This window comes from Sinohyriopsis cumingii, chromosome 15 (assembly GCF_028554795.1).
Source record: "Sinohyriopsis cumingii isolate HCF-2022 chromosome 15, ASM2855479v2, whole genome shotgun sequence".
Taxonomy (NCBI): domain Eukaryota; kingdom Metazoa; phylum Mollusca; class Bivalvia; order Unionida; family Unionidae; genus Sinohyriopsis; species Sinohyriopsis cumingii.
This window is the reverse complement of record NC_142975.1, coordinates 45276102-45817562: the sequence shown is the minus strand read 5'-3', so window position 1 is coordinate 45817562 and position 541461 is coordinate 45276102. Positions and strand designations below refer to the sequence as shown.

General features: G+C 36.4%; 4 protein-coding genes across 11 annotated transcripts; all 4 read left to right on the top strand.

Annotated features, from left to right (window-relative positions):
• The first annotated feature begins 16937 nt into the window (after positions 1-16937).
• On the top strand, positions 16938-20709 carry LOC149781728 (uncharacterized). The gene is made up of 4 exons (XM_089934781.1): positions 16938-17132; positions 17654-18166; positions 19663-19735; positions 20343-20709. The coding sequence occupies exons 1-4, from the start codon at positions 17069-17071 to the stop codon at positions 20398-20400; spliced, it is 708 nt and encodes a 235-aa protein (XP_089790907.1). The 5' UTR covers positions 16938-17068; the 3' UTR covers positions 20401-20709.
• A 16850-nt stretch (positions 20710-37559) lies between these two features.
• Positions 37560-68604, top strand: LOC149781727 (uncharacterized). Its single transcript, XM_089935837.1, has 3 exons — positions 37560-37713; positions 44889-44989; positions 53395-68604. Exon 3 carries the CDS (start codon positions 53413-53415, stop codon positions 55513-55515), a length of 2103 nt encoding a protein of 700 aa, XP_089791963.1. The 5' UTR covers positions 37560-37713; positions 44889-44989; positions 53395-53412; the 3' UTR covers positions 55516-68604.
• Positions 68605-110490: 41886 nt separating this feature from the next.
• Positions 110491-291655, top strand: LOC149781726 (endothelin-converting enzyme homolog). 3 transcript variants are annotated; one of them, XM_089935835.1, is made up of 20 exons: positions 110491-110587; positions 182254-182506; positions 188199-188408; positions 199996-200273; positions 207082-207150; positions 210117-210233; positions 226777-226863; positions 227333-227481; positions 230340-230443; positions 234985-235103; positions 236152-236250; positions 240877-240954; positions 243821-243924; positions 249453-249563; positions 250464-250531; positions 253476-253600; positions 260866-260931; positions 269917-270012; positions 282007-282083; positions 287076-291655. In XM_089935835.1, the coding sequence occupies exons 1-20, from the start codon at positions 110585-110587 to the stop codon at positions 287173-287175; spliced, it is 2313 nt and encodes a 770-aa protein (XP_089791961.1). In that variant the 5' UTR covers positions 110491-110584; the 3' UTR covers positions 287176-291655. The 3 variants fall into 3 exon arrangements, with proteins under 3 accessions (XP_089791961.1, XP_089791960.1, XP_089791962.1); XM_089935834.1 differs by lacking the exon at positions 110491-110587 and adding an exon at positions 128114-128256; XM_089935836.1 differs by lacking the exon at positions 110491-110587 and adding an exon at positions 143453-143549.
• A 14416-nt stretch (positions 291656-306071) lies between these two features.
• LOC149781725 (neprilysin-like) lies at positions 306072-442216 on the top strand. 6 transcript variants are annotated; one of them, XM_089935830.1, is made up of 23 exons: positions 306072-306211; positions 371867-371996; positions 383848-384011; positions 390466-390690; positions 400643-400804; positions 401140-401223; positions 402602-402807; positions 405769-405948; positions 420119-420205; positions 420707-420840; positions 421300-421393; positions 422044-422172; positions 423012-423114; positions 423728-423801; positions 424902-425005; positions 425599-425657; positions 427232-427283; positions 429118-429185; positions 429823-429950; positions 431885-431950; positions 433565-433666; positions 435536-435612; positions 435992-442216. In XM_089935830.1, exons 2-23 carry the CDS (start codon positions 371932-371934, stop codon positions 436089-436091), a joined length of 2463 nt encoding a protein of 820 aa, XP_089791956.1. In that variant the 5' UTR covers positions 306072-306211; positions 371867-371931; the 3' UTR covers positions 436092-442216. The 6 variants fall into 6 exon arrangements, with proteins under 6 accessions (XP_089791956.1, XP_089791954.1, XP_089791953.1 ...); XM_089935828.1 differs by having other exon boundaries at positions 306084-306366; XM_089935827.1 differs by lacking the exon at positions 306072-306211 and adding an exon at positions 315707-316241.
• The last annotated feature ends 99245 nt before the right edge of the window (positions 442217-541461 follow it).

Below are 541461 nucleotides of genomic sequence, written 5' to 3'. Positions count from 1 at the left end.
CTCAAAAGATTGATACTACACTGTGTAATCCATTAATTGCATTACAAGATATTCCTGTGACTCTATCTCCGACTTTTATGCTGTCCTATATATTTTTCGATGATCTGTTCAATAATATGTTAGACTGTTAATCACAGTATTTTATCATCATTAAATTTAAGCAAATATTTAATTTTAGGAACACAAAACTTTAGTGAATTGCTGATAAGAATAAAATATTTTGGGTGGCAATTTCACTCCACCATTTCCTTAAGGCCCATGTATTGTATTGCCCAAACTTTTACTTAATGCTACACTACATGTTCATCAAGACAAATGAAAAGAAGCATGATTGTTATATTTCAATATTATCAAGAATTATAAGCCTCACATAAGATGAATAACTGCCAACAATGATGGATATTAAGTAAAATTGCATACAAAACACCAATAAGAGCATTTCTTGAAAGTAACATTCACAAATTCATCATTTTCATTGTTTCTGTTCCAGTAAAACTCATTTTGAACACCACTGCAGTGAGAGACTACCTGTTTTAAGAGACTAGGTTCTTAAAGCCTAGGGTACCTGATTATATAGTGTTATGACCTGTAATGGGAGATCACCAGTCTTGAGAGCTCATAAGTGTTGGGCAGAGAGGTTGATCTTTCGTATGGGTTATACTGTATTAACTACTTATGAAATGGTCGCTGTGAATACTGCCCCCTCCCACTCTCTTTAAAACTTTCAGAACTGTCCAGATAGAAGTTGGTATTTCTGTCATTCACAAAATTTACTAAATTTATTGGCCCATTAAAAAAAATGTGTAGTGAAACCTGTCTTAATTAACCTCTTCTAAAAGTAACTTCCTGTTATTTATCACAACAATTGTAATGAATAGATTGATTTTATTGCATCAGTGCACTGTTTTGAGTAACCACATGCAGAACAGTTGCCACAAATTTAGGCAAAATAAGTGTTTTGACTCTGCTATGAGTGAAGGAATCATAAAAATGACTGCTTAGGAGGGTCTGCAGACAAAGTGCAAACTGTTCTGTAAACAATACTGTAGTGAATGATTGTATTGCAAACACAGAGACAAACCCTGCCAACCTTTATTTATCTTTTGTAAACATAACTGCTTAAAAAGTAAAATCTGATATAAAAATTCTAAATTTTACAGGCCACACAGGCAGTGTTATAGATCTGTTGTGTTGAATAAGCTGTAAGTTTGTGAATCACAATATTTTTGTTATAGACTGTACACTAGATAAAAGAAGATGTCACTCACAGACATTGTAGTGCCAAAGTCATGTAAATGTCCATTATGATTATTCTCTATTCAGAGGGAATGGTCAGTTCAGAGGTTTGTATTGTTTCTTCATATTTTATGAAAACCAGTATAATGTCATAATGAGAAATCTTTTAAAGGACTTCAGTCAAGTACATCACTTGCCTTTGGAGTTAATCTGTAATGCCTGATGTGAATGAAGTTTTCATCATTATATTTATTCCTATTAAGTGATAGTCATTTGCTGGATTTGATTGTCATTGTTAAGGATCTGTTTTGTTGGTTCCTTTTTTTATATTAAAATGATTACAACCCACATGCCGAATCTATCTCTTCACCATAGTGCAGTCAATCATGCTTTTTGTTTATAGAGATAATCCATTTACATCACTGGTTATTTAAGCCTTGCCTGTGGTCTCAATATAAATTTATTTGTTCCTTAATGAATTCATTATGTCTTTTAATTTCACTGATTCCTAAACAAAACCACTCCCATTACTAAAACTAATCACTGATAAGATTAATACCTTGATAACAATGGCAGAACCTCCACAGAAAAAGAGAAAGATTCTAACACTGGAAATAAGAATTTAATTCAAAGATGTGAAGTTAACTTATGGACATGATAAATGAATATTATCTTAGTTAATTTTGCAGTTCGTATACTTGTTCTTGTACATGTGATTTTAATATACATATGTGAATGCTTTATAGTTTATGTCTTTATTGTTTGATAAAATTATTTTTAGATGAATGCATGCAATATTTTAACCAGAACTATGAATAAAGAGTATATGTAGCAAGATTGCAGGTACTTTTCTTTCTTAAACAGTGGGGTGGTCTAAAGCAATTACTGTTATGGATCACTGCCATCTCACCTCTTTCTATGTGAGTTCAAATCTTGGGTTTGGCTAATGTGGGTATGTGAGAAAGCTTGCCAGTAGCTTCTCATGGGTCGGTGGTTCTTTCTGGGGTTTTCCCAGGTTCTTCCTCCACCATTTATACTGGCCGTTATGTATAGCCTATCTTGTGCTGAAAAATGGCGTTAAAACTTTACAACAACAACAACAACTTAAACAGTGCTGAATTTATACCTTGAAAAGAAGTCCAGTGCACATACCTGTCATGCAAGATCACCTTTCTTGAGAGACTGCTTTTTGATGGAAGATTGGGTGGTCTCTCTTCACAGGTTTTACAGTTTACCAAGCCTAATAACAAGAATTAAGATTTGTACAAATCATATCATATGAAGAAGATAATGTGCCAGTTTGATAGGAGTAATCAGTAGCATTATGGGACAGCAGATCAGAGTCTATATTCTGTATAGTTGTACTATATGGTACAGATGTATTCATGATCCCTCTCTTGTGTTTCTTGATCATATTTGTAAACAATGGTTAAAAATAAAGTTCTCCTATTTATTAACATTCATTATTTTCTTGATAACTATTTGTTATAAGAATTGCATTTCATATTTTACAGACTGGATGAAGTCATGAAGCTTGAAATCAATGAATATTGTGCATGAACAACCTTCACTTTGCCATTTATGTAGTCTGCAATTGATTTCCAATGATCATGGCACTATGAGACCTGAAATATATAAACTTCAATTCTTATGTAATTTATTATATTTCTTTGCTAATGTTCTGTTCTTTTTAAATTTATTTGCTGCAAAAATCTTAATATAAATTATAAAGTTATGACTATTTATATTAAATTCCCTTTGGATACAATAGTTTCTTACTATTGTATTCACACACCCTCCCATTTGTTTTTGTACCCCCTCTACTGATTTTTAAAATTAATAGCATCAAGGATATAAAAAAATGCACAAAACTTTGTCATTTCATTCATTCATGTATAATTTCTAGTCTGATTGTTGCTTTTGGGGCACCTAACACTGTAGAATTATTGGTGTATCAAAACAAATAGAAGCTACTTATGTAAACAAGCAAACAGACTTATAGAATAATCTGTTTCAGTAAAACTTGTCTGCATTCAGTATTTGCAATGTCTAGTTTTAATATTTCTAAAACAATGAACAAGTAAGTAGGAGGAATTCTTGTATACATGTGTGTGTGTGATTTGGATTTTTCATGTAGTTTTTAAAAAAATTCAGTCGTATTGCTACAATGTCTGCATTGTGGCAGTTTATAGTGATGTCTAACACTGGGGCATCATGCCACAGACATGTAGCATGATGTCCCACCTAGTCACATTATCCTGACACCAGGTGGACCAGTCCTAACACTAACCTCTTAATGCTGAGCACCTAGCGAGGCAGCTGTTAGTACCATTTTTGTAAGTCTTTGGCATGACTTGGCCAGGGTTTAAACCTATGACCTTCCGCTTCTGAGGCGGATGCTTTAACCACAAGACCACCGGAGCGATCCTTATATGCATGTGTTCAGAGCAATATAAATCCAAAATTTATGGAATTATTGAGATTTTTAAGACAGTGATCTTTATCACATCTGTTGCTTGAAAGCAAAGACTGGCCCAATCAGTCCTGTTTGATTTGAAATGCCAAAAATCTGACAGTGTTTTGGACCCCCTTATGAAAATCAGGTTAGAAATTATTAATCAGTGAATGAAATGACTAAATTTTGCATTTTTTATATCCCTGATGCCTTCTCTTTTTAAAATCGGTAGGAGTAAGGGGTACAAACAAACCAGATAGTGTGAGAGTACTTTATTGTTACTATTTGATACTAAATTAAATTGAAAATGTTGTCATGTTCAGATTAAGGAACTGGAATGTGTACAGATTAGAACTGAAATAACTTAATACCATCATATAATACCATAATGGGTTTCTAATTTTAAAACCACCCTGGTGGCCTAGTGGTTAGAGCATCTGCCTCGGATGCGGGAGATTGTGGGTTCGATCCCTGGCCGAGTCATACCAAAGACTTATATAAATGGTACTAACAGCTTCCTTGGCATTAAGAGGTTAGTGTTCAGACAGGTCGGCCTGGTGTGAGTATAATGTGACTGGGTGGAACATCATGCTATATGTCTGCAGCATGATGCCCCAGTGTTAGACATCACTAGAAACTGCCACACTGCAGACATCATAGTGATATGACTGAAAAATTGTTAACGCTACATTAAAAATCCAAATAACATAATTCTAATTTTTTTATTTTTTAGCCATCCTTTCTCTTTGGAATTATTAGCAGTATTATGCATTCATTACTCAAATGGTCGTGCTCTCACTGCTGGAACTGGAACCAGATACTAAAGGAATTCCCCTGTTGTCATTTTCATTAATTTCATTCAGTCATTTATTAAAGCTGATGAGATGTATAATAATTGCATTAATTTTATATTAGACAATCAGTCATTATTATATTCTTAACATAATTATTCATTGTGCCAAAGTCCATTCCTAATTCCTATGATTTGTTCGTTGAGGTCTTTAAACTTGAGGTAATGTTGGCAAATGGTGTACATGTTGTAATCAAGCCTTTAAATTTTTTAAAAACCTGCTGCACACAGAATGCAAGCTCAAAATTTATATCAGTGTTTGTTTCTAGCTTTCCTTTTTTGTTATGATTGCTGATGTATACATGCACCCATTCAAATTTTAATGGCATGAATGCACAGCTTATAAAAACACTAATGAGTGAAAACCCAATACAAAAGTATTACCAGACACCTGTTGTATGGTACTAAAGAATTCATACAATTTTCTTCAAAGATTTAGGAAAAATACTCATAACAAAAGTGTATACTTTTTTCCAATTGGTACTTACCATATTTGCCGGCCGATAAGACTGTACTTTTCTTTACCAGAAAATCTTAGCTTCATCTTATACTTCGAATCAACTTATATATGGATTATGTCATCCAAATCGCTATATCAAATTTTTCATATAGGAAAATAATTCTCCAAGAGTACAAAAAATAATGTGCAAAAAATATTTCATTTTGGGGAAGAGATCGTGCATAAACAAATATAGGATCCCACAGTGAGTAAATAATTACATGATCATCAGTATTAAAAATTAACATAGGTCAGATGTAATTGTGCTAAAGCAGCATGCACCAGTACTGTACGTTGTTTGTAATATATGTTGTTTAAATTTAATTACATATATGTGCATTAGAATTTACAAGTTAGAAGATGAATAACCATGACAAAGACATATTCCATCACAATTTTCTTCTTGCACCGAATGATCAAATAATCTGCATGCCCCATTGAGAGAGACAGACAGATGCCTTCACGATTGTATTGTTCACTTACCTGATTGATTTTACTTGTGTAAAGACCGCTCCGGTGGCCTAGTGGTTAGAGCGTCCGCCTCGGATGCGGGAGGTCGTGGGTTCGATCCCCGGCCGAGTCATACCAGAGACTTAAAAAATGGTACTTACAGCTGCCTCGCTTGGCGTTCAGCATTAAGAGGTTAGTGTTAGGACTGGTCGGCCTGGTGTCAGGATAATGTGACTGGGTGGGACATCGTGCTACATGTCTGCGGCATGATGCCCCAGTGCTAGACATCACTATAAACTGCCACATTGCAGACATCGTAGCAATATGACTGAAAAATTGTTAAAGCTACGTTAAAAATAAAAAATCACATCACATTACTTGTGTACAAGTGCAGTACCATATTCCATTATCAATTAATGCCACTAGTTAAGCGATTCCTTCTAATTTTTGTTTCCACTTCCATTATTACAAGAATCACATGGCTTTGTAGTGGTATTTACATGCTAATTAAATATGCTATGGCTGTACTCAGTCATTCCAAGATAACACCTGTTTGAGGTCAAGATTATGCAGACCAAATCAGATTAGTAAGGCTTCTAATAGGGAAATGAGGCTACCCATAGGTATTATGAATACCGTACCGTTTAGTTAAAGGAAATGCCAGGTGGTTACTATTGTAAATTTCTCAGCCATTGACATTTTTTAACTTGTCAACGGAACCAACAGCAATTTAAAGTACATCTAGCATGAACAAAGATCAAAAACAATGGCCGCCTAAGTACAGGAAGAGTACATGCACTTTAAACAAAATCTTAATTATTGAGAATGGAGAGGTCATTATATTTGCAAAGAAAATTAGACAGCGTGCAAAATGGTCATTCTTGGGATTTAACCTAATGGAGACCATATGGATATAACTAGTGTGAAAATTTAAACCGTGAAGGAGAATGGTACGTATTTTCATTGTTTACATTTACTGTTTCATTTATTAATGTTTTCTCTCTTTGACAAATGCTTCAGCAACACGAGAGCAATAAGTTAAAAAAAAGAACAAAAAATCCAAAAAGAGCGGAACTCTCTCTCATATATCAGACCATATTTGATTTTGATCAAGAGGTTCAAAAAGAAAATGTGATGGAATACATATGCATCGTTCTCTCTGTATCTCTCTTCCCCCCCCCCCCCTTGGGAAATGCATTTTAGTATTAATGATGCAGTTTCCCTATTGATGGTAATTTGAAATAGCATACAGTGATACTTTTAATAATTATGAAACCTGAAGTTATAATTTAATTCCACACAGCATCGCAAGTTTTATCCTATCTGTAACTCGATACATGTTTGGGTCAGCGTCATTATATGTAGCTATAATTACATAATATGTTTAAAATACTTCTTGTAAAACAAATTAAGTACTTTTAGTTACATTTAATGATCCTAACTGGAAAGGTTACCGAGATACAGGTAGGAAAAAATTTGCGATGCTGTGTGGAATGAAGTGAAAAACACAATCTGAGGTGTTGATCTGGCTACGTCCTATAACTCAGCATCTATTTATATAAGGGTGAAGGATGGTAAATTTGCCAAATTTGTTGATTCAACTTTTACTCTGCATCAACTTATATGCCAGCAAATACGGTAGCAAAATATTTTGTACTGGTATTAAACATTTTACTAAAATTGATGATACTAAAATATTATGCCTTAAAGGTCATTTTTCAAGGCTGTTAGCTCAATGGGTCATACACCAGAAGAGGTTATGTTGTCCATCGTCTGCTTGTCTGTTAGGACAAGTTTTTTTATTGTCTCTTATAAACTCCTCAGAGGACTGCATTGAAAATTGACGCACACATTCATCCTGTCTAGTGTGTCCTAAATGAAATTGGTCTGCTCCAACATCTAGTACAGCTTCACAGCATCCATCTTGAAAATCATGTTATTTCTACCCTTAACAATTGCGAACTGATGTTGACTTTGTTTGATGTCTGGTTGGTCCTAAATGAACCTGATGACAATTTAATGTCCACTATAGCCAATACAGTGTCCATCTTGACAATTTTCTTATCACTGTTTCACCTGAATGAATGGTTATATGGATATATGGCATTTTCACTTAAAAAAAAACTTCTTATGACGTCTAGTAGGTCCTAAATGAAAATTATACCAATCTGACGTCTGGTATGGCCACAACAGCTGCCATCTTGAAAATCTTCTTATAGTTGCTCACTTTGTCAGAAAATTATTACATATGGTTTTCACTAGAATATATATTATTGTAATGTTCATGATGAAGAAATATGATGATCTGATATTCAAACGGACCATGACTGACCATGTTTTACAGCTTATGCATATTTTATTTTAGTATGATGTTCAAATTATCAGATTTTGTAATGGAACGCTTGCATTGGAGTAAAAGTAGAATTTGTTAAAAAAAATTTAAATCATTTGGGGGGAGAAGGGTATGATTGTTTCAATTTTGGCATCACCACAGTGGAGTTCTTTAACTGGGTCATATCTAAATTGATCAAAACATATAATACCTATCAGAAAGCTTTCTTTTTATATTGAAGTTAGAAACGGTTGCTTCTATTGTGTGCAGAAAATAGACGTCCTTTTTTGTACTAATACAATCAGTAATTGTGATGAACGGTTTTCTAATCGTAATAAATTAGACTGTCCCATAAAATAAATCGGAGATTGAAACTTTTGAAACAAATATTGAGTGTTAATTAGTGTACAAACAGATGTAAATATGTATGGATATTTTCAAGGTATGTATATAAGCGTTGATACTTGTATACAGTTGTTAATGTATGAAGAAAAGAAGAGCTGTGTTTCTGTTGATTGAACTGCCCAAGAATCAGTGTATGGGACAGCATTTACATGATAAATTATGATATGTGGCACCACTCAAAATTGGTACTGGATATATACCAAGAGAAAGTCATTAGATTAGATTTGAACCCAAATCAAATATATAATGCATTCTTAAATGCTCTACCAATGAAATTTGTGTGAAGTGGACATGTCTGTGACACCACACACTCGGTATCCTCATGATAGCAGAAAATATGTGTACTGAATTGACCTGTTCGTTTCACATTTATGTGAACACAAGCAGGGTTTTGATGAATGGGTATTGTGGAATATTTTAGACCGTTCAAATCTACACTGATTAAAATCAGATCTCCATTGTCCTGCATGAAAATATGTTGCGACTGCCTATGTGTCATGTTTTAGTGACCTATTGCTAATTTTATCAGCCAATCAGATAAGTCTTATGTCTTCACATTTGAGAGACTGCGCATGGCTGAGAAGCATTATTGTGTGCCGAACCATTTGATTCACTTTCAGATTTTTGAAAGCTGCATTTCAATTGGCTAATTCAAGGGTCGCTGTCAGATTTTCACTTAGGACAGAGGAGATCAGATTTTGATCAGATTGCTTCAAATCTCATGGTTACATCAAAACATTACTGGTAGCCAGCCAGAGCAATAACTAATTCCTCATCAGAAACGTCTGAGTACTGGAGTACTTTTTTGCGTAATCAATAAAATATCGGTGTTGCCTTATCAACGTTGGGCCATCGGAACACCACATGTAGGCTAATCACACTGGTTAGCTAGAACCTACAGTTGCATGAAGTTCGGGCCTTATCTTTCAAAGACAACCAATACGATTATCAGAGGAAACAGAGATGTGAACAGTAGACATTAATCAGACATTTAATAACAAGTAACAACTCTGAGAGTGTAATTGGTGACTACCACATAAGCTTTCCAAGCAGAGATCTTCCACCTACGTTTAAAGGGGCTCTACTACATAAATTTTCAAACATGAGATTATAAATATAAATATTTTGAACAAGTCGTAATTCTTGACTCCTCTCCCCCCCCCTCCAAAAAAAAAAAAAAATGGGTTTAGCGATCTTCCTTCTTATTTGCATTAAACTCCAGGAATATTTCAACGCCAAAACAATAAATTTCCAGCCTTCAGATAACATTCAAAAACTTTTGCTCTTATTTGTGGAAAAAAGAACATCTTATATCAAGTTATAGTAGTTAAAGAGAATCAACTATTCTAAGGGAATAGAAAAAAATATTTTTGGTTTGAAAATAAATCTTTGGTCCCCCGTTCTCTCAACCGAAATAATTATTTTGTCCCTTAGAGGACATCATTTTTCTCGATCCATATATCAATTGTAGAAATAATAAGATTTTTTTTATTTTTAAATTTTTTACTTAATTGTCATTATAGCTTTTCAAAACGTTAAAACCACCTGGCTGATGTATAGAAAAAAGTGCTTGGTTGCTATAGAGGTATTCGAAACAACGTTAACTAAAACATGTCACATCTAAACATTTCTTGTTGACATTTAGGCAACTGTAAATGAAGTGGTTTTAAAGATGTGAACATTACGTATTTTTCTTGGCTGTCATGAGGACCAAGCTACACACATTTGTTTGTAGATTATGATATAATAAATATTTTATCCAATACTTTAATGTTGAATGAAGCAAATGTACTGCGGTTTAACAGCAACAGTTCTTTGAATTCAGCAATATTAATGACATAAAACCCAATTGTTAGTTATGTATAATTATCATGCACTGTAGTCATTCACTCAGTTAAAGGTCAAAAGGATTATCTATTTACACCTTCATTCTCCACGTTAATTTCCAAGAACGATAACTTTATTCATTATATGAAATGCATTCGTTCATCCGTCATTATCGGAAATTATCATTGTGATACGAATTGGCTGCAAGCATCGTCTGGAAATTATAGCACTAGATTCTAAATAAAGCATTAACAGTCCAGCGTTTAATGGTTTTGAAACGCCCCCTTGTTATCTCATATCAGCTTACTTTACGCCATAAGCTTGCCGGTAGCTTCTCGTGGATCGGTGGTTCTTTCTGGGATTTTCCCGGGTTCTTCCTCCACCATTAATACTGGCCGCCATGTATAGCCAGCCTATCGTGTACTGAAAATGGCGTTAAACCCTACAACAACAACAACAACAACTTTAAGCCATTATCCATATACTGAAAGGTTGTAAGCGTCATGCTCCTCTGTATTGTTTTGTCCTGTCTTCTGTTTATTCTTTCTCCGTGATCAAAATAATCCCGCATGTACAAGCAGATTTTCCACAAAACACATTAGCGATGGATTGACTCCTTAGTTGTATCCAGGAGAAAAAGATCCAACCGTCTACGAGTTAAGCTAGTGAAGTGCATTAGTTTGGTCTAAGTTACACAGAAGAATCTGAGTCTTCTTTTGCTGTGGGGATGAGGCGGAGATTATTTAAATTTATTCACTAGAGATGTTTAGTTATATAAAAAAAAAACTGAAGTATCTATCTACATTTGCCCACATTCACGTGACTTGTGTCTCTATTTTTTTTCTTTTCATTTCTTCTACTGTAATACCAGTTTAATCTCGTTTCAGTTACACGATCTTGGCATCTGTCGTACCCATTATTCTTTCTTGAAATTATGACAGTTTACAACAGAGTCTATCTCAAATGTTATTTGTGTCATTTAATGTTTAAGCTTAATTTATCAGTGAAATATCAAATGAAAGTTCTGTGAAAGTAGCATATTCAAATGTATTTACCGCAGACATTTTGAATGAAATTGTCTTTGTCCTTTTCTGTTGATTTAAATTTCCCGCATATTTTAATTTGTATATTTTCTATTATACTACTGTCTCCACTTCCGTCACATTCTAGATCCTATTTATCTTTGAAAATTTAGAAATATTCATACCCTTTGCTGTTTATGCATCGTACTTTGTCCGTATCCGATGGTGGTTCGTCTCTGAAGAAGTGTACTGTTATGTATATTTGATTTAAATATATCTGATTTAATATATACTTATTTCAATTTCATTATCAGTTGTTTTTTTTAAAATATTTTTATTACATGCTATTGCAATGTAAAATTATTCACTAAAGATGATACTTTGTTTTCAGAATATAATTTGACCATGACTGTTAGTTTATAAATACCAGGTGTTGATCTAAATCCTTACCTTGATTCAAAAATTTTAGCAACCACGTAAACAAGTTCTATTTTTATTTTAAAATGATTGGTTGTTGTCGAAGGTATGATGGGACTATGTGTTTAAGATGTAAACAAATTTTTATATTGTGTATTTCTTAAAGTAAAATGATCAGTTTTCGTCAGGGCCACGCTTGGTGGACGTGATCTTTAACAAGTACCAAATTTCTACGAGCTTCCAGAACATGATCACATGACCCACTGTTTACTTTTTAGAAGACGATTCAACCTTTGTTTTGGAGAATTATTCTCAGTTGAAGCTGGGCTGTTACACTGGAAGTTGTATGTTGTGCTGTTTGGAGCTATTGCAAATTACTTGGATTCCAAATGGATTAATTTTTATTCCTGGAAAATACGTGTGCTCATGTGAGATTCCTAATTAAGAACAGTTCTTATAAGAAATTTATTTAAATTTGCAAAACCGGAGTGATAATTCTTGTGTCTTCAAGGAACTGTAGAATTCAACACTACATATTTCACCATACGTCATCGTCTTCCATCTTGGAATCTTCGTCGGGATTCGAACTTGAAAACAGTAGAACATTTTGTTGTTAGGACTGCTAAAATTGTATTCTTGGATTATTTTTGGATTTGATTCTTAAAACCGTAAGTTCATATTTTTTCATTTTTACAGAATTTTTCAGGGAAATAAATTATTATATTTTTCAAAGCTTGTTGTTTTCACTCTTTCTTGTGTTACTGTTTATTCGAGCCTAAACACGTGACATAAGAGTACTTTTGGTGCATTTTCTAGGGAAGAGAGGTACCTTTAACAGGTTATTTATCTAATACCATATTATTGTCAGCTGGCTTCCAACTGTTAGACGAGTCATCATATCATTTCCGTTTCACCTGCATACCTTTTACGGTGCACTGTTTTGGTCTCCGTGATCTTTTTCAACATTGTATGAATCATTTTATCGAATATAGATAAGTCGTGTTCATGAAATATGCCTTCCATCTCGTCTCCATTACAGTATCTCAGTTTGTAAAAAAAAACAAAACACGTTCACCATATTTTATTTGCCTGATTTAAAAATACTGTTATTTTAAAGTTATTAATGTAGCCCTTTTCGAAACTTGCTTTGTATTTTGAAATTCTGTTTCGCCAATTTTTTTAGGCGCTCCATATGTTTTTTTAAGTAACATAATTTATTGAAATCTTGATTTCTTGCTCTTTCCTTACTGCGACCGAAGACGTATTGCTTGACCTACGTGACTTTTACTGCGTCCTTCAATTAGCTTTGGTAAAGCAGAACCCCTTCATTGTTTTGCTTTTGTGTTTGACACTTCCACACTGTAATCTTTAGCATTCCTTTAACCTGGTACTAGAAATGATCATTTGTCAGAGTGAGCTTAAAAGTATCCAGTCCTTCGTTGTTCCACAAATTCATGCCTTTCGTGTTGTCAAATTCTTTTCTTCCATCGAATAGTATAGATTCATGTTTGCAATCACTGAAAATTTATCTCAATGCATCCTATATGCCATCTCCATTTTCGATTTATCTTTTTTTTCTTTTTGTTCAAAATAGTTCTATTACTGTCAAAATATACCCGCTTCCATTGGTTTTAAAAAATAAAATAATATCCTTGCTTATTAACTGTGTTTGGATTGCACTGGTAACCCAATTAACAAAGATAGTCCCCTCTTGAAGGGAAATCGTTAATGGTTGAGTGTTGTTGTTGTTATAGGGTTTAACACCATTTTTCAGCACAATATAGGCTATACATGACGGCCAGTATAACTGGTGGAGGAAGAACCCTGAGAAACACAGGGAAGAACCACCGACCCATGAGAAGCTACTGACAGGCTTTCCCACGTACCTACACTAGCCGAGCCCCGGACTCGAACCCACGCAGACAGAGGTGAGATGGCAGAGATCCAGAACGGTGAGCGCTTTAGACCACTCGGCCACTCGGGGCCCCGTTACTTGCTGACGTGTTTGATATGTCATGGACTGTTTCGTTAACATTCAGTTAAGACTGTTTATTTCCTTTAGAATTTATTCCCGCAATTGATTGGTATTGTAATAAGCCAAAGGGGTTTCTTTACCGAGCGAATTCAACCATGGCGTGAATCCTGTTAGAAGTCACTTTTTGTTTTCTCTTGATTTCCAAGGACTTCTATACAACTTATTTTGTAAGCTGGAAATTCCAACGCGTCCAGACTATAAACAATTTTCCTCTAATATATGACCACAAATCTCACAACTTCAAAACTGCGTGCCAACCTCATAACTGCATAGTTTCTCCCTATTTCATTTCCGTAACGTACTACCAGCATTTCCCACCGTGAAAATATATAAATCAACCACCAAATACAGCGAACTCTTTTTGTGATAGTCTAGGTCAGTCAAACCATGATTTTAAGCTCATTTCGCCTGTAACTCTATACTATATTTACCACCATAGCAACCATAAACGGTCTTCCCCTGACAGAACAGCCCCTTTTCATGTATTCCATTATACAATTTACCAGTCCCCATTGATAAATACTGTACATGGAGTCACACAATCAATCCACACATACATATACACACACCGAATTTAACCGAGTTGCTCCGTAATTATCCGAATAACCTCCCGAGTTACTTTATACTCCAGCCAATCAAACGCTGGCGGGTACATGTACATAATAAAATGGCGTCCATTGTTATTTAGAAATATTTCAGAAATAAAATTAATTAAATGATTGAAATTTATATGTAAATTATCCGCAGACTTTCAAAAACAAATCTGATAAACTCATGAAACGCATTTTATTTTAGTGACGTTTCGGATGCACAGAAATAGTTTGAACAACTTGCTCTTTGATTGCCAGGATTGAATTTGCTTACTTCAACACCGTTTCCTTACCTAAATGTACATGTCCAGATGTAAACAGCTCAAAGCTACTCTCTCGTATGGGTTTGAAATCCACCCTGGTTTCCAGAAAATAAGACAGGATGGTTCCAATATTAAATTTCGTCAATATCTGCGGCAGCATCGCTGTTGAATATGCATTTTTCAACTCGATAAACGATGTTGAAGTAGTTACAGAAGTTGATGCTGATGCTGAAGCGTTAGCCATATTTTGCCCACCACCTATTACGGTTAGCTGACCACCCGCCACTTGATCAAAATTCCGAGCAAATTACGAAGTTCACCGAAGTCTGACCTGAACTCACTAAAACTAAACCATATCATCATTAAATCTCACCAATACTGCACTCAGTGACGTTTGCTCCTAGCAATTGGCTAATTATTCAGGCTGAGGACTATTTCCCCAGCACCGACTTCAAATCAAACAAGTATTCACTAAAATCTAAGAAATCCATAAATGAGAGGTTTATACAAATGGCGCATACCCCGTATTTGTTACAATATTGATATAATTAATTCGAGTGTAGGGATCGAAGTAAAGCTGTCTTAAATGCTGGGGGGTGTGGTGTGGTGTTTTGCAAAAAATCCAGTACCATTCACTCAAAACGAAATCAAAACATCCAAATAATATTCTTTGCTTGATAAATTTTCTTTAAAAATTATAAATCAGCCAACAAAATCATTCTCTACAACTGGTATTTTTAGTTTCAACAATTTACGTTTCTTCAATTTTTTCGAACGTATGAAATGATTTTAGCTTAATGACAAATTTCGCATCAGCATCAGCTCTTTTATACTGTATCATATTGTGTTGTTTTAAATCTTTGTTCTCTGTAAATTATCTCTTTTTTCTGATGAAATCAGATTAACCTCAGAAAGTTTACCAGATCTTCTGAATGGCAATGTGAATTTGGCTTACTATAGATTGATGTTTGAAATTAATAATCAACTTTTGTATTCTCTCATTTTGTAACAAGCTAACTTTCATCACACATTTATCCAAACTTGTAAAGAGATAGGCCTACAGATTATCTCTTGATACCGACATTGTTGCTTTCATGCTACACATCTCGGAAAACTATTGTAAGTTTGTACTATTATTTTCTGTGTGTGCACAAATTTAATTGATGTCTTCCTAATTGTCTTCAAAGTCTGACTGGTCTAGGAAGGCTTATGATTTTCAAAGTCGTCCAAGTCACCATCGGTGTTGTCCCTCTGGGGTATCACGCAGTGGCGTCGGCACACATCAAATTATGAGGCTCTGTCGTCTTATTGGCAACGTAATTTTTAATTTTCATGTTAAAAGTTCTCTTATCCCAATTGAAGATGTAAATAACTCACATCAGCATTGAATTGTCTAACAACCGTCCATCTACATCACTAATGAAGATCTCTATTGGGGTATAATCCTGAAAAAAGGAGAAGAACTTACGGTTTCAAGAATCAGATCCAAAAATAATCTAAGAATAATCCACGAATTAAATTGCAAATGTCCTAGTAATAAATGTTCTAATAATTTCAAATTCGAATCCTGATGTAAAATCCAAGATGGACGACTATGACGTATGCTGTAGTCAGTACTGTGCATATCTACAGTTCCTTGTAGAAATACAAATAATGTCACTCCTGTATTTGAAATCCAAATTAAATTTTTAGCAGTGTCTTTCCAAAATATCTGTGTGAGCACTCCTCAAAATATTTCCAGAGAATAACGAATTAATCCTTTTGAAATCCAACTGTTCTAAAGAAATTTTGACTTAAAATCTGGCTACAACAAATTAACTTGACATCAGTGTAAAAAGCCCCAAAACTGATAAATCTCTCTCAAAACAAAGATTATATTGTATCATAAGATGCAGATTCGAAATCCCTCAAGTTGCGAAATCGGGGGGGGGGGGGGTGAGTCACATGATCATGTTTATATCACATACACAGAATATGGCCTTGATCAGACCAATAATTTTATTCCCAGAATAAAAATGTTAAAAAAGTGTTTACTTCTTAACCCACTTAGTCTCATCATGACCTTGACAACAACCAATCATTTTAAAATAAAATAGAACTTTGTTTACTAATTTTGAATCCAGGTCAGAATTTAGATCAACGCCTGCTGTTTATAAACTAACAGTCAAAGTCAAACAATTTTCTGAAAAAGTATCATCTCTAGTGAATAAATTTACATTACAATAGCATGTAAGAACAATTTAAAAAAAAAAAAAAAACTGACAAACAAACAATTAAATATATATATATATATATATATATATATATATATATATATATATATATATATATATATATATATATATATATATATTAAATCAGATATACGTAACACACTTCATGGACTTTTCTGCTTAACCGTTAAACTAACCGTACCATAGTTGAATTGTATAAAAGCGTGCTTACGTAACTGTGTTTATTTCGAACAGCTTAAACCCCATAATTGATAAGGTGGCTGATAAAATGAAAACGGATCAAGGTCACGCTGTTATCTCATATGCATTAACAAACGTTCATCCCAATGTAAATGCTCCTGTGAACGTGTCATTGATGGTACTGATAGGGATCTGACCACTATTTCATTTCCAACTCAATGTTAATATATTAAAGAAACAAAAATAACGTTTATTAGCTTGGAATACACCAATATGAGTGGACATTTACCTGGAATCATTTTATTCTTCGGTTCATTCATTGATTTATTACTCGCAGGTATGTACTAAATCAATACAGACATCAGTGATGTGTGGGTGTGGGTGGGTGTGGGTGTGAATAAACATATGTCATTTGTATTTACGTATCGGTTCGGTTTGTTTTTGCTTTGTTAGAATTTAGTGATTATGTGTTGATGAGAGAGAGAGAGAGAGAGAGAGAGAGAGAGAGAGAACTGGACTAGATGAAACCCTTGTAACCTTCCTCATCCGAGGGGGACGCTGTAGCCACTAGACCACCGGAGAGGTCCATGTGCATTTGCATGTAACATAAATAAAATATATGCATAGTATGTAAGCTGTGTCTTTGATGCACCACTCGTAAAAATATTCATAAGGAAACTCTGCAAGCCTCCTTTCGTTTTAATGAACTATCTATACATCTCGTGGAATACCAATGATATGGCGTCAATGGGTGACTGACTTACTGAGAAATGGTGCAAAAAATTTAAATGGGTGAGTCATCAGTAAAAGAAGGGAAAATAACAATTATATGAATAAAAATAGTTTTATTTATTACAGACAAGGACGGGGTCCAAGTTACTGGTACCGACGCATACCCAAAATTCCGCCCAGATTGGCACCCGCCCTTTTGGAGTATGTTACTATCGCAGTCTGAGAACCATCACGATTACAAATTAGTTACTTACATTCAAAATATTCTTAAAAACAAAGATATCGTCTCAACGTTTGAAGATGAAAATCACAAGACTTTGGAATTTAAGATGCCCAAAGACGATTGCAATGACACGTTATGTGCTTACTTAAGTTATATGTTCTTCAAATTTGGATATCATGCTGGAAAATTCATATATTCCAAACATTCCGGGGTGTCAAAAGCCATTATTCAAACGGATGCAGATATGGAAAAACAAGATCTTCGTGTCAAAAGATCTTCAGAAGTTTCAAATTCAACCAGCATTTCAGGACAAAAGTTTCACTCAGTAGATACGGAAAGTAACGAAGCGGAAAAGGGGAAATCAACCCCTCCACCTGCCGGACACATGGAGGATAGAAACCACGACATGAAATCAAGTAAGAAAACGCACACGTAAATGTGATATCATAGCTTGGCATCTTGTTGCAGAAAGCTCGAATGAATAACCATAAAGTGTATGTCGTCTAGATACGACGAGAAACAATTATTATTTAATTTCTTGCTTTTTTTAAAGACATTCTCATATATAAATAATAAGTATTAGTGTGCTGTCTCTATTCGAAATGTTTAAAAGATGTACATTTATTAAGTTTTATTTAGTAAAACTGTTGAGAGAAGAGTGTCCCATTATCACGCCATCACTGAGAAAATGTAGACTTAAACACATTGCATCACTTCATGATCTTGACGTATAGTTGGCATATATTTATAAAAATGTGGTGTATAGTCTGGCTCTAGCTGTTAATTGCATTTAGAGGATTTCTACTTCTGATAAAATTGTAGATCTCTACCTGAACTGCGGAGTTATGGCCCTTTTACAAAATATGCTGTGTTTCGCATTTGACGAATGTCGCAAAAGGCGAGACCTACTGTTCACAAAATCAGTCCAGCTGGCTGGAGTCAACTTATGGTTACAAGTTTGTTTTTATGATGTTGTGTATTGATGTTGTGTATTTTTAAATTATTGTTTGTAAAGGGTAATACTCCCGTTTGTGTTAACTTTATCTTAACAGACTTAACCAAAAGATCAAGTTCATTCTGTGTTGTAGTTTGACTTTAGATGCTTCGCTGCTTGATTACGTTTTTGACTTTGGTGAAATCTGTTTTCAGAGTGGATGAATTGCTATAGACATTTCAGAAATTCTAGTATGGATATAAAATGTCGCAAAGAAATGGCTGGGGTACAAGTTACTGTTTTGAAATGTAAGCTGTCCCGACAAAAAGTGTCAAATAGACAAAATACGACGCAGAAGAAGGCAGATCGCACATAACTTCATTTTTTTCGTTCTAATTAGCAAAACTTGCATGACTGACTAAGTTTTTGTTGCAAAATATAGAATACTACATGCCACGTTTAATATAAGGCAGTAATATGTATATTTCTGTTACGTTCAACAACATTTGGACATTTAGGCGTATCATTCCAACAGTGATGAATGGTCAGATTTTGTATGGGGCCTTGCGAAACATAAAATATGCGTGAAAAAAAATATATTATCTGTGCAGTTTGCAATGTAGAAAGTATATCATTACAAATTTTAATTTTGCAACTTGCATTATGAAAAATTACGAATGCAATTATAAAGGCAAATATTATTAAGCGCACTGGGCACAGGCGTCTACATTCTAATACATTATATACTAATACAATTATAAAGACATATATTATCAAGTGGCCTGGGCACATGCATCTACATTCTTCGTATAATAATGCAATTATAAAGGCAAATATTATCAAGCGCACGTGGCACACGCGTCTGCATTCTTCTTATTGAAATTATATTAGCTTTTCGTATCACCAAATAGATTTTGAACATGTTACATTTTATTTGCAATTTTTCATATTATTAACACGCGATTATTTGAATTCCAGCAATTCGCATGGTATTGATTACAGGATTTGGAATTATATGGGTGCTGATAGTTTTCTTCTTTGTCCTCATCAGGTGGGTGATTACTGAAAATGATCTGGTTGTATCCTTCTATATATGTATGTACATATGTATGTATGTATGTATGTATGTATGTATGTATGTATGTATGCATGCATGCATGTATGTATGTATGTATGCATGTGTGTGTGTGTGTGTGTGTGTGTGTGTGTGTGTGTGTGTGTGGAGAAAGTAGCTTTTGACGCAAAAAAGAAACATAAAACTGCCGAAATTTAGTGCCAATTATAAAATTTCCACCGAAGAAAAACCATGTATAGTATTTATTTTTTATTAACCTTTGCGTCGAACAAACTTTAAATAAATTTATTCTTGTTTAAATGAGTATGCAGGCATTTAAAAATTAAAACCTCTGCCATCACAAAATTTCGCAACTTTAAAAACTAGAACTCCTGTCACCAGAAAATTACATGAATTTAAAAACTAGAACCTTTGCCATCAGATAATTACATGTATTTTACTGCAGGTTAATCGTGGCAGGACTACATTTGTGATGCGTATTTTATTTTAAATATTATCTTGCATGATAAGACCAATTTCAGTAATGTTTTCTTTCAAAATTCTCACCAATTTATACATTTCTGCTCAATTTTTTTTTCTTCAGGAGAAGATGCAGAAGGGTGAATGCAGGAAGAGCAAGTATCACTGAAGTTGTAAATTAATTCAGCAAATATTTTAACTTTAAATAAAAACACAATGGATAGAAACGAAGGTGGCATTTTTAATTAAGAGCATGTGTACTCCTAAAGCGAACTTTGGTTTTTCTTCGTCAGGGATGGGTTGTAAAACTAAAATTTCTGCCTCCGGCATGTGTAAATTTTAAATGGTTTGTGTTCACTTATTCTTTTTAAAAAAATGAAGATGACAAGAAATTCTGATTACTTATCAGTGTATAGACGTAGATAGTTCACCCTTTCAATGTAAATTCATTGAAATGCAAGCGTTTCTTATAAAACTGTTAAAAACTTGTTTGTTGGTTTTTGTTTTGTTTTGTTTTGTTGTTTTTGTTTTTTGTTGTTTTTGTTTTTTTAAACAACAGACCTCCTTAGCTTAAGTGAACCTTTGACTCTGTTAGACCCAGGGGACATCAACTCTACAGCTTTACAGCATTCTTGACCTAAACTAATTGCAACACCCTCTTGAATAGCACGTTTACCTTGTCTAAACTGTCTAAAACTATACCGAAATTTTTTGAGTATTCACATAATTGGAGGAGTTATGTCTATACGCGACTGGTCCTTAGTTTCAGATTTTTTTGAAAATTGTATAAATGAAAATTGCTATATTTTATTAAACATATACACAAAAATGTCTCCTACTTTTAGCTCTCGTATTGTGCTAAGTATACAGAAATCGATTGCTTCGTAATTGGCATTGACCACAAAAATAGAAATGAAGAACAAGAACAACATATTTTAGATACCCACAATGCGATAGAAATTAATTTTTTTCCAGTCACTTGAAACATCCTTATATGTGTTATGTAATCCCTAATTTTACCAATGGAACAAAACTTGAGACTAGAATTTCAGTTTTTAATCCATTGATCTTGGCTTAATTTAAGACTTGTTTTGGTAAATTTGAGGTTTGTTCAGAGTATCTAAGACCACTATTGATATAAGCCAATTTCTGATTAAAATAACACGGGTTCTAACTTCTGTGCAATGGAAATAACTATAACCGTAAAGTTTATATAAACAGTGGGTTTGATGATACTATATCAGTGTATTTCAAGGTACCTGAATATCTGTGTCGTTTGTCTATTTTGCCTGTTTATTAGAATAGCGGTTACGGGGTCTCGGGTGGCCGAGTGGTCTAAAGCGCGCACCTTTGCTGCTCACTGCCATCTCACCGCATGGGTTCGAGTCCCCGTCTCGGCCAATGTGGGTATGTGAGTTAGTTTGCCCATTGCTTCCCGTGGGTCGGTGGTTCTCACCGGTATTTCCCGGCTTCTTCCTCCACTAATTATACCGGCCGCCATGTTATAGCTTATCATTTGCTTAAAAAAATGGTAGTATTATTACAACCAAAGTACATCGCCCTCTAGTATTGTAGCACTATTTTTTGTTAATGCAGTTGTTTCAGGAAAACACCTGTGCTAAGATGATTATTTTTTTAGTTTAAAAATATGTTCAAGGGACGTGCTTGAGCAAAGTATTTTTTAAACCAGAACAACTTTTCAGAAGAACATTTCTCAAAAATGGAACATATCTGTGGACACTATTGTAATAAAATGTTTATAATTTAAAATTATTTCCTGTCCAATTGTAATACCCTTTGCGTACACGTGACGTCAACATGCATGTGTCATTTCGTGTCCGCACATAACAACAGTATTCTCCCGTGAAATTAAAAAGGCATGTCTCATTTTGTAAGTAAGGATGTAATAATATATCACATTTACATTATGTTGGCCTTCTGTGGCCTTTCCAACGCACGATACAGAATTCGTGGCTTTTCATTTCTTTCATTCAAATAAAGCAACATTGAAATTTAAACTATCTTTGTTATTATTTTATAAGCAAATACATCCATCAATAAACAGATGCATAATGAAAAGGATACACAAACAAATGGAAACATGTTATGGTTTTAAATTTTCCTAGGCGGAAGTAATTCATTTGGTTATCGTTCCAGTTAACAAGCCAATACGACAAAACCGGAAGAATAAAATTAAAATTTCAAGTACACAAGCACAAATCAGTCGTACATACTTTATATACGAAATCAAATTCAGTTTAACTGGCACAATGTGTATAGCCCCCTCCCCCTTTCCACTTCATATACTCTTGCGGTATATTGTTTAAGGCAGCGAAACTATGAAAGAGTCAAGGGATATAATTCTTTTAAGTCTGTTGAGTATGCTTTTAAGAGTTAGTTCCCTTAGTGCTAGTTTGCTGTAACGAATTTGTGCTTGGTATGTATGTCCTCGTGTTCACTTGTAATGTTATGCAAATTAATTCCTTCGCGAAGTAAACTGATAGTGTGCAGAATGAAGACGCGCTCACGTAACCGAAGGCTGTCACGTTATGCAGCTATATCAAGGTATTTTGTTTTTTAAAAAATGCACTTTTAAGGAGTAATCTGTATTTTTTTATTTACCGCGATCTCATTCTTACATATTTATATTTTCCCCCAAACCCCTATGATTAAACGCCAGAATCTGACCAAAAGTTCAAATCTAAAAATAGCATTTAGCAAAATAATATCCAAAATTTGGAAATCAACGGTTTTCTCGTCAACAAAGGGAATTTTCAAGCATGTTAAACCTGGAAACATTTCTTACAATAACTTCAACTAAATAAATGTTGTCGTATTAATTCATTGTACATATGATCAAAAATAAATCTGAAAACATATATCCCTATTTACTTTTCTCTGTACGTTATTTTGGTCTAAATCTTCCTCGACTGTATATCAGGATTCATCTACCTTTAATTTACTCCAAAATAAAAACATAATGAAACTAAAAGGAGAGTAGTAAATGAGGAGTCATAAACATATTTAACAACACATCCCCAATATGGCAATGGGGTAAACACGTGTTCAAGCTCCATATGTTGTGGCTAGCAGTCGCCAAAGGAGCAGCCCAGTAATGTATAACTTAAGTTGGCTATCAGTTCTGTTAAAATCGTATATCTGATGACTGATATGAAATAGTCATATTGTGCGCCTTTGTAGTGAAACATATCTTTGAGCCCGTAAAATGACGTCACTAACTACTTTCACCATGCTGGCAATACATCTTCCGGTTTGGATGATAAGCCTGACAATCTGAATTCAAAATCAATATATGGCAAGACGCATCGATTTAAATTGTGAAAAAAAAAATCTTTTAAAGGTTTCAAATATTGCTGTTTATAAAAAATGCATTTGGAAGATTAAGAGGATCAAATGTCAGCAATTAAGATCAAATCTTTAACCAAGGGCAAAGGTTGACTATATTTAAACACAATTATCACTCAGTGTGTCGAATATTCATTTTACAAATATGAAAATGAGCGCAGCTTTTATGGTGGAAAAAATCAAGAGTTTAATAAATTTTCAAATGGCTCAAAGTCAGAAGAACACCGTCAGAAAAAAAATAAGTAAAGTTGCTTCTGCATCTGTGCAACTGTCTTACCGATTAGAATCATGACGAAACCCATTAAAGAACATGAAGAATCTTACGATATATATTTATCACCCAACAACGCCTCTAAATCTGCTAAACACGTTCGCCACGGGTAAAATTAATTAAATATATATAGGTCTCAACCGTCTAATGCTTAGCCTAACATAGCTCCACTAATTATACACATACTAAGGGCAGTTTAATGACTTTTTTCAGAGTGTATATGTAGATATATGAGATCTGGGTAGCCCCCCTCCCCACCCAACAAAAAACTGACTTGTTTTGGTGTGTGGTACTGTGTTTTAACGTCTAAGAGAACCGTTGCGTCTTACCACTGGCCTCACCGCAGTACAAGGTCTCCCCATCGAGAAGTCCTCCGTTTCCATTCTGTACTCCATATATTTTCCTCCCTCCTGTTGCAGCTGCCGCTGCTGCTGTCAATGTCTCTCATCTCAATTTTCCTTCTTTATAGTTATCTTCGCTAAGAACATTTCTACTACATCCTGAGCCATCTTAAGGAAATGGTGCTCTTCTTGTCGTTGCTTTTTTTTGGATTTGCTCTTGCTTGGCCCGACGTATGTGAAACATGGCTTCACTAAATATAGCGATCTTGCTCATTTTGTTTTGTTGACGAGTCAGCTATGTGAGGCATGATTGGTGAATGCAGCGCTTTATATGGGCAAGCACTTATGTTAAGGAAAAATCGCCCAGTTCGGTTAGCGAACTTGAAAGAAAACAAGACCAATATCAATACACAGAAGGTGATAGAACATGAGAATACCATTTTGTTTTCAATAAATTGCAAGACAGCACAATCTCTTTTGAAAAATCAGCATGTTTAATAACCGGAAGCTTCTTTAACTCAAAACAGGAATGCAAAGAAACAGTATCAAACATGAACTTATTTACAAGGTTGACAACGTCGTTGATTTGACCTTGACTTTCAATCATTTTAGGCACTGTCATTTTACCATCGATGCACACTTCGTTTCTGGACTTAAGAAAAGAGATAGCCATAATGTTCACAAGACCATTTCTCTGTTTTAGCACCGTTTCTAGAATACTCACTATCAACACAAGTCACTAAATAATCTAGGTAATTCCAAAACTGCGTTGATGACGAAAATACAATCAATATTGTCCATACACCATGGAATCTGATCCTTGTGATCGAATTTAGTGAATAAAGTCGATACAGTATTTCTTCTCGTAGATTCAGTGATGCTGTCTTCCAGAGCAGGTAATAAGTAAGAATCAAACTATACCACACTGTGGTCGTTTGGAAAGTAAACTGTTACGTAGTGGGTTCTTGGTCAGTGACCGTTGTCTGTGATCGTTTGGAAAGTAGACAACTACATAGGGGATTCATGGTCACTGACCGCTGTCTTTAGTAATAACATAGGCTTGAGCATCTTAAGGCTTTCGATGACGATGTTCCAAGAAGCTGTGTACGACCTGACTGTGAGTCAGAAGGTAATGAAGTTCTTAGTTATTGATTCGGGTAATTTTGAGGGCGGTGGAATGGGGGAAGGTATTGTTTTCACAGGTACTGATAATTTATCAAATGACAACTGACTATTTCCTTGAAAAGTTCTCTCAAAGAAATCGATGTAAAACTAGAAGCTTCTTTACTGATTTGTAAGAGAGCGTTTGGTCTCCTGAAAAGTCAGTGGAGGTATGGAATGGTCAAGAATTTATTTATACCATTTTCCCAAAGGTCTCTATTTTTACATGAAAGTCCATACTTTTTTCTGCTATTCTTCCAACGTTTCTTTCCGGCTCTTTATAATAAATTTGGAGTGTTGGTTCTGACCACAATGATCGATTCTACAAGCAGTATAAAAACTAATGTCTAAATGTTCTTCTTGTTCTGACCATCTTGATATCATGATTGTATTTTTGCCGTCTCCTAACACAGGTTCTTCGTGTTCCCTCTTTTCTTTTCTAATGGTCTAGGCTCATTAACCTCAGTCTGTTGATTTCCCGAATATTGTCAAATTCTGCGTACATACTGATGTAAAATGTGCAGAGAAAGTTCGTTAAATTTACCAAAATAAAAACAGGCACTAAATTATCCAATATGATAGTATACGTAGTTTTCACTCCTAAGGTGTATTTTTATCACACGGTTAGTAAAGAAAATCAATAAGTTTTGGTTAACTGCGTTTCTCTGAAACAGCATGAAGATGGGAAGAAAAACAGAGAGAAGAGCCCTATCTCTTAATCCTTCACTTACTCCTACATTTTTTTACTTCGATCTTTTATTGAACTCATGGAAATTAACACTTTGTTTCACAACGAAGCTGGTGCGAATGTAGATGACCTAAACAGAAAGTAACCAACCCAACAAAGTTAACATTCAGTGGCAGGCATAAGGGAAAATAGGTATGAGTGATGGTGCAAACATAGACTTCTATCATAAAAGATATCTTCGTATAAATGTTAGGTTTGTAATGATCCTTTATTCAAGATATAAAAGTTATTAAAAATATGCTTGAGGAAATTTATTTTGTATCCGTGGAAATGTGAGATGAAAAATAAGGGAAAAAAAAGCAAATTATGAAGAAATAAACTTTAGATCACACAGGAGTAGACATTTAATTATACCGTGATATAATACTACAAAACAAAATACTAATGATATCCACTAAATATTTGTTATGATCTGGTGAAAGAGCAAGAGTTTTTAGAGTAATAATGAATATACCATGTCACGTTTGCCTGCCCGCGATTACGAAAGTCAGGAACAAAGGAATGGGTTAGCGCCACGAGTATGTCGACCCTGCACTGTCGTGTCGATTCGCGTTTGTACATGAGCCGCTCCGTTAGGTGTCAAAACTAACATGTAGATGTTAGAAGCTTTGTGCTCGAACAAAGGACCCTCGATGCTGTTGTAAATCTCCCCGCTTTGACAGATGGCCTGAGGCTCGTCTGTTAATTGGACCGACTGGGGTAGAATTGATATCCAATCAGAACTGAGAAAGGGTGGGGCCATCAATTCGAACCAGAATTTATCAGTCATGTGGGCTGGGAACGAATTAGTCATTGTGAAGCATCGTGCTGACAAGTTGTAGCAATAACTCCGGGAGCCACTCGTGATTTGGCGGGAAAAACCTTGGTACATTCAAGGACAGAAAGCTTCGTAAAGGAAGCTTTTGGGGACAGAACTACCGGGTAGCCAAGTCCCGAGTCTCAGAGAGACAGGATAGAACAAGCCTAGTTGCTGGAGAAAGACAGAGATAAGGAGGAGGAGAAAAGGAGACAAAAGGGGAAGAGGATAGGAAGAATCGGAGTACGGAAAACGCCGGAAGGAGGAAAGGAATTAGCAGAGTAGAGCACAGATGAGTAGAAACCAAGTACAGGGGAAAGCCATCTCACACTATAATCACGTGATGAAATAGGTCATTACATGGTCGAGAGGAAGAAGATTGGTTGAGAAATTAATATCGTTTAATTTGTATTAAACTGTTATTCTTTTGAATTTCACCTTTGTGTTCTTAATAATTTAATTGTCGGTATTGCTGATTGGGGGCTCGGAGCTTTACGTCTCTCTATCACTAATTTCACTTCCTACAAAAACGAGCCAGGGTGGGAATTCCATAGTAATTCAAATAAATATTGGGAGCACCCCACCCCAACGCATCACAGTGGGTCACATAGAACTTCACATACCACATGGTTTTGTTTAAACAGTCTGTAGTCTACTGTACTTTCAAGCTCATGTTAGTGATCCCATTCTAACCAACAACCCTGGCGCCACCCCACCCCCACCTCCTGTCACAACTGGTTACATATGCATTATTTAATTCTCTCTTGTGGTCTAAGGTTGACATTGCCCGGGGTGGGAGTGGGAGACAAGCGCCCCAATCCTCCAAAAATGCCCCATACGGCTTACGTTTCTGACTGCCTCTGTCAACTAAAATCCAGCTCTTGGCCTTCGAGAGTGGCTTAGATTTGAAGCCCGGCAGACCATGTTTTCTACTAACAGGAGAAGGGGTGAAGGCGGCCCACTGGCGCCTTAAAACCAGTTGCTTCGGGTAGGTGGGACTCGTAAACCTTGGATGGTAGCTCATCTAGGAGAAAGAAAACTCCGATTCCAAACCTCTGCTGCCTTGTGGCTATACCCACTCATGGGAAAGGCTAAGGGAGTAAACCCCGACAGAAAATCCGGAGATGGAGTCCCTAAGGCGGTCTGGCATTCGGCGTTCCCTTGGGCACACCAGCTGCGTGGAGAGGGGGGATCTGCTGCATGGACAACAGCTGATTCTCCATACCACCCTGCCCAGGCTTCATATCTCCACTGGAGAGGACACTCCAGCGCCGTCGTACGGCGTCGGCACAACACGAGAAGTAGCAGTTTACCGGTTCGAAGTCAAAGCTCGATTGGCGTAGAGCTTGGCACCAGGGGTTACTTCTGACGGTGGGAAAGATCACCAGGTCTCATTGGACAGCTACCTCCCGCCTCAAGCTGGGCAGCCCCCCAGTCAGTAAGGTGCTGACCGCTATGGCCTGCTTGCTTCACTGGGTGCGTGGAGCTTAGAGAACCATCTCGACAAGTGGGCCACAAAACTCCGCACCAGGAAAGACTAAAAGAAGAAATAAGAAGACTCCAACTCTTCGTTTTGCAACCTGGAACATCAGGACCATGTGTCCTGGATTGACCGCTAACCTACAGCAGATCGACGATGCACGGAAGACTGCCGTCATTGACAGAGAACTCTCCCGACTGAACATCGACATTGCCTGCCTCCAGGAGACCCGACTGGCTGACAGCGGCACCATCAGGGAAGCCAATTACACGTTCTTTTGGCAGGGGAAGCCCTCGGATGAACCTAGGCAGCATGGTGTAGGCTTTGCCGTAAAGAACACTCTAATCGCCTTCATTGAACCTCCATCATCAGGTACTGAGAGAATTCTTGCCCTCCGGCTGTCAACATCCTTAGGCCCGGTCAACATCCCAACCCTCTGCTCCACCTACTAGGAGAAAGACAAGTTTTATGAGGCTCTGGATCAGGCAATATCCAGTATCCCCAACAATGAAAGCCTTTACTTACTAGGAGACTTCAATGCCAGAGTGGGAGCTGACCATAAAGCCTGGTCCACCTGTCTCGGCTTTTACGGAAGTGGCAAGATCAACGAGAATGATCAGCGACTGCTTGAGATGTGCTGCTCCCACAGCCTATGTGTGACCATCACTTTCTTCAAATGCAAGGAGATCCACCAGGTGTCGTGGAGACACCGACGTTCACGCCACTGGCACCAGCTAGACCTCGTCATCACCAGGCGTGCAGAACTGGCCAGTGTCCTCCTCACCCGCAGCTACCACAGTGCCGATTGTGACACGGACCATTCCCTCGTGGCCAGCAAGGTGCGAATATTACCCAAGAAGCTGCACCATGCCAAGAAGAAGGGTCACCCACGCATCAACACCTGCTGTGCAAGCAACCCAGAGAAAACACAGCAGTTCATCAGCCAACTGAAGGAAACCCTCACCAAAGTGACACCTGATGACACCATTGACTCCAAGTGGTCCCATATCCGTGACTCTGTGTACAATTCAGCCATCACAGCTTACGGGAAGAGGTAGCGAAAGACTGTCGACTGGTATGAGGCAAACTGGGAGGAGATGGAGCCGGTGACTGAGGCAAAGAGGAAAGCCCTACTGGCATACAAGGCTGCACCTAGCCCCAGAACACTACAAGCCCTCAAGATTGCAAGGAACAACGCCCAGAAGACCGCCCGCCGCTGTGCCAACACCTACTGGCTGAACATTTTCAACAGTATACAGATAGGTGCTGACACCGGGGATACAAGAAGAATGTATGAAGGTATCAAAAAGGCGACAGGCCCCCCAGCTACAAGACCGCCCCCCTCATCACAGACCAGGTGAAACAACTGCAGTGATGGGTTGAGCACTATCTTGAGCTATATGCAACCCAAAACAATATCACTGGAACTGCCCTGGACGCCATTCCAGACTTGCCTGTCATGGAGGAGCTAGACACACAGCCCACCCTGGAAGAGCTCGGAAAAGCCATCGATTGCCTTGCCTGTGGGAAGGCTCCTGGAAGCGACGGCATTCCGCCTGAAGTCCTCAAGAGCGGAAAACCAGCACTGCTCCAGCTCCTACACACACTCTTCTGCCTTTGCTGGGAACAGGGATACTTCCCACAGGACATGCGTGACGCCAACATCATCACTTTGTACAAAAACAAAGGAGACCCTAGCGACTGCAACAACTATCGGGGCATCTCACTCCTCAGCATCGTCGGAAAGGCTTTCGCCCGTGTTGCCTTGACGCGCTTGCAGATCCTAGCCTCCCGCTTATACCCAGAGTCCCAGTGTGGATTTCGAGCCGGCAGGTCAACTGTAGACATGATCTTCTCACTACGTCAGCTGCAGGAGAAGTGTCGCGAGCAGCAGATGCCCCTCTACATTGCCTTCATAGACCTGACGAAGGCGTTTGACCTGGTTAGTCGGAGTGGACTCTTCAGACTCCTGCAGAAGATCGGCTGCCCCCCACGTCTGCTTGCTGTCATCATGTCGTTCCACGAGAACATGCACAGCACAGTGTGCTTCAATGGCGCAATATCTGAAGCATTCCCAGTCATCAGCGGAGTCAAACAAGGCTGTGTCCTTGCGCCGACGCTCTTTGCCATCTTCTTTTCCATGCTTCTCCAGTACGCATGCAAGGACTGCAGCGAGGGAGTGTACATCCATACCAGGGCTGACGGCAAGCTGTTCAACATCGCCCGTCTCCGTGCTAAGACTAAAGTCACAGAGGTACTCATCCGTGAATTGCTCTTCGCCGACGATGCAGACTTGACATCACACACAGAAGATGGACTGCAGCAGCTGGTATGCCGCCTCTCCCATGCTTGTAAGGGATTTGGACTGACCATAAGTTTGAAGAAAACGAACGTCATGGCGCGGGACGCAGGCTCCCCTCCCTCTGTCACCATCGATGGGTACAACTTGGAAGTTGTCGAGAACTTCACATACCTCGGGTCTAACATCTCCAGCTCACTCTCCATTGATTCTGAGGTGAACGGCAGGATTGCCAAGGCAGCAGCAGTGATGGCCAGACTTAACCAGAGAGTCTGGAACAACCCCAACCTCACAGAGAAGACCTAACTGCGTGTATACCAAGCCTGCGTACTCAGAGAAACATGGACCACCTATGCAAGACACGAGAGGAAACTCAACAGCTTCCACCTGAGATGTCTGCGGCGCATTCTGCACATACAGTGGCAGTACAAAGTACCCAACACAGAGGTTCTAGAACGCGCCAACATGAACAGCATGTTCTCCATTCTCAGCGAGAGGCGCCTTCGCTGGCTTAGCCATGTCAAGAGAATGGACCCAGGTCGCATTCCAAAGGACCTGTTATATGAGAAGTTAGCAGAAGGTGCACGACCAACTGGACGACCACATCTGCGCTACAAAGATGTTTGCAAGAAGGATATGAAGACGGCAAACATCAATGTCAACGACTAGGAGAGCTGTGCAAGCAACCGTTCCAGCTGGCTTCTAGCTGTCAGGCAGGGAGTTCAAAACGCAGAGGAAGAGAGAAGAATAAAACAAGCTGAAAAGAGAGCTAGAAATAAGGATAAACAAAAGCTTACTTTGGAGCTACGCCATCGTCTCCTGTAGACGGACGGATGCCAAGAATTCTCTCAGATAAGTTTATGTTTTTGGAGGGTACAGGTTACACAAAGAGAGCCATTGAAGTAACGTCCAGTTTTCAAATCAAGTTACAATTTGTGCAGCATATACATCAGAATTCTTACATTAGGACAAATTTATGTTATCGTATATATATATATATATATATATATATATATATATATATATATATATATATATATATATATATATATATATATATAGAGAGAGAGAGAGAGAGAGAGAGAGAGAGAGAGAGAGGCATTGTTTTATTTGTTGATTCAAATTATCTATTGTTCGGTTTGCAGTAGATTCTTGGATTGTGGTGGTTGGTTTCGAAAAATCTGGGGGAGAGGCAATTTAAATTTTAAAAAATGAAATCAAAAGAGAGCAAAACAAGAAAACATTGGATAGTGTGGTGCTTTTGCTTAATTTTTTAATTTGGAGAAATATGTTTTAGTGGGAGAATTTTTTTGTTCTCTTTTTAATTCTGTAGATTTGTGGATTTTGTTTACCGGACAAAATGGAGGGTTGGCGTCTTCATCTTTGAAAATTATTTTATTGCATAGTGCTGGCTTTGGAAAACAGTTATAAATTCATTGGCGAGTGTTTTTTTTAAAAAAGTAAAATATTTGGAGGCTAGTTAGGTAGTGGTATAAGGATTTTCCCCCAAAACATGTTAAAAGGTATGATGATTTAAAATCTGAATTTTTCAAGCTCAATTTAAAGAAAATGGGAGGTTTGTTGCAAAAGAATGAATGATAGTAAGGTTGGTTGCCTATAGTTTCGGTTTTATCGAAAACATTACATTGGGGTTATCCAGAAAATATACGATCAAAATTTTTAATTCGGGTCTAGTGAAGGGGGTTTAAGTGAGTCAGTATCTAAGTCTTATATTAGGCTATACTTATAGAAGAATAAACTCGGGCGCTAATCCGGCAGCTTCTATCCCTGTTTCGTCGCACAGCATACAATGTTTCGGATATCCCTTGCGAATGCATTTAAATTCTCGATCAAAGAAAGTAAATTCATGCTTGATTTTTTAAAAAAGAAATATTTAAAAAAAAACCACAACAACAAACAAACAAGAAATATTTAATGTTCAGCCAAGAATATGTTATCTCAGCCAAGTCGCCCATGGTGAACCCTATGAATGTGTGATGTATTGGTTTACATGTTTCAACAAAGGAGGATACCGTGGGATTTTAGCGCACATGTGCTCGACGGAAGCTTAATGTTGAGAAAGACAAAACACAATGATCTGAAGAAAAAAAAAATCATACAGTGACAAAAATATCTTAGATTACCCCCATGATCCGTTCTGACATAGGACCGTCTATCATACTATATAAGAGAGAAGGTACGTAACTTCCAAATACTTTGTTCCACCCATGACCTTCGATTTCCTTCTGCTATTTCCGTCTTTAAAGGCACACGACCATACTCTATGGCTTGTTTTACTCCTGAGATATTTTTCTATTCATCAAACCATATTGATTTTTCTGCGTTGTACCAAACTGATGCTACGGGCTCCGAAAGTGTGAATTTTGACTACTGACACAAGTCCGAGCTCATGTGACAACCGATGAAAAGAGCTATATGTACCATGTTTGCGACTCTACGATAGATTCCTTTTTTAATTACAAAACAGTGGTAGATGCAAAAGGTTATACTTTAATGGTTAACATTAGTTTAACACATTCAAATGATTCCTAACATGATGTGATCGTGTTATTACCTATTTTTGCCTGGCTGCAAATAGTATACATCGTGAAACGTTTCTTTGATGCATGGGTGTTATTTCCGTTGTTAAACACGTGACGTCACAAAACGTGTGTACTTCCATATCCGCCATTTTGAGTTCCTAGCCCCGCAAACTGGCACCTAATGACATTGTTCTTCCCGCATAATTACGAAGGCACGTCTCATTTTGTGCGTAAGAATATAATAATATATCTCATTATGTTGTGCCTGTCATCCGCACGATGCCGAATGCGTGACTTTTCTTCTTGCTTTCTTCAAGTAAAACATTTAAATTTCAACTATGTGTTATTCTTTCATAAACAAATAGATCGATCAATAAACAAACACATATAAAAATTGATACCCAAACAAGTAGAAACATGTAATGATTTTCAATTTTCGTGGTTATCGCTCAAGTTAAAAAGTTAATTGTTAACATATAATTTCATATTTCTAAAAGCATTTCAGGAAAACTTAGTTTTGACATTCGACACAAAGTCATGTTCCGTTAGGCACGTGTTTCGTTGAACACACTGAAGATGAAACTTCTTTGAATGGTTATCGCTTTCATTCATTATCATCCGACGTCCAACATCTCCACCACACATACAATATCTGACCTTACTAATTAAATTGGTTTGTCAACTGTCTTTGGCACAAACACCAGTTGACGCGAAAAGTATTTGTACGTAAAAGTTCTGGCATAAAACATATGCTATGAAATTTTAATTTGTAACTGATATTGTATCCCGAAAATCATTGTCCAGAAATACTCTTTCAAGATGACAAGCTTAGGGATATGATACGAAACACTTTAAAAATGTCAATATTGTCTGTTTGTAAAAAAAAAATAGCTGCATTTCTATTTCATAGCAATATACACGAATACGGTTAAACTTCACTATTATGTCTTTCCATATAAGCAAGGGAACTTCCAGCTTTATTTTTATTTTCGAGCTATATGGCACTTAATTTTAAGTATAATCTATGTGTCGACATTTAAGTGAGATTATTATCTTGAATATACATGATGACTTATGTTGACAAAGGTTTGTTAGAGACTTAAGATGGTGGCGCAATGTGCGCGCGCGTTGCATTGTGGGTATCTGCGTACTCAATCGTGACGTCTGTGAAAACAACCCATAAGTATAACCTTTTCAGCCAATTATATTTCGGCATTGACGCGTGTGCGGCATAGTTCACCTGTTTTGAAAAAAAAAGTCGTTTGTTTACGATGTCTGTAGTCGAGAAGACAAAGTCTAGTTCTTCCATGGAACATAATTCCTAAAATTCAGTTGAGTTAATGGTAAGTAAAAGGTTACTTTTGCACCTACCACTGTTCTGTAATTAAAGAAGGGATGTATCGTAGAGTCGCAAACAGGTACATGTAGCTCTTTTCACCGGTTGTCACATGAGCTCGGATTTGTCTCAGCATTCAAAATTTGCAAACATCGTACGTTTCGGAGCCCGTAATTTCAGTTTGGTACAACGCAGAAAGACAATGATGGCTTGATGAATATAAAACTATCTCAGGAGTAAAAGCAAGCCATGTCATATGGTCGTGTGCATTTAAATATGGATATAGCAGAAGGAAATCGAAGGTCATGGATGGAACAAAGCATTTGGAAGTTACGTACCTTTTCTCTTATATAGTATAATAAAGGGGGTCCTATGTCAGAACGGGTCATGGGGGTAATCTTAGATAGTTTTGTCACTCTGTTTGTTTTTTCCCCTTCAGAGTATTGTTTTTTCTTTCTTTCTTTCTCAACATCAAGCTTGCGTCGAGCACCTGCGTTTTAGCGGTGCTTTTCCAATCATTGACGGAAAGGCCCGAGATTGTTCCGATTGGTAGACCTTGTTAAAGTCTGGTTCCCAGCTTCTAATTACGTATTGGGAATAGACAGAGCGTACGCATCAGAGAACCAAAGGCGATTGGTGGTGTGTTGTAAATATAATATCCCTACACACATTGATGCATGATTAATGTTGGAGAGGGGGAGGCTGATAACTCTACCTCACAAGTTGAGGGTGTTCCGATAAAAGAAAGACATGCATACACCACATCCACACACACACACACACACACAGCCACTCACACATACATACATGCATACATACATACATACATACATACATACATACATACATGCATACATACATACATACATACATACATACATACATACATACATACATAAACGCATGTTTCGGAGCCCCGTAACTTGATTTCAAACATTTGGCGGTTAAAGAAGCAATCCTGATTGGCTAAGGTAAAGGAGGATGGGTTTGTTCTGCGACGGAATTCAGACTTTAAAGTAATCTCCCTCACGATATTAGTAAGTCCAAGTTTTCTGTCTGGGGGAATAAAATGAGGGACTCTGAGGAAAATTAGTAAGTAAATTTCTTGTTTAACAAATCGTCTAAGGGACCGTGGGGGTCTGTATCTTTAAGAAACAGAGGCAATTCTCTAAATATAAGCGAGCGAAGGTCGGTAAGGCACTAATGTACTGTCTCGATTACATGCAACATGTGTTCATTGATGTAAGTTTGTAATTATATGTTGAATTTATTCATTTGCAATTCCTTTATCAGTTTTCCTTGATCTCAGAGGTAACTGCTTGCATGCAGTTTGTCTCAGATGCTATATGACTCATGCAATATATGAATGAGGTCTGGTTTAGTTGTTATGTATTTAATAGAAATCATGTATCTTAACGATCTCATGTTTTGTATATGGTATGTTGAGAGATGATTTTTTCCCCCACTGTCTGGAAATGTATGTCAATGAATCGCTAATTAGCAAAGTAACGTAGCTAGGACAATGGGAGAAGTCTATTAATTCGCGTGTAAGTAAGTTGGGAATTCTCTTCAACCGAGAATCGAGGTGCTTGTGCCGAATGGCATAGCTCAGCTGGTAATTTATAGCAACAACAGAGTGTGATGGTTTATCTAAAGAGGTCTAATTATGTCATGGTCTAATTGGGAAGGGGAGAGCAGCTAGACAAGACATACATTTAAATTCAGAGGGTGACAAAGGTTGCGAAATGATAATATCAAGTTCATTTGCATTTCGATAGATGATATATGACGAACACGAATGGGAATATAGGTTGATCCCTGGAGAGAAAGAAAAAAAGCTGACATGAATTTAGGTTGGTTACTATATTTTTTATCTAAAGGTAATAGCTCCATACCAGACTACACAGTGAAAAGACGCACACTGACTGCAACCAAGAGGTTGATGAACCAAAGAGGCTAGTGGAGAGAGAGAGAGAGAGAGAGAGAGAGAGAGAGAGAGGAAAGAAATACAGAAACGCCGACCTTTCACCAACGGTTATTTTGGAAAAGACAGGAAGCACCAGGGGCCGGCAATTTGAGGTCTATCAGTTCCTCGATATATGATGAAATTTATTCTGTCAGTATAACAGAACGGCTAATTGAATTTAGCATAACAATTTTGTAACTTTTTTTTTTTTAAAGAAAAAGTGAATCATTCAAATGTTGTGTTCGATTTCATTTGTTTATGTAATTGGTTAACTTGTAATATTTTACATACGGGTCTCGTGTTGTTCTGTTCTATATCTCTGTTAAGATCTATGTTATACCATCGATTAATTTTTTTGTTGTTCTTAATTATTCGATCCGGGCAGTAATAGATAACGATAACCAAAAAACATTCATACATACATACACACAGGACACACGGTACTAATTATACAGAAGAACTGTGAACCAGTCTAGAAATGGGTGAAATAATAGAGTATTTACGGGTTTGGTGGTCCATAATTTGTTAATAATGAAAATTAACATTTTAGTAAAAATATCTTGTGAGAGCTTATCCAATATGTAATTTTTAAAAATATAGACAAATTTCTACTGATGCAATTTTAGCATTCTTACAGGCTTGACTCAGGAGTACTCAATAATGAAAGTAGCACCTGATTCATTTGGTGCAGAATCAATAACATGTGTTTCATGCACATGTATGTAAACAAAATGCCGCGGGTCATATGGTGTTCTCCACACATAAGCTTGCACCAAGGTTAGATGTGCATGGAGAATTATAGGTCTCATCATCAGCACCCAGAAATTTTAAGTTATTGAATTTTGAATATGATGGTGTTTCCATGTGTTTACTATTGGAGTTGAATTAGTACCGTGTGTCCTACATAGGTGCTCCGGTGATATACCGGAGTCAACAACAACTATAGATAGGCGTGATTTCTAGAAGTATTATAGATCAGGAACCAGACAAACTTTCGTATGTCAGAGACCTTATGGAGTCACGCGAGAATCTGGTTAAGCGAGATTACACTGTAAAAGTTCTGGCGGAATTTTGTAATCAACGACAAAAATTTACAACAGCGTTTCAGTTGTAAAGTCATGTTTAAACTATGTTGTTAGCGAGCAAGCTTTCTTCGAGATTTTTAATTATGGATAAACATCTTATTAGGTAAATAGATGCATTATAGCAATGGATAGTGACGTAAAGGATTTATATATAGTATCTTCCAAGTTCTATACCTTTTTCTGATGTTTACTGCACACATACTATACTGTATATATCTTTAAATATGAAATCCTGCATTAATGTGCAAGTTGCTTGACGTGAAACGGGCCAATTACATCAGTTATACAGCATCGAAATTACCTTATTAAATGCACATGGGCTCGAATCGTTACTTAAAACTGACCTGTCATACATGTACTATATAATAACTACTATACATAGTACATGTTTGACAGGTCAATTTTAAGCAACGATACGAGCCCCTGTGATTAAACGCTGGTTTGTGGCTATCCACAGGGAGACGACACTAGTCCTACAATGTAAGACGGCTGTTTACGTTGTAGGACTAAGACAACACTAGATCAAAAAATTGATACCAGTGGAAACCACTGACATATATTCAGAAACAATAATATTATTAGTATATTCAATGAAATATGTAGGGACGATATAATACCATGTTGGCTAATTCTGCGCAAAGATGCGTAATTTGTGTAAACATTGGATCACATGTTATTTTGGTTCAAAAATCCATTTTGTATCGAGAAAGAATGATCAGTAACATTAATAAAGGAAAGTTTTATTCATATAGTGTATAGAAATAACCCACATTTCGACTCAAAATGCACATGAAAATGTGATTTCTAAATGTCAGCATGAAGACCCACTCTATGACCTTCTTCAACCGGTAAACCAGAAAATCCGATTTACTATGCATGTTTTAGAATCATACAGATAAATACATATTGACATGGATACACTAACCTCACCGTGTCCACCATGACAGATAACGTGAGACTCTCACCATGACCTCTTTTCTACGTAACTCTTGCCAGACCATTTTTGGATATTGTTATGTTATTATCAAACAAGTGGCGAATAATGGCTTCTTGGTAGAATTTCAAAGTTGCAAATAAACCGTATTTACTTTCAATGCGCAGAATTTCTCATTCAAACTGTGCCAAATTTTTACAACGATTTGTTTTTGTTTCCAAATAAGGGCTCAATGTCCTTATATGGCACACAAACAAAACGAGGCTGAGAACGGAAGTAATCATTATTTGAACTGGTTCTTCACATGAACATTTACTCCAAAACAAAAGGTGTTTTAAAAGATTTCATTTTAATAATCTACAACAAAGTTCTGTGCATTTTTCTCCTTGATAATTATAGATTCAGACTTTCTAGGTTCATTTTTAGGTATGATTTAAAAGAGTTTATCAAAGGGTTGTTTTAAATTTCCGAACAGAGAAGATTCTGCAGTAGACTTTGGTCAAAATGAACTTAAGTATAGATTTGACCTGGCGAAGGTGTTTGGACATTTGTTCCATCATGAAGATGTCTGTTACTTACCTGCTGGACAGTTGGTGGAATGAAAGCCCAGATCAACCCTAGAGCCATGCCAAGATAAATTTTAAAAACAAGTTATCAGTTTATGCTTGTAGTGGTTTGATGAAAGTCTTTCCCATTTTGTCTCCTCCAAAAACTTGGGTATATGGCGTACGATTTTTGCCCCACAAATGATTCTGCCTGTTTCAGCGTGTATTTTCTCTAGTTCATGTTTTTCAATCCAGTTGCAGTTATCCCATATAATATCCCCATAATACAAAAGGTCTTATAAAGGTGAAGTAAACAACTTTTAATGATTTTCTATCAAATTACAATTTTTAAACTTCGCAGTATGTCTAACCTTTTCCATGTTTTTGTAGACGTTTCTTGTACATGTATATCTCGTGATAAGGATTCATTTAAAGTAAGGCCCTGGTGTTTGAGAAGTGTCAATTCTAATAACCATGCAAATATTTGAATGTTGAGGGATTCTTGGATATGCACATTAATTTGGTTTTGTTTTGGATTTAAAATTCACTAACCACTGATCAGCCCAAAAACTGATTTCAAGTAGGTCCTTGTTCAAAACACAAGCAGCTAGAATTTGGTCCTCAAGAATAATTGACACTGAAGTGTCATCAGAAAGCAGTCTTGTACTGGAGTGAATAGGAGTAACATTATCATTAGCATAAATTAAAAGATCCAAGGAAAGATCCATGGGATATAAGGGCCTTGTCATGTCGGTCTTAAGTACCTTTTATAACAACTTTCTTTGCATCCTGTTTGGGACATCATTATCAAACCATTCCAAAAGTCCATCACAGAGTCCAACAATTTTTTAGCTTATGAATAAAATCTTTGTGCCACTCTTTGTTGAAGGCCTTAATAATTTCTTTACCTTTATCAACCACTTGCAAAAATTATTGTACATATCACACAGCTAATCTTTTGGGGTAAAAACTAGATTGAAGATAACTGAAATACTTTCACTCAGTAATCACACAGCTAATCTTTTGGGGGCAAACCAGACTGAAGATAACTGAAATACTTTCACTCAGTATTAACAAATTTAGCCAAAGTCTATTCAATTGTGACTGTTGAATGCTCTGGGCAACTTTCAGATGAACATTATTAATTATTATTCACTTTTACAGTGGTGGTCAGATAATAAGATGGGTCAAGAAATGATGATAAAGGTCACACCACCAGACGAAGTGGGTGACAAAGTTGCCTAAAAATGAAAACTTTGCCTTTTTTTGTTAGGAAAGTGAAAACGACTTTGCTCTGATTTTTTTAAGATGTACATTGAGTGATAGTAGTTTTTTAGATGCCTCCTCACCAGAGCTCGTTGTTTCCAGTGTTATATTGTAATGCAAGGCAAAATGCAGTCATCAAGCCATCAAATAGCTGGTGTTGATCTCAATTGCGCAGACAAACTCTTGTACATTCATAGGTATGGGTTTTGATAGCAGATTGACCATTAACCCTTTCTGGAGCAAGTTATAACATAGACGTGTTATATATGTCTCTGGCTATACCAACTATCACTTGCAGATTTCCGCAATATATCATTTGATGATAAAATCATACACATTGGTGTTTCCAAGCTTAAACAGTATTATGTAAATAGCAATTTGTGCTATAAGAATAGAATCGGTGACCATAAGATTTTAATTGCCATGTGTGCACTATTTTCTTTATAAAATATGATTGAAACCGTAAGTGAACCTGTCAAGGGAAATAATGGCAGACATTGTGTCTGGGAAGTACCACTCTGTTAGACTATCTGTTTTCTTAAACATTTGAGCAAATATATTAAGGAAAATATTCAACTCAAAGAAAGCAAACTCTAAATATTATGTTATTCAAGATTTAGCAAAAAAATGCAATTATGTATGGAACAGTGCTATTTGTGGAATTCAAGAAGTGTTGTAAGGTAAAAGTTGTATTCACTCATTTTTGTAAAAATACAGAAAAAAGCAGCAAAGCAAATACTATTAGAGCAATACTTGATGTCACTACAAGTATCAAGACAAAATATAAACCATATATTTGCAATCCTATCAATGGACTGTTGTAACATTGCTCGAATGTGAGTCAAGAAAGCCCCTCATATGTTGACTGTTTTAATTCGGTTGGAAAGAATGTTTTACTTTTAGTTCATTCATATACAGACTTTAATGCTTCACTGTTATATATGAATATGTACAGTATTGTTTTATCCGCAACAAAGAAATTGAGACAAACAAAATAGTATGAAGACGTGTGCATTTGCTTTCATGTACATGTTACAGGGTTGTTTCAAATAAGTTTAGAATTTATTTCAACTGCCATTTAATAGTGAACTTTCATAGAGTAAAAAAAAAACTTGTTTGAAGGTGGCTGATTAAGCATTTTTTAAAAGTTAAAATTCATTACAATGTATAGCTTCTACAGTGCTCTTAAGTTATGTGGCCAAAATACACTGCATATGAATATGATAATTTTATGCACATAAAATATGTTTATAATATACAGACAACTAAAAAAGTTTCTCCTTGAAAATAAAATGCTGCTTAAAACCAATGCTAAATGTTAATATGCTTACTGAGAAAGAGGGCAAAATAATTCAAATAAGAGAATGAAAACACACACATACACGCACAATATATATATATAAGTTTTGCCCTGTCACCCCTGCTGGGGTATAGGTCACCCACAATCACCAGATCACCAGAGACTTCTGTACTGTGCCATCCCCTTGAGCTGACTCCATGTGTGATCCAGCTTAGTGATGTCTGCCTCAAGGTCATGTTGACCGGTGTTTCTTGGTTGGCCCCTTCTCCACTTGCCTTGAGGGTTCCACCGCAATGCCTGTCTGGTAATGTTGGTTTGCGGCTTACATAGGGTGTGTCCTATCCTACCCCACCTTCTCTTCTTGATCTCGACCTCTACTTTAAGCTGGGAGGTTCTCTGCCACAGGTTGGCATTGCTGATGGTGTCTGGCCAGCGGATCTGCAGAATTCATCTTAGGCAGCTGTTGATGAAGGTCTGAACTCTCTTTACGGTCGACTTGGTGGTTGTCCAGGTGTCTGCTTCATACAGTAAGACTGACTTCATGTTGGAGTTGAACAGTCTGGTCTTGGTAGTCAAGGAAATTTCTTTGAAGCTCCAGATGTTCATAAGCTGTATGAAAGTTGCTCTCGCCTTTCCGATCCTTGCCTTGACGTCTGTGTTTGTGCCACCATGCTGGTTGATAATGCTGTCCAGGTATGTGAAGGACTCCACCTCTACCAGGGAACTTCCATGCAATGTAACAGGGTTGTTATTGATGTAACTCATTCTGAGGATCTTGGTCTTGTCTTTGTGGATGTTGAGGTCAGCCTGTGCTGATGTGGCTGCCATTACGTCGGTCTTGTCCTGCATTTGCTGCTGACTGGGGGACAAAGTCCAGGTCCTCAAGTTGACTCCTCATTGTCCACTGGATCCCATTTCTCCACCCAATGGTGGGTGGATGTCTTCATAATCCTATTGATGGTAAGAAGGAAGAGAATTGGCAACAGCAAGCAGCCTTGCCTCATGCCAATCTGCACTAGGAAGCTGTCTGTGTGCTGTCCTGCATCAATGACTCTGCAGGACATTCCATTATAAGCATTCTTTATCAGGTTCACCACCTTGGTTGGATGCCATAGTGGTGAAGAAGTTTCCAGAGTGTCTCTCGGTCCACGCTGTCGAATGCCTTCTCATAATCGACAAAGTTGATGTGTAGAGTAGCTATTTGGTTCATACATGATCTGTTCTGCCAGAAACCTGCTTGCTCATCTCATAACTGGGGGTCAACGGCCTCCTCCGTTGTCTCCAAGAGAACCCCGTTGAAGACTTTCCATGGTACTGACAGGAGTGTGATTCCTCTGTAGTTGGAGCAATTGCTGAGGTCGCCTTTCTTTTGGATCTTGATGAGGTATCCCTCCTTCCTGTCAATCGGTATTTCTTCTTCTTCCCAGATCTTCTCAAAGAGGGGGTATGGCATTTCCACTGAAGCATCTAGGTCTGCTCTGAGGGCTTCTGCTGTGCATTATATGCTTGCTTCGGCAGCATGAGCACCACCCTGTGTGGATGAGGTGTGTCATCTTCCCATGTCCAGAATACATTAGCATCCCTCCTGTCATCAGTCTTCTTTGTCCAGATTGAATCCATCTTGTCTCGCTAATGCCCATAGTTCCTCATCTCTGCTGCTACCTGTGCTGTTTTTCCTACCTCATACACTGTCATCACGTTCCATGTTGCAATGTCAATTCCCCAGTTTGACAGAAGGGTGGTCTGCTTTATGACTTCCGTGGGCTTGCGGCTTCAACACACAGCATCATAAGTCTTCCAGAAGACCCTTCCTCCCTCCACGCCATTTTCTCCTGGAAATTACAACTTATATTACCATCTGAAACCAATCGATATGAATATTGCCCTATATTATAGATATTACTTCATTATTAATGGGGGGGCCCCGAGTGGCCGAGTGGTCTAAAGCGCTCTCCGTTACGGATCACTGCCATCTCACCTCTGTCTGTGTGGGTTCGAGTCTCAGATTCAGCCATTGTGGGTATGTGAGAAAGCTTGCCAGTAGCTTCTCGTGGGTCGGTGGTTCTTTCTGGGGTTTTCCCGGGTTCTTCCTCCACCATTAATACTGGCCGCCATGTATAGCCTATCTTGTGCTGAAAAATGGCGTTAAACCCTACAACAACAACAACAACATCATTATTAATGGGTAACCCTTGCAATCGGTTGAGATATATAAGATGTTTAAGGCAATCCCTAACTGCATAATTATAACTAAGATTTGCTTGATAATTACTTGTGTCTTCACTTGATACTGTTATATCTCTAGTACATATTTTGTTATTTAACAACCTATTATCTCTCTCCCACCCCACCCCGTCAATGCCAACATAGCACTATTCATATTTTTTTCTTTTCATTTATTGTTTGCAAGTATACAGTAACGTGTTTCTGCTGTGAATGTTTATAAGTTACTGTCTGCTTACAATATAGTATGTATAATTTATATTAATGCCTGATTAGTATAATTCACAGGTTGTAATATTATGCCTTCATTAATTATAATATTATGCCTTCATTAATTGTAATAGTATGCCTTCATTAATTACATCAGCCGCATACAAAGGAGATAGCTCGAAAGAAGCTTCTGCTTTTTGCTCAATTCTCTTGTATCTGGTAATCAGTTTTTTGTACTTTTAAAAATAACTTTAAATTTATTCCAAGGGATTTTGGATCAGACTGGTTTGGCTACAATGTTTTGTCCTTGGCCAAGTCACTTTACTACATTTGCACTGGCACTGAATAGCTTTCCTGTCCTGTAAAACACCATATCAACAACAAATCAACAAAAACGGATCACTTATGTCAGTGGCCCCAGTTTACATACTCGTTCATATTGACCCATAACTTGTACAATTGACAATATGTTTGTCTTAAAATCCCTCTGATGCATTAGGGTATATTTTTTAGGGTTTATAGGTTGGTATTTTACTTTAAAACATTCCCCCCCATAATGTGATTTAGATGGCAACTTATATTTGAAGGGGGTCTGCAGTAGAAAAAAGCCTGATATTTGTGTGTTGGTTTGTGAAGGAGTTTTTCGTTTAAGTAAGTAATCATTTACAAATTCGAAATAGATGATTACCTAATATATGCAGCTAAGTTGGGAATGTATTACAGAACTGTAACTGAATCATTTAATTGAAGTCTGTAAGATTCTGGTTGCAGCATTTGTAATTATTCATTTTTCTTTTCAGCTTTATCAAAGATGAAAATAATGTTTGGTGCGACAGCCCTGATCCATCTGTCATGTTATCTATCATTTTTGGTGGTCCACTGTAGCTGCATTGAATGAAAGGTACAGATTACTCACACATGCCTTAATTAGTACACAAAAGTTATTTGGATAAAATCTTGCAGTAATTATCCACTTACAGGTGTGGGTGCATGTCTCAATTCTAATATACTTAATGGAAGGGAAGCAACTTCTAAAATCAAGGGAAGCAATTTCTAAAATCAGTTGCAGTGTTGGCCTCGGGAATGTTTTTACTGGTATCCAGGTAAGCATGCAGAAGCATCACAAGTTTTTCTGAAATATGCATTATTTTCATAAAAGTGGGAAACAAAACAGTCTGAATGTAAATATGTGTGCATAGTGTCCTTTTTCCCTTATTTGCCTCCTGTTCTCAGATCATAATCCTTTGAATTTAATTAACAGATTGAAAGTTTATTCCTCAGATCACTCCGCCCACTTCACTGTTGATAAAGTGCCATGGCAGTCTGAATAAAAATGATGGAACATGAAGTTTATTAATGGATGCAAAAGAAAGTAGACAACATCCTGACTCATAATTATTTATAAGGTTTAAGGCTTGATACCAACAATTAAATGATAAATGTGATGGTAATATTTATACAAGGCTTGATGTGAACATCTTGACTGTAGAATGTGGTGACACTATTTATACAAGGCTTGATTAGAACAATTAGATGATAGAATGTGATAATAATATTTATACAAGGCTTGATATCAGCAATTTGATGGTAGGATGTGATGGTAATATTTATACAAGGCTTGATATGAACAATTAGATGGATGATTGTGATCGTAATATTTATACAAGGCTTGATATGAACAATTAGATGATAGAATGTGATGGTAATATTTATATACGGCTTGATATCAACAATTAGATGGATAAATGTGATGGTAATATTTATTTATGGCTTGATATCGACATTTTGAAAATAGAATGTGATGTTAATATTTATACAAGGCTTGATATCAACAATTTGATGGTACGATGTGATGGTAATATTAATCCAAGGCTTGTTATGAACAGTTAGATAATAGAATGTGATGGTAATATTTATACAAGGCTTGAAAGGAACAGTTAGATAAATGAATGTGATGGTAATATTTATACAAGGCTTGATAGGAACAACTTGATTGTAGAATGTGATGATTATATTTATTCCAGTTGCAAAGTAGTTGTTACTGTTGGAACAAATTCCAAATGAAATGAAGACCACAACATTTTATTATAATGTTTCTAACAGGTCAGATTAGAAGATAGAAGCTATTACTTTCTAACTTTGGATAAACAGATAGAAATTCCTCAAGCAGCAACAACTTAAGTGGGTAAAACTGAATGTATTTTTTTTTCTCAAAGTCTTCTGCATTAAATAAAAGCAATTCCTGTAGAAAATGCATTTCTATTCATCAAGTTTTCTCACTACATATGTATGTTCCTGAAAATACAACAGTAGTAACAAAAATGTTATGTAGTTCAAATATACATAGTATCACCCTATGCCATCACTCATAATATTGTTAAATAAACTCAAAAGAGAGCAATATGGAAGATTTGCCATCCAATCCACCAATTTCCACTCAAGGACTTGAAATCTTTCATTCAGTTGTACAATCCAGATTTTGTTTCTTCAGATCCTTCTTTTATTTCAAGGGAGAGATATTGTTATCAGAACATGAATCAGCACAGCAGACTGCAGCTGATTTCAGTATGGTGCTAGATGTGACCGGGGTAATTTTGTGTTGTTTTTTATCACCATTTTATTACGATTTAAGAAACTTGAAAAGTAATACTTATGAAACCATTTGTGCTGATACTGAAAATGACTGATATAGATGTCAATATTTTGGGAAATTTCTACTGGGTACCCGTCAATCCTAACAATCGGTTATCCGGGTACCCGTTCAAAGGGAAATTGTGTTAATGTTGAACCTGAGAGATATAAGCGTAATTTATTTCTAATATATATAAGCGTAATTTAGTTCTAATATAAGTGCAAAAAGTGGAATATGAGCATAAAAAGAGCAATCTATATATGCCATAATTACAGAAACTGTGAAAAACATACATATTTATTTTATTTAATGTAGTATAGTGTCAATTTCATTTAGTTTTTCCTAACATGGTATAAGAAGTGCATGTTACGGTAACCAAGTTTTGTGATGCCTTTGCCGTGACAAAAATAGCTGTCTTAGGTTTCCTGCTAATTAAAGAAGAGTCCAGTAAACAGACATGTGAACAGTGACCCTGACTTGAACTGCTAATACTCACTCCATGGCCACACACTTGAGGCAGAAATGGCATAAGTTAAACCGGATATTTATATTGTGCTTTCTTTTATTTGAATGGTAGTATGTATTAAAATTTTATTTTGTTGAATACTTCTTAAGCAGTACTTACTGTTGCTTTTGATGATAGGTATTGACCTAGTTAATGTCATTAGAATCTTGAAACAAACACGTTTAAGTCACGAGAAAAATGGCACAATAACTATGGACAGGCACGAAGTTAGGACATTATAGCTTTAAAAATCTGCATTGATTCTTAAATAGGTCGGAGAAAGGAGAGAAGCATCCTGACTTGTATTATGATATAGTACATGCATGACAAGTAAATTGTAAGCAACCATATGAGCCCCTGTGCTAATGTATAAATGCTCACACAACACAATCCTCAAAACTGTAATCGTTATTCTGTGTCTTGATCTGAACTTGGAACTTTATGGGTTGTTCATTTTATCACCTGGGTTAATATTAACAGGTGAGTACCCAGGTACCTGTTGGTATCTTTACAATAGACTCAATTTTGAAGTAAGTAACTTGCAGTAGTAAAAAAGTTAGCATTGATTCAATGAAATAGTGTTTTGAAAAGAAAAATATTGTTAAATAAATTCAGAAAAGGATTTAAATGTTGATTTAAACACCAGTAAATGATGTTGACACGCAGTTGTACTGCAGTTACACAGACTTCATTTTCTTAGTTTCTATCGTTTCTTGGGTGTTCTGCCCCTTAGCTCTCTTTGTCCTCAAGTGGTAAGGCAACAGTGTTGATCTGACACTGGCCATATGTGTTGGCTGCCATTTTTTTCTTTACATCTGAACCAGATATACTGGACACACTCTGTTGCCTTGTTCATTGTCCTCTCTGATGTTTTCAGTGCTTTTCCTCTTATTCCTAGTGCATTGTGCATCCTCTAGAATAACTGCAGGAAGCCACCTGCATCCTACTTCCACCTGGTTGAAGACTAAACTTTAATGAGTAAAGACTCAAATTAAATGAGGGCAAGATGGATAGTTCAACAATGCTGCCCTTTTCTGGTAAGCCAGAAAATTGAAAATGTCAGTACTTTTGTTGAGGCCATATATATTAACAATTGTGACATTTTAGTACCAGCCTCAACATTCGCACAGTATGAAAAGAATCTTGATAGTAATGTTGAGGCATGAGAACAAACAATGTTCAAACCTTGTTTCTTAACAATGTAATTGTAATATTGGACTTTATTATGCAGCCATGAAGGTATACATACTTGACAAATATTTTATAGTCAGATCACATGAAGGTCCTTATGGTTTATTCACTGATATGTATTTGTCTATAAGTATTGTGTGTGTGTGTGTGTGTGTGTGTGTATTCATAATATTAATTTGATCATGGTTCTTGGGCACACCTTGGTACACAATTTTTGTTTGTTTTGCCAACTTCTATTTGATTAGTTTCTATGGAGGTAGTATCAAGTGTGTAGTGTACTGGTTATCAGAGAGATGCCAAGTGATCATAAGGGTCAGATCTTAAGACACCGATTCATTGATTCTTGGTGTCTTAATGTTTTGATCAAAGACTTAAGTACACTCGTATGTTTTGACACCTCACTTTCATGAGCATCACTCTGCACACTTTAAGCCATCATACTTTAAATACTTCATTTTATGGCATGCCATATTTATATAAGTAGTGCTAAGATTGTGGGACTTATTATGTTGGTTGGAGAACTAAAACCTCCAGCATTAATTCAGTCATAAATTGTCATAAAATATTTTTTTCTAGTTTCATGTGTAGATATGCTTTCATTTTGGAATAATAATAAATGTGGTTGTAACTTTACTTACTTTGGTTGGTGCCAAGTGCAGTCCTGCAGATGAGGCTGATTCCCTGTGGTTTTTGCCAATAGAAATGTGTCTTTATATCTAATTCTCATGAAAAAAACATGTAAGAGACTGAAAGATTTGTGGAATGAATCATGGCATTATAAACATTTTCTTATGTGATACAAAATGAGAAAACATCTGTTTATAATAGCAAACATTTCACTGTAGCTGTTTGTTTGAAAGGTTAGTGAATGGATTGGATTACATGAGCTGCATCAAGCCTGTTAAAAAGGAGTGGATGGAGTACATGAGCTTGAGCAAGCCTGACGAAAGAGGAGTGGATGGATTAGATTAGAACCAGCAAGTCTGATGAAAAATGAGTGGATGGATTACATCAGCACCAGCAAGCCTGTTGAAAAAGGAGTGGATGGATTACATCAGCACCAGCAAGCCTGATGAAAAAGGAGTGGATGTTTTACATTAGAACCATCAAGCCTGATGAAAAGTAGTGGATGGATTACATCAGCACCAGCAGACCTGATGAAAGAGAAGTGGATGGATTCATCAGCAGCAAGCCTGATGAAAAAGTATTGGATAGATTACATCAGCACCAGCAAGCCTGATGAAAAAGGAGTGAATGGATTACATCAGCACCAGCAAGCCTAATGAAAGAGAAGTGGATGGATTCATCAGCAACAAGCCTGACAAGCAAAGAAAGATAAAGCCCCCTACAAGACAAATGATAGTACAATGGATATCAAAGGCCTGGGCTTATATTTTTGTGAGACCAGAATTCATTACAATTTTTTTTAAAAGTACAGTGTGAATTTCAAACTTTATGTACCTGAGTGTATCCAGAGAATCTTTCTCATGGAACATTTTAGTACTACCAAATATGGAAATTGCAGCTTGATGATGACTGTATCTTGGAGGACATTGTGCCATCATAAATACTTACAGACTTATGTGCAGATGATTCAGAGGAGGAAATCGAGGAGTTCAAATCAGACAGTATTCCAAAGGATTATCAGTGATTATGAGATGGTTTCATACTGATTCTGCATCATTTTACAAGAGAAAATGTTAAATTCCCATATAACTTAATAGATGAATGCTATATTCCAGTTACATGCTTAACTTGAGATTACTGTGATTAAATGTGTGAACTGTATGCTACTTTTAACTTGTTCTTTTCTTGTTGTTTGTTTGTTGTTTTATTTTTATTCTTTCTTTTTTTTAAATATCTCTCTCTCTTATGCACACACAGACTCTTTCACATGTTAACTGATCACTAGCTCTGTTATCTGTGTCTTATTAAAAAAATGGGTTGGATACTATAAGGCAAACATTTGATACATTTTCTTCATTTCATACATTTTAAATGCTCTGCATCAGCCTTACAAGGAATATAAATTCTTGTGTCCATACCCAAGCTCATAGTTTGCTAATTACCTTCTATATTTCATAATACCTGTCGCATGAAAATTCTTTTGTTTGTAAAGCATCCAATAAAGATGGATACACTGAATGCATGAACAATTCAGTTTTACTACCTCGCAAATCCAGCCCTCCAGGGCTAAAATGTTTTAGCTATTAAGCTAAAAGTTATCAATCCACTTTGGCTGCAGTTAGTGATCTTTCCTTGGTACAGGGATTGGTGAAATCCCCTGAATTCTTAAATTACTACTTCCTCTCATGCCAAGTAGCACTCTGTCTATAGAAAGAGCAGCCTTGCAATCCACATACAAGTATTTGGGAAGTTTTCTGCCTTAAAGCAAGTTGGAGGAATGTTCTCTGATGTGAAAGATACTCAATCTATAAATTTCTAACTTTTCTGTTCTTTCTATTTTAAATGACAAAGTTTCTGACTTTCAGTGTTATAACTTTGCCATCCTCACACACTTAGGTGCCCTTGGTACATACTTTTACAAGACACTATGACATTCCCTCATATTGCTATAGCTGTATATAATCAGTGCAGGTCTGGTGTATGATTAAGAAAACTTGTATAATTATTACTGTATAACTTCCACTGTGGTCAGATACACACAGGTCAGGTAAGTTTTAGATATTAATCTACTCCGTGTTCACTTAGCAGTTATTTACATAAAGCTCTACTGATTTAACTTGTATAGGCCATGATTTGGCCCTTCCTACAGGTACACTACAGCTCACATGATTTTTCAAAAACCCCATGCATCATGGTAGGGGACCAAATTACCACCATTTTGTTCCATGATAATGCTTCACAACCAAGCAGTAAAAACCAACAGGTCACAGCAATTCTAGATGCTTCTCAAATATCTTTGGAGAACAGGTATGATTTGTCTGGGGTAAAGGGATGTATCTCTCTCCACATCTTACCTGTTCTTTTAAGGTATTATGGTTGGGTAACATATTTGAAGAAGAAAACTTTTTGCTAGTAAAATATGTTTCTTCAATAATATTTACCCAATAATAATAATACAAACACACCCTCTAAGCCATCCTGCAGTTACATACAGAGAGCATGCCTTCCACTCCAATAGTAACTGAAGAATTCAGGTGATTTGGTTCCAATCCCTATATCAAGGGGTGATCAATGTAACTGCCACCTTGGTGGGCAGATAACTTTTACGATTTTAGCTAAAACATTTTAGCCTAGGAGGGATTGGTTTGTAAGATAGAAGTAATTCTATTGTGATATGATTGGATAAGTATTTTTAAAGAAAGATATTTTACTAGAAAAGATCTGTTTCCACTAAATATTTTGTTTTGTGTTTTATGGGCCCACTTTGGTAAATATCTTGCTTGTGTGTTGGCATCCCGCTTAATATTTCTCTGCCATGTGTTGCTAGTAAATTATTGACTTCAGTGTCAACACTTCCTGCTTTTATCAACAAGTTCTTTATTGTCAGCACAATGTCTTTCACAGGGTGTCGGTTACTGTGTAAGCTTAATTGTCTAACTTCAGTTAAATTTTTAGATTACAACTTGTACAACAATTAATGTTCACATAGGAAATTAATCTACAGTAAGGTACTGTCCATTCAAATTTGTATTATTTGTTGGCCTTTCTTAATGATTGTATAAATCTGTATCTTGTACTTGACTTTCTCCAAAATCAAGTTCATGGTGTACCTTACCAGTAACATTTATTTTGTAAACGACATAATACATCACTAATATTTCTCTGAGTGTGGATTTAATATTCATATCATTATTAATGGTAAGCATGTTTGTATGAATTTGAGTCATGGACATTTAGTTTTTCACTTGGAAATTCCTAAACTTGTTGCGAACTTTGAATGTTTTAGGAAGGAAACTAACATATATCCTGGCTGTATTATTGTGTCTTAGCTTTTTATATAATGTTTACTTGAAAGTGTACTCATTCTTGCCTTAACATCTGAAGCAAAATAAGTCATATTGTTGTGTTTAATTTTTAAATGGGGTTGATTTATTTGTTCAAATTATTATTCATTGGAATTACAAAGTTCTCGATAATATTCTTGGACGAAAATAATTTGAAATTACAATGAATTCAGACAGGGACATTTTGGATTATATTATGGTGTTACGTCAAAAGACGTGGCACATAATCACACTCCAGGGCATAGGCACATCAGTGTGTTTGAGACTACATGCACATCAACTCATTCAGTACTGGAAGTTTTAGGAATACCACTGGAATTCAGTTGGAACTTAATACATTTGGACTTGCACTAGAACTTATAGCATTATTTGGGATTTAATTCACAATTCTTTATGTTCTTTTCAAAATTTTCACTTTTGTATTAAAGGGAATTTTTAAAAAATATTTACAAAACTGTTTTCACTCATTTCTGTTAGCTTAAGACCATACAGTCGTAAAAATATATATATGTGTGTGTGTGGTGTGTGTGTGGTCTTCCACAGAACTTCCTGAACAGCAAAAATATTCTTAAATCAAGATTTAGGTTGTAATTGAACTACTGGTACGACATCGTTTATAAAGGTAAGCCATCATACCCTCCCCTTCAAAAATGTTTGTTTTTGTGGGTTTTACATCTTTTTTAGCACATAACATATATGGCAACTAGTACATTTTGTGAAGGAAGAACCTGGGGAAACTCTAGGAAGAAACAACTACCCATCTACCCAAGGGAAGCTACAGGCTTGATATAGCAATCACTTTGGCATTTGTGTCCAACTGTCTTTGATATACATCTGTCTGCACTATAAATTAAGCCAAGTTTTTTTTATCTTTAGCTAAATAAAGTGTGAATTTGACTACTGTATTGTACTATGAATGTGTAATTCAAAACATTTTCATTTTTGGCATAATAAAACAAGTTTTTTTAAGAATCATGAGCTAACCATGCCCTTTGTTTTTGTTTCAGCACTTCTAGAGTATCAAAATGCCACTGAATACTTACCCATTCTTGAAAGATGACACTCGCTTGATCCTACACAAGGACACTGTTTATAAGGTCAAAGTGAAGTGTGTAGATTCTGAGGTTATCAAAAATGTGAATTTTCCATTTACTGCGCAGGCTGCTCATCACCAAATTGAGCAAGTTTTGCGGGCTGTTTTCTATGCAGATGAAAGAAATTCAGAGCTTAAGCCCATTTTGACAGAGCATTTGCTAATGACTCCAGTAAAGGTTCCATGGAAAGCAGCTAGACATTTTGGTTTTAAGAAAGATGACACTGTCTTAAGGACCTTTCCATTTGTATTTGAAATTGATATACGAGTCCGTGATGAAATTGTATCAAATATTAGGAAGGCAACAACTAAATCTGCAATTATACAGCAACCTTCAAAGAGAGATGACAAGAAAGATAAATGTTTTCAGAGTAGATCTAACAAGAATAGGGTAGAAAAACAACTGAACAGTGAGATTGTGGAAGATGAGCCATCTACAGCAGATCCATTAACATCCAATGCAGCACTGGAACGTGATGAAACAGGACGCTTTCACAGAACGATTGATGGCAATAGAAATAAATCACCAGAAGCGCAATTAACCACCTCAGAATGTGTGAAAAAGTATAAGGAAATCCTGCAGAAAGCGCAATCCAAAACAGGTACACAAAAAAATTCAGCTGATCAGGAAATGCATTATACAGCGGAGGCTGCAGTTTCTCCATCTGGTTTGGAATCTCAAGGTGGATCAGAAACTTTGGAACAGCCATTACAAACTAAAAGGAATTCTCAGAGCAAAGATAAAAGCAACCAGTCACCTTGCAAGAGGGAGATAACTCCACAGAGGAAATCAGAAAGGATTCATTTGCCTAAAAAAATGAGAGATGATGTGTCTGTTATTGTGAATGAAGATGTAAGTGGAAGGAGAAAAGAAGATAAAATGATAAACTTAGCAAATATTTCAAAGGGTGATGCAGATTTGGAAATGGAGCAAAGTGAAAAGCCAGAAATTCATAGATTGTCTAGGAAAAGACACTTTGATGAGAAAGGTATAGAAAATGAGAAGGCAAGGTCAGTTAGTATGAATAAGTCTAAAAGAACTTATCAGAGTAGTAGAACCAATGGAACTGAAAACTCGACATCAGTGAGTGATAGTTATTCAAAACAGGAGCGACATATTGGCAAGAGATTAAGATCTGCAGACCAAACTAAAAAACACACACTTCCATTTAAAACGAATCACAGATATGACAATTCAACAAGAGATAAAGTACTTCTTGGTGTTGATAACAATCAGATTGAATTACATGGACACAAAACTAAATCTGTTCATAAAAAAAATCCAGTTGAAACAAACTCTGGTACAAGCATAAGTGTAGTAACAGATGATATGAAAAGGAAAATGAATGATATCTCGGGAGACCAAAGAAAGATGGTGTTAAAAAATGTAACTGATAGTCCTCAAAGAATCCAGACTAGATCTCAAAGAATAGTTGAACTTAACGCTAAAAATGTTACAGAAAAAAGACATATGCCTCCTAAGAAAGTCCACAAGATCAAAACACAAAGCCAATCTGAAGAAACCAATACCTTTTCATTGGGTTTACACAGATGTGATGAGGAGATAAATGCACAGTCAGCTATCAGTCCCAGAATCTCTCATGTCAGGCCATTTAAGTCAACAAAGTCAGATGAAAAGCAGAACCCACCTGGGTCTTCCTTACGAAATGAAAGAAATTTAGATAGGCAAGTATTGGATGAAAATTTAAATCCTAGCACCAGTAACCAAGCACAGAGAACAAGAGGCCATGAACGGCAGATGGGGGATGAAACAGATAGACTGCTTAATATGTCACTGAGAAATCTTCCAGAGAGAAGGATATCTAATCATCGTTCACTGGATCGTTATATGGTAGAAAGAGAAGAATTAGAGGAAACTTTGAAGCTTCAACAGTTGGCTCAGTCCACATCTCCAAGAAGGTCTCCTAGAAAATCCGCTAAGACAAGTACAGCCTTCAGCAGAAAGAGATCAGGGCTATGGGACATGATGGCGACTTTTTTTACTCCTGTTAAAAAGTTGTTCGAATCTGAATGATTAAGTCTTTATTTTTTCAGTCTTTTTTAATGCTACTGTATATGCTGTATATATTCTCCCTTCTTTTGATTGATGTTTGCCTGTCTATATGTCTATATAAGGATATTATATGGTTTAGTGAAGCATGAAAAGCTGAAACCCATTAGGTTCAGAGTCTTTTCTTAGTGCTCCAGCATATGTTTGCTGACAGCAAACCATGGATTATCATTATTATTATCATTATTCAAACATGATCAATTGCCAGGTACAAAACTACATACCAGATGCCTACAAAAGGAAATTTTGAATGCACAAATACAATTTTGTACTCAAGCACTATGTAAAATTTTGATATTTTGGAATAAATGATGTGACAAAAACACCTGTCAAACAAGCCTCAGCAAGCTTAATTGTCTAATAATACACTGTGTGCAAAATTTGTGAAAACAGGATTATAAAGCTTGATACTGTTGGTATACAAGTCTTGTGCACGTGATCCAGCAAACAGCTGCATACATTACATTATGCTTTATCATTTATGTTTAATGAGCATGCATTAAGTATAAAATTATTTAACATTTACCTACAGAAAGGAGACTTTAAGCTTGGAAAAACTACTCATGCAGCACTTTAAATTATGATATTTTGGTGTAGCTGACTGTGACAAAAGTACATGACATAAAACAAACCAAGATACCCATTCATATAAAAATATATCAATCTACCTAGCATTTGATCAGTCAATACCTTTTTTAGTTCTTGTCATAGACCAGAAGAGCTGATTGGATGTCCTGTTTTCCATCATACATTGACCCATTAGCACAGAGTTTGTTATCACTACACCTGCTAAACTAATTGGTCTAGTTGGCCTTAAATGAAAATAGTTCTCCATGAACATCCAAGATGGATGGCATGTTGACCATCTTGGTTATCTTTTTATCACAACACCTAGATGGATTGTCACGTCACCATAGGATTTTCATTTTTTTTTTTTTTTTTTTTTAAGTTATGAGATATCTATTTGGTCCTAAATAAACATTGTGTTGATATGACGTCAGTATGGCCTTCATAGTAGTCATCTTGAAAATCTGGCTGTTACTATTAAGAAATGGAAAGACATAATGATGTGATGTTTTTGCCAAATGACTTTTAGTGTCTAGTTAAACCTAAAAATATTGATGTTGATTTGACCTCCAGTATGGTCTCCACTGGGGTCATATTGGCACAAGGTCTTCACCAAAAGACTTCTTATAGTGTCTAGTTGGATCTAGATGAAAATTTTGCCAGTTTTTGTATTTAGTATGACTGCTGTGACAAATCTCTTGAAAATCAGTACATCTCCAGAATTTGTAGCCCTGTTGATTGTTGATGTAGCATTTTCACCAAATTACTTATTTATGATGTGTCCTTGGTCAGAAATGAAATAGGTAACTATCGTACACCAATATGGTCACCACGATGCTTATCTTGAAAAACTTTTTATCTTTGATTCAGTGAAATTAATTTTGGCCAGGAGAAATCAGTCTCTTCAATGGACTCTTTTTTTTTTTTTCTTTCTTGCATGTGTCCATGTTTTCATTTAAAGCTACTCTGTGCCTTGTTTATAGTATAAACATACATGCAGCAAAATACAGTTCAAGGTAATTGAAGGTTTCCAACACTCACATGAAAATAAATTGCCAAGATGTTTCTGAAGTATATTGAGATGAAAATGATTAATTTTGTGATTCTTCTTCAGATGCATTACCTGTTCACAATACCTTAGGAATGTGACTACTACCTCATAAATGCAGGCCTCCCAAAAAGCATGCTGCAAAATACAATTTAAACTACAGTCAAACCCACTTATCTCGACCTCGGTTATCTCGACAACCCGCTTATGTCGAGCGTTTTGGTCCGGTCCCGAAAAAATTCTTCTTTGTTATGCTATTTTTTACCCGCTTATCTCGACCTCTGTTAAGTCGATAACCCGGTTATGTCGGGCATAAGTTTCGGTCCGAAGTAACATGTGGACCCGCTTAATTCGACGAAATGCAACTTTTTAACGTCAATCTCACAGAAATTGTACAAGAAATTGTCAGCAAAAGCGATCGATTTGTAGAAAATATGAAGTAATATCAGTCTGCTTTTGTTTACTCCGGTGCTGATCTGTAACGAACGATTCAAAAGCACTTACGTTTTCATACATATGCTCGGCACCGTCGACACTTGCCACAAACAATTTCATTTTTTTAATGCATTCAGCCATTTCACTGTAGTTTGGGATAGTGATAGGCTGATCATCATCATCATCATCATCATCTTGCTTGCATGATTGTATCTGCTTCGTTGTCACCGATTGGATTACTGTCATATATTAACCTGGATATAATACAATCTTGGTTATTTTGCACCTAACACCGCGTTATGCGTGAATGGCGGGTGCCTGAAAGCAATCGGTGGATGTTTCTCTCTCACTCTCTCGTTTGTGATTTTCTTTGATCCATTTTTCAATCTGATAACATATTCAAACCTCTGAGTACAACCAAACATGATTTGTTTTTCAATATTCACATCAGTTATAAAAATGCGTCGTGTGTTATCTGACATAAGTGATGCACACTACAGTAATGGATGCATACGCTACATGTGATATAAGGAGTTCATAGATATATTTTTTCTTTAATAAATTACTTATGATGATAAAAAAGGAATAAATGATAACAACACCAGGTTAGTTCATTTCATTTTATTATCAATTAAGCGTTTTGTTTATTTTATTGTAACATGCAGTGGGAGGGGATTCCAGTAAACACCAGCAAGAGACAGGAGTAATGCTCAAGGACATTTTTAAAATTACCGGTTTTTATGAACCCGGATATCTCGGGACCCGGTTATGTCGACGATTTTTTTACACCCCCGACGTAATCGAGATAACCGGGTTTGACTGTAATTGACATTTTCCAGCACTCACATGAAAGTACCTCACAAAATTTCTCACCCAGAAGAAGTATACTCTATCAGTATTTCTATATTAAAAAAATCTTGATATTTCCTGTCTGAAATACTTATTTAGAAAAACAACTTTGTTGTACAGAACATTTTTCATTGCATTTTTGGTATACCTGCACAGGTGACTAGTTTACTTCAGTAATGTTTGCTTGACCTATTTTATGTTTGTTATCACAGATTGGATAATAGTACAGACCAGAAAGGTTTTGCAGATAGTTTCTATAGACATATATTTGTTCTCCACTGTCTCCTTCATGACAAGTTTATGCAACAATTTTCTTGCCACTCACTGTATAATATTACAGACCATGAAGGTTATGCATGTAATTTGACTGTTGGAAGTAATTCATTAAATAGTCTGCACTTGACCTGTTATATGGTTATATCACTCTTTGTATTAAAGACTATCTGAGTTGTAATTTTTATAGTCATTTGCATTGTTCATTAGTATCCACGTCATGGTAGGTTTATGCTTGACTGATTTTGCCAGTAGAGACTATCATTCTGTATTTACAGGTGTCAGTAAATGGGCAAGACATAGTTCTGTCACTAGAGATGATAAGCGCTTTAAACGGGCTGGTGATTATTTTACCATGTGTCTACAATGTATGGGTGTGATTTAGATATGGCTTGCATTTGACACAGTCCCATCTCGGCCTTCACATCCTTAACATGAACATATATTTTCACTGTTATGGTTAAGACTGATTCCTCTGCACGACAGCTGGTCTGCACCTTCTGTGACATTTGAGGCTGACTGCCAGTATTCAACAGCAGTTCAGATTTGGTCTCAGCTGTTTCAGGTGGGGCCAGTATGAAGTGGTGGCATAGTTCTATCAAGCCAGGACTATGCCAACAGTTGCAGATTGTTCGTGATCAGCAAAAAATCGAATCAAGAATACACCTGTGTCTGAGAGTGCAGCTTAAGATGATATAATATCAAGTGTCCCTGCTTCATGAATCATGCACCAAAAAGAAGGAAATGATGGCCCTGACCTGTTACACCCAGACTCTGCCATCAGATTTAGATCATTCATGGTTAGCACGAAATCCAATTAAGTATTCACCTACATCTGAAAGTACAACTTACGATGATATCAAGTCACATCCTCCGTCCCAGCATCAAAGCACATGTATTCATTGGAAAGAACTCGTACTTGTGTCAGGCCCAGGATATCAAACCAGATTTTGATCAGTAGCTTTATTTACAGGTTTTCTGTTTACATAAATGTTATATGCTTAAAGGGACTAAACAGAACCCAAGGATTTTGGTGGTGTTTTTTTTAATACATAATATATATTCTTCTTTAACAAAACAAGGGGCTTCGAGTGGTCTAAAGCGCTCTTCGTTACAGATCACTGCCATCTCACCTCTGTCTGCGGCGGTTCGAGTCTAAGATTCAGCCAATGTGGGCATGTGAGAAAGCTTGCCAGTAGCTTCTCGTGGGTCGGTGGTTCTTTCCGGGGTTTTCCGGGTTCTTCCTCCACCATTAATACTGGCCGCCATGTATAGCCTATCGTGTGCTGAAAAATGGCGTTAAACCCCACAACAACAAAACAACTTTTGAACTGGAATCAGATTCTGATGGAAAATATTACAATAATAATAAAATCAATATCAGTAATTTTATTCAAAATTAAATGAAAAACGTAGAGTTGTATATCCTATTTCACTGAAAAAATTTATATAAAAGAATCCTCAAACATTTTTAGTTCTTGACAAGGTTCTGACAGGTGACAACTACTGACATTCAGTGTGGTTATGAAATTTCATACGTAACCATGTTAACAGGCTCTCAATAATTTTCTAATTCAGATTTTCCTTGGATCACTTCATATTTTTGCAAAGAAAAGTGAATGTTCTATCTGTATCAGCATTAGAAGTGGCAATAAGAAAACAGCCATGCTCAACCTGCAAAGAACATTGTTTTCTTGTGCCTAGTTTTTTAAGTCTGCATACTGCTTTACAAGACTCTTCCAAGCAAAGTTCATGAGTTAGACTTCAGATGTATTTGAGTCTCATATTTCATAGTCACTGACAGTGCATGCAGCAGCATTCTGACATGAATTGGAAAAATTATTTATATGAGCTGTGTTTGAATTGTTCCCTAAAAGATCTTGAACAATGCAGTGACAGTTAAACAATACAAAAACTCAAAATGCTAAATTTTATCTTTCTGCTGAAACCATTTTTTGATTGGTCTTTCCTTTTTTCACCTCAGCCAAAGGTTAGCTGATTTTTATTCAAAGGCTCCAGAGCCATCATGGACCAAGTTGGCTCCCATAATCACTAATACAACCTCATCAACCATTCTGCAGTTCACCTTAAACTCTGCATATTATAACAATAAGGTAATCAATTAAGAGCTTCTTTTGTACATACATTAGCCTTCTTAAGTCGACCACACATAATTACACTGGTACATATCCAGTCCCTCATTTGACAGGTTTCTGTAGTGTGTGGATAGAACACCTAAAATTCTGATTATTTTTAATTAAAAAAAACTATTTTTCAAAAGCAGTAGATTTCAACTATTTCAACTATAAAATGGTTTATGCATTTGATGTCCTTTAAAACAATATTTCTGGCCTATCACCTGTAGAAGTACATACATGCATGATAACCAGTTGCTGTAACAGACCTAGTTTGGTCCATACACATGAATTGGTCCATACCTATTACAGATCCTTCTCATTGTATCATCACTGACCAACATGAAACAGCCCATCACAACATATTATTTATGGTACTGGCTGCTGTGTTGGTTCAGTCACAGATGTCCAGGCCATGGACAATACAGTCAGCATTTGGTATTATGAATAAATGTCATCAAACCCACAAAACCCAATAACCAAGTCACTGCTAGAAAGGGAATGATATCTCTATTCTATCAAGATGATTGTGTACAGTCAACCACAATTCCAGTAGGGTCTTTTCATATGCTTGAGGGGACTGGTGATGATGATCTAATATCAGGTACCTTGCCCAGGCATCATAACGCTGGCATGAGCATCAAAGTTTGCATGATCTTTATCCATTATAGAACCCATGTTTTGCTATGGCCATCATAGTGCCAAAGAACTTGGGTACCATAATTACCTGTGGCCAGTATAAAGCCACAGTATCCAAGTGCTGTGGAAGCCCAGTGCCAGTCTCTGACCAGTGTTGTGCCATAGTACCCAGGTAACATTACGGACACAATGCAATCAATAATCCGTTATTGGTTTATGTCCATCATGGATTTAAGTCTATTGCCATAATGGACCATTGTTAAATTGTTTCATGGCCTGTTGCAACTTACCAGTACAGTACAGGCTACAGTGATTGTATAGTCCCAGACGCCCAATATTATATGCAGATGATTCACCATTCCTTCAGATAGCAATATATGACAACTCGTGTTCACAAACTACATCACCACTATTCATTCCAGTTATGTCAAGAGGGTTATCAGTGTGGTTGAGTTACAGTCATATTAAATGGCTTGATTTAAGCAATCTAAAATTGGCCTATCTTTATCTGCTGATAGGTCCAACAGACATCTGTTTTAGTATGTCGTAGTGATAAATCCCATGTACGACTTGGTTTATAGGGCTATTTGCTATAGAAACTGCAGTATAAACCCATTAATCAAGATCCTTGCAGGCATTCTTGGTGTGGAGTCTATCTCTGGTATGGTTCTTGCAGTAACAGCAGGTCAGTATTCACTTTGCTAATTCCATAGCTGTGTCCATTATTATCATTCAGAGGCAGAAAAGATGCATTTCTCTCCATGTTTCAGTATCAGCATATAACCTTGCTTAGATTGCAATAGGCAGTCTAGAAGACAAACAGTATTGTGCAGATAGACCAGAACCATGCCCTCGTTTCATTGGGAAGATCAAAGGACTTGGAAGGAACCTCATAAGCATGCATATTTGGGAAATTCCTTCCCTTGCTATTGAACCCATCTGCAATAATGCCAAGATCAAGCTTCCTTTGTAAAATATCATTTGTACAAATTAAGCTTGTCCAGTGTAATGCTTTTATGTTGGTAATTAATAAAAATTTCTGAGGGCTTTGCTTAATGTTACCTTTAATAACAGACATCTTGAGAGACCTTTACTAAATGGACATTCTGTAACAATTCAACACCAGAGTGTGCTCCTGGTGGTTCTTTGTTGCCAAAAAATGGCATGGTTTGGCTGGTTATAGATTCAGCTCTGAATCTGCTCATTCATACACCATAGTTCAGAATGGAAGAACAGTCAGATGATTTGTTGACAGTATTCACTCGTTGACAGTATTCACAAGTGAGTTTCTCATTCAGGGACTCTGTATACCACACCAATTCAGGGCACTTCCTTGAACATTGATGCAAGGGTCACCATGTGCATCATTGACATTCTACAAAAGTACATTATATTGTAGATCAGGTATGGAGCTCTTGTTTTATGTCTGATTCACCTGATAACAAATCCGTTATGTTCCATCTCAGGATTTTATCTTCTTGGTTACAGAGTGCAGAATACTTGTTAACATGGTCTCTTTACATCAAAAACGTGCCTTGAAATCATCTCAGTGACATCATAAGTCCTCTCCATGAAACCACATCCAATCTGATTGGAGAACTTAACTTGGATTTTATTAAGTGTTTCCTTGAAGGTCAGGTTTATGGAAGTTATGGTGTGTATAGATACCAACATGGCAGGCTGGGGTGGCCTTCCCAGGACGGAATATTACATGACAATCTCCTTGAGTTGAAGGCAATGGTGATTACATTTCATTCATGGCAGGAGACACTGTACGGAAAGGTCTTACTAATTCTGTCTGAAACATTTAAATGTGACTAATGTGATGAATTGTCTCAGAAGGTAAAGGGAGATCAAATCCCCAGACCTGTGGCTCCAGGTTGGGATTTCTCAGGCGATGTGATCAATGACAAATCCACATTGTCATAGTTCTCACTGGCTAATATATTGGTGTATTCATTGTCTTGACATAATCAACCAAATCTAAATCAAATGCAGTCACCCCTTGGTATTCAGTCTGGGATCTGCTAAAGGATCTACTGGTGACTAGGTGGAATGCATTGCTCTCATCGTTTGTCTCTGCTCTATGTAGAGACAAAGTCAGTATTGAAGCTATCAGAACCTTGTGAGGGCTTTGAAGCAGAACCTGAACTAAGCAAGACTGTGTGAAGGAGATCTTGTTTATACCATTGAAAGAGGAACAGGCTGATATCTTAGCTCTGGCTGTATCGCTCAACATGCTGACACCTTTGACATTATTGCACATTTCATCTTGTGAAGTTTGGGCAGTTGCTATGAGCATAGATTCCATAGCAACTGTTTTGTAACAGACATTACTCAGATTGTGGAATGGAGGGCAGAGATGACATTCTTTAGCTTACCTCCAAGATCTTTCATCCCAAGGGCTCAGTTTGACCTGGTGAGACCCACCACAGCGATGTGGCTGTGTGACTTTCATGGGGTGGTGGGTGGTCATCTATGTCAAAATATGGAGAGTCACTGCTACATTCCTTTTTGTATCTCAAAAGAGAAAGTTTCCTCACATACCTTAGTGGACTGGTCCTTCTCCAGGATAAGGGGATGTAACTCAAACCACATGACATTTTCACCTAAGGTGTTATGATTTGGTAACATTTGAAGAAGAAACCAGATTTTGGACTATTTACCTTGATACACACTCTCAACCTGCCCCCAGTTACATCCTGCTGGTAGACTGTGTATTCTACTCTTGTGGTACTTCAAGTACATGTATAGATTCAGTTTTTGCCAAATCCCTCTAATGGGAGGGAGATAACTGTTGTCTCCCACCCATGTGGGTAGACAACTTTGAGCTATTTTATAGCTAAAAATTTAACTTGGGAGGGCTGGATTTATGATGTAGTGGCTGTACTCCTAATGATCTATGATGTGGCTGTACACCTAATGATTCATGATGTAGTGGCTGTATTTGTAACGATTTATGATGTAGTGGCTGTACTTCTAATGATTTATGATATAGTGGCTGTACTTCTAATGATTTATTATGAAGTGGCTGTACTCCTAATGATTTATGATATAGTGGCTGTACTCCTAATGATTTATGGTGTGGTGGCTGTACTCCTAATGATTTATGATGTAGTGGCTGTACTTCTAATGATTTATGATGTAGTGGCTGTACTCCTAAGGTATCATGATCAGATAAGTATTATAAAAGAAATGCATATCACTCTAAAATTGTTGTCTGTTAGTTTGAGATGACACTTTACATTTTGGTATTTATAAATTGCCATTTTTTATTTTTTAAAAATCCCAGTATGTCATTGTGCCTCACATCTCCATTTACACTTGCACCATATTCTACCTTTTGTAAAATGAAGGATAACATGCCAGGTTTTAGATGTTAATGTGTTTTATATAACATTTTAAAAGAGGAAAAAATTGCTATATAAAGTATAATGGCTATGTATTGCCTACACACATGCTACATTTTCAGAACAAATATTACAAATATTTTTTTTGCAATTAAAATTTGTATTGCAGAGCATAACATGACTCAGTATTTCATGGTGTTATTAACACAATGTCTTTTATTACCTAAGCATATCATAATGCTATTAGAGATGGGAAATAACGTGCTTGCATCTGACATTTTGTATGTAGTAGTGAAATAAAAAAATTACCAATTTAGCAAAAAGTATACAGGAACTTGGGAAGTCAGTGGCAGTTAATGACCTGCCATGGGTGACCATGCATGCTTCTGATTAATGGCTTACAATAATCGACCATGCATGCTTTCAATTAATGATTTACCATGTTCAACCATGCATGCTTTCAATTAATGATCTACCATGATCAACCATGCATGCTTTCTAATTAATTACCTACCATAAGCAATCATGTATGCTTTGTAATTACCTACCACAATTGACCATGTATGCTTTCAATTAATGACCATTAATAGAAAGCATGCATGGCCAATTATGGTATAGTAGGCTACTGTACCATAATTAACCATGCATGCTTTATATTTATAGTCAATGTGATCTCAATAACTGTATCCTCAAACAAAATTGAACTCAACAGCACACACTAAATCTTGATGTATTTGATGTGATGAATCAGCAAACTGCAAATGTGAGGACTTTTTTAATACTTATTCTGCTCTTATTTGATGGAGAATTGGTGACAAAGTACTTCTCCCAAAGTCTTTTCCATGTTATGACCCTTACATGGGGGTAGTTCTTCAGTTAATGTAACTCAAAGAGAATGCACACTAATTTATATATTTTTAAGCTATTTTGGATATTGATACCTTTAGTTATGTAAAAACATAGGTTTTACAAAAAGTAATCATCTTTACAATGAAATAAATTAGCATAAATGTATAGTAGAACCTGTGTTAGTAGATAGCATAACAAATGTTAAGCTCTTTCAGTAGAAGTGGCAGCAGTAAAGTTAAGATTTTTAGTTACGTACGGTGATTCATGATTGTCCCAAGCGATATCACATACATGTACTATTCCTTGGATAAACTATCATGAGATGTCGTAAAAGAGATTTACTATAAGATGTAATATATCTTGGCTCATGTGGACGTGAAAAGGTCAAAAGCCATGGTCACAGTCAGAAATTAAAGTTATGTATATGGTGGATAGACATTAGACTTTGATATTCACCAGTACATGGAGCATTCTTAGGGATGATTGATCCAAGGGTCATAGGACAAGGCCATATTTGATCCAAGGGTCATAGGACGAGGCCACATTTGATCCAAGGGTCATAGGACAAGGTCACATGGTGCTTTGTTGTGAGCTATATAAAGGGACTATATATAATATTGTTTCCATACAGGGATTGATATCAGTTTTAGCAGCAATTAGTTTATCAGAGGAATGGAATCATTGAAAAGACAAAGGTCATGGTCACAGGAGTTGTTTGGTCCTGTGTTTCATAAGCTGCAGTGGAACCAACACGGGCAAGACAATAAATATTTGTAACCTATACATTTCAAGTAGCTTGTAATATCAACAAAGAGAATAAACCTAAAGAGTACAGTCAAATCCGCCTTATGCACCCTCCTTTGGGAAGTGGAAAAAGTGTCCTACTAAGACGGCTCATAAAATACGATTCTTTTAAGGAAGGTAATTGCTTTTAGTAGAGTGACTTTTAGAACAAGTCGGACAATATTTGCACACACATTCACATATTTAATATGTCAAAAGCAGCCATATCTTTTAAGAAAGCGAGTGCATGGTATGTAATCTTTATTGTAGATTTGTTTGGATATTGTTGAAAATATTTTTGCATAATTTATTGTATTTAAAATATTGGTAGCAATTTTTGTGCAGTTTAATTGGACAAGGATCTCCTTGATAGAAGACCACTTAGCCCTTTAGATGAAATTGTGGCCTATTTGACCATTTGAAATAATTCAAAATTGAGAAAAACATTGGGCCATTTGGATATTTCGTGAGTCATCAGGAAATTTTATAGGCCAAGCAAGTCCTAAAACTGCAGTTAAACTAAATGGTGGGTGTCAATTCAGAAATAAATTCAGTTTATTAATTTTACTCATCGATTAACTGCAGTCCAAAGCAGAATATTTTTGTAGGTTGCTGTCAGAATTACTGCGGTTATTAACTTCCACAGATACATTTCGTAGATGGTACTAAATTCAGGAGATACGGTAAATACAGGCTATACATGTATTAAGGTTTTAGTGATGGACCAAACTAATAAATATATTTTCACAAGTTAGCTCTGTTATTGTTGTGGGGTTTAATGCCATTTTTCAGCACACGATAGGCTATGCATGGCGACCAGTATTAATGGTCAAGGAAGAACCACCGACCCATAAGAAGCTACTGGCAAGATTTCTCACATACCCACATTGGCCGAATCCTAGACTCGAACCCACGCAGACAGAGGTGAGATGGTAGTGATCCCTAACGGAGACCACTTTAGGCCACTCTGAGCCCCAGTTAGCTCTGTAAGTAAGGGTTAAACATAAAGCATTTTCATGAGACAATAGCTGATGTTGTTTGTATATTGAAGGTCATTCTTAAAAATTAAATAAGGTCTGATAAAGGTTTGTTGTGTAAATTTATTATCATGGTCATTGTTGTGCTATTTACTATTTGGTAGATTTGCAGATTTAATTTTTTTGCAAAACAGACATGCTATATAGCTAGTGTAAATAGCTTTTAATTTGGTTTGAATGTTTTTTGTATCATTAATTAGAGTCACAAATGGGAAAGAAAAAGCAACTGGGCTGTCTGTAGATTTTTAGAAAATATAGCCTAGGTCACATTTCTCCAGAACCTAAGAATCCACTGCATTGAATAGTATACACCCATTATGGATAAAAGAGTTCAGGTGAGCCAAAGACATATGCCAACTTCAAAACCCAGATTATATATTTTATGTGTACCTAAACAATAGAAATTTGGCATGCTAAAGAAAATAACTCTAAGCAGATCCTGAAAGTTCAATGAATCAAATTTTTTTCTATTAAAATATATGGAACAGAAACATTGGGTTTTATTACAAAAAATTTTGAGGAAATGGGGCCATGTTATTAAAATGAGGACTACAGAAGCAGAGACTCGCTTCACTACATTGTATTGTATTACAGGAATATAGTAAAACTTAAAACATCAAATTTTCCTTTTTAAGGAATAAAAACTTATGCCACCTATTTCATTACATATTTCAACACATTGTATTTAATGTTTATACATATTGAATAGATCTTTATACATAGCACATCTTGACAAATATGATATAATATTGTTTCCAAAGAAATAATTGATAGGATGTAGATTTAGGCGAAAGTGTCACTGTTCACACAGCTTGATGTTGGAGAAGCATTTTCACTTAAAAGATCAATCAGTGCCAAACAATTACATTATGCCATGAAACTTGAATTTTCTTGCTGCATGTATTTATTGTACAGTCAACAGTTTTATCAGCATTCATAATGTTTCCTAGCTGCAACATATGTGCAGTGTTATTTAAGATGTTTTATTACTGTTAACTTATGATATCAGAGTTCTACTTTTATTTTGTTATTTGTTACAGGAATGTGACGAGTTCATTTTAGCATGAAATAAATACTAAACTGCTAAATTTTTTATTTCTTGAATTTGTTAGCTCACCTGATCATAAGGCCAAGTGTACTTAGAGTATTTCATGTGTCCATTGCCAGTCTATATATTGTCTGCTAGTACCACTCCAGAAACCATACTTTTGATCCAGTTATCAGCATAATTTTAACAGAAGTTTCTCAGATAGTGCAGACAAGAACGTACCAGAAGTTGTTAAGGAGGCCAAATCAATTTGTCAGCGGTTGCTTGGCAGCGATATCATGGACTCTGAAACGTTTCGTTTGTTAATGCACAAACTCAATAGACATTAGTGATGTATTAAACAATATCGATGCTGAATTCTGAAGCGCTTTTCAATGAAAGACATTTATGTTGCAGTACATTGTGCTGTTTTACATAAAATCCAGAACGTTATCTCGATAACTACATGAACAGAATTTTTCTGATTTTTTCACATCAGTCATCGCAGGAGAATCCCCAACACTCGAGATCGCACTAGTGTCATTGCGCGTGTATTATAGTTGGCCTAATATCCAATCTAAACCGGGCGTTCCCCGCGAATAACTCATTTGTGTTTTCGGTGGATGATGGAATATCCTAGGATACTGCTGGATATCTCACATGTGCATACAATGTCGAATCAATCATTTAGTAGATTCGATAAAGGAATACATTGATGACTGGCAAAGTGTCTTAAACTTTCATACGTGATCACGGGCCCAAGCTTAGCTGTTTCATCTCAAGTAAATCTGCACCAAATGAGACTGACATCACACGGTCATCAAGAACAATCCTCATTTGCTCCAAAGATGTTTTGGAGATTTCCCCAAATCAATAAATTATACGTGTAGGACCTAGACGGCACAGACACCATATCGTGCCAGATATTGTCAGGGTTACCTCGACAATTCAGATAAATTTAACCTGCGTTACTATTAGCAGCAGTTACAAATGTGAGGTTTCCGCAAGCAGGGCTACATACTGTTGGGCTTTTCCCAACTGTGGAACCGGTAAACTAATCTCGATTACTCCCATGGCGCAGTGTATCTTCTATACCACAATGGCCATTTCACACACCTTCATTTCAACCTTGTGGACCAGAACAGGAATATGATAAATCTCTGTGGGGAGACATTGACGAATCCACTGTAAATTAGAAATTGACCTGATAGTTAATAAAATGACAGTCATACTTGGACCGTTGATACCTGTGCATATCATTAACACCAGAAAACTTATTCACATATTACGGAAATGGTTTTGGTTCAATGATAGTTACACGTGTACCAAAGGTGCTCATTACCTTGTCTTTGTTCCTTGCATCGATCGCCAAACCAGCTGCAATGTGATTCGTTAATAGCATCAAAAACGATGCACCTCATAGGTTGAAAAAATTCAGTTGCGAGTGACTCAATCAATTCAAAACCTACTATGGCAATTAGTGTTTCGGGCAATGCGGGTAGAACCAAAAGCAATTGCACTTCATTCAACAGTTCATGATTGCAAATGCGGAAAATAAAAGGGGATTAAGGTCATGTACTAAGCGTTAATGGTTAAACCTTCTTGATATTAGACAAAGCCAATAATGTATAAGCAAACAACAAGATGGCAACATTTGAAGAAGTATCCGATCCCACGTTTAAAATGGATGTGTATTTAATTATAGATGGAAGGAAACAAAATTTAGTGTTATTCGGCGAAAGATCCTAATCAACAGGTACGAAATAGATTTGCATGTGCATGACATGTCATTATTTTCTTAGATGTGAGGCCTTTTGGAAACTGATACAAATCGATGATATTCATTACCCCGACGGTTCCTTTATTGGGTTTGTCAACAACGGTATGATGGCGCTGTTCTGCAAAGCCCATTATGTCATCGATGGAAAGAAAATCAAAACATGTATGCGTAACATTGACATTGCAACGATGAATCTTTAACTCGCTAGATATAGTAACGATTCGTCAAGATTCGCTGGCCCGTGAATAGTTTCACAAGGATGGATCCGACAATACAGAAGCTTGACAGTTTATACGTAGGCAAAATGAAATCATGCAGGAGACCAAACCTAGTAATAGAACCTGAACGTACTGGTTCCAACGTAATTTTCAACCCTGGTTTCACTGAGGCACGTTATCATTTTGTGCATGATTCTTCTCGGTCATATAATTAGGTTTTGTAGATATTTCGCAAGGCTATATCTGGAACCAAACACAATGTCATTTTATACCGAAAACCTACCAGTTCATTTTTGCATCATGGAGGTGGTGATGGCAAAGTTGTGTTGTTGAAATTAGCATTTTGGATGCCAGTGATAATCACTTAGGTATCTGCAGCAGCACGTGTGTTGTCATTTATGAGTCATAAAAGCACATCGACTGTTTCACATGCTCCCCACAGAATTTCATGATGGCAACATGCAGCAGTTATAATGGCAAATAACTACCCAATACGGTATCAGCGCACAAAGACTCTTGTTCATTGTGTTTCTAACTGTAGCGTGTGGGCCTGGTGGAAAGACTTAATAAACTATTTTACTAGCTATGATTATCTGCAGTTTCTCTACCACAAAACGGTTATCAGGAACCCTTTGATGATATTTTGCTGGACATTTCAAACAATCATGTCACACGTGCATATCACTAGCTATGTTCGTTCATGAACCATCATCAAAACGATGACACATACCTGCAGATTTCCCATTGAAACACCTGGATCTGTATAAGCAGCATGCGGTCGACGTGCATTTTCATGCACATGTTACTTAGAGTCTTGTGGGCGATCCCACCTCCCCTCCCCATTCATGAGAGTTAAAGATGCTGTAATTCTTCCTGTTGTAGGCACATGTGGTCATATTAATATTATTGTCACGCCTGTGGAAAATCTGTAATTGTTGTACTTGTTGTGTTTGATAAAAATGTCCTACCATGGCCTTAGTCCAAAACAGCTAGTGAAAATAAGGAGCCCAATAAGAAAAGAATTTGGTGTTACATTGAAACCTCCAGAAAAGTTTACTACAATTATCCTTGTGTGGTTGACACAAACACAACGTAATATTTTTAATCAGGCCAAATGAAAAAATACATTGGTGAAATTAAAAATAATCCAAATTATAGGTGACAAATGACAAAGAAAAATAAATGAAACAACATTGGAATAATTTGATTCCTCGCAGCTATTCCAATATTGTTATCGGCTGCGGCTCCAGTGGTTGTAAAGGCAGCTGCGTTAGAGGCAGTGGGGACCCGCATCCGGGATGACTTTGAAAAAGATTTCTAGCCGAAATATCTGCATAGTTTCTCGCAAATAAATAAACAGAAGAAATGGTCTTCGAATACAGGAACGACTTGCTAGATAGTTTCATGCAAAGGCCTTCGATTACCGGGTAAAAATCCCAAAATGCCGCGCTGTTAACCAATACTGACAAAGTCTGTCAGGTATTTTGAGGTTATTCTACTCGGAATGAACCTACTTCAATGATCCCACGCATGCAGGGAACCCGCGTCATTATCCAGGATTTTTCAATAGAAACTGGCACTCATAGGGGTGCATACGTTGGCAACTATTTTAATTTTGCTCGTATGGGCTTGCAGTGCCATTTGAAGTTGTCCTTTTTTTAACCCGAGGCGGACAAAGTCGTCTACGACTTTTTAATTCCACTCGGTCGTTGAAAACTTGGCTCGATGGGTTAATATGTGGACATCTTGTAGCATTGCGTGTACTCGAAAGGTCACCAACACCAGACTCGCTCCTTGATTTTACATTTTCATTTAGTATGATAAATAGTATATGAAATGCCTATACATGTTTACGGACGGTTCTCAGCCCTACGCATCGCATCGATATGACTGAGTTTGGCTGCCTGGTTGATGTCTATGTCAACCCGAAGGATCTTGTAATTTCCCAAGATCAATTTGGAGAACTTTAAACATCTAATATGGACATTCAAAATGTTGGTATAAAGCTGCTTGGCGCCATCGCTAATAACCTTTCGGAAATCAAGGAAATCTGGGAAGTCAGAGGGGCTGGCTTGTAGGTTGCCTATATTAAAAGCTAGTTTATCAAATATATATATATATATATATATATATATATATATATATATATATATATATATATATATATATATATATATATATATATATATATATATATATATATATATATATATATATATATATATATATATATATACATATATATACATATATATATATATATATATATATATATATATATATATATATATATATATATATATATATATATATATATATATATATATATATATATATATATATATATATATATTATGTGAGTTAATTTTTATGATTCTAGATTGAAAGGGCCGTTTAGTAAATTACATTAAATACTAATATTCTTTGTAGTTGTAGATTTGTTTTGTAAGATGAGATAATTCTTGTAAACATATTCAAAATTTCAAAGATAATGAAATTTACTTTTATTGAAGTAAAAACGTTGATGAGTTCAGTACAGGTCACAGGATTCCCTCAAGGAAAATCCAATCGACCTAATTTCTGATTGGTTGGCTGCTGAAATACTTGACCTTGTTTAGAGTGATTTCGAAATGCCATGGTGAGCCTCGTTCTTCTTTGTTTTGCGTCTCATTTATATATAAAGTATAGGGAATTAGTGTGTTCGAGGAGTAATCAGTTTTGAAAGACATTTTGTTATGTTTAATTGAGAAGGATTATTTATTTAATTTACTGATTCATTGGAATTATAGCGTACTTGGATTTTCTGATTTAATAGCTGTTTACAAATTGTGAATTCATTTAAAGACGTTTTGTGATTATATCATTGTGATTCATTAATACTGTTGATACATCAATACAGTAGTGAACTTCATTTGGATTTCCACTGGATCTCGTATGGATTGCTCGATATGTTTGGACTTGTGATAGAGCCCTCATGACTAATTAGGATTTCATTGGCCATCCTGTAAGTTATTCTGTTTTTACTTTGCACTTTATGGAAATAAATTACATTTTGAATTTTACAAAACATGGTGGAGTTTGCTTTTTGGGGGGTGGGGGTGTATTGAGATTGTAACAATGTCGATAACAATGTTACAGCAAGAAAAATGGCGAGAACTGACTTGTCCAAAGCCACTAAAGTTGTTAGTGCAAGCACAAGCTGGAACATCTGAATACGTGTGTCAAGCGTTTGGACAAACATCAATAAACAGGTTGCCCAGGATGTGACAGTATGTCACATAAAAATCCATTTTGTAAGATCATTACATTCAAATATTTCCTGTACATGTTGAGATATAGTTATAAATATTGAGATGCATTTGTATTATTACTATTAGAGTTATATATGAGTTTTGTCCGTGTGTGTGTGTGTGTGTGTGTGTGTCTTTCTTGTGTCACACTTTATTGTCTGTCATAAAACTTGTATCTAAAGCGACCCCCATCTTTTTTCAGTATGTGTTCCTTAAGCACATGGCAATACATGGATTAAGTGTTCACCTTTTTCCCACGACTAGTGTCACTTGTGATGTATTTGACTGTAATGGAAAGATGGCCTGTAATTTAAAGACACTTTGCTATATACCGATATTTTATAAGAAATTTAAGATCTGTACCCGCTCAGGTCAGTCATGGTTGGTTTCCTTGGTGTGTAATGGAGAACGGCATTAAACTCCATTTCATCAGGATGCTATAACCTTTTTGTTGTTCTAGGGTTTAACGGCATTTTTTTAAAAGCACAATATAGGCTCCATAAGGCGGCCATTATAAATGATGGTCAAGAAAGAACCCGGGAAGAACCACCGACCCACAAGAAGCTACTGGCAAGCTTTCTCACAAACCCACGTTGGCCAAATCCTAGACTCGAACCCACGCAGACAGAGGTGAGATGGCAGTGATCCGTAACGGAGACCACTCGGCCAATCTGGGCCCTAAAAGTGTCGTTAAGAGCAAACTAACCAATGTTTACACACACACACACACACACACACACACACACACGCACACACACACACTTTAAATTTATTAAAGTAAATATGCATTTCTATTCTTTGCATAATCACTACCTCTGAATCAAATGTCATTACTACTTGGATAATTTACCACAATTTGAGACTAACACAAAATATCAATTTAGGCAGATTTTTGGGAGAAGAAAATTTGTTAGATCTCCCACATTAAGATTAGAACGTTTTTCGTTTATTCTAAATAAATTTTTAATACTTTTTATGATTAGCTTCGTCACCATACAGTTGGGATGCAGAATTTGAGTGGCAACCATTAGCAGCATTTGAACCTGTCTCTATGGATTTCGTACGTACAATCCTGATGAAGAGTGCACCAAAGTCATGTGAACTTGATCCAATTCCAGCATCACTGCTGTTTGAGTGTTTAGATCCAGTATTGCCTTCACTAACTGATGTTATTAATACATCTCTCTCATCCGGGGAATTCCCATCCTTTTTCAAAACTGCCACTGTAAAGCCTCTGCTGAAGAAACCAACACTAGTCCATAACGATTTAAAAAAACTACCGCCCAGTTTCTAATCTCCCATTCATATAAAAAACCTTAGAAAAGGTTGTTCTATCCCAGCTTGTATCTCATCTAAATTTAAACAGTCTTTTTAGCAATGTACAATCTGCATATCGCCCTTGCCACAATACTGAAATTACTCTTCTAAAAGTAGTTAATGACATTCTCTCTGCGTTGGATAGCGGAAAGATTAGAGTTCTCACCCTCCTTCATTTGTCTGCAGCATTTGACACAATAGACCATGCTATATTACTTCACCGTCTCCAGCATGTATTTGGCATTCATGATACAGCCTTACTGTGATTCAAGTCCTACTTGGTAAACGGGACACAAATTGTATCTGCAAATGGAATACATTCCAGCCCACTTGATCTATGTTGTGGTGTTTCACAGGGGTGTGTTCTTGGACCTGTTCTCTTCATTTTGTACACTCAGTCGCTCTCAAGTGTCATAGACCATCATCCAGTGTCTCACCAATTGTACGCTGATGACACCCAAATATACTAATCTAGCCACCCAACTGAAGTTGATGCTACCATCCAAGGTGCAGAGAGGTGCATTTCTGATGTGAAATCATGGATGGCATGTAACAAGCTGCAGAGGAATAATGATGAAACCGAGGCCATTCTGATCACAACACAAAGACTTTCTCATTCACATCCTTTACCTCAAACAATAAATATCAGCAACATCAACATTAAATTCACACAATCAGTACGAAACCTAGTTGTTACTCTGGACAGTACTCTCACATTGAACCAACATGTCATGAACATATGCAAGGCCGCATATCTTGAGCTGAGACACATCAGCTCAATTCGCAAAGATCTTTCAGTTGATGCTACTAAAACACTTGTGTGTTCATTAGTACTTTCAAGGCTAGACTATTGTAACTCAGTTCTATCTAGTTCATCTCAATATCTACTCCAGAAACTTCAAAATGTTCAAAACACAGCTGCTCGGATCATACTTAGAGTACCATGATCAGAGCACACCTCCCCGCCGCCGTGTACCTTACACTGGCTATCCATTCGATCCAGAATCAAACACAAAATTTGTTCTCTGTGCTACGTTTCACTGTCGGACTTTAGTCATCCGACCTCACCCATGTGTACACCCCAGCAAGATACTTACGCTCCTTTTCTGACAATCGTGTTCTCATTATTCCAAGTAAGAAAACAAAGTCATATGGACAGCGTTCTTTTCATACCAGGGCCCAGCAACATGGAATGAACTGTCCACTGAACTTAGACACAATGACACAGTGATCACATTCAACAGGGCCCTCAAAACTCACTTATTTCGACTGCAAGAACAAACTTAAAGATATAATAATGTTTCCTAAATTAAATATTCTCAGCATGTTTTTTTTTTTCTTTAAATTTGATGGTGTTTATTTTTGTAATCATATCATGATTTTTTTTTTTATCTTGTGTAATGTTGGAAAGCGCTTAGAGCTTCTAAAGATTAGGCGCTATACAAAGTCCTCATTATTATTATTATTATTATTATTATTATTAATGCAATGCCTTTTCCAAAGACACATTGGTAATTACACGCACAAACACAGATACAAGTCAAGTGACATTTTCATTCTTACCATATTATTTCTATGATCTGTTTTAATTTTGTACGTCTCTGTATTTCTGAAAATTTTGTGATTTTATTTTGCTAAATTAACAACTCTAAACTTGTTAGAACATAAATATCATATAGACAGATATGTAATACTATCTTTCATGACACATTTATGAAATCTAAGTATCTAGGTCAGTTACTCTAGTTGACACAAACTACAGTACATGTATACAGTACATGTATACTTTTTTGATAATTGATAAATGTTCTAATTTGAAAAATAAATAGAAATATAAGTAAATACAACAGTATGTATGCATGCATGTTCAGCGTTATAATTTTTATATTGTTTTTCTTTTAAGTCTAATTGTACCACTTCAATGAGCCATGGTAATAACTTTGTACAGCATTTGAATACATGGTGAGTGGATGTCGATTGCCTACCTCCGTTTAGGATTAAGTCGGACATTTTTATGTCTACAACATAACATTGGTTAGAAGAAGCATAATATAAATAGCTTGTGAGAGGAATCTGGAGAAATGTGTAATTGGGGGTGGGGTTCTAAACAAGTAGGTAAGAGGGCCTGCAGGATGTAACCTATATCATAGACCCAGAGGTGAGAACACCAGAAAATCAAGCAATTCAAATGTTTTCAGAGTTAATCCACATTAATGTGAATAAAACTTCCTCTTGGAAACATTTATTGTTCATATTTTTAAATCGTAGAATTGTCTTTATTTTTTACTTCGTTTTCTTTTATTGTTTAGCGCAATATATATATATATATATATATATATATATATATATATATATATATATATATATATATATATATATATATATATATATATATATATACGTGTTTATGCTCATTCAGACAGTAACAAGAAAAGAGTGAAGACAGCAAACTTTGTAAAATTTAACAAATAATTTTATTTCTCTAGAAAAACTACGTAAAAATGGGAAAACGAATTTATGAGTTTACGAATATAATCGAAAAATAATCCATGAATAAAAAAATAAAGTCCCAGTAATAAAAAGTCCTAATGAAACTGAGTTTGAATCCCAAGGAAATCAAAACTTGAAGCTGATGATATATGCTGTGGTCGGCGTCGTACTGATGTGTCAACATTTCTTTGTTGAATCGCAGAAAATCATATTCCAGAGTTTGAATTCTGTGTAAATTTCGATAACTTCCTCTCCCAAGAATTAGTTTAGAGCATACGTATTCCCATGAAAAAATAATCTCTTGGAATCCAAATAATTTGTAGAAAAAATAAAAATGATTAGCACATAAAACTGGTCACAACATAAAACACTTGGACGTCTCTAGTGTTAAGGCATGTAATGACTATTCTTTCTCAAAACATCAATAATATGCCTAGCTACGACGCAAAAGATATGCCCGGATGTGGGTCAATCCTCTGGAAAAACCGAACTGATGCATGTTTTTTTGTCATGTACTCTAAGTATAGCCTCAATTTCACTTTATAGATCTTACTCTCAGAAAGAATTTTTTAAAAATCAAAGAAAACGTTGTTTATTTCAACTCTAACTGCTTCTGCATCAAGGTCAGGATCTAGGTCAGCATAAAAAGTTACAAAGTTTATATTATTAGTTGTTTACGAAAAACAGTAAGGTCAAATAGAACTGAACTGAATTTCCGGAAAATGTCAAATCCAATAAATAAAGTTAGATTACACTAACATATAATGGAATTTAAAAATATTGAAACTAACAAACAAACAATTAAATTAAATCAAATATAAACCAAATATAAATAGCAATCTCTCTCTCTCTCTCTCTCTCTCTCTCTCTCTCTATATATATATATATATATATATATATATATATATATATATATATATATATATATATATATATATATATATATATATATATATATATATATATCAGCGGTACTGGCAATGTTGGAAAGTTTTCTTTATGTAACTGAAACAACCGCTATTGAAGTGTATCTCTGACTATCTTTCTACTTGCCACTATCAAATCGTTTGTTCTCCAGGTTTTGTAGAAATTCGTTCATAGAAGTTTCTGAAATTATTTGACGCGCTATTTCAGATTGAATTTTATTCGGTTGTGACCTGATTAATTCTTTTAATTCCTTTAATTCTGCATCAAGAGATCTGTGATCATCAGTTATCTCCGAGTAATAATCAATAAAATTCTTCAACCAATCGTGTGGAGATGGCCCACCAAACGGAGGTGTTTGACCGTGATCGCCGCACATTATCAAAGCTGTATGTTTCAATAACAACCAATCGAGAGATGTTTTTAATATTTCCAGCGGCACTGTGCACACTTCATCCCAAATGATGATCTTTGGAATATATTTCTCTCCCATTCGATCAGGAGTCCATGTGCCACCGCTGTATTTGAAAAAATCCGTGATAAGTACAAGAATTAACTCCTCGTTGTTTCATCTCCCTGGCGAGTCTGTGTGTTGGTGTTAGCACAATCATATATGAATTTTGTCGAAAAAAATCATTACCCGAGTCGTCTTACCAGAATCTCCCGGCCAGCTCAAATAAACGGTTTTGTGTCAGGATACTGGATCATACACGGACGGCGCCAACGATAATTCTGATATCTGATCGCTGCGATAACTATCTTTAACCGCAACATCAGCGGATTTACAATATATACTATAGGGTCGATATTATTAACTGGGGTTTTCGAAACTCAACAGAATAAAAAAAACACATTTCCGCCATGTCATCACGTGGCGATGCTACTTTTGTACCTCACGGGATTGATTTGGGGGAGGCTGTGCAAATCTGTTGAGCGTAGAAAATAATCTCGTATGTGTCTGTGCTGTCCTATTGTAAATAATGTAAATACTATGTAATGTGCTGTCTTTATTGTAAATAATGTAAATACTCGTAAATAGTGTAAATACTATGTGTTGTGCCGTCCTACTGTAAATAGTAAATTCCTGTAAATAGTGTAAATACCTGTAAATATTGTAAATACTTGTAAATACACTGTAAATAGTTTAAATACTTGTAAATACCTGTAAATAGTGTAAATACTGTAAATATGTAAATACAATGCTGTAAATATGCTGCTACATGTAATGTACCGTCCTTAGAATTAAGTTAATTAAGTTTGTAAATATGTAAATACAATGCTGTAAATATGCTTCAAAACAAAAAGGGTCAGCAATGACCCTCCCGTTTTTATTTAAAATATATAATATTCGGTATATGAATTACGAAAATATCAATGTTGTAGTTGCTGCTATTAAAAAATTAGAACATGACGGAATAAATATATCTGATGAATTAAATCCTGAAAATATTATTTCGGATTTTGAAACACTGCAGGAGGCCAAACACGAAGGTAGATATATTTTACCGTTTCAATATAGATTTATAAAGAAGATTCAGACGGCTATGTGTCAATCACTAGCCACAGTAGAAGAAACACGGATAAAGGAATTTTTCAGTCTCTCGTGCAATCGTAAAAGTTATATTATAATTATCTCACGAATATGAAGCAAAGAAGCAAAGATGATAATTAATACTCGTGTGAGAAACAACTAAGAAACATTATGTCAGATCGTGAAAACGAAAGTTAGACTCGTTGATTTCCAGGAAATGAAAGGCCAGTCCACACGGACGGAGACTTTTTTCTCTCCCTTCACCACTGACAGATTTCAATATTAGATCTGCACGACTTTTACTAGTAAACATCAGAATTAGCAAATCGAATGATTTCCATGTTATTTACTAGTAAACACCCTATCAAAGTTAGTAAATCAGTCGATGTGCACAAAATATATATAAATAAAGTATTTTTACTGTTGCTCGTGCACAAACATAAAATTGTTATACTTTTTTGAGAAATCAGTCGATTTACACGATTTTGACTACCTAAATACCCTTTAGAATTACCAAATTCGACAGATTTTCAGTAAAAAATAAATGTCTTATACCATTTTTGTAATTCTGAGCGACAGTCAGTAAAAACATGACCACCATACTGTCAGGAGAATTTTTTGTGTACTGTTTTCTTGACTCTCTGAAAATCGTAGATTTAAAATTGTTAACAGTTTCATGATTTCACAAGTAAATTAATATTTACCATCTAATTTCTCAAATTCAGCAAGTGGCCCGATTGGTCTGTAAGTTTGAAATTTATTCTTGATAACAGTGGATTATGGCATCGTAGATAGACCGGATTGATCGGCTCCTGTACAATCAGATATCCAGGCGGTTCTTTAGGTGTGAATGAATAAGGAATGAATCCTTGCTACGCTTGATTTGATCTTGTTGTGTCCGTGCTGTAACTGTTATCAATTACATCACACACAAGATTGACCGCGACCACAGAAGTTATATTTTCGATTTCCGGGGTTACATGTCGTCCTTGCCCTTGAGGATCATTGTTGTGCCGGAGATTAGTTGCCTGTGGTAGTGTTTCTTTGTACCGTGCAAGTATATCAACGAAGAATTCATCGATGATTTTGATGGTGGATTTTTTTTAGTTCGTCTGCGTTATACTTGGGAAATTTAAAATTTGGCAGCGTAGCTTCTGTTAACGAGTATGCCGTTATAACTCTTTCTTTATAGCGATTATATATATATATATATATATATATATATATATATATATATATATATATATATATATATATATATATATATATATATATATATATATATATATATATATATATATATATATATATATATATATATATATATATATATATATATATATATATATATATATATATATATATATATATATATATCCAGTGTAATCAATCGTTGCCTGGTTTACTCGCTGGTGAAAATATCCCATGTCGAATACGAGTTGATTTAATATTTCTACGTGTCTAATGATTTAACTATGTGAACTTGTTATATCAAAAAGATTTGCCTCAGTCGATATAGTTGTGTTTTATGTTCTTGATTAATGATTTTAAAATATATAATAATTTGACGGACGGGAACAACAATAGATCTTGGACGTTGTTCATAAATAAACCCCCACCACATATTGTCTTAACTATAGAAGTTAAAATTAGTACCCAAAGTTGCATTTTTATATCAAGTAATTGTTGTTTGTATGATGAGGTAATTTCGTGGTACGATTGTTTGTCTGTGGTATAATCAGACCTTTCCGGTTCTGGTATTGGCTGTGGTGCCTCCGGAGCAATTTCAGGCCAACCGAACACTGTTCTGATCGATGACTGGTATATATCCACAGCATAGTCGGGAGAGTTTATCTCGATCGCGGAAGACAGCGTTGGTTCATGGACTGTTATTGCTATTTTGGATTCTTTCCCTGTGATATTTTTCATTCGACGTTGTAATTCCTCATCGATTTAGTAGACCCGGTTGGTATTCCAACAACGTTTCAGTCGGGTGTACCATCTGGTTTATTTTTATTTGCAAACACAAACGAATTATTTGCTGGTAATCCACCAAATGATTTTGATCTGATATTTGGCAAGCTGTGGTGTACACGCAACTGTGCTAGCGCGATATCGCTTACCGGAATCGCAGTTGGAAAATTAATACTGAATTCAGGCTTGGTTAAGCTTACTGTTATCTTTGTGGTCCTTGCTGCAGTTGTATTTGCGGCTATCTGCTGAAGTAATTCTGTCATTATTCATTTTCATTGTTTTCAAATGGTGGACTTCATTGTATGTCTTTGTCATTATCGCGAATTCGGAATCTGTTATGGCTGTGTCGTCGAGGCTTGATGATATCAGCGACGACAATTTCGAATATGCGTCCGTGGCTGTGTTTAATCGTGTAATCGCATCATGGTATTTTGTGCTCGTGCACGTGGAGATCTTTTTCGCGATTATATTAAAAACACCTGCGATTGCCGCTGATGATTAAACACATACTGTTACTGCTACTGCAGTTGTTACTGGTGTCAGCGCTGATAATACAACCCAGGTGGACGCAACAACCACGGTTACCGAGTATACTGCAACGTCAAGAATGACAGTCTATACACACCAGTAACTGTTGAGGTATATTTGATAGTATTATTTTGTTTTGACCATGTTGCGAATCCAGATGATACCGTGTATGCGATGTTGGTCATATGCCCGGGAGTTACTTCATGTGGGATTTTAGTCAGACTAATTGTATTTACGATCCCAGGACATCCACTTACGACATCTTCTTGTGTTTTCTTGATCGTGTTAATGCTAGTTTTGATATCAGAGAGTTTTGCGTCAACAGTGAGCGGAGTACCAAAGAATTCTTCTGCGGTTTCATTAATGTTTTAAAGTCTCTACGACGATTTGTAAACGCATTTACGTGAACGTCATACTCGGCTCGCAACGTGGATAATTTACCATCTACGGTGCTGTGGTTAACGTCAACATACTTTTTCGTCGCGGCATCTTCGTCGGATGCTGGATCTCTGAACACCAATATTTTATTACTGTTCATGTTGAGTTCACCTGTCATTGTGTCACCGGTATTTTTTAAGCGATTGGTAACATTGTTTGCAATTTCATCTTTGATGCCGGCAATTGACATACTTGAGTCTCTGATTTTTCCACTGTCAGTGAACATAGGGATGTTACCCGGGGTAGCTCCAAGAACCCTCCGAACTATGTCATACCATTTGATATCGCTGGTTTTTAGCTTATCATATCGGTCCTGAAAAATAACAACCTCATCTGGGTTTATTCTGCAGAGGGCTAAAAGATTACCAATCTTATCTTTGGTCGCATATTTTGATAAATCTACGTCGTCGCGTTTTTTACTTTTACTCGTGCTGAGAGATCTTCCGTAAATATCAACCACCATTATTATTTAGGGATTGTTTAATTTGTCCGTGGTATACTCGTGCACGACTTTGTGAGGTGGTATGAGTAGTGAAGGGGGCCACTTTAGCGTCAATTGGAATTAGCATTACAGACCCCCCCTGGGCCACTATAGCGTCAAGGGAAATTTAACATGGAGAAAAACCCTGGGCCACTATAGCGTCAAGAGAAATTTAACATGGAGAAAAACCCTGGGCCACTATAGCGTCAAGGGAAATTGAACATGGAGAAAAAACCCTGGGCCACTCTAGCGTCAAGGGGAATTGAACATGGGGAATAGAGTTTGGGCTTGTCTAGGGACAAGGGGAATTGAACATGGGGAATAGAGTTTGGGTCTGTCTAGGGACAATGGGAATTTAAATTTTTTTAAAAAAAAAATTTAAAAAAGGGAAGGCAATCGAAAGTCATTCTCTTTTCGAGAAATGTGGATGGCCCTGAAAAGGGCCTTTGGTTTTATGTTAATATTAACATAGATGGCATCTGTCACATCTTCTTCTTCATCTTAAACTCCTTCTAACTGCAGGTCCATACACAAGTACCCTCTTGAGACATCCTTGTCTTTCTATGTAAACTCTTCTCATCCATAGACTAGTATCTGTCCTCGCAACAACAGTCCACTTGGACCGGACATACATGAGCATGTCCGTCCTAAACATCATTGAAGACACAAGGGTGGATGATTCGACTGTGGTCCACATCTTGAGGCGACGAGAACAGGTGAATCAATGCAGTGAACTGCGCTTATTTATAGGTAGAGGAAGGATTGAAACGGATTGAGTTCATTCACCAATCCGAACACGCGTTACAAAATTCAGTCAGCCCGCATCCAATCCGAAGAGAGCAGTCTGTGACGTCACGTGGTCTATATAGATTCGCTAGCGCCTGTGTGCAGTCAATCTATGCGACAGTGATTCAACATGACGGAAACTCAGAAAACGATCCATTGGGGTGCACCAGCAGTGGAGACCGCCCAAGGGAACCCGGACTTACTTTCAGAAGAGGTACATTGGGATTTTGTGGATTTTCTTACCTCGCAAGAATTTGTTCCGGAACCTTCGTCACCTTCTTCATTACCGCAATTGGAGAATTTTAGACAGAGACAGAAAGAAGAATTGGAGAAATTTATACAACGACAAAAGGAAGCGGAACAAGCTTTTCTCCTACAGCAACAGCAGCAAGAAGAAGAGGTAAGAAAAAACAACAACAACAAGAAGAAGTATCAGCAAAGAAACAAGAGGGTCAAAATCAAACGGTTACGGTACTGTTGAACATTTTTGCGGAGTTAAGAAGTCTGAAACAAATGTATCAGACTTCTTTATTACGACCGAAGAGAATACGACCTTCCCGAGCTAAACACGTCAACCCTGTGACTAAGCCTACCGTACCACCCTTAGTGATTTCAACCCAATCATCATCAACAGTACGCAGTCCAGAAGTAGGCCTTGGCCGTGGCATAGGCTTAAGGCAGTTAAAGTTGATTGCTTAAACTCACCCCTACACCAAAAAAGGGCCCTTTTCAGGGCCACCCACGTCTCTCGAAAAGAAATACAATTTCAATTTGCCAATAGCTCAAAAAAAAAAGAACCATTTTACCCCTATAGTACGTGTATATGAGTGCGTGAGTGTAGCTTCTTATTTTAAAATCAAAACTCAAAGACACTTACCTTATATAATTAATGTATTCTTTTATCCATAGTTACAATCCAATTCACAATTCACAACATAACACTTTAAAAAGTTCATAAACTTCTTCTGTCTCCTTGTTTACTCTCTCTGTTTTTTAAATTTCTTCACCGTCACAGGCTTTTCCTCTTCTTCCTCCTCACTTTCTTCCCTTCTTTTCTTCTCCTGTTTCTTTTTCTTCACCTGTCTGCTTTCTTCCTCAGAAGAATCCCTCTCTTCCTCCGAAGAATACCTCTCTTCCTCTGAAGAATCCCTCTTTTCTTGTAACTCCTCTTGTTTCTTTTTTGGGCAATCTGGAGACCAATGTCCTTTTTCTTGACAATAATAACAGGTATCTTGACTTTTGTCTTTTCTAGCCCTTGTTTTTTCTCTTTTTTGACGGTCTGGACACTCTGAAGACCAATGCCCTTTCTTTTGACAGATATAGCAAGTATCTTGACTTTTATCTCTAAAGGAAGGAGAGTAGTCCGTGGGCGGGTCTGAAGAGAATTTTCTAATGACCCCTCGCAAAGCTCTGATGAAACGTTCGATTTGGCTAGTCTCTTCCATCGTTGTGCTCGGTTAGAGAGTGAAATGAATAGTGAAAGGACAAGACACACACCCTTTTATATACGCTGGTCTGCCATGACTATAAATTAGTCCATGGTGTTTAAACTTGAGTCATTTGACGTTTTTTACTGAAGATGAAACGATCCTATTCATTCGAGAAGAAAGAAGAAGAAAGTAAGAGGCAGAAACGTGATCTATCGCCTCGTACCAGGGCTGAAGTCTTGGCACAAATTCATGCCAGTGATTTTGAAGAGGACATGAGTGAACCAGAATCCGAACTCTCTAAACCAAGTTCACCACCCTTAGTCAACCCTGAAAAGTACTATTCCATTCGAGAGACGGAAAAGCGCTCCTCTAGAAAATTTAGAACCACGGCTTACAAATACACGGTGAAGTTTAATGATTTCAAGTCCGAAGTACCGTTAGAGAAAGCAGAAGGTTTCATCACCGGAGTGTGGGATTCTTTGCTCACCACACTTAAGCGACAATGTCAACCCAAAGAAGATGATCGCTTGAGACTTTCCATACAACACGACGGTTTGAAATCCCCTGTTTGGATCGAGTTTAATACCCCTGCAGAATTGACCACTTCCAAAGTCATGGAAAAAATTCAACACGTGCAACAATCTAATGACCAGTTTGACATCACCGATGGAAAAGCCACACTGGACATGACCCACGTCTCTCCTCCTCAAGGGACTGGACGCAATAAGGTGTTACTGGTGGACGACCTTCGCAGCACCAAAAAGAGTCTCGTCCAAATTAACAACCCTCAAGACCAGATGTGTTTAGCCCGTGCCATCGTGGTGGGACGAACCTATGCCAACAAGAACGAAACGGTAGAATGGAAAAGAGCCTGGAAAACTATTCAACAATCGGACCGAGCCAAACAACGAAACGAAGCAGAACTCCTGTTACAACAAGCTGGCCTGTCCAAAGACACACCCTGTGGCATTCCTGAAATGCAAAAATTGCAAGATGTCCTAGCTCCACGATACACCTTGAAAGTGCACCCTCAAGAAGTGCGTGTACCTCTGTTGTTTCGAGGCCAAGATTTTAAGGATGGAAAATACATTTATGTCTATTATCACGATGAACATTTCGATACCATTACCAGTATCACCGGATTTCTAAGATACAGATATTACTGTGAGAAATGTGACCATGGTTATAATAATCGAGAGCAACACAAGTATTGTGGATTGAAATGCTCAGGATGTTTGGCCTCTCCACCCTGTCTGAGCGAAGGACCAGTGCCTTGTTCAACTTGTCTGCGCACGTTTGTCAGCCCTACCTGTTACCAACAACATTTGAAGACGCAAGGTTCACAGCAGAAATGCGCTTGTCAACTGATGAGATTGTGCCCTACGTGTGGACAAGGCCTACGTACCAATAATGCCAAGGCACACGTATGTTCAGGAAAGAAAAAATGCCACATTTGTCACCACATCGTGGACTTGGAACACCAATGCTACGTGCAAAAATACCAACCCCAACCAGAGAAAGAGGACGGTCACAAGAAGAAAGGCAATTTCATCTTTTTTGATTTCGAATGCATGCAAGAGACTGGCATTCACATTCCTAATTTCTGCGTGGCTCATCGAGCGTGCGAGAAGTGCATTCAAGAAACTATTTTCAGTCATTGCCGTCACTGCAGCAAGATTCACGGAGAGCGTGAAAAAATCTTTCGAGGACCGAACACGTTAGCCGATTTTGCAAAATGGGTTTTAGACCCCATCGACAAGACGTGGCGCCAAGAGGACATCGAACGTTACGGAGATTGTCATTGTCATGCCACGGTGATGGCTCACAATTTTTCCGGATACGATGGACAGTTTCTTTTGAGATACTATACGGAACAAGGCACCGAGCGTCCTAAAGTGACTTTGAACGGAGCCAAAATCATTTTCATGCAAGTGGGACAAGTACAGTTTAAAGATTCGATGAGCTATTTGGCCATGCCTTTGAGTCGAATGCCTAAAACGTTTGGAATGACAGAAATGGCTAAAGGGTACTTTCCACACTTTTTCAATACGGAAGCCAATCAACACGCCGTTCTACCCCATTTACCTGAGGCTCACTATTACGACCCCGACAACATGCATACCGAACAACGAGAAACTTTCTACGCTTGGTACCAGGCTCACGCCTCGGACCCTTTCGACTTTCAGGAAGAAATGCTAAAGTATTGTCGTTCCGACGTGGACATTTTACGGCGTTGCTGTGGAAAATTTCGAGAACTGTTCATGGAACACGGAGGGGTCGATCCTTTGAAAGAAGCTTGCACCATTGCCAAAGCGTGTTCCTTAGTGTACCGGCAACGATTCATGCCTGAAAACACCGTAGCTGTCATCAGTCCTCAAACGACCCACTATGTCAAACGTCAATACTCGGTCAAAGCCCTACGTTGGTTAAATTACTTGTGCGACAAGGAAGACAAGTGGATTCAGCATGCTCGCAACGGAGGGGGTGAAAAGACCATCGGAACGTATTCGGTAGATGGCTGGGACTTAGAAAACCCCAAGATCGTGTACGAGTTTAACGGTTGCTTATTTCACGGATGTCCCGTCTGTTACCCTGACCGTGGCACTAAAAATCAGTTTTTACAACGAACCATGGAAGACTTGTACCAGGACACTTGTCAGCGACGCCTAAAGTTAGAACAGCAAGGATACCAAGTGGTGGAAATGTGGGAACACGAGTACGATCACCGTATGAAAACCAATCCCGAGTTTAAACGCCTCGTGGAAAGTTACCAGTTCATGGACCCGCTGAACCCGAGGGATAGTTTGTACGGAGGAAGGACCAATGCCACCTGTTTGCTGTACCAAGCCGACGAAGAGAAAGGAGAAGAGATCAAATACTTGGACGTGTGTTCGCTGTATCCCTACGTGTGTTAATATTGTCGCTTTCCTGTAGGGCACCCGTAATTGTTCACGGAACACATCGACCTGAAAAACATTCGACAATACGAAGGCTTGATCAAGTGTAAAGTTTTGCCTCCCCAGAACCTATACCATCTCGTGTCACCTCACCATTGTCAAGGCAAACAGATGTTTCCATTGTGCCGTACTTGTGCCAAAACGTGCAACCAAGACCAACCTTGTCAGCACACCCAGGAAGAACGGGCCTTGACGGGAACCTGGGTCAGCGTAGAATTGTTCAAAGCTCTGGACATGGGATACCAACTGTTAGAAGTGTACGAAATTTGCCACTTTCCCAAGACACAACAATACCACAAGGGTGATCCCAGTCAGAAAGGCATTTTCGCTGACTACGTGGATGCCTTTTTGAAACTGAAACAAGAAGCCAGCGGCTATCCTTCCTGGTGTCACACTCCCGAAGACCAAATACAATTCAAAGAGAAATACTATGAACAAGAAGGCATCTCTTTAGACCACATCGAGAAAAACGAAGGCAGGCGATCGTTTCCCAAAGTGATGTTAAACTGCTTGTGGGGTAAAATGGCACAACGACCGTGTTTACCCAAGACGGAATATTTGACAGAACCTTCCCGCTACTTCCAGATGATTCACGACAAAACCAAATACTTGAAACACGTGGACGTCGTTCGCGAGGATTTGATCTTGGTCAATTACGAAGAAGATCTGGACTTTGTACAAGACTACCCTTTTGGAAATGTCATCATTGCGGCTTACGTGACAGCTCATGCTCGCTTAAAATTGTACGAAGCTTTAGAACTGTTAGGGGAACGCGTCCTGTACTTTGACACGGACAGTTGCATTTACATCCATCACCCGAGTCAACAGCACCCTGACATCGAAGGAGACCGTTTAGGAGCCTGGACAGACGAGCATCCCGACGACAAGATTCTAAATTTCGTCAGTGGCGGTCCCAAAAATTACGGCTACGAATACCGGGACCCACAAGGAGAAGTGCACACGACGTGAAAGTGAAAGGACTGACTCTGAATTATCGTACCAGTCGTGTGGTCAGCTTTGGGGTATTGAAAGAAGCCTTGCAATCGGGAGAGGATGCAAACTTTAAAGTGACCACCTATCAACCCAACAAGATTGTACGTTTACCCACTCACCACATCGTCAGTCGACCTTTGGAAAAAGTCTATCAAATCGTGTACCAGAGGCGAGTGCGACTTCCCAATCATTTCACCTTACCGTATGGACACGTCGGTATTGGTCTGTATATAAAAAGGTACCCTAGGCAAGATCGATAGTTCATTGTGACTACCAAGACCGAGTGAACAAGATGAATACTTTCAGAGAAACACAAAACAAGTTTAGAAAGGCACAATTCAAGTGTGGGACTTCTGAAATGGAATGCGATTGTGAGCCTTGCGATGGGTACGATGCTGTTCGTTGTGACCTTAGCGATGCCGTAAAGCATCATGGGAACTTTGTTCTCACTACCCCTATCATGGAAAGTGATGCTGTGCGTGTCAAACCTGAGGGATGCGAAAGCGATGCCGCTCGTCCTCTTGGACACTTTGCTGGGTTTCGTTTTAAAGGGGAATGTTCACCTTCACGTCTACCCCCCTACGGATGTCATCCAGCTCTGAGCAAACTCCTGTCCATGTCACCCAACCCTCATCGAAACGAACCTGTGAAAGACGAATATTCGTTCCCTGTGCGTTTGTCGGAATACTGCGACTTTGAAAATCGTCTTCAATCGTTCAAAGGAAAATGGCCTAAGTATCTGGGAGGACCGACCCCCGAAGAATTAGCCAGAGCCGGATTGTTCTACTTGGGCGAAGGAGATAAAGTCAAGTGCTTCAGTTGCGGTGTGTCACTTCATTACTGGGAACCGCAAGATTCGGCCTACGTAGAACATGCTCGATGGTCACCGAATTTTCATTACTTACCCTTAGTGGGACCGAGGCATTGAAGTAACTTACCATAATCTGTTCATGGATACTTTACACGAGAACATTCGTGCTTTGCCTGTGGAGTTGAGAGAACGCATTTACCGAGAGCTGGTCAAAATGCAAGTGAAACGTAAAGAACAATTGCATCCGTTACGTCACCGGTGTTTGAACCACTGGTACCTGAATGCTATACAAGGACTGATTCAGTTGAAAGTGTTCAATTGGACTGACATTGATCAACGATCCCCTAGTTTTAAAAAGGATTGGTTTGCTCTGGATGATTCTATCTACTACATTGTAAACTTACTGCATCGAATTCCAGAGGAAGAGTTAACGAATTACCAACATCTTGTTCACAATGTCAACTTAGTGAAAGAGGAAACTTCTGAACGAATTGTAATGTGTAAATTAGTAACTAAACGATTTAAATTCGACACTAAAGTAAAACCATGTCTGTGCAAACGATACATTTCTTGTGTCAGACAAAAGAGGATTTAGTATGACCTATTCATGGATACTTTGCTAGAGAACATTCGTGCTTTGCCTGTGGAGTTGAGAGAACGCATTTACCGAGGAATGATCAAAATACAAGTGAAACGCAAACGCAAAGTTATTCAACCGTTTTTAAATTATGCTCTGTTTCAAAGTATAAGAAGACTGATTATCAGTGGATATTACATCAGGCACAAAGGTAAACGAGGCTATTGGCCACCACCCAAGGATTCCAAAAACAGTGTATATACTTATGGATACTTTACAAGAGAACATTTTGGGCTTGCCTGAGGAGTTGAGAGAAAGGATTTACCGAGAGCTGGTGAAAATACAAGTCAAACGTAAAGAACAATTGCATCCGTTACGTCACCAGATCTTTAACCACTGGTACCTGAACGGTATAAGAGGACTGATTCGTCAGAAATTCTTTCAGTGGTCAGACCTTGTTGAACACTTTCAGTTTGTGAATGATGAACTAGACGTTCGTAATTTTGGTTACTTCGAAATTCACCTACTGCAACGTATTGAGGAAGACGAGTTAAAGGATTACCAACATTTGTTATGAGGAATCTGCTTAGCGAAAGACGAAACATCTAGACAAACTCTGACGTTTCGGTTACAGTATGTAACATTTAAATTCCCTACTGGAGAACGAACATGTCTAGTTAGAAATTACCTTTATTGCTTCCGAAACAAAGAGACTATAAAATCAGGCTGCCATGCCACGGATTATGTCACATATTATTGAACAGATTCCGTGGAAGGAACTCAATGATCATATTCAAACCGTGGATCATTACCATCGATTATTACAAGAACTGTATCCATTCAATTTGGGTCGACAAGTGGTGTGTGTCTTAGTGACTTGTTTTCTGGGATTTCGTTTACCAGCCGATTCTTTGTGGACTCTTTACGATCAGTACTTACCACACCCCCCATGGCCTTAAATGGTCACGAAAAACTCCTTTTGCTCAAAGCCTTGCGTTTTCATCTGGATGCTTCTCGACCTCAACAGGAAAAAAAGATTCGTCAACTTTTAGCTACCCAAGACGTGTATGACGATGTGTGTGTAGCTTGTGACTTACATCCCCATTGGACAGATGTCCGTGCCTGGAAAGAATGGGATTTTCAGGCTTGGACCCAAGAAGTGGCCCAGTATGCACGAGAGTTGTTCAAGGAAAAAAGTTACTTTTCAACCCGTGTTAGTGACGGTGCCAGAAGAACCCGTCACTCAGGACAGGACTGTCGTGGACAGGCCTGAAAGACCCTTTCGGGAGAACACTTGTGTGACCTTACCCCCTACTATAGAACTGGTCAGAACTTTACCCAAAACATGTTGTACAGACACTTGTTTTTATTCCACGTTGATGGTTATCATGTGTCTTTTATCCTTGTACTTAAGCCTTTGGCTTTTATGTATTTTTGTCTTTCGTATTCATGTTTAAAACATTCAATAAACGTGTTCTGATAAAAGTATATAAACTCTTGTCTTGTTTGTTTTCGCGTCACAAGTGGCATTCCTCACACTATGGCTACCTCTGCTGTCTCTGCTCCCTCTTCCTCTACTGTCAAAGTCATCGACGAACACTTAGATCGTGCCAATTGGGAGGCTTTGTATCTTCGCCATCCCTTTAACATGCTCATTGCTGGACCTAGCGGTTCAGGCAAAACGTCATTCATCAAACGTTTGATCGAACATAAACATCATTTGATCGATCGACCACCTCAGGGGATCGTGTGGTGTTACAAAGAGTGGCAATCGGCGTACAGCCTCTTGCGAGAAAGTCAAGGCGATTCCATCGTGTTTGTGGAAGGCATTCCTAAAGAAGACGACGGCATCGTCTCTGACTCCCGTCAAACCCATTTGGTCATTTTCGACGACATGTTAGGAGAAGACGAAGAAGAAATTAAACTGTGGTTCACGCGCAAAGGGCATCACCGTAATGCCAGTGTCGTTTACATCACCCAAAATTTGTTTCAACAAAGTAAAGTCCATCGCACCATCAGTCTCAATGCGCATTACGTGGTCTTGTTTAAAAGCCCTCGAGATAAATCGCAAGTGCAAGTCTTAGCCAAACAGTTAGGAACGCCTTGGCTGACTCAGGCGTACGACGATGCCACTCAAACGCCACACGCCTATTTAGTCGTCGATTTGAAACCTACCACCCCCGAAGATTTGCGATTTCGTACCCACTTGTTTCACCACTGGTGCCAAGACGGAGGCCCTGTCCTGTACACGTCTCCGTCCTCGATTTAATTTCACTCCACAAAAAAAATCTATAAAAACCTCAGACCCTTTTCGTCTGTCTCACACAGTGTGAACATGATGTCCTTTCAGTCGCATCTTCCCATCAAATTGATTCGTGCCTTGTATGGCATCAGTCGAGAAAAAAATCCACAAATACGAGCTCGTGTCTTAGAAGCTAGTCTCAAAGAAGTCTTACGATGGTTCACGGTGACGGCACGTCAAATACTCCAAGGAATCATTCAGATTCCTCATCAAACCTAACGCTTTTTCGATCGAAACAAAGTCGCTTTGGTCCAACTGGCCGATCCCCGCATCGACACTCAAACCAAAAAACAAATCATTTTGAAACCTGGAGGGAGCGGTACTCTAGGAGGGGTCATCATTCGCTCTCTCTTAAGATGGGATCATCATGCCCCCAAACTTCTCCCCAAGAAAAAAGTCCAACAAAGCCTCAAGAAGAAGAAAAAGACCAGGTCCCCAAGGAGAACTTCTCCAGTGGCGGGACCCTCCTCTTACCAGACACCACCCCGGAAAAAGAAAAGAAGCCCCCAGAAAAAGAAACAGAGAAAATGTCCCCAGAAAAAGAAAAGCCCACAGAAGAAAACTACTCGCAAGAGAGGCACTTCGGCCAGGACGCAACCTTACACTCGCAGACCACGACCTGCCACGACGATGACCGCGTCCCCGGCAGCCTCAAGTTCATCCACTTCTCCGTTAATGACACCAAGAACTGAAGAGTACGTGGAGACGTTGATCACACCAAGAACTTCTCCGTTGATGACCCCAAAAAGAACTTCCCCAGTGGCAGGACCCTCCAATTTAGTGGCAGTGTCTGCTGCTCACAAAGTACCTTCTCCCAAAATCAAAGTCCAAGAAAGATCGGGCATGTTACATAGTTTACTGGATTTGTCCAAGCAAGAACTGGCTCGATTTAGTCCGTTGCGTACCCCTGCACGACGTGTCATGCCTGTCCTCAAATTGATACGACGTAAAGACGATCAGTGGCGACGCGTTCCAGTATAAAAAAGGCCTGTGACCAAGTCGGGGGTATCAGTGTTTTGGTGCTCCTGAAGATGTCACCCTCCAGAAAACATCCCTCTTCTAAACAACCCCAAGGAAAGAAAAGAAAAGGACTGCCTCCTCGTTTAGTCAAACATGGGGACATGTTATCTGTCCTGTCCAAAGCTTCTCCACCTCTACGAAAAAAACTCATTCAATCGGCCTCCAAAGAGGTCATCGATACCGTGTGCGAATGTTGTTTGAACGTCTTGAAAGGCACGATCCCTTTGTCCAAACACCAGAAACAATGCTTAGGCAAACATCGTCACGTTCTTCGCCAAATGGTTCAAAAGAAAATTCCCATTCGTCAAAAGAAGATGTTGGTCCAACGTGGAGGCATTTTACCCCTATTGTTAGGCCCCATACTGAAAGGAGTCTTGGGAACCATGTTGGGAGGACTGGTGGTAGCAAGATAAAAAGGCCCTCGGAAGTCCCAAGATCTCAGAATCGACCCCTGACAACCCCATGGAAGGACGAAAACTAGCTTTAGTGCCTTACAAACGATGGATGGAATACCATCGGTGGCAAGAACAACGCATCCCGCATTTACCTCCCAATCCCCATTTGAGCGAGATGTCCCAGTTACAACACGAATTGCAGTCCTTGATGGATCGCCAAGATTTGTCCGAAACAGAAAAATCGCAAAAGTACGGTCAACTCTTGCAACGACTGCAACTCTTTCACCAGAAAGCTTTAGACGAAACAGCTCTACCCACTCTGAAAGATTTTAAGACCTTGATGAAAAGTCCAGCACCATCATCACTACCACCACCACCACTACTACCATCCCCAGGGGTCACCAGAGATGCTACCCCACGAAGACCTGAGGAAGAAGAGATGCGAGAAGTGTTTCAAACACCGTCAGCAGCTCCCATTTCGAGTAAGATTGAAGCATCCTTGTTGACCCCGTCCCCCACACCCCAACGAGAAGAAATGAAAGCTTGGGTTAAAAAGATGATGTCCACTCCTCCTTCGACAGAAGTGAAAAAGAAAGAAGGGAAACCAGAAGTGAAAAAAGAAAAGAAAACCAAAGCCATTCCATTGCCACCTCCACCACCACTACCTTCGACTTCTACTCCCGTAGCCCATCGGACATGTAAATCCATTTCTAAACCACCCTTTCGACCCACCCAAAGTAGCATCACCGAAGAGTGGATGACTTATTAACAAACAAACAAACACAAAAAATGCAAAAAGTCTTAGCCAGCATTTACTACGATCCCTCCCATCCTGCAGGTTACGCAGGAGTTCAAAAATTGTATCGTGCTGCCAAAACTCGATTGAAAAGTCTCCGTTTACCTCAAGTGCAACGATGGTTACAAGAACAAGCTACCTACACTTTACACAAACCCATTCGACGCAAGTTTGCCAGAAGTCGCACCCGAGTGGAAGGCATCGATCATCAATGGCAAGCCGATTTAGCCGATGTCTCTCATTTGGCCAGCTACAATCGTGGCTACAAATATTTGTTTTGTGTCATCGACGTCTTTTCCAAATTTGCCTGGGTCGTGCCCTTGACTTCCAAATCGAGCAGCGAGTTAGTGCGAGCCCTGCAACGAGTGTTGAAACAAAGTGGTCGTCACCCTCTTCGATGGCAAACGGACAAAGGTACCGAAGTTCTGAACCAAGTTTTCCTAAAAGAATTAAAGAAACGTGACATCCATTTTTTTACCACCGAGAATCCCGAAACCAATGCCAGCATCGTGGAACGTTTTCAACGCACTTTGAAAGAACGCATGTGGAAATATTTTACCCATCACCACACTCTGAAGTACATCGACATCTTACCGCACCTGGTGCAAGCGTACAACCAATCTTACCATCGAAGCATCGGACGTGCCCCGCAAGAAGTGACTCCCGACAACGAAGTGTTGGTGTTTGAGCGCCTGTTTGGTACGTCCCCGACGAGGGCTGTCCCCAAGAAAAGTGGCGAGTTGGCCGTAGGAGAATGGGTGCGCATTGGCAAAACCAAAGGCACTTTCGACAAAGGTTACTTACCTAACTGGACGACCGAATTGTTTCGTGTCACTGGACGAGTGCATGGCCGTCATCCTGCCGTCTATAAATTGGAAGACATGAACGGAGAAGTGCTCAAAGGAACGTTTTATTTGCCCGAGTTACAACGTGTGACCAAAAAAGAAGACGACGTGTACGACATCGAAAGCATTCTCGAACGCAGAACCCGTAAAGTGGGCAAACGACGTGTCAAAGAAGTCAAAGTACGTTGGAAAGGATATCCACCCAGTTTTGATTCTTGGATCGACGCTTCGCAAGTCATTGACTATAAAAAGAAGTGACCATCATGCCCTTTCACACAGACGCAGCTACGTCGACCACTCCTTCACCTAGTTCTTCTGTGCAAGATTTACAAAAACAACCCTTGTGGGTGTGGTGTGGAGAACGTGTGCCTAAAACGCAAATCGTCTTTTTCTGCCAAATCTTCGTGGTGTATTGTGTTATCGGGGCAGCCATCGCCAATTTGAGTTTGCAACAAGGAGACAAACAATTGTGGACCATTTTATTGAGCAGTTGCATCGGTTACCTGCTTCCCAATCCCTCCCTGAAATTCTCCTCGAACGGGAACCACGGGAACCTTGTGTCCAGTGCCAGTGTCAGTGACCAGTCGAACAACAACAACAACAACAACCCCATTTTGGGCGAAGACACGCCTCTGACGTCCAATAACCCCTCGGACAGCCACAGAACTCTGGAATTATGTGTCACCAAAACCAATTTTACTTAACCTTACCCAGTGACAGTGTCCATGGAGGTGTTTCCCCACAACACGTTGTGCTGTTACACAGCCAAATTACCTCAGACCATCCCCTTAGATCACGAAGCACATTGGGAAGTGGCTTTAGTGGAAATCATTCACCCGACCCAAGTCCTCAATGTCCTTCCCAATCAAAATTTTTTTGATGTGGAAGTTCATGACGAGCAAGTGCAAGAGTACTTGGATAAGAATGTCAAATATGACAAGAAAACCCCTGGCACAAAAAATCAAAAGTCGACTATCTATCACTTGTTCATTCCCTCAGGTTATTATTTTAGTGGTCAACATTTGGTCAGCACCATAGCCACCAGGTTTAATGGCGTGTTTCTTAAAGCTTTGGAGCATGTCAGAAAAAGTGTCACCATGGAATACCACAAAGCAGCTCGTCGCTTCTCGATGAAATTTGACGGGAGTAAAATCCTGTCCATTTTATTTTGTCCTGAATTGTATGACATGTTGGGCGGAGTCATGAACATGAGAATGGCCACGAATTACCAATCATTTACGACAACGAGTCTTTTATCAAGTTATTTCGTACCCCGGTAGAACTGAATCAAGGACTGAATTTGATGTTCGTGTATTCCGATGTGGTGGAGTACAACGTGGTGGGACACACCTCCGTGCCGTTACTGCGTGTCATTCCTTTCAAAGTGGATTCTGCCACGAACGCTGACGAGGAAGGTGGAAACACTTACCACGTCCACCGCGAATTTGTACATCCTCACTATTTGCCTGTCAGCAAGTCGTATTTGGACACGGTCAACATTACTATAAAAGGAGATTTGGGACAAAATATTCCATTCACCAAAGGAAAAGTCACGGTGAAACTCCATTTTCGAAAACGGTTTTCTCACGACTCGTAAGTCATGTATCCAGTGTACCGAGGGGTTGCTCGACAGCGAGGACACGGTTTAGGAGATATGTTAAAATCGGCCTTTCGTTCGGTGGCCCCGGTGTTGAAACCGATGGTGACACACGGATTGCACGCCTTGAAAGATGCGGCACTGACACAAGGCAAAGAATTTCTCCAAAATGTCATCATCGACAAACAAAACCCTAAAGAAGCCTTCATGAGGGCAGGCAAAAATGTCTTGCTGCAAACGGGCAAAGTCCTTTTGGGCCGACGAGACACACCTATAAATGCCCTGCACGCTACCGAGTCAGGCATTCAGCAAGGACAAGGCAGAAAGAGACGACGAAGAAAACACCCTTTCACCAGACTGCACACTTCTAAAGCTAGAAAGGCAAAGAAAAGAAGAACCGTTCGAGACTTAGACGTTTTCGATTATTGAGGCACAGAACAAAATGATGCACCGAGAATCTTGCGCTTGTTCCAAGTCGGAACTGGATATGTTTGCCATGCCCCCCACCATGATGACGATGCAAGAATCCCAGTGGGTGGAATTTCATCCGGTCTCCTCATTGACCGATTCCGCTCCCATCGAGTTTGAAATCAAAGGACAGCCCGAAGATTACATCGAGCTGAATAGCAGTTACTTGTACTTGAAAGTGAAAGTGATCGAACCACCCAACGCTAACATAGACAATGATGATGCAGTAGCTCCCGTCAATAATTTCATGCATTCCTTGTTTAGCGAAGTGGACTTGTACTTGAATAACAAACTGGTCAGCAGCAGCATGGATACTTACCCTTACCGAGCGTACCTGGAAAATCTCTTGACGTACGGAAAAGAAGCAAAGAACACTCATCTGGATGCTTGCGTGGTATGGAAACCTGACCAAGCGACTAAGTTCAACGGCATTACACTTGCTGGGGATACTTCAAATCCAACGGGATTTGTAGAACGACGAAAGAAAATTGCACTAAGTCGTACTTTAGAACTGATGGATCGTTTGCATTTGGACATGTGGTTACAAGAAAAGTATTTGCTGAACGGGGTGGATATACGCTTGAGACTGAATCTCGGTAGCGCCCCTTTCCATTTAATGGCTGCTGCTGATGCCGCTTACAAAACTATCATTCAAGAAGTCAGACTCTACGTGCGTCGCGTGGAAGTGTTACCTAAAGTGGGAAACGACATCAGTCAGACGTTGAGCAGTTCGACCGCCAAGTATCCGATCCGACAAGTGGAAGTGAAAACGTTCACGATTCCCACTGGACAGCGATCCATGATCGAAGATCATCTGTTCCAAGGACAGTTACCCAAGCGTTTAATCCTTGGTATGGTCTTAAATTCAGCCTTCAACGGAGCCTACCACGAAAATCCTTTTGAGTTTCAACACTTTGGCGTGTCCAAGATCGAAGTCAGTCGCGATGGCAAGACCTTGTGTACCCGACCTTTCGAACCTAACTTTGGTGCCGCGAAGAATTACTTGAGATCGTACTTGTCCTTGTACGAAGCTACCGGTCAGTTAGGAACCAACACCAGTCACGGTATTACGTACGAGGATTATGCAGGAGGCTATGCTTTGTGGGCTTTTGATTTCACTCCAGACCAAGGCAGCGACGAGGGACATTTCCACCCTATAAAATCCGGCCAGATTCGAGTGGAAATTCAGTTTGCGAGTGCTCTACTCCACACGGTGAACGTCATCCTGTATGCCGAATTCGATAATACCATAGAAATCAACAGTTTGAGAGAAGTCATTCTAGATTATTAGAAGCCATGGAAGACTGTTATCCCTCTTTACCTAGTGGAGAAACTTTGGAGATGGAATGTGAGGAGACCGTGGAAAAAGAAGAAGTTATCATGATGAAGTCAAGATGGCCAGAACAAGAAGCCCATTTAGTCTCCTGTTTTGCCAAACACTTGGTCGAAAAAATGACGGAATTGATCAAGAAAGATTGCTATGGATGTCAAAACGATCATCCCAGTCAAATTCAACACGATAAATGCCTGATGCTGAGTCAAGAAGAAAAATTGGACGAGTATCTGAACGATGCTTGGAGTCTCATCTCGGACGAAGACGTGTTGCATAAGTGGTATAAAGACTTGCGTGAACATTCTTGTCCACCATTAACCACTCAAGAAATCGATCGCATCGAAGCTCTCCTGAATCAAAGTGAGGAGACGAAACGAAGAAACGGTTATTTGTCAGACATTTTCAAGCAAAAAGTCAGGATCGAATTGATGACTTATTATTACCTGTGAAGAAGAAAAAAAACAAAACATGGATACCTGGGAACTTTATTACCTTTTGAACCACAGTTCGTACACTGCTTCTTGGAATCCTGTCGTCTGTGCTAAAGATGAACTCCCTCATCGCAAACCTCAAGACCATCAAGTTTATGTGATCAACACGGACGACAGTCATCTCCCAGGAACCCACTGGGTAGCCGTCTACTTTCCTCAAGAAGGATGCGTGGAATATTTCGATTCGTATGGATTGCCCCCTTTGGAAGACGATATCATTGACTTTATGAGAAGAAATGCTCAGACCACCCGATTCAATAATGTGAAATTACAAGGCACAGATTCCTTGGTGTGTGGACAATATTGTGTGTATTTTCTGCATCATCGCAGCCTGGGCTATTCCTTAGAACATTTAGTGACTCATTTTGATCCTCGTTCTTCTTCTAGAAATGATGTGAAGGTAGATCGATGGTTTTGTGACCATTATGCTCATCTTTTGTCTCAAGCTAGGAAACGTAGTGTCCATCAATGGCCTAATGACTTCCAACAGTGGAAATCACAATTTCATTCACAACGTTGTCAGCCCTGTTTAAAGTAGAGTGTGAATTAAAAAAAAAATGTGATTTGAAAAAAATGTTTGATGTTATAATGTTGGATTATTGTTAAAAATGTTAGAGTTATTGGTTAGTGTTAAGTGATTTTTGAATAAAAAATGTTGTGTTTTGAAAAAAATGCCTTTGTCGTTTGTTTGGCTATAAGAATGTTGATTCATGCTCTTTGACTTCTTACTATCCCTCTCATGACACTCATTGAACGTTCCGGCTCGAAAAAAACCGTAGATGGATGTTTTCCTTCACGTCCGCGCTTTGACTTTAAGAACCGAGGCAATTTCCATTCTAACCATCCATTGTCGACTCATCCTCCTACGAAGATGTGCTCCAAACTAGCTAAGCTAAACGAAGCCTACGTGAATTTACATAGGGTCAGACACAGCCTGATACCAAAGCCAGAAGAAATAGAGAATGTGAGAATGTTAAAAGTCACTGAAGACCTGATAGAAGAGCTCTTCAGAGAAGAAGTGAACAGGGAGAACTAAGAATGGACAGAGAAGTACAGACTTCAGAGACAGCAGCAACAGCAACAACAACAACATCAGCAGCAGCAGGAACCTGAACCTGACAGAGGCTTTGTCGATTGTCGTATCGACACCAAAGAGTTCTTCTTCTCTTTCCGAAGAAGCAGACCTATCGTCAGAAAGTCTATCCTCAAAGGACGTCGCATTCTTAGAAATTAAAAGATTGCCATAGCAATAAAATAAAAAAAAAAAATAAAAAAAAAAAAAAAAATTTAAAAAAAGCCCTTTTCAGGGCTACCCCAATACTCTAGAAAAGAAATAACAATCGATTTGCCAATGTGTGTAGGTAGAGTAGTGTGAATATAAACACTGACTCTTTTTTCTTAGTGTGAGGGTATGTGTTTGTGTATAGGATTGTGTGTTTGTAAGTGCTAACGTACGTTTGTGTGGATAGTAGATTAAGATCATGTTTTTTTGCTGTTTGACGTGTGGGAAGAGTAGATTTGGGGTTTGATTGCTTTGCGTATGTGGATAGTATATTGAAGTGATTAATGAAAATTTTTAGAATAGTAATGGGTAGTATAAGAAAGTGAGTGAGTGTTTCTTTTAGGTCCGCGCGTTGTTTGGTGATGATCTAGGTAAGATCAATTTTGTTTTAGGGGGATGTTTTCCATCACGTCCGCGCTTTCAGTATAAATTTAAACTCGCTGGGCAGTCTAGCTACCCTGTTCATTCGTTGACAAGACAATGAATACCAGAATTGTGAAACTGCTAGAACTCCAGATGCACCTGGAATATGCCAGGCGCATACTAAATGAACTGGCCGCGGAGGCCATTGTCGAAGTGGCAAGGATGAAAGAGGAGGAGGAAAGAAGAAAAAAAGAAGAGGGGGAAAAGGAGAGAGAAAATTTCAGAATCCCAGAGACAGAAAATTGGGATTCTCAAGCCACTTATCCCGCCTCTGCACTCCCAAGAAGAAAGGTAAAAGGAGACTGGGGAAGAAGATGCGTGTGTGTCGCCAGGCCAGGAAGGTGCCAGCATTAGATAGGTGCATCTGGAGTTAAAAAAACCCAGCCCTTTTCAGGGCTACCCAATACCCTAGAAAATAAAATAACAATCAATTTGACAATGTGTAGGTAGAGTAGTGTGAATATAAACACTGACTCTTTTTTAGTGTGAGTGTATGTGTTTGTGTGTTTGTGTTTGTAAGCGCTCACGTACGTTTGTGTGAATAGTAGATTATGGGTTTGTTTATTGTTTCTTAGCGTATGTGGAGAGTATAGTTTGGGTTTTGTAACGGCTCACGTAAGATTGTGTGGATAGTAGATTATGGATTTTGTTTTAATGATTTGCGTGTAAATAGTAGATGTGGGGTTTGTTTATTGCTGGTTCACGTATGTGGATAGTATATTATATGACATGAGAAAGTAGGGGGATGTTTTCCTTCACGTCCGCGCGTTCTTTGGTCATGAACTAGGTAATATCAATTTTATGTCTTAGGGGGATGTTTTCCATCACGTCCGCGCTTTTCGTATAAGAACCCACAGTGTTCGTCGTTCAAACCATTCTACAGAGAAGATGGCTTCAAACCACCTGGATAAAATGCAAACATTACAAGACGTCCTGGACAATTTGGGCATGATGGAACAAATGCTAGTGAGACTAAATGAAGACCACTATTCTTATAGTCCCCATCGAGTAAAGATGGAGATTAATAACACTGGTCAACAGTGAAATCATTACTGACTTGAAAAGGCCCTAATCTGTAGTATTTTGGTGTGCCGAACACGAATATAACCGTGAAAAATTTGTATTGGCTCTCGTTTTGAAGATATTCATATACCTCATTTTCTATGTTTCACTGTGTAAATTTCTCCAGTAGGACTGCAGCAACATCCGGAATAATGATGTAACATTGCATAATACCATCATGCTCACATCATCCACAGTTGATTGCATCATTTTCTGATGCAATGCAATACTAATGCCATGCGGCTGCTGAAGTAAGTTGACGTCAGCAGTGTACTATACATGTGTAGGCCTATTATACTAATGCCAGGCGGCTGCTGAAGCTGACGTAAGCAGTGTACTATATAAAGCCCAATCAGATAGGTTCAGCATTTAAAATATTTTAGACGTTGTGCGAGACAGTTCAAGCTACTGTTACATAAAACTTATTATTTTATCCATTTACGTACAATAAAGAACAGTAATGCCTCGAAAGTGTGTTAATACCGCGGACAATTTTTGCTATATTTGTGGGGAAGTGACATTTGCCAACCAGAAGAAAAGTATCAATTCTCAAGTGAAGAAGGCATATCATCTTTACTTCGGATGCAAGGTTGGTGACCAAGACAAGCCTTGGGCTCCGCATATATGCTGTGCTACATGTACAACACAGCTTTCACAGTGGTTGAATTGCAAAAGGTCATCAATGCCGTTTGCAGTCCCAATGGTGTGGAGAGAGCCAAGCAACCACCTAAATGACTGTTACTTCTGCTTGGTTCCTCCTCTTTCCGGCGGAATAACGAAGCGAAAGAAGTCGAGAATAGTCTACCCAAACATTCCGTCTGCATTGAGACCAGTTCCACATGGTGAGGGACTTCCTATTCCAGAACCTCCAGCAGAATATTCTCTTGATTCATCTGACGAAGACAAAGGTGAGTCGACCTGTTCTTCTCCTGGTCCATCAGCATGCAGTGATCCAGATTTTCACTGTGGTGCATCATCAACCCCACACAGAATAACACAGGAAGAACTAAATGACCTGATTCGTGATTTGGACTTATCAAAGAACAAGGCACAATTGCTAGGATCAAGACTCCAACAATGGAATCTTCTAGAAGAAGATGTCACAATTACTGCATATCGAAAGCGCCACCAGCAATTGGAGCCTTTCTTCAGAAAGGAAAGTAATCTGATATTCTGTTCCGATATTGAGGGCCTCATGAATGCTTTAAAAATCACTCATGACCCACAAGAATGGAGACTATTTGTGGACTCTTCGAAACTGAGTCTCAAGGCTGTGCTTTTGCACAATGGAAACATTCTTCCATCTATTCCAGTAGCGTATGCTGTCCACATGAAAGAGACATACGATAACTTAAGGCAGCTACTGAATTCCATTGAGTATAACAAGTACAGCTGGCACCTCTGTGGTGATTTGAAGGTAGTTGCCCTTTTAATGGGACTGCAGCAAGGATATACAAAATACATGTGTTTCTTATGCGAGTGGGATAGCCGAGCAAGGGAAATGCACTACATGAGGAAGGAATGGACTCACAGGCAGAATGTAGCCATTGGAGAGAAGAATATCCAACACCCAGCTCTGGTTGAGGCTCAGAAAATCTTGCTACCACCCCTTCACATCAAACTAGGTTTGATGAAGAACTTCGTGAAAGCCATTGACCGGACTTTGCCAGCATTCCGATACCTGCATGAAAAATTCCCTCGACTCAGCGAAGCAAAGATTAAAGAGGGAGTTTTTGTGGGTCCTCAGATTCGAGAGCTTTTCAAAGATGACCGGTTCAACAACTTGCTGGAAGGTGACGCGAAACAAGCATGGAATGCTTTTCGCCTAGTTTCTACAAACTTCCTCGGAAATGTTAGGGCAGAAAACTATAAGGAACTAGTAGAAGACATGTTGATGAAGTATAAGAAACTTGGCTGCAATATGTCTCTAAAGATTCACTTCCTTCCTTCCCATTTGGATTTCTTTCCTAGCAACTGTGGTATTGTTAGTGATGAACACGGCGAACGTTTTCATCAAGATATCGCAACAATGGAACAAAGATACCAGGGAAAATGGTCCACTACAATGCTGGCTGACTACTGCTGGACACTCCTCAGAGATGCTCCCGAACAGCTGTACAAGAGACAGGCGAAGAAATCTAAGATGTAGTCAATGACTTGATTTTTTATAGGTAGGCTATTACAGTTGACCTTTTACTATTGGAATGCATTTCGTTATGTAAACATTAATTTCTTGCAGATTACAAAAAAACTAGAGCCAATTTTGCAATTTGACTGTCATATTCGTGTTCAGCACATAAAAATTGATAAGAATTGACTAATTTTATTTCAGTAACATGACTTTTGTAAAAATTTGTTGTCCAGTGTAACTTAAGAAAAGTAAAGGACATGATAAGTGGTGTGATGAAAGAAATAAAGGAGGAGAAGGAGGATAAAGAGGAAAGGATAAGGATAAGAGAATGGAATGAAAAAATTGAAAAAGAAGAAGAAAATGAGAAGAGGAAGAAAGAAGAGGAGGAGAAGAAGAAAGAAGAGGAGGAGAAAAAAAGAAAGAAAAGAAGAGAAAGAGTGTAGGAGAGAAAAAAAGAAGTTGGTGGAGAAAAAGAAGAAATTACAAGCAGAAGAAACCCAAAGGCCCTTTTCAGGGCCACCCACATTTCTCGAAAAGAGAATGACTTTCGATTACCTACCCTTTTTTAAATTTTTTTTAAAACAAAATAATTAAATTCCCATTGTCCCTAGACAGACCCAAACTCTATTCCCCGTGTTCAATTCCCCTTGTCCCTAGACAAGCCCAAACTCTATTCCCCATGTTCAATTCCCTTTGACGCTAGAGTGGCCCAGGGTTTTTTCTCCATGTTCAATTTCCCTTGACGCTATAGTGGCCCAGGGTTTTTCTCCATGTTAAATTTTCCTTGACGCTATAGTGGCCCGGGGGGGGGGGGGTCTGTAATGCTAATTCCCATTGACGCTAAAGTGGCCCCTTCACTACTGGTATGGTTGATTTTGATAACGCGTCAAGTGCATTAATTACTTCACGGCCACATATCAGAGGATCAGTTAGTGTTTGTGTTGGTAGCGTTGAATACCAGACTGGAATGGGAGGGGTAGTTCTTTGACTTTGTGTACGTATTTTAGAAATTCAACTGGCGGTGCTAACCCGTACGCATCGAAGTAAACAATTCCACGTGGATGCATCGCTTCAGCAACCCAGTGAGTTCCTGGACCATCGCTGTTATCGAGATTAATAATTCCAGTTTCTGGATTATTTGGTTCACGCGGTAACTGTTCTCTCATAAAAACACCTCTGAATTATTTTATATTTAATTGTTTAGCGGCATCGAGTAAATCAAAATTTGACATCGGCGTCAACGGCGTTTGTGGTTCCATAAGGGCGGAGTTCCTGGAAGTCTTAGACCCGCTCCCTTTTTTGTATCCTTTTCCAGTTGCTTTCTTTAAACAGCACCTACCGCAGCTACGTTTGCGACAGCTGGAGCATCAGCAGCAATTAATGCTGGTATTGCTGCAAGAAGTGGAAATATACCACCGGTTTTAATCATGTCGCTTATATCTCTTGGAGCGAAATCAAGTTGAATTCCGGTTTTTGTTTGCTTCGCTTTATTGAAATGTTTTAGCTGAGTTTTAGTCAACGATAACTTGTTTGGACCACCATTAGCGATTTGATCTTGTTTTAGTGTTATCGTTGCCCCGGTTGCGCTCGCCTTTTTCGATTGTAATCTTTTCACCTGACCGGGAGTCAGAGTGACATTAATGTGACTATATGACATTTTTATAATTAACGCAATTGGTCTAATTGTCTACATGTTTTCCACTGGTGCATCAACGACTCTCATTCGACCACTAGCACCTTCAAGTAACATTGCTTTGTCACTGAGTATGACCGCGATTGTTCTGTAACCAGCGTCGGCACCAGCTGGCGGACTATTAACACAAGCTCGGAAGTGTATATCAACGACAGATTGCTTGGACAAATCAAGATGCTCCAGCGGAAAGTAATACATCAGATACTTCGTTGTAAACTTTTATATTTGCAGCCCAGTATCTATATTTATATAACGCACCAGGAATGTCAGCAAACAATGACGAAACTTGATGGTATATCTTCAGACGGTTCTTGTTGTCCCTTTATTCTCAACGAAACCTCGGTAACGTCGAATTGGTCAAATATCATTTCTGAACGTTTCTGACTATTCAACCGATTTTTATTTTGCAACGTAACAAAAATATGTCGTGGCGCAGAAACACCTTGTTGTGATGCTATATGCCAGGTAAATGTACCTTTGATGGCACTTTGGATGGCGTCTGTGGTTACTGTAAGCCACGATAGCAATGAGTTACCGCCTTGATTCATAAAAGAGAGTAATCGCGGTTCTTGTGTAACCGATGTAGTTAATACCGGCATGCACAGTGAGAGTTTTGTTATATTTACTTTACCAGCATCAGCAACGCCATCTCCTCGCCAGATCACATCATTGTCATCACCTTTTCTTATGAGTACAACTGTGTGTTTAGCTCCAAAGATAAGTTTTCTAATATCCCTGCAAAATCCGAGAATGTGAGACTCGTAGTATATTGAATATGATCGGCGTTGTTGGTAATATCCTTAGCAAACATCATTGATGGACCAGCTGATCTTGTGTAATCATCAGAATATCTTGCTAGACCAATTATTGTTGTAGCAACATCGACATCCTTCTGAATCGATTTGATATTTTTTTCATCAATCATATATGTGGCGCTATCAAACAAGGCCATGATCCCATTATTTACAAAACCAACTCATGAATTGGCATCGTATGCAGCATCATCCGCCTTTACAAGTGCACCTTCTACTTCAATAAAAGCCTCGGCGGGCAAGAAATATCTACTTGTATCATGAACTTGAAGTTCGACACGCCCCCGTTGATTTGGTTGGCGCGCCATAGGAATACAATTTATAATCACTTACTGATTTATCTTAGGGGACCGGTTCATCTATGTCGAATGCTGTGTCGGATATGCGTTTGAACATTTTATACAATTACGTATTTTCCAAATGGTGATCTAAATTATTGTCTGACACGAAGTCCACTTCCTGCTATCAAATTTGCAATATTTTTTTCTGCTTCATTAACCCCTTGATTTATTAAGACTGCTAGTTTCTGATTTGCAGCTTGATTTACTACTTTACTGACATTTGCAGGCATATCTCTGGTGCTCGCCAGTTTTAATGGTGCTAATGATTGTCGTCTTATTAATCGTGCTAGTCTTTCTTTGATTGCCGAAAACGCCTTACCAGCAACATCGACGATTGCACAAGGAGCTTTTTCACCAACAACATTAATAGCTTTCATCGATAATTGTTTTGCAAGAGGTCACGCTTTTGGTGCTAACCCCGCGAATAACCCCTGAACAACATCACAGAGTCCATCTCCGTAAGTTGGTCTATAGATTGGTAATCGTGAGTTTACTGCTCTGACCTGTACGGGTCTATAATGTATATTATACATGATCATTTTATTATATTTGCTATTGTTTAACAACTAGTCACTATGATAGTCATCAACGAGTTCATCAATGAGTTCTCGGTAAACACCAGCATCTGTGATACCGCCTTGAAATAATCGTCGACAGATATGAGCTGCTTCATTAATTATTTCTGGTGAGTTATTTCCAGCTCGTTTTCCTCCTATGAGAACTTCCAGCCGTTCCACATCAAGCACTATGTTTTCAGGGCATGGTGTTAATATTCCTGATCCGGTTTTTTGTACTAGTCGGCTGTGCTGTTATCGGTGTTGTTTTTAACGGTGTTGACATCTGCGTTTACAACAGGACTTGCAACGACTCTTGCTTTAACATCTTTCTTAAATTGTGTAAACTCATCGTCGTACTTTCCCGTGACCCGATGAATATTTTTATGTGTAGCAAACACCAACCGTTGCTACTAGTCATAATTCAACGGTGGTGAACCCGGTTCCAGGTGACGGGCATAATCATTAAATTCACCTACAAGATCAACCGCATTATCGTAATTTTTCAACTTGATATTTTTTGCCACATCCTCCCTGATTTTTGCTTTACCACGTTGGTATTCCGGCGGAGCTTCGGCTTCAGGTGGCGTTTCTGGTGCATCTACGAAAACTTCTCCGGGCGGTCTTGTTGCAACTTCCCTGATAGAAGTGGCCGCCCTAGCGGCTGCTGCAGCGGATCTTTCAGCTGCGGCTGCTAACCGCCTTGTTGCAACATTTTGTTGTTGAGCAGTACGCGCTAACGATGTAGAAACAGGCTTAAATAATAGTTCAGATGATTCTGCGAAACCTTCTTGTGCTTCCTGCCGCGCTTGTAAGTTTTTTTCTGAACTCATCTCTGACAGGAATAAAAAATTGTATTGCTTCTAGTCACTCTCTAGCTAGTCTAGCTGTGTAAGATTCCGGATGTACCATATTATGATATGATAATTTTTTAATTAATTAGCAGCAGGGAGGGTGCTGCCTCCAACTTGGCACCGACACAGTCGCGTATTTCCTTAGATTTTTTCGCTAATCGCGATATGCCGAGTCTGTCAAATTTGAGTCTATTGAGTTAGGCGAACAGGGTTGTCTCATGTCGGGTACTGAGAAAAATCTCGATTTTTTTGCGATTTTCCAGAAAGGCTTGTTTTGCGAAAATACGAGTGAACCAATTAGAGGTTGTTCGCCCTCTCTGCTGCTATTTTAATAATTATGCTTTTATATTTTTAGAATACCTACAACTGAACATAGATGTAGATTAATTTTTCATCTTCCTCTTCAACATGTGTCAGCTTTGGCATAGAAATTTCTTAACGCCTTCATAAACTGGCTATTAAATTTTCCCCAAACTGTATTGTCTTAATTAAAAAGAGCTCATTTATTTGTAAAGACAGAGATAACAGAAAACGGGTTTCCATTTATAAACACTGGTGTTGATATTCAAGAAAAGTAAATCGCTCAGTAAAACACGTATTACGTAACGAGTTGTCTGTCGTGAAATTTGCATGTCACTCAAATCGCAGAAAATAATAATGGTTATTTATGAAAACTAACATGAATTTTCATTGTATTATCTTTAATATGTTTTTTGATTACTTAGTACCACTATCAAGCACCTATGAGCTCTTAGTGCCTTTTAGTATTCTAAATAGTTCTTAGCGGTTTTTACAAGGTCCCGCATCGTCTGCTCGTGGTTAATCTCAAACTAAAATACACATATCAATTTTTCACTTGTGGATATGCTGCAACATGTCTATTTTCCTCTTAAACCCAAGCTTTTAAAAAATATCTAAACCTTGAAGACCAATTTTGTGCAAACTTGAACTAATTTCGGTAATCATGTATATAAATTCTATTTGATATTGAGGTTAATTTCATAATTGTTTAAACATGGCGGACGGAGGAGAGATGCAATTAGTGAATGGTAGCATCTTGCATTAAATTGGCAAAATTGGCACATTGCTTCCTCTTGCATCAAACTGAGACTCACTCATGGTAGGTAGCAAATATTTCGTGCAGAAATCACTTTAAAATACATTTATTTAGCTTTTTTATGAGAGATTCGTTTATGTAAATAGCGTTAATGGAAACGGAATGCCAGGTTCGGTACCTACTATACCCTCGTATTCGCTTAGCCCCCCCACCCGTACCCAGGGTGCAGTTTTTACCACTTTCCGAGTTAAGAAAGGAAAACCATAAACGATATAAACAATGCACATAACTTAGCAGTTTCATTCAACAAAATGTAATTTTTAGCGTGGCTGTCCTTAGAGGGTCACCAACACAGTCAACAAGAACTTCTCTACCAACACATCCGCCATATTTGCGTGGGCGAGTCTATTTTTTAATTTAAAAAAAACAAAACAACAAAACAGGAGTGACTTTGTTTATTGTCTTAAATAAGTATCGATTAATTCCATAATTTTGTGTGTTCCAATACTTGGAACAAATTTACATAAAAATGTTTACCCAGAAAATCTGTGTTTGAAATGTGAACAAATTGGCAAGTTTAGTGGGGAAAATCAGGCTATAAATGATAAATTCATGAACTTTTGTGGATTTTTATCTTGTTGATGATTTTGTTGTTAAAATCTAAAGAAGATACAAATGCTGTGTGCAAATACTACCAGTCATGGCTTAGATTTGGTCCATAAAAGAAAAGGAACATTTTGTGGGGTCTGTGGTAGTGTGGGCTGTATGTCTTTGAAGAATGATTGTTGAAATTTGCAAGGACATTGCGTCTTGTATTCCTGTTTAGTCCAAGCGTCTCCACCCAAAATGTAAAGTGCTAAAGTGTTTGTTATTGTAGTTATATAATGTGTAGTCCGAGTTTCCTCTGACCCTTGTCACCCCATTTTTTTATATTTGGATATTTATGTTGGGGTATAGGGTCAAAGTCCATTCGCTATTGAAAAGTTGGAATTTGCCAACATAATTTGTAGTTGACATGAAGTGGTCCAGCAAAGTTGAACGACCTTTCATCAAGTAATCCCGGCATGAAATCGACAGGAATATGAGTTATTTTCTCAGAAATCGTGAGCATTGAATTTGTTCACATCTTTAACCCACTGACAGATGAGACAAAAGTACATCGTTGCTGAAATTTGACCTGGATCTGGCCATTTGCATCCTGAGTCACATGATTATACAAATCTCACAACCAACCTGTCAGTGACTTCAGAGGCCATATAGTCACGTGATTCGACAAACAAATTTCCAAAGTTGTTGTACATAGAATTTGGACATATTATATACAGAGATCTCGAAAATGCTTAATTATGCGTATTTGGACACCAATTTTTGACCTGGGATGCAGAAAATCACTGAGGCGGGAGTCCTCTGTACGCATGTAATAGGTGTGCGGCAAAATTCAGTCTTGCCAGTCCTGCTTCAGCCACCTGCTTTGTGGGAAAATGTGTTGATCAATTAGCTGTGCTGATATTTACAATGACAGAATTGAGTGACTAAAAGACCCCTTGATGTACATATATGTTGTCATTATAAGAGTACATAAAAAAGAACATGATGCAATAGCTGGGCGGCTAGTTCAAAGGCTTTGACTGGCGGCCGGGTGAGAAAAATGTACTTATATTTACAGTGATTAAATTGAGAGTCAGAAAGACCCAGAGATGTCAATGCAGTCATTTCTAAAAGTACATCAGATAAACAACTTTAGCTTTCGTTATTGTGTTCATTTCCAAATGTATTGGAATAAGTAGTGCACACGACCTCAGAATCAAGACCTTTTGAGACTTAGACAAAATGCCATTCATAAATTTGGATAAGTATTTTTGGATTAAACAGCAAACTTACGAAGACTGTACGAGATTCAGAAGAGTGCTAAAGCTGCTAGAATTGGTAGTTCGGATAGGACAGTAGCGAAGTGTAAGAAAGTGTGTGATTCCTAGCTTAGTGTTTGGAATAAGTCATTACTTGGATTGACAAAATTCAGTATCACTTTGATGGACTAACAAAAGCTATTTAAGAGATACATTGACTAACCATACGTATTTTTAAATGCCCCTTGCCATAGCCCGGTTAGTGTTGTAGTGAAATTTATTCATCAAGATATCAATGGCTAGGCCTAGTTTTGATATCAATTACGTTGACAAACAAACTCTTGCCCATTCACAAGCAGATGTTTTGATAGCTGATTGACCATTAACCCTTTTCCGAGTAAGGTAGCAACTATCAATTTCCTGCATGATATCCTTTGATAATAAAGCATACAAACATATGTTTTAAGATCAGAATTGGTGATCTGGATATATATTAACTGCCTCTTGTACACTATTTCGTTATAAAATTAGTTTCAAACTGTAAGTGAACCAATAGGCCTAACGGGAAATAATGGCGGACTTTGCTAAGTCTGGAATGTAGCAGTTTATTAGATTGTCTGTTTTCGTAAATCATCTGGCAAATATTTTCAGAAAAATATACAAATTATTGAAAGCAAATCCAAGGTATCATTTTATTAAAGATTTAACTTTAAAATGCAAATTAAATAGGTCAGTAACTTATGGGACAATGCTATGTTGTGCTATTCACGAGATGCGTTTTAAGGTCTTAGCTGTTTTCCGACTTGACACATATTTGCGATAATACGGGGGAAAAAACAGCTAATCAGATACTATTTAACCATTGCCTAAAATTACTACAAATATGTATACAAATAAACCATAAATTTGCAATCCTGTCAATGGACAGTTGTAATGAAGCTATATTAAATTGAGTGATCACATTACAAAAACCTCTCCATCTAAAAAGATACACTCACGTCTGTGTTGATTCTGTAGGAAAGAAGGGACTGCAACTTTTGATGGTGGGACTCTTATTTTTACCAAAATGGGAGTCCTGGACTCCTAGTTTTAAAATCTTAGTGAGACCTCTGTATATAGAAGTCACTTAATGTTTGTAAATAAATATGATGCACACTTAATTCTCAACATATTTATTCTGAGAATGACGACCACAAACCTGTCGGTATCACAGCAGGTTGGAGAAAATCATTTTCAGGAATTACCCAGCATGTGTCAGCAAAGTTTTTTGTTAATGTCATGTGACTATCACATTGACATGTGCTCACTGCATAGTGAATCTGGTTTTCTTCAAATTGCTGCACCATTTATAGATTTTCGGTCATTTTCACAATAAATATTTTGAGAAGTTTGTGTTTTTTCATTTTCTATAAAAATTACGTGACTTTCTTCTGTGTTCGATTTGTTTTCCTATAGCAACACTAGAAATTGTTTATTGTTGATATTACAAGATTGTGTGACCTCTGATGTCATTGACATGTAGGTTGCGAGAGTTGTGTAGTCATGTGACTAGAAATGCAAATGGCCAGATCCAGGTCAGATTTCAGCAACGATGTACTTTCGTCTCATCTGACAGCAGATTAAAGAGAACAAATGCTATGATCACAATTTCTGAGAAAATAAATCATATTCCTGTCGATTTCATACAGGTTTATCTCGATGGCAGGTCGTTCAAGTTTGCTGGGCTGGCTAGTAAGCGGCTACCCTTTGGGTCAGAGGAAACTTGGATTATATAATGTGTAGGTCATGATGTAGGTACTCTTTACTGATCTTAAAAATTAAATTTTAATTGTTCATCAAAAATTTTAATGCAAATATATTTTTACCAAAGGCTGTTCATTTTGTTGAGTATACTGCACAATGGTTGTGTTACATCAGTATGGACATGTCATCAAACCAATATGGACTTTTATAATGGCAGACTGGCACAAAATTGGGTATATATTAGCTAATGTCAGATCTGATCATTACAATGCAGTGGTTTAATGCAGGGGTAGTTCACATTTTGTTCAGTGCATGTTGCCTTTATTATGACATAGCACACAAGATTTAGTTTAGTTTGCACTAAATCACGCCTTTTGTTTGGCCTCATCTAAAAATATCAATGTACATTGGGGCATATATAATGATCTTCCGATGAATGTTGATCAATGCAGAACAAAACAAAGTGAATAATCACCATTTAAATTTGGTGCATAATTAAAATCTCAGATGTTTACACCTGTAGCTGAAATAGTTGGTACCAAATGCCAAAATGACCTGTATGGCTTATGCATTAGGCACTTGTCTTGATTGTTGGTCTCAGATTTAATATTAAAATGCAGCTGTATCAAATTATATTCATTTATTTGTATTGATTAATGATAAAATGCTGTAACATGCTCATCCAGATTTTGTATCCAGTGCAAACAAACTCACATTTAAATAATTACTTCCTGTTTCAGGACTTATGCAATTATTAAATTGAAACCTTGTGGTTGCAATGAATGTAATAATGTGATGTATAGAAAGTGATCTGATAACAGATGAAATCCCTGCTGAAAGTATACCTATTACGTAAGCTTCTTACATGTCAAGAACCTGTATATCTATCCAAGTATATAGACAACAGAAACTTTTGAGTGAGAAAAATAAAGGATTTATTAAAGTAATAATATGTCAGTAAATAAATTATTATAACAGAATTTACATATTCTGTTAATATGTTCCTTATGCTTAATGACATTTCATAATAACCAGCAGTCTCAACAACTTGTATAAAATGATAATAGTGATCACAAACAATTTACTAGTAAGATTAAAGAATAATCATAGGAGTATCATTAAAGTCCCAATAACAAACAAATTCAAGTAAATAGAATTATCATGTGAAATGGAAGAACACTTCAGTTATAATAAAATTATAGTCATACAAATATACTGCCAATTACCAGGTACATTCCCTGAAGTGGCCTACTAAACTTTACTAGTTGGATGCAGGTTCATCCAAAGTTGGTATTTCAACAGGAGTCTGCACATGCCTTCCCATCAAAACAATGGAAGGCATGGAACAGAAAGTAAGGTCACTCATCACCATTAGCCTGTCATGCTGACATGTTCTTATTTAATATGCTGAGAGAATCATCAATGAAACCAACTGCCTTACAACGTGCACTGGAAGCTGTGGCTAAGGTGTCCATACGTGCTGTTTTTTTCAGTGGCATTATTGATGAAATTTCTGCATATCTGCCATGCCATTGCTTTGGACTCTTCAAAGGTCCTGTGTAACCATAGTAAAGACCTTTAAGGGCTGCTCCATTCGAAGCCCAGACCATCTTCAGAGGACCCATCCCTGTAGTGAATTGTCAAGACTTGCTAGATCACCAACATTGATCTTTTTCAACTGCTTCTGGCCCATTGCAGTCAACCAGGAAACGATGAAACACAAATCGTCCTCAAGGGCCATCCATCAAGTTTTTCAAACAGATGTAGGCCCAGCTGAACACGCAACCTGAAACTGGACATTCTTCTCAGTCGGGTTGACAGTGCTTAGGATGGCACCACAGCCCCTCTAAGAGGATGTTTTCTAAACCAGCTTCCTTTCCTACCAGAAGGAAGGGAGGGAGTTAGAGACAGCTCTAGGAACCCAAACTTACTCCTGTTGTGCATCCCAAACATCCCCATCGGATTTATATCATCTGTGCCTCTTTTTAAAGGCTTGGTTGAGCATAACAGACAATGGTTGGGTCCTTTAGATTATGTGCGAGGGTTACAGACTCCAGTTTTGAGAACAACCCCCACCATTAAGGACCTCCACGTTTTTGTGAGTCCAGTCTGGTGAAATTGAGGGAGGACATGAAAAAGCATAATGCTATACAGTAGTGATGAGTAAATATTTGCATAATTAAAATTAGTATAATAAAAAAACCTCAATGTTTTGGATCACCAATACAAAGTTAAAAAGAGCTATTGTGCTACCCAGGCGTGTTATTTTTTCTGGATGTCTACAACCAGATGTTATGCATGTACATATGGATGTGTCACATTGCATCTCCATCTCGACATTATTTTTTCCTAGGTCCAAGATAAAGGTTTAGAGTGGGTTTCATAGCACTTGCCACCAGGAGAGGCAGTTGACTTCATAGGAGTGAATTGTTTGTACGTTAAGTTTTTGCATTTATGTCTGAACAGGTTTTGTGCTGTATATATGTCATGTTTTACCTAGAATCATGAACTTGGTGGTGGTAGGGGTGCATCTTGAAAAGGATTAAAACCTCATTACAAAGGTAGGTTACTGTGATGCGTCTCTCAAAGTTATTGATTTTGTTACATTTTGTTTATTTTTGACACAATTTGTGTTAGAATCATCAAAGTAGTACCACAGATTTCAAGAAAAGTACATATATTTCTCTGTGATCTAAATTTGACATTTTACTACTAAAGTCAAGTTTTACATTTAACACTATATTTTCAGCACCCAGCATGTACACTTCTACATGTGGATTCATAAAACTTTAGTAGGTACATATTGTTCAGTTCAAAACTAATATTTCAAAGGTAGGTCACAGTGGCCATAATTTCTTTCATCGCCGAATTCGGTTAAATTTTGTTTGACATTTTATTATTAAGTATGTTAAAATCATATAACTTGATGTTACGCATCTCGGTTGGAAACAGACACCTGCTCAACAAAGGTCACTGTGACCAACATTGTTTTTTCACAAGTTAAGCTGTTGCCTTTAGCTTATTTCTACATACATATAGTTTTTGAAATGTTATATATGTATTTTCCAATTTAAAATCATGAAATTGTATGAGGGGATACATATTAACCATCATTGCAAGGATAGGTCGTTGTGACCCACATTTTACACATCATTGACCTTTGTGTCTTTTTCTTAGGCACTGATCGTGTTTGAATTATGAAATTGATATGCATCTCTTATTACAACACCCTATAATAAAAAGAAGGTCACCATCATCTGTATTTAATCCTTTACTGGTTGATGTATTTACTTCATAACCACACAAGATTTTGGCATTCTGTTTGCAAATGAATCTACCTTATATGAAAGAGCTTGATGAGGAATGCTTGTTGGTAAGTACTTTTCACCTTTATTGCAAAATGAGGTCAGTGTGACTTGTGCTTCTTGTTTCCTTGACTTTGTTAAAATTTGGCAGTTACAATTCATTCATGTGGTGCTGTTTATGTTGGAATGATTAAACTGATTATTGGACATATCTGCTGGTTTAACACGTATATGTTTCCATGCTGTATGTATTCTAGCCTATACATAGGGGTGATTTCACCAGTGAGAAATTGAAACTTGGAATAAAGCAGACTTTTTACATTTGCAGCATCAATGGTAGTAACTAATCAAGTTAATTACTAATGCAGGAAAAATGGTTACAGTGGTAGTCAGATTTGTTGTAACTCTCAAAGTTTCTCAAATTTTGTGACACCCATCCAGTAAAATATGACTTCTGGAGGTGGCCAGTGATAATAGCTTCTGAAGCAGATCCTTTGAACAATAATTAAAAAAAAAAAAAATTGGTCTCCATATAATACCTCTACATCGACGTCATAGAAAAGAAATTTCATTTTTTGTTTATGTCTTTTATGTTAGTGAAAGTGTTAAATTTCACAGTTCAGGATTTTGTTGTTGTAGGGTTTAATGCCATATTTCAGCACACGATAGGCTATACATGGTGGCCAGAATTAATGGTGGAGAAAGAACCTGGGAAAACCCCAGAAAGAACCACCGACCAAAGAGAAGCTACTGGCAAGCTTTTTCACATACCCACATTGTCCAAATCCGAGACTTGAACCCACACAGACAGAGGTGAGATGGCAGTGATCCGTAACAGAGAGCGCTTTAGACCACTCGGCCACTTGGGGCCCCCACATAGTTCAGGATAACTCTAGTCTAAAATTATTTTCTGCAAGACAATTTTGATGTGGCTGCTGCATATTGCCAACATTGTTGATTACGTTATGGTTAAAGTTAATGGTAAGATGGGCTAAATTTTGCATGGCAACTTTGAAATGTGAACATTTCCCAGTTTAGACACATTCATGGAATATACAAAGAATATGATAGAATCTGAGTCTGGAGACTACCACAAATAATCTGGAAGGTGGCTAATTAAGACTGCACATGCACAGTCACATTCTTGCTGAATGACTGACAGGCAATATCAGATAACTGAGATACTTGGACATTTAGTTGGAGTCTAACAAGATGTTAATATAAGTTCAAAACAAGTGTGAAATAGACTAGTTTTATGAGGAAAAAATTGACATATACATGTATTATGAAAGTTCATTTTGACTTTTATATGTGAAAAAAATTATTTTCCCCCTATAGTTTTAATAGAATTTTGTGCTACACACATTGATAATCTTAATCTTTTTCTGCTACTGCTCAGAATTTATCTGTGCCATTTCAAAAATAGACATGGACATTAACATTTATGCAGAAATCAATTTGCTGTTTTGTGTCAATTCAATTAGCTTTTAATTCATTATTTTCATTCTGTATGTTCTTCTCCTCAATTTGCTTTTCTGTCTGGGATTTTCTAGTGATTATTTATTGCTGATTGACTTTACAAGTGTGATGGGCATTGTCCACATTACATTGTCAGATATAATTCATACTGTCACTGATGGTAAGTAGTAGGAAAAAATCTTCAATAAATCTTATGATTTGTAATGATTGGCATGTGAAATGTTTGGCAGCATAACCAAAATATATGAAGATTGTATTAAAAGGAAGAAATAATTCAAACCTCTGACAATAGTCAGAACACATTTAGAACACACCTATTTCACATGAGCACTGATAACGATTTTTTTTCATTCTTCACAATAGTATCTCATTCTTTTAAAATTGTGACATTTTGTTTTATATATGAAGAAATTAATTTGTTTTATGCAAGATAAACAGTAATGTGTACAGATGGTTACGTATCTGTGAATGGTATTTTATGTGTAAGAATGAATGAATGCATTTTCTATGAAGTCAATACTTAGGGTCTTACGTTAAGATTTGAAAGCTTTCAATTAATCACCTTTTTCATCTACAAGTCCATCTGTCTGTCTGTCTGTTCACACTTTATTGTAACCACCAAAGTGTTGCAATTCCTACACATATTTTGATGCCGTTTGATAGTGAATTGCCAGATACATGTGGATTTGCCTTTATTTCGCATTGTGGTCTACAGATGATGGAGTTATTGCCCTTTTGTGATCAGTTTTATTTATCCACTGTGTAACTGGCATAACTGAGGAATCATTTGACATATTCTGATGCCTTTTGATGTAGATATGGGTTTTGTCTTGTTAAATCCATTTATGACAAGAGTCATGGTCCATGACATTTAATTTCATATCTTCACAAGGAATGTTTCTTGTAACTGGCATGGCTTAAGAACCATTTATCCTAATGCAGCTGGATATGAACAGAGTCTAACAATTCACATGTGCCTTTTATGTGTGTAGCCTCATTCATTTTGCATGAGTTATTTTTTTTAATCCTTTTATGTAAGAAAACTAATGGTAACACAAAGTATTTGATTGGTCCAGTTAAACGCAGAAGGAAATTTGCAGACCTATGTAATTTTAGCATTAAATTAATAGCTGGCTTGCAGCCAAATTCATTTAAGACTTTTGTAATTAAGCTAGTTATTTAAAGTCCAAAGCCAGATGTATTGTTGCACAATTAAGTACACATCTGCAACCTAAACGTTGGTTGTTATGGCAACTACACAGAATATCTCAGGAAGGTCCAATAATATTGGTCTTGTCAGCTTGGCATGCAGTTTTCAGACTAACAGAATTTAAAATTTATTTACTCATTTGCACAGCAAGTTCTTGGGAGGGACATAATGTGCTGTCAATTGCTTGTGTCATCTCAACATGGCCATTGAGGTGGAGAAGAAAACTGGAGAACCTTGCTGAACCATCAGCCATTGATAGGTGGTCACTAATTACCAAGTACATGTTGAAATGGGGGCAGTGAACTGAGGATAATAAAACTGCATAACTGTGGCATCATTTAACAGGCAGAAACAGAATTATCATTTGTGTGATTTGCATGCAACATCTGTAGTAGTGTTACGGCACTTATTCTCTGCTCCAGGAACAGGAAAACAGTCCATTTATCTAGTAAAATAAGGTTTTTTGTGCAGGAGGTTCATGAAATCTTATAACCAGTGACAATGTTTTATTTCTCTTGCTTTTTTTTACCCTGCAAATACAATAAATTACATTTAATACAAATACACATAACAATACCATTATCAGCACATGTTAATTTATCTCCCAGTAAATTCAGTAAGAATGACTTACTACCTCATATATTTATTGATTATCCATATAGAGAGATAGTGAACCATATTGTAACTGATTGGGGTGGGGTATGGGCTAACTTATGTAAATGTAATAATACATTTAAAGAATGCTCAAAGTCAGGACCTTTTTATTCTGACAATGAAATTGTGATAAGATGTTTAATACAAGATATATGACTAAAACATGAATGTATGTTTGATTACGTGTAACAAATGCAGTACAGAAATGCTTTAATATGCTGGCCTTCATAACCTTAACGTAATCATTCAGCAAGAAATGGATGACTCACACAGTGAGTATTTTGAAAGTTAACCCAAAATTCTTAGTGTTGTGGGAGATAACTGCTTATTTATGTGGCACAATTTTTAATATTACTTTTATATTAAGCTTGAATCAATAGCAGTGAATTGAATTTGTTTGAATTGAATTAATTCCTATTGTTGTACTATATATATATATATATATATATATATATATATATATATATATATATATATATATATATATATATATATATATATATCTGTGTGTGTGTAATTCCAGTCTATTTTTGAGAATAAAGAAATTAAAATTTGTGACTTGTCTTATTTTTATAAGTACATGTATCTATGAGCTTTTCAATGCCATCCAATAAAGCTGTAATTGTAACTACCTCATTACAGTGCTCTTTTCATTTGATGGAGCTTTGTTGATAGAGGCACTAATGTTGACAACTATCTGCCGAATTTCAAATTTCATTACTATTTATACTGTTCAGAAAATAGTCATGTGACGTAAATTTAACCAATCATTGCTTGTCCAGGATGCTGAACAGGTCTGATGGTGCCAAACAGATACTCTACAACCAGCAACACAAACTGAGGGTTAATATACAATTTAACTATCATCACTTGTCCTTTTACAATCTGTCATTAGCTAATATATAAAACATTATGTATTATGTTGTGTCCGTCAAACGTCAAAGTACTTGAAGTTGTAACCAAGACTGTTAAGCTTGAGTGAAGAGTACACGACTGCCAATCAATGCTGATAACATTGAAAATATATTGACCAGCATAAAAATGAAGATTACCTATTAAATATTCAAAGCATACTTATACTTGTATCAAAGAAGGCCAGCATTTTGAATCAACAAGTGAAATTTAATAAAAAATGTGAAAAAAATTACTATGTGAAACCGGTCATGTGATCTAGTGTTGGCCATCTTGCCTGCAGATGTATTTTCGTAGTGTCAGCTGTTGGAGTCATCGAGCTTAGTGCTGTTCAAATGATGATTTGGGATGGGATTTTAAGTGTGATAAACATATTTCTGGGTGTAACAAATTCATATAAAACAAGATTCCAGAAGATTTTGTGAATATTTAACGATATGCAAGGTTGAATTCGATGACATTTGTTACCACATGACCGGCACCCACACATGACATGTAACATGTCTGAACAGTTTAATACAGATATCAAGGTAAGTTGCGATCTGAACATTTCTAATACATTACAATCTTTAAATTCATTCTTTCAGCAGTTTATATATTCGTTGACATGAACAACATGTTAAATTTATGACATAGAAAAACCATCCTCCCCATTCATCATATTACAGCTTTAGAGCCCCCAGGTCTATTACAATATGAATCTAAATTCAAGCATACAGATTGCAGGTGTAAAGCAAGCAGTGTGTAGAACAAAACAGAGCAGACAGACAGACACATGGATACAATGGTAGGCCCACATAAGAATAATCAGATTGATAACAATATTATGTGTACAACATATAGCAGTTCTATTGGAATATATATGAGCAGGGTTGGTATCAAGGTCTTCCATTAGTTTGGTGTAAACTTTACTCTGTAGTATTATTATTCATATTTGAAACAATGTTTTAACTGTTCGTTCACATACACAAACAGGATAGAGAAGGCTAACCTGAAGCTTTTGTCCTCACACTAAGGCCTTCATCAGTATATTAATTTAATCTCTATTGAGTGTTAACATCACTTGATGGAATGGTGAGCAATAATTTTGTGCAACTGTTAGTAGTAATATTTTGGTCATTTGTGCTGCACAATTTATTTTACTAAACAGCCCATACCTCCCTCAGATATGTACAAAGATGACAGTTGTTATATGATTATTTTGAAATAATTATTTCACATTAATGGGATTTGTTTATTTTGCTCAGCTGCCACAGTCTTCCTGCAATAATTATCAACAATTTTTTTCTTCTGTTTATTTGTGTGGTGCTTATTTTTTTATCTACTAATACATTCTACCTGTCTTATAATAATCATTGCACATTAAAACGATTTGCTACTTTGCTGAATTGCTAAATCTCATGTTTACTTAATGCGTTAATTAGTCATATTTTTGTTTTGCACTTGCACTACTCATATCAATGCGTCACACAGTTAATCACAGACAAACATTGGCATGAAAATTTAATTTGTGCAAATGCTGTCACTTAATGTCTAATGCAGAAATACCTGTTGCTGGAAAATTGTGAAACCTGCACCTTGCCCTCCTTCTGGGTTGGCATGTATTAAATTTTGATAGGTTTAATACATTGCAGATATCCTCATGCTGCATGTGCATTATTTGTGTCAGATTGGTACTGTTTACTTGCATTTTTCACCTGCAATGCAATTTATACCATCTCAAAATTGCTATCTCCTGTAAAGAGTATATCCTGAGGGAAGACTTTACCGTACATAAAAACTAGCACACAGCCCAGATTTGTATATGTTCAGCTGTGTAACAGTTTGAAAATTCAAGGTCCATCAACTTGGAACTTGATATGATGATTCTAGCTGGGTAAAATCGTAAATGTTGATAAGCATTCATATTTTATATAAAAAAAGTGAATTTTTATTGGCGTTTATCTGTCTATTAATCAATATCAATTGTGTTTTGCTTTTGCAAAGCAGTCATTTTGGGACGTTCAGATGAAGGAGGTAAGTCGATTCTTTAGATGTGATTCAGTTGGACTCCATCATTTATGTTGTAAATTCTTTTTTCTCTTGTAGACAGTTTTACTTGATTCATTATATATATAAACAGGAGTTGTATCTACTATATATAATGCATGTTATTTTTCTGTGTACAGTACTTGTAGTACATGTATACCAATATAGTCATCATTCATATTGACTTGGAAATAGAAAATACATCTCTTTCCAAGTCATGTTTGTATTTCTGAATATTACATAAACTAGTTAAACACCATTGATCACTTTAAATTTATGGAGTTGGTTAGAAAATGTATATTCATTGGTACTTAGGTCATGGGATTGTACTTTGGAACCCCCCCAAACCCCCAACACAATAAACATCTGAGTAATGATGTACATGTATATATCTGTATTAAAAATACCAAAAGCATTCACTTCATCACATCCAGATGTGTTAGAGCTGAAACGGAGGAAGGGAATCATCCCTCAATTTCAGATCCACTTGGATTTAATGAAAATTTAAATATAGGTCTTGTTAAAATGATACATGATTTTTGTGCACTTAGTTGACTTCTCAGCATGATGTTTTGGTCAGGGAATAATGCAGTCACATATGCAAGAATAGACAGTGTCTTGGTCAACCTGAAGATGCCTTCCTATCAACTGGTTCATACATTGTGAATTATCTCCAAACATTTCAAATTGTAACTTTGGATGGAATGATTAAAATGGACTATTGTAGAAAAACTAGATTGTCTGCTGATTATTTATTTAGTACTTAGATGTATAAAACTTAATTAGTTGTTCAGCTGAAAAGATTACTTCTTTCCTCTGCATACGTCATGATTGTTAAATTTTTCACTTTCTGAGAGCATAAATATCTGAGAGTTGTAAATCTTTGGCAATATCACACTGCCTTCATCTATAACTACTGTTTATCACGTATTTTTACCATATATATGAAGCCGCTAAGAAGAATGTCACAAATATAGTCCAAGCAGCGAAATCAGCCCACTATACTACAAAGTTTATGGAAAGTTCCAGCTGCAAAGAGCTCTTCGAGATTACTAACAAGCTAATGTCAAGGAACAAATCTACACCACTTCCAACTAACTTCTCTCCAGTCGACCTTCCGGACGTGTTTGCAAATTTCTTCCGTGACAAAGTACAAACCATGAGAGATAAGCTTGACACCACAATTTCAATTGACTTGTCGTCACCATACAGTTGGGATACAGAATTTGAGAGGCAAACATTAGCAGCATTTGAACCTGTTTCTATGGATTTTTGTATGTACAATCCTGATGAAGAGTGCACCAAATTCATGTGAACTTGATCCAATTCCAACATCACTGCTGCTTGAGTGCTTAGATCCAGTACTGCCCTCACTAACTGATGTTATTAATACCTCTCTCTCATCCGGGGAATTCCCATCATTTTTCAAAACTACCATTGTAAAGCTGAAGAAACCAACACTAGTCCATAACGATTTAAAGAACTACCGCCCAGTTTCTAATCTCCCATTCATATAAAAAATCTTAGAAAAGGTTGTTCCATCCCAGCTTGTATCTCATCTAAATTCAAACAGTCTTTTTAGCAATGTACAATCTGCATATCGCCCTTGCCACAGTACTGAAAGTACTCTTCTAAACGTAGTTAATGACATTCTCTCTGCGTTGGATAGTGGAAAGATTACAGTTCTCACCCTCCTTGATTTGTTTGCAGCATTTGACACAATAGACCATGATATATTACTTCACTGCCTCCAGCATATATTTGGCATTCATGATAACAGCCTTACTGTGGTTCAAGTCCTACTTGGTCAACATGACACAAATTGTATCTGCAAATGGAATACACTCCAGCTCAGTTGATCTTGTTGTGGTGTTCCACAGGGGTCTGTTCTTGGACCTGTTCTCTTCATTTTGTATGCTGATGACACCCAAATATACAAATCTAGCCACCCAACTGAAGTTGATGCTACCATCCAAGGTGTAGAGAGGTGCATTTCTGATGTGAAATCATGGATGACATGTAACAAGCTGCAGATGAATGATGATAAAACTAAGGCCATTCTGATCACAACACAAAGACTTTCTCATTCACATCCTTTACCTCAAACAATAAATATCAGCAACACCAACATTGAATTCATACAATTGGTACGAAACCTAGGTGTTACTCTGGACAGTATTCTCACATTGCACCAACATGTCATGAACATATATATGCAAGGCATTTCTTAAGCTGAGACACATAAGCTCAATTCGCAAATATCTTTCAGTTGATGCCACTAAAACGCTTGTGTGTTCATTAGTACTTTCAAGACTGGACTATTGTAACTCAATTCTCTCTGGTTCATCTCAATATCTGCTCCAGAAACTTTAAAAAGTTCAAAACACAGCTGCTCGGATCATACTTAGAGTACCATGATCAGAGCACACCTCCCCACTGCTCTGTACCCTACACTGGCTGTCCATTCAATCCAGAATCAAACACAAAATTTGTTCTCTGTGCTATGTTTCACTGTCAGACTCTAGTCCAAAATACCTATCCGACCTCACTGGTGTGTACATCCCAGCAAGAATACTTATGCTCCTCTTCTGACAATCGTATACCCATTATTCCAAGTATGAAAACAAAGTCAAATGGACAGCGTTCTTTTGCATACCAGGGCCCAGCAACGTCGAATGAATTGCCCATTGAACTTAGACACAGACACAGTGATCACATTCAAGAGGGGTCTCAAAACTCACTTATTTCGATTGCAAGAACAAACTTAAAGACCTAATAATGTTTCCTACCTTTAATATTCTCAGCATGTTTTTTAATATTTTCTAATTTCATGGTGTTTGTTTTTGTAATCATATCATTATATGTTTTTTTATCTTATAGGTGTTGTCTAATGTTGTAAAGCGCTTAGAACTTCTAAAGATTAGGTGCTATACAAAGTCCTCATTATTATTGTTATTATTATTATTATTATTATTATTAAAATGTATGAGAAATTCTTGCATGTTAAAGTGTGAAATATATGTATGTGTGATACATAGTTCTACCTTTTGTACCACAATAATTAACATTTAAACAGCAATGTATTCTTCTCAAGATTTGTTTCCCCATAAATCTGTATACTTCCTCTGCCACTAGTATTATACACATAGACCCACAGAGAAAATATATGCTTGTTAAACATCATTATATTCCAGCTCCATGAATACTTTTTCTTTTTAATAAAATTCTTAAATTTTGCTATCTGTGGAGGATAGTAAACAGTCACGCCCAAAGTACATTTGGGGTCTGCATTTCATCACAGTTTAAAAGAAAAAACTTGTCATAAAGTTAATAAAGTATTTATTTCTACACCTCTCACAGTTCGAGTCTTAAGTTTTTAACTTTTAACACCACTACTGATGAACCACGCCCACGTGAAAATCTGCTCTGAAGACATCCATGTTTCGCCCAAATTCGTGCCCTTCTCTTTTTATTATGAAATTGAAATAACATTAACAAAAGAATAATAATAATAACTGCCATAATGATGATAGTAATTACCAGAATGAATATAGTAATTACCAGAATGAATAGCCCAAGTGCTGCTCAGCCTCATTATGCCCTATGTTCTCTTTAGGGTCCTTGTCCATGTTCTCATCTTCTTCAGGTTTTGGTCGGTATTGTTTAACCTCAGTGAGCAGAATCTTCTTAAGATTCATTAAGTTTGCCATCTTCTAGCAGTTCAACTTTCTCACACGATGAAAATGAGCATGCCAAATTTGTCAAAATTTGCATGACTCATCACTAGATTCGGTCATCATCAGCACATATGATGAACTTGAGGGACATCCTGACTGTACATCACTTCCGGAAATCCTATTTTCACTGGAAGTATACAAATACTTCCGGAGCATTTTCCATAAAACATTGATAAATGCACACATTATCTTCATTTTCTTCTCTGTGAGTTAAAATATGCTTTTTTAATGCACATTTCAGAGTTATTTAGTGAAAAATGAGCATTCTGATATACAGTGTGTATTAACTCAAGTAGACCTTTAAGTTAAGAAATTTGACAGGGGTCAGTTTACAAAATAATCCCCTGCTTTTTAAGCAGAGATGAGGAAATAAATAATTTAATGGAAACCAATAATGCCTGCATTACTCAAAGCTGTAAATTATGTTTACACTGTTACCAATTGTGTCAACATTTACAGGCAATAAACTGAACAACCCCATTTACACATGCAAATGTGTCAGTCCAGTGACAGTCAGTATCATTTACATGTGCAAATGTTTCAGCTTTGTATCCAGTGACAGTCAGCATCATTTATATAGAGCAGTGTCACTCAGCCTTTCATTGGGGAATTACTGTATTGGATTTTCATTAGGGTTTACTTTTGTGTACTCCCTGTTAGATGTTCAATTTAACTTCAAGTTGGTTGACAGTAAATCAAGGTCCGGAGTGGTACATATGTTGCAGTTAAGGCAAAGCAGCTGTCGTGTGAAGAATGTGAACAGTTGTTGAGAACTTCAATTATTATGAAATGCAGACAGACATTTAGTGTCATAAAGGTAAACTTGGTCCAGCATTCTTATTCTTAAAATATTTTACCACTCTCATTGTCTTTCATATCTTGAATTACTTTGTATTTTTAAAATCAACACAGACACACACACACACATACACACATGGTGAGAGAGAGGATCTTTCATAATTTAATATTGAAATAATGAAACAAGTTAAATACTTTACATCTTTTGCAAGTTTTATTAATTCAATATTTAATCATTGCCCATTTGAGATTCTGTTTTACCATCGAGTAGGAAACATTAAGATAGAAGAACAAGTCGTCTTTGGTACTTTAATTTCATTTTGGCTTGGAACTTTCAATTCTTGCATGTAAAAAAAATAGTCCCTGAGGTGAGTTGGAGAAATATTGCACAATCTTAAAATTAGTTACAATTATTAATAATTTTTTTTTTACAAACTACAATTTTGACTTTTCAACACTGATCCCAATGGAAATTCTTGTGATATCATGTAGTTCTCTTGGTCAGGTGAACTGGAATAATTGTGGCACCATACACATGGGTTTCAATGAGACTACAATGTTTCAGCCGAAAAGTGTCAGTTCCACGATGAACATACACTACAGGTGTAGTATTATATATTTAAATAACATTTTATTCCAGTGATTGGATATTTGTGTGATGGGGTGATTACTGGATGCAGAAATTGTACTAATTCTAGAGGTGTTGATGAGAATGGAGGATATTTGCCATGGCTGATTTACATTCATATGTCTCTTACTTATTCTCAGAGATAATGATTTTGTGACCAGACATTTGTACTATTTGATTTTGTCAAATGCAGTTGTTAATGTTTTGTCAGTGACATTTGAGAGACCAGCATTTCTCAAGATTATTTTCATGAAATAGGCGAGTTTATTTACTCCTGTAAGTTGGCATTTCAATCATACTTGTTTCGGTTGTAGGGTGGAAGATCCCTACTGGGTGGCAGAAGCAACCTAAAGGGGACAGTCTGCATTACAATAGGCTGCAGAGTGCTTTTCTACATAGATGCTACGTGTAACCAATAGTGTGCATTTTATTTGGTGAAAATAGTTTTTTTCCCATTGTTTGTTCAGTTACTAAAAGGAAAGATGGCTACCATATTGTTGATGGTACTAGTAAAAAAACAACAATTATTTACTGAAGGCTGGGTGAGGAAAATTGCCAATATTGCAGCTAATTAGTATTGAGAATAATGCTCAAAGATTTTGTGGGCTTATTTGAACCAGTCAGAAAGTGATATCTTTATGTGTTGATATATAAACAAATTAGTACCCAGTAAACACTGTGTGAACTAAAACTCCACTGCATGCAACTTTCATCAGGCCTGTCTTGGCAGAAACTCAAAATAGCAATTAGTTTGATGGAGTCCATCTGCGTGTCCATCTATCTACACATCCATCCACTAAAATACTTCTTATAATATCTATTGTCATGTTTGCTCAGCCCCAATTCATAAGACGTGTATAAACTTAGGTACACTGTATTATTACAAGCCATGATTTGATGTCTGAATATTGCCGCAGGCTAGAGTTAATCTCTTATGCAAGGTTACTGTTACAAGAGAGAAGATCTGGCATCTTTAATCGACACAGACTTTAAATCGAGCGACTTCCCACCTATGTGTTACAGCTTTGTCTTAGGATCAGAGGAACTGTGAGGGGGAAATGAGGCATGTTCTAAATCCGTCCCCACTTGGAAAGACAGCAAGAAGGACATTGTCCGCCACGTTTGATTGGATCGGATCAAAGCGATATCCAATCTGAATTGAGGCAGAGGGTGTGATAATAATTTTGAACTGAATTATAACTTCTAACTAGCAAGCAAAAATTTAGTCTCGCCTAGGTAGATTGCTGAGCAATATAGGGTTACTCCGAGAGCCACTCATAATTTGGCAGTAAAACTTAGGAGATTCTAAGGAAAGACAAAGCTTCATTAAGGTCAGTAAGTTATTTGCTCGCTTTTTGCAGAATATTACGGCATTGTAATTATGTGTAGTAAGTATACTGAATTACTAGAATTGTTTAGTATGTAGAATTACCTTGTAGTGTTTAATTTAATTTACATGCATATTAGAGCAATGAGTTTGAGTGTTATATAGAGAGTTATGTAGATTGTTAGCTTGTGGTCAGAATTAATTTTGTAATTTGCTAAAAGGTTACTTCATAGGAAACTAGTGCATTTATTCATGTGTTATATTGGATTTTACACATGCTTGAATTGTGAATTTGCAAAATGGTTGAAGTGTGTAAGATTAGTTAATATGGGTGTATTATGGATATATCAGAGCATGGATATTTAAATATCTGTGTACTTTGAATGAGTTTTAATGTAAAGAAATGCATCTGATTGCTGATATTGTTTAGTATAATGGGATTAGGAATATGTACTGATGTGATGCAATTTACTGATGTATGCATGAGAAGTAATTGATACTGTGCTATTATTACGATGTTGTTTTACCTTACAAGAACATATGAGTATTTTGATGTGAATGAATGCATGACCGAAGAAATTTAATAGCTGTTATCTGATGATAGGCTGGGTGTAGTGTGAGATGAGATGGCTTAGGAAAATATTATACCGTCCTTGTGTTTTCACCGGAATTTTTTTTGGGGGGGAGGACAGAACTTCCTGTTTAGTTAAGTCCCAAGTCGCTAAGAGGGGACATGGAAGTGAGACTAGCAGAGCAGTCGGAGATGACAAGTCTAGTCGGGGGAGAGAGAGTCAAGGAGGAGGAGAAAGTGGATAAGGAGGAGGAGGAGTATAGAGAAGTCAAGGAGGAGAAGAAATTTGGAGACAGTCAGGAGGAAGGTGAGAAGGAATTTGAAGAATAGGAGAGAAGAATACACAGATGAGTAGAATACAAGGACAGGTGGATAGCTATCTCACACTACTAATCAAATGATGCAATAGGCTATCACAGGGTTGAGCGGAAGAAGAGTACTTGGGAAATTTTAATCATTTGACTTTTCAATTGTCATTAAATTGTTACTCGTTGAATTTAACTTTTTTGTATATTCATCCATTTAACCGTCATCATTGCTGACTGGGGGCTTGAAGCTTCACATCTATCTTTCACTAATTTAACTTCCAAACAAAATCGAGCCTGTGTGGTACTTCTGTAATAATTTACACAAAATATTGAACCACCCCAAACCCCCACCTACCACAGTGACGGCATAACAACCTGTCATGTCACATCTATAGCCATCAGAAATTCGTTCATTTGAGAGTTTTGGTCATGAACATCTGGAAGATTGTTGGTTTGGCCCAATATGGTTGAAAAAGTAAGACACCAAAATCATTTACTCTACATGAACAGATAATCAAATTGACATTGGGTTATTACCAAAAGACTTTTTATAATGACTGATTGGTCCTAAATGAAAATGATGCTGATCTGACATCCAAAATATATATCTATTGCTGCTTCTTATTAATGGATGCTTATGTTAACATAGTGTTTTTGCTGAAGAACTTAAATGTATAATGGGGGGCCATGGAGAGGGTAGGACAACTAGGACAGAATTCTGGAGGTCCACAATAGGTAGGAGGCCCACTGCCATCACAATTTGTAATTAATAACGGCCAACTGGAGGATTTTCCTAGCTCCCACAAAATCCTGTCCAGGGCCCTGGTATAATGTCATGTTGATATTAAATGAAAATGGTGCTTATCCGATACCCAATATGGCCAGCATGTCAACTTAATGGATAGTCATATTAATCTTAAATGCAAGGTTTTCACATCAAGATTTCTGAGTGGTTCTAAATGAAACTGGTGCCCCTTGTATATCCAGTATGGCCACCACAAAACCTAGTCTGGAAAATTAATGTCTTTTACTAACAGGCTTTTTAGTATGTCTAACTGAACTATAAGATAATCCAGACCTCTTAACCAACCACTACAACCTTCTGTGAACTATATATCACTAAGTGGACTAAATGTTGATAAGCAGGCACTCAATTTCATGTTAAAAGAATTCACCTCTTAATTAATTAAAGGAATTAACAAAGTTCACTAAATGTCTTAACTACAATATTTGCTAACTAATAAATCTTTGGCATTACATTTCCAGACATGGTAATATCAATTCCTAACCTATAGGATTTGCATTACATATCAAAAAATAAATTTGACAGTTATCTCAAGATTCTTTTGAGGATGATAAGGTATTAAATTCTTAGAATAAATGAGTCATATTACATTCAAGACAAATGAATGCAAACGATTATCTTCCAAGTTCATATCAAAGTAAAATTGATATTTAAATTTAAAACTAATAAATTCAAACAAATAATTACCAACTTAAAGAATGAATTACCATGAAACTGAGATAGATACCTGGCTACTTTTGAGACTCACTTCAATGGTAGAAGAATCGTTCTGTACCTTTAAGGATCCATATCTCTCAAACACACATTCTTTGTACAGTTTATAGCGAGAGAATACTTTCTACTGCCCTGGAGTTAAAAACTGCTTGCCTTCTCTTAGAAACTTTGACTACTTTGTGAGGGAGACTACATAAAACATTGAATTTTGTATGGGAAACACACACCCCTTATCTAGCTTAGCCAAGCAGGATAAAATTTATCTAACTGCTAAAAATTAACACATGCCTATCCCAGGTGAGTAATTCTTTACCTTTTCAAGTTTTCTTAATAATAGTATTTCTGGAAAGTTTCAGCTTATGAGACTTATTTCAGCTGGTACAAAAATTGTCTCTGCATCATTTTAGCTCTGTCATTTTTTTAATACTTAAACCCCCAAATTCACCTTGCCTCATCTATCTGTGTGGCCATTATCAACAAACTCTAATTACTCTAGTCACACAGACCATGGCAAAATTTACTCAGTTACGTGTTGCCATAACATCTTACAAAATTCACACTGTTACAAAGAAATTAACTTTTCTCAGATTCTTGGTAAATTTTTTTGTCCCAAAGAGCTTATGATATTCTTGTTCTTTTGTCTTTCACCATCTCCATCCCACCAAGCCTGGCATTCATAGAAATAGTTCAGAATAGTTATTTATAGCTCTATGGTCATAGATCAGAAGAGCCATTGGGATTGTTTGTTGTCCATAAATCATTACCAGCTGTGTATTAGCACAGTTTCATTATTGCTACAACCTGGAAAATATGGTTATCAAGAAATGTTAAACATAATTCATGCCAAGGGTTAGTTTATCCTAAAGGAGTCACTTGGACACCCAATATGGCTGCCACAGTAGCCATCTTAAAATTTGTGCTATTGGTACTAGTGAATGGACGTTCATTTTAACATGAGGTTTTCACTTGAGGACTTTTATGTTGTCTAGTTGGACCAAAATGAAAATAGTCCCATTTAAACATCTAATATGGCCACTTAACAGTGGCTATTTCTCCTAAATGGATGATCATATCAACAGGTTTTCAGTAAAAGACTTCATATGGAGTCCAGTTAGTCATAAATGAAAATGGTGCCTATCTGATGATCAATATTGCCACCATAGTGACCATCCTGAGAATCTTTGAACACTTCAGAGTTAAAGGCAAGAAATTGTTTTATTTTGAATTCATGGAAATTCTTTTTGGTAGTAGAGCATCAGTCTATTTGAATGATTCTTGTTCTTTGGCGCTTAAGAATAGAGCACAGGTCCATCATTGTTTTCCACACAAAAAAAAATTATCCATTAGGAATACAATTTTATAAGTAAATTGCAGAAGTGGGAAATTCTGCATGATTTCAGAATAGTTATTTATAGCTCTATGGTCATAGATCAGAAGTGCCAGTGGGAGTGTTTGTTGTCCATCATCTGTGGTCCGTATATCATCTGCTAGCTGTGTATTTTGAAATAAATAATGTTGAGACTGGCTCACAGTTACTTTGTCATTGGGGCATACTTTTTGACCTTGAGGACATCAAAAACAAAGTCCCTGACTTATGTACATCTGCAAACCCATCCCAGTAATTATTTGAGCTTCCAAGTCACCAGTGATCTTAAAATGAAAAGGAGGACTTACACATTGATCGATGTGTGAGTGTACATTATCCTTTAGAGAAGTGACAATCATTGGTGGGAGAAATCCATACTCACCCACCCCACCCATTGTGAAGAAAGGGAGACCTTTTTAAATGTAGGAGGGATTTAATACTGAAATACAGATTGGTCTTGCAAATGTGAGGCACAATTTTGGTGCATTTAGAAGATTTTTAGGCTCAATGTTTAGGAAAAAAATGGGCTTGAATCCTGCAATCACACATTCTTGAATAGATCCTGAATGTACAATCATAATTGTTGGACTTAGAGGACCTCACAACTGACATCAGTTGGGCTATCATCCATAAATGTACTGTACAATTGTATATTGTCATGTATCATGGATGTTGTCATGTATCATGGATGTTGTCATGTATCATGTATGTTATCATGTATCATGTATGTTGTCACATGTCATGCATGTTGTCATGTATCATGTATGTTGTCATGTATCATGTATGTTATCTTGTATCAAGTATGTTGTCATGTATCTTGCATGGAGTTACACAAGGCGATAGTGCCTAACAGTATTGTCATATTTGCTGGTGATCAATTAATGTGCAGCTCATTAGCACATAGCATTTTACATTGTATTGATTGTAATTTTCATCTAATTAGCACATAGCATTTCACCGTGTACTGATGGTAATTTTCAGCTAATTGGCTCATAGCATTTTACATTGTACTGATTGTAATTTTCAGCTAATTGGCTCATAGCATTTTACATTGTACTGATGGTAATTTTCTGCTTATTAGCACATAGCATTTTACATTGTACTGATGGCAATTTTCAGCTAATTAGTACATATCATTTTACATTGTACTGATGGTGATTTTCAGCTAATTGTCTCATAGCATTTTACATTGAACTGATGGTAATTTTCAGCTTATTAGCACATAACATTTTACATTTTACTGATGGCAATTTTCAGCTAATTAGCACAGCACATTTTACATTGTACTGATGGTAATTTTCAGCTAATGAGCTATAGCATTTTACATTGTACTGATGATAATTTTCAGCTAATTAGTGCATAACATTTTACATTTTACTTATGGTAATTTTCAGCTAATTAGCACATCACATTTTACATTGTACTGATGGTCATTTTCAGCTAATTAGCACATAGCATTTTACCATGTAGTGATGACAATTTTAGCTAATTAAATGGCACATAACATTTTACATTATAGTGATGGTAATTTTCAGCTTATTGGCTCATAGCATTTTACATTGTACTGATGGTAATTTTCAGCTAATTAGCACATATCATTTTACATTGTACTCATGGTAATTTTCACCTAATTGGTGCATAACATTTAACATTGTACTGCTGGTAATTTTCAGCTTATTTGCATATAGCACTCTATATTGTACTGATGATAATTTTCAGCTAATTTGCTCATAGCATTTTACATTGTACTGATGGTTGAAGCTAATTCGCGAATATCATTTTACATGGTACTGATGGTAATTTTCAGCTAATTAGCTCATAGCATTTTACATTGAACTGATGGTAATTTAAGGTGACTTTGTCACCCGACGAATCAACTCACTTTCATTTACTCAAGAATTAGATTTTACTTCAAACTTTGACAGTGAACCATTTTATCAAACATTATTCATCTCCCCCCCCCCCCATTCTCAGCTTAAATATATATTGCACATTGTGCCATAGGCAATGTTGTTATAAATGGTAATGTTTTCTGTAATGACCTAGCTGCAGTAACTCTATTTAAACCTATATTATCTTGCAGAAGTGGGTTAATGTTTTTTTTGGGGGGAGGGTATTAACATTTTATCATAACATTTGAAGACAATGGAAAGTAAATCTTTGAGGCACAGAGCAGCAATTTAAAAGCTTATAATCAAATCTACAGCAATATTTGCTTTACTGAAGCAGAAAATCTGCATCTCTGTTTCTCTTCAGGGACTCCTGTGCAGAAATCATGGGAAACCCAAGTCCTGCATTTTGAATAATTTATTGCTCTATTCTACTTGATCTGTACAGTGCAAGCTCTTTAATGAGCAGCCACTGATGGGATGGACAAATTTTGGCTGGCTTAAGGAAGGTGGTTTCATAAGGGAGGATAAATATGCAGATAAAATAAAAAGGGGAAATTAGACCTCAGCTAGATATGCACACTATAGATCCAGGATCTTCATGTAGAAAGCTGCATAGGGTTTGTTCTTCCTTAAATGAATAACTCAGAGGGGTGGGTGACCTACTGTAGCAAAACTATTCCCATAAAATGCTTAATCAGCAATTCACTTTCCATACTGATTTGTTTAGTACACTTTTTTGTGTAAACTAGATGTAGGAATTACAGTTGATATTGTTGGAAATATTTTGAAGGAGTAACAGTAAATTATTGTGAAACTTATCTATTAAGGACACACAAAGGACAGTGAAATGTTGTACTTTGTAGACAAATTCATTACATCGAAATTTTGAATGTCCTTATTAAATTAAAGAGATACCTACATTAAATGTTGTCTTAATGAGTATGTCTTTGTAATAATGCAGGCTTTTCAGCATTACATATATTAAATAACTCAGAACGTTTGTGGCCTCATGTCAGGTGGCCATGTGGTCTAATGTGCTTGCTTTTACAGATCACTGTCATTTCACCACTGTCCATGTGGACCGATCTGGTGTCCTAGTGGTTAGATCATCTGCCTTGGCTGTGGGAGGTCGTGGGTTTGATCCCCGGCCAAGTCATACCAAAGACTTACAAAAATGGTACTAACAGCTACCTCGCTTGGTGCTCAGCATTAAGAGGTTAGTGTTAGGACTGGTCAGGATAATGTGACTGGGTGGGACATCATGCTACATGTCTGTGGCATAATGCCCCAGTGCTAGACTATAAACTGTCACACTGCAGACATCGTAGTGACAGGACTGAAAATTTTTTAAAGCTACATTAAGAATCCAAATCACACACACACACTGTCCATGTGGGTTCAAGTCTCAGGCTTGTCTCATGTGGGTATGTGAGAAATATATTGGCTACCATGTATAGCCTATCATGTGCTGGAAAGTTATGTTAATCTAATGACAAAAACTGAGAAAGTTTATCAGTATCAATGTCATCAAATTATTGTTGTGGGCTTTCCTTTGCTGTCTTAATGTGTCTAAGCATGGACACCAAATTTCATATATAGTTTGGCCTATTAGGTAGTTTTCTAGCCATGTATACTTAAGGATACTAAGTGGAAACCAGTCTAGATGACAACTGTAGCTGGATAGTTTACTGGTTTATTTGGACTTCGTGATGATGCATATCATGCCTGTCAGTTAAGACACTCTGAAGTTCCATAATCAATATAGACCTTTGTTTGGAAAAGTCATTATCATCAAAACTTTGCAATGTCAATCAGGCCCAATAGCTGTGATAATAGAATTACATTATGTGCTTGGCTGCCACTTTGAAGTGATTCTTTCATGACAAGGACATTGCATCTATCCTCAGTTCTGTAAATTCTGGAAGATAAGCATGTATTTGTGCATAAACATGTAATTGGACATACATGAAACTTCATGTTATTTTGTATCAGAAATTAGCCTACCGGCATGTGAAAAAGAAAAACTTGTCTAAGTCATAGAGTTTGCACATTCGATGATTAGTCAGCATGTAAGTGCTTAATGGATTAAATGGCAAAATTTGATCATGGTGAAATTTAAATGGTATGATCTTTTGCATAAATAGATAAATAAATTTAGACAACTTCATTTTCCAGTTCTGTCATTTTATTCACTATTCTAGCACAGCTATATGTTACTATCATGCTGTTTTATAATCATGCTAAAATTAATGGAGATATTACAGTCACCAGACTTGAATAAAATGAAAGATCATGCTGAAGATGTTTACCAGGACAGTTACCTGTGCACCTCACCCACACAGTGCACCTCACCCACACAGTGCACCTCACCCACACAATGCACCTAATCCACACAGTGCACCTCACCCACACAGTGCACATCACCCACATAGTGCACCTCACCCACACAGTGCACCTCACCCACACACACTCGTATTGAACATTTGTGATTCTTCATGAGTTTAACACAAAGGAGGAATTTCCATCTCCTTTCACCTTCTGACATTTTCATAAGGAGTGATTTTAAGTTTCAATGGGGTGTGAGGTTAATTAGACCCATAATAACATGTTTCAGAAAACATGTTTGTGATAAATGACTTTTAAAGAATAAAGATAAAACTTCTTGGTTTATATCTATTATCAGCAAATCAGCAGTGGCAGTTTTTATGTCATATGCAGGGGCCCCGAGTGGCCGAGTGGTCTAAAGCACTCTCCGTTATGGATCACTGCCATCTCACCTCTGTCTGCGTCGGTTCAAGTCTCTGATTCGGCTAATGTTGGTATGTGAGAACGCTTGCCAGTAGCATCTCGTGGGTCGGTGGTTCTTTCCGGGTTTTTTCCAGGTTCCTCCACCATTAATACTGGCCGCCATGTATAGCCTATTGTGTGCTGAAAAATGGCATTAAACCCTACAACAACAACAACAACAACAACAATGTCATATGCATTGGAATGGAATGTACCACCAGGCATGTAATGCACCAAATATCAAAATTGTGTCTTCCATTATACTACCTTGCCATATGTGCAGTTGATAGCTTTAATAACTTCAATCATTGAAAACATCTAAATTTGCACAGTTGCAAAAAGCTACTTTGTAAGTGCTTGATTTTAGTGCCTGTTCTAGAATTAACTTATTTATGTGATCATACTGAGCTTTGTTAATTTTGATGAATGTTACAGTCTAAGTCAAACTGCAAACAAAAAAGATCCAGATCTGCTGTAGCATTATGAATGGGCCTGCTGATCTGAGCGTCTGTATTGTGTGTTCTACTGATTATTCCTAACCAGCTGCACATACCCAAATCTGATAGCACATTATGCAGTGGCAAATCTTGGTCTGTGCAGTTTGCAGTTTGACTTTTGTTATAAGGGAGATACATGGTACATGTTTTGTTACATATATGTAGCATATTGATTGTGTATAATTTTCACATGCTCATATTTAATGTGCATTTCATCAGATTTGTGGTGGGGGATATGTGTGTCACACGATCATTTCCTTTGGAAAGAACTGTGAAACGTTCATATAAACAATTTATATTTTACTGGTGTTTAAAGATTAGTGGGAATATTTTTAAAACAATATTGTGTAAGCCTAATATCACGGAGTTTGAGATCTTGATGAAATACATATGACATGATCAAAATTTGGTTCAGCCATGGTTTTGTGCTACACAGATTTTTTTCTGAAAAACTATATTGAAACGGGGCAAAAAAAAATGATGTCATGGAATATTCAGTATTCAGAATGTTACTGTGTAAATTGGGGAAATGAAATTAGCAAATATACAGAATGTATGTTTGACAGGATTGAATATTAACATTGCACATAGGTATAAACCTCTTAGAAGGAACAAATAAACCAGATCTAAGTACTTTGCAAACTTTGGTTACTAATGCAATGTTTTGTAAGCCTTGTTTATTGTATTGCTCTGCTTTGTAGGACTTAGTAATGAAGTGATTTGTAGGCCTTGGCTTAATGGTCATGCAATGCTTTGTAGGCCATATTAATGCAGTGCTTTATTAGCTTAGGGAATAGTAATGCACTGCTTTATATGCCTTGGTAACACAGTAAGACCATGCATTGTAAGCCTTTGTTATAGTAATGCAATGCATTGTAGGCCTTGGTTATAGTAATGCAATGCTTGGTATAACAATTGGTTACAGTAATGCAGTGCATTGTATGCCTTGGTTAGAAATGCAATATTTTGTAGGCCTTTGTTAGTAATGTAACGAATTGCAGGTCTTAGCTGGAAACTGTAATATTATGTACTACTAACACATTAAACATTTATTTCTACCTAAAATTGTATAAAATATTATTTTTTAATGTAATGTGTTTTTCAGAAATGTAACATAACTATCTTGCCCTTGAATCCGCACTGTAGTAATATTGCATTGACAGAAAAAAGCTTAGCTCTGTTAATTTTAGTATGCATCAACCATAAAACAGTGTATTATGCTACATTTTCTGTTATTTTTAGTATGCATCTACCATAAAACAGCATATTGCACTAAATTTTCTGTTATTTTTAGTATGCATCTACCATAAAACAGTGTATTATGCTACATTTTCTGTTATATTTAGTATGCATCTACCATAAAACAGCATATTGTACTAAATTTTCTGTGCATCCATCTGTTTATTACCAATTTTATTTATGAATAATAACTCAAGTTCCCCATGGTTATGTTCACTAAACTAGGAGAAGAAACATAGCTTCCAGATAATAATACGAGTTTTATATCAGATACCTGGGCTAGAGGTATTTGTCGTTTTCGCCTGAAATGCGATTAGGAAACACATTTTGGGGGCTACTTCTGAATACCTAATAGCAATTTCCCATTAACCTAATGCCTAGTTGTGTTAGAAACATCATTTTCCATTGGGTATTTCACTAAAAGTTCTTTTTTTGCTTAACGAACTCATCATTTTTATATTGAGACCACTCTTTATTCCAAATGCCCATCTTGTTCTACTTTTTGCAAAGGTTCGCCTGTCTGTGTGCAGTTCAGACCAGTCTGTCTTAGATCTGAGTCACAAAAGACTAAAATCTGGACACAAAATCAACTTCCGACCACAGAAGAATTTTTGATGGAAAAAAATTGGGTCCAAAAAGTTAGGTTTTTCCCTCTCTATTTTGTAATGCAACTAAAATATTCAGATTATTTGGTATCATTGTAGAGCTACATCTGTCTACCTTTATATAATACCACCTACTTTAGTGTGTCTTACATGACCTTGATGCTACAAAGCTCGGCAGTAGTCTACTACCTCCTGACTCGTTTACGAGGCACCAGGGGTTAATGAGTTAAAATAGGAAAGAAGGCTGTTGATTTGAGAGTCAAACTACCACACTGTGTGGATTACTTGCATGTGTATATTGAAGGAACCTGTCACATTTGAGGCTAAAGTTCAGTGGTCAAAGTTAAGTTGTTTCAGCACAATAACATTAGTTATACATCACAGACCAGTGCTATACTTTGTGAATTGCTTCTGTTTTGGGCAAGAAGGAGACCATTGGTTTTGGGGTCAGAAGAGCTGAGGTCAAGTCACTAACCAAAAGAAAATGGCTTCTGCTTATCATTTGAAATTTGCTCTTGTGTATCATGACCAAAGTATAAGAATTGTTTGTTGGGTATCAAAGAAGTCTATTAATGTTGTGGTCGAAAGTCATGGTCTCTGTGACACTGAAGAAAAATGTTTTTATGCAAAATAACTTTCGTTCTAGACCACATATCTGGACCATAGTTTGTGGCCGACTTGCATTTAAGATCATGGAAGATGCCTATTGATGTGGATATGAGTAGGTCAAATGTCGGGGGAATTATGGCTCTACACCCGTCTTTCAACAATTACATGAACAGATTGCTTTTGTGGTAAGGATGAAATCTATTGGTTTTGAAGTAAAGAGGTCAAAGTGGAGGACAGGTAACCTTTTGTATATGCTATACTTTTATACCTGGCGTCTAGCATTGCCTGTCTGTGCCTAAATTTGAATAGTGATTCACTACTTTTGATATCTGGATTTGAATCATGATGATGACAGTATTTTAACTTGTTCTTTGTCAAATTTTGATTTCTGTAAATCGTGTTTGTTGTCCTATTTTAAATAGAAAAAGGCAAGACAGAGTGATATTAATGACAGTATCAAAATCAACTGTATGTGTGGAGTTGGTGTCAACTTATTGTTTTAAGTTTCTTTGCAAGCTCACAACTCAAAAACTACCTTTGTAAACTTGATTCAACTTGTTTAAGTGTTTAGAGAACGGGGGTGTTTTTTTAAAAATATTATCAGAGTTATCCTCCCTCCCAAAAGGAGAGAGGGGCAAAGGTCAGTCCTAATTTCTACATATTTTGATAGAGTTTGGTGCACATTTGCTGTGAAATATACTTTTATTTTTGGAATTTACCACATATACTTGTTTATATGTAGAGACCAACTGCAAATGCATACTGCACAGAGCCAGGTCTGCCTTTGCTTAATTGTTAGTAGTAGTCACTAAAACAATCAGTCTAGACACTTACTTGCTGCCACATTATGCCAGGTCTGTGTTTTTTTTGTAGTTGGACTCAGTCTATAAGTCATATATATGGCATCATAAAGATGCACTTCAGCTTTCTTTTTAATTCAAGACTATGTCTGGGTCATGATGAGCCTCTGGATTTTAACTGAGAATCATTTCAGAACCCTCCCAGTACAGTAGAAAGGACCAGAATATTTAAGTATTCAACACAAAGAGTAAGTGGGTGCACAAAAACAAAGACATTCTTCCATGGCATCTAGACCTTGTCCCAGCTGATTATTATTTTATCATAATAAATTATTTAATAATAATCACTTGTGTTGTTCATTATTTATTTTCATTGTGCTAAAAAGAATAAAACGTGTTGTTTTTCCTTAATTTTGACTGGGAGCTTACATTGCTTTTACACTCTATGTTTTTCAGTAAATCTGATAATAATTACATGGTTTGACACTTATGATAACTGGTTCTTGTGCCTTTAAGTTCTGTATTATTGATGTAAAATTAACTCACTAAACAAACTATTTAGTCAAAATACAGCGTCACTGTATATTGATGCTTTGGTTGTCATGGAATGCTGGAAAGAGAGCTGCATTTACATGTAAATCATATGTATGCTTTTGATAGATAAGGGAATCAACACCCATGGATATTATGTTTCTTGTAAAAATTTGGGAAGGGTTTATGTGTGCAGTCTTATGGACCATCCACTAAAGATTTGCACTTCAGTGTATATCACATCTTCCATATGTATTGAATGGATGTTTACTGAGCTGCTTGCTATTAAAATATATTAGGGACCAACCATTTAATGTTATTGTTGGGGGTAGAAAACCTTGGAATTTCTATGAACTGGATTTTTTTTTCTTTAATCTTGAGTTGTTTCTTCAACTAATATAAATGAATATAATGTTTTTTTTCCCCAGTCAGTCAGAATATTTTTTCAAGCTATCTGAGGGCTAAACATTTTTGACGCCAAAAAATCCTGGTCTCCCCTTCCCTTCTAAAGTTAAATCGTTTGTCCCTGAAAGTATTAGGTTTTCACCCAAATGTCATGAATTTTGTTTTTTATCACCATAATATCATTAATCTTGAAGTCCTGTAGATGGATGTCTAGGATTTTGCATAGAGGTAAGACAGGTTATTTGTGTTATACAAGTGCATCCATATTTTTCTATAATTCTGAATTAATTGCTAAACAGTGTTGGCTTTTATAATATTACTACAGTATAGTGTGCATGTACATTTACTGCAGCTAATAGGGGTTGTTACACAGCATAGATTTAGGCCAACTGAGCTAAGGCATTGACCCTCATTTCTTGTGCTTGTCTCTTCATTCCCTTATGTACAACTACTGGAAACTCACTTGACCTCTTTGTGCATAATATTACTTGGAGATGATGATTCTAGTATAATGTTGATCAGTTATGCAGCACTGAAAAATAGGGCACCCTTTAAGCAGCTTCTCAAAAACCACTGAGCATAATTATGACCAAATTTGACAGGAAGCATACTAGCCTGAAGCTCTTTCAACTTTGTACAGATACTGCTGCTCCAACATCTTTGCAAAAAAACAACTTTATCAGCATTTTACCAATTTTACAGAAAACATGCAGGATAATGATGGGTCTTTAAAGTTTGTTCAGATGATTACGACCTACAGTACAGTTCACGATTTGCCATGCTTAGCATTGAGGGACTTGATCCACTCCACTTTTGCTTCATAATAATTAATGCTTCACAGTGGATTGATTACAACTCCACCATCAATTACAAGACCACGCATGGAAAGACTGAGATGTCAAGAGTGATTTACAATCAGGTTACATTTGAAGATTCAGTCATTTTTATTTCTATCGTATATTTGGACATGAAAAAATAATTTTAAAAGGCTTTTACATTCAGCATATGTATATTTAGAAAAGGTTGACCAATTTCTTTTGTAATCATTTTGCGCTTTTACTTTATTCAAAGAAATCTGAACAAACTTGTGCACTGACTTGAACACCACAAGTTTATCCTACTGTTGCAAAGGAGGGGCCCCGAGTGGCCTAAAACGCTGTCCGTTACGGACCACTGCCATCTCACCTCTGTCTGCGTCGGTTCAAGTCTCGAATTCAGCGGATATGTGAGAAGGCTTGCCAGTAGCTTCTAATGGGTCGGTGGTTCTTTCTGGGGTTTTCCCGGGTTCTTCCTCCACCATTAATACTGGCCGCCATGTGTAGCCTATCGTGTGCTGAAAAATGGCGTTAAACCCCACAACAACAACAACAGCAAAGGAAAAGTAATCCTATAAGATATGGACAGTGCAGTAAAATTTCAAATGCTGAAATGAAGAGTAATATGGAAAATTGTCAAATCTCATATGTTCATAGATTTTAATTTCCAACAAATTTAGGATAGTCTGCATGTATGCAGTCTCATCATTTATCCTGTTATTTGCTCATTTTTGTAAAGGACATCGCAGGAAGAATAGTAAATCATATAGAAGTGACATTTAAACAATTTAATCATAATATTGACCTTTTTTAATATTTGTGAACTTAAATCTTGGATCAGATTTGACTAGTTTTCTCTTTCCTCTTGAAAGCTTTGAATGACTGCATGGAAATAAACCATACATTGATTAGATTTTTACGTTTTGCCATCATTACTTTACAGATTTATGGCCCTTGTTTGACTTAAATGTTTGCCTTTGCACCAACTATGTTCAGGCTATATAATAAATCTGTCTTTTGGAAACATTGATACATTTCAAGTTGAATGATACATGGGTTTTAATTTATTTGGATTTAATGGTATGTTTAACACATTGTTGTCTCTATCATGACGAGAAAATGGGAACTATGTGCCTTTTCCAGAACACACTGAGGCAACTTGAAACCTGTGCTGTCCAGGGTAGGTATTGATCTAAGGACCCTTGGATAGGTATCTGATACTCTATCAACTGAGCTACCAGTCAGCTCACTGCATGGATCGTAAACATTAACCATTTCAAAGGATTTCTTTGGCAAACTCATTGCAGGAAGAACATCTGTTAATGAGCTGCATTCACATGTATCATTAAGTCTTGGCATCAGGTACATTGTACTAACTTTTATAAAAGCACAATAATTCAGCATTGTCATAAAGTATTGATTATTTCTGCTCAGACTTGAATTTTCCTTCCCATATCACTCTCTAGTGCTGGTATTCAGAGTTTGCTCTGATCCTTGTCACCCCATTTTTTACATTTGGACATTTTATGTTAGGGTACATCCCAACGTAAATGTCCAGATATCAAAAATGGGGTGACATGGGTCAGAGGAAACTCAGACTATAGTTCTGGTTTCAGTCTTCAGGCACATGTATCTTGGAGGAGATATGTTATTGTCTTCATCTTCTAAGGTATTGAATTTCTTTGACATTACAAATTACTCACAAGGCAATGTAGGAAGGAACAGTTAATGTATCGGCACTTATGGCTTAGGAAATAAGTTGACTGTTAACAAATGTAATGTACATGATCATCTGTCTTGTCATATATACTTATTGCTTGGGTCCAACTGCAAACAGCATACAACCTAATCTGCCATCACATAATGCACTTGAAGATGATGGTCTTTGTAGTGTGTTTTGCTGATTACTTCTAACAACTTGCATAGACCCAGATGTGCCTGCACATTATGTCATAGCAGATAAAGGTCTGTGTAGTTGGACCAAACTTGTACACAGGTATATATGGTATCTTGTCCTTGCTGGTTGAATTTTAAACCAGTTTTCTTGGGAAGATAATCTGCAGTTTGAAACATTTAACTAAACCTGTCAGCATGGTGTAGATTTCATGGTCAACAGGGCCAATAAAATGGTTTTCCTTCTCGGAATTTAAATTTGCATAGAACATAAGACAGATATCTAGATTTTTGTTTAATATTCTGTTTAATTTTCAGGGCAAGTCAGGCATCAAATTTTAATTGCCCATCAAAATGAACAGATTGCCTTGGGATGTTGGACATTGTTTTCCACCACTGTACCATATGGTTTTCAGATGGAAGTTAAAAAAAGATACCATTCTATAATTCATAGGACTTGCATTTGTGCATGTTATGGATTCTGTCAGAGAGTATATCTCTGCTTTAAGTTCAGAAATTATTATTGCATCTGAAGACTTCAGAATGCATCTAATCCTTATTTAATTTCAAAGGTTTAGTAATAATTTGAGTTTGAGTCATAATTGTTACCATGTGTTACCCAAAGATAAATAGGGAATTTGCTTACTACTGTACATCGTATTTTCATCCCATTGTAAGTTACACTGGTCAACAGTGAAATTATTACTGACTTGAAAAGGCCCTAATCTGTAGTATTTTGGTGTGCCGAACACGAATATAACCGTGAAAAATTTGTATTGGCTCTCGTTTTGAAGATATTCATATACCTCATTTTCTATGTTTCACTGTGTAAATTTCTCCAGTAGGACTGCAGCAACATCCGGAATAATGATGTAACATTGCATAATACCATCATGCTCACATCATCCACAGTTGATTGCATCATTTTCTGATGCAATGCAATACTAATGCCATGCGGCTGCTGAAGTAAGTTGACGTCAGCAGTGTACTATACATGTGTAGGCCTATTATACTAATGCCAGGCGGCTGCTGAAGCTGACGTAAGCAGTGTACGATATAAAGCCCAATCAGATAGGTTCAGCATTTAAAATATTTTAGACGTTGTGCGAGACAGTTCAAGCTACTGTTACATAAAACTTATTATTTTATCCATTTACGTACAATAAAGAACAGTAATGCCTCGAAAGTGTGTTAATACCGCGTACAATTTTTGCTATATTTGTGGGGAAGTGACATTTGCCAACCAGAAGAAAAGTATCAATTCTCAAGTGAAGAAGGCATATCATCTTTACTTCGGATGCAAGGTTGGTGACCAAGACAAGCCTTGGGCTCCGCATATATGCTGTGCTACATGTACAACACAGCTTTCACAGTGGTTGAATTGCAAAAGGTCATCAATGCCGTTTGCAGTCCCAATGGTGTGGAGAGAGCCAAGCAACCACCTAAATGACTGTTACTTCTGCTTGGTTCCTCCTCTTTCCGGCGGAATAACGAAGCGAAAGAAGTCGAGAATAGTCTACCCAAACATTCCGTCTGCATTGAGACCAGTTCCACATGGTGAGGGACTTCCTATTCCAGAACCTCTAGCAGAATATTCTCTTGATTCATCTGACGAAGACAAAGGTGAGTCGACCTGTTCTTCTCCTGGTCCATCAGCATGCAGTGATCCAGATTTTCACTGTGGTGCATCATCAACCCCACACAGAATAACACAGGAAGAACTAAATGACCTGATTCGTGATTTGGACTTATCAAAGAACAAGGCAGAATTGCTAAGATCAAGACTCCAACAATGGAATCTTCTAGAAGAAGATGTCACAATTACTGCATATCGAAAGCGCCACCAGCAATTGGAGCCTTTCTTCAGAAAGGAAAGTAATCTGATATTCTGTTCCGATATTGAGGGCCTCATGAATGCTTTAAAAATCACTCATGACCCACAAGAATGGAGACTATTTGTGGACTCTTCGAAACTGAGTCTCAAGGCTGTGCTTTTGCACAATGGAAACATTCTTCCATCTATTCCAGTAGCGTATGCTGTCCACATGAAAGAGACATACGATAACTTAAGGCAGCTACTGAATTCCATTGAGTATAACAAGTACAGCTGGCACCTCTGTGGTGATTTGAAGGTAGTTGCCCTTTTAATGGGACTGCAGCAAGGATATACAAAATACATGTGTTTCTTATGCGAGTGGGATAGCCGAGCAAGGGAAATGCACTACATGAGGAAGGAATGGACTCACAGGCAGAATGTAGCCATTGGAGAGAAGAATATCCAACACCCAGCTCTGGTTGAGGCTCAGAAAATCTTGCTACCACCCCTTCACATCAAACTAGGTTTGATGAAGAACTTCGTGAAAGCCATTGGCCGGACTTTGCCAGCATTCCGATACCTGCATGAAAAATTCCCTCGACTCAGCGAAGCAAAGATTAAAGAGGGAGTTTTTGTGGGTCCTCAGATTCGAGAGCTTTTCAAAGATGACCGGTTCAACAACTTGCTGGAAGGTGACGCGAAACAAGCATGGAATGCTTTTCGCCTAGTTTCTACAAACTTCCTCGGAAATGTTAGGGCAGAAAACTATAAGGAACTAGTAGAAGACATGTTGATGAAGTATAAGAAACTTGGCTGCAATATGTCTCTAAAGATTCACTTCCTTCATTCCCATTTGGATTTCTTTCCTAGCAACTATGGTATTGTTAGTGATGAACATGGCGAACGTTTTCATCAAGATATTGCAACAATGGAACAAAGATACCAGGGAAAATGGTCCACTACAATGCTGGCTGACTACTGCTGGACACTCCTCAGAGATGCTCCCGAACAGCTGTACAAGAGACAGGCGAAGAAATCTAAGATGTAGTCAGTGACTTGATTTTTTATAGGTAGGCTATTACAGTTGACCTTTTACTATTGGAATGCATTTCGTTATGTAAACATTAATTTCTTGCAGATTACAAAAAAACTAGAGCCAATTTTGCAATTTGACTGTCATATTCGTGTTCAGCACATAAAAATTGATAAGAATTGACTAATTTTATTTCAGTAACATGACTTTTGTAAAAATTTGTTGTCCAGTGTTATTAGCATAATGTTGCATGAACCTTTTCTGCCAATATTCAGCAGACTTTAGATTTTTAATGGCATGCTGTAATTATATGAATACATTTTGCAAAGGGGAAATGTAAGGACAAGAACCAGATGCTCACAGCAAATTTTTTGCAAAGGCTTAGTGGATGCAAGTACATATAACTGGGCAGTCCCTTTGCTACCGTATCCCCAGTCCAAGTAATCTGACACTACTATCTGTAAGAGCCTTGATATGCATATTTTGTAAACACAGAGTTTGGGTTATATAATGTATTAACCCATCCCCAGATGGGCTTGACAAGATTAAATCATGTCCTCAAATATATATTGTAAATTGCTTTCAGTAAGTTTCAACTTAAAAAAACACATTTGCTACCATTTAAAAGAAAAGTTTTGAAGTGATTCCAACACATTAACATAATTTCAATAAAAACATGTTGTGATCTGTTTCTGACACATCAGCATAAATATTTAACATAACTCCATTTAAAAGAACAGTTGTGAAGTGACTCCAAAACATTAATATAATTCCATTTAAAAGAACAGTTGTGAAGTGACTCCAACACATTAATATAATTCCATTTAAAAGAACAGTTGTGAAGTGACTCCAACACATTAATATAATTCCATTTAAAAGAACAGTTGTGAAGTGACTCCAAAACATTAATATAATTCCATTTAAAAGAACAGTTGTGAAGTGACTCCAACACATTAATATAATTCCATTTAAAAGAACAGTTGTGAAGTGACTCCAACACATTAACATAACTCCATTTAAAAGAACAGTTGTGAAGTGACTCCAGCACATTAATATAATTCCATTTAAAAAGACAGTTGTGAAGTGACTCCAACACATTACTATAATTCCATTTAAAAGAACAGTTGTGAAGTGACTCCAAAACATTAATATAATTCCATTTAAAAGAACAGTTGTGAAGTGACTCCAAAACATTAATATAACTCCATTTAAAAGAACAGTTGTGAAGTGACTCCAACACATTAATATAATTCCATTTAAAAAGACAGTTGTGAAGTGACTCCAACACATTAATATAATTCCATTTAAAAGAACAGTTGTGAAGTGACTCCAACACATTAACATAACTCCATTTAAAAGAACAGTTGTGAAGTGACTCCAACACATTAATATAATTCCATTTAAAAAGACAGTTGTGAAGTGACTCCAACACATTACTATAATTCCATTTAAAAGAACAGTTGTGAAGTGACTCCAACACATTAATATAATTCCATTTAAAAGAACAGTTGTGAAGTGACTCCAAAACATTAATATAATTCCATTTAAAAGAACAGTTGTGAAGTGACTCCAACACATTAACATAACTCCATTTAAAAGAACAGTTGTGAAGTGACTCCAACACATTAATATAATTCCATTTAAAAAGACAGCTGTGAAGTGACTCCAACACATTACTGTAATTCCATTTAAAAAGACTGTTGTGAAGTGATTCCAACACATTAATATAATTCCATTTAAAAAGACTGTTGTGAAGTGATTCCAACACATTAATATAATTCCATTTAAAGAGACTGTTGTGAAGTGATTGCAGCAGTGTCATTAACTTAATTCTTTATATTCCTTAAAGATTAATAAATAAAATGTTTAATTCAAAGATGGCTTCTCTGTCAGAATCCTTCATCATCATGTCTGGTACACTGAGCAGACCACTGAATTTGAAAGCATTGTCATTATCTTTTTTAAATCCAGTATCCATTTTACTTTGGCTGGTAAATGATGAAAATGAATAATCTTTTTGAATCTTTTGTTAAACACATTACTTTTCATCATGCGATTTCAAGTTGACTAGAATCAGGAGATCCAGAAATCATTTCAAGTTGACTTGAATCAGGAGAGAAATCATAGCTAAACCTAAGTTATAATACGCACTCGAAATTCTACCAGATACCTGAATTTTACCATTTAGGCATCTTGGTTTTCACCATCCAACAATAAATTATTTTCTGTGCTTATTAATTTACAATATTATTATTTTGCACTTAACTGTAAATTTGAATATTGTTTACAAAATGATTGATTTATTTGGATTAGTTGGTTTGGTTTGGTTTGTTGTTTTATTGCACAACAACATAAACACATTATTTACTGCTAAGGCATGTGCTTTGACCAAGGACACATCAGCATGCATGAGCTGATCCATTTGTAAGATTCAAACTTGAACCTGTTTGCTTACAAGTCCTGCATGCTGATCAATGAGTGACCAAGGTTTCTGCCTCTTTTAGTTGCCTGGGGGTACATGACATGCCTATTCTACATTTATATACTCAAGCCCACAGAGGTGGGGTGGGATGGGGTTAATTTCAGATTGAAAGAGTTACACTCCAGATTAACTTCAAAATAACTAATGAGGCAAAATAATTCTACTGTAAAGATATTAATTTGGTGATAAAATGTTTCTCTAGTGAAGATTACATTGCATGTGTTTCATTTTTGTATATAAAACTCCTTTATCGCAGTAGTAATTTAGCTTACCATTACTGTTTATCAGTATCACTTACAGAAAATGATTATTGTTGATAAAATGGAGGGTACAAAAAAATTCATAAAAGCACATTATGATCACTCTGTGTGTACATGTATGCTAACAAAACGTTGAAGGAAATATAATATAGTCAGTAATTTTCTTGTGCAGCATGTAACTTGATACACAGTTTTTACTGTTAGATAAAAGTCATACATATTTTGTTAGCTATCATGAATTTCAGCTAAACAAATTGAGGCAGGGCCTGTAATATTATTTGTAATTGTGTCTTGAGAAGAATTGCCAATCACCGGTTACTTGTCATTGGATTCAGAGTTCATAGTGGGGACATGAGTGTCCGTGTGGTCTAAAGTTCTCACTGTTACGGATCACTGCCATCTCACCTTTTTTTGTATGGGTTCGAGTCTCATGTTCAGCCAATGTTGGTACATGAGAAAGCTTGCAAGTAGCTTCTCGTAGGTCTGTGATTCTTTCTGGAGTTTTCCCTGGTTCTTCCTCCACCGTTTATACTGGCTGCCATGTATAGCCATTATCTTGCGCTGAAAAATGGTGTTAAACCCAGTAACAACAACAACAACATAACAACCAAGTTCATAGCATCAAACTTGGATACCAAAGTCAGTATTTACTGAATAATTTCAATTTAACTAGAATGGTTAGGTCCTTAATATTTTAGACTATAATGCTGGTGTACTTCAACTAAGTCTAACTGACTTAAAAAAGTATATACTTTTGCAGAAACCATAAAAGAGCAAAATTAGCCAAAGATTAAAGTTGAATAAACTTGGAATTACTAAGTAATTATTACAACCCCTATGCTGCCCTACAGTAGCGTTTGCAAATTATTGCACCTAATTTGTGCAAATCATTTGCCAAAGACAATAAACACTGAAATTGATAAATAATTTAAAAAATATTCTGCAACTGGATCACAGATGCTAAATATATCACATCAGGCATGGGAAATTGCAGTACCCTCCATTTGTCTGTCCATCTTTCTGTACAGTTTTAACATTTGTTTTATAGACCAACCAGGTTGAAATTTATGAAACTTGGTAATATACAATTTTCTGTTTCATCATCATGACCATCCACAAGAGAGTTGTAATATTTGGCTTCTCTACAGACCCTGGAGGTGGAGTCAGGGGTCAGATTGCAAAAATGTCAGTTGGAATATTTAAGATTTCTCAATCAAATTCTGTATAACAGTTTGGTTTGTGGTTGTGCTGGAGTGGATTAGGTTTTGGAAAGTATGCCATAGGAGTAGTAGTTTGGTTTAATAACAAAAGGCCATTGTGCAATCCAAGTTACACCAGTTTATCTTTCAAATCCAGTAATTCAAACTAATCATTTTTTTTCTGCTGGAAGGCAAATAGAATTTTATGACCAGCTATTTTATGATCATCATGCAGTCTTCTCCAGTTTCATAAAATGTACTAGCTGCCATCTCAGGTTTGATGGCGCTGTCAGTTAATCAGCTTCACATATGTACTAAATGGTTTATATTACAACGTAAACTCTGGATATCAAAATACTCAATACCACAAAAAATTGTATTATGTCCAATAGAGTTTATACTGCTGTATAAGAGGATTGGCTACAGTACTGTGCAGGGTGTATCATATCTTATGTGATCATTGTATGCAATATATGTATTCTTATTGGCAAAGATTACACTGTGCTGTGTGTGTGTGTGTGTATGTGTGTGTGTGTATATATATATATATAGGCTTGATGTTGGCAGCTAACACTACTATTATATGATACATATCATAATATACAACTTTCATTGTTTTTTACACCTGCTGCAGTTAGTTCTTGTGTTCCCCTAACTTGGCTTGGTAAATGGAACCTTTCTGTCTAATATAACCAAATTAGGCAAAAGCAAGAGTTTACAAGTAAGATAAACATTCTTGAACCGCATTAAATATGTATGGTCAAAATATTTTGTATTAGATTATTTTTATTATTTTGTCTCTTTTCATTGTTAGATCCTAACTTTTAATTGGCAGCATGTAGCCAGTGTTGTGCTGATTTGCTGTTAGATCTGTACATATACAAACATGTAGTTGTAGTCATGATATGTGTCATATTAGAGGTGAATCAAGCCCCGACTTTACTTCCTGTCATTGATTCTATTTATTTCATTTAATGAACATAATTTTTATAAGATGGAACATATTATCTTTGATGTCTATCCTTCTGTTACATTGTCTATATGTATGTTACCAACATCACTTCTGCACAATAACTAAAATTGTTTGCGGTATAACTTTCAAATTACATGCGTGGATTGACTTGCACTTGAGGTAGAAAGAGCCCTATCAGTCTCAGGGTCAAAAGTTCAGATGTCAAGGTTCATGTGACTGAAAGAAAAGAAAAAATACTTTTTTATTTCTAAAATATGGTAACCATACTTTGTGGATCGCTTGCACATGGGGTAAGGAAGAAACCTATTTGAATTTGGAGTTAAAAGGTCAGTGGTCAAGGTTAGTGTGAGTGAAAGAAGAAATATAGTTTCCACAGAAAAACTAAAGTTCTCCATCATCTGCAGTTACAAAACATTGCAGGTAGCTTGCATTTTGGTTAAGAAAATACAACACTGTTAATTTTGGAGTCAAAAGGTCACTATGACTGAAAGAAGAATGGTTTCCACCATAACTGATATTCTCCACCATTGATGATAGTCACCAGACTTTGTAAATGGTTTGCACTTGGGCAAAGGAATAACTCTTTACCAATTTTGTTGTCCAAATATAAAAGTTAGAAGACATGTACTTGAAGAAGAAATCGGAAAACTAATATTACATTAGATCTACAACACAGATGGGGACAAAGTTTTGTTAATGTCTTAAACTTGGAACAAACAAAAAAAATAAGCCTATTGTTCTTGGGATCAAAAGCTCAAAGGTCAAGATAGATGGTTAAAGAAGAAAAGTGGTTGAAACATAATAGTTGCACATTACATACCAAACTTTGTGGCTGTCTTGCACTTGGGTTAAGACATAAGTCTGTTCATTTGGAGGTCAAAAGATCAAAGATTAAATCATTGACTGGAAGAGGAAAAAACAATTTAAGCATGGTAGCAATTTACTTCTACATCACAAACCTGGACCAAACTTTGTATAAGCTTATTTTTTGAGGGGTGGGGTAGAAGTGTTTTGAACTTTGGATGAAACCAGTCAAAGATCAAGTTCATAGTGACTGAAAAACAAAAGTGGTTTTTGCAAACAAATTTCAGTTATCAACATAGAAGGCTGCTAAACATGAGGTGCGCATATAATGCCTTTATTTTCCCTTATTGATGAAAAGTTTAGCATTGTATCAATATCGATAGGAATGCTTATTGGTTATCATATTTGCATGTAATATGTGTGTATATATGTGTGTATATATGTAGGTTATTCAGAGTTTTAAAGCATATCAATGATTTGGAAAAAATTATTCTACACTTTTATTACATTCTTAAAAAAAGGTTTTAAAGATTTGACTTGCCAAGAGATCCTATAATTCCTTTGAAACATGTTACAATTTGAATTTAAAAAACTTACTTTTACTTTGGCCACTAAACTTTTGGTCACTATAAATTGTGCTGGGTTACACTAAGAACTTTTGATAATAAAACACTCATGACCATTGAAAATTGCTTGATATGAATAAAACTGTTAAATAAATAGAAGAAACATATAAACCAAAACATAATAATGATTTCATTAAAAAAAGAAATTCTGTGACACATTTTTAACAGATTTTATGCACATTTCAGGCTTGGAAGAAAAAATGTGAAACCTACCTGCCAAATGAAACTTATCAAAAAAATGAGAATTTTCAGAAGAAAGTCCATTGTAAAGGTTAAAGGACAATGATGTCTGCATTAAACACATCTTTGTTAGGACTCTTCCTTATGATGGAAATGTTTTATTTGAACTGATTTAGATTTCTGCTGTATAAAATATTTTTATATAGACACAGTCCTTAAAAGTAGTGAATAGGGGCACCCTACGGACAATGGGAATTAGCATTACAGGGACCCCTGGGTCACTCTACGGACAATGGAAATTTAACATGGCGAAAAATCGTGGGTCACTCTACGGACAAGGGGAATTTAACATGGCAATAAATCGTGGGTCACTCTACGGACAAGGGGAATTTAACATGGGATTTTTTTTAAAAAAAATTTTTTTAAAAAAGGGGTAGGCAATTCAAAGGTTATCTCTTTTCGAGAAATATGGCTGGCCCTGAAAAGGGCCTTTGGTTTATGTTAATATGCCCTTAACATAAAGGGCATTTGCGACATCTTCTTTTCCTTAAACTTCGTCTTACAGCAGGGCCATACATCAGAGTCCTCTTGAGGCAACCTTGTCTCTCTATATAGACTCTTCTTATCCACAGGCTGCTGTTGGTCCTGTGGACAACGGTCCACTTGGATCGGACATACATGAGCATGTCCGTCCTGAACATCATTGTTGACACAAGGGTTGAAGATTCAACGTCGGTCCACATGTTGAGGCTCCGAGAATAGGTGAATCAATGCAGTGAACTGCGCTTATTTATAGGGACAGAAAGGATTGAAACGGATTGAGTTCATTCACCAATCCGAACACGCGTTACAGAATTCAGTCAGCCCGCATCCAATCCGAAGAGAGCAGTCTGTGACGTCACGTAGTCAATATAGATTCGCTAGCGCTTGTGTGCAGTCAATCTATGCGATAGTGATTCAACATGACGGAAACTCAGAAAACGATCCAGTGGGGTGCACCAGCAGGGGAGACCGCCCAAGGGAACCCTGACTTACTTTCAGAAGAGGTGAATTGGGATTTTGTGGATTTTCTCTCCTCGCAAGAATTTGTTCCGGAACCTTCGTTACCTTCTTCATTACCGCAAGTGGAGAATTTTAGACAGAGACAGAAAGAAGAATTGGAGAAATTTATACAACGACAAAAGGAAGCGGAACAGGCTTTTCTCCTACAGCAACAGCAACAAGAAGAAGAGGTAAGAAAAAAACAACAGCAGCAACAGCAAGAAGAAGTAGCAGCAAAGAAACAAGAGGGTGAAAATCAAACGGTCATGGTACTGTTGGACATTTTAGCGGAGTTAAGAAGTCTGAAACAAATGTATCAGACTTCTTTATCACGACCGAAGAGAATACGACCTTCCCGAGCCAAACATGTCAACCCTGTGACTAAGCCTACCGTACCACCCTTAGTGATTTCAACCCAATCATCATCAACATTACGCAGTCCAGAAGTAGGCCTTGGCCGTGGCAAAGGCTTAAGGCAGTTAAAATTGATTGCTTAAACTCACCCCTACACCAAAATGAAAAAAAAAGGCCCTTTTCAGGGCCACCCACATTTCTCGAAAAGAAATACAATTTCAATTTGCCAATAACTCAAAAAAACTCACCCATGTTACCCTTATAGTACGTGTCTGTGTATGAGTGCGTGAGTGTAGCTTCTTATTTTAAAATCAAAACTCAAAGACTCTTACCTTATATCATTCATTTATTCTTTTCTCCATTTTTTACAATCCAATTCACAATTCACAACACAACACTTTAATGAAAAAGTTCATTGATTTCTCCTTGTTTAGTCTCTCTGTTTTTTCAATTTCTTCACCGTCACACTCTTTTCCTCTTCTTCTTCCTCCTCGCTTTCTTCCCTTCTTTTTTTCTCCTGTTTCTTTTTCTTCACCTGTCTTCTTTCTTCTTCAGAAGAATCCCTCTCTTCCTCTGAAGAATCCCTCTCTTCTTCTGAAGAATTCCTCTCTTCTTCTGACTCCTCTTGTTTCTTTTTTGGGCAATCTGGAGACCAATGTCCTTTTTCTTTACAATAATAACAGGTATCTTGACTTTTGTCTCTTTTATCCCCTGTTTTTTTTCTTTTTTGACGGTCTGGACACTCTGAAGACCAATGCCCTTTCTTCTGACAGATATAGCAAGTATCTTGACTTTTATCTCTAAAGGAAGGAGAGTAGTCCGTAGGCTGGTCTGAAGAGAATTTTCTAATGACCCCTCGCAAAGCTCTGACGAAACGTTCCATCTGGTTAGTCTCTTCCATCGTTGTGCTCGGCTTGAGAGTGAAATGAATAGTGAAAGGACAAGACACACACCCTTTTATATACGCTGGTCTGCTGTGACTATAAAGTAGTTTATGGTGTTTGAACTTGAGTCATTTGACTTTTTGCTTTCAAGATGAAACGATCCCATTCATTCGAGAAGAAAGAAGAAGAAAGTAAGAGGCAGAAACGTGATCTATCGCCTCGTACCAGGGCTGAAATCTTGGCACAAATTCATGCCAGTGATTTTGAAGAGGACATGAGTGAACCAGAATTTGAAACCTCTAAACCAAGTTCACCACCCTTAGTCAACCCTGAAAAGTACTATTCCATTCGAGAGACGGAAAAGCGCTCCTCTAGAAAATTTAGAACCACGGCTTACAAATACACGGTGAAGTTTAAAGATTTCAAGGCTGAAGTGCCGTTAGAGAAAGCAGAAGTGTTCATCACTGAGGTGTGGGATTCTTTGCTCACTGCACTCAAGCAACAATGTCAACCCAAAGAAGACGATCGCTTGAGACTTTCCATACAACACGACGGTTTGAAATCCCCTGTTTGGATCGAGTTTAGCACCCCTGCAGAATTGACTGCTTCCAAAGTCATGGACAAGATTCAACACGTACAACAATCTAATGATCAGTTTGACATCACCGATGGTAAAGCCACACTGGACATGACCCACGTCTCTCCTCCTCAAGGGACAGGACGCAAAAAGATGTTATTGGTGGACGACCTTCGCAACACCAAAACGAGTCTCGTCCGAATTAACAACCCTCATGACCAGATGTGTTTAGCCCGTGCCATCGTGGTGGGACGAACCTATGCCAACAAGAACGACACGGTAGAATGGAAAAGAACCTGGCACACTATTCAACGATCCGACCGAGCCAAACAACGAAACGAAGCAGAACTCCTGTTGCAACAAGCTGGCCTGTCCAAAGACACACCCTGTGGCATTCCTGAGATGGAAAAATTGCAAGATGTCCTAGCTCCACGCTACACCTTGAAAGTGCACCCTCAAGAAGTGCGCGGACCTCTGTTGTTTCGAGGCCAAGATTTTAAGGATGGAAAATACATTCACCTTTATCATCACGATGAACATTTCGATACCATTACCAGTATCACTGGATTCCTGAGATATGTTTATTATTGTGAGAAATGTGACCATGGTTATAATAATCGAGAGCAACACAAGCATTGTGGATCGAAATGCTCAGGATGTTTGGCCTCTTCACCCTGTCTGAGCGAAGAACCAGTGCCTTGTTCCACTTGTCTGCGCACGTTTGTCAGCCCTACCTGTTACCAACAACATCTGAAAACGCAAGGTTCACAGAAGAAATGTGCTTGTCAACTCCTCAGATTGTGCCCTACGTGTGAACAAGTCATATGTACCAATGCTGCCAAGGCACACGTATGTCGAGGAAAGAAAAAATGTCACATTTGTCACCACATCGTGGACTTGGAACACCAATGCTACGTGCAAAAATACCAACCCCCACCAGAGAAAGAGGACGGTCACAAGAAGAAAGGCAATTTCATCTTTTTCGATTTCGAATGCATGCAAGAAACCGGCATTCACATTCCTAATTTCTGCGTGGCTCATCGAGCGTGCGAGAAGTGCATTCAAGAACCTATCTTCAGTCATTGCCCTCACTGCAGCAAGATTCCTGGAGGGCGTGAAAAAATCTTTCGGGGACCGAACACGTTAGCCGATTTTGCCCAATGGGTCTTAGACCCCGTCGACAAGACGTGGAGCCAAGAGGACATCGAACATTACGGAGATTGTCATCGTCATGCCACGGTGATGGCTCACAATTTCTCCGGATACGATGGACAGTTTCTTCTCAGATACTATACGGAACAAGGCACCGAGCGTCCTAAAGTCACTTTGAACGGAGCCAAAATCATTTTCATGCAAGTGGGACAAGTACAGTTTAAAGATTCGATGAGCTATTTGACCATGCCTTTGAGTCGAATGCCTAAAACGTTTGGAATGACAGAAATGGCTAAAGGGTACTTTCCACACTTTTTCAATACGGAAGCCAATCAACACGCCGTTCTACCCCATTTACCCGAGGCTCACTATTACGACCCCGACAACATGCGTACCGAACAACGAGAAGCTTTCTACGCTTGGTACCAGATTCACGCCTCGGACCCTTTCGACTTTCAGGAAGAAATGCTAAAGTATTGTCGTTCCGACGTGGACATTTTACGGCGTTGCTGTGGAAAATTTCGAGAACTGTTCATGGAACACGGAGGGGTCGATCCTTTGAAAGAAGCTTGCACCATTGCCAAAGCGTGTTCCTTAGTGTATCGACAACGATTCATGCCTGAAAACACCGTGGCTGTCATCAGCCCTCAAACGACCCACTATGTCAAGCGCCAATACTCGGTCAAAGCCCTACGTTGGTTACATTACTTGTGCGACAAGGAAGACAAGTGGATTCAGCATGCCCGCAACGGAGGGGGTGAAAAGACCATCGGAACGTATTCGGTCGATGGCTGGGACTTAGAAAACCCCAAGATCGTGTACGAGTTTAACGGTTGCTTATTTCACGGATGTCCCGTCTGTTACCCTGACCGTGGCACTAAAAATCAGTTTTTGCAACGAACCATGGAAGACTTGTACCAGGACACTTGTCAGCGATGCTTGAAGTTAGAACAGCAAGGATACCAAGTGGTGGAAATGTGGGAACACGAGTACGATCACCGTATGAAAACCGATCCCGAGTTTAAACGCCTCGTGGAAAGTTACCAGTTCATGGACCCGCTGAACCCGAGGGATAGTTTGTACGGAGGAAGGACCAATGCCACCTGTTTGCTGTACCAAGCCGACGAAGAGAAAGGAGAAGAAATCAAATACTTGGATGTGTGTTCGCTGTATCCCTACGTGTGCAAATATTTTCGCTTTCCGGTAGGGCACCCGCAATTGTTAACGGAACACATCGACCTGAAAAACATTCGACAATACGAAGGCTTGATCAAGTGCAAAGTTTTGCCTCCCACGAACCTATACCATCCCGTCTTACCTCACCATTGTCAAGGCAAATTGATGTTTCCCTTGTGCCGTACTTGTGCCGAAACGTGCAACCAAGATCAACCTTGTCAGCACAGCCAGGAAGAACGTGCCTTGACGGGAACCTGGGTCAGCGTAGAATTGTTCAAAGCTATGGACATGGGATACCAACTGTTAGAAGTGTACGAAATTTGCCACTTTCCCAAGACACAACAGTACCGCAAGGGTGATCCCAGTCAGAAAGGCATTTTCGCAGACTACGTGGATGCCTTTTTGAAACTGAAGCAAGAAGCCAGCGGCTATCCTTCCTGGTGTCACACTCCCGAAGACCAAATACAATTCAAAGAGAAATACTACGAACAAGAAGGCATCACTTTAGACCACATCGAGAAAAACGAAGGCAGGCGATCGTTTGCCAGAGTGATGTTAAATTGCTTGTGGGGTAAAATGGCACAACGACCGTGTTTACCCAAGACGGAATATTTGACAGAACCTTCCCGCTACTTCCAGATGATTCACGACAAAACCAAATACATGAAACACGTGGACGTCGTTCGAGAGAATTTGATCTTGGTCAATTACGAAGAAGATCTGGACTTTGTACAAGATGACCCTTTTGGAAATGTCATCATTGCGGCTTACGTGACAGCTCATGCTCGCTTAAAATTGTACGAAGCTTTAGAACTGTTAGAAGAACGCGTCCTGTACTTTGACACGGACAGTTGCATTTACATCCATCACCCGATTCAACATCACCCTAACATCGAAGGAGACCGTTTAGGAGCCTGGACAGACGAGCATCCCGACGACAAGATTCTAAGTTTTGTCAGTGGCGGTCCCAAAAATTACGGCTACGAATACCGTGACAAACAAGGAGAAGTGCACACGACGTGCAAAGTGAAAGGACTGACTCTGAATTATCGTACCAGTCGTGTGGTCAACTTTGGGGTATTGAAAGAAGCCTTGCAATCGGGAGAGGATGGAAACTTTAAAGTGACCACTCACCAACCTAACAAGATTGTACGTTTACCCACTCACCACATCGTCAGTCGACCCTTGGAAAAAGTCTATCAAATCGTGTACCAGAAGCGAGTGAGACTTCCCAATCATTTCACCTTACCGTACGGTCACGTCGGTATTGGTCTGTATATAAAAAAGGAACCCTAGGCAAGATCGATAGTTCATTGTGACTACCAAGACCGAGCGAACAAGATGAATACTTTGAAAGAGACATCGTTCCAGTTTGGGGATTGTAAAAAAGCTGTATCTTTCTCTAGTGTGACTAATACTGGATGGATAAGACCCAGGCATTGCGACGGAAAATGTCCGGAAGGAAACTGCGATTGTCCATGTGGTTACCATTGTAATTGCGTAACGGAGTTTGCAGACGAGTGCAATTGTGAGCCTTGCGATGGGACCGATGCTGTACGTTGTGACCTGAGCGATGCCGTAAAGCATCATGGGAACTTTAGTGCCCCTACCCCTATCATGGAAAGTGATGCTGTGCGTGTCAAACCTGTGGGGTGCGAAAGCGATGCTGCTCGTCCTCTTGGACATTTTACTGGGTTTCGTTTTAAAGGGGAATGTTCACCTTCACGTCTACCCCCCTACGGATGTCATCCAGCCCTGAGCAAACTCCTGTTCATGTCACCCAACCCTCATCGAAACGAACCTGTGAAAAACGAATATTCGTTTCCTGTGCGTTTGTCGGAATACTGCGACTTTGAAAATCGTCTTCAATCGTTCAAAGGAAAATGGCCAAAGTATCTGGGAGGACCGACCCCCGAAGAATTAGCCAGAGCCGGATTTTTCTACTTGGGCGAAGGAGATAAAGTCAAGTGCTTCAGTTGCGGTGTGTCACTTCACCACTGGGAACCGCAAGATTCGGCCTACGTAGAACATGCTCGATGGTCACCGAATTGTCATTACTTACCCTTAGTGGGACCGAGACATTGAAGTAACTTCTTACCATAATAATCTGTTCATGGATACTTTACAAGAGAACATTCGTGCTTTGCCTGTGGAGTTGAGAGAACGCATTTACCGAGAGCTGGTCAAAATACAAGTGAAACGTAAAGAACAATTGCATCCGTTACGTCACCGGTGTTTGAACCACTGGTACCTGAAGGCTATACAAGGACTGATTCAATTGAAAGTGTTCCATTGGACAGACATTGATCAACGATCCTCTAGTTTTAAAAAGGATTGGTTTGGTATGGACGATTGTAGTTACATCATTGTAAACGTACTGCATCGAATTCCAGAGGAAGAGTTAACGAATTACCAACATCTTAAACACAATGTCAACTTGGTGAAAGAGGAAACTTCTGAACGAATTGTAATGTGTAGATTAGTGACTCAACGATTTAAATTCGACACTGAAGTGAAACCATGTTTGTGCAAAGAGTACATTTCTTGTGTCAGACCAAAGAGGAATTAGTATGACCTATTCATGGATACTTTGCTAGAGAACATTCGTGCTTTGCCTGTGGAGTTGAGAGAACGCATTTACCGAGAGCTGATCAAAATACAAGTGAAACGCAAACTCAAAGTGATTCATCCGTTTTTAAATTATGCTCTGTTCCAAAGTACAAGAAGACTGATTATGAGTGGATATTACATTAGACACAAAGTTAAACGAGGCTATTGGTCACCACCCAATGATTCCAAAAACAGTGTATATAATTACGGATACTTTACAAGAGTACATTTTGGGCTTGCCTGAGGAGTTGAGAGAAAGGATTTACCGAGAGCTGGTGAAAATACAAGTGAAATGTAAAGAACAATTGCATCCGTTACGTCACCAGATCTTTAACCACTGGTACCTGAATGGTATAAGAGAACTGATTCATCAGAAATTGTTTCAGTGGTCAGACCTTGTTCAATACTTCCAGGCCCCCGATGATTCACGTGTTGATCATTTTGGTTACTTCGAGATTCACCTAGAGCAACCCATTGAGGAAGACAAGGTAAAGGATTACCAACATTTGTTACGTGGAATCTACTTAGCGGAAGAGGAAACACCTAATCGAACTCTAACGTTTCGGTTACAGTATGCAAGATTTACATTCCCAACTGGAAAACGAAGATCTCTGGCTAGAAAGTACGTGTATTCTTTTCGAAACAAAGAGACTATAAAAACAGGCTGTTATGCCACGACTTATGTCGTATGTCATCCAACAGATTCCGTGGAAGGAACTCAATGACCATATTCAAACCGTGGATCATTACCATCAATTATTACAAGAATTGTATCCATTCAATTTGGGACGACAAGTGGTGTGTGTCTTAGTGACTTGTTTTCTGGGATTTCGTTTACCAGCCGATTCTTTGTGGACTCTTTACGATCAGTACTTACCACCTCCATGGCCTTAAATGGTCACGAAAAACTCCTTTTGCTCAAAGCCTTGCGTTTTCATCTGGATACTTCTCGACCTCAACAGGAAAAAAAGATTCGTCAACTTTTAGCGACCCAAGACGTGTATGACGATGTGTGTGTAGCTTGTGACTTACACCCCCATTGGACAGATGTTCGTGATTGGAAAAAGGGGGGTTTTGAGGCTTGGGCCCAAGAAGTGGCCCAGTATGCACGAGAGTTGTTCAAGGAAAAAAGTTACTTTTCATCCCGTGTTAGTGACGGTGCCAGAAGAACCCGTCACCGAGAACAACCACTCGCTTCAGGACAGGACTGTCATGGACAGGCCTGAAAGGTCATTCCGGGAGGACACTTGTGTGACAATACCTCATGTAGAGACTGTAAGAACATTACACACTGTCCCTAGGACATTTTCGTTACCCAAAACATGTTGTACAGACACTTGTTTATATTCCACTTTGATTGTTTTGATGTGTTTTTTATTCCTGTACATCACTATTTGGGTTGTATGTATTTTTGTCTTTCGTGTTCATATTTGAAACATTCAATAAACGTGTTCTGAAAAAAGTATATAAACTCTTGTCTTGTTTGTTTTTCGTGTCACAAGTGACATTTCTCACACCATGGCTACCTCTGCTGTCTCTGCTCCCTCTTCCTCTACTGTCAAAGTCATCGACGAACACTTAGATCGTGCCAGTTGGGAGGCTTTGTATCTTCGCCATCCCTTTAACATGCTCATTGCTGGACCTAGCGGTTCAGGCAAAACCGAATTCGTCAAACGTTTGATCGAACATAAACATCATTTGATCGATCGACCCCCTCAACGGATCGTGTGGTGTTACAAAGAGTGGCAATCGGCGTACAGCCTCTTGCGAGAAAGTCAAGGCGATTCCATCGTGTTTGTGGAAGGCATTCCTAAAGAAGACGACAGCATCGTCTCTGACTCCCGTCTAACCCATTTGGTCATTTTCGACGACATGTTAGGAGAAGACGAAGAAGAAATTAAATTGTGGTTTACGCGCAAAGGGCATCACCATAATGCCAGTGTCGTTTACATCACCCAAAATTTGTTTCAACAAAGTAAAGCCCATCGCACCATCAGTCTCAATGCGCATTACGTGGTCTTGTTTAAAAGCCCTCGAGATAAATCGCAAGTGCAAGTCTTAGCCAAACAGTTAGGAACGCCTTGGCTGACTCAGGCGTACGACGATGCCACTCAAACGCCACACGCCTATTTGCTCGTCGATTTGAAACCTACGACCCCCGAGGATTTGCGATTTCGTACCCACTTGTTTCACCACTGGTGCCAAGACGGAGGGCCTGTCCTGTACACGTCTCCGTCCTCGACTTCATTTCACTCCCCATGAAAAAATCTATAAAAACCTCAGACCCTTTTTCGTCTGTCTCACACAGTGCGAACATGACGTCCCTTCAGTCGCATCTTCCCGTCAAATTGATTCGTGCCTTGTATGGCATCAGTCGAGAAAAAGATCCACAAACACGAGCCCGTGTCTTAGAAGCTAGTCTCAAAGAAGTCTTACGATGGTTCACGGTGACGGCACGTCAATTACTCCAAGGAATCATTCAGATTCCTCATCAAACCCAACGCTTTTTCGATCGAAACAAAGTCGCTTTGGTCCAACTGGCCGATCCCCGCATCGACACTCAAACCAAAAAACAAATCATTTTGAAACCTGGAGGGAGCGGTACTCTAGGAGGGGTCATCATTCGCTCACTCTTAAGATGGGATCCTAATGCCCCCAAAGTTATCCCCAAGACAAAAGTCCAACGAAGCCCCAAGAAGAAAAAGAAAAAGACCAGGTCCCCAAGGAGAATAACTTCTCCAGTGGCGGGACCCTCCTCTTACCAGACACCACCATCACCCCGGAAAAAGAAAAGAAGCCCCCAGAAAAAGAAACAGAGAAAAAGTCCTCAGAAAAAGAAAAGTCCACAGAAGAAAACTAGTCGCAAGAGAGGCACTTCGGCCAGGACGCAACCTTACACTCACAAGCCACGACCTGCCACAGCGTCTCCGGCAGCCTCACGTTTGTCCACTTCTCCATTGATGTCACCAGGAACTGAAAAGTACTTGGAGACGTTGATTACACCAAGAACTTCTCCGTTGATGACCCCCAAAAGAACTTCCCCAGTGGCAGGACCTTCCAATTTAGCGGCAGTGGCTGCTGCTCACAAAGTACCTTCTCCCAAAATCAAAGTTCAAGAAAGATCGGGCATGTTACAAAGTTTACTGGATTTGTCCAAGCAAGAACTGGCTCGATTTAGTCCGTTACGTACCCCTGCACGACGTGTCATGCCTGTCCTCAAACTGATAAAACGTAAAGACAATCAGTGGCGACGCGTTCCAGTATAAAAAAGGCCTGTGACCGAGTAGGGTATCAGTGTTTTTAGGTGCTCCTAAAGACTCAAAGATGTCACCCTCCAGAAAACCCCAAGGAAAGAAAAGGAAAGGACTACCACCACGTTTAGCCAAACATGGGGACCTGTTATCTGTCCTGTCCAAAGCTTCTCCACCCCTACGAAAAAAACTCATTCAAACGGCCTCCAAAGAGGTCATCGATACCGTGTGCGAATGTTGTTTGAACGTTTTGAAAGGCACGATCCCTTTGTCCAAACACCAGAAACAATGCTTAGGCAAACATCGTCACGTTCTTCGGAAAATGGTTCAAAAGAAAATTCCCATTCGTCAAAAAAAGAAGATGTTGGTCCAACGTGGAGGCATTTTACCTCTCTTGTTAGGCCCCATACTGAAAGGAGTCTTGGGAACCATGTTGGGAGGACTGATGGGAGCAAGATAAAAAGGCCTTCGGAAGTCCCAAGATCTCAGAATTCACCCCTGACAACCCCATGGAAGGACGAAAACTAGCTTTAGTGCCTTACAAACGATGGATGGAATACCATCGGTGGCAAGAACAACGCACCCCGCATTTACCTCCCAATCCCAATTTGAGCGAGATGTCCCAGTTACAACACGAATTGCAATCCTTGATGGATCGCCAAGATTTGTCCGAAACAGAAAAATCGCAAAAGTACGGTCAACTCTTGCAACGACTGCAACTCTTTCACCAGAAAGCTTTAGACGAAACAGCTCTACCCACTTTGAAAGATTTTAAGACCTTGATGAAAAGTCCAGCACCATCACCAGTACCAGTACCAGTACCCGTGACCAAGACAGAAAAAGGAAAAGAAGAAGAAGAAGAAGGGTTTCAAACTCCACCAGAAAAAGTACGCAAGTTAACAACACCACCTACCTCCAGAATTGGATGGATTAAAAAGATGATGGCCACCCCTTCTTCATCACAAGAGAAAAAGAAGGTGAAGACAGAAGTGAAGACAGAAGTGAAACAAGAACCGATATCCCCCGCTCAGACATCCTCCTCCTCTTCGACACCTATTGCTGGCCGCACACGCAAAGCCTTGCAATCCAAGAAAATACCCCAAGAGAAAAAGAGTAGCCTCTTCCAAGAGTGGGTACCTTATTAAGACACCAATCAACACAAAAAAAAAAAAAAATGGAAAAAGTCTTAGCCAGCATTTACTACGATCCCTCGCATCCTGCAGGTTACGCAGGAGTTCAAAAATTGTATCGTGCTGCCAAAACGCGACTGAAAAGTCTCCGTTTACCTCAAGTGCAACGATGGTTACAAGAACAAGCTACCTACACTTTGCACAAACCCATTTGACGCAAGTTTGCCAGAAGTCGCACCCGAGTGGAAGGCATCGATCATCAATGGCAAGCCGATTTAGCCGATGTCTCTCATTTGGCCAGCTACAATCGTGGCTACAAATATTTGTTTTGTGTCATCGACGTCTTTTCCAAATTTGCCTGGGTCGTGCCTTTGACTTCCAAATCGAGCAGCGAGTTAGTGCGAGCCCTGCAACGAGTGTTGAAACAAAGCGGTCGTCACCCTCTTCGATGGCAAACGGACAAAGGCACTGAATTTCTGAACCAAGCTTTCCAAAAAGAATTAAAGAAACGTGACATTCATTTTTTTACCACCGAGAATCCCGAAACCAAAGCCAGCATCGTGGAACGTTTTCAACGCACTTTGAAAGAACGCATGTGGAAATATTTTACGCATCACCACACTCTGAAGTACATCGACATCTTACCGCACCTGGTGCAAGCGTACAACCAATCTTACCATCGAAGCATCGGACGTGCCCCGCAAGACGTGACTCCCGACAACGAAGTGCTGGTGTTTGAGCGCCTGTTCGGTACGTCCCCGACGAGGGCTGTCCCCAAGAAAAGTGGAGAGTTGACCGTAGGAGATTGGGTGCGCATTGGCAAAACCAAACGCACTTTCGACAAAGGTTACTTACCTAACTGGACGACCGAATTGTTTCGCGTCACTGGACGAGTACATGGCCGTCATCCTACCGTCTATAAATTGGAAGACATGAACGGAGAAGTACTCAAAGGAACGTTTTATTTGCCCGAGTTACAACGTGTCACCAAAAAAGAAGACGACGTGTACGACATCGAAAGCATTGTCGAACGCAGAACCCGTAAAGTGGGCAAACGACGTGTCAAAGAAGTCAAAGTACGTTGGAAAGGATATCCACCCAGTTTCGATTCTTGGATCGACGCTTCGCAAGTCATCGACTATAAAAAGAAGAAGTGACCATCATGCCCTTTCACACATCAGACGCAGCTACGTCGACCAGTCCTTCTTCCCCTAGTTCTTCTGTGCAAGATTTACAAAAACAACCCTTGTGGGTGTGGTGTGGAGAACGTGTGCCTAAAACGCAAATCGTCTTTTTCTGCCAAATCTTCGTGGTGTATTGTGTCATCGGGGCAGCCATCGCCAATTTGAGTTTGCAACAAGGAGACAAACAATTGTGGACCATTTTATTGAGCAGTTGCATCGGTTACCTGCTTCCCAACCCCTCCCTGAAATTCTCCTCGAACGGGAACGTTGTGTCCAGTGCCAGTGCCAGTCACCACTTCAACAACCACAACCAGAACCCCATTTTGGGCGGAGACACGCCTCTGACATCCACTAACCCCTCGGACAGCCACAGAACTCTAGAATTATGAGTCACCAAAACCAATTTTACTTAACCTTACCCAGTGACAGTTCCATGGAGGTGTTTCCCAATAACACGTTGTGCTGTTACACAGCCAAATTACCTCAGGCCATCCCCTTAGATCACGAAGCCCATTGGGAAGTGGCTTTGGTAGAAATGATTCACCCGACCCAAGTCCTCAATGTCATTGACGATCAAAGTAAATTTACGGTGGAAGTTTATGACGAACCATTGCAAAAGTGGATGAATGACAATAACAAATATCCCCATAAAACAAAAAACAAAGTCAATCCAAATTGGATGGACTATGAGTTGTTCATTCCCTCAGGCTATTATTTTAGTGGTCAACATTTGGTCAGCGCCATAGCCTCCAAGTTTAATGGCGTGTTTGGGGAAGCTTTTAAGACTTTCAAGTCCAAAGCTGTCACCCTGGAATACCACAAAAGAGCTCGTCGCTTCCTGATGAAATTTTCTGAGGGGGAAAAAATCATGGGTTTCTATTTTAATGATGAATTGTTTGACATGTTGGGTGGTGACGTAAAGATGAGGAAGAAAGTAGAACATACACTAAAACAAAAAACCGTCATTTACAGCAACGAGTCTTTTGGCCAGTATTTTCGTGCCCCGGTAGAACTGAACCAAGGACTGAATTTGATCTTTGTGTATTCCGATGTGGTGGAATACAACGTGGTGGGACACACCTCCGTGCCGTTACTGCGTGTCATTCCTTTCAAAGTGGACTCTGCCACAATCGCTGACGAGGAAGGTGGAAACACTTACCACGTCCACCGCGAATTTGTCCATCCTCACTATTTGCCCGTCAGCAAGTCGTATTTGGACACGGTCAACATTACTATAAAAGGAGATTTGGGACAAGATATTCCATTCACCAAAGGAAAAGTCACGGTGAAACTCCATTTTCGAAAACGGTTCTCTCACGACTCGTAAGTAAGTAAGTCATGTATCCAGTGTACCGAGGGGTTGCTCGACAGCGAGGACATGGTTTAGGAGACATGTTAAAATCGGCCTTTCGTTCGGTGGCTCCAGTCTTGAAACCGATGGTGACACGAGGATTGCACGCCTTGAAAGATGCGGCACTGACACAAGGCAAAGAATTTCTCCAAAATGTCATCATCGACAAACAAAACCCTAAAGAAGCCTTCATGAGGGCAGACAAAAATGTCTTGCTGCAAACGGGCAAAGACATTTTAGGCCGACGAGACACACCTATAAATGCCCTGCACGCTACCGAGTCAAGCATTCAGCAAGGACAAGGCAGAAAGAGACGACGAAGAAGAAAACACCCTTTCACCAGACTTCAAGCGAGAAAGGCCAAAAAAAGAAGAACCGTTCGAGACTTAGACGTTTTCGATTATTGAGAAAAGAGACAAAAAAATGATGCACCGAGAGTCTTGCGCTTGTTCCAAGACGGAACTGGATCTGTTTGCCATGCCCCCCACCATGATGACGATGCAAGAATCCCAATGGGTGGAATTTCATCCCGTCTCATTGACAGCCTCAGCTCCCATCGAGTTTGAAATCAAAGGACAGCCGAAGATTACATCAATCTGAATAGCAGTTACTTGTACTTGAAAGTCCAAGTTCTAGATAAAGATGATGGTGCAGTAGATGCCACTGAGATTATAGCTCCCGTCAACAATTTCATGCATTCCTTGTTCAGCTCAGTGGACTTGTACTTGAATAACAAACTAGTCAGCAGCAGCATGGATACTTACCCTTACCGTGCCTACCTGGAAAATCTCTTGACGTACGGACCAGATGCCAAGACAAGTCATCTCAATGCCTGTGTGCTGTGGGTAGATGACGAAGCGGGCAAGTTTAAGATAGCTGATGCAGGTGACAATGACGGCTTTGTGGCAAGACGAGACAGAATCACAGGTAAAAAGAGTTTAGAACTGATGGATCGTTTGCATTTGGACATGTGGTTGCAAGAGAAATATTTGCTGAACGGGGTCAATGTTCACCTGAGACTGAATCGTAGCAGTGCCGCTTTCCATTTGTTGGCTGATGCTGATGCTACTAAGACTGGCAATCCTAAAAGCCAAATCGAGGAGGCCAAACTCTACGTACGACGCGTGGAAGTGTTACCTAAAGTAGGTAACGACATCAGTCAAACGTTGAGCAGAACGACCGCCAAGTATCCCATCCGACGCGTGGAAGTGAAAACGTTCACCATTCCCGCTAACCTTCAATCCATAACCGAAGATCATCTGTTTCAAGGACAGTTACCCAAGCGTTTAATCCTTGGTATGGTCTCGAATGCAGCCTTTAACGGAGCCTTCGCTGAAAATCCTTTCAACTTTCAACACTTCAACGTGAAGAAAATCGAAGTCAGTCGCGATGGCAAGACCTTGTGTACCCGACCTTTCGAACCTAGCTTTGATCCCACAAAGATGAATTACTTGAGATCGTACTTGTCCCTGTACGAAGCCACCGGCCAGTTAGGAACCAACACCAGTCACGGCATTGATTACGACGAATATGCAGGAGGCTATGCTTTGTGGGCTTTCGATTTCACTCCAGACCAAGGCAGCGACGAGGGACATTTCCACCCTATAAAATCTGGCCAGATTCGTGTGGAACTTCAGTTTGCAGATAAACTACCAACGACAGTGAACGTCATCCTGTATGCAGAATTCGATAATACCATAGAAATCAACAGTTTGAGAGAAGTCATTCTAGATTATTAGAAAGCCATGGAAGACTGTTATCCCTCTTTACCTAGTGGAGAAACTTTGGAGATGGAATGTAAGGAGACCGTGGAAAAAGAAGAATCTCAAGACAAAGACGAAGAAGATATCATAATGAAGTCGAGATGGCCAGAACAAGAAGCCCATTTAGTCTGCTGTTTTGCCAAACACTTGGTCGACAAAATGACGGAATTGATCAAGAAAAATTGTTATGGATGTCAAAACGATCATCCCAGTCAAATTCAACACGATAAATGCCTGATGTTGAGTCAAGAAGAAAAATTGGACGAGTATCTGGACGAAGCTTGGAGCCTCATCTCGAACAAAGACGTGTTGCACCAGTGGTATAAAGACTTGCGTGAACATTCTTGTCCACCATTAACCACTCAAGAGATCCATCGTATCGAAGCTCTCCTGAATCAGAGTGAGGAAACAGAACGAATAACCGTTTATTCGTCAGACATTTTCAAGCAAAAAGTCAGGATCGAATTGACGACTTATTATTACCTGTGAAGAAGAAAACAAACACAAATCAATGGATACCTGGGAACTTTATTACCTTTTGAACCACAGTTCGTATACGTCTTCTTGGAATCCCGTCGTCTGTGCTAAAGATGAACTCCCTCATCGCAAACCTAAAGACCATCAAGCTTACGTGATCAACACGGACGACAGTCATCTCCCAGGAACCCACTGGGTAGCCGTCTACTTTCCTCAAGAAGGATGTGTGGAATATTTCGATTCGTACGGATTGCCCCCTTTGGAAGACGATATCATCGACTTTATGAGAAGAAATGCTCAAACCACCCGATTCAATAATGTGAAATTACAAGGCACAGATTCCTTGGTGTGTGGACAGTACTGTGTGTATTTTCTGCATCATCGCAGCCTGGGCTATTCCTTAGAACATTTAGTGACTCATTTCGATCCTCGTTCTTCTGCTAGAAACGATGTGAAAGTAGATCGATGGTTTTGTGACCATTATGCTTATCTTTTGTCTCAAGCTAGGAAACGTAGTGTCCATCAATGGCCTAATGATTTCCAACAGTGGAAATCACAATTTCATTCACAACGTTGTCAGCCCTGTTCAAAGTAGTTAGTAATTGAAGAAAAAAATGTTAGTCATTTGAAAAAAATTGTTTGATGTTATCATGTTGGATTATTGTTAGAGTTGTTGTTAGTTAGTGTTAAGTGATTTTTGAATAAAAAATGTTGTGTTTAGAAAAAAATGCCTTTGTGGTTTGTTTAGCTATAAGAATGTTGGATTGATGCTCTTTCATTTCTTACTATCCCTCTCATGAACGTTGCGGCTCGAAAACCGTGTGGGGGATGTTTTCCTTCACGTCCGCGCTTTAACTTTAAGAACCGGGTTGTTCCCAGTCTAGCCATCCATTGTCGACTCATCCTCCTAAGAAGATGTGCTCCAAACTAGCTAAGCTCAACGAAGCCTACGTGAATCTGCATAGGGTCAGACACAGTCTGATACCGAAACCAGAAGAAATAGAGAATGTGAGAATGTTAAAAATCACTGAAGACCTGATAGAAGAGCTCTTCAGAGAAGAAATGAACAGGGAAAAAGAAGAATGGACAGAGAAGTACAGACTTCAGAGACAGCAGCAACAGCAGCAACAACAGCAACAGCAGCAACAACCTGAAGCTGACAGAGGCTTTGTCGATTGTCGTATCGACACCAAAGAATTCTTCTTCTCTTTCCGAAGAAGCAGACCTATCGCCAGAAAGTCTATCCTCAGAGGACATCGCATTCTTAGAAACTAAAAAAAGAATGCCATAGCAAAACAAAAAAACAGCCCTTTTCAGGGCTACCCAATACTCTAGAAAAGAAATAACGATCGATTTGCCAATGTGTGTAGGTAGAGTAGTGTGAAAATAAACACTAACTCTTTCTTAAAAAATGTGAGGGTATGTGTTTGTGTTTGTAAGTGATAAAGTAGGTTGGTGTGGATAGTAGATTAAAATGATGTTTGTTTTTTGGGCTGTTTGAGGTGTAAATTTGGGGTTAGATTGGATTGCTTTGCATATGTAAATAGTCTATTAAAGTGATTTATAAAAAATTTTATAATAGTGATGGGTAGCATAAAAAAGTGAGTGAGTGTTTCTTTTAGGTCCGCGCGTTGTTGTTTTTCGGTCATGATCTAGGTAAGATGAATTTTACGTTTTTAGGGGGATGTTTTCCTTCACGTCCGCGCTTTCAGTATAAATTGAAACTCGTTCGGCAGTCCAGCTACCCTTGTTGATTGATCAACACCAAAAATGAAAACGAGACTTGAGAAACTGTTGGAGCTTCATGTGCATCTGGAATATGCCAGGCGCATATTAAATGAACTGGCCGCTGAAGCCATTGTCGAGGAGGGAAGGATAAGAGAGGAGGAAAGAAGAAAAAAAGAAGAGGAGGAGAGAAGATATAAAGAAGAGGAGGAGGAAAAGGAGAGAAGAAAAAATTTCAGAATCCCAGAGAGTGAAAATTGGGATTCTGAAGCGACATATCCTGCCTCTGCTCTCTCCCCCCAAAAGGTAAAAAGTAACTGGGGGATAAGATGTGTATGTGGCGCCAGGCCTGGAAGGTGCCACCATTAATCAGGTGTCCATGAAGTTCCAAACAAAACAGCCCTTTTCAGGGCTACCCAATACTCTAGAAAAGAAATAACTATTAATTTGCCAATGTGTGTAGGTAGAGTAGTGTGAATATAAACACTAACTCTTTATTAATAGTGGAAGTGTATGTGTTTGTGTGTTTGTAAATGCTGAAGTAAGTTTGTGTGAATAGTAGATTATGGATTTCTTTATTGATTCTTAGCGTATGTAGAGAGTATAGTTAGGGTTATATTATATGAAATGAGAAAGTAGGGGGATGTTTTCCTTCACGTACGCGCGTTGTTGGGTCATGATCTAGGTAAGATCCATTTTATGTTTTAGGGGGATGTTTTCCTTCACGTCCGCGCTTTTCGTATAAGAACCCACAGTATTCGTCGTTCAAACCATTCTGCAAAGAATAAAAAGAAGATGGCGTCAAACCAAATGGACAAAATACAAACCTTGCAAGACGTTTTAGACAACTTAGGAATAATGGAACAGATGCTAATAAGACTCGTTGAAGACCATTATTCCTATAGTCCCCATCGTGTAAAGATGGAAATTAACAATTTAAGAAAAGCAAAGGACAAGATTAGTGGTGTGATGAAGGAAATAAAGGAGGAGAAGGAGGATGAAGAGGAAAAGATAAGAATAAGAAGATGGAACGAAAAAATTGAAAAAGAAGAGGAAAATGAGAAGAGGAAGAAAGAAGAAGAGGAGGAAGAGAAGAAAGAAGAGAAGGAGAAAAAAAAGAAGAGAAAGAGTGTTGGAGATAAAATAAGAAGTTGGTGGAGGAAAAGAAGAAATTAGAAGAAAACCCAAAGGCCCTTTTCAGGGCCAGCCATATTTCTCGAAAAGAGATAGCCTTTGAATTGCCTACCCCTTTTTTAAAAAATTTTTTTTAAAAAAAAATCCCATGTTAAATTCCCCTTGTCCGTAGAGTGACCCACGATTTATTGCCATGTTAAATTCCCCTTGTCCGTAGAGTGACCCACGATTTTTCGCCATGTTAAATTTCCATTGTCCGTAGAGTGACCCAGGGGTCCCTGTAATGCTAATTCCCATTGTCCGTAGGGTGCCCCTATTCACTACTCTTAAAGCATAAAATTTTATGTTAGAGTATATATTACTCGGTAACATCCAACTGCAAACTGCACAGACCCAAATCTCCTATTGCATACTGTGTCAGCAAATCTGAGTCTATACAATTTGTTAGGAGTAATAAACAGAGCAAACTACATAGACCTTGATCAGCTGGCATATTATGAGGCAGCAGATCATGGTATGCTGTTTGCAGTATGGACCCAACTTGTACGTAAATACACAGAATCATCAATGTCCCTTTTTATGCTTCAGGTTTTAGCTGTAATCATCTTGAGTAGCAAATATATCATCATGTCTTGTGCCTTATGGCACCAGTATTTTGACCCAACTCAGTAATTATAGATAGATTTCTCTGTTGCTGTGGGATTGGTTATTTACATACACTTCCACATGTTGACAAGGATTATGGTTTGTGGGCTTTTATTGATTCACCTGACAAATAAAATCCAGTGTTTTGCTATGAGAATAGGTTTTTATCATACATTTATTAAACAGGAATTTCACTTTGCTAGCTGGTCTCTGTTACAAGCACATCATCCACACATACAAATAAAAGGTCACATTGATGAAACTCATCTTGGTCTGTGGAAGGTATATGTATATGCAGCCTACACTATATCATTCCTTTTAGCTATTGTAGTACATTGAAAAATTGTTTTTACTTAAGTGAGTCTCAACCATAATGTTTGAAAGGAGGGTTCTGTAGAACAGAAGCTGAAGCTTGCCTTTTACCGTACATTCACTTCATGGTGGAGTGAACCAGCTGTACATCTTCTTATGTTTCCTAGGAAACCTTGGAAAAATTTTACTAGGAAAAACCTCGGAGTATTGGTTGCTGACTTTCCGAGGTAATAGTTCAGGGACAAAATTTTTATACCAGTGACCAAGGTTTTTATTCTCAGTGTCCGAGGTTGACCTTAGACTTCCAAGATTTTTGTAACCAATACTCTGAGCTTTCCTAGAATCCTCGGACATGTCTTAATCTCTCTGTCCATCCATCTGTTCGTGATAGTTTAATTTCTGTACAACAAGCTAAGCTCTCCATTGGATACATTTGCAAACCTTATGGATGAAGCCTGTTGATTTGGAGGTCAAAAAATGGTTTCCAGACCAGGACCAAACTTTGTGAATGGCTTTCACTATTGGAAAGGAAAGTGCCTGCCAATTTTGGGGCTTAAACATTCAGTAATAGTTGTTGTGATAATGTGTAAGCTACGTACAGAATATTAGCAGCTGTTGTGATGATGTGTAGGCTACACACGGATTATTAGCATCTATTGTAGCCATTGTGATGATGTGTAGGCTACACACAGAATATTAGCAGCTGTTGTGATGATGTGTAGGCTACACACGGATTATTAGCATCTATTGTAGCCATTGTGATGATGTGTAGGCTACACACAGAATATTAGCAGCTGTTGTGATGATGTGTAGGCTACACACGGATTATTAGCATCTATTGTAGCCATTGTGATGATGTGTAGGCTACACACAGAATATTAGCAGCTGTTGTGTCGATGTGTAGGCTACACACGGATTATTAGCATCTATTGTAGCCATTGTGATGATGTGTAGGCTACACACGGAATATTAGCAGCTGTTGTTATGATGTGTAAGCTACACACGGAATATTAGCAGCTGTTGTGATGATGTGTAGGCTACACACGGATTATTAGCATCTATTGTAGCCATTGTGATGATGTGTAGGCTAACATAGGGAATATTAGCATCTACTGTAGCTGTTGTCCCAAAAGACCTGAATGAAGGGCTTTCATGAGTGGGAATGGACCCAAGACCTGAATGAAGGGCTTTCATGAGTGGGAATGGACCCAACACACACTCTTGTTAAGGTTAGATGATTTTCAGTCTGCTATGGACTGGTCCAGATGTCAACCAAAGCAGTATGTGATGCTAGTTGTGATTGGTCGCCAATATGACATCACATTGAGACACCTGGATTAGATGGGTGGAAATGGTTCCACGTCTCCGTCTAGGTACAGGAGGTATGGGAGAGACAAGGAAGGAAAGGTACCCAGCAGCAGGTGCAAATGCACCCAGCCCTGAGACGCCAGCCCATACTTAATCAAATTTAGTCGTTATTTTAATGGACAATAAAAAATGCCAATAATGTATAAGCCACCTGTGCAATTAGATCAGCACTAATGAGTCTTAAAAATTTCCCTACTGCCTATTAAATCTAATAATTATAGTACATAGTGCCCTACATATTTCTAATTACAAGATGTCTAAGCAACATAGTAAAAGTTTGGTCACTGTTTGGTTCAATAGATTTGAATTTTGAAGCAGTGGATGAAAGGATCAAGTTCGTATACGTAATGGTTTTATCGAATTGGGATACCAAACCAAAATGGTCCCCTTGATAAGCGGCATTATTGGTAGACTTAATTTAGAAAGGCTTTTTAGGCAAAAGTTCCAGTTCTTTCTTCTGTCTCTTTGCATTTCTCTGCAGTTTGTTTATCCTGTGTGGTAGTTTATGGGAACTGGTAGCTGTGTAACACAGATATGTAGCTGGTAGCATCCACTAGCCGATGGATTGGATATCTCTTATAGGCCACTCCATAAAATTGGGAGAGGATTCTGACGCCATAGTGCCACTACGCTGGTCGGGATTTGAATGTGTCCAGAGATCGCCAGGCGAGGTATTTTACTGCACTGGTGAATGACCGCCTTTTTAACATCGTTTATGACTGGTCCCAGACACATCTCCTGGAATCGATTTTGAAATCTGTCAGAATCCACCTCCACTTTTTTTTCCTGTTCCTCTACCTCTACCTTTTCTTCACTAGAGGAGTATACTTCCAAGTCTGCTGCTAATGTGTGTGCATCCACACAGGGAACTTCTTGCTTTAATACCTCTATTTAACTGATAAGAGCATGAACTAATTGACTTGCTAAAGACTCCTGTTCAGTTTGATGTTGTTGCTGTGTTTCCGGAACGTGGTCCGGTTTACTTGGTCAGCCTGTACCTTTTGTCCTAACCCCTTTAGTTGTATTTGTAGGAGAGGTCAGCTGCTGGAGTTTGTTCTCTTCATGGTCATAAAACTGGAGTGGCATGATAACTGGGTCTGCACAGGCTCCACCTCTTTCTGCTGTCTCCTTTTATGACTCCTGGGCCTTTTCTTGCTTTCTTGGTCATCTTCCCAAATTAAGAGCAAGGTTACACATTTCACCTGAGCTCTTAAGTTCCATCCTGAGGCAACTATGAGGCAGAGGTCCTTAAGTGCACTCAGTGCTTGAGTGGGTATGATACCTGTTGCTAGCTCCATTAATTAGTGTTGTGTTTCACGCAGCTCTGTTCACTGTAGACTTCCCACTGATTCCATTGCAGCTCTCTTATGAATCAAGCTAGTGGACCTCACAGAAAACATCATGATATCATATTTCTCTTGACTACTTCTGATATAGTGTCAAAATCTGTTTTTTATGTTAAACTAAACCTTTAATTTGACAATATGATTTGTCTAGATGTTGATTTGTTAACGTGTAAATGACTACTACGTCTCTGATCACGCACACTAACTTTCAGCCCCTGTAGCAAAATATAAATGTGTAATAAATGTACTTCAGGTGTAGATGCCTAGCAAAGATGTTACAGGTTACTGTTGTTAACTAAAATGAATTAATGTACTGTCTTGTCTCTATTACCTTCAATATTTTCAACATGTAAAGTTTATGCTAAATAGCCCTCAAATTAGTTGACATAGACAGGGGCCCCGAGTGGCCGAGTGGTCTAAAGCGCTCTCCGTCATGGATCACTGCCATCTCACCGCTGTCTGCGTAGGTTCGAGTCTCGGGCTCGGCCAATGTGGATATGTGAGAAAGCTTGCCGGTAGCTTCTCGTGGGTCGGTGGTTCTTTCCGGGGGTTTCCCGGGTTCTTCCTCCACCATTAATACTGGCCGCCATGTATAGCCTGTCTTGTGCTGAAAAATGGCTTTAAACCCTAAAACAACAACAACAACAACAACAAGTTGACATAGACACGTGTGGTTTTCTCTATGTAGGCCAGTCTGAACTCAATCTGAGAAACAATGTATGTTTAGAGGATCTCAAATGGATAATGATTTAATAGTGAAGTTATGAAACTCGTTGAATAATGTCCAGCTTTTGCAAGTCTTCAGGCAAGCAAAAGCTGGACATTATTCAACGAGTTTCATAAATTTAATATTAAATCATTACCCATTTGAGATTCTTTTTATCATATAGATTTTATTTCAAGGGAAATTATTTAGAATGAAAGAAGAATGAATAATTTTGTTCATTTTGACACGATGCACATTTCATTCGTTGTGTGTAAAAAAATAGTCCCAACCAAAGTTGAATTAATATTTATGTTTAAAGGTAGATGATACTTTTCTTACAAATTTTAAATCAAATAAGCAACATTTTACAGATAAAATCATTTTTCAACTTAGAATGTCCAGTGTTTGTGATGTTGTATTGTTTGACCCACTACCCTTACAGTTGACGATCCATGTTTACGTACGTAACCTTAAAGTGACACTTTTACAATTAAGCTTTACGTTGATATTGCGATATTCATGTGAAAGAAGGTTTACTGGATGCAGAAATTTCCATATTTACTGTAATGTATTTGTATGACCAGATATTTGCATTGTTTGATTTGGAACAGTAGACTACAGAATTATGCAAACAAATTTCATTTTGATTCAAAATTGCATCACATATTTACCATGGAAATAAGCATTGGTTAGATTAACTTATGTCATTTTGGAGACCATTTTATGTCCACATTCTTCTGTGAACAGAGATGACTTCTGTAAGTTAGCATTTATTAACCATGCTTTTTTTGTATATATGGTGGATTCCATTCTACACATATACTGCCATCATCAACACCCACCCCGCACAAGCAGTACCCATAGTTTTACTTGTTATTGTTTTTGTCTTGTGGTTTTAGCCATTGTTCATGTTATATGTAATACATGACATAACAAACCCCTAGTGGGGGTAAATTAGCCATATTGAAACAGTCTAGACCATTTTTCCCCAATTCCCTTTCACGAGTCAATTTGAAAAATGGCCGCCAAAAATGTTGATTGAAAACAAAAAATTCCAGAAGGTGGGGTTAAAAAAGTTTCCCATGGTCGCAGCCAATCAGTAAAGAGAATACTGCACAATGATTTCATGGTCTTATTTGGACCAATCAGAAAATTACATAATGTGATATTTTAACGTGGTAATATAAAAACTATGAAGCTGCACATACTATAGGAAAATTACCTTCTATGTAATAAATGTCCTTAGGAAGTTTGGGTGGGTGTGCTCTGAAGATTCTACTTGTATGTTTTAGACTGTAGAATCATTTCATTTCTTTAAGTGTGAATTCTAATCATTGTGAATTGTACAAGGCTTCAAAAATTAGAAATGTTTCATCCACATCGGTTGTCCCTTCAAAACAAGTTACAGTAACTTGCCATTTTCTATTTCTCAAATAACCACTAAATGAGTTTGAACCAAGGTTGGAAGAAAACATCCAGAAATGAAGGCTTTTGATGTTTATATAAATGTGGATGATCTGTGATTAATATGGTCATCCTTATTAAAAATCATACAACTTTGTATGACTTCTCAAAAAATTATAGTAACTTTTCCTAAAACCTGTGCTGTTTTGACCAGGTTTGACATGAAGGCTTCTGTTATAGGGTTTTCATTTGTACAAATTAATGCCAATCAACCCTCAAACGTAGCTGCTTTTACTAAATGCAAAAACAACTATAAATATCATCTTCCCAGAAGTGCTTAACAGAACTGACAAGACAGATCCTGGGATAAACAGCTTTCAAACTTTATTACTTAATATGTTGATTAACCATCAATTGCAACCGCTGTTGCTAAAGCAGACAAAGTAATTTCTTCGCAAATAACACTCAACATAATTATACAAAATTTGACAGCATCCTGCTCTTAACAGCTTGAAGATCTTTTATAGATTTGGATTTGCCATCACTGTTATTAAACATATGAAAGCTTTATATGACAGGTTTTTTTCCCTCAAAACTTAATAATTTGAACAAATTTGACTGAAAGTTGTTCATGCTTTTGAAAATCTAATTAGCAAAATCAGACAGACTTGAAAAAAAAACATGTTATGGTTCTTTTAAATTTGTAGCAGAGAATTTAAATTTGAGAGAAAGTATTGTGGTCTAAAAGTATTTCAGATTTAGACAAATGATGCTGATCAACTATAAAATATAACACTATTACTTAAAATAGAAAATTCTTTAAAAATTCTCTTCTCAAAACCTGCTCAACAGAATTGGACCATATATAGTATGAGTGAAAGCACCCAAGCACGAAGTGCTTTTAAATTTGACTTTTAACTTTTTTACAGTTGATCTGCTATCAATTACTGCTGCTGTTAACATAAATAAAAATTAATTAATTTTATTAAAACCACTCAATAGAATATGACCTAATTTGACAAAAAGCATTTTGTCCTATGGCACTTTCAAATTGACACAACTGATACTGATCTACCATTAAATTTATAACTGCTACTAAATATAGAAACGGAGGGACTTTGGTCTAAATTGAAACAGAATTTTCAGTTACTTTTTCTTGCAGTTAATTTTTTCCTGCAAAGCAATGGCTTATGTTCATTCATCATTGCCCTTAAAAACGAATCTCTGCAGTTATAAACAAAAGTGATCTTTCTTGCTTCAGATGTCAAACCAGAAGTATAAACGAACAAATTTTGAGGAAGATGAGGTGTCAGTTGGAGGGACTCCACCAGTTGGAGATTTGAACCCTACAGTGATCTTCAAAAATAGCCTGGCTGTATTCCGCAAGGGGCGGACAACTCTAGAATGCATCCTCTTGGTCCTCCTAGGACTGTTCAGCATTGCACTTATTGTGATGGGTTCTCTGCTAGCCATAAAAGGAAAACAGATCGACCGTATGAAAGGAAATGGACAAGGTAATCTATCTTAAATTTTCCTTTCTTTCTTCCATTTTTAAGACTTTTTTGTGTTGATTTCCAGTGTCATTAAAATGTATTGCCCAGAATTTCTCTTGGCATTGGTGTTTAGTGTTTGTTTTGTGGATACATGTTGTTGTTTTCTCATATGAAGAGCTTGCTTAGCTCAAAAACCTTAGGGAACTTTTTCTGGAAACCCTTATGCCTGATGGCAATGATATTTTAACCAATTGCAAACTACTCTCTGATCTCATACTTATAAATGTAAACTTTATTCCTTTTCTTATGTATACCTTAAAAACTATCAAATCAAATTATTTTGAACCCCCGATACAGTGTATCTGACAAAACAGGCACTGGATGGCAAATCTTGGATGACAGGTGTCAGACTGCCTTGAGCTTTGTCAAAATTGCTCTCTATTGTGGTCTAAGTCACAAAATGTGTGTGTGATTGGATTGTTAACTTTGCTTTAACACTTTTTCAGTTGTATTGCTATGATGTATGCAGAGTGGCAGTTTATAGTGATGTCTATCACTGGGTCATCTTGCTGCAGACATGTAGTATCATGTTATACCCAGTCACATTATCCTGTCACCAGGCCGACCAGTCAAAACACTAACCAGTTAATGCTGAGCGCCAAGTGAGGCAGTTGCTAGTACCATTTTTAAAGTTTTTTTTGGTTTGACTCTGCTGGGTTTTAAACCTGTGACCTCCATCCTCCACTACTCTAACCAATTAGGCCACTGTAGCAGTCTTCCAGCAAAGTTAATCAAGTTATACACCGTGATTCATGCATGATCCCATTTATTCTGCTATGCATACTATCAGGCATAAAAAGGAATCCTCATTTTAAATTGCTGACATTTTTTTAACAATAAGTTCTTTTGCAACCTTGTTTAGAAGGAAAAAAATGATGCAGAGAACTATAGGAAAATGAGATCATTTAAGCAAACAGAGTTCCTGTAGCTTACCAATATCTGAGTTTTGCTAATTGGTTACTCCCTGATAAAACCAGAAAATTGGATAAATTTAATAACATAAAGAAGTTTAACAATTGATAAGATCACAGGAAAGACACTGTGTTAGTTTTTTTACTGGAGTTTTCAAATCAGTTTTTCATTGACTTGTATTATATTGGGTCCACAGTCTAGAAATAAAACAGATGTCCTTCAGACACAACACAGGAGTTTGACATTTCATGCCAAAAAGATGATGAAAAGTTTAAAAAAAAAAACTAAATACCAGTATCTATACTTTTAATATTTACAAATAACTGTATCTGTCATTTCTTTTGCAAGAAATAAACTCCTGTCGATCCATGGAACTCAAATTTCAGCTTTTAGATAGTCCAAATATGTTACTAAGTAGGAATTTACAGATTTCATAATTGTTAGTTTTACTGGTCATTGATGAGACGAGCTTATGGGATAATCTTTTGTCTCTCATCTCTCCATCTGTTAGGTCAGTCTTGTTATTACTACTCTTGTTATGTATATTTAATTAATATTGTGTTTGGCTTTTGTTCATGATTATAGATTGTAAAGGTCATTTTGTAAGCTGACTTTATCAATATAAAATGATGCTTTTTGAGATGAAATGTTCGTCTTGTACTTTTCAACGTTTAATGAATATGGTTATATTCGGATGAAATAATTGTGTTTCTGACATCAATGGTGTCACATGGAAAGATCACTTGGAGATGATTTAGACATTATATGATAGATTCACTGATGCAAATTTGACAAAATGAGTTTTCCCAAGTTGAGTTTTGTCTTGCTTTTGGTACATTTCTAGGATATTTCATGGTGCATGGACAGGTTAAGCCTTTAGATGCTAAGGTCAAGGTTATCTCTGAATTCCCAGTGCCTATCAGTAAGAAGCAGCTGATGCTATTTTTGGATGTGGCTGGATACTATCAGAAATTTTACTCCAATTTTTCCATAATTGCTAAATCACTGATAAAGTAAGAAAACCAAGTTTCATTGGTGTGAAAAATGTCAGGAGGCTTTTGAGAAGTTAAAGGCCATGTTGAGAGTTTACCAGTTCTTTCAGCTCCAAATTTCAGTCAATCATTTAAAATGTCTGCTGTTGCAAATTGTGCAGATCATTTAGTGTGGTATTTTAATAAGAAATTAAGTATGAACCAGAGAAATTATCCAACAATTAAGAAGGAATGTTTAGCTTTGATATTGGCTTGCAACATTTTGAAGTGTATATTAGTTCAGTTCCTTCTCAAGTTATTGCACAGTATTTAGTGATCATAACCCTCTTACTTTCAGTGGCAAGATGAAAAACAAAAATCAGATTATTAAAGTAGGGTTTGGTGTTGCAGGAATACAATATTGATATCAGGTACATCAAAGGAAAAGCCAATGGCTTATGCACTTTCACATGTATAGAAATATATTGTTTCATGTATAATTTGTGTTATTCATAAGAGTTGATCTTATGTAATTTTTTATCACATGTACAGTTGACTAATAGTTAAAAGAAAGCTTTATTACATAAATCTTTCTTTTTCTTTATGAGTGGAGGTATTTATATATTTAATTTGCATTGATTGTTTTTTTTTTATATTCATTATATGCTGTGGGTTATGTCAAATTGTATTTTGTCGCTGACCTTGTCCAGCATCAAATACGTTATCTACCTGACCAGAATCTTAGAGTTTTTTGAATTTCTGTAAACAACTAATACATAGGTTATATTTTCTCTATGATTGAGGGTTTAATATTAGGATCATTATCAATATAAATAAACACATTTATCTTGGTCTGAGTAAAAGACATGGTGTTTACCATGTTCTTTGTTATAATTTTATTAATATAATCTTCTATAATGGAATTTTCCATTAAGTAATAATTTTTTTATATAGAAAATGCTGATTGTGACCCAGATCAAGTAGAGGGTTCTACAATCTTGTTTAGTGGGAAAATTATTTATTCATGCTATAATATTTTGGGGCAGAATCTATGTTGTATTCAGTGTTTGATTTGGGCTGAAATTATTTAATTCAAATTCTTCTCAGTAAATACAAATTGCCATATAATATTCTTGGAAAGAGACATTAAGTGGGAATTGTAGTGAAATCAAACACGGAAAACTTGGATTACATTACTGTGATCCAGCAAAAGACTCGACACATCATTACAATTCAGGTTATTGATATGTTAGTACATTTGAGACTACTGGCCGTTACATTCACATCAATACCTTCAGAATTCGGTGGCCTAGTGGCTAGAGTGTCAGCCTCAGATGTGGGAGATCGTAGCTGCGATCCCTGACCGAGTCATAGCAAAGACTTACAAAAATGGTACTAACAGCTGCGTCGCTTGGCGCTCAGCATTAAGAGGTTAGTGTTAATACTGATCGGCCTGGTGTGAGGATAATGTGACTGGGTGGGACATCATGCTACATGTTTGCGGCATGATGTCCCAGTGCTAGACATCACTATAAACCGTCGCATTGTAGACATCGTAGCAATATGACTGAAAAATTGTTAAAGCTACATTAAACATCCAAATCACACACACACATTATTTACAATACCAGTAAAGTTTTCTTCTGAACTTTATTCATTAGGACTTGTGTTAATCATTCTTGGATTAATTGGGATTTATTTTGCAATGTGATAATTTGTGTTTGTTTTTTTAAATTTCATTTTGTATTCTAGGGAAATAAATTATTTGTTGAATTTTACAAAGCCTGTTGCTGCTTACTCTTTTCTGTTACTTATTTTAAGACCATAGAGTCATAATACTATTGGTTCATCAGCACATTTAAGATTTTAATTCATTTGGAACACCACAGGAATTCATCTGGAATACTCTTTGCTGTACATATGTTAGAACTTTTAGGATTATTGGGGATCTAATTCCCAAATCTGTAAGTTCTTTTTACATTTTGAATTTGTATTATAGAGAAATAAATTATTTGTTGAAATTTACTAAATTTGTTGATTTTTACTCTTTTCTGATACTTAAAGACCATAGAATCATAGCAGCCCCATATAATTTCCTTGGATGATTGGCATGACACTTTATACACACAATCATCTCATGGCTATGTTATTCCTTCCAGACCTGTTTGCATATTTCTTGTGAGATAAAGTGCAAACCATCAGCTTGACAACACAGTTTCAATTGACTCATAATCAACACACAATTGCAGTACAGAATTTCAAAGGCAGCCTTTAACAGTATTTGAGCCTGTCTCTACAGATTTCATAGGTACAGTCCTGGTGAAGAGTGCCTCTAAATCATGTGAACTTGATCAATTCTGACATCGCTGCTGCTCGAGTGCTTAGATTCAACATTGCCTTCACTAACCAGTGTTATTAGTACTTCTCTCTTTTCATATGTCCTCTCTCAATTATTTAGAAACACTACCACCCTGTTATTACCTCCTATTCATGACCAAAATCTTAGAAAAGTTGCCCTGTTCCCTTTTTGTGTCTCATCTGAATGCAAAGTCTTTTTTAGCAATTTACAGTCTGCATACCACTCATCACAGTACAGAAATGACACTTTTGAAAGTAGTTAATGACCTTCTCACTGCTTTTGATTGTGGAAAGATTAGTTTTCACCCTCTTTGACTTGTATGCAGCCTTTGACACAACAGACCATGATATTTTACTTCATGATTTTCAATGTGTATTTGGTAATCACAATACAGACTTACTGTGGTTCCAGTCATACTTAGTCAAAAGGATACAAATTGAGTCCATAAATGGAAAACATTCCAGCCTAGTTGATCTGTGTCTCAGTGTTTCACAGGGTTCTGTTCTTTGATCCTTTCTCTTTATTCTTTAAATTAAGCCCTTCTCAAGTGTCATAAATCAGCCATGTGTTTCACCCATTGTATGCTGATGACACCAAAATATGCAACTCTAGTTGCCTAACTGAAGTTGATGCTACGGCGTAGAGAGGTGCATTGTTGTTGTTGTAGGGTTTAACACCATTTTTCAGGACAAGATAGGTTATACATGGCAGCCAGTATACATGGTGGAGGAAGAACGCAGGAAAACCCTGGGGAAAGAACCACTGACCCATGAGAAGCTACTGGCAAGCTTTCTCATGTACCCACATTGGCCGAGACTTGAACCCACACAGACATAGGTGGGATGGCAGTGATCCATAATGGTGGGCGCTTTTGACCATTTGGCCACTCATGGCCCCTACTACCAGTAGTGGAAATGTGATACATGGAGAGTCCATGTTACCAATGAAAACTTTCCACCCTGTCTGCATCTGGTTGTTATACCAGGGATCCAAACCATACTCTACTCATACTCCTGAAATATAAGATATGACCAGCCTTCCTCATTCAGCATAGACAGAGTTCAGGTTACAAGAAAGAGTCCACATTACTTGAAAACCTTCGAGATCTCCCCACCCAGTCTCCACCTGGTGTTATACCAGGGCCCCAAACCAACATTGTTATCTACTTATCTACTTCAGTCTTTGCAGATGGAGTTCAGATTTCAGTGGAAAACATTGATGAATGGATACACAGATGCACTGCATAGATGCAATTACTAGGTTGCTTTCAGTTCCAATCAAGGTAAATTTCATTTAATAAATTTGTTAGTGTCCTGAAGACCCCCCCCAATACTGTTTTTATGTTGCTAGTAAGCATGATAAAAACATATATAATGTACAATTGTTAGTTCTTTATTTTTTTTGTCAACAGGTGATGAAGTCTGCTTAATGCCAGAATGTGTTACTATAGCAGGTTCTCTGCTAAATTCCATGGATAGGTCAGCCGACCCTTGTGTGGACTTTTTTCAGTATGCATGTGGGGGATGGATCAAGTCCCATGTAATCCCCTCAGGCCACTCACGATGGGGGACTTTTGGGGTTCTGTGGCAAGAAAACCAAGTAATCATGCGACAAGTTATAGGTAAGTAAAATTGATGTGCTAATGAATAAATAAGTACACCCTCTTAGTAACTGTCCATCTGTATTTTGTGTCCATCCATCCATCTGTCATACCATCTTGTAAGCAAGATAGCTCAACAACAAACTGAATTGGCCATTTAGATACATTGAGTCCAAGAAATGATTATGTTCTGGTGAACGTGACCTTAATTTTTAAAGTAATTTTTTGTTGTTTGACTTTTAACAAAAATCATGTGAGCGTGTTTAAACACAAATTAGAAAACTAAATTTAGTATGGATATGTGTATTAATATGTGGATGATATGACGCACTATAAAGCTAAAATCATTTAATTTAGGCAGATAAATTTTGGTAGGCCTATTTATGTAAATATGTCGATTATCTGGTTAGATTTTCCAACAATTTTACAAATTGATTTTTAAAATTCATTTACAGATTAAAAAAACTATATAAGTATTATTTAATGAAGATTAATTGAGTTAGACCAATGAAAGTTGGTAGGCTTATGTCTGTATTGTTTTGCACATTAGCTGATTAAATTTGTAGGCTGTTACAACAATGTTCTTGCGTCTTATGTAGTGGAGTATATTATGTTATGATATCCATCTCGCTGTTACCAATTTAGTTTCTGGGGCCCCGAGTGGCGGAGTGGTCTAAAGCGTTCTCTGTTACGGATCACTGCCATCTCACCTCTGTCTGCGTGGGTTCGAGTCCAAGGCTCAGCTAGCGTGGGTACATGGGAAAGCCTGCCAGTAGCTTCTCATGGGTCGGTGGTTCTTCCCTGGGTTTTTCAGGGTTCTTCCTCCACCAATAATACTGGCCGCCATGTATAGCCTATCGTGTGCTGAAAAATGGCGTTAAACACTACAACAACAACAACAACCAATTTAGTTTCTACAAAATAATCTGAGTTGGCCATCTGATGGCTTGCACTTGGGGTAAAGAAGAACTATATCTTTTGGGGTGGGTGGGTAAAATGTGAAAAGGTTGAGAAAAGAAAAATGGTTCCTGCTCAAAGATTTATACCCTATCTCTTTACCAAAATGTTGTCGATGGCTTGCTCTTGGGGTAAGGAAGAATCCTATCAGGCTCGGGGTAAAAAGCCCAATGGTTAAGGTAATTGTAACTGCAGGAAGAAAATGGTTTATGCTTGAAAACTCAACTCTTCAACTATTGAATGTTACCAGATCTTTTGGACTACTTGCATTTGGTGTAAGGAAGAACCCTATCAATTCTGGGGACAAAAGTTCAAAGAGCTAGGCCACTGTGACAGAATGAAAAAATGGCTATCTGTATGTGGTTACCAAACTTTTTGGATAGTCTTTATGTTACATGTTTAGGTGCTAATAAACAGTAACAAAAAAAGAGTGAAAACAACAAGCTTTGTAAAATTTAACAAATAATTTATTTCCCTGGAAAAACACTGTAAAAATGAGAAAATAAGAACTTACGGTTTTAAGAATCAAATCCAAAAATAACCCAAGACAAATCCACAAATTAAATTTTAGAAGTCCTAGTAATGAAATGTTCTAATGAAATCAGGTTCGAGTCCCGACGAAAAATCCAAGATGGAAGGCAATGACGTATACTGTTGCCTTTATTGTACAGTATGTCTGCTGTTCTTTTGGGATCCACAAACAATATTCTGGTGTTTAAATTTCCAAATAAAATTTAAATAAATGTCGTCCAAGAATTCTGTATGAGTACTCAAATATTTCCAGGAGAAAGAATTAATCTTTTTAGAAATCCAAATAATTTGAATAAAAATTAAAATATAACTCCAAACTGATCACAAACACACACTTTCCATTGTACAAGCCCAACTGAGAAAAATCTCTATAAACAAAGGTTTTACAGTAAATTGTGACGCAAAACAGATTCCTGGATGAGGGTCACATAATCACATTCTAGAATGATTTAGAAGGTATCTACAAGTCTAAAGGCACATAGCACAGTAGTCTTGATTTCACGACCACCATTCACACACCTAAAATGAATTAAAAAAAGTTGTTGTTTTACTTAATTCTCAATCAAGGCCAGGAACATTGTTTCTGTTATTAGGTATTATGAAAAGATTCAGGTCAAACTGAATTTTCTGGAAAATATTAAATTCCTAGTAAACAAAATGACATTACATGGACATTTAACAAAATTAAATTATTTTTATTTTAAAACTTACAAACTTAACTTAAATCAAATATACATAACTGATAGCATGCACTTGATTTAATGATGAACCTTTCCAATTTTGGGGTATAATGGCCAGGGTCATGTGAGGCATTTTTAACCAATCTAAAGCTATTCCAAATTCTTGGTTAATTTGTTTTAATTTAGTGACATTGTCCTGAAAGGAATTATAGCTGGTGGCAGCTCAGACTGTTTTGACCCGGTCACAATATTGTCAGAGTGCTGCCTTACATGTAACACCTGGATATAAAATCTAGATAATGTGTATATAGGTTTATTGCCGAGCCCACTTTGGCAGAAGGTTGACATAGCAATCACTTTGGTAGTCCATGTACATGTCTGCCTCTATGTCCATCCATTTATATGTCCAGCTACACTTTACCTTATCCTTAATGTTGAAGTTGTTCACTTTCCTTTAGTTTCAATACTATTACACCCTCTTCAGCTTTGAATATAGGCTCGTTATGTACCATAATGACTGTAAATCTTCAGACACTATAAGTCTAGGGACATCTAAATTATTTTCCAAAGCAAATTTTTTTATGACCTAAAATTTGGGACACAAAATTAAAGCTATTTTTACATATACTATAAGTTCTGGAAAACCATAAACTTTTTATCTGTTAATGGATCAGATGTAGTTTGCTTTGATGTAAGTGACCATAAATAAGCACATGTTTATTGGGCTACTCAACTGAGCAAGTGTTCATGTGTTCATACATCAGTTGATTGACAGTGATATTGGCATCATTGGTTAGTCAGTCCAATGTAATTTGGGGGGTGGGGGGTGGGGGGCGGGAATAATTTAGTACCACTATTATGCAGGTCATATCATCCTGCTCAACAGACAATAGTTTCCAACAGTTAATTTGTGTTGGAAAATGTTGTAGAAAAAATGGTTACCAGCATTGCTGCCAGACAAAAATCACCCTTATCACATGCCAGTTTCATGGTTCAAACAATTACCTGGTTTCCTGTCAGAAACCAAAAGACAAATCTGCACATTATTAACAAAAGAAAACACCAAGACAACCAGCTGTCCAAACTCAAAAGTGGTATGAATACTGTGTTAAAAGTTTGTGTTATGGTAAGCCGAAACAGAAAACAAAAACGTATCAGTGATGATCAGTTAAGTGAATAATACTGTATACTGGTTATCCGACATGAATAAATAAAGATTTGTGCCATTTCATATGATTTACATCATGTTGTTTGATCACATATATCTCTAAAAAAAAAATGGTTACTCTTGAATGTGGGGGTAAAATAGCAACTGACATCTTTTTTTTAATGTGATTTGGAAGATTGAGATTTGGTAAAAATGATGAAGAAAGCAAAAGTCTACATCTAGCGTATTTTAGGGAGTTAACAAGGATATACAGTTTGTAAGTACTGGTCTGTACACTATATTATTATACCGATCACCTGGTAAACTCTAAGCGCCCCATTCAGGTTTTTAGTAACTTTTATTTTATTTCATGCTGGAAATTAGTGCTGCTTAAATGTCCAGAAGACTAATTTTTGTATTTAGTTCACCCAAATGAAAATGATGCTAATGTGACATCAAGTATAATACAGCAATCTTGAAAATCATGTTATTGGTATTCCATAAGACTAATGTTGTTGTTGTTGTTGTAGGGTTTAATGCCATTTTTCAGCACACGATAAGCTATACATGGCGGCCAGTATTAATGGTGGAGGAAGAACCCGGGAAATCGCCAGAAAGAACCAATGACCCTCAAGAAGCTACTGACAAGCTTTCTCACATACCCACATTGGCCGAATCCGAGACTCGAACCTACGCAGACAGAGGTGAGATGGCAGTGATCCATAACGGAGAGTGCTTTACACCACTCGTCCACTCGGGACCCTCCATAAGACTGATAACATTGGTATACCATTTGTTTTGAAGTCATCTACTTCAGAGATGAAATGTGCTATTTTATTATGGATTTTGAGTGCTGAATTCAAATATGGCAATTAAAGCAACTGATTGGCTCCTGTTTCCAAGATATTCAAATTTTTACATTTTATTTCAATGTATATTGTTTAGATAGTAGAGTTTTTATCATAAATTGTAAACCTAGGTCTTTTCATTTGTTTATGGTTGCTTTACATGATAATACTTCACATGTCTTTTATGTAACAGTTTAAAAAAATAGTAAAAGGATATTAAATAAAACTTGTGATGAAACGAAAGGCAAAAAACTATTATGCATATATAAGTACATATTTTAGTCCTTATTTAGTGTCTACTTTGCACTTCATGGCTTGTCTATTATATTCATTAAACAGAGCATCTCTTGTCACTGTCCAGCAATAGTTTGCAAGCTCTGATGGACCCCATTTGCCCTGACAGCGTTTCGCCACTGTTGCAGTGCCCTGTTAAAATCGCTCGCCATGCTCATCGCTCACAGTAAAGTGAAAAAATTATATATGAGATTGCAAAAAAAGGTATCTTTAGTGACACGATAAACCAAGGCTTTTGTTTATCTTGAGGAGGTTTTTCACCAACTCCCTGTAGTTGCCTGCCTTGTTGTTTCCGACAAAATTTGTTGCCACTAACTGGAAGGCTTTCCATGCTGTCTTTTCCTTGCCACATAGTGCACATAGTGCACAGGCAAATGCATCATCTCAAAAAAGTTGACAAATATGAGGACCAAGAAGGACAACTCCATTTATCTTAGCTTCACTTAACCTTGGAAATTTTCCATGTATATACTTGAAAGCTGCTTGTGTTTTTTCCATGGCTTTGACAGAGTTCTTGATGTGCAAGGGTGGTAAAATCGTCCTTGATTCAACAAGTGGTGGATGCTGAACACTTTTCCTCCCAGGATCCAGTGACTGTTAGAGTGGCCAGTCTCTCTTGATATAGTGGGAATCTCTTGCATGACTATCTCATTCGCAGAGAAAACAGCAGTAATTTGTGTATCCAGTTTGTAGACCAAGCAAGAGAGCAAGAACCTTCAAATCGCCAGAAAGCTACCACTGATGTTGGTCATAGTTTATGCACCTTTAAAGTTGTTTCATGTTTTCATAGGTTTCCTTCATATGGACTGTATGACCATCTGGAATTGCAAAACATTTAAGACTCATCTTTGATGAATGAATGAACAGTCTCCACTCAACTGGATCAAGAATGATGTCGAGGGCTGCCATCACACCATCAATGTTGTTGCAGGCTACAAGATCACCTTCCATGAAGAAGAATGGGACAAGATCCTTTTGACAGTCATGGGACAACACCTGCGAGGAGATTCCACAGCTGTAACCTGGAGTACAACAGCTCTGCCTTACTCTTGGATAATTCCAAATCCCTGACAATGTCATTCCGTTCACCTTGTGATATGAGGTGTGAGAGGAGGAGGATGGGAGAAAATATGGGTCATGTGATATTGATGGTTCAGGACGAAATGTTTCATTCTCTTCCTCTTCCTCATCTGACTCAAGTGAGAATGATTATAGTGCATCAGGAGCCAGCAGTCCTTGTCTGTAGGGTACTGGGTGTATAGCTGATTGAATGTATTTCTCTTTGACACACCTTTCCAAACTGGAGGCATCCTGAAGAAGTAACAATTGCTGATATGATCTGTTGGTTCTCTCCAAATCATTGACAGTTCAAACAGGCATAGTTTCCTTTTCCTGTCCAACCACTGGCAAAGTTTTGTTGCACAAATGTTGCAGCATATGTGATGGGGGCCCATCTCTTTTCCTAATCTCCAATTTTGCAGCCAAAATAAAGGTGATAGGGTTTCTTAACCACAGTGGTTATACTGCTCTTTTGTGATGCAAAAGTCACTGAACCACAAACAGCAGAGGTTAATGCATTATTCACACAAGTATGTGGCATCTCTGCTCACTTTGGCTAAACAGACTTGTGTCCCTTTGCAAAATCAAACACTGACAAATAAGAGACACTGTATGATTTCTAGAGCTTATACTGAGCAGTTTGTCCAGCAGAGTGATGTAAGCTTAGTTTATCATTGCATTAACCATGACTTCTAGGAATAACATGATGCAATTCATATCATGTATGATGCAATACCAGCTTCAGATTGCACTATTCATTGTTTTGCCTAAAAAGGTCCAAACCCAGTCATAGATTTATTCATAGGTCCAGTCAAAGATGTATTTTAGTCATTTCTGGTTTAAATTGAGATCCCTTCCCGTTATAACTCACTTATCTTCTGTCAAGGGTTGTTATATACTGACCCGGTATCATATCTTTAAAACTAGAGTCAATCGATAATTTTAAGCATAACTTGTTCTCAGTGACCCAATAACCGCTCTGGTGGCCTAGTGGTTAGAGCGTCAGCCTCGGATGCGGGAGGTTGTGGGTTCGATCCCTGGCCGAGTCATACCAAAGACTTACAAAAATGGTACTAACAGCAGCCTCACTTGGCGCTCAGCATTAAGAGGTTAGTGTTAGGACTGGTTGGCCTGGTGTCAGGATAATTTGACTGGGTGGGACATCATGCTACATGTCTGCGGTATGATGCCCCAGTGTTAGACATCATTATAAACTGTCACACTGCACGACTTCGTAGCGATATGACTGAAAAATTGTTAACGCTATGTAAAAAAAAATCCAAACCACACACACACACACACACTCAGTGACCCAGAATTAGTAAATTTTACTTTGGAAGCATTTTAGCTGTAGACCAGTGTAACAGCTAATTTGAAAATATTGTTGCTCAAAAGAGATGGTTTCATTACTCAGCAGGTAAAGAAGAGAAATTATATCTTGAATTCCTGGAAATTCTTTTTGGACATAAGAAGATCAGTCCATTTGAGGGACTCTTGCTTAAATTAAAGATCCTATGCACTTATTAGTGCTAATGGTCATATACTAGTAGTGCTTATTGGATGTTATGTTGCCAGTAACCCATCCATCCATTATCACAAGTTTGTCATTGTTACTTCTCCTAAATTATATGGAAGATTGCTATGAAACATTACACACATTTTCATCCTATGGCATAGTTGGTCCTAAATAAAAATAGTGCCACTTGGACATCCAGTATGGTTGTCACAGCAGTCACCTTTAACATCTTGTTATAGCTACTTCACCTGAATGGATAGCCATATCATACAGTTTTCATGAAAAGATTTCTTACAATGTTTAGATGGTCCTATTTGAAAATAGTGCAGATCTGAAGTTGTATCAACATGGGCTTCCAAAATGGTGCCAACCTGAAACCCAATATGTCCACCACAGGAGCTAATTGGAAATGTTTTATTGCTGCTTAATATTATTTTTAGACATGGTTTCAACACTACAATGTTAAAAAAAATGAAATGGTCTTGAATTACAGAAATTTCTTTTCAGCGAGTAGAGCATAAGTCCTGTTGAGGGATTCTTATTTATATGCCTGTATAGGCAGTGTACCATGAAACAAATTCTTGTTAAGTTTTGGATCATTAAGCTTAGAAACAAAATTGAAGAGCATGTATGACATGTTTGCGCACAGAAAGAAATATTGGAAGACTGATACTCACCTACTTTCCATGTATGCCTTTTTACAAATACACTTGCTATCCATATTTTACACATATCCAGTATTGTAAGTTTTAAATTGAGTGAAAAATAATGTATACATTGTGTATGTACATCAACAGCATTTTGTAAGGTGCTTTTTTCTCATACTGCTTTATATGAGTAATACTTCTAGTATTGGCTTACCTGAGTACTTCACATATTGCCTCATTTGAGTAATACTTCACATTTTGCGTTATCGGAGTAAAACTTGTCATACTGCCATACCTGAAAAATACTTCTCATCTTTTGTAACATAGTAATTTTTCTCATACTTGCAGAAGGTCAGTTGAGTAATACATTTAAAATATGTGAATATTTGCATAATGCCTATATCAGAATAATACTTTTTTTATTGCCTTACCTGAGTAATACTTTTTTATATTTCCTTATTTGAGTAATGCTTCTAGTATCTTACCTGAGTAATGCTTCTCATATTGTCCCATCAGAGTAATACTTCTTTTATTGTCCTATCTGAGCAATATGTCTCATAGAGTCTTATCTCATTATTGTTTCTTATATTGCCTTATCTGAGTAATGGTTATTCCATTGCCTTGTTGAAATAATACTTCTTCTATTGTCTTGTTAGAGTAATACTTCTGTCTTATCTGAGTAATACTTCTATTGCCTTTTCTGAGTAATACCGTATATACTCGCATATAAGCCCGTTCACATATAAGCTGACCCCCAAAACTGAACAGGTATAAACACTAAAAAGTGCATGACCCGCGTATAAGCTGACCCACAACTCATAGACATCTCAAGATGCAAGAGGTAAGTTTTAAATGCATTTATTTAGAGAAACTAATATTTAAAAAATTACATGTACATATACTTATCTTGAGGTTGGCGTGCATAAGTATTGCAAAGAAATGGTATAAACTTGTTTGAAAAGTAATTTATTTCAATTTCTGTTTTCATATTGTTTCTGCCCAATTTAGATTTGGGTATAACTTGATCGATTGATGACAAGAATTTAGCAATTGTGAGTTGCTGTAACACTACCTCTCCCTTTTGACTCGACTATTGTTTGATTATGCATTATTGCATTGGACATTTTATATCAGTGCACCGGTAATTACATTTTTAATTTGCTTTGAAATTGTAAATACCTAATTCATTAAAATGTAATCCCAGTATGACAACACAATGAACGACCATACAGTTCGATTCAACGCTCACAATTAGGCTACTGAACGTATTTACATAATGGTGCCACCGCATGTACATTGTACTGCAGGTTTGATTACGTGCTGAATTAAATACATACCTGGAGTCGAATCATGGGCACCATTGCGCTAAACTTTAATGATATCTCCAAAATACAATAATAAAGTTTCAGAAATATTGCTTCGAAAATTATGCTAATACCGTAAAAGCTGAGTTGTAGTTTGTTTTGATGTAAGCAACCTTACACCATACCTGTCAACTTTCATGCTGGGAGGGAAAAATAAACTTATGGTTTTTGGGGTTGCTCCACACCTACCTCCCAGTTTCATAATATCTTCTGATTTTTGCAGAGAACTCCTGATTATTACATTATGTGTTTGATTTTCATTTCTTCTAAACAAGAAAGGTCTTACGTGTTCATTTGTATTACCTGTGAATTATTGTTTTGACAAAATAATTACTTTACTAGAAAGAATTCGCTTCTTCACTAAATAGAACATTAAGTTTAATCATTATTCACGTAAATTAATGATCGTTTCTACAGCTGCAACAATGCAAAAAAATAAAAAATAAACCAGACCAAAAAATAAACCACAACAAAAAAATCGTCCACAGTTAATTACAATCCCAAGAATGATCACTATGAATGCTGTAACTCCATATGTTATAGCACTATTCCCACGAAAGAAACTTACATGAGTGAACACCTGGCATTTTTATACAGTATATACCAATGTTACTTACCATTGTTAAATTAAAAGAAGGAATGAAAATACATACCACGCAGCAAATGTGTCCTCAAAAAACTAATTCAGAATACATGTTTTATAGTAAAGAATACTAAATGCTTTACGAGTTGATAATAAGGGAATAAGGTTGGATATACAATGATGGGAAAATAGTTGCCACATGTACAGTACCATCAGGCTGCCTATTTAGGTACCTTTAGTTCAACAAAACTGGGAATCCTTTATTTGCCAATTAATTGCTGGTGCTTGCATAACACACATTAGTGTATGTAGAACATGGTTTCTTTGAATTACACCAGAGGGCCAGTCGGTTTCACAAAATAGTTGCATTGATAAGGATTAACTTTGAATTAGTCGCACTGGCTTTCTTGCTTGTTTATTTAAGACTAATCTGTAGCTATTGTGCAGTTTGACCACAGCTGAACAGAATATGAAAATAGGGCACTTCGGGGTGGGGTGGGGGAATAGGGTGCGTAACAGGGAGAAACAGCTAGACTTTTTGCGAAATTTTACTCATGTTTGGCCTGGGAAGATTGATCAATATTTAGTGAAAACAAGGTTTTAAAAATGCCACGAAAAACCTCTCGATTTTAGGTCCCAATCTCTATCTTTTTTATTCAGTCTCCCTACTTGGCTTTTTAAAAGTTCATAAGTATGCCTTACACTCTGTTTAGCAAAACTATGGTAATCATGCTACTATTATGGAATAAAAAGCAATTACACATCAATGTACTGATATAGTTGCCGGTCAAAATTCCCTCCTAACACAAGTCAATTTCAGGGTTTTAATGATTAACTGGCCTGTACTGCTGTCGCAAAACGAAAGACAAATTCATCGACTATCAACATTGGAGATGCTGAAACATCAAGCTTTCCATTGTGTGGAAATTATGATGTTTATTCAGCCAAAACACAAAACTAAAATTGATTGATGTTGATCTTAGTTGATCTATATGAGAATTTTAGCTTTTATTAGTACCACTCTTCGTAAACATGTAAATTATGTTGGTTATGTGCCTTGTACAATTAAATGTGTGTACCTTTTAAAAAATATGACCTCAGTTTGTAGGATCGCTTATATCATTGAAAATGAGTAACTCGTGAACGCGTGATTCAGCGTAAATGAAACAGCTATTAAGGACCAGCTGAAATGTTATCTGGAAGAATTTGGTCGAAACAGTGAATAAAGCAAAATTTGCATCTGATAGGTTTGGGAATAAATAAGGATTTAAGTGACGCTGTGCATGCTTTGCTTTGATTATAGTTCAGCCTGGTCTCCCGGGTAAACTCAACTGGCCAGCGAATTATGAAGTCTGTATTTACCTTTATTTAATTTCGTGTTGGAGAAATCAGAAAATATGCACATGCAAAATAATAACAAAATCAATCATAGTATATTATAACAGTTTAATAATTGTCGGATCACCAAAAGTTATTTTATTTTACACGCCTATGTCTTATGACACGGAACAAATATTCTTTTTGTGTCCCAAGATTTAGAGCCATTACAGTAGTCACCAAAAAGACCTAAAAACTGTCAAGTTTAGACGTTGGCCCGCAGATAAGCCAACCCTACTTCTTCCTGGCCTTTATTTTTTCCTAAATTGTTCGGCTTATATGGTAGTATATACGGTACTTCTTCTATTGCGATATATAAGTAATAATTCTGTTGCCTTATCTGAGTAATTCTTCTTTGGTACATCAAAAGTTGGTGCTGGAATGTGCACATAATATTTGGATACATATTTCTTTAATACTTGATGATTGGGTAAAGGTCTTTTGAATTTCAAAAGATCAGATGAAAAGTATTTCAAGTTCGACAAATTTTCTGTTGATTGCAATTTTTTTCTTCATATAATTTATCCTGTATTTAGTAGAATATAAGAATTGAAGTTCTAGCGCAGTTTTATTTAGACAAAGATTTAAACACTGTCTTTTAACAGAGAGACCACTGAATAGCACAAATAGTACAGCTGAACAAAAGGCCATGCTTTATTACCAGTCATGTATGGATAAAAACAAGACCATAGAGGACCTGGGTGCCAAACCGCTGCTGCAGATGCTACAGTCCTTAGGAGGCTGGAGCATCTCCAATAGCTCTGGATTCTGGGATGTGAAGACATTTGACCTGCAGAAGACTCTACAGCAGATGGGCATTAGTGTGCTGTTTTCTATATGGGTTGCAGAGGATGATAAAAATTCGTCAGCCAACATATTGCAGGTAGTAATTATTCTTGTGTGTGTGTCTCTGTGTGTGTGTGTGTGTGTGGGTGTGTGTGTGTGTGTGATTTGGATTTTTAATGTAGCTTTAACTATTTTTCAGTCATGTCACTATGATGTCTGCAGTGTGACAGTTCATAGTGATGTCTAGCACTGAGGCATCATGCCGCAGACATGTAGCATGATGTCCCACCCAGTCACATTATTATTTCATCAACCAGTATGTTACCATAGCAATTCCTATAATTGCCTTATTGTACAATTCTCTACTGTAAGAATGACAGTACTATTGCATAATTGGAATACATGTTGTGTCTTCAGTGATAATTATATATGTTAGTAGTTTAGCTGAACCATTGGCAGACTTCACACCTTCACATGGGATTTTCTCAAATAATTGAGATAATATTTAAAGCTGAAAGGTAAAGATTTTGTTCTTTCTGCTGCAGAAGATTACTCCTTGCAGTTCTGTGATAGAATTTCTAGTACTTATTGTAAGCTTCATTGTATTATGTGCTAAATGACTTGCCATGTCAATATGCCGACTTGATGTGTCCTCACTTTGATCAGAAAGAAATATCAAATGGCACTTCCTCATTATTTTTATAGAATATGATTACTGCCAGACCGCTCTGGTGGCCTAAGTGGTTAGAGCATCTGCCTCAAATGTAGGAGGTTGCAGGTTCGATCCCTGGCAGAGTATACCAAAGACTTATAAAAATGGTACTAGCAGCCACCTTGTTTTGTGGTCAACATTAAGAGGTTAGTGTTAGGATTAGTCAACCTGGTGTCAGGATAATGTGACTGGGTGGGACATCATGCTACACGTCTGTGGCATGATGTGCCAGTGCCAGAGATCACTATAAACTGCCACAAGGCAGACATTGTAGCAATATGACTGAAATTTTTGTAAAGCTATGTTAAGATTCCAAATCACACACACACACACACACACATATGGTCAGGTACCAAACTTGGAATTGAAGGTTGCAGCAAGTTCAATATTTAGTTTATTCTGTTTTGATCTGGCAGATGTTTTTGTATAGAAAAACTTGTAGAATTGTTCTCAGCATTGTTTTAAGGGGATTCCTTGTTTTAGATACTCTGGAGAGAAAAGAGAGTTTGCTTTGGGATGTCACATGTCAGGAAAAAAATAAATAAGGTGGGAATGGTGTCTCAAGTATATATATATATATATATATATATATATATATATATATATATATATATGTATATGTATATATATATATATATATATATATATATATATATATATATATATATATATATATATATATATATATATATATTGAGATATTGGAATCTGTTGTAATCTACATAGAGTAACTGCAGTTTATTTATTATTTTCTTCACATTTATAACACAGCTTATGCGATTGTTATGAGAGCAAGTGTCTAAAATATATTCCATTTACTAGGTTTAGCTTTGCTTAGAAAAAGTGTTTGGCTTTTATCTTGTTGATAAACTTGTAAGACCAAAACAATTGAGTGTGCATAGAAAGGTTATACCTGCAGCAACAAAAACTAGTACTTTGTGAGGTAGAACAAATAAATAGAAACTGCATTACATTTCAGACATGAAATTAATTTTCGCTGAAGAAATTTGATTGAATGCCATTTGCATCTTTATGAAGTTGTTTCCAAGTACTGATTTTTATGTGATCAGCTTATGAAAGTGAGGGAAATTTACAAAAAGGGTGGTAGTGTTCTCTGGAGCAAGTTTGGTATACAGTAAAAAGAAAATGTTATTTTCCTGCATACTTGCAGGTGTATGTGTGTAATTTGGATTTTTAACATAGCTTTAACAATTTTTCAGTCATATTGCTACAGTGCCTGCAGTTTGGCAGTTTAGAGCAATGTCTAGCACTGGGGCATGATGCAACATACATGTAGCATGTCCCACCCAGTCACATTATCCTGACACCAGGCTGACCAATCCTAACACTAATTTCTTAATACTGAGAGCCTAGCGAGGCAGCTGTTAGTATCATTTTTATAAGTCTTTGGTATGACTCGGCTGGGGTTTGAAACCATGACCTCATGCATCGAAGGTGGATGCTCAAACCACTAGGCCACTGGAGTGGTCATATACGTTCAGAATTTACTGTATTTCATCTTCCAGTACCAAGAACAATATATTTTAATTCATGGCTTCAAGAGTTGTTAAAATATCAGATTTTTGTTTTCACCACATGATGAAATAAATGTATCCTGTATTAACTTATGAAATGAAAATATATTTTCCTGCTAGATCCAACTAGTTACTTTCTCATTTCTATCTGTATATTTATCTACATGGTTCATGGTACCAGATTTGATTCATCTGAGACAGAATCTGCCAAATTCTCAGAGGGTGTAAATATATTGGTCATAAGGTTGGACATGTGTCGCACACTTCGGACTTGAGTAATATTCAACCCCTTTGGAGTAACAGTCAACCCCTTTAGAGTAATATTCAACCGCTTTGGAGTAATAGTCAACCCCTTTAGAGTAATAGTCAACCCCTTTAGAGTAATAGTCAACCCCTTTGGAGCATTCTTGTTTTAGTAAGAGGTTCATTTAAAAGACCAATTTCATAAAGATTCTTTTACTTTCTTTAAAAGAAAGAAAGTTTCTTATGCTGCAGACCCTAAAACTAGCACTTATACCAAACATGCAATTTTTGGTTACATTTGTGTACCATTTATGTTTTTATTTCATCTTTCATCTCAGTGTTTTTGATTACAGTCTCACAAATGCATTCCAATTTTGCATTATCTCTTCGGTCTTTTTTTCCATTTGGTTTTATTTGCTTGGAACAAAATGGGAATGAGTCAAGGGATGGCATCAAAATGGAAGTCTGTGAATCAATTATTGGAAGCTTATGATTAGTAATATTTAGATGATTGTTTCTATCTTCAGTAATTTCACATTCTTTGTTTCCCCACTTTTCCAAGTAACATACATTACACTGTTCAGTATTTATTCTCTTTAGCGACAGATCTAACTTTGATGGAATTGACATATCCAGTAAATAATAAAGGTATACATTTTCAGAATTAATGAATTTCAGCTGACATCTTCTTGGAAAAATAACTGTCACAAATTAATTTCCTGGGAATGACAGCCAATATCTCCATTAAAAATGCCAAAAATTTATGAAACCTTTACCAGGTACCCATTGATCCTAACGATCAGTTACTTGGGTACCCGATCAAGGGAGATTATATTAAATGTGAACCTGAACTGCTTTGTTGTAGTTTCACACATGCCAACCCCCAAGAGAGGTATAAGCTTAATTATTACCAACATAAGTGGCAAAAAAGTGTAATCTGTGCATAAAAAGAGCAGTTTATGTTACATGCCATAATTACAGAAAACTATGAAAAATGTACATTTATTTTTGCTACTTACCTGGATCTGCAGTTTTAATTTTTTTTGTCATAAATCGGCTAAATCCATGTGGATTAGTTAGTACAAGAGTATAGACACAAAAGAAATTTATAAATTATTTATGCATAACACTCACTATACATGTCTACAGTACATTTTTTTCAGGGGTTCCCAGTTGTCCATTTTATTACCTGGGTTATTATCAGTGGGCAGGTACCCAGATACCTGTGTACCTGTTGGCATCTTTAATTGCCATGATAGTGAAAGTTACATCACTTGTTGAGCTGCATTAAAACAAAATTAATGGAATATAATAATAATAATAATAATAATGAAGTCTTTGTATAGCGCTTAATCTTTAGAAGCTCTAAGCACTTTACAACATTAGACAACACCTATAAGATAAGAAACATAATAATATTATTACAAAAACAAACAACATGAAATTAGAAAAACATTAAAAAATAAAAAACATGCTGAGAATATTTCTGGTAGGAAACATTATTAGGTCTTTAAGTTTGTTCTTGCAGTCGAAATAAGTGAGTTTTGAGAGCCCTCTTGAATGTGATCACTGTGTCTTTGTGTCTAATTTCACTGGGCAATTCATTCTACGTTGCTGGGCCCTGGTATGCAAAAGAACACTGTCCATATGACTTTGTTTTCATAGTGGGAATAATGAGTATACGATTGTCAGAAGAGGAGCACAAGTATCTTGCTGGTGTGTACACATGGGTGAGGTCAGATAGGTATGTTGGACTAGAGTCCGACAGTGAAATGTAGCACAGAGAACAAATTTTGTGTTTGATTCTGGATCAAATGGATAGCCAGTGTAGGGTACAGAGCAGCGGGGAGGTGTGCTCTGATCGTGGTACTCTAAGTATGATCCGAGCAGCTGTGTTTTGAACGTTTTGAAGTTTCTGGAGTAGATATTGAGATGAACCAGACAGAACTGAGTTACAATAGTCCAGTCTTGAAAGTACTAATGAACAATCAAGTGTTTTAGTGGCATCAACTGAAAGATATTTGCGAATAGAGTTGATGTGTCTCAGTTCAAGATATGCAGCCTTGCATATGTTCATGACATGTTGGTGCAATGTGAGAGTACTGTCCAGAGTAACACCTAGTTTTCGTACTGATTGTGTGAATTTAATGGTGGCATTGCTGATATTTATTGTTTGAGGTAAAGGATGTGAATGAGAAAGTCTTTGTGTTGTGATCAGAATGGCCTCAGTTTCATCATCATTTATCTGCAGCTTGTTACATGCCATCCATGATTTCACATCAGAACTGCACCTCTCTACACCTTGGATGGTAGCATCAACTTCAGTTGGGTGGCTAGATTAGTATATTTGGGTGTCATCAGCGTACAATTGGTGAGACACTGGATGATGGTCTATGACACTTGAGAACGACTGAGTGTACAGAATGAAGAGAACAGGTCCAAGAACAGACCCCTGTGGAACACCACAACATAGATCAACTGGGCTGGAGTGTATTCCATTTGCAGATACAATTTGTGTCCTGTTGATCAAGTAGGACTTGAACCACAGTAAGGCTGCATCATGAATGCCAAATACATGCTGGAGACGGTGAAGTAATATATCAGGGTCTGTTGTGTCAAATGCTGCAGACAAATCAAGGAGGGTGAGAACCGTAATCTTTCCGCTGTCCAACGCAGAGAGAATGTCATTAACTACTTTTAGAAGAATAGTTTCAGTACTGTGGCAAGGGCGATATGCAGATTGTACATTGCTGTTTGAATTTAGATGAGATACAAGCTGGGATAGAACAACCTTTTCTAAGATTTTTGAAATGAATGGGAGATTAGAAACTGGGTGGTAGTTCTTTAAATTGTTATGGTCTAGTGTTGGTTTCTTCAGCAGAGGCTTTACAATGGCAGTTTTGAAAAATGATGGGAATTCCCCAGATGAGAGAGAAGTATTATCAGTTAGTGAAGGCAATACTGGATCTAAGCACTCAAGCAGCAGTGATGTTGGAATTGGATCAAGTTCACATGACTTTGGTGCACTCTTCATCACGAATGTACGTACGAAATCCATAGAGACAGGGTGAAATGCTGCTAATGGTTGCTGCTCAAATTCTGTATCCCAACTGTATGTTAACGACGAGTCAATTGAAATTGTGGTGTCAAGCTTATCTCTAATGGTTTGTACTTTGTCAGGGAAGAAATTTGCAAACATGTCCAGAAGGTCGACTGGAGAAAAGGTAGTTGAAAGTGGTGTTGATTTGTTCCTTGACATTAGCTTGTTAGTAATCTCGAAGATCTCTTTGCAGCTGGAACTTTCCATGATATGCTAGATTAAACACTGATATAACATGTCTGGTCTAGAATGTACACTGAAAGGACTGACCTACCTTGGGATTTTATTAATTTCATTTTGTGAAACTTTTCTGCCTTAATCTTAACTCCAGACTTTGTATTCAGGGTCTTATATTATACAGACCAACCATCCACAAGAATTAAGTAGAATGGGCTAACAAATGTACAGCTGTCTCTTTTGGAGGATGTATGTGTGTGTGTGTGTCTATATATGTGTATATTGATGCACAAAATTGTTTTATGGCACCCAAAAAAGGTATAAATTAATCAAATGTATGGCTTCATTCCATCCGTATGGAACATAATTTAGAACAAACATATTATGAATTTAGTTAGGTGAAGAGCAAAGATGAGTTACTTATAATTACTGAATAAACTAATTATTTGATCATTCATCTTTCTTTTTAACTTCTGTAATAGATAATTTATTATTCTGTCTGCTACAAAAGTAGATTTTCTGCCATTTTCAAGATTGTTACAGGAAAAGTTACAGCTTCCATAGCTTGTCCTAATAGAAGTTGCTGTAATGAAATAATACTCAAAATGCAATAGACTGCAGTAAATTTCATCCTCCTCCTCCGCCTCCGCCTCCTCATCATCATCATATCAGTCCTGTAACCCAAGAGGTTAATGGTGCACCTCAGTTGACTTTACAGCCAATTCTCTCCATCTTTCACTGTTCTCTGCTGCCCGTTAGGAACCTCCAAACCCCATGCCTGTCTACCTCTTCTGCACCCCTGCACTGTGCCTTGCAAGATTATTTTTGCCAGTCCAGATGATTTTGAGACATCACCATGCCACTTCAGTTTATTCTGCTTCAATAAATTTACGGTAAATTAAAATATGATTATAACTGCATTAAATATAAAGATGTTATGAAATTCAGATATAAATCTACTAACACCTGGGATTTTCCCAGGAAATCAGGAATTATTGCATGTATGTTTGCTGTTATGAAAAAATAATTGTATTTACTGTTAATTTACGTCTCATTATTGTCCAATTTCTAGTTTTAGCTTGATCACATGTTTTTTTGTTAAGAAAAAGAATTGAAATGTAACTCCTTGTTTTTGCAGATTGATCAAGCTGGTCTGAGCCTTCCAGAGAGAGATTATTACCTGAACAAAACTATTTCAGAAGATAAGGTAGGAAATATTTAGTATTTTAGTTATTGACTGTTTATTAGATGCATGGCCAACATGTTTAACCAACCCAGCAATTTAATAATTTAAGCGAAGTCAATTCCTCCTCATGCATATTAGCACTTCAGGTTACAACTAAAATGGCGATATTTGCAACTGTTAAAGTTCAAAATTGGCAAGTGAAAATTATCAACAGGTCACCCTCCAGCAGACTTAAGATTTGTGGTGTGGCAACTAGAAAATTGCTGCCAACACTTTTAAGTTACAAGTATACTCCATGTTTTATGTTTAAAATATTAGGCTAATGCAATCTTTTTTGATTCACTTTAAATTCATGGCTATAACATTTTGTAGTTTGTTTGGAAAATGCATTTCATCTTCTAATATGTTACCCAATCATAATACCTTAGGAGAACTACTTTTACTACTATGCAAATCCAGTCCACTCAGATTAAAACTTTTATCTGCCCACCTAGGTGACAGATTGATCTCCCCTTGATACCAAGATTGGCACCATGTCTAGTGAAATCATGCCAATTTGCATGCTATCTACAGAATGGACAAAAATCCATACAAGCAATTCTGTAATGGAATAGTAACATGAAAATTTAAAAATATTTTTGAATTGACCGCATTTGCCTCTACTGCAAACTAACAGCTTCCATCATTACCTAAAGATTTATCAGATTTGTTTATATCTTGCACTTTTAAGACGACCCCCCACTTTGCATGAATAGAAATTTTAGAAAAATATATTGACTTATGAGCAAGTATATGTGGTGTCGCTGCTATTAAAGTGGAGTGGGGGGTCAGACAGCTTATTTTAGTAATGTGGTAATTATCTGCTACCGTTGTAGATATGTTTTTATCACACCCAGTTCTGATGTACTTTACTCTTGGTCCAAGTCAAAAAGAAAGGAAAGCAATGCAGTATAATTAGTCTTATCCTTCCCAACAAGCATTTTGATGTGAACTCCATTAACCAACCTTTTGATCATGTACCCCAAGAAAAAATCTTTGACTTGCTAAATGAATGGGCTATATATAACAGAATTTGACCTTTTTTATAAAGATTTTACCATTTTACTAAAGTTGAGTTTTTATTAGATTTAGTGATAACTGACCAGAAGACTATGTGATTGCACGTCCATCATCCATGAGCTGAATGTTTATTAGCACAAGTTTATTATCATTACTCCTCCTTAGCTACCAAATCATTTCTGTGAAACTTCACTCATACATTTATCTCATATCCTAGTTGGTCCTAAATTTAAAAAAAAAAACAATGTTAGAGATCTAGTTGGTCCTGAATGAAAAAGAATGCTGATCTGATATTATGGTTATCTTAAAAATCTGGTTAGCACAGTTTCTTCTGAATGGATGATCATCACAGCATGGGTTGTTTACTTTAAGAATCCTTGGAAAGACACTCAACTCATCAGCATAATTTCACCGGCAAAGTGTTAAAAGTGCTGTTAAAAATCAATCAGACAGCTAAATTAAAATGGTGTCAACATCATCACCATTAATTGCTGCCAAGGTGGCCATCTTGAAAATACTCGTTATTGCTACTTCTTTTGACTGGATGTCTGTAATGACTTGGGGATTTTGCTAGAAAACTTATTATTTCTAGTTGGTCTTCAGTGAAAACAGTGATGTTTCCACATGCAATATGTCCTTGCCATGGCAGTCATTTTGATCCCTCCTGATGAATAGATGATTGCATAGGCATTGAGATTTCTCATCAGACTTCTGCAATATGTAGTACTAATTAAAACTGTTTTGACTGTGCCTCCAATGTGTACAGTTGAGTGACATATTTTGATGTACACTATGGTTAAAATATGTCTGAAATAGATATTCAAGTGGATATGGTCCTATGTAAGTATGGTTGTAACTATGTGACATTATATACCTTCCTTGCTGACAAATTTTGCTGGTGGTTCCATCTTTATACCTTACCATAGATATTCAAGTGGATATGGTCCTAAGTATGGTTGTAACTATGTGACATTATATACCTTCCCTGCTGACAAAGTTTGCTGGTGGTTCCATCTTTATACCTTACCATAGATATTCAAGTGGATATGGTCCTAAGTATGGTTGTAACTATGTGACATTATATACCTTCCCTGCTGACAAAGTTTGCTGGTGGGGGAAATCTTTATACCTTGCCATAGAGATTCAAGCGGATATGGTCCTGTTTGAGTATGGTTGTAACTATGTGACATTATATACCTTCCCTGCTGACAAATTTTGCTGGTGGTTCCATCTTTATACCTTACCATAGAGATTCAAGCGGATATGGTCCTGTCTGAGTATGGTTGTAACTATGTGACATTATATACCTTCCCTGCTGACAAATTTTGCTGGTGGTTCCATCTTTATACCTTACCATAGATATTCAAGTGTATATGGTCCTATCTGAGTATGGTTGTAACTAGGTGACATTAAATACCTTACCATACCTACATTATAAAATGGATTGTGTTATATGTGAGGTCACCTGTAAATGGGGTACATTATACATGCTATTACTATAACATCAGGATCTCCAGGCTGCTGAATGGTGTAACGTACTCACCTTTGAAGATCACTCAGATCTCATCTCTGTCCAGGTGGTTGAAGTCTTTCAATGTGGGTATGTAAGAAAGCTTCTCAGCAACTTTCTGTGGGTTGATGGCTTTTTCCGGAGTCTTCCCAGATTCTTCCTTCACCAAATATACTGGCTGCTATGTATGGCCTGTCATGTGCTGAAAAAGGGCATTAAACCCACAAACCATAACCACTTTAACATCATGATATGGGAGCCATTACCTCACCAGCCTTTTAAATGGGGTAGTGTTATGCTAAGGAGCTCTATGGTGTGGGGTCATACTTGTATGTGTTAGAATTCCCATCATGCCAGCATTAGCAGATATCATCACAGTTAGGACAAAACTCTCTGTACAACCTTCATTTCATTGCAGGTCTTGACAGCCTTCCTGGAGTACATGACAAAAATTGGAGTTCTACTGGGAGGTGAAGAGAACAACACAAGGGAGCAAATGCTTGAAGTTATTGAATTCGAAGTAAACCTTGCCAGTGTAAGTAAAGCTTTGTCACTAATAATTAAAAAACAAATTGTTATATTAATGTTTGTGCTTTGCATGCTGTGAAAACTATCTTTAAGGAGCCATCTATATTAAAAGAAAGTCTTTACATAAAGGACATTTTCATGAATCCCCATAAAGTCATTATACTGTAGTTTTATTGACCCCAATAAAAGTATTTGTATCACTAGTGTTCCCTAAACAAGGCTTTGTTGACATTCCTTAGCCCCATCGCATCATGTATGGCTGGTTAGAGCATAGAAATGACACCCTGTTTTTCTAAAAGTGTATTTGGTGTGGGTTTACCCCTGTCCTTCCCTGAGGTCTGTAAGTATAGTTGTTAGAAAACAATAATGCGTTATAAAATTTTTGCAGGGTTTTCTATTTTGTATCCATCAAATCTGTGAGTTTTATTATCCCATGAAGTTAAAGGTGTACTTTCTTCCCTTTGTCCGGGCTGACATTGGGCCCGATTTCCACCAGTTACTTTGGATTGGGGTTGTATTATTAACTCAAAGGCTAGTTACGGCCCTGGGTTAATTTCCTTCCCCTTTAAAGTTATTTTGATTATTTGAAGTGACTTTGCCAGAGTCTTTCTGTTGGGTCTGTGCTAATCTTAACAAGATGGCAAACAAGGCAGGGTGCTGGTTACCAAACAGGGTATGTTAAACATGGTATAGTCCCATCTAACAGCATCATCGAACTGGGAATGGACTCAACATACATTCAAGGAAATATTTGCACTGAAGCTATAAACATCAAGGATGCTAAGTTGATACTCTTATGCACCTGTTGAATATAAGCCATGTATTAAAGCTCGGGAAATGTGAGACAGGGCAGCTGCTACAGATGGCATGATGTACTCCTAAGAAAATAGAGAAGTGATTTACCTAGGTAAAAAAGAACTAGGGATATTTTTATATATCCACCATGGAATATATGGGTAGGCAGTTGTTCTGACAAGTGTTCATTCTGGAGGAAAATGCATGATTGCATGAAAGAGAATCTCTTTGAAACCGAATAAAATGCTTTGAATATAACAGCATAGCAACAATAAGCAAAACTTCATGCATAACTTCCAGTCAGATGAATTAGGAAAGATGATAAACTGATTCAGAGATGAATACATGAATTACACAATACAGTGTTCCATTCTAGGGTAGCTTCACGCCACTGGCAGGCTGTGTGGAAAGGATTTTAATATTGGTTATTGTGATAAAACAAAGAAACCTTGAACTAGCATGTTTTACTAACTCCAGTACTAAGGTAATTTCTTATTTACAGTAGAACTAAATTGTGGACACAAATTTTATAAATATAGATGTGTTATCTACCAAGTTCTTAATAGAACACAGACTACCCCTAGCAGTAGAAGACTACATTGGTCCTTTGTTCAAACGGACATTTCCTGATTCCAAAATTGCAGAAAATATGCATGTGCAAGAACAAAATCATCTAATATTGTTAGGTGTTTAGCAGAAGATACTTCACTTAAAATTGCAGAAGCCATAAAAATTGGACCGTTTAGTATTGTAGCTTCTCGAGGGTTGGTGGTTCTTTCCGAGGTTTTTCCGGGTTCTTCCTCCACCATTAATACTGGCCGCTATGCATAGCCTTTCTTGTGCTGAAAAATGGCGTTAAACCCCACAACAACAACAGTTACAATTCTAATGTTGATTATGAGAGATTGTTCAGTATTGTTAACAAAAATAAAACTGAATTCAGATCCAGGCTCTGTAACCCAGCACTTTGTGCTCTACTGGTGTGCAAAACTTTCATAGTCTCAACTAGTACAAAGTGTTTTGAAATGCAATATGAGAGTCTGTTGCTTTTTAAAGCTCAAAGTTGTATATATGAAAACTTGAAGCAGTAATTGATGTTAAAAGTCCAGAGGGACAAATAAATCATTTTGTACATATGCTCGGGGCCCCGAGTGGCCGAGTGGTCTAAAGCGCTGTCCGTTACGGATCACTGCCATCTCACCTCTGTCTGCGTGGGTTCGAGTCCAAGGCTCGGCTAGCATGGGTACATGGGAAAGCCTGCCAGTAGCTTCTCGTGGGTCGGTGGTTCTTCCCTGGGTTTTTCAGGGTTCTTCCTCCACCATTAATACTGGCCACCATGTATAGCCTATCGTGTGCTGAAAAATGGCGTTAAACACTACAACAACTACAACAACAATTGTACATATGCTCATTGAATTTTTATCATGTTAAATGTGGATTGCTCTTTTTCTGCTTGGATTACTCTTTTTGTCCACTTGGATTACACTTTTTCCTCGCCAGGGGTTGGGATGTATGAATTAAGCGTTTGTGAGATCTCTGAAGGTTTGTATGAAATAATTCCAGGTATGCATATAATGCACACAAGAAAATAATGAAGTCAATTATAAATGACATTCTGCATGGCCTTGATAGGAATGCTATTAATAAGTTAATGTAAAAATGGGCAATAAATCCCTGAGGTAATTGGTTATGTTTTTGGACTAGATATTATTAATGATGTGTCACAAAATGAGATTGACAAACTTGTTGGCAGGTAAAGAAAAAGATTGGTTATATAGATATGGCTCCTCTGGATTCTTGGAGCATATGTACCTACAAAGTGTGCCCTAGAATAAATATATTCTGTGTAAATTTTATTAATCCACTTCTCTAGACTCTTGGAGAATATGGAAATAGAAAGGACCTACACACCACAATTGCATCACATATTCATTGTAAATGTATCAGACCACTTCTCCAAACACTGAGTATTATGGACCTCTGAAGTGTTGCTGAATTTGTGCATTGTGTAAGTTTTTCATTTTGAGACTTGTTAAGTATATAAACATACAGTGTGCCCATTGAATATACTTGTTTTATATATATTTATCAGTCCGCTTCTCTGGACTCTGAGTATATGCATAGATGTCAACATTTTAGAAAAAGTCACCTAGGTACCCGTTGATTCTAATGATTGGTTACCCGGGTACCTGAACAGGGAAATTATATTAAATGTGAATCTCAGCTGCTTTATTGTTAGCTCATACATGTTAATCTCCAGAGAGGTATAAATGTAATTACTAATATGAGTGGCGAAAGATGCAACCTGAGCATAAACAGTAATCTATATATTACATGCCATAATTAGAGAAAACTGAATAAAAACTGTACATTTATTTTTCCTCCTTACCTGGATCCACATAAAATTCTTGTCACAAATCAGCTAAATCCACATAGATTAGTATGACAATACATACACAAAACAAAATGATAATTTTTTATATGCATCACATTCACTTTAACTAGTCTACATGACATGTTTAACTTTCGCTGAAAGGTCATAAAGTCCACAAATTCTGAATGCTATATTATATCACTGTCGAATCCCTCTTTCAAAAGTTGTAAAGTGATATTTATTTGTCATTGTCCTAATGCAGCATGTTCTTCAGTTTGACAAAATCCCTCCCCTCTAACAGTTTCAGTCATTTAAAATGCATGTGTCATATTGATAAAGCCCGTTTCACTTAATATTTGGTGCCATGTTTATTTCTTCTCAATATAGACTGGAATCTGTGACACATGGTTTATAATTCAAGAACCGTCTGTTTCCTTGGTATATCATATACAGTTACTGTAAATGGAAAATAAAGACACTGTTCGATGTACATAGCCAAATGGTTGCACATGTTACAATTACAAGATAAGTAGATGGAGTTCTACAATGGATCAGAGTCACACGACACAAGCCTCGAACTGTACTCATTATTCTGTGTTTTGCTCGCTCCTGACATTGACAGATATGATCTTTGATCTGAATCTGGAAACATGGTTTTATTTCTTATATAATTATATATATTTTTATTTTTACATCAACTAAACTGGTACCCTATCGCTATTTTTATTTCCTGGGTAATTATGAATGGGCAAGTACCCGGATACCCATTGGCACCTTTAAGTATATGGAGCTATGAAGTATCCCCTGAATTCATGACTTCTGTATAATTTTAAGAGTTCATTTTTATACAGACCTACCAAGTGCCTCCGAATTCATGACTTGCTCTGAAGAACATATCCCGGCTGTAGATTTTCCATCATATTCCATGAAAAACAATGGAAAACGCTGGAAAATTCTAGCATGGAAAACGCTGGAGTATTTGGACTAATATTCCAGCCTCTGTCCAGGGTAGGCTGGAAAACCCTGAACAATTCTTGCATGGAAAACGCTGGACAATCCTAGCATGGAAAACGCTGGAGTATTTGGACTAATATTCCAGGCTATGTCCAGGGTAGGCTGGAAAACCGTGGACAATTCTAGCATGGAAAACACTGGAAAATTCTAGCATGGAAAAAGCTGGAGTATTTGGACTAATATTTCAGCCTATGTCCAGGGTAGGCTGGAAAACCTTGGACAATTCTAGCATGGAAAGCGCTGGACAATTCTAGCATGGAAAATGCTGGAGTATTTGGACTAATATTCCAGCCTATGTCCAGGGTAGGCTGGAAAACCCTGGACAATTCTAGCATGGAAAATGCTGGAAAATTCTAGCATGGAAAATGCTGGAGTATTTGGACTAATATTCCAGCCTATGTCCAGGGTAGGCTGGAAAACCCTGGACAATTCTAGCATGGAAAACGATGGAAAACCCTGGAAAATGCTGGAGCATTTGGACTATTATTCCAGTCTTTATCCAGGGTAGGCTGGAAAACCCTGGACAACACTAAAATTTAGCTGAAAATTGTTGAAATATTTTATGAAAATGAGATTTTTAACAGTGATGCAACTTTTATTTGATGATAATTTCAAGAAGAACATGATCCAAATTACCCCAACCAACTCCTTGTATGGACTGAGGTGTTTCGTAACTTTTGAACAAGGAAACAAAAATTAAAAACTATACTTGTCACTGGTAGTTCAATAGGTTGTGCACTAGTATCCAGTAGATAACATGGCTTAAGTTGTCATAAATGTTGCTACACTTCTACTGGTGTGTCATAAAATCCAAATTACTGGCTCCTTACATCATCCGAGTTTCTAAAAATATGTTCTCTTACTCTAGTTATAGTTTGAATTTATTCTGAAGCAATCTTAACAACAAAATAACAGAAATTCACATTAATTTCTATCTCAATTTTAATTAAAAAATTTAAAATATTTTTTACAAGTGTTGTTTCATAGTTCATTCACCACATTTCTTATTTTTCTGTTGGCACCACTGGAGTCTGTGGAAGTGATGGTACTCTTGATGGTTTAACCAAATGGCAAAGCTTCTGCCTCGCCATCACCTCCCCAATGTTATACTTCTTGATGATTTCTGAAATACAAATCATTGTATATTAATAAATAGAATCAAGCAAGATTTCAATCCCATATATATATATATATATATATATATATATATATATATATATATATATATATATATATATATATATAGAGAGAGAGAGAGAGAGATAGAGATGGGGGGGGGGAGTGAGAGAATGAGAGAGTTATGCTTGAAACATTTCATGCAATTACAGTACTTTTACAATCCCTGAGGTTGGTAATTGTAATGAGGCACTTGGCTTGATGACTAACTTAATAGGCTTAAAAACCTGTGGTTTCCGTCATAAATTAAACTGGCTACCTAACTGCTTCTGTGGCCTAAGTCTAAGTAGTTAGAGCGCCTGCTGCGGGTGTGTTAGGTCACAGGTTTGAACCCTTAACCGAGTCATACCAAAGACTTATAAAAAAAATGGTACTATTAGCTGCCTTGCTTGGTTCTCAGCATTAACCCGTTACCTCATGCTAGCGTCTTTTGACGCCTCTACTCCTTTGACGTGGAAGCGCCTTTTGATGCCTGCTGTAAACATCAGCCATTTTAAGTCGGTTTTCATAGCACCATCTTCGGGGAAAAACCCCTATTAGATACTACATTCATTTCTGTGAATGACAATTACATCGGATCACGTGGTCACTGTTTATGCCCTGGTCGATATCTGCTATTTAAAGTAACTGGGTCATAATCTCCACTCTCCAAAATGGAGGTCACGGATTTCTTTCAGTACTTAAGAAGGTTTCACGATTAGAATCACAACTACGAAAGATTCAATAACTTAGGTAAAGGCTCTGATATTGATGTAGGCAGCAATTAGTTTTTATAAATTATCAAATTCAGATGACTTAGTGATGTAGATGCAGATGAAATTGTAAATTTCAAGTACGAGAAATGGCAGCTATGATTGGTCACACGGCCTCACTGACATGACGGTGAATGAGTCCTCTCAAGATTTAGAAGCACATAAAAAATTCTTCAGTGAAAAATAATTACGCAGCTATAACAATCAGACTTTAATATTAAATTTTTCCACACACAATAGATGTGTACCAAAAATGTAAAATGGTTACAATTGCTGTTAAACGTAACATACACTACATTGCTTAACAGTTAACAGGCAGGCCTATGCGTATGGAGTCGAATAGGTAACAGGTACTCTATTTATAGCATGCTGCACTTTGTAACATAAGGTAAACAGTTAAGAGGTTAGTGTTAGGACTGGTCAACCTGGTGTCAAGATAATGTGACTGGGTGGGAGACATTATGCTACATGTCTGTGGCATGATATTCCAGTGCTAGACATCACTATAAATTGCCACACTGCAGACATCATTACAGTGATGTGACTAAATATTTGTTAAAGCTACGTTACTAAACATCTGAATCACCCACACACAAACTGGCTACCATATACATGCAGTTGTGATTATACCATTTAAACTGACAGTATATTTACATTGTCCATTTGAATACTGCCTGTCTACACTATAATGTTTCAAATAGTAGTTGTGTATATGTTTAAATTTCACAATAATGTTCCAGCCATTGTTCATAAAAAAATTTGTTACAATTTGGCATATATTTTGTCATAGGTTAACAAAGTTTAAAATGCATGGTTAATAATTTAAAATATACCATAAATTATTTGAATTCTGGACTGGTCTTGGAGAGGTGGCCTTGTGTGTACTTATTATTGGCTCTTGCCCTAAATTAGCGTCTTGCCAATATATTCACCAGAACTGTACAGCATTCTGAATATTTATTTAGCAGCTTGGTTAAAATCCTAAATTTGACATATTTCTGCCTCATGCTGGGTGTGAAAAAAAATTTTAATCCAAATTTTCACCATGATGATTCATATGCACTAAGTTTCTGATACATTTACTTATCTACATACACAACTCCAGGTTATAGCTAATGTTCTAGACATTTGAATTTGAAACAAATATGGTATTACCTCTCGCTTGCTTCATTCAGATTTAAAGATTGAAGAATTTCAATGAAGCTGTTGCCATCAAGTTGTTTGCATAACTGTGCCATGCAACTTTTTTTCTGAAATTAAAGGACACAAACTAAACAAGTATTTTTGGTGAGGAAAATTGATAATCATTTGCAACAGTTTACAGATGTACATTCTTATTAATTATACAGTAAGTTACTATTAAATATTACTGAAATGGCTGTATATAAATTGGATAGACAGAAACAAGCCATAACCTGAATCGAAGATTAATTGGAAAAGAGATCTACTGGTATATTTCTGAGTCACAGTCTGAAATTAATTAAAACAAATATAACTTATTGCTACAAATAGTACAATGTCTGGAAAATAATAACGAAAAGGTGAAAAATACAAATACCAGTCAGATCATTAATAATATCATGGGTGAATAAAATTTAAAATGAAATTTACAATTTGGAAATGTATATTCGCAAGGCCGGCATGTACCAACTTTTAGAAAGACAGCCATGAGATGACTGGTCATTGTGCATTAGGGATACCGGTAAGTAAAAAATATTGCCAATTATGTAAACAAAGCTTAAAACATAACACATACCTTTCTATACCCTTACAGGTTTGACGTTTAATTTATGTCTTCAAACAGCATAAAAAAAAGAAATTGTTCCATAGGATATATTTTGTAATAGCTTTCCGTAAATTTACGTCACGCGAAGTCTTTCGCAGCTAAGGTACTTGGTGGCCATGCAAATAATTTTGCTACATTTGGACTGAGAAATGACTTACCTGCAATTTTCGCAATAATACACTCATAGTATCCCTTGAATCCATGACAAACTGCCATCACTTTCTCTCCCGTGCGATATTCCTTCATTTCTTTTTGTGGCGAGTGAATATCAGCCATACAGATTATGCCTCCCTGAATGTGACGATCATTCAGCCATATAACCAGGGATATTTCAGGTTCAGTGGTCATCTTAAAATCCTGGGATATTTTATACTGTACAATTTCAATGACACTCTAATCGAAAATTGTGCCCAAATTCTAGACTGGTTATCCAAAGTCTTTTACGGTGCCAAATTTAGAACCAAAATTTACAGAAACGGTTTTTTTCTTTTTTCTTCTTCTTCTTTTTGCAGAATATTTTGTTCTAACGCATGAAATCGAAATATGCCGGCTTTTTCAATGTAGTAATTGGTTTAAAAAAAATAAGTTCATAATTTTATATCCCACCATAGTCAGCTTCATCAGCCATCATCATACGGAACAACCTCGGCTATTTCTGCATGACAAAAACATGACTCCGATACATGAAGGCGAATATTTGACAGAAAAATCAGAAATTTTGTTCTCTTTTGATTTATGATTTATCTAAAGAGTTAATATGTATGCATATTATACCAACGCCATGATTTGGATATGTTGGGGAATGGATCGGTTTACAGTAAAGTGGTTTTAGAAGACAAAGTTTACGACCAAGAGGCAATATCGTGTCGAGGTGTGGAACACAAATGGAAAGACAACACAAATTGGACACCCAAATATTATAGGTGAGTATGAAATAAACGGAGTCTCGACTTTATCTCGTTTGCCCAAGTATAAACTCACTATATGATTAACCACCCAGCACTATATATGTATGACTGGTAATTAAATTGTGAGCACATATAGAAGTCCACGTGATACAAGCATCGTCATTGGTTAGCACCGGCTTTCGGCACTAATTATTTAGTCCTGGTATTGGTATAAATTGACAAATGTGTTCGAAGCTGCGCAGTTGAAACTCATTATATAATTGTAATACAAAATAGTTGTTAAAAGAATTGACTGATTTAATTTCAATAAATGTGAAAAGATATACAAGGTCAAAAACAAGTTTCCTCTTGCACCAGTTTTAAAATTAGAGTAGGTAATTTTGTTTTTCATTATATATATATAACTTTCAAAGCAACCTAATTTGGGCAATTTTATTTTAACAGCCATAACCTTGTAATTGTCAGTCTTGGAAATGTTAACTCCAGTGATACATGTAAGCCCAAACAGGGATTGCTCTGGTATTATGATAAAGTTGTGAATTTATTGAGCATTTGTAGATCTAAGTTCAAAAAGGTCTTTAGGTTACTGCTAAATTTTCAGACTGCTTCATATATAAGTAAAATCATAACTTAAGTCCTGGAAAAAGAAATTTTGAAAAATTTCACATTAATCTTAGCAAGATTAAAATTTACCCACGTTTTACCATGAAGATGATTTTTTAATGATATGTTAATGTTTTAATCAGTCTGACTGTACAGTCTGTAAACGTTTTAATGCTGTTTGTGTATTACAGGTACTGGCGTTCAGGACAAAATATATAAGCAGTATGAAGTTAATTCCACTCCTAAAAGCACCATGTACTGGAGGAAGAGAAAACAATGGTAATTCCAGGAGTAGTATAGAGTTTTTTCACATTTAAAATAATATCTGCAGCTGTCTCTCACAACATTGTTTATTTTTGTGAAGATAAGCATTATTCTTTATACATTTGTTCTTACCTAGTACATTCACAGCTTAACATGGCTCATATCTTAAACACAGTTTCATTACCATATCAATAATTTAAGGAATAAACAAATTTCACTATACTGTATACAACACAAAATGGATTTTTCAGAGTTCAACAAAATCTGAGTATATGGTGAAATCATTCAGTATTTACAGACAGAATATTCAATGTGCGTGTTTGAACAGGACATTCATTCTGTATGGGTTATCCAACACACCATACACAATATATGCACAATGTACACCATATACAACCAAATCAGCCAATTACAGAAATTCCAGGAAATATCTGATCAGTATTGATTCTTGCAGAACAAGATATAATAATTTATTGCATTGTGATTTAATCATACTTCAGTTTTTAATTATTTAAAATGTTAAATATGATTTTGACTTTCATTTTTCTTATAACGCCCTAAAACGTTATGAAACTTGAGTTGTGTTTCTGAAAACGTCACATAAATTTATGAAGTGTATGTTGTATCACATGTACTTTGTATGATTGAGTATATTATTGTGTATCAATTACTTGTCATTTACATGCATTCATTGTGTATCATGTTTGCATTACCCATGTTTAAATGATGCATGCATTAACATTGGATTTGTCGAACTAAACTACTGTAACAGTGTAATATTAACTGTACATATTCAATTCCCACAACAAAACAATAATGTTTGAATGTTAAGATTTTAATATTAATTATAAATGTTCACTAAAATTTGTATTTCTCATTACAGTGATGTTGACCTAGGTGAATCCAGTTCTGTTGGTCTTGGTGATTATGAAATTGGTGACTGTATGAGTGCAAGTAATACTAACTCTTCAAATATAATGAGAATATCAACAGATGAACCAACTAGATATGGTGACAGTGACACGAGTTTTTCATCTGACTCAGAAGAAAGTATAGAGTTTTAATCAAGTTCAGACGATGAACAGTATCATGAGGTGAATGAAGCAACTCAGTCTTACCCATCCTATGTCACAGATCCCCCACTTTATGTCATAGCCCCATAACAAGATATATATTGTAGTGAAATCACAAAGTCTGAACATGTTATTGCCCTTGGGGCTTTGCCAACAAGACATAATTTGTCAAATGCTAAATATGTGACTTTTTGGACTTAATTCATTTGCATCTTCCTTCAGCAAACACAGGATTAACAATTGTCAAAGATTTGAAGGAAAAATTGTGAATTCAGTAAGGAGTATCTCAAATACAATTTTTATTGTGAGATCTGCAAAAAATTGATGAAATGTGTGAAACTGGGGGCTGTACAGGTGCAACTAATAAGTATGAGCAAACATCTCTTTGGAATGAAGTTGGCTCTGACAAGAAAGAAGACTTCCTTTCGTCATAAAAAATAGGATCGAGTGTCTTCGAGAACCTATTATTGTTGTTGAAATTGGAAATGCCATTTATGGTGCTGTTCTCCCCAATCATCATGAAAAGGACTAAAATGGCTCTCACCATTGCACAGCAGAATTTCATACTTATACACTGTAGTGCCAAGCTCATGTGGTGAACAGATTTGGACATATTTATGATTTTATATGCACCAGATATTTTCTGGTCAGGATTTAAATAATTTTTCAGGATATCTTTTCATACATGTATAGTTTGTGTTACACCAACATTTTTGTATAGTGATGTTCTTTTGATAATGAAGATTTAATTACATATGTGGTACATACAATAAATGATGTACTACTTCAACACTTGTGGTTTGTCTTTTTAAAGCAGTGGTCAAGTATGTGTGTGTGTGTGTGTGTGTGTATGGTTTAGTTTGTTTATTTGACTTGTGTCCTCTATTTCTCAGTATATATTTATGATAGATTTGAAATAATAGTTTAGTTTCAAGTTAAAAAATCTGTGTTACAGCACAGTTTAGTCATGATTGCTCTTTCTTTAGATAATTAAAAATAATTCTTAGTACCAATCTTGAAAATTGACTGAGTTCTTTTCCAGGGTTTTCCATGCTGAAATTTATCCAAAAAATTCTGAGTCCAAACTGTCCATCCTTTTCCAGGGTTTTCCATGCTGAAATTTATCCAAAACATTCTAAATCTAAACTGTCCATGCTTTTCCAGAGTTTTCCATGCTGAAAAAAGTCAAAGTCCAAAATGTCCATCGTTTTCCAGGGTTTTCCATGCTGAAAAATTTCAAAGTCCAAAATGTCCAGCATTTTCCAGGCATGTCCAGCATTTTCCATGCACAATGTCCAGGGTTTCCATGCTAAATTCTGCAGAATATTTCATTTTTCCATCGTTTTCCAGGGTTTTCCATTTTTTCCATCATATTCCAGCCTTTTCCAGAGTATACGATGGAAAAAGTACAGCCGGGATGTCCACTTCTTCAGGCTCATTGAGTAAACAGACCTGCAAAGTGCTCATAAACTTATTCTGTACATTGGGAAGTTCATCTTTGGAGTCATAAATTAGATGGCTCCACAAACTGTGCACAACTTGTTCTGGATAAGTTTATCAGTCCACTTCACTGGACTTCATGAGTATATGTGCTCACACGGTGTCTACCAGGCACGCGACTTATTCTGTATAACTTTATGAGTCCACCTATATGTAATCTTCGAGTATAAAGTCCCACTAAGTGTTTACCAAATAAATTTATAAGTCCACATCTCCACACTGTTCAACTATATGGTCCTAGAGACTGTTATGTGACTTTAATTAGTCCACTTCTGAGCCTATGCAGTGTTCCTCGAGCACAGGATTTTGTATAAATTTACAAATCCTTCTCTTGTAGGTGGACCTACTTAGTGTTTTATTTATCAGTCCACTTTCTCCAGACCTTCATAGTCTATGAACCTACATAGTTTCCCCTGAGTGCATGACTTGTTTTGTATGTATTTATCAGTCCTTATCTCCATCCCTTCATAGTCAATGAACCTACATAGTTTCCCCTGAGTGCATGACTTGTTTTGTATGTATTTATCAGTCCTTATCTCCATCCCTTCATAGTCAATGAACCTACATAGTTTCCCCTGAGTGCATGATTTGTTTTGTATATATTTATCAGTCCACTTCTCCATCCCTTCATAGTCAGTGAACCTATATATTTATAAATAGTTATATATATATATATATATATATATATATATATAGTTTCCCCTGAGTGCATGATTTGTTTTGTATATATTTATCAGTCCATATCTCCAGACCTTTATAGTCAATGAACCTATATATTTATAAATAGTTTCCCCTGAGTGCATGACTTGTTTTGTATATATTTATCAATCAACTTCTCCAGACCTTCATAGTCTATGAACTTACATAGTTTCCCCACAGTGCATGACTTATTTTGTATATATTTATCAGTCCATATCTCCTCACTTTCACAAGTTAAACTTATGCAGCATCCCCCAAATGCATGTATGTGTAGAATAAATATACTACATGTAGTCCAATTCTTCAGTCATCATGGATATGGATGGTTGAAGTGTACTCTGAATACACAAGTTTTCAGTATTTTGCAAGTCCATTTCCTGGAATTGTTTGTTTATATGCTCCAGCAAGAGTGTCCTCCAGTGTAAGAGTTATTCTGCTTTAATTTATCAGTTCAGTTCTCCAAACTCATTGACTTTTCTGGGCCTGTGAAGTGAATCATGAATACATGATACAGAAATTATCAGAACATATTGTCAGTCCTTTTGAGTATGTGGACATACCAAGTATTCCCCCAAAACACAACTTTTACTTAAATGTATTAAGTTCACTTCTCTGCACCCTTTAAGTATATGAATGCATGAAGTGTCCCCCAAGTACATAACTTATTCTATATAAATTTATCAGTTATTTGGACAACCAATTATCCAGACAAGATTTGTGTCTCCCAATGGGTTTGGATAACTGTATTTTACTGTACTTATTTAAATTTTCAAAAGTTAAAGAGAAGATTATTTATCTCACATGAGTTTGATAATGATCACATGTCATGTTTATAAAGCAGTTAATCTTGCATCTGATTGAATGAGCTTGTTGACTCTTTTGAGGTGTAATCTTGGCTGATTTTATATCAGACTTGGAATATATGCTTACATCATCAAAATTATGGACAAGTTTGATAAGGAATGAGATGCATGCATATTACTGAAGTTATATTGTATTACATTGAATAACCTTGACACCACTTTGGTGGTGATATCGCTGATCCAGTTTTCATTTTAAAAAACTTGGCAGATATGTTTATATCATTAAGATCTTTGACATGTTCAGTAGTGAGTATATCAATGGTTCAGTATTGAGTAAGTTCTACGCATTCTAATGAGTCTATCATCTGATTTGTTGAGCTTGTTACCACTCTGAAACACCATTACATGTTCATCATCAATACTTGTAGCATCAAGATCTTGGACAGGTTGGATAATGAGTAAGATGCATACAGTTTATTGAAGTGGTCATGTATCTGATTGGCTGAACCTGTCACAATTATGGAAACCATTTTTCCTGATTCAGTTTTGATCAAACTGGCAATATAGGCTTATATCATCTAGCTCTTGGATGGACAAGATCCATTCATATTATGTTACGTATATCTGATTTAATTGATATTTATTTTAATTTTATTGTTTGTTTTGTCAGCTTTAAAAATTAATTTTTATTGTACATGCGATTATAATATAATCTTGTTTACTTGATCAGGAAATTTTTTCAGAAAATCTGTTTGATCTAACTCAAATTGTAAGCACTTAAGGCTAACCTGGTTCCCGACCTTAATTCAAAATTAATAACAGTCATGTGAACAAGTTCTTTGTTTTATTTATTTTTATTATGGGAATAATAAGGGTAAGATTGAGGTTGTGTTGGATACGTGACCCTCAACTTGTAAATATATTTTTGTGAAGTAAACAACTTTTCTTAATGTTATTCTCAGAGGAAAATGATTGGGGCTACTTGATTTTTTATGTGTAAACATGATCATGTGACTCTATTTCACAATTCAGGCATTTCCAAAATTGTGCATTACTTAGTTTTAATAATGATGCTTAGAGAGAGAGATCTCAGTCTGGGCTTAAAAAACTTGATGTCAAGGTGTTCTTTTATTGTGTCAGTTTGGAGTTATTTTAATGTTTATTCAAATTATTTGGATTCAGAAGGATTAATTCTTTTTTCATGGAAATGTATGTGTGCTCAGACAGAATTCTTGAACAAAGACATTTCTTAAAAATTTTATTCGGATTTCCAACACCGGAGTGTTATTTCATTTGTTTCTACAAGGAACTGTAGACAACCATACAGCTTACGTCATCGCCTTCCATCTTAGATTCTTTGTTGGGACTTGAATTCATTAGAACAATTCATTATTAGGACTTCTAAAATTTTATTCATGGATTATTTTATTATTTTTGGATTTGATTCTTAAAACAGTAAGTTTTTATTTTTTCATTTTTACAGTATTTGTCCATGGAAATAAATAATTTGTTAAATTTTTCAAAGCTTGTTGTTTTTCACTCTTGTGTTACCGTTTATTCGAGCCTAAACATGTAACATAATAATTAATCAAGTAATGTTGTATCTGATTGACAGAGATTGTTACCTCTCAGGATGCCATATTTCAAATCAATTTCATCAAACTCCGAATATCTGCAGACTCCAGAGACTATATTTTTGATCAAACTTGATGAATAGTCCTGTGTCATCAAGATCCTGATTGAGTATGGTATTGAGTGAATTCATAATACTGATGTCATCAAGATCCTGATTGAGTATGGTATTGAGTGAATTCATAATACTGATATGTCATCAAGATCCTGATTGAGTATGGTATTGAGTGAATTCATAATACTGATATGTCATCAAGATCCTGATTGAGTATGGTATTGAGTGAATTCATAATACTGATATGTCATTGCAGTTTGATTGGCTGCACTTGTCAAAATTTGTGCAGCTTACTGTATTTTTCATTAAATTATGATCCAAACTTGTTAGATATTCATATATTTCAAGATTTATGAATTTGATCATGAGCAAGATTTAGATATATGAAAATATTCTTGAATCCGACTAGCTAAACTTTATGCAAGTCTCTAGACTGAATTTGAATCAGACTTTGGTCCAAGTTAGTAAATAAAGTTATATTATCATTGTTGTAGACAGGTTCTATAATAATTGAGATCTGTGCGTATTAATGATACCTTGCATCTGATTGGCTGAGCTTTTTTCCTACTAGGTCTGTAGACTAAATTTTTTATGCAGTCTGTATAAATTGTTAATGAGTTTATGTAATCAGAATCTTTAATGACTTTGATTTTGAGCAAGAGATTTTACATATAAATTATAACTTTATATTTTGAAAGAAATTTTTATCATATACTGTAAAATTTGTAAAATCAACCTTGGGAGATAGTTTAAATAGGTTATTTTATTACAGTATTACGTTAGACTGGCAAATGAACTGGTGAACTGTTAATTTATATACAGAACCAATGAGATGAGGGGGTGGGGCAACTGGGGATATATCCCCAAGGTCCAAGCCCAAAAGAGAGCAGGGACAGAAAAACACTTTTTAATTTTATGAAAGAAAATGTTTGCTTGAACAAGAACTAAGAGATGCCTGGTTGTTTCTTACTCCATGACCCAAGATCGCTATGAATGGCCTGTTTATATAAACTGGTGTGCAATATCAAGCTCACTTGAGCCATTTAATTGTTTATTTCTGCCTTACATAAGTATGAAATTATTTTCTGTTGATTTCCATTGTGTCTTTCTTGTTAGATTACTATTCCAAGTGAAGACAGAAGAAGTGAAGAAAAGCTCTACCACCGGATGACTGTGAAAGATTTGCAGAACATGGCACCATTTGTAAGTTAATTTCCTGTTTTTAGTCCAGAAATCTTATTTTACAATGAATTCAGTACAGGGTGAAATGTTTTGGTAATGACAAAATGAAAATGTGTAAAGATGATACGGCATGGATTTGGATTTAAGTGAAACCCATTTGAAGGTCTCATGATAGAATTGTTAAGTGTTCATTGTTTTGCACAAAAAGTTATTCTTCAGCAAAGGTTTTAGCTGGCCTCAAGACTTTCTTATAAAATGTATGCCATAGTAGTATTTATTTGTCTGTACTATCCATACTCATTTACAAGTCAAGTCCATCTACAAAGAACATAGATCCTGATGAGCTTTCACATTATGCATTGGCAGATCTTGGTCTGTACAGATTGCTGTTAACTCAAAAATATATATGGTAGGTGTTATTTTTTTCCCCCCATGACATCACTTTTACAGTTGGCACACAAAGTGACTATGCATTTCATTTGCTCTGCAGATAAATTGGCTTGATGTGTTGAACAAATTGTTGTCTGTAACCAACCAGAGCTTCACAGATTCTGAAAACATTGTTGTTTATGCCCCTGAGTATCTCCAAAATGTGACAGTTTTACTTCGTGATACTATGTCCACAGAGGAAGGCAACAGGTAAACATTAACATTTCACCTAGTATACATCTCTTATCATTGATTTTAAATTGAGAGTGTGTGTGTGTGTGTGTGTGTGTGTGTGTGTGTGTATGTGTGTAAAAATTAATACAATATAAACTGTGCCCATAGAGAATTTTAAAAGGGTGGTTTGCCTCTCTTAGTATAATCTCTTATCAATGATTTTAAAGTGTGTCTGTGTGTGTGTGTTTAAAAATTAATACAATATAAACAATTGTGCCCATAGAGAATTTTAAAAGGGTGCTTTGCCTGTCTTAGTATACATCTCTTATCAATGATTTTAAAGTGTGTGTGTGTGTGTGTGTGTGTGTGTGTGTGTGTGTTTAAAAATTAGTACAATATAAACAATTGTGCCCATAGAGAATTTTAAAAGGGTGCTTTGCCTCTCTTAGTATACATCTCTTATCAATGATTTTAAAGTGTGTGTGTGTGCGTGCAGGTGTGTGTGTGTGTGTTTAAAAATTAATACAATATAAACAATTGTGCCCATAGAGAATTTTAAAAGGGTGCTTTGCCTCTCTTGCTAGGACATAAATTAAATGAGCCTAATAGTTCTTGACTAATTAAAGATTGTACAAAAAAAATTAGCGGTAAAAACAGGCTGCTTCATTGCCTATTTTCGACATAAACATCCTCAAAACATGATGTCACTGTGAGGTATTTTTTTGTTGAATTTTTTTATAAAAAAAGGAATAAATTGCAGATCGTAGTAGAAACAGTGTTTTGTATATTTATGTTTTCATTATGTTTATGAGACTGAAATCTCGTAGACAAAGTCTTTCAGTGTTACTTCTTTCAGTAAGTAGCACATGTCTTTGAATAGTCTTAACAAAATTTGATATATATTGCACACCCATGGTAACTTGATTTTCATATAAAATGGTAATTGTTTTAAAAATCTTGATAGAGCAGTCCCGTAACAAAAGTAGTTTAGTGGACTCAAACTGAGCACTGCTTCAGCTTATGTTGTCATCACTGGTCAAATAGATATATATTTCTGCTAAATAAAGCAATTTTCTCCATTGTTATTGTTACCAAATACCTCTATTATCTTTGTAACCATATATCTCCATTATTTTTGTAACCATATACCTCCATTATTATTATAACCAATATTTTTTATTATTGTAACCATATATCTTCATGATTGTTATAAACATACCTCCATTATTATTATTATTATTAATGTAACCTGATACCTCCGTTATTATTATTGTAACCATATACCTATAACTATTTTCAGGTATTCAGAGAGAGAGGGAGATTAATTAATTATAATGATGGTGATATTGCCATCCTCATAATAATTATGACAAATATTAAAAATGGTTATTTGATTTTATTACCTAATAATTCTAAATATCCATCAGAGTAGAAGCTTACTGACATTACCAATTAACTGGTGCTCATTGATGTTTGGAGAATGTTAATAAATATATGAAATATAAATTTTGTTGGCATATTGAAACTTAGACAAGTTCATTTTCTTTAATTTCAGGGAATACTTTGAAATACTAAAAATACAGAATGATGCTGAATCAATCAACATAACTGATGATTATAGTTTTAATGTATATAAAGTTGAAAATTTTCAGAAGTAACTGAATCATTTTGAAAATTTAACAGTTCATGTTTTAAATAAAGGATTCATGACAAGATCTGATACAAGCACATTTAGTTATTGAAATCTTAATGAGGTTAACATAATGTATGGTGTTGTTTGGTTACAATATTAATGGAGAAGAAAAAAATTGATCTTCAGAACTGCGTAATCTATTTGATCAGACATTGATAACAGGACCTGAAGCAGCCTGCTCAGTTTGAGTCCTTGTCACAGAACTGAAAGCTTAAAATAACGAAATGACTGTTTTTATAATATTTGTATTAAAAAGATATGACAATAACAGTCATACGGAAGAGTGTGATAGCAGTTGTACCAGCTTTTTCCAGGATAATATGTCAGACATTTTTAGTGCTCTGACCACCAATTCATTTGCCATTGACATCTATGGTAATGTTTTAGAACATTGAACATGTCTGTGCACTGAATGGCACAGCATATGTGTACTTCTTGACTGAAGATGGTACAAACTTTCTCAGCATTCAAAATGGCATACTTGACTATGTATTTTTTAAATAAATGTTCTTAAAGCAGTGTACCTGTTAAAGCTACCTTAAAGAACAGACTTTCAGGGGTGGGCACATGATAATTTTAGTTGGTTGGAAAAAAATCAATGTGATGAAAGTTCACAATCAAAATCTATGCAGAAGTTGATAACACTTTCAGAAAAATAAAAGAATTAATTCCAAGATGATATTTTCAGCCAGTGGCACGATCTTGAAGTATTGAATACAGTATCCAGCTTTCGCCCAATTCTACACTGGTACTTGGGTCAAATAATGGTGAATGGCCTGGGTCCTGTAGAGATTCAATAAGCAATGACCCCTCAGTGGAAACAATAGTACCTTTTACCCATTCCATGAATTGAGCTGCCAGTAAATAATATCATTTTCTATGTAAGCATGAATATTGATACCCATTATGGTACATGAATTCATGGATTCCTCAGATTTTGTCACCACTGCAAAGCAAAACTTTAAGGTTGAACAAATAATAATAACTCTTTAAATACAATAGGAACCTTTCCATAACCTACAAATGTAAATACCAACAGTTATTAATTTTGCATAACCATGACATTTTATACCTACAAAGATAAATGAATTCACATTATGTGCACAGTAGGGGGTATCTTACTAGAAGACAGTTGTGATATATGTTACATAACATTCACTAGATTTTTCTTTTCTTTTCCAAAACTATCCTTGTTTAATAGGACTTTACACAACTACTTAATATGGCATGTGGCAAAGACCATGTCTCCCTACTTGTCCAGTCCTTTCAGAGATGCAAGGAAGATACTGACAGAAGCTCTCTCAGGTAAGTTGATACATTCCAAGCTCTTTAAAGAAGGTAAAGTAATTATGCAGGTGGAGTGCTACAGCAGCCAGCAAATATAGCATGTAATGTTGGTATAGTTGTATTCAGATTTTAGGCATGAAAGAAAACCTGCACTAGCAATGTATAATGCCACATTATTAGTTTTACTGGCTATAGACCAAAAGAACTTATGCACTGGCCTGTGTTTATGATGACTTGTTGGTTCTGAATGAAAATTTCGTTGCTCAGACATCCAGTGACTAGTTGGTCTTGAAAGAGAAGTGTGCTAAAGAGACCAACAATTTCATGCACATGGTGGTCATCTTTGAAATCTTGTAATTGCTACTTCTGATCTAGTTACCATAGCAGCATGGGGTTCTCAATAAAAGATTCCTTATGAATTAGTTACCATAGTAGCATGGGGTTTTCAGTAAAAGATTCCTTGTGATATGGCGATTCTTAATATAAATTTTCCCCGTCTGATGGTAACCACGTAATCTTCCTAGACAGATGGTCCTGTAGACATCGGTTTTCAGTGAAAAACTTGTTATAGTATCTAGTCAGTCCTGAATAAAAAATGGTTTTAATCAGTGGTGTCCACCTTTAAAATTTCTTTGTCACTTCTCATCTTGAAGGAGTGTTCATCCTAATATAGCGTTGTCCACTAAAATACTTATCAGTTTATGAAGTTGGTCCTAAATAAAGATGCCAGTGCAACCTTCCAAATTTGAAATATCTCAGAGTGTTTCTCTAAGAACCTAAGTAAGAACCGACCATGTTTTGATAACTGACTTGCGGAAGTATTTGTTGTACTGTTGCACTGAATTAAAAGCTGGCCTCCTTTGTATTATCACATTAATTACGTCTTTTGAATTAAATATAGAAGGTGGAATTTAAAAATAGTTTAAAGGCATAGAAATCCTATATACTTAAAATCTAGTGGACCAGGTCATATGTCTGGTGTACTCCATTGATCAATCGAACACTGTTATAAATGTTATTGTGTATGTAACATTAACTAACTTAAATTAGCTGATTCCTTCATAACTGTGATCAAAGATAGCAAGGCAACCAAGCGAAACGAATAATTCGTAAAATGAAGAGCTTGGTGTCACAGATACAGACCATTGTGGGCAAGCAATTTTGAGAGAATTTCTGAACTGGCACTTAGAGATATCCTCAAGTATGATAAGAAGTTTCACTATTACTTCCAATGAAATCATGACATCAATATTGTACTGATTGAACAATACAAAAATTGAGTTTCGACATAGACCATTGTCTCACGAAATAAATGTCACTAGTTTTTGAAGAAAGTAATGTTGTTTGGTGTATATCAACAGTTAGTCTAGTTCCTGGTTGTTTTAACTTCTGGCTTGTAGTATACAATTTAATACCACTCCGTGAACCAGACCCATCGACAAAACAAAAGGCAGTGACATAATACACAGATGTTTTCGTGTACACGTGATGGTTGTTAAAACCAGTTAAAACAATCTTTCACATGTTGGACATTTTGAAAATAAATGTTATTTATACAGAATAATGAACAACTTCATTAGGAAAAGTGTGTTATTAACATTGAGGATTCAGTCATTAAACAGCCCAGTTCCCTACCCCATACCATTTCTGCCCAAGGTTTTCTTGATGTACAAATGGATTTATTTCAGTTTTTGGTGGTCCCTCAGTAACTTGCACCCTCACTTATTGTGCAGTTAATGTTTGTGGACCCTGTTATTTGCGAGTTATCAAGGGAGAGGTGTACTAGTTACTACATTTAAAGTTTAAATAGACTTTTTCATTTATTCAGTACCACATTTACAGTTTATGTAGACTTTCATTTACTAGGTACCACATTTGCAGTTTATGTTGACTTTCATTTACTAGGTACCACATTTACAGTTTATTACTAGGTACCACATTTACAGTTTATGTAGATGTTTTTATTTAGTGGGTACCACATTTACAGTTTATGTAGACTTATATTTACTAGGCACCACATTTACAGTTTATGTAGATGTTTTCATTTACCGGGTACCACATTTACAGTTTATGTAGACTTTCATTTACTAGGCACCACATTTACAGTTTATGTAGACATTTTCATTTACTGGGTACCACATTTACAGTTTATGTAGACTTTCATTTACTAGGTACCACATTTGCAGTTTATGTTGACTTTCATTTACTAGGTACCACATTTACAGTTTATTACTAGGTACCACATTTACAGTTTATGTAGATGTTTTTATTTAGTGGGTACCACATTTACAGTTTATGTAGACTTATATTTACTAGGCACCACATTTACAGTTTATGTAGATGTTTTCATTTACCGGGTACCACATTTACAGTTTATGTAGACTTTCATTTACTAGGCACCACATTTACAGTTTATGTAGACATTTTCATTTACTGGGTACCACATTTACAGTTTATGTAGACTTTCATTTACTAGGCACCACATTTACAGTTTATGTAGACATTTTCATTTACTTGGTACCACATTTACAATTTATGTAGACTTTCGTTTACTAGATACCACATTTACAGTTTATGTAGACGTTTTCAATTACTGGATACCACATTTACAGTTTATGTAGACATTGTCATATGCTAGGTACCGCATTTAAAGTTTAATTAGACTTTTTAATTTACTAGATACCACATTTACTGTTAATATAGATGTTTCCATTAACTAGGTACCACATTTAAAGTCTAAATAGGGTTTTTCATGTGCTAGGTACCACATTTACAGTTAATTTAGATGTTTCCTTTTACATGGTACCATATTTACAGTTTATATAGATATTTTCATTTATTAAGTACCACAATGACAGTTTAAATAGACTTTTTCATTTACTAGGTACCACATTTACAGTTGAAATAGACTTTTTCATCTACTAGGTACCACGATGACAGGTTTAAATAGACTTTTTCATTTACTAGGTACCACATTTACAGTTGAAATAGACTTTTTCATCTACTAGGTACCACAATGACAGGTTTAAATAGACTTTTTCATTTACTAGGTACCACGATGACAGGTTTAAATAGACTTTTTCATTTACTAGGTACCACGATGACAGGTTTAAATAGACTTTTTCATTTACTAGGTACCACGATGACAGGTTTAAATAGACTTTTTCATCTACTAGGTACCACATTTACAGTTGAAATAGACTTTTTCATTTACTAGGTACCACGATGACAGGGTGAAATAGACTTTTTCATTTACTAGGTACCACGATGACAGGTTTAAATAGACTTTTTCATTTACTAGGTACCACATTTACAGTTGAAATAGACTTTTTCATTTACTAGGTACCACGATGACAGGTTTAAATAGACTTTTTCATTTACTAGGTACCACATTTACAGTTGAAATAGACTTTTTCATTTACTAGGTACCACGATGACAGGGTGAAATAGACTTTTTCATCTACTAGGTACCACGATAACAGGTTTAAATAGACTTTTTCATGTACTAGGTACCACGATGACAGGTTGAAATAGACTTTTTCATCTACTAGGTACCACGATGACAGGTTGAAATAGACTTTTTCATCTACTAGGTACCACGATGACAGGTTTAAATAGACTTTTTCATGTACTAGGTGCCATGATGACAGGTTGAAATAGACTTTTTCATGTACTAGGTGCCACGATGACAGGTTTAAATAGACTTTTTCATTTACTAGGTGCCACGATGACAGGTTTAAATAGACTTTTTCATTTACTAGGTGCCACGATGACAGGTTTAAATAGACTTTTTCATTTACTAGGTGCCACGATGACAGGTTTAAATAGACTTTATCATTTACTAGGTACCACGATGACAGGTTTAAATAGACTTTATCATTTACAAGGTACCACGATGACAGGTTGAAATAGACTTTATCATTTACTAGGTACTACGATGACAGGTTTAAATAGACTTTTTCATTTACTAGGTACCACGATGACAGGTTTAAATAGACTTTTTCATGTACTAGGTGCCACGATGACAGGTTGAAATAGACTTTTTCATGTACTAGGTGCCACGATGACAGGTTTAAATAGACTTTTTCATTTACTAGGTGCCACGATGACAGGTTTAAATAGACTTTTTCATTTACTAGGTGCCACGATGACAGGTTTAAATAGACTTTTTCATTTACTAGGTGCCACGATGACAGGTTTAAATAGACTTTATCATTTACTAGGTACCACGATGACAGGTTTAAATAGACTTTATCATTTACTAGGTACCACGATGACAGGTTTAAATAGACTTTATCATTTACAAGGTACCACGATGACAGGTTTAAATAGACTTTATCATTTACTAGGTACCACGATGACAGGTTTAAATAGACTTTTTCATTTACTAGGTACCACGATGACAGGTTTAAATAGACTTTTTCATTTACTAGGTACCACGATGACAGGTTTAAATAGACTTTTTCATTTACTAGGTACCACGATGACAGGTTTAAATAGACTTTTTCATTTACTAGGTACCACGATGACAGGTTTAAATAGACTTTTTCATTTACTAGGTACCACTGGAGGGGAAGAACTATGGAGGTACTGTATCTCAGATACTGATGATGTGATGGGCTTTGCTTTAGGGGCCATGTTTGTCAGGGAGGCTTTTACAGGGGATAGCAAAGAAAAGGTAGGAGTCACCCATTTATACCTTGCAATATTATTGTTATATCTAATAACACTGAAAAGTATATCTAATTTACTATCCATAAAGATAGTGATATATCTATTAACACCCAAATGTAAATCTAACTTACTGTCCACAATAATATGTTTATTAACACACAAAAATGGATCTAATTTATTGTCCACAGAGCTATTGATATATCTATTAAGAACCATAATACTGGTATATCTATGAACAATCAAAAGTAAATCTAATTTACTGTCTTCAGAGGTACTAATTAACTATTAATACCCAAAATTAAATAATTTACTGTCCACTGTAATACTTATACATCTATTAACACCTCAAAGTGAATTTAATTTACTGCCCATAGTAATACTTACATATCTGTTAACACCTAAAAGTAAATATAATTTACTCTCCACAGAGATAGTGTTGTATCAGTTTACACTCAGAAATAAATCTAATTTTCCATCCACAGTTACTGTAATACTTATATTAACACCTCAAAGTAAATCTAATTTACTTGTGTATCTGTTAACACCCAGAAGTCAATCCAAGTGTTGTCCACAGAAATAGTGTTACATCTATTAACACCCAAAGGTAAATCTAATTGACTGTCCACAGAAATAGTGATGTACCCTTGATTAATCAAGATCTTGATTGATATTTCTTTGCTTTAATACACCTATATAAACTTTAAGGTAAAATGAATTAGTTTCAAAGCAGTACTGAAATTAGCATTATTCTGCTAGCTGGACACTTGTACATTTCCTAAAGGACTAGTAAATTTCATGGTTTTGTTTACTTGGTTACTTAAAATTTTCTTAGCCATCCCCATTTAATAAGTAAAATTTCCCATCTTTTTTTGGTGATTTATAATAACTTGTTGAGTCTAGTAGATTTTAAATCTAATTAATCCATCTGGCAATTAGAACTATCATGTAAAATCAAAACTGGGAAAAGTAATCTAAAAATTACAAATAGGTTGTGCTTCTTACTTACCAACTCTTACTTGTTCAGTAACTGTTAATTTACCATTGGTTTTCAGGCAGAGAAAATGATACAGGAGATAAAGACCGCATTTAAAAGAAATCTACCCAGCCTGTCCTGGATGGATGATAAGACAAGAGAAGCAGCTGTTGAGAAGGTTTTTGTCAAGTTGTTCTGTTCTTTTGATATTTGCGCAACCCCTAGATGCATTTTCCTCATACTTGGGATACATCTTGTACCATTCGAGGAGAGGATCACTGTTGTTGAGTAGAGAAGAGGGTACTTGTAGTTGAGTAGAGGAGAGGGTACTTGTAGTTGAGTAAAGGAGAGGGTATTTCTAGTTGAGTAGAGGAGAAGGTACTTGTAGTTGACTAAAGGAGATGATATTTCTAGTTGAGCAGAGGCAAGAGTGCTTGTAGTTAAGTAGTGGAGAAGGTATTTTGTAGTTGAGTAAAGGAGAGGGTATTTGTAGTTGAGTAGTGGAGATGGTTTTTGTAGTTGTAGAGGACAGGGTACTTGTAGTTGAGTAGTGGAGATGGTATTTGTAGTTGTAGAGGACAGGGTACTTGTAGTTGAATAGTGGAGAGGGTATTTGTAGTTGAGGAGAGGAGAAGGTACTTGTAGTTGACTAAAAGAGAGGGTATTTCTAGTTGAGTAGAGGAGAAAGTACTTGTAGTTGAGTAATGGAGAGGGAATTTGTAGTTGAGTAGAGGAGAAGGTACTTGTAGTTGAGTAAAGGAGAGGGTATTTGTAGTTGAGTAGAGGACAGAGTACTTGTAGTTAAATAGTGGAGAGGGTATTTTTAGTTGAGTAGAGGAGAGGGTACTTGTAGTTGAGTAAATGAGAGGGTATTTATTGTTCAGTAGAGGAGAGAGTACTTAGAGTTGAGTAAAGGAGAGGGTACTTGTAGTTGAGTAGAGGAGAGGCTAATAATGTTTGCCACTCGCATGCAGCATACTACTTCTTTCTCAACTTCAACTACACAAGTATTCTGAAAGACCCAGTCTGATCACTCAACTAGTCACACCAAGTTTCAAAAAGTGATTTAAGGACATTTGATTTCATTTTTTGGCGTACTTGTTGGATCCTGGTGGGTATGGAGTACAAGTGACACATTCTTCTGTTTAAAAAAAGCTTTGGACTTGAAGAGACCTGGTGTCTCTGCAAGCTGATTTTAATGAAGTAGATGGTTGCAGTGAGCTCTCCAGCGACACTCTGCATGTAGTTAGCCCAAACTAAACTTTTTACAACAGTCTTTTAAATGTTTTAGTCATCAGAAATGGTGAAAGCTTGGTCAGTGTTTGGTTCTCATCATTGGATTCACTGAAGAGACATTTCTGCAAATTTTCTTGACTCAGCCATTTTTTCTCACCAGGTCTGCATTTGAATTATTCCTGGTTATATTCAGGTAATTGAACTGGAGACTTGGATGAAAAAAGTTCCTGTACAGTCTCTCCTTTTCAGAATAAATTGGTTGAAATCAGAGCCTTCTATTGTAGCCATATGTCCCAGTATATAAATGGTTTAGAAAATGGAGACAGAATTGGGACTGCCATTTCAACACCCTGTTCTCAGATTTGTTACTGAATAAAGCCTGAGAAATTACAGCCCTACTAACATTTCAACTACAGTAAAAATCTCTCAGAAAACAAATTTCATTATTTTGTTTTATTCCATTCCACATTGAAAGCCTTGCAAAACTTTAAATCTGACCTGTTAGTATCCCTGACATTGCAGGAACATCAAGTGCTCATACAGTCTGGAAATGTTTTCTGTACTGTTGTCATCTTTGTCATGTCTTTTATAAAGGTTTATGAAAGGGCAGATAAAGCAGCCAAAACTGTGCAATTGCCCATTTCCGAACTGGAAGATTCCATATACTGATCTCAGATGTTGTATAAATTCACATGTTCATCAGGCTTGGTGAAATATGTGAATAAAACTTCACAAACTTAAAAAGAGATGGGTTTATATTCCTTTTTACATTTTTTTAACTTTATTATTACTAAAATGCTCCTGCTACTACTACTACTATTATGAAGCTAAGACGCCCCTTTGATCTTGGTATCAAGGTCAGAGCCATGGAAACTCAGTGTTACAGTTTTGGTTAAAGGTTTCTCATTTGTTAATATTTATTAAACCCCTTGATGGATTTTGTTCACACTTGGGATGAATCATTACGAAGCTAAGACTGTTCATTCTGTGGCAAGCTTTCTTAACCTTTTGACCTTGATATCAGGGTTGCTTGTTTTACAACAGTGCTTTGGTCTCTTATTCCATTGTGATATGCTGAATTGATGAAGTGAATCACATTGGATTATTTTATATTATATTTTTATGGGATTTTAAAATCTTTATCTTTTAACTTTTGTCATTTAGTACTTTATGTGTCTGTTTTTGGTGGAGGCTTTAACTTCAGAGAGTATTGTTTTGCATTTCTGTATATTTACATTTGTAAAACTTTGCCATTGAACCCAAGTACCACTAATTTAAATTATAATTGAGGGTTTTTCCAAATTTTCATGCTGTTCTTGAAAAAATGTGGTTATGCAAGGAAAAATGCTAGGGTGGTCTGAGGTTTTTCTGTCCCAGAAATGTTTGAAATCAAAGATGCAAAAATGATGCAATTTCAAGGACATTACCTTTTTTTATAAATTGTCATTATTTCAAACTAATATTGACCTCTGTTAACTTAGACACAGTTGAAATAGGTGGGAAAAGAGCATGTGAACATAAAAACACATTCCCCCTCCGCTCCCATCCAGTTCATACCACCTTATCAACCATAAACTAAATCCAATTTATAAATAATGACTCCAAATTGATGCTGGCTTTATAGCTTAGATGCCAGTGTCACATGGCCAAAATTGTGAAAACTCATTGCATGAAAATAGCTTTTCCAATTTTCATTTCTAAGCAATTTTGTTCAGTGGAAATATGAATAACATTATGCTTTTGTCAAAATGTACTTGGTCTATCACTTTTAAAGAAAAAAGTCCAAGCCTTATGTTCAGGCTTCATTTTCTTTGTACTCGTAACTGCTGAACCTTTCACATGACTGTCAGTCAACTAGTGATAATCAGGACAAATTAAACAATTACAGTATAATAACCTGATAACCATTAGGTAGTTGACAGAGCCATCCAAATGAGAAATTCCCAAGGCTGTGGACTGGAAGGTGAGCCAAGGGTAGGAACATTTGTTTGCTTTGTGTAATAGGGTAATACAATGAAATAAAATGACATACTTTTCAAAACATATCTGTTCTTGTGATGAAACAACTTGCATGAAAACAGGTTGTGAAATTTACCATATGTTGGCTGTTAGGGAAGGTCCTCTTGACAGCAGAGTCATCTGAAATGCACTATGAACATAAATTTGATAACAGCAAAGTTCCTTAATTTTAGAATGCAGTGATGTGCAGAGACTTGAGCTTTTTGTCATTTACAGTACTATTACAGGGTCAGTTGTACTTTAAATTTAGAATGCAGTGATGTGCAGAGACTTTAGCTTTTTGTCATTTACAGTACTATTACAGGGTCAGTTGAACTTTAATAACTCACAAAAGTTCATTAAAAAAGCTCATATTTTAGTGAGGAGAATAATAAAAGTGATACTGCAAATTCTTTGTAATGAGTATTATGAATGTAGTTATGCAAACGTATTTGCTGGTACTAAAATTTGTGGTTTAGGGAATGATTCCTGTTGTTTCCACAGTAGCTTCAGTTTTGATTTGGTCTCTAAATTTATGGTTTGAGGCAACCACAAAATTCCCCATAATTTGTTTACCATGAAAAATTTTATCCTGCAAAATAATATGAATTCACAATATAGTCACATTAAAATGCTTGATGCAATACAAATTATTAGCTTTTTAATTTATATATTATAGATGAGTTATTAAAATATATATTTTCATTTAAATTTGCCAAAAATGTACCGTAGTCAGCTGTCGTGAAAATTTCACAATAATTGCTGTGGAGTTCAGAATGACCTTATCCTTACATTATATTACATGTATTAGCATTTTACTTTTTGCTATGGTGTATTGCAGGGATCTGCAACCTATGGCACATGCCACAAGGTGGCTCATCAAGAGGTTTTGTGTGGCACACGAAGGGCAGCCAAAAATCTTGATTTTAACAGAGTTACTCTCTTACTGGTGGCACATGCTTATTTGATAATTAATCCAGGAAAAAGTGGCACGCTATGTAAAATAGGTTGCTGACTTTGGTGTATTGTAACACTTTGAATCTGGGAAGGGATTAGGCATGAACAATATATCTGCAACTGATGTCTCGTGAGATTTTGAAAAAGAATAAACCTTTGTTTCATTAATTGCAATACAGTCTTGTGAAAGAAAATAATAAAGTCAGCATAAAGTTTTTCAAGACCTTTGGAATTTTTCAAAAGTGATTTATGACCTCCTGTAAATCAGCATTGCATTCACTCTGTTTCAGAAAACCATTGTGATTTCAGTAACCAGCATACCTGTTTTTGGTGACATAGTGAAAATTTACAACTGTTTAAATATTCATTCACCAATTATATTTTTAGTACAATTAGTAACAGGTTACTTTTCCCATACTGTCCTGTCTAAATAACCCATATTTGGGGATGGATATTCAACTAAGCATATTGAGAAAAAAAATCATTTTATTGTAATTTTGGACACATAGTTTTGTGTAACATTATTTTTTAAAAACAACAAATACTCCAAATATTTCACAAGCATTCATTTTTAATGAGTTTAAAATATTATGTTTACATCTGTTGTTTTTAGGCAAATGCTGTTATAGACCTGATAGGATTCCCAGAGTATATTCTCAACAGGACCAAGCTTGACAAGGAGTATGAGAGGGTAAGGACAGAGTTTTAGACCACACAGTTTGCTACCCTCCCCCTCCCCCCCCCCAACTTGAAGATGGAATTTGTTTGGGCAGGGATGGGGATGGTAGAGAAATCTTATCTATAGAGATACATGTCATGCTAACCTCTTGCACATATTTTATTGCCAAGGGTTAAATTTCCCATATCCTCCTGTAATATGCAAACATGCATGTTGTACAGCCCTTATAACTATCATATTTACAAAGGCATAGTTGAAAAATGGATTAAAAAATGATTTATCACCCCCATATACATTAGAGCTGATTTGTTTTTAAATATAAATATTTTTACTGTCGCAGAGACCACTTGGGCTTTCTATCAAATTTATGTCACTTTGGCATGTTTCTAGGCAGATACCACTTGGTTATGCTATTAAGCAGATGCCACTTTGGCTTATTATTAGCAATATGCCACTTGTGCTTGTTATTAAGGATATGCCACTTGGGCTGGTTATTAAGGACATGCCACTTGGGCTTGTTATTAAGGATATGCCACTTGCGCTTGTTATTAAGGTTATGCCACTTGGGCTGGTTATTAAGGACATGCCACCTGGGCTGGTTATTAAGGACATGCCACTTGCACTTATTATTAAGGATATGCCACTTGCGCTTTATTAAGGACATGCCACTTGGGCTTGTTATTAAGGATATGCCACTTGCGCTTGTTATTAAGGATATGCCACTTGGGCTGGTTATTAAGGACATGCCACCTGGGCTGGTTATTAAGGACATGCCACTTGCACTTGTTATTAAGGACATGTCACTTGCGCTTGTCCTTAAGGATATGCCACTTGGGCTGGTTATTAAGGACATGCCACTTGCGCTTGTAATTAAGGATATGCCACTTGTGCTTGTTATTAAGGATATGCCACTTGGGCTGGTTATTAAGGACATGCCACTTGGGCTTGTTATTAAGGATATGCCACTTGGGCTTGTTAAGAAGGATATGCCACTTGGGCTTGTTATGAAGGATATGCCATTTGGGCTTGTTATTAAGGATATGCCACTTGGACTTGTTATAAAAGATATGCTGCTTGGGCTTGTTATTAAGGATATGCTATTTGGGCTTGTTATTAAGGATATGCCACTTAAGCTTGTTATTAAGAATATGCCACTTGAGCTTGTTATTAAGGATATGCCACTTGGTCTTGTCATTAAGGATATGCAACTTGGGCTTGTTATGAAGGATATGCCACTTGGGCTTGTTATGAAGGATATGCCACTTGGGCTTGTTATGAAGGATATGCCACTTGGGCTTGTTATGAATAATATGCCACTTGGGCTTGTTATAAAAGATATGCCACTTGGGCTTGTTATAAAAGATATGCAACTTGGGCTTGTTATTAAGAAGATGCCACTTGCGCTTGTTACAAAATATATGCTACTTGGGCTTGTTATTAAGGATATGCCACTTGGGCTTGTTATTAAGGATATGCCACTTGGGATTGTTACAAAAGATATGCCACTTGGTCTTGTTATGAAGGATATGCCACTTGGACTTGTTATGAAGGATATGCCATTTGGGCTTGTTATGAATAATATGCCACTTGGGCTTGTTATAAAAGATATGCCACTTGGGCTTCTTATAAAAGATATGCTACTTGGGCTTGTTATTAAGGATATGCAAATTGGGCTTGTTATTAAGGATATGCCACTTGGGCTTGTTATTAAGGATATGCTAGTTGGACTTGTTATAAAGGATATGCTACTTGGGCTTGTTATTAAGGATATGCCACTTGGGCTTGTCATTAAGGATATGCCACTTGAGCTTTTTTTAAAGGATATGCTACTTGGGCTTGTTATTAAGGATATGCTACTTGGACTTGTTATTAAGGATATGCCACTTGAGCTTGTTATTAAGGATATGCCACTTGGGCTTATTAAATGGATGCCACTTGGATTTGTTATTAAGTAGGTACCACTTAGGCTTGTTATTATGCAGATGCCACTTAAGCTTTTTATTGAGGATGTGCCACTTGGGCTTTTTATTAAGATGTTATTTTGGGGTTGTTATAAGGATATGTCACTTGTGCATGTTATTAAGCAGATGTCAGTTAGACTTGTTAACAAACAGATGTTACTTGGGGTTCTTATTGAGGATATGCCATATGGGCGTTTTGTTAAGCAGATTCCATTCAAGAGTGTTACAAAGGATATGCTACTTGGGCTGTCAGTTGGACTTGTTAGTAAGCAGATTTTACTTGGGCTTGTTATATACATTACCTCATATTACTTCATATTTATTTGCTGATGTCTTCAAGCCATATGACTTCCTTTCTCTGCTCTTTTATTCTTGTGTAATGTAAAACCTTTGTCTCATAAATATACTATTTTGCCATCACAAGTTATAATTATAAATCTGATGATAAGCTGTTGAACATCATTAAACTTCTGAAGTGGAGATGTCCACCATCTTCGATTCATGAAGCCAGGAACTCTTGGGCATACATGAAAATTTCAGGTGATTTTCTATACACATCAACCATTTTTGCATTAGGGAAAGCTGCAAGTACCATATCTTTTGCCAATCTGCAGACCAGTCAGATGCCGAACACTTTCTCTGGGCAGTCATTAAAGTTTTTCTCAGCTCATGTGCATCTTTCAAAAGTAAAATGATCCTCATTTCAATGCATAAAGTGGGAAAATGAAAATTGAAAACAAAGTATGTAGTAGAAGAAAATAGCTATAAAAATCATCTATAGTGCAAATCCATTCTCAGATACATCATGATGATTGCCAGATTAAATGTTGTATTTTCTTTACAACATTATACCTCAGTCAGCTCATTTATTCTGTTCACAAGAATTTTTATTTGAATTATATATTTTATACTTGCAGCTTACAATCAATGCCTCAGAATATTTCTGGAACAATGTCAGAAACCTACAGTTTGTGATGATGCAAAACCTGGATAAATTGAAGCAGATGCCCAAAGCTAATGTGTAAGTCCTTGAAGATTCTCCCTTAAAAATACTGAAACATTGAACACATAAGGTGAAGTTACGAATTATATTCAGGTTTTCTAACGGTCTGTATAATGAGATTTTGGTTCTCATGCTGAAGTCTAACATGGCAATCACATAATCATTGTAATCAGAATCTATATAGTGACACACCATGTTTAGTTTTGCATATTATGACATACTTTTTACTTTGGTGCTGTTTTTCCTGATTTTGATTTCCTTGGTGAGACTACGTTTTTGTGTAACATGTTTGACCAGTTTGTAGAAAGTCCACATTATATTATGGTAGCTCTATTTAATCTTATTTTCAAATACTGTAAAACACTTTATTTTTGTGAGTTTAAAATTTTGTGGCTTGGGTAAAAAATACATATTCATGGGTATCTAGTTTCATGAATCAATCATTTACATAAAAAATCACAAAGAAAACAAAGCATATGTCTCTGTGGAAGTTTAAGATTATATCACCATTCATTTCCATGTGTGAGCAAACAGGTTTAATCCATACTGCATAATTAAGTTGAGCAATAAAGTTATTTACTGCTAATGTTGAGATTATAATGGATTCTGGTAGACTGGGGATTATTATAATATAATTAATATACTTGTTGTTTTGTAAATAATGAAGTATATACTGGTCTATTGTGACCTGTTCACACTTGATAGTAGTAGGCTCTGGAAGATTGTTGAGCATTGTGTTAGTTTGTAGTGGATTGTGTTACGTGGATTGTGTTAGATTGTTGTGTATTGTGGTAGATTGTAGTGCATTGTGGCATATACAGTGTGACCCCGCTATAGTGCGCTCCATTATAACGTGAATTTGGATATAACGCAGTCGTGGCAATGCTCCCAAAATTTCATATACATGTATTTTTCATGTGCACAAATTTTTGTTTAAAAAGTCCGAAAAAAACCCGTAAAAAGTTGCTTATCATTTTGGGGAAGAGATCTCGTATGTATAAAACAAGACGATTGTAGAAGAAAAAAACGCATAAAAAGTTTATTCTGGGATCGCGTAGGTCTTCGCCAATGTTGCAAACTTGGATTGTCTTTCCTTATTGGCTGCAAAACATACCATGTGGCTTTTTTTTATTTGTTGGCGACATTGTTGGCTGTTTAAAATTGTATATACAACCAGTGGTTTGGAGTGCAGAAATTAAGAGGGCCCATGAAAGGAAGCCGCAAACTGGATATAAAATGCAGTGGAATTTATCTATTGTTACATAAACAAATTCTTTGTCCATACTGACAAACAGTGCATTGTTATATCATAATCCGCTTATACTGACATCTAGCATGAGTTCTATATGTTGTGAAATATCTGATTTTTTGTTGTTGACATTTCTGGTAATGGAGATCAACCGGACGAGGCATTGTCTCGTAATCTATCTTTTATCGGATTTTCGGCCGCTCGCTAGTAGTTAATATATTTACAAAGACTGACATTTGTATGTGGATGGTAAGTAAAATTCCTCTTCGTTTTACTCGGAATTAAATTCTTCAGAACGCTTAAGTTTTCTGTAATAATCCCTTTCATCAGAACACCTGTGTCTCTATCGTCCGTTGACCCTTTGTTAATTTTCAGACGCATGCGTGGAAGGCAGCATCACAGTGCTACCACAAATGTTAAAAAAAATATATAAAAATACATGTTACTTATTAGTTTATTCAGTAGGCATGTAGGGACAGTAACTAGAATAGTCTAAACGATGGCCAATTCCTTTTTAAAAATGTACCTAGATAAAATAGTTTGCTGATATTTCAAAGGAAACAGATTACCTTTGAAGCACCAACTGTTATGAGAACGTGCTCAGCAAATGGAAAAAATACCAGCCTCAATCATGCAATACAATTATTTGATGTTGCCGCCACAATAAGAAAAGGGCATTCATTTGGTTCTCCAAAGCTGTCCTTTAGCGGTGACTTCAATAGCGCATGCTCCCTTCATCAAAGAAAGCCGACTACAATCTTTCAATAACAGCAAAGAACTTTCCTTCAAAGGAAGTCAGTACCAAACATAAATAAAAGTGATGGAATCTGATAGATTTTTGCATTTTCCAACGTGACTGGAACCCGTTAACTGTGCTGTGAAAGTTTCCTTTTTGTAGGGAAAATGTTTATGCCAACGGCGGCTTAAAACGCAAACCAACTTTTACCGACTTGGAACGTACTTTAAAGTAAATGTGCTTCGTCATTCGTTACGTGATTGTGCTATATTTTTCCACTGAATTCAGACCAATATGACTTACAAAATTAATGAATATTTTAAAGCTGTGTGTGCATATTTTCGATGGAATCACTTGTATTGTGGATTCAATGTATATGATGAGGTTCGCAGGTGAGTACATGGAGTTGATACTCTATTCATGCTATAAATTTGACATTTATATATAAACAGGATTCACGTATATGTACCAATTCATAGTTCTCTAAATAAAGTAAACTATTATATTATGTCTTCTCTGTTTTCACTACAGGTGTATTTCTCATTTAATATGCATTGATTCAAGATGGTAACTGTGCCGACAAAGCACATATTTTACCGCCTGCATTTATTACCCCCCCCCATTTTTTTTTTGTTTTTTGGTGGGGGGGTACATTTTTTCAGCTAACTGATTTGGTTGCATATAACACGGTTCGGTATATAACGCGGTCAGTTTTTATGGCTCCCAAGTACCGTGTTATAGCGGGGTCGCACTGTATTCTGGTCAATTATGGTATTTTCCTACTTGATTGTTGAAGATAGTGGTCAATTGATGTATTTTCTTAGTCCATTGCCACAGTTGTGGATTGTAGTGGATTATGGTAGATTGCAGTGGATTGTAGTTTATTGTAGTTGATGATAGTAGATTGCAGTGGATTGTGGTAGATTGTGTTGTTGAAAATTACATGACTGGTCTTGTCATTGTCTTGGGACCTTTAACCATGACAAGACAGAATCATTGCTTATAACACGAAAGCATAAGTCAGATAATCATTGAGTACTGCAGATGTGTAGCAAAGAAATTCAAGAAGTATTCCATCATAGGCACTTAGGATTTATATATCTGGTGATGCTGCTTGGCATGCTCTGTACTTGCCAACCAAATAGGTTTCTGGTGTAATCATTATGAATATTTTCACCAAATTATGTTTTACGCTAGACTGTATATGGATTACACTTTTCTCGTTTATTAAAAAATAAAATAAAAATAAAGCAACAATAGTTGTTTTTGTCATTTTGATTGTCATCTCCTTAATTCCACTCATAAATTTGAGAATATTCTTAAAAAGGCAACTGCTGCATAAGAGTACTTTCTTCATTTGCTATTTATAGCAATTGTATATGATCCATTTCCATGAAAACAGACCATTTTCTTCAAATTTGAACTGTGCCTAACAGATTCATGTTATTGGTAAGCTAGGTAGTTACTGAACCAGTCTGTACTTTTAAAGAAAATGGCTCCAGATGTAAAGTGAAATGCTTTATGGTGTTAGTTGTGAATGTTTTAGGACAGAAAATGTTGGAGGAGATCTATCTTTTCAAACTTCAAAACATGTCAGATCAGAAAAAAAGAAAAATCAAGATCACTTTACAAACTTTAAAGAAGAATATGAGAGTAATGTAATACAGCACTCTGATCTTTATCATTGCAGAATTCCAGTTCACAATCATTCAGCAAAGTTACACTTGTAGACTAGTTTAATTGAGTGCAAAATATAAATAATTTTTTAGTATATTTTATGTCAGTATCCTGAATCTAATCCATATGGATTTTACCCTTTGTGACAAGAAATTTTTAGTAGCTACAGAACCTGGATAGTGGTAAAAAATCCTTTTGAATATGTGCTGTAATTCTGTCATATAATATATAGATAACTCTTTTTACACCCAAACTATTCTTTTTTGCCACTTACAATAGAAATAATTTGCTTATACCTCTCGGGGGTTGGCATGTATGCTCATGTCAAACATTTGTCTGAAAAAGCTTGGGAGAAAGTTTATATGTTGAAGAATTTTGAATTTCGATTGGATCACTTGTCCTTGGAAAGAATGTATAAACTTACATTCTTCCCTTGTTAGACAATAATGATTGTATCACCATGTATGCAGTTCTAGCACTCATATAATGAGGAAATTGGCTAGGATAGCCTGAATTTTTTATGTAATAGTAGAAATTAATTCATTTTGTTTACAGTGTACCATGGTTTTGCTCGAAAGTATTTACAAGATGTATTTCAGCCAATAAGCTCCCTTGGCACAGAGTTAAATTCAACTGTGGAACATGTTGCCAATTGAAATAATAAGTAACTCATGCATTTAAGATCTTAAAACTTACAGGAAAATTGGGGTAAATATAAAATTCCTTTGTATTATTTTGTTGGTGATTGGGTGGATCAAGTTAAACATATGTGATTGAGAACTAAATTCATTAGCTTCAAAACCAATTTATTCCAAAATCATGCTTGTAACAAAATGTACTGCCGAAGCAGCTTAACACTTTCTGATAGAATGTCTGATAAAATGTACCACTCTAAGACATTGTGTTGTCTTCTCATGACCATACTGACTTCAAATAAGGTAATCGTTATCAGGCAATAAATCCTATTTATGATGATGAAGTTATCATGGCAATGATAAACCTTCACAAAACTATCAAAATAGTTTTCAAATTAATAAACTGATCAAAATGGCACATGAATTCCTTCTTTACTTACTATTATATGACCTCAATAATAAGTACATACACTAGAATTGATTTTATATTTTATATCTACTTTAAGTTAGTAGACAATTATTGATGATTTCAACAAGCTTCCAGTTTTCAACTGAATAATCAGATATTGTAAACAATTGATGATGTTAACCTGATAAAATATAATTCCTAGAGAGTACTAAATGACTAAATGCAGATCTGAAGAAAACAATTATGATGAAAATGGGAAATGTAAATTTATATCAATTTAATATTATTGGTCAGTCAGTTATTAATTTGAACCTCTGGAATATTGTGTAAATATCATATAAATAAATGTGTTTTGGAATTTCATGAACATTGAATTATGTTTTATTATATATGCTATACATTTTTGGGTAGGTGATGGGTATGTACTTGACCATTCTTGGATTGTAATTTTTAGTATCTCATTGATTTCAGAAGTCATTTGCAACCTTTATTTGGTTGGAAGAAAAACAGAGGGAAAATGTTATTTAAGCACAGTCTTTAACGCTTATGAAGCTAAGATGGTTACATGTACACTTAGATTTCATGTACATTGCATTGGATATATTAATTTGCTGAAATATACACACTACTTTTCCATTTATATACTGCATTCAAACCAGTATCTATTAGTAAATACTAAATACCAATATATGTTATGTGTAAAGATTATTAAGAGAATTAGATTAGTATTTACAAGTTGTTTACATCCATTATCACCATATATGTTAAACCAAAGTTCTTGTTTTAGTCACCATTGATCAGTAATATTCTTTATGAAAACTCTCTTTATTTCCTTGACAGCTGGGATATGACTCCACCAACAGTGAATGCCTACTACACACCAACTAAAAATGAGATTGTCTTTCCAGCAGGGATTCTGCAAGCTCCATTCTATGACCCCTACTTTCCCAAGTATGTCCCTTTATTGCTTACTACTCAAAAAGTATGTTAAAATATAGTTTTGGGGGCAAAACTAATATTAATTTTGCAATACTCACCTGTTATTATTATCACATTCTCTCTTCTGTTGACTGCTCTGGTGGCCTAGTGGTTAGAGCATCCACCTCAGAAGCAGGAGGTCATGGGTTCGAACCCTGGCGAGTCATACCAAAGATTTACAAAAATGGTACGAACAGCTGCCTCGCTAGACGCTCAGCATTAAGAGGTTAGTGTTAGGACTGGTTGGCCTGGTGTCAGAATAATGTGACTGGGTGGGACATCATACTACATGTCTGCAGCATGATGCCCCAGTGCTAGACATCACTATAAACTGCCACACTGCATAAATCGTAGCAATATGGCTGAAAAATTGTTAAAGCTATGTTAAAAATCCTAATCACACACACTGTCTTCTATTCCTGTTCTGATGACCTTTCAGGCAAAGAAGGTTGATTTTTCAAAAGAAGTTACTGGCTAATGCATTAGATTGGGCCAACTTTTTTTTTTGTTGTTGACTTCATTTAATTGGAGGAGGGAATTAACCTTAGACTGGGGACTAGTGACAGGAAAATGAATGGTAACAAAAACTTAATTTGAATGCATTTCACGAATAGATTGGAAATTTATTATTTTCAGGCTGCTAGAAAATTTCAGATGTCTGAAGCCCTTGAACATATAATCTGGGGTCAGATTCTGTACACTGATGGTTGTTAGCATACCTGACCATATTCATAATAGTAAGTCAGTACACTATGAATGATACATTGACCAATATAGGTCAGTAAAGGAAGGTGCTTTATACACGATCAATGATACATTTTCTAATCTTTGCAAACATATTTTTCTAGTAAGGAATCTTTGTCTTTTTTGAAGATCATTAAACTTTGGTGCCATGGGTGTGGTGATGGGGCATGAGCTTACACATGGTTTTGATGACCAAGGTATGATCAGTTTTTTTGCAATGCTAACAAACTAATGTGACACACCATATATATTCACTTATAGGTTGTGTCAAACTGCAAACAAAAATCTTGATCTGCAGTAGCATGATGCACCTGCAGATCAGGGTGTATATAGTTTGTTCTACTAATTACTCCTAACAAAAACTGTCAGACTTGTATATGCTGGCACATTATGCAATGGCAGATCTGGGTCTTTGTAGTTTGCAGTTGGGCTTGTATTATAAGTGAGTATAGATGATAAGTTTCTTTCTTTTTTCAGATCTGTTTATATTTTTTGATTGGTCATAACATAAATGAACTTACCAGCTTTTCTCATTGACAAGTTGAGTCCAACTGCTAACAACATAAACTATGATCTGTTGTCTCATAAAACACTAGTAGATCAGGGTCTATATTGTCTGTTCTTCTTATTGATCCTAACAAACTGCATGGAGTAATATTTCTGGCACATTATGCATAGCAGCTTTCTGGTCTATGCAGTTTGCAGTTGGAGCCAACTTATAAATGAGTATGCACAGTATGTAACTCACTTTTTTCACGCTCTGACAGCATGACTTAGATTGGCATTTTCAATGTTATATGCTTTATATTTACAGTTGTATAACTTAGCATTCCTTTTATAATCTTTAAGTTCTAGCGATATTGCGTACAATTTTATTTTTGAAAAGTATTATTGAATTGTCTGAAGAAAAAAATCAAGAAATTTCATGTTTATATTGACACACTATTTTTGTTTTTATTGACTGTAATTTTAATGTTTTGCAAAATTACTATACTTTTGTGGTAAGTCTTGGAAAAAGAAAATGCTTTCTTGACAAGAATGATCTGTAAGTGTAAACTATCACTAAAATGAAAGTGAAATGCTGTATGTGAGACATACTGCCATCTTGTCAATGGTAAATTTGAAAATCAAAAGTTTGTATATAGAACACACTGCCAACTTGTCAATAGTAAATTTGACGTTGAAATGTTGTATATTGGACAGCTTGTCAGCGGTAAATTTGAAAATGAAATATTGTATATGGGACATACTGCCAACTTGTCAATAGTAAATTTGAAAATGAAATGTTGTATATGAAGGACTGCCAGCTTGTCAGTGGTAAATTTGAAAATGAAATATTGTATATAGAACACACTGCCAGCTTGTCAATGGTAAATTTTGAAAATCAAATGCTGTATATGAGACATACTGCCATCTCGTCAATGGTAAATTTGAAAATCAAAATATTGTATATAGAACACACTGCCAACTTGTCAATAGTAAATTTGACGTTGAAATGTTGTATATGGGACAGCTTGTCTGTGGTAAATTTGAAAATGAAATATTGTCAATAGTAAATTTGAAAATGAAATGCTGTATATGAGACACTGCCAGCTTGTCAGTGGTAAATTTGAAAATGAAATATTGTATATAGAACACTGCCAGCTTGTCAATGGTAAATTTTGAAAATGAAATGCTGTATATGAGACATACTGCCATCTTGTCAATAGTAAATTTGAAAATCAAAATAATGTATATAGAACGCACTGCCAACTTGTTAGTAGTAAATTTGACATTGAAATGTTGTATATGGGGCAGCTTGTCAGTGGTAAATTTGAAAATAAAATGCTATATATGAGAGACTACCAGCTTGTCTGTGGTAAATTTGAAAATGAAATATTGTATATGGGACATACTGCCAACTTGTCAATAGTAAATTTGAAAATAAAATGCTGTATATGAGACACTGCCAGCTTGTCAGTGGTAAATTTGGAAATGAAATAATGTGTATAGAACACACTGCAAGCTTGTCAGTGGTAAATTTGACAATGAAATGTTGTATATGCGACATACTGCCAGCTTGTCAGTGGTAAATTTGAAAATGAAATGCTGTATATGAGACACTGCCAGCTTGTCACTGATAAATTTAAAAATGAAATGCTGCATATGGGACAATGCTGCCAGCTTGTCAATGGTAAATTTGAAAATCAAATGCAATATATGAGACACTGCCAGCTTGTCACTGATAAATTTAAAAATGAAATGCTGCATATGGGACAATGCTGCCAGCTTGTCATTGGTAAATTTGAAAATCAAATTCTATATATGAGACACTGCCAGCTTGTCACTGATAAATTTAAAAATGAAATGCTGCATATGGGACAGTGCTGCCAGCTTGTCAGTGGTAAATTTAAAAATCAAATGCTATATATGAGACACTGCCAGCTTGTCATTGGTAAATTTGAAAATCAAATGCTGCATATGGGACAATACTACCAGCTTGTCCACACTAGTAAATTGAACTTGACTTGTAGGTTAATAACTACAGCCTTACTGGTCTGTATTGTATGTATTGTTTTATTTTAATAAATTAATACAATTTAGTTTTGATCATTTTTAATTTTTCTACAAAGAAAGGTTTGTTAACAGATATGTATTGCAGTAAGAACACTAAAGTGGCAGCTATTTATCTCAACTGGTTTTATTTTGTCAGCATCTTTTTTTCAACACTTTAATTGTTTCAGTTGGCTAAGATTTGTAGCTGCTGTAATTTAGAATAGCCTCAAGTGGTTTAAATGCCCATAATGTAAAGTGGTGGGATTAATAATTGATGATCATTCCAGATTTAGATCTTTATAATTTTTATTAAATGATGAAATTGATTGGGGTTTTTTGTCATTTTATGTATATGCAGGCAGTTCCAGGAGAACATGATTGGAAATCTTGAATAACATTTTCAATGCAAAGTAGTCGTCTGTATATGTAATTTAGAATTTATTATCATTTTCATATGAACTCTTATGAGTAATCAGGGTACTGTGGCATATATTCTTTTTAAAAAAGAACTGCTTTCTCCATGTACAATATTTGTCTAAATTGGACAGCCTTGATATGCTGGAGATTACATAGGAATTAAATTTTTGAATATCTATGCTGCTTCAGGCCGAGAGTATGACAAATTCGGGAACATGCGCCAATGGTGGAACAATGCTTCCATACAAAAGTTTAATGATCGGACACAGTGCATAATTGACCAGTACTCACAGTACAAATTAAATGGAGAAAATGTGAGTATTACTTTTGAATGGAATCAGACTTTACAAATTTCATAGTCGTCTTTTGCTTTATAGTGTTCTTCTTTAAGAATGAGTTGTAAAATGAAGTTCTGAAATTGCATCTGTGATGTGCCTTAGATACAGCACAATACACATTTTTCTGTAATAGACAGTTTCAGGTTTGAAGGAAATAAGTTGGATTACTAAAACATATGACCTCTCTCGTCCACTCCTACCCAACAAAAACAAAGCTTCAAATTTCAGTTATTTAGCTCCCTTGGGTGAAAGGTCAGTTGAGCTTATTGTATGGTCATATTTCTGATCAGATTTTATACATAGAATATAGGCTTATAATTGCCAGAATTTTGGATGAGTTTAAAAATGAGCACAATCAACTTGGGTAATGAGGTGATCTTGCACCTGATTTGCTTTGCTTTTTACAGCTTTAGGTGCCATATATCTGATCATATTTTGATCAGACTTGGAATATAGACTTATGTGATCAGGATCTCAACATGAATTAAATCATGAGTGAGATCCATGCATATTAATTCAGACCTGCCAACTCTTATGATTTTGCAAATAGCAGAAACAATGGAAAATGATCGTTGCCAAAAAATCCATATCATTGGTTCATCTGTGTTTTATTTGGATCCGGGTTTCATCTTAGAATTAGTGAAATTAGTCAGGGAACCAGACTAACTTTACAGCAGCACCCCAGATGCTTTAAAGTGCATCTATTTGTTCATGCAAAGCATTTGCATGATCATACTGTTGATTATAGAAATTTTAAATATGGTGTCCAGAAAGCGATTCATGTTTAAGATGAAAGGGAAAATAAGATTCTAGAAAAGTGTTAATATTCATCACAGAAGAATGAAAAGGAGTATTCAGATTCTTGTGAATAAAAGCAGGAAAGGACACAATTAGGTTTATTGAACATCATGTGCCAATTTGAGTATGTCTCATGGCAGGAAATATGATTGCCATCGTCATGTGTGAAATGGAAAAGAATTTCCAAGAATTACATCAGGTTGAGAGATAGGAATAAGCCATTGAGCTGCATAGGGTTTGTGCAACTGTACTAGTAGTAAATAAAATCTACATGTACTTGCAAACTTTTTCAGTTCAACATAATGTTTATCATCGATGTATCTAACTTTTAATTACGTTTTCCAGCTTTACAAGAGCAATTATTGATTTTTTGCTACACCTTATTGAAAACTGGTCAATCTTATGGAAAAAAATCAACTGCCTTATCAAGATGGACTCATCAGGGTTGGCAGGTCTCCTAATTGTGAGTCCTCATTTTTAATCTGATTTAGAGCTAACTTGAGCTTTTTTATGAGCTGGACCTGTACATTTTAATGAAAATCAGTGTAGTTAGAAACAGTTTCCAGTTGTATGCAATGTAATCAGTGTTTTTTTAATCCTTCTTTACAATATTTGTCTTGGCGTCCCATGTGGCCAAGTGGCCTAAAGTGCTCACCATTCTGGATCACTGCCATCTCACGTCTGTCTGCATGGATTCAAGTCTCAGGCTTGGCTAACATGGGTACAAGAGAAATCCTGCCAGTAGTTTCTCGTGGGTCATGGTTCTTCCCGGGGTTTTTCAGGGTTCTTCCTCGACCAGTTATACTGACCGCCATGTATAGCCTATATTGTGTTGAAAAATGGCATTAAGCCCTACAACAACAACAGCAACAATATACGTCGTCTTTCAATAGAAGAGGAAGAGAAATAACCAATGATATTTATTATTGAGTATCACAGGTTTGGCTTGCATGGAGTTATTCACCTTGCAAAAAATTTGTCAACCCTATAAAAAAAGCAGTTTAGAATGCAAGATGTATAAATATCAATATCACTTATACGAATTTTCAAAATAATAAACCTTAACCCTTTACCTCATGCAAGCATCTTTTGCCTCTACTCCTTTCGCATGGAAGTGCCTTTTGATGCCTCTACTCCATTTGCATGGAAGCGCCTTTTGACACCTGCTGTAAACTTCAGCCATTTTAAGCTGGGGAAAACCCCCATTAGATACTACATTCATTTCTGCAAATGACAATTACGTCAGATCATCCGGTCACTGTTTATGCACTGATCGATATCTGTTATTTAAAGTAACTGGGTTGTAATCTCCTTTCTCCAAAATGACAGTCGCGGATTTCATTCAGTACATACGAAGTTGTCACGATTAGAATCACAACTATAAAATATTCAATAACTTAGGTAAAGGCTCTGATATTGATGTAGGCAGCAATTAGTTTTTATAAATTATCAAATTCAGATGACTTATTGATGTAGATGCAGACGAAAAACTTGTAAATTTCAAGTATGAGAAATGGCAGCTACGGTTGGTCACGTGGCCTCATTGACATGACGGTGAATGAGTTCTTTCAAGATTTTAAAGCACATAAAAAATTCTTCTGGTAAAAGCAGTTACACAACTATAACAATCAGACATTACTCTTAAATTTTTCCACACATAATAGATGTGTACCAAAAATGTAAAATGGGTAAAAATGCTGTTAAACATAACACTATGTTGCTTAATAGGCTTATGTGTATGGTGTCGAATAGGTAACGTGTTCTGTTTATAGCGCACTGCACTTTGTAACTGTGCTCTATGAGGTAAAGGGTTAAGGATTTTAAAAAATGTTTAATTTATAACTGGTAACAAGTAAAAAGCTGGAATAAACTATATGGAGTGTTATAATTAAGGATTATAATTTCCTTACTTATTTAAAGATGTTTGTTTAGATGTAATTGTGTGTTTTTGTAACATTGATTTCTTCTAGTAAAATCATATTTCTTATAAAAACCATGTCTATTTATATAAAACATTGCAGTTAATTATATCTACATTTTGGTCAGTATTTGAGATTCTTAAATATCTTGAAGCAGGTTTTATATTTTTGTTGAAATATATTCTGACTCTTAGCAGTATTGCAGTGATAAAAATCCTGGAACATTTGACATTTTCTTGCATTTATTTTGCTTTATTTTTGCTTTTCTTGTATTCTTTGCCCATTATGCAATTTTAAAAAAAAACAGTTTTTTGTCTCTAGCTTTTTAATTAAAAGTTAAAAAACTGAAAATGTGTTTCTGTTTTCCAGATTTAATGACCAAAAGTAAAGAAAACTGTGGCTTCAGTAAACAAAACCCAATGAAATTATAATAAATTTAATTCAAGTCACGTGTTAGGCAGGTGACAATGTGGACCAAAATTTAAAGCTTCTTACGTAAATCTTCACTTTTACGAATTTTTAGTGACTTAAGTTACTATCATTAATTATGCCTTTTTCATTGGAAATAATTTATTTGGAACTGTAGTAAATTTGGTAAAGTCAGTATGATAAATTATTTTAAAGATAGTTTAAATAGGTTATGTTTGTATGCCAGGTGAGTGCGATCACACTTACTTGAGTCTCTTCTGCATTCAAATTGAAAACTATTTTGGATTCACTATTTTCATTGGGCTGTAGGGTACTAATTAATTGAATTTCATGGTTACTGCCAACCACATATTTAAAGACCCAACAAACCTGCGGACAGACTTTTTGTTCAAAGAAAACTGATAAATTTAAGAATCTTGAAAAGAGTAACATTTTCTCAGAACTATGAAAAATTGATGTCCATGAAGAGTAATTTAATTCATAGAAAGTTTTTGTTGCTGCTTTCACAGGCTTAGTTTATGTTTGTTGCATTCAATTATGTACTTAAGTTTCTGATATGGAATATGATAAAAAGCACCAATGGTATCACTGTTTTACAGTTTCTTTATGAAACTAGGAAATTGCAAACATTTGTACTATGTCCACTGGGGAAGTTTAATATCCATTGCTTTCCATGTAACCAATGGGGTGAGGCAAGGAGGTGTTCATTCCCCATTGTTATATAATATATACATAGATGAGTTAAATCATAAACTTGGTCAGTGTCACGTGGAGTTATGTCTGCCACCAAATCTGCTGTTTCTTAACAATCTTAGTGTTGCTGATGATATGTTATTGATAGGTCCTTCATTTGCAGGTTTAAGGAAATTATTAAAGATATGTGAACAATACACATTAGAGAATGGTATCATCTATAATACACAAAAGTCAGTATGCAAGGTCTTTCAGTCAACTTCTTTCAAATTACAATCTCCTCTCCGTGTACATCTTAAAGACAATGCTCTTCAGTATGTCAACAGTTATACGTATTCGTGTCATATTTTGAAGTCCAATCAGTCAGATAATGAAGATATGATGAGACATTACAGATTTTTGTGTACTCAAACAAACATGCTTCTACATAAATTTAAAGGGGCCCTGAGTGGTCTAAAGCGCTCACTGTTAGGGATTACTGCCATCTCACCTCTGTCTGTGTGGGTTCGAGTCTCAGGTTCAGCCAATGTGGGTATGTGAGAAAGCATGCCTGTAGCTTCTCGTGGGTCGGTGGTTCTTTTCAAAGTTTTCCCAGGTTCTACCTCCACCATTTATACTGGCCACCATGTAAAGGCTATCCTGTGCTGAAAAATAGCATTAAACCCTACAACAAATGCAACGTAAATTTAAGAATTGTTCATTGACTATCAAAATTAGATTATTCAAATATTATTGCTGCACAATGTATTGTGCTCCTCTGTGGACATACATTAGTGAATGTATTAAAAGAAAACTAGTTATTGGTTATTATAATAGCCTTCCAAGATGGAATGGTGCCTCTAACATGGTTTTAAATTATAATTTATTCAGTTTGAGAAAGTATGTATTCTCAATGATGACAAGAAAATCTAATAGTTAGTACTGTATATTGAAATCTCTGTGGAACTATGACATTCATTTAAATTCTCATATTGTTAGTAGATGGAACAAATTATTCTTTAAATTCGCCACTTAATTTCATTCTTAACAATGCAGGGCATAGTCCATGTGTGCGGACATGTCTCTATACTCCTTGTACATAAGATATATATGATCTTTCATGTTTATAATGCTTTTGCTTTATATTAATATTTTAATTTAGATGTATGGACCATGTAGTCTGAAATAAAGAATTCTTATCTCTTATCTTAATTGAAAACACAGTGAAACCTGTCACCTCAGACATTTCCACAGAAAGGATAGTTATTCAAAAATGGATAACAGTTACAATGAAACTTGCCTAAATTGTACATTACTGGGACCAGAAATTTTGTTTTTAAAAAGTTGGTCAGTATACAGTGATTTGATTAGTATTAAAGCAACCTTGGTTGGAATTTAGTATTTTGCTAGTCTAAAGAGGAAGGTGAGTTGCGGGGGGTGGGGGTGGAGCTTTGATTTAGGCAAGTTTCTGTGTTTGTGCCTTTAAATTTGCTTCGACAATGTATCTATTGGTAACAAAATTTTTTGTTTCATCAGTATTCTTTACAGACCTTTTTTGATCACATGACCATGAGGCCACATGAGCACATGGTATGGTCCTGTGTCATACATCATCCTCACAAGAAACACTGGACAAATCTCATTTAAATTTAGCAGTGAGGATCCTGGAATGAAGGGCATTAACGGTTCCACTGATGATGTTAATCATGCATTAACATTTCCACAGATGATGTTAATCATTCATTAAGTATGGCCACCATTGCTAAAATTAAGAAAACCTTTAAACAGTCAACAAACTTTTACAAAAATTGACAGTACCCTGGCATAAGGGCTTTCAGATTTGTACAAATAATGACATTCTAATATCACCATTGCTCTAATACAAGAGCTAAACAATTTCTGAAATATCACTCAACAGAATTTTACGAAATTTGAATGTATTTTTGCATAAAGTGGCTTTCAGGTTTGAAAAAAGTAGGCCAATATGCCATTAAATATGATAAATATTACTAAAAGTAGAAACCAAACCACTGCCCCCACCCAATACATCTATGTATCCTCAGTTTTGATCATAAGGGGGTGTAAGTACTACAAAAAGTAAGTGGGGAAAGCTGAATTTGATGATCTTGGACAGTATGCAGTCTAGAATATAAGCTGTTTTGAATTGGGCAAATCATGCTGATTTGCTATCAATTATGGATAAGATGCATTCGTTTTAGTAGCATAAGCAGTCAACAGCATTTGAAGAAATTTCAAAAGAAGTAACAATATATGGTAAAGATTTTTTATCAGACTGTAGTGAAATAGATACATTTGACATGATATAAAGTTTGGGGGTTAGTCTGTGTAGGGTTTCTCTCCTTATAATGCGACATAAACCTGCTTAGTGAAATGGTGAACTGTTGATGTAAGTCTGGTGAGCAAATTTCTGGCTAACTTGGGTTGATGTAGTTTTTTCAGAAAGGTTATTATGACAGGTCAGGTGGGGATATATATAAGTTTGTTGACATCAGAATTATTCATTCATATTTAACATCTGTCTTGCAGAATCAGTCTTTAGTTGTGTTCAGGTATAATTTAAGAGGATTTATTTACTTAAATTATTCATTGTTTTTGGACTAAAACAACAATTTTGGGATTATTGTGAATTCATCCAAAGACATTCAGGATTTTGTCATTGATACATGAAGACTGTTGGCACTTCAGCTCATCCATGGCTACTGGCACATCAGCACCTTCAGTACTATAATTATTTTTGAACACTACATTTGGACTTGTGATAGAACACTTATGATTATTTTGGTTTTAATTCACAATGCTGTTAGTTCCTTTTAAATTTTCACTTTGTATTGTAAGGAAATAAGTTTATTTGTTGAATTTTACCAAACTTGACTGCTTTTCACCATTTTTTGGTGTGATTTAGTTTAAGACCATAAGTTGTAATTATTCTTCATTCTTTTTAGAATAGATCTTGTCAGTTTTGCATCTAAAATACATGGAAAATGTAAATTAGGTTCACTTAAGTTGTAATTATCTTTCAGAACAAATCAGTGAACCTTTGACAGTATAAAATCATTGTAAAAGATAGGCATAAGACATAATCAGACACTCAGGAACATTAGGACTGGATTTGTCATGACTTTGACAGTTATTGGAGCTTTTACATTGGTAAAATGTGCTATTTTCAAAAGACAGTTTTATCACTTTGTGTAATCAAGTAAGGTAATAGTTCTTTAATATTAGAGGCTGTTGGATAATGTGTGATGAAAATTTTGTCCAAAATCACTTGATCTGTTAGTATATGCAGCCTCAGTTGGTACAGAAAATTCATATAATTCCAACTTGACCTCAATGTTGTTTTATTTATCAATTGATTTATAAATTGAAACATATCTCTTTATTGTTTTCTTTTTGTTAATGCAGATAAAAGGAAAACAGACCCTTGGGGAAAATATAGCTGACAATGGTGGTCTTAAAGCGGCATATCATGTATGTACTTGATTATTTTATAAGTATTATGTTTCCATCAGTTTTATGTTTCTATCAATTTTATGTTTGACACCCATGTGCATATTGATTAACTCTAAAACTGTAACAAATAAACTATGGCAGTCTTTCTGTTTTATTTCTTCAAACTTGAAGCAGTAAACTTGTTTTTTCAAATTTGTTACCCTATCATAATATCTTAGAAGAAATATTACTAACTAAGTCAAGCCCTCCCAGGCTAAAAGCTAAAAGTTGTCTGTCTGCCAAGGTGGCATTAGGGTGATTTCCCTTTGATACAAGGATTGATGCCAAATTCCATGAAATTGTCAATTATTACTTCTGCTCATGCTGAAAGCATGATCTCTACAGACAGAGAGCCTCGCAAAATCCATAAAAGAAGTTTGGAAGTTTTCTACCTTTAAGTTAAAACAAGTAGGAGATGGGGCCCTGAGTGGTCTGAAGCGCTCTCTGTTACGGATCACTGCCATCTCACCTCTGCGTGGGTTTGAATCTTGGATTTGGCTAATGTGGGTATGTGAGAAAGCTTGCCAGTACCTTCTCGTGGGTTGGTGGTTATTTCCAAGGTTTTCCCGGGCTCTTCCACCATTATTAATACTGGCTGCAATGTATAGCCCATTGTATGCTGAAAAATGGCATTAAACCATACAACAACAACAACAACAACAACAACAGCAACAAGTAAGAGTAGTTAACTTTTCAGTTGTATCACTTTGCCATATTCACACACAAAAGTGTCTTTGGTACTTACCTGCATGAGTTGTGATGGCATCCCCTCTCATTCTAACATCATAATAGGTACAGGTCAGGTGCATCTAATATTTATTGATAATAAAACTGCATTTATATATGCACATAATAAACAGAAAAATGGAATGAACAATCTCCAACTAAGTACATAGAGTATATACATCACAAAAGTAGTGTGACAACAAAGTGTAAAGTTGGTGAATTTATACTTTAATGTCAGATCAAACAGATACCTCATTTTATCCATGGAATTAAATTGTAAATGAATGCATTTATATTTGTACTTCCTCTAATTTCCATTGGTGATCCTGAACATTGAAAATATTTCTTAAAGAGCTCTTTATTCGGGTTTGGGATGGAAAGGCAGTTAGCTGAAATTGATCTTAAATTGGGAAAATTACCTTTATTTCTAGCATGAAATGATAGGCCATATTGTTTGAAATTTTGTGCATAAGCCTGGTCTTTCTCAAAAGTTATGCCCACTTACTGTTAACATTTTAATATTGTTCATTGCTTTTGGGATGTATTAAGCATTTCCTTAGATGAGTCTGCAAGCTCATGTGAGTGGAATATTTGTAAATTTTCTTGTCAGAAGTGTTTACACAGATAACATTACAGTAGTCTAGGTATTCTTATACACAACATTTGTAATGTATTAACCTATGTTTAGTTGATAACCTAAGACATAAATTTACATTCTGACAAATGATTGAATATGTTAATTCCATTGCAAATTGTTATCAGTCATCTCGACATGGATTTTGTTATGTGTAACCATTTGCAGACAAATTTCATTCATTCAGATTCAAGATTCAGATTATTTTCCAATTTTCCTCTCTTTTATTTGTTATTAATCATTAATACTTTAGTCTTGTCTGCATTTACTTTCATTTCATTTTTCATGTACTAAGGATCTGTTCTAAGTAAGGCAGTCAGAAAGGAAATGTCTGGTCTGATTTTGTTTGAAATCTCATGATGTGGTATCATCTGCATATACGTAATTAGTTTTCAGTGGCAGATCATTCATAAAAATGAGAAACATGAGTGGGTCTAGGATTGATCCCAGTGGTACTCCACATGTAATTGGTTCTTCTTTAGGAAAACTGTTATGTATTTTGACACCATTTTCTCATTGTCAGATGTAAACCAATTAATCATTGAATTGTCACAGTGATAAATGCTCAATTTGTGTGTGTGTGTGATTTGGATTTTTAACATAGCTTTAACAATTTTTCAGTCATATTGCTCAGTGTCTGCAGTATGACAGTTTATAGTGATGTCTAGCACAGGGGCATCATGCCGCAGACATGTAGCGGCATGTAGCATGATGTCCCACCCAGTCACATTATCCTGACACCAGGCTAACCAGTGAAAACACAAACCTCTTAATGCTGAGTGCCAAGAGAGGCAGCTGTTAAGTATCATTTTTTTTAGTCTTTGGTATGACTCAGGCGGGCATTGAACCCATGACCTTCCACATCCGAGGCAGATACTCTAACCACTAGGCCACCAGAGCAGTTCTCAATTTGTCAATAAGAATATGATCATCAACGAGGTTCAAAGCTTTTGTAAGATCAACTTGTATGGATCAAACTAATTTTACTTGATCTAAGGTAGTAATCCATTTATCAATTATGGAGACCAAGGCTGTTTCACAGGAGTGGTTTTCTCTGAACCCTGATTGGCTTTTATTCTGTATGATTTTTTTTGCTTCAGATTATGTTGTTTTTTTTCCTCAACATCATGATCGCATTGAGCACCTTTGTTTGAACTAATGGGATGTGATGCAAATGTAGCGTTACGCCATCTGCAACAAATTTCTCCAACTACTTGATCATACGATGCACCTAAAACCTATGGTGATCTTTCGATAGGTGGAACAAAGGTTACCTTCTCCCACCCCAAATCTCACCAGACTTACGTGGGAGCATGTTTATAGATTGGCACACTTCATAAACATAGAAGTCCAATAAACTAGCCATAACTATAACAGCAGCAACATCAATCTTAAACAGGTGAAACAATATGCAGTGCTGTCAACCTCCGTCTTTCTTAAAGACCATCATGGTCCAAGCCTTGTCCACTTTAATGATCTACTGCTTATGTGGACTAAGTGGTTAGAGTGCCTGCCGCAGATGTAGGAGGTAATGGGTTTGAACCCCAGCCGAGTAATGCCATAGGCTTAAAAAATAATAGTATCAGTAGGGATAATGTGGTTGGATTTGACATTTCTGCAACATGATTCCCCAATTCTAGACATCATTATAAACTTTGATACTGCAGACATAATAGTGATAGAACTGAAAATGTTAATTAAAAGATTATCACACACACTTAAAAATCAGGTTGATGGAATTTGCAACAGGACACCAAGAACACATTGTTTCCATCCCTCAAAGTCTGACATACTGCAGAGGGTTTTGCAAGGCAAACAAATGAAACGTTGCATCAATATCTCTAAAGCACATTTCACTGGGAAACTGTCCTTCTGAATTTTTACAAGCATCAAAATACCACAGTTCAGCTGAACTAAGTGGAAACAAAGGGAGGTCAATCTATTTTGTTAGTGATTCCAGGAGGCCATCCTTATCTCTGATGACATACATTCATGTTTCCCCTTACCATGGAACACAGTGGGGGAAGGCTCCAATCAATCCTTGCTGAATGGTGAAGATTTGCCATGGCAACATGTGAACCCGACAAGTGGTTTATGTGGGACTCAGTATCACATTCAATGTACCTCCTAAGCCTTTGTCCAGAATTCCTTCAGTGCAAACTCAGCACTAATTACTTGGTTGTCAACTTGAGTGCATTCAGTCAACACTCCTCGGTTCATGATGGAGTGCAACAGCAGGTTCTAAATGCCATTCACTGGGGAGAGACCATGCAGTCAGTGTGGATTTGCAAGTGTCAAGTGTCCCCACTCATTTAGATTCCAGATTTCATTTGCCTACACACAAAAATATTAAGTAACAGCATGCTAGTTATATTTTGGAACAAGGCATGATTCACGCATTACCCTCCTTTTCATTCTCTATCTCCTTGTCAATGAGGACATCTTTAACCTCATACATGTTTAAGGTTTCAGTCAGCTACGTCTGAAATCAATAATCAAGTAAAAGGAGGATGTTTCCCCCAAGAATGAGAATTGAATTAATGCAGTGGTAGATTCCATGCCCATATGGAGCAATCCATCTACTAGAGAATTCCATTGCTGCTCAGTGCTCCATCAGGTCTCTTAGTCCTAGGTCACATTCTCAGGGTACCATCACATTGATTTTTTTGGTCCAAATGGAGGCCAAAGCTTTGGTCATTGGACCAACTTTCACAGTCTGCACAATATCAGGTTGCATATTGAAGGTAGGGAAACCACTCTGTACTCGGGCATACCTATGCTAGTACAACCCCCAACAATCGTGTTTTGTACGAAAGCGGATGCAAACACAGGACTGGGGGAGTAAGTCTACTGTCATTTCAGGATGCCATAGGAGCGTGGCTCCCTCTGGATCATTATTTACAGATCAACATTCTCAAGATGAAAACCATTTTGAAAGTTTTTATTGGTGGCTGGTGATCCTGAATGGGAATGGAGTTCTCTTTCTGTCCAGTAATTCCACTGTGTTGACTTATCTCAAACAGCAAAGCAGACAAAAGTCCAATGACCTTTGTATTGTTTTGAATTTTCATAGGTGTCCTCAATGACAAATCCACATCCAAATTTAAAATATCCTTGTCTGGCTAATGTTTTGATGGACTCAAATGGGAATCTTCCATCAACATTGTCAATCTCTCAACAGAATCACCAGGAATTGAGACATTACCTCATCTGGTTTAACCAACCACATTGGAAAGTGTTGCATCCCAACCCAGAGTTACTGAGCCGGCATGTCTGGGTCTTATTAAAATATGCCCATAAGAAGAAATAGTTCTCACAGCAAGTGGTGGAGAATCCCTCAAGTGTGATGGCCATCCTTCCTAACGGCATATCAAGGCAATGTAATATATTACAAAAGAGAATTTATACCACTGCAGGTGTCCATACCTCAGTAGCTAACTTCCTACAGCTTGTCAACAAAAAACAGCCACAATCATAACTAAAGCCCACCATTCCATGATCACAGGCACACTGCATTATCATGGAAGAGAGGATATCATACAAACTAAAGATCTATCCAGTTTTCTGTTCATGTTGGATTTCACCTGTCCAGTGATAATGGATCCTTGCCTAGGTGGAATTTATCATGGATATTAACCTGGCTGAATAAAACAATAATTCAACTGCTCCCAAGAGCTTAAATAGTTCACCTCTCATATAAGTCCTGTCTCCTCACCACATGATGATCAGCAGGTAGAGTCATCAAATACATTTCCTGTTGTTGGACCTATCTACACGCAGTTCATTCAAGATGGATCAGAATCTCTACTTAAGCCCCCCTGCTTTCATTGCCAAGAACATGCTACTTTTCATGGGTAATGAGATATTGGTAAAATTCTTGTCTACTCTTGACACTTCATCTGTAGGACATGTACAGGACCCAGTGCAAGCTCTGAAGTGGTACTTAAGACTGACTGAGCTGTTGAGTCAAGGGACATGACACCTCATCTTGCCTTCAAAGAGGGGAAGGGCACTATATCAGGACTGACACTTTTGTCCAGGATCTTTTGGACCATCTGTTCCGCATATCAGAAATAACATCACGCCATTGAATTAGTTTCACATGTCAGATCTCAAAGTTAAGACAGTCACCACAAACTTTGCATATGAGGGAAACTGTTCTGTGACTCTTATTATCTGTTCTGTGAGATGGAGATCCAAGTACACTTTGAGAGAGATATCTTGTCATAAAAAAAGGCTCAATTCGGTTTTGCATAACATTTGCATGTGCAGCTCATTTAACAGCTTCATAAGAATGCAGCTTCATGACTTAAACTGGATTTGTGGAGTCTGTTTTCCAGTCTAGAAGCTGTCTCAGATTATTAGGGAACCAGAGATGGTCTCTCCATAGTAAGTGAATGCATCTCCCTCCATGATGTACATTGAAATGTACATGGTTATAATGCAGATGCTCATGTGGGTAAAAATAACATTGATGCATCTATACTGTATACAACATGCAAGATACCAGCTATTATAACCAGTAAAATTAAAATAAAGGGGTCAAAATGATAGTTATGAAATTCTTTGAACCCAAAAAATGTCACGTAGGTATCATACAGACTTCATCTTTTTTTTCTTCAATTACCATATTTACCGTATATGTTGGAACACCGTATTTGTTGGGACACCATAAATTAATTTTAAAAGTAATTTTTTTGTGCACTGTATGTTCTGGGACACATCGTTATTTTCGAGTCGTAAGTTGTGGGACACCTTTTAAAACATTCGAAAATTACATGTCAGAAATTGCACTCCTGCTGAAATTTTATTTTAAAAGATATAAAACTGTGTACTTGAGATAAAACTCTTTAATCCACTGCAGCAGCATCTCATCAACACAACCCTTCTCCTGCACATGTACTATCTGTTATTTTGGTACATTAATATTTTTCTTTTTTATAGCTTTCTCATACCGTGAAAAATTGTTAGAGGCAACACACCACCTGAAGCAGAAACTGCAAGGACAAAAGTCAGATTTTTTCAAATCTGCACTAGTCTTGCTAATTCTCACACCTCTGACGCCCATCTTATCGTCAGTCCATCCAGGAATGTGATCGAAGTACACTAGAGTTTCGTCCATGTTAATATCATTTTGTCAGCGAAATGATGTTTATCTTCCGGCCTTCACGAATTCATCATGTGATTTTATTTTCTCCAAATCTTCTGGATGATACTGGGTCATCGATGTTCGCGCACGAAGTACTATATTGTGTAACTTTAAAAACTGTTCCATTGTTTCACTTTATTTTCAAAAAATTTCGTGAATAGTGGTGAAAAGGAACCAAAGTTGGCTTCCATATCTTGGCTGTCTTTGTATATTCAAAACTAAAAAAAAAAAAATCGGCACACTTAAAAGAATCCAGTCAGTTTCCAAAGTCAGCTTGCTTTGCAATAAAATAACCTTTGTAGTGATATCCTTTAAAAAAAAAATTCGGCTTCCGAGTCCAAAGTCGGCTTCCGACGTCGGCTTGCTGTGTAATAAAAATAACCTTTGTCTTTGATGTCCTGTCGGTAAGTTCAAAGAAGAAGTTTACTGCTGGCTGCCAGTTGTGTTTATTTACCACCAGGGCTTCTATGTGTTTGGCATCTGTAATAATAATTAATACAAAGCTGTATTGATCTCTGCGGGTAAATAGTAATGATACTTTTGTAACCCGTGCCGGCGAAAAGATTGTCACTTGCACTCAAGTGAATTTGTTTTCAAATAATCATTTTTATTTGTGAGATACTGTCATACAGTAGACCTGGAAATAAATTAATCTTGGCTGTTTTGCACCTAACACCGTGCCATGTGTGAATGGCAGTTGTCTTCAACATATCGTTTGATTATTTCCCTCTCGTTTGCGAAATCGTTTGCTTCACTTCTGGCCTTCACGAATTCATCACATGATTTTATTTTTCTCCAAATATTGCTGGGTCATAGACATCTGTGCACAAAGCACTATATTGTGTCACTTTAAAATTTGTTCCATTGTTTCAATTTATTTTCGAAATTCGCGTGAAATCAGGTAAAAATGAACACAGTTTATTTCCATATCTCGGCCAGCTTTGTGTATTAAAAAAAAAAAATCAGCTCACTTCACAGAAGCCATAGTCAGCTTCCGATGTCGGCTTGCTTTGCAATAAAATAACCTTTGTATTGATATCCTTTAAAACAAAAAAAAGTAACCAAAGTCGACTTCTGAGATCGGCTTGCTTTGTAATAAAAAAAAAACCTTTTGTCTTTGATGTCCTGTCGATAGGTTCAAAGAAGGAGTTAACTGCTTGCTGCCAGTCGTGTTTATTCATCACTAGGGCTTCTATGTGCTTGGCATCTGGGGTTACAATTAATACAAAGGAGCACTGGTGTCTGCGGGTAAATAGTAAGTATAATTTTGTAACCCAAGCTGGTGAAAAGATTGCCACTTGCACTCAAGTGAATGTGTTTTCAAATGACGATTTTTATTTGCGACATACTGTCATACAGTAGACCTGGATATAATTCAGTCTTGATTATTTTCCACCCAACACCGTATCATGCGTGAATGTCATCTTCAAGATATCGGTTGACTATTTCCCTCTTGTTTGCGATTTTGTTGGCTCCAGTTTTCAATCGGATAACATGTTCAAACCTTTGAGCACAACCACACACAACTGTTAGTGTTCATGTCAATGAACAACGTGGTGTGTGGTATTGGACATAATTGATACACGCTACAGTATGGAAGCATACGCCACTTACACAGATTTCGTGGAAATATATTTTTCTTTAATGCTCATGTTGAAAAAAGGAATAAATGATAACACAGGTTAGTTTCTTTATTTTAATTATCAATTTAGCGTTTTATTTATCTTTTTTTATTGCAACGTGCATGGGGGGGGGCAAACATAAATGCAATACAAATTTATTTCGTTTTTTAAGTCTTGGGGCATATGACTAAAGTGAAAAAAATGTTTCACCATAAGTTCTGGGACAGGAAAAAAAAAAAATTATTTTATCGTGTCCCAACATATGCGGTAAATACGGTATATGCCACCTATGTAAAAATATAGCTGTCTGTGCTTTGAGTACATTTATTATAATTATTATTATTATTATAGAAAACAGAAAAAACCATATTCATATGTTCACGTAGTCAGAGTAATAATGAATTTTCAGATAATAAATTATTTTACCAAATTAATTATGAATGCAAAAAAAAAAAGAAACAATATTGTAAAAATAATGGCAATAATTTTATCATATTTTTAAAATTAAAATATTTAATCAGATATTGAACTCGAGAATTAAAAGTTTTAACAATTATCTGATTTTCAGCATGACCCCACATTTGATGAACTATTTAATACTCATTCATCTTATAGTTTATGGACGATTAAAGACATTAATTTTTTCTCATGCTTTTATAATAACCTTACTTGAGTCTAATTGAGCAAAGAGTAGCACAAAAAATGTACAATAACCAATATATTTTAAGTTATTGTGCATTTCATGTACCCTTAGCTATTTAAAACATACAATTTTTCAAAACTTAAACAGTCCAACATTTCACAAGCGGTTATCCATAACTGTCTATTTTCAGGCATATGAAGCATGGGTACAGGAGTATGGAGAAGAGAGACCACTGCCTGCATTAAATCTGACACATAGACAACTCTTCTTCCTTGGCTTTTCTCAGGTTTGTTACTATAACTCACAGAATCATAGTTGTAATTCTTTGGGTCATTTCTGGCAGGAATATTACTAGATTGGACCATAGTCATAGTAGAATAAATTTTTGTGGTCAGTTCCTGCAGGAACATTGCTATCTGAGTCATAAGTTATAGCAGAATAATTTCTTGTAGTCGGCTCCTGAGGGAACAGTACTAGCTTGACCAATAGATATACATCTCTCCATCAGTAACTCACAATGGGGTCCAAAAACAGACTGCACTGTAAAATAAGGTGCGAGCTGCTGAGTGACCTGCAAAGAAAATCCACTAGACATTCAGAAAACTCTGACGGTGGTGTGAGGGTGGGAACTGGGCTGTTTAATGACTAAATCCTCATTTTATAATCACATCGAGAATAATTGTCAATAAAGTGCTTTTCTAATGAAGTTGTTTGTTATTTTGTATTAATTAGATTTGTTTTCAGTGTGTCCAACATCTGAAAGAACGTTAGCAGTATTCCAAATGGTTTCAACAGCATACCATGTGTACGTGAAAACGTGTGTATTGCGTCACTGCTTTTTGTTTTGTTTGGTTCCCAGAATAGCATGTAATTGTTTAGTGTAAAGAAGGGAGTCTAGAAGTAGGAAACCAGACTAGTTGTTGATGCACCACCAAACAAGATTCCTTCTTTCAAAAATGTCATTTATCTCAGGAGACAATCGACTTGGTCGAAATTCAATTTTTGTATTGTTCAGTTAGTAAAATATTTATGCAGTTATTTCATTGCATGTAATAGTGAAACTTCTCATCCTTGAGGATACTTCTAAGTGCCCATTTAGGAATTCTCAGAAACTCGTTTCTCCTACAGTGGTCTGTATCTGTGAAACAAAGTTGTTTATTTTATGAAGTATTCATTTTGCTTGGTTGCCTTGCTATCTTTGATCACAGTTGTGACTGAGTAGGTTAATTTAAGTTAGTTTAATTATATTATATACACAGTAGATATATAACATGGTTCAATAGATCAACTGAAATGAGTTCACTGGACTTATGACCAAAGCCACTAGATCTTAACACTGTAGGATTTGCACAACTTTTAATTTTTCTTTTATTCCACCTACTTTATTTTATTCAAAAGACATAATTTATTTCACTTGATAAAAATTTATTTAATTGGTATTTATTTTTTAAAGTAGTCTCCACTAGGTGTAAGTGACATTTTCATTGATCAAAATTTCCTTGAATGTCGTTAATATTTTGCAGTGTACTAAGAATGTCTGGAAAGAAAATTTAACAAATTATATTACTTCTTATTAAAAGTTGATAATTTCATAATGTTGATTAAAAATTCCTTGTACTATCTACCATTTGCGATGATAAAATGAGCAATAGATCAGAGTTTCAGTCACCAATTTTGATCGCGATTTTCTTTAAGTTCAACAAATAAAGATCAATTTTGGGGATACTTTCTGGTTTTAAAAAATGGGATCCATGACTGACCTCGCATTTTAATCAGGTTTGCGAGTTATCAGGGCACGAGTTGTCAGGGCACGAGTTATCAGGGCACGAGTTGTCAAGGGAGAGATGTAGTAGAATAATTTCTTGTGGCCATTTCCTGCAGGAACATTACTAGCTTGGTCATTTGTTATGGTAGAGTGATTTCTTGTGGCCATTTCCTGCAGGAACATTACTAGCTTGGTCATTTGTTATGGTAGAGTGATTTCTTGTGGCCATTTCCTGCAGGAACATTACTAGCTTGGTCATTTGTTATGGTAGAGTGATTTCTTGTGGCCATTTCCTGCAGGAACATTACTAGCTTGGTCATTTGTTATGGTAGAGTGATTTCTTGTGGCCATTTCCTGCAGGAACATTACTAGCTTGGTCATTTGTTATGGTAGAGTGATTTCTTGTGGCCATTTCCTGCAGGAACATTACTAGCTTGGTCATTTGTTATGGTAGAGTGATTTCTTGTGGCCATTTCCTGCAGGAACATTACTAGCTTGGTCATTTGTTATGGTAGAGTGATTTCTTGTGGCCATTTCCTGCAGGAACATTACTAGCTTGGTCATTTGTTATGGTAGAGTGATTTCTTGTGGCCATTTCCTGCAGGAACATTACTAGCTTGGTCATTTGTTATGGTAGAGTGATTTCTTGTGGCCAGTTCCTGCAGGAACATTACTAACTTGGTCATTTGTTATGGTAGAGTGATTTCTTGTGGCCATTTCCTGCAGGAACATTACTAGCTTGGTCATTTGTTATGGTAGAGTGATTTCTTGTGGCCATTTCCTGCAGGAACATTACTAGCTTGGTCATTTGTTATGGTAGAGTGATTTCTTGTGGCCATTTCCTGCAGGAACATTACTAGCTTGGTCATTTGTTATGGTAGAGTGATTTCTTGTGGCCATTTCCTGCAGGAACATTACTAGCTTGGTCATTTGTTATGGTAGAGTGATTTCTTGTGGCCATTTCCTGCAGGAACATTACTAGCTTGGTCATTTGTTATGGTAGAGTGATTTCTTGTGGCCAGTTCCTGCAGGAACATTACTAGCTTGGTCATTTGTTATGGTAGAGTGATTTCTTGTGGCCAGTTCCTGCAGGAACATTACTAGCTTGGTCATTTGTTATGGTAGAGTGATTTCTTGTGGCCATTTCCTGCAGGAACATTACTAGCTTGGTCATTTGTTATGGTAGAGTGATTTCTTGTGGCCATTTCCTGCAGGAACATTACTAGCTTGGTCATTTGTTATGGTAGAGTGATTTCTTGTGGCCATTTCCTGCAGGAACATTACTAGCTTGGTCATTTGTTATGGTAGAGTGATTTCTTGTGGCCAGTTCCTGCAGGAACATTAATAGCTTGGTCATTTGTTATGGTAGAGTGATTTCTTGTGGCCATTTCCTGCAGGAACATTACTAGCTTGGTCATTTGTTATGGTAGAGTGATTTCTTGTGGCCAGTTCCTGCAGGAACATTACTAGCTTGGTCATTTGTTATGGTAGAGTGATTTCTTGTGGCCAGTTCCTGCAGGAACATTACTAGCTTGGTCATTTGTTATGGTAGAGTGATTTCTTGTGGCCATTTCCTGCAGGAACATTACTAGCTTGGTCATTTGTTATGGTAGAGTGATTTCTTGTGGCCATTTCCTGCAGGAACATTACTAGCTTGGTCATTTGTTATGGTAGAGTGATTTCTTGTGGCCATTTCCTGCAGGAACATTACTAGCTTGGTCATTTGTTATGGTAGAGTGATTTCTTGTGGCCATTTCCTGCAGGAACATTACTAGCTTGGTCATTTGTTATGGTAGAGTGATTTCTTGTGGCCATTTCCTGCAGGAACATTACTAGCTTGGTCATTTGTTATGGTAGAGTGATTTCTTGTGGCCAGTTCCTGCAGGAACATTACTAGCTTGGTCATTTGTTATGGTAGAGTGATTTCTTGTGGCCAGTTCCTGCAGGAACATTACTAGCTTGGTCATTTGTTATGGTAGAGTGATTTCTTGTGGCCATTTCCTGCAGGAACATTACTAGCTTGGTCATTTGTTATGGTAGAGTGATTTCTTGTGGCCAGTTCCTGCAGGAACATTACTAGCTTGGTCATTTGTTATGGTAGAGTGATTTCTTGTGGCCAGTTCCTGCAGGAACATTACTAGCTTGGTCATTTGTTATGGTAGAGTGATTTCTTGTGGCCAGTTCCTGCAGGAACATTACTAGCTTGGTCATTTGTTATGGTAGAGTGATTTCTTGTGGCCATTTCCTGCAGGAACATTACTAGCTTGGTCATTTGTTATGGTAGAGTGATTTCTTGTGGCCATTTCCTGCAGGAACATTACTAGCTTGGTCATTTGTTATGGTAGAGTGATTTCTTGTGGCCAGTTCCTGCAGGAACATTACTAGCTTGGTCATTTGTTATGGTAGAGTGATTTCTTGTGGCCAGTTCCTGCAGGAACATTACTAGCTTGGTCATTTGTTATGGTAGAGTGATTTCTTGTGGCCAGTTCCTGCAGGAACATTACTAGCTTGGTCATTTGTTATGGTAGAGTGATTTCTTGTGGCCAGTTCCTGCAGGAACATTACTAGCTTGGTCATTTGTTATGGTAGAGTGATTTCTTGTGGCCAGTTCCTGCAGGAACATTACTAGCTTGGTCATTTGTTATGGTAGAGTGATTTCTTGTGGCCAGTTCCTGCAGGAACATTACTAGCTTGGTCATTTGTTATGGTAGAGTGATTTCTTGTGGCCATTTCCTGCAGGAACATTACTAGCTTGGTCATTTGTTATGGTAGAGTGATTTCTTGTGGCCAGTTCCTGCAGGAACATTACTAGCTTGGTCATTTGTTATGGTAGAGTGATTTCTTGTGGCCAGTTCCTTCGTGAACAAAGCTTCTTGGTCAGTAGGTAAAGTAGCTTGGTATGCTTGTAGTGGAATAATTTCTTGTGGTCAGATCCTGACAGAACAGTATTAGCTTTGTCAAAGTTAGAGTATAATAATTTGTTGTGGTTACTGCAGGAACATTAATAGCTGGGTCAGTACCGTATTTTCCAGCCTATAAGTCGATACTTTTTTACTTGAAAGTCAGGTCTTCGTCTTATGCTCTGAATCGACTTGTATATGGATTATGTCATTGAAATTGCATTGACTTATATATGATTTACGGTACCCGGTATGCTATTAAAATTGCTCTACAATTGGCATAATTGAAAATAGGTCACATAGAAGTACAAATTTGTGTTCAATTACTATGTCAATAAATTGTTTTAAACTAATATGACTGCGTTTATATTAAATTTTGTCATTATTTAGTTTGCATTCTGTGTGTATTTTCTTATTTCTCAAGCATGACATAAAAGAAAATTACCGGTAGACATTTCACTGGGCCGCATAGCACACCTACGGTCTATGTTCCATAGTGTACTGTATTAATTCAAAGCATACTGTTTGTTCCTAAAATAGATATGAAATTTTTTTTGTTTTATTCATCGTTTTTAACCATACCTTATTCTTCCTTATCACATTTTAGCAATTTTCCAGAATACTGTTTAACGTATGCGAGCGATTAGCGGGATAACTTTTTCATTGATCTAATTGATACTACAAAGGGATGTAATCCATATTAACTCGAGCGATCTATGATTATTTATAAATTACTGCAGATTATGCCTTCTACTGAATGCCCCAAATCATATGTTGAAATTGCATTTGACAAAGTTTCTCAAATAAATATGGTTTAAACAAAAATCAGATATATAAATGGACTACTTATAGATCATTGATGATTCATTTTTAGTTTTGCATTTCAGTTTAAAGCAAATTTTATTGTCACCTATATTCATTTTTAACCAGCTGTCATTTTGGTGTCTCTCTTTGTTTATACCACTAGTTGATAAACTCGTCTTTGGTTTCCAGCAACAATCAAAGCCAATTGCTGCAGTTGTTTAAACCCTGATATTGGCTTTGGCTACCAATGCTAGTTACTGTATTGTCAGTACCCCATTGTTCTTTATCATTAATACACAGCAGTTACGCTACCCGTTTTTAATATCAAGTGGATTAAAAACCACAGGAAATGATGTCCACTCCGTTCTCTGGATATAAATAATGAATTTAGCTGTGGGCGTTGTTTTCTTTGCTATAGTACTGGCTCATTTTAATGAGGTATGTTTTGATCAATCTTTTCAGTGTTAATCATTCATATAAATATCCCCTTACAAATCATACAACTTTTCTCACAATGCCTTCTGTCAAATCATGCAAGTTTTACACAGTAACTTTTAAGCTGGATGTTGTAAAGTTCGCAGAAGAGAAAGGTGGGAATATGGCTGCTGACAGAAAATATGGTGTAAGTGACAAATGTGTCCAGGATTGGCGTAAAGCTAAGCTTGCATTATACGCTACAAAGAAAGCAAATCGTGGCTGCAAAGCAAGATGGATTAATATTGAGGATAAATTAGGAGAACTGTGTCTCGACACAATGCGCCGTATGTTGTGGAATGAACTCTGTTGATCTCAGACTCAAGGCAAAGGAAATCACAACTGAATTAGGAATTGAAAGTTTCAGTGGAAGTGTGTCATGGTGTTTTAGATTCATGCAAAGAAGGGGACTTAGTATAAGACAATGCACTACTATGGCACAGAAACTACCAGTAGACTTCCTGGAAAAATTTAACAATTTCCGTGAGTACGTAAAAGACAAGAATGAGACTGACAATTTGGAAATGACCACCATTTTTCCTTCCCATACGGGAGATGCAGACTTTGAGGGATTTTCAGATATTGGAGATGATTAAATGAACTCTTAATCATTATTTTCTGAATTAGAGAGTGGAATAGTTTTGCTACAGCTCATCAAATGAATTACAACATCAATGTACTTTCAGTTATTATGACATGTTAAATAACATGTATTATAAAACTGTTAATTTGTGTAAATTTGATACTGCATTTCACAGATATGTTAGGGTATAATAAAAAGTATTTTTATTTATTTTTCATTTGTATCTTTTCTGTTTTCTGTCTCTTAATTTTCTTCACATTTCCATTTTCCCTATGGACAGCCTCATTTTCCTACTGTTAGCTTCTCTGAGTTTATCTCATCTGTTGAATCTTGCACTCACAACTGGTTTCAACTTGAATAATCAGGTTAAAGCTTTAGTTAACATGTACCTAGCATGCACAGCCATGTGGCTCTTGTTGCAGTGGATATTATAATTAAAACAAGCATGGACTGTTTATTCAGCTGTGTCAGTAGAATATAGCAGTGCCTTGTACAGGAGTAAAATCACAAGCATGTTAGGATTGGCGATGCAATATTACGATTATTGGTAATATAGAATATCAAACAGTGATACCATTAATATTCATGAAACCGGAAGTTACTAGTGTAAAGTACGAAGCCAAGTTATTGACCTGGCCTCATCTTATGCTCTGAATCAACTTGCATATGGACGAAGGATGGACAATTTACAAAATTAGTGAATTCGACTTATACTCCACATTGACTTTTAGGCCAGAAAATGCAGTAGTTACAATGGAATAATTTCTTGTGGTCTGTTCCTGCTGGAAGACTTCTTGCTTGGTCAGTAGGTATATTAGAATCATTTTTGTTACGGTTAGTTCTGCAGGAACATTACTAGCTTGGTCTGGTTATAGTAGTATAATTTCATGTGATCAGCACCTCCAGGAACAATAGTAACTTGGTCCAGTTATTGTAGAATAATTAATTGTAGTCAGTGCCTTCAGGAACATACTACTTAGTCAATAGGTGTAGTAGAACAATTTGTCGTGGTCAGTTCCTGCAGGCACATTATTAGGTTTGTCTAGTCATGCTAGAATATTTTGTTTTGGTCACTTCCTTCAGGAACATTACTAGCTTGGTGTAGTTACAGTAGAATAATCTGTAATTTGGTCAATTCCTGCAGGAACATTACTAATTAGTTACAGTAGAATAATCTGTAATTTGGTCAATTCCTGCAGGAACATTACTAATTAGTTACAGTAGAATAATCTGTAATTTGGTCAATTCCTGCAGGAACATTACTAATTAGTTACAGTAGAATAATCTGTAATTTGGTCAATTCCTGCAGGAACATTACTAATTAGTTACAGTAGAATAATCTGTAATTTGGTCAATTCCTGCAGGAACATTACTAATTTGGTCAATAGATATTATAAAATAATTTCTTCTGGTCTATTCCTGCATGAATATTACTTGTTTGGTCAATAGGTCTAGTAGAATAGTTCCTTATGGTCAGTTACTTCAAGAACATTACAAGTTTCATCATTGGTTGTGTCATAATAAGATGATATGGTCAGTTCCTGCAGGAATGTTACTAGTTTGGTCGACATGTATAGCAGTGTAATTTCTTGTGGTCATTTCTTGCAAGAACAGGATGCAAGTTTTTATATCAGACTGATTGGTATACAATTCATTTGCAAATTAAACTTCTATGCATTGACTTGGCATTGTATGTGCCAAGTTTTCATTGTACTCTCACTATAATGACAAGCATATCATGCTGTGATATCTGTCAATCCATCCATCTTCCTTTTCTTGGTATGTAACAGCTATTTGACCATCCATCTTCCTATTCTTGGTATGTGACATCTGTCCATCTTCCTTTTCTTGGTATGTGACATATGTCCATCTGCATATTCCTGGTATGTGACATCCATCCATCTGCCTATTCCTGGTATGTGACATCCATCCATTTGCCTATTCCTGATATGTGACATCCATCCATCCACCTATTCCTGGTATGTGACATCCATCCATCTGCCTATTCCTGGTATGTGACATCCTTCCATTTGCCTATTCCTGGTGTGTGACATCCATCCATCCACCTATTCCTGGTATGTGACATCCATCCATTTGCCTATTCCTGGTATGTGACATCTGTCCATCTGCCTATTCTTGGTATGTGACATCTGTCCATCTGCCTATTCCTGGTATGTGACATCTGTCCATCTTCCTATTCTTGGTATGGGACATCCATCCATCTGCCTATTCCTGGTATGTGACATCTTTCCATCTGACTATTCCTGGTCTGTGACATCTATGTATTCATCCATCAGCCTACACCTCTTCCTTGATAACTCATGCACAATGGGGTCCACAAACATAGACTGCACTATAAGCAAGAGTGTGAGTTATCGAGGGACCACCAAAAATGAAACAAATCAGCTTATACATCAAGAAATTGGTGGGGGGACTGATCTGTTTAATGATTGAGTCCTTCTTTTACAATCACATCGATAATAATTGTTAATAACGTGCTTTTTCTAATGAGTTTGTTCATTATTCTGTATAAATAACATTTATTTCCAAAGTTTCCAACATGTGAAAGCTCATTCCAACTAGTTTAATAACCATCACATGTATGCGAAAACGTGTATTATGTCACTTCTTTTTGTTTTGCTGCATTGTCTGGTTCCTGGAGTGGAATTAAATAGTCTATTAGCAAGTCGGGAGTCAAAGTAGCCAGAATCTAGAATATCGGTTGACATGTCACAAACAAGATTAGTTTTTTCTTTCTCAAAAACTAGTGACATTTGTGAGACAATCACCATTTCATAATTCAATTTTGTATTGTTCAATTAGTACAGTATTGATGTCGTGATTTCACTGAAAGTAAAAGTGAAACTTTTATCATCCTTGAGGATATCTCTAAGTGCCAGTTCAAAAATTGTCTGAAAATCGCTTGCCCACAATGGTTTGTATTTGTGAAACAGAGTTCTTTTTTTTATGAAGTATTCGTTTCACTTGGTTGCCTTGCTATCTTTGATCACAGTTGTGAAAGAGTTGGTTAATTTAAGGTAGTTTATGTTACATAGATAATACAAATTATAATGGTCATTGATTGATCCATTGGAGTGAGTTCACCCGACATAAGACCAGGGCCGCTAGATTGTAAGTATGTAGGATTTGCGTGACTTTTAACTTTTTAAAAAAATATTCCACCTACTTTATTTGATTCAAAAGACATAATTAACATGATAATACAAAGAAGGGCAGCTTTTAATTCAGTGCAACAGTACAACAAATACTTCCGCAAGTCAGTTATCAAAATAGGGTCAGCGCTTAATTAGGTTCACAGAGGAATGCTTGTGAACATAGCTGTTATGGTAGACTGACACATTTTATGTTTAAATACACATTGCATTTATGATGATTACGCTTAAGTGGAACTAAAACATAGAATTAAAACACAAATTTCACTTAATAAAAATTATTTAAATGGCATTTAAATAATAATGTACTGCATACACTTGGCATAAGTGACATTTTCATTGATAGAAATTTCCTTGAATATCTTTAATTGCGGTGTACTAAAAATGTCATTTGGGAAAGAAAATATAACCAATTACATGACTTCTTATTAAAAGTTGATAATTTCAAAATGTTAATTAAAGTTTCCAGGTCATATCTACCATTTTCAACCATAAAATGAGCGATATATCAACATTTCAGTGACCAATTTTTATTGCTTTTTTTCTTCAAGTTCAAGAAATGGGATTCATTTTTGTTGGGTATTTTCTGAATTAAAAAAATGGGATCCATGCCAGATCCCGCATTATAAGCAGGTTCGCAAGTTATCAGGGCACAAGTTATCGAGGGAGGGGTATATTTTGATCTCCACACAATTTTCACCACATAGTGACCACTCCAGTGGCCTAGTGGTTAGAGCATCTGCCTCGGATGTGGGAGGTCTCGGGTTTAACACCAAAGATTTATACAAAAATGGTATTAACAGCTGCCTCAGTAGGCGCTCGGCATTAAGAGTATTGTGTTATGACCGGTCAGTCTGGTGTCAGGATAATGTGGCTAGGTGGAACATGGTGCTACATGTCTGTGGCATGATGTCCCAGTGCTAGAAAAAATACCGAAGACTTATAAAAAATGGTACTAACAGCTGCCTTGCTAGGCGCTTAGCATTAAGAAGTGTTAGAACTGGTCAGCCTGCCACACTGCAGACATTGTAGCAAGAAATCGTTCAAGCTATGATCAAAATCCAAATCATACACACATTCACCACATAGTATATCCAGACATTGTGCACTTGGGATAAAGAAGAAGCTTATTGATATTGGGGTCAAGTGTCAAGGTTATAGCAATCCAAAGAAGCAAAATGGTTTCCACTGAATTGTATTTCTAGAGCACCTACCCTGACCAAATTTTCATGGTTGGCTTGCACATGAGAGAGAAAAAATACATACAGATTTTGGACTTAAAAGATTAAAGATGGAGATTATGGTGAATGGTAAGATAAATGTTTTTTGCGCAGTAGCTTTGGTTCTTGACTAAACATGTATTTCTACCAAACACTGTTAGTGACTTGTACGTGGAGTAAGAAAGAAACATTTATTGGGGGCACAAGAGATCAAAGGTCACAATGACATTAACTCAGATAAGGAAAAATGGTTTCTGCACACTTATTTTTGTTCTAGATGATGTCCATTGACCAACATTTATTGATGACTTGCACTTGGTGCAAGAAACTATTGATATCGGGGTCCTATGATCAGGATATTTGAGCCACAATAGGGAAAAGGTTTATATCAAATAACTTTAATTACAAAATCACATAAGGGGTCAAAATTCTGAGGGTAGCATACTGGAAGGAATAAGCTAAAGGCATTAGGATAGACGGTTTCAAGGACAAGGTCACATCTTATTTTCTAAACAACTATTTGTCATATACTTTTTGTTCTTGACCATCATTTTCATCAAACTTAATAAATGCTTTGTCTTTGTAGGAAGATGCCTTTTGGGAATGGGGGATTTTAAAAAGGTGAATGTCATTGTGACCCCTCCATTGGTGTTCTTTGGAGTGAGGAAAGCCCTGATATTTCTTACACAGAAAATTGCTAAACACAGGGCATGTGTATGATGTTCTGTTTATGGTGCTCCTCATTTACATAATTGTAAGAACATGATTATTTAATCCAGGATTAAATTCAACTTTATTGCACACGGCCTGAACCACTCCACTGGCCTAGTGTTTAGAGCATCTGCTTCTGATGCAGAAAGTTGCAGGTTCGAACCCAAGCTGAGTAATATCAAAAACTTATAAAAATGGTACTCGCTGCTGCCTCACTTGGCACTCAGCATTAAGAGGTTAGTGTTAGGACTGGTTTGCCTGGTGTCAAGATAATGTGACTGGGTGGGACATTATTCTTTATGTCAGCAGCATGATCTTCAGTGCTAACATCTCTATAAAATGTCAAACTGCAAACATCATAGTGATATGACTGCAAGACTGTTGAAGCTACATTACAAAATCCAAATCTTTATCTCTCTCTCTTTCTCTCACACACACAACACACACACACACAACACACACACCACCCTCCAAGGAACTACTGAAGGGTTGTGTCTCCATATATTTATTGACATATTGTCATATGATTTTAGTATATTGATTTTGATGTGTGCTACCAAGTTATAATCTTTTTCCTGTCAGAGAACCAAAAATAAAGAAAACCATGGCATAAAAAAATGTGATGCAAAATTTTTTTTTTCCTGATGCAGGTGTGGTGTTCTACCAGTACTAAAGAAGCTGACCATTTGCAGATTGTTTGTGATCCCCACAGTCCTGCTAAATTCAGGTAAGATATGAACAAGTAAAGGTGCTTCACAGGTAGAGTGATATTACTGTTAATTTTTGCTATCCTTCACCTTTCCCATCTGTAAATATGGGGGATTTTGTTAATATGTTTATCCGCCTGCCTGTCTATCCATAATCATTGTCCTTTCCAAAGCACAGCTATTAAAAACTTTAAGGTACTTGAACCAAACTTGGTATACATGTCAGGCAAGATGTATTGAGGTGCCTTTTCATCCTCAGAATGTTCTGCATTAAGTGGTTTTTTTTAAAGTTACCATGGAAACAGTGAAGTAATAAGTAGTATACATGATGGGAGTGCTAGACCTAGGGTTCTTTTAGCAGGAGTTGTTACATAAGCAAGGGGCTTGGTGGGGCTATGCAATCTTTAAATGAGTCTTGTATTTGTGGATCACCAAGTTTTGTGGATTTCTTAGTTACTATGGATAAGAACACATGTAAAAATCCACTGAATAAGAAAATAATTTAAGTAGCTTTGGCAAGTTCACAAAAATTGAAACCCACAAAAATGTTATATATTCACAGTTTTAATTCTTGCAATGTTGAAACATTTTATATTGCAACTTAGCTTTTAAATTTCATCATAAAGCCAGGACTGTGCTGATATGCCATTAAGCCTCATCCATCGATTCCTCCGTCCGTCCATCCATCCATCCACCCATCATACTAAAAATAGTATTTGTGGGATGTTACTCTTCCAATATACTTTTATAATTACTACCTTATGTCACTATTAGGTGCCTACCAATTCAGATCAGGTAACCTCATACGGTTTTTTCAACCATTGCAGAAAAGTTGATATTGTTAGTTCTACTGGTCATAGGCCAGAAGTGCTTATTGGATTGCCTATTGTCAGTCATCTGTTTGTCTGTTGGCACAACTTTTTTATTGCTATTCCTCATAAACTAATTGTAGGATTGCCATGAAACTGAACACATATTCATTGCAAGGTTTAATTGGTCCTAAGTTAAAATGGTGCCACTCAGATATAGGCACAACTTCCATTTTGGCAATCTTGTTTTCCTACTTCTCCAAGGCAAGTGATACTGTGATTGTCACCATAAGATTTCTTACTGACACCTACTAAACCTTTTTAAGACTAGCACAACAGTGTTACAGGCATATGTTTAAATTGTGGCAGTTGCCCAGACATCTACCAAGCATTGTATAAGACCAGTACAGTCTAGTCATGGGCATGGGTTTAAAATATTACTGGGTATGTCCATGATTTTTGTCCTTGATAAGGAAGAACTCCATGCCTAAGGGTTCATGGTAATAATAATAATAATAATGAGGACTTTGTGTAGCACCTAATCTTTAGAAGCTCTAAGCACTTTACAACATTAGACAACACCTATAAAATAAAAAAACAAAATACAAACACCATGAAATTAGAAAAACATTAAAATATTTAAAAAAACATGCTGAGAATATTTCAGGTAGGAAACATTATTAGGTCTTTAAGTTTGTTCTTGCAGTCGAAATAAGTGAGTTTTGAGAGCTCTCTTGAATGTGATCACTGTGTCTTTGTGTCTAAGTTCAGTGGGCAATTCATTCCATGTTGCTGGGCCCTGGTATGTGAAAGAACACTGTCCACATGACTTCTTTTCATAGTGGGAATAATGAGTATACAATTGTCAGAAGAGGAGCATAAGTATCTTGCTGGTGTGTACACATGGGTGAGGTCGGATAGGTATGTTGGACTAGAGTCCGACAGTGAAACGTAGCACAGAGAACAAATTTTATGTTTGATTCTGGATCAAATGGATAGCCAGTGTAGGGTACAGAGCAGCGGGGAGGTGTACTCTGATCGTGGTACTCTGAGTATGATCCGAGCAGCTGTGTTTTTAGCTTTTTGAAGTTTCTGGAATAGATATTGAGATGAACCAGACAGAATTGAATTACAGTAGTCCAGTCTTGAAAGTACTAATGAACACACAAGTGTTTTATTGTTTTATCAGCTATTATTCCTCAATTGTACTGCCTTATTAGGATAGTGTAGCGTTTTCTTGATCCGCTTTAGGTCAACAATTTCATAAGTCAGGATAAGTAAAATATAGCAGATTTATTTTCTACAAACAGTGGAATCACACCTGCATAATACAGACAATCATAGTATACATGTACATATATTGTACTCAATACTGGAGAAAGGTACTGGTTTACAGTGACTTTACATCACTCTATAATTTATACAGTACAAAACATCTCATATTTGTGGCTTGTAAGGTTAATAATTCCCTTTACTTTCATGCATATGCATATATTATATTGTCTTTCATACTGTTACCCAGGATTGTAAAGAACATTTTAGAAGTATGTCTCCATAGATGGATAAATATGGTAATTTGGAATGTGTTTCCAAACAGAATAAATTTACAGTTCATCTAATATTGCTACGGGTTGTTTACTTGAACTTAAATGATACCTGAAACATTGCCATAGCCATGGTTTTAGTGTTTTTTAAGTTGGTGTTTCAACGTGTGAAAGTCTGTTGATGAAGATGTCTTTATATACAAATATGGTAGTTAATTGAAATTCAGTCAACAAATCAAAATGCATGAAGTAATTTCAGTACCTCCACACTGAAGAGTGTCGTACTGAAATGACATCACAAGTCAGAATGCAACTGAGTTTACAAGATTTAAGCAAGTTAATCAAAGAATCATGAAAGAGATATGTTGATATTTAATAAAGTATACATCAAGGTAACTGAATATAGTAATATCAAGACATGGCATGTTTAATGTGTTTCAAAATGTACCTCAGGCATGGCAAGCTTCCATAGCATGACAGCCTTCATATATGTGAGGTAATCTTCGATCTTCTCTTCTTCCTGACACCTCGCAAGGGAAGGATGTAATTGCATAACTTTATTTGGAAATATGAGGACATAACAATTAAAAATTCTTTACAGTAGTGATTTTATCCTTCACGAGGACTAAGACTGCTCTAGTGACCTAGTGGTTAGAGCGTCCGCATCGGTTGCGGGAGGTCGTGGGTTCAATCCATGGCCGAGTCATACCAAAGACTTACAAAAATGGTACTAACAGCTGTCTCGCTTGGCGCTCAGCATTAAGAGGTTAGTGTTAGGACTGGTCGGCCTGGTGTTAGGATAATGTGACTGGGTGGGACATCATGCTACATGTCTGCGGCATGATGCCCCAGTGCTAGATATCACTATTAAACTGTCACACTGCAGACATCATAGCGATATGACTGAAAAATTGTTAAAGCTACGTTAAAAATCCAAATCACACACACACACACTAATACCAAACATGAAGGATGACAAAAGATAAAGTTTAGATGTTCGTGCATTTCCTCAATCTATTAGCTATATTCGTAACAGTAATATGACTAGGTGATGTATTTGATGGAGAAACAAAACATTTATTATGAACTGTGTCTTTGAGAATACTGATCACATTATGATTAAGCCCCATTACGTCTCCACACAAATACAAGCATACTCATTAATGTGTTATTCGATCTCAAACCATAAAACATCCTCTGTATTGGTAGCCACTTGGCATTGACAGTGTTAGAAATTATAATTATATCTTGAAATAATTACTTTCCATGGATTCTAATTTTAACATCCATTTTGTATCTGAAGGGAGGGATGAGTTAAGGAGGTAGTGGACATTTTTGCTAACATTAGTGTGACCAGGTTTGAGAAAAATGATTTATGACAGAAATTTTCTTTCTATTAACCATGAAATTCACTATAAACTGTTTCTGGCAAATGCATACTAATGTACAGAATCAACAAGACACTGACTTGTGTCTGTTGGGTCCAGGACTTGTACAGTATGTCACAGTGCAAGCTTCTGGTAAAATCAGGAGAATAGATAGGCCTACGTGATTATTTATTAAATGAATGAAGTTAATATGGCCTTTGTTAACTTTTTGTCAGTAGAATATTCTTAACAACCAACTTTAACAATATATTGCAGAAAGGCATTTTATATAAAAAATGGTTTGATAGGAAGAAGGCAGAATCATAAAGAAATTCATAAATAACTAATTTTGCTGACTAGCTAATTAGGAACAAAATTTATGTCTGAAGAGGAAAGTTATGGTCTAAAGGAATTTTTACTTGCTTAAAAATGTAATGGAAAAAAATTGTTTTCAGATATGCTCAAGTTTTACAGAATATTTAGCAAAGATTTGTGTGAAGTTGTAAAACTCAAACTTGATGACATATAAACATTAGAAGCCTCAAAACAGCTGGAACCAGTTAGACTATTTATTAAGACAAATAAGATTAAGTAAATGAATTTGAATGTTGGTCAGTATCAGTTTCTGTGCAAATGATATTCATCTGTCAAATAGCACATTCAATGGTCTTTAAAGGCCTGGAAAAATCATACAGCTTGATTTTATCAATAATATGGCAGATCATTTATCTTCCAGCATCTAATGAAGACTTTTGCATTATTTTTAGATAAGCTGAAACTTATGTCAACATGCATTCATGATGGATCTTTTTTCCCACCATTTTTGAAAAAAATCCTACTTTACGCCTCTTTAAGTGGCTGTCAGTCTTTTATGACATGGCTGTCAGTCTTTTATGACGTGACTGTCAGTCTTTTATGATGTGGCTGTCAGTCTTTTATGACTGTCAGTCTTTTATGATGTGGTTGTCAGTCTTTAATGACATGGCTGTCAGTCTTTTATGATATGGCTGTCAGTCTTTTATGATGTGGCTGTCAGTCTTTAATGACAAACTTATAAAATGACTGCAGCTCTTTATTTGAATTTAGCATGTGGATTAAAGCTCAGTGTGGTTGTTTTGCATGCAAATCAAATTTAGTCCCAGAACAGGCAAAGCACTGCATTGAACCATTTCTTCTAGTATAAACAATCCTGTTTGTTGGTCTTTTTGTCCACAGTGTGTCTGTGTGTGTGTCTTTGTTTGAATATATGCATACTGCACTTTTTTATTTAAATAAATTATTTCTTTTTGCAGAGTAATTGGAACACTTTCCAACTCCAAGGAATTTGCAAAGCTTTACAACTGTGCACCAGGATCCCCAATGAATCCTGTCAAAAAATGTGAGGTGTGGTAGTAGAGTTTTCAGGATTTATTATGCCTCTGCTGGTTGTGCAATATATTTTCCTGAATTTTCTCAGAGGTGATGCTTTGGGATGCTTAAGACATAGTTAGAATACTTGTACAAATGTTGAGATTTAGTCTTCTGATTTTTTAACAAATGAGAAGAAAACTAGTGTGATTATTATGGTACATTTATCTTTGAATGTAATATTCCTTAATTTAGTAAATCCACAATAATTCCACAGATGTCCGCATATATTCTTTGTTTGCAAGTCAAATTGGTTTTCAGCTTTATGTCATCATGATCTCAGAGAAAAATTTAGTAACTGTATATACTTTCACTAAATCTCTAGAATTATACCCCTTTTTTCATTATTATCTCCCCAGCTATTCTCAGAATACATATGAAATTTTATCATCTCTATCATCATCATCATCACCATATTCAGATCATTAACCATCAAAATATACTATTAGTACTAGTAATAAGAACAATGCAAAATGTTCATGTCTTTTATTTTGTATGACACTTTCTATGTGCAGGTTTTTAATCATTATTTTCAATATTTCATTTCCAAAAAATAATTGAACAAATTGTGAGTAATGACAGTTTCTGTTGATACAAGTTAATCTGTACCAATAGTATGTCATCAGCGTTTTATAGCAGAGACTGGGTACAAAATCCTAAGCATTGTATGCTTTCAGCATTGCAGAATGTTACTGTGAAAATGATTGAAAATAAATGTCGTCTTCTGACTTTTGAAATAAAAGTGGATCTCATTAATCCTAATCAATACATTACTTTGATATTTCATTTAAGATTTAAATTTGATGCATGCATTTATCTAGATTTATAACTTGTTTTTTCAGAGTAAGTTTTTTTCATAGTCATATTAGTTATAGTTGGTTTACATTTTGGAAAATTCTCCATATTGTAATGAAATGACGTGCATTTTTCAAAACATTTCTCATCAGAACTTGCAGCCAGGATGATTTATGTGCTGTCCATTTTGAAATTTTAGTTTAGAGCAGCCATTTTAAATAGTCAGTGCCTTGTTGGCAATAGACTAATGTAGCAATAGTGGATTTTTGGGGGGGTCTTGTGGTAAGAAATGTTGTCACCGATACAGAGTACTACAAATTTAGTAGTTTGAGAATATCTGCATATAGATAATCTTTTAAATTCTTTTTATAGGCCCCGAATGGCTAAGTAGTTAAAAGTGATCACTGTTATGGTTCACTGCCATCTCACCTCTGTCTGCATAGGTTCGAGTCTCAGGCTCGGCTAATGTGGGTACGTGAGAAAGCCTGCCAATAGCTTCTTATTGGTTGGTGGTTCTTTCTGGGGTTTTCTAAGGTTCTTCCTCCACCAGTTATACTGGCCGCCATGTATAGCCAATCTTGTTGTGAAAAATGTCATTAAACCATACAACTCTTCTTAAATTGTTTTTGTGACCAAAATTGTATTTCCATTTTTCTCCTAGTGTAGGCAGTGCATAGAGTAAAATTGCTTTTTGTGACCAGCTCTAAATAAGACCTGTTGCCAAAATAACATTCCCACTTACTCTTGAAGCAAGTAAATTTGTATTCTGTAATAAGATTATTTTCATATTCAGACCACTTTACCCCTGACCCATATTTACTGCCTTATAAACCTGTTCAGTTATAAGTTGACCAACCCAGCACCTGCTCTGAGACTATAAATGTCATCATTTTATGCTGAGCTGCCTGTAAGTCAAGGTGAACAATGCTGACTGAAAGATCTACAAATCCATCATTTAGAAAAGAAACAAAAACAAAGTCTTTTATGTATGTTAGTAAGTAAATAAATATTGCCTAACAATAAAATGTATAGTTCATTAATAATTACTGATTTGTTTCTTTCCTGTATAGTGACACAAAAGGTGAATAGAATAATGAAAGACTTACACAGTGTGAATAAATAATTGATTAGACTATTGAATAACAAGGGGCCCCGAGTGGCCGAGTGGTCTAAAGCGCTCTCCGTCACGGATCACTGCCATCTCACCTCTGTCTGCATGGGTTTGAGTCTCGGGCTCGGCAAATGTGGATATGTGAGAAAGCTTGCCGGTAGCTTCTCGTGGGTCGGTGGTTCTTTCTGGGGTTTTCCCGGTTCTTCCTCCACCATTAATACTGGCCGCCATGTATAGCCTATCTTGTGCTGAAAAATGGTGTTAAACCCTATAACAACAACAACAACAACATTGAATAACAGGATTGAAACTCAACTAAAATTGTACAGGTCATGTTTTGTTTCCTTATGCCTTTTTGCTTCAAATTCCAAGAAAACATCCTTGCTGTCCAAATTTCCAACAATGTTTTGAGCTCCTCCATTGTCATTGAATCATAATGGGTATGCTTTATCATAACAACAGACTCCTAGACCTCTTCATTGTCATCACTTTCATCAGTTGCAACAGATAACTTTGGAGAATGATCGGATTTGACTATGATGAGCATGATAGTCAGACAATAATGACCTATGCTGAATTTATAGCCAGTGTTACTTGTATATCAACAGTCCAACTTGACCATATTTGTCATACATGACTGACATGTGAGCTCAAATGAAAGTTGGTAATTTAGCATGTTTGACATGCAACATCCATACCATATATGCTTGCTTATAAGTTGAGTCAAACTGCAAACAACAAAGATCTGGATTTGACATCACGTAATGTGTCTGAAGATCAAGGTCTCTGTTGTTTGTTCTACTGATTACTCCCAACAAACTGCACAGATCCAGATCTACCAGTGCATTTTGCAAAGGCAGATCTAGGTCTGTGCAGTTTGCTATTGGGCTTGTCTTATAAGTGAGTATAGACGGTATTTATCCCATGCAGTTAATACTATACAACCACTAAGCACAAGACAACCGTTGTGACAAATAACCTAAGAGACTTCTAAAACCTCTGTAATATTGAACAGTTGCCCCAGAGTTTGTACTACATAAATTCTGGTTAGAGCATCTGTCTTGGATGCGGGAGGTCACAGGTTCAAACCCCGGCCAAGTCATACCAAAGACATAAAAATGGTACTATGAGCTGCCTCACTAGGTGCTCAGCATTAAGAGGTTAATGTTGGGACTGGCTGGCATGGTGTCAGTAAAATGTGACTTGATAGAACATCATGCTACATGTCTGCGGTATGATACCCTAGTACTATACATCACTATAAACTACCACGACGCAGACATTGTAGTAATAGAACTGAAATATTGTTAAAGCTACTTTAAAAATCCAAAATGCACACATACATTGTGTTAGTCCCTCAAACCATATGATTTGTATATTCACATCTTGAGTCCGGTTTATTATTTTACAGCATCAGTTAGCATTTGTTTGTCTGATCCATCCCTTTTTTGACAGTTGGAGAGATTTTCATGCAACTTTGCCCAAGTATTTATCCAGACTAGACAATGCATTGAGAGCCATAGTTGGGCTATGTGTCTCAGGTCTGTGTAATGGCAATGGAAACTGTAATTCTGTGACTTGGATCATTTTTGGGTTTATAACTTTGGAACAATTGAAGATATTTTGATGAAATTTTGGATAAGTGTATATCATAACTATCATAGTGTGTTGCATAAAAGAGCCATAATCACCACCACCACCCCCATTATGTTGTGCTTACTCATATGTGCTACAGGAAAAAAAAATGTATGACTGGACCAGGGATTGAAACAAGGGTCACCCTATCTTTAGATGAGCACTCAACCATTTGAGTCATCCAAGCTGACACACCCAGTCCTACCATTTACACTTTCTCCCCCCATCTTTGAGACACGTCCTGATATGTCAAGGTCCAACTTTAACTTAACTGCATCCACTCTATCAGGTTGGAAGTGCAAATGTGGAACCTTGCTCGTAATGCCAAATGTAATAGAGAAAATTGGCTGTACCGGGGCTTGAATCCAGGACCTCCCTAACTATAGATGTGCACTTTACCATTTGAGCCATGCAAGCAGACATGCCCAGTCCTACATATGGATTTCAGGTACTTCTGAATTAAAAGGGCAAAAATGTCATCTGATAGGTTAATATACTGCACATCTTGACACAGTAATCTCAGAGCTAATCGTTTGATATTTTGAATTATATTGTATTCATTTATTCACTTGTTTTGTCTTCCATACTTTTGACATTTTATGTAAAAGAAAAATAATTGTAGGGTTTTTTCGGGGGGGGGGGGAGCAGTTGTAGTTATGCTTATCCAGATAATTTTATTAATTTGATTTACTTTGAGTACAGTTTTTGGGTGTGAAGATAAATAGGGGAAGCAAAGTATATCAAGAACAAAAAGGTGCAATCTCTTTTCACATTATTACTTACAATAAGATGGAATTTTGTTATTTTTCTTATGAATTTTTGTTTTTATCATTGTTACCATAATTTACATTGTATGTTTGAAGAATTCCTTGATTTTCATAATATCATTTTGCTTTTTATTGTTGAAAAATTATATATATACATGTGTGTATATATATATATATATATATATATATATATATATATATATATATATATATATATATATATATATATATATATATATATACATACATATATATATATACATACATACATATATATATACATACATACATACATACACACACACACACACACACACACATATATATATATATATATATATATATATATATATATATATATATATATATATATATACTGGAAGATTTAATAAAAATATAAATTGAATTATTGGGAATTATGTGTATCTGTACATCCGAATCTCAATACCTTGAACACCCAAGGTACCTTACAAATCAATGGGATTTAATATAATTATAAACATCCTATCATGTCTTCAACACGTTTCAATGATCTGCATTGACCCATATCTTCCATAATATATTGCACCACCAGATCTGGGTCTGTATAATTTCTTAGGAGAAATCAGTGGAACAAACAAGATAGACCTTAATCTACTAGCAAATTATGTGATTGCAGATCAGGGTCTTTGCTGTTTGCACTTGGACTTTACTTGTGGTACATTGACATGTATGAAATATACATAATATAATGAAATTTCACTGCATGACTATTTGATAAAAGTTCAGCACTAAGTCACTCCATTGACTACAAAAGAAAACTTTCCCTTTTTATAACGTAATTCTTTTCTTCAAAAAGTTCCTATCTTCTTACAGCATTTGCTGGCTTTAAACTACAACTTTTGGATCGTGTTACTGTATGACTAATAACTTTTAGATCATGTTACTATATGACTAACAACTTTTGGATTGTGTTACTATATGACTAACAACTTTTGGATCGTGTTACTATATGACTAACAACTTTTGGATCATGTTACTATATGACTAACAACTTTTGGATCGTGTTACTATATGTCTAAAGCTTGAACCTATTACCTGCATAATCAGAAATCTATAGGACCATAATGCCATTCACGGGGGAGATGCCAAGATCTGTGACCAAAATGCAGCATTATGAAATGATGAATGTCTGGTTTCTTGCTCAGAAAGTATATCTTTTTCATTTATAACTAGGATATTGTCACAGCGATCTGTAGAAGTTATCCTGTATGAATGTTAATGATTAAAACTGTAAATACTAATATTTAATTTCTTGATGTACTGTATTTCATGCTAACTTTTTTATAAAAATCTTCAAAGCTAGTGCAGAATGTAAATATCTCATGCTTGGGTCAAGACATTTGATTTTTCTTGTCTAATATTTGTGCCATATAAGTCAATTATTATGCAGCAGAAAGTTGTGTTTAACAAACTGGGATTCAAAAAATTTGTTTTGGAGCATAGCCAAGTAACACTGTGAAGTAATTTATGTCATAAATACACCATAGCAAAGTACCACTGTGAAGTAATTTATGTCATAAATACAACATAGCAAAGTACTACTGTGAAGTAATTTATGTCATAAATACAACATTGCAAAGTACCACTGTGAAGTAATTTATGTCATAAATACAACATTGCAAAGTACCACTGTAAAGCTATATATTGTAAATGCACCATATCTGTGACATAACATTTTCACAAAACTGTGATTATACGTACTATCATACACTGCATTAGGTAATATGTTTTATTATTATTATTTCCCTACATTTTCAAAAATGTTATGCCTACGGTTGAAAAATATCTTAAAGCTCCACTCATCCAATCAGGCAACTGCTGAAAAATGTTACTAGACCAGAATGAAATCTTATATGCAAATGCAGATGTTTACTGTATTAATAATCTTTGATCAGTCATGTGAAAGATTGTTTTCTGGACCTTAGTTTGACCCATCTGACACCAGTTGTAAATAATTACAAACTGATACCAGTAAGCTCTTCCTCAGGTTTTCATATTAGCTTCAGTGAAGTTGGTCTGGGAACAAGGCTAATTTTACACATAGCCTCAGGTACTTTAGTCTGCCGATACTTTTCATGAAAAATTCCTGCATGATAAGCTTCTGCTATTACATCACAGCATTACCTTGACAACATAGAAGTATAAGAAGGAATTTGAATATTCATGTCCGTGATTGGAAAAAAGAAGCAGAAAAGTCAATGATTGATTTTACTGGACATTATGCCAAGCATTGATTGCATTTATTGGACATCATGTCTTGTTGATTTGAGTATGACTTGTGGTAAGAGAGATGATTGGTGCCGCTACATGAAATTAAAAAGCCAACAAAAATATGTTGAGTTTGAGAAATCTAAAGTTAAAGTCATACAGGTAATGTAGGTGTATGGTACCAACTATTTTAGCACAGGTTGTCATTTTTTAGCATTTAATTAAACATATCTTTCAGTTTATTTCACTCTTTGTAAGATCAGTATTCCTTGGAAGAACATTGTATACACACTCCAGGAAATACATGAGGCAAAATTAATGTTAAGCATGTGCACAATTTTGGACTGGTCTCATTTGGAAGATATTATGCAGGTGTCATTTGTGTTCATCTCATTTGGAATGAAAACTTGCAAGGTTTTGGATGTGCATTTAAATAGTCTACTTTTATCAAATCAGTGGTAACAGTTATGTCACTTTTTACTTCAGTCTGTTGTAGTGCATGCTATAAACACTGGGACAGATTGGGGAAAATATGACAATTGTTGTAATGCATGTAATAAACACTGGGACAGATTTGGGACAATATAACAATCATTGTAGTGCATGCTATAAACACTGGGACAGATTGGGGAAAATATGACAATTGTTGTAATGCATGTAATAAACACTGGGACAGATTTGGGACAATATAACAATCATTGTAGTGCATGCTATAAACACTGGGACAGATTGGGGAAAATATGACAATTGTTGTAATGCATGTAATAAACACTGGGACAGATTTGGGACAATATAACAATCATTGTAGTGCATGCTATAAACACCGGGACAGATTTGGGACAATATAACAATCATTGTAGTGCATGCTATAAACACTGGGATAAATTTGGGAAAATATAACAATCATTGTAGTGCATGCTATAAACACTGAGACAGATTGGGGAAAATATGACAATCTTTGTAATGCATGCTATAAACACTGGGACAGGTTGGGGAAAATATAATAATTGTAGTGCATGCTATAAACACTGGAACAGATTGGGGAAAATATAATAATCATTGCAGTGCATGCTATAAACACTGGGTCAGGTTGGCAGGGTACTTTCCCATTTCTGTGGAATGACACTTATTTATAAAGCAATTTCTAACTTAAGCTGAACACTTACATACACATTGCAAGTGATTTTAAATTGCTTTTACATTTTGATGTGTATAAATATAAAATCTTAAGTCTGAATTTCATTACTTGTTTGTTACCTATTAAGTCAACTTCAGGATAATGGGACTTTTCTTTTATGTGACATGTGATAATTTGTATTCTGATGTTCTTTCCTAGTCATTGCAACCAGCTTTTTGATAAGTATTTGCCCTGTTTATACTATGTCAGGCTTTGCTGCTTTTGCCATATACAGTTGAACTGTCTTGAAAGACCACCCTTTCAGCCAAAAAATACCAATGGTCTTTCAGAAAGGTGGTGTCTTGTTACAGGTCATGATTCTATAACATCAATCAGCCAGTGCTTTGAGAACATGATCTCTAAAAATAAGCAGTTACTCAAAGCATAGGTCTTTCAAGACTGATTTTACTGTAGTATTCATATTACTAGTGATTGTTAAGCAGCTTTACGTAGAATTTAGTTAATTGTATATAGGTCTCCTACACTGTTCTTTAGTGATAATATTACATGCAAATTCCATTTACAATTTAGTTCCTTGCCATATTGTTGATCTTTAAAAAGGACTCTAGATTAGTTATAATATGTACATTGTGTTTTGGAATTACTATATTTTGCTTCATATGAAATGTTTTTGCTTTCATTGGAATAGGAAAGAAACCTCATGCTTTCATGAATATTTTTTTGAATATTTGTCTTTTGTTTTTTTTATTATATATATCTATCCATTTACATGATTAGCTGCCACCTGTTTTTGTATATATATATATATATATATATATATATATATATATATATATATATATATATATATATATATATCATGAAAGATTTCTAAGATGTACATCCTGTAGTGTTAAATTGATACTTTTCTCTTTTCATGTTGTCTCATGTCAATCAAGGTTTTATCTTGACTAATCAAGTCACATTGTTTTATGACATCATTTATTGTAATTGTAATTTTTGATACCTTATTTTGTTAATGATTTTTTTTCTTTAGGTGCAAAATAAATTATATGCCTATTAAAAATATGTAATTATCATTTTCTAAATTTGCACAATTTTGATTGTTTTCAGACAAAAACACGAACAGTGTAAATTAAAAATAAAAAATTATATTATAAATCCATGGTAGATGTGCATCCTTTTAATAGCAGATGATATTGGACTTCTACTTTTTATACACCTGCTGCAAGATGGAGCACTATTATGTTATGATGTCGGCAAATCCATCCATCATATTAGCATTTTTGTTTTAGCACTATTATGTGAATTCATCTACAGCTAGCAGACTTTGTGGATGATTTACACTTGGGTTAAGGTAGAACCTTATTGAGTTTTGGTGTGAAAAGGTCAAGGTCATTGTGAGATAAAAGATGACCACATAGGTATTTAAGGAACTTATTGATTCTGGGTGTCATAGGAAGTCATCATAAGTCTGATGAAAAACATAATGGTGTTTGCACAGTATGTTTATTTCATTAATAATAATCAGGATAATAATACTTTATTTACAGAGGGTGACTCATTTAGTCAAGGACTATTTTCCCATGAGGCCCTCTTAATACTACTTGCATTGACAAGTTACAGGATTAGACTTATATTTCCAGAGTCAATTTGAGACCCATTGGACTATACATTTCCAGCATCAATTTGAGACCCTGAGGACAATACATTTCCAGAGTCAATCTGAGACCCATTGGACTATTCATTTCCAGAGTCAATTTAAAACCCTGAGGACAATACATTTCCAGAGTCAATTTGAGACCCTGAGGACAATACATTTCCAGAGTCAGTTTGAGACCCATTGGACTATTCATTTCCAGAGTCAATTTGAGACCCTAAGGACAATACATTTCCATAGTCAGTTTGAGACCTTGAGTGCCTGTATTGTGGATGGTAAAATATTGTGTTGGTGTGTAATGTCATTCTTAGTGCTCAAGTTCTGTTTACTGGAACTTTGAACAAGTTGTCTTGTTTTTTATGTCATTTAAGCTTTCACAGGCTCAAAAGGAACATAATTTGGTAATTGTAGGCAAGTCACTCTAGAACTCTGGAAAACTCTTACACATTAGATTTGTGGGTTTAGTTAGAAGTTAAAGTAAATTTTCAACTTCTCAGAAGTGTTACAATGTGCTTTTGAAATTTCATTTTGCTTTGGTTGCATTCTATATGTCAAGGCTAAAGCACTTTTTATTTGTTTGTAAGCAAGGGGCGTTGTTGATGTAGTCATTTTTTGTGGTATAAAAAAAAGCTTTGTTTTCCATATTCACTAAGAGAGGATGCAAAGTGTGCATCAGGGAAAGGTTGTTTAATTATTGGGTTGTCCTATATCCATTTTCATAGAAACTAATTTATTAGTGTGTGGATATTGTAATCAGAATAAAGTTTATATAAAATGGTACATGCTTTCTTTATTTTTCAACACCCCCACCATTCTGTTTGTGTGATATTTAGGTTGGGTGTTTTATGGCACAATTTGGTTACTTGGTTTTGAGATGGAGTAAAAGGACACTTTGAAAAGATACAATTGTAGTTAACCTGGGCTGATATGATGTTAGGATTCAAACTGTACTGTAACAGGATAGACCTGAATGGATGCTTGGATCAAATAACAACTTAACATAATGCGATGAAAGATGGAAATTTATGAAATGAATTAATAAAAATATATACTCTACAAATACAGTGATTCTTTCACGCTGTAAACATACAACTCATTCAACTACTTTATCCAAATAGGCAGACAAAAATGTGATTCATATATTCAAATGTTTGACGGTAAGATTCATATAATATCATGTAATGATAGTAAGATTCAGATAACTCATGGAAAGAAAATAAGATTCAAATAATCTCATGGACTTCAGTCGCTTACCTAGAAAAACAATTATCCACCCTAGGTAATGTTGTATGCATGTACAAAGAAAATGATCAAATCGTTCTAAGGTGAAACCAAGTTATTTCTTGCCTTATTCTGTGACATGTACCAATTTAATTATAAGTCCAGCACTCAGTCTACTTATTGTCAGCAGCTCCTTGATATTTAGGAGGTTTTTTTATACCTCCAAGTCCTAATATCTATAATGAGCAAGCAGGCTTAATTTAACACATAGCTTTTGCTCAGTCTGCATGTAAAATGTACCCACACACTGGAAATGAAAAGAGAAAATTGACTTGCTAAGTAAAGGGCCAGCACCAGTACCCCATTTTTTATCTACTCTTTGCTATTTTTTTTACCACTGAATAAAACAACGCAAAGAAATATCTTGGAAACAAATCTCCTTTCAACAGTGTTGCCAAGCCAGAACGAGCATAGTACATGCTTTTGAATCAACATATCTGGTGAGGCTAGGCAATTGCATGTCTGGCACTAATGCAGTTTCATGCCCATTGTCTAACACTAAGCCTGCTGTTATGGAGGTGCCTTCAGTATTACTCAGGAAAATGCATGAAAATATTCCATGTAGACACTGGTAAATATTTTCCAATGACAGAAATGATAGTTGTAATAGAAATGAACAATAACATGTAGTTTACAATGGAAGCACATTACATTACAAAAGTAAGACTGTAAAGAGTACAACTAAATATGATTACTGTTACAAAGATTACTCAGTATCAAATATATTCAAGCATCATAAAATATCTTTAACTAAATACATTAAACTGCCTTGCCAGGTGCCTGGCATTAAGAGGTTAGTGTTAGGACTGGTCGGCCTGCGGCATGATGTCCCAGTGCTAGACATCACTATAAACTGTCACACTGCAGACCTCGTAGTGTTATGACTGAATTTTTTGTAAAGCTACATTAAAAATCTTAATCACATACACACAGTGTAGTATTACCAGAGATGTTTAATCAAAGATGCATAAAAGCATCAAGTTTTGTTATCAATGAATAAATAAAATACCTGCTATCCTCTGTCAAACTCTGTGGGCAACCACGTTTCTTTGAAGAGTTATCAACCCAGAGGAACATCATTCTTATAGTAAGTTGAGAGGATTGTTGCCATGGGTTTCATGAGGATTGTTGCCATGGGTTTCATGAGGATTGTTGCTATGGGTTTCATGAGGATTTTTGCCATGGGTTTCATGAGGATTGTTGCCATGGGTTTCATGGTACCCATGTCTCTTAATCAAGCAGACCAATCTTATGTCATATTTAAAATGATAATCAGCTTATACTGACAGATTAAAATTGCCTTATATATTATTCATGTCACCATTTAAACTGTTTATTTAAATAACCTTTTTGTTAAATATCTTTCAAAGCATGAAAGTGTTTTCTGAGATTAATTCAAACATGATACATGCACTTAAATATCTAATCTTTTCATTTTAATAGCAGTAATACATTTCCTATTCCTGTTGGTTTGTTTACCTTATTTTGGATTATATTATATTTGTTAATTTTCATGATTCTAGATTTAAAGGGTCATTTACTAAATAACATAATAAATAGCTAATTCTTTATATTTGTAGGTTTGTTCTGTGTGATGAAACCGTTCTTGTAAACACACTCATAATTTCAAAGATAATAAGTTGTACTTTTATTGAAGTAAACACAAGGAGTTCAGTACAGCTCATGAGACTCCCTCAAAGGAGATCCAATTGACCTAATTTCTGATTGGCTAGCTGCTAAAGTACTTGACCTTGTTTATAGTTGTTCTTCCTTCTGTACTGTGTCTCAGTTCTTTATTTCTTTACATAAAGGATGGTTTACTGGAAATTGGTTATTCCTAGCATTACCACCAGTCTAAGATGTGAACATTTTGAGTGGATTTATTTCTTTCAATTATTCATTACTAAGTGCTCAGACTTAGTATTGAATTACTGTGAATTCTTGTAAAGACATTATTGGATTAAATCATTGTGATACATCAAGATTATTGGCACTACAGCACACTAGTGAACTGCATTTGAATTACCCTTGGAACTCATTTGAATTACCAGTGGAACTCATTTGAATTACCATAGAAACTCATTTCAATTACCATTGGAACTCATTTGAATTGCCATTTGAACTCATTTGGTTTACTTGATACTTTTGGACTTGTGATGGAACTTTTAGGACTATATTAGATTTCATTCACTGTATTGTAAGTTACCTTTAATTTTTCACTTTTTATTTGAAGAAATAAATTTATGTTTTGAACTTTACAAAATTTGTTGGTTTTTGCTCCTTTTTGTTACTTAGATTAAGACCACAGAGTTGTAGTAGATCCTAATCCCAGTCTGATTCCTTATTCATAGTCAACATACAGAATACCTTCCTCTTTTTTCCTTGGACTATGTGCAGATTCACATATGCCAAGATTGCTCATTAAAATTTGCCTTCTATATAATATTTTTCAGCAAATCTTTTCCATTTTTGTGTTGATTGGGTGTTTTTGTCCTTGGTCCTTGCATTATTTGAGTGTTTTTCTTTCCTCCTTTCACTGATTTTGATTGACTTTTACAAGTTGATTAGCATGTGATGCTTCTGCTCAGTGTTAACCCCATCTTGTAACCAGTGTCCAGGTAAGTATTACCTATCCATATTTATTTGACCTGTTTTCTATAATTTGTTTGCCAATCAGAAGTTGATGTGTTGTAAGGTGTGGTTTAGTGTTGGTCAAATAAGCCATATGGAATAGACTTACCAGTCAAATAAGCCTTATGGAATAGACTTACCAGTCAAATAAGCCATATGGAATAGACTTACCAGTCAAATAAGCCATATGGAATAGACTTACCGGTCAAATAAGCCATATGGAATAGACTTACCAAAGCCTATTGGCACTGGTTGTGCATGCATGAATAGGTTGTCAAGTGGCCAAGGATCCCCAACACTTGGTCTAATGCCATCAGTGTCACTGAATAATGGATTATTGGCCCCTCCCAATGGATGCAAGGTGCCTGAGTGACAAATGCCTTCCCTGCATGGAGGAGCAGTGACCTCTCAAGATAAACTATTAGCATCGTTGACCAAAAATGAATGAGTCACAACCAATGATGTCTGGGCACCGATTACTTGTCACTTGGTCACCTGTCCGATTGATAGTTCCAAATGACATATATAAAGAGATCGCAAATCAAGGTTTCTGTTAGTATCTATATTTATGATTTATAAGCTGACTTTGCTTCAGTGTGCCTTGTTAAAAATGGTAAATTTTGGTGATCCCATATAGGAGAAACTGCCAGGTTGCCTGTCATCCAGGTAAAATGGGCAGAATAATGTCTGCTAGTGACCTTATTGGAAAGCATCTCTATCGATAATTGAACATTGGGCTGGTCATTGGAACCTAAATACTGGGCTTTGATTGTCAGTCCAGGAACAACAATCAAGTCTATACCCACCTCACTTCCCCCTTTTCTTTCTAGTGAGCCACCCCACTCCCAATCAGAAATTATATCATAGATGTAGCTATCTTGGCTTCAAGGTATGGCAGACATGGAAGGTCAGGGCCTGCTCTGTTACCTCTGACCTTGTATAACAAAAAGGAAGCAGGTGGGCTCTCTTTTCCAAGATGTTTGCGGTGAGATCAGCAATCTCAGTTACCAAAGAGCTTTGTTCATCTCTAGGGAAAAACCTTGGAGTTTAAGGCTCGAACCCTAGAAACGATCGCCTCATGCCTATTTGTTTTAGATAGCCTCTGATCACTTAAAGAATGAATTGCTGTCTCCAGCGGCACTTCAGTCTGTTTGCTGGGGGCTAAGTTGAAAAATTTAAGGCATGTGCTCTCCATGTTAATGGCACTCTCTGCAGAGCTTCTCCTCCTCCACAGCAACATCAACTGCCTTAGAACCATCTAAGGTTTTGCTGCATCAGATGATCAGAGCTAGAGTCTTTTGAGTACTGCACTTCTTCGGTGGAAATGCTCTTTGAAGGTCTCATGCATACTGTATCATCAGATTATTTGAGGAGCTAGCAACATCAATCCCTGGACCAGACTCCAAGAATGTGGAAACCGGTCAGGACATGCACACACCATGACAAACTGTGTGTTCCTTCTCAAATAGGATCCAGAACAAATAAGTAACCCCAGTTCAAATCTCCTTCACGCTTGTCTTTTGCTAGACAAGGTGGTAGTAGAAGAGACAAATAACGAATTCTTAAGACTTCTCCTTCCTTAAGGAGGGAGGCGGTCAGTGTTATCGAGTTACACGCTCTCCTGCAGTGTCTTTCTCTTCCGAGCACTCCAGAAGGTGCTCAACAAGCCCACTTTTGAGCGATTTGATAGATAATCAGGGGCATCGTGTGGCCCCATTTCAATTAAAATGGGGGATACCAGCCTCACTTTTGGGAAATCCTCAATCATGGATCCCATTTTTGACAGTCTAAACTGGATCATCTTGGAAAAGATTATACACCATTATGCAGAAGGATATGATGGAGAACACGCAAGCTTTGTTTTCATTCGCTGATCTCTTGTAGTGTTGAAAACCCAGAAAGTTTCGATTCCTAACTGAACATAACATCTTGAAAAAATGTCTCAGGTAAGAACGCTTCATAATGGAGACCAATCAGAAACACAAAAAGCCACTAAGGCTGGGGCTCTCCGTAGATTTTTGTCATGCAAAACTCTCACATCTTGTCGCCTCACAGGAAGTGAGTCCTGTTTTCTCTTAGCCAGGAGATATTTCAGCTACTCTTTTGCCCCGAGTCTGTCCCAGAGTGATGGGGATAATAGCGGTCTAATTGAGGTCCTTAGACATTCTCATCCTCCATTATTTCAACGACTGGTTAATGCACAACGTACTCAGGTATTCTCTTAAAGGCCCTATCCCTCAGTTTGTAAGGGGTTACACGTCTGGGTCTTAACCTCAGCTTAGAGAATTTGGAGCTCATATCTTTCATGGATGAATTGCCTCGCTCGACAGAACTGATCAGTTGCTGTCCTTCATAGCGGGTCTTGTGATCACGACTTCATTGTTGCTCTCTCTCACTCTCTCTCTCTCTCTCTCTCTCTCTCTCTCGGTCGATCGGCAGATCCAGTTTTCCTACGGTGACATCAGCTGCATTCCAGTTCCTGTCTGTAGCAAACTCGACATCGCTGAACCCGCTGTCTCCTCGGAGAAATGGGATTCCAAATTTGGTCAGTGTCCCAAATTCCACTCCTTTATGTACACAGAAATATCAGATTCGGGATGGGATGTTGGCCAAGAGTCAGAGATATTTCTTAAGGGACTTCGGTATCAGGATAAAGCGCCATTCATATAAGCAGTCTGGAAATGAGAGTAGTATTTCTAACCCATCAGGGATTCGTCAGCTATTTAAGGCGTCGTTGTACTATGGTCGCCATGGACAACACTTCCGTAGAAGTGTACCTCAGGCGTCGGAGAGGTAAACGTTTTTTTTTTCTTCGCATGGAAGTTTGTAACCTCTTCCAACATGAGGCATCGGAGATCCACTTTTCGGATTCCACCATATTCCGGGCAAACGATTATTCTGGTAGAAAACCTGTCATGTAATCATCTCTGCTCCAGTCGCTAACATGGGCGCTTTGTCAGTTGTAAAGGAGACCAATAATGTTCGCTCTGAAACTGAAAAAGTTCCCAGTTTATATCTCATCAGAGCTATACAAGAGAGTCCGGGCGGTGGATGCTTTCAGTCTGGAGTGGGATCGTTTGCACGCTTGCATCTTCCCATCTTTCAAATATTTTTGCTGGATCCCCACATACAGGCTCATCTTAATGGCCAACAACCCCTCCGCTGGCCAAAACGATTGTGATTCAACGCTCTGTCCGACCTGTCCTGTGTGTAGACGATTCTATGATATCACCACAGAGGAAAGGACCTGCTGTTGCATTACAGGGGATCTTCTGTACAACATCTCTCACATTTTCTACCTTCACACTTGGTTCATCTAGTGAGATCGATCCGCCAAGACAGATTTCAAGCAGGATTACCAACTGCATTGCGAAGGGTAGAAGGCAATCAGCTCCCGAAGTAGAGACTCGTTTGTAATTGGTTTAGTAGTAACTGCATTGATGTCAGCGGTTCTAGTTTAAAAACTGAAACGTATAATCACAAGCCAAAAAGCGTTCTACTGACAGGGAAGTAATTCGTACAAGCATTGTTAAGTAGGTGTTCCCACTCTCTTACATATATAGTGGAGATTTACATAGTTGGCAAATATATTAGGATGGCTGGCATTTGAATTGAAATGGCAGTCATTCATTTGCATGAATCAGATCGTTGACTATGCTCTCAGAAAGCTATACCTTTCTCTCAATATTAGCCATCATTCTTTAAATCATGGTTTGAATGTGTACTTATTTCGCTATTTAAGTTTTGTGTAAATTTGTTCAGGATGCTGGTGGAACTATCTGAATTGAATCGTCCTTCCATGCATAAATACAAATGTGTTAGTATAAAAGTCTGTACGGATGTAAAAGTACTCTATTGATCTCCACCAAGAACATTGCTTACGTAATGAGCAGTCCAAACGACGTTGTCATAAGGTATTTCTACGTTTTATCTCGTTTGGTGTTTTTGATTCTCCACACTTATAACATTGTTTCAACTCCGTTTATATCAGGAAAATGATTTTATTAGCATGGCGATGTTTTAGTAGTACAGTATATATTGGATATAGCACAGTTTATGAAGCATCGCACTGAAAATCCATTAGTAAGGACAGTTGCCCATCCATTTGTTTTATATTTGTGTTGAAAGAAAAAGGGTCCTACAATGGGAAAAGAACTAATTAATAATTTACTCTTTTTTGTTTTATTTGTCTTGCATGGACGCAATACACGCCAGAAGGCCTTAAAATTTTAAAAATTAACTAATAGTTCAACCTCCAATTAGTTATCCACTTATCTTGTCACTGCTTTTCTCTATCCATTTCAAACTAGGTGTATGACGTATGAATAAAGAAATTATCGTCACAAATGAGAAGTTTATGCATGAATCCAATCTAAAGAATGGTGACATAGATATAAAAAAACCGGACTGACAGATAAAACAAACGGACGTAATAGTTCTACCCATTTGTCCACTTACAGACTAAGTTTCCTTCTGGTTCCACCAATAGAAAAATCCTTACAGCAACCTGAAACATCAGAGTATATTGCACGAAGATTTTATACTTACTGTAGTATGGACGTTAAATAATTAATGTTGATCACTCAGTGTTGGGAGAAGATTGTATTAGGAACAATTACTTTTGTTGTCGTTATTGTAGGCTTAACGCCATATTTCAGCACATGATAGGCTATACATGGCAGCCAGTGTATATGACGGAGGAAAAACCCAGGAAACCCCGAAAAGAACCACCGACCCAAGGGTAGCTAGTGGTAAGCTTTCTGATACCCACTTTGACAGATCCCGCCTCTCGAACCCACGCGGACATAAGTAAGACTACTCGGCCACACGAGGCCCCGTTTAATACTCAGAATAAATTCACATGTCAGATAATACAAGCAAATAAATAAGAAATTATCAATGATTCATTAGCTACTTGAAGTGTTTGTTCAAGAATTACTCTTCGATTCTTGTTACCTGCAAATAATTGTTTATTTTGTTGTTGTTATTTTCTCCTTTATAAGATTTTCGTTTTTCTTTTTCTTTCTAGGCGTGCATGTGTGTGTGTGTGTGTGTGTGTGTGTGTGTGTGTGTGTGTTTAGTATTATCATCTGGTGGGGTATACCAAAATTGTTACCATTTTGGAATGTCACGAGTCTATTGTTATGTTGTTGTTTTTTGTTCAAATGCAAAATCTCTGAACTCGTATCCCAATCATACTGGAAGAATTGACTATTCACTGAAATTAATCTTACAAGTTTACCTTGTCAACATAATGTTTGTATTTCTTAAATTTGGTCCTTGTTACCAAATTATAACTTCTTTTAGATATTTAACTAAATACAGTTTGGAACCGGATGCATTACTTGTGTTTGGTGTTTTTCATCCAGGCCCATACATTTTATGTTGGAGAAAGAGAGAGAGAGAGAGAGAGAGAGAGTCATTCGTCTAAACTTCGCATCATGTTACTACATGCGCTCTGGACGAACAGATGAATTAAAACTGTCAACATGTTTTTTTTTTTTTTTTTACGAAACAGTATTATTAAATTGCAAAGTCAGTCATCAAGATATATCTATATGTCTGCGCAAAAGAGACACAGGATGTGGTGGGGGCAGTCTGTCATTTAGAACACGGAAATGACTAGCAATTGCACCTGTTCTCCTATTTTGACGTCATATATTCACATACAATATATGATACTTCAAACGTAACCATCCTGTAGAGACTTGACCAAGCTGATGTTTTTCTTGTCGTACATACACTTTGCACAGGTAAACACATTTGGGGAGTGGATTTTATAATATGTGTTATCATTCTATCAACAAATTAACAGCTGACCAGTGCCGTATAGTTCCATGCAATGGATACATCGACTTCTAATGTATCTTTCTGGAAAGTTGTCATGAGTCATGTACAGCTTTGATCGGTAAGTTTTCCATTTTGAAATTACAATCGGATACCAAGATTTGGAACTTAGTTAAATTTGCATTTTCTCGTAGCACAATGTTAATAATGAAGTATTATTTGATTCTAACCACTTTGTCTGATATTCGGTTCGTGCTTTTATTCATTTGTTTGTTTTCATAAACACGCGTGGTTACATCTGCGTCTAGAAATAAAGCTATCAACATAAGACTCTCGATGATGTATTTCTCGATTTCGGCATAGCAACGTTATGATGTGGGCATAGTATTTTGGGGGTAAACTGGTTGGTATCGTTTATGAACAACACACATTGTTTACGAAAATTGAAGACGTGTTAGATCATGACCGTAGAACAAACAGGCATTCTTGTTCATATCCAATGTATACCCAAATCAAATTTTACTTGCACGGAACTTCAACTTTACCATCTAGCTATGATTATCTGTTTTACCAGTAGTTGCACTGTCCATCAGTTAGATACAATACTCCATCACTTGAATGGTAATTACACTGTCCATCGATTAGACACACTACTCCATCACTTGAGTGGTAATTGCACTGTCCATCGATTAGGAACAATACATCACTTGAAGGGTTATTGCACAGTTTATCGATTAGGCACACTACTCCATCACTAGAATGGTAACAGCACTGTCCATCGATTAGGCACACTACTCCATCACTTGAGTGGTAATTGCACTGTCCATCGATTAGGAACAATGCTCCATCACTTGAATGGTAACAGCACTGTCCATCGATTAGGCACACTACTCCATCACTTGAGTGGTAATTGCACTGTCCATCGATTAGGAACAATGCTCCATCACTTGACTGGTAATTGGTCGGCCAATGACCGACATACATTTATTCAAATTGCACCCGTTTACATGTTTTCAAATTGATTATTAATAATGTTTCATAAAATGAAAATATTAAAAACATTTCACGGGCCATTCAAATACCACTTCACAAAAAAATAGAGTGAGGAAATGCAGCTTGAATTTAAACACGAGTTATAAAGAGATGTTATAAAGTTGGCTCTACATCTAACAAATCTCTTGCCTACTCGTTAACTCTCTCTCTCTCTCTCTCTCTCTCTCTCTCTCTCTACACTCACACACACACACACACACACACACACACACACCTCATGTGGCCATCGTGGTGACCTTCAGTTCTTATCACCACGATGTACAGGGCTTAATGCTACCTATGCTATTGATTTAGAGTCTCTTAGGTTATGTCATAAATGTTTCTTCCGAAATAAAATGAGATGTTTTCTGTGGCAACCTTGCCACCAAGGCCCCTTTTGTGAACTCTTACTTGGAGTCCAGTCTAATCCGATATACTTCTATACGAATTTTCTATTATTCTGTTTTACTGTCGTGAGGATAGTCGTTGTTATCGTGCTTATTTCGCTTTTTGTGATAGTCATCCAATCTCGCTCTTCAACAAATAGTCAACAACAATCAATGAACTATCAAACCAACAACACATGTTCTGCTTCCACTTGCATTTGTGTGTAATTATTTTTGTTATCAAAGAAACCACTACAAGCGACCAATTTCATATTTTCAAGGCAAACTGAGATAATTTACTATCTTCTGAGAATGAAATGGGATATTAAACAGACGCACTTTTACAAAAGCAGAAAAGATATGTCTATTTTTTCCCCACGCAATTGATTTAGAGTCCAAATTGAACAAAACTGGATATTTGCATTCATCTCTCCGTCTTTATTTTTATGTCAAACATTAAGTGCTTAGATAAATAATATAAAAAAGTGAAAGCTTGATTTTAAGTCCTAGGAGGAACAGGATTACCAATGTGTTTGCTACAAAAATGCTGCTGATGATTCTGAAAAATATTGTCATTGTATCGTAAAGGTAAGCTAGGAAATCATTAAAAGATATAACCAGACAATGAATCTTCGAAAATTTGGGAACATTAATCCGTACTGTAGGATTTTGAACTTCGAGCAGGATTTATTCATAAAGCATGGGTTTGTTGTTCATCAGGTAACATTTATATTACATGAAATAAAGTATAATCACCAGCTAACATTTATATCAAATGAAATTAAGTACAATCATCAGGTAACATTTATATCACATGAAATTAAGTACAATCATCAGGTAATATTTATATCATATGAAATTAAGCATAATCATCAGGTAACATTTGCTTCACATGACCCTAATTACAATCATCAGGTAACATTTGTATCACATGAAATTAAATACAGTCTTCAGGTAATATTTATATGATATGAAATTAAGTACAGTCATCAGGTAACATTTGCTTCACATGAAATTAAGTACAATCATCAGGTAACATTTATATTACATGATATAAAGTATAATCAGAAAGCATTACTTGGTTCGGTCACTTTATATTTTGGAAATAACAATCATAATTTATGTAATGAATGAAATCGTTTTTCTTACTTACATTTTTTTATATAAAAAATAAATATTTTAGAACTAACAAATTTAATTTATAAAGCAAACAAATCTTTTCTCCGCAGAGAATCTGGAGTCTAAATCAACTAGTATTTTTCTAGATAAAATCTTTCATGCATTGCATATTCTGATTTAATTATGTTTGCAATAGTCTGAACACGATAAAGGTCTTATTACCATGATTCAGAATTTTCAAATTTGCTTACACAATGACATACCTACTAAATTAAATTTCAATAAAATCTTTTTATTAGATTTATGCTGGTCATCCACTTTGTAATTTATTTATTTATTTATTTATTTATTTATTTATTTATTTATTTCGAGGTTGCAGATTCCATTTCAAGGAGTTCGTCAGACGTTGATTGATTAGAGTTTGCACACGATGTCTTGCCCACCGAACATGCTCGCTTATAACTTGAGCCCAACCGGAAAACTGCAAACAACTTAGACCTGGGTGTGCCGTCGCATAATGCGCTGGCAGAACAGGGTCTGTATTGTTTGTTCTACAGATTACCTCTAACAAATTGCTTAGATTCAAATCTACCGGTGCTTTAAGCGACTACAGACCTTGGTCTGTGCAGCTTGCAGACAGACTCGACTTGTAAGCGAGTACATATTGCTTTTCTCCCTTGTACAAATGTCAGTCTATGTACGTTGCATGCCAAATATGTCCGAGCAAGTTTGAGGAATTCTCTTCATGTTGGACACATGCGATACTTTTAGGTCTTATAACTGTTAAAAGGAATATATATACATATATATATATATATATATATATATATATATATATATATATATATATATATATATATATATATATATATATATACGGTGTGTGAACAAAGCAATGTATGCGACAAATGTAATATTTTATGCTAATATGTTAATGTTAATATGTTCGATGGCCTGAACGCTTAGGCATGGATCTGGAAAACAAATGGACCTGAGGAAATGTAAGTTTGTTTAGAAATTAATTATATTGGGATTTTTGCTCTCTTTTTGCTTAAATATGAAATTTCACGAATTGCTGGGGAAAAAAACTGTTGTGATTCAACCTATCCGTTGCTGTGTTACACAGTAAAACACAGCTGATCCATGTCCCGATTGGATCGAACGGACTAGCACAATTTGGTGATGTTGTTCTTATTGTTGCTGTTGTTAATTTTAACAAAAGTAATTCTTAATTCATTAATATTGATTATATAGGGATGCGGGTACCCCTCCCCTTCCCTCTAACCCTCCAGATATAAACGATATATTAAAATAATTTTCTTATGAGACCGGATAATGAGTGTTTTACTGTAACTATGTGCAGTGTTTGCTACTTTGAATGCTTTCTTTTTGTGAATTCCTCAGAATTCTAATGTGTTTGACACGATATAAAGGAAATTTTGTAAGACTTGTATAATTTAAGCGTTATACAATTTGTAACCTTTGTCAGACTTGTCTAATTTAAGCTTTGTCAGACTTTTATAATTTACAATTTGTCAGATTTGTCTAATGTATGATTTGTTAGACTTGTCTAATTTAAGCTTTGTCAGAGTGGTCTAATTTACACTTTGTCAGACTTGTTTAATTTATACGCATTACATGGAAAAACAATTAGCAATTTAAATACATGAATTTGTCACTCCAGAATGCGTTTAGTACAAAACCGCAATGTAGAAAACATAATGATTTGAATGACAGTCATTTCTGAAGAAAGAAAAAAAGAGTTATAATGGGGCTCAACAGCATTATCATTAATAATTATTTTATATTTCATAATTTTATTTATGTCAACTGCAATTAGCATTCAGACAATTGACTAATGCCGTCATCTTATAATAACACGGGCTATAGGGTTACATTTTAATGCCCTCTTATCATAACCGTAATTATAGCTATGCATTGACACTTGAATGAGGGGCCCCGAGTGGTCTAAAGCGCTCTCCGTTACGGATCACTGCCATCTCACCTCTGTCTGCGTGGGTTCGAGTCTCCGATTCGGCCAATGTGGGTATGTTAGAAAGCTTGCCAGTAGCTTATCGTGGGTCGGTGGTTCTTTCCGGGATTTTCACGGGTTCTTCCTCAACCATTAATACTGGCCGCCATGTATAGCCTATTGTGTGCTGAAAAATGGCGTTAAACCATACAATAACAGCAACAACAACACTTGAATGGAAAAAGAAAAAACGTTAATCCAGAAACTAAAATATCATCTTCAACAACACGTTAAATGTTGAGTGAAAACGTTCTTTTCTTTTATTCATTGTTAATTTAGAAATTTACGGGGTTGCTTTATGGGGGTATGAAATGTACCAGAATACAAGCAATTCAGCATAGATTTTGTAAACTATATTTTAACGTATCATATACTGTTATTAACAATGTCAGTCTCTGTGACTGTGGACGATACTCTTTGAGTACTACTTTTAATGCTCAGATGTGTGAATTGCTGGACTCAGATTATACGTATGCCGACAAGTTGATATCCTTTCCAATGTTATATTATTTCAAAGAAATTTGATAATGCCGGAAAAAGCACATGGAGCAGTAAAGTTACAAATTTGTTATTTTCTCGTGGGATTGATTATGCATGGTTAGCGCTAGAAATCTGTGACAGAAACACGTTTCTACCTATGTTCAGACAACGTCTATCTAATTGTGCATTACAGAAATGGTCAAGTATGGAGGAGATTCTGCAAAAAGGATCACAGTCAGCACAATCCGTTTTTTGAAATTGGGAATTATTTGGCATTAAATCTGATTTTCATTTTCAGACATACACGTGCATGGTTTCCATGTTCAAACATATACACGTGCATCGTTTCCATGTTCAGACATATACACGTGCATGGTTTCCATGTTCAGACATATACACGTGCATGGTTTCCATGTTCAGACATATACACGTACATGGTTTCCATGTTCAGACATATAAACGTGCATCGTTTCCATGTTCAGACATATACACGTGCATGGTTTCCATGTTCAGACATATACACGTGCATCGTTTCCATGTTCAGACATATACACGTGCATGGTTTCCATGTTCAGACATACACGTGAATGGTTTCCATGTTCAGACATATACACGTGCATGGTTTCCATGTTCAGACATATACACGTGCATGGTTTCCATGTTCAGACATATACACGTGCATCGTTTCGAACCTGATTTAATGATTGGACGAGGAAGACACACTCAAATTGAAACTATGCCATAAAAATTATCACGTATGGAAGATTAATAGATGTATTAATGTATGTATATATGTACCAACTTAAGACGGAAAAAATCTCGACGAGGTGTCTTATGTCCTCCTTTCAGTTGATACGTTTACGAAGCTAATGTCCAGTCATAAAATAAGTCTAATTACAAGTGTTTCAAAGGTTTTGTACTTTAGTTTTAAATCGATATTCAAACGTATTGATATCGACATCTAACCACATACATTTTACAATACTGTTTATGGGGCATCATATTCTAACACGTACATCTAGCTATGGACATGTCTGTGACAATGGTGGGGCACCGAGTGGCCGAGTGGTCTAAAGCGCTCTCCGTTACGGATCACTGCCATCTCACCTCTGTCTGCGTGGGTTCGAGTCTCGGATTCGGCTAATGTGGGTATGTGAGAAAGCTTGCCAGTAGCTTCTCGTGGGTCGGTGGTTGTTCTTTCCGGGCTTTACCCGGGTTCTTCCTCCACCATTAATACTGGCCGCTATGTATAGCCAATCATGTGCTGAAAAATGGCGTTAAACCCTACAAGAACTACAACTATAGCAAAGGTGCGAGTTCCATGTGGTTACAGGCGTAGTTGCAATTTATCGGACATTTATATGTAATGTTCACTTATCCGACTGTCACTGTATATCAGATACAAAATTAATTATCTTCAAACAAATGAAGTTTTTTAAAATTGAAAATGTTATTATTTACTATGCGTGTGTGTGTGCGTGTGTGTGTGTGTGTGTGTGTGTGTGTGAGTCAGATGTTTAACGTAGCCAGTCATATCGTTACGATGTCTGCAGTGTGGCAGTTTAAAGGGATGTCTAGAGCTGGGGCATCATGCCGCAGACATGTAGCATGACGTCCCACCCAGTCACATTATCCTGACACCAGGCCGACCAGTCATAACACTAACTTCTTAATGCTCAGCGCCTAGCGAGGCCGCTGTTGGTACCATTTTTACAAGTCTTTGGTATTACTCGGCCGGGGTTCGAACCCACGACCTCCTGCATCCGGGGAGGACGCTCTAACCACCAGGCCACCAGAGCGGTCTAGTATGTACTACAATTAATGCTAATTTACATGACGGTAAGTGCCAACATAAAATACGTCGATGTGATATGATGTTCTATGCCAATTAGTTGGGTGTGGTCATCTCTATACTGGGAATAGGTTCAGATTACATTTCGCAATGATATTGACTCTGGGATATTGTTTCCCTTCAAGATACTTACGAATCCTTAATACCAGAATTCCTTTTATTTTACAGATAAGTAACGAACAAAACACAATAATGGAATTCTTATATTCATCTCTCATTTGTTTCTGTTGTTTATTGACATTACGATCTGATATATTTTGATCGTTATGCCATGTTTCTATTGTGCCTAACCCAAGCAATATTTTTACTGTATCAATCCGCACAAGAAATGTGTTAACAAACATAAAGATCTCAGAATTTGTGTATGAAAACATTCATTTGACTAAATATACAATGTGAAACATTATATATACAATCTAAATTTGTAAAAAGTCACTGTTCTAAAATTAGTGGAACATTTCGGAACTTATTATTATCGACTTAGTGGTGTAGCCGTTAATCGGATTGACACAGAATGGAGTCAATCCAACGAAATCGACGATTTTCGCCTTAAATATAAAAGGAAAAGGAAATCTGTTTTCTGAGCAGATATAAGGCTCTGTTTTACTCATGACATAACATGTTTCAACTAGACTCTTGAAATATCTCTTTATATACACTCAAAACGTGTAGATATTATCTATAGATATGCATTTGCCACATGGCATAATCACCTTCAAATTTTCAGTCACCATCACTTAGTTGTCTAAGAAAAGAGTTTGTCATAATTTCAACACTGTTGTATAATTTCTGTTGTGACCAATTTTACATGAATTCAAACTGTTTTCTTTTATTTGATAAGTACCCGTCTACTGTTGCATGTGTACATGCAAAACATGGTAAGCATTTACTTTCACATCGTTTGTTAACAGCGTCGTTTGAATGCTGTAAATTACACGTGGTTATTCTAGCTAATACGTATACAAATAAGTATTCCGATACCATGTTCAGTATGATGTACTGCCAAAGAGATGTTCTGTCTAGTCTACGATCGTTATTCACCGGTATGTTCGACATCATACATATACTTTACGATGTCTGTCATCTTTTTTTGAAGCAATTCGTATATTGGAAGCACCTCCAGTTTTCACTATGCAATATATGCAAGTGTAGTTTAACAATAATAACCATTTTATAACACGTGTTGCATGGTTGACCCCCTTAGAATCTCCTACAAACACGTGTTCTAATTTTTCCGTATCATCAACTTCAGTCAGATGCCACTGTTTATTGTAACTCGTTTTACACAAGAAGTTTGGTGTGTTGATATATTTGTAATTAGAAATGGAATAATCTGATTTTAAATTTAAATGTTTGACTTAAATCGGAAAAATTTAGCTGTAGTTAATATTTATTGTGCTCTCAATCTTGGTTAGAAATATGCATTAATTTGGAGAAGTATTACATGATGTTTTCCTCCGACATGCATCGAGTTCATTGTAAATTAAAATTATATTTCCAGTTTTCCTATTAAAATTAAAATTGTGTAAAAAAATATGGAATGTTATTACTTTTTAAACAGAAATTAATGTAATTCAATCATATTTTGAAAGTATATGGTAAATTTCTTTGCTAAAGAAAATCAAAGCTAAAGATATTATAACACAGGGTACTTATTTATAAGGAGTGGCCTCCATTAAATGTGTGCTATTTCAGTACATTTTGATGACTGTAGTGATATTAAACAGAAATGGTCATTCATTTCACAGGGCAATTCTGTTTTTATTTATTTTTATTAATAGGCTGTTGTCGGGACTATAATTTTACACACATGACTCTCTTGACCAGTAAATGTTTTATGTTCAGTATATAGAAACTAAATACAACTTGTCAAGACTGTTGGTTACTATACGTCATAAAGTAAAGAGAGCATAATAACATAACGTGTAAATTCTGTTACTTTCGTTTGTTAATTGACAAATGTAACATGCTAAGACTTGAATAAATCCTATATTTTCTCATTCAGAGTTTCTGCTGGCTAAATATTTGGTTAGATATTTAGACTTTTTTTTACATATACATAGTTAATGTAACAGCCATACTTCCTCCTTGGGCTTTTAATGTTATCCTACGACTTTCTATAAATCACATTATTATATTGCAAACAAATTCAAGGTTTCAATGAAATGGTTACTGAAATTCTGAGACAAGATGTAACTTTCTAAATGATTTTGGGCTGGATATTAAAGATATGCAGTACTTAACAATATCAACACTGTATTGCATATCTGATTATTTTACAAGACAAAGCTGTGTATTGAAAATGCCTGGGATGGAGTAGCACTTTCTCGATCGTCCGTGAGCTGGGCGATTTACCTGGCTAGTTTAAATTTACACACGGCTACGTAAAACTAATCTGTATCACCATTCGAGGAGGTTCCCCCAAACCCCCTGCCTATTTGGCAACTCACCCCCTAACTTTAAATCTAATGGAAAATCCTCTATCTATTCGTTTGTTTTGATAGAAATTATTTGTGGGACAGAACAAAAGACATGAAGAAGCAATTCAGGCTCTTAACGTTGACAGTGAGCTTTATTGTCGGTCGTGTTTTTCCTTAAAGCCATTTGCAGTTCGCATATTGCGTTCACTGCTTAAATGTCTCCTATGACTCGACCGGTAATTGAATTTCTTTGATTCCCGTCTACACACTATCATGGGAATTTCCGTACCGTCAGATCACAAGAAAGGATGGATAATTCTGTTAGAGGATAAATATCCCATATCCTGAAGATACGTCCGTTTACTGTTGAAGCTTCTCTGACACTCATCGACGTCTTATTGTGTTATTGATCAGTTCTTGTTACATTAGAATATGCTTTCTGTTAAGACTCGCATGCCGGGAACCGCACTGGATGATAGATAAAAACCAGTCAGCAGGGATAAGATTACATAGGAAGAATATAGTATCGATTCACCTAAAATATGGCTCTCTTTGTAAACCATCATCGTTGACTAGTTCCGAGCGATTTGTGGATAAGGTGCAGCATAAAATTTTAGCAATTAACCATATTAACAATGGTTCCAGGATAACGGATGGCGTTAGAGGCCGACTTTGGTAAGTATTGCTTGTTGAAATTGATTGTACAACCAAATACAACATTTACTAGCCAAGAAAGTTGCTAATTCTGTTCTCGTTTAAATGTTTACAGTGACAGCATAAGAAAAGCTATCTGCAATTCGCAGGAAAACAAAGAAATACAGAGTTCGCCTTGTTGTTCTTTATACTATTGAGACATATATTTAGCACAGAACGTGCGCAAATGTTTCGACAGACACGTGTATTCAGGTCAGTAGGAGTTTTGAAAAAAATATTCATGCATTACATTTGTACTGGAGCCGAGCAACTTGACTGAGTTACCTTTTAAATCGGCGATGTTCTCTCTTATACGACCTTATTTCAACATGTGATTCGATGGTTTCAACAGCAGCAAGAGACTATCTCTGCTGTGCTGCAAATTTTTTAAAATTAAAATAAATAAATAAATCATATATCAATATGCGTACAGACAGCCAAGAGAAAGGAATTTATGTATCAATATGCATTCCGAGAACCCAGAGAAATGCATTATTTCAGGCTACTGCCCGTATTTACTGACCTCACAAGTCAAGTGAAAACGATTGTCTTGTTGTCAAATAACCATTTATATTGTGTAGTAAAACTAATCCCATCAATAACACCGTCACCAAATTCGGTACTACTAAAAATAGCTAATATTGCATCACTGTCATAATAACCTGGAAGTATTAAGCCGACGTTGTCATTACAAAGTATTTCTAAATCATGCCTATCAGGAGAATGTAGACATGACGATGCATTTATACATCTATTCTGTCGCGTTGACATGATGGCACGATATAACAACTTACGTATGTAAATTTATTGTTGTGTCTGCATAACCGTGTCAACAAAGTGCAGTCGACAGCTAGTCTTGTTAAAAAAATGACGTCATCTTGATCATGTACTCTGCATAGAACTCTCGTAATGAGTACGGCAGCTTAAATCTTCCATAACAATTGACGAAAATTTATTGACCCGGTCAAAGTTGGGAATAGAAGTATTTCAATTCGAATGATGGTTGGCAGGAATGCCAGTTAAAAAGGTACTGGTACCATCGATGAAAGCAATAACCTTGCTATTACATAGGAAATATGTGCATGGAGCACGAATGCCTCATCACAATGCCTGAAAGACGACTGACCCAACGATACAAAGTAACAGAAGATACGGACTGGCGAATGTACGTATGACGGACAGAGGTAAAGCTGCCAACGTATTTGGGATGAGAAATTTATTTTGTACGCCAAAATCAAAACCAGGGATATCGTGTGTGTGTGTGTGGGGGGGGGGAGGAGGGGTTCATTTGCCCACCCCCACCCCGAATTTGCATATGCTGTAAAATTGTTGTAGCCTAAATACGAAAATTAACAAGGCCGTCAAGTTTTGCCCCCACCCCCTCAAAGAAATTGAAATGACGTCTCTGCTATTACTATATCTCTAATCTGTTATTCAGCCTGAGCCAGCGCGTTGATATTTGCATGAATCAAGTTTTGCCCCCCCCACCCCCAATTTTTATATATAGTTGAAATGACGTCCCTGCTTAAAACTAGTAACTAGTAGAACTTATTTGCAGTCCTAGTAGTTTGGGAGTAGTGGCAGTCGAGTGAAAATACTCCCAGAATTTATCTGACTTGTATAGCCTTATCAGAGAGAATTACATTGCGCATGACAAAGTAAGCGAATATGGCGAAATGCGGGGTAACTAGAGATTGTAGATATTTGCTTCTATTTGGACAATGAGGTGATCGCTGTAACATCTGGAGTTAGTTTTATTATTTATTTCCATGTCATGACATATTGAATTAACTCATGCTGGCAATATAGGTATTAATAGTCCCTTGATTGTACGTAATTTATTTCGCATTGACTTTATTAAATCTCTTTAATTATTTCTAACTGAAAAGCAGTAATATTAAGTTTTAGTACTGCCACTGGCAAGCTTTCTCACATACCCACATTAGCCGAATCCAAGACTCGATCCCACGCAGACAGAGGTGAGATGGCAGTGATCCGTAACGGAGAGCGTTTTAGACCACTCGGCCACTCGTGGCCCCCTATGCCGGTCTAAAAAGAAAATCAAAAAACAGTAACAACAACAACAACAGCAACGCGAATTTCGTTCTAACGGCAACATTTTGGAAAAATAAATTAATCGGTTGTTGAAATGAGGCAACAATACGCTATTGTAAGAATATGACGTTATGTTTTGCTCAAACATTGACAGTTTCAGTTGCTGAATAATATATTTCTTTCTCATGCATGGACATCTGTTAAAATGATGTTGATTGAAATCCATCAAAGCAATATAATGGCTCGTCTAGAATGCTTGCGGAAATTATGCCTAATATGTCTTAAAAATGTTATAACATGTTCTAGATTTTTTCTTCTTCAATTTGATTGACTTGACGTCACTTAGCTGACAGTTGGGTAAATGTAAGAGTACGCGAAAGCAACACCGTAACCGTTTTAACGCAATTGCACCGGGAATGTTTATGATTGGTGTTTGACTATGCTTCTGTTAAATTTAATTCGGTGACAACATATATTTTTCCAACTCAGAAACATTACTTTGTACAGAAAAAGATCGCGTATAAGACGCAATCCGTGGCATATTTGTGAGGTTACATCCCCATGTACGTTAGATACCACACATAATGCACAACACGATTTGCCCGCTGCTAGGTTTGACCAGTTTGGTACTCTATATCACGAGAAATTTAAATTTATAGTGTTTAATATATTCTTCTTCTATGAAATTCCCAGTAACAACGGTAGATTTCTGGACACCTGTCGTGGAGGATTGGTTTTGCTTTAGATAATGTTGCTGATCTGTCATTGTACATGATCCACTGGGCATGTTAAGGTTATATCCAAACCATCTGGAATATACTTGTCACTCTGCATTCGTCAATTCGAGGTCACTCCTACTGAACATTCTTTGAATGCATTCCGATAGCCGCCGTTTGGACCAATTTGGCTATTTAAGAACCAAGGATTGAACTAGACGTTGCAAATCCACTGGAATAAAAGTCACTTCAGTCGTAGAAATAAGTCGAAGTGGTCCGAATATATTGAAGTTTTCTTTTCAGCCGAGAAATTTACGGCAAAACAAAATGAATAACCTTTTTAGTATAAATAAGGCATTCTCAAATTCAAAGCTAGTCATACGGATCATACTTCGAAATTATTATATTGGCTTCGTTCGGACTATATCGGAGTTTCGAAGTAAGGATTGACCAAGAAGTTGCAAATGCATGGAACAATATTTTAAATTGCAATTTTTCGGTCTATCCTACAATCAACCCAAATCGTAGAAATATCAGAGGTAGTTTGAATGCATTTCCATCAAACAGAATAAATGATGTTTATTTAAATTACTGCGTTGACATTCTCCCAGGCATATTTTTGTCTGTAGGAAATAGCAGAGGGTGTTTCGATTAACATCCGAAGCATATATAGCCGAGATATTCCTGATGGTCTATCAGAAAGTCGTTTGGAACGTCACTTTTTTTTTCTTCTTCTGCCAAATGAATCATAATCTAAAAAACAAATGACACTCCAAGCTAGTTCACATATCAGATTTTATTCGGATTACCTCGTCTACCGTATACTCTATGGTATTATCACATAATTTGGAGAAGGCTGATTTTACGATCTTTCGAATTTTCCTGAAAAAAAAAAAACACAAATCAGTTTGTATTATTGGCCATGAGATGGGTAAGCTGTAAATGAAATCGGTCCAATTTCCTCTTCAGTATAGTAACTTCTGGCAGTCAGTTATCGCCGCATTACTTTCGAAATGCCTCCAATTTTGTTTAGTACATGGTCTTTTGGGTTTGGTAATTACACGTTACAGGGATTTTCACACGTGGCTGTGAAAGGGGTGGTGGATGGTATGGCTTGTAAGCTGTTAAATCATTAGGGGTTAAGCTTTGTCGCGCCAATCATTTTACTGATTCGGTTTCTAGATTCTCGGACGAGCTCGAATACATATTTATCTTGTTGGTCATGGAGTATTATTTATTATTTTTATAGCACGAGGCTTCAAATGCAGGGGAGTACATCCTTGACCACAGCCATTGTCCGAAAACCGCTTTTGTACATCCTTGACCCCAGCCATTGCCCGAAACTATTTTTGTACATCCTTGACCACAGTCATTGCCCGAAAACTGTTTTTTGCATCCTTGACCACGGCCATTGCCAGACACGGCCATTCCCTGAAAACAGTTTTATACATCTCTGACCACGGCCATTGCCAGAAAACAGTGTTAGTACATCATTGACCACGGCCATTGCCAGAAAACAGTGTTAGTACATCCTTGACCATGGCCATTGCCCGAAAACTATATTTATACATCCTTGACCACGGCCATTGCCCGAAAACTGTTTTTGTACATCCTTGATCACGGCAATTACCTGAAAACAGTTTTAGTACATCCTTGACCACGGTCATTACCCGAAGACTGTTTTAGTACATCCTTGACTACAGCCATTGCCCGAAAATTGTTTTTGTACATCATTGACCACGGCCATTGCCCGAAAACTGTTTTAGTACATCATTGACCACGGCCGTTGCCAACCACAGCCATTGCCCGAAAACTGTTTTTGCACATCCTTGACAACGACCACTGCCCGAAAACTGTTTTTGTACATCCTTAACCACAGACATTGCCCGAAAACTGTTTTATACATCATTGACCACGGCCATTGCCAGACAACGGCCATTGCCCGAAAACAGTTTTAGTACATCTTTGACTACGGCCATTGTCCGAAAACTGTATTTGTACATCCTTGATCACGGCCATTACCCGAAAACAGTTTTAGTACACCCTTGACCACGGCCATTGCCCGAAAACTGTTTTGGTACATCATTGACCACGGCCATTGCCAACAACGGCCATTGCCCGAAAACTGTTTTATACATTCTTGACCACGGCCATTGCCCGAAAACTGTTTTATACGTCCTTGACCACGGCCATTGCCATACCACGGCAATTGACCGAAAACTATTTTCGTACTGCTTGCGAAGTTCATTGTCAAATACAGCCGAAATGTGATTTGATCACAATAAGATTACTGAATTGGACGAGGATGTTCAGGATCAGAAGTACTTCTGTGTCAACATTTTGCGCATCTTGATATAGATGATACAGCACTGTTTGATATGGATGTTACACCACTGTTTGATACAAGTGCTATTCTCTAATCAGGGCACATTTTAAATTGTTTATTACACTCTGAGATATAATTTCAGATTCTCACTAGCACATGAACATGCTATTTCATTTAACCTCAAGCCATACTATATGTATTATTATTATTATTATTATTATTATTATTTTAATTTTTACCCAAAGGGAAATGTTACTGTTTTATCTTTGTCGTGACATTTACCTAAACATAAGCCGTAATATCACTTTGTCACAAAATTTGAAGCAACCATCCTATTCAGGACTTTATGTATTATCTCTCTCTCTCTCTCTCTCTCTCTCTCTCTCTCTCTTTGGAAAATGATTGTTTTCCTTGGAAGATATTTTACATTAGTTAGCTCAAAATTTCTTTTCTTAAGTTCCAAATGACTTCAAAGATATAGTTGTCAATCAATTGATATAAAAGTGTGGAGTGACATAAAATGATCAAAATCATCATAACTATTTAAACTAAAATGGAATAAAGATTTCACATGTTTTCAGGATGTACTTATTATGGGGAGGTAATTCCTTGATAATAATAATAATAATAATAACAATAATTATATGATACACACATTAATTTCGCTTTGGCAGTTCTGGATAACTGAATCCTTTGTTAAACTGCTGCGAAATGTTTTTCGTCTTGATATAACTAGACATATCTAAAACCAAAGAGGAATAACACGTCTTTAATTCTGATAGCCCAGTTGACACAGTTGGCTTCATCTAGTCTTTTCAATATTAAATATCATTGTTTTTTTGGGGTAGCGAGTTAAAGACGTCCTTAAAAACCTTGGCCAGCATTTAATGCATCGTAAAACTACGAGGTACAACGTGGGGATCTTCAGCACTCCTAAATACTATTGGTATTGCACAATTTCAATATCTCTACTAAATTCATATTTCCAAATTTCTGACCCCTATCAAGCAAATGGTTTTATCACAGAATGAAAGTTTCTTAAAAACATCCTCCACGCTTAAAAAGCTTTCAAAATTCGTGTAGTTGCTTGCTTTGTCTAAGCCATATGTATTTGCTTTGCTTTTGTTCAAACCAACTTTAGGCCGAAAAACAAACCCATAAACTTGCAGTAAGGCATACCTTGGCGTTGTTCCTCGTTCTCTACTTTACCCATGTGACTGTCGTAGTTCCAAACAATCTGCTTTGCCCATGCGATTGACATCAGTTCCTGGCTCTAGCAGTGTAAAAATCGCTGAAAGAATCAATTCCCAATCATAGATATCTGACGTTGCTGTGAATATGCGATACAAATTAAGTGTGGCGTCTTGGAATATCACAATACAAGATTTCAAAAGAATACATTGCCTCTATTAATCAGATGATTGCGACATTGGGTGCAAAATAAGTAAAATAACTGTTGATTAAGCAATCTACGTTAAGATTTTTTGAAAAGTTCCAGTTTAACTATAATATGAACGATTTATTTGAGGACACATGCAAGTCCGTTCCAGCATACACGATGACTGGTTAGAGCCTTAGAAGAGGCGCCTCAATTAAATTCAAAAGTAACAAAAGGCTGTTGTTGCACTAAAAAATTCCGGGTCAAGTACTCACCTCCTTTAATGTATATCCCATCGGTCGGGTTTCTTTACCCCTCTTTCCTACACAGGCTACAAATAATTGGTGATATTTTTCCAAGGTCTTTTAAGTTGTACTACTGTTTAGTTATATATTTACTTCTGTTTATATATGTTTTGTAGTTCTTGTTGTAAAGAATTGACGTTTTGGATTAAATTTCCATATTTGTCAAGTTGTGTTTAATATTTTTCAAGTTCTATTTCGTTTTATTATGTTTGTATGTATGCATTATTATTTACTCGTTTTGAGGTTCGGGATCTGAAAAGACTGATGTATGTTTATACATGTCGCTTTTTGTGTTTTTTTTTATGTGTTGTTTTATTCGTTTTTATTTTTTGATGATTCTTGTCTGGCCGGGGACTATGCCCCTTTCGGTTGCGAGACGTTATTGATGCTTTTGTATTAAACATGATCTGTAACTTTCTCCATATTGCGGTTTTCGGCGTTTTTGTCGGTATATCTGTTGTTTCCCTGTGGCGGGGTTTCTTGTGTTCGGTTACTATCGTTCGTTTTGTTTTCTCGATTGCGTCTCCGTCTGCTTGTAACTCTTCTCATCTGAAACGCAGTCGGTGTCTCAGCTATAGTTTCTGTTGATCTTTGGTGACGATATTTCATTTTCTCGATTTCAATTGAAATCATTATTTTTCCTAAGGTACCCCCTGTGCTTGTAATTCTTATCTCTTTTGGGATACAGCAGTGATTCTTTGCTATTTCCTCTTCTTGGTTTTATTTATTTCCATTCCCTAGACGTGTGTCTCTTGAGATGTTTCTGCTTGTTGTGGTTCTCACTTGTGGTTTATATGTGTATTTTCTTCTTGTGGTGCAAGTGTTTCTGCTTCATATTTGGTTTGTCTATTGGTGTTTCAGTAGAAGTGCATTGTCTTGGTACATAGCATGTATCTCCACACCTATTGCACTTCTTGTCGAAGATACACCCCCATATACCATGACTCTACGAAGAATCCACGCAAATTGAAGGAAGTTTTATTTTCTTCTCTTTGTCTTGCTCCATTTCTAGATGACATGTTTCTATTTGTATGTCATAGATGTGGTATTTTTCTATTTGTCTTCCAGATATTCTTCTGTTGAATTTTTCTTGAAATTTTTGTTATTGTGTCTTCCAAAGGGACTTCCGTCGGTAATCCCGATATATGAATTTATTGTATCTATTTGTTTCTTCTGAATTCTCGTGGATCTAGTATCAGTGCTGTTCTTCCTTCTATTATTGTAGGTCCACATGGGAGAAGTGGTATCTCTCCCCATTGATATAGTATTCACAATCCCTTTATGTTACCGATGGTAATGACACAAATGTCTTCACCTATCCCTCCAGTCGAGGTTTACATAGATTCATCATATCGTTTGTCTTTCCTCTGGCTTTATCGCTGTCAGGTCTATTTCTTGTCTACGAGCACGTCGCGAAAGTCCTTCCATCCTTTATAACCACCAAACCTGTTTTAAAATAGTTCTAAAATAGCGTTCTAAGACCGGCATTTGCCTGATTATTTGAAATTGTAATGCAATTAGCTTTTGTATTTGATGCAGTATGAACTAACTGTATTAATCGCTTGGTAGTCATGAAGCAATGAACTATACACAAGAGAATCATCTGCACGTAATTTCCTCGTTACGCAAATCAATATCTGTTATCTGGATCTAATATTGTTCTTTTTATCAGTATTGTCAGAGATGTGCTGGTTTTTCTCTACTTTTCTTTTGTTATTTTTATGACTGTCTTTTCTTAGCATTGGTAAGATACCCTTTCCCTCTCTTGGTATAATAAAAGTACAGAGATTGTGTCCGCATACATGTATGTGGCCATAACATTCTAACCTATGGGAGCAATATGGAAGTAGCCAGAGCATTATCTGCCTTTTTCTAATTCATGGAAGAAAAACATTTTTATTATATACTTAATTTGTTTTCATGCCTAGGGCCTAATAATTGAAATAACTTATTACAAAAAGTAAAGGTACAGAATTTATGCTGTATTCCAACATAAATTCATAATCGTAGATTCATCAATACACAGTAAAAATATGAAATAAAAAAATATTTCTCGTTTTGGACTACTTAAAATTGAAATTTAGATTCATATTTAGAGTCTGCTTGTTTAGTTTATCCACAAACAAATCTAATGAGACAAAAGCCGAAGCGTGTACTACACTAGCATACATTGTATGTGTACATAGTAGTTCCTAATACACTATACAATTTTTTAGATACACGTGTCGTGCAGTATGAAGCCGTGCAGTATGGAAAATACTGCACAGTTCTGACAATATAAAGATAACTGAGAAAATTATTCAGCATATAATGATATTATTGTTTCCGTGTATTTTTCGAATGTATAGAGAAACCCTCAGTCGGTATGCGCAAAAGACAAAAGTTACAAACACAATCTATATTGCGCTCGTTTATTTTATTCTTTGCCAATTTACTGCCACTAATACTACTACTACTGCTGCTGCCGCTGCCGCTGCTTCTACTACTACTACTACTACTACTATTATATGCTCATTTATGTCTCCGTTAACTTTACTTTGTCAGACTCGTACAGTATTTTACGATACGGAACACCTTCATATTGCACTCACGTGGACGACACATATGCCTAAAGATAGTATAGTTTATTAGGAACTACTTTGTAAACAAACCATTGACACTCGTGTAGCAGACGCTTTAGGTTTTGGTTGGTTAAATTTGTTTATGAAGGAACTAAAACAGCTGTATCGTCCATTTGAAAGTATAGATGATAAATTCAACGATGTTGACGAGTTCATGAGTCAGAAAAGAAACGTTCAAACAAGCAAACGAATGGACTTGATATTTGCAATGTCAGCAACAAACGTGAGAGACACAGTAATTGAAAATACCATTCTGATTATTGAAACAGTAAGTTAGGAAAATATTCATATCTTTTCGCAAATGGAATGGTTAAGACTGTGACGGGTACTCTCTGTGGTCGAAAAATACAGCATAGAAAAGCATACTGAGGTTAAGGGCTATCTCACATCTATCAGAGACATATCGTTTTACAATTTTGTCAAAATACTAGATTCGAGAAGAAAAAAAATGAAACCGAAGGATTTGGTAGGAAACTAGAGCCAATAATCCAAGACGACGAAAACGTATTATTTCCGCTGGGTAAATGGAGTGTCACACAGCAGCTGCTTTTCAATTTTCCCCGTGTAACGATTTTGATAAAATGAATGGCTAGCTATAGAGGACACAAGGTGTGGAAGACATACTGTATGATACAGGTCATAGCTTGGGTCCCTTCAATAGCGAGATGCAAGTGAAAGGGATAAAAATGCCTTGTTTAGTTGGTAATAAGAATGGTAATAAATAGACTTACATTTATGTACATATTTATCAACATAGAAACAAACTCCACACGCTTTCATTCACATTATGACCTTAAATTTCATTTTTAAGTAGACCAAAGTGTCCATTCTTTTTGAAACTGACGTAGAGCGCGCGACTAAGTTAAAAGGTCGCTGGGCGGAGCTATGTGCACATGAATATTGATGACTCTGCGCTTGTGAATTTATTTTGGAACAAAGCATACATTTGCTTGTAATGTCTTTTATTATTAAGCCTTAGGTAGTTAAGCAAAATGACCACATACTAAAACGGTTACTGAATTTGTATGGGAAAATATGGAGTCTTTTTTCCCCTGAAAAATACTGCTTTGCGCAAGGTGGTGCATTTTAAAAACAAATACAGTAACCTATTTTACTACATAAATAGACTGGTTCTAAAGTGTTAAAGGCTGATTATAGTTGCCGATCCAAATATATAAAAACAGCAATGGCGTTATGTTTGTCTTCCCAGTCTGAGTGATCTCCACTTCTTCTGTCAAGCGAGAAACGAGCTAGCGGGTATACAAGGCAAACTGATTTCCCCAGTGTGCCACTCCCTCCAAAATGTATTCTGCAGCATGTTTGTACGCAGTCTACGACGTATTTGGTATAAGTAATGGATCAGTCAAACATACTCAAGTAAAGAAATATACTATTAACTGAAAGTAGCCTTTGAGTCGTGTTTTGGAAAAGAAATCAATGCATTCATTTTTCATATCACGTAATAGACTGTTAAGCGATCCCGTAACAAATGCCATTAAACATCAGACAACAACAACAACAACACAAAATATGGTCGTTTTCAAAATTGAATTCCAAATGGTTACCTCAGTGACATAGCGGAGGTTTTCTTCACAGAAAAAGCGGAGAATGTTCCAGATGTATATCTCAATTTATTTAACCCATAATACATTGCAAATTGCCGTTAAGGTTTAATTTGTCAGTAGCGAATCTGAAGATAAAAGGCAGATACCATACTCAAAACAAACAAAAAATAGACTAAACTATGCATGTTGTATTCCTGCTTCTGTGTGTGTGTGTGTGTGTGTGTGTGTGTGTGTGTGTGTGAATTTCGTTTATCATCTGCACGTTTGATATAATTCAGGGGTTACGAACCCGTTTGAGCTTCCTACCCCTGCTATGCTTCTGATATAAAAATGTTGCAGCTCTGCACCTGCCTCTGTAGTGCTGAAAGTGTCTTAGCATGCACCTTTATCTAAGTCTTTCCCAGAATGGAACTATACTTAATTCTTTTCATAACAGTGATAGTAAACATATTAACATCAGTGATATCATGAATGCTGATATATGTCGATTGATATCAGTGATAATATGCAGATTGATATCTTCTTTTTAATATAAATGATAGTATGAAGACTGATATATGTGATTGTTGCAGACTGGTATATGTGATTGTTGCAGACTGATATTGGTGTTAATATACAGACTGATATCAGTGATACTATGCAGAATCATTAAAATGATATGATGCAGATCAATATAAGTGATAATGTACGGATTGGATATAATTCAATAGTATACAAATTGACTTCAGTGCTAGTGTGCAGACTCATATCAGTAATAATATGCAGATTAATAAAAGTGATATCATGCAGATTGATATCAGTGATAGTATGCAGATTGATATCAGTGATATTACACAGATTGATATCAGTGATAATACACAGATTGATCGCATTGATGGTATGCAGATTAACATAAGTAATATTATGCAGATTGATATCAGTGATAGTATGCAGATTGATATAAGTGATAGTATGCAGATTGATATAAGTGATATTATGCAGATTGATATAAGTGATATTATGCAGATTGATATCTATGACATTATGCAGATTGATATCAATGATAATATACATATTGATATCAGTGACAGTATGCGGACTGATATTGTGATTATATACAGAAAGTTTTCGAATTCGAGAAAGATTTCAGAGTTTACGCTCAAGAGGTGTCGTAACTGAAGAGTCAGAAATCATTTTCCCAATAATTCTTTAAACAAGAATTGTAGACACCAGCTTGTCAGAGCAAGGTTTGTTGCTTAACGTCATGCATCTGATGTAGTAGATATAACGTCATACATATTATGTAGTTGCTATAACGTCATACATATGATGTAGTTGATATAACGTCATACATATTATGTAGTTGCTATAACGTCATACATATGATGTAGTTGATATTTATAGGTTACTGCATTTGTATGGGAAAATATGAACGAGTTTTGGGATGGAATATATCCTTCCGACAAAACGAGTTCATATTTTCCCATACAAATGCAGTAACTTTTTTATTATATACTCATTTTTTTATTCTACCTAAGGTTTAATTATATAAACAAAATACACTACAAGAAACAACGTAAATGAATGAATTCCGTATTCCAAACTAAATACACAAGCGCAGATTTGTCATTGCACAATGACATCATTATTAATGCGCACATAACTCCTCCCAGATAAATTTGAACATAGTCGCGCGCTCGACATAACTTTCGAAAGAAAATGGCGTGTCTAGTTAAAATTGAAATTTGCAGTCATATTGTGAATGAATGCGCATTGCCACAACTGTTCCATTTGATCTGGAATGAATATATTTTGGTATTTTGTTTCGATTCGACGAAAGTTTGTGATTTTGGACTGGATTCATCTGTGCAAATTATACATGAAATACATCGGATTGAAGTGGCGCGGGAGAAGCGTGTTTACGTCTGCAAATGTGTTTCTGTTTCTGTCATTGAATGTTTGAAATCATAATGTGGGAAAAATATGAAGTCTTTCAATTGCAATTATGAAAAAGACGATATGGAATTTAATGCTTATTTCATTTTGAGTGCAGTATGGAGGATGCAATTGCACTTATCATCGAAATTACAGCACAATTTCGAAATGTGTAATCCAGATTGAAAACCGATGACATGGCTCATGTAATTCGGATTTGCAGAATTAAGAAAATACATTTTGAGGAAATTCAGAATGTAAAACTAAGTATATATTATTTTGCCATTCTTATCACCAGCTAAAGAAAAGAGTATATGACTTGTCACTTGTATGTTTTTTGTAAGGACCTTATCTTCCGTCTTTTATATAATGTAGCTAGCCTAAATCCGTAAAATTGTATCAACGCTGAATGTGCCAAAACAGTTCTTTTTGCAGTCCACGAAACATGTTTTAGTTCATTCAGAAACAAATTTAAACAACCACAACGTAAAGAGCCTCTTACCCGAGTGTACATGATTTGTGTACAAATCAAAAGTGCTGGCGTCTGCGTCATTGTCTGTTTACAATAGAAAGTAGTACATTTATGCACGTGAATGCTATATGTGTATTGTCGCGCGCGTTCAGTATCTGGAAGTACTGAACGATTCCGACAATGTAAAGTTAACGGGGATAAAATTGAGCATATAATAATTATAGGTTACTGCATTTGTATTGGAAAATATGAACCAGTTTTGGGATGGAATACTGCATGACCATGGGAGTGAAGTATATCCTTCCGACAAAACAAGTTCATATTTTCCCATACAAATGCAGTAACCTTTTTATTATATGCTCATTTTTTTAAATTCTACCTAAGGCTTAATTATATAAGCAAAATACACTACAAGAAACAACGTAAATGAATGTAGGCCGCATTCCAAACTAAATACACAAGCGCATATTCATCATTACACAAATCAACATTATTATTGCGCGCATAACTCCACCCAGATAAATTTGAACTCAGTCGCGCGCTTGACATAACTTTGGAAAGAAAATGGCGTGTCTAGTTAAAATTGAAATTTGGAGTCATATTGTGAATGAATGCGCATTGCAACAACTTTTCCATTTGATCTGGAATAAAAAACCTTTTTTTTCTTTCGATTCTACTAAATTTTGTGATTATGGACTGGATTTATATGTGACAATTCCACATGAAATACATCGGATTGAAGAAGCGAGGGAGAAGCTTGTTGACATCTGCAAATATGTTTCTGTTTCTGCCATTGAATGTTTGAAATCATAACGTGGAAAAAATATGAAGTCTTTCAGTTGCAATTATCAAACAGACGCTATGGAATTTGATGCTTATTTTATTTTGAGTGCAGTATGGAAGATGTAATTGCACTTACATTCGAAATTAAAATACAATTTTGAAACGTGTAATCAAGATTGAGAACCTATAACATGGCTCATGTAATTCGGATTTACAGAACTATGAAAGTTCATTTCAGGAAATTCAGGATGTAAAACTTTAAGTATATTTGTTGCCATTTTTATTACCAGCTAAAGGAGACAGTTTATCCCTGGTCACTTTATGTTATTTGTAAGAACCCTTTCTGGCGTCAACTGTATAGTTAACCTAAATCAGAAACATTGTATCAAAAACGTTAACGCGAAATGTGCCAAATCAGCTGGAATGTGGCAGTCCACGAAACATCCGCTTTACTTCATTCAGAAACAAATTTAATCAACCAAAATGTAAAGCGCCTACTACGCGAGTGCACATGATTTGTTTATAATCAAAAGTGCTGGCGTCTGCGTCTATTGTTTGTTTGCAATAGAAAGTAGTTCCTTTATGCACGTGAATACAATATGAAGGTGTGCAATATCGTAAAATATTGAACAATTCTGACAATGTAAAGTTAACGGAGAATAAAATGAGCATATAATAAAACGTCATACATATGATGTAGTTGAAATCGTTTCGTAGTTTTGTTCAGTATTCAGAGGAAATAGTTTTGATGAGTACATTTTTAAATACACAAAAACGGTGCGTTGATGAGAGAATTGTTAAATATTTAAGGTAAATGGTGTTTTGATGTGTAAATTATTAAATACTCAAGGTGAAAGTTGTGTTGATGAGTGAATTATTTAATACTCAAGGGAAATGGCATACTGATGAGTGAAAGGGTGTTGATGAGTGAATTGTTAATTACTCAGGGTAAAGGGCGTTGATGAGTGAATTGTTAAATACTCAGGGTAAAGGGTATTGATGAGTGAATTGTTAAATACTCAGGGTAAAGGGTGTTGATGAGTGAATTGTTAAATACTCAGGGTAAAGGGTGTTGATGAGTGAATTGTTAATTACTCAGGGTAAAGGGTGTTGATGAGTGAATTATTTATTACTCAAGGGAAATGGCATACTGATGAGTGAAAGGGTGTTGATGAGTGAATTGTTAAATAATCAGGGTAAAGGTCGTTGATGCGTGAATTGTTGAATACTCAGGGTAAAGGGTGTTGATGAGTGAATTGTTAAATACTCAGGGTAAAGGGTGGTGATGAGTGAATTATTTAATACCGAAGGGAAATGGCATACTGATGAGTGAAATGGTATTGATGAGTGAATTGTTAAATACTCAGGGTAAAGGGTGTTGATGAGTGAATTGTTAAATACTCAGGGTAAAGGGTGTTGATGAGTGAATTGTTAATTACTCAGGGTAAAGGGTGTTGATGAGTGAATTATTTAGTACCCAAGGGAAATGGCATACTGATGAGTGAAATGGTATTGATGAGTGAATTGTTAAATACTCAGGGTAAAGAGTGTTGATGAGTGAATTGTTAAATACCCAGGGTAAAGGGTGTTGTTGAGTGAATTGTTAAATACTCAGGGTAAAGGGCGTTGATGAGTGAATTGTTAAATTCTCAGGGTAAAGGGTGTTGATGAGTGAATTGTTAAATACTCGGGGTAAAGAGTGGTGATGAGTGAATTATTTAATACCCAAGGGAAATGGCATACTGATGAGTGAAAGGGTGTTGATGAGTGAATTGTTAAATACTCAGGGTAACGGGTCTATTGATGCATTGTTAAAAACTCTAGGAAAAGGTTTTTTTTGTGAGTAAATTGTTAAATACTCAAAGAATATGATGTTTATGGGTGATTATCAAATACTCAAGGTAAAGTGTGTGTAGATGAGCGAAGTTTTGAATACTCAATGAAACGGGTGTGTTGACTGAATTTTACACTACTCAAATAAAAGGGCGTGTTAATAAATACTCAAGGATAAAGGTGTGTTGATGAGTTAATTGTTTAATACTCATGGAAGCGGGTGCATTGACGAGTTAATAATTAAATACTCAAGGTAAATGGTGTGTTGATGAGTGATTTATTAGATGCTTAAGGAATAGGGTATGATAAGTTAATTGTTTCCAGTATGATACAGTTATTAGGATCTTATCCGTGTTCTGCAACAGAATGCAGCGCAGTCGATTTACGGAGGTCAGAACTTGCTAATATTTCCAGAGGCCTCATAGACTTTTCTTTTGTATTATCAATTTCGTCCACAGGTCTGTTATTGAATGCTCTGGAAACCATGAAACCATTAAGCTAAAGTGTGAGTTTGAGATTTAGTTTCATCCAATCAAAATTGAGAATACTTTTAAAGCTCGTCTTCGATTGGCTGAGAGTGTACATTTGATTTTGTGATTTCCAGACCAGGTCTCCGGGTTGTAAAATATTCTTATACTCAAATTTATACTCAGTTGATATGAGCTCCGATTGGCCAATACTTGGAGCGTAGCCAAAGGAAGTCAAGATTATCGGCTGACTTTCCAATACATAAAGTGCTTTAACCTAATAACATATTCAGTCTCAAATAACGATTCTTAGAACTGCATGCAATTTTGCCATTCTTGGGGGTATTATGACTTATACAGTTTGTGCATTTGTTTCGTTCTTGGTATTTGCACTGTGGATCAGGCTTCATGTTCAGGAAATAGCCTGAACACAAAGCCTAACCAAGATTCAAACGTTAAAGCTTGAAGCGATGATAAAGATGCTGAATTTATTATAAACATAGATTTTTCACAAAGTAGACACGACTGAAATGGCTGTTTTCAGATTATTGAAAGTAATGTTATGGTCAATCAGATTTGTGTTTCTTCAGTTAAAATCCAGTATTAGAGAGTCAACGACAAATTCGTGACTAAGGGGCCGCATAAAATTTTTTCTAAGCATTTGTTTGAGCACGAAATTCAAGCCAAAACTCAACGTAAGAAAATCCAAAACGCCATGTCAGTCCTTAATCATTCAGGATTTTCTAAAGTTTGGTTCTCTTGGTAGCATTTAATGCTTCAGAAACACTCCAATGTTATATCCAGATTTGTGGTCGAACTTTGAGCTCGAGCTTCTTAGTTTCGTCACTAATGTTACGGATTAGCAACCTCAGATTCACAGCTTAACGTGTAAGATATCAATATATAAAGGAATGTAGTAGTTAAATATTTTTATGCATTTGTAATTTTCCAGTGCTTACCCTATTTGGTCGCCCTAGGCGAATTATAATGTTTGATCCACCCCCACCCCACCCAGAAAAATTCACTTCGTTCTAATTTATCAACTTCCTGACAAAACTTGTTGTATTGTGATAAAAAGACAACGTATTCATTATGTACACTGGCTGTAGTTGAAGATTCATTTGAGGTAATTGGGTTTCTCACTGCACGTTCTTTGCTGTTACAGCATTGGGTGGACCGAACTCAGTAATTTGAAATAGCTAATAAAGACAATAAGCCATCCATACGCGGTAAACGAAACCCGAGTTCATTTTTGTTCATACATAATCTACTTATATGAAGTACACATAATTCCGTGACGATGATATAAGGCTTAAAGTACACATAATTCCGCAAAGATGATAGGGGCCATCTCGCGACAGTCAAATGAGACATAGTAAATTGATGAATGAAACGACAAAGCATTATTCATTGTTTAAAAACATTATTCTTTGTGCTAATCGGTAAGGGGGATTAAACTGTTGACGGCGTCGGATGGTCCGGCAACAATACTATAGCTGTACAAATCAAAGCTTCGGTAGGTCAGGCAACAATACTATAGCGGTACAAATTAATGCGTCTGGTGATCAAGTAACAATACTATAGCTGTACAAATCGAGGCCTCGGGTGGTCACACCACAATAATACAGCTGTACAAATCAAGGTCTCGGGTGGTAACGCCACAATGCTACAGCTGTACAAATTATGGTGTCGGTTGGTCAGGCTACAATACTTCAGCTGTACAAATTAAAGCGTCTGGTGATCATGTAACAATAATGTAGCTGTACAAATTAAGGCGTCAGATGGTCACGCTACAATAGTACAGCTGTACAAATTAATGTGTCGGGTGGTCAGGCTACAATAATTTAGCTGTACAAATTAAGGCGTCTGGTGGTCAGGTAACAATAATATAGCTCAGAGGTGGGCAAACTTTCCAGTGCAAGTGCCGCATACACAAATTTACACCTTGTCGCGGGCCGTATAGTTCATTAAGTAAAATAATTAATATTTGAAATAGCAAAAACAAAAGGTTTTTCTAAATAACATCATTATTAATTTTCAGTTGTTAATATGTTGTTAACATTTGAAAACTTAAACTTCAAAAGAAGCACATTTATTTGATAAACAGAGTAACATAAACAGTCAGTGCGAATGATTTGTTCCTAGGCCGCATGAAAACCCTTAACGGGCCGCATGAAAGCCCTTGGCGGGCCGCATGCGGCCCGCGGGCCGTAGTTTGCCCACCCCTGCTATAGCCGTACAAATTAAGGCGTCCGATGGTCACGCTACAAGACTACAGCTGTACAAATTAAGGTGTCGGTGGTCACGCTACAGTACTACAGGTGTACAAATTAAGGCGTTGGGTGGTTACGCTACAATACTACAGCTGTACAAATTAAGGTTTCGGGTGGTCAGGCAACAGTGTTATAACTGTACCAGTTAATGATCATACATTGACTAGCTATCCATCCAGGTTTGTTCGGAGTCAACCTTTCAATTTGTTTCAAACTATCTGAAACCAAGGTTTATGATAAACTTTTCAGTGTAGATATATTTTTATATTTTGGTAGTGTTCGTACGTATTAAAGCTTTCGTTTGCAAAAGGCAAACACACACACACACACACACACACACACATCTTTAATTTCTTGTGTTTTCAATGCCAAATACAATCGAGTATAATTCACGAAAGTTTCTACAATATTCATCCTTCATTTGCATACATTTTACTTATTCATCCTTCATTTACATACATTTTACTTATCCATCCGAAATTTACAGTTCACATTTTTTTTTTTAAAGTATGACTGGTCAGCTGACCCGTTTCGTGTTTTCATCGTGATGCAGTGGAAAGTTAAGCGAGTCTCTGACTCCAGATCTTATTCGGAAATATTTTGATGAATCAAGAGTCTAAATTAGCTAATTTTGAGTAATATTTCCAAGTCTGCACTTAATTTGCTATCGAAATGTTGAGTTAAGTTTTATGACAGTTTGACCACCTCTTGGCATAAAAATAAATAAATAAATACATAAAAAAACACAAAAATAGAAATACATTTTAAAAAATGAAACAAGAGAAACCGAAAAAGCAAATAGAGTAATAATTTTGTTTTAAAACAGCTATATATGCCAAATCAAACAATTAAGTAAAATAAGTTTGATAGCATGTGGAAGAATTTTGTAAGATCATTTTCTTTGAAAACTAGATTAATTCTATATTTGACGTTATGCGCTTTGTGCCATCAAAATGCCAGTGCCGTCCACAAAATATATATGCTTGATCAAAACAATCTGCAGGCAGTTTGTACCAAATTTTGCAAATATTCTGTGCAGGTATGTTTTGGACAGACCTAGACTAATTTTGAATTTGAGTTTATGACTTTATTATACACATTACAAATGGACCTACCACGTTTCTAGATCTGACTGAAGATGGATCAATGCGAAGATGGAGACATTTTGAGCCTGATAGAGGATCGAAATTAATATTATAAATAAAATCTCAAGACAGTTTCATACGCATCCCACCCCCGGCTCTTTTTTATACCAGTGGTTCGAGATAGGAATTGCTTTTAGAGTAAAAGATAGTTTGATATCCACTTTCCAAATATGCAAAGCTTTCTTGACCTAATTCCGGTATTATAGATTTCAGCAACATAGATTGCAACCCCCGGAGTGCAATTAGTAATTATGTCTCTTCAAACAGGGCTTGTATCGCAGCAGATTTCCATGTATATCTCAGTAACTGCAAAAACACTTTTTCCTAGTGGTGTTGTGTGAGATAGCATTTTCTTTAGTGATAATAAAAAATACATATAATTAAATCTGTGTGAGCTGGCTGGATCACCCACAGTGTGAAAAATCTCCAGTCATTCAGCTAATATATTTCTTATCTCTGATTCTGGCATGAAATACATAGTCTCGAATTGCTTCGTACTGTTGATTTCGTTATTTGAAAACATATGCTAAATCATGGATAATAGTTTGGAGAAAAGGTTGCAGCACGGAAAAGCGATCACAGTGAGTTTTCACTACGTAAATAGGTTTTATATATGTGGTTCAATGTGTGTGTGTGTGTGTGTGTGTGTGTGTGTGTGAGAGAGAGAGAGAGAGAGAGAGAGAGAGAGAGAGAGAGAGAGAGTAAATTGGGCAGAATTCATAAAGGAAAATCTGATTACTGATTTTGTGTCTGTGTAGAATAACGACTTGTGTCTGTGTAGAATAACGACTTGTGTCTGTGTAGAACAATGACTTGTGCCTGTGTAGAATAACGACTTGTGTCTGTGTGGAATAACGACTTGTGTCTGTGTAGAATAACGACTTGTGTCTGTGTAGAATAACGACTTGTCTGTGTGGATAATGACTTGTGTCTGTGTAGAATAACGACTTGTATCTGTGTAGAATAACGACTCGTGTCTGTATATAATACAGACTTGTTCTGTATCAGAAGTACCAAACCAATAAACAATGCACAAAAGCATAAATAATTTAATAGTACTGGTATCATACAATGTGTAAACTAAGGCAAGGAATTTCCTAGCACCTTTGAGATTAAGTATCTGTAAAATTATTGACGATGCTTGCTTTAAACAGTCAGATGTTTTTTGGATGCTGCTTTAAGCAGTCCCTGTAATTTTTTAAAGCTTACGCTTGGATAAAGCTACAAGAATAAGGCTTCGAATACATGTCTGAATCTTCTATTTAAAGAATATTTTCAATAATATTCATAATGTTTATTATAAACTCTCTGCACATATTATTTACATGATTATGTTTGTTTACATAGAACTATAGTATTTAAGGCAAAAAGTATGAGTTTTTTCCTTCATTTTGGTCAAAGATTATGGAAATATCATCAGTTTCTTTTATTTTGCCTCCTTAGTCGTGATCCATACTTATTTGATCATCCGTTTCCTCTTTTATCGATAAGCGATGCACCCCTCGATTAAGGGGTGGGGAGGACTAGGAGGTGGAGGGGAATGCGTACGAAATTTCAAATACTCGGTTTAGCAATATATGGCTAACGATTTTACTTTGTATATTGTAATGGATTATTGGATGTAAGTCTCCCTCTGTCTGTCTGTCTGTCTGTCTCCCAAAATGTCATTCATGGATTGTAGTCTTTGATCTTTAACTGGAACCAATGTTCGTTTTGACATAAAATAAATATGTGTCTCACTTCAAGTACCACATCCCATACTGCTTCAAATGAGATAAAATAACTAAGTTTAGCAACCGTTTTTGAATTTTGGCACAAATACCTATGCTTTAGAATAGGTGTAATTTTTACTTCATTTTCCCAGAACTATGTTCATACAGATTAATGTCCATCCTGATTATTACCTTAAAAATGTTATTGTAGGTATCTTGAGACACTCTTGAAAGTCATTAAGATATATTTCTATTACACAAACGATGACAAACACGTATTACATCATATACACTACAAGGAAATATACTAATATAAAACAGATACGTATGTGATGCCTTTTTTATACAGATTCAGTGAAGTTAAATGTATATAATTTTGTACGTTGCATGTTCATCATGTTGTTGTATACCTGCGTTGCATGTTTTATGGTATCACGGTACCAATTGTTTTTCCATAGACCTTAATGCTAATGTTTGGAGAAATAAATATATTTTCTATCCTACTTTAGCGTGCATGTCACACACTTTTTTAGAGAGCAGTGTTAGATTGTCAATTTGACAAGGACAAAACCAGGTACTCCATTACATTTAAGAGAGATAACTCTTCTGGAACTAGACAGGGGTAAGAGTTATCTAGTCACAACAGACACAGTTTCAGATATGTGTTCCACATTTTAAAAGAATCATAAAAAATACAAAATATCATCTAGATAGGAATTAACATAATCTCACATGTTGCCAGGAGGCACAACTTTTTTTTAAAGCCTAACAGAAAGTAGAACACTTACATAATGCACCAATCACAGCTAGTTTTTTTGTATATTTCGAAATACAATGTTCCCTACACCTTAAGCTCCGCCCACCTGGACTTGCGCAATTGGTACCGTTATACCTATATTATATTGAATCTAGAGGTTTCATATTCAGTGATTGGTCTCCTTCTTTCTCTTCTTGACACTATCCTGGACGTATAAAAATCTATTGGTGGTTATACCGTGTTTTATTTATTGGATACTTCATTGCTTTTGGAATGATTTTCTGCTTAAATTTATCGGTTTTCTCTCCCTCTGTTCGTGTTCTGTCTTCTTCTTTTATGTACGTACGGGGTGTAAAATTCCAGCACAAATTATCACGAATCTTTACGCCTCGTTTGGATGTGTGCTGGTCCTAATCTTTCCATTAAGAAAATCCATTAAGATTATATACAGCTATATAAGTCATCGCGTGTTTTCTTTTCCAACGATTTGCAGTTTTGATTATACTTTCATCGCTGTTATCAAACCTTCCCGTAGTTTGTAATATTTATAGGTTACTGCATTCGTATAGGAAAATATGAACGAGTTTTTCGGATGGAACTACTGCACGACCATGGGAGTGCAGTAAATCCATCTGACTAAAAGAGTTCATATTTTCCAACACAAATGCAGTAAGCTTTTTATTATATGTTCATTTTCTTATCCTACCTAAGGCTTAATTATATATAAAAAAATACACTACAAGAAACAAAGTAACTAAATGTGTACCGTATTCCAAACTAAATACACAAGCACAGATTCATCATTACACAACAACAACGTTGTTAATGTGCACATAACTCATTCTAGATATTAGTCGCGCGCTAGAAATAACTTTCAAAAGAATAGTGCGTGTCTGGTTAAAATTGAAATTTAGAGTCATATTGTGAATGAATGCACGTTGCAACAACTTTTCCATTTGATCTGGAATGTATAGATTTTGGTATTTTTGTCGATTCTACGAAATTTCATGATTATGGACTGGATTCAGCTGTGCAAATTCTACATGAAATACATCGGATGGAAGCAGCGAGGGAGATGAGTGTTGACATCTGCAAGTGTGTTTCTGTTCTGTCATTGAATGTTTGAAATCATAATTTGGGAAAATTATGAAGTCTTTCAATTGCAGTTATCAAAAAGACGCTATTGAATTTTACATTTATTTCATTTTGCGTGCAGTAAGCCGGATGTAATTGCACTTGGAATATAGTCGAAATTACAGTACAATTTCAAAACCTGTAATCAAGCTTGAGATCCCATGACATGGCTGATGTAATTCGGATTTGAAGAACTAAGAAAATATATTTTGAGTACATTCAAGATGTAAAACTGTAAGTATATTTTTTGCCATTCTTATTACCAGCTAAAGGAGACAGTTTATGCCTTGTCACTTGCATGTTATTTGTAGGTACCCAGCAATTTTATGAAATATGGCGTCTATCGCCCAACTAAATCCGAAACATTGTATCAAAAAAGTTAACGCGAAATGTAGCAAAGCAGCTGGTATGTGGCAGTTCACGAAATATCTGCTTTAGTTCACGCAGAAACAAATTTAGTCAACAAAACGTAATGGGCTTACTGTGTGAGTCTACATGATTTTTTTTTACAAATCAAAAGTGCTGGCGTCTGCGTCCATTCTTTGTTGACAGTAGGCAGTAGTTCCCTTATGAGTGCAATATGAATTGTGCACGCGAGTTCAATATGAGTTCAAATTTAATGTGAAGCTTTTATCAAAACATATAGTTTTCTCAGTTGCCATTTAACCACCAAATTTGACGTCGTTTGGTAATAACCCAATGCGATTCGTACGGTAAACATTGCGATAGATTTCTGTTTAATTTATAGATAACAATCCTGCTAATGGCAATAGCCATGTAACATAATTACCAACTTTAGATTTTGGTTCAATACAAAATGTATCAACCCAAATCCGGTCCAATCCCCACTAACACCCCGACTCCGCGAGCACGCGATTCATTTCGGCATGCAGAATTGGTGGGTTGATACATCCTTGCACCAAGTGGAGTAATAGGTACACTTAAATGGATTTATTGTTTAGTGTTTGAAGAAGTGTACACAACATCACACATCTTTCTTAAAATCGGTGTTGCTTTAATTTGTTGAAAATTCCTCCCTATGTCTGTCTGTTAGTAGAATGTATGTCTAACCGATGTACAAGTAACCAATTTAACGCTCTTCAAAGAAAGTGTTGCTGTCTTATACCATTGTTCATGTCAGTTCATCAAATGATATCACCGGTGTTCGATCTCAGAGTATACAGTATGATCACTTGCATGTTTTTTTATATATAATGAAATCGAAAGGAAAGGTGGCCAGAACTTCACGTTGACCTGACTTCATTTAACGTGTGGTATCGACCCGTCGGAACTCGAACTATAACATGATGACGTGAAGTAATAATCAATATTCATTAGTACGCTGAGTGATCTTTTCATTTGATTATTTCGTGACAAAACTGTAGAAAATAACCAATTGACTGGTTGGTTGATTGGCACATGGAATACTATATTGTGGTGGGCAAAATGAATGAAGAGCTGTACCAAGGCAAGTAACGGCGGCCGACCCAGACCTGTCAGGGAAAGCACCAGCATCTATGTGATTGCTTGTCTGGTGCATAAACCATTTAGCTACAGCGTCGCTCACAAACGTATCCGATAGCAAACTTTGAAACATTATAGAAAGTCGTCTTAATTCATGATCGAAATGAACTAAACAAAAATATAACTTGGGATTGCAGTTTTTAAATGGAAATGTTTAGTTGACGTTAGGTAATCTAACGATTTAACTAAATCTAGGAGAAAGGTAATATGATAACTAAATTAAAACAAACAGGCATTCATCGGAGATATAAAAATAATGCTTATTTTACTCAAAGTAACCATTCTTATGTTATCCACTATTCTCATGCTTATGTTACTTACAATACTCATGCTTATGTTACTCACAATACTCACGCTTATGTTACCCACAATATTCATGCTTATGTCATTCACATTATTCATGCGTATGTTATTCAAAATACTCATGGTTATATTATTCACAATGCTCATGATAATGTTATTCACATTATTCTTGCTTATGTTATTTACAATGCTCATGCTTATGTTATTCACAGTACTCATGTTTATGTTATTCACAATACTCATGCTTATGTTATTCACAGTACTCATGTTTATGTTATTCACAATACTCATGCTTATGTTATTCACAGTACTCATGCTTATGTTATTCACAATACTCATGCTTATGTTATTCACAGTACTCATGCTTATGTTATTCACAGTACTCATGCTTATGTTATTCACAGTACTCATGCTTATGTTATTCACAGTAGTCATGCTCATGTTATTCACAGTACTCATGTTTATGTTATTCACAATACTCATGCTTATTTTATTCACAGTACTCATGCTTATGTTATTCACAATACTCATGCTTATGTTATTCACAGTAGTCATGCTCATGTTATTCACAGTACTCATGCTTATGTTATTCACAATGCTCATGCTTATATTACTCACAATACTCATCCTTATGTTATTCACAATACTCATGCTTATGTTATTCACAGTAGTCATGCTCATGTTATTTACATTACTCATGTTTATGTTATTCACAATACTCATGCTTATGTTATTCACAGTACTCACGCTTATGTATCCACAATACTCATGCTTATGTCATTCACATTATTAATGCGTATGTTATTCACAGTACTCATTCTTATGTTATTCACAATACTCAGGCTAAAGTTATTCACATTACTCATGCTTATGTTATTCACATTATTCATTCTTACGTTACCCACGATGCTCATGCTAATGTTTCTCACAGTTATCATTCAGGGAACAAAATGTCTTTGCACCAACACAGACATCTCCGTACAAGATCCAAGGAAAAGTCACCTGTTATTTTGCAAGTAGATTAGGGGTTTCTAATTGCTCGTTTGTTAAAACGTACCTACATTGTTCTCCGAAGAAATTCCATACGAAGATTTTTCTGCGTAGTCTTCGTGTGAGTCAGGATCACGAGAAGGTAGCCATCCTGGTTCCCAGTAGCCTCATCGAATCGATGCATATTGTCACCAGAATAGTTTGGATTCGTCTGTCTGGCTGGGGTTATGGTCTTCAGTTTGTCGATGCTATTTTCAATAATTATTTAAACACGACATTTCCGTCTCTGAATCTATATTATTATTTAAAAAGTTGGATTGGTTCCGGGGATTGCTACATTCCGTATATAATTCACTGACTCATGAGTTATCAGTCGAAGGAGTCATCAAATCATCGACGACGATCAGATGGTAACATTAGGTTTGAGATGTGGCATCGATGCCATTGTTCAGTGGCTGTCAATGCTTATACATACATAGGATTCTTTGCGGCGGTGTGGAGATGAGACTTTCGTTCAGCTGAAGCAACGTTTCCAAACAGGCCATTTTGACACAAGACATAATCCCGATACAATCATGATGTATACACGTTTAAAACAACATTTTCTTTCCATGACCTTGGTATCAAGGGCATTGATAGTGGCGGCGGTGGTATTAAATATGAATATACACCCCACCCCACCCCAAATGGGTGAAATGTTCCTTGGACGTGCATGAGACATGTTTTCTTTATGTTTGCAGAGAACGTGTTATAGGATGACATCTTTTCTGGAAAAGCTGCATTTTATCCTGTTCATTTTCTTTATAATTAGAGCACACCACAATTGGAGAAAATCGAGATGAGCGTTCTTATACATTCATATATTTCATTTTCTTCCTTTTTCGTGTCACTGCAAATCTGTATCGGCAAACACGAATTAAAATGTCATTTTAAGACATGATTTCAGGCACGCCACGTTTATGAAACATCGTTTATTTACCTAGTATTATGGCTGCCCTGAAGCTTTCTACATCATAGTACAATACTTAAGTATTTTCTCTTCGTTCTGAATCATGGTTTTGAGAAAGTTTATTTCTTATAAACCTCAATGAAATCTTTCTTCTTCAGGCAAGTTCTGCAAGTTAATTTGTTTCAGCTGAGATTCTTTGAGAAATTCAATTATATTTCATTTAACATGTATGGATACGTGGTATACAATTTCACTTTTGAAATTCATTTTGGAAATTGGGAAGTCACATATATGTTGTGTCAAAATGGCTCCCGGTTATCACAAACGTATCTCGGGCATTGATTCCAATTTAATATCTGTGTTTTGTGCTATATTCGACTTAACTGAGAGCAGTGTCTTCTGAAACAACCATCGTTGACTTGTAATATTTGTTTTGATCCCATCTTAGTGGGAAGCCAGTCATAGAAATCACATTTTGGCGGATGCGGCGTCAACAGAGTGTTGAATTTTCGGTTAAATAGTGCGTTATAGCATATTATCTATATCCTGTATACATTGTCACTGAAATATTATGATGCGAAGACTTTTCATACTTGCTTGCCCAATGGAACTTTGGTCATAGAATATTTGTGTTAGAGTATGGGATAACGTTTTATTTATTTGCTTTTATTTTTCTATAACCATTCACGGATTTTCTTCTTACTTGGAATAAATCATTACCAAGATAATACAATTCTGCGCATGCTTTCTCGCTTCGTTGATTTTGGGTCAGAGTCGCAGACAAATCAACTATGCCTGGAGCTTTTTGGTTATTTTCTTTGCTTATATTTCTTAAAGCTCTTGATGGATTGTATTCATACTTTGGATGAAGCATCACGAAGCTAGGGGCATGCGTGTTCAACCTTACCGTCGTAAAGTCACGTTTATTTTTACGGTAATGGTTCCTTCGTGGGATCAACATGCAAGTTATGGCATTCGTGTTATAAAGTCAATGGACAATTAGTTCTTCATAACTGAATTTTTTTATTCCATATGTTTCCACGTGATAACGTGGCTATTAATGCATTTATTTGTTTATATTATACGAGGAAAAGGTTTACATGCGGTACATACAGCTAGCTATATACGGCTTTCAAACTTGCCTGTAATCCTATCCCAGTGGTTAAAATAAAACAGTTACATGTTCGTTTTCCCTCACAGTTGTAATATTCGTACATGTTAGTAGCCGTGCTGAGTGTGACGTGCATGGTTACTCTATACGAACAGTTTTGTAGACATGAAACTTGATTATTGCAATGAAATAAAGCACACGAATGCTTCTTCCAACTCTCTCTCTCTCTCTCTCTCATAACCTCTAACGACTCATAGATTAAATACCTTAGTTTAGTTCTGTACTAATCTTGAGAGGTGTAATAAATAGATTCAAATAATATAACTCGGAAATGCTGATAATTGAATATTCACATGACAAATCTATATACTTCACTGATAAATTATTTTTACCTCTGAAATAAAGAATGAGTCTTAGTTGAGGTCTTGAATTGGAGGAGAAAATATGAACATCAGCGGAGAATATGTATTCATGCAAACAATAATAAATTAAGAAACTTCTGGAGGAACGTGTGTTAGCAATCACCTTATTTCCTAAAGCACCGTTTATTTCGATCGTATAGATGTTCCGCATCATGCACTGTGGACACAAGTCAGATCTCCCTGATCTTTCTCAGAAACGTCACCATATTTTTATTTAACTCAAGCCGGTCAAGAAAGTTAATCAAGTCTATGTGTTACGGCTATACGTTTTCCAATATGTACTGAAGTAAAACCAACAATTTAAGTAAAATCAACAAGTTACTTATTTCTTTACAATCCAAAGTGAAAATTCATGGGGCACTTACAGTAATGTAAATTAAATCCTAAATAATCCTAGATGTCCTATCACAAGCCCATAAATAAAGACTGTTCGGAATGAATTAAAGTTGCTTTGAATGTTCTGATATACCAAAATGATACAATCCAAAATGTCAATGAATGAGACCACATTAATCCAAAATAGTGTGTTAGTCAGTAGTCCATGAGTAATTAATTACAATGAATATTTTAGATACATATTTCCTATCGATTAAAATATCTGATGCTCACAACACAACTTCTGACTGTTATCATCGATTCATACAAACTGATATATAATGGGAATGAATTATGTGTTTATCAAATCCTTATTTTTACACATTTCCATTTGACCTATAATGTAATAGAATATGAAGATTTACAGCGGAAAAATCTAGTGTAACCGGAAACAAGACTGACCTTGAACCTTTGCTACGTAGACAAGTTGTTTATAACTTACAATCATGGACAAAAGTTATATTAGGACTCTCAGATCCTTCACACTTTCTATTTTGTATGGATCCGGAAACACAGACGGCAATAAAGAATTCCGTCAACTCTTGTTTACACTCGATGAAACTTGTATTTTTTCCTGAGGAAATCCAAAGATTCTGTTTTATATTTCCTACTGACTAATGTCAAATTATCATATGAAGCATCCAGTGTTAAGTCAATTTTTTATAGGCTAATTGTTGATATTTGTAGAGAAGATTATGCTGTTCTCTGGTCGTCTTATATATCTAACTTGTTGAACAAATGCAAGTCATTGGTCAAAGCATATATTTTTGAAAAGAGCTATTAGGATAGGTTAGAATAAATGGGAATTAACTTAAAAACGAATTGCTAGACTGTTCATCTGATAAGTAATTTGTAATTTCCTTAGTGTCAAATACATCTCAGCAAGTGCCTTTGAGCTACACAATGCCATGTCACTTGCACAACGCATTCGATATCCGGCAAAGAACTCATTCAACTTTTTTAGACCTTCATAGAGACGACTTCCAGTGCTCCAGGCACTTACTTGAATTATATGATTACCGAACGTATCACATCAGTAAATATGTTATTTGTGTTAGATTAATTATAATATGGACCCATACTGCATTATCGCATAATTAACAGCGTCTTTGTTAAACAAAAGCCAATTGAATGAGACCCTAAAGTCTCTTATATTCTCATGGTTAATAAAATTTTGATTATTATATCTTCAAGACGGAATTATTCGTTATTTTCAATTAAGTTATTGGTAAAAATACCGATTGAAGCTATTACTGGTTATATGAAGAAAAGGAAGATTCAATCTTGAACATCTTTGCAAAACAACGAGTAATGCTCTCCATCTATTGTAATACTAATAGTAAGTTCTAGAATGTGCTAGAAATTATATAATATATTGCTGAAGCTTTTACTTTTGTAGTGAAAAAATATACGAAGTATTGAATCTGATAAACTTTTCCTTTGAATGTTTAATCAGAAACGAATCCTTCAACTAATTTTATTTTATTTTGAACACATTGAATATGTACACATGCGTTTAAACTCCTACAGGAAATCTCAAGACTTGATCTTGTCGTCCACACTGATATTCTCAGTTAACTCTGTCAAAGTGTCGTGTCACACTGTGCTCCGTATCTGTTCGCATCATTGTGAAATCTAAGTGTTATTATAAAAAATAGTTTCAGAATAGAACATTTTATCTTGCTATGTTAATTTGGTTACAGTAAGTTAACCACATTTTATTTTATTAAACTGGAGTTCTGGACTCGGGTAACTAGTATGTTTGATAAGATTATTAGAGAGCATACATGATATAATATTAATGTCAAAGTTTGTCATTTCTGGTACTGAATCTAATCTATATTTTATATACTGCTTCATCATATGTCCTTTTAATCTGATTTTATTGTCTGTAAAGTATATCTCTGTGCCCTACTCATATTAAATACACACTTTATTCTCTACTCTTACTACACTGTTTTAATCATAGTCTAACATGTCTGATGAAACGTTTTTCGGTAGTATTATGATTAAATGTTATTTGTTAATCAAGAGTCTCTTAAAATACAGAATATTCTTCTGAATTCAGCAAATCTGTATTTATTTCGTTTCATATAATTTTCAAACGCTATTAACTTAGGCCATACTTTCAACCCCTCCAAACTTGTAAAGAAATCCTCATGATCTCTTGATATCAACATTGAGAATTATAATGCAGCTGTTTGCATTGAGTATCACTTGAAAACATCTTCAGATTTGTGTTTTTTTGGTAATCTTCGCAATCTAGTTAGGTTTGTAATGTCTGAGTTTGATGGTTAATGCCTTGAAGGAGTTTGTTTTTGAATGATCTTCATCATCTAGATTTTAAAACATAAAACTTTAAAGTAAGAACTAACGCATATATTTAGCTCCTTTTTGTATTCTCATTTTCCAACACGAGATATAAAAACAAAAACTTTTACTTAATCTAAGATAGGGTTGGCTTGCCAGGAGTTCTCTATATACTATTCCTATCTGGACACCAGGAGGGTGAATATTAGAATCCAACAATCAGAAAATCGAAGGAGATTGAACTGCATTTTCCATCACGTAGACAGCGGGTCAGTGTCGGAAAGCATGGCATGTATAAACATTTTAACCCTGTCCATCAATCAGTTTGTAGTGACAAATATGAATTTTTTAGTTCAAAGGAAAACTTCACGAAACATTTTGATTTATAGATTCTACTGTATTATTAACATTATCTGTTTGTGCTGTTCACTACAATATATGATCCATATGCAACAATAAGCTTACTTCACATGTTACTTCTTACAGTTCGGAGAAACAGGCCATCGTATCAACGGATCTATTCCAAGCCGGCAACTTTGAACAGAGGTTGCGCCAACTAGTTTTCAGATATTATCGTTGTAAACATGTGTTCCACGCCTGATACTTTCAAAACCAATTTTATTTAGAACATGTGGCCAGAAATAAAGATAAATATTTGTTTTAATACGCACATAGACGAAATAAAGAATCCGCTTTTTGGCTGAATTTTTGCAAGGTTTATTTGAGAATGTATGCATATTGATAAACATTCTTCATTGATATACACTTTCCTCCTTTTCCAATGAAATGACCATTTAATTGTAAACAGGTTATATGAAGGTTTAGTTCATATCTTGAGACTGTTGATCTGTACGCCTTTTTGTTTTATTCCCAACACTTTCCAACTGCTCTTGCGGAAAAAGATTGTCTTTTTTGTTCTGACGTCATTGTTTAATTCTTTAATTAGTTCCCTGCTTTGAGTTCGTATGTGAGATTCTTTAACAGTTTGCTCAGAGTGTCTTGACTAATTATCCAAGGTTGTATTGCAGTTTAATTTGATCATCTCTCTTATGCATATTGTTTTGTTTCCCGTCTTTGAAATACATTAGGTTTTAATGATTCTTTAGGTTGTAACTTTAAGTGACTATGCACTTAGATTGAATGAATCAAACGTGTTGTAACCTGTATGATAATATTTGTTCTCCATATTTACAAAAGTCCCTTCATATTAGTATGCATCCTCCTATAGGGAAAACACTTTCTGCTCTTGTTGGTGAATATTTGTAACTTTCTTTATTGACCTTTATATGCCTTGATTTCTGTTCAAGGAATCCCATTTAACTTTCTGCTTAGATAAGAAATATTTATGATGGGGGTATATGCGATTGTGTCCGCTATGCACGATTACCTATATTCGCAACTTTCTGGGGGTGGGGGTGGGGGTGAGAGGTGGATTCGGGCTTAGTCGAGAGTCATATAAATTAGGGACTGCAGACAAGGCGATAGATGCCGTAATTTTGCGGTCCCGGCTTCGAATCTTTGCAGATTATGTTTCACACACACAAACACACACACACGCACGCACGCACACACATTATTTCCTAACCAAACTCTAACCAAAAGATTTGTCATGTATATATTCTATTGAATATTCATCACTTATTCTCACTTAAATCATAGCCATAACCTATGAATATTTATCCTCATTTTCATACGTTCCACAACTTTTGTATGATGTTAATTCAAAACGTTCATATATTTGATTATCAAATCATTAAGAAGTTAGTATATTCAGCTTGTGTTCCATTTCTACTAGATTATCATCTTTATACAAAGAATCTTCAAATTCGTTCTTTTCAAAAGCAATTTTCATCGGACAATATAAGGTTCTATTGGTCTGCATCACTTTCATTTATCCAAAATTCTACTCAATGATAAATTAGTCATTCTGAATAGTTCGACCTTTTTCTTGTGATCTTGTATTTCTATTCTGGAAAGCATATTAACATATTGGAACCTATTTTCATTGGTTTTCAGGAATCGTGTTTAACCAGTGAAATAATTTTCTCTGTTCATGGTGAGAAAGGTCAAGGGAGGGTCATGTTATGTTATGATTTATAATAAAAATCATCTTCATTTGAACATTTTGAAAATGTAGCTATTTCCAGCAGAAGCCAGTAGATGGAAGATCGAGTATTTTAACGTCGTATCTGATTTTAAGTTTTGTTTTAATAGTTTCCCGTTAAGCATAATATCCTGTGTTTTATTCCGTTGTGATGTCTTTGTTTATTATTTTAGTAAAATCGCTTTCTGTTTTTATTTTGCCATGATTTCAGTTTTGCTATTTTGCACTCTCTTTTCTTTGAACCATTTCTTGTTATAAGCTTCTATGCATATTTTACAATAACTGTTAGTATTTTTATTCTCCGTTATTTCTTTTTTTTTTACTTTTCCGTCTTTAAATCCGCCTCATTTATTTACCCAATACAATATAAGTAATTTTTCTGTTTGAAATCAGTGTGTTAGTCAATTTACACGTAACTTTTTTAACATCTTGTAGTCGTGTTGCATTAACAGTTTAAATACCCTTGTATATCAAATGAAATGTAACGAACTCAAAAGTAAAATGATGCTTTGCAGTAAATTCTTAAAACACGAGGAAAGAATAATATCTTCCGCGAGAAAGGTGACCAATATCGAGAACTAGATAATCAAGGAAACAAAATCCCATGCAATCAACCATGAGGAGTTTAGTTTGATGCTCAAGAGTACAGTATGTCAAAAAAATGAAAAACACTATAAAGAAAACGAAACAACAGGAATGGTAAACTATCAGTATGTTTGCAGAACATGGATTATATGGCTCTGTATTAAAGTATTTCGGATCAACTCAGTAGCGACGTATTCCATCAAACCAATGATAAGAATGAAACAAATGCTGTTTTATTCGCTGATTCATTTTGCAAATTCAAACTACGCATGAGTAAAGTCAAAGAGACAATGACTGCAAACAACGACAAAAGCAAACGTGCGGATTTTGAGTGTCTAAAATGTAATTGGATAGTTAAAATCCCCCCCCCCCCCGAGATACAATTACACAGTGTATATAACACACACAATATTTAATTGCTTTAAGTGAAAGACCTGTACAGGTATCTACTGAATTAGTTTGTGGGTTTTAAAACTCAACAATGTATATATTTATCTCAACCGAATATGTGACACACAAAGCTGAAGGTTATTGGTCATTACAAACAATTACAAAGAACTAACACAGATTTAATGTTATCATAAAAGTGGAAGATGGAAACTGATACACCTTCACGTTTAAGCTTAACATACGTATCTAAACAAGTAAAGATGTTTCTGCCACCAAATGCAACACGTTCCATTTTGAGTTTGAACAAACAAAAATAGACGCAAAGGAACATGTTGATGAAGTAGTTGTAAATGATGTGGTATAAAGTACTTGCGACAAATCATTCAAAAAGAAGATAGGAAGGAGAAAATGTTTATAGATTTGATTTAGAATAGATGTATATACTTTGAATGAAAATGATTGTAAAGGACGCATATGCTTTTCACAATTAAAATAGATGAAACGGCTCTCGCATTTAGCGGTTTCATCGATAGAGTGAAATCCAAAATACAGAAACTGTAAAAATTTCCAAAACTTTATTGAACACTAGATGGGTATAATTAATCTTCCACTGGATGTTAGACTGGATGAATTAAGAAGGAAGCTGATAATAATAAAAAGGAAACTAAACTAATTCGTGGATATTTATTACTTTACGATTTTCGCATTATACTAAGTTACCAGTATTCAGATGTTAACGAACTTGTTGGTTTAGTTCAACAGTCAAAGAAGAAGCAACACCTGAAATAGGAGATGCTATTCAAGAGAGAACAGCTAAAGGTTTTGACGAATTTAAGGTACAAAATCTAAAGCGTAGAGCGTATGAAACACCGATCGATAAAACTATGCCCCATCACGTTCATGTAAAGACAAGGCATACATGCAAGATTCTTCGTAGTGTTATGTATTTTAAATCTAAGCAATGTGTAATTCAGATCAGAAGGTTCATCTTGTACGCAATTATCATCCACTTATGCATGGAACTTTAAAAATTATCACCCACTTATGCAAGGAACTGTAAAAATTATCATCAACTTATGGATGGAGCTGTAAAAATTATCACCCACTTATGCATGGAACTGTAACAATTATCACCCACTTACACATGGAACTGTAAAATATATCATCAACTTATGGATGGAACTTCAAAAATTATCACCCACTTATGCATGGAACTGTAAAAATTATCATCAACTTATGGATGGAGCTGTAAAAATTGTCACCCACTTATGCATGGAACTGTAAAATTATCACCCACTTATGCATGGAACTGTAAAATTATCACCCACTTACACATGGAACTGTAAAATATATCATCAACTTATGGATGGAGCTGTAAAAATTATCATCAACTTATGGATGGAGCTGTAAAAACTATCATCCACTTATGCATGGAACTGTAAAATTATCATCAACTTATGCATGGAGCTGTAAGAATGTTGCCTATTTAATTAATTACAGCTGTGGATGTGGATAAGCAACCAACGTTTGGCTTACTCGTTATATGGTCAAAGGAGTATGGTCAAAGGAGTATGTTATTTATAGTGTAAATTACTCGTGCACATACTGCCTAGAACAAAACTGTATTTATAAGGAGACCGAAGCTCAAAGACAGACATTAGGCCAGGATGTAATTTACAGAAAGCAGCAATACAACATTTTTTTTCTTCTAATAAATGAATGAGTGTTCTTTACATAAAGTCTGACTTGTTTTGCAAGATAGCATTTTAGGCACACGATGCACATCTGATTCAAAGCAAACATTTATTGTGATACGTACAGAAAAATAAATTGCGTAGCATCTGTAGAAATGCAGCAGTGAGATTAATTTTTGGGATCAATAGCCAACGGTCTAGAATTTACAAGAATCATCGATGTCTTTAAGTTTTTGGATCCTAATGGAAATTATGAACAGAGAAAAAGATTTGGCAAAATAATGAGACAGTTTCAGAGAAGCACTACAGGGTAAATGAAAGCAGAATGACTAAGGCAAAAGTTGAAAGGCCTAGACGTCCAAATCTACGTGATTTTTTTTTCCAAGATTATAGTGATCAAGCAGAATATTCATTACATAATTGATGGATGTTCGTGTGTTTACTGCATACAAGTTCTTTGTTTAGAGAGGCATTTCTGTTTAAAGAACAACGGTACGCACGTTGATTTTTGTAGGTAATAGTAAAGATATCGACGTACGGTATTGACCGAAGTCGCAGGCAGGGAAAGATAACACAAGGAGTTTAAATACCCGAGTCCAGTATATCATTAAATGTAACACGCCGAGTACGAGGAACATTAAGCTTGAACGAATTCTGCATATAGCTCGCCCCCAATCTTAGTAAACATATATTGATTGCCCCACATACTTTCTTTGCGTCGTTTGATGGAAGATGTAAACAGACGGTAACAACGCTGATTGCTCGGTGGTAAAGAATTTAAGGGGAATGCGTCGGAAAAACATCACCCTATCATAAGGAAGCGACTATCTTTTCAAGTTGATTGACTAGAACATTTATATAACAATGGACATTTTTTTGGTTCTGTTTCGCTTAAGGGAAACAGCTGAGCAAGACATTATGAATACTAAGTTTGAAAGTTACGCAACGTAAAAGGTAATAAGCACAAAACTGCTAACAAATATATTCAGATCGCTGTTTATGGCAAAAAGCTTATAATGCTGCTGGAATTTAATATACTACCATATCCTTGTCCATTCTATCTTTGTGACCGATCTGCAAACGAAGTGCAAAAGTCTTGTTTAAATAAGATTACGGTTACTTCGAATTCACTTGTACAGTATTGAAATAACATGACGGTTTCTTCGAATTCATTTGTACGATCTTGAAATAACATTACGGTTACTTTGAATTCAGTTGTACAATCTGTTAATGAAAAATAGAGAAACTGATTTGCATTTATACTGACTAATTCACTAGGGAGAAAATCATCAGCACGGCAGCCAATACGACACCAAAGAAATATCACACATGAACCCCTTATACAGATTTTAAGGTGTATTTTGAGACTGTGAGATAAGAGTGCGAATGTGATCCAGAAAAGTTATTCAACTCAGCTATTGAACAGATCTCAGTTATTACTGTAGGTCTGACAATAGTTTATACTATCTAGCTTTTAAACAGTATTTAGATATTGAACAAAAGTTTGCAGTTTCTTTTAATCATTGTATGTGTTGTTAAACTAATTCAAATAAAATTCGTACATTAGATAATGATATAACGCTAACACTGTAAATCCACAGAAGATTGGTTTGGTAATTTTTTTGTGTGTGTTTCAAATTAAAAAATTCATCAAGTCAACGTCAATGCCTGTTCTTTTTGCAAATGCTATATTTTCTGGTATTTGATAAGTTTACTTTCATTTGCGCATTTTTTTATTCCTTGCATCAAATTTTCCATTTGATTACTTAGCACATTGCTATTTATTAGTTTGAACAAGTTTTTATTTCTTAAAAATTATGTGATGCCTTTTGTCTCTAATTGCTTGCTTTCAGTTGTAAATTGGATTTCAGCCAGGGTCTTTAATTAGTTAATATATATATATATATATATATATATATATATATATATATATATATATATATATATATATATATATATATATATATATAAACTAATTCATATATAATTGTACCTAAAGGTTTAATTTGGCGCAGTGAATGCCATATTTCCATTCGTTTTAATGATCCTGATAGCTTATTGCTGGACTTGTACTTTTGTAATCATCAATCAACTTGTTCTGTAGTGGAGATCTAAAAAAACAATCCATCTGGAATTTCTCTATAGCTAAGAGGTATTTCTTGAAATGGTGATGCAAGTGTAATGAAATCTCAAAATTTACTTCTCAGTGGCAATTAGCATCATAGCCATCTAGCACTTTCAACAGATGTTCTCCAAGCAATGCAAATTTAATCACCCTTGCCTATTTAATCTCTATTTGTGGCACGTGTTGGCTGATTGACACCTGCATATATTTCGGTGTCTGGGTAAATAATGAATGACACTGAACTTGACCGTCGTACCTATTTTTGTTGGCATCTGACCAACTTTGCAACGGTAATATTCGTTTTTTGCTTCAGTATACATATGTAGTATCATAATAATTCCACCTCCTATTCCACTTTCAGTGACCAGCAAATGCCACAGTATGCAAACAGTTCTAATGTAGCACGTGTTATCTACAAAATCGCAGCATGGTGAAGTACTGGTGCAGTATAATAATGAGCGGGGTTTAGTTTAAATTTTTCGCACAAACATTCCTAACCCATCAAAATATGACCGCAAAAGTGTATCGTTTTCACTTAATTATCATGTAAATCTCCAAGTAGTTTAGAAATTACAATGGTCAAAGTCATCTTTAAACCGTTCCTGACCAATTTATATATTTTAACCGTTAATCGACAAGATCTTTCTATAAGTGACATGTTTTAACTGTTTTCGATGAGGAAATCTTTCTATAAGTAATACCTTTTAGCCATTAATCGATGAGGAAATCTTTCTATAAGTAATAGTATAACCGTCAATCGATGAGGAAATCTTTCTATAAGTGATGCCTATTTAGCCATTAATCGATGAGGAAATCTTTCTATAAGTAATAGTATAACCGTTAATCGATGAGGAAATCTTTCTATAAGTAATACCTTTTAGCCATCAATCGATAAGGAAATCTTTCTATAAGTAATAGTATAACCGTTAATCGATGAGGAAATCTTTCTATAAGTGATACCTTTTAGCCATCAATCGATGAGGTAATCTTTCTATAAGTAATAGTATAACCGTCAATCGACGAGGAAATCTTTCTATAAGTGATATGTTTTAGCCATTAATCGACGAGGAAATCTTTCTATAAGTGATACCTTTTAGCCATTAATGGATGAGGAAATCTTTCTATAAGTAATAGTATAACCGTCAATCGATGAGGAAATCTTTCTATAACTGATGCCTATTTAACCATTAATCGATGAGGAAATCTTTCTATAAGTAATAGTATAACCGTTAATCGATGAGGAAATCTTTCTATAAGTGATACCTTTTAGCCATTAATGGATGAGGAAATCTTTCTATAAGTAATAGTATAACCGTTAATCGATGAGGTAATCTTTCTATAAGTGATATGTTTTAGCCATTAATCGATGAGGAAATCTTTCTATAAGTAATAGTATAACCGTTAATTGACGAGGAAATCTTTCTATGAGTGGTGTGTTTTAACCATTAATTGATGATGAAATCTTCTATAAGTGGTGTGTTTTAACTACTAATCGTTGAGGAAATCTTTCTATAAGTGATACCTTTTAAGCGTTAATGCATGCTGAAATCTTTCTATAAGTAATGTTATAACCGTTAATCGACGAGGAAATCTTTCTATAAGTGATATATTTAACCATTAATTGATGAGGAAATCTTTCTATAAGTGATATGTTTAACCATTAATTGATGAGGAAATCTTTCTATAAGTGATATGTTTAACCATTAATTGATGAGGAAATCTTTCTATAAGTGATATGTTTTAAATACGAATTGTTGAGGAAATCTATAAGTGGTATGCTCTAACCTTTAATCGATGAGTAAATCTTTATATACGTGACACGTTTTAACTGTTAATCGATGAGGAAATCTTTCTATAAGTGATACATTTTAACCGTTAATGCATGCTGAAATCTTTCTATAAGTAATATTATAACCGTTAATCGACGAGGAAATCTTTCTATAATTGATATATTTTAACCATTAATTGATGATGAAATCTTTCTGTAAGTGGGATTTGTAACCGTTAATCAACAAAGAATTCTTTCTGTAAGTGGGATTTGTAACCGTTAATCAACGAGTAAATCTTTCTATAAGTGGGATTTGTAACCGTTAGTCAACGAGGAAATCTTTCTATAAGTGGGATAGCAGTTCAAAAGTGTAAATGTTGTTCTAACATATATCTACTGCATATACGGCAACTGCTTCAGTGTTTCTGTGAACTTATTGGGTCTTTTTTTTACCTCATAGCGGCTATTCTATGGATTGTACTTGAATCTACATTAAAGTCCTTTAAAGTTTTATTTCTTTCCATTTGAAATATATTACTCACTTTTTGCTCAACATGAATTGTTGCCTCTTCCTTGGTGCATTTTAGCAACTGTTATGTGGAACAAATTATTGTCATATTCGGAAAAGTCGTGAACAAAGGCTAGTATGTATTTTTGAATATTAAAAATTCTTATTGCTTTCGTTACGTGGTCAATCACTATACTTAACTGTTACAGGTTCTTAGTCGCCAACTTTGTGAGCAATTACTACGTTGTTACCACATTTTGAAATGTCCTCTTTCTCTCACTGATGTAACATATATTTAGGTAAAGTTTGTTTTATCTTCCTCTATGAACACAATAAGCTTTGCATTTTCGGCCTTGCGTTTTTGTCTACTTGCTCTGCAATTTTCCCTGAAGCATATGAAACTATTTTCTGTAAACTATGCGTTGATATCTCTTGTCAATTGAAGCATAAACAAAGTCCTGGCGTATTTGTCCAGGATTCCCCTTGTGTCTGCGCTTCGTAATTCGGGAACGCGATGCTTGTGGTCGATGTGTCATATTGTAATAGGCAATCTATATCTACCTTCTGTCGTTTACTTCAGGGAGACTAAGTGCATTGGGACTTTCAAAGTCTGTGAGAGGAGAATAGTATTTCCCCCTTGGCGTAATCACTTTCGGAAGTACCTTTTTTCCATTCAGGAAATAAACTGCCCTTATGTATGTTATTCGAACCTGTATGTCCATATTTAATTTTTCTTCTTCTGTTCCTTCACTCATACCTCCCCCCTCTCTCCCTCGTTACATCAGGATGTAAAGATCTTGAAATATTTCAACTGTAGACCCACTAGAGTACATTTATGCAATCAGAAATGTGTCATAAAGGGATACCTATAAACGAAATCCAAACACCAAAAGGTAGACTTCAAGTATTATTTTGACAATAATTAGAACCGCTCCGGTGTCATAGTGGTTAGAGCGTCCGCCTCGGATGCGGGAGGTTGTGGGTTCGATCCTCAGCCGAGTCATACCAAAGACTTACAAAAATGGTACTAATAGCTGCCTCGCTTGGCGCTCAGCATTAAGAGGTTAGTGTTAGGACTGGTCGGCCTGGTGTCAGGCTAATGTGACTGAGTGGGACATTATGCTACATGTCTGCGGCATGATGCCCCAGTACTTGACATCACTATAAACTGCCACACTGCAGACATCGTAGCGATAGGACTGAAATATTGGTAAAAATCCAAATCACACACACACACACATACACACACTAATAATTAGCTTTCAAAATATATCATGGAAACTGTCAGACTGATCTTTTATGACTTGTTCTTATGTTTCACCCATACAATATTGTTTATTTGAAATACACTCTACGACAAACGGTGCGCATTAGTAAGAAAAGAAATCGCTTGATTAAGTATCGTAGTAAGCTTTTGCACTTATCTATTATAACTCTTATCACAATCGTGTTTGAAAACCATTGTTAAATCAAGCGCTGATCGTAAACCAAAGTTTAGTGACACTCGAAAATTGGATACAGCGTCTGCTCTCTGACTGGTCTGCAAGCTTGCCAAATATACACGCGATCTCACGTTTGAATATAGAAATAAAAACAATAAAGAACTAAATTCTATACAAAGCACCACACAATCATTAAAACCTTCTTAATAAAGATTTTACGTATTGAAGTGTGTAGACATAGGTAAATATTTCACTTTTATGCGGAAACATTTTGTATTGGCACTTGTGACAATGGACTTTTTCCACTTGAGAAGGAGGTATATATTATTTATGTATTTATGTATTTAAACATCAAGTCCGCATTTATGTAAGATTTAATTTTGGTGACGTTTTGTGCAATTGTTATTATTTTAAGAGGCTATTATTTGTCGAAAGTCGAAGATTAACTATCTGTTAGTTTTCTTTTAGAACCTATAGCTCTGAACTTTCAACCTGATGTTTCAATGTCGTATAAATAAATAAATGTCTTACTTAGAAAATTTCTTGTCCTATTTATCCATTTGATTTTGTCAAATCTCATGCTGAATATTTCACAGCATTGTCCTTTAAACATAATCTTGTTTTTTTTTTAAATACTTAATGTGATTCTTTCAATCAAATTTTAAAAATTATATGGGGGGGGGGGATGAAAATTGACAAGCAAAAGTACAAATTAATTTATAGTTCCTGAACAGCTCTTTGAAAGTCTTATCAATCTATATAGTATGACGCATAATTGATGCTTAAAAGTGGTCGAGACTTATTTAATATGTGCTTCTTCCTGTCTTTTTCCAACACCTCTTTTTCTTCCTCCATTGATGTAAACAGACCAGAGTTGTACAAGGCAACGATGTTTTGGCACACCAGGGAGAGGAATTGTAATGTGACCTCTCTGAAAGTAGGATTAAACATTTTGCTAAGCTCATTTAAGCAAAAAGATCACTCAGATTAATTTAGAAAAAGAAATTTTAACATGTTTGTTAGTTACGCTATAGACAGCGGTACAGAAGGAAATGTAATTAAGGCGGGGTGGGCCCTTACCATACTCATTCATTATAACTCGGTCATAGAGTATTCCGCATTATATTAAGACCACATTATAATGAAATAACATTTCTTGGATCCAGAAAAGGAATATAATTCTTACCTTTCTTCTCAGTACCAGATTTTAAATACGTTACAGATATCAAGTATGAAATATCGTTCCAGACATATAACAAGACATAAAACAAAAATATATGTTTCCGTGCGTAAAACACAATGATGAAAATGTTCTAATGCAACATCTCGATATTATATACGTTGAGGTTTGGTGCATCCATTTTTATCACATTTCAAGCGCACATTGGTAGCTATAAGTACAGTTTAACTTGAAAATTAATAAGTGCATAGGAAGATGTATCAAATTATCCTATTCAGAATAAACTGCGTTTACTAGATGTTTGTAAACCTCTCGTACCGTTACAGTTACACATTGCTATCCAGGTGGCGATCTCACTTCACGTGTTTAGTTCTTTCTTCAAGGAATGTGCAAAGGAGTGACGGAAAATATAGAGAGTTTGAATATAGCAGATATTTAATTTACCCGTTTTTGTTCCTCAAATTTCAATACAAAAATCACTTATATCATAAATGAAAACGACGCTGACCTTGACATCAGACTGTCTGTAACTGTCATATTGGTTGCCGTTTAATCTGTGTCGGACAAATGAGTGGCACAGTACATTCGTTACGTATCAACGTAACCGTTGCTCTGATTGGATGAGTGCAAATACGTTTCATTTATGACGTAAACATGATTTGGTTTCCTTCTACAGTTATTACGTACTTCTGAAAGATAGACAGGTATAAGACGTAATTCTCTGTATTTGCAACAGACACAGTGGAGCGAATATTAGCATGCCTCTATGATACTTTGGTGTGGTGTGACTGCACTTTCATTACATGTGGTAATAATATAAATCGTGCACTGGCTACATTATATAGCTCATCAAAAGGGCTGCTCTCATGGGCTCATAAAACCGAGCCTGTACTAATCGAAAAATACACTTACTTTAGCAGTTATTAAAATAAGGAAAATAAATTTAGCCCGAGTAAACAATACTAGCAATGAATTAATTATGAAATATATAAAACATTAGAAAAAGTTAAAGGCTATTATTTTTTGTTGTTCCAATATACCTTTGAAGTACAGGAATAGAAAATGACCAAACAGAGCTATTAGTCTTTTGATAGATGCGCATTTGTAAAAAAAATGGCCAAGCTGTATATTCTCTAACCCAAATTGCACCCATCAATCATACACCAGAATAAAGGAAATTGAAAGTTTGTTTTTTTAAATACCAGAGATTTGCAAGGTCTTTTTAAAATAACCATAATTGTCAGTTAAGAAAGTCAGGGAAATTATTTTTCTTTTAAGTCGAACCCTATGCAAATTACAGATCAGTAGATCCGAACCTTAACCATTAGTCGCTCCCCGAGCTTTAATGTAGCGCTACTGCATGCATTTTCAAAAATGTTACTTTTAGTTTCCTTTCCTCTGTTTGATTTTGAAATGTCGAAAAGTTTGAAATAAAACTTGTGTTTAGTCTAATGAAGCTGAAAATTGCGTTAAAGACGGCCAATCTTCTACGTACGTTTGGCTTTCTTTGTTTAAAAATAGATTTTGACTAAACTAAGATGATCATGCGACAAAAAAAAATAGCAACACAGGACGTAAACGGCGTAAGACTGGATGTTGATTCTTAAAATTAATTTATGTATAATAAAAGACAACGTACTGCTGTCGCTAATGTGATTAAATGGTTTTAATACATGTAATCTACATTCCTATAAGTAAAACGGCTTTTATATGTAGACTGCAAGCAAGCAGTGGATACAATAAGCAATTTGTTTTGTAATGGGATCATTGGGTCATCTCAAAGTGTTACTGCTTGAATGTTTACGTTATAAAGTCCCCTGACTCTCTCTTGTAAACTAAAAGACTAAAGCGATGCATCCTCTTTCTGTTGATTTTTTTTATGATATGTACACACATACTCAATTCAAATGCACATACAGTGCAATTTTAATGTTAATAAGAGAAGCTTCATAAAAAAATTGCATGAAAGTGTAAGATAAATGGATCCAGAGACATAAATGGACGAAGCAATTGCTTTATACCGCAAACATAATGTCGTGATGTTATAAACAAATATTTTGAACAGGTCATACATTTTTACTCCTTTCCTAAGAATGAAAGGAATTATCAAAGGGTAAGCGAGACATACTTGGAAAGAGCCAAATATGGCTCACTTGGCTTAGAATGAAATAACAGTTATAACATTTAAAGATCTGCAGGTTAAACTTCGTTCAGAGATTTTAGTTAGCTGCATGAATGTTATTGACTGCCTGTTTAATTTTTTTGTTGTTGTTGGGTGGGGCTAGAAATTTTTAACACCACAGCTACAAATCTGCAGTCTTCCGGTAGCTTAAAAAACCCTCTAGTTTGTGGAGAAAGAACATACTATATTCAAGTACAATATTGGAGCAGATTTAATTATCTAGAGGTAATAGAAAAAAAAACGATTTTGGGCTTGAAAAAAAAAAAACCAAGGTGTTCCCCCCCACAGCCACATTATTGGATGGTCCCTTAGTAGACACTGTTATGATTTGCTAAACATAAATATTTTATTTATACAGTTTGACTTAAATGGCCAGAATAATTAAACACTCTTTAAAACAAACTTCTACTTGGCTGATGTCAAAGATCTTTGGTTGAACGTTTCTCGATATTGTGTCAACATTAAATGAAGTGGTTTTGAAGAAGGTGGGAAAATTATGTTTTCACCTAGCTCTTATGGAGACCAAGAAACACACATTTGTTTCTAGGGCATGACATAATAAATATCTCCTCCAATACTGTATAAAAAATTTCCTTTGTCTTTTTGAGAGTTGTGAAAACGTATTTCCTACCTGGTTGCTACAGAGGGTTATTGGTTCCTATGGAAGCTGTCAAAAATAGACCTTGCCTCAATATTCACCTGGAATGTTTAACCAAATGAAGGTCTTTTTAGATGTCAGAATGAAGTTTTGATCTGATTGTTATGGGAACCAACATCTTGCCACTACAGTGATTAATGCAGGACAGATTATAAACGAATACTGATTTATATTTCAGGTGTCATGCCTCAATTTCTGTGCAGCTCCAACAGCTGGAACACTCCCAGTAGTCTAAGCCTATTTCATAAATATGTCCACGTGAAGAGTTCTTTGGTACCAAAGTTAATGTCATATTGAAGTTAATGGAAAGTTATTTTAAACAATAAATCTTTAGAAAAAGAAGCGTATCTTCATTATCTTCCTGTTATGCATTATTAACCATGTATTTTATATCTGAATGAACTGAAAACTGATGACAATTACATTACAAAGGTGACTAAGTAGCATATATTCAAAGTACCAAGAACATGATGAAAAACCATTTCAAAGTCTGCAACTTTGGTGTTGCAGACTTTGGCACCAAATGAACCTCGATAATTAAAGTACCAAGAGTATTGAACATCACTGGATATTCCCATCTCGTACCTTTTTCACTGCCAATGGCTACATCTGCATCATGAGGGGCCCCGAGTGGCCGAGTGGTCTAAAGCGCTCTCCGTTCCGGATCACTGCCATCTCACCTCTATCTGCGTGGGTTCGAGTCCAAGGTTAGGTTAGCGTGGGTACGCGGGAAAGCCTACCAGTAGCTTCTCGTGGGTCGGTGGTTCTTCCCTGGGTTTTCCAGGGTTCTTCCTCCACCAGTTATACTGGCCGCCATGTATAGCCCCATGTATAGCCTATCTTATACTGAAAAATGGCGTTAAACCCTAGAACAACAACAACATCTGCATCATAAAGTGTGGAACTGGATACAGTTTCATCAGAATGTATCTACTATTTAAAATGTGACAGCCTGGTTAACGAAGTAGACCACCGAATTCCTGTGTAGTTGACATTAGCTTTTGGTTGTTGTTGTTATTGGGTTTAACGCCGTTTTTCAGCAGAGGATGGGCTATACATGGGAAAACCCCAGAGAGAACCACAGACCAACGAGAAGCTACTGGCAAGCTTGATCACATATCCACAATGGCCGAGCCCGAGACTCGAACCCACGCAGACAGAGGTGAGATGGCAGTGATCCGTAACGGTGAGCGCTTTAGACAACTCGGCCACTCGGGGTCCCGACATTAGCTTTTGGAGCAGAGGATATTACTGTACATACACGATACACTATCAATTCTAGATATACAGCAGGATGAAGTGTCATAAAAATACATTCATTGGTTCAAATAGTATGCCTCTGCATGGGCAGATAATGCTGATTTATATTCTACCTAGCCGGGAACTTAAGCTTTAGATCGAAGCCATGACTATGATATATATATATATATATATATATATATATATATATATATATATATAGTTCAAGTTTCATTACAATATCTTCATTAGTTAAAATTTTATCTTCCAGAAAATTCACAAAATCACATAATCAAATCTTTTCTGTACATGGTATGTTACACGCCATCTTGTTATGATATAAGCATGCGCAGAGTTCAAGAGGACTGAACGCTAATGGTTCTTGTTCTGATACTCAAACAGCAAACAACAGCAAAGGAATACCCCCATCCCAATCGTTTCTTGTATGGTAGGAGCATGACCGAATCATATTCTTCAATGTTTAAATCCCCTTGACTTTCAGGGTGATAAAGGCTTGTCAGTTACAAATGGATTAACTATAAACTTTCATCCCGCTATATCGTTCCCTAGCAACAAATTATTATCCGCAGTAGGTAAAGGCGACAGTGAACCGACATTCACGGGTCCTAAGACTAAGCCGAAAGCTGTACACAACTGAGAGGAGCATTAAAAAAAGCCAGCATTTTCTCCCTGAATAAGAGAACTTTTATTAGAAAATGGCTTCTCAGACAAAGGCAAGCACATGATAATTAAAGACTCCGAGAATCTCCTGTGCCCCTAAATATTTTAATGTTTATAGGCTCGGTAAATCACCAACAAATGACTTTCGACATGAATGGTTCATATTTATTCATAATAAAATCATACTGTAATTTCTTTGGCCCAACATATGTATTGCTTTCAATATATGACCGTAAACTTGACTTGTTACAGATAAGAGCACTTGGAATAGCTATCTATTGATTTTCAATTTTATGCAATCAAAATAAAGTGCCCTTTATTCTTTCAATATTTACACGTACGAAGAAATAAGGAATTATAATGAGTCTTTTCAGAAGTTCGATTTCTAAACGTTGTGCAGGTTGAGAATTGGAAGTGCTTATATGAGATTGAGAAGTGTTTTGTTTTTACCTGAACCCTGCTGTTAGGTTAACTTATTATCAAATGAAACTTTGTGAGTCAATGAATAGTCAACCGCTCTACGAGCAGCATTTTCTAAGGTTTCGATCTTTTGCTCATCATTGTAGATCCAGACGTCACCATGGACGCAATTTTTGAACTCTTGCACTAACATGAGCTGTCTGATATTATCGTAATCTTGATCAAGTTTCGTATCTGAACACCACCAATTGGATAATTGCTCTTTACTCTTGCAAATTCGACATTGGTTTGTCCACTTTCTTTACCTCTGTTCCTAAACCTTTCTCGATGTACTTCAGGTACGAACCCATAAGCCTTTAATATACATAACTTAACCATATAATAAATAGCACTCGGTTGTCCGACGGTGGAGTGTAGACGAGCTTTTCCAGTAAATACACCTTGTAATAATAAAGTTCACGCTCTCTTAGCTATTTCAAATTTTCAGCAATTTTCTCAGAATGATATATATATATATATATCAGCTTCTTTTTTGTAATCTGGGGTGCTTATCGATATTTCTGGTAGCATCAAAACCTAAACACGTGTATAAAGGGGAGAAGTGTTTTCCGCCTGCTAGTTCTAATTCTTTAAGTCTAAATTGCATTTTCTTTCTGCATCTGTATTTTCCTCTCATCTTTTTCTCTCTCTCTCTGCATTTGCATCTTTTCATGCTGATTTTGGATTTCTCTCTCCCTTTCCTCTTTCTGCGATTGCATCTTATCATATTGTCTGGCAAGCTAAATGAATTCTTCCTTTTCAATGACTCTACCCCTTCCTGTTTAGAATTTGAAATAAAGTTCTCTACTTTACATGACATTGTGAAAGCTTGTTGGCTTCAATAAAAAATTCTCTAATATGTGAAATTAAAATGCGAAGGACTAATAGTTTCCTAAAGAAAGTGAATTTAAAGTTAAAAATCACATTGAAGTTTTCTGAAAAATTTAGCTAAATTCGTATTCCGGTCAAGCCCGAAATTTTCTGTTAAGACTATATGATCTTAAAATAATTAACAAAACAGAAGAAAAACGGACAGGTTTTGTGAAATTCAACAAATAATTTATTTCCATAGAACGTAAAGTGAACATTTAAAAATTATTTACAGTATTGTGACTTAACAATCTAAACCGTTTTTTGCACCTACAGGTGACATCATAACTTGATCATTGCGAATATCACGATCACACCTGACCGTATGCGCCATTGAGCAATAAGCAATCAAAAGTCATAAACCTAAGGCGTATTACAGCAGTTTAGTTTAATGATTTTTTTGATAGATTGTGTACTTAAGTCACTAACCTTTAAACCGCTCAGTTTAGTGCGTCCGCCTCGGATGAGGGAGGTCGTGGGTACGATCCTTGGCCGAGTCATAACAAAGACTTACAAAAATGGCACTAACAACTGCCTCTCTAGGCGCTCAGCATTAAGAGGTTAGTGTTAGGACTGGTCGGCTTGGTGTCAGGATTGGGTGGGACATCATGCTACGTGTCTGCGGCATGATGCCCCAGTGCTGGACATCACTATTTACTGTCATACTGCAGACATTGTAGCGATATGACTGAAAAATTGGTTTAGCTACGTTAAAATTCCAAATCACACACACACACACACACACACACACACACACACACGCACACTTTGGATGCTACGTATTATTTGCTTGGTTAAGTTTTCAGTCTGACCTCTATTAATGATTGCAACTATAGTACAGAAATCTGTTCAAACAACATTATTAATCACCAATGTTGCAGATAAGTATTTAATGCAGGCAGAACTTATATTTTATACTGGCAGAGTATATGTTCTGCCAACTGCTATAGAAAAATATTTACATTAAAGAATTGCCGGTGTGTGTGTATATATATATATATATATATATATATATATATATATATATATATATATATATATATATATATATATATATATATACACATACATATAATGTTACAGGGGAACATTTAATTCCACGATCCTTAATAAAAGCTTCTGGGTGATAGTTTGAAATCACAAAAAGGTTCTGAGACGTGAACAGAGATCTGTCTTTACAGATAGGTCTATGAAAAGGTTAAGTGAAAAAAGTGCCAGGTGACAGCATCAAGTCATGATGTACAGCTATATGAAATTTGATGTCTGTTACTTTATTTAAAAGTTTGCAAGGTACAGCTCCACCTCTGTTCGTCAAATAAGAACAATGAAAGTGGCAAATGTTTTACACCCTTGTCTTACATATATGTCAAACCAGTTTCCATACCACTAATTCTATCAAATTCAGCGCTACAAACAACACACTAAATGTAACCTTAATCTGTGACCTTAGCATTCAAGAACATACTCTCTACTTGCTATTCGTAAATTTGCAAAGTACCACCCAGCCAATATATTAGTTTCAATAAACCATCTAAGCAAAATAAAATTGGATTTTTAAAAAAGAACCACCAAAATTACACAAGTATCCATGCATATTGATTTCATATATACTTCAAGAACAACGTGTACAATGCCACTTGTATAGTATTAACACTGGATCATTGGGTGAGTATGCATCAAATTCACAGTGCCACTTGTATAGTTTTAACACTGGATCATTGGGTGAGTAAGCATCAAATTCACAGTGCCACTTGTATAGTTTTAATACTGGATCATTGGGTGAGTAAGCATCAAACTCACAGTGCCACTTGTACAGTATTAACACTGGATCATTGGGTGTGTAAGCATCAAACTCACACTGCCACTTGTACAGTATTAACACTGGATCATTGGATGTGTAAGCATCGAATGCACAGTGTGACATGTATAGTATTAACACTGGATCATTGGGTGAGTAAGCATCAAATTCACATTGCCACTTGTATAGCTTTAACACTGGAGCATTGGGTGAGTAAGCATCAAATTCACAGTGCCAGTTGTACAGTATTAACACTGGATCATTGGGTGATTAATCATCAATTTCACAGTGACACATGTACAGTTTTAACACTGGATCATTGGGTGTGTAAGCATCGAATGCACAGTGCCACTTGTATAGTTTTAACACTGGATCATTGGGTGGGTAAGCATCAAATTCACCGTGCCACTTGTATAGTATTAACACTGGATCATTGGGTGAGTACGCATCAAATTCACCGTGCCACTTGTATAGTATTAACACTGGATCATTGGGTGAGTAAGCAACAAATTTACAATGCCACTTGTATAGTTTTAACACTGGAACATTGGGCGAGTAAGCATCAAAGTCACAATGCCACTTGTATAGTTTTAAAACTGAATCATTGGATGAGTAAGCATCAAATTCACAGCGCCACTTGTATAGTACTAACACTGGGTCATTGGGTGAGTAAACATCGAATGCACAGTGCCACTTGTATAGTTTTAAAACTGGATCATTGGGTGAGTAAGCATCGAATGCACAGTGCCACTTGTATAGTTTTAAAACTGGATCATTGGGTGAGTAAACATCGAATGCACAGTGCCACTTGTATAGTTTTAAAACTGGATCATTGGGTGAGTAAACATCGAATGCACAGTGCCACTTGTATAGTTTTAAAACTGGATCATTGGGTGAGTAAGCATCGAATGCACAGTGCCACTTGTATAGTTTTAAAACTGGATCATTGGGTGAGTAAGCATCGAATGCACAGTGCCACTTGTATAGTTTTAAAACTGGATCATTGGGTGAGTAAACATCGAATGCACAGTGCCACTTGTATAGTTTTAAAACTGGATCATTGGGTGAGTAAGCATCGAATGCACAGTGCCACTTGTATAGTATTAACACTGGATCATTGGGTGAGTAAGCATCGAATGCACAGTGCCACTTGTATAGTTTTAAAACTGGATCATTGGGTGAGTAAACATTGAATGCACAGTGCCACTTGTATAGTTTTAAAACTGGATCATTGGGTGAGTAAGCATCGAATGCACAGTGCCACTTGTATAGTATTAACACTGGATCATTGGGTGAGTAAGCATCGAATGCACAGTGCCACTTGTATAGTTTTAAAACTGGATCATTGGGTGAGTAAACATCGAATGCACAGTGCCACTTGTATAGTTTTAAAACTGGATCATTGGGTGAGTAAGCATCGAATGCACAGTGCCACTTGTATAGTTTTAAAACTGGATCATTGGGTGAGTAAACATCGAATGCACAGTGCCACTTGTATAGTTTTAAAACTGGATCATTGGGTGAGTAAGCATCGAATGCACAGTGCCACTTGTATAGTTTTAAAACTGGATCATTGGGTGAGTAAGCATCAAATTCACAATGTCACTTGTATAGTTTTAAAACTGGATCATTGGGTGAGTAAACATCTAATACACAGCGCCACTTGTATAGTATTAACATTGGGTCATTGGGTGAGTAAACATCGAATGCACAGTGCCACTTGTACAGTATTAACACTGGATCATCGGGTGAGTAAGCATCAAATAAAAAAATAAAAAACTAGAACTAGGTTAATGACACAAACCTGCATATAACCACAATTCCAATCTCTTGAGCTAAGATATTGTCCTGATCCAACGATAATTGTTTCAGTGCTATAAATATAGACGTGCAGTTTCTTTTTCACATCCAGTTATTGTGTGTGTATGTGTGTGCCCAATAAATGTATATACAGTTCTAGGATGGAGTTCTTAACAATTTCGATGTTATGAGCCACGGGCAAGTTTCCACAACCTATGGTCTGTGCTTGACATATGTTTAATTTTGTATCTTCGTTCCCGTCAGACCCATATGTAATTATAGGCTGGAGACCTAATCAATGTCCAAGCTATGACCATAGAGCAAGTCTCCTTCTTTAAGGATAGTAAGCAAATGGGTCTGATTTCTTCTGATTTCCTTTAACTAGCATAAGGTTAGAAGACGTGGATCTCAACCGTTTCCACGTTATGACTGGGGGCAAGTCCACTACCTAAGTATGTCTAGTTCTGTCTCACGTCCTTCAGAATCATATATGGTTATTGACTAGAGATCTGAACAGTTTCCTGGTTGTGACCCTGGGAAAGTATACCCACAGGGGCCATTACGAGAGAATGGAATCCAAATCCGAGTGCATATCTCATATCAGCGGTCTTAAAGATGACACTAACCAACTTTCAGATTTCAACCTGAAATACTCTAAACATTAACAATCATCATATTCCAAAGTTTCAAGTCTGTGTCTTTACAGATGAAGGAGATACACTACATTACTAACTGAGGGACAGACAGATAGGCAGAGAGAAGGAAAAGAATCCAGACCTTGCTGAACTATGCATGGGAATAAAATTCTCTGTTATTTTTTTAAAACTTAAACGTTATGACACTCAATGATAATTATTGAGATTTCAACCAATATCCTAACTTTCGTACAATTCTCTGGCTAGTTGACAATTTGCGCCTTCTACGAAACGAGAAACAAAAAACAAATTTCCATAAATATATATTTGAATGCATTGATATAACTAAAAGCCACACACATTTCTACATAAGAAGTCTTGTTACAATTTTAAATACCAAGTATACTGTTTTAAAAACTTTAAAAAACATAAACTATAGCTCAAACATTATTTTTCATCTACCCTATTAATATGATGTTCGAATTGTCTTGCAAATGTTCATAAAATGTACATTTATATTCATTTGTTATGAATGTAGAAGGAATGATTGTGAGGTACACCTAGTTAGTGAAAAGAAACAGGTAACTACATTCAAAAACACATGCACATTGCAGTTGAATGTTGTTATTATTATTATTATTATTATTATTTCCTCCAGTTTTATAATTTAAAAGATGCTTATAAAGTTGTGGTTTTTGTGTGAAACCGTTTGTAAGTGATTTTATGGTATTTGTGATAGATGAACGACTCGGATTACCAGATATTCATAGCCTACTAATGTTGCCAAACAAGAAAATTGGATTTCATCCTTTCAGATGACAATTTTAACATACTGAATTATAATTCGTATTTTGGTATTGGACAGCATAACTGTTTTACATGCAAATAATTATAATCTTCACCAGAACAGTAACACGTCTGGTTCTGTAAGCAAAGTTCACAATAGACAAAATTGACAAAAATGGTTTTGAATTCTAACATACGAGAATCAGTGCCAGGCTGTTAAGCTGGCTTCAAAATATTTCATAAACAATGATTTTAAAGGTCCTTTACATAAACGGAAAATAGTGCATAATGAATATAAACTAAAACAAATTATATACAATGCTCAGCAAAGAAATGTTGAGCATAGCAACTGGGTATAGGTTTAACCGTAACTGTTTTCTGAACTAATCAATATTTATGATATTAAAGACAGGTTCTTGTTTTGTAGATAGTCTGCAATGCAGTCATGCACTCATATAAAGGTATAAAGGAGCAAATTATACGTTTAGATGGGCCCAGTAAATAAATTAATCCATGTGTTAATTCTGTTATTTGACTTAGCTAGATGGGTACAGTAAACAAATTGATCCATGTGTTTATTCTCTTCTTTGACTAAGCTAGATGGGCACAATAAATAATTAATCCACGTGTTCAATCTGTTCTTTGACTAAGCTAGATTGGTACAATAAACAATTAATCCACGTGTTCATTCTGTTCTTTGACTAAGCTAGATTGGTACAGTAAACAATTAATCCACGTGTTCATTCTGTTCTTTGACTTAGCTAGATGGACACAATAAACAATTAATCCACGTGTTCATTCTGTTCTTTGACTTAGCTAGATGGGCACAATGAACAATTAATCCATGTGTTCATTCTGTTCTTTGACTTAGCTAGATGGTCGCAATAAATAATTAATCCATGTGTTCATTCTGTTCTATAGCAATATGGTAAATTTTCTAACCTTTCTTTGCAGAAGAAATATTATATGTTGCCTCATGTTTAAATGCATGCCAGACAAAGTATTGATTCTGTTTCTTGTGTTCCTTTCCCCTGAGTCTTCTTATTCCCTTCCCGCACAATGCTGTTATGAATACAGTTACTACTTTCTATATTATTTCACTGTTTTGGTGGATGAATTCTTTTCGAGCGAGCCACATCCCAATGTTTTTGTTCTCTAAGACCTTCTGTGATATTCCAGTTTTGTCAGCAAGGTTTCTTGCAGTGGTTGAGTTGTTTCGACGCTAGCGTCATTCGGTGGTTATTATTATTATTATTATTACAGAATTGAAACCGTTGACTGGGGATGGAGCTGTTTTGGAGAAATTCGAGGAAAATCAAGATCACACAATGATGAACGGAAAGGCTAAATATTATATCGCTAACGAAGGCAGCAGTCAGGTGACGTTTTTTGGGTGAGTTTTTCACATATAAGTATGAGTTACATGCATGTATGTATGTATGCATGTATGTATGTATGTATGTATGTTTAACGACATTTTTCAGCACAATATAGGCTATGCATGGCGGCCAGTGTAACTGGTGGAGGAAGAACCCTGGAAAACCTCGGGAAGAACCACGGACCCACGAGAAGCTACTGGCAAGCTTTCTCACGTACCCACGTTAGCCAAGCCTGAGACTCGAACCCAGGCAGACAGAGGTGAAATGGCAGTGATCCAAATGGTGAGCGCTTTAGATCACTCGTCCACTCTGGGCCCCTAGTAGATTAGTTGGTAGGTTGGTAATTTTGTAAGCATGTCAAGTTATAGGAAGATCCGTGGACATGTAGGTTGTCAGATAGGCCACCAGATACATTGTACGTAACAAACCAGTTTTCAGGCACAATGCTCGGGTGTTTTATGTGTATATTTTACATTGCCTTGGAAAATCGTTTACTTTTATAATTATTTCAGTTCATGTTGCATGGTAGCAGAGGTTAACAGAATTTTCTTCAAATTGTTGCCAATGTAATTTCACGCCCCAGAAGCTCTTTCGTTACTTATTAGTCAACATACTTTCCAAAACTGGTAACATTTCATTTGAGGATAAGAAACATTTTGCATAATATATAAATTTAATTAAATGATGCTTTAACCAATCGTAGAAAGATGCAACAGTCAATGATAAACGTTTTTGTTTTCATCGCTTGCTTGTTTCCTTCGATGATTAACTAATATACTCTATTCATTATTCTATGTAAATATTAGTTTATAAGGAACATACATTGTTAAGTCGCGAATCGTTCAATTAACATTCCGTCCATCTGTTTTCTATGCCGTAGTATGCATTCAAACCGCCCGTTGGAGTACAGCCGCTAATCTGGAATCATTGAACAGGGACGGCGATTCTACTAAGCCTGTATGAAATCCAGTATTCTGCTGTTGAAAGCGTGATATGTATTACTGTAAAAGAAATCAGTTTCAATGAGAAAGTAATGGATATGTACCAGGCTGATAACTTCAATGAAGAAAGTGGAAATGTTGCTGATTATTAATTCATTTCGATACCTAACTTGGCCCGATGCTCAGTTTTTATAGTTTAGAAACATATATACTTAAGTGGGTGAGTTAAAGGTCACATTGGATAGAACTTTCAGGATGTATGACCCAGAGAGTGACACAATGGCTGAAAGGTAAGTTGAGATTCCAATCTGCCCTATAGGATATAACTTAAAACTGCAGGAAACTTCAGACAATTCTAGTTTGCAAAGGAATATGGCGGAAACCTAATTACTTATCTAAAATATTTACATCTTTCACGAGTAAATAGAACGAATCCATTTTTTACCTGTAAATATTGAAGTTTTTGGCAGAAAAGACGTATATAGTAGCGTCTTATATTTAAAGTTCTGGCTAGTGGGGAAAGGGGATATTTGCGTGACCGTTTGCAATACATTTTTATACTTCAAATTGATGCACCGAAATGAGATGATTTGTAAACTGAACAGAAGTTATACTGACATTTTAATTCCAGGAATTCATCTCAGCTTTAATACCAATATCGTTTGAAGCTTTTGTCAAAGATATTTATGACAAAGCTATTTTCTGCATGAATTCGAATAAATTTATTTAGTTTCCTTGCACAAAATATTATTTTTTCCTTAAATATCACGAACACATTGCTTATCATACTGAAATGAACAAGGTTTTGGTTTGTTGAAGAAAATCGGTTTGGCCCAGCATTGTTTGTAAATCAATATATTTTTTAGCCATTAAATGCGTTCAAGTGTTTTAGAAATAATTGAATCAATGAAGTGCTAACAATTAGCCCAACACGTATACACATGTAATTAGTGTGTCTTTTGATTGATTGATTGATATTGAGTTCGTGCTTTTTCCTATCATTATTGTTTCATTTTTTTTATCTTCGGCTGACTTTGTAATAATGTGATGAAGTAAGCGTATTATCACATGCAGTGCTATTCTTGTAACAAATCTATCATACATTTTAGGAAGTCTGATAAATAAAAAAAAAGGTAAATTCAGCTTGGTCTGTAAGGTTCCGATACCAGTAATTAGAGTGGAGATACGACTATGTCCAAGACAAATAGTAGTAGTAATTGTAGTAGTATTAGTAGTAATTTGAGTCAAAGAACGTTTCTTTGTGTTTCTTTATCCTATTTAGTGTGAGTCCTCCAATAACTTGATTCCATTGTTTTAAAATATATGAAATCTGACAAGAAACATTTCGACATTCAAAGTATTATTCACCGCAACCTGACTACATATACTACATTTTCAAATAAGCGTTTGCTTTTATGGGAACAATTAATTTTTAACGCTAATAAATAAAAAAAGCCCACTCAGTACAAGCTTCGTTTTACATACAAGGGAACAAATATGCCTCCTTTAGTCGCCTTTCGACATGTAGAAAGATGCTTGAGAAAATTTCAACATACTCCATCCAGAAGTAAGATGCTAATCTGAGAGGGTTTTAACAGTAAATAAGTCCCACGACAAGAAAATAATCTCTTATGAACGTTACGAACACTTACTCGCCCTTTTTCTTTCTTTTCCGCAATATTGTCTCGAGCAAAAGCTCCTTATGAAAATTAATAAAAGCCAAAACATCAAGCCCCACAAAATAAATATACACCATGAGACAAAGGATAAAAAGGTAAAGATGTTACAAAACTTCCTAAGGAATAGAAAATCAATAGCAAAATGGTTTGAATCCATACACTGCTAAGGAAAACTGCAAGAAGGTAAGTAAGTGTTCGCAACATTTAATGGATAGGTCCCTTAGTCATGTGAGTCCACTCAGACGGAACAAACATCATCATGGAATGCATCCAAAGTTCTAAGATTTCTAGTTTTATTATTAATTCAAGAACAACAGCGATCTGTATTATTTCTACTAAGAAGCTTTCATGTCTTTTTTCCATAGTGGAGCAGAACTAAATCACCAGAAAATTATGGTGGAGACTATAGGCACCTTTTTTGCAATTGTTTGCAAACACTTTTGGGGTATAAGTTTTGCAAGTCTGGTTTTACATACACACATTCTCTAACGAAAATCGCAACACGAACTGCGGATTAATTCCAGCGATAGGTACGTTCGCTTTAATGAAATATTGGAATGAAACTTTTTATTTTAATCTCTTTATCAACAGGTAATGGAAATACCGAATGAAATGGTTTCATCTGAAGAAATGCCACATGAAAATTATAGACTTGAGAAAAATTATTTTCGATCAGTCAGCTAAAAAACGAAACTTGTGTGCATTCCATTCCTGCATGATATATGCGTGAATACATACAGCTTTACCATGCTAGGAGACATGTGCCATGCGCATATTCCACATGACTGCCTTATGGACACTGTAGATCACGTCATTGTGCTTATGACGTCATGAACATCGGCGATGTTTATTGGAATTTTAGTATTCAGAATACAACTTTTGCTGAATTAGCTTTTGTTGCAAACGAAACGTGTTATACACTTCATACTGGCAGGGAAAAGTTTAGAAAATACACGGAATTTCTAAAGCTATACTAATATCGGTGAACAAACCTACGTTTTTCCAACATTAGTTTGCTTGTGAGAACTAAGGGAAAATAATCTATCTATGTAATGTTGTTGAATTGGGAAATCGCACGCTAGCTTCACGAACAAAATTTGGCAAAGCGTCGCTCCTGCCAACATATTCCGACTCTCACATTGACTTTCATTTTCTCACACCAATGAATGGAATGGTTTCTGTTAAGGTGAAGATATGTTGCTCGTAAAGTCGCAACATTGACAAAATCTCCCGTTCATAAATATGAATAGTCTTTTGCATAGGACCTCTGGTGTGTTTACTGATATTATCATATCAAACGCAGGCTCCATGCTAATAGAAATCCATAATCTGCCGAGAGATCTTGCTCACCCTGCCTTATACCGTATAAACCGTAAAGACGCCATTCACAAACACCCCCAAACCCTCAATCCCCCATGTTGGAACTCGAACAACTACATTTTTGCTAGCTCTACTCAGGCTAACAATAGTCAATATAAGTGGGTTTTGAAATATTCGTACATGTTCCATGTACACCGCGACCTACCTTAAAACTGATACCGTTTATTTAGGATAATTGTATTCACTTTTAAAGTCAACCAAATTGGTTCAGTAAGACGGGAATTTATCACTTCACGCCTATCACTGTAGTATTTGGGTTGTATATTTTGTATATAAAACTGTATTTTTCTTTTGCGTCTTGTGCTGGGAAATTTGAGTACGGTGAATTCAAAACAGAACTCTAACGCATCTCATCTGGAATATCTCACTACAAGCTTGCTGAATTGAATATACATATAATATTATTGGCTGGAGCTTACGATTCGAAGTAAAATTCGTATTTAAGAGGTCTCACAAAATATTAAAGAAATCTGATAGGCTTTTTCAATGGCAGGGAAAATTTTATGAAATAGGTAGAAAGTCCACACGTACAAACATTTACAATTTGCAAGACATCTTATCTTGTATTGTCTGCCAATAACTTTTTGCTTGAAATCGCTTAAGATTATTATTTATATGAAATACGTTTAATGAATGAATTTCAACCACCGACAATGTGCTGTTACAACTACACATTACTAACATACAGGTAGGAAGAGATCTGAGAGGAAAATTATGATTTTATATGTGCTTTATTGTAGATATGATGAAGGTCCCATCCTTCCAAATTTTCAAAGACTTTAAGCTGAAATGCGGCAAGAAAAATAATAAATTCTACGTAACAATGGTGTTACTATACATCTATTTTTAACACAGGTCACTGCTTGTTGAATTAAGGGTGGGGTAGGTGCTTGAAAAATTGCTAAAACTGATGTTTACAAAACGTAAACAAGTTTCACACATTAAGAAAGCACTTAGCCTGCTCCATTTTACGAGGAATTGAAATCAGCGCAAAACCATAAATCTTGGTTTACGGAAATGTCCGGAGAGACTTAACCCTGCGTTTAGTCCGAACGTGATTGAGTATTGTAAATACAGCTTACAATCGACCACACACGTTATGTAAATATACTCAATCACAGCGTACGTTGTATATAAACATTATCTCACGTATATTCTATATTCGTGGATGGCATAGGTTATTGTCGTTTAGTTTGCTCCTGAAGACTTTCAAACGTGTCTTGCAATGAAAATATTTCGATTGGTTATTACAAATCATATCAACAAATGTAAATGTTACCATCAGTGTCTGAAACATGTTCATGGTCTTCAAGGCTTTGAGGCGAATCTCCCGTGTCATCTATTGAAATAAAGTCGATCGTATCAACAAGTACGTCTGGATTAGAAACGATTTACATAAAAGTAACTTTTTAGTTTGTTAACAGCAAAAGAGTTCTTTGACAATTTATCTGACTGATATTTCTGATATTTTTTCTAAATATGATCACAATTCGAGGTTCTGAGAATAAGAAGGTTGTTTTCCATTGCGTTAGAATAGGAAAATTATTACTAAAGGTTTCAAAATTAGGCAAATTAAAGGAAAATGCGCAAATATACGTTCAAGTTCATCATGAAGTACATATATACACACATACATACATAAAAACACACATACACACATACATACATACGTACATACGTACATACATACATACATACATACATACATACAAAGGCTCTTACGAAATGTAACAAGAAAAGAGTGAAGACAACAAGTTTTGTAAAATTTAACAAATAATTTTTTCCCTAGAAAAACAAGGTTGTTGTTGTTGTAGGGTTTAACGCCATTTTTCAGCACACGAGAGGCTATACATGGCGGCCAGTATTAATGGTGGAGGAAGAACACGGAAAATCCCCGGAAAGAACCACCGACCCTCGTGAAGCTACTGGCAAGCTTTATCACATACCCACATTGGCTGAATCGGAGACTCGAATCCACGCAGACAGAGGTGAGATGGCAGTGATCCGTAACGGAGAGCGCTTAGACCACTCGGCTACTCGGGTCCCCAAAAAGCAAGGTAAAAATGAGAAAAAGGACTTACGGTATTACGGATCAAATCCAAAAAAAAAAAATAATCAAAGAATAATTCAAGAATAATACAAGAATTTAAAAAAAAGAAGTCCTACTATGAATCTGAGTTCGAGTCCCGACGAAATAAAATATGGAAGGCGATGGCGTAGGCTGTGGTCAACGTCGTACTGATGTGTCAACAATTCTTTGTTGCATCACAGAAAATAATATTCCAGTGTTTGAATTCTGTGTAAGTTTCGATAACTGTCCTTGTCCAAGAATTTATTTAGAGCAGAAGTATTTCCAGGTAAAAATAATCTCTTAGAACCCAAATTGTTTGAAGAAAAAAAAATGTAACTCAAACTGGTCACAACAAAACACCTTTCAGTGCCAATGGTTTAAAGCCCGATTGCCCAAGCTCTGTATAGAAAACAGTTATATACTAATTTAAGACGCAAAACAGATTCCCGTATTAGGGTCCCATGATCATGTTTCTAGAACAACATAGAAGCTTCTTACATGCTTAACATCACGTATTCCCAGTATGGGCTTGACTAAAATCAATGATCTTTCCTCTGAGAAAGAATTTTAAAAAAGTTGTTTACTTCAACTCCTACTGATTTCTGAATCAATACATACATGTTGTCAGGTTATTAAATCCCAATCAATGATAAACTTTTAAACTTTTGCACTGAACTGATAATTAACTGAAAATGAATAGACTGTACCCACACACTGAATCCGTACTTATCGAGAAATCCATCTGTGATTTTCATTGTATCACATCTGTTAATATTAGTTCGCATTGGAATATGATCACATATGTTTATAGTAGTACATACTGTAATATAATCCAAATTTGTGTGCCGTTTAATCTCGGAGGGTCTTCTTTGGAGTGTCATACAGAGACACATAGACACACAAACTCACGGACATGGGCAAATCTGTGAAAAGAATAACCGTTTGCGTTAGCTTCCATTTTTCACTGATTTCCACAGGACATGAATGCTAGCCAAAAAGGCGGGTGAGAATTAGGGTGGTCTTTTTCTAGTACCCCACCCCACCACCACCAAAGGGAGAAAAAGGCAATATCAAAGCGTTTCATTACATTCTCATTAATATTCTTGTATTGCCATTTCCACCAGGTTTTTTTCTTTAACAGTACTAAAATCCATGCAAAATAAATGCTGGGCTCATGTTTTTTAACGATCGCAGAGACGAACAAATTACCTCTGTTTAAAAGTGACAATATGGCGAAGCAATAAAAATGCTATTAAACACCTAAAAGTGCCTGTAAATTCCCGAATATTTAGAAATCGTAATTGTATTTATTCCATGTCAGCCGTGGTAGGAATATTATATTTATATAATTTTAAAATGAATATAATTTGATCTGAGTCTTCTGTAATCTCTGATGCTGTACAAAGCAAACAATTTTCTTTTCTTTTTAAAAGTATTTTTTCGTCTCAAGAATCCTGCACCACTGGGATTCGGCTATATGACTGGCTGAACCGGTGGTTTGAACCAAACTTTTGAATATTTTCTCGCCCAATAACTGATTTTTCATTCCATAAACAGTAAACGCGCCATTATCTGGACATTATAATTTATAGCAAGATACTCAGCTTTGCGCCCCCCTCCGATATATCCCCCTTATCAATTTAGCTTTGCGCCCCCACCCCCATATATCTCCTCTTTTCAATTTATGTAAGCGATAGGTGAACACGAGTTACACTAAATCTTCATTTTAAAATGTACACTTAACCCAAATCCCTTAGAGATATCTATATATTTTGCTGCGAAATCAATTAAAAGCATTCCAGTTCTACAACTATGATTGAAAAAAGTAATATTGCGTCATATAGCAAGCAGATGCACTTTTCTTTTCTCACTTTCTTGATTGAACTTTAATGTAGCTTTTGCATGTGGAGCAAAATATTCGACTTGAAAATTCACTGTACCTATTGGTTTAATAGTCGTCATGAAAATTCTCTATAGCTATTGGTTTAATAGTCGACATGAAAATTCGTTGTAGCTATTGGTTTAATATAGTTGACTTGAAATTCGTTGTTGCAGTTGGTTTAATAGTCGACATGAAAATTCGTTGTAGCTGTTGGTTTAATAGTCGACATGAAAATTAGCTATAGCTATTGGTTTAATAGTAGACATGAAAATTCGTTGTAGCTACTGGTTTAATAGTCGACTTGAAATTCGCTGTAGTTATTGGTTTAATAGTCGTCGTGAAAATTAGCTATAGCTATTGGTTTAATAGTCGACATGAAAATTCGTTGTAGCTATTGGTTTAATAGTTGACTTGAAATTCGTTGTCGCAGTTGGTTTAATAGTCGACATGAAAATTCGTTGTAGCTATTGGTTTAATAGTTGACTTGAAATTCGTTGTCGCAGTTGGTTTAATAGTCGACATGAAAATTCGTTGTAGCTATTGGTTTAATAGTCGACATGAAAATTCACTGTACCTATTGGTTTAATAGTCGTCATGAAAATTCTCTATAGCTATTGGTTTAATAGCCGACATGAAAATTCGTTGTAGCTATTGGTTTAATATAGTTGACTTGAAATTCGTTGTCGCAGTTGGTTTAATAGTCGACATGAAAATTCGTTGTAGCTATTGGTTTAATAGTTGACTTGAAATTCGTTGTCGCAGTTGGTTTAATAGTCGACATGAAAATTCGTTGTAGCTATTGGTTTAATAGTCGACATGAAAATTCACTGTACCTATTGGTTTAATAGTCGACATGAAAATTCGTTGTAGCTACTGGTTTAATAGTCGACTTGAAATTCGCTGTAGTTATTGGTTTAATAGTCGTCGTGAAAATTAGCTATAGCTATTGGTTTAATAGTCGACATGAAAATTCGTTGTAGCTATTGGTTTAATAGTTGACTTGAAATTCGTTGTCGCAGTTGGTTTAATAGTCGACATGAAAATTCGTTGTAGCTATTGGTTTAATAGTCGACATGAAAATTCGTTGTAGCTGTTGGTTTAATAGTCGACATGAAAATTAGCTATAGCTATTGGTTTAATAGTAGACATGAAAATTCGTTGTAGCTACTGGTTTAATAGTCGACTTGAAATTCGCTGTAGTTATTGGTTTAATAGTCGTCGTGAAAATTAGCTATAGCTATTGGTTTAATAGTCGACATGAAAATTCGTTGTAGCTATTGGTTTAATAGTTGACTTGAAATTCGTTGTCGCAGTTGGTTTAATAGTCGACATGAAAATTCGTTGTAGCTATTGGTTTAATAGTTGACTTGAAATTCGTTGTCGCAGTTGGTTTAATAGTCGACATGAAAATTCGTTGTAGCTATTGGTTTAATAGTCGACATGAAAATTCACTGTACCTATTGGTTTAATAGTCGTCATGAAAATTCTCTATAGCTATTGGTTTAATAGCCGACATGAAAATTCGTTGTAGCTATTGGTTTAATATAGTTGACTTGAAATTCGTTGTCGCAGTTGGTTTAATAGTCGACATGAAAATTCGTTGTAGCTATTGGTTTAATAGTTGACTTGAAATTCGTTGTCGCAGTTGGTTTAATAGTCGACATGAAAATTCGTTGTAGCTATTGGTTTAATAGTCGACATGAAAATTCACTGTACCTATTGGTTTAATAGTCGACATGAAAATTCGTTGTAGCTACTGGTTTAATAGTCGACTTGAAATTCGCTGTAGTTATTGGTTTAATAGTCGTCGTGAAAATTAGCTATAGCTATTGGTTTAATAGTCGACATGAAAATTCGTTGTAGCTATTGGTTTAATAGTTGACTTGAAATTCGTTGTCGCAGTTGGTTTAATAGTCGACATGAAAATTCGTTGTAGCTATTGGTTTAATAGTCGACATGAAAATTCGTTGTAGCTGTTGGTTTAATAGTCGACATGAAAATTAGCTATAGCTATTGGTTTAATAGTAGACATGAAAATTCGTTGTAGCTACTGGTTTAATAGTCGACTTGAAATTCGCTGTAGTTATTGGTTTAATAGTCGTCGTGAAAATTAGCTATAGCTATTGGTTTAATAGTCGACATGAAAATTCGTTGTAGCTATTGGTTTAATAGTTGACTTGAAATTCGTTGTCGCAGTTGGTTTAATAGTCGACATGAAAATTCGTTGTAGCTATTGGTTTAATAGTTGACTTGAAATTCGTTGTCGCAGTTGGTTTAATAGTCGACATGAAAATTCGTTGTAGCTATTGGTTTAATAGTCGACATGAAAATTCACTGTACCTATTGGTTTAATAGTCGTCATGAAAATTCTCTATAGCTATTGGTTTAATAGCCGACATGAAAATTCGTTGTAGCTATTGGTTTAATATAGTTGACTTGAAATTCGTTGTCGCAGTTGGTTTAATAGTCGACATGAAAATTCGTTGTAGCTATTGGTTTAATAGTTGACTTGAAATTCGTTGTCGCAGTTGGTTTAATAGTCGACATGAAAATTCGTTGTAGCTATTGGTTTAATAGTTGACTTGAAATTCGTTGTCGCAGTTGGTTTAATAGTCGACTTAAAAATTCGCTGTAGCTATTGGTTTAATAGTCGACATGAAAATTCGTTGAATATATGTATTTAATTAATATTTAGAAAATGTATTAAAGATGCCAACACAACTATGAGAAATACTACAGTGGTATGCTACCACTATTATTTTTACACATGCTCACTATGACCTGATTATGAACACGTAAATAACTTCTTAACATCCAAACATTAATAACCAAAACAGAAACGTGAAACGCTTATGTAAACAGACTGTGAATCAGATATGAGTCTATGGAAACACTTCTTGATAACCAGAACTCGTCTTATCGCTGTAGTAATTTGATGTGAAATGTCTGACGAGCAACCCATTTCTATTCCGTTATCTAACAGAATTATCGTAATGTGCAGGTTTTAAAAAATTCCTATATTCTGTCATAACAGCTCTGATTTATAAATTGAATCAGTCTTTTTAGACTAAGGAGATCAAGGAAATATGAAAGAACACATATTGTCAAGGAAATCGCGAACATTTATTGTCACTGTATTGCGGGGGGCCTGGAGAGAGGGATAACAACGGGACATAACTAGTGGTGTGTTCTACCTTCTGTTAATGAATCAGAATATTTCTCCACGGGAAGAAAAAGACATTGTTGTGTTTAATGATTCATAGGAAACACGCGTAGAAACATAATGTCTACTTTAACAGTGTGGACTAAGTATATCCTTTCTGATTAAACAAAATATACTTCCCTAAATCAAAACAAGATAATTATTAATCTTGGCATCACGCAAGCACAATTGTTAGGAGCTAGTGAACAATTTTTTATTTTGTGTAGCAAACGATGGCAAAAGTAACTATATTTGTACAATCCGTGCCATTTTCGAGAGTCTTTGTCAGTTATATACTGCAGGATGTGACGAACATGACTGGTATTGGTGTATCGTTTAAAAGAACTGTCACTAATGCAAGGAGTTAATGTATACGTATGGTGCCAATGTTACCCACAATGCTTTGAAACAATTACTCACAACGAGTTGCAAAATCCCCACGAATAAAGAGGAATTTCATTGAATCTGCCATCGTATGCTGCACGCTATATATTTAACTGAAATAGAAACTGAAATACTGATCAAAATAGTGAGATTCTCGTGTGCTTTAGATTTTGAATACTGATTTTTAATTTGCTGATTCCCCCCCCCCCCCCCCCCCCCAAGAACTTTGAAAGGAAATACATAATCAATATTACTGAACTCGACTTTCTAATTTGCATGTGCAGTTTCTTGATATTTATTAAAGGTATTGCCGTCACTTTTTTCAGGCCGGAGGGTTACAAAGGAAATCGAAGATGGTGCTGTCACCGTACTCCACTCGAAATAACATTACTTGTGATGTTTACCATCTCTATGAGTGTGGCTGTGGCGCTTATCGTAGTCCTAGCAACAAGGGCGAACAACTCACCGAGCGAAAGTAAATCCACAGAATGTAAGGTTTCATTCATTCGTCTGTCTGTCTTTCTCTGTGAAACTGTTAGGAAAGTAGCTGAATAATCGTTTTACCGTACACTTCCAATCTTATTTCCCTTTAATTAATTAATTCTTTCTTTCATTCGTTTTGAAAGGAAATGTTTTCTATATAGTATTTCGTAATAAGACAATGAAATGTATTAGCGTGCAAAAAATTAATGTCGTCACTATAAAAGTAATAACATCATCTGGCGATATCACTTCTGGAACTACTTTCTTGTCCAACTTAGGATATATATATATATATATATATATATATATATATATATATATATATATATATATATATATATATATATATATATATATCTTTTTCTTCTTCTCACCGACTCGTGATGAATACTTCCTAAGAAATAAGCCAACACAGCAAAAATAACTGTAATGATGAGGAACTGGCGTAAAAAATATCTATAATGTCCATTAAACAGCAACAAATATGTTTCAATTATCAGTTTATATGTTGTTTTTCTTAAAATATTTTCCACGGGAAATGTGCAAATTGTTATTGACAGTACTTAAATCACATTGCGCATATTTCTTACACTCTACGACAAACCATGTAAGGTTTTGGGACAGTACTCTGCATTAAAGGTAATACTTCACACTGTTTATTAGCGATCTTAACTCTCATCCAGGAGTATTGTGCCGTGGAACGTGGGAAACGGAGTTCTCTTACTTTTTTTTGCGCTCGCCATTGTCCCTCTCCCCCGTATCTAAGTAACATGCGTTCCCTCACTTCGCTATTGCGTTCTCTCACTTCTTTATTTAGCCCTACACCATTGCTCTCATCAGATTCATAACTACGTATGAAAAGAAAGGAGAAATGAGGGATGGTTGAGTGTCGATTGCAAACCAAAATGTTATAATCTAAATCTGAATGCAGTGTCACTTGCCGAACGAAATTGCAGGCATATAAGTCATGATGGAATGCAGAAAAAATTCCAAAATAAATTTAAAAACATCCCAACGGCCAAATTGACTTGACCCATTCAGATCTTTAGTGGCTTGACTATTCAGATCTTTAGTGACTTGACCCATTCAGACCTTTAGTGACTTGACCCATTCAGAGCTTTAGTGACTTGACCCATTCAGATCTTTAGTGATTTGACCCATTCAGATCTTTCGTGACTTGCCCTATACAGATCTTTAATGGCTTGACCCATTCAGATCTTTAGTGACTTGACCCATTCAGACCTTTAGTGACTTGACCCATTCAGATCTTTAATGGCTTGACACATTCAGATCTTTAGTGGCTTGACCCATTCAGATCTTTAGTGACTTGACCCATTCAGATCATTAGTGATTTGACCCATTCAGATCTTTAGTGGCTTGACACATTCAGATCTTTAGTGACTTGACTCATTCAGATCTTTTGTGACTCGAACCATTCAGATCTTTAGTGGCTTGACACATTCAGATCTTTAGTGACTTGACCCATTCAGATCTTTAGTGATTTGATCCATTCAGATCTTTAGTGGCTTGACACATTCAGATCTTTAGTGACTTGACTCATTCAGATCTTTAGTGACTCGAACCATTCAGATCTTTAGTGACTCGAACCATTCAGATCTTTAGTGGCTTGACGCATTCAGATCTTTAGTGACTTGACCCATTCAGATCTTTAGTGACTTGAACCATTCAGCTCTTTATTTTAACGATGTCATGTTTTAAAGAATGTAGGATCTAACCGCTTTGTGAATGATACTACTGTATTAATCCGCTCAAAATATGTGCTAACGAAAATGAAAATCGTTTCATTGTTCGAAGAAAACAATCGTTAATTTGACAAAAGGCATGACTTCTGACATTTAAACAAAATATATTTAATAGCTCATTATCCTAAATTATTGTATAATTCAGGAACATTTTTATTAGTATAATAAAGCTTATTCGTCTATCGAATTAACTACATTATCACAGTAGGGTGAAAAAAGTAATCGATACAAATCAACGTTTTCCACATTGAAAAAACATATACATGTACTAAAATGATAACTGCCTTAGTTTTGGGAGATATACGGCAATAATTGATCTCAAAGCAAAAACATTTTTCCCGGTTTTTTTTGTCGTTTATCTACTCAAAAGACTTTGATGACGATGGAATTGGATAGCCACGATATTAGTGGTATGGAACAACCTAGGGCTAGTTAATACATGTAATGCCCTCGACGCCAGTGACTGGAAATAATATGAAGAACAAAACACCATTTGCAGTGACAGTCATAAAACGTTGAATATTCCTAATAGTTTTGCTCAGTCTACACTCGCTGAGACAAGATCTGTGAATTTACTTTGATGTCAATATTTGTGTATGTATACATGCGTATAGGCAGGTACACAAGCAGGTGGGTAGGTAGGTTGACTGGCTGATAGGAAAGTAGGTATATAGATCAGAAGGTAAGTCTATCCGAGTTCTATCATCATATGATAACCTTAGATATAATGGTCAGTCCCTGTAGAATAATTATCTATTGCCCAAGGATATTAAGGTAAATTTACTGGCACTCAGTCAATCAAATGCCCGAGGCTTAATAAACCATATAATAATGTTGATGACAATCTTAGATCTTTTCCATCATGAAATGAAATATACGTTAGGCAAAAAGCTTTCGGAAATTTTCTGAGAGCAATCCGATTGTGATTAATGGAAAACTCTTGTAGTATCTCCTCATATCACGATAATTCACTATCCAGCACATCGTCCAAAAGTTATTTATATAAGCATTATGAACAGTGCGAGTTCACCGAATTTCAATGTGCAAGTCGCATTTAGCCAAGTATAACCTTCATAAAACTGCAAATAGCGTAGAGCCAGATCTGTTGTCGTGTCATGTGCAGGATAATCAGGTTCTACACCGGTCGTTCAACCTACGATTTCAAACGAAACAACATAGACCCTGACCTGCCTGTAGATCATAGTGTATTCTGATCCCTCTATGGTGAGCGTTATTCACGGAGGAAAACAGGACCTAGATAGTTATCTTCGACTATTTATCGAAGAACATTTATTTTCAACCAAATCGATCTGAATATATTTGTGAGTGTGTGTTTGTGTGCGTGTGTGTTATTTAGATTTTTAACTTAGCACTGACAATTTTTCAGTCATATCGCTACCATTCTGCAGTATGGCAGTTTATAGTGATGTCTATCACTGAGGAATCATACCGCAGACATGTAGCATGATGTCCCACCCAGTCACATTATCATGACACCAGGCCGACCCGTCCTTGCACCAACCTATTATTGCTGAGAACCATGCGAGGCACCTGTTAGTACCATTTTTTATAAGTCTTTGGTATTACTCGGCCGGGGTTCGAACCCGCGACCTCCTGTATCCGAAGCGGACGCTCTAATCATTTAGGCCATTGGAGAGGTCTTCTTTTTATATACATAAAATTATACTTTCAGATCAACGTGGGAAGGCATGCGGACTTTTTGTATGAAACTTGACTCATCTGTACTTAAACATGCAAGAAATCCAGATTCCTTTTCCCAACAGTATTATTGTTTCCTGCTTATGTTAATTAGGGAAATGTAATGATAATTCATTATTTAATTCAGATGGCCGGTGTAAATTCGTATCAAGCTATCATTAAGGCAGATAATGTTGCATGTGGTAACTACATACAGGGCGAGGTTTACCTGGGTACATTTCTCGGCATGCTGGCAGTCTTGCACCAAGACTGTTTGAAAAAGCAGTGTAAGAGTGATACTTAATTTAAACAGGCGAAAATGTGCGTTTATCAAACAGGATAATGCATCTGGAGCTGGCACAGACGGGTAATTATTTACTGGAATTTTGCCTATAACAATATACTTTTCGCGAACTCCGTTCTTCTCAATTTCTGTTCTGCGTTAGTTTTTATTGCAATATTCACACCTTTAGTATACGGTAAGAAATCAGGTTGAGAGAGAGAGAGAGAGAGAGAGAGAATATCCTTCAATATACTTTAGTATTAAGAGAGCAGGCCTAGAGGACGTTCCCTTCTATACTAATGATATCTACGTCTCCCAATAGAAGGGAGAAAACAAAACCAGTCTACAACTGGATAACAATTGTCTTGAAATGATTCGTGTCGGTATACCACATGATCCGACGTTACCATGACTTTCCACACGGCTACGGTATTATTTGTGTTTCTAAACTCATAAAATCTGCAGCCGATTTATTTTTCTCTCTGTTCATTAAAACAACACAGCTATGTATCCCCCCGCCCAGAATCGGTGAAGATCAAGGCTAAATAATACGCCGTGGTACTATGTTGTGTTCGACAATTCAGTAGGTCAATAGACCGACAGGAATGGAGGTCGATCAAAAGTGAAAACCTTAGTAGCTCGAAAAAGCGTAGAAAGACAGTGAGCCACGTTAACAGCACTAAACATGTGTAATAGACAAATTTGTTGCAAGGGATGAACATCTTGGTCCTAGTGAGTATTATATATTATTAAAACCTTTCGTCAAAGATACCTTCTCGTGTATTATTTATCCTTAAGTATCGAAATGTTATTATGGGTAAAAAACTACATATTTTCTATATTTTGTTAATGCATCCATTTTTATGATTTCTTCACACCAGTATCAAATGTATATAATACTTGCATTCAATGACCAGAGCTGAACGAAAAAATATTATGTTTATCACTAATTTGGAAGATGATATACGTTATGTCATATAGTTTTCCAACTCGTACGACTAATGGGCATGAGAAAAGCTGCCTTGGATGCTTACAAACACAGTTTCTATGAATTGTAACGTACTTGCAAACTCTTTAACTATTCCTTGAGGGGACAGTTTTTCATTAAGACCCGGAAAACCAAATCTGTCATGTTAGTTTTACAAAAACGTGATAAGACTGACACTACATATTACAGACCAATATCTGTTTTAAGCTGTGCTACAATCATTCGTATCTATCTATACGGTTATTTCCTGAACATTAATAATTCTTTAAAATGTTTATTATTTTATATTTATAACCACATTTGTTTAGTTTGTGATAACAATTAGTAGGTGTGCGAGATTTTGCTTGTTGATTTTTCCAGTGTTTTCATCCGGCTCTGGATTTTTATTACAACTAGAGAACGTATGGTTTAAAATTAACTTTCTGAGACAAAACAGTGTATACGTTTAAATTCATCCTAGACTGTATTTAAGCCAATGCAACCAGGCGTACCACCGTTGGTCTATTACTTTTCCATTTGTATATCTGTACATAAACTATTATTGTTGTTAACATTGCTTATCTGCATCGTGGAGCAATCCGAATGAAGTGTGCTTGCATATGTGTCAGAAAATATAGATAAAGTAGAATGTATCCAATATACTGATCTTGGAGCTGATAGACTCTAATCGCAACAAGCGCTAGTAAAGTAAAACCATACGAAAGAGATGATATTGTTTTTTTTTTTCTCTACAAAACTAACACCCGCCCTTTCAAGTCTTATGTTTGACAATTAAACACTTAGATTTACACATTACCAAAACACGTTGGTCTTTTAGGTAGTGATGAGAAAAGGTCATTACATATACATCACTCTTTTAAAACCTTGATATCTTCTGTCAATACATTAAGTCTTTGAAAAGATATTTCTATTAGTCATGCGGTCACATTTATATTACGTCAAGGTTTGTCTGTGATGGTTGTTTAGACGAAAATTCAGATTGGAGAAACTACAGTAAGTTGTAGAACTTGTTGTACAACTACAATAAGTTGTAGAACTTGTTGTACAATACAACAAGTTGTAGAACTTGTTGTACATCGAGTTTTAGAAAAAGATATATTTAAGCAAAACAAAGCCCACTTGTTTCATGTTACACGTTTGTTATGTCTCCTCTTCAACGAACTAATGAACGACACCATTACGTTATTCAAGGCATAAAGAAAAAGCCTGAATCAGCCACATGATATGGAAATTCGTTAAATTCCAGTACTTGTATTTGTCTTTTAATACTATATGTAATTTTATCCAATACGTCGTGCAGTGATAATATCTTTATAATTATGCCTATTGCAATGTATGAATATAATTTAAAGTTTAGCAAAAGATATATTATTACTTTCATGTCAAAATATCACACGAAATGAGCGTTCCATAAATATCATCTCTATTTGATCATAGTACGACATTTACCGTTCATTTACTCATGTTTCTTGCTTTAACAATGGTAGTTCCTTTATTTAAATAGAATGAAATTGTCAGCATAGGGTTGGAATATTTCATCTAGGTTATGAATTTTTACTTTGGAGTTCTGAGTTATTCAGATTGTTTGCTTACAAGTCATTAACTTAAAGATTTGCTGATGCAAAAGGGAATGTGAAATTTTCCTATGTACTATACAAACTGAAATATTTCTTCAAAGTGCATTAGATGATTTCGGAATTATTTTATTGATTAATTGCTTAAATTTCAGCAGGTAGACATATTTCTGCTGAAAGAGACCTTCAGAAGAGAGTGAAGGACAATAGTGTGAATAATGCAATGGACGATTCAGACGAAAACATGAACTTGAAAGTACCCAAAATAAGTGATTCTACTGACGTCTATTCGGATTCTCCACATTCTGACAGGAATCCGGTGCATTCAAAAAGTAAATCTGTACCTGATATATGCCTTACAGAAGATTGTGTGAAAGCTGGTAAGTTTGTGTTTTTATTTATCCTTTTCATCTAAAAAAGCATGTTGAAATGACTACTCCACGTTTAACAATAAGACTTACATTGAACAGAATTTATGCTTTGGTCCGGCCAATAATAAAGATAAGAAAAGACGTTATATAAAATTCATTATGCTTGTCTAACTCACAGATAACATCACTTCATGCCTCATAAATACACACACACATACATACATACATACATACATACATACATACATACATACATACATACATACATACATACATATAACTCATACTTCATGCGTGGTAAAGGCTTTCGGGTTATTCAGTGGTTAGCGTACCCATCTTGCGATCGAAAGGGTGCGGGTTCACATCCTACAGCCGGATCCACTGAGATCGGTCCTAACGGGTGATATTTGTATGTCCCGAAGCAAGCCACCCTCTTCAATTGTATTTATTCTAAATAATCTATCGTGTTCTTTTCTTAATGTGACGTAAACAAGTCGAAACCAAAATAAATCATAGATCATATACCTTTTAAATGGACTTGAAGTATGAACTGTGTTGTGCGAGGCATGAAGTGTTCGATGTGTGGTATGAGGCATGAACTTTGCGTTTTTGTATACGAAGATTGAGTTATGATGTATGGCGTGTTAGATATGAAATATGTGTGAGGTAAATTCATGCAGTTTGAAATGAAAGGTGTGAAGTGTGAGGTATGAACTGTATGTGATATATGAGGCAATGAAGTTTGCAGTGTGAGGTGTGAAGTGTGAGGTATGCTGTATGGCGTGTGAGATATAAAATGTGTATGTGTGAGATATTAGTGGACATTATATTCTTCGAGCTACTCGCTGTTCTTTTAAGGCCTCTTCATAGCACATCTTATGCGGACATAACATGATGGACCAAGAAGAAGAATGTATACATAAAAGTCCATAATAATTATAACCGATTTTTTCTAAGCCATCGAAAGCATACATATCAATAATGCACACATACCTTCCGTATACTGCCAAGATCGATCCCGGGTCAAGTTAATGACATCGATGTTTTCGAGTTTGAATGACACATATCTTTAAACCTATACACCAATTGGCGATAAAAAAAGATGATTTGATATTGCATCACCAAAATGTAAGGACAGGCGTATTGACGCACTGCTCATACTTGAAGGAGAAAGACATCTACCACTATTGTGGCATATATAATGTATTGATAATATGGCAGGTAAAAAGGTACAAGTGCACGAAGTTTTGGCGTCATTTCTGCAGCATAACTGAACTGAATGAACATCGATTGATCTACGATTCCGGTGGTACGAATCGTACAACTGAAATAATGCCCCTCCCCCCCCCCCCCCCGGTTTTAACATGATTCTCATCAAGTGCCAAAGCAAAATTGCAGTTTTGTATATTTTCTCCAATGCGATTTCGAACGAAGCATCACGCCTATACAAAACTGTGGGTGGCGAACACATTCTCAATGGACAACCGAGACAGGTATGCATGTGCCCTCAGAATAATCTGCATCTAAGGACCTTTGGAATTTTCTACCAAAGCGTATATGGGTATTGACTATATTAAAATCACTTTTGTGGAAAGAGGATACAGGATATCAATGATCTGGATCACCTAGCAGCTTGATGCAGAGGTCAAACTCGCCATGACTGAAATGATATTCGATATTGGTCTTTAAAGATTTTAGCGATAAAATCAAATGTTAACTCATCTGTTCACTCAGTTTCCATTGCTAAGTTTGATTTGAACTTGTTGCTAAATCATGAAAACTTCTTCAAGAATATTCGTATTATAATCATAAAATAATGCCTAACGTACTCACTCCATCTTCATCTGCTTTATTGAGGAGCTTCGTTCGATACAGCACTCACTAAAGGGATGACTATTACAGTAATCAGCGTCAAAAACATGGCAGAGCAGTATACTTTCAATCCAGTTTTTTTAAAATGTTGGATAGTTCCTTGGTTATATTTTAACCAAGTTATGACCTTTTTCATTTAGATGTTATCATTGATAGTTCTAAGACCAAACCATATACAATGATTGTTGGTAAAGAAGTTCGTGTTATTTATATTGCTTAGTTCTATATTCTTATGTTGCTCTAACTGGTAGCTCTGTGAGTTGTTACCTGAGGAGAAGGAAGAAAGGTGTATCGTTTCTGACTTATCGTTAATTGTTTGAGCCATAATTTCAGAAGGGATATTATCATAGATGAGACGAATGTTTTCTAACTTGTAATCCATTTTGGCACCCTTTATTAAATTGATGATCTTGCAAGAGTGATGGTAGTCTCAAATCTCTAGGAAGAGATAAAGGGTATGTAGGAATTTGATGCGTGAGGATAGATGTGTCGGGTGGTATGCCACATACTGGTCAGCTTTCGTACCAGTATTTTGTGCATCACCCGCTTTACGTCTTAAATGTCTGTTTCACATTTATGGTACCCTGTTTTGTTCGGTTCGTAGACACACTGGTTCGTAACCACGCAACGCTACAAAATATAAAAATGACATCATCGCTAACATAGGAGATAGTTTTGTTTCAACCACCTTTCTTCAAATGTTGTTAACCGCACAAATGTTCTCATCTTCTTTAACTCTCAAATTGAAGGAAACGTAGAGACACACAGGGGCAATGAACAAATTAGGTTCCAATCTAGGAATGACTGCTGTTAAGTGTCGCTCAGGTCTGATACTACTCGGAGTATTTTAAATTGAACGATACATGATTTAACCATTGCACGCTGAGTTGCATCTTATCCTGTTTAACAGATGTTATGCATTTCCCATACATTCTTATTCAGATATGAAAAAAGTATTTTTGATAATCCCAAATTTCTGATACATAGATTCACACACACACACACACACACACACACTATATATATATATATATATATATATATATATATATATATATATATATATATATATATATATATATATATATATATATATATATATATATATATATATATATATATATATATTTATATGTATGTATGTATGTGGACTTCGTATAGCGCCTAATCTTTAGAAGCTCTAAGCGCTTTACAACATTAGACAACATCTATAAGATAAAAAAAAACATATAATGATATGATTACAAAAACAAACACCATTTAATTAGAAAACTTTAAAAAAAAATTAAAAAAATGCTGGGATTATTTAAGGTAGGAAACATTATTAAGTCTTTAAGTTTGTTCTTGCAGTCGAAATAAGTGAGTTTTGAGAGCCCTCTTGAATGTGATCACTGTGTCTTTGTGTCTAAGTTCAGTGGGCAATTCATTCCACGTTGCTGGGCCCTGGTATGCAAAAGAACGCTGTACATATGACTTTGTATTCATTGTGGGAATAATGAATATACGATTGTCAGAAGAGGAGTGTAAGTATGTTGCTGGTGTGTACACATGGGTGAGGTCGGATAGGTATGCTGGACTAGAGTCCGACATAGAAATATAGCACAGAGAACAAATTTTGTGTTTGATTCTGGATCGAATGGGTAGCCAGTGTAGGGTACAGAGCAGCGGGGAGATGTGCTCTGATCGTGGTACTCTAAGTATGATCCGAGCAGCTGTGTTTTGAACTTTTGGAAGTTTCTGGAGCAGATATTGAGATGAACCAGACATAATTGAGTTACAATAGTCCAGTCTTGAAAGTACTAATGAACACACAAGTGTTTTAGTGGCATCAACTGAAAGATATTTGCGAATTGAGCTGATGCGTCTCAGCTCAAGATATGCTGCCTTGCATATGTTCATGACATGTTGGTGCAATGTGAGAGTACTGTCCAGAGTAACACCTATGTTTCGTACTAATTGTGTGAATTTAATGTTGGTGTTGCTGATATATATTGTTTGAGGTAAAGGATGTGAATGAGAAAGTCTTTGTGTTGTGATCAGAATGGCCTCAGTTTTATCATCATTCATCTGCAGCTTGTTACATGTCATCCATGATTTCACATCAGAAATGCACCTCTCTACACCTTGGATGGTAGCATCAACGTCAGTTGGGTGGCTAGATTTGTATATTTGGGTGTCATCAGCGTACAGTTGGTGAGACACTGGATGATGATCTATGACACTTGAGAGCGACTGAGTGTACATAATGAAGAGAAAAGGTCCAAGAACAGACCCATGTGGAACACCACAACATAGATCAACTGGGCTGGAGTGTATTCCATTTGCAGATACAATTTGTGTCCTGTTGACCAAGTAGGACTTGAACCACAGTAAGGCTGTATCATGAATGCCAAATACATGCTGGAGACGGTGAAGTAATATACCATGGTCTATTGTGTCAAATGCTGCAGACAAATCAGGGAGGGTGAGGACTGTAATCTTTCCACTATCCAACGCAGAGAGAATGTCATTAACTACTGTTAGAAGAGTAGTTTCAGTACTGTGGCAAGGGCGATATGCAGATTGTACATTGCTAAAACGACTGTTTGAATTTAGATGAGATACAAGCTGGGATAGAACAACCTTTTCTAAGAATTTTATGTGAATGGGAGATTAGAAACTGGGCGGTAGTTCTTTAAATCATTATGGTCTAGTGTTGGTTTCTTCAGCAAAGGCTTTACAATGGCAGTTTTGAAAAATGATGGGAATTCCTCGGATGAGAGAGAGGTATTAATAACATCAGTTAGTGAAGGCAATACTGGATCTAAGCACTCAAGCAGCAGTGATGTTGGAATTGGATCAAGTTCACATGACTTTAGTGCACTCTTCATCAGGATTGAACGTACGAAATCTATAGAGACAGGTTCAAATGCTGCTAATGGTTGCCGCTCAAATTCTGTATCCCAACTGTATGGTGACGACGAGTCAATTGAAATTGTGGTGTCAAGCCTATCTCTAATGGTTTGTACATTGTCACGGAAGAAATTTGCAAACATGTCCGGAAGGTCGACTGGAGATAAAGTAGTTGGAAGTGGTGTAGATTTGTTCCTTGACATTAGCTTGTTAGTAATCTCGAAGAGCTCTTTGCAGCTGGAACTTTCCATGATCTTAGTAGTGTAGTGGGCTGATTTCACTGCATGGACTGTATCTGTGACATTCTTCTTAGCGGCTTCATATATTTGCTTATGAATAGTGAGTCTGGTGGAAAGCCAGAGCCTCTCAGCTTTACGGCGGACTCTTTTAGCAGTGCGAAGCTGGTCCCTAACACTGCTACACCATGGAGAACACTTTTGAATTGATACACTGCAGTTGGTAGCTGGGGCATGTTTGTCAAGCAATGAACGCGGGCAGTTATCGAGTTGTTCTGCGGAAGGATGTAAGCAAGTTGTTAGGTTAGCTTGGGTGTCGTGCATTAGTTTGGTTCTGTTTATCATACGGAGGTTTCTCTTTGTAGCGGATAAAGGTGGAGGGTTAGGGACTGATACGTCAAGATGGCATATAATGCAGAGGTGATCTGATACAAAGTCATGGGATACCAGGGAGGACCGTAGAATGTTATCATCAGGTCTATGAAGAATCCGGTCTAAAATGTGACCATGTTTATGGGTGGGTTTGTTAACTGACTGTTTGAGGTTGAAAACATTAATGAAATCTATGAGTTTTGATGTATTTGAGTTTCCGGGACAGTCAAAGTGAAAGTTGAAATCTCCAAGAATAATCAGATTGCCACCTATCGAATTTACATACATAGTCCAGGAGATTCGGAAACTGCTCCAAAAAGAGAGAGTCAGTCAGCTTGTTTTTTCTACTAGGAGGATATACAGACATCTACTCGAAACCAACCGACAAACACCAGTATCTCCTCCCAATTAGCTGTCATCCAAAACACTGCTTTAGGAAAATCGCATATAACCAGGCACGCAGGATACGCAGAATTTGCTCCGACGATGAAATATTACTAAAAAGGTCTGAAGAGTCATCTAAACATTTTATTTATCGAGGCTACGACAAAGACCTGATTACGGCGGCAACCCAAAGGGCTAAACAAACAAACCGCGATGACCTACTAAAATATGGAAAGAAGGAAAAGGCTGATAGGATACCATTTATCCTGACCTGCAATCCAGACAACCCCATGTTAGGTAAAATCATCGGAAAACACTGGCTCATCGTGAAATCGTCGGACGCATTTAAGTTAATCCTCCCTAACAAACCTGTAGTAGCCTACCGGAGACTAAAAGTCATCAAAGACATCCTCGTCAGGGCGAAGCTAACGCCAATCACTAATCAAGACCACCCTAGTCAATCTGGCTCAGGTGGCGATGAAAGGTGCAAAACCTGTCAACATGTAGAGACCAGGGCATTTTCTAGCACAGTGACTAGAGAAAAACTAAACATACATAGTCCAAACAAAACGTGCGAAACAGAGAATGTCATTTATCTCATCATATGTAAGATCTGTAGCCTTCAGTATGTCGGAGATACTGAAAAGCAACACAGAAGAATCAACCTTGATAGATCTGATTGGATGACAAAGAAGCTGTACAGAAGCGCGGTCACATACCACTTCTCCTCCCCTGGCCACACTTTCAGTGATATGACACTTATTGCAATTGCTCACAACCCAAACTGGAGTCCTCAAAAAAGGAAAGAAAAAGAATCATGCTGGATACGTCGCCTTAGAATGTTAATATCTAGCGGTTTAAACCAAGAAGGCTATAAAAAGACAACTATGCATAAAGAAAATTATCTTTTGCAGCCGACACATTTTCTTTTAAATAATTCTCTAAATTTGCTTAATAGCCTATGGCTACTATAACAAAATAATATCCGGGATAAAATTTACGCTTACATAAATTTACATAAAATAACAGATGTTGTAATGGCTCATCAATTTCTACAAAAATTGTCCAGTATCAGCAACAAGCTGAAATAAACTAGTTGAAACATAATACAGTTTAAAGGTTTAATTCCTGTAGAAACAGCCATGTAAAGTTTTGCAAACATAACCGTTTTCTGTTTTATTTGTTTGTCTTGTCTATGTTGTGTATTTGTCTTTGAAAAAAACTCATTAAAGTCCGTATACCGGTACCCATTATATTCGTTTTAGCTAGATACTCTTGTCTAACCTTCTCTCAGGAGGCGTTGAAGAAATAGTCAAGTTGCGGTGGATTGGGATCACCAAAAACTGTATTATGATTGGGATGTTTGTTAGCAGAGTAGGAAGGTATCACCCAAATTGGTTACGTAATTGGGTACTAAAACTTTCTTTTCTGAATCTTGCCTAATGTAATCGAACTCTTGCCTTTATTCTCGTTGGACTCTGCAGTCTTGTTTTTGCAATCCGTCTAGGCTTCTATTGTGTCTTTCCAGCTCTACTTTAGCATTACGGTCATCAAGGAATTCGAAGTTTATTAGACCCAGTAAATGCTATTCCATTAGTGATGGCACCGTCTATTATAACTGGAAAGGCCATAGTAAATATATAGGCAATAGGTAGATTCGGATACTTCCATTTTCATTATACAGCCTTCCTCTGTTATGACTCCTCAGTTACTTTTCACTCTGATCAACAGCACGTTATTGTCTTCCAGATACTATGAACGAATTTCCCAGATTCTGTAAATAGTTTCTACCTTCTACACATATAGGAATTAAATATCACACATATCAGCTACAATCTAGTATAAAAACAAAGATTATATATACATGACAACATATATCCAGATTCTAGATTCCTGCCCGTACATCTCTTGGTTAAGATAATCAACCTCAGTTTTAGATGAAATGCTCTTTATACCATTTCTTCGTTTAAGTTTTGAAATAGTTTGATGTTAGTTTTGAAGTTTGCATATAATGTGTGGCTTTAAAAATGATATTTACCATTTCTATCATTGATCTGGTGTCCTTACCACTCAGTCTGGCCTTATATAGTGAGCTCTATACCTTTCTATTGACGTTTTAAAAATTGTTCTCCTTGGCTGACATACTGTTTTCAAATTTTCCACACCAGCGTTCAAGACATAACCGAACTTTCTGAGGTCTTCGTCATTATGTTTCTTCTCGTGATTTAATTTTTTTCTGCAAGTTTTGTAGCTGAGATTATGAAGTGTTGAAATTCTTAATAGATTTCATAACTCTAGACGTGTCTAGCTATTGACTTGTATAACTATAGACTTGTCTAACTATTGAGTTGTCACTCCTTAAAAAGGATATATCACTAGTTATATTTTCACCACAAATGTCGCATGTTCGGTACTTCTCTTCCTGCTCTTGCAGCTTGCAAACTTTGGAAAGCAGTGGACATGGCAACTAGCCTGCTTTGAAATGTTTGCCTAATTTCTGAAAAAAACATTGTTATATGTTCCTCTGTCTATGTCCGGGTTTCTAAACGTTTAGTAGCTTTCTGTTTTACTCTGACTGACGATTGGCAAGTTGCAAACAAATTGTTCTTTCCATGTTCCTATATCTTTCAGTTTATTTTCTTAAAAAGTTATTATGTATTTGACCACTCGGTGTCTTTGTAAAACGTAGTAGGCCTACGGTATTTTCCCATGAGCCCCAGCACCAAAGCGGCCATTGTCACCAAATATAAGAACATTTCTTAAATTTATAAACGTATATTGGCATTTTTAAATAATCTAAAATATATAGTAATAAATCATACCGGACATTTTATACGTGGACTATTATTTAATATTTAAAGTTGCAAAATAGTTCCAGCCTGGGTGTTTGAAACGGAAAGTATAGGTGTGCGATACTGAATATGTGATAAGAAATAACAGACTGAACATCTGTATCGAACGCCAGATCTGACACATAAGATTAAAAGGATATGTAATAAATACACTTACATACATATACACACGCACGTACACATTCACACACATACATACATACATACATACATACATACATACATGCATACATACATACATACATACATGCATACATACATACATACATACATACATACATACATACATACATAAATACATACATAAATACATGCATACATACATACAGAGTGCTGTTGGAACACCTGAGAACGGTCTACCTTAAATTTTTGTTTTAGGTGCAATATTATCGCAATTTCCAATACAATGACGTCGAGTTCATTGGTTACTTCATTTTATATCAGCAATTACATAATCATATGTTCTTACCTTTCCGATAAATAAAGGATATAGTATCAAAAATATTCATACGCAGGTTATGAATGTAATGTGACTTAAAATGCAAAATAAAGACGGCATAGTTTAGCGTTAGATTCAAAAAGCGCCACACTGGAACGATCTAACTTAAATTGCAAAATAAAGACGGCATGGTTTAGCGTTAGATTCAAAAAGCGCCACACTGAAACGATATAACTCTTGAAACTCCAAGTGCTTGATGTTGGCGTTTCCTCTGCGATCAGTAACATGTGTTACATAGGTCACCATTTTTACCTGTTCGAATACGCATTACGAAAAAAACGAGAATTAGAAGACATTTATAGGTCAAAGTCAGAAAGGCAGCTTCTCTGAGTTGGCGAACGTTTGTGAATCTCTTTGTTTCATAACATACATACTACGTAAATACAATAAAAGCGAGAGAAACTAGAACTAAAATCACTTGATCTTGGAAAGAGATGTGATTCTACTTTAAAGGTTAGATATATACTTTTCTCAACATTACTTTGATTTCGTATATTACTGTATCTTTTTCTTTGTATTTGTGAAAATGGTTACAAGTTTTTCACAGATTTATAGATTTATAAAGTTCCTTTTCTTTTATTCTGTGTGTATAACTTTTAAATTACAAAGCAGTGTACAACTCACATTCAGCTGCATTAATTTCACTTTTGAAATTTGCTTACAGTGCAATATATTTAGCATATTTGTAGTTTCAGGATATATAGCGTTAAATAAGACTGCTTTTCGTTTTTGTTTCTTGTGCCCTGTTCGCTATAGCGTAAAATTTATTCTTGAATAGAATAAAAATCTTAATTCCATCTACTTACAAATTCCTTTTAGAAAGGAAACTCGTGTGTAAACTACTCTTTTCACAGCCGCCAGGATACTGGAGGCGATGGATTCCAGAACGGACCCCTGTGTGGACTTTTTTGAGTATGCATGCGGGTCCTGGAACAGGGTAAACGTTATTCCAGACGACAGATCAAGTTTTAATACATTTGCGAAGCTGCGTGACCGTCTTCAAGTGCAAATGAAAGGTAAGTATGGCTAATGAGTATACAAAAAGAGGAAAATATATTATTCTGGACAGACTATGGCGAGTAGAGAAGGAATTTAAAATAAAATAATAATAGGGGATATATATTATGATAACATCAGGTTCAGAACGTGATGTGAATTTATGACAACTAGTTTTTGCGAGTTTATGAATATATATCATTCACTAAATTTATTTGGGTACTTGAAATCTGAAACGTTTTGTTTGTCCATAACTCAGATTATTACACCAGTTGATTACTCATTTGGAACATGTGTAGATGCCAAATTCAGTATTTTTGGTATGAAATATGAAACGCAATGATTTATTTTCAAGATCTGCTGCAAGTGCCGGTTTCAGAGAAAGATAATGAGGCGACGAGAAAAGCGAAATACCTGTACATCTCCTGTGTTAACGAAAGTAAGTAAATTTTCCCCAATTCCTTTGTAGAGCTTGATTTTTATCATCATTTTTTTTCGAGCATGATATCATGGTTGGCATCAAAATGAAAATATTCGGTCATTTGTTTATTATTAAAATCAATATTTTATGAATCATGAGTAATATTAGCAAGAATGGATAGTGAAGTTAGGACTTATTTAGGCTCACAGTAAGAAATGACAATCACTTTGAAGCAGACGTGAAGTTCTAATTATACATTCGTGTTTTAGGGAAAAAAGAGTCTTGTGTTATCGGTTTAATTTTTATAACCATACGACTGTTAAATTCTCTTTGACGCAACATTTGCATTTTTTGTTTACTGTACTCCAGTTTCTTGGCTGTTTTAATACTGTGAAACTAACCGGAAAGACACCAATCTTTTACCAGTGTTGTGATGGTCATTTGTAGCACGTTATGCTACTACCTTAAAACATATGCAAAAGAATTCAGAAGGGCATATATAGACAGATATATTAAACAGTCTGAGGACATGGAAATTGAAAAGTTGGAAAGGGTGGACTGCCATAGGAGCATCGAGAGAGGGATGGAAGGACTTTATATGAAAACAAATAAATAGGCAGGCTAGCAAGTCAGGTGTTAGTCATATATACAGGTTTGAATACTGATCGTGGACAAAAAGAAAGACGAACGGACTGACCTACTGACCAAATTTACAGACATACAACGTATAATTGATTTAGACAATACTTGATAATTAAATTAAGGACGGGTTTACTGCATTACTGAGAAATTGCTTGTCATTCGGGCAGTAGTGTTTGCGCTAAGATTGAGAGAACAACGTTAAAACGAACAGAGCTACCAAAAGCAGACATGCGCACAGCTAGTCTGACCAGCAAATATTAATTTGGTGGGAGAGAGCGAGGAGCGAAAATATACACGTGCAATCAGGACAGTTCGTAAACCGTAAATGAATATACGAGGTAATGACAAAAACAATAAATCGAATGAGAACTTGGTAACTAAATATAAAATGTGTCACATGTAGCTAATTGTGCTTGTTGCATAGTGAATCTCGGGTATGTATCTAAACTCATTATTCAGATCAATTCCCATGAAGGTGTGTTATGTACCGTCAATAAGTCAGAGGAAGTAAATTTTCGATCAAAACAAAAATATCGAACTGGGCAAAATATCGGATTTACTCAATCAAAAATGACACGCGCAAAGTAACTCCACGACAGGCCTGAAACAGTTCCACCTCCTATCAAATATGAAAAACGTTTGTAACCAATCACTACATAGATTTCATGACGTATGAATAAACCTACCATATATATGTCCAGTTTGATATCAAACCGTCTGTTTTAATTGTAACAATTCTTCTTATTTACAACAGCCCTGATAGAGCAGAGAGGCCTTGAGCCGGTGATAACTTTGATGGAAAAGCTTGGAGGCTGGCCGGTAGTGGGAAACGGTGTTTGGAAAGAAGAGGAATTTGACCTTATCGACCTTTTGGTCAAATTGAGGCTGTATAATAATAAACTTCTTATTGACCAATGGGTTGGAGCTGATGACAAAAACTCTGATGTCAATGTTATTCAGGTCACGAACCTGTCTGTCTCTCTGTCTGGCTATCTGTATGTCTCTCTGTATGTCTCTCTCTTTGTAGCTGATATTTACCATATGGTAATCCCTAATAAAATCATTAATAATATTTGGATCAAATTTGTTTCTGGAGATTTACTAACAAGTGAAGATAATTCTTGCAGTACATAGAAAGCAGCATTAAAATCTAAACAAAAGAAAATCTAAAATGTCTTTTGAGTTCAACGTCCTGACATTTGCGTAGAATGACAAATATTGCAGATTTTTTTGTAACCTGTACGAATGCTTGATACGCTGAGTCCAGGTAAGAGTTTACCATTAGTAGTACTGACGGTACTGATGTGTCTGAAAGTTCAACTAAAACACTGGATAGCATCAGAAATGTAGAAACACGAATGAAATATGCAAGGAACCTAATTAGTGTTTAAATGCTTGAAAAGCTATTGGGGGAAATTCGATGGTGAGCCATAATTAAGCTTCCCAGATTCATTTATAGCTAAGAAGTGAGTGCATGTCAGACAAATAAATAAATCAACGATTGGCGTATACTTGAAGAATGCAGTGCTGAAAGATGTAGTCTTTCCCAATTTAACACTGGAAGCATCAGTTTAAGCATGATTTCTTTCTTAAAAAAGCACCTGTTGTACACATTTATTTGGTCCCATGGTGTATAGCTTTTAACTTGTTTTGAAGCTTCATTCGTATGCAGACAAAACTTAATTGCGAAAATGTTGATGTAAAGTACTTTAGTCACCACCGCGGTAATGCTCATGTTTAATAAAACGCGTACAGATGGTTCGATGCTTCCAATACGAATGGGCCATAGTAAAAAGGTCTCAGTCACTGATAACTTACCTAATATAGCACTTTGTGTTGACGAAAGGTACGAACTAAGACATTTCTAGACCATATTTGTTGAAAAGGTTTGATTTGTCAAAGATGACACAGAGACCTGTGATAAGACATGTAGAAGCAACTGATCTGAAAAAAAAATGTGATTAATATTCTAAAGTTTGGAATCAAATTTTAAAATCCACCAACATCTAGTCTACAGGTGAAATATCTTCTTATTACTGGAAACCAACATACAAATAGCTGATGTCACTAATTGTTTATTCCAAAGCGTGTATGGAAGTTTTAAGACCACTAATATTTATGAAACTTTGTATTTCTTGATATATCGAATGCATCTCAAAACATTGTATATTTCAATTTACGTAATCACATATGCTACACCTGCATTAATCCATCTACGGACCGATTAAAGCTCAATTTTAAACTTTTGGAGGGCATCTTACTTCCAAAGCAAGGGCATTGGTGGAGAATTTCATTGAAAATTGTGCTATTTTATAATTTAAAATATGAAATATTTTTAAAATATAGGAATATTGAATACTACTGATTGTTGCAATGAAATTGTGATTTAATTGTTATAATGTATCATAATTAGCTAAAAACATCAAGGAAGTTTCATTTTCTTGATCAGTGTGACAATGAAACTATTTTTAGAAAATGCAATATAACCTCTACTGATATTTTTATATATTGTGTCCAGGTTAGGGCCTAACATGGTTTAATGAGATGCTGAGTGCAGGTTAGGGCCTAACATGGTTTAATGAGATGCTGAGTCCAGATGTGCGCCTAACATAAGCTAGTGATATGTTGTGTCCAAATTTGTGCCTAACATAAGCTAGTTATATGTTGTGTCCACATTTGTGCCTAACATAAGCCAGTGATATGTTGTGTCCAGGTTTGCGCCTAACATAAGCTAGTGATATGTTGTGTCCAGGTTTGTGCCTAACATAAGCTATCGATATGTTGTGTCCAGGTTTGTGCCTAACATAAGCTAGTGATATGTTGTGTCCAGGTTTGTGCCTAACATAAGCTATCGATATGTTGTGTCCAGGTTTGTGCCTAACATAAGCTAGTGATATGTTGTGTCCAGGTTTGTGCCTAACATAAGCCAGTGATATGTTGTGTCCAGGTTTGCGCCTAACATAAACTAGTGATATGTTGTGTCCAGGTTTGTGCCTAACATAAGCTATCGATATGTTGTGTCCAGGTTTGTGCCTAACATAAGCTAGTGATATGTTGTGTCCAGGTTTGTGCCTAACATAAGCTAGTGATATGTTGTGTCCAGGTTTGTGCCTTACATGGTTTAATGAGATGTTGTGTCCAGGTTTGTACCTAACATAAGCTAGTAATATGTTGTGTCCAGGTTGGTGCCTAACATAATTTAGACTGTCTTTTTGTATTAGAACGTTTTGTGACTTCGTGTCAGATTTTCATATTATCAGTGTTTGTCTAAACTTTAAAATACTTGCTTAATAGTTTACGTTAGCATGATGAATGTTGTTAGACTTATATATAACGAAGTACACGTAGTTGTTTTAAATATGTAAGATATATTTGAAGGATATATCTTTTAGCTTGTTGACGTACTTACTTCATTGCATAGTAGCTTGTAACAAATGTTACATGGAAATAAAGATTCGAAAAGGTAACTAAATATATGGCATAGATTGTTTCAGATACTGAAGTTTCGATTAAACATAAACGAGAACAAACTCGCATTACCAAAAGCATGTATTGTGCAGCGTGTCATTAGAAACTCTATAACCACCAAAAAAGTCTCTCAAGGTTATTTGACTTTGTCCGATACATTGTTGTTCATGTTGTGAGAGGAGACTAATGGAGGCAGGTATTGCATCGGTTCAGTCGTGCCAGTCGTTCTAACCCTGCCATAGGATCAGTCCAAGTCGGCGACTGTTGTTTGTTTCTGGACAAGGCTCATTACTCCAATTGCCTCGATACTACACGCTTTACGCCTTGATGTGCCGTAGAAACCCAAAATAAAACAAACATATGTTAATTTCTCTTCCTTTTCATAGTTGTTATCTATATAAAGAAAGAATAAGGAAATTGAACACTGATTGACCATACATTGTTTACTTCCAGCTGGACCAATCAGAACTTGGTATGCCAGACAGAGACTATTATCTCAAAGGCCTAGACGACCCTAGTGTAAAGGTGTATGAAAAATTCGCTGTCAGTGTGGCTGTCATGATGGGAGCGAATGAAACTTTAGCAAAGGCTGAAATGAGGGAAATGATAAATTTTGAGATAGAACTTGCAAATGTAAGTATCATTATTTATACAGATTTTCATTCGCTGTACCGTCAATATATGGTTTGAACCTGTTTTCGGTTGATTGTGATAATTGGTTTTCTCTAACAGTATCCACATTTCTATATTAAAATTCCGAATATCACTGAGTTTTCCATTTTTTGGAAATTAATCACTGAATACCAAGGAAAAAATATAAGCATAACTAAAAAAATTCCCTAAATACAAATTAGCGCTATTTCTCGATAGAATAAAACTAGTGGTGACGTCAACGATCAAATTAAGATAATCGTTTCAGTGAAATTCAAGCCCAAAAGGTTGTCTTGATTTTTTCCACGATAATCCAAAAACCGAAACTTTATTGACTCGAGAATTTGTGAAATGTTCAACAGAATACCCATTCAAGAAGATTGAAACATAAAAGTGATAGTGAAAATTTTTTCAGTATTTGACGAGTTCGTCAAAAATTGGAAGTCTGGTGCTTTTATGAAATTGAGCCAACAAAAGAGAAGTTATTACTTTTTGCGAAAAACCGAAGTCGAAGAAATTTCATGAAATGGAACGTCATGCAAGGAATATTGATACACGTTGCATGTCCTTGGCCATTGTGTGTTATTATATCATAGATGATATACGTCCCTCGTAGATAAAACTCATTGTTATCAAATGGTGTTCGTCGTATGTTTCCATGCACGGACAATCCTACATGTATTATCTTTCGGAGAAAAAAATCTTTAAACAAACAAAGTAAGTTTTATCATTTGATGATGCGGGCACCAGTTTGATCAGTGAATTTACGGCCTTAGTGAAAGAGAATTCTTTCTTACATACTGTGGATGTGATATGGCAATCTACGAAGTTTAAGAGAAAATGTGCTAAGATGAATACAGAAAGGGTACCACGATAACATAGGAATTCGCAGTTTGCAGTATTTAGGGATAGACGAAAAAAAAATTATGCTAGGCAGAATTACATGTATAAAGTGAATTGAACCATCAGTATAAATAGAAAACTGCAGATGAGATATACAAATTGTATCAATAATTTATTTCTTAAAGTGTACGAGGCTTTTGGCCAATAATACATCTTTGTAGATGTGAATATACCTTTAAGTACTATCGCATGGCATTCCACAATACTTTCATATTGAAAATCACATAGTAAGTAACATAATTACCATGAAAACTACAGTTAATACGTATCATAATTACAATGAAATACATAGTTAATGCGTAACCTAATTACCGTGAAATCTACAGTTAATACGTAACACAATTACCATGAAATATGTAGTTAATGCGTAACATAATTACCGTGAAATCTACAGTTAATACGTAACACAATTAGCATGAAATCTACAGTTAATAAGTAACAAAATTATCATGATATATATAGTTAATGCGTAACATAATTACAATGAAATCTACAGTTAATATATAACACAATTACCATGAAATCTACAGTTAATACGTAACATAATTACCATGAAATCTATAGTTAATGTGTAACATACTTACCATTAAATCTACAGTTAATACGTAACATAATTACCATGAAATCTACGTAATCTATACAAGAAGAAAAAAGTATAACACAAGTTTGATTTCATCTGGAATTTCAAGGTATTTAGTACCAAGAAAGGCAAATATTGAAATTTATTACATCCCATCATACGTTCTCGATTTCTGATTAACCAGCTACATGGATATAATTTTGAACATAACTTATTTGTCTTGACTCTGGGATAATCTAATTATCTGGGTGAATTCGCTCTACTGCCAAGCAAAGCCATCCTATGCCATTAAATTAGTCATATAAAATACTAAATCTATTATTGCCCGCTGAGATTTCTCCCATATGACGGCACTCGTACTGCAGATATCTCAAGGAAACCGGCGAGAGGTCTGGTTGAACGAGCCTATTCTCCAATACTTTTGTTTGGTGGGTATAACTGCAGAGCCATTGCGGTGTCATTGTCTCGGTGAATATGTATTGTATATGATACTGTCTAGGTGAATATGTATTCAACGTGTTACTGTGTAGGTGAATATGCTTTATTGTGTTGTTGTCTATATGAATATTAATTTCTTATGTTATTGTCGAGGTGAATATATATTATACGTATTATATTCTAGGTATATATGTATTCGCTGTGTTATTATCTAGGTGAATATGTATTTGGTATGTTATTGTCTAAAGTAAAAGTGATACAGGTCATGAAGGCGTTTAAACAAGACTGTATCAGCACTGTGTATTGTTGTTTTTTGGTCAGAGCTCTCTTACTCTTCAAATCCTAATTGACAAATCTGTCTAGATACCGACTCCAGGGAATGCTTAATAGTACCACCAGCCTGCTTGGTGTGGACTTGATATTTTTTAAACGTTTGTTAAGGTGATGCTTATATCTGAAGAATGTCTTTGCCGTAATGTCAACATATTAACTCTTTTATTGTGAGGTATGGTTTATATTCATGATAGGAGAGCAATGCAGCATCGAGGCTTTGCTTGAATGTCAGGAAGCTGATCAAGACAAATATGGAATCCATACAGAACGCGAAAGATAGCCATATGAGAGACGAATACAGATATCATTTGCTATTAGAAGTCACTTTATTAATTGTAAAAGTTCTTTTCAATACACACATTATGACTTTCGTTTGATCATACTATTATTGGCATTGTGTACACGCATTGTCATCTTATTGAGGCATTTTCGTGTCTATCACTGCGAAGGTGTACGACATGATTGTCAGTTTTCAAAACAGCCATGATTATAGTCTAAAATGCTCCAAGCACATTTTTATTTGTCCATCCATTTATTGCTGATTGATTCTTTGTTAACGTCCATGCTTGATATATAGTTTATAAATTCAAATTGTTTGTTTGCCATTGTCATATCTCAATAATTACAATTATTATGAATATTTAAAACAGCGGGTAATTGTATTAAAATGTGACCACGATTGCTGTTAGTGTTTCGCTATGAACTGCTGGATTAAGTGACCACGATTGCTGTTAATATATCTCTATAAACTGTCTGATTAAGTGACTATAATTACTGTTAATAATTCTCTGTTATAATGCTGGATTAAGTGACTACGATTGCTGTTAATATGTCTCTATAAACTGTCTGATTAAGTGACCACGATTGCTGGTAATATGTCTCTATAAACTATTTGATTAAGAGTCTACGATTACTGTTATTATGACTATATAAACTACTGGATTAAGTGACCATGATTACTGTTAATATGCTTCTATAAACGGCTGGATTAAGTGGCTATGATTGCTGTTAATATGTATCTGTAAACTGCTGGATTAAGTGACTTCGACTGCTGTGAATATGTCTCTGGAACCTGTTGGATTAAGTGACCACGATTGCTGTTAATATTTCTCTATAAACTGCTGGATTATGCGACCACGATTGCTGTTAATATTTCTCTACAACCTGTTGGATTAAGTGACTATGCTTGTTGTTAAAATGTCTCTATAAACTGCTGGATTAAGTGACTGTGATTGATGTTAATATTTTGTATACACTGCTGGATTAAGCGACCACGATTGCTGTTAGCATTTCACTATAAACTGCTGGATTAAGTGACCACGATTGCTGTTAATATGTCTCTCTAAACTGCTGGATTAAGTAACTACGACTGATGTGAATATGTCTCTATAAACTTTTGGATTAAGTGACCACGATTGCTGTTAATATTTCTCTATAAACTGATGGATTATGCGACCACGATTGCTGTTAATATTTCTGTACAAACTGTTGGTTTAAGTGACCACCATTGCTGTTATTATTTCTCTATAAACTGCCAGAATAAATGACTACAATCGCTGTCAGTATTTCTCTATAAACAGCTCGATTAAGTGGCTACGATTGCTGTTAATATGTCTCTATAAACTGTCTGATTAATTAACTATGATTGCTGTTAATATGTCTCTATAAACTGTCTGATTAAGTAACTACGATTGCTGTTAATATGTCTCTATACACTGTTGGATTAAGTGGCCACGATGCCGTTAGTGTTTCTCTATGAACATCTGGATTAAGTGACTAAGTTTGCTGTTAATATGTCTGTATAAACTGTTGGATTAAGTGACTACAGTTGTTGTTAAAATGTCTCTATAAACTGTTGGTTTAAGTGACCACCATTGCTGTTATTATTTCTCTATAAACTGCCAGAATAAATGACTGCAATCGCTGTTAGTATTTCTCTAAAAAATGCTCGATTAAGTGACTACGTTTGCTGTTAATATGTCTGTATAAACTGTTGGATTAAGTGACTACAGTTGTTGTTAAAATGTCTCTATAAACTGCTGGATTAAGTGACTACGATTGCTGTTAGTATTTGTCTATAAACTGCTCGAATAAGTGACTACGATTGCTGTTAATATGTCTCTATAAACTGTTTGATTAAGTAACTACGGTTGCTGTTAATATGTCTCTATACACTGTTGGATTACGTGGCCATGATGCCGTTAGTGTTTCTCCATAAACTGCTGGATTAAGTGGCTACGATTGCTGTTAATATGTCTCTATAAACTGTTGGAATAGGTGGCTACGATTGCTGTTAGTATTTCTCTATAAACTGCTGGATTAAGTGACCACCATTGCTGTTAGCATTTCTCTATAAACTGCTCGATTAAGTGACTACGATTACAGTTAGTATGTCTCTACAAACTGTTGGTTTAAGTGACCACCATTGCTGTTATTATTTCTCTATAAACTGCCAGAATAAATGACTACGATCGCTGTTAGTATTTCTCTATAAACTGCTTGATTAAGTGACTACGTTTGCTGTTAATATGTCTGTATAAACTGTTGGATTAAGTGACTACAGTTGTTGCTAAAATGCCTCCATAAACTGTTGGATTAAGTGACTACGATTGCTGTTAATATGTCTCTACAAACTGTCTGATTAAGTAACCACGATTGCTCTTAAAATGTCTCTATAAACTGTCTGATTAAGTAACTACGATTGCTGTTAATATGTGTCTATACACTGTTGGATTAAGTGGCCACGATGCCGTTAGTATTTCTCTATAAACTGCTGGATTAAGTGACCACGATTGCTGTTAATATTTCTCTAAAAACTGCTGGATTAAGTAACTACGATTGTTGTTAAGATGTCTGTATATACTGTTGGATTAAGTGACCACGATTGTTGTTAATATGTCTCTATAAACGGCTGGATTAAGTGACTACGATTGCTGTTAATATTTCTCTAAACACTGCTGGATTAAGTGACTACGATTGCTGTTAATATGTCTCTATAAACTGTTAGATTCAGTGATCACGATTGCTGTTAATATGTCTCTATAAACGGCTGGATTAAGTGAGCACGATTGCTGTTAATATGTCTCTAAAAACTGTTGGATTAAGTGGCTACGATTGCTGTTAATATTTCGCTATAAACTGCTGGATTAAGTAACTACGATTACTGTTAATATGTCTCTATAAACTGTTGGTTTAAGTGACCACCATTGCTGTTATTATTTCTCTATAAACTGCCAGAATAAATGACTACGATCGCTGTTAGTATTTCTCTATAAACTGCTCGATTAAGTGACTACATTTGCTGTTAATATGTCTCTATAAACTGTCTGATTAAGTAACTACGATTGCTGTTAATATGTCTCTATAAACTGTCTGATTAAGTGACTACAATTGCTATTAATATGTCTCTATAAACTGTCTGATTAAGTAGCTGCGATTGCTGTTAATATGTCTCTATAAACTGTCTGATTAAGTAACTACGATTGCTGTTAATATGTCTCTATACACTGCTGGATTAAGTGGCCACGATGCCGTTAGTGTTTCTCTATGAACTGCTGGATTAAGTGACTAAGTTTGCTGTTAATATGTCTCTATAAACTGTTGGTTTAAGTGACCACCATTGCTGTTATTATTTCTCTATAAACTGCCAGAATAAATGACTACGATCTCTGTAAGTATTTCTCTATAAACTGCTGGATTAAGTGACTACGATTACTGTTAATATGTCTCTATAAACTGTTGGTTTAAGTGACCACCATTGCTGTTATTATTTCTCTATAAACTGCCAGAATAAATGACTGCGATCGCTGTTAACATTTCTCTATAAACTGCTCGATTAAGTGACTACGTTTGCTGTTAATATGTCTGTATAAACTGTTGGACTAAGTGGCTACAGTTGTTGTTAAAATGTCTCTATAAACTGCTGGATTAAGTGACAACGATTGCTGTTAGTATTTGTCTATAAACTGCTCGAATAAGTGACTACGATTGCTGTTAATATGTCTCTATAAACTGTCTGATTAAGTAACTACGATTGATGTTAATATGTCTCTATACACTGTTGGATTACGTGGCCATGATGCCGTTAGTGTTTCTCCATAAACTGCTGGATTAAGTGGCTACGATTGCTGTTAATGTGTCTCTATAAACTGTTGGAATAGGTGGCTACGATTGCTGTTAATATTACTCTATAAACTGCTGGATTAAGGGATTACGATTGCTGTTAGTATTTCTCAATAAACTACTGGATTACATGACTACGATTGCTGTTAATATGTCTCTATAAACTGGTCGATTAAGTGACCGTAGTTGCTTTTATAATTGCTCCATAAACTGTTAGATTAAGTGACCACGATTGCTGTTAATATTTCTCTATAAACTGTTAAATAAGCTAAGTTTGCTGCTAACTAACTTAAAAGTTGACACTGACAAAAGTCGTGGTAGTCGTGTTTTTGATCCTGAATAGTAACTTTCTTTTATGGTAAATATTTAAAATGATAAAAAATAAAAAATATCAATTTGAATACTCCCTACTCATCCATTTAATCATATCAAACGTGCATGTCGTCCAAAGTAAAGTCTTAGGCGTGCATGCCCAGAGGACGATCTGTACTAAAAACCCGAATGATCAGCATCGCTAACGTGTTTATCATAGTAAATCTGAATACGAATAGACACGACTGCCTTCCTTTCCGTATATTTCCCGTTTTCCTCACAATGTTTCTGCGGTAGGTAAAGATATAACTAAATGACTTTTGAGAAGATGCAACCGTTCATTATTTACTCCTGCAGAACTCATATTTTAGGTCCATACTAACAGCTGCTCCATTATGATAAATGGGTGTAAAGGCTGATATCGTCCATTGAAATTCATTAAAATTGTTATATATGATCCAACAGTGGTCGGTGATGATACTGAGTTGGAAACATTAACATTTTCGTCCTTTTCAAAGTTCGTTAAGAAAACACTAGCCATTTTAGAAGATATCTCTTCTATCATTTGATACTTTGGCATCCTTGGTCATTGCAGCGCCATTTATTGGAAACTAAACTTTTCATCTCTCTCTGAAATACACAGTCTGCAAAGTTATTTCAACATGGTACATTTACCCCTTTTTTTCTTAGAAAATGGTGGCTATTAAATTAGTAATGTCCGTTAGTCTTTCGTTCTACCGTTCGTCTGTTCGTCCAACTTTAGTTTCCACACAGCAACTCGCTTGACTTTTGTTGGATTTAATTTTGCTTGCTGTATGAAATTGAAAAGTTCCATTGTCAGTATTACGCGTCATTGCTGAAGGGATTTATTGCCATGATTGCCAGCATTACGCGATGAGCGTAGCTATGGCCTCTTATTGTCAGCATTATACGTCTTCGCTGAGCGGAGTTATGGTCTCGGATTGTCGGACACTAGTTTCTGCAGAATAACTCCTTTAGTTATTATTGGATTAATTTGGTATGAAGCTTGGTATTAAACACTGTACGTCATCGTTAGCAGAGTTGTATTCTCTGATATTCGAAGGCATCCACTTTGTTTCTGCATATCAACTCCCTTTCCAAGTATTGAATTTCAACCAACTTTTGTTTACTGTTTCATATTTAAACGAAGCTGACTGATCGTTTAGTGAAGTTGTGGCCCTTGATTATCATACCCATCGACTTTCATTTCCGCAAATAACCAACTCCCTTAATTATTTTGCATTTCAAAGACACTTGATTTGCAACTTTTGGTATACGTACGACCTTAGCTGAGGTTGATTTTATTCTCCGTGACAATATTGTACATCATTTTTAGTGGAGTTATAACTACTATTTGTCAGACGAGTTCACGTTCAGTATGCATAATAATTCAATTTTAGCTGGATTGCGACTTAATTTGCTGTGCAACTTAAACACTAATTAGACCTTGGTTGAGTCTAAATGCAGGCATACCACATAATTCAGGTGAGTTTACGGCCCTAGATTGCCAGACCCACCCACTTAAGTATCTACACATGGATGACTTCCTCGTTGATATTAATTAGATCTCAGATGAGGGTATGATTGTCATGGCTGCTTAGGTGCATGTTTAATTGTCAGGATTGCTTTTGAATGTTTGATTGTTGGGGTAGTTTAGATGCATGTTTGTTTGTCATGGTTGTTTAGGTTTATGTTTGTTTGTCAAGATTGCTTTTGGTGCATGTTTGTTTGTCAGGGTTGCTTAGGTGTATGTTTATCAGGGTTGCTTAGATACAGTCAACTTCAGCTTACAACTTAAGATAATGACACCTTGGCTTGCAATTGTCTGTGAATGACTCCCTTGGCTTGCATCTGTATGTAAATGACTCCCTTGGCTTGCAACTGTATGTCAATTACTCCTTGGCTTGCAAATGTATGTGAATAACTCATTGGTTTGCAACTGTATGTGTATGACTCTTTGTCTGCAACTATATGTAAATAACTCCTTGGCTTGCAACTGTATGTCAATGACTCCTTGGCTAAGTTTAAATTTTCAGTGTTCGATTTGCATCATCATTCGTGCTAATTGTAACCGCTGATTGTTGGACCCACCTGCTTTTGTATTATTAAAACTACACCTACTAGACATCATGCCATCTGGAGTGATCAACACGTAGTCATTTACTGACCAGCATGAACAGCTACTCTGCCCATCATCCACACCTACTAACCTACGTAAAGGGTGGGGATAAACACGCGCCATATCCATAAAACACATATGATATCATGCAGGGATGTAGAATGGTAAAGAAGGGGGATGAATAGAAGCAAAAAACCTCTATAAACCAGACTGAATCCCTTATTACAGCTATAACTTATCTATTATCCCCTTATAAATGAAACTTACACCTCTTCAACAGTTGTAATCACTGTAACCATTCACATATACTGGTAAGTCGGGATGGAATAACATCGTTGAAAAAGAACCCAGAACATTTTGCAATTACATTAATGTTGGTGGATTGTCTTGGGTACATATGATACAAGAGGCAAACTAGCCTCTATATATAGTCTACTGGCAGAACGAAACCAATTGAGAGGTTCATCAATCTAAACACGTGTGATACAATTCAGCCAGGGCATGTTTTTGTTTCTATCTTCCAATCAGTTTACAGAGGACGCGTGTTACTTTCAGTTTATATGTCGAAGATATAATTAATGACTGAATTTCATCAGCATGAGTTACTAACAGATTCGTCTTGATAAACGTATTAATATTTCCTAGAAAAAAGACATTTGTATAAGTGGACAGTTTGGAAGAAGACATTGAGGATCTACCTGCTATTTTCAATCACATAAAAAAGCCTCTATAAGACTTGCCATGCTACGAATTCGATGATTAATGTTGCAGCAAATATAGCGGGAGGAAGTCAATCAAACCTTTCAAGACTTAGTGGACTACTAAATACTTTTAAAAGAATTGATTCCTCAGGATGATACGAGTCCATTGTGTCTTGGACGACGTGTCTCCCCAGCGTTACTGACTTCATTTCTTTGACAATGTTCAACTGCACGTACACTGTTGCAAACTGAACACAGTTCATGCAGATACATGACACCCAAACACCTTATCTATGTATACAATACCCATTGTATTAAAAGTGCTGCAGTTAGTGATAAATATGACTTCTCCATCCCTATGTGAATACGAAATTACCCGCGCTATATCTATTCCTCATATGTATACAAAAATGCGTGTGGATAATTAAACACATTGACATATCTACGAGTGGAAGGATCTATATTACTGCAAAGTCTTGGATTCGACGCTCGGAAACAAGAGGTTCTTGAGTATGACAAGGAGGTGTTTGACCTATGAAAGAAAGGATCATGAACTTTACTGAAATGTGAACATTTGTATTGTGCAGTGGCAAATTAAACTTGTATACATCTCTTACCATCTTGGTGACTGACTCAGAATATTCTAGACTTTTCGAGAGTTAAGGCCACATCCTCCGCTATGAATGTAACTGACGAAAGTTCAGATCGTCAAGGTCAAGAGGCACTATTACTCACGTTTCTTATCAAACGCAGCATGTTGTGAAAAACAAGTTATTTTACCTCTGAAACAATTGTCTGATTCAAAAATCTATATTAAATTTTAAAAAACTAATTGGAATGGATCTCCAGGATGTCATTATTCGCTCACTTAGACAATGGGATTCTAATACCAAAGCTAAAAAGCAAAAAAAATCACTAAAACTCTAAATTACAAACAAATCTAAGAGTGGCAGTGAGATCAGGCTCTAACTTACCAACCAAGTAGAGAACACAAAGGAAAACGAGCACTTCAAGAAATAAAGGTACTGCAACTATGAAACTCATGAAAAACTCATGAAAAACTCGACCGTCCACCTTCCTCGCTACAGATGTTGCCAGTTAAACCTTTTTAGGACAAATTTCTCCCCATCTAGAGAAAAAAAGAAATCCGTCTCTTAAATGGACTTCTGTTTCTTCTTCGTCGCCATCGTCTTCCTTGTTCGAGATATGGCTACTGTAGTCGAGACGGTGGCATCCACTATGAACAAATCCAAGAGAAAACACTCATGTTGCAAAATGTACTGGCTTTATCAAGCAAGAGCTGTGATGAATTGTTCCATTAAAAACACCCTGTCTTCCGATAGAGGAAGTTGGTACAACATCCTGGCAGTCAGTAGAGACTAATTACAGTATAAAAAGAAATGCTGAACAAAGTTGTCTTCCTCATGAAGTTCACAACATCGAAATCCCAAGATGTCTTCCTAAAATTGAGCAAAAGAGCAGCAACAACGACAAATAGAGCAACATTAAGACACCGAACCCCGCCATAAAACATCAAATATACGTGAAACAGATTATTCCTTCTCGTTTATGTAAACATTGGGATCTTTTCAGTACTTAGAAAACCTAATACTCCGAATCGAAAACAAATCAAAAAGCACACAAAAATCATCGATAAAGTTGTTAAAACATCTTGAAAGAAGCTGCTCCTTTGATCAAGATTAAAAAACAGCAATTAAGACGATATCGTCACCTTCTTCAATAAATCATGAAAAAGACTATTCCAGTTAGTTGAAAGAAACAAGCATCGCTTTTTCAACAAGGATGGTATTTACCCATGTTGATAGTTCTGTTGCTAAAATCGATGGTGCATTGTTAGGATCGATTGCTAGACCTCTTTTCGGAGGCCTGTTAAGGTGAAGATAAAAGGGACAAACCTTTATGGATTGACATAACACCTGTACCACTTGATCTAATGGAATCAAGAAAATTAACTATAGTTTCTTCCTTCCACATTTGGTAAGAGGAATGTATATGGCAATTACCTCATAATCCTAACCTTGCAGATATGTCACACTTGCAGGAAGAGTTACAATCATTGATAGATCGAACAGATTTGTTATTTAAAAAATAAAAATCGTAATTGTAAGTATAATTTGATTTCAATGTCTTGAACTATGTCACTAGACAGCTTTATACGAGAATGCTCAATCTGCTTCGAAATATTTTTAAAATGTCATTAAAAGCAAAGAAAAACAAAAAGCATCTACAGCTCCAAAGACGAAGACAGACACATACACGGGGATGGAGGATAATGATATTAGAGAAGATATCGAAGAGTACTTTCAAATCCCGCGTGATAAATCACCCAAGTTAACAACTAAATCAAGACTTGGTTTGATCCAAAAGTTCACGTCAACAGCCTCCCGATAGGAAAAGATATACGAATTAAGTGATGTCATGGACGTGTGCGAATAAATTATTTTCCATCAAGAATAGCCTTCACAGACCACAACTCCAAGTGGGGAAGGTGCAGACTAGAAAAATGAAATCTAGATGCCACATTATTCAGAGTAATGACAACGCTAGCTCTCCTTGTGTTTGCTCACCAATTAGCTTGAAGAATTACATTCGTGATCATAGAACAATGTTAATGTTGTTAAATTGATCAACGTAGTTAAGTGCAACACGCAACACGTTCACTGTTGATCATAAATAAAGAAGAAACATTGACACTCATCCAAAAAGGAGAAGACATTGAGAGAGTGGTATAAAAAAACTACAGTGACTATTCCCTACATCCACTGGCTTCCTTGTATTTTAAACGCACCGACGCTCTCTAGCAATAGAGTATAGATACTTCCCTTTCAACGACTTACTTGACAGATCATTTTCAGGAGAAAGCCAGACATGAACTCTTTGAAGATGAATGCCTGGGAACTTCATTAATTTTGAATCCACATCTCAAACGCAACGTATTGCACCAGTAGTGTGTCATACCGATGCACGGTCCTCATCGAAATACTAAAGACGCTGGAACTTATGACATCGACATGGACGACAGTCATTCCATTAGGTTGCCGTTTACTTTTATAGCTTGGAATATTTTGAGTCCTAAGGACTACTTCCTGTTGAAAACTCTATCATGGAAATTATTCATCATCATATTCACGAACATTTGCTGCCCTGTCTTAAGCGTGATTTCTGTAGAAATGAGACCAAACAGAAATGACTATGGTTCTACTTTTTCTTTAGTTAAAAAAATTCGTTTCTGCTGATGTATAAAATGACAGCTCAAGATGAATGCGAGTCTATTCGTACTTCTTAACGTTGTCAACACATTCATGTTTAACGGTTTCTTTTGGTAATGGTATTTATCAGTGACTGACCCTAATCCTCCAATTGCATGTCGTCATAATTGAGTTAGCGGGGATTATTAAAATAATTTTTTTACAATATTATTTTGACATACTGCTTTTCTTTCTTTCTCTAGCTCTCACGACCTTTTAGTTTTATAAGTGGATGTTTCTACCACGTCAGCGTCTCCACTCTGACGTAATTTTTCCTTCACAACTGCGTCACCAGCATAGTGCTTTAAACAATCTCTCTTCCATCATCAACTAGACAACAAGCAAGAAATTAACCAGAAAATTAGCATGAGGGTTAAGTGAAACCCTAGTTCACTCTATGTGGATTAATGTTGTCCATGGCCGATTTGAAGAGATGGAATTACATTTTACCAAGAGTTCTCCCAAAATGAACAGCACCAGTTGTTTCCTCAACGGGAGCAATACCAGCAAATGCAGCATCAGCAACAGCCGCTTGTTCCACAAGTGGGAGGCTGGGATGTGGAGGCAGATGAGATTACCTTTGGGTCCCATTTTCTCCGTCAGCAGATCAGTAGAGTTTGACCTAATGTGAACCCGCTATTGAGCTATACCCGCTAGGTATAGTTGTCTAGGATATCGGAAAAATATTTGATCCCGGATAACAGAGATGCTGTTCAAACGATTCCCAAAAATCTGTTTTTAAGTGTGTATTATTTTGTTTTGTCAAAACATTAAACTTAAACACTATCATCTATTCTATCTTGTTTGATTGGTTATCAGTGTGAATGATGACGGTTGTTTGCGAAAATGTGTTAGAGCACTCCTTAACTCTAAATGTCATGTGGGAAGTCTTCCAGAGTTTTAATCTGAAAATAGCACAATCCCCCTCCCATTCTACTAAACATATGGCAAACGCGTTTTGATTGGTGGATCATCTCAACCAGTTTCCATCTCCACGTAGCCTATGTTGAGAGCCACGTTTGTCCCTTACTACATTAACCGTCGATTCTGACAAAATGGCAAATCAGCATTGCAAAGTAGAAACGTTAGCTGAGGCAACGATTGTATTGCGGAGGCTGTATCACTTCGCAGACCATGTGAATCAAACGAAATTAATCATAACATCCAGTGATTAATCGCTAGATCGAATTCGACCGTATGCCATCAGGTTTATGAGCGTTTGTCAGTAGTACCAAAACATAGTCTTATAGCTTAAACGTGGGCTTCAAGCTATCGTGCAGTACACAGGCCACTTTACAATGTTTATCATCAGATAATAGCTACAAGTCTTACGTAATAATGTGTTTTCTATCAGATCACCACTCCTCGAGAAGATCGGAGGGACAACGAGTTGCTTTACAACAGGATGACAGTAAAAGACTTGAAAAACAGAATACCATCGGTAAAATTGATCTTTTGACATTTCGCTTTTTGTTGCACTAACATACTCCTGCAGAAGGAACATTAAATATCGTTAAATGCAAAGAAATAATAGTTTTCCAATTTCATTTTACGGCTTTTGTTCGACATTCTGGTTTTGCAAACAAAGAAAATTAAATATTGATGTTTCAGTCAAGTACGAATTAATATCTAGCTTTTAGTACACGCATGTATTTAGAACGATCGAAATTTGCTGATAGCTATCCTTGATTGGAGTTAATACTTTGAAATGACAATGGCTGCTAAGTGCGTTTTAATAATTAAATAGTTACGCATCCAGCCCTTACGGTCATAACTTTATCTTATCAATAATCTGATACGCATAAACATGCTATGACAGAAAGACCATTACGAATAAAGGTATTACATTATGACCTTTCTGATAGGTACACTCAAATATGAAGGATGTAATCTTTAATCCATTTAATCCTTTCTCATTGCAAATGGAACTTCTTGTTTTCAGTTTGATTGGCTTCGTTACCTTAGGATGATATTCTCTTATGTAAACCTCACTATAAATGAGACGGAAGTGGTGGTTGTATACGCACCAGAGTACCTGGAGAAACTTATGACGTTGTTAGCTAACACAAGTAACAGGTACAACAAAAAGGATTCTATTATTCGAAAAACGCCAACACAAAATACAATGTCTTTCAAAAGTTAGTGCGATTAAAGTGTGAAACATTCAGACGTGATGAAACCGTAATAAAAATAATAAAATATTTTAGAACTAATTAATTCATCAGTTCCTAATTATGTGGTTCCCATACCATTCGTGGAGTAATTAATTGAACAAAAGACAGGATTTTATCAAATGAATGAATGAATGAATGAATGAACAAAATAATGAATGAAAAGATGAATAAATAACTATATAAATGAATGAATAAATGGCTATATAAATGAATGAATGAATGAATGAATGAATAACTAACTAACTAAAATAAATAAATTTATTAGATGTTATTAATGTACATCTAAAGGCTGTTTAATTTTACTATGAAAGGAAGATTTCAAATGAAATTCATGTTGGTTATACAGTGTATTATTTTGCAGAACCATAGTCAACTATCTGCAGTGGCGTATCATGATGAACAGAGTGACTAATTTAGCCGATAAACATCGGGAAACCAGGAAAGAATACCATAAGGTGATTTCCAAATCACACACACATACACACACACACACACACACACACACATGCGCGCGCGCGCACACACGAGAGACGGTTCATTGAACATGAAATCAGTACTATATTCATGTTTTATTTCTTAATGCTCTTTCGACGCATCATTGTCATTGCTGCTCTTTAGGCAGTTTAATTATACTTATGCAGTATTTGCCTATATCTGGCAATTGACACCATTTTTATTTAAACTACAGCATTGTTGATATAGCGAGAATGTTAAAAGAAATAACTAGAAGTCAATCATAGGTTTGTCTATAATGTTGAATGGATTGGACGTATTTATAATTAAAGAAAATCTGGAGAAGTGTTTTTACCGATGACCTCTCAAATACAATATCGCCACCAATTTCTAGTAATACGTAGTCTTTCACAGAGGAAGAAAAACATGTACCAGTCCAAAAGTCAAAATTACATTTAAGTTTCACTGAGTGCCCATAAACCAGTAACTTAGCAGCCGTCTTAAAAATTCCAGTGATATGTCAATTTTGTAGCTTTTTCAATGTGAAGTCAGTATGGTAACCAAAGGAAATGGTTCAAAAACGATACGTATGATAAGGTAGACCGTTAAAAATGTAGAGAAGAATCAGTCCTAGTTTCATTTATATTTCCAGACCATTTATGGCTCTGAGACCGAGCGAGCACGCTGGAGGGATTGTGTGGACTATGTTAATGACAACATGGGAGATGCGGTTGGAAGACTATTCGTTGGGATGCATTTCGATGAAGATGCTAAGAAAAGTGTAAAGTCTTCTAGTAGTTTTAACCAATAGGATACCATATTTGCTTTTGTTCCCCATTCCAACAAAACATCTAAAAATAAACTGATGTAATGTCTAATTATAATGAAAATCATTTTTAAACATAGCTGTATTCTTTTATAGTTTTGCTTTCAAGTAACTGACGAGATGCGTGATGGACAAGATGTATAAAGGAACATGAAATCTTTTTCGTCCGAATACCTTGAACGTCTTTTCATAATACCAGTTTCCAATATAAAATTAAGTTCATCAATGTTTAGTATTTGAATACACATAGATCTAATTAATAACATTCAATTAATTTCGAAGTTTGATGGCTACATTTTAGTTGCAGTGATATTTTTATATTGTCCAATATAGCTCTAATTGTACGTAGCTTATATTCAGTGAATAGTGTGCTATAACTGAAAGAAAACTCATCTTACTCAGACTAAACAAATTCCTTTTACTTAGTCAACACTATTTGTTTGCAATCATCAACAATTTATCTATCATCCGCAAAGAGGGATGGTAGCTCAGTTGATCAAGTGTCGAGGACTTGATTCTTGTTTTGGGGGTTCGGACCCATCATTGCCGGCCCAAGTTAGCTTCATAACCGTATCCTTGAGAAAGGCGCTTAGCGTCCATTTTTCCATGGCATGATATTGCAAAACTAAAGTTCTGACAGTGCCATCACAAACATCCACCAAACGTCTGCATGAAATCATTTTATTGCATGTAACTTATATCTCTCATGAATTATTTTGTTAAGGTTGCCTAGTTCGATCCATACATTTGGAAGGAGTTACATGTATACTAGTATCTTTTTTATGTTCGTTAAGGCATTGGAGATGATTCACGACATTCGGGCGGCTTTTAACGAGTTGCTAGAAGAAGTGGACTGGATGGATCATGCCACGAGAGTCGTTGCTCGAGAGAAGGCAAGTATTTCAAGAATAAAATGCAATTTCAGAAAACTAAATCTTTATATTTACAAGAATTTCTCTTTATCAGTATATCAAGCAAGGTTTAACTAATATTACACCACCTTTCTGATATTTCGTACATTCATAAATATACGTACGTCGTAAAAATCAGAACTGCCTTGAGGGTATGTAAGGTCTACGTGTGGGTGCATTGTATCATATGGCAATATTCAACTCAAGACATAACGCTCCGGTGGCCTAGTGGTTAGAGCGTCCGCCTCGGATGCGGGAGGTCGTGGGTTCGATCCCCGACCGAGTCATACCAAAGACTTATAAAAATGGTACTAAAAGCTGCCTCGCTTGGCGCTCAGCATTAAGAGGTTAGTGTTAGTGTTAGTCTCATTATCCTGGTGTCAGGATAATGTGACTAGGTGGCCTGATGTCCCAGTACTAGACATCACTATAAACTGCCACACAGCAAACATCGTAGCGATATGACTGAAAAATTGTTAAAGCTACGTTAAAAAATCCAAATCGCACACACACTCAACTCAAGGCATGAAATAGGATTGTATTCAAACATAAATGTGAAAGAACAATATTTACATATTTGCATTTTCTCCTTTAGGCAGACGCTATAGCAGAGAAAATTGGATATCCACAATACATTCTCAATGATACAGTCTTAGAAGAGGAGTATAAACATGTAAGTCATTCGAGGAAGAAAAAACACAACAAATAAACAAAACAATCCAAAACACACACACACACACACACACACACACACACACACCAAGCAATGGGACCTTTTTAAAAGAAGAGTTTTGATATGAATTAATATTTCAAAATTTTAAAAGATATGAATTAATATTTCAAAATTTATGACTAAATATAATAACAGAATAATATAGCGACATCCGCTATATGGAATGGTCATATGTAGCAAAGGCTCAAGTGACGCACATTTTCCTATAGCCTACCTTTTACGTTCTAAGATACAATGTTTGTCAAATGGATGTCATTATGTTCATTGATTGGCCCATAATATACATCAGTGGTGCCAGACAGCCTCATTACTGAAAACCCTGTAACTGTAAATTACATTAACAATTTCGTTTACTGTATTTCTAAATTTAAAGTAAGTAAAAGTTAATACAAATTAGTTGTAAAGTTGATTGGCAAATCACACCGTTTGTTCAGCATTGATCAACGAAATAGATTATAGTTTCTATTTTTCTGCCTTGGTTTCCTAAATGAAGAAGGATGTCATACAGATAGATACCCGTGGTGATCACCAGAGCTTCAAATGTATTTTGGGGAGAACATTTTTTTTTGGGGGGGTGGAGGGGGAGACAATGTCTTCAGGATATATAACTTTTAGGCATCGAACTAAGTTGATTGCTTGAATCTAGTACATATACTGATTTTTATGACCAAACGATATTAACCATATGTCCTGTACATTTAGCTGCTCAGAAATCCATAGCATTCACTGAACAGTAGATTATTTATAGCAATTCCATTAGGAGCTATTGCATTGGCAAATCGGTATCACAGCGTTCTCACATTTTGCTGACATGGCTCAAGGGAATATGCTTGTCCCGAGAAAGCTTGAAAGATGCAGCGACATTGTTTCAGCCTTTTCGGAAATAAAACTTTCCCCTGATACATAGTTTACTTACTGGTAATTTACCATGTCTCACTGGTCGAACTGTAATATGCATAGACGACTGAGATCGTTTTTGTATGGCGCAATTTTTTGAATGCAAAATTTCTTTACATTGCGTAAACTTCCTTTTCTCTCAGGTTGAATTTGATCCTGACACGTACTTTGAAAATGTCCTCGAGAATATACACGGCATCGCCATAAGTAACCTGGAGAAATTACGTGAACCTGTCGACAAGACCAAGTAAGTCTGATAGTGGGTCACGTCGATGTATTTATATTGTTGCGAAAATTCTTAGATCAGTTATTTCAATTCAGCGTGAGTTCTTTTCGTATATTATATTTGGCATATATTATGCTTTTAAGTAAACGTGCTTGAAACACCAACACATAAAACACCAACACATAAAACAGCAACGCATAAAACACCAACACGAAAAACTAAGTCGCATTTCATCAGAACATTTAAATGAGAACATATGCATAGGTTAGCTGATGGACATCACAGACCAGTATTAATTAAAGATGGTGTTACAATGCAATATATGTTCAACAAAGCAATACATACTGTAAATTATATTTATATGTTGAATGTTTGTTTGATTTTTAGATGTGATTCGTGTTCAGCAGAATGACGGAAATCATACTTTATGCCATTTATTAGTACCTATGTGAAAATTTTCCTTTTGCCACAAAAAATATTTAAAGCGATTTAAACTAAATAATTATTTGTGTTAAAATTATTTTATGAAACTATTAAATATATAACATTTATACTGAAAAAATTATTCTAAAAAATATTTTCTGACCTAGTTTTCACTATCACAATTGTTGCAGATGGTCAACGACACCGGTAGTAGTAAATGCATTCTATAGCTCTGCCAAAAACCAGATAAGTAAGTAATGCCGTATTTATTTGTCTTTCTTCGTTTTTCATTTTTATATGTACTTATGACGAGTCCATTCCACGCATGTGTTATCAAGTCAACTGCAGTAAACAAAATTAACTATATGTTTTAAATTATATTTTCATTGCAAATAATGTAATTGGGATTATCTAGACCGCTCTAACAACTTATTAAAGCCTTTACCATACAAAGAATACGTTCTAATACAAAATGTTAACGATGGCTGGCATATGTACAAAATTAACTTCAGAAATATGTATTATAATGGCGATATTGAAAAGGAGATAATGAGAGTAAAATACCGAAGAGATAGATAAAGAGAGAACGATCCAGCTCATACGTCAGGGATATATTCTAGCATTGTTGGATTCGAAACGTTTTTTTTACACGTCACATCTGTCATTTGACTGAATTAGTTCAATTAAAATACTCATCCGTTTGATTAATAAACATGAGACGTAAAAAGAAATTATGTTGATTGGTTTCGGCTGTTTTCGACAACTCTTCATCATACATAAACCTGGAATGTCACCTAAACACACTCTTCGCAGATGCTGCTGTCCCTAGCTGCAATTATTCCTCAACTTCACATGTCTAATCGATAATTTTCACCATGCCAAAGGTGTTTGAAGGAATTATATTTTGGGAGCAGGGATTGTTTGAACTCATCTAGTGACGTAATCTGACGTATACCCACTGAAAGATTATTCTGCAGAGAGAGAGAGAGAGAGAGAGAGAGAGAGAGAGAGAGAGAGAGAGAAATGTTATCATTGTATCCGATATGAGAATCAATGATAATAATAACATCATTTTTAAATTCGATAAAATAATAGTATCGGACATGTTTGAGAATTGTTAATTCATATTTTATGGTGGCTCGAACCCAGGTCCGTTTTTTTTGTGGCATCCATTAGCTTGCTTGCACGTACAACCCCTTATACCCGCTCGATCATTCACACATCCATAGTGACTAAAAGTGAATGAAAATCAATTGTTGGTTGGATATACGAGTGTGTCTACTATCGACAGATGCCTATATATCATGTTTTGGTGATGTGTGCATAGTCTGGAGGGTGCAGGATTTGGTGCATGCCGGCAATGTGATGGGTAGCCATAATCCACTAACCCGGCTTCGAATTTCGGTAGAGTACGAATTAAAACTTTTCTAACCTGTGTGATATTTTTTGTTCGTTTTTGAAATTATGTTAATTTTATCAAGTATTCTACTGTAGGGTACATGATTATTACTTTCAGCTTTGTTAGGTATATCTGTATTTCTTTATAATAACCTATATGTACCTATGTCCCAGGAGTCCAGAGTGATTGTACACTTATATACGAATTAATTACTGGGTCGATATGCCAGTTTGCTTTCTATAAACAAATGTATTTAACAGCAACGTTTTAGCATCATGTATTGGTGATGTGTACATTGTCGAGATGGTATAGGGAATGGGTGCACTCAGGCAAAGCGATGGGTGCCGTAACCTGCAGACCCAAGTTCGAATCTCTGTATAGTAAGAATTTAAATTCTCTATATTGTATGATATGGTTTATTTCAGTGTTTCCTGCCGGTATTCTTCAGCCACCATTCTACAGCAAAGGATATCCAAAGTAAGTAACATGACAAGTGACAGTATGACAAACCTCTAATTGTACTATGCCTGAGCGTTGTCGAGATCTCTGACAAAATACAGTTCAACCCATCCTGAGCCTTGTCAAGATCTGTGACAAATTACTAGTTTTACTCAACCTGAGCGTTGTAAAGATTATTAAAAAAACAAGGGGCAGTGTCAGAGTCTATGGATTACTTTACCGAAGACCACGAACATAAATAAGCAACCATAATATAACGATGCAAACGAAAACGGACTTGTGCACTTTAATTTGAATGATTTGGTGTGAAGCAACAGAGAACTAGAGTACGTGTCGATAAAAAGTCTCACTCACTTGAGAATATGACACTTAAATTCATTTAAGAACTATTCAATCGTTTCAGTTTTCTTTAAGACCCCCGTACTTCAGTGAAATAATGTCCATATTACAAGCAATTTTTATTCGTTTCCATATATTTACTCCGATCATAATTTAATTTTCGTAAACTTAATTTAGATACTGTAACATATGATAGTTGCTAATTTCTTGTCTCTCAATCTCATGAGAGATATCTATTTAATACGACTTCGAATAAAGAGTAGAACACATTCTACAGTTCTCTGTATAATACCAACTACAACTAAACAAATGTAACACCTGGCTTTGACCAACGTATTTGGCAATTGTCGGTTTTTATCCCAATCAATGGTTACTTTCAACGAAGAGATCCAGTCACTTACTTGTACAGTAAATGAATATCAATCCTTCTCAGACCTTATACACCACTGATAGATGACAAAAATAACCGGTCAAAATGCTCAAATTTTAAACAACATTTGTACATTACATGCATGTCCGCGAGGAATTACTGATCATTTGCGCTCGGTTAGTTCACTTGTGTGGTCCTCTTGCTACATCACATCTTCATATTCCTCTATTCGTGGAAATTTCATTCATTTAGGTACAACATACCCAGTTACAGATATCAGGGACAGTTTATGTCAATTTCACGGATATGTTCAATTAGGGGTATTCTTGATTCTAACAAGACGAATAGACAGAATATTCCAATAAAACATTCTAAGTTATTACTCTAATGATCGAAGGATTATGCCGATGTAAGGTCGATAAACTCCTGTTGTAGTGCTACTTGGTGTGTGTTGGATACAGATATATTTTATAAGATCTGCGATACAAATTAAATTCTATAAATTCTAAAGAAAATCGGAAGACGAACAATTTGGTTGGTTTTAAGGGAGCCCCAAGACTAGGTAGGCACACCATGATATGTTCCTGTACGTAGCGTGACACATTTCTGTACGTAGCATGACACATTCCTGTACGTTGCGTGACACATTTCTGTACGTAGCATGACACATTTCTGTACGTAGCATGACACATTTCTGTACGTAGCATGACACATTCCTGTACGTAGCGTGACACATTCCTGTACGTAGCGTGACACATTTCTGTACGTAGCATGACACATTTCTGTATTCCTGTACCTAGCATGACACATTCCTTAAATAATTTAGAAAATTCAAACTATTGCCAAATAATAATAAAGGCTAGTAACAGCGCTTTGTAACTGATCCCTAGCTTTACACTTGAATCAAGGCATTAAATGCGTTTTCGATATACACAAAAAACAAAACAAACACAAACGGTGTTCAAAACTATAGGCTTGTGTCGGTCGAACTTGAAAACTTTTGTTACATCATATCTCATAAAATATGGAGAAATACGTCAATGAAATAAAGTTTAAGACATTTCTCAAATGAAAATGATGCCTTATTTTTGTGAATTAAATCAACAATAACCTCAAACAATTGATAACTATATTTTGTTTCAGATCACTGAATTATGGCGGTATTGGTATGGTAATTGGTCACGAAATAACCCATGGTTTCGACGACAGAGGTATCACATGTTAATTTTTTTTAAATTTTGGCTTTATACGATTTCCTCCAAGAATAATACTTGTTTCAAAGTGCGCTGTGAAACATTAAACATTTGAATGTACCGATGTCTCTACTTTCAGTATTAATTACATCGTAATGTATATCTTTCTAATTTGTTAATAAAGTTCTACCTTTTTATATACAAAAGGGCATTGTCTTTGCAGAAACAACTATATTTTTCAGCAAATTATGTATAGGTCGTTTACCAAATAGATAAAGTAAAGAAAGTTAGTTCCGAATTAGTAATTTTGTCAACAATTTAAAGAAGAAAATTCACAGCACATATTCTTTTCTTTTGGTTGCCAAGAACAAAACAAATCCCAAAATATTAAAGCAAAGCTAGGGTTATACTGTAATAATGATATCACTATAGCTACATATATACTATACGAGAATTTATAGTTCATTCCTGATATCCCTCTTGTTGCATGATAAAACACGATAGTTGATAATGAATTCCTGATATCCCTGTCGATAAAACACCTGAGTTCGTAGTGGTATATGCAGATTTTCATTATCTAGAATGACCCTTACTATTTGCGTGCCTTACTTTCATACCGATGAAAGTAATCAAAGGTTATATATTTTATACAAAGGAAGACAATACGACAAAGATGGCAACCTAAAACAGTGGTGGGACGACGAAGTGATAGAGAAATTTAAGAAGGAAGCACAGTGTATTGTTGAACAGTATGGCAATTTCACCTTGGAAATAGGAGTAAACGTACGTATCACGACTGAACTAAGCTACAGGTGCGTTTTAAGTAACTTGCTGTTGTTGTTGTGTCGAATGTTGAGCACATGATAGGCTATACATGGTGGCCAGTATAACTGGTGGAGATAAAACCTGGGAAAATCTCGGGAAATGCCACCGACTCACGTGATGCTGCTGTCAAGCTTTCTGACATACCCACCTTGGCCGATTTTCGATACTCGAACCCACGTGGATAGAGTTGAGATGGCAGTGCTCGTTAAAAGCGAACGCTTTATACGACTCGGTTACTCGGGGCCAAAGTTTTAAGTAATGCTATGTGCTTTATATGCATGGGAGATTAAGCTGAAGGCCTAGCGTTAGATGTGATAGCAATAGGACTACTGTTTAATAATAACTACGGAACATAATGCTAGTTTCCATGCCATTTCGCACACAAATGTGGACATAATTTATCAGATAAATCGAAACTAACCGGTTGTTTTAATATAATAGCAAAAACAAGGAGCTTGAATTTATTGATTAAGCCCGTCTTTAATTTCCTAAATTCAATAGTTTTCTAAAATCTTAAATCATCGTACATTGACTTTCTGGTAGGAAAGGCCTGATCAACAAGACGAAACCGTATTTGAACACTTGCTTCAAAGGACATAATTAGTAATGTTTATGTAGACAATATATATACCTTATTGGACGGAAATTGTATGGAAAATAATTTCTAAACCACATACAAGCCAGAGAGGTTCTTCCTCATTGTCCTGGGAACACAAGGGTAGTAGTGTTATGTATATCTATAATTGTTGTACCTTTTATTCATTCCAGTAAATTGTAGTGATTATCTATAGCTAATTTTAATGTTCTTGCATATATTCTGTTTGATTGCATAGGATCTATAAGTAGTCGCTTAAGTACGTGTTTATGGTTACACAGAATAATTTAGGGTTGTTTCGCATTGGACAGGTCGGTCAGGTGGGTTCTTTGAACAATTGAGTCATTTCCCTTTGGATTGGTTAGGTCATGTGTGTTCTTTTACAATGTTGACGATTAGCAAATTGTCACGTAGGAGTATGTACAAAACAATATTGGACTTAATGGAAATAAAAAAGAAGCATAAAGTAGCAACAAACATAAAAACAAACATGTAGAAATAGGAACTTTAAGTGTATTGCTTTATATACGTCTTAATCCATAAGTAACAGTTAAAAGCGTGATCATTAGGATGCAAAGTTGAAAAGCGTTCCAACTTGAGAGTTTAAATAGAACATGCGTCATGATCTCTTCCACGTCGATCAATATCTGCTTTCCCAGGCTTAATAGCTCAAAGAAGAGAGCATTCTGTTGAAATCACATTTAAAGCTAATACGTCAGAACTCAGTTGGAGGGCTGTGCCAGGTTTTACCAGTATCTAAAGTTAGTGGGACTTATCCACACCTTTCACTAATGTACATTATCAGTTAATTCTAAATATTTATTTATTTATTTTTTGCAGCAGGTGCGCTTGACACTCAGGTGACTTAGGTCATCCTTGCTGTGAATAATATTAGCAAACATTTTCTGTTTAATTATATATCTTTTGGGGGTAAATTTGCTTGTGGTCCATACATTTATTTAAAACTGCATGTGCTGTCGTTCCTAAGACAAGTCATTTCAGTTCAAAATGACAGAGTGCGTGCTGTCTTTCCTGTAGACGAGCCATTTTAGTTCAGAATGGCCGAGTGTGAAATATTACAGGAGGAAATGTTTGTAGTCTAAATCGTGGACCTTTTGGTACCCAGATTTGCTACTTGTTTTCTGCACTGAATTAGTGCTATCTTATAACACATCGGGCAGCGATATCATTAAATTCACTCTTCCATTTAAAAAACCCAGCTTATTCTATATGATAGAAATTTACACTATCATGGCATGTTAAATCCAAACTTTGAAATGCAAATGCTTTTTTTCAGCTAAACGGAATCCAGACCCAAGGTGAAAATATAGCCGATAATGGGGGACTAAAGGAAGCATTCCGGGTAAACCAATGTCGATTTTTGATAAAAAATGTGTATGTGTAAATTGATCGATGAACCAGTACAGATCTTTGCAATTGAGTTCTGAAAAATTCAAGGCAAAATGCTAAGTTTTCCATTTAATTTTTAAAATATTGTCGGCAAGAGTATCAAAGGAAAATTGATCTCGATCATAAGTTCTTGTTTTTGTTTAGCTCAAGAATTTTTAAGTCATAATGCTAGGTGTATGAGTTGTATTTATATTTATAGGTGTTCATTAACATAGTCATTGTAATTCATTGTGGATTATTGAAATTTGTTTTTTTAACGTTGAAATTGGCGAGTATTTTATAGCTTGAGTACGATATGTATATCTTTCTGCATCAGAGTGTACCCAGATAAGATTGCATTTCTTTCTCGAAGAAAATAAATCAAGAAGTAGACTTTTACTTTGCAAGAAGAAATTTTGAGGAACCTAAATCAAAGACGGGAACTTATTAAACGGTGTAATAATTAACTATTGTTACGTATTTAGGCTCTCATAAACAATAACAAGAAAAGAGTGAAGACAACAAGCTTTTGTAAAATTTAGCAAAAAATTTAAAAAATGGAAAAAAGAACTTACGGTTTTAAGAATCAAATCCAAAAATAATCTAAGAATAATCCAAGAATTATAAATTATTAGTTCTAGTAATAAATTGTTCTAATGAATTTGAGTTCGAGTCCCGACGAAAATCCAAACTGAAAGTTGATGACGTATACTTTAGCCAGTTTAGTACGAATGTGTCTACAGTTCTTTGTTGTACCAATGAAAATAATATTCCGGTGCTTGAATTCACAAAAAATTTCAATAGATATCTTTATCCAAGAATTCTGTATGAACACTTAAATATTCTCTAGGGAAATAATTAATCACATAGAATCCAAATAATTTGAAGAAAAATTAAAATGTAACTCCAACTGGTCGCAACAGAAAAAACACATTGATATCTAAGCGTTAAAAGTCCAACTAAGATTATTTCTCAAAACATCAGTATTAAACCCGGCCACTGCGCAAAACAGATGCCCGGATTGTGGTCACGTGATTACTTTCTAGAAGCTTTAAATCACGTACTCCAGTACTTCCTCGACTTCACTCTTTAAATCGCGCATAAGGAACGAATAAAAAAGAAGTTGTTTATCTCAACTGTTACTAATTTTGAATCAAGGTCAGGAACTAGGTCAGCATAAAGATACAAAGTTCTATTATTAGCTGTTTACGAAAAAACAGGTCAAACTAATTTCTGGAAAATGTCAAATTCCAGTAACCAAAATTACATTAATATAACATGTAATAGAATTAAAAAAAATTAAAATTAACAATCAAACAATTAAATAGGATAAGATATAAATAAATGAAATATGCATAAAACTATGCATAAAATGTATTTAGGAAGATCATGATTAGGACACCGTGACTCATTTTTCGCTTTATTTGTTAAAATCTGAATGCATTTAGAACATGTTCATAAAATATGAGTACAATGAGGCATAGGCTTAAGAAAACATGTAAATTTTAAGTTTCTCGATTTTTTATGATTTTCTAATAAATAACCGTATTGTAAAAAAAAAATGTTTGAAATATCTTATTCATTGCAGGCCTATGAAAAATGGGCTGCCTTCCAAGGCAAAGAAGAAGCGTTGCTACCAGGACTTCTACATCTAAATCATAAACAACTGTTCTTCCTAAATTTTGCCCAGGTTGGTATTTTTCCATAACCTCATTGTACATTCCACGTTGATATTGATGTAAACTTTGCTTATCTTGATATTAATTCGAAAACTGATGGCTGTTTATGCAATACAGTTCTCAAGAAGTGTCGAAACAATTCCACTATTCATAGACAGTCATGAAGGAAAGCTGACTAACGATCCTGTTGAACTTGAATAGGCAACTACCCCTAGACACAGATAAAGATAGGCTATATATATATATATATATATATATATATATATATATATATATATATATATATATATATATATATATATATATATATATATAAGCAAATTGATATACCAATACTATTGGCATATTAAATTGTGATCCGTCCATGGCGCAAGAATACGAATATATAAACATTCTTTCAACTGCAGGCCTATAGATCAATGATGAATTACTACTCATTCATTAATCATAAATGACATATGAAAATAACGATAAAAAGTATTAAAAGTGTCTGTTTTCTAAATGAAATTTAAATGGGACACGATTTCATCGGAATCCTTTCTTTTTTTCCATTCCCCTCTCCCTTCTCGTGTGTAAGGGACCAAAATAAATCTGGAGTGAGAGAAAAACATGGCGCTGGACGAAAATATTAAAACTGACCTTGTACCAAGTAACCTACAATAATCTGATTCGTCGTAACGCTATGTTTACGCTTTCCTTCGGATATATCTACAGTGTTCATGATATCAATACTATATAGTTGCAAACGCCAGTCGACATTTGGCCTATATGTTAAATTTGAAGGTTACGAGGCACACATACTGTAGCGTGTTTAATGCTTTGTTGTCTTTGTTTCTTAAACCTATTATAATGTTCTAAAACTAGATTATTAATTAATTAATATAACAATTTCCAAATGGTCGCCCCTCCCCCCCCCCCGTCTCTGGATTATCGTAGCTAGATACGGGCGAAAATTCATGAAAATGCCAGTGTTAGGGATTTTCCCTTGTGTCGTACGACGACGTCTCTGGACTTATGAATGATGGCAAAGTTTACTCAAACCGTCGAAAGGAGAGAGAGAGAGAGAGAGAGAGAGAGAGAGAGAGAGAGAGAAATTTTATTATCTTTAGAAATGTTAATTAAAGTAGAATAATGACTTAGATGAACTGTCAATATATTAAAATATTCCACGCTAATTTCCATATGCCGGTATGTGAATGCCTGACAGTCCAAGTTCAGCGTACAAGAGGTTAACCGTGTTTGTAGTGCACTATTTTCTTCATAAAAAACATATTTCATGTTTAAATCATGAGCGTGTCTTATATTGATTTAATAACTCTGAATAAAAATAGAAACTCAGAACGAAAACAATCAACTTATCAGTTTGCATATGTGATTGTGAACAACATGAAAATTCGTAGAACTACATTTTGTTACGGACACACTTGGAGGGATATGAGGAGTTCATTCACTCGGTCAGTATACAGTTACCCGGAGTATATCGTAACTCCATTCAAAGTGCAAATATATGTATTTGTATGTGATATAAATAAAATATATGTATAGTATGTACGCTGTATCAATGCTATAGTACTCGTTGTATAAATTTTTCATTAAATTTAAACTCGGCAAGCCTCATTTCCTTTTAATTAAAAATGTGTACATCTCGTGGTATATCATTTCTCGTGGTATATCATTGATACAACTTACATACATATATTGCACGACATCACTTATTAAAAGCACTTTTTATTCGGCATCTGTCAATCTTCCAAAATTCCATAGCTATGGAGTCGTCCACGAAGTTTTTGGAGTGGACAGAAGTAAACATAAAACGCAGTGTGTTGTATTTTGTTTGACTAGGAACATTAAACGCGAAGTGTTGTATTTTGCTTGGCTAGGTATGGTGTGGTACCATGAGACCAGAGGCAGCAGTGAACAGAGTCCGCACAGGTGTTCATAGTCCTGGTAGATACAGGTGAGAGATAATGAGGTCTTTGTAGGTATTAAATGACTATACAGGTATGTAATAATAATAATAATAATAATCTACTTTCTAATCAGTCAAGAAAGGTATCCGTCTAAATCTGTATGTCCAGAACATGTCATGTATGAGGAATCTACTACTATTTCTAAGCAGTTCGTTCATGTAACTGCGACGTTTTATACGGTCAAGCTGTTTAAGCTACTGTAACCCTAATCGCTCAAGTGGAAACACGACTTGAACTTAAAGACATTCTATTTCATCATGTAACTTGCTCTTTTCTCTGAGTGAGTCTTGTCTTGTTGATGCATCTTTGGGCTAACATAACATAAATTATAATTTTGCGGTGTCATTAGTCTTATTTTCATTGCAGAGTTATTGGAACTCTTCAAAACTCGAGGGAGTTTTCGAAAGTCTTTGGCTGTGCGCCACAAAGCTTTATGAATCCAGATCACAAGTGCAAGGTTTGGTAGCGTAAATCAGGTCATGAGAACCAGCACGTTTCTACCTTGCTTATCCTGTGTACATTTTATCAGCACGAGCCAAATTAGAGATAGCAGTTGTAATACCGGTGGCCTGCGTGTTTTCTTTCTGTTGATCGGCAGTGCAGGATATGAGTTTCGCCAATGAGATAAACAGCGTGATTTAATAGCAAATGTTTAGTCTCACATTTCAAACAGTATATTGGCTATGTTAAATAGATTATTACACAGGCACATTACATACGATATGCTATCGAGAACATGCTTCTGTGACTGGGATGATACGGTTTTATGCGTCAATGCCTTCTCAGAAGTACGATGACGTAACAATACTTAAACCTGATTTACATGGACAAAGATGTTAGGGAAACATTGCAATGAATCACAGTGCTATGTATGGTGATGTTATATGTATACCGTTGAGCATCAAACGGGTGTGGTTTATATATATTTGTGTTTTACCATTGATTATCAAACGGGTGTGGTTTATATATAATTGTGTTAATGTTAAGTATTTCATAAATTCAAGTTCATTATTTTAGTCATATCGTTGTATTTGGTAATCAGTCCGGATCCAACGCTAAAAGAGTTGAACTAAGTTAAATGACAAAAATACAGAAGTGTATACCTCACTTCAGTGTTTGAATCTTTAATCATTATTTAAGTAATTAGTTTCAATCCATCAGTATATCCGATATTTATTTGAGTTTCAGAACAGAACTGTTGGAATATTCTATAGAAAAAACCAAAAGTCATTGTTGTTTACTATTTATGTCATCCTGTACCATCTGCTATAGTTGACGTTAATGTTGTACACGTACTTTAGTTTATTTTCATTTGGTGTTTTTATCACAAATTTCTTATAAAATCTAACGTTTTTGTGCTTATTTTCTACCAATACTTCCATCAACTAATTCTGAATTTGTATTTTGCGACAAATAGCGTTGTATGTACTGATATTTCTATGAGCAAACAAAGGGAAAACATCAGCGGCTAACACTCTTCCTAAACACGCATATATCACATTCCCGTTATTAGTTGTACCTGTAACGATGTCGGTGTAAGAGTAAAAGATTGGATTGCTAGAGGTTACAGATTGTCACCTTGTGAAAAATGTAAACATTGTGTATTCTTACCTGATAATAATCGTTTCATCTAGCTGTTGAATTTGCAATTAGACTGAAACCTTGATCAGATGTCAAATGTACATAACTATGTTTAAGTTTGTACTTATCCAAGAATAGATAGTTGTCAAGCAGTAAATGCTTCTTTCGCAAACCTCCCTAGAGAAATTGCGTATTTGTGTCATTTGTCAAAATTATTGTTGGATTATCTTATCAAGTTTATGATCTAATTGTGCCCGCTTCATACAGAGTACTTGGCTGAAGTGCATGTTATCCATACATATTTCCACTAAGAAACACCTTTTTACGGTGCTGCCTGCGACAAGTATCCGTTTGTCAGAGCCGCCATCCATCTACCAGTGAATAATCCGGCAACCTAAGTTTAGTTTAACATTTCATTTAAAGCCAGTAAATTACTGAATGGTGTTCTTTTATTAATTCCTAATCATTACTGTAAAGATCCCTAACAGACTAAGTTTATCTTAGCTTATTTTAACCAACCTTCTGTAAAGACTTTATCTGACACAACATCCAATAACTTATTTCTCATTCATCCACCTTATCTCAGCCTTATTATTCTACAATCTTTTGACCAATAGTACGTCAGGGAGAACTGTTTTTCACTAATGTATTATAATGGCTTTGGACCTATAGCACACGAATTATGCCTAATTTTCACCAATGTGTTCATTTGTCGTTTGAACGCTGTATCACCCCTTTTAAACTCGATATTTTCTCTATATATTCTATTGGCTCTGGAACACTATATTATACAAATTGGGCCTGATTTCTAGGTAGGTATTCTGCCGGCTTTGGAATGCTGTCGCACCCAATTGAATTTGATTTTCACTAAATTATTCTTTCAGCTTTGGAACATTATAGCATTCCAGTTAGGCCTGATTTCCACTAACGTATTCTGCTGGCTTTGGTACGATGTAGTACCGCAATTGAGCTTGATTTCCACTAAAGTTTTATGTTGGCTTTGGAATACTCTAGCGCCACTTTTGGGCCAGATTATCAGAAAACTATTCCTCAAACTCTGGCAGAGGCGTAGCTATGATATTTTGCGCCTGGGGACGAACTATAAAATTGGCGCCCCAGCCCCCTCCCCGTTTAATCACATTTTTGAATATTACCCTTGTTTACTTATTATAATGTAACGTTGTAAGCCTCATTTTGGCGCCCCTGTACCTTGGCGCCCGGGGACATATGTACCCCCTTGCCCCCCCCCCCCCCCCCAGCTACGCCTCTGAACTCTGGGCTTGATTTGTAACACCGTAATATTCGAATCGGGCTTAATTTTAATTCAAGTATCTTTTGAACTTTCAACCACTGCAGCACGTCTATCGAGCCTTTGTTCTTTTATCATAGGAACACTGTAGCATCTCAGATGGGTTTGATTTCAGTTAAAGTCTTCTTTTAGCTGTGAAACACCGTAGCGTCCTGATTGGGCCTGATTTGTTATTTAGTATCGGAACACCGCAGCGCCTAGATTGGGCCTGGTTTGTTATTTGTGATCGGAACACCGTAGCGCACTGATTGAGCCTGATTTGTTATTTGTAATAGGAACTCAGTAGCGCCCTAATTGGACCTGATTTTCACTATAGTGTTATTTAAAATCGGAACACTATAGTAACCCGACTTCCGGTTGATCGCAAGCAAATGAACTTACGTGGAGCTTGTCAGAGCTAAACGATCTCAGATAAATGTGATAATCAGTCATTTTTGTGCATTTTATCACACACGTCTCTTTCTACTATCGACTAATATTACATATTGTATTACTTGTGATTACTTCTAATGTCAGTGTTTTGATGGATCTTCGTTTAAAGCTTTACCAGTTTAAATATATTTCTTTAATATGTTGCAGGATCCCCTATTATTTCTTTGATACTTTAAATACTTATTTCATATGTGAGATCGATGTTAATTCTATACATTTGATTAAATATGAAGTAATTTTTGAACAAAATATATTCTCCGAACGTCTTCAAAAATTAATTACGTGGAAACAAATGCGAGTACTTGTTCTCAGTAACTTTTAATTACATCAGTATTTATTACGCTCTCCGCATGTGACCTGGAATTGTTTTGCTAAATAAAATTATATCCTTTTTTTCGAATATGTAGCCTAATGCTTACCATATCATTATTTAATCAAACAGGGTTGATCTGACTTTTGATACAGACTCGATCATTATTTAATCAAACTGGGTTGATCTGACTTTTGATACGGACTCGCAATTCATATTTCTTTACCACATATCCGTTAGGAATTATTTACAAGTTTTCTTGACGTCCGCGCGTCAGTATTCCTGGATGCACCATATTGATCTGTATCTAACTAGTATCTAACTAGCCTGCGCGCTTTCGAGTCTTTTTCAAAGGCAAAAACAAAACATAGACAAGACAAACAAATACAGCAGAAACACCGTTGTGTTTGCAAAACTCTACATGGCTGTTTCAACAGGAAATTAAACCTTTAAATTTAGTATGTTTCAACTAGTTTTTTTCAACTTGTCGCAGATGCTGGAAAATATCTTTTATTGACCTAGAAATCGATGAATCATAACGACTACCCGTATTTTATGTAAATATATGCAACCGCAAATTATATCCCGGATATTTCATTGATATAGTAGTAATAGCTTGGTCCGCAAAAACCGTACACAGTGTTGTGGATATCTATGGGCGCAAAACTACGCTGACTGTGCTAATGGTAGATTGATTGATTGGGTGTAATCGATTCAAAAGATATCATTGCAACTAGTACTACTCTAGTGAAAAGTACATCTCTTCCAAACCACACATGTGAATCACACTGATGGATAACAGAAGTTCTTCAGAGCAGTGTATAGTACCTGTTGCTCTAGTTTACACATCACTAATTTTAAATGACTGAATACATTCATTATATTTCATACGAGGAAGTTCTTGTTTGCTTCTATGTAAAATTCCATTTTCCTAAACGACTCGACTACAGCTGTTAATCTTTGAGAGCTTACAAAAGCGAATGTGGGGATGTTTCAAGGGCCATATGTTCCTGTACAAGATGATTAACAACAGTACATGGATATGATCTTTTTATGTTGAAGTGTAGGTAGATAGTCAACACATACGTAGACCTAATAAACAAAAATATATTTACGCACAAAGTACAAAACAAAACAGCAAGTAATGGCCCGCTTTAAACTCTCATCACGGCCACGGAATCCGACAGTGACTATGCTCAAGTTCTACTTGTGCGTTTAAGAATACTAGTGACTTATCTAACCGTTAACATAATTTCTTATTCTGTACTTTTTTGTAAGACATAATCACAAAATGTTTTTGAAACTATCTCATTTATTTTGACGATTATTTCATAATACACTTTGCAGTTTAAATGTAACTGTATACAAACACTTGTACTTGTTATTTTCACATTTGTACATATGTTTTTGTAGATAGCATTTCTAATTGCTTGAATATATTCTTAAAAGTTTGTATGTAAATATTTATCAAAATAGATATTTGTTTAAAATCCTATGTTATCGCCACTTTACCAGATGTGTTTATTATATTTAAATGATTTTAGTATACCGCTTGTACGTGTTTCTTTTTGTCATCTTCCGTCACTTAGGTCTCAATGACTTCTTTACACCATGTTGTAATTACTATCGTTGATTTTTCTCTTGGTCCACGTAACTTGAATAGAGTTCTGACAAAATGAAATGACAAGCATGACGTATTTCCATTTCCTTAATATACTATCATCATTGCAATATGACGACCTGTATTTAATGAGAAGATAAGTTCCCCGAATAATTTAATTAAACAAAGATAGAGTCCGCATCAGTTGTAGTTTTTAATATAGTTCAATTAAGGTAAAAGAAATCAACCATGTAATTTTAATAATGTGTCCATATTCAAGAATTACTTGCTTCATTATAGATTTTTTTTTGTTATTTTCATAGGATCCAACAAAGCATATAATTAACAGCGCACTTTTTTTATTTCAATCACTTTTAATTTTATTTTTATCCCCACAGTCCATCTATGCCAGGCATTTAGTCCACATACTTAGTGTGGAAATAAACAGTTCTCTGTCGAAATAGATCGCAAGTTATCCATATTAGTCGTGAAGAGTTTTATCATCTTTGGGTCTTGACAAAAGCAGACAAGTTGTAGGTCATGAAACAAATTTAAACTAAATTAATCATAATTTTAATTAAACTAGCACAATTGTGTTTACAGTACCACACGTTCGAGTTGGAAACATATGTATGACCGTTGTCTTGGTAAAGTAAATATAACTTGTTGGAGATATTTCACTGATTAAAAATGTTGACCGGTCATAACTATTGCTATAGCTGTGATGAGCATGGGTTATGAATTAACCTCTCACATAATTCACATGTCTATGATGACTGGTAGGAGAATTTCGAAATACATCTTTTAAAGTTGCAGAAAATTTAGAGAGCATATTTCATAAAAGAATACAAAAATTAGTTTGAGATAACTTTAGACTGCGCTCAATATGATGCCATGCTTTAGTTACAATTATGATAAAATCAAATCAGAATTTGATAGCGATGGAGTATTTTACACACACGACATGATGCAGACATGATGCAAAACGTAAAAGCAGTCGGCGTGACTGTCGGTTCTAGTTCTCTAACTGAAAAAGACTCCATCTAGATGACGGTACTGCAAAAAATCACATTTTATCTTTTGTTTTACAATTCATAATACCTGTAACTTACATTTTGAAGATGATATTTTGCCATCAGGATTGGCTTTTAATTGATATCAGTAGCAATTAATTGATATAAGTAGCAAAGGCTAGCAGTAATGGTGTACACAACTATGTATTTCCGACCAAAGGGTAAATTGGCAGTTGAAACATTTATAATCAACATACCATTGTACATTTTGTACGAATACTTGTGTCAAACTTTGTAAATAATTGTGTTCTCATCTCCATTTATTTAATAAACTACTTCCTTTCTATTCCTGTTTCTTTATTTTTGCACGTACATTACTAAGCATGTAGACCCCTTTAATTATATACATATCTTCCTTGATGCAGAGGTGCATTGCTAGCATGAGGATGTATCATACAATACAGCGGTCTAAGTCGAGTGCCATTTGGTGACACTTATAAGGTACAAACATATATTTGTCATACTCAGGCTTTTTAAGGTATCTGAGCTTGTTTGGAATGCATGTATATACATAACACATTATTTTATATTATTTTTGTTTTGGGTGGGGGAAGTCGCTTTATATTATTTTGCAATTATTAAATTATTTAAATAACAAACAAATATGTCACAGTGTTTGGCCAAAATCTCTGCCATTTCTGTAGGAAGTTTTTAACTTCCGTCCCCACAAAAAACAAATGATAAAAACGGATAGCATAAAACGAAAAAAAAAATGAACAGGAGAAAGTGTATTACTTACATGCATCTGAGGTGAAATAAACGAAATTTTGAGATCCATGGTCCTTTGCAGGAATACAAAACTGCCTAGATAGTAGTTGCTTTATTAATAGCACTGTACTCTTCACTCCTTCGATTCAAAAAGAGCGGCCAAAATTCATTTGTATGTTGATTTCCAATTTTGAGAGGACATTTAAATTGCCAGCAATTGAGCATCTTAGAATTTGATGCCGTCAACAAGTATGTAATTTGTACACTCCTCAAAATTAACAAGAATTTATTTGATCCCTAATGTATGCAAGGTCATAGCCCTATGAGTCATCTTGAATAGTTCAATCCAACTCCTTTAAATTGACAAGAAGAATGTATCTGTTCCCTAATGTATGTAAGGTCATAGCTCTATGTGTCATCATGAATGGTCCAATCGAACTCCTTTAAATAAATGGGCAGAAATTTCCATAATAGTGATTAGTACGGAACAAAAATCATTCCAGTTGGATAGCCAGTGCATGAGAAGATTATAATGGTGACGTCAAGAATTGAGAAAAACAAACCATCCTCAGGTGCCATATTCACATTCAACTAGTATCAAAAAGTTTGTTTTTATTCCCCCCAAAATTCAGACTAAATAAATGTTGTGCAACCTTTGGCAAATTGTTCTATTATTCGATTGCTTCCCGCCTTTAAAAATGCTAAATTTTTCAGCGTTGCTTTCTTCAAAAATCCATAAAATAACATATATATAATGAAGTCATTTTACTGCAAGTGTTATGTATATATAATTTGTATTGTATGTTGGATTTTCTCTGTGATCATATGCTTTGTGTATCTATATTGTGCGGCTGACCTTGGTCAGTAATTTAGCTTGGGGTCTACCCGACTAATGTCTTGTTATTTGTAAGCAAGCTTATACATATGTAATATTTGTTTTTGATTTCAGATTTATATTTTAAGATCATTGTTACCCGTAGGTAAGCATGTTTGCAGATTTTGAGTTCAAGGTCTATTTTTTAAATTAAGAAAGCTCTAGAGGCACGTTATTTACGAATTTAATGGAACATTTCTTAGTAGATAACCAATGTCCTGGACATTTTGTTGTGTCCTAAGTTAGATGAAAGTCTAATATTAGTTTGGAGTAAACCTAATTATTTATTCCATATCTTAACATCAGTCTTAGTGGAGTCAATTTTAGCTGTGTTGATTTCAGATAATTAAATTTATTTATTTCAATTATTCACAGGAAATGAAAAGGGTTAATTGATTTAGAACTAAGCTAATATATTTGAATTATTGTGAAATCATACAAGGACACTTTGGATTATATCATTTTGATAAATCAAGATAGTTGGTACATTAGCAAATTCGAGACTATTGGAACGTCAGCACATTCAATAACATAATACACAGCTAATATTTCTGTTTCATTGTGAATTAAATATTACGATTAATTTTTATTAGTAAACATGTTTACTTCAATTTGAGTTAAAGATAATCTTGATTCTGACCTTAAAATCGACCAGAATGGAAATTTCCTATTAAGTTGCTAAAGTATTTTCAGAAATTGCTAATTGCGACCTAGGTCAAGTAGAGGGGTATATAATCTTGCTTGCCTAAGAATTACTCATACCTTCCTTACCATATGAAGCAGAAATCAAACTTATTGTTGTGTTCAGTTTTTAATTTGTGTGGAATTATTTATTCAAATTATTATTCACTGGAATTACAAAGTGCTCAGTAATATTCTTAGACTAAACCATTTATTTGGTGCTATAGTTAATTCAGAGAAGAACCGTTTGGATTATATTATTGATACATGAAAAGACTAATAACACATCACCACATTCCAGGCTACTGGCACACTAGCACGTTCGGGACTATAAGCACATCAACACATGCAATATCTGAACTTATTTTGAATATCACTGGAATTAGAAAGGAACTTCTCACGCTTGGACACATGATAGACTATTATTTATTTTTTTAGGATTTAATTCTCAATAGTGAAAGTTTCTTTTAAATTTTAACTTTGTTTTCTAGGAAAATAAGCTATTTGTTAAAGATTAGAAACATATTGTTTTCGCTTGTTTCTGTTACTTAGTTTAAGTCCATCGAGTCGCAACAATTTGTAATGTTCTATACTTTTGGATCTGTGATAAAAAATATGTCACAAGTCCAAAAGCAAAGAATTTTCCTTATCAGCTCTAGTGGGGTTCCGTATAAATTCCAATTTTGAATGCACTGATGTAACAATAGTCTTGAGTGTGCCTATGTACCAATAGTGTTGTTGTATCACAATGATATAACCCAGGATGTCTTTAAATGAGTCCTCAATAATTCAAATAAATTGTATTTTTGAGCAGATCTCGGAATAAAATTGCCGTGGACGTCCATGTCTCCATACATGTATCTGATTATTATTTATTCAGCCAACATTTCTCAGAACCTGATAAACGAGTTTTGTTCTAAGCTTTCCCCACTGTTTGCGCTGAGCCGTAACACAAAAAAAGGTTTTTATTTTTTAAAAACAATACTTTATGCAGAGGTTCGCATAATCCAAAGTGTTGATATAATCCGTCCTTTCTCCAGTCCGACCGATACATATCCGACCGATAAGGTCAAATGCATTTCAACAATTCCGCTCTACGAAATTGGGCGCATCTTATTTTTGGGGTTAGAGTCTAAGACTAGTTACTGATGCACTGAAAAGGCTAACGATGAATACATGTAGAACAGAGGGTATCGTAGTCCAAAGTACTTATACCATCAGACATATCTATACAGGATATATGTAAACAACCTAAACAGACAGTCATATTTCTCAGATTCTCAACATACTTCGTCAATGCTTCGTCTACCTGAGGAAAGCATACCGCGGACTTCAACTTTTAAAACAGGCGTCCAAAGAAATATACATTTAAAAGTACATTTTAGGACTATATAGATTTTGATAGTCCTAATTGTTCACATAATATGTTAACTAGATACAGGCCTCGAAATAAGCCTCCCATTTTTAGCGTTGTATCACGATAATTGTGCTCGACAAATTTTGCCAGAAATTGTTCTAGTGGTCTAAGGCGATCCGAGAATATGAAAGACCAAAAACGTTTCGAAGACAAATGAACCCATTTTAAACCGGGGTCGAATGTTTACATGTTGAAATACTTTATACATGTCCATAGACCTTTTTGATTATTTCAGGGCTTAGCTCCATATGTTTGTAACTTGAAGAAAAGGCTTCAGTGGATCAGTGTGTTTAGATATGGATTGATGATGCATGCAAGGAAACCACATTGGAACCGAAATGATATTTGGAGATTTTAATCTAAAGCAAACATCAGACAATCCGACTAAATACAACATGTTCCAAACAAAAGCTTGCCGCTCCATTAGAAGGAAAAAGAGAAACCCATGTACCATGTATTTAAAGTTAAACTCTAGCTCCCTTGTAAGAAAGATTTATTTGTATGTGAACTGAATTACAAAGCTTTTCCATTATCTTCCAAAGAGAATGTGGTTTATACAACTAATCTTAAGCCTATATGTTATTAAGAAATTAACGTCTTCGTAAACTTTTTTAACTGCTGTACCTATCAAGGAAATTTTAGCTTTCAATTATTGTTCGTGCGTTACTACACATTTAGATTTATTGAAGACGGTATATCTTCCATAAAGCTGATATTATGCAAGGTTTACCTCTGCATATTTATAATTTAAATGGGTAATCAGCACGATATAGTTTCGTTTGTGTTGACGTGCTGACAAACCGTATACAAAATGCAATAATTATGACATATTGTTCATGTGATCGTTTAGCTTCATATGGACTTGATAAAATAAAGCCAAAATAGTTTAACTTCTCCAAATTATCCAATGAATTTCGTCGAATCTTCTCGTAGGTTTCCAATACTGTAAAGGGATTTGCGAAGTCTATAATGTTAATGGAATATGCATTCTCTGTACAGGATTTATTAATCCTAACCACAATGATTGACCTCCACAAGGATATGATTGTACTCCATATTCCCCTCGACGAAAATTATCTTAGCTAATCCTAGCTTTGAGTGCCCAGAAGAGGGTTCAAATCCCATTTTGAATTTTTGATATCTTGAGTAAGTAACATTGTATTTATTCTTAATTATTTTAAAAAAGGGACGTAAATATCTTAGTTTTCTTTTGTGGCTGAAGAACCAGTTTTTCAACAGTGATGGAACACCGCAACCGTTTAGAGATTCGTCCCATGTAGGATCCCATCCCCCTCAAAATATAACACAAGTGACAGGATTTGGTTGGTATTAGAATTAACAACGTAACAGAAGTATACGGACACTTTTTTCAAATGACCATCAACGACTGAAAAAGTCTGCTTCAAATTTGTTCTTGAGCCAGCACAATTGTAAGCTCAGAAATTAAGACTCCGCCCCTTCTTATCCCCACCCCCGACTCCTATATCAAGAACATTGATTACAATATGACTATATAACATAAGTTTACCTTTTTGACTGGAAACAAGACCTAGTTAAGACTGGTTTACTAATAATTTCGGAACAAGTTTAGAACAAGGTCTCGTCAACCAAACTATTGTTTGTTATGCTACCATTCAACGCAAAAGAGGTAAATAAATTCAAAGTCCGTCTAGAAGTTCAGTTAAATGAAGAAAGAAAACAGACAAATAAATACCAAGCCACCCTAAAGGGAAATTACTGCCTCAGCTGACTTCCTCTTTTCTTGACACTTTTAACTTGTCAGAATTACAACGATTGCGTGATATTCAATATGGCATCACAAAATGGAAAAGATCGGATTTGAAAATCTGTTTTACCGTTATTGACTTCTCCGTGTAGGCAAAGCCCAAACCACTCAAGCATGGTGACATGTTTCGAAATCGGTTCGCATGTTAATCTTTGGTCTCACTTGATACGGAAAACTCAACTATTATTGAATTTGTGTTTGAGGTGGCTAACGGGGATCCATTGTACAGAATTTAGCCGTCCTGATCGACCATGCTATGATGTCCTCAAAGACTGTACGGAAATTCTTTCGTCGTAACCAATCAACAAAATTTCCTCTGTTTATTACTTTTCCATGGTAGACAAAACTCCTACCACTGACGATCTCGATTCAAGTGAAAATAACCTTGCTATGTACAAGGAAGCAATTCTTGAAGAATACGGTTTATCGAGGCCAACCAGAAAACACAGACATCATCTATGCCAGTCAACGATACGCACACGTGCTAAAGAGATTCGAAACAACTGGATAGTGTTGTTGGTGTTTCGTGGCATTGATGCGCATGGTCATGCAAACATTCATTGGAGCCAGTATGCCGCCGAACACTTGTGGGATCAGTTTCGGAATATGTTTGCGGAGGTAGCACTGGTGTCTTAAAAGTTCCTTTCTATTGATTTGACCAGAACTCCTGGAATATATTGAACTTGTATGGAGACAAACAATTAATAGCAACGAATATAATTATAAAATGCCAAAATCTGTAGTGATGAGATAGTGGAGCACGGACTGTTAACGCAGTAGTGTCGATCGGGGACACCAGGAACTGATGCGTAAGGTTATAACCTACCGCAAAATTGTCAAAGAGATGGTATCATCGAGAGAGACTGCACGGGAAGATCTAAAAAAAAAGGCTTCAAATAAACACTTATTTTGCTGATAAAACCAACAAAAGACATTGCCGCAAAAACAATGGGGACCGTGGAAGAGGTGAACAAAGTTGAGACAGTGATAGGAACATAAGATGAATCTGTTCCGCTCCTCTAAATATCCGACAGCTCCGGTGGCCTAGTGGTTAGAGCGTCCGCCTCGGATGTGGGAGGTCGTAGGTTTGATCCCTGGCCGAGTTATACCAAAGACTTACAAAAATGGTACTAACAGCTACCTCGCTTGGCGCTCAGCATTAAGAGGTTAGTGTTAGGATAATGTGACTGGGTGGGACATCATGCAACATGTCTGCAGCATGATGCCCCAGTGCTAGACATCACTATAAACTGCCACACTGCAGACATGGTAACGATATGACTGAAAAATTGTTAAAGTTACGTTAACAATCCAAATCGCACACACACACACACACACACACACACACACACACACGCACACACACATTCTCTAGATATCCTACATCCTTGAAGATGTACTAACGACGCTTATTAAATTAGTAATGATCACGGTAGAGAGAATTAAAATATTCCACCAAAATAACCACGCCTGCTACAAGTCGAAGATGAATACAAAACCTCGATTCTTTTCTAACGACACTAGCGCATGGATACACGAAAATCCTGTTAATGCAGCGATTGGAGTACCCTTGATCTGGAATGATAGCATATTGAACTTACTAACAGAGAGAATTCTCGACACATTAACGATCAATGCGTCAAGTGGGTATATAAAGGGTTTATCAAAGAATCACTAGTTATGGCTAGTGATAATGAATGCACTCTGTTTAAAGCGCGCATGTGGTATTTGAGTCTGGAAGCGAGAATAATGGTGATGCATAATAGAAAGATTTTATGAGAATATATTATAAACGAGAAATGATCCCATCTCCTCCACTTACGGAATGCAGTCGTGGAGCATCTGGTCCCAAATTTCAGTAGGATTTTTGACAGAAATTGGTTTTACCACAGATGCATACTACACGGAATTGATCAGGAAGAGATTCGAGGGAGGATTGGATTTTTACTACCTGGACCAAGTCGCTAAAGGCTAAGCAGAAATTAAACAATAATGATTCACTCGCAAAGAACGTTTAATACCTGGACCAAGTTGCTAAAAGCCAAGCAGAAATTAAACAATTTACTCGCAATGAAAATATTTGTCAAGCACTTCTGACGTGTATTTATGCGGAAAATTAGATTAGTTGATTCCCAATGTGCAGGAAACAGGCATTGTTAACCAGGATTTGACAAGATGGCCTGGGTCACATTGGGTAGCATACTTGGTGACACCGAAACACCTATTATATTTTGACTATTACGGACTTGCACTGCCAAATACATCTGTTGAGTATTTAATCCAAGATGGACTAAATCGTTCACCACTGTTTCGCTCAATTATGCCGTTACAAACTCGGCTTGACTGGTCAGTGTGTGGACATCTTGTTTAAGCGTTGCGTGAACTTGTGGGAAGCTAAGGTTCTTCAAAACTAATACCACGAGCTCTTGTTGAGTTTAAGGTGTCGCTTAGAAAATGCACTTGAAATATGAAATGCTTACTGTTAACATTTTCTGACGTTACTTTGCTCGACGCGACGCTGATGTGGATCTGAGTAGATTCACCACCAAAGCGTATTAAATCGAGTTTATCAGCCGGGTTGCTGATCACGTTGACCATGACGATCATCTGCTTTTCCAAGACTAAACTGGAAAACTACAAACATCGAACGCGGACATTAAAGGTGTTATTACAAAGCTGCGAGGTTGCAAAGAAATGCCTCTTATTAATGTTTTCGGGCGATACGCAAGACGACGAAGATATAACGCTGATCTGAGTAGAGTTGCCACAAAAGCGGATTTTACTGAATTTTGGGTGGCTGCTGAAATTGGCCAGGATAACTTTGTGATTTTCCAAGATCTGAATGGAGAATTACGAACATTCAACGTGGACATTCAATATGTTGTTACAAAGGTGCGAAGTGCGTTTCAAAGAACCTGGCTGAAATCATGGAAGTTGGGAGAGTCAACTACTCTAGTATATCGACTTCATTTATCAAAGACCACAGTGATACAAATACAAAATCAAAAGTAAAACTCCTGCCAGTGAAATGAATGGAGACATTATCATGAATAAAAACCGAATTCATTTAATGCTAGAGGAATGCACGGATATAAAAATTAATGAGTTCAAGGTGGTGGATGGTAAAGCTAAATTTTCATGCATTCAGAGGATAAATGAACCAAACCACAGTTTCAAGCATATACCCTATGACATGCAGATATTGATGGTTTTCATCACTGTGATCATTTAGACTTGCTGCTGATAGATCGAGATATTATTTCTTTATCGTTCATTTGTCTGCTATCACGTAGAGGTATTTTAGTATTCAGTTCTTCGCAATAAGACAAACATTGAAAGAAAAGGGTGATTTTGAAGCTAAAATATTAGACTCTAAGGGTTCTTTATTAAGGTCAGATTCTAATGATAAATCGCCTTTTTCGGTCACAGGCTCGTTTAAGATCAAAAAGGACGAACAATAGAGATACATGGGTCAAATATTGTAGCTGCCGCGGCATGAGCCGCCTATTGGCATTTGTTTTTAAAATTAGAATTATCTTTACATGTAAGTCATGGATTCAGATCGTGGTGATGAGGTTGCGAAATTTAGCAACGGTGTGTTGGATGCGTTGGATCAACTGACCAGTTGAGCTAAAATTGATAGTGATTTTAATCCACTTTCGACACATATCTGCATCAAAACGGTGTTAACATACCCGTCATATATGCTAAACTATAATTTTGCTAAGAGCCAAATAGAACCAATCTTTGGGACGACCTTTAGGTTCAAATACCAACTCAAATCAAGAGAATAATTGGTACTAATATTTATTGCGTCTTGACCTAATGAATTTCACTCTGACGGGCGAGCAATCATACCATGCGATCACATTATTAACAGAAGAAGTATAACCCTCGATGTTACCGACGCAAGAAATTAATCGAAGCGGAGCTGCAAATGAGAAATGAAGTCGTCAAGGGAACAACGTTGCTTACGAAATACTAATGCGTGTGTGTTATTGCAGATACAACTTGTGGGTTTTCCGCGGCACCAACCATTGGTCTTGTTGCAGGAATCACTACCACGAGTGCGTCAATTGTTATTACTTCCAGGATGATATCATAGTAACATTGCAATATAATTTCGATACGGCTTCATTCACGAATTCGGGTTTATTGGAACTTCTCTTGGCAGCATAAAGAGGACAAGTGAACTGTATTGGTGTTTATCAGGAACAAAACTATTAGTTTGCTTTGTTCGAAAGGGTTCTAGTGGAAATGTGGAAATGGAAAACCGCCGACGTATCCGCTCTCAGATTCAAAACTAAAATATTGGCGACCAAAACAAGTAGCGGATTTACATACAGAAGGGACCTAGTATGATTACTTCAATTGCGGATGCCCACAGTGGAAAAGGCTCACCACGGGTTTATATTACAGTTGCTCAAATCATACATTCCAATGTGACTCGAAAGTAAAATTATGGGGTATAGAAGGAGCTGACCTATCTCAGCTACCAAATTCTCAACGCCCATTGTAATACTACTTATAGCATTGACTTTGTAAAGTACGAGTCATTGATGCCACAGGTGATTGTACTTTGGAATATTATTATCAGCCCTATCGAACGGCGGGACGAACAACGTCAGTTACGAAGATAAAGCTTAGCATAATACCATGGGGGGTGGGAGGCAATTAATTTCATATCGATAATGCACGTTAACAAATTCGTGATTATCGTACATTGCAAGTTAACTTCTACGTGATTACCGTACATTGTTTGGTAATATGTATCCGAATGGATTTCCAAAGACACTAGCGGATCTTGATTATATTGAAAACACTGTCGATTTTGCATCTTGCTTTAATGAAACACACATAAGATGATATCAGATGTCAGAGAGTAAATTTGCCAAAATAATAATAGTCAAGAGATGATGTATTTGTTTAATTAAATTATTACTTGTATGTATGAGAGAGACTAGGAGCAGATGGACATAATTCGCTCTCGAAAACCATTGCAGGAGCAACCACAGCAAGAAAATAAAGACTTGAACGACTGTCTGGTGACGTAGAATTAATACCAACTAACACATGGGAGTTACCTGTGAATAGCGAAAGTGCCAATGAAGCTGCTGAATATCACGAAAAAGCCGCAAAACGTGCAATAACCATCACGCATGACATCCGCAAAGAAATCTTCACCATAGCTCACAATGTCATAGGATAACAATAACAACTCGACAGCTAGGCAGGAATTATTGAAATAATAAAAACAGCCGGTGAGAGTTGAACTAGATGCAGAACCACACACCAAGACAGAACCATGTAAAGCACAAAAGATTGTTGAAATAAAGAAGGAATTTGAGCCATTCATCAACTTGAACCCCGATGTGCTCGAGACCATGTTGAATGATGAAACTGAGATGCAGCGATAAAAGATAATTAAAGAAGAGAATATTTGTTTCCGGGAAAGAACCCATGGGTCTCAACGATTGAATTAAATGTTTTTCGGGAGCGACGTCAAATACCATCAGTAAAAGAGGATACGATACTGAGTTTTGACAGTTTTGTTAAAAATAGTTCGCACGATAATGAGATAAGTACGGACCATACTACTCTTGAAATTTATATCCCCATCCTATCGCGCCTCAAATGAGTTATTTAATTCTGTTCAGTCGTATGTGGAGGGGGATGCCTTCGCAGATGTGTATGAAGAATATCCCTATGCGGACGAGGAGAAGAAAAGAAGTAAGTAGCAAATGAAACAAAGTTACCCGTGTTAAAGAATTTGAGGTTTTCTCTGACGGATCAAGATGGGCATCTATTTGTTTAGCACAGCGAGACACCTGTGACCCGTTTATATATATGTGACCGCGCCCAAGAGTCGTAGGTGTTGTAGAACAAAAATGACTATTGTGTCAAGGACGACAGTGCGAGTAAACAAATCAAGATTACCAGTATACCCTGTCATCTATGTGAATGGAATTGGAAACGTCGTCGAAGGGCTGTTTGGAAGAATAGCCCCCAACGAGATACCAATTTTTAAACAACTTAGAATGAAAACTATTGATGTGTTCAAGGATTAAACAATATGACTTTCTGCGATTTGGCTGGAAAAGCATTTTAGGCAATACAATAACCATTGGCCGGGTTAGTAAGGCCTCGAGTACGATCCTCACCGATTGTGCCCGTACCGGGTCTAATGAAACCCACATCAATCAAGGTTGAATTGCCCTTGACTACAGACATGCACCCAATAAAACAAATGATACAGAATGCAGCACTGCAGCGACTGCGAGAATTGGTAGTCCTGAACAATGTAACTGCCAGTCTAGTTGGCTTTAGCGGATCAGTTAGATGACGGCGCAGATAAGTATAAAATTGACATTCAAGTACGGATCTGATCCTGAATTCGACATTCATGAGCCGGGGATTAAGAACGAATCCTGACGTGATGATCAATCTTATTCTTCCGAAGCAGGACTTCCAAAACGAACGTGGATGGATAAAACTATAAGTACATGATACAAGTCACTATGATGCTTTCACTGAAGCTGAAAGACGAATCCCTTACACCGACGTATCACCCTCAGCACACGAAGTTTGTTCTGGGATTCGTTTTATTTGCAACGGAATAACTGTTCTTTTCAACAGACCAAATATGTCAACGACGGAAAATAAATTGAAGTATACCTCGACAATGTCGGCCTTGACACAGCATTGAATAGACGCAGCGACGATTATGCAAGAAGAGCTGGACCATCCATGTAAGGAATAATCTTCAAAATTGATATTTACGGGCTGTGATGACTCTGAAATAGAATTACAGCCTGGGATTTTCAGTGCGCCGATCAAAGCCGAACGATGACATTGAACTATTATGCGAGTTTACATTATCGCAGTTCTTTCTGCTATGAAGAGGAGTCAGAAAAGGTATTTTGGAGCTAAATACGCGGCTGCGCTGAAATGGTCCGTTAATGACAACGAAGCAACATCGTTGACCAAAGATGCAAACTTGATTTCGCGTATGCCATCCGAAAACAGTTCTATGTTGTCGTTGCTCATTATGCCATCCGATTCCATTGAAAGCCAAGTAAAAGGTCAGTATAACTGTCGGATTACTGCTCAACCGGGAGTTGCTGCTCAACCGGGAGTTGCAGTTCTCCTCATGAATTTATACCACTTCGGTATGTGGCTCTGTTAAATAGTCAGGAAAGAAACCCTATTGTGTTTTTTGACCAACTTGGATTTTCTGAGGTGTCACATATACTGAAAAGTCATCATGAACCATCCAAAGAGGATCTGCTTGATTATTTTGTCAGCCCAATCGCATCATCATAAATTCATATCGTTCATGGGTAGACATTTAAATGTTGATACTGGATTACAATTTTTCAACGAGATTCTCAAGAGTTGTATACCATCTATTACCTTTCAATGGAATAAATTCATATGTTCAGTTTATTCGTGGTCGATATGCATTTCAAAGCGTCTGTAAATTTACCAGTTGCCATTATCATATGTATCACCGTAACCAATATCAGGTAAACAAAACTGCTGATCGATGGAAACGATTGACGAATGATATTTGTTGGTATGTAATATTTTCACGTAGGGTCTCTAGTGTAGAACACGCGTGAGTGCAACAACGTAAACGTGTTATACACGGACGTCGCAGCATTATTGTCGCAGAGTAAATATCTAAAATTAAGAACCGCAAAGCAACCATGGCGTAGCTTTGAGGCGAGAGCATTACACAGATATAAACATTTGCGCAACACTTAAAGGAGAGGTGGAGCACATCGACTGTCAATGACGGCCACGCAATTAAATCACATCAATTCACGCATGGAGATGGGGCGGAGAGACGCAGAGTAACAAAAGTTTATTCGCGTCTGAGGTCGCCACTATGTAAAACAAGGAGGATTATTTCCTCAGTTGACGACTATTCTATCATTAATCGCTACTGATGCTCAAGCGGACGATATACCATTTGCTCCAGGTGCTGCTGGATAAGCTGGTCATAGGAAGTTGCACTAGGCAACTAATGGGTGTATCGAAACACAACGACGCGCACGAGACCGTGGCTTTATGTGACCACTTTTAGCTCCATGATACATGGCGCTCGAGAAAGGAAGGGTCAGGGGCTTCGACTGATTCCTTGACAGGGTACAGGATTCAACACCATTTTAAACACTTCTACGGGTTTTTTTATGCATGATGAATCAGTGTCGATCAGATTGGACTGATTTCAGGAGGCCAAAATGAGTAAAAATCTTCATCGAAACTTTTAATATTGGTTTAGTTTTAATATACCTCCTAGGAATTGCCTATGGGTTTCTAGTAGATGCATACATTATGGTCAACAGATATTTCCTTGGTCTTGGACCAGCGACATACACAATCTACCATTATTCTGCTTAATTGTTTGTCAAATGCAGTAATAGGTTGCAAAAGAGCCATAGGTATCTTCTAATTGGGTTTTCCTATCATTGGACAAGTGTGACAAGATATGCAGTAGTGACAAACGTCACTTTTAATATTTGGCAAATATAAGTAATTCATGTGCCAGAGTAAGATGCGATTGCGGAACTACAGTTCGATAGTTCATTGAAACTAGACAAAAGCAGGTACCTCAGCTGGTCTCCATGTTCTCATAAGAATCTCATTTTTAACAAAATAACAAACAGTTACTTCCGTGGCTTCAGTTTCAATAAGTGAATTCTGAAACAAACAGGAGATCTTAGGATCTTTTTCTTGTTCGACAAGTGATTGTCATTTGCCACCCTGATTAGAATAAAGAAGATGAGTAGTTCAAAGAGGATCACTGTGATCAATACCTTCTGACTCATCAAAACCAGGAATAAAAATTACCTCATGAAACGTCTGAACAATACATGTGTTAGCTAAATGAATACTTTCCTTAACAACATCATTCTCAAGATCTTTCTTTGACATAATTATAGTAACTGCACAAGCTGAATATAAATCGGGGATTTCTTTTTAAATAGGATCGACTTTCGGGTCCAAACACGGCTAGTCAGTTACAAGCGGATTAAAGAGAACCTTATCTCCAGCTAGGTCGTTGCCTAGTAATAAATGATTGCCCTCAGTGGGTAAAGACGACACTGTTCCGACATTCGCGTGTCCTGAGATTAGGTCTGATGACAAATTTATACAATGGAAAGAATCAATAACAAAGCCGCACTCTACTCTCTGAAAAATAACAATCTCATTAGGAGAAGACTTCTCAGAAAAAAGCAAAGTATCTTATAATAAACGATTCTGAGAAGCTCCAATGGCCCATATATGTAATAGGGATAGGATTGGCCGAATCACCCCAAAGAAGCATTGGACATGAATGGTTCATAATTCTCTATAATAAAATCAGACTGGGGTTTATTAGACCCAACAAATGTCTTGCTTTCAATATATGACCGTGTCCCTGACCTGCTAGAAATAAAAGCAGTTTGAATAGGTCGATCTTGATTCTATTGCCTTTTTTGAATTTCAAACAATAAGAATAACGTGTCCTTTCTTCTTGCAATATGTACATGTAGGAAAGTTGTTCCGGATTGAGATTTGAAATGGCTCGTGTTAGGCTGAATTAATTTTTTACCATAAGACGGCTGAGTGGAAGACTTGCTGACAAAATAAACTTTATGAGCTAAGGAATACTTGTCAGCAGTACGAGCAAGTTTTTCTAAAGTTCCGACCTGATGCTGATGAAGATAAATCTTAATGTCAATATGGACGCCATTCTTGAACTCTTCAACTAATATGAGTTGTCTGAGATTTTCGTAATCTTGGTCAACTTTCTTGGCTAAGCACCATCTATCAAATAATTGCACTTTTTCTATTGCAAATTTGAAATGTGTTTGTCCAGTTTCTTTTTATATTTCTTGAACGTTTGCCGAGAATCATCAGGTACTAAATCTTAACCTTTCACGATGCACTCCTTAACGATATCACAGTCAGCACTTTGATGCACTGAGAGGGAAGCGTAGATGCCTCGGGCTTTGCCAAAAGGTCTACTTTGTAATAATAGAGTCCGATGCTGTCTTATCCATTTCAAATTTTCTGCAATTATAAAACGAGGTACTAGCCTAATATTATTGGTAATATCAAAACTTGAATTTGTGTAAAGTGGAGATGTGCTTTTCACTTGCCAACTCTAATTCTGTTAATCTAAATCGATATCCCTTTCTTCCTTTTCTCTTGCTCTCTGCAATTCTCTTTCTTCATTTTGTTTTTTGCATTTGCATTTTGCAATTGTTTCACCCCATTCTCCAATTGTATTTGCAATTTTTTCTTTTTTTCCGCTTTCTGCAACTGCATTTTCCTCTCTCTTTCACTCTTATCTAAGCTGCATCTGTCTTTCTTGACGCTCAAGCTTTCGTACCTGGATTTCATTCTCGTATTTTAATTTCAATTCCATAACTTGTAAATTAGAATCAGATGGAGACTTACCAATAAAATCTGAATCACTTGTATCCATAACAGTCTTTTCCACCAAATATTGGAATAAAATATTTTCTATTTCGTGCTTCATTAAAGAAGTCTTTACCTCAGAAGGATCATATTTTCTAGCACGCTGAAGCAATTCATCCTTTTCAAGGAGTCTAATTGTTCTTGTGGATAATTTGAAATAAAGATCTCCACTTTAGATGACATTGTAAAAGCTTGTTGGTTTCACTAAACATTTCTAAAATGTAAAATAATACCTAGGATTTAGAAAATTCAAAAAACAATGGTGAGTTATAATCTCTAAAATCAAGTTTTCTTAAATATTTTAGAGAAAATCGTATCACGGACTAGCCCCCAATTTTCTGTTAAGAATCTAGGGTTTTTAAATAAGGAACAGAAAAGAGTGAAAGGCATCGAGCTTTGTAAAAGTCAACAAATAATTTATTTCCTTAGAAAGAAAATGTAAAAAGATAAAAGAACTTAAGTTATTGCGAATTAAATCCCAAAATTAATCCTATAATTACGACCACTAGTCCTTATAAATTTAAGGTCCTGAAAAAATTTCAGTGGAAGTCCAGAATAAATCCAAACACTGAAGGCGATGATGTGTCTGTGATAGTTTGTAGAGTGTTGATATGTCAACGTTCTTTTGTTCAATCACAGTAATGTAATTCCATGTTTGGATTCACTATAAATTTCAGTGAATGTCTCTGTCCATGAATTTTATCAGAGCACATTGTTTTTCAAGAGAAAATAAGCACTTGACTTCCGTATTTTGAAGAAATAAAATTTTCAACCCAAACATGAAATACTAAACACTACATATAATACAACTTGAAAGTGATAGATCTTAAAGCACGAGTAAAAAAAATTATCTCAGTTACAAGATTATATTGTTCTCTACGTGACTTCAGGTCATAATTAGCATTGACGTTCTAAAACTAACTATTGCCTAATCAAAATTAACCTTCTAAAATGTTCCTAATGTTTTCAAAATTAAAACCAGAACCTGGATTATGTAAAATGCACTTAGGAAATTCTAAAACCAGGACATAGTCTCCCAAAAACGTATTTATTTATATTCATAATAATTCTGATTTCCAACCCATAAACAAAATAATGTAGATATGTATTAGTTGAATAGAATAAAGTAAATTCAGGTCAAGCAGAAATGAAGTCAAGTTTGGACAAGGTCAAGTCCAACATAAAATGTTGGATTATTAAATCATGTAATGAAATAAGACGGACATCCGACACCCCCTTTTTTACGATGGTCTAGAGAGAGAGAGAGAGAGAGAGAGAGAGAGAGAGAATTTCGATGATATTGTGTGTGTGTGATTTAGAATTTGCTCGTAACTTTAACAATTCTTCAGTCATATAGCTACGATGTCTGCAGTGTGGTAGTTCATATTGATGTCTAACACTGGGGCATCATGCCACAGACATGTTGCATCATGTCCCACCCGGTCACATTATTTTGACACTAGACTGACCAGTCATAACACTAACCTATTTATGTTGAGCGTCAAGCGAGGCAGCTGCTAGTACTATTTTTGTATTCCTTTTGCATGATTCGTCAGGGGTTCGAACCCTCCAACGCGGATGCTCTAACAACTTAGACCTCCGGAACGGTCAAGATTAAAATGATGAAATTGTGTACCATGTTAAATTCATTTAGACGACGGGGATTATTAATACTTTTTATCGTTATTTTATTACATCGCTAATGATTAATAAGTGGAAATTCATCACAGTCTCTGATAATATAGATGCAAAAGCCAATTATTGACCAGACGTGATGGATAATCGTGGGGTGACAGTAGTAGTAGTAGACGTAGTAGTAGTAGTTGTTGTAATAGTAGCATGAGCATGAGTAGTAGTAGTAGTAGTAGCAGTAGTAGTTATAGAAGAAAAATGAAGAAAACTAAAGTTGATTAAAAAAGAAATAGAAAAAAACAATCTGAGAAAATAATTTGTTTTAGGGTTAATGGACACGATTCCTTTCGTTCTGTCCCACAAGGGCTTGAACTGCATGAATCCATCCTCCAATTATGCTGTAGAAATTATTTCCCTTTAGTCTAACCTAACAAATATTTAAAGATTGGAAATAAGACAGAAAATTTGTAATTTACAATGCACGCAACCATCCCTCCAATGCAGCCCCCCCCAAAAAAAAAAAGAAAAAAAAAAAAAGAAAAAAAAGATGACGGTCTTATCTTAGTAAATACCTAACATTACTACTTAGGATCCTGAGTTCGTGGGTTCGATTCCCGGCCGAGTCATACCAAAGATTTATAACGATGGTACTATCAGCTACCTCGCTTGGCACTCAGCATTATGAGGGTAGTATTAGGACTGGTGGGCTAGGTGTCAGGATAATGTGTCTGGGTGGGACATCATGCTTCATGTCTGTGGCATGATGCCCCAGTGCTAGACATCAGTATAAACTGCCACACTGCAGACATCGTAATGATATGACTGAGACATTGTAAAAGTTACGTTAAAAATCCAAATCACACACACACACACACACACACACACACAGACACACACACACACACACACATCACTGCCTAGAGTTTGTTTTATTTTTCAATGATACATTTAGCACATTACTGCATGTGTCGAGCCGAGGTAACGCAAATACCGCCAATCAAGATTTTTTTAAGAACGAAAGTAGAGAAATTGTATCTCAATAATAAAGGCAATGACAAATCGAGTCGTGATAAATAACGCTTGTAAACATCTTGATCAACGCCGCCATTATAGTGGCCATGATCGTAATAATAATAATAATAATAATAATAATAATAATAATGATAATGATAATAATAAATAATAGCAATATAGCGTCAACGTTTATGGCAATGATAAGTAATCGTGTTTATATATATATATATATATATATATATATATATATATATATTCGATACATAATATAAAGCGAGAAAGACAGACACAAGCTGTTACTTACGGAAGCTTGCTTAACTGATCTGACTAACAGCAAGTGATTTAAAAGGCCACTTAACGACATAGACTTGTTTTTTAACGGCGTTATTTTAGTGTTTACAACCACCATTGCATGATACTAAATTGTGTAATAGGGCGCTACATTCTTGAAAGGATAAACTTTTGCATGTAATCTTCTTGGTCTTGCTTTGCCGTCTTTAATGTAGCAACGCCAAAATTATATTTTATCTAAACGTCACGAGTAGTGAAGTGGGATACTTTGGCGTCAAGGGGAATTAGCATTACAAACCACCCTGGGACACTTTAGCGTCAATGGGAAATTGAACATTACGGAAACCCCTGGGACACTTTAGCGTCAAGGTGAATTTAACATGGGAATATGGGACTGTTGAGCGTCAAGGGAAATGGAACAGGGTGGGACTGTTGAGCGTCAAGGGAAATTTAAAAAAAGGGGTAGGCAATGAAAGTGAAGGTCTTTTCGAGATATAGGAGTGGCCCTGAAAAGGGCTTTTGGGTTTCTTCTTCTTCTTCTGCCTCTATTTCCTCCACTTCTTCCACCAAGTTCTCACTTTTTCCATTATTCCTTTCTTCTTCCTCTTTTCAGTTTCTGTTATCCAGTTAGGATGATCCATCGCTCTGAATTTCTGTTGGATCTTCATCCAGTTGTTATTCAATCTTTCAAACTCTAATTTCTTCTTCTTATTCTCTTCTTCCTTTCTCTCTTTGCTCCATTTTTCTTTTATCTTCATCACTTCTACTTTCATTACCTCTCTAATTAGTTCTTCTGTTTTTATCAACTGGTTAAAAGCCCACTTTACGTACCACCAGTCAGTCCAATAAAAGCTATTTTCTAGGAAGCTCCTGACGTCTATGACATGATCCAAGGCTTCCTTTAAAGTACCTACTCTCGCGTAAGGTGGGTCAATGAATCCACTGATTCTTTCTACTCCTTCCTCAATCATTCCCCCTATTAGAACTTTTGCTACTCCAAGACTCTTCGCATTGTTCAGGCTACTTTCAAATCTTCCTTCCTTATTCAATCTTTCTACTACATATGTCCCATCCATGATCCAAAAATAGCTATGTCTCAAATTGTTAAATAAACTTGTCACTGTTGCCATGTTCTTCTTTCCATTATTCCCTAGAATGGTGCGAATGATGAACGTTGTGGGGTCTTATATAAAAAGCGCGGACGTGAAGGAAAACATCCCCCAGACCCAAAACTTATATTGCCTAGATCATCACTTAAAATGCGCGGACGTGAAGGAAAAAATCCCCTACTTTTCTCATCTCATATTATCTACTATCCACATACGCGAAGCAGCAATAAACAAACCCAAAATCTACTATACACACTCAAAGCATTAAAATCAAACCCAAATCTACTATCCACACAAACGTACGTGAGCGCTTACAAACACAAACATATACACTCACACTAGGAAAAATGTTTATATTCACAGTACTCTACAAACACACATTGGCAAATGGATTACTATCTCTTTTCAAGTCTTTTGGCTAGCCCTGAAAAGGACTGTTTTTTAAGAACTCCACTACACCTGGTTAATGATGGCACCTTCCAGGCCTGGCACCACACACGCATCTTCTACTCCAGTCTCCTTTCACTCTTTTGACTGGGAGCGCAGAGGGAAGATAATTGGCTTCAACACCCCAATCCTCTGTCTCAGGAATATTGTAAGCCATCCTCTCTCCTATTTTCTTTTCCTCCTCTTCCCTCTGTCTTATCTCCTCCTTTCCTTCTTTATCCTTCCCTCTTCGACTATGGCCTCCGCGGCCAGTTCGTTTAGTATGCGCCTGGCATATTCCAGGTGCATCTGGAGTTCTAACAGTTTAGCTAGTCTGGTGTTCATTCTCTAGTGTTGATCAATCAACAAGGGTAGCTAGACTGAAGAGCGATTTTCAATTTATACGAAAAGCGCGGACGTGAAGGAAAACATCCCCTAAGTCAAAACTTATATTACCTAGATCATGACCAAACAACGCACGGACCTAAAAGAAACACTCACTTCTTTTACTACCTATCACTATTCTAAAAAATTTTCATTGAAAAAAATAATATACTACCCATATACGTAAAGCAGTCAAATCAAACCCCAAATCTACTATCCCCACACTTCAAACAACAAAAAACATTATCATAATCTACTATCCACACAAACGTACGTGAGCACTTAAAATCACACACACTTTCTAAGCAAGATAAATAATTCATCTGCTTATACACCCACTTCTATTTTTTAACTTATTATAGGCAATCGATTGTTATTTCTTTTCTAGAGGTTGGGGTAGCCCTGAAAAGGGCTGTTTTTTTGTTTGCTATGGCAATCTTTTTTAGGTTCTAAGATTGCGGCCTCCTTTGACGATAGGCTTTCTCCCAGGATAAGGTCTGCTTCTTCGGAAAGAGAAGAAGAACTCTTTGGTATCTATACGACAATCGACAAAGCCTCTGTCAGGTTCAGGTTGCTGCTGCTGCTGCTGTTGCTGTTGCTGCTCTCTCTGCTGTTTCTGAAGTCTGTACTTCTCTGTCCATTCTTCTTTCTCCCTCTTAATTTCTTCTCTGAAGAGCTCTTCTATCAGGTCTTCAGTGACTTTTAACATTCTCACATTCTGTATCTCTTCTGGCTTAGGTATCAGACTGTGTCTGACCCTATGCAAATTCACGTAGGCTTCGTTTAGCTTAGCTAGTCTGGAGCACTTCTTCGTAGGAGGATGAGTCGACAATGGATGTTTAGACTGGAGACTTCCCACGGTTTTAAAGTCAAAGCGCGGACGTGAAGGAAAACATCCCTACACAGTTTTCGAGTTGGAACGTTCAATGAGTGTCAAGAGAGGGATAGTAAGAAGTCTAAAAGCATGAATCAAGATTCCTATAGCAAAACAAAAGACAAAGGCATTTTTTCTTCAAAACAACATTTTTTTTTTATTCAAAATCACTTAACACTAACAAACAACTATAACATTTTTAACAATAATCAAACAATATAACATCAAATTTTTTTTTCAAATTACAAACATTTTTTTTCAACTAACATATTATTTTGGACAGGGCTGACAACGTTGTGAATGAAATTGTGATTTCCACTGTTGGAAGTCATTAGGCCATTGATGGACACTACGTTTCCTAGCTTGAGACAAAAGATAAGCATAATGGTCACAAAACCATCGATCTACTTTCACATCGTTTCTAGAAGAAGAACGAGGATCAAAATGAGTCACTAAATGTTCTAAGGAATAGTCCAGGCTGCGATGATGCAGAAAATACACACAATATTGTCCACACACCAAGGAATCTGTGCCTTGTAATTTCACATTATTGAATCGGGTGGTCTGAGCATTTCTTCTCAAAAAGTCAATGATATCGTCTTCCAAAGGGGGTAATCCATACGAATCGAAATATTCCACACATCCTTCTTGAGGAAAGTAGACGGCTATCCAGTGGGTTGCTGGGAGATGACTGTCGTCCGTGTTGATCACATAAGCTTCATGGTCTTGAGGTTTGCGATGAGGGACTTCATCTTTAGCACAGACGACAGGATTCCAAGAAGCAGTGTACGAACTGTGGTTCAAAAGATAATAAAGTTCCCAGGTATCCATTTATTTGTGTGGTTTTTTTCTTCACAGGTAATTATAAGTGATCCTGATTTTCTCTTGGAAAATGTCTGACAAGTAAAAGGCGTTTATCTCTGACTTCGGACCCTGGTTCACGAGAGTTTCGATGCGACGGATCTCCAGAGGCGTTAATGGAGGACAAGAATGTTCACGCAAGCCTTTATACCACTAATTCAACACGACTTCTTTCTAGATGAGACCCCAAGCTTCGTCCAGATACTCGTCCAATTTTTCTCCTTGACTCAGCATCAGACATTTATCGTGTTGAATTTGACTGGGATGATCGTTTTGACATCCATAACACTCTTCCTTGATTAATTCTTTCATTTTTTCTGCCATGACTGTCGACTTCATCATGATAACTTCTTCGTCTTTGTCTTGGGATTCTCCTTCCACGGTCTCCTCACATTCCATGTCCAAAGTTTCTCCACTAGGTAAAGAGGGATAACAATCTTCCATGACTTCTAATAATCTAGAATGACTTCTCTCAAACTGTTGATTTCTATGGTATTATCGAATTCTGCATACAGGAGGACGTTCACTGTGTCAGGTAGAGGATTAGTAAACTGAAGTTCCACTCGAATCTGACCGGATTTTATAGGGTGGAAATGTCCCTCGTCGCTGCCTTGGTCTGGAGTGAAATCAAACGCCACAAAGCATAGCCTCCTGTATAATCCTTGTACGATATGCCGTGACTGGTGTTGGTTCCTAACTGACCAGTGGCTTCGTACAGGGACAAGTAGGACCTCAAGTAATTCCTGTCACCAAACGTATCCTCAAAGGATAGGGTACACAGTGTCTTGCCATCGCGACTGACTTCGATCTTGGCTACGTTGTAATGATGAAACAGGAAAGGATTTTCGTTGTGGACTCCGTTGAAGGCTGAATTCTTGACGATACCAAGGATCAAACGCTTAGGTAACTGGCCTTGGAACAGATGATCTTCGATCATGGATCGCTGACCAGCAGGAATAGTGAACGTTTTTATTTCCACGCGTCGTATCAGATACTTGGCGGTCGTTCTGCTCAACGTGTGACTGATGTCGTTTCCCACTTTGGGTAACACTTCCACGCGTCGCACGTACAGCCTGGTTTCTTGGATGATGGTTTTGTACTCGTTAGCCATCAAATGGAAGTCAATACTGCTACGATTCAGTCTCAGGCGAATATCCACTCCGTTCAGTAAATACTTTTCTTGTAACCACATGTCCAAATGCAAACGATCCATCAGTTCTAAACTATGTCCTTGCAGAATTTTATTTCTGCGTGTGTTAAACCCCACATTGTGAGGATCGTCATCTACTGTGAGGGCTGTATCGTTAAATGTGTTATCACCCGCTGTGTCAGGTTTCCATACCACGCAAACATCCAGATGAGTATTCTTGGCTTCTTCTCTGTACGTCAAGAGATTTTCCAGGTAGGCACGATACGGGTAAGTATCCATGCTGCTGCTGACCAGTTTGTTATTCAAGTACAAGGAATGCATGAAATTGTTGACAGGAGCTACTCTAGCATCGCCTCCTGGGTTGGTGTTGTCCGTTTTGATTACTTTGACTTTCAAATACAGGTAACTGCTATTCAGATCGATGTAATCTTCGGGCTGACCTTTGATATCAAACTCGATGGGAGCTGAATCGGTCAAAGAGGAGACGAGATGAAATTCCACCCATTGGGATTCTTGCATCGTCATCATGGTGGGTGGCATGGCAACAGATCCAGTTCCGACTTGGAACAAGCACAAGACTCTCTGGGCATCATTTTTTCTCTTTCTCAATAATCGAAAACGTCTAAGTCTCGAACCTTTCTTCTTTTCGTTGTCTTTCTAGCTTTAGACGTGTGAAGTCTGGTGAAAGGGTGTTTTCTTCTTCGTCTCTTTCTGCCTTGTCCTTGCTGTGGCTTCAAGGAAGTAGGAATGCTTGACTCGGTAGCGTGCAGGGCATTTATAGGTGTTTCTCGTTGGCCTAAAAGGTCTTTACCCGTTTGCAGCAAGGCATTTTTGCCTGCCCTCATGAAGGCTTCTTTGGGATTTTGTTTGTCGATGATGACATTTTGGAGAAATTCTTTGCCTTGCGTCAGTGCCGCATCTTTCAAGGCGTGCAATCCGCGTGTCACCATCGGTTTCAACACCGGAGCCACCGAACGAAAGGCCGATTTTAACATATCTCCTAAACCGTGTCCTCGCTGTCGAGCAACCCCTCGGTACACTGGATACATGACTTACAACTCGTGAGAGAACCGTTTTCGAAAATGGAGTTTCACCGTGACTTTTCCTTTGGTGAATGGAATATTTTGTCCCAGATTTCCTTTTATAGCAATGTTGAGCGTGTCCAAATACGACTTGCTGACAGGCAAATAGTGAGGATGTACAAATTCGCGGTGGACGTGATAAGTGTTTCCACCTTCCTCGTCAGCATTCGTGGCAGAATCCACTTTGAAAGGAATGACACGCAGTAACGGTACGGAGGTGTGTCCCACCACGTTGTACTCCACCACATCGGAGTACACAAAGATCAAATTCAGTCCTTGATTCAGTTCTACCGCGGAACGAAATGACTTGGTAAAAGAATCGTTGTCGGAAATGACTGGTAATTCGTTTTTCTTGATCATGGTCATTCTCATGTCCATGTCCCCACCCAGCATGTCAAACAATTCAGGACAAAATAAAAAAGACAAGATTTTACCCCGGTAAAATTTCATCAGGAAGCGACGAGCTGCTTTGTGGTACTCCATGGTGACACTTTTTTTGACACTTTCCAAAGCTTTAAGAAACACGACATGAAATCTGGAGGCAATGGTGCTGACCAGATGTTGACCATTAAAGTAATAGCCTGGGGGAACGAACAAGTGATAGAATCACTTTTGAGTTTTGTCATCATAGGTTTTGTGATCATATTTGACATGGGTATTCAAGTACTTTTGCAATGGTTCGTCATGAACTTCAACCGTAAAAAAATTTTGATTGGGAAGGACATTGAGGACTTGGGTCGGGTGAATGATTTCTACCAAAGCCACTTCCCAATGGGCTTCGTGATCTAATTGGATGGTCTGAGGAAATTTGACCGTGTAACAGCACAACGTGTTCTTGGGAAACACCTCCATGGAACTGTCACTGGGTAAGGTGAAGTAAAAATGGTTGTTATTGCTCATAATTCCAGAGTTCTGTGACTGTCCGAGGGGTTACTGGACGTCAGAGGCGTGTCTCCGCCTAAAATGGGATTGTTGTTGTTGTTGGAGTGGTGACTGACACTGGCACTGGACACAAGGTTCCCGTTGTTCCCGTTGGAAGAGAATTTCAGGGAGGGATTGGGAAGCATGTAACCGATGCACCTGAATAATAAAATGGTCCACAATTGTTTGTCTCCTTGTTACAAACTCAAATTGGCAATGGCTGCCCCGATGACACAATACACCACGAAGATTTGGCAGAAAAGGACGATTTGCGTTTTAGGCACACGTTCTCCACACCACACCCACAAGGGCTGTTTTTGTAAATCTTGCAGAGAAGAACTGGGTGAAGGAGGAGTGGTCGACCTAGCTGCGTCTGATGTGTGAAAGGGCATGATGGTCACTTCTTTTTATAGTCGATGACTTGCGAAGCGTCGATCCAAGAATCAAAACTGGGTGGATATCCTTTCCAACGTACTTTGACTTCTTTGACACTTCTTTTGCCTACTTTACGGGTTCTGCGTTCGAGAACGCTTTCGATGTCGTACACGTCGTCTTCTTTTTTGGTGACACGTTGTAACTCGGGTAAGAAAAACGTTCCTTTGAGCACTTCTCCGTTCATGTCTTCCAATTTATAGACGGCAGGATGACGGCCATGCACTCGTCCAGTGACACGAAACAATTCGGTAGTCCAGTTAGGTAAGTAACCTTTGTCGAAAGTGCGTTTGGTTTTGCCAATGCGTACCCAACCTCCTACGACCAACATTCCACTTTTCTTGGGGACAGCCCTCGTCGGGGACGTACCAAACAGGCGATCAGACACCAGCACTTCGTTCTCGGGAGTCACCTCTTACGGGGCACGTCCAATGCTTCGATGGTAAGATTGGTTGTACGCTTGCACTAGGTGCGGTAAGATCTCGATGTACTTCAGAGTGTGGTGATGCGTAAAATATTTCCACATGCGTTCTTTCAATGGACGTTGGAAACGTTCCACGATGCTGGATTTGGTTTCAGGATTCTCGGTGGTAAAAACATGAATGTCACGTTTCTTTAATTCTTTTTGGAAAGCTTGGTTCAGAAATTCGGTACCTTTGTCCGGTTGCCATCGAAGAGGGTGACGACCGCTTTGTTTCAACACTCGTTGCAGGGCTCGCACTAACTCACTGCTCGATTTGGAAGTCAAGGGCACGACCCAGGCAAATTTGGAAAAGACGTCGATGACACAAAACAAATATTTGTAGCCACGATTGTAACAGGCCAAATGAGAGACTTCGGCTAAATCGGCTTGCCATTGATGATCGATGCCTTCAACTCGGGTGCGACTTCTGGAAAAATTGCGTTGAATGGGTTTGTGTAAAGTGTAGGTAGCTTGTTCTTGTAACCATCGTTGCACTTGAGGTAAACGGAGACTTTTCAGTCGAGTTTTGGCAGCACGATACAATTTTTGAACTCCTGCGTAAACTGCAGGATGGGAGGGATCGTAGTAAATGCTGGCTAACACCTTCTCCATTTTTTGTTTGTTAATAAGGCACCCACTCTTCGAGGATGCTACTTTGGGTGGGACGAAATGGTGGTTTGGAAACGGATTTACGTGTCCGATGGGCTACGGGAGTAGATGTCGAAGGTAGTAGTGGTGGAGGTGGTAATGGAATGGCTTTGGTCTTCTTTTCTTTTTTCACTTCTGGTTTCCCTTCTTTCTTTTTCACTTCTGTCGAAGGAGGAGTGGACATCATCTTTTTAACCCAAGCTTTCATTTCTTCTCGTTGGGGTGTGGGGGACGGGCTCAACAAGGATATTGAAATCTTACTAGACATGGGAGCTGCTGTCGGTGTTTGAAACACTTCTCGCATCTCTTCATCTTCGTGGGGTAGCATCTCTGGTGACCCCTGGGGATGCTAGTGGTGGTTGTGGGGGTAGTAGTGGTGTGGGGGATGGACTTTTCATCAAGGTCTTAAAATCTTTCAGAGTGGGAAAAGCTATTTTGTCTAAAGCTTTCTGGTGAAAGAGTTGCAGTCGTTGCAAGAGTTGACCGTACTTTTGCGATTTTTCTGTTTCGGAGAAATCTTGGCGATCCATCAAGGACTGTAATTCGTGTTGTAACTGGGACATCTCGCTCAAATTGGAATTGGGAGGTAAATGCGTGGTGCGTTGTTCTTGCCAACGATGGTATTCCATCCATCGTTTGTAAGGCACTAAAGCTAGTTTCCGTCCTTCCATGGGATGTCAAGGGTCAATTCTGAGACCTTGGGACTTCAGAGGCCATTTTTATCTTGCTCCCACGAGTCCTCCCAACATGGTTCCCAAGACTCCTTTCAGCAATGGGCCTAACAAGAGGGGTAAAATTCCTTCACGTTGGACGAACATCTTCTTCTTTTGTCCGATGGGAATTTTCTTTTGAACCATTTGGCGAAGAACGTCAGCTTCTACAAAGTCCACATCTTCTTCGTAATTAACCCAAGATCAAATCCTCGCGAACGACGTCCACGTGTTTCATAAATTTGGTTTTGTCGTGAATCATCTGAAAGTAGCTGGAAGGTTCTGTCAAATATTCGTCTTGGGTAAACACGGTCGTTGTGCCATTTTACCCTACAAGCAATTTAACATCACTTTGGCAAACGATCGCCTGCCTTCGTTTTTCTCGATGTGATCTAAAATAATGCCTTCTTGTGCCCAGTATTTCTCTTTCAATGTCTTTTGGTCTTCGGGAGTGTGACACCATGAAGGATAGCCGCTGGCTTCTTGCTTTAGTTTCAAAAAGGCATCCACGTAGTCTGCGAAAATGCCTTTCTGACTGGGGTCACCCTTGTGGTATTGTTGTGAAAGTGGCAAATTTCGTAAACTTGTAACAGCTGGTATCCCATGTCCAGAGCTTTGAACAATTCTACGCTGACCCACGTCCCCGTCAAGTCGCGTTCTTCCTGGGTGTGCTGACAAGGTTGGTCTTGGTTGCACGTTTCGGCACAAGTACGGCACAAAGGAAACATTAGTTTGCCTTGACAATGGTGAGGTAGCACGGGATGGTACAAGTCGGTGGGAGGCATAACTTTACATTTGATCAAGCCTTCGTATTGTCGAATGTTTTTCAGGTCATTGTGTTCCGTCAACAATTGCAGGTGCCCTGCAGGAAAGCGACAATATTTGCATACGTAGGGATACAGCGAATACACGTCCAAGTATTTGATTTCTTCTCCTTTCTCTTCGTCGGCTTGGTACAGCAAACAGGTGGCATTGGTCCGTCCTCCGTACAAACTATCCCTCGGTTTCAGGGGGTCCATGAACTGGTAACTTTCCACGGTGCGTTTAAATTCGGGATCGGTTTTCAAACGGTGATCGTATTCGTGTTCACACATTTCCACCACTTGGTATCCTTGCTGTTCTAACTTTAGGCGTCACTGACAAGTGTCCTCGTACAAGTCTTCCATGGTTCGTTGTAAAAACTGATTTTTAGTGCTAAGGGCAGGGTAACAGACGGGACATCCGTGAAATAAGCAACCGTTAAACTCGTAAACGATCTTGGGGTTTTCTAAGTCCCAGCCATCGACCGAATACGTTCCGATGGTCTTTTCGCCTCCTCCGTTGCGGGCATGCTGAATCCATTTGTCTTCCTTGTCGCACAAGTAATGTAACCAGCGTAGGGCTTTGACCGAGTATTGACGTTTGACAAAGTTGGTCGTTTGAGGACTGATGACAGCCACGGTGTTTTCAGGCATGAATCTCTGCCGGTACACTAAGGAACACACTTTGGCAATGGTGCAAGCTTCTTTCAAAGGATCCACCCCTCCGTGTTCCATGAACAGTTCTCGAAATTTTCCACAGCAACGCCGTAAAATGTCTACGTCGGAACGACAATACTTTAGCATTTCTTCCTGAAAGTCAAAAGGGTCTGAGGCGTGAGCCTGGTACCAAGCGTAGAAAGCTTCTCGTTGTTTGGTACGCATGTTGTCAGGGTCGTAATAGCGAGCCTCAGGCAAATGGGGTAGAACGGCGTGTTGATTGGCTTCCGTATTGAAAAAGTTTGGAAAGTACCCTTTAGCCATTTCTGTCATTCCAAACGTTTAGGCATTCGACTCAAAGACATGGCCAAATAGCTCATCGAATCTTTAAACTGCACTTGTCCCACTTGCATGAAAACGATTTTGGCTCCGTTCAAAATCACTTTAGGACGTTCGGTGCCATGTTCCGTATAGTATCTCAAAAGAAACTGTCTATCGTATCCGGAGAAATTGTGAGCCATCACCGTGGCATGACGATGACAATCTCCGTAACGTTCGATGTCCTCTTGGCTCCACGTCTTGTCGATGAGGTCTAGGACCCATCGAGCGAAATCGTCTAGCGTCTTGGGTCCTCGAAAGATTTTTTCACGTCCTCCAGGATTCTTACTGCAGTGAGGGCAATGACTGAAGATAGGTTCTTGAATGCACTTTTCGCACGCTCGATGAGCCACGCAGAAATTAGGAATGTGAATGCCGGTCTTTTGCATGCATTCAAAATCGAAAAAGATGAAATTGCCTTTCTTCTTGTGACCGTCCTCTTTCTCTGGTTGGGGTTGGTATTTTTGCATGTAGGATTGGTGTTCCAAGTCCACGATTCGGTGACAAATGTGACATTTTTTCTTTCCTGAACATACGTGTGCCTTGGCATTATTGGTACGTATGCCTTGTCCACACATAGGGCACAATCTCAGGAGTTGACAAGCACATTTCTGCTGTGAACCTTGTGTCTTCAGATGTTGTTGGTGACAGGCAGGGCTGACAAACGTGCGCAGACAAGCTGGACAATGCACTCGTTCTTGCCCTTCGTTCAGACAGGGTTGAGTGGCCAAACAGCCTGAGCATTTCGATCCACAATGCTTGTGTTGCACTTGTTTGTTATAGCCATAGTCACATTTCGCACAGTAATAACCGTATCTCCGGAATCAGGTGATACTGGTAATGGTATCGAAATGTTCATCGTGATGATAGACATGAATGTATTTTCCATCCTTAAAGTCTTTCCCTCGAAACAACAGAGGCCAACGTATTTCTTGAGGGTGTACTTTCAAGGTGTAGCGTGGAGCTAGGACATCTTGCAATTTTTGCATTTCAGGAATGCGACGGGTGTGTCTTTGGACAGGCTGGCTTGTTGTAACAGGAGTTCTGCTTCACTTCGTTGTCTGGCTCGGTCCGATTGTTGAATAGATTTCCAGGTTCTTTTTCATTCTGCCGTGTCGTTCTTGTTGGCATAGGTTCGTCCCAACACGATGGCACGGGCTAAACACATCTGGTCTTGAGTGTTGTTAATTCGGACGAAACTCTTTTTGGTGCTGCGAAGGTCGTTCACCAATAAGACCCTTTTGCGTCCAGTCCCTTGAGGAGGAGAGACGTGGGTCATGTCCAGTGTGGCTTTTCCATCGGTGATGTCAAACTGGTCATTGGATTGTTGTACGTGTTGAATCTTGTCCATGACTTTGGAAGCGGTCAATTCTGCAGGGCTTCTAAACTCGATCCAAACAAGGGATTTCAAGCCGTCGTGTCGTATGGAAAGTCTCAAGCGATCGTCTTCTTTGGGTTGACATTGTCGCTTGAGTGTGGTAAGCAAAGAATCCCACATCTCGGTGATGAACCCTTCTGCTTTCTCCAAGGGTACTTCGGACTTGAAATCTTTAAACTTCACCGTGTACTTGTAAGCCGTGGTTCTAAATTTTCTAGGGGGTCGCTTTTCCGTCTCTTGAATGAAATAGTAGTTTTCAATGATGACTAAGGGTGGTGAACTTTGTTTAGAGGAAAACTCTCTGGGTTTGGATTCTGGTTCACTCATGTCCTCTTCAAAATCACTGGCATGAATTTGTGCCAAGACTTCAGCCCTGGTACGAGGCGATAGATCAAGTTTCTGCCTCTTACTTTCTTCTTCTTCTTTCGTCTTGAATGAATTGGATCGTTTCATCTTGAGTGCAAAACGTCAAATGACTCAAGTTTAAACACCATGGGCTACTTTATAGTCATAGCAGACCAGCGTATATAAAGGGTATATGTCTTGTCCTTTCACTATTCATTTCACTCTCAAACCGAGCACAACGATGGAAGAGACTACACAGATCGAACTTTCATCAGAGCTTTGCGAGGTGTCATCCGAACATTCTCTTCAGACCAGCCGAGGGACTACTCACCCTCCTATCGAGATAAAAGTCAAGATACTTGCTATATCTGTCAGAAGAAAGGGCATTGGTCTTCAGAGTGTCCAGGCCGTCAAAGAAGCAAAACAGGGGTTAAAAGAGACAAAAGTCAAGATACCTGTTATCATTGTCAAGAAAAAGGACACTGGTCTCCAGATTGCCATAAGAAACAAGAGGAGCAAGAAGAAGAAGAGGAGAGTGATAGAGAGGAAGAAGAGGAAGAAAGCAGACAGGTAAAGAAAAAGAAACAGGAGAAGAAAAGAAGAAGGGAAGAAAGTGAGGAGGAAGAGGAGGAAAAGACTAACTGTGAAGAAATTGAAAAAACAGAGAGAGTGAACAATGAGACAGAAGAAGTCATTGAACTTTTTAAAGTGTTATGTTGTGAATTGTGAATTGGATTGTAAATATTTATAAAAGAATAAATTAGGTATAAATATAGGGGTAAAATGTCTTTTTTTTAGTTATTGGCAATTGAAAGTCTATCTCTTTTCGAGAGACATGGGTGGCCCTGAAAAGGGCCATTTTGGTGTAGGGGTGAGTTTAAGCAATCAACTTTAACTGCCTTAAGCCTTTGCCACGGCCAAGGCCTACTTCTGGACTGCGTAATGTTGATGATGATGATGATTTGGTTGAAATCACTAAGGGTGGTACGATAGGCTTAGTCACAGAGTTGGAGTGTTTAGCTCGGGAAGGTCGTATTCTCTTCGGTCGTAATAAAGAAGTCTGATACATTTGTTTCAGACTTCTTAACTCCGCTAAAGTGTCTAACAGTACCGTGATCGTTTGATTTTCACACCCTTGTTTCTTTGCTGCTGCTTCTTGTTGTTGTTTTTTTCTTACCTCTTCTTCTTGCTGCTGTTGCTGTAGGAGAAAAGCTTGTTCCGCTTCCTTTTGCTGTTGTATAAATTTCTCCAATTCTTCCTTCTGTCTCTGTCTAAAATTCTCCACGTGCGGTAATGAAGGAGAAGGTAACGAAGGTTCCGGAACAAATTCTTGCGAGGTAAGAAAATCCACAAAATCCCAATTCACCTCTTCTGGAAGTAAGTACGGGTTCCCTTGGGTAGTCTCCGCGGCTGGTGCACCCCAATTTATCGTTTTCTGAGTTTCCGTCATGTTGAAAAACTGTCGCATGGATTGACTGCGCACAGGCGCTAACGAATCTATATCGGACATGTGACGTCACAGACTGCTCTCTTCGGATTGGACGTGTTTGGATTGGTTAACCAACTCAATCCGTTTCAATCCTTCCTCTCCCTATAAATAAGCGCAGTTCACTGCATTCCTTCACCTGTTCTCGGCACCCCAACATGTGGACCGACGTGCAATCTTCAACTCTTGTGTCTTCCATGATGTTTCTGACGGACATACCGATGTATGTCCGATCCAACTGGACAGTTGTCCACAGGACAGACACCAGCCTGTGGATGCGAAGAATATATGTGGAGAGGCAAGGATGCCTAAAGAGAGTACTAGTATATGGCCCTGGAGTCAGGCGCAGCTTAAGAAGAAGAAGAAGAAGATATCACAGATGCCCTTTATGTTAATATACCCTTAATATTAACATAAACCCAAAGGCCCTTTTCAGGGCCACTCCTATATCTCGAAAAGACCTTGACTTTCATTGCCTACTCCTTTTTTAAAAAAAATGTCTGTTATCTATTGTGTGTGTATATGTGTGTGTGTGTGTGTATGTTCTATCCCTTTCCCTGTTTAAATTTCCCTTGACGCTCAACATTCCCACCCTGTTCCATTTCCCTTGACGCTCAACAGTCCCATATTCCCATGTTAAATTCCCCTTGACGCTAAAGTGTCCCAGGGGTTTCCGTAATGTTAAATTTCCCATTGACGCTAAAGTGTCCCAGGGTGGTTTGTCATGCTAATTCCCCTTGACGCCAAAGTATCCCACTTCACTACTATCACGATATACTTTTTTGTGTGTGTGGTATGTTTGGTGTGCTTACTTTTAATGGAGAAAATTGTACTTGTAACACTTCATCAAAGACTGCATGACTTTACGTATTCTTCTTTTATATACCCGAATTGTAAAAAGATATATGTATTGTGAACAGAACAAAACATTAGTGTGAAATGAGTGTTTCACCGTTTACACTGACATTCTCAAAGTAACAGATTTAACAAATTCACTTAGTCTTCGATTTTGTTCATGCAGTATCGATCTGGTTCTATTTTTTCTCTGAAGAAAGGTGGCATCGATAATAATAATAATAATAATGATAATAATAGTAGCAATAATAATAATAATAATAATAATAATAATAATAATGATAATAATAATAATAATAAAATCATCAATATCATAATGATGGTGATAATGATGACGACATTGATATTTAATGACAAAAAGATTCTCGTTATGTTTTATGATATTAGAAAATTCGTGAAGTGTATCCCACAATATTTACCTACAGCTTGACACTATTGACACTAGTAAAGTTATGTTGAAGAATATCGGACAAAGAATCATCCTCTATATTACCTGTGCCTGTAAAACAAATGAGATCGGAAGAAACACGACGTGGGTCCTGTAAGAATCCGCATGTGAATGTGCAGGACGGGCAGGATGGTCTACTTTTTGAAATCGCTCCATGGAACATTCCAATAATGTTGCCATTTTTCTTGCCACACAAAATGGAGAGTTTGAAAACACGCTCGTTTTGAAAAAGGAGTTTGAAGATACTGACCATATTACAGCAATTCTCTGTTCGTTTGCAGATTTCTAGTGTATTGAAAACGTTTGAAAAGCTTTGTGTATCATCACGAAGCAAAGCATATTCATAAGACAGGATGTTCGTTCTAGGTTAAGTAGGATATTTATGGAAGGGTGATGTAGTGAAAAGGATTTGCAGTTCATTGGAAATTTACTGGAACTTGTTATCTGATGACAAATTATTTAAGCACAATTTTTGACGTAGAGCAGCTTCAAATGAATTTAACTTCAATTAGTCCGCATGAAAATCAGCCTCTTCGTAGAAATACTGATTCCATAAAACTGAAATGCAAAAATTAGATAAACGGTGAAACTAAAACAGTGTCGCATGTTAAAATTACACCGACATCTTCTGTGATTAGGGATGATATAAAAACACTGTTTCCAAGCCATGATCTAAAGACACCATTTAAACATACCAACGAATATCATAATCGGACGTTTAGGCTTTTTCGCGAATATTTTGTTATATCATTGAAATGGGGTCTCTCTGGTTATATTGAATACATTAAAACCAAGAATGAGGGCAAGTTTGTACACTTACATATTGTTCTTTATCCATATGTGAGACTTGTAGAGTCTATGTGTTTATGTAACGATGGCGTTGTGTGGGATGCTCAACTGGAAACGAAGAACAGGAATCGGAGGCACTTCAAGTTTTCCAACGCTCATTTTTGCTACTGTGACTGATGAAACAATGAAAAAAATCAGAAACGGAGTCATCGGCATGCAGTTTATTGATGTTTCCTTTGAGATTCAATTCAACTCACTGGGCTGTCACTCACAATGGTGGAGAATAAGTCCTTCTATACAGCTTATTCCTTCTCCCTAAAGTGTCTACATCAACCTGGAGGGCAATGTCAACAAGAAACGTTTTGTATGCTTTTTGAAGAATATTTTATGCATCTCAAAACATAGGTATAATTTCCGCGGTATTTGCAAGTAAAGAAGCCGATTGTGTCTTTCCAGTGCCTCATGTTGAATAAAAAAGAATGTCATGTTTTGACATCTGTCGGTATTTGGAAGGATAGTGAAAAGAACAGTTCGCATGCACCCTGCGATTTGATCATCGAGCTAAGGTAAATCTGCAGGACGCCGATGCATGGCCCAGTGAGAAAGATCTAAAACTAGATTATTCTCGGCTACAGGTTCTTAAGCAAGCATTGACAAATGAGATATCATTAATTCAAGGACCCACTGGAACCGTTAAAACTGTGATGGGTCTTACAATTACAATTTTTCTACTCAATAATGAGCACCTTTGGAGATCTCCTGGAGTGGGTCCGATGCTCCTGATGAGTTACACAAACCACGCATTGGGTCAGTTTTGAAAAGAGATTCTCTAAATGCGTGTCGTGCGCATTAGATGTGAAAGCGAATTTGTTAGAGTCATTTCCAGATCCGTAGAAGAAGACTTCAAGAAGTTTAATATCAATGTGCACCGAAAGCAGGTATTTAAGATATCATTTCGGAAGTGCAGGGGTAAGCTTGCATCCCGTGAAAGAAAGTACGAATCTCTGAATTCTTGGATAAATCATCATTATTCTGGCCTTGTACATGAAGACTACTTCCTTCAAGTCCAGGATATGTCATACGAGCAACATGTATCTCTAAAAGAAAAGACATTTCTAGAGAGATGTTTACCCGAGAATGTTTATCGCGTGGCTCTCGCTGCTGACGACAATGGAATTTGTTTTCATTGACACTAAAACAGACGTAGAGGAGACATTAGCCAGCCTAGTCAGAGAGGAAATAGACGAGGAATCAAAGAACCTTCCATAACTGGACGAACCAAGTGACGAGAGAAATGAAACAGAGTTCGCTGATGAAATCAACCTTTGGTCAGTCAGGATAGCCTGCGATTAATCGATTGTATTTCCAGAGATAAGAGAATCTACCGATAAGGACCTCCAAGAATTATCTCTTTTGGTGTACGTTCCCTAAATTGGGAAGGCAACAATTGCTAAACGTTATACTTGAGTCAGTAACATACAGAGAGATGTCTATTGAAGAGGCCAGTAAGATAAAATATGTATGGAGTCTTCCGGAAAAGGTGGAATTTATACAGATATTGGATAGCTGAATCAAAATGAGCTGCCAAAGATAAATTAGTCAAAGATGCCGCAAGTTACTCACGTGGACAAAAATATATTATGAAGCAAGGGCATATGTTGATGCCCAAGTAATGAAAAAAGCAAAACTGGTTGATTCAACAAGTAAGAGGGCCTGTATGACTATGGAAATAATTCGAATGGCAGGTCCATCAATTTTTATAGTTAAAGAGGATGCTCATGTCCCTGATGATCACTTAACTGCGGTCTTGCCTCAGTCATACCAGCATCTTATTATGCTTGGGGATCACTTTCAGCTTCACCCATCATGTATAGAATTTGGACTTGCCAAAGATCATCATACTGACATCTCAGTGTTTGATCATCTTGGCATTGCCAAAGATCATCATACTGACATCTCAGTGTTTGATCGTCTTGGCATTGCCAAAGATCATCATACTGACATCTCAGTGTTTAATCATCTTGGCATTGTCAAAGATCATCATACTGACATCTCAGTGTTTGATCGTCTTGGTATTGCCAAAGATCTTCATACTGACATCTCAGTGTTTGATCGTCTTGGCATTGCCAAAGATCATCATACTGACATCTCAGTGTTTGATCGTCTTGGCATTGCCAAAGATCATCATACTGACATCTCAATGTTTGATCGTCTTGGCAATTCGGAAATATAATTTAAACAACTTTAGTTTCAGATAGGATGAGGCCGACACTTTATCGCTAATGAAGACCACATATCTACAAAGTCTTCAATGACCACAAAGCTTTGAAACATTCTCCAAAAGTGAGGGGGGTTAAAAGAAACGTATTCTTCCTCAATCACGAAGAGCAAGAAGACTAGACTGAGACAATTTACAGCAATTCTTTTGAAGCCAAATGTATAGCTCAGATGTCCGTCTACAGGGCTAACATAAAAAGGAAATTACGATAAATCTCAAGTAAGACTATTGAGACAAATTGCTAGAGAAATGGAGAAGAACGATCAGTTTCTTCGAGGTTTTAGAGAAAAAATATGTGCTCAAGTCAAGAAAGTGCGGACGTTGAATACTTGTCAGATAAAATAGTTCATGAAAATCGCGTGATCAATATTAAACAAAACAAGGACTTAAATTTCGATTCATTGATAACACATGATATAGAGACAAGAAAGTTAGAAACGTTTGATGACAACATAAAATGCGTTAGAATAACAGCTTTGGATAACTTTTAAGGAGAAAAAAATGGTATTGTTTTGTTGTCCTTGGTACAAAGTAATAAGTGGCATTCAATTGGATACACGAAGAAAATAAACAGGATCTGTGTGACACTTTCTAACGCCAAGATTGGTGTCTATATCATAGGAACAATAGAACTAATTTCATCATGCAATAGTATTTGGAAAAAAATATACTTTCAGACGCCGAACATGACGGAAACATTGGTTCTTTTATTGAACTCGTGTGACAAAGGTTTCTAGGTCAGAAGATTTTAATCCCATTTCAGAGGGTGGGTGTGATCTTCAGTGTAAGTATTCCAAATCATGCGGTCACATTTGCAAAAGAATACGTCATGTTGATAATCTATCCCACACAGATTTATGTGATGAAATGTGCAGCAAACCACAAGAAATGCTCTGAAGGTTGTGGATTATGTGGAGAAAACGTGAGAAAGGTCTTTCCTAAATGCGGTTATGAACAAATCCTTCCATGTGATAAAGATCCGAAACAAAGCCAATGTGAAAACAGAGGTGATGGGACGATTTCATGTGATCATCGGTGTCAGAAGAAATATGGCCAAGCATGCAACACCGAAGCCAATTGTATCGAGCTCGTAACAGCTGTTGCCGAGTGTTCTCATGAGATTCAAGCTGCATGTCATTCAAAGTTAATACCCACTTGCTCTGTTGCGTGTCGAACTACACTCGAGTGTGGCCACGTGTGTAAGGGTATCTAGCTATTATGGACGCGTACATCAGACATGCAGAGAGCCGTGAAAAACAAATTCTGGTCTGTGACCATAACTGTAGAGCCAAGTGTGAAGTACCTTGTCCGCATTGTTTGCAATACAGCGCACGGAATTGCGAACACCAGAATGACGTCAGTCTGAAACCATAATGCATGGAAAAACAGAGTCCTTGCAAAAATATATGTCATTGAAAATTCAACATGGATACCCAAACAAGTTCTCATGTTCCAATGTATGCGGTGTTCCTTGTGATCGTAAGCGCTGAAACTCTCCTTGTTTTAAACGAACTAAGGACTGTAACCACAGGAAACAATGCGTTGGATTGAATTGTGAACCATGCATCTGTCTTGACTGGGGGGAAGCACCAAGGAACGGCGAGATAAAATATCTTAAACGTGTTGATTGCGGATATATATTTCCAGTGAATTCGCTTGATGGATATATCGATACAATTTTAAAAGATCATTAAACAAAAATGATTTGGGTTTTAAGTTGTCCATTTTGTGGCTGTCCTATAGAAAAGACAATGAGATATACCAAAGAGCGCAATACACAGAGGAAACATTTGCAATTTAAAAAAGAGTCATTTGTTAATAAATGATAATAAATGAACCCAAGCAAATAGAGGAGAACCGAGATCTGCTCCTAAGCCATATAGATGACTTGGAAATGGAGGACATCGAAACCATATCTGAATCATGCAGAAGGTCAAAATCAGTATCAAGAAACGTTCTCATATTTTTCACGAATCAGTTCAGATTTATCACAACAGTCGGTAATACTAAGAGTAAACTATGTCAAGCTGATGATGAACACCGATACGCATCGCACTTTGAGTTTCTCAGAATAAGACTTGATGATCTGAAGCGGAGAGTCATCGAGGACAAGACAAGGAGAATTCATTTTACAGTTCAGGAATTCAGGGAATTCTCAAAAAGAAATCCTTCGCCTAAGCCTAATAGCAAGCTGTGCGGTCATCAACGGCAGATAAATGGATAATGACCTGAATCAAGGATAAACAAATGCAATTAGGCATGCGATAAAGTCATCGAGACTGACCTGGGGAAACAGTTGGGGTCAATGAAACTATCTCTGCACAGTTTGAAGGACCGGTTCGCGGCGCATGTCGGCAAAATTGCATCAAATTTGATTCCGGAAACTGTTCATGCTCTGTACCCAGTCGGATAAAATGCTGACGATTGTAGGTCTGCAGCTACGATAAGTTTACTTTCTCTCCATATGTGAGTATAAGTTGGACTTTAAACAGCACTTTCTATTTCAAAACTCCCACAACTTTTAAAATTGAAAATGTTTTCGTTATTTAGATAAGCATTGCTTTGATTTTAGGAAATAACCTTAATAAATTGTATTCCGATTTTGTTGAGGCAGCAAACGTCTTACCGTGTAAAACTAGAAAGTTCACTTTTCGTCTATTGACAATAATGTTAAAATATCATTGACATTAATTGACATCAAGTTGGTACAACTAACAAGCACTACACAAAAATGACTCCAAAAATGCGTCACTGATAGGAACTTATACAAGAACCCACCCACCCCACTAAAATTACATATAGTGAGCAGTTAGAGTTATTTATAGTAGTCAGATACCATCACCGATATTCATCCATTCTATTATAGTTTACATCTCATTTTGTTGTTGATGTAATATAGACTATACATGGAGGTCAGTACAAATGGCGGAAGAAGAACCCGGAAAAGCCCGGAAAGAACCACTGACTCACGAGAAGCTACTGGCACTCTTTCTCACAAACCCACATTGGCCGAATCGGAGACTCGAACCCACGCAGAGAGAGGTGAGATGGAAATGATCCGTAACGGTTAGCGCTTTAGACCACTCGGCCACTCGGGGCCCCCATCTCATTTAGTAATGTAACGTAATACACAATTCATTCCAAATGTTTTAAAGGCAATAATCTAGTATTTCTTTCTTAACAACTTGGGCAGCATGAAGGGCAAAATCTGGAATTCTGATGTGCTTTACATATTCAGTTCTTTTAAAAGTACTAACATGCCCGATTTTCTCCAAAGCACTTTTCTACATGACGTGGGGATTACCTGAAGACTATTCCATATTCTGAGAAGGACAAAAAATCGTTGAATACATGTGATCAAATTACGATAGTTGAAATTTAAAGAAGTTTTATTCAAAAAGTATATACTTGCCACATTGTATATGTAGGTTTGTTAATCTATCCGTTGTTTGGTATTTTGTTCTCTGTTTTTCGATTGGTAAATATGTTTGTTGATTGTTTTGTCGATCTGCTGTCATACGACACGGCACCACAAGTAGGCTATTTAGTGGCAATTTGGGTGAATTGTCTTGCCTAAGGATACTCCAAGATAGCCAACTTAGGCTTATCCGATGGTGGGATTCGAACCCGCGCCATTTCGATCACGAATCCGACACACCAATCACTAAGCCATCGAAGTCCATCTTATTAGCTAGGAATCGCAGTATATAGTTATGACATGCATGACTAATCAAATCATAAAACAATAATTACTCATTAATATTCGGATAAATAAATCCTGTTGAAACATTTGAGAACTCAAATATAAATGGGTATATATGAGAAACGACAGTACTATTTTCATTTTAGGTCATTTATGTGTGTGTGTAATTTGTGTGTGTGTGTGTGTGTGTGTGTGTGTGTGATTTGAATTTTTAACGTAGCTTTAACAATTTTTCAGTCATATCGCTGTCTGCAGTGTGACAGTTTATATTTGTGTCTCTCTATCTATCTATCTATATATCTATCTTTATTTATACTACATACACTAAAAATAACATTGTTTTTAAAGTGTTGGTATAAAGCAATTTGATATACCAGTACTATTAGTATACCAAATTGTGATCCACCCATGGCGCAATAATACGCGTATGTAAACATGCTTGTAACTGTGAACTGTCGATAGGTATATGATGAATTTGCACTCATTAATCTTTAGTGACATATGGAAATAACGATTAAACGTATTAATAATCCCCGTTTTATAAATGAATTAAGTATGGTACACAATTTCATCGCAATCCTCTCTATTTTCCGTCCCCCCTCCCCCTTCATGCATAAGGGACAAAATATTCAGAAATCTGAATTGAGAGAGAAAAATAGTTTGGGCTGGATGAAAAACTTGAAATCGAACTTACACCAAGTGACCTACAAGAATATGGTTTGTCGTAACGGTATCTGTACACTTTCCTTCGGATTTATCTAGTGTTTATGTAATCAAGTATACAAAATTTTCATAGCCTGTCGAAAATATATGGTAAATTTCTTGGTTACAAGGTACACATACTGTAATGTATTTAATGCCTTCTTGTTGTTATTGTTGTAGTTGTTGTTTCTTAAACCTATTATAATGTTGTAATATTCGATTAATACTAATTAAAAATGAAAATATCAAAAGCCCCCCCCCCCTTTCTCTTTCTTTGTGGACTATTGTAGACAAGGCAAAGGCGAAAATCCATGAAAAGACAAGCTTTGATTATTTACGCTTGGATTTTCTCTTTTGTCATACGACGATGTCTTTGGACCTATGAATGATTTAATCCCGTTGACAAGTAACGATGATATATTTATACATTCATGCGTTGTCGCCCACGTTATTGCTGTAAGTGCATATAATTGCTTACCGGCACATATAGTTTTATTAACGATTAATGTCGTTGTTTCTGCGATCAACGATGATACCGTTTATCCATCATTGTCGATGACGGTGATCCATTTGCTGTATTTGTCTTTGTTTTGTTTTGTCATGTGATCGTCGATGCCTGTTTGCAGCGTTGCCTTCCACGTACATGCTTGATTATATCTGTAAGATGGTGTGGGATTCATTGTCCCACCATCCTATATACTAAGTATTCAATTGAGGCTTTGCTGCTACGAATTCCAGACACCACCACTGAAACATGGCTGTTAATCTTTTGTTTTCTGGATCCAATATTAATATTTCCTCTGTATTTTGATTTAACACAACTGGCACTGTTCAGGAAAATCTATCAGTGAAATGACGCTATGGATACGTAATAAACATTCTAAGTTTCACAGAGTTAAACAGGAGAGCCCGTACACCCACGGTGACCTCAGCGGTATGTTAGATGGAGTTGTTTGTTGTGATCATGTTTCTGCTCCATGTGCTTCTGTGTATACCGCTTTCATGAACGGAGCCGTGTGAATTGCACCAGTGGTAATCTTTTTGAGTTTTTCGGCATTGCCATCGAGTCGTGTGCGAATTTCAGCTAGCTTAATGTCGACGACATTTGGCAATCCAAATGAATCAAGAGCGAGTGTATCAAGTCTAACAAAGTTTCTTCGATGATTCGCAAACGCTTTCATATCAACATCATACTCAGATCGCAACGTGGTTAATTTGTCATTTAGTGTGGTTAAACCGGAATTGATCGCGGTGTCTTTATCGTCCACGTACTTCTTCGTTGCATCGTCATCGACCGATTCCGGTTCTTTCAAAATTGTAATTTTATTTCAGCTCATTATTAGTGGACCCGTGAATCGCCGGTTCTTTCAACACATTTAAGGATCTCACTACAGATTGATTCCATCGACATGCTTGAGTCTCTGATTTTCCCATTATTAGCAAATACCCAGATGTTATCGTTCGTCACAGATAAAACTCGCAGGATATTATCAATCAACTTAATATTGCTCGTCTTTAGCCGCCCATGTTGATCCTGGAACAAACAACCTCATTCCGATCAATCCATGCGAGAGTCATAAGATCATCAAGTTCATCTCGTTTTGCATATTTTGAAAATTCAATGTCACCAGAGCCTTGCATCTAGCATATATTCCGTAATTATCTACCATTATAAATTGTTAACATGTTTGAAACGACGTCCGACGGCTATGTCGTCCTCTGTTATATTATTGCACGACTTTATGAAGCGGCACTGATAAATTTGACACGGCATTATGTACAGCAAGTACTTCTAGACCATATATAGGTGGATCTGTTAATGTCTGTGTTGGTAATGTTGAATACCAGATGGGGCGGCGGTGCTGTCCCTGGCAAAGTCCACTAATTGATTTTTTTTTTTAATTCTCTGGGTGGTACTAATCCATACAAAAAACAAAAAACAAACAACAACACGGGGATCAACCGCGTATGCAACCCAATGAGACCAGGACCAGAGCGGATATCGAGATTAATTGTACCAGTTTCAACGCGGTTTGGGTTTTCCGGGAACTGATCACGCATGAAAATACCTCTGCAGTTCTTTATGTTTAATCGCCGAATAGCATCAAGTAAGTCAAAATCAGACATGGAGAGTTTTAGAGAAACGTGCCTGACACTCACAGACCTTGACACTCACAGACCTTGACCGTACCGCGTTCCTGGTAATCTTCGAACCCATCCTATTTTTTAATATTTGTAAAACCTGTCCTGTTGCTTTTTCAGTGCCATGCCGTCAGCTGTTATAACGGCACTGAGCGCACCTCCTTTCGGAACAGCTGGAGCTTCAGCTGCAATCAACGCTGGTATCGCCGCTAGAAGTGGAAATATGTCTCCGGTCGTTGATGTATCGTTGATCGCATTCGCAGAAAAATCAAGTCACACGCCAGTTTTTGATTTCTTGGCGTCATTGTAGTGTTTGAGCTGATGTTCAGTTAGCAATAATTTGGGCATTGCAACGACTCTGATTTGGAGATAGTTTTGCTCGAGAATTATTATTTGATACATATTGCAACTTTTTAATCTGATTAGGGGTCAGAGTAACGTTGACGTGTTGATATGACATTATAACATCATGAATGATCTACTTACATGTTTTCCACTGGTGCATCAATGTCTCTCATTCGTCTACCAACTCCTTCAAACACCATTGTTTTGTTTGACGGTATAGCAGCGATTGCTCTATAATCAGTAACACCAGTTGTCAGTGCAATTACTCGAGCTCAAAATGTATGTCAAGGACAGATTGTGTAAAAAGAAATCCAATGAAAAGTAATAGAACGGATATAGGGTTGTTAAATCCCGCTGATATATATGCAATCCTGAATCAACATTCTAATCGAGTACCATTTGTCATCAAACGATGATACGCACGTGCAACATAATTATTTCAAAATCCATCAACACTTCCTCAGATGGTTCTTGATGTCCGTTTATCCTCAAAGAAACTTCACTAACCCCAAGTGTTTCAAATACCATATGAGTTCTTATTTGAGAATTTTGTCGTCTGACATTCTGACATGCTACAAATACATGTCGTGGTGCTGAAACTTCCTGTTGTCATGCGATCTGCCATACAAATGTAACAACAGATGTGCTTGTAATCCAGTCCCTGGTCACATTCAACCATTAAAAAATTGATTTCCCGCGGCTGTCCACGAAAAAGAGCAACCGTTTTTCTTCAACGACTGATGGTGTCATTGTTGGCATTCACAACGAAAGTTTAGACAGATTCACATTTCCGTCCAGCGCCACAGTTTCACTAGTATTAGCGCCTACAGCATGCCAGATGCCATTGTCGTCCGTTCGTTTTCGGACAAGGATAACTGTGTGTTTTGCCCTGATGATACATTTTCGAACATATATGCAGAAACCAAAGATATTTGACAGCGGTATTGCATAGCTAAATCTCCCTTGCGGATCAATTTGATTTTTACGTGCTGCGAATCCCAATTTGAAATTCGCGTTGGCTTTGACGAACACATCTTCAACATATCCATCATTTTCTTCACGATTATAGTCAGGTCTTCGATAAAATTAAGGTTCATTATCGACTGTATCCACAGTGTCCTTTGCAAATATCATTGTCGGACCAGCAGAAGATCTTGCGAGACCCAATATCGGCGTGGCAACATCGACGTTATCATGGCATACTTAAATTTCTCGACCATCAGTGATATAGCGTACGCTATTGAATAACGCCACAATTATGCTATTAATCCATCGGCCTTGTTGAGCAAAATGTGGATTACCATCGGATTTTACAAGTCTACCATGAACTTCAATGAATGTCTCTGCGGGTAGGAAATATATCGATGTATCTTGAACTTAAAGTTCGATTCGTCCACGTTGGTTTGGTTCTCGTGCTTCATAAGAATAATATTGATAATCACGCACAGACTCATCCTTGAGTACTGGTGCGTCCATGTCAAATGCGGTATCAGATACACTCTGTACATTTTATTACATTCGCTGTTGTCAAAAACGAGGTTCTAACACAGATCAATAAGTGGTTGATCACCGACTACGACAGGCCAGACTACTACCTACTATTAGGTTTGGGGTTATATTTTTTCCATCTCGGCTGCAGCTTGTTTTGTCAGAGATGGCCCACCAGCAATTCTTTCATCCTCTTTTTTCAGCATTATTTTTTATTGTCGTACCAATCGTGCTTGTCTGTCTCCCATTGCTGAGAATACTTTACCAGCGATATCACCAACAGAGCCAATACTCTTATCACGAACAACTTTGATCGCTTTCATGCCTAATTGTTTTGCAATCGAAATAGCTTTTGGGTCTATCCTTCTGAATAAACCTTTGAATAACATCGTCGAGTCCATCTCCGTAGATCGCGTTATAAACCGGTAATCGTAAATTTATCACCCTGAATTGTTCAGATCCATGATTTGTATTGTGTAAAATGTTATTTTGTTATCGCCGAATTATTTGATCAATCTCTGTATTTATCGTCGGCAATTTCATCGATTAGTGCCCTATAGACGCTGCTGTCCATGAAACCAACGGTAAATAAATTCTGACAAATAAAATTTCGTGGGAATTACTGCCATCTCGTCTACCATCAATCGAAATTTCTAGTCGATCATAACCAACGAGGCTGTTATTTGAGAAAGTTTATATTGAATCATCGGCGATTCAGCAATCACATTACCACATTGTTTCTTACGACGTCGATGTGTTTGAACATCGCCAGTTGCAAGGCCACTTTCGGTTGCTTTTTTTAGATGGCGATTACTGATGTGATTCCGGAGACAGCTGCTGAGGGTGCCTTTTACGCGGACTTTTGATTTTGTTCCTTCCTTGCTTCAGATCTAGTCTTTACACCAGACTTTCTGTTTTCTTCTACTTTTTCAAGGTGCTGCTTCATTTCTTCCTGATCTGGGGTAATTGTCTCTTCTTCTCTTGCAGGATATTCGTTTACTGCTTGCTCCAAAATTTCAAAATTGTTAATATCTTCCATAGATCTGACTTTTTTAATATTACTAAAAGCGCGATATATATCTTTGATCCAATCGGCAGGTTTTAGAGTGCAAACCTACTCAGGTTTTTGCATATTGATTTCTACGAGCGTATCCAAACGCATCACTATCAAGTATCTGGTCTCTGATAGCGGCAATACCTACCTCAGAAATGTTATCTATTATGCTGATTCTACTTCTTGGTGGTGGTAGTTGAACCTCGGGTGGTGGTAATTTGGGTGATTGTGCTGGTTGATGTGGTGGGGATTGAAGACGGACATCAATTAAAGCAGGTAATGTCTCTAGAGTTTTTGTATTGACTCAGCTGCAGTTGGTTCGACACTTGGTTTAAATAACTTATCTGGACCTTCTGTAAATTCCACATGAGCTTCCTGACGCTGTTGTAGCTGCTGTTTGACAGAATCACGACTGGACAATATTTTTTACTTGTATCTAGTCGTTGTCGAGCTAATTTACTCGTACGAGATTTCATAGTAAACGCAGAATCAGTCATTATTACTATTATTATTACATCAACGATTTAATTACAGGTTACATACATGATTTCAGTATTCACAGTAATGTAACGTAATATGTTTACCCCCAAACTACAACACTAAAATCCAGCTGTGATGAGTAGCTAAAAATACTGCAAACAAGGTTCATATTGGCCTTTTGTAGCAAAAAATATTTTTATTTTTATTTTTATTTTTTTTGGGGGGGGGGGGAGGGCCGGATTACAGCAACGAGGCCTCGTTGGCTAACTATTATTGTTTAAACGATTCTAGTACATATTTGTTTTCGGGCCTGATTACAGCATTAAGATCTTGATGGGTGAGTGGGTGCCCCTCAAGGTTGACGTAACCTTTCTTTGGTCGGTCGCCCCATTCTGCTTATGTAGAGAGAGAGAGAGGGAGGGGTTGATGGAGAGAGAGAGAGAGAGAGAGAGAGAGAGAGAGAGACGCTAACGAAATGAGCAGATTAGCAATTTCCAAAAGGATTTTGAAGAGGGGGATATGGATCCACTGGGGGTAAAACTGATATGGGTGGCTGCCCAAGGAACATAGAGAGCGAGTGAGGGAGAGAGAGGTGTCTGACCATAAGACCTGCAACATACGTGTTGTTTACATTTCATTTGTTTTGGTACAAAAGCACAATGTAAACAGTTCTGATTGCTTTTTTTGCAACTAATGTTTTTGAACAAAAGCGCGATATTCACAGATGTTTACTCTAATTGGGCCATAGAAACATAGAACGTATGAGTTGTTAATATCTGAGACTAAAATATAAAGACACAGATCTAACGTATCTTAGAAATTTGACATAATTATTAACACCAGGATGTTTACTGATCTCCAAAACATCAAAACTAAGGCGACACAAAATGTATGAATATATGTTTTTTCTGCGTTAGATGTCAGTCAAGGGCCTGATTGCTTTACCTGAAATTTTCGATGGAGAAACCTGTATAAATATACAAGGCAGATTTTGAAGAAAAAGAAACAAGGTGAGATAATTCTCCACGTTACGTAAAAGAAATATTTTTGTCTAACATTATATAAAAGGAATACCTCCACTGAGACTTCGTGTTTCATATCACACCTGAAATTAAATACGAAGTATTGTTATATTGCGAGTTGTTTTGCGAAAGGAAGTAAAATTCAAGTATACCATTTCAAAATAATATGATTGTGTCGATTGTCTGATTTTCATGATCTTGGCACAACAAACTCATATTAATAAAATCCATGAGGCCTTCCGACATTTTAATATTTGTTTTATAACCTTATTATAGGTTTGAAAATAAATAAAATAAAAAAAAATTAAATAGATTACAGTATGTGTACCGCATAGTCAAGAAATTTACAGAGCTCCTTAGCTCCATGGGTTATCGCTTTAAAAATCAAAAATGGAAAGTGTACATGGACATTTATAAGGACTCGGTTTCCTCTGCTTACTTGGTGTGGGTTCAAGTTCAACATTTTCATGTTTTCATTCAGCCCAGTTGTTTTCCTTTCACGCCACAGTTTTCCACGTAGTTTTATCCAGTGGAGGAGAGAGAGAGAGAGAGAGAGAGAGAGAGAGAGAGAGAGAGAGAGAAGAAGAAGAAGAAGAAGAAGGGGGTTCGATGACATTATGTCATTTGTTTAATCATTTAGAAAACTGTAATTAATACAGATTATCTCGTCAATTTCCCATTTAATTAATGAGTTATAAGAATATAGTTGTCACTCATCTAGAGAGTTCAGAAGTAACTGTCGACTTTTGAAAGTGTAATTCTAAATAAAATAAACTACAGTTTGATAGATGAATGCAATTGCTTTTTTCCAGGGTAACGTAATTCATCTTACCATGAGTATATCATTGTCAACATCACTGTGATATTACCTTATCTTATTGATTAAAAAATACATGGGATTTAACATTTAGCCTGTTTTGTATTCGATACTCTTTACGGTTCTGTAACGGCGTAAAATTTCATTTATAAATAAATTCAGGACATATGTATACGTTTATTTTCCCGAGTTCTGAGATTTTATGCTAAAATGACATGGAAATTAAGGATGGTCCATTATGAATATCCAGATACAAACTTTAGGAATTTCGGTTAATAGCATGTAATTTACACTCTCAAACCCTTGTATTTCAAATAAAGTCAGATGACATTGAATTCCAACTTGATATGGTAGCTCGTGTCTAAACCTTGAAACGACGTTCACCATTTTTTAAAATCCATGTTACATTAACTATTAGATACGGAAATCGGTGTGAAAAATTTCAAAAATATTTTATATTTGAATCAATAAACCCACCCACCCACCTACTCCTCACACACATACCCCATCCACCCACACACCTACCCACCCACCCACACAGCACCCACACCAACCTACCACCCCACATACATACCACACACACACACACACACCTACCACCCCAACTATACCCCACCCACCCACCTACCCATCACATAACACACACACACACACACACACACACACACCACATTAACACACTTTTGGACATTGGGACTTTTAACAAGAGGCATTTACTCAAAAAAAAGAAACTTTTTGTACAAGCGGTGATGTCTGCAATCAATTTGATGTAAATTAAATCGAGCAGTTATGATTGACCATCTACTCTGATTCTGTCACTCACATCCACATTTACACTATACATGTTCATTTAATGTTTTACGACCCAACAAAGTGATAGGTTCCAAATTGGATTCATGAACTCCAAGCTTTCCTGGTACGCCGTTCTTGTAGCTTCTGTTTGTGTCTGCGTCTCTGTGTCTCTCGATCTCTGTCCCTGTGTCTCCCTCTCTCAAAATGTAAGCTCGTGTATAAACCTTGAAATAGTAGTATTAGAAATAGTAGTATTAGAAATAAACAAATTACATTTAGGGTTAATTTTAAGCTAGTTCAAATCTTTGGAAAGATGATGGTTTTAGTTATTATCAGCAATCTGTGATACGAAAAAAAAAAAAAGAGAAAATGAGCGATTAGGCAAGCCTAACCAACACGAATCCCTGCAGGAAAAATAAAAACTGAACATGTTTATATAATTTCAAAACTAAAAAATAACATTCCCACTTCGGCACGAAATTACAATTTGATATTTATTATCGATTAGGTGTCAAGCGCTATACGTGTACACCACTCAGGTTGTATGACACCGCGATCGCAAATTACTGAAGTACATGACAGGAATGCCATGTGGGCTTTCCGTATCAAAATTTCAGTAATGAGTTTCATTCTTTTATTAGATGTAATTACATACTTTGCTCATCGTGAGGTATTTTGGGGAAAGTTAAGGTGCAGCACATTCAGCCGTCAGGAACGAATACACATTGATAAAACTATATCAGTATTAAAGGTTAGAACTACAGATTAATGTTTCACTTAGAACAGGTAAATCCTCATACAGGACCACGTTGCCATGATGCTGATACATACTGCATTTTAAATTTGTTCAGTTTTGATTCCAGTACTTTCGTAACTTTCATGTGCGGATTCCACATTACTCTTTCATATCCTGATGATCTTTGTCAGAGCTCAAGATTGTGAATTCATACAAGGGCGGAATATAACCTACAACACCAATTAAAGTAGAGATACTTTTAAAATCATCAGGGTGATCAAACAATACACTTTATTATCTATTTATATTATCACTCGTTTTCTTCAGACATCGTTAGTAAAATAGTACCATAGGCTGCTTTTTGTTATTGTTGTCGTTGTGTGTCAATTCTTCACTATGCGCCTCTTTTATATTTAGCTGCTCTCATCCCAATATCCACGATAAAAAGTGACCCAAAGCGCAACCCGAAGAAAAAAGAAAATCATAGAAGAAAATAAACCTCCATATAAACGCTACTCGATACTTGAATGAAGTTATTTTGTAAAAATAAAGAAAGAATCTTTTTTGGGTCATACTATGAGGTTAAATTTCTAGGCCAATATGGCGGTAGACCATAATAGGTTCTCTAAAAATAGTGTTTCTTAATTTTACTTTTCGTTGGGGATGATCGCAAAACAAATCCATGAAATTTGTACATGTACTTGATAGTTCAAATAAACATATTCTGTAAAAAATATGTTTACGATAGTGCTGGTTGTTTTGTGGACTTTGAAGATGCAGAAATTTGGCAAATAATGGGGTTTGACGAACATATGCTCACAGGAAACAAAACCCAACAAACCATTCATTTCACTGTGTTTCACGATAATATATGTATATATATCGTTATGTATATTGCAGTCATATTGTATGTTGGGTTTTCTCTATGATTATATGTTATTATATCGATAATATATGACTGACCTTGGTCAGCAATTGAATTCAGGGCCTACCTAACAAACATCTTGTTATTTTGAAAGCAACATATTACAAAGCTAAATTTTCTCTATGATTTTAGATTATATATTAAGATCATTATACTTGGAGGTAGCTTATAATTATACATTACATTGTTTAACAGAAAGCCAGTGAGTTTGTAAATATAACTGAGTGTTCAACTTGCTTGCCATGTGACTGACTTCTCATGCACCTCGAGTCACCAACTTGAAAATGTATTCATCTTTCGGGGTCCTGGGTGCATAGTTGTACGGCAGTACTTGGCGATTGGAGCTGGTAATCGATGCACAGGCTCGTACGTATATATATATATATATATATATATATATATATATATATATATATATATATATATATATATATATATATATATATATATATATATATATATATCCATCTCTGTCTATCTATCTATCTATCTGTCTGTCTGTCAGTCTGTCTCACACAAACTATCCATCCATTGTTATATATATATATATATATATATATATATATATATATATATATATATATATATATATATATATATATGTGTGTGTGTGTGTGTGTGTAACCATATTTGTACAAGTATTTATGCATATGTATTTCGAATAGCCTTTAAGTAATACACATTTTTTTGATAAGTATGTACTACTTCATATACTTTGATTTAAAAAGGAATAACAAGGTATGCAATAGCAATAATGGGGGAAAATCCTAGTCACAGATTAATAAAGTTACATACTGCATAATCAACATTTTCAAACTGTTCTTATGCCGCTATATTAATTGAGTTAGAGGAAGCTCGTGTCGACTCAGGCTTCTTGGGATTGTAACACGCGTTGACATTTGATAGTTGGATTACAGTAATTTTATATTGATATAAATATTTGCCAGTATTGTAAGTTTAAAGACGTTTCTGTCCATGAACTGCCGTTATATTAGTTAAGTTAAATAGATGTTAAAAAGGACCTATCAACACATAGACAAAGCAAACATTTTCTAATTCTTATATATTTATTCATACAAATTTTGTGTCAACAGTAACTATTTTCCAATAATGTTTGTACTGACCCAAATTTGCCCGTCTTAGCCGTATCGATTTCTTCTCCCAACACTTACCGTATTTAAATATTTGCATAAATTTACTCGAGGACATTTCAAATCGAAAAAGAAACGGTAGAAGCGACAATGTTCAGCTTCCATTTGTCAAAATGTTTAATACTTAAAGAAGAGAAACAACGATCAAAACAGACAAAACAAACATTTATAATTCTTATATACTTATTTATATTACTTTTATACCAACGATAAGTATTTTCCAGTATTGTAAGTACATAACACTGCTGTACCGTCTTTACGTTCCTTGTTCCTTCTCTCAGCACTAACCGGAATTACTTCTTTAAGGAAACTACACGAGAACATTGTACGGTCAATTAGAAGAAGGGGAAGCAGAAGTAAATTTCACATGTGAAATATTTAATTATTTGAAGAGAAGAACGATCAACACAAAGGCAAACAAACATATCTAATTCTTACATTTTTATTTAAATAAATATTGCATCAACAGTAACTATTTTTCCAGCATAGTAAGTATATAACTTCACTGCATCGTCTTGGCGGGCTTTTCTTTTAATAGTAGTTACTTTATGTACATATAAAATATATTCTCACCTAGAATTTTCTACATCAGTTTCCAATGAGATGAAACAGTAAATATTCTCAACTATTATCAGTTTAAATATCTATCTGCCGTCTTTGCAATGTCTTTGTCCTTGCCTGTCTCTGTACTGTAGTTGCGCGTCTTTGCGATGTTTTGTGGGATGTTATTCGTAAAATTCGATTCTTTTGGACTTGAATAGAACCTATCAATAATATTTTGGATGCATTTCATGATACTGTTAGTTCCTTGAAAATTTCCATTTTATGTCTTGATAATTTATTTGTTAAGATTCATAAAAGGTGTTAGTTTTGCTTCATTAGTTTACCCTATAGTCATAATACCTGTTTTAGTGAAAATTTAGAAATTTCAGAAAACAAAATCGGTTTATTCTTGCATCAGTTACAAATATTTACACCTGCTGGCAATTAACAAAAATGTAATCTATATATTTCTAGCCGTTAGAATAGTTTCAATATTTTGGGTCTGATAAGTACAACCTCAATTCAGGATCTACTAAGTATATTTACTCGCAGACCATGCGAATAATATTGGGAATGACTGCGACAGAATAATGGCCAAAAATCGACCAAGCGACAGGAGGACTGAGAATAACCACAAGTGTTAACTTGCCAGTGTTACGACTCTAGGTTTTAAGCTCGATCACGAAAAGAAGCGAAACCAGGGAGTGTAGTAAAATCAATATAATGAATGATTTCTCTAATTTTTGAAAATGTAAGAGACATTTACATTATTTTGAGTAAAATCCCAAATAATCCTAACTGTCCTATCACAGGTCAAAATGTTTAGAATGTTCCGAATTAATTCCAATAGTCTTGAATGTCCCAATGTGCCACAATGATACAATCATAAATGTGTTTAAATGAGTTCTCACTACTCTGGAATTAGTGTTATCGTGCAAAAGGACAATGCGCAATTCCAATGAATAATTAAAAAAATAATTTCTCTCCAATTATATCTGAATGCAGTTGTAAATGATTCAGTGGACTGATCTTAAAATCGGTATGAATAATTGATTACATAACTTCAATTATACAATTATCCACTAGACCTAAAACACAATAGGTGGCTCAGGAGAACCAGAATTTCCGATGAAAAAGTCAACTAACTATTGAACCCAAATCCAGGTAAACGTTTCGTTTACAACTTAGATTCATGAAAACAATTTAGGTAGCAAAACTAGAATCACAACCCACAATGACAATCAAGGCAAAAGTAGATATACATAGCTGCAATATTTAAAGTAACCACTAAAGACATAAGTTAAAGATCAGCAGTAATAAGTAATGATGGTGTTTAAAAAAAATAACCAAAACAACAGATTCAGGAACAGAAGTGTACGTAGACATAAAAGGGGAAGGTGTAGGCCATATATAATCAGATTTTGCTGCATTTAGCGACAAGCTTGCTCAAAAGCCAATGGCGCGTTTGATAATAAACCGGTCCCAGATGACGATACGGCTAGTTATAATAGCAATTTCGTGTTTGGTATGATATATCAAGAGGACAATTTGAAGAAAAATGTCAGCGTGCCACATGGACAAAATTATTAAAATACAAATATAACTTTACTTCTATTTCCTCTTGATGGGGTTTATATTGTACCCACACTTTCATTTGTATAACAGATTGACCTTATAGTTGGCTGTAAAGAACTTTCTCCCCAGAAACACCGTACTCTGTGAACTCTGTATAGCTCTATATTTTGAACTTATCCGTCACGCTACAAAGTTTGTCAGTAGGTTTTAATATCCGGGCTATGTTTAAGCATGGGGTCACTACGTGTTGCGTCACATGTGCGAAATTTGCAGCCTGCCCTATTGTGAAGAAAGGTGTTGAAGTGCTTAATTTTAACGCATTGTTTTCAGCTATTTCAAGATGCTTTGGCGTATCTAGCTCTAAGCAATCAGCTACATGCACTTGATGATACTGTCTTAGAAAAAGAAGTGTAAGATCGATGGGTTCGATAATAAAAACATGAATTCCTGGCGAATATAAAATTATAAATGTCAAAAATCTGAATTATATTGACTTTTAATTTCAGTAACGTATCAAATAAATATAATATAACACGAGATGAAGAAAACTGAATGTCAATTAAACCGTTAACAATTTTATTAGCTTTGATCCAAGGACATTTTCTAGTGAAGGTTATCATGCTGAAAGTTCTGCAAGTGCGTGGGAGAAAAATGCTGACTCTAAGCCGTGCTTTGGCAACGAGTGTATGAAAGCCAGAACAATCGACCAACTGCATAGAACAGTTCACAAAATTAAAAACAAAAATGCAGAGAGTAAAGCTGGTATGCTAACAGCTAGTGGAAAAAATGAGAAAACTTGAAAATGATTATCTCGTGTGTTTGATATGAACAATCATCGAAAGGAATATACGCATGTTACAATTAAAACATATAAAGAGGTGCTGGAATATTATAAGTAATGTCGGCATGACAAGACCTGTTCAAAGCAAGAATCTATTGAATACTTTAAAGACAAAATCTCAGTGGGCGCAGATGGGGACGACCGAGTAATCTCCGAAACGGTGCACACGGCTGATGTTGCGAATATTTCTTTTCCTGATGACCCCATTACAGCTGAAGTAATATTAAAACTAAAAATAATAAAGCACGATCAATTTGTAATAAATAAAATGAATATATATATATATATATATATATATATATATATATATATATATATATATATATATATATATATATATATAAACTAAATTGTTGAAATGTGTAATGTATCATGAAAGTTTTTTTTAATATACAATCTACATTACTGGTTTCTTATCATATTGCTGGACAAAAGATATACGTGTGCCATTTATCAAACTAAAACGGACACAGCTGATATAACATATAGACATATTACATTAGTTAGCTGGTTTGGTAAAAATTAATTCATATATTCATGTTAAATTTGTCCAAATTCCTTGATGACAATATATTACTATCTCAAACTCAAGCCGGATTCAGAAACGGCTATTTCACAATTAACATTATCAAAAGTTTGTACAGCATTATTGAATTTATAAGATATTCTAAAAATAATTTTTTTGGTACTTTGGTAGATTTTAAAAGCGCCTTTGATAGTGTATGGGAATTGGATTATGGCATCAATCGTGTGCGTCAAGCTTCATGGGAAAATGTTTTATTAATATACTAAGTATGAAATCAAATCAGATGTCTGTGTAAATAATGAATTCTCAGGATTGAATTGCTGTGAAAATATTGTAAGACAAGGGTAAAATCTATCTTCATATTTGTTCTCTTTATTTTTTATTAGACCTAGAATCATTTTTCCTTTTGAATGAGTCCAGAAACTGTGCTGTACCCTTTAAACATTCTGACTTGGCAACAAGTTAACTGTTTGCGTGCTTTTATACACTGACTACACTATACATGCCTGTATCATAATTGAATGTGCTTCCTACCATGAAGGTCAACAACAGTTGTAAACCAGTCAGAGCGTTAAATGAAATTTTTAAATACCTACAGCAAGTGATTTACCTGGAAACTGTCCAGTGAGAGAGAGAGAGAGAGAGAGAGAGAGGACATCATGCATTACATGCGATTTAAACACAAAGTTCACACTGTGATCTTTGTGATGTGATGTGATGTGATTTGGATTTTTAACGTAGCTTTAACAATTTTTCAGTCATATCGCAACGATGTCTGCAATGTGGCAGTTTATAGTGATGTCTAGCACTGGGGCATCATGCCGCAGACATGTAGCATGATGTCCCACCCAGTCACATTATCCTGACACCAGGTCGACCAGTCCTAACACTAACCTCTTAATGCTGAACGCCAAGCGAGGCAGCTGTTAGTACCATTTTTTAAGTCTCTGGTATGACTCGGCCGGGGATCGAACCCACGACCTCCCGCATCCGAGGCGGACGCTCTAACCACTAGGCCACCGGAGCGGTCACACTGTGATCTTTACTGAGCAGTTTAATTCATAATGATGTGCAGCGTTGTTTCATGGGTAAATGTAATGGCACACAATCTCTCTGTATCTTTGGGAGTTAATGTTCTTTATTTGGGTAAGTACTGCTCCTCATTTGAATAAGTAATGTTTCTTATTTAAATAAGTAATGTTCCTCATTTAAATAAGTAATGTTCCTCATTTGGGTATGTTACTTAGTGTTATTCATTTGGATAAGTAATGTTCCTCGTTTGAATAAGTACTGTTCCTCATTTGAATAAGTACTGTTCCTAATTTGAATAAGTACTGTTCCTCATTTGAATAAGTACTGTTCCTAATTTGAATAAGTACTGTTCCTCATTTGAATAAGTAAGGTTCCTCATTTGGGTAAGTACTGTTCCTAATTTGAATAAGTACTCTTCCTCATTTGAATAAGTACTGTTGCACATTTGGTAAGTACGGTTCCTCGTTTGAATAAGTACTGTTCTTCATTTGGGTAAGTTACTTACTGTTCTTCATTTGTAAGCACTGTTCTTCATTTGGATAAGTACTGCTCTTCATTTGGGTAAGTAATGTTCCTCATTTGAGTAAGTACTGTTCCTAATTTGGATAAGTACTGTTCCTCATTTGAATAAGTACTGTTCTTCATTTGTGCAAATAAGGTTCCTCATTTGGGTAAGTACCGTTCCTAATTTGAATAAGTACTCTTCCTCATTTGAATAAGTACTGTTCCTCACTTGAATAAGTACTGTTCTTCATTTGGATAAGTATTGTTCTTCATTTGGAAAAGTACTGTTCTTCATTTGGGTAAGTACTGTTCCTCATTTGAATAAGTACTGTTACTCGTTTGAATAAGTACTGTTTCTCATTTGAATAAGTACTGTTCTTCATTTGAATAAGTACTGTTCCTCATTTGAATAAGTACTGTTCCTCATTTGGATAAGTACTGTTCTTCATTTGGGTAAGTACTGTTCCTCATTTGAATAAGTACTGTTCCTCATTTGAATAAGTACTGTTCCTCATTTGAATAAGTACTGTTCCTTATTTTGAATAAGTACTGTTCCTCATTTGGGTAAGTACTGTTCCTTATTTGAATATGTACTGCTCCTCATTTGGGTAAGTAAGGTTCCTCATTTGGGTAAGGGCAACTCATTCATAATGTTAATGTTCTCTACGGAACAGGCTTATTGCATGAAAATAAGGTATTTTGTAGGATGCTTATATGCCAGTAAATCAGACGTACTGGCACATGGACACTTCTTTTACTTGACCGGTTCCAACACATGAAAAATTCGAATCTCCAATGATTACATTGTCTTGTGTTTTATGAGTTTGAAATACTTTGGCAGATAAACTATATAGTTTGAAGCCTATCATGTCCATATCTGTAAGTCATAGCCGAACCTTAAACTGCTGTGGGAGCCCCCAGCGGCCGAGTGGTCTAAAGCGCTTTCCGTTACGGATCACTGCCATCTCACCTGTGTCTGCGTGGGTTCGAGTCTCCGATTTGGCCAATGTGGGTATGTGAGAAAGCGTGCCAGTAGCTTCTCGTGGGTCGGTGGTTCTTTCCGGGATTTTCCCGGGTTCTTCCTCCACCATTTATACTGGCCGCCATCGTGTGCTGAAAAATTGGCGTTAAATACTAAAACAACAATAACAACACTGCTGTATATCTGGTCATTTTGGCCCCAAAATAGCTCATCATAAAACCAGTTGCCCAAAATGCTACATTAGGCAGAGATAAATCGGCTGATGAGTTTCTGACCACATATATTTATACCCTTTCAGTTTTATCATGATGTTTAAATAATGATGATAATATTAATGTACATATGAAATACCCACAATAAATATCAAAAGTGCGAATTTTAATGAACCGATATTTTGAGATTGCAAGGGGAAAAACTATTTTATGCCTACAGATAATATATGTAGGATAGTCGCCCTTTGTGGGCTTAATTTGGAGAGAGAGAGAGAGAGAGAGAGAGAGAGAGAGAGAGAGAATTCTTTTTCATACAAATATACACCAAATACAAAACAGAACGGAAAGTGCTATCCATTGATTCTAAAGGAGAATGCTCGATAATATTTGGCAGAATGAATACTTCATACAAATAATACTATCATACAGATTAAATAATTTTTATATCGTACTTTGGTGACTGGAACCCAGGTCATCGGGTAAAGAGAGAGAGAGAGAGAGAGAGAGAGAGAGAGAGAGAGAGAGAGAGAGAGAGAGAGAGAGAGAGAGAGAGAGAGAGAGAGAACACGGATAGTGTAGGTAACTGTATTCGTGGCTCAAAACAATAATCGGACATTTTGTACATTTTGTGTTTTCATATGGAAATCTATTCCATTGGCCAGCTAATGTTCGTTTTTCTTCCGATTCAATACGTATTTCACAAATTTTAAATATTTATCCTTTGGGCGATTATTTTAACACAAATAACCAACTCCGTTTGCTTTGATCTAACAGAACGATTTGAACATACTGCCAAATGCTTATCTTCAGCATTAAACTTAGAGAAAGCCTCTTACAGACGTTTTGAAATTACACGTTTGCAATTAAACACCATTTCGGCATTACAATGAAATGATCTGAAACAAATATATTACATCTAATTTGTTTCTAAAATTTCTTAAATGTGACGACAATAGCCATAACTAAACTGAGTGTAGATTTTGAAGACATACATATGCAGGTACAGTTGGCAACTAATAATATCACGTGGGACTTGAAGTTTGTCATTTATTCTTATCAATGTCTAGATTAGAGTGCAGATCCATATAGAAATAATTTAAATGATAGCAAAATCGCCGTTTTGACATCAGTCACGTTGAAAAGAGCTAAGATAGGAGATGAACAAGGAAGTGCACTTCTACGCTCTGGCATTTTCTAGTGATTGTGAATCTTATGTTATTGACAGGCCTTAGTTCAGGTGACACGGTCATTGTCGGAAACGTGGAAAGCAACAATTCAAATGCAAAGTGAAAGCTCTCAAAGATCACTCAGAATAACTTGTCTGAAGCTCATGTAGTAGGTACACACATAAAGGGGGGGGGGAGAGAGAGACAGAGACAAACAGACAGAGACAGAGACAGACAGGCAGAGAGTTATGTATATCTGTATTTGTATTTGACATTTGATCTTTGACTGTTCATTTTACTTTAAAATATAACAATAAATATTTATCCATTTAAATATCATCCTTGTTATTGAACCTGGTTATAGTTATTGCAAGCGAGTGTTGTGACATATGTCATATGGGTTGGAGTTCGACAGACAGACAGAAACACACACTGTTATGCATATTTGATTTAATTTATATTTGATTTGATTTAATTGTTTGATTGCTAGTTTGAATTCTGTTATTCCATTACATGTTATAGCAATGTAATTTTGTTTACTGGAATTTCACATTTTTCAGAAATTAGTTTGACCTGACTGTTTTTCGGAAACATTTTATTAGAACTCTGTACGTTAATGCTGACCTAATTCCAGACATTGATACAGAAATAGTAAGAATTGAAGTAAACAACTTCTGTTGTATTCATTCTTTTATTCTTAGTGTGGTTTTATAGGGTGGAATCGGGCCTGTACTGGGTGTACATCACTTTACACATGTGTATAGCCTCATTTTCGAAATTCTGGTTTTAGAGAATATTTCAGTTCGTACTCTACAGATGTATTGAGACATCATTTTAGTTGGGCTTTTAAACAGTTCGACGTCAAGGTGGTGTTTTTCTGTTGTGACCAGTTGGAGTTTAATATTTTAAATGTTCTTCAAATTATTTGGATTCTACGAGATTAATTGTTTTCCTTGGAAATGTTTCAGTGCTCATACAGAATTCTTGGACAAAGACATTATTTAAATTGTATTCGGAATTCAAATACTGGAATATTATTGCTTGTGGATCAACATTTACACGTCAATACTATACTGGCTACAGTATACGTCATCGCCTTACATTTGGATTTTTGTCGGGACTCGGAACTCAAATTCATTAGAATATTCTTTTACTAGGACTTCTAATTTTTAATTCTTTGATTATTCATGGATTATTTTTGGATTTGATTCTTAAAAACTTAAGTTGTTTCCTCATTTTTACGTTGTTATTTTAGGGAAAAACTAATTTATTAAATTTTACAAAGCTTGTTGTCTTCACTCTTTTCTTGTTACTGTTTAGGAGAGCCTAAACATGTAGCAACACACACACATACATGCACGCACGCAAACAGCACACATACACAGAAACACACACGTACGTACATACGCATACATACATACATACATACATACATACATACATACATACATACATACATACATACATACATACATATGATAGCTGAATAATGTTCAGAACGACACGGTACATTTGGTTTCAGTTTAATGTTTTTTTTTTTTTTGTTGTTGCGTTTTTAATAGTATAGTATATCACGATGTTGCATGCTATTGTCTCCCCATGCATCACACCATGTTGGGTGGGGGATATGCATGGTAAAACGATGACTACTCCAGCAGCTGTGAACACATTTTTATCGTTCAAATTGTGTGTGTGTGTGTGTGTGTGTGTGTGTGTGTGTGTGTGTGTGTGTGTGTGTGTGTATGTGTGTGCGTGTGTTTTGGATTTTTAACATAGCTTTAACAAATTTTCAGTCACATGACTACGATGTCTGCTGTGTGGTAGTTTATAGTGATGTCACACACTAGGGCATCATGCCACAGACATATAGCATGATGACCCACCCAGTCACCTTATCCTGACACCAGGCCGACCGGTTCTAACACTAACCTCTTAATGCTCAGGACCTAGCGAGGCAGCATTAAGTACATTTTAATAAGACTTTGGTAAGGCTCGGCCGGGGTTCGAACCCGCGTTCTATTGCATCCGACGCGTACGCTCTAACTGCTTCAAAATGGGTAGAAAATCTAAATAGTTACTTAATGTGAAAGTGATTATTATTTTATCTGTCCATAAAATGTATATACTGATACTCTCTCTCTCTCCATTTTTATTTCAGTGATCAGAGTGAATGGCAACACTTAAACATACCGACTGTATTGTTTGTTGGTGGGATTCCTTGTTTTGAATCTAAAATGAAAAAATATACAATATGCAACAAGTGTGGTATATCTACTACTTTATTTCAATAAGTGCCAATTCTTAATTATATGCATTTATCTTGTATTTCTTTTTAAAAAAAGCATTTCTATTTTTATAACATTATAATTAACATTCTGCAATTGATAGTATAATAGTATTCTCAATTTAAGTTGTCACTTTGTCGTCTATTTCACTATTTCATGTTTTTCATGAGTGTGTAACAAACCTGTGTAACATTTAATGGGTGTGTGGGAAACTTGTGCAAGATTAAATGGGTGAGTAATAAACCTGCGTAATGTTTAATGAGTGTGTAGATTTGAGCGAAAAAGTACAAACATGCTCTCTTTCTGTCTCTCTCTGTCTCTCTCTCTCTCTCTCGTTTTACAACCGAGAACAAAAAACATGGCATGACTTACCAGTATTCATTGCAAGAAATTTGTGTGTGCCAAGAAAACGCTGTATAAAAGTCAATAACATGATTTAGTGTTCGTTTTCCATTTACCCATCAATGTTTGTTTTAGATCTAACTACAAATGATGGAAATATCGAATGCAAGACTTTGCATCGCTTGTCCTCCCACACTGTACAAGTAAATAGCTGTATTTATATATTTGTCATGGGCACCAACGTGTGAATAGTGGCGACATAGATCTGCCGTCGAACAATGATTACAATCAACTCTATATGCATGAAATCAAAATAAATTCACAGCTATGTTGATGAAACTACGGCGGCAGATCTTGGTCGATGTTTCTCGCAATTGGCTGCCACTTTGCAGAGGTTTGGTTTGAATTTGTCTGCTTTTTATAGCACGTCAGCACTGGATATAGCACAAAGGGTCTTTCGCATGGGAACACCGCGGAAGCCGTCCCCGATATATCCCGCTATTAAGGTTCGATCCTCTACCCTTCTATTCGTGAGCATTGCACTCTAACAACTCTGTCACCGAAGCTCCTTTTGCATAGTGGTAAATACACAAGTTACATTTTTTTTCTTGCCATTGTATTAACATACAAAACCATACTTGTATGTTAAAATAACTAAAAGAAGAAAAACATCAGTTCCCAATCTTCTTTGCCAACCAGAAAGTATTGTTAGTTACATTTGTGTCCCTGTTATATTTGGGTTAATAACACACACGTTTGTGAAGAATTATTTTGTCTCCATATATTCAACGGTGCATAGTCTGAACCTAGTTAAATAAGGTCATCTACATACAACGTTGTGTGGGATTCGTATACCAATATACTGAATCTTCATGTTTGAAAGCAACCATGTCATACACTTCCAGTGTTTCACTCGTGCATATGAAAGCCTTTCACTTTAGGGACAAGGCAACGGAATGAAGCTGTCATTACAGACATATCCAGTCCCAAAAGGTAAGAACTTTCACGCATTCGTATCAATTACAAGTAAACATGAAATACTCATCAAACGACAAAATATTTAATGGACTTTAAAGATTACGCAAAATTCAAAGATAATACAAACTGCTCTTCCAAAATGTTTTGGAATATTCCAAAAAGTTTTGGAATATTCTCAATCTTACAAAGGAATACATGTACTTAGCACATTAATGTACGCTAGTAAATAACTAAAAATTAATTATTTTTAGATCTGAAATTTTTTAAAAAGTTGGATTTCGCTCGAATATTTTTCAAAAATTCCCATTTGGCTACCACGCTGACACAAATTACACGAGTTCAAATATGTGATTAATGGATCATAAATATAAATATAAAATGTAAAATTCACAATAATTTTTGACAAATACAAATGTTTTGTAAAAATACAAATACATTTTTCTGAATGATTTTGTCATGAACAACGAAAACATATTAATATCATTAAATCCGTAAAACGATTGCTGGGATTTTTTTTTTTTTTTTTTTTTTTTTTTTTTTTTTTTTTTTTTACATTTCATAGTGAGGGAACTACCGAAATACCGGTACAGTGAAAACGTACGGTGGTACGTACCACTGGGAAAAATACTGAGTTAAACCTGTATACCAGTTATACCGCACACGTCTAATCACAACCCATAATGCAATGACATTTATATTAAGCTTTTCATATTGGGTCAATAACACACCTGTTAAGAAGACAAAAATGCATTGAACGATGAATAGTCTGCTCCTAATGAAAGAGCGCCATCTCACGCCATCTTGCGCTGAATGTATGAGAAACCACACCAATATACACTGACACAAAGATTTGAATATATGATTCCAAAAACTAGATGAAGGCGGAATGGCGAGTAGATGGTATGAAATATTTCAACTATTTGCTCGTTCCAAAGGTTTTATCGGCGCATCAACAGATGAAAATTTGCATCGTGCCAACTATATTGGAGTATAGACTCTTTCCCAGGTAAACCCCGACGATTGATTCGGCCTGGTTTATGTAACTGTTGGACCAAATGGGTTCTGCCCAGGAGACATCGATACAATCGTGGATTGATGTCTGTAGGATAAGAGTTATTGCGGTGGCTCATTGTATACGATTGAGACAGGTTTAAGTCCCACATGGGAATTACTACAGTATATTGTATTGCACATGGAAATTATTTATTTTTTATGGCAACTGATTTTCCTTCCTTGCAGAATATTATAACTTTTGGGCCCGACTTATTAATTTCCCGTGCGAGAGTAATATGACTCCCGTGCACACGTTACGAATACTCGTACGAGTGAGTTATTAGGTCACTATAGATTTATTATCTCCTACGCGAGTTGTTAATTCTGCGTGTTCTTATCAATTTCGGTACAGCATTCGTATATTGTCCGCATTGAAAATAAATTGACATTGTCCTTCTTCTCGCGCCATTATTTTGTCTCCTTCGTTAAGTCTCGTTGATGTGATGGACTAATTAATGACTAGTGAGTGGAACTTAATTTCCTGCTGTCAGAAATTAATAACTTTCACATGAAAATCATACAATTGCGGGCACGAAATGATAATTTCAAGACGACGATTACTAACCAGCTCGCGGGAATTAATAAGTTGCCCACGAGAATAAAACAATTCCCGCACGGAATTTAAACAAGTGGCGCGTGATTCATTATTTTCTATACAGAAAAGTTCAATGACATGCATGAGGAAAATAAATTCCCGAGCGCGAGATAATTCACGTACTGTTTTATTAAGCATCTTACGTTTGCCTATATAATGTGCTCTCCAAGTGGTGCCCGGGGCGACGACAATTGTCCAAGAACGTTTTGGCGCCCAAAGACAGCGATGCCCGGGGTTTGGCACCCCAAGACCTCTGGCGACCCGGGCAACCACTCTGTCCGCCCTCCCCCGCCCCCCCCCCACCCCCGTTAGTACGCTATTGCTGCTGTTTTGATTATGACAGTTAAGAGAGAGAGAGAGAGAGAGAGAGAGAGAGAGAGAGAGAGAGAGAGAGAAAGAGAGAGAGAGAGAGTGAGAGTGAGAGAGAGAATTTATATACGTTTCAGTTCTCGAAGACATTTCTAAATATTTGAAAATTTCTCTAGACTTGAAATTTTAAAATGTTATATGATATAGCAAAATATACGAATTCTTTCGGAAAGATTTGGGATCAATCTTGATTTATGTACAGCGACTGACACCAGTATTTACTCTTGTGTTATGGTCAATGCTCTTTCTTTTCAGCCACGTCGTCTCTTTCCATAATGTGCAGTCTGAGATTCAAAGATGTCTTTCAGTTTTAAAGGTTTTATTAGGTGGCTGAACGTCGATATCTTTATTTTGACCGTATATTTAATGCTTCATTTGCGTTTGGCAACTTGCACCACCGACTGATTTCGTATGGCGTTAAAGACAAAATAATCTAGTAACCCGACAAATAATGTCCAATTACCTTTCTCGATTACCCTTAATTTCACTTGGGCTTCCTAAATATTACACCGGCTAAGTATGGCTTCAGATGCCGACTTAAAAGGCTTAGTTTAATCAAGAGAACTTCTTCGCTTGCTGTGTAAGTTCATGTTAAGTGGCAGCAATAATGTCCGGAAAAGATATCGGAAATCTAAAGCGTTAGATGAAAGTAACATGTACGAAAACATGTTGACCATGAATCCATTTATTAGTGTAATGAAGTCTTCGTCAAGGAACGTCAGATTAATCCTCATATCTAATCTAATGAAATGCAAATTGTATCTTGCAGTCGTTTGTATGTATGTATGTATGTATGTATGTAAGATTGGATAAATGGATGTATGGTTGGATGGATAACGGAATAGACTAGCACAATAACATTCATTTTTAGCTGCTTTGTTAAACTTAGTCTATGAAATAATTCCAAATGTCCAATACCATATGAACACAAAGGATTGATTTTAATGCGAGTGAAATCACTGATGTCAGCAATAGAAAGTTATTACTGAGCATGAAGGCTTATTAAAGGGGAATGATGAGTTCATGATGATGTTCGGTGCTGAAACCGGAACTGTTGAGGTCGGTCAGCATGCTAGGTGATGCGGCACTACTGAGACGTTAGTGTGTACGCCTTTAATGCAGATGGTCATCAATCTTTTTCCAATTTCTCATTCACCATTTAATTAGAATAACCCTAGACGAAGAGCTGTAATTGTCGGGTTATTCCTTAATAAGAAATGGACATTTTCGGTTAAACGCATTAGTTTTTTCTTATTGGGGAAACAAAGCGTTCATGCATTGGATATTACCTTAGTCCATCTTGTTTGACACATGATTTCTGTGGTAATAACAACACAATGGCTGAGGGTATGATTTTCATGATAGCACATTAATATTTGTAATTCGAGATTGTATATGTTGTTTCCAGTGCAGTATTAATATTTTCAGGGTGACGACACATGCTTAAATTGGTGTTGAGTGCGGAGTGGAAAGATTGTCGATATGCTGCGGTATTGACTATTGTGGATATTTGTCTTCGATTTGGATCTTCTTTTGTCTGTTTTGAAGGTTCCTTTATCTGCAGGGATTTTGGTAGTTGATATTATTATGTGGCAGTTATAGTTAGATGTGATATGACATGAGGTATATAATAAATTGATGATGCTATGTAGCAGTTATAGTTAGATGTGATACGACAAGAGAATATACTAAATTAACGCGAGCAATACTGGTTGTCAGCAAATATGATGCATTTTCCGTGTCCCAAAGTTGATAAGGAAATTAATGCAATTGTCCCACAGTTACGTAGGATTTGATGTCATGTGCCGTAAGGCTAAGTAAGATTTTGATGCCCTGTGCCCCTTAGTTAAATAGGAATTTGGTATCCTGTGTCCCCAAAAGTACAGTCGAAATTTGTTACATCGCGATCTTGCACCGAAGAAATGACATAAACTCTGAAATAACACTGTAGCCATGAGAATGTCCGTACAGCAGGATTTGATATACACCCTCAGCTAACACCGTATATATCGCTACGGTGGCCTAGCGGTTAGAACGTCCGCCCTGGATGAAGGAGGTCGTGGGTTCGATCCCCGGTCGAGTCATACCAAAGACTTACAAAAAATGGTACTAACAGCTGCCTCGCTTGGTGTCAGGATAATGTGACTGGGTGGGACATCATACTAAATATCTGCGGCATGCCCAGTGCCAAACATCACTATAAACTGACACACTGCAGACAACGTTGGATATGATTAAAGAGTTGTTAAAGCTACGTTAAAAATCCAAATCACACACACACACACACACACACACACACACTGAAGGCATTACAGTATCTGTACAAAATATGATTTACACTCTAACCTAGCACAGTAGGCATATCAGTATCCGTCAGCAGGATTTGATATGCACCCTGACCTAGCACAGTATATATAAGTATCCGTAAATCACAGTATCCGTACAGCAGGATAAAGATTCCCCCCTGGCGCTTGTATAATGTGTCAGCTCTGAGAGTAGTCAGTTACTATAGGAACGAGAGTATAAATGGTGACAGTCTTGTAATCACAACTACAGCTGTTTTAAAAGACAATTATTTAATAAAATAAATAAACATTCATATTAACGCTAGTTGTTGTTACAGCTGGTCCAATTTACTTTTAAAAAGACTGCATACATATTTGTATCCTTTACAGCGCTCTACAATTGTAATGGAAAATGCAAACAGGAAAACTAATTTCAGAAACACTCAAAGTGGCATGATTAGCTGAAAATGTCACAGCCTGATATAATTAAGAATGGCCATGATGGAAGATGATTTTTGTAAATTTCAATTTAAGCTCTTAAAGAAACTTGAACAAAAATATTCTTGTTCAGATTTATAGAAAAAGGACCTGTTATAGCCATCATATTAGTTAAAGAAAAAAACATATAATTAACTTGAAGTAAAAATACAAAAAGTATTCTGGCTCGAAAGGAAATTCTTGTCCCTTCCCCGAAAATTAAATAGTGGATCCCCTACAGTTTGAATGGTTAGATACACAGCCTTTACTGTGTTTCTGTATCTATCAAATACAAATAATTTGAAATATATTTTCATGCATACACCTGAAAGATCAGAGTATTTGTAATAGACGAGTTTGCCATACATTATGCTCTTTCTAAAGAGAAAGCATCTTTAAAACAAACAGGTGATAGTGCATATTTTGGTTCAGTATGTTTTGGGAAAGGAAATTTTGGATGATAGTGTTTTGGGTTCGATTAGTAAACTTCTCTCTGGTTTTGATAGGAAATGAAAGGAATTTATTACATGTAAAAAAAAAGCCCAGATGGAATTGGAATTAAAATAGCTTCAGCTTTCGAAAGAAACCATGAAAATGCATATTCAGAATAAAAACAAGGGAAAGCAAATACAAATGGAGAGAGAGAGAGAGAGAGAGAGAGAGAGAGAGAACATAGCCTAAAATATTTAGAGCTGACCAAGGGGCATACTACCTCTACTTTACACATACGTTCAGGTTTTCATGTTCCCGGAAATAATAGATAGATACACCGTTTTGAAGAAAACAAGAGCTAAATATTTTTTCATCAAAGAGAAGATTTCGAAAAACTTGAAGAAAAAAAGCAAGAAAGGAATGACTTTGTTAATTCAAAGTGTACTTAATGGCAAATTGTGCGAACTCTAATCTTCATTGCCGGTACAACATAGTGCTGATTAAGATAGGGTTAAGGGATATGAGTTGAAGGGATATGAGTTTGAACCTAAGGCATATCGACAACAATTTAGGAGTTGTAGAAAAGAAACCGGACAAAGTCATGTAAATTTTGCAATGAAAATAAAACAACTAGCTTTTTATGCAGTCAAGAAAGTTAATCAAGATTACGATAACAGCAGTCAGCAGTTATTACTAGCGAAGTTCAAAAATTGCATTCATATTGATGTCAAGACCCATCTTGACGAGCAAAAATGTAGAAACTTTGGAGAATTCTGCTCGCACAGATGATGTTTATTCCTTAATGAAAAAAGTTTTATTTGTTAAGACGTCTTCCTCTCAACATTTTAAGTCTCGAACAAGTATTTCCAGTTCTCTGTCTGGCACAACTTTACGAACCGATTTTCTAAAATGACTGAACAGAAATTCCTATCTCGTCATCCGTGCACTTATTTGTAAAATGAAAGGAAATGCCATTTCTGATTGTTACAGATAGAAAACTAAGTAACATAATAACAACATAGCTATTCCAAATGCTTTTATTTCTAAAGAGTTATTCTCAGGGTTTGTTATTGAAAAAAATACACTGGTTGTGTCAAACAAACTCCACCCTGATTCTACTTTGGAGAATTATGAACCATTCATGTTGAAAAGTTCTAAATAACTTAATGGTGTTTCTGATAAGCATGTCCTTATTTAAATATGAAGTGACACACGAGCAGCTCATAGTCTTTTGTTACCAGGTACTTTACCTTTGTCTGAAAAGTTTCGTATTCAGATAGTAGAGCACGGCTTATTTAATGCTGTACTGTCTGAAGCTCGTGTAGCTTGAGGTAATATTGTGGTTAATCCAATTGTAATGGCAAGCATTGTTTGGGCAAAACATGTTGATCCTGATGGGAAACAAATCCCTGATTTACATCCTGTTTGTGCAATTACCAGAGCTATGGTACAAGATGTCTTGAGAATGATCAGGAAATCATTCCTTTAACTGATATTTTTATGAATCTTTTGATTCTGGCATTTATCAATCAAATTGCTATTCTTCTGACTCTATGGTCATAAACTAACTAACAGTAAGAAGCAAAACCTAAAAGTCTGTTTTTTCTTTCTTTAAACTTAAAGAAATATTTAATTATCAACGTTATGAATGAAAATGTGCGAGGAACATTCAGTATTGTGAATTGGAACCAAAGTCATCCTGAAAAAAAAAGTTATTTTAAAGCATAAAGAAAGTTCCGTACACATTTCAGAATCGGAAATATAATGGTCCGCCAAGAATCATGACGTTGTCAAAATGCCGTTGTCCAAAACTCCTTTCAATAATTTACAATAGTTCCAGAATAATATTATAGTCTATTGAGCACATTGTTTTTCCACTGAATACAAAAATAAAATATAGATATACATGGCTATTCAAATTATTATAGTATCAAACTGTAGGCTTTTAACAACTGCAGTTTACTTTCATTTCACTGAAAAACAGTCTGTAAAAGAATGTTAGTGTGTATACGGATTGAAGGATAATCCGTGCAATACATAGAGTTGAGTGACAGATGCTTCACTGAGATTAAGACCGAGCAAATGGAGAAACGTGGTACAAAAGGTTCGAAAGACTGGGATACAAACAAAGACCTCGTCTCCACGGTAAACCTTCACACCTAAATAATCAATGGCAACGATACGTTTAAATGCAATTCCGAAAGACAATAAAATTAACAACAACTTATTCACATTTAAAAATAAAAGCAAGTGTATACCAAAAGTATGTGCCCACAGAACAATGAAAGCACAAGTAACATAATGATGGATGAAACAGATATAAATAAGCCAGAGAATAATTGTGCAAACGCTTGCAAGGGAAAAGCAATCACAAGATAGTACATGTACTACAGTTTATAACTTAGGACACATCTGAACGTCCAGAGGATTTGTTACACCCGCGTGTATGGATGTATGATGTCGCATGCTCTTTTTTACGGGAATTGGGTAAAGGGAGGAAATAAACTTCGATTTTGTATTCACGTAAACGACTAAATTCGTAAAATTGAAATCGTGCATGCAATTTGTTATTTGTCAGCAGCGTATGCTTGCTCGATTCCTTTAATATTATTCAACAGAGTTTGCCTAATATGTGCTAAATAACATTAATAGTTTTAATTTTGGAGAAACAGTGCGCCTCTTCAAGGACATCAAAATTTGTAAATATTATTGTATTTGTGTTTTATGTCAAACACATTAAAGAATAGTTACATTTGTATCAATTATGAAAGATGAACACTATTCTTTGATCGAGTGTTTTGTTTTACAATGTCCAAAAAGGAAGTTTTTGTGCCGTGATTCGTGCACATTTCATAAGGTTGAATACATTAAAATGAATAATTTAAAATAATGCTATAATACGTATGTGAGACTTCTTTTCCAGTGTGATATTAAATATTACACCAGAAATAAACGAATTTTAAACAATAATTAAATTACATAACTTAGTGCTTCGAATGGAAAATTTCCTTTTCATAGAGATCATTTTTAGCAGCCTTTGCCGTTTTCTTTTTATAAAAAAAAATTATATGTGAAATGAACAGTGAGCAGATGCAACAACGTGGTGCACAAACTTGAAAACGCAATAAGGATAAATGCAAGAGATGATCGTACATTATCTATGGTTTTGTACAAGATAGCTTCAATCAAAGACAAGGATACAATTAAATGAAAATGTGGAATACATTGAAAATTAAAATAATATAGTCACAACAAAGAAATGCGCATTGCCTGATTTGCTAATTGTTTTGAAAAATAAATAGCGGGCTTCATAATTAGCAAGGAAACATCTGTATCCTTGTTATATATTTCACGTTAACACTCCAGTTAGCTGACACGTTGCATAAATATTTAAATATATGAAACAATATATATTATTTTACGCACAAGGTATTAAACCTTTTTGCTAATTTTCTATTAAGGTTGGAAGGTGATTATTATTTTAATATGTACAGACCACGTTGTGATATGGAATTCTGAAAGAAATGAATTTAAATGAGCAGTATAGATGACAACATATCACAATATGATATGACATTCTAACAAAATGAATTACAATGGTTAGTATGAAGGAAAACAGCCTAACATGTTACTGACATTTCAAATTGTACTAAAATCAATCTACGGTGTTGACTCTTACTTTCAGATAGAAAAACACGCACTATAATTTTCTGACGAGCTGGCGTGTAGTTCAACCAACCAAAACATGGTTATGAGAACAGTATACTCTTTCACATGGTGACCAGATCCAAATTAATGGAAGCAATACAAAACTTTAACATCTAATACTTATAGGCAAACATCAGTTCTAACATAAAATAAAGAATGCCACTTTATAAATGATCGTGATTGGAATGATAACCTTTCCTTGCTTTTAAATTAAAGATATTTTCTGAACTGAGTTGACATCAAGCTCAAATAATGCAAATAATATTACCAACAATTACATTTTTGAATAAAATTATTATAGTTCCTAGAAACTTGTGCTCTTTATGTAACGACTCCTTAGAGAGTTTATTGGAACTAGTCCAGAACTGAATCAATACAAGTTAAGTTTTGTCAGGCGGATAAGGATAAAGTGTAATAATCTGCACAATTTCAGTTTTCCAAAAGAGAAGAATTTATTTTGGGTACAGTAGATGAAAGCAAAGGAGGTAGACTGATCAATCGCCGTCTATTGCAACTTAAATCGTATGATACTGTAATAATTGGAATTTTTTAACATTTTAAAAATTGAATTATTAGGAAGGACGATGAGATAAATATCTTTTCTTTTGACCCTAAGGCACCGTGTACAATAAGGTAGAACGATGAGACAAAAAATATTTTCTTTGGATTCTAGGGCGATAAAGTAGTACATTTACTTTAAGACATTAGATGGGCTTCATGATTCTTCCTACTACCATCAAGTAACTAGATTCAGTCTCTTACAACCGGTGTCTCATATCGGTAGCTAATTCACGTGGTACATTAACCCTGGAACGTCGTGTCATCGCATAGCATGTTTTCTCCAATGACGCATCTCCAGAAAGGTTACATTTATAACATATGGTGTTAAATTGATTTTAATCTATTCGGTTCTTATTTGAATTAAACGCCTGGTGACGAAGAATGGTAAGTGTATTTGCACACGAATTTTCGCATTTTGAATATGAACATGAAAACTATAGACAAATTTTGCTATATTTGGTATACCTTGACATACATGCTGAATGCCATTGAGATAGTCCGGAAGGACTGGTTGCCACTCTTACTAACCAATTAAGCTGATTATGCCAAAATTTAATATCGCACTGAGCCCTGTATCTGTTCATGGAGTCTTTACGTCTTGTCATACAAAATGTGTAATGATTAAAATTAAAAAACGTTTTTTCAGTGTAATAGTTTTTCATCTTTTTAAATTATTTATGTAGTGTCTCGATTAATTGTAGCGTTAAAATAAGATACATATACAGGAGAAGGATACAGACAACTGCTTTCTAATTTGCTCGGACAGGGATACGGACGACTGCTTGCTAATTTGGTGGTTCAAGGATACAGATGAATGCTTGCTAATTTGGCGGGAATAGGATACAGACGACTGCTCGCTAATTTGCTCAGACAAGGATACAGAGAACTACTTGCTAATTTGGTGGGACAAGGATACGCAGGGCTGCTTGCTAATTTGTTGAGACAGGGATGCAGAGGGCTGCTTGTAGAGAACTGCTTGCCAATTTGTTAGGACAAGGGTACAGCCGACTTGTTGCTGATGTGCTGGGACAAGGATTGGAAGGACTGCTTGCTAATTGGTTGGGTACATATGACAGCATTCTAATTTATTAGGAAAAGAATAAAGAGTGTGGCTTGCTAATTTATTAGAACAAAGATACAGAGGGCTGCTTCCTAATTTATTAAGACAATAATGCAGAGAACTCTTGCTCATTTGTTAGGAAACTGATACCGATGACTGCTTGCTGATTTGCTGGAACAAGGTTACAGAGGGCTGCTTGCCAATTGGTAGGAACATGGGTAAAGATGACAGTTTACTAATTTGCTGGATCAAAGATACAGAGGAAAGATTGATACTTTGTTAGGACAATGATACAAGGGGCTGCTTGCAATTTCAAAATTTAGGTCACTATTAATCATAAACATGTTTACGTCACTTTGAGTTACAGATACATTCTTGATTCTGACATTATAATGTTCCATTAAGTTGACATATTATGTCCAGAAAATGGTAATGGTAAAGTGTAGGAGTATATAAACTTGTTTATATTAGGATCATTAATTATTCCTTAACTGGAGTGAGTCTTATTGCTGTGTTTAGTTTTTTTTTTGGGGTGGATTTATTTATTCAAATTATTAATCACTGGAAGTACAGATTGCTCAATAATATTATTGGACCAAAACATTACGATGGAATTATAATGAATTCAGTCACGGACATTTTGTATTGTTATTGTGAGAAGACATAGTCACATTCACGGCCATTGGCATATTAACAAATTTGAGACACATCAACACATTTAATATTGCAATAATTTTGGAACACCTCTGAATTAAATTGAAACTTCGTACATTTGGACTTGTGATTTATGCTTAATGATTTTTTGGGATTTAGTTCACAATACTGTATGTTCTTGTTGATTTTTCGTTTTGTAGTCTAGGGAAATACCTCAGTTGTTGAAGTTTACAAAAACGCGCTGGTTTTCGCTCTTTTCTATTACTTAAAGACCACAGAGTCGTAGCATTGGATACAGAGGAATGATTGCTAAATTGTTAAATATGAAGTTCAGTAATTATTTCTCACAAATGATACATAAAAATTTGCCATCACTGTTTAACATTTTTTGCATGTTGTTTCATTTTACATATCTCTTGTAACTGTATTCTGCTCGCCGATACCGCATCTTTACTCCGTGTGTGGAACGTATATTTCAGCGCATAGAACACAGCTTGTTACACTTTTGAATTTTAGTAAAATCACATTAAGGGAAAATATAAGTCACTGGAAATGTATTCTTTCATTTAAACAATTTCCATTTATTTATCAGACAAAAACAGTAAATAGTGCAATCGATGACGAGTTCTAGACATTACCGTTATTTTTTGCAATATGGATGGGTTTCGCGGGCATAGTCGAGGTAATTGGCAGGAGTTCATTATTTGTTTTACTACAGAGAGGTCTAGGCAAATCGTGGATTCCAGCAAGGTTTGTTATATCGTCTTGAATAAATGAAGGATTTACGCTTACAGTTACTTGTTTATTATACAGAGTAACTGGGAAGGTTTCGCTTAATCAGGATACCATGAGGCGTTCATACGGATTGAGTTGATTGGTCATGCAGTTTGTTAGGAATATGAACCCTTTATTAAACTCTGTCAGACGCCAGTGGACCCGATCGTTATAACTAAATTACGGTTATCATGTGCAATTAAAAACTGATTTGTGATTTCGTCTCAAGCTTTAACGTAAACATGATTGCGACATCACATGAGACTGTTATGGTTGAATTTATGTCGGTATTATTACCACCACCGTCATCACTGTCGTCAGCAACATTCGACTTTGTTATTAGCGTAATTTCTTTATACTTGACCACCTTAATACTCATTCGTTTCTTACCAATACTATTATAACTACTACTACTGCTGCTGCTACTACTACTTCTTCTTTCTTTTCCACATTGTACAGACAACATCAGAGTAAAATCAATTCGTGTTGGTGCATACGGTGACAAAAAAAAAAGATAAATAAAGAAAGGAAGGAATATGATAGAGAATGAGAAAGATGGAGGTAAAAGGACTGATGGATAGATACATACACGCGTGTTACACACATGGGAGAGATATATGTAGACATCTACTCATAACATGATAGGAAAATGCAGCTATGGGAAAAAGACTATTGCCATAGCACGTGCAAGTCTTTTTCCGGGACTATACATAATGTTATCCCTTAGGGCTGGATTTTCCTATCCAACTGGCACTCGTGGAGAAGAATCAATTAATATGTTAATTAGTCAATTGGATAAATGATGACCGTAATTAAATATTAAAGAATCGAGCGAGAAGTCATTGTCAGTTTTACAATAGTGCCCGGCTGCATAACAAGGGTACGTATAAGTCTCTGGAAACTTCTTCAACAATGTCAGTTTCAATTTACCGATCAAAAACATGACTAGCCTGATTGATTTGGCTCATTCAGCATACAGTTTGCATGCTAAACTTGGTTTATATTATATCCAACCAGGAACACAGTAGACCGTCAATTTAAATTGCATATTAATTTAGATAAGAAAAACATGCTCATATTGTTGCACACTTATAAAAGTAACTGTTTTGTATTTTCCGATTAATGTGCTCTTTTAATTATCGCTACAGTTGTTGGTTCACTTGATAGATGAGCTGGAAATATTTCTTCAATGCCACTTTGTAATGGATTATACAAGATATATAAACAAAAGCTATAGAAAATCCCCACAATACATGTTGCGGCCAAACCCATTTCAAACAAATATTTACTGCTGTGTTATCAAGAAGTACCCATTACAATTTAAGAAAGACAATACTGTCTTTCCCATGATTTGAAATGACTTTCTTTTGTTAGTTATATCTATGTTTTTGTAGCTTCTTGTACCTGACTGTATCTATAACAATTAAAATTTTGTATTCATGGCTATAATTGGTATGGAATATCTTAAGTTATATTTTGCCCACCTGGCTTGAGTCTGTTTAGAGCGTAAAATTACATAGGACCTACAAATTGATGCTTACGTATGTGCTGACAATTACTAATGTAATCGTAATAATAAGACTTAATGGCGCCGTTGGATTAATTTCTCATTGTCTGATAGGACTTGGACTGTTTTAGAAGAGTTAAGTAACTCCTCATTGGTTGGGCGTGATATAGTGATTTCGAGACAAATTGGATAGCAAAATCTGTCACATGCGGTATATTATAAAATATATTCACAATTGACGAATTATATAAGCAGCGAATTGACCAATCAGATTCATTCCGACTTTGGAGCCGACGTCAGTTCTTGTGTTATTATTGTAAGTCTTCAGACATGTTTAAAGTTGGACTTATAGGAAAATCATTTGCCTGGACTATTCAGCTGAGGTAGAAAGTGCTCAATATTTGGACTATAATATTATTCTGGAACTGTCTATAATTAATCAAAGGAGTTCCGGATGACGCCATCTTGACCATGTCACGATTCTTGGTTTGCAAGTAATTTCCGGTTTTGATATTTCTGCGGAACTTTTCATTTTTTCAAACATTAATAAAACTTTATCAGGATTATTTTGAATTCACTTCTGAATGCTGTTAAGTTCATCTCACATTTTCGTTTATAACTTTGATAAGTAAATTGTTAAGTGTTACAAAATTTGTATGTTTTCTATTACTTAATTAGTGACCATAGAGTGGTAACAGTTACAATTCTTTTTTATTTACAAAGTAAAAATTATCATCCGAATCTCCATATGCTGTTGGATTATTTCTTCTGACAACTTCTTGCTAAGTTGATTAACTTGTCCTGTCACAGTATGAAATCGAAACCGCAGCAATTTCAGCTGCATGTATTAATATTGAATCTATAAAAAAAGCAATTAGATATGCAAAAACTAGTGTATATCTATACTCTTGCACATATATGCATTACAGCTATTAATCATGATTCTCTCTCTCTCTCTCTCCATATAAAACTGCTTTATGAAGGTAGACTTAATTGATTGTCAATATGTTAAACGAAAGGTATTTTCTGAGTAAACGGAGTAAAACGTGATGTATATGTTCTCCCTCACAGACCCATTTAAATGTCACAAAATACAACAAAAACCGGCTTATATGCATAGAGACAGGTATAGATAAGTATATCTATAGATGACCCTGCACAAGATATAAGCAAGGAAACAATGTGAAAAGTTCCACGTTTATAATTTTGGTTTTGTTCATAATTGTAAAATCAATGTTTCGATGTCGTTAACTTGTCAGTCATTGACTCGATAACATAATGGAACCTGGTAGTCATGAATATCTAGAACCCCTATTTTAATTCAAATATTTTGAATTTTGATCTATAGCTTTATTCAAATTAGGCTCGCTTATACAAACAAAGTATAATTACGAAGGCCTGCTTTGACTATACTATATTGATTTTCTTTCCTGTTGTCAATAGTTGAGACGTCTTGGAGTTTTATGTCATAATCAGTTCATCCGCCATTGTCTGACTGTGTCACATATCGATAGCCTCCATCGACTAATTGTATACTGCAGATAAATGTAGTTTAAACGTGTGTTAAATTTGAATAATGCATATCATATCTGCATTGTACTGTACGAAGTAAAAATGACATTCCTGAATGACTGATAATTAAGAAAGGCTTCAATTATAATATCGATTGAGAACCCGCCAACGGGTTTTGTGTCAAACAATTCAATCCCATAAATCCCGAGGCTTATCTACTGTGCATGAGCGGACTGCACGTGAGGAAAGTCGGTAGGGATTTTTCTGATGGATTCCATAGTAGCTCTATTCAAGTAACACTTGGTTAGTTAATCGCGGTACTACATTCAATCGATGCTTGTTTAAAATCATGCTTCAAATATGACCCTTCTGAGAGCTTAATTGATCAAATTTCTCATTAACGCTCTAGATGTATTGGTTTGATAATGGTTTTCTAGCTGTGAAGCTAAAGAGCTAAAGACCAGGAAAAACTCGATAGTTAATGCCAGCCCTTTGGTGTCTTCATTGTTGGGTCTCTACCATTATAACAGATATATAGCGAAAGCAAACATTAGGAATGTAGTAACGTTTTGATGGAAATTTACTATCTCACCATTTAATCAAAAATAGTTTTGTTTGTAAAAAAAAAAAACATTTGTTGTTTTGGTTAATAGTTTAAAGTAGTTCGTCACTTAATAATTTGTAACACGATTGAACAGTTAGATACAAATTCTCAAAGGAAACATGCAATATAATTGTCAACATTAAAAGCATATACTATAAATCACATATGCTCCTCTGTTTGCCAAAATAATTCTATTTTACTTACAGTTTAATAAAAAAATAATATTGAAATATTGAATCGTTTTAAATTTATGGAAATTTGGATTTTAGCGCATGTTACATGTTAAGAAAAACAATACCTTTCTTTAAATTTTCTGATAGATTCTTGCTTTGATGTACGATACTAATGAAAATCGCATATATTATGTATATTTAATTTGTATTATTCGATATCTTTTCTTAATGCTTATAAGTTAGATACAAACCCTTGTCCAAAATATAGTTCCCTTTATATCTGACTAGTGTCATTGATTTTATAAGCAACATTTTACATATGTAATATTTTCCTGTGAGTATAGAATAAATATTAGGATCCGTATCATACATGTTTATCTTAATCTGAGTCTACTGGAATTCCCTCATGGAAAAAAAACGTTGTGTATCCGATGTTTGCCATGGTCTTTATTATAATTTTAGTAATAGACCTTATCTTGTTGACAACTAGAAACGAACTTTTGACTCTCATCCTGGTTCTTTTTTTGGGTCTCTTATTTTATATAATAATGCTTACTTGAGAAACTTCTTATTTTCGCCTTAACATCTTGAAGTAGAATCAGTCTTACATTTGTGTTCAGTTTTTTTTAGGTGGAATTATATATATATATATATATATATATATATATATATATATATATATATATATATATATATATATATATGGAAATTCTTCGTGTCTTTAATACGACAAGAGTTATAATTATTTTCCTTAACAGGGAAAAGGCTTTTGTTTATATGTAATATTGTATGTATGTATGTATGTATGTATGTATGTATGTATGTATGTATGCATGTATGTATGTATGTATGTATGTATGTATGTATGTATGTATGTATGTATGTATGTATGTATGTATGTGTTTGTGTGTATGTATGTATGTATGTGTGATGACATGATGACGAAAATGAAAATATTTTTTGTGAATAATATCACTGGACAACAAATTTTTACAAAAGTCATGTTACTGAAATAAAATTAGTCAATTCTTATCAATTTTTATGTGCTGAACACGAATATGACAGTCAAATTGCAAAATTGGCTCTAGTTCTTTTGTAATCTGCAAGAAATTAATGTTTACATAACGAAATGCATTCCAATAGTAAAAGGTCAACTGTAATAGCCTACCTATAAAAAATCAAGTCATTGACTACATCTTAGATTTCTTCGCCTGTCTCTTGTACAGCTGTTCGGGAGCATCTCTGAGGAGTGTCCAGCAGTAGTCAGCCAGCATTGTAGTGGACCATTTTCCCTGGTATCTTTGTTCCATTGTTGCGATATCTTGATGAAAACGTTCGCCGTGTTCATCACTAACAATACCACAGTTGCTAGGAAAGAAATCCAAATGGGAATGAAGGAAGTGAATCTTTAGAGACATATTGCAGCCAAGTTTCTTATACTTCATCAACATGTCTTCTACTAGTTCCTTATAGTTTTCTGCCCTAACATTTCCGAGGAAGTTTGTAGAAACTAGGCGAAAAGCATTCCATGCTTGTTTCGCGTCACCTTCCAGCAAGTTGTTGAACCGGTCATCTTTGAAAAGCTCTCGAATCTGAGGACCCACAAAAACTCCCTCTTTAATCTTTGCTTCGCTGAGTCGAGGGAATTTTTCATGCAGGTATCGGAATGCTGGCAAAGTCCGGTCAATGGCTTTCACGAAGTTCTTCATCAAACCTAGTTTGATGTGAAGGGGTGGTAGCAAGATTTTCTGAGCCTCAACCAGAGCTGGGTGTTGGATATTCTTCTCTCCAATGGCTACATTCTGCCTGTGAGTCCATTCCTTCCTCATGTAGTGCATTTCCCTTGCTCGGCTATCCCACTCGCATAAGAAACACATGTATTTTGTATATCCTTGCTGCAGTCCCATTAAAAGGGCAACTACCTTCAAATCACCACAGAGGTGCCAGCTGTACTTGTTATACTCAATGGAATTCAGTAGCTGCCTTAAGTTATCGTATGTCTCTTTCATGTGGACAGCATACGCTACTGGAATAGATGGAAGAATGTTTCCATTGTGCAAAAGCACAGCCTTGAGACTCAGTTTCGAAGAGTCCACAAATAGTCTCCATTCTTGTGGGTCATGAGTGATTTTTAAAGCATTCATGAGGCCCTCAATATCGGAACAGAATATCAGATTACTTTCCTTTCTGAAGGAAGGCTCCAATTGCTGGTGGCGCTTTCGATATGCAGTAATTGTGACATCTTCTTCTAGAAGATTCCATTGTTGGAGTCTTGATCCTAGCAATTCTGCCTTGTTCTTTGATAAGTCCAAATCACGAATCAGGTCATTTAGTTCTTCCTGTGTTATTCTGTGTGGGGTTGATGATGCACCACAGTGAAAATCTGGATCACTGCATGCTGATGGACCAGGAGAAGAACAGGTCGACTCACCTTTGTCTTCGTCAGATGAATCAAGAGAATATTCTGCTGGAGGTTCTGGAATAGGAAGTCCCTCACCATGTGGAACTGGTCTCAATGCAGACGGAATGTTTGGGTAGACTATTCTCGACTTCTTTCGCTTCGTTATTCCGCCGGAAAGAGGAGGAACCAAGCAGAAGTAACAGTCATTTAGGTGGTTGCTTGGCTCTCTCCACACCATTGGGACTGCAAACGGCATTGATGACCTTTTGCAATTCAACCACTGTGAAAGCTGTGTTGTACATGTAGCACAGCATATATGCGGAGCCCAAGGCTTGTCTTGGTCACCAACCTTGCATCCGAAGTAAAGATGATATGCCTTCTTCACTTGAGAATTGATACTTTTCTTCTGGTTGGCAAATGTCACTTCCCCACAAATATAGCAAAAATTGTCCGCGGTATTAACACACTTTCGAGGCATTACTGTTCTTTATTGTACGTAAATGGATAAAATAATAAGTTTTATGTAACAGTAGCTTGAACTGTCTCGCACAACGTCTAAAATATTTTAAATGCTGAACCTATCTGATTGGGCTTTATATAGTACACTGCTTACGTCAGCTTCAGCAGCCGCCTGGCATTAGTATAATAGGCCTACACATGTATAGTACACTGCTGACGTCAACTTACTTCAGCAGCCGCATGGCATTAGTATTGCATTGCATCAGAAAATGATGCAATCAACTGTGGATGATGTGAGCATGATGGTATTATGCAATGTTACATCATTATTCCGGATGTTGCTGCAGTCCTACTGGAGAAATTTACACAGTGAAACATAGAAAATGAGGTATATGAATATCTTCAAAACGAGAGCCAATACAAATTTTTCACGGTTATATTCGTGTTCGGCACACCAAAATACTACAGATTAGGGCCTTTTCAAGTCAGTAATGATTTCACTGTTGACCAGTGTATTCGATGTACTATTAAATTGTTTGTAAGCATGCGCATTTCTTTGTATCAATGCAGTCTGCCTGTCTTGACTGTTTTGTTATAAATATTGATTACATAATGGAAATCACAAATATCCTCTCAGTTAAAGGTACGAGTAGGGCAGTGATGACTCTAATAGACTTAAGTAAGGAAAGTGAAAACAGCAATACGAATGCGAGTAGTCTCCATAATTCTATTTTGCCTAATATACGTCTTGACCAACAGAATTTAACTCAGTTGTCCAATTCAATTAGCTGGAGTTGATGAGGCTTGGTTTGAAAACTTTATTGATTACATTTGATTTGTCGGCTTGTCAAACTCGCTGGAAACTTTGTAACAACATTTTGTTACGTCATTTTGCATTTTGATTGCTTGTGAATGGAATGATCTGCAGATATTACATGCAAGTTTTCCCATCGTTTCGTGTCAAACGTTACTAAACTCGTCGAAATAATAACATTTTACTTTGACCAACTGGATCAATTGGTATAATATCTTTGACAAAGATTGAATTGTTATTTGAGGCATGGCAATATTTGTCATAGACCTTTTTTGTTGTCAAATCTTTAAAATATATGTGTGTGTGTGTGTGTGTGTGCGCGCGCGCGCGCGCGCGCGTGTGTGTGTGTGTGTGTGTGTGTGTGTGGTGTATGTGTGCGCCGGGGACCATTAACGTTCGTGGTTCACGAATTCTTGAATGCTCCATACGGCGTGTAATTGTGTACTTACATGCTGAAAGGGTCATTTGGTTCCATGGTCCATGAATGCTCCCTATGGCGTGTATATGTGCATTAAGGGTAATTTAATTCTTTGATTCAGACGTGTTCCTCATCATGAAAATCATTTGATAATTTCAAGACATTATCGAGCTGCATTGTATTGGGAACATAATCCATTTGTGAAGCGCAAGTTCATAGAGTCGTGTCGTGCTATCCTATCCGCATGATATTAAAAGCCCATATTTTGCCCCACGAACATCGCTCTGTCCTATCATTCTCATTAATCAGTTTGTTTTTCGGTTTCCTATTTAATCGCCATGCCGTATTCTATTTTCTTTTGTCATCCAAAGTTATATAAAACAAGATTTAAAATGTTGAATCCTTTTCTCCATCACATAAATGCGGAAATGGAAGTTTTATTGAACTCTGACTCTAACATACCTTTATTAGTTCGCCAAACGAGTCCTTAGTTCAGTGGGGACCTCACCCAGCGATGCAAATATATGGAATCAGGTCACAATTAGTACTTCCAGTTTAGTATCCAAAAATGTAGTTCTAGTCTATTTTATAACAGTTTTTCCTCTCATTTTCGTGGTGATAGAAGATTTATATTTATGCATTTTTTGTAGGGATTTAATGGTATATCTTTATTCTTGAGAATATGAGCTCAGGGTGTGGTTTTCCATGTGTATTTCGGCGACAGTGCACAGTGAATAATAAGGCCTTGGTGATGATCCGTGAAGTCATCTTTGAACGTATTTTAGATTAACATATGATTTGTAGTGATTGTCACACAGTGGAAAGGTCAGTACTGAGAAACAAATGTAGAGAACATAGTAAAATTAATTGTGTTATATGTCCATATGGTTGAACGAGACAACCAAAACCGTCAAATAGAACCTGCATATTTATTATTTAATAGTTATGATAGTCTGCATTCAAAGGGTAAAATCCAAAATATTCTAATGGAAACTTCAATTGATTTATGTTCTTTAATGTCTCGTGAATACATTAAATTATCAACGTAATTAAAGAGACAACTAAAAATAGTGGACATAAAAATAGTCATCGATTAAATTAACGGCTTTTTTATTTACCTCCACAACTCTGAGGGTTCAAGACGAATTTGCCACTTAAATTGTCCCTTTCGTGAGAGCCACTGAATATGCTTAATTTATGCATTGTAGATTAAAAAGTTAAATCTGCCTTATGCTATTCTAATCCAACTGAAAGCAATAAAAGGCCCTAACCTGCCGTCGCTGGATCCATTCAGTTTTCAAGGCGATATCTTTATAATAAACAATATAAATACTGCTCTACCCTATTATTATGTGATGGCAGATCCGTGTCTATGGTTTTGGGCAGTTGGATTGTACTATATAGGGTAATGGCACTTTTTGTCATTAAACGTCGCGTGTTTAAACACTTCTTTTAATATATCAATCATATTCAAGAATGATTGTGCTTATTCCGTTTATATTTTCGTAAAGTGATTAACATGATGTCTACATAAAATCTCACTCGTTTTCAGATTGTTAAAGAACAAAATTTAAAACTGAAAGTAAATTGCATAGACATTTGTATGGTTTCTAGAGAGAGAGAGAGAGAGAGAGAGAGAGCAAGAGAAAGGGAGAGAGAGAGAGAGTTTACAAAAAGAATATTGGCAATTATTCCTACCTCACAGCTATTGGGAGCTTGTCGACTGGATTACTACATATATAATGCACATTTTACTACATGTTTCTAACCGACTAGTTGAATTTGAAATCGGTATGTATTGAATTGAATTTATGAATTAGAGCTGCATTCATAATGAACGCTTAAATTATGAAACATGATAAATTTAATTGATTTCCCAACACCGCTTTCATTGTCACACAATATTTTACTTGTCGAAATAAATTTTAAACCACTTTCATCACAATAAATAAAAAATGAATAATTATTTAGTACACTGTTGATTCGCTGATTCAATGGAATGTAAAGACGTCAAGCTAATCTCGTCTTACACTGAAATCAATTTTTGGAGATAATGTTTTCCCTTAAGTCTAAGACATAATAACATAAAAATGGAAAACATTGTCTGTAACACTGTCATTCCGAACGACCTTTCTCTCTCTCTGTCACACACACACACACACACACACACACACACACACACACGCACGCACGCACGCCTTCTGAACAATAACAAATAAGCAATAACAAGAACAGAAAAGTTTCCCCCATAATGTACTCATTAAAAAGTCGACACCTGAATTCGTAAGTAGAACACATCATTTTATCGGTAATTTTTATATATATAAGGATATGGAAGAACATGTGTCTAAAACGATTAATCCCATTGGCCATGACTATTGACATACATATCTGATCAAAAACCAAATTAAAGTTAATTATAATTCTACCTACATATATATATATATATATATATATATATATATATATATATATATATATATATATATATATATATATATATATATATATATATATATATATATATAAATACACACACACACACACACACACACATATATATATATATATATATATATATATATATATATATATATATATATATATATATATATATATATATATATATATATATATATATATACGCAGTTTCACCATCCGTCATTTAATTATACAAGTAAGTGTTTTCATGCTGAAAATATATTTGTAAGATTGATCTTTTCAAATAAAAATTTAAATACAGGATGAAACAACATACGTTTTCTTCATGTTTCCTTTAATGAAATACAACCCTGTTGTATTGATAGACTACAGCCTAGAACGTACCTTGATCGGAATCAATCATGATTATTGGGGAAAAGTGCGTCGATGACTCGCCTCTAAACTGTAAAGTTTCATCCAATAATAATGAGATATTTTTGTACTTACAGTAAATGAATGCACATGATAAATGCCTAGAATACTAATTTAGATCATTAGAAATCGAAGGAATCCGACATTTTGACTACGAAGAATTTTAATTACGGCTTGTACCAGAGTTTAACATATAAACATCATAACAGTGGGTGATATAACAAATAAATGATGACATTAATTCAGTCAGGAATATTTAGCACAAATAACACTTTCTTAGGTAAAGAACGTTAGTCCCAAAATCCAGGCAAGATTCCCATGGTGGAAATTGGTTTGTAAACTCGTAAGTCGAAGAAATATTTTCTGCGAAGAGCACGCGCGTTGCAAAGTAAACCGTTCCTGAATATATCTTTTCAACTGCAGCCATATTTTCATTCCACTAAAGCATGTACGGTATATGGACTCCATGACTGTTTATGGATTGTCTTGGAATGAATACAATATTTTCAAACTGCATCTGATGACGCAAATTGCACGTCTTCTTATTATTACGTAAGTATCAGCTCATCGACTACTAGAATCTGAAATCCCTTTGGTTAATTAATAACGCATCTTATTTTTTAAAAGCGATTTATGTTCTGAAATTTATAGGCGGATGTCACTGAAAATTATTACTAATTGCCAGCGATTTCGATCGATGACATATTGAAACCGATTTTCATAGATTTTAAAGATACAACTCAAAATTACAAATCAATGAATTGTTTCTCGCTATCCTTAAATAGAAATTAATGCACAAACGATACATTGAATGGGAAACTAGTCGACACAACATATTTGCATGTTAATATGAAGTTAAATATCCCTGGGTAGATATTCTGTGTACATTTACCTTATTCTTGGTATAATGTGTGTTACTATGGCGATAGACTACCCGGTCTGAAAAGGTCTCCATGCAATCATCATAGTGTTGTACGTCAGTTTTGCAAATGATATAAAAATTGTCCCACTGGAACTATGATAAAATGTTAAGTATGCAACCGGTGGGAACGTTCAAGAAAACATTGAATTAGGAGAGATTATTCTTCTATCTATTCGATATTGATTTGTTTCATATCAGAGATACTTAATGGCAAAATTAAATATTCTTTTAAGATAATGAATACTGAATGCTATAAATTCAGACTGAACTCAGAGTGCCTGACAATTAACATATCTGTTTGCTTTATCTTTAACAGTACATTATCACCTGATACTTAGGCAATTAATGCACTTAGCTATTAGTGTTTTATTGAATGAGCTACCATAAAACTATGGTTATGTACTATTCAACATGAGGAATAATTTCTACGTCACCATTTAGCTTGTCTTGCAATACTTTTTGTTTGCTTTGCTTACAGTTATTATTCAACTTATGATAGTCTTTAAATTCTAAGTGAGTTATTTTTAATTTATATCTTTTGTAATACTGTTTCTCTTGACTTACGTATCGATTGAACTGTTTAATACAGTTTTCAACAGCTAGTTTACATTATCTAAAATTAATTTTTCATAAAATCAACTGCAGCTTTTAGTTACTTTAATAACTTGTTTCACTGCTGTAGTCATAGTGTGTGTTTAATTTACGAAATTAAGCTACGAAATTAAGCTACACGAAAACAAGACCCAGAATGTAGTCTGAAATTAATGTGGCATGTAGACAGAATTTAGGCGAAAACAAACGAAAATTGTCCAAACGCTGAACATGTCCTTCCACATAATATGGTCCATCGCTTAAGTGCTAATAATTAAGACGCTAAAGTACTTAAACACATTTTCATTGTACGTCTTGATAAATGGTGTATGCCACCTTGCAAAGGATTTAGAAATAAATAATTCTCTATAACAGGTAAATGCGTTCGTCTTCACGAAATATGCCAGAAATATCTCTGATATATCTTCTGTTGACGAAAGTAGTTAATGTTCTCCCACAGTGCCAATTGGCAATATGGAATCGAAAACACGAATTTATTGCAAGTCGAAAAGAGTTAGTAGAGAACTCATGAACTCTTTTATGTTTAAAGACGTTTGTCAAGACCTGATACGCACGACGGTCAGTACTTTTATTGAGCGAGAACCCTAGAACATGCTGAGGAGAACCACTGGCCAACGAAACGCTACTGAAAATATTTCTCATATTAGCACGCTGGTCGAGTCCAGGCACTAGTCCACGCTGGCGGAGGTGAGATGTCGATTATCTGAAAGGGCGAGCACGTTAGACCACTTGCTCTCCAGGACTGTGACTAACACGCATGTACTTCCACTGGTCCTGAATAGCTGCAAACAACATCATCCGTTTTCCAAAGTGAGGTGTCATCGTCTCTGCAACTTCTTGCACTAAAAGAAAGTACTATTCAACTTTAATGTTGTGTTTGACTTTCTTTTGTTGCACCTTCCATTTTTCCGCTCAATTTCCTTGCTCTCTACGCAGTTTTACACATTTTAAATGAGTTTCTCATTTTGATTCCTCTCTTATTTATATTCGTCTTTCAATTACTCCAGAGTCAATATCTTCTTTGCTTTGACTACTTAAAAATTTAAATTTATGATCATTAAAGCACAATATCGTCCGCTACATATTGTTATATATTCACACATATTTGCGATTTTTCTATCGTCCAAAGAGAATTATATTACAAACCATTGTCTTGAGCTCTTATATGTTACTTTCTATATTGTATATCTTGTAAATCCAGCGACATGTTAATGAAATAAAGTATGTTCGAATTAGTTAATGAACTGTTCTGATCTGTAAACGTAAAAATGTTTCAAACAGCTAATATGTTTGACTTTTACAACAATTGCAAACCCTTTAGTGTGAAGCATCTATTCAAAATGACAGCTTTCTATTGTCTAACAATTATTGTTTAGTAAATAAAACTAAAGCTCTCCGTTATCTCACATAAATTACTTTCATATCCGGTTTTACATAGTTACGGTTCTATGATCTTAAAGTAAGCAACAGAAAAGGGCGAAAACAAAAACGTTTTGTAAAGTCCAACATGTAATTTATGTCCATTGAATGCAAAGTGGAAATTTGAAACGAACTTAACAGTATTGTGAACTAAATCCCAAATAATCCTAAAATTCCAAATGTGTGAATTTCCAGTTGACATCCAAGTTGACATCCAGCGGTATTCCAAATAAACTCCAATATGGAATGTGTTGATGAGCAGCTATTCTCAAATGTGATAACGTTCCGTTGACCCTGAATATGGCGCTGTGGTAATATTCTTTTGATATATCATAATAATATAATCCAAAACGTCCTTGACTGAATTAACTATAATTCAATATAAATATTTTAGTCCAATAACTATTATTGAGCACTTTGTAATTCCATTGAATAATAATTTGAATAAACAAATCAACCCATTTGAAAACTGAACACAAGAATAAGTCTAATTCAACTTCAGCTGTTAAGGAAAAATATCTTAATGTAAACAAGTTTATTTATGCCACCACTTAGTGTAGGTTGCAATTACCAATATTCTGAAAATACTCTGTCAACTTGATAAGAATGTTTCATTATGGAAGATTCTAAGGTCCGAATCAAGACTATATTTAAATAAAATGAAAATAAACATGTATATAGATAATAATGCTCAAAATATTTAATGTATTCTGAATAGAGAAATATTTGTTATATATTACGTTGTCTGCTATCCACTGAATGATGGCTCAGCTGCCTTGTGGATATCTTCGGGAGAACGAGGAGCTACAGGGAGTAAACCTAGACAGAAAATCCGAAGTGGAGCCATTAAGGCGGCTGGGTGTCAACTACGACGTCCTTCCATCAGCTCCCGCATTTGAACTGGTGCCAAATGTCATGCTTAGCATTCCTTTGGACCCCACAAGCAATGCCAAGAATGGATCCTGACGTCTGAGCAGCCCGGGATCTCCATACTCTGTGCCCAGGCTTGCACCCTGGAGAGGCCACGTCAGTTCGCTTCTGAGTGAGAAAACAACCTGGAAGACGGCATTATACGGGTTAATGCCCCAACCGTTTTGAGTAGAAAGGGGTGACACGGGTCAGCTTTGACGGTGGGAGAGATCATCACATCCCAATGGCCGACTACCGAAGGGTAGCCACCGATCAGTAAGGTGTTGGCTCGCCAACGTTTGCCTGCTTCAGAGGGTACCTGGAACTCAGTGTGTTGCTCAGCATGACAAGCAGATGGAAATTCTGCACAAGGCAAAATAAACAAGAAACCAACAAAGAAGACTCCAGCTCTTCGATTCGCACTCTGCAACGTTGGCACTATGTGTACAGGCATCTCAGACGATCTCAAGGAGGTAGACTGCACCAGGAAGACTGCCATCATCGACAGAGAGCTCACCATACTAAATGTCAGCATAGCTGACCTAAAGAAATTCAGGCTCGCCTTAAGCGGCTCCCTCAGAGAAGAAAACTACATTTTTTGGAAGGGTTGATAATCTGAGGAGCCCAGCCATCACGGAGTGGGTATCTCTATCAAACACCCTCATGCCCTCAGTTGAGCCTTTCTCAGGGGGCACTGAGCGTCACTTGGCCATCCGCCTTGCCAATGCTGAAGATCTGTCAACATCCTCAGTTTGCATATCCCCACCCTCACGACTTCAGAAGACAAAAATTATCTGGGTTTTTTTGGGGCATCATTACGAGCATATCAAAGGATGAACAGCAGATGAGCCACTATTCCTTCTCGGCGACTTTAATGCCAGAGTAGGTGTGGACACCGAGTCATGGCCTACCTGCCTCGAACATCATGGCACTGGAAAGACCAACGAAAACGGTCAGAGAATGCTAGAGCTGTGGCGCTACCATGACATGTGTGTTGCAAACACCTTCTTCTAGTGTAGGCCACAACACAAAGTGTCATAGAAACACCCCAGGTCTTATCGCTGACACCAGCTCGACTTGGACATTACCAGGCGCTCTGCCCTTAACAGCGGCCTCTCCACATGAAGCTAACACAGTTCAGACTGTAACTCCGACAATGCCATCGTGATCAGCGGGGCGAGCCTACATCCACACACACTACACCGCTTAAAACCTAAAGGTCGCCCTAGCATCAACACTGCTCAGATGTCGATTCCCTTCAAGGTGATGGAGTATGTGTCCGCCCTGGACCAGGTTCTCCAGGACCTGCTATGCCACAGCCACGTGGAACGCCATAATGAGTGCCATCTATGGGCACAGCCGTGTCGACGTTTGGCAGGAAGTAACGTCCCATGCAGGATTGGTTCAACTCACACCTTTCAATGATGGAAACAATAATCGAGGAGTAAAGAAATTCCTTCATAGCTTACAAAATATACTCCAATGAAATGACGCTTGCTGCCTACCGAATTGCCCAAAGCATCACCCAACGCATTGCTAGACAGTGCGCGAACGAATACTAGCATCAACTGAGTAAAATAATCCAGTGCAGTAGCGTGTCTGGAAACATCCAAGGTATGCACAGTGGCATTGAGAAAGCTATAGGGCCTACAAGTCAAGAGGTCTCCCCCTGAAATTCCTGACGGGAGATAAGATCACAGACCGTGAGCAACAGTTGGTCAGATGGGTGGAGAACTATTCAGAGCTTTACTCCCGAGAAACGTCAGTCACCGTTACGGCCCTTAAAATGGTGGAGCTCGACGAAGTAGCAACCTTAGAGGAGCTCAGCAAAGCCATCGACTCCCTGCCAAAAGAAAAAGCACCAGGTAGCGAAAGCATCCCGCCTGAAGTTTTCAAACAGGAGAAACCGACATGGCTGCAGCAGCTGTTTGAACTACTCTGCCTCTTTTGGGAGGAAGAAGCAGTCTCCCAATCGACACGCGGCGCCACCATTGTGACCAATCAGCAAGACTGGTTGCCCCGTCCCACCAAAAAGAACACTTTGCATCATGATAATCTCTTTTCACGCCGATATGAAGGGTACTGGCCTGTACAATGAATCCTCCTGAGACTCCTTCCCCATCAACAACGGCGTGAAGCAGAGCTTTGTGCTGGCGCCGATCCTTTTCGGGGTCTTCTTTTCCTTGCTCCTTTCCTACACCTTCGATTCGTCTACTGGTGGCGTTTATCTGCAGACCAGGTCTGATGGGAGGTTGTTCAATCTGGCACGATTGCGTTCGAAGACCAAAGTGACGTCGATGCTCATCAGGGTGATGCTCTTTGTGGGTGACACTGCTTTTGTAACCCGCACCAATGAGGCCCTCCCGAGAGTCGGAAACCGTTTCGCGAATTCATGCAAGCAGTTCGGGTTCACGATCAGTCTGAGCAAGACAAATGCCAGTGTGCAAGATAACACCACTGCCCTTTCGATCAAAATCATCGACGGTGTCACCCTGGAAGCAGTCAACAATTTTACTTACCTGGCATCAACCACCAGCAACACATTCTCGCTCGAAATGGAGCTGGACAGAAGGATTGGAAAGGCAAACACCATCCCGACACGACTAACGAAGATGGTGTGGGAAAGCATGGCACTTACAGAGCACACCAAGATAAATGTCTGTCAGGCTATGTGAGGCAAGAGCGTAAGCTCAACTCCTTCAATATACGACATTTGACCCTATGGCTGGGAAGTGCTGGCCAAGGACTGGGTCACCAGGAGACAAACAGTCCGTAAGAGCAAAGCAGTCAATGATGTGAGGAGAGGCCAGCTGACGGCAGAGAAACATAAGAGAAAGAATAGATCCTCAGTAACCACAGCAACTCAGACTTCCCTGTACGTCTGCACCAACTGCAATAGAAACTGTCACTCGCGCATCAGCATGCGCATCCACAGCAGACGTTGCCAAAACCCCAGAGACAGAAGGGTGCTACTCGCATGGTCTCTGAGACTGAGCCGCCAATGATGATATTGTCTGAAAAATAATTGTTGCTGATCAAGTACACCATTCCTTCTAACTTCATATATATATATATATATATATATATATATATATATATATATATATATATATATATATATATATATATATATATATATATATATATATATATATAACGTTTGAGAAAAAATACAAACTACAACAGGAAAAAATTAAGCATCAACGTGCTATTATTGTTCAATCGTTGGATTTATTATGTACATAATTAGTGAAGAAATGGGAAAACATATTTCTTGTCACGTCAGTTTAACAATTTGTCCACACACAAAGCAAAACAAGAAAACCTCGGAAAGCAAAATTAAAGAAGTATTGTAGCATTTCATCATCGAAAAGTAAGAAAGTAATTATCTGGGATTTTCACAGTAATTATTATATTCAGAAGTCAGTCTCAGATGATAGACACAAATGTTATTAGTTGTAAACTTTTGTGGTTTAGTAGCAGGGTATCTCCTTCTATTCTGGTACATTGCTTTATACCATGACGTATGCGTTAAATAAGCTTTCTTATTCTGTCTTACTGGGCAAGTACATCATTTGTTAGGTTCAGATATGTAATTGACAAATCGACTTTCAATAGCGTTTGCTGTCTTATAATTAAAGTAACGCACAGCAGATATATGCACTAAACATACTTAGTATTAATTTTATATGCCATCCTCATAGGAAATCACTACCCCACAAAAATCTTCACACATTAAAATTCGTTAACAGTAAATAAAAGCAGGTATGAAAGTTCTAATATCTTCGTAACTTGATTAACATAATTAGACAAAAAGGATTAAATGTAAAACGTATGCGCGAATTAAATAGTATATTTTATATATAGAAACAGCATGAAATGCTCCTTATCACACAATGTGCCTAAGATATTGAGCAAATCTTGAAAGATATGAAAGTATGTTAGAGTTATATTAATTCACTTATTACTGCTAAACATGTTTGCAAAATGCTTTTTAAAATTCGCTTGAACTGTTTCTGTTACTCATCTACTGCAAACTACGTATTTTATATTTCTTTTGCAATAATTGATTATTTGTAGGGAACGTTGTAACCGATTTGTTTGTTTACCTCATTGGATTTTTTTTCCTGTGAAAGCGTTTCTCTTCCTTGTAATTACGAACTATAAAATCTTACGACTCTATGGTCTTACAATAATTAATATTAAAGAGTGAGAACCAGCACGCTTGATACAATTAAGCAAATAATTTTATTTGCTAAAATAAGAAGTGAAATCGTAAAAATAACGGAATTGCGAAATAAATTTCGAATCCTAGAAATTATAGCACATCTACTAATGAATAAAGTTCTGAATGAACATAATTATTATTTCAAAAACGTTTCAACGCTGAAGGTGTTCATGTGCAGTCTCTAATGTATTACTGTAATAAGAGCCTAAATTGTACAAATAAGCTAATAGTCTTTTGTTGAAGAACAGTAATATGATCCAAGGTTTCCTTGCTTGAATTCCCTTTAGTTCCCAGTTAATGTCCCTTTCCAAGTCTATTATAGAGCACTTTGTGTTTCCGGAGAAGAATAATTTCAATTCAATAATTTCAGCCCACATCAAACTCTTACCAAAACAAATTACTTTGCCTCAAGATGTCATGGCACTAATGAACAATTTCTAGATAAAAGGATTAGATAACCAAGACACAAAAGAAGAGCCAGGATATAGGACAAAAGTTCGTTTCTAGAACAATCCAAGCTCTACTTGAACAAGGTTTGCTACCGAAATTACAATGAAGAAAATTATAAACACAACGTGCTTGACTCAGACCAAGGTAATTATGTTTACTTCCGTTTTAACGATCCCAATATTAAACCCATTCTGATAGAGAAAAATATTAAATATGTATTAGTTGTTTGCAGAACATAGAAAAGGCAGTGATTTTGGTCAGAGAGACTATGAACTTGATTTTGGACAAAGTCAGCTACAATATACAATTATACGTAATCCAAGTCATATAATGTATAAAATAAAAGTTAACCATCAATGCAACTTAAATATGCAGAATACAAATCTTATCCATTAATTTCTGCATTGCTGTTTAAACGGTAGAGAAGCAAACTTTAAAGAAAGATCTGGTTTCAAATAAAAGAATACATGCTGAATTGAGAGCTCCGCATTGGATCATACAATGGGTTAACTGGTACCCTCTTCGCTGACAATATGTCATTATATTGATAACAATTTCAATTAGTAAATTTATATCAGCAGCTTATTTGAATAAATTGAAGACAGTGTTGAAGAAAGATGGTATGATATCAAATGGTTTTAGATACTTTCCTGGTATGTTTTTCACACTTGTTAAGAATGTTTAGATCAGCAATAAATATAACATTAAAAAATAATAATATCACGAAGACAGCAGATAAAAACAAGCGATATAAACTAAAACACTAAACATAATTTTAAATAAATGTGCAAAGAATGATTTGCAATTGATTTATTTTTCTCGAGTTGTAAAAACTGTTCTTATTATCAACAGATGCAACAACGATTATGTTAAAAGTTGCCTCGGATTTTGATATATTGACTGAATTCGTGTACAATTCTTTAGATTGGATTTATGTTTGCTATGGCGTCTTTTGTAGCAATTATTTCAGTGACCTATTCTGGTTTATCTTTATAGTTCAGGCATGTGCAACTCCCTCCAGGGCACGGGTCGTGAACGCGGTTATTAAAGCTTCACCATATGATGTAAATATGCTAAGAAAACATGATCATGGGCTGGACAGTAACCATTGTGTTCTCTCACCTTGTGTACCTACCCATTCAAGCATTATTTGTAGTAGTAAAAAGCAACATTAAATTTAGCTGTCCTTATGATTAAATATTATAGCATCCCTTTAGTATTCATCGTGTAGAGTTATCTGTTCTTGTTAAATACTTATTTCTCAGATTATGTTCAAAAAGAATAAAAATAAAAACGATTTGTTAAATATGAGGTTGTTTAATGATAATTTGGGAAATAATTTTGAACACGATCTGACTGCTGTCACTATTAGGTGTTAGTCTTGTAACTCTTGAACATGAAAAACATTAACCTAGATCACCAAATAATCATAAAATAACACGTTTATGAAGTGTAGAAGGTTGAATTGCAGAAATGTTTAAAGTTGTATGCATTGAGCATTAAAGTCTTATCGCATTTAAGCCAGAAAGTCCTTGTTAAAGGTCACTTCGACCTTTCTTCGTTCATCTCCCCCATGTCAGTTTAAACTTCAAAGGGACAGAATTTCGACTCAGTGAAATTGACCGGGATATCTTAACACGGTTCTTAGAAAATAAACATTTAAGCTACCAACCCATACCGCTTGGCAGGAACCTATGTCCACTTATCTTTTTTTTTTCTAAAGGAAATTGTCACGCAATTTCATTCACAGATTATAAGCTGTCTAAACCCGATGAAAGGAATGATTTCTTTGGGCAAAACTAGGGACCGCTGCCTATGACTGGGCAGAATAAATTAGGGCGTACACATTAGAGCAATCTCACTTAAAAGTGACAGCCTTATTCGAAATTCTTTAGTCGGAAAATTTCCTAGAAGAAGAATCTTAGTCTTGACTCCGTGGCGGCATAAAGAGTTTAGTGCTTTCCTCGTGGAACTAGAAAGGGACCAGGTGCTCGTCTTGTAAAAAAATAGATATGTTTAGTGCTAGGACGCGCAAGTTTTGAAAGACAACATTAATAAGGTAATTCTGAAAGAGAACAACAACAAGGTACGCAATTTTAATTTCAAGTAATATTCTATTATTTGATTGTTTGCTTTATGCAAATATGTTTGCTTTGACTAGGTTTCCATATTATGCATCGTTTATTAAATTCATGCAAATGTGTTGATGCTAGAGCTGTTATGCAATTTATTTTATTCAATTTCATGGAAAGTGTTGATTTACCTTTTTAAGTATACAGTTATTGTTCATTTTAGAATGGATTGCATGCGATCCAAATATTCATATGTGTAGGACTTCATAGGGTTGTATGAAACAACTTCCTTTGTTTTATTAGGACGATACAGATACTTACCTACATTATATCTGATTTTGGAATGCTTGGATAATCTTGTAGTTAATGATTGCCATGAGTTACATTTGTGAATTGCATGCAATAGTACTCGAACATGTAGCAGCATATGTAAAATAATACGGTAATATTTGGTAGACATTCACGTGGTAAATTAAGACGTGGCGCTACAAAGCGAGATCAATATTATACCGTACTAAGTCAGAATTTATGCGGTGTGTGGATAGAAACATGCACTGATTAATGTAAGTGAATTGTAGATGTACCTCTAAAGTGTGGGGTATACAGATTTAAAGGGTGACTTTGTCCTTTAAGGAACTAGTTTCTGAGAGAAGGACGAGACAATCTGGAGTCATAAGTACGTGGAAAGAATGACGGACGAGGTCAGAATAAATGGACCAGGAAGTCCATGGAGCGGCATAATATAGAGCTTAGGAAGGATGAACTAGCAGACGTTGATATACGGTCACATAGGAAGGTGATGCAAATCGGTCGTGGACATTGCGCTCTTTTCACCTCTCGTTATGATGATAAAATAAATCCTTATCAGACACACCTGTTAAATTCTACTGATATAATCTAACACGAATTGGAATAACCGTTATTAATTTGTTCTGATTAAATGTATTTTCTTGTCAAAACGGGGCTCGTATTGTTTTATTTCTTCCTAGTATTCTCTCTCAGTTCTCTGTTGCAATTCCATTCTTATTGTACTCCCGCCGGGCGATAAGACCAAGGGAGGTCATCCTCTAGATAACGCCAACCAAACCCAATTAACCACCCCTCTTACTAAGAGGGCGACGTTACAACGTGCAAAACTAAATGATGATGAATGCACGACTGGAGATATGAGACAAGTTGCTATTCATATATCACTTATTTAAACAATAAAATCACATGATCTGATTTAGAAAATCTAGCAAATGAGCTTAATACTACAATGAATCAATCGAAACTAGAAATGAAATAGTATTTTGAAGAAGATGTGCTTAATAATAGTATTGTCGTGACATTTAGTACTAACAAATTAGTTCCAGGAAAGGTCATTGAATACATTCCCGAGAAGTATATACGGCGAAACTAATGTTAGAGTACGCAGACATTTTTAGTCGAGACCAACCTAATGGTGTGATTCAACACAAATCGTCCTGAATATCGCGAGGTGTGACGTCACAATGTAAGCTGAGTGTGTAGAAGGAAAAAAGGAATCGTTCTTTCCTGTAATTTGTTATTGATAAACCCAACGTTAACTCTCAGTAACTGACCACTATTGTTGAAATGATCAATAATGTTATTCTGACGTTTTTGATGATATTTAGGGTGCAGTATATTCAACAATCAGGGCCGAATATACTCTTGCTAAACTACTTTAACAATAAAGTTTAGAACATCATTTAGGAAACAAAGTTAAACTATAAGAGACGTTAGATTGTTGGGAACATCGTGAATACAAAACATAATTTGATTCAACATTAAGCACTGTTGAATTGTCCCTAGCTGACTTATGAACATTGCAAAATTGAATTTTACTGTAGACAGATCATTTTGTCCAAATCTTGTCAATTCGAATAGAAGTGTTTGCACTTCCAATCGTACTTTTTTAAATCAAGTTTCTTTTGTCAATATTAGCGGTAAAAGATCATGTCTGAGAAGAATTACTGCTAATTCCTAATCTAGCTGTTCACCATACCATTGCAGAATTGACGTAAGAAAATTGGATGGCAAACATTAGATGAACAGAATGGCATTATACAAGAATGGTGCACCTTATCTTCTCACATCAAATTAGGACAAAACAAGAAATACTTTGGTGCACTCATCTCAGAATATATATATATATGTGTGTGTGTGTGTGTGTGTGTGTGTATGTATGTATGTATGTATGCATGCATACATATATGTGAGTTTTCATGCCTTATCACATGTTGTCGGTAAAGCTTCTCTGGCTCGCTACACTGTTTTATATACACATGATTATACAGCCTATAATAAAGAATATTTTCCCCGAGGTTGATATGAAACCTCTTATGGGATGCGTATCGAACGCAGAATTAGGCTAAAAAAATAAGTTAAAGTGACAACGGTCGCATGACAGTTAAGAATGATTTTATCTTCGCACTCGCTGGAAACAAATTTGAAGATCCATGATAGGAATGAGGCAGCATGAAGTTCTGTTGAATGATATGTTTCGCCTGTTCA

What these genes read in the sequence shown, in the direction of transcription:
- LOC149781728 (XM_089934781.1), top strand. Translation starts at nt 17,069, where the DNA reads ATGAGTGGACATTTACCTGGAATCATTTTATTCTTCGGTTCATTCATT. An exon ending in AAACCACGACATGAAATCAA is followed by an intron (nt 18,167 to 19,662) that starts GTAAGAAAACGC and finishes TTTGAATTCCAG; the next exon opens with CAATTCGCATGGTATTGATT. An exon ending in TTCTTCTTTGTCCTCATCAG is followed by an intron (nt 19,736 to 20,342) that starts GTGGGTGATTAC and finishes TTTTTTCTTCAG; the next exon opens with GAGAAGATGCAGAAGGGTGA.
- LOC149781727 (XM_089935837.1), top strand. Translation starts at nt 53,413, where the DNA reads ATGCCACTGAATACTTACCCATTCTTGAAAGATGACACTCGCTTGATC.
- LOC149781726 (XM_089935834.1), top strand. Translation starts at nt 128,224, where the DNA reads ATGAAATGCAGACAGACATTTAGTGTCATAAAG. An exon ending in CGTCAGCCAACATATTGCAG is followed by an intron (nt 200,274 to 207,081) that starts GTAGTAATTATT and finishes TTGTTTTTGCAG; the next exon opens with ATTGATCAAGCTGGTCTGAG. An exon ending in TCGAAGTAAACCTTGCCAGT is followed by an intron (nt 210,234 to 226,776) that starts GTAAGTAAAGCT and finishes CTTTCTTGTTAG; the next exon opens with ATTACTATTCCAAGTGAAGA.
- LOC149781725 (XM_089935827.1), top strand. Translation starts at nt 316,220, where the DNA reads ATGGCGTTAGAGGCCGACTTTG. An exon ending in CTGATGTCAATGTTATTCAG is followed by an intron (nt 402,808 to 405,768) that starts GTCACGAACCTG and finishes GTTTACTTCCAG; the next exon opens with CTGGACCAATCAGAACTTGG. An exon ending in GACTAAAGGAAGCATTCCGG is followed by an intron (nt 431,951 to 433,564) that starts GTAAACCAATGT and finishes TATTCATTGCAG; the next exon opens with GCCTATGAAAAATGGGCTGC.